General features: G+C 46.8%; 5 protein-coding genes, 2 long non-coding RNA genes, 1 other non-coding gene and 1 pseudogene across 19 annotated transcripts in view; 4 read left to right on the top strand and 5 right to left on the bottom strand.

Moving 5' to 3' along the window:
• Window positions 1-25,734: 25,734 nt before the first annotated feature.
• On the top strand, window positions 25,735-40,476 carry PSMC1 (proteasome 26S subunit, ATPase 1). Its single transcript, XM_059373533.1, has 11 exons — window positions 25,735-25,801; window positions 30,172-30,225; window positions 30,976-31,072; window positions 32,976-33,100; window positions 33,327-33,512; window positions 33,660-33,788; window positions 34,616-34,712; window positions 37,443-37,632; window positions 38,043-38,194; window positions 39,006-39,160; window positions 40,121-40,476. Exons 1-11 carry the CDS (start codon window positions 25,799-25,801, stop codon window positions 40,253-40,255), a joined length of 1,323 nt encoding a protein of 440 aa, XP_059229516.1. The 5' UTR covers window positions 25,735-25,798; the 3' UTR covers window positions 40,256-40,476.
• Window positions 34,796-88,631, bottom strand: NRDE2 (NRDE-2, necessary for RNA interference, domain containing). 3 transcript variants are annotated; one of them, XR_009399173.1, is made up of 16 exons: window positions 88,459-88,631; window positions 71,720-71,828; window positions 69,973-70,203; window positions 66,051-66,200; window positions 60,107-60,557; window positions 58,945-59,350; window positions 57,851-57,984; window positions 54,831-54,951; window positions 50,696-50,871; window positions 47,894-48,264; window positions 47,501-47,543; window positions 46,248-47,128; window positions 45,059-45,197; window positions 42,679-42,750; window positions 41,995-42,204; window positions 34,796-36,448 (listed from the first exon to the last, which is right to left on the bottom strand). XR_009399173.1 is itself a non-coding variant. In XM_059373531.1 (15 exons), exons 1-15 carry the CDS (start codon window positions 88,520-88,522, stop codon window positions 42,079-42,081), a joined length of 3,474 nt encoding a protein of 1,157 aa, XP_059229514.1. In that variant the 5' UTR covers window positions 88,523-88,631; the 3' UTR covers window positions 40,193-42,078. The 3 variants fall into 3 exon arrangements, 2 of the variants coding, with proteins under 2 accessions (XP_059229514.1, XP_059229515.1); XM_059373531.1 differs by lacking the exon at window positions 34,796-36,448 and having other exon boundaries at window positions 40,193-42,204; XM_059373532.1 differs by lacking the exons at window positions 34,796-36,448; window positions 47,501-47,543 and having other exon boundaries at window positions 40,193-42,204; window positions 47,878-48,264; window positions 88,459-88,630.
• A 31,150-nt stretch (window positions 88,632-119,781) lies between these two features.
• Window positions 119,782-133,380, bottom strand: LOC132000099 (uncharacterized). The gene is made up of 3 exons (XR_009399171.1): window positions 131,198-133,380; window positions 125,771-126,795; window positions 119,782-120,946 (listed from the first exon to the last, which is right to left on the bottom strand). It is a non-coding gene; the product is annotated as an uncharacterized LOC132000099 (long non-coding RNA).
• Window positions 133,381-146,687: 13,307 nt separating this feature from the next.
• CALM1 (calmodulin 1) lies at window positions 146,688-154,995 on the top strand. The gene is made up of 6 exons (XM_059373530.1): window positions 146,688-146,983; window positions 150,060-150,090; window positions 151,016-151,159; window positions 153,269-153,375; window positions 153,733-153,868; window positions 154,054-154,995. Exons 1-6 carry the CDS (start codon window positions 146,981-146,983, stop codon window positions 154,080-154,082), a joined length of 450 nt encoding a protein of 149 aa, XP_059229513.1. The 5' UTR covers window positions 146,688-146,980; the 3' UTR covers window positions 154,083-154,995.
• Window positions 154,996-260,006: 105,011 nt separating this feature from the next.
• Window positions 260,007-506,130, bottom strand: TTC7B (tetratricopeptide repeat domain 7B). 5 transcript variants are annotated; one of them, XM_059373525.1, is made up of 22 exons: window positions 505,958-506,130; window positions 483,195-483,349; window positions 476,911-477,079; window positions 442,838-442,968; window positions 425,860-425,981; window positions 425,183-425,206; window positions 397,629-397,707; window positions 391,720-391,892; window positions 383,448-383,511; window positions 379,263-379,400; window positions 361,497-361,580; window positions 360,408-360,512; window positions 358,262-358,379; window positions 356,146-356,203; window positions 349,670-349,742; window positions 346,825-346,985; window positions 324,964-325,080; window positions 318,065-318,162; window positions 311,029-311,079; window positions 301,960-302,100; window positions 290,316-290,518; window positions 260,007-260,964 (listed from the first exon to the last, which is right to left on the bottom strand). In XM_059373525.1, the coding sequence occupies exons 1-22, from the start codon at window positions 506,076-506,078 to the stop codon at window positions 260,743-260,745; spliced, it is 2,607 nt and encodes an 868-aa protein (XP_059229508.1). In that variant the 5' UTR covers window positions 506,079-506,130; the 3' UTR covers window positions 260,007-260,742. The 5 variants fall into 5 exon arrangements, with proteins under 5 accessions (XP_059229508.1, XP_059229510.1, XP_059229509.1 ...); XM_059373527.1 differs by lacking the exon at window positions 311,029-311,079; XM_059373526.1 differs by lacking the exon at window positions 425,183-425,206.
• Window positions 446,226-446,355, bottom strand: LOC132000549 (small nucleolar RNA SNORA11). Its single transcript, XR_009399398.1, has one exon. It is a non-coding gene; the product is annotated as a small nucleolar RNA SNORA11 (small nucleolar RNA).
• A 568-nt stretch (window positions 506,131-506,698) lies between the features above and the next one.
• On the top strand, window positions 506,699-521,119 carry LOC131998873 (uncharacterized). Of its 4 annotated transcripts, none has more exons than XR_009398905.1 (5): window positions 506,699-506,994; window positions 507,582-507,728; window positions 507,831-509,085; window positions 509,178-509,358; window positions 509,882-510,318. It is a non-coding gene; the product is annotated as an uncharacterized LOC131998873 (long non-coding RNA). The 4 variants fall into 4 exon arrangements; XR_009398906.1 differs by having other exon boundaries at window positions 507,828-509,085; XR_009398904.1 differs by lacking the exon at window positions 509,882-510,318 and adding an exon at window positions 520,817-521,119 and having other exon boundaries at window positions 507,582-509,085.
• LOC132000379 (U4 spliceosomal RNA) lies at window positions 519,073-519,152 on the top strand (annotated as a pseudogene).
• Window positions 521,120-545,539: 24,420 nt separating the features above from the next.
• The window catches only part of RPS6KA5 (ribosomal protein S6 kinase A5), a 183,519-nt gene continuing 152,342 nt past the window's right edge, over window positions 545,540-576,716 (bottom strand). For all 3 annotated transcript variants that reach the window (XM_059373522.1, XM_059373523.1, XM_059373524.1), the window contains 10 exons: window positions 573,171-573,321; window positions 569,453-569,614; window positions 568,138-568,263; window positions 567,639-567,772; window positions 566,884-566,977; window positions 562,955-563,125; window positions 559,055-559,246; window positions 550,321-550,480; window positions 548,853-549,016; window positions 545,540-547,412 (listed from right to left, as the gene is read on the bottom strand). In XM_059373522.1, the coding sequence (XP_059229505.1) occupies window positions 547,173-547,412; window positions 548,853-549,016; window positions 550,321-550,480; window positions 559,055-559,246; window positions 562,955-563,125; window positions 566,884-566,977; window positions 567,639-567,772; window positions 568,138-568,263; window positions 569,453-569,614; window positions 573,171-573,321 (1,594 nt within the window). In that variant the 3' untranslated portion in view covers window positions 545,540-547,172. The remainder of the gene's footprint in view (window positions 547,413-548,852; window positions 549,017-550,320; window positions 550,481-559,054; window positions 559,247-562,954; window positions 563,126-566,883; window positions 566,978-567,638; window positions 567,773-568,137; window positions 568,264-569,452; window positions 569,615-573,170; window positions 573,322-576,716) is intronic.

The following is a 576,716-nucleotide window of genomic DNA, read 5'->3' as shown; positions in this document are numbered from 1 at the left end:
TTGGCTCAGGTCATGATCACAGGTTCCTGGGATCGAGCCCTGCCTCGGGCTCTCTGCTCAGCGTGGAGCTTGCTTCCCATTCTCTCTCTGCCTGCCTCTCTGCTTACTTATGACCTCTCTCTATCAAATAAATGAACAAAAATCTTTTTAAAAATCCACATATAAGTGAGATCATATTGTATTTATCTTTTTCTGTCTATTTCACTCAGCATAATACCCTCAAAGCCTATCCATGTTATCCCAAATGTTAAGATTTCCTTCTTTTTTATGGATGGGTAATATTCCTCTCTCTCTCTCTCTCTCTCTCTCTCTGTGCATGTGTGTGCGCGCGTTGTACTATAAACACATCTTCTTTATCCCCTCAACCCTCAGAGGACACTTAGGTTTCTTCCACATCTTGGCAATTGTAAATAATGTGGCAATGAACATGGGGTGCTGGTTTCTTCTCGAGTTAGTGTTTTCATTTCCTTCAGACAAATACCCAGAGGTGAAATTGCCAGATCATAGGGTAGTTCTATTTTTTAATTTTTGAGGAACCTCGGTACTGTTCTCTACAGTGGCTGCACCAGTTTGTGTTTACACCAGCAGTGCACAAGGCTTCCCTTTTCACATCCTCCCCCAGCATTTGTAATCTGTCATCTTTTTGATCCTGGCCCTTCTAGCAAACGCGTGGTGATATCTCATTGTGGTTTTGATGTGCATTTCCCTGATGATGAGTGACACTGAGTACCTGTTCATGCACCTGTCGGTCGTCGGTATGTCTTCTTTGGGAAAATGTCTATTCAGCTAATTTGCCCATTCTTCATCTGATGGTTTGTTTTTTGATACTGAGTTGTATAAGTTCTATATACATTTTAGATACTAACCTTTTATCAGAGATTGTTTGTAAATATTTTCTGCCATTCGGTAGATGGCCTTTTCATTCTGCTGAAGGTTTTCTTCACTGGGCAGAAACTTTTTCTGTAGTTCTATTGATTGCTTGGTTTTGCTTTTGTGTCCTTTGTTTTTGGTGTCAAGTCCAAGTAATCATTACCAAGACTAATGCCAAGGAACTCACCACCTATCTTTTCTTCTAGGAGTTTTAGGTTTGGGGTCTTATATTCAAATCTTTTATTTTTGCATTCAAATCTTTCATCTGTCTTGAGTTAATTGCTGTGTATGGTGTAAGATAAGTGGTCCAGTTTCCTTATTTGCATGTATCTGTCCAGTTTTCCCAGCACCATTTATTGAAGAGACCGTCCTTTCCTTATTGTGTATTCCTGACTGCTTTGATGGAGCTAAATTAATTGAACGTATATGTGTGGGTTTATTTCTGGGCTTTCTATTCTGTTCTGTTGATCCGTGTGTCTGCTTTTATGCCGGTATCATACTGTTTTGAGTACTACTGCTTTGTAATATATTTTGAAATCAGGAAGAGTGATACCCCCAGCTTTGTTCCTCTTTCTCATGATTGCTTTGGCTACTTGTTATCTTTTGTGGTTCCAGAGTATGTTGCATTTTTTTAAAGATTTTATTTATTTATTTGACAGACAGAGATCACAAGTAGGCAGAGAGGCAGGCAGAGAGAGAGGAGAAAGCAGGCTCCCCGCTGAGCAGAGAGCCCGATGCAGGGCTGGATCCCAGGACCCTGAGATCATGACCTGAATCGAAGGCAGAGGCTTCACCCACTGAGCCACCCAGATGCCCCAAGTATGTTGCATTTTGCAAGGGCCATTCTTCTGTAAGCTGGACTGTTTCATGCATCAAAGCTGTCAGCATCCCTGCCCAATGCATGCAAGGACAGCCCCCCACCCCTGCCATCATCGTGACAACAAAGTACACCCCCTCACGCTTACAGACGCTGCCCTAGGGAGTGATATTATCTCATTTTGGGAATTGAGTCTTAGCTGGGGCTATTTGTCATTCTCTTTTGGCTGACACCCGCAGGGCCACATGTCAGCACATGCATGTCATGCTTTCATGAAGCACACAGGGGATCTGTCAAGGCTCCCCGCAGATACCCCCACAGTGCCCTGCCCCCTGACTTTGGCGTGGCATTCTCCACCTGACCTCTCATGACCCTTAGCTCCTGCCCCCGGGAGGCTACCACAAAGACTCTCTCTCTGCCAGGGATTCCTCATGCTGGCAGATAGCATCTTGGGCGGGGTGCACGAAGGTTCAAGCCAGCTACTTTTGGTGGCGTCCACTTGTTCCCAACAGACATACAGGTTGTCTGTGACTGTCCTCTCATTCCAGCTGCCACCGCGAGCTGCCCCAGTCATGCTCCCAAGTGGGTCCCCCAGCTCTAGGCACACATGTAAGTTCCCAGCAAATTACTCCCTCCCAGGCTACAAAGACACATCTGCTGACTAGACACATCTGCAATTTAGCCCACCTCCAGCCAGGGAGCAAGCCACCAGTCCCTGTTGTTATGGGAACCGCTACCCCCTACCAACCCGGGACCATCTCTAACTACTTGGGTTTTGTTCACTTGACTTGACTGGGGGAAGGGAAAGTATAAAGTGCTTTCTGCTTCCACGTGTGCCCTTTGTCTAGTCTTCCGTGAAAGGGGCCATTATGGCTGCTGGTGGGAGTTGATAGGTTTGAGCCCTGTGCGGTGTATCTCTCCCAGAAGCTGGAAGAATGTGTCTGTTCTCCATTTTGGGGTTTCCCCTAGCTTCTGAAACAGCCACCAATGCCTTTTTCCACTTCCTTTTACAAATGAATGAATAAACACAGTTCTTTGGGAAACTGTAAGTAAATCTCTGAGCCCAAAAATCACGTGGTATGTGGAGTGGATGAGAATAAATGAGTCAGCTAGAATCCTGGAATATATATAGTAAGTGATTTTCATGCGCTAAGCTCTACAGGATGGGCTTCCAGTGCATCCTCTCAGTTACGACCGAATTTTATGGGAAAGGATATTGAGGCCCAAAGAGGTCAGGTGACTTGCCCAAGGTCACCCGGCTGAGAGGGCAAGAAACTCGGCCATGAAACAAGGAGATCTCAGGAATGCCACATTCTGAACCCCTGCTCTGATTACAGGAAGTTCCTGGCAGATCTATCCTGCCAGCAGCTGGACCACGAAGCCCTGAGGAGGAGCTCAGAGGGGTCCTCATATACCAGTGACTGATACCCAGCGTCCACCAGTCCCAGGCTGTGGGAAGTCTCGCTACCATTTTACGAATGAGTTCAGCCCCTATGAAACCAGTCCCCACCCAGTCACTGTCCCTCTGTAGCCTCTTCCCAGTAGGTCAGGTCAGTAAGTCTCTCCTCAGTCTCTTGCTGATGTGTGATTGTCAGGTGTGATCCAAAAGCACAAATAGAACCACAAATGGTGCCAACAATACGCAGGACTTCGGGAACTCCGTGACGGTGGTGACAGCTACTCACGCCTCGGGGAAGTGCCTGGCCCCAGCAGATGTGGTGAGGGCAGGCCAGCTAACACCCCAGGATGAGAGCTTTGACGAGAACGACCTGATGGTACCATGAAAACCAACCCAGAAGTGAAAGACTTGGGATCAGACTCTCATATAGCCCCCCACAGTAATCACCCTATAATCTGCATCAGATTCATGCTTTGTTCACTTGTAAAGTGAATGCAGAATGCCATTATACCCTAAATTTCTTTGTTACTTTTATAATTGTCTGTTCTATTTTTTTAAGATTTTATTTATTTATTTGATGGAGATCACAAGTAGGCAGAGAGGCAGGCAGAGAGAGAGAGGGGGAAGCAGGCTCCCCGCCAAGCAGAGAGCCTGATGCAGGGCTCAATCCCAGGACCCTGGGATCATGACCCGAGCCGAAGTCAGAGGCTCAACCCACTGAGCCACCCCGATGCCCCATATTTGTTCTATTTTTTATGAAGATTTTATTGATTGATTGATTGAGAGAGAGCAGGCACTAGCAGGAGAGGCAGAGGGAGAGAGGGAGAAAATCCTCAAGCTAACTCCCCACTGAGCACAGAGCCCAGTGCAGGGGCTTGATCTCACGACCCTGAGATCATAACCCAAGCCAAAATCAAGAGTCAGATGATCAACCAACTGAGCCACCGAGGCACTCTTATTCCTTCTATTTTTTTAATTAACATATAATGTATTATTTGCTTCAGAGGTACAAGTCTGTGAATCATCAGTCGTGCACAATTCATAGCACTCACCACAACACATACTCTCCCCAAAGTCCATCACAGCCACCCCATTCCTCCCACCCCCCTCCACTCCAGCAACCCTCAGTTTGTTTCCTGAGATTAAGAGTCTCGTATGGTTCGTCTCCCTCCCCAGTCCCATCTTGTTTCATTTTTCCCCTCCCTTGCCCCATGAACTGCCTCTTAAATTCCTCATATCAGAGAGATCATGTGATAATTGTCTTTCTCTAATTGCCTTATTTTACTCAACATAATACCCTTTAGTTCCATCCACATTGTTGCAAATGGCAAGATTTGGGGGATTTTGATGGCTGCATAGTATTCCTGTGTGTGTGTGTGTGTGTGTGCGCGCGCGTGCGCACGCACGTGTGCACGCACGTGCGCACGCACATGTGCACGCACGCATGTTTGTATATACCACATCTTCTTTATCCATTCATCTGTTGATGGACATCTAGGTTCTTTCCATAGTTTGGCTATTATGGACATTGCTGCTATAAACATTCGAGTTCACCTGCCTCTTTGGATCACTACATTTGTATCTTTAGGGCAAATACCCAGTAGTGCAATTGCTGGGTCATAGGGTAGCTCTATTTTCAACTTTTTGAGGAATCTCCATACTGTTTTCCAGAGTGGTTGCACCAGCTTGCATTCCCCCCAACAGTGTAGGAGAGTTCCCCCCTCTCCACATCCTTGCCAACACCTGTCATTTCCTGACTTGTTAATTTTAGCCATTCTGACTGGTGTGAGGTGGTGTCTCGCTGTGGTTTTGATTTGTATTTCCCTGATGCTGAGTGATATGGAGCACTTTTTCATGTGTCTGTTGACCATGTGGATGTCTTCTTTGCAAAAATGTCTGTTCATGCTTTCTGCCCATTTCTTGATTGGATTATTTGTTTTTTGGGTGTTGAGTTTGATAAATTCTTTATAGATTTTGGATACTAGCCCTTTATCTGATATGCCATTTGCAAATATCTTCTCCCATTCTGTCAGTTGTCTTTTGGTTTTGTTGACTGTTTCCTTTGCTGTGCAAAAGCTTTTTATCTGGATGAAGTTCCAGTAGTTCATTTTTGCCCTTGCTTCCTTTGTCTTTGGCAATGTTTCTAGGAAGAATTTGCTGCAGCTGAGGTCAAAGAGGATTGGATTCCTATCTCACATTAAGGTCTTTCATCCATTTTGAGCCTATTTTTGTGTGTGGTGTAAGAAAATGGTCCAGTGTCATTCTTCTGCATGTGGCTGTCCAGTTTTCCCAACACCATTTGTTGAAGAGACTGTCTTTTTTCTATTGGACATTCTTTCCTGCTTTGTTGAAGATTAGCTGACCATAGAGTTGAAGGTCCATTTCTGGGCTCTTTATTCTATTCCATTGATCTATGTGTCTGTTTTTGTGTCAGTACCATACTGTCTTGATGATGACAGCTTTGTAATAGAGCTTGCAGTCTGGAATTGTGATGCCACCAACTTTGTTTTTCTTTTTCAACATTTCTCTGGGTATTTGGATTCTTTTCTGGTTCCATATAAATTTTAGGATTATTTGTTCCATTTCTTTGAAATAAGTTGATGGTATTTTGATAGGGATTGCATTAAATGTGTAGATTGCTCTAGCATAGACATTTTCACAATATTTGTTCTTCCAGCCCATGAGCATAGAATACCTTTCCATTTCTTTGTGTCTTCCTCAATGTCTTTCATGAGTACTTTATAATTTTCTGAGTACAGACTTTTTGCCCCTTTGGTTAGGTTTATTCCTAGATATCTTATGGTTTTGGGTGCAATTGCAAGTGGGATTGACTCCTTAATTTCTCTTTCTTCTCTCTTGTTGTTGGTGTATAGGAATGTAACTGATTTCTGTGCATTGATTTAATATCAAATTGATCTTCATCCATATTTTTTCTCTCTTTCTACTTTCTATTCCATTCCAGTCCTTGCTTTCAGAGACTTGTTAGATTGGGGAAGGAGAGAGAAAACAGAGGCCAGGGAGAAGTCTGGCAGGGGCGGGGGGAGGGATGGAAAGGAGGAGGGAGGGACAAAGGAGCTCTGGGCTGCACACATCCACAGTGCTGCACCCCAGCAGGGACACTGAGAATGGCAGCTGGTGAGGGGCATTCCGGAGCTTGGTGGGCGGGACTGAGACATGATGGGTCTGGGGAGGCCTCACCCAATGTGCCTTCTGAATGTCAGAAGTGGTGCTGGGCACAGAGGCAGGAAAGACATATAGCTCACAATCTGTGAGAAGAAAGAAGTGCATGAACAGATAATTCCATATATAGTGTTGTGTTGTGTTTGTGAGAAAAGTGAATAGTGAGTCCCTAGGGAGTGACATTGTTATAGGTTGAATTGTGTTCCCTTCCCCAAAAGGTGTATTTAAGTCTTAACTCCCAATACCTCAGGATGTGGGATTATTGGAAGTAGAATCATTGCAGATATAATTAAGATGAGCTCATGTTGGACAAGGGTGGGCCTCAACCCCACTACAACTGGTGTCCTTCTAACAAGATGGCCTTGGGAAGACAGAGACAGAAGCTGTGTGTCCACAAGCTAAGGGATGTCAGAGGTTAAGGGAAGGATGTAGAACAGCTTCTCCCAAAGCCTTCCAGAGAGCATGGCCCCTCCAACCCCTCGATTTTGGACTTCTCCCCTTCAGAATCCTGAGACAGTACATTTCTGGCATTCTAAGGTACCCAGTTTGTGGTACTTGGTTACCACAATAGACCTAGAAAACTAATGCATACACTGAGTGAAAAAAAAATCCCCAAAGGTTACAATCTGTATGATTCTATTTATTTATCAAGCTTGAAATGACAAAAGTATGGTAATCAGAACAGATTCGTGGTTGCTGGAGCTTGGGGGTGGGGAGCAAAATGAGTGTGCCTGTAAATGGGACCCCACTGTTGCCTGAACTACCTCCACGTTGACCCCAGTCTGTACTTTCTGACTGATTAAGTTTTTCTCCCCAGATCATCTCTCAACTTGGGCAGAAGACCAGGCACGCAAAGCATCCCATAGTGGGAACTGAAACTACCCCCTCCAGCAGTCAGGACTCTCCTGACGCCAGCAGGACCCGCGTGACTGACCCCAAGACGATGACCGACCTGACCTCTGCTGCCCAGCTTCGTGCGCCCACTGACTTTTGTCAACCATTTCCCTATAGAGTCCTACAGGTATTTTCAGCACTTTGGAGACAGCCTTTGGGATACTAGTCTGCTGTCTTCCCTGTTCTGGCCTCACTGAAATGAATCCCTTTCTCATTTCGCCACTGCTCTCACTCTGCTTCTGGATTTACCAGGACAAGTGGCCAAACCCAGTCTATTCGGGGCCTCGAAGCCAGGTGCTCTTGGTCTTTGGTAAATTGCCCCCGCTTTGCCGATGAGAAATTGGCGCTCTGAGACATAAAGACCATATAGCTGATCGGCAGTTGGGTCTAACTTAGACATTCTGGCTCCCAACCTGTATTTTCTTTGCCTTTTTGTCTCTAGAAAATCCAGAGAGTTCTCAGACTGGGATGCACCCTAAATTCACATTCTACAACTTCCCATCCAGCTTGTTCTGTGCCTCTGCTAACTGCTGGGGACCCCATGACCTTTGCTTGAGGACATCTCTGCCTCTCTTCGCCCTCCCTTCAGATCTCCTCTTATACACTCTGGGGATCCACTCAGAACCCCAGAGTTGGTGTGAAGATTACTTTAAGCTGAAAACATTTGAAAGTCAACAGATGCAGAAAGAAGCCTTCTCAGAGCCTCCCTTTTTAAACTAACAGCAGCAACTTCTAGGAAATGAGGCTTCCATGAATGCCCTCTTTGGGACAAGTCTACTTCCAGGAGAGAGACCAAAGGTAAGCCTACAGTAAATCTCCTCTTTCATGGGGACATTCATGGTCCTGAAGAAGATGGAAAGGCTACACATTTGTATATAGACAAACATCATCACAAACTTTCTATCTCCCTTTTGTTTTCCTAAAAATCCATTGGTCTTCCCTAAAGAAACCTATTTGCTCTTCCCATAGAAGCTCTCACCCCACTTTCTTCTACTTAAGTACATAAGTCTCTAACTTTATCCATGTTATAAATTATATCCAACTTATAAGTCTCTAACTTTATCTTTCCATTAGCTCCTTTTGTTATGCATACAAATAAGCCTTTTTTTTCCTCCTGTTAATATGTCTCTTGTCAGTTTAATTTGCATGTCCCCATTGACTGAATCTAAGAGGGTAGAGGCAAAGATCTTCCTCTCCCACAGCAGCGTCCACCCCAGGACCTCTTGTCCCTGACCCTCACATCTCATCTCTACCCCTGGCCATATCTCCCCACCCTACTCACTGAGCACTTACCCCACAAGAGTTAGGTGATTATTATTGGGGACAAAGGTTTATAATGCCCAGACACTGTCTTTTGGATGCCACATCTCCTGCTCACACACTCTATCCCTGCCCCAGGCACCTGGTGGGGCCTGCCTGTTTACTGGTTGAAGGAATGGGGATGTCCTGCTCAGCTGTTCTCCACGGTGTCTGGCCACGAACAGAGACATTTAAACTGAAATCACCTCCACTCCCCTCCACGGTTTTCAAACTTGGCTCTTCAGGCTTCTTTCCATCTTACATTCAGATAGATTCCCAGGATCCCCAACACCTTGAAAAAGCCTCATCAGACCCGGCTTCCCTTTCTGTTCCTGTGCAGTTCTCCTCCTTTCTGCTACGGGACTGCGGGGGCCTCCCTCCGTGTTCCCACAGTCTATTCCCGCTAACCCGGCTGTCCTGCTTCGAGCCCCATGCCTTTCTTTCTCCCAACCCTGCTCATCCATCAGAGCATTTATTTCTTTCTAACTCTGGATGCGACTTGTTCATTAATAAGTAGAGAAAAAAGTATTAATGGGGCGCCTAGGTGGCTCCGTCTGCTGAGCAACTCATTCTTGATTTTGGCTCAGGTTGTGATCTCAGGGCCCTGAGATCAAGCCCCAAGTCAGGGTCCGTGTTCAGTAGGGAGTCGGCCTGGGATGCTCTCTCTCTCCTTCTCCTTCTGCGGCCTCCCCTGTGCATGCTTTCTCTCTCTGAAATAAATAAATCTTTTTAAAAGAAATTGTTTCACTACTCAGGGAAATACAAACCCAGCTAATAATTTGGTGTGATTCCTTAAGCTTTTTTTTTTTTTTAACATATAATAAGCACGTAAGCAAAGTTGGGACCATACTATGTATTTAGTGTCACATTTTCCCTTTTTAACTTAAAACGTACTCATTTATCATGAATATGTTTCTCATGTCATTAACTATTCCTTGAAAGAAATGAATTTTAATAATCTATAATATTCTATTACATGGGCTTATTTCCTTCATTTGACAAATGTTTATTGAAAGTCTACAATGTGCCAAGCACTATTTTAGGCACTTTAGAGGAGGTCCCTGGCCTCTTGGTGCTGAACTCTGGGAAGGAAAGAGACAGACAATAATGTGATGTTTTGGTTGTTGGATGTGCCGTAGTGTATACAAGCCTGTATTTTTTGATATTTATGCTGCTTTTACATTTGAGAGCAGGGGCTCTGTGTCAGAAAGATCTGAGCTTTCCTGTGTTTTATGTGCCTTTGATAAGTTACACTGCTCTTTATGCCTCTGTTTCCTTATCTGTAAAATGGGTATAAAAATAGCATTTCCCAGGGCCCCTGGCTGGCTCAGTGTGCTAAAGCCTCTGCCTTCAGCTCAGGTCATGATCCCAGGGTCCTGGGATCAAGCCCCACATCGGGCTCTCTGCTCCTCGGGGAGCCTGCTTTCTTCTCTCTCTCTGCCTGCTTGTGATCTCTGTCTGTCAAATAAATAAATAAAATCTTTACAAAAATATAGCATTTCCCTCACTGAGGTAGATGAGATAATGCAGGCCAAGCACCCAGCACATGGTAATAATCACTTCACACAAGTCAGCTGTCTTTATTATCACAACAAATGAACAGAAATCCATGTGCCCACGCTTAGTAACTTTTGCAGGATAAACTCCTAGCATTGGAATGAGGTGGGTCAAGGTTCGAATTTGTAGAGCACTGACATATTGCCAAAACGTGCCAGGGGGAAATGGCACTCTCATTTAGAGTCTGAGAGCATTGGTGGAATGTGCCCGGGAGATCTCCTTAAGGAGCGTATCCACTGGCCTTTCGGTTCCCTGTCCTGACGCCCCGATGCTGCTCTGTGCACCTGACACCCCTAACCTCCTTGAGAACTGTCTTCCCATCGCTTCCTTGACACCTATGGAGCCAGGGCTCCCATCTTACCCTCTTGCTGCCCCCTACCATGCCTCTCTGACTCCGGTCTGATGATACCCATTCCCTAGAGTCAGCCCTGGGCCAACACAACTGGCCCCTTCCTCCATGTCCCCCACCTTGGAGAGCCCTGTGGCTGCGCCAGCCCCTCTGTGAAGACCCTGTCCACAGCCGCTTCTCTACCTTCAGCCCTATCTTGTGATTGTCTTACCGGGAGTTCGTTGAACCTCTTGGATCTGTGAGTGAATATTTTTTTCACCTACCTTGAGGTGTTCTCAGCAATTCATTTTTCAAAAATTTTTTTTTTGTTTTTGCCTTTTAAATTCCCTTTCCTTCTGGGACTGCCTGTACGTGTGTGTTACAACACTAGCTACCGTCCCAGACCTCTGAGGCCCTGTTCGTTTGTTGTTGTTTTCACTTTCTCCTGTCCTGTAGATTGTTAATTTCTATTCCTCTTTCTTGAAATAACACTGATTCTTTCTTCTGCCCATTGAACTCACCTACTGAGGTTCTTGGGCTTTTGAGTAATTCAAATCTTGACCCACATCACTTCCAAGCCAAGTCCCCACAACCTCTCCGAACCCCAGCTCCTCATAAAATAGGGGTGACAACATCACTTTCTCAGATCTTAGTGAGCACTAAATGAGCTGAAAGTGTGCCAACAGGGTTCACCTAGTAATTATTCCATCACTGGTAGTGACCCACATCTCTAAAAATTAGACTTTTAATTTTGAGACAATTATGGGTTCATATGCAGTTGTTAGAAACCACACAGAGAGGTCATGCATATCATTTACCAGCTTCCCCCAGTGGTAACATTTTGTACAACAGAGTGCAATGTTTATAGGGGGGCCCAAACAGACAGGGTTCAGCCACTCCTCACTGGCAAAATCCAGAGGCAGAGAGACAAGCTGGGCTGAAGCAAGAAAGGGACTCATGTCAGTGAGGCCAGCACTGGGAAGACAGCGGACTACTGTCCCAAAGGCAAGGCTGTCTCCAAAGTGCTGGAAATACTCGTAGGGCTCATAAGAAAATGGTGGGATGAAGGCCAATGGGTACACGAAGCTGAACAGCAGAGGTCAGGTCGGTCATTGTCTTGGGGTCAGTCACGCGGGTCCTGCTGGTGTCAGGGCAGTCCTTACTGCTAGAGGGAGCAGTTTCAGTTCCCACCATGGGATGCTTTGCCTGCCTGGTCTTCTGCTTGAGTTAAGAGGTGAACTGGGGAGAACTTAATTGGTCAGAAAGTACAGACTGGGATCAACATGGAGGTAGTTCAGGCAGCGACTGTGTCCTCTTTCAGCAACACACAGAAGGCAAAGCATTGTTGTACAGCATATGGGCACATGGCTGAGATGGTAGCCACCGGGCACTCAGAAACAGTGCAGGGGGAATCTGAAGTCTTCAGCTCCAGGGCACCTGGGTGGCTCAGCTGGTTAAGCATCTGCCTTCAGCTTAGGTCATGATCCGAGGGTTCTGGGATCAAGTCCCACATCAGGCTCCTTGCTCAGCAGGGAGCCTGCTTCTCCCGCTGCCGCTGTCTAAAAAAATTAATTAATTAAATAAAATAAATGAAAGTCTTCAGCTTTAGTCCATCTCTGGAGATCCAGAGCTCAAGGCAGAAACAAAGAGGAAGGGGTGTGGGGGTGGGACTGGGAGTGACCTGGTTCCAGCACCAAGAGGGGCTCAGTCAGGTCTTCCTCTAGTGTGGGTGGCCAGCCAGGTGGAGCCTGAACAGAGGGATGGAAGGTGGCCACAGTGATACCAGAGAGCGGATTCCAGAAGCCATGCCTGAAGCGGATTCCCTCCACCCTCCTAGGTTCTTAGTGGAGACACCCTTGTAACAGAGAAACTGATGAACTGGAGAAAAATCAACAAAAGTTTAATAACACATATTCCTCCTATACACCTGGCAGAGACCCAGGTGAACTGAGTAGCTCTCAGAAGTGGCCCGAGCCATTCCCTAGAAGATCATCTTCCACTAATGACAAAATGGGAGGTCACCAGGAAAGCACAGAAAACAAGGGATTGGTAGTTATACAGACGTAAGTCATTGCCTTCTCCTTTGATAAGAGTTTCCAGAGACTTGGTTCATGCCCCTCTTCCCAGTACAATGAGGGAGCCATCCTTACAGATGGAGATTTACCTACCCTTGTCAGTGTCTCATACAAAAGGATAACTTCTAGGTTTTTGGAGCTGCTCCTATGTCTACAGGTTTTGTTTTAAGATTTTATTTATTTATTTGACAGAGAGAGAAAGAGAGAGCAAGAGAGCGAATATAAGCAGGGAGAATGAAAGAGGGAGAAGCAGCCTCCCTGAGGAACAGGGAGCCTGATGTGGGACTCAACCCCAGACCCTGGGATCATGACCTGAGCCAAGGGCAGACAAGGTCACCCAGGTGCCTCTGTCTACAGGTTCTTAAAAATAACCAGCTTAAAATCATCCTTATGCCCGAGAAGCATGTTTTGGGATGACGAATTCTGCTCCTCTTCAGGGGGTCATGGTTTGAGCCTCATAGAGGCCAAATATAAGACTTCATGGACAGAAGGGGCTTCGTGAGAAAGAGGAAGGGCCAGGCCTGTGGAATGTGTCAGCACAGGGTGCCCAGGGAGAGAAACTAGGCAGTTTGAGAGTCTAGCACCCAATACCAGCTGGGAAGGGAACTTCTTCTTCTTTTTTTTTTTTTTTTAACAGAATTTATTGAAGACCATGGTATTTTTCTTTCCGTACTTCTTCCTGTTAGGTTTTTTTTTTTTTTTAAATTTCTTTTCAGTGTTCCAGAATTCATTGTTCATGCACCACACCCAGTGCTCCATGCAATACGTACCCTCCATAATACCCACCACCAGGCTCACCTAATCTCCCACCCCCCCTCCCCTCCAAAACCATCCGTTAGTTTCTCAGAGTCTGCAGTCTCTCATGGTTTGTCTCCCCCTCCAATTTCCCCCAATTCACTTCTCCCCTACATCTTCCCATGTCCTCCGTGTTATTCCTTATTCTCCACAAATAAGCAAAACCATATGATAATTGACTCTCTCTGCTTGACTTATTTCACTCAGCATAAACTCTTCCAGTCCCATCCATGTTGATACAAAAGTTGGGTATTCATCCTTTCTGATGGAGGCATAATATATATATGGACCATAGAATATATGTACCACATCTTCCTTATCCATTTGTCTGTTGAAGGGCATCTTGGTTCTTTCCACAGTTTGGCTACTGTGGCCATTGCTGCTATGAACATTGGGGTACAGATGTTCCTTCTTGTCACTGCATCAGTATCTTTGGGGTCAATACCCAGCAGTACAATTACAGGCTCATAGGGAAGCTCTATTTTTAATTTCTTAAGAAATCTCCACACTGTTTTCCAAAGTGGCTGCACCAACTTGCATTCCTACCAACAGTGGGAATGCAACTGTGGGAATGCAACAGTGGAAATCCTCCACATCTTCTCCAACACACGTTGTTTACTGTCCTGTTGATTTTGGCCATTCTAACTGGTGTAATGTATCTCAGTGTGGTTTTGATTTGAATCTCCCTGACTGCTAATGATGATGAACATTTTGTGTGTGTGTCTGTTAGCCATTTATATGTCTTCTTTGGAGAAGTGTCTGTTCATGTCTTCTGCCCATTTTTTGACATGATTATCTGTTTTGTGTGTGTTGAGTTTGAGGAGTTCTTTATAGATCTTGGATATCAGCCCTTTGTCTGTAGTGTTATTTGCGAGTGTCTTCTCTCATTCCATGGGTTGCCTTATTGTTTTTTTGACTGTTTGCATTGCTGTGCAGAAGCTTTTGATCTTGATGAAGTCCCAAAAGTTCATTTTTTGCTTTTGTTTCCTTTGCTTCTGGAGACATATCTTGAAAGAAGTTGCTGTGGCCGATGTTGAAGAGGTTACTGCCTATGTTCTACTCTAGGATTCTGATGGATTCCTGCCTATGTTGAGGTCTTTTATCCACTTCGAATTTATCTTTGTGTGTGATATAAGAGAATGGTCAAGTTTCATTCTTCTACACATATCTTTCCAATTTTCCCAGCACCATTTATTAAAAATACTGTCTTTTTTCCACTGTATATTTTTTCCTGCTTTGTCGAAGAGTATTTGACCATAAAGTTGAGGGTTCATATCTGGGCTCTCTACTCTGTTCTTCTGGTCTATGTGTCTGTTTTTGTGCCAGTACCATGCTGTCTTGGTGATCACAGCTTTGTAGTAAAGCTTGAAATCAGGCAGCACAATGCCCCCAGTTTTGTTTTTCTTTTTCAACATTTTCTTAGCAATTCCAGGTCTCTTCTGGTTTCATACAAATTTTAGGATTGTTTGCTCCAGGTTTTTGAAAAATGCTGGTGTAATTTTGTTCGGAATAGCATTGAAAGTATAGATTGCTCTAGGCAGAATAAACATTTTCACAACGTTTATTCTTCTGACCCATGAGCATGGAATGGTCTCCATCTTTTTGTGTCTTCTTCAATTTCTATCATGAGTGTTCTATAGTTCTGTAGATCTATAAAGAACTCCTCAAACTCAACACATGGACCCTTTACCTCTTTGGTTAGGTTTATTCCCAGGTATATTATGGTTCTTGATGCCATAGTAAAGGGAATCAATTCTCTAATTTCCCTTTCTGTTTTCAGAGTTAGTGTATAAGAAAGCAACTGATTTCTCTGCATTGATTTTGTATCCTGCTACATTACTGAATTGCTGTATGAGTTCTAGTATTTTGGGGTGGAGTCTTTGGGTTTTCTATATAAAGTATCATGTCATCTGCAAAGAGAGAGAGTTTGACTTCTTCTTTGCTCATTTGAATACCTTTTATTTCTCTTTGTTGTCTGATTGCTGTTGCTAGGACTTCTAGTACTATGTTGAACAACAGTGGTGAGAGTGTACATCCTTGTCATGTTCCTGATCTCAAAGGGAGGGCTGTCAGCTTTGCCCCACTGAGGATGACATTCACTGTGGGTTTTTCATAGGTAGATTTGATGAAGCTGAGGAATGTTCCTTCTATTCTATACTTTGAAGTGTTTTAATCAGGAACGGATGCTGTATCTTGTCAAATGCTTTTTCTGCATCAATTGAGAGGACAATGTGGTTCTTCTCTCTTCTCATTGATTTGTTCTATCACATTGATTGATTTGCAAATGTTGAACTACCCTTGCATCCCGCGGATAATCCCACCTGGTCATGGTGGATAATCTTTTTAATGTGCTGTTGGATCCTATTAGCTAGGATCTTGTTGAGAATGTTGGCATCCATATTCTTCAGGGTTATTGGTGTGAAATTCTCCCTTTTGGTGTGTTCTTTGCCTGGTTTGGGGATCAGGGTAATGCTGGCTTCATAAGGAGAGTCTGGAAGTTTTCCTTCTGCTTCAATTTCTTGAAACAGCTTCAGGAGAATAGGTATTATTTCTTCTTTGAATGTTTGGTAGAATTCCCCAAGGAATTTGTCAGGTCCCAGGCTCTTGTTTCTGGGGAGGTTTTTGATCACTGCTTCAATCTTGCTACTAGATATTGGTCTATTCAGGTTGTCAATTTCTTCCTGATTCAGTTTTGGAAGTTTATAGTTTTCCAGGAAGGGAACTTTAACTGGTGAGGAAAAACAGGCCACCGCGCAGTATTTAGTTGCATGGCGCCCTCTTCTGGCGAGTGTCTGAATTGCATGCACCTGTTGGCCACCCAGAAAACTGGCCTCCGTTCATTCCTCCTTCAAGTCACCAAGCACAGAGGACACACACCCCAATAACAAGCAGCCTGGGAGCTAAAGGTGGGGGTGATTTTTGGTGACAGATTATCAAACATCAATTCATTTTACACAAACACTTCATTTAAAAAGTATTTAACAAACATATGTCGTGCTTATTCCATGCCAGGCACTATTTTAAATACTTTACAAATGTCACCTAATTGGTTATTCCAAGTAGTTCTGTGGGTAGGCTCTATTAGTGCACCATTTTGCAAATAGGAAAACTCATGCCTGGGGCCACACACTGAAATGCTATGTGAGTGGTGAGCTGGGGTCAAATCCGGGCAACCTGATGTCAGTCTGTGCTCTTAACCATCACACTACTGTAGAGAACAAGATGGAGTCACTCACGTCAAGCAGTGGCACCTGTCAAGCAGTGATGCAAGCAGCCAACGGTGTTGCCACTAAGACCAGGTATTGTTGAAACCAGCCCAGGCTGATGACATCCAGATCTGATAATCAGTAGAACCAGAGAAGATCCGCAAAGCCCCCAGACTGATTAAACCCCTTTTAAAGAGAGGACTTCACAGCAAACTGTCAGACTCGCCAGATGCTGACCTTTCACGTCAAAAAGACAACTGCCCCCAAAGGCTCTGCCCCCTTGATCTCTGAACATAACAGAGACCCTCCAATGCAAGACATTCAAGCAGCAGGTGCCAAGAGATACCCAGAACCAACACCCCAACTGTGTGCCCTTCACCCCAGCTGCGTGTTCACAGACTGACTTCGCATTTGGCTCGTTTACTTCTTACCTCTTGTTGTATCACATTTGCTGGGTGACTTTGTCTTGTGCATTGCTTTGTGTGACGTGTATGAAGCCAAATTAAACGTGTCATGAAATGCCCTTGAACTTGGAATCTGGACCCTGCTTTACAATCAGGTTAACCTTGCTTTAGGATCAAATCAATTTGACATTGCAGAAAGACATGCTCATGTGTGTGCCTTCATAGTGTGCTTGTGACAGCTGCCACGGTCCGCAGGATTCCGTCTCATGAACTCACGGCACGTTAGACAATTTGTAAGAATCGGAAGAGACTCCTAGAACCTTGCTTGAACTGACTGTAGCAGAATTAAAAGTAATAAATTGGGGAATAGATTCATGTGAATACAGACTTTCCAGGCTTCTCATTTGGGGTAAGATCTTATGGTATCAGCAAAGGCAGGTGAAACCAAAACTGGTTCTGTGCAGGGCACAGTTGGCAGTGGAAGCTCATTGGGGGCTCCCCCCTGTGCAAGCAGAGCCTGGGGCAGAACTAGCCAGAGCCAAACCCAAGGGAGACCATTTTAGGAAGGCACTTAGAAGGTTAAGAAAAATCAAACGAGGAGCACCTGGGTGGCTCAGTTGGTTAAGCATCTGCCTTTGGCTCAGTCATGATCTCCGAGTCCTGGGATGGAGCCTGGCCTAGGGCTCCCTGCTCAGTGGGGAGCCTGCTTCTCCCTCTGCCCGCCTGCCTCCTGTTCATGCACACACTCTCTCTCTCTCTCTTTCTGGCTCTCTCTCAAGAAAATAAATAAAATCTTTTAAAAAAGAAAAATCAAACCATTTGGAAACATGGCAAAAATATATGCCACTAGTGACCAAAATAATCTATACCTTGGCAGAAAGATGGGAAGATATGTATACATATCCAAGGTATAAGTGGGAGATTCTATATAGCAGCTGCTAGGGTATAAAAATGGAAGAAAAATGTAGGCACTCGGCAAATGTCTTAAAAAGTGGGAAGAGGGGTGCCTGGGTCGCTCGGTCAGTAATCATCCAACTCTTGATTTCAGTTGAGATCATGATCTCAGGGTCATAAGATTGAGCCCTGCGTGGGGCTCCACTCATGGAGCCGGCTTAAGAGTCTCTCTCCTTCTCCCTCTGCCCCTCCCTGCTCGCTCTCTCTCTCAAAACAAACCAACCAACAAATGTGGGACGGGCCAAGAGACAGGACACCATATTCGGTGTAGAAGACCCGTGGTACCCACAGAATTACTAGTCAGAAAGTAGCTCACTACCAGGACCCTGGGAGATGTAACCACGGATCCGAAGGATCCTAAAAATGTAAAACCCTTATTGTCCTGAGCACCTCCTGCCGCGCTTCCCTGTCGCACCAGTGAAAACCATTTTGAAGACAGACCAGGACCAACAAAGGGGCAAAGATAGGATTCCATCACTAATGAAATAATAAGGAAGAGAAAATGAATGCTTTAAAAGACAAAACACCCTTGGGACTACCCATCCTGAGGACCCAGGAAACTATGATGGGGGTGGGGAGGGAGTATCAAAGTAGATCTATAATTACAAGGAAGAGTGTTCATTTTTTTAAAAGATTTACTTATTTTATTTTAGAAGTAGAGAGTTTGCACGAATGTTGTGGGCGAGCGGGGGAGGGGCAGAGGGAGAGAGTCTCAAGTAGACTCCCTGTTGAGTGTGGAGCCCTACACAGGGCTTGATCCCCCAACCCTGAGATCATGACCTGAGCCAAAACCAAGAGTCAGATGCTCAACCGACTGAGCCACCCAGGTGCCCCAGGAGCAGTGTTTAATTAAATCACAGCAAGGATGACCCATAGAAGTATCACAAGATGGAGAGTGTACTTGTGCATTAGGACAGGTTTCTGCGAAAAAAACATCTCTCTGCTGTAGACTGGTTGCTCCCCGTGCGGGATAACGGAGCAAACACAAGAACGCTGGCAGTTACAGAGATGCTCTGGGCATGTGCTCTTAGGGGCAGCAGCCTGGGCTGCTTACAGCACTGCCTGATGAGTGACTCCGTCTTGCTCTCTCCATCACCAAATCGACTTTCTATGTCCCGAGATCCTTCCTGACTCCCGGAAGCTTGCTCGTGAAACTCAAGAACCAGTGGAGCTCCTTTCTCTCTGTTTTGTGCCACTCTCTCCATCCTTTCCTGCAGCGGTGAGTCCTGGAAAGCCAGCTGGATTCGGGAGAGGACAAAAGATAAAAGGGGATGCTGGACCCTGGTATACCAAAACTAGAGATGGTTAGCGTTTACAGACTGTTAGCCCACCATGCCCCCTAGAGGGGGAACCCGGGGAACAGAGAACAGGGCCAACCCCTATGGCTGATAGGTGTTCTCTGGTATCTCTAGGAGGCCAACTTCAGCCAGAGGGAAACCCTGAACGAAAGGCACCTTATGCATGCTTGCAGCCCTAGTGCCTAGCACAGTGCCGGAGGTGCTCGGTAAATGCACATGTGGAGGAAAGGAGATGGCAGAGGGCAGGAGATGGGGGCCACGGAGCCACGAGGGAAGAGGAGAGGTGGGTGCAGGTGGAGTACTGCCTTAGCTGCTGTGCCCAAGTCCTCTATTCTTCAGACCACCTCTCCAACCTTCTTTGATGGCTCAGCCATCCCTAACGATTCATTTATTTATTTATTTATTTATTTCGAAAAGAATTTATTTATTTATTTATTTATTTATTTGTCAGAGAGAGAGAGAGCACACAAGCAGGCAGAGAGGCAGGGAGAGGCGGAGAGAGAAGCAGGCTCCGTGCCAAGCAAGGGGCGCGATGTGGGACTCGATCCCAGGACCCTGGGATTATGACCCCAGCCGAAGGCAGCGGCTTAACCCACTGAGCTGCCCAGGTGTGTCCCAGTAATGATTTTTTAAAAAAGAGTTGAGCATCAAGCCCCATTTGTATATTTATTGACTTATTTATGTCAACCAACCCCCATCAGTGTATTTCTCTACTATATGCCCATACTTCCAAAGAGGTCATCAAATTGAGGTATGCAAACCACTAGGGGCTGGAAATCTATTTCTTGTTCTGCAGTCACCATGTGTTCTCTGTCCTAAAACTTGCTCTGTCCAAGACTGAATGTGCTTCACTGGAAGCTCTCCCACCTAACAGAAGAGAGCCACCCCATTCACCCACCCATGTCTCACTCTATCTTGGGCACAGGGTCTCACCCAGAAATGACTGGGAATGTGGCTTTGGGAAAGCTCCTTTGATGACTAAAATCAAGGCACGTATGTGCTCAGAACCTAGTGTTTTCCCACCCTATCCGTATTTCTGCAGGGATGAAGCATTGGGAGGGAGGCATCAGAGCCCATGTCGGGGTGCTCTGAATTCAGATACCGGGGACAGCGGCAACATGGGAGGGATGGCAATTCTCGTTTGGTAGCCTGTCTTCTTTCATAAAACACATAGACATAAAATTCATCACTGTTGATGGAGTGTCCCTGGAGAGTAAAGCAAGTGGACATTAGTAAGAGATCCTAAAGTTGAAAATAGATTTTTAAAGTGTTGTCTAAATATTAGTAATTTTTTCAGCTCATCTCCATACTTGTCCTCAGGATGAAACATAACTTAGGGCAGCCAGAGTCATATTAGTTTATGACACTCTTTTCGGTATAAATACACTGTTTTCTGGGGCTACTCAATATTTCAAGATGCTTTAGGTAAAATAAAAACCCACAGATCAAATTTTAACATGGTTTCTTTCAGATTCAATATATGCTCTTCTATGAGGTTGTTGAAACCTGCTTACCTAGTCATACGAAATATTGATTCCAACTAGAGTCAGCCCTCATCTTATTTTTCTTTTAAAATGTTTTATATTTTCTGCTTCCCATTTCTGAAATTATATGTGCCAAAAAATTTCGAAAATTCACACATACACACATTTACCAAAGGAATGCCATACATTTTATCATAATCCTTGCTTCACAGGGAACTTCCATTTTTAGCTATGTTACACTGCATTATTAAAAATTAATTAAAGAGAAACAAAGATTAATTTATCTTATTTTGTAACAAGATAAATGGTTATAAAACAGACACATTAATTCTTCCCATTTTATCTTAATTGTCTTTGGTCATTCTTACCAGATCTATTCTGTAATTTATTTCTTAGGAGTTTTAAAAATAATACCCTTTGCATTACATATTAAGAAGTTTATGTAGATGCGGGCACCTGGGTGGCTCTGGTGGTTAGGCATCTGCTTCGGCTCAGGTCAGGAGCTCAGGGTCCTAGGATCAAGTCTTGCATCAGGCTTCTTGCTCAGCAGGGAATCTGCTTTTCTCTCTGCCTCTGCCTGCTGCTCTCCTACTCTCTCTCAGATAAATAAATAAAATCTTCTTAAAAAATAAGTAAATCAGGAGCCCCTGCGTGAAGGGGTAGCAGAGATAATGAATCATGTTTTGATATGTTTTGGTAAAGCATTTTGGGCGCTTTTCCCAGAAACTGAGAAGGCGAGTGAATTTCATGACTGGATAACAGATCCTTTCATACATGCCAAGTTTTCTTTGCAACCGCCTGGAAGAAAGACTGAACACAAGCTACCACTAATAATTGCTTTTGCTAATGGGTCATTATGTGATCTTTGGTATATGACACAAAAGGACTTAGAAGACTTGAGTGACATTTTCGTTACTAGATTTTTTCTTGTCCCATTTATGTGAACAAGAGTTCTCAGCCCAAACACCTACAGATATGACAGATAAGAAATAAGATTGATGAGGGAACCCTTCCTCATTCTATCAATGTCATCGTCATCCATGGACAGACGATGTCAGGGAGGCATGCCTGTCTGCTCCGTTCAACCAGAACTTCAGGAGCTCCTAACGTGTGCCCAGCTTGAAGACCTCTGGAGCCGCTTCCAACGCTGAAGGCTGTGATTCTAGGGTTGGACCCCTGCCTGATCAGGGACACTGCGTTGGCCAGCGCCCAGCCAGGACATCAGACACCACTCCAAGCACTTGCAACAGAGACTTAATGCAGGTCTGAGACGCTGACACCGAGCAGGAGGCAGCTTGGAGATTCACAGCAATGGGAAGTCCCTGTCTCCCCTGGGGTGGACGGACAAAGGGAGGTTTGAGACCCCGGGCCTGTCACTCTCTGGGAGCTGGAGCCATGTTTGTCCTGACCAGTGAGCAGCAGAGCCACAGTGGCTATGCGGCTGCTAACCCAAGCACGGAGGCCAAAAGTCAGGGAGAAATGCTCCTGCTTCCTCCATCTCCTGCCTCCGTTTTCTCATCAGAGCTGCTCATTAACCTAACCCACTGACACAGTGGCCTGGAGAGGGCAAGCAATGGATTGGAGGTACCATTATTATCCTCTTGAACATATGGGGAAACTGAGGCAGAGAACGGGAGGTGACACGCCAGTGTCCGAATAGCTGGTGTGTTCGGCAGAGTAAGGATTCTGAAAGATGTTCATGTCCTAATCTCTGTAAACTGTGAGTATGGTAGGTTACAGGGTAAGGAGGACTAAGGTCACAGATGATGGAATTACGGGTACCAGTCAACTGACTTAAAGATAGGGAGATTAGGTTAGATTATCTGGGTGGACCTCCTGTGATTGCCACAGTCTTTAAAATGAAAGAGGGAGAGGGTACCTGGGTGGCTCAGTCAGTAGAGTGTCCTATTCTTGATTTCAGCTCAGATCATGATCTCAGGGTCTTGGGATCAAGCCCCGCCTGGGACTCCAGGCTCAGCGTGGAGTCTGCTTGTCCCTCTCCCTCTGCTCCTCCTAGCCCACCCCGATCTCCCTCTTTCAATAAATAAATTAATTTTTTGAAAAGTGAAAGAGGAGGTCAGAAGTGGAGTCAGAGAGAGATGTGAGGACAGAAGCAAGGCCAATGTTGCTAGCTTAAAGACGGAGAAGGACGACAAGCCAGGGACTGTAGGTGACCTCTTAAAGCCGGGAAAGGCAAGAGAATGGATTCTCCCTAGAGTTTTCTGAAAAGACTACACTAAATTTGTGGTCATTTCTTACAACAGCACTAGAAAACCAAGATAGCAGTAAGTGATGGAGCCTAGATTCAGACCTGAAAGTTCTGATGCCCAAATCTGGGGCTCTCTTCCCTATCCGGTTACATTGCTTCTACTCTAATCCCTCCCTGAGCCTCCGTTGGTAGTTATATGTCTGTTTTTCATTTCTACACCACATGGTGTCTCCAGTCTTCATCCCCAGCAGCTCTCATCTCAGGGCCTTTGCACTGGCTGTTCCCTCTGCCTGGAAAGATTTCCCTCTAGATATCTGAATAGCTTACTCTCTAATTCCTTGAGTCTTTGTTCAGATATCATCCTATTTAAAGTCAGAAGTACCTACCACATTGCTGCACAATCTCTATTCTTCCTCCCTAATTAATTTTCCCCAAAGCATTTATCATCACATAGCATGCTTATTAACTTGTTTATTGTAAAAGTCATTAGGAAAAGGATTTCTGTCTGTTCACCACAGTATCCTGGAGGAGAGCCTGGCACATGGTGTGCTCAGAAGCTATTTGCTGAATGAATTGTGAGATGGGATGATGAGGTAGGAACTAGGTAGTGATGGGAAGAGAGGTGAGATGATGAAACATGACAGAGTCAAAGCAGCAAGACTTGACCACTTGACCACTGAGCTAGTTGGGGCGGGGAGAGGGGGAAGGGGAGGCTTCTGGCCTCGGTCTCTGATTGGTGTCATTAGCCAGGATAGAACACAGGAAGGGTGAGCAGGTCCTAGAGGAAGATGCTAAGTTTGATTTGGGATAACTTTAGGGCATCAATGCATGTGTGTGTTTGTGGGGGTATAGAGAGAAAGAGAAGGGAATAGATATACACACATACTCAAATACAAGTAAAAGTATAAATACATATGCAACTATATACACTGTGAAATTCAATATTGTGTTTAAAGTCCTAGATATTCTAAACACAGCCTAGCCTATTTATAAAATATTACTTCTAGGGGCGCCTGGGTGGCTCAGTGGGTTAAGCCGCTGCCTTCGGCTCAGGTCATGATCTCAGGGTCCCGGGATCGAGTCCCACATCGGGCTCTCTGCTTGGCGGGGAGCCTGCTTCCCTCTCTCTCTCTCTGCCTGCCTCTCCATCTACTTGTGATTTCTCTCTGTCAAATAAATAAATAAAATCTTTAAAAAAAATATTACTTCTACATGTAAGGAAGACAAAATTAACTAATATGACTCTTCACAATTTTCTGAGGGATTTGGCCATTCCATATGACCTTCCCAGGTCCACCCTTTTTTTTTCTAGGGCAAAAGGATATTCCCTGATTGGGCCCAGTTCTTCTGCCCCTTTTCTGTGAGAAATCCAAGAAATTGGTAAACCATAGCTGAAACTAAGGAGAGTAGAGAAGTTTAGTTCATCTACATAATGAGTAGCTAAGAGGAAGCAGGAAGGAGATGGAAAGGTTGTTTGGAGAACTTGGTGCTTGGGGAGGTTGGAAGCTGCTAAAGTAGGGGTTGCAAAGCTGGCTGTCAATGGGGTGGAGAGTATTGGCAGGGCCAGTGACAGGGAGAAAAGAAATGATAAGTTTGTTGTGCATTAAGGCCCTTCTCAATGCAGGTCCTTCAGAATTTTGGTTTTCTTCCATATTGATTATCAGCCTGTGTTTGTTTGAATGTGACACCCACCACCTCAGGAACTCTCCACTTCTTCAGGTATCCACAGTTGGCTTAGACATTCCATCCAGCTCTGGCATTTCTCTCAGCATCCGTGAGGGAGAGCTGTCCTGCCCCCCACCTGTCATACCATTTCATGTATCATGTAGACACCACATTTGCTAGTGGAGGTCAACAGCGTCAAGTCTTTCTATAATAGTATTTTATTTTATTTAGATTTTATTTATTGGAGAGACAGATCACAAGTAGGCAGAGAGGCAGGCAGAGAGAAGGAAGGGAAGCAGACTTCCTGCTGAGCAGAGAGCGGGAGGTGGAGCTCAATCCCAGGACCCTGGTATCATGACCTGAGCTGAAGGCAGAGGCTTAACCCACTGAGTCACCCAGGCGCCCCTATAACAGTATTTTAATGATGATGAAAAAGAAGAGTAATTTCCCGTATTTTGTACCTGTTGGATACAAATGAATTAGTGAAATGTTTTAATTTAAATTTTAATTAATCTAATTTAATAATTTAAATTTAAAAATTATTAAATTTTTTAAAATATTAAATCTTAATTTAATAAAATTTTAATTTAATAATTTTGTGAATTAGTGAAATATTTTTTGCATTTCACAACTAATTAGATTAATTAGGAGTAGGGAAAACAACAAACAAACAAAAACCAAAAATGAACTCATCTCTCCAGTTCAGCAACATGCAGCGTTTCGAGTACCTGTTATAGAAGTTTCCAGAGGCTAAAGGGATGCTTGCCGTCTTTCTAATGTCCTGGTGGATGTAGTAAGTGATGAACTTTACCAACTAGGTGCAAGATTAGTTATTTTGAGACATTTGGCGTCATCACAAGTTACAAATCACCAAAGGAAAAAAGAAAACATCTAGTTAACTCCTTAGACAAGGAAATACTCTCAGATGATCACGTTTATTCCAGAGACCAAATCATAGCTTAAATGTTGGTCCAAAAGTAATTGTCAACTTTGCAGTTCCAAATCCCATTCCAGTTCTTGGAACAGTAAGTGAAGTTCTCAGTGATGATTTTTGCATATTTTAAATGCTTTATATTTTCACGATTGTCTTAGCTCTTTTTCAGTCTAGGTCCTCGTCTCTAATTGTTTGCAATAGACGAATAACTTCTACTTAATTTTTTTTTCCAAGTGAGATATTCACAAGATTCACATTTTGCTGGTAAGCTATATCGGCACCCCACCCACAGGAGCCCTGGAAGCGCGACTCCGGTAAAGAGGGATTTGGTTCCCGTCGGCATCCGTAGCGTTCCTCGGCAACTTCCGCTTCTGGCGGCCGCCTTGGTGGATGCACTTCCGGCAGCGGTGGTTCGAGCGGCCGAAGCAAGATGGTGAGTGACTAAGGGTTTCAGCTGGTGGTCGCGGCGCGACTGGGTCTGAGCGGCCCGAGACGTGGGGACGAGGCGGATGCCCGAGGCACTCGGTCCGCCCGCTCTCCTGCCCACCGGTCCGGTCTTCTCGGGGAACGAAGGCTCCTGGAGACAGTGCTTGGGTCCGCCACGGCCCGGGGCGGACGAGAGGGCTCGGCGCGAAGGGTCCCCCGGGCTGACCGGTGGGACGGCAGAGCGGGTCAGGGCGCCCGGCTTTGCACCTCCGCCGACCTGACCCTGCTGACCGGCGCGGGGGAGTTTCTCCCGAAGCACCTGAGGCGAGTGCTTTGGGAGCCGCTCAGGTGAAGGGTTGCGCGACTGGAGGAGAGGGAGGGATTCGTTCCAGCTGCGGAGGGGAGAGCGCAGCCATGGAGGAGCGCTCGGAGTGGGGGCATTTGGAGGAAGCGTTGAAGACGGACGCTTCTATGACAGGTGGAGCTCGGAGGGCACGCTCCTGTGGTGTGTTAAGAATAAGAAAAACAGCATTTATTCGTTAGTCCACCAAACTGGTATTCATGGAGCACCCGCAAATTGGGGGAGGGGGGCGCCAGGCTCTGCTCTAGGCACTGAGCGCTCAAGAGGTGAGTGTGACTGGTGAAGTCTCTGTCTAAATGGAACTTACAAGGCCGAAAAAAAAAAAAAAAAAAACCAAAACCGAAAAAGAGACATGTAATATGACGTGGAGCGGGATAGAGATGAGTGGGATGGCCATTGATGGGAGTCGTGGCTGTCAGCAAAAGTTCCTCAGAGGAGGTGACATTTGAGCAGCAGAGGCCTAAGCAGAATGAGAGAGCAGCCCATGCAGACATCTGAGGGAAACGTGGTCCGGGCGGAAGGAATAGTAAGCGCAAAGGGCCGGAGGTGGGAATGTGTTGAGCCTGTATCCCGAACATCAGAAACGCCTGGGCACATAGTGGGATAGGTCTCATAAGGACTTTGGGCTGCTGTTCTAAGCATGTGCCAGGTACTTTTCCAGCATTATTATTATTATTTTTTAAAAGATTTTCTTTATTTATTTGACAGAGAGATCACAAGTAGGCAGAGGCAGGTAGAGATGAGGGGTAAGCAGGCTTCCTGCCGAGCAGAGAGCCCGATGCGGGGCTTGATCCCAGGACCCTGGGATCATGACCCAAGCCGAAGGCAGAGGCTTTAACCCACTGAGCCACCCAGGCCCCCCGCCCCAGCATTTATTATTGAAGTATAGCTGACAGGCAGCGTTACGTTAGTTGCAGGTGGACAACACAGTAACTGGACAAGTCTGTAGTATGCCGTGCTCCCAAGGGTAGCTACCATCTGACACTCTTCAGTGCTATCACAGTATTATTGACGAGATTCCCTGTATGTGCTGTACCTTGGTACCTTTTATCCCGTGACTTACACATTTTACACCTGGAAGCCTGCGCCTTCCACTCCCCTTCACCTGTTTTGCCCATCTCCCACCCCCTTTTGTCTGGTGGCCACCAGTTTTCTGCGTTCATGGGTCTGTTTCTGCTTTTTTTTATGTTTTTGATTCCACGTATAAGTGAAATCATATGGTATTTGTCTTTCTCTAATTTTAATTAGCTTAATACCCTCTGTGTCCATTAGTGTCACAGATGGTGATCTCTGTTTTTTCTTTTTTTTAATATTTTTATTTATTTGACAGAGAGAGGGAGATCACAAGTAGGCAGAGAGGCAGGCAGAGGGAGAGGGAGAAACAGGCTCCCCACTGAGCAGAGAGCCCGATGCGGAGCTCGATCCCAGAACTGTGAGATCATGACCTGAGCCAAAGGCGAAGCCTTAATCCACTGAGCCATCCAGGTGCCCCGAGATCTTTTTTTTTTTTTTTTTTAATGGCTGAGTAATACCCCTGTGTTGGTGTGCTGGTGTGCATTTACACACATCTTTATCCTTTCATTGTATCAGTGGACACTTAGGTTGCTTCCATATCTTGGCTACTATAAATAGTGCTGCAATAAACGCAAGGGTATTTTCCAGCATTTTCTTATTCTCACAGCAGTCCCTGTAGTAATTATTATCTTCACTTTACCAAAGAGAAAACTGAGACACAGTAAGTGGCTTTGCTATAACACAAACCCTGTTAGTGTTTTCTAGAGGACATGTAGTAGAGAAACACACAGTTATTGGGGTCCGTACACCTGAGTGTTTCTCAGCCACATCTCTGACAAGCTCTGTGGTAATAGGCAAGTCACTTAACATCTCTGGGCCTTGGTTTCCTTATCCATAAACTAGAGGTAATGATAGTACCAACATCATGGTGTCTCTAAGAATTAAATGAGATGATATTCTGAGAATGTACACTGTTTACCGTATATAAGGCCTTAATAATGGGTATATTTCTTACTGTTATTGGAGACTGAGAAATATAATGTAAAATGCCCCACACCTGAATAAGTTTGGGACCCTTTCAGGAAAATGTCCTCCTGTGGGGCCAGACTTACAGGGTCACCAGTGAGGTAGATGAACGTGGGAAAGGTCAGTCGAAGCCAGTTTGGCAAGGACCAGGTATGCCACTGTAAAAAGGTTGGTTGTTACACCATAAGTGCTAGGGAACAGTTGAAGGTTTTTGAGCAGAATGAAAGGAACAGCTCTTTGTTTTAGATGGTAACAGCTGGATTGGTGAGGAGAGAAATTGTTGTGGATCTCAGTTGGGAGGCTGGCTAGAGTACAGGATAGAAACAGAGATGGGGAGGTGCCTGGGTGGCTCAGTGGGTTAAAGCTTCTGCCTTCAGCTTGGGTCATGATCCCAGAGTTCTGGGATCGAGCCCCGCATCGGGCTCTCTGCTCAGCAGGGAGCCTGCTTCCTCCTCTTTCTCTCTCTGCCTGCCTCTCTGCCTACTTGTGATCTCTGTCTCTCAAATAAATAAAATCTTAAAAAAAAAAACAACAGATGGGATCAACGAGAGTGTGATGAACTAAACCAGATGGGTTTCAGAACCCAGATTTTGTAACCAGATTGATAATTGAAATCCTGACCCTAACATTTCTTTTTCACCAATAATATCGTATTGCTAGTAGTTACTTTGAGTCATGCAAATGGGGAGTGGTTTATGAGCATTACCTCATTTTCAGTAACAGGAGCTAGTATGATCCCCACTTTTCAGTTAAGGGCACCAAGGCTCAGGGAGGTGACCTGACTTACCTGAGGTCACATAGCCTATTAGTGCTGGAGTCAGAATTGAAACCTGGATGCGTCTAACTCCATAGCCCATGTTCTTAGGTGTGTTACAGTTCCTCATCTAGAAAATGGGAATGATGAACCTACCTTGGACAGTGGTTTGAAATTAATGAGATAGTGAAGGAAAATGTCTAGTATAAACAGAGTCCTGCATGCAGGGAAATACATTTGACCCTAACTCTTTGGTAACCATGATGTATTTAGAGGTGCTTATGTGGAAGTAGTTTGAGGGGAGGGGGTCCTTCTATTCAAGTAAGTTCATTATTACTTAAAATGCCATTATTTTTGAGATACTGTTCTCTGTTAAGCATTACCCTGTAACTGAGTGGTCTGTTTTAAAGTCCAGAATCCCATGAACTTATTCATACACTGAATTCTTTTTTTTTTTTAAGATTTTATTTATTTATTTGACAGGCAGAGATCACAAGTAGGCGGAGAGGCAGGCAGAGAGAGAGAGAGGAGAAAGCAGGTTCCTTGCTGAGCGGAGAGCCTGATGTGGGGCTCGATCCCAGGACCCTGGGATCATGACCTGAGCCGAAGGCAGCGGCTTAACCCACTGAGCCACCCAGGTGCCTCCAATACACTGAATTCTTGATACCTTAAAGTGATTCAGCTTTTCAGGTTGGCAAGAAAGACCTGCCCAAGAGCCCCAGGCTTTAGAGATGGGAGGTATATAAGTTGCTACTGAAAGGAAAATCTCCTGGGTCTCAGTGTAATCTCAGTAAGGAGTAAGTGATTGATAAATGACTGTTGACTAGGTAAAATGATTTAACTCTGATGGCCTAATTTCATGAAATATACTCAGTCAAGTAGTTTTATAATAAAGAATGTTAAACTCTCTATTTTTCCCTCAAAAAGGGGCGGTCTTAGAATCCCAGCCTCATGGTGATACAGAAGTTACATGAGTTTCTTAATAGAATTGTCCTTGATGTAAGATGCAGTCAGTTGCAAGGTGCAACTAACAGCTTTTCAGGAAAAAAAAAAGAAATTCTACCATGCTAAATGTATGTGTTGACTACAGGGTGTACACCTTAAGTTCAGAAATGTTAAAATGAGGGGCAAGTCTTGGTGTCTTAGAATCACAGGAAAATAAGAAGGATGTTCTTTTAAAGTGATCATGTTCTGAATATATACTTCTGATTTCTTTTTTCAGGGTCAGAGTCAGAGTGGAGGTCATGGCCCTGGAGGTGGCAAGAAGGATGACAAGGTAAATAAGCCAGATAGGTCTGTGATACAGGTAGATCATGGAACGTACCCTTGATCTCAGCTGAGGAGTTCTTTGGGGATTCATGACTTTGAAAATGCAAAATAAGTGATCCTGTAGTTATTACCCACCTGGCCTACAGATTCAGTGCCCACTTCCATGTTTTAGAGAAGATTATTGACCTGTCAAGTAAGTAGTTATGCATTAATGGTTTTTAAGTGTATACTATAACATTATAGAGTTTAAATTGCCTGTATTTAGTGTTTAATATCTTCAGATGTGAAGAATTGTCTCAAATTACTTCAGCCCAAACTTCTGGCATATAATTCTGAATTCTGACCTTTAGTCCTTACTGAATAACCCATCACTGTGTATTATAAAAAGAAAGATCAGTTAAGTTCGCCAATTAAAATTGCACGAATGTAATACCTAGTTTGTTTTTTAAAGATTTTAGTTACTTGAGGGAGAGAGCGGTGGGGGGGGGGGGGCAGAGGGAGAGAGAGAGAGAAACACTCCCCGTTGAGCATGGAGCCCGATGTGGGGCTCTGTCTCATGATCCTGAGCCAAAACCAAGAGTCAGATGCTTAACTCACTGAGCCACCCAACTAGCTTTATTTTTAAAAGGACAGTTTTTAATAGCATTCTAAAAGAGAAGGAAAATTACAGCCACTAGAGATAGATGATGGTACAAAAGAAAGAAGTTTGTGTTTTGAATTTGTGTGGTTTTTGTTTTTCCTGTTCTAAAAATTCAAGGACAAGAAAAAGAAATATGAACCTCCTGTACCAACTCGGGTGGGGAAAAAGAAGAAGAAAACAAAGGGACCAGATGCTGCCAGCAAGCTGCCACTGGGTAATGACATAGTCCTCCATGCTATCTCGTGATTCCGTTGGGAACCATCTGTGTGTATGTAGTTTAGGGATTTGAATATGGAGGCAGGAAATGGAGCTGAAGCTCTAGTTCTTATGTGTGGCAGAGTTGTGTACAAACCGTATACAGCTTAAGAAATTCCACTAATTTCCTTTAATGTATCTCCTCTAATGTATGAAAAGTGTAGTTTTGGGTTAGAAAACTCAGGTTGAGCTTGAATAACTTAGAAACATGTTTTGTTCTTGAATAAATGGACTGCCAACATGTTGGAATTCACATCTTGTGATGCATGAACAAACTGTTTCAGTGACGGTACTGAACATAGACTAAGCTTCAGACCAGGTGACCTAATGCAGGCCACCTCTCCATTCTCAGCCCCTGCCGTTCTCCTTGCTTGTTCACATAGTCCTGCCTTGTGTTCTTCGACTCATACGCACATTAGGACTTTTTTTTTTTTTGAGAGAGAGTGCGTGCACATGCACAGGTGGGGATGTGGAAGCAGGGTGGGGCGGAGCATTGGGACAGAAAGAGAATCAGACAGGCTCCATGCCCATTGCAGAGCCCAATCTGGGGCTTGGTCTCATGACCCTGAGATGACCTGAGCAAAATCAAGAGTTGGATGCTTAAGCAGTTGAGCCACTCCAGGTAACCCACACATTAGGACTTTTGTCTTTTGCTTAAAAATATTCTTCCCTTGGGGCACCTGGGTGGTTCATTCAGTTAAGCATCCAACTCTTGATTTCAGGTCAGGCCATGATCTCAGGGTCATGGGACCAAGCCCCATGTTGGGCTCTGCGCTCAGCGGGGCGTCTTTTTCCCCCCTTTCCCTCTGCCCTTCTCCTCCCTCTTCCCCCTCCCCTATGCTCTCTCTCTCTAAAAATAAATAAATCTTTTAAAAAATGTTCTTCCCCCAGTCTTTCCCAAGGGTGGCTCCTTCTTATACTGCGGTTCACATACCTCCCCTACCCCCATCTAAACAAGTCTCTTCCTACTTAGATGAAATAATTTTTAAAATATTGCTTGGTTAAGAATTAAGGGAGCCAGACAGTGAAAAACATGCCATTAGTCTACCATAATGAATCAATATGGTATTGGTAAAGAATAGATCATCAGATGGCCAGAAGAGCATAGGAGTCCAAAAACAGTCAAGTTACATGGATAATGACTATATGGTAAAGATGACTGAGTTCTGTGGGGGGAGAGTGAGTTGTTTAACAGAATGGCTGGCATCTTTATTTGCTATTGAGAGAAAATGAAATTAGACTCCTTGCTTTTTGCCAGATGGATTATAGATACGAAAATAAGTACATAAATGAAAAATCAGGAATATATTTAACCTTAGGGAAGGAGATACATCTTGAAGATACCCAGAAACCACAAAAGAAAAAGTTGATATTTTTGTCTATATATGCTAAAATCTTATGTAGCATGAGACTTTAAGCCAAAAGAAACAACACAAAAGAATATGGAAAGAATGCTTGCCACATGTTAATATCACTAATATTTCACAGTTCTTCTTGGGGGTGGGTGTTCCTCAGCTCGCCTGCAGCAATGTATTCTGACTGGACAGCACTTGTACCTATTTTTATAAACACAGATGGGAAATAAAAAACCAAAGTAAATGATCTCTGAGGTTGTTGAGTTCTTTCTTTTTGAGTTCATGTAGCAGATGTCATTCAGACGTCATCCCTGTTTTTATCTGCTTGCTTACAACTGCCAGAGTCCCTTTTCTTTTAGCATCTAGGGTCACCAGGACTTGAATTTTTCAGCCTGTTCAACAAAAATAAGCTTATTTTAAGTCTTAACATTTTTTCCTTAAGAATGAACTTAATTAATTGCTAACTTCAAGCTTCAAATAGAATAAAACTTTTCTTTGTAATTACAGTGACACCCCATACTCAGTGCCGGTTAAAATTATTGAAGTTAGAGAGAATTAAAGACTATCTTCTCATGGAGGAAGAATTCATTAGAAATCAGGAACAAATGAAGCCTTTAGAAGAAAAGCAAGAGGTAATTCAGAAATTACTGTAACTTTTGTTTTACAAATTGTTTCGGTACTAACTAGAATTCAGTGAGTAAATGAAATTCAAGTAGTTGACCCATTTAGACTGGCTGCCTTTTAAAAGCATTACCTGCTTTGTAAATGTAGTAAAATTTAGTAAATCTAGTAAAACTATCAGCCTTGTCTGCTTTTTAGGTCTAATCTGCTTTTCCTTGATGGCATACTCTTAAACAGGAGGAAAGGTCTAAGGTGGATGACCTGAGAGGGACCCCAATGTCAGTAGGAACCTTGGAGGAGATCATTGATGACAATCACGCCATCGTGTCTACATCTGTGGGCTCCGAACACTACGTCAGCATTCTTTCCTTTGTAGACAAGGATCTGCTGGAACCCGGCTGCTCCGTCCTGCTCAACCACAAGGCAAGTTGATGGTCTCTAAGCCCCTAGGAGTGCTTTCTCCTTCCTCTCAGATCTGTCCATTGGCGCTGCTCGGTGGTCGGCGTTGCTTTGCTGTGAGTGGATTATGTGAACCTCATGTTTCTGCATTAACTTAATGTTCTCTCTCAGGTGCATGCCGTCATAGGGGTGCTTATGGACGACACAGATCCCTTGGTCACAGTGATGAAGGTAGAAAAGGCGCCCCAGGAAACCTATGCTGATATTGGGGGGTTGGACAACCAAATCCAGGAAATTAAGGTAAATCTAAGAATCAGATTTGGGTTTCTAGATTTTCAATTTTATATTTAACTATCTTATTTAGAGATAGAGTTATTGTGTATGTTTTGTGTTTTCCTTAGTGATCAAACCAGTGTGACTCAAAGCTTGCCAGTTGTGGAGTATTTTATTTGTTAATCCTGAGTTACGTAATAGGAACAACAAGTTGTATGATTGTTCCTGCAGCAGCTGCAGCTTCATCCTTCTTACATGCAATGTGCCATGGTTATCTGGGTGGATATCTAATGTTTCCGTTTGTGTTGACTTCAGCTGTGGCTGTCTGGAAACCTCCAGTGATGTGTGGGGTAGTGTGAGTGGGGTGAAGGGAAGTGGTCGTTCAGGTTGGCTGGGAGCCACCCATCTCATCTGTAGGGGGGTCATGTAGAGCTGTCACCAGTCACAACTGGTGACCTCGGAGATGTCTGGGAAGTAGCCATTATGTCCATTGGTATAACAGGAATCAGAAAATCTTGCTAGAAAATCTTGTCTGTGGTTTAACTGAAAACAGTGTATTTTCACTTTAAGTTCCTTTTGCTCTGGAAGAGCTTGAATTTTGCTCCAGGTTGACTTCTGTGAGAAAGTGAGAGGGAAACTGGACGCAGTAGGAAGGGGAACTCAGTGAGGACAGGTGTCGTCTTCCATCTGTCTCTGCTGCTAGACAAAAGTCAGGCACACGGTCTCTAACAAGACTAAGTGACATTTTAGCTTCTTGTTGAAAGTGGGATATATTCAGAATGCCAATTCGTGGATCTGATAATTTCAGTGAGAAAGCATTTCATTTTTACCAAGTATTCATTTGTTTTCTATAGGAATCTGTGGAGCTTCCTCTCACTCATCCTGAGTATTATGAAGAGATGGGTATAAAGCCCCCGAAGGGGGTCATTCTCTATGGTCCACCTGGCACAGGTATGTATGCTCTGGGTTTGACACTTTCAGGGCACTGAGCTAATCTCTTGAGCTGTAGCATTAGTTTGTTATAATCATTTAATTCTTGAGTAAGGATGCCACAACTCCTTAGTTTGAAACAAGGTTTTCTAAACATTTTGTGCATTTTCTGAGTAAATATGGAAATATACATATTACATAAAAGTATTTTTATCTGTATAGGTGATGCTAAAAAACTGAATTACTTTAGTTTTAAAATTGTAGACTTAACAGATTTAATGTATTAAAAACAACAGTAGGAATTGCAACAAAAATAAGCACGGTAGGGAAACCCTCCCCCTCCAAAAATGCCTGCTCAGTGTGAATGCATTTACAGTTTCATAGAACTCCTCTCTGCACTCAAATATATTAGATTTATGTGCTATAAAACATAAAACTTTAAAGTATTCATAAGAGTAATGTGAATCTATTAAAGTTTATAAGGAGCGCCTGGGTGGCTCAGTGGGTTAAAGCCTCTGTCTTCGGCTCAGGTCATGATCTCAGGGTCCTGGGATCAAGCCCTACATCAGGCTCTCTGCTCAGCGGGGAGCCTGCTTCCCCCTCTCTCTCTGCCTGCCTCTCTGCCTACTTGTGATTTCTGTCAAATAAATAAAATCTTTTTTAAAAAAAGAGTTTATAAAACAAAATAAACTGGGATGCTTAAGCTTGGCTGTACGTTGGAATCACCCTGGAGCTTTAAAAAATAGTGATGGTCCCATCCCTGAAAATTCTGACCTGTTCATCTGGAGTGTGGCCAGGTCCATGTATCAGAGCCATGGTGGGAAACCACAGATTTAAAAGCTGTTCTGTGCAGTTCAGATTGGGTTCACTGTCTGGTCCACTGTACTGAGTGAATAGAATATTGGATGAATAGATGCGTATACAGATATGTATTTGGTTCATTATGCAACTAGCTGGCCTGAGTAAGTTTTACAGTCCGGGAATTAGCAGTTCAGTGCCGTGGAAGTTGCAGAGGAAGCACAGTTCTTTGAAGGGGTCACTGGGGGCTGCCCACAGTGGAGGCACCAGGAGACAACTGAGCTCAGAGGGGCGGAGCTGTTGCAGCTCATCATCTTACAGTGCAGGAAACTCAGGCCGGTGACTAGCCTGGGGCCGTGGGAGCCCTGGGAGTTGAGCAAGTAGTGGGGCTGGAGCTGGAAGGCAGGCCGCCTGACCTGCAACTGTGGGCCACCTTCAGTGCACTTGCACTGCCAGGGGCCGACGTGAAGGGCTGGGCTGGAGCACAGGGTGGCAGGCCGTCAGGAGGGGAAGAGCCTGGCTTGGTTATCCCGCTGGCCACCGAAGGGACCCAGCAGCTGGCTGAGGCTGTCTCTGGAGGGTCAGAGGCCATCTGCTTAGGCGCTCCTTTTTGTCTTCCATCCACCATCCTTCACTGGTACTCAGGGAGAAGTCCATGCTTCTAAGCCCTCACACCTGCCCCTCCGCCTGTCTGGCCAAAAAGATATCGTCACCACGTCTTATTCTCAAGCTTAGTGCCTTGTCCCCCTTCCCACTTGAACTAAGCCTGTGTCACTTGCCAGCAGCCTCCCCCTGCCCCTCTGCAGGCCTAAGCCTGGTCCTTCACTGGCTCAGCCTCTAGCTGCCAGTGTCCTGACACCACGGCTTGGCCCTGTGCCCATGTCCTCACCATCAAAGGGGCCAAGTAGTCTTCCAGCCCTAAAGTTCACAGGGTGGCTGCCACAGCTGTTGTTTTTGACCTGAAATAGAAATATCAAGGAATGGGACACCTGGGTGGCTCAGTGGGTTAAGCCGCTGCCTTTGACTCAGGTCATGATCCCAGGGTCCTGGGATCAAGTCCCGCGTTGGGCTCCTAGCTCAGCAGGGAGCCTGCTTCTCTCTCCCCCTCTGCCTGCTTGTGCGCTCACTCACTCTCCAACAAATAAATAAAATCTTAAAAAAAAAAAAAAAAATCAAGGAATGGAGAATTGGAAATGTCTGAAATTGTCCCTGAGAGGAACGATCCTCACAAGGGCACACCAGAGACTGAGACGTCTCTAGAGCTTTCAGCAGTTCTCTGTTATGGGCTTCCCAGGAGCTGGTCCTATCTCAGCTGAGCACCGGGCAGGCCCACCCAACACAGCCCCAGGGATTGTAGGCCTGGTACTCCAGGTCAGGTTCCTTAGGTCAGACCTAGGGTTTGCAGGCCATTTCTCATCACGAATAGTTTCACAGGAGTTGAGTTTGGATCTCTAACCCTGGTTGCATGAGTTAGGTTAATAATCTATACACCTTTGAATATCCCAGTAAAATGTACTTTCTGACATTGTAATGAAGAATGAGGAAGATAGTTAAAAATAATCAAAACATTATTTAGGTTTTTCTCAATTTCCTCTTACCTGCCTCGGAGTGCAGAATGTTAAGACCCTGGAATGGGGGCATACCTTTTAGAGATCTGCCCATTTCTTTTTTTTTCTTTTAAAGATTTTATTTATTTATTTGACAGAGAGAGATCACAAGTAGGCAGAGGGAGAGAGAGGGAAGCAGGCCCCCTGCTGAGCAGAGAGCCTGACACGGGACTCGATCCCAGGACTCCGGGATCATGACCTGAGCCCAAGGCAGAGGCTTAACCCACTGAGCCACCCAGGTGCCCCAGGATCTGCCCATTTCTGATGCCCATTTAATTGACAGAGTTTTTAAGTTAAAATAGCAATTAAGGATTTTTTTTCCTTTCTCTTTTTAAATCTAAAATAGGTAAAACCTTATTAGCCAAAGCAGTAGCAAACCAAACCTCAGCCACTTTCTTGAGAGTGGTTGGCTCGGAACTTATTCAGAAGTACCTAGGTGACGGGCCCAAACTCGTTCGGGAACTGTTTCGAGTTGCAGAAGAACACGCACCATCCATTGTGTTTATTGATGAAATTGATGCCATTGGAACAAAAAGGTACATTTCTCTTTCTGTGTTGAGCAGAGATAAAAGCCCCAGAGCTCTTCTCTGAGAACGATCATTGAGTACCCCCTGGATGGCCTGCCCATGGGTTTGCCATAGTTCCTACCGTCCCATGGTACTCTGGATGCTTTAGGCTCTGCTCTCCCAGGTGCCAGGTAACAGTCATGCAGTTGTGACTGCCTGGAGATTAGTCCAGAGCAGTGTCCCGAGCATCTGCTCGGAGCCAGGCATCATCTGGACTTCAGGCACACGGAGACTGAATTAATGATAAAATCTCAGGCATAAAACTTCTACAATTTAAACAACATGATGGGAGGGCGTGATTTTGTCGCTAGAATTGAGGACGTCTGAGTTATCCTTCAGCAGATCAGTTAGGTTTTCACGCCTTCTCTTCTTTTTCAAAGGTATGACTCAAATTCTGGTGGTGAGAGAGAAATTCAACGAACAATGCTGGAGCTGCTGAACCAGTTGGATGGATTTGATTCGAGGGGTGACGTGAAAGTTATCATGGCCACAAACCGAATAGAGACTTTGGATCCAGCTCTTATCAGACCAGGTCAGTTTGCTTGTTCTACCAGGGATAGCTGTTGTGTCTATGGATGACCGTTTAAGTGCATGAGCAGGGGATTTAAGAACAATGTGTTATCAGGGCGCCTGGGTGGCTCAGTGGTTTGAGCCTCTGCCTTCAGCTCAGGTCATGGTCTCAGGGTCCTGGGATGAGGCCCTGCGTCAGGCTCTCTGCTCAGCGGGGAGCCTGCTTCTCCCCCTGCCCCCGCCTGCCTCTCTGTCTACTTGTGATCTGTCAAATAAATAAAACCTTTAAAAAAAAAAGATAAGTATCAAGGCAAACACGTGAAATGCAGAGTAACTTACTAAAGACCTCATCCCCTGAGGTTGTGGTTAAGGAAGGACGTGATGCAGTGGGTGTAGCCCTTCTAATCTTAAATTGTGATCTTTTCTTTCCCATAATGGATATTTTCTCTGAAAATAATTCATATGTTAACTCAGGTTCATTTTTTTACATTCAGGTCCCACCAGGATGCAGCAGTGGCTAATTTGTTTATGCTTTTTAACACAATCTGTCCTTTTTCACTACGTAGGTCATTCAGGAGCCCTTTCTTTATTTCTAAGGGTACCCCAGCAGAGCGGATCTCTTTCAGATTGGATGAATTCAAATGCCGACATTTACGACTACAAGAGGGATGTTCACCTTTCGGGATTTGGACCCCCCCCCCCACACACACACACACACAGGGTGCTGTCTGACTGAAACAGCGTGAGTGAGGACACGGCTCAGACTCTTCCTGAGCTGGAGCCACACCTGGGGGCTGTGCAGCGATGTGACTGGAAACCTTTTCTACCCACAGGTCGCATCGACAGGAAGATTGAGTTCCCCCTGCCCGATGAGAAGACTAAGAAGCGCATCTTTCAAATCCACACAAGCAGGATGACGCTGGCCGATGATGTGACCCTGGACGACTTGATCATGGCTAAAGATGACCTCTCGGGTGCTGATATCAAGGTGAGAACCTGGGCTGGGTCATACCTCTCAGTTTCATGGGGCAGGGGTGGGAGGAGGCTGGCAGCACCAGATCTGGGTCCAGCCTGCTCTTTAGCTGAGGATCTGGGTTTTTGTCAGGTCTAAGTACCATGGTCAGGGCAGGACGGCACATGTGGGGCCTTTTCACACTGCTGCCTGCACTGAGCTGTGTATCCTTGGTCTCTAAAGAACTAGGTTAGTGTCTGTGTTGGTGAATAAAAAGCTCTTTTTAAAATGGAAATTATATTAAAATTTTGTACCAACTTTGTATTTTGAAAAATTTGAAGTCTTCAGAAAAGTTGCAACATTAGTAAGTACTAGTATACCCATCACCTTGATTTATCCAATGTTACCGTTTTAGTGCTATACTTTATCTTGTTCACAAATACACTTTCTTTTCTGCTGAACCATCTGAAATATCCTGAGGGCCATAACCAGATAAAAACTTCAATGCCAGGATTGTGTTTCTGTCACATCATGTTGAATGGGTTTTTTGTTTTGCTTTTGGCAAGTGATGACTAAGGAAATAAATCACAGTAAATGCTGTCCTGAGACAGCGAGCCAGAATACATGATACGTGTTCTCTTTGGACTGTGGGTAAATGAACTGGATGGATTCTCTGTTGCTGCTAGTGTCCTGGTGTAGTTGCATCTGGTGCCCAGGAAGGAACGTGGCTCCTGTAACAAGTGGAGCAGAGAACTTCCCCATTGGGCCATCCTGCTGGTTAGAACCTGAGCCAGGCCTCCTCCTCCTCAAAGCCACCTCAGACCCTGAGAAAGTAATTAGAATGTGTAAAACATTGAAAAGATCTACTCTTTTCCCAAACGGTTTAAGCAGTTTCTTTAGTCTAAGCGTCTTACACCCGATTTCAAGCAGCTCCTGAATTGATAGAGCACAAGTAAAAAGTATTTCCCTTTCTGAACATACTGTTCGTTCTTACAGGCAATCTGTACAGAAGCTGGTCTGATGGCCTTGAGAGAACGCAGAATGAAAGTAACAAATGAAGACTTCAAGAAATCTAAAGAAAATGTTCTTTATAAAAAACAAGAAGGCACCCCTGAGGGACTATATCTCTAGCAGACCACAGCTGCCTTCAAGGAAGTGGTCAGGGTTGTTCTGACCCCTTGAAGGGATGAGTTTGGGGAAGTTGCCCAGAGGAACCCATGTTCCAGTTGATCTTTCTTACTAGCAGAACCTCCTTGTGTACTTTTTTGAGCGTGTAGGATGCCCCCCAGGCCGCCTTCACCTGTTGGTCCCATGCAGTGCTCTGTCTCCAATAAAGCGTGCTCCTTCTCACACTCGTTTCTGGAACCTCCACACCCGGCGCTCAGCAGCAATAAGCAGGGGGACCTGGGCAGTAGGGGGGCTTTCAGCACCTCTGGCCCTGCCTCACGTGCCCAGAGCCGGTGGCAGAGCTGGACAGCAGCTAGTGGGAGGACGTGACACAGAGCCAGCGGTCTCTGCAGTGGAAGAGTGTGGCTGTGGCTTTGGAAGGAAACATCTTTCCGTATTGGAAGGTCTGTGGAGCCTGCGGGTTTCTCAGCACTCAGGCAGGAAAGCAGCCGTAGTGTTCCTACTAGGAATATCCACAGGCCCGGGCTGACGTCTGCCGCTCGCCACCCAGGTTGTTCTCAGGTTCCGAAACCTCATCTCTCTCCAGGATGCTCAAAACCATATCAAAGCTTCCTCTTCCCTGTCTGTCTTGCCCTTCTCTCCTTTCAGAGCAGGTCCGTGTCCAAGCACATGTGTCCAAGCCCGGCAACGTAAGTGTCCACTTGGCTGGCTGGCCAGCCACCTTCCTCAGGGGCTCTGACTTGTCACCCTTCTTTTCCAGCTCTTTCTAGCCCAAATTTCTGTTCCACAACACTGTTTTTTCTGGATGGGATGACAATGAATGACAACTTCAGCAATTCTAGGCATCAGGGTTTTGGTTTTTTTAAGAGCAGAGGTCAGAGAAGATAAAGCAGTTTCCTCCCAGTTAAATATTAACAGTTAATAACTGTGGGCATGTGCTTTACAAGAAGAAAGTGGTCTGAACGTAGAGATGTCCATTCCTAACCCCCAAACACCTACTGGCCTCTGTCTGCACCCGGATGACGGCTGCCACGACCATCTCACGGGCAGGGGCAGGGGGTGGTCTGGTAGGAAGCCGCAGGCTCCATTCTGCACTCCGCTCACGTGGCTGCCCGTGTGCTTCCTGCTGTAGGGGTTCCTTCCACACGTGGGTGCTCGTAGGTCTCCAGGGGTCCCATTCAAGTGCAGCGGGACCCAGAAGGGCTGAGGTGGGCCCGCAAGGCTGCATCTCTGCCAGGCGCCCAGGTGGTGCTGCGGGTCACAGCTGGGAGGCATCGAGAAGAGCTTAGGGACCCTGAGGAACTCAATGCACTTGATACAGGCCGGAACACCAAGTTTTAAATGACTCCACTGACTGGCCTGAAGAGAAGGGCAAAATCTGCTCTCCTGCTAACCAGCCTGGGGAAGAGGTTCCAGAGTCCCCAGACCTTTCCTGTCATGACTGCAAGACCCAGAAACCCTGGCAGGACCCCCAAGAATGCCAACCAAGGGGGCGTACACGCTCTGGGGGGGCTGGGCGGGGAGCAGAGGAAGAGCACAAACTCACATACGCCAACCACGAGAGGTTTCCTTATCACTAGGTGTGATTCTTATCTACATATTCACACATGTAATGTGTGAACAACAGCTTCTGTGTCATTTGCACATCCAAAAAAATGTGCAAGAGATAAGAAACTGATGACCCAGGTACAAAGTACTAAGAAAGCTAGACTTCAAAAGCAGAGCTCCCGGAACACACGCACCCAGGCATCCCCAATCTCGTGCATCCCAGCTCCGGCAGGGCAGGCGACGAGGCCTGGAAGGCAGGGCCCATTCCCTCCCGGTCTCTAGTCCTCCAGCAGAAGCGCCAGCTCCTCCAGGGGCAGGCGCACCCGGAGCTCCTTCTCCGTCATCAGGTCCAGGACCTCCTGCATCTCTTCGGGGAAGTGCTCCACGGCATCCAGGTACAGCGCCTAGGGAAGGAGTCCCACGCTAGCCAGCCTGCCCTCCCCATCGCCGTCTGGACTTGGCAGTGCCTGGGGACTGGGTTCCAGAAGGACATGGAACTCACAAAGTTGGGGCTGAAAGTAAGTGGACCCGAGCAAGGCCTTCTTTCTCTAAAGTGGGGCTGGGCTTGGTGGACAGGACAGTCCCCACATGCCACCTGACCAGGCTCGGTAAGGCAGACTTGGGCCACAGGCCCCCACGCTGAGCACCTGGGCTGAACCCCGCCAGACGATGGAAACCCCCTGCCTGCAGCCAGGCTCCCATGAAACACCAGCCCCAGCACAGGGCGTTCACACGTGCCCCTCAGCCAAGCCTCCACTGGGGATATGCTCCCTATGACGTGGTCCAGGATGTGCCCTGTCCCTAGGGATGGGGATGAGTGGGCCCCAAGGCTGGATGGGCACTGGGCATGTGCAGGTCTCATGATCTCTGGGACTTACCTTTGCCCAAGGACAATTCTGAAGAGCTTTGTAGAACACGCCTTTGCTCCTTTCTTTGTTTCCCAAGGAAACCTGAGGCAGAGAGGAGAATTAAAGGATTAACTGAGGCAGAGAGCGTAAGGCCACAGAAACCACCCTGTCCTGATCTGCATGGGGGCTCAGCGGGGGGGGGGGGGGCAGCCAGCCCAGGGAGGGGGACAGCTGGCACCGTCACAGTGGCTACTGGGCAGGGGTCCAGGTGCCACAGGGCACTCTCGGGGCCATTGCTGTGCGGTGTTTCCCCTGCACCGATGGACCCAGAGGAGACTGGGCCCTCTGATTTCTGACCAGTCTACCTCCTCCTCCACTGGGGACCACAGTGCCTTGTGTCAGAACGGTGCCTAGAGCGAGGCCGTGTGTGTGAGACGAGGCTGATGACTTTACACACACACAATGTCTGTCGTAACACTTGCCATTTTCTAAAACCTTAGAGGAATGAGACAACCAGCATCACCGAGTCAGCACCTAACTAATAAAAATAAACTCCTGGTCAGGAATTTCAGTCTGACAGCCCACCCACCTCCTCCAGGCTCCCATTCCTATAGGGAGAGCCTTCTAGGTGCCGCTGGCTCTTCTACCAGGTGGCTGGTGCATGGCCTCTGGCACGGGACTGACTCGCAGAACCTGGGGGACGCATCTCGAGACTGTGGCTCAGGCTCTCTGTCCACCAGGGACGGCTGCCCTTCCTTTTCAGTTCCCTCAGGTTAAGCCCCGCAGAAACAGACTAACTTGGACCATAGTCAGCACCTGGGACAACAGGACTCCGCCACCCCCAGAGCCAGCCGCTGAGCCCAGGGACGCCTGCCTTTCCTCCCCTCCAGGCCTCCCAAAACTGGACTTCTCTGAATTCACACGCAAGGAACCAGTACCAGCTGGCCTTCCTTCACACACCAGAATAGTTCAATATCCTCTCATAAACTTAGGACACTGTTTTCTTGTTCTTGAAAGAAGGAAAAATTGCACGACTGTCCATTCTTAGGCACTGTATCTGTGGGGCTCACTGATAACCCGGAACCCAGCAAATTCAGCTACATCAGTTAGCGGGACTCGAATGCAAACCACTCCCAGATTCCCTCCATCAGCCACTGGAGAAGGCCTAGGCTCGGTTAAGCATCTGCCTTCAGTTCGGGTCGTGATCCCAGGGGCCTGGGATCGAGCCCCCCATCAGGCTCTGCTCAGCTGGGAACCTGCTTCTCTGTCTCCCTCTGCCTGCCGCTCCCCCTGCTTGTTCTCTGACAAATAAATAAATAAAATCTTACATATTAAAAAAACAAAAACCACACAGACTTTTGGATTAGTTCAACTCGATACCGACTTCAGCCAGCAAGGTTGTGCCTCCTCGTCCTCAGCGTGCCTGTAAGCTGCTGTCCGGACATCCCGTGTCCTCCTCGCCGCTCAGAGGAAGCCCACCAAACCGAAGTCTGAAGTCTAAGATGGGGAAGGCCCAAGTGCTCCTACCCATAGCTTACTTTCTCCACATCCCTTGATACCCAACTCTGTCATGCTTCTATTGGAAAAGTTCAAATTCTTTGACTGCCTTGAGAATTTATCCAGTGGAAATAAGCAGAGAGACGAGGAAGGTCACTCCCGGCTTCTGAAAAGTACAGCATTCATCAGCGATCCCTTGGATGGGATTCACTAGCCTTTAGTGGAAACACTCGAGTGGCCTAGGAGACTACATTTCCAAAAAACCACGCGACTTGGCAGATAAATTCCAGGAAGTGCATGGGATGGATTTATCCATCCCAACGCCAGGTCCTTAATGAAAGGCAAAGTCAACCCACAGACTCCACGAGGCCCAGGAAGCACCTTCCAGCCTCCACACGCAGAGTAACACGATCAGATGGCATCTCTGAGTGAAAACAAGCTCCTCTGTCAAGAGGAGAGAAAGACCCATTGTCAAATTTACATTCTAGGGTGAATCTTACTTTAACGACAGAGCAGAATCAGAACCTGGGAATTCTTATGAACAGATGAGAGAGAATGAAGGTCTCTTTCTAATGAAAGCTCTTAGGCCACTTCCAAGTTGTTACTTGAGGAAGTCAACCCTGAGAGAGCCGCACGAGGTTCCACTGCGAACCACCCAGCGATGATTCCATTCCCATCACTCTGCCAAAGCCCCCAGGAGCGATGCAGCCTGCATTCCCCCCCCCACAATGTCCAGAGCGACCTGACATGACTCCACCAGGATCCTTGGATGGGTTCATCGAGGCTGACAAGGTGTGGGGGAAAAGTAGGCCCTACCAGCTTTCCTGGCCGGTGGTCATTATGCACATTCTCCCCTACACGGAGGAAGCAACAGAACTCTACAGAAAAACAGAAACGCTAAACATTTTCTTACCAAAAAGTTCAAATACATTCTCCACAGCAAAGGGCACAGGCGGCCATGGTCACTCTGCAACGTGCTTTCAAACAGGGCTCTGATCCGATGAGCCAAGCCGGTCTCGGGAATCGTGGCATGGATCTCTCTGCCATCCACCCTGCAAGACAAAGGCTCGTGTTTCTCCAAGACCAGTTTTCATGCCCCCCACCACTGGCGCTGGCGGAAGAGGAGCGTTAGTGACTGCCAATGCCCACTCTGGCAGGATCAGTGTGTCAGGTACAGTGCCATCCCCCGGTCTGGGGGTCCTGGGGGCGCAGGCTGCAGACATGACGGGGCCCCTCCAAGGCCGGAGGAAGGCAGTGCCCAGGCTTCTGTGCTCTCTATGCCAGAGTCCACCTAGAACTCACACACGATCTCCCTGCATCTCCGCTCTCTAGAGCCAAGCCCACCCTTTACTCAGCAGAATGCGAATGCTACCTGATGGGAGGAAAGTCCTTCCGACTCAGGGGACATAGAGTGAATAAAATCCCAATGGAAGAAATAAAAAAACAAAGCAACACATTCTTCAGAGGCAACGCTGAGTCATCGGCTGATAAGAGGTCAGAGCGAAGCCACTGTGATAGTCACTTAACCTTCAGACACACCCTCACCGGATCAAGAGACGACCTGACCTGTAGAACAGAATGCGGTCATCGCCAGTGATAACAACAGAGGCCAGTAACTCTCTCACACTCCCTCTTGCTCAGCCCCTCCCTGCCTGGCCCCTCTGAGCAGTCCTCGCAGGAGGCTACCGTTCACCCCGAAGGGGAACCTATTCGAGGGGACGGGACTTACCCAAGGCCACACAGCTGGGATGTGGAAGAGCTGGGATCTGAATCCACAGTCCGACTCCGGAGCCCCTGCTCTTGCCCATCGTGCTGTCCCCACCGCTGCTCAGACAGCAGATGCCTGACTGGACCCCCACACGCCATCAGCAACGTTCAGGAGCCCAAACGCATGGCCCAGGCAGACAGCCATGAGAGCCCCTAACAAAGCCACTGCAGTCCTCTTCCAAGAGGTCATCCCACGTCACCAGGACACCCACAGCAGAGCTCTGGGCACTGGCCCGTATTTGCTTCTGGATCCCAGAGGCCTCACAGGGCAGCGGGGTCACAGCAAACACACCACAAAGGCTTGTGGACAAGACGGACAAGATGTCCGAACCTACCTCTGAACGGTCTCCACCAGCCTCTTCCTCATTTTCTCAGCTTCAATCGCGAACAACCAAGGCTCCAAGGCTTTGGCGGACCTGGTAACAGCATCGAAGAACCTTCTGGTCTTACTGGCTGCGTGGGACTTGCTTTGAACCTGTATGTAGGCCCTCCAGAGAAGCTGGTTGTCTGGGTACAGCTGTATCGCCTCTGAGAGCGCCTGGCGCAGGGGAGCCAGGGGGTAAACGTGGACCCTGGTGTGGAACCGGAGCAAGCCCGTGTGCAGCAGCGTGACAGCCTCGAGTACGCCGCCCGGGCACACCGAGCCCCGCAGCCCCGCACACACCTGCTCGTAGAGCCGCACGGCCGCCTCGATGCCTACAGTCACATACTGGAAGAGCAGGAAGCACTTGGCCAGGCTCGCGAGGCGGGCAGGAGCTGAAGCGGAGCCACAGCTCTGCCCCAGGCAGTCCTGCAGCGCGTGCTCGTAAGCCTTCCGGGCTTTCAGGACATGAACGGCCGAGACCGGCCCCGAGTAGGGCCCATAGGGCCCATTCTCCGTCAGTCTGGTCAGTACGTGCACGGCCCGGGCCGCGGTGGTCCCCCTCACATCGGCCGAGAGCTCCAGCTCCAGCTCCAGCTGCGCGTAGAGGAGGCCGAGCTCCCAGAGCTCGGACCCCCTCGGTTCCCCGCCGCCCGCCAGGCTGAGCGCCGTGTCAAACACCTTCCTGGCGTCCTCCGTGTTGCCGAGCAGCCACTCCAGATGTGCATACTGCTTCCAGAGGCAGAAATCGTTGCGGTTTTCTGGCTCCTTAAGGAGATTTTTGGCGAGTTTTTTGCAGTTCTTTCCTTGGGACTTTAACCTCTTCTTGTTTTTAGTGTGCAGACACCAAATGACCTGTAAGTAAAAAGAAAAGGACTCCTGTGTGCTCTGTTATTTTCAAGCAACCCCTCTGTCCTGTCCGCTTCAGAAAGCCACACGGGCGTCTACACTTCCTTCCTGCATCACAGGGTAGCCAATCATGTGGGATCCCTGAGCTGGACAACAAATCAGGATTGAACCAAGGTTACTGGCGCCCCCAAACGACAGCATCCAGGCTTCCACTGGAAACCTCGGTAAACGAGGCTCGTCTGGTCCAAGTATCTTTCTCCAGTGACAGGAGGCCACCAAATTTTCTTACACACTATTTTTCAGAACATGTCCCCGTGTGTGCAATCCGTGTAGTTCATTTAAGCGCCAGAGCTCTGGACGTTAAGATTCAATACTAACCAGTGGCCAGCAGAGGGCAGAAGAGTCCATCCTAGAAAAACACCTAACAGATAGCGATGAAGAGTGAGGTAAGTAAGTAGCTTGTTTTATCTTTTAATAAACCCGGAAACCCCCAACCCCCGCCTAAGCCTGAGTCTTCACAGTAACTGCTCGTATAATCCCAGATATCTGGCACAAGAGTGAACACAACAAACAGCTCCAGTCACTGGCGAGCAGCATACACAGGGCCCCTCCCACACCCCTCAGCAGGGGCAGCCACATACTGAAGCCTGGGGGCTCTGAGAACAAGAAGGGGCCAAAGCCCAGTGCTGAGGAACACCAAGAGCCCCGAGATCGTGTCTGAAGCCCCCGCACGGAGCAGGGGAGGCCAGAGTTACCTTCGCCATCTCGTACCGTAGCCAGGAGAAGCAGAGCTGGGACCTCTCCTGGCCTGAAAACAGAGGCATCACAAGGTGAAAGACATTGCGGATGAACTCCTCGCCCTCTCGACTGTGACCTCGGGTCCAGCGACGGCAGTCCAGGGGGTCTGAGCGGCCAACACAGCTGATGCCATTGAAGGAGAGGTTGAGGAAAGTCAATGGCTTTTCATCATGAAGCCCGTTATCGAAGATGCTGTTCTCATCCATGGCCAGGTAGACGCAGGAGGCCGGGGTGCTGAAGCCACAAGGCACACCCAGGAACTGCAGAAAGGCTTTGACCAGCTGGAACTGAAGATCCGGTCTGGAGAGCTGGATCAGAGACTGTGCGATGTCATCGAACAGCACCTGTAACAGAGAGGCGGTTGAGGCAGCCCGCTCAGGGGTGCAGTTTGTTCACTGTGACAGACCAGAGACAAGGCTTCGCGACTTTTCCTGGGGCCCTTTCATGTGGGTGTGCTGATGATTCAACATTACTCTTATTAAACTTTAAACAGACAAGAGCTAGGTTTCCTGCAAGATGTAAAAAAGCCAAAGGCCTCATCAGGCACCGGAGAGATGGAGGGGAGCTGGCGGGGGGCTGGTGGCATTGTCACGCTGCCCAGGCACCGGCAGGAGGAGGCAGTACCATGAATGGGCTTAAGCCAAAACCTTCCAAAGGAGCCTAATGAATTCATAGAAAATCTAGGATCGTACTCACTCCTGAAAGCACACATAACTGCTTTTGTAGTTACTCTAATAAATTACAATCACCCGAACTGTTTATTAAGGTAGAAAATAAGGGGACGCCTAGGTAGCTCAGCTGGTTAAGCAGCTGCCTTCGGCTCAGGTCATGATCCCAGCGTCCTGGGATCAAGTCCCACATCGGGCTCCCTGCTCAGCGGGGAGCCTGCTTCTCCCTCTGCCTCTGCCTGCCACTCTGTGCTCACTCTCTCTGACAAATAAATAAATAAAATCTTAAAAAAAAAAAAAAAGATAGAAAATAAGAATTTTATTATTTGGGGGCACCTGGGTGGCACAGTGGGTTGAGAATCAGACCCTTGGTTTAGGCTCAGGTCCTGATCTCAGGGTTGTGAGATGGAGCCCTGCGTCATGCTCTGCGCTCAGCACAAAGTCTGCTTGAGATCCTCTCTCCCTCTCCCCCTCTATCCCTGCCCCCTTCTCTAAAAATAATAAATCTTTAAAAAAAAAAAAAAGAATTCTATTATTTGGTGGCTTCTTCATACAAAATTGCCTTCAGAAATGAAAAACAGGCTAAAAGATAGATAAACAGCAGTGAGGCAGGAAGAAGACTCCAGCAGCCATGGGCCGTGGCAAGCGCAGTTCAAGGCCAAACGCTCAGTGGACCCGTCCGCAGCTGATTTCATGCCGCCACTTTAAAGTGTGAGGCCGTAGAGGCTGGCCTCTGTCTCAGGGCACAGCTGACCTGCTTGGTCTCCAAGGCTCCCAGCAGAGAGGAAGCCAAAGCGTGAGCACAGAAAAATTGGACTCCCTGGGGGCCTCCTCAGAACTGTCAATTCATCGGAAAGCTTCTCTCCTCCACGCTCTGATTAGAAAAAAAGCTAAGGGACAAGGAACTGCTCAGAGTGGAAGTTTGTTCCAGAAACGAGCTTCCAGACAACCACTGGCACTCTAAGCCTCAGACTAACTTCTGGCCAGGTGACCCTGAACGCTAGAAAACCATCGACCACCGCACGCCCTGCTCTTCCTGATGCATGGCGCCAGCCAGGAAAGGGACACCCTGTGCACACTCGCCGCAGGCCATGCATGCAGCATCGCAGAGCTGAGCGGCGGCTTCCCCGGCATCGGCCCCTCCTTCCCACCTGGAGCTCCCCAGTTCCCTGGGTCCCGACCATATCTGCCACTCCTCAAACATTCTGGGCACTCGTGTTGGTCGCTGTGCCTGGAGCAGAAGAGCCAGCATCAAATAGTCATTCGATATCTGGGAATGTCAACTGAGCAGTCAGCACAGGAAAGGCACGGTCCGTGCACCAGTGGTCCCGCAGGGAGGGAAATAGGCAAAAACCCCCACCCTGGCAGCACGTAAATCGCAAGGAGGGTCGCAGACAACAGACCAGGCCAGAGCTCGTGAGCCTCGGGACCGCAAACACCTGCTGGTCTGTGCCTAGAGCGTGTTGCATGGCAAGCAGTACGGCCAGGTCTTAGAAAACTGGGTCCTTTTCAGGCTCCAAGTAAAAGCTCTTCCTTTATTTTAACATAAAACTTTCAGAGCTGCCGGCTACCAGTGCAGCACAGGCCACGTCGCTCCACAACAGCAAACGAGACAACGTAAGTGCCTGGTGCACCCCAGCGGCTCCAGGAACGGGAGCTGCTTCCCCAGTGTAGCGACTGTCCCAGCTCAGCCTCTATATCCAGGTCCCCTTGTCCCTCCAAGTCAAACCTATCCGCCTCCTCTCTGAGGATACAAGAGTGCGATGGGGAACGTGGACAGAGCTACATAACCACGTCTTGAAAACCCTGAGTCCTCAGGCTTCCATGTGAAAAACTAGCCAGCTAACTGGAAGACCATCTCCGGAGAGGCCTTCCCTCCTACTTGGGAAAAGGAACTATCCGGTCAGGTTCCTCCACGCTCCCACATCACCAGTGGGCAGTGAGGTTTCCAGAAACAGGAACAAGAGGTCAGAAGCAAGCTCACCTCTCCCAAGCCAGGCTAGTGCCCCAAGCACCCGGCAAGCTTCCTGCAGGCAAGGAAAGCCCGTGAGAATGGGCAGAGGAGAAGGACCCGGCAGCTGGCCTCCCACCCGGGGGGGACACTCGCCTGTCTCTCGGGGTCCTCACAGTCTTCCTCGGTTTGCTTCCTGGTCTTATCAGGGCGCCACGGCCGCCAGTGCCTCTGGTCTCGGGACCGCTCAGCGGCAAGCCAGATTTGCCACCTGGGCAGACTCTTATCTCGGATTTCCTGGTCCTCGTCTTCTGGCTCATCATCGTCATCATCTAGATGAGAACAAAACTTTTAGCTCACACCTCACCAGCAAATAAAACCACCACTCACATTCCACCGGTCTGTGATGCCACCTCCTGTGGGTCTTTGGAGTGCCAAGATGAGTAAGACCCAGGCCCAGCCTTCTGGAACATTCAGGGACTCCGAGGCACTGAGGGACTCTCCTATCACCAGTCAGGTTCCCAAAAAACCCTGGCAGTTAGCCAATGGAATCAGATGATCTGTAATGTTATCACAGCAATTAAAATGGGAACACACCTATTCTAGAACAACACTACCGGAACTTTCTATGATGATGACTTATTATATACCTTATGTGTCTACTATGGTAGCAACCAACACATGTGACTTAGTGGGCACCTGAAATGTAGCTGGCAGCACAACTCAATTTTTTACTTTATTTCATCTTAATTAAAACGGCCACATATGGCTAATGCCTAATGTACTGGACAACACCGTTCCAGAAAGCTACACGACACTTAGTAACAGCACGGGTTTAGATTTCCTAAAGCCATCGGGATTTTCAGCCAGTGGCCTTATGATCACAACCTGTGTTCACTTCTCCAAAAAAGTCAATTCAAGATACCCTGTACTTTCACTTTGTTTCCTTACTCTGAACATGCAAAACGGGAGAGGAGAAAAGTCTTCAGTCTTCTATAAAGTTTACTATTTAAAAATAAATAGTGTTTAGAAAATGGTATGGCTACCCCAGAAAACAAGTGGGCAGTTTCTTATATAATTAAACATGCACTTACTACAAGACCGGCAACTGCACTCTTGGATGCTGATCCCAGAAAAATGAAAACCTACATACACACAAACACCTGAACACTAATACCCACAGCAGCCTTATTCATAACAGCCAATCTCTGGAAACACTCCCAGCGTCCCTCAGTAGATTAACAGAGAAATTTGACATCTACACCATGGACCATTACTCACAGTAAATCACCCTGAAAAACTACAGATGCGTGTAGCAATTCGGACGGATCTCGGGGGTAATGTTAAGTGGAAAAAAGCCAATCGTAGTATACTACACAGAAAACCTACGTTGGTGAGAATATGGAGAAACTGGAACTCTTGTGCACCAATGGTGGGAATGCAAAATAGCGCAGTCCTGTGACTAGTCTGGGAGCTCCTTAAAGGTTTTCTTTTTTTTTAAAGATTTTATTTAAAAAAAAAAAATTATTGGGCGCCTGGGTGGCTCAGTGGGTTAAGCCGCTGCCTTCGGCTTAGGTCATGATCTCGGGGTCCTGGGATTGAGTCCCGCATCGGGCTCTCTGCTTGGCAGGGAGCCTGCTTCCTCCTCTCTCTCTCTCTGCCTGCCTCTCTGCCTACTTGTAATCTCTGTCAAATAAATAAATAAATCTTTAAAAAAAAATTATTTATTTGTCAGAGAGAGAAAACATGAGCAGGGGAGAGGCAGAGGAAGAGGGAGAAGCAGGGGGAGCAGCAGGCAGAGCAGCGAGAGGAGAAGCAGGCTCCCCGCTGAACAGGGGGCCCGACTCAGGGCTCGATCTCAGGACTTCTGAGATCCTTCTGAGAGGCCTTCTCCCTCGCCACAACCCCCAACCCCACCGACTGTGCATGTGCATGCACTCTCTCTCAAGTGAATAAAATCTTTTAAAAAATAAATAACAGGGCGCCTGGGTGGCTCAGGTGGTTAAGCCGCTGCCTTCGGCTCAGGTCATGATCTCAGGGTCCTGGGATCGAGTCCCACATCGGGCTCTCTGCTCAGCATAGGGCCTGCTTCCCTTCCTCTCTCTGTGATCTCTTCCTTTCCTCTCTCCTACTGTGATCTCTCTCTGTCAAATAAATAAATAAAATCTTTAAAAAAAATAAAATAAAATAAAAAAATAAAAAATAAATAACAAAAACTCCACAGAATTTAAATGTGTGAAGTATGTATTAACTTTCTAAATCCAATATTCTATCTAAACGCTCTTCTGAATTCTCAAAGAAAACTAAAATTTAACCATTTATCACCTTTTTCTAAAGACGTACATGCAAGGTAATTCTTTAATCGCACTGATAAAAACTCTCACCCTAAGAGAAATTATCCTGTGAGTCACATATCTAGCTTAGATATCTGTATTTATTACATTATAAATTCCAAAGATTACATGATTTTGGAAAGACACACATAAATATATAACAATAGAGACTAAGAGAAAATGAGGGTGAGAGAGAGGAAGTAGCGATACATGAAAAAATGCCTCAGAATCAACGGTGAATACCAGCCACTCGCTCAATGCCAACCTCATCAAGATGGGACAAAGAAAACTAAAAAATAAAGGGAAACAAGGAATAGTTATCAACGAGTTTTCTGGAAGCAGTATTCCCGGGACACCGCTGTGAGAATTCTACTTCAGTTTCATAGAGATGCAGAATGTGATGAACCTTAGAACGCAGATTCTGTGCATTCTAGGAGACATGCTCATTAAAACAAACAAACAAAAAAAAAAATCCCAAAAAACAAAAACCTAAAAACAGAGAACCACCCCGAGCTGGTACTCAAAAGTCACTACTAAAAAGACTTCTTGGGGAGTTTGGGTGACTCAGTTGGTTGAGTGTCTGACCCTTGATTTCAGCTCGGATTGTGACCTTGGAGTTGTGGAACTGAGCCTGGTGTCCTGCTCCACGCTTGGCATGGAGTCTGCCTGAGAGTCTCTCCCTCTGGCCCTGCCTCCGCCCCTCCTCCCACCACCTACTCTCTCTCTTAAAGAAAAAAGACTTCTATTTTGGGGTCCTTCATGTGGTCTTGCAGACTTTAGCAGTAGCTAAAAGGGTAATATCTACTTCCACTTTGCCTTGCAACTTATTTTTCCTCACATATGAAATCATTGGTTAGCCTGAGAGTGCTGCCGGTTCTTTCTGGGAGGGAACACTCCAGGAAAGTAGCCGAGCTAAGGGAGGACTGCCTGACTCTGCTAGTGCCACAGAGAGAAAAACAACTCCCAACACCCAAAGGGCCAGAGATGCCACCTGGCCTAGAACCAGGGCTAGTACCAAGTTTTCATTCCTTGAAGAAACCAAGGCCCAGGAAGGTGACATCTGTGAGAAGAAGCCAGACAGGCCTGGGCCTCGCTTTCCCTCTCACTTTCAACAAAACCAGGGGGAGAAGCAATTCCTGAAGAGCCGGGCATGGTGCTGACCAAGATGGCAGCCGTACCCACGTGGCTATGGAGCACTTGAAAGCAGCTAGTCTGAATGAAACATGCCGTAAAGTGTAAAATACACTCCAGATTTCAAAGAGTTCATATTAAAAAAAAAAAAAAAAAAGGCAAAATATCTCATTTTTTTTTAACAGTCACACATTGAAATATTAAGGCTTTAACATACTGGGTCAAACAAAATATATCCTCAATGTTAATTTCACCATATTAATTTTTTAATGTGGCGACTAGAAAATGTGAAGTTACTTTGGTGGCTTGAGTTATGTTTCTACTGGACAGCACTGTCTTAGGATGTAAATCCAGAAAGAGTTTGGGGTCATTTGGATGACAGTCACATAAATGCCAGTTAATAATTATTTTATAGTATTCCTAAGTAGGGAAGAGTGCTTCAAAGGACCTGATGGTCTGTCCACTGCCAAGAAAGCAGAAAGACTGTCCTTAGGACACACTAAATGGGGATGGGGGTGAGGGGGATTCATAACAAGATTACTTCTTGAACAACTTTTTGAAAAGAAAAATGAAACTTCCCTCCTCTGGAAGGAAACTCAAAGCCTCCGCAGGACGGGGGCGTTGCCTAAAGGCCATAAGGATGACAGACGGTCTATATTCTCCCAACGCTTCCACTTAGCATATTTTTGATATTTTGATGTTTCTACAACGTTCTTAAGGACTGACAAAAGAGCTTATACATATAAACAAATAATCAGGAAGACATGAAAACACATTCCAGAAGACAAAGGCAGAGGCGTGTGCATCCAAGCCGAGAGGGGCCTCACCTGGACTGATGACCACCCAGCCACCTCGCTCCTGCTGCTGCATCCACGCTCTCCAGCCGCGGGCGCCCTTCTCCCCAGCCCGGGGCTCCCCGCTGTCCCAGAAGGGCTCAAAGAACTCCACCTGTTCGGGTTTAAAATACGGAGGTGAGCCCAGCTTGGACAAAACCACTGCACCACTGAGCCAAGTGTGTTCTCATCAGCACAAGAGGGGCTCGTGGCTGAAGCCTTGCTTGCCCGGTTTCCAGTAGATTTAGGATACACCCCAAAACAGAAAAAAATAAAAATGAGCTAGTATGGTAGGTGGCCTCCAAGACAGCCCCCTGTGACCCTACCCCTGAGTGTGGGCTGGGCCTTGTGACCTGTAGCAATCAGACGCAGCAAAGTGACAGGCCACCACTTCTGAGAGTCTGTTACAAAAAGACTGGCCACGGTCTACGAAAAGCTGGGTAGGAGAGGAATGATTTCCCAGCTCTGACCCTGGGAGGCCCGTCTAACTGAGGACAGGAATACAGCCCGTTCCCCTAAAGCCACTGGACCCCTGAAGACCTGAAATCATGTTGCTTCCAAGACCTTCCAAGGAGAAGGGGATTCAAAGTTTCCACAGGACAGACCGGGGGCTGTTGAGGGCGTGACATCTCAACTCTGTGTTCCTAAAACCTGGCACAGTGCCCAATACCTAGTGGGGGCTCAGTAAACACCTGCAGGCCCAGCGCTATGTGTGGCAGGCACCCGGTGAATAAAAAGGTCTGTGTGTTAAAGCCAGACCCGTGATCACACCTCTACTCTCCTGCATTTGGGCATCAGGTCTACTGTGTGCAGTGACCAATTCAGTGCAGTAATTCCCAACAAACCGGACTGTGAACCCAGCAATGAACAGGAAAGCAACCATGTGGTCAACTGATAATAAGGACTTTATTTTTTTTTAGCTGTTTAAATTCTTTTTTAAAAAATATATTTATTTTTTAAAAAAGCAGGGGAGCAGCAGACAGGGGGAACAGAGGGAGAGGGAGAAGCAGACTCCCTGCTGAGCAAGGAGCCTGACATGGGGCTCGATCCCAGGACCCTGAGATCATGACCTGAGCTGAAGGCAGGAACTTAAGCAAAAGAGCTGCCCGGGCACCTCAACAATAAGGACTTTAAAAGTGAGCTAACCACTTGCTTAAGGAAAGCTTCTATAAGAAACATTTAGAAGAGGACGAGGCTTCCAGGGGCATGCTGTGGGCCAGGAGCCGCAGGACGGTCCAGCCTGAGCCTGGGGCAGTGCCATGCATGCCTGCAAGAGGGCTGTGTCCAGGACAGCCCCGGAAGGGCAGGGCTGGGCAATGGGCCGGGCACAGGCCCCATACCAAGTGCCTGGCAGCCACCTCAGGAAGAGGAGCTAGAAAGACCACATTCCCTCTTCGCAGTCTTGCTCTTACAAGAGGACAGAAGAAAGAACACTCCAGAAAAAGAAGGGTGGGTTTTTTTTTTTTTAAGTGTAAAAGTTACAATCAATTTACTTTCTCTGTAGAAACACAGACCGGGGGGCACCTGCGTGGCTCAGTCCTTAAGCGTCTGCCTTTGGCTCAGGTCATGATCCCAAGGTCCTGGGATCGAGCCCCACGTTGGGCTCCCTGCTCTGCGGGGAACCTACTTCTCCCTCTGCCTCTGCCTGCAGATCCCCCTTCTCATGCTCTCTGTCAAATGTCAAAAAAAAAAAGAAAAAGAAAAAAAAAGAAACACAGACCAGACCTCTGCTTCTTTCATGCTATACTACTTTGTCTTTTAACAATATCTCTCGTTTTAAAGATACAGAATGTCCTCAAAGATAAGTTTTATTTCAAAGCTGTCTGATAAATGCTTTGGAACTACAGGTGCTATCAGTACGAAAAGCCTTAAGAGCACGCAGCAGGCTCTGTGCACACTTGAGGGGCGTGGCTCCCTGCTTCACGGTCCCGGGCTCCACCCTCCCCGAGAGGAACTGTTCTCGTCACCGGCTGCCAACGTCAGCAAAGGGCTGGGATGAGGGCCATTCTGATCCTGACCCGGCAACCACACACCCAGGGCCCCTGCGCTCCGCCAAGGTTCATTTCCATAGCATGGCATAGTCTTAAAACAGCACACCGTGTCTTAAAATAATTTTGTTAACTGGCTCATTATACGACTAATCAGGTATACTAATATTAACCAATATTCTTTAACCCAATTTCATCTAGGAAAAAAATAGATAAAAATAATGATGATAAAAATAGTCTTTAAGGGCAATTCAGGAACATTCCACAAGATGGAGATCATAGCCTCCCGAGGCCTCTGTAAGTTCACTATAAATTCAGATATCCTATCCATCTTCCACCAGACCCCCTCTGCGAAGTAGGAAATGGAGATTTCTTTCAAGGAAAAAGGGGCTTTCTTATATGGGTAGCTTTATGATGAGATTTTTTTATCGCTTCTCCATCACAAATATGGGCACTGTTCACGTGTCATCTAAATGACAACACCTCTCTACCTCTCCAGTAAGGATCAGCGTTGACAAAGTGTCAACACGCACTATCGCACTATCGTTTGCAATTCCCGCAAAGATCTTACGTAGTGGAAATGCTAACTAGGAAAATGACCTAAGACCCGGCTTAGAATGCACAGGAGGAGGAGACAGTGAGACATCGTGCTCTAAGAGGCATGACCATGGTTTCTCTCCCTGACGGAGATAATTAGCACTGAAATGAGGCCCATAAGTAAGAAAAAAAAAGGGAGGCGGGGGACATAGTTGAGTTTATAATGGGGGAAGTGGATCTTTCATCTCTCCAAGTTTCACTAGATTCGTTATGGAATTTTCCTTGGATCACCAGCATACTCTGAGCAACAGTTCTCAGCAGAGCTGACACAAAGGAGGATAGGATTTTAAAAATACTACCACCAGTTCCCATTATCCACGCTTTCCCCCCCAAAGAGAGAGAAGGAGAAAGAGAGGGGGAGGGAGAAGGGAGGGGGAGAGGGTGGGGGAGTGAGGGAGAGGGGGAGGCCAGTCTCACAAGGACCCGCACCTGTCCTTTGGTAGGCAGGTCTTTCACGCTGTCAGGTTTGAAGAAGGTGAAGTCCACCATGGCCTGGAACAGAGCGACGGCCTTCTCCGAGTGGCCAGCCTGCCGCAGGAAGTGGCAGTGCTGAAGAAAGAGAGCTGAAAGCAGGGACAGCAGGGAGAGAGTCCTGGTTAACTTTCAAGGGGAAGAACACAACTTCTAAAAACGTGCATTTCAACACCGAGAACATCTTTTCTCCGAAATTAGTTATTGTGATCGTTTCAAAGCTGTAATAATACATGTCCTTGTTAAAAGGACTCACCACAGAACTATAATCAAAGTACATTTATTCCAATTTTTATATGAAGCCATTGGGGAATACAAATATTAACAAACACTATATATGCTGCATAAAAGTAAGGCAGGAAGTTGTTCTAGACAGTTATCAAATACTCAAAGCTCATTATTACAAGAAAAATTCTAGGAGAAAGGATGGTGTAGATTTCATCAGAAAGTAAAAATCTGTGCTCAACTGACTGCGAGGCCCCAGAAGGGGTGAGCTGAGCAGACAGACATCTCAACAGGGAAGGCAACGGACAGCCACAACAGTCGAGACTTGACTACGTGTCCTTGGCTAAAAGCAGGAAAGCTGGACCTTCTAGACCACGGTTCCTCTACTAACCTGATGGGCTCTAATGCCCGCTCCTCACCCCCACCAAGAAGGTAGAGAAGGGAAAATCTGTTCTAGTCCAAAGCAGTCCTAATACTTTCTGTTTAAATCCATTGTATCGGGCGCCTGGGTGGCTCAGTGGGTTAAGCTGCTGCCTTCGGCTCAGGTCATGATCTCAGGGTTTTGGGATCGAGTCCCGCATCGGGCTCTCTGCTCGGCAGGGAGCCTGCTTCCTCCTCTCTCTCTCTGCCTGCCTCTCTGCCTGCTTGTGATCTCTCTCTGTCAAATAAATAAATAAAATCTTTAAAAAAAATAAAAAATAAAAAATAAATCCATTGTATCAATTCTGTTATTTCTAAAATAAACCAAAAATACATCTTCATTTTTGACTACAGCCAGAAGCCAGTGTAAGTGCCCAACACCCATGGCTCTGGGGCTCGGCTCTTACCGAACACCGCCTCCTCGGTGCCCGGCAGCGCGGGGTGTGACAGGATGCTGCCGTCCAGCACCGCGGACAGCGTGCTCAAGCACTTGCCATAGAGACCGTGGATCTTGGCGACAGTGAAGGTGCTGAACTGGCTTTGGCAAAATAAAAGGTACTTCTGCCACAGGGCCGTCTTGTTGGGGTGCACGAATATCAGCTTCTGCCACTCCCTGAGCAGCGCAGAGGGCTCCCAGAACTCAGCACACAGCTCCAGCTTGGCCAGCTGCAGCTCCACGGAGCTCTGGTTGCTCTCGATGGCCCGCTCCAGGATGGCCAGCTTCCGGTCCAGCACCAGCTTCCGAGACCTCTTCCGCTTCTCCGGCTCTCCCTCCTCGAGGGCGTACAGGCCAGGGCTTTTCATGACCTCATCCTTGAGACAGAAACATCATTTTACTAATGGAAGTAGGGGAGCCTCAAAGTCCCGCCACAGCCACTGAGCTCCCCGCAAGCCCCGCTCTATCACCTTGCAGGCCAATCGTCCTTTGGACGTCACCGGGGGCTAGCCTTGATTTTTTCTGAGCAGAAACTCTGTTCCTGGGGCGCCTCTGTCACCTGCTACATTTGGCAGTGTGTTTATCTCACCCAACTGCTCCGTCACGGGTGGGGGGGCGGTCACATAACAAGAGCGAGCATGCAGCTTCCCAAGAGCCAATTTCACCCGTGAAACAGCCAAATGTGGGGCGAGACACAACCGTATACACGGTTCAAAGGCAAATAAGTAGGACGAAGACAAAGCCGCGTGCTTCAGAAAGCGAACCTAGAGCCCCGGCCGGGTCACTGGAGAAGCAGCGCGTGCGCATCCTGCACCCCGCACCCCGGCGCACAAGGGCGCTTCTTCCCAGATCCTGATTAAATTTCACCTTCTTTTAGCCGCCCTTTCTGCTCCCTCGAGGCAGGTCACCCCCACATGCCAGCCCCAAATTACACACGAAAGCACTTGCCCTTCACACATCAGGCTTCCTCGGGGGCTTGGAGCAAGCTCAGGGCAAGGACTACAGTGTCATAATCGCCAAATGCCCAGGGCCAGGGCACCTCCCAGGGGCTCCAGAATGGCAGGAGAGTGCGTGGGTTTGCCCCAAACTAGCACAGCCATCCTGAGTAAGAGAAGCCGGACAGCGTTACTTACCTGAAAAGCAACAAAGGCCATCCACAGCTGCACGTCGCGAGGACTCTCGCGCACTCTCCGGTTGAACTCCTCCACCTTGGCCTTGAGCAGCGCGCTCTCTCTATCCATCTCTGAGTCTGGCTGCTTTGATTCTTGCTCTGAAGGACCCTGTCCTTGTAACCACTGCGTGGTGGACTGATCGTAAATGCCCAGAGGGTTCAACCAGGTTGTAACAGGAGGAAGCGCATCATCTGGGCCCTTCACGGGGATAAAGGAGAGCGGCTCAGATGACGGAGGTTCGGTTTTGCTGCCGACGGCAACTCCGTCAATGTTCATCAATCCCACGCTCTTCTTCGTAAAATAGCGCTCAACATGCTTGTGCGAATGCTTCTTTTCTGTGGAAGCCCCCTCCCAGGATATACACTGCTTCTTAGGGTTAATGCCAAGGCAGGAGTCTCCTTTCCTCTTGTATCTTGTATTGGAGAAAGAAAGAAAGTTACTGAGGCAAGAGGTGCACTGCCATCGAGGCTCAGCTCAGCAGACCTGAGCTCTCGTGAGGCAAATTAACTGCACGTTTTCAAATTCACCTTACCTTCCGACAGTTTCTATTCAGAGAAATACGACAATTAGCAGTCAACTTTTCCTGTGTTCAACTTATTCCTCTACATACTTCAATTCCTTATTAACATCACATGAATTTAAGATCAGGCCTATCTTCCAGATTCTAGTAATTTCTAGTAGTTTCTATTTTCCTAGAGTCTTGTAAAGTCTGTCCCATACATACGTCATGGATCATCACAATCATATTAACAGACAAAGTGGAAATCCTCATCCCTCCTTTACACTATCCTTAAGGACACCAGAACCTTGGGTGACAGTGAGTCACCTGTCACCTACACTGGTCCTTCTTCCTGTATAGTCCTGTGTTCCCACGTAAGAAGAAAACAGGAAGAGCTAAGATTGTATTTTTAAGCTGAAACAAAATAATTAAGATGACACTTGGCTGTCTTCTACTCTAGAGGAAGAGAGGCTGGGCTCTTAAAGACCTGTATAGAGCGTACAGGTGCCCCCGGAGTCACACCCATGACTACGGAATATGTGCACAAAGGCTGTGGGAAACCATGCACTCTTCCGTGCGTTACACAAACCAACAATCAAAGAACAGCAAAGGATGTGAACGGAATTCACCAAAGATAACATGAAGGGCCAATCGGCGCATGCGTAACTGCTCAACATCATGAATTGTGAGGAAATGCAAATTAAAACCACAAGGAGCTATGCCACAAACCCGCCACAACCACTAAAATTAAACACCGACAATAATGACCACCAGCGAGTAATCTGCCGGGGAACCGGGTCTCTCCACATGCTCTTAGTGAGAATGGAAACTGGTCCAGTCACTCTGGGGAAAGGTCTGGCAGTTTCCTGAAAAAACTAAACTTAGACTTACCCTGGGACCCAGCAATTCTATTTTAGGCATTCCCCCAGGAAAAAAGGAAACTGCATTTCTACACACAGATGTGTGCACAGACACTCTCAGCAGCCGTGTTCCTAACAGCTGAATGCTGCAAAGGGTCCGGGCGTTCATCAGCGGAACAGACGAACGAGCGGTGGTATGGCCACAGGACAGAGCGCCACCAGCCGTGAGAAGCCACTACTGACAAATGCCCCAATGGGGCTGGATGTCAAAAACATCCCACTGAGCGAAAGAAGCCAGACCCAAAGCATGCTATAGGACTCCAGTTACATGGAATTCTAGAAGAGACAGTATTGAGTATGGAAAAAATTAGAACGGTAACTGTCCCTGGGGAGGTGGGGTGTAGACTGAGTGGAAGAAAGCAGGAGGAAATTTGGGGGGGAGTGGGGGTCACGGTGATGTTCATTAAGGGCTGGCTTACACAGGTGCATGCATGTGTCCAAACTCAGCAAATGAAGATCTGTGTTACACTGTATGTAAATTTTAAGTCCAAAGGAAAACACTAAATGAAACTGAATTGCAGTTAATGACACACATGCTGAAATATTCAGGGAGCGGTACACTGAGGCTGGCACCAAACAGGCTAGATTGAAGGACAGATGGACAGACGGACATGTGACAAGGCAGGCACAGTGAACTATTCATGGTAGAATGTAGAGGGTGGGATTAGGAGCATTCACCGTAAAATTCTTTCAACTGACACTGTATTTTTTTAAAATGTCCACAATATCATGCTGTCAGGGAAAAAAAAGGAGAGAGCAGTCGCCATCTTTTGTCATCTTCCAGAAAGTTCTGCGTCCACCTCCCCCTGGTCCAGGCCCAGCACCTCCTTTGCTTCCCCCACAGTCAACAGGGGCCTGAGAAGTTGTCCTCCCAGCTTTCACATGCACACAAACCCTTCCTCTCCAGCCTGTCCCCCAGGCCCTCCTAGGTTAACTCAAAACAACCGTCCCCAGTCCATTTAGAGTCAAAACAACTTTAACGAGAGGTGAGGAGATAAAATAGTGCTTCAGGAGCTCTAAACACGTCCATGATTCTGTAAGGAGCAAACTCTAAGTAGAACTAGTTCTCCCCATAAGTACTATTTTATTTTTACTAAAAATCAACACTCACATAATCTCTTTAAAAATGTTTACAGAGTTTTCTGACTTTAAAAGTGCATTTTGGGGGATGCCTGGGTGGCTCAGTGGGCTAAGCCTCTGCCTTCGGCTCAGATCGTGATCCCCAGGTCCTGGGATCAAGCCCTACATCGGGCTCTCTGCTCAGCAGGGAGCGTGCTTCCCCCCTCTCTCTCTGCCTGCCTCTCTGCCTACTTGTGATCTCTGTCAAATGAATAAATAAAATCTTTTTTTAAAGTGCATTTTGTAAAACTGATTTTTATAGTTGCATTTTATAACAGATAAAAATGATAAAGGGAAAAAGAGTCTTACTGATCTGTATTATTAAACGCCTACTTTCAGATATGTGTTTATGTGTTTGTATGTGTACATATACTTTTTAAAAATAGCTGATACACAGCTTCGGGCTTTCCTCCGTACTTTTGTGCATTTCCCTGAACCATTTGCTTTAGAAAATACCATTTTTATTGGCTTTGAATCGGTCCGGTGGAGGGGTAAGACCTCATCTAGTTAACATCTCTCTGCTGCTGGACATCTGGGTTTTATCTCATTTATCATTTATCATAGAATCTTAACTGGGAACAACCTAAGCTGTAATTTAATGCAATATGCCCCCAAATAAAGGTTTAGGAGTTTTTTGGGTTTTTTTTGTTTTTTGTAAAATCCTCATCAAATAGTCAGCTGGACTTACATGGAACAATTCCAGAAGGAGGGAACCCCACTTTGGAGGTTCAGCAAATGATATCATACAGATATTTAATTTAAATTAATTAAGCTACAGGAAAAGGGAACTGATGGGAAGAGAGGAAAGAAAAGAAAGAAAGAGGGACAGGGTATGGGAAAAGAATGTATTTAAATCGAGCACACACTTCTGCCCGGAATCCACTCGGCAGCTCTGAGCCCCAGAGTGAGCTGGGCCATAATAAATTTGCCTCCCCTTCGGTGACTTTAATTCACGTGCTCTCATGGTGGTTGTCTACCCAGGTCCAAATTCCAACCCCACCATTTACTAACCAGTTGACTCTGACCAAATTATTTAAAACAAAATCCCCCAAAACCTGTCTGTGCCTCAGTTTCCTCATCTGTGACATGGGGATAATAATATTACCCATATCCCAGAACAGCAGAGATGATCAAAAAGTTTATATATTTCAAGTCCTTAGCCATACACTAAGCACTAGACAAGTTCAAGTTATTATTTCATAAAACTTGGCTCCTAAACATATGCCCACTATTTCACCTGGTGTATAGCTAAACAACAGTCCACTCCATAAATGGAGAAAAAGCAGAGCTGAAGTTCACAGAGAGCTAGTATACTAGCGCTAAGGAATTTTCCAAAGGTAATTTGGAATCCCATGAACTCTAAGCCCTGCTCACCACAATACACAAACGCATACGTCACTGCTCGTAGGCTCACACTACTGGAAAATTTGCTTTGATACTGAGTCAGATCTCACTTTCTAGAACTTCCACTCATTGATCCTGGTTCCGCCTTCCCGAGTTACACTGAACACTGCCAATCCACCTTCTAGAAGGTGGTCCAGCAAAGCTTAAAAGATATGGACCATATGGCGGTCATAGGCCCAGGACTCACAAGGACTCATCTGGTCCTCACAGGATGGTGCCAGGCAAGTCCTCGCAAAGCTCCTGGTTTGTCAGTGCCCCGCGTGAAGTGTGAAAATTCTCAACCTGACAAAACATGTCCCCTGTCCTCTGACCAACTCACAGTGCCACGGGACCAATACTGCCCTAGATCTGGACACTAACAGTGGTACAGCTATTAATCCGGGTAAGACTTAGCTCAGCTAAGCTTCGGAATCTACTGGGAAATCACACCAACGCCCCTTCCAGCAGCATCCTCACAAATTACATTAGTAAACTTCCCTCGTCAGTCTCCTCCTACGGCCTGGTAGCCTCTCATTTGCAGAGATTTAAGAGCTGGTCATTGGAAATATTTCTGCTTTTTCATCTATTAAGAAGTAATAACCCTTTATCTTTGCGAACTAATTTTTAATTCCTATAGATGATGTCTGATATCTGAGTGTGAGGCAGAGCAGGAGTTAATAAATGAGGAAAGAGAGGCTCAGACAGGATTAGATAGCTGTGAGGATCACAGGCTAACAAGCACACGCTCACAGTCAGTGCTTGCTCGCCTCCCCTTTTCCTGGTTCCTACCACATCTGTGGCCCCATATCACCGGGCCATGGGGAACCGAACAAGACTTCAAGGAGTATCAAAATTATTCAAAAAATGTACAAAAACATTTTAGTAGTCATTCACTCTCAGCCATAAGGTTTTAGGAGACAGCATGTAGATACCAATATCCACTGAAAAATCACAGATATAAACATATCATAAAGGAAATCTTAGTAGGAAATGCCGATGTGGTGAGGCATAATGTCGTGACTAATGACAAAATTTGGAGGTGCAGCTATGTAATGGAAACCGAAATTTATTTTAAAAAGTAATTAGTCTATAAAGAATGATATTGGCCTCCTCTTGGCTTTACATTCCAATATTCTCTACCTTCAATTTTCATTACCTGTAAGCTGTCTGGAAAGAGAGATTGTGTATGACTGCTTTGTGTTCCCAGCAGTTCTTATAAACTACTCAGTGCCTAAGGGATTTAATAAGTACTTAATATTTTTTTAAAATATTTTATTTATTTATCTGACATAGAGAGAGATCACAAGTAGGCAGAGAGGCAGGCAGAGATAGAGGGGGAAGCAGGCTCCCTACTGAGCAGAGAGCCAATCCCAGGATCCTGAGATCATGACCCGAACTGAAGGCAGAGGCTTAACCCACTGAACCACCCAGGTGCCCCAATAACTACTTAAATAATTTTGATTGACAGGATGGAGGAGAAAAGTTTAATAAACTAATTACTGAAGTGAATACCATCACCTCTTTTTTTCTCTGGTGACATATACTGGGAGCATTCTGAAAAAGTCATTACCACTTAATGTCACTTTTAAAATGGCTTACTTGGACAGATGAATAAAAAGTGCTCATGACTTTTTTAAATGGCATATAGATCAGACCAAATGATTTCCAGATAGTTTGTCACAATTATTTATTTCAAGGTATTTTTAGATTCCCTCATTCAACAATTTACTAAAAACCTACTACGCCCGGCACAATGCCAGGCACCACGGATAAGTGACTCAGACCTGGATCGTGACTACAGGGTTTGAGCTTTCACTTCAGAGGGTGAGATAAGACACATGCCCTAACAGCCCAGCGATGGGGGACACCGACCCCCCGAAATCCAGAAGGGAGGGGGACAGACAGGGACCGCACACAGAGGGCTCGGGGGAGAAAGAAGTCACTTCCCACCAGTGAAAATCTGGAAAGACATGGTGACACGTACCTTGCTATGTCTCCTCGGTAGAGAGACTTATACTCCCAGTTGGCCGGATCCGGTTTCTTGTCTGTTCTGAAGGTTTCTCCTGTCAGAGCCTGCACGTCCTCAAGCCAAACAAAGCGATGCCCAACATCAGCAGCAGCATGACTTTCTTGCCTGTGGGACACAGGAGTGAGGAACAAAGAGGGAGAAGCACTTTGGAACCTTCTAGCTACATCGTCCACCTTTTCAGAAAAATGAAAAAGTGAAACATTTCCACACTGATGCGCACATAGCATCAAACACACTCAAGTATGTAACGCGCGCCCGTGCCACAGACGAAGAGGATGCCCGCTGTGGAAAAAGCTTTAAGAGAGGAAGCAAGAACTGTCAACGTTAAGTGGCACTTCACCAAGAAGTCACCTTATCTCAGAAATTAACTTGACACAAGAGTTTTTTTTATTTTTTTAAATATTTACTTATTTACGTTAGAGATAGGGAGAGAAACGCAGCACGCAGGGAGGGCGAGAAGGGAGAGGAGACTTCGACTCCCCACAGAGCATGGAGCCCAGAGTTCGATCCCAACGGCCCTGAGAGCACAACCTGAACCAAAATCAAGAGTCAGATGCTTAACTGACTGAGTCACGCAAGCGCCCCTAGATGTTCTTTTTTTAATTTTTAAAGATGTTATTTATTTATTTGAAAGAGATCACAAGCAGGCAGAGAGGCAGGTAGACAGAGAGGAAGGGAAGCAGGCTCCCTGCTGAGCAGAGAGCCCGATGCTTTGCTCGATCCCAGGACCCTGGGATCATGGCCTAAGCCAAAGACAGAGGCTTCAACCCACTGGGCTACCCAGCCGCCCCTAGATGTTCTTTCTAAATATTCCATTAAATGACTGTAACTAGAATTTTAAATATATTTATAAACAAGTTCTCTTAAAAATAAATAAATAAAGTGGGTTGCCCTTGCTTACCCTAACTCATTTGAAAGTGCTCAGCTTCTTCCAACTCAAACCCAAACGGCAACAAAGCCACAGTTCTGAATGGGTCAGTTCCGAATGGGTCAGTCTCACCTATTATTCAGGCCTGACCTAAATCTCATTTTATTTTTTAAGATTTTTTTTTAAATTTACTTTAAAGATTTTTTTTTTTTTTAATTTATTTGACAGAGATCACAAGTAGGCAGAGAGAGAGAGAGAGAGAGGAGGAAGCAGGCTCCCTGCAGAACAGAGAGCCCGATGCAGGGCTCAATCCCAGGACCCTGGGATCGTGACCCGAGACGAAGGCAGAGGCCCTAACCCACTGAGCCACCCAGGCACCCCAAGATTTTGTTTATTTATTTGACGGACAGAGATCACACGTAGGCAGAGAGGCAGGCAGAGGTCGGGGTGGGGGAGCAGGCTCCTGCTCCCCACTGAGCAGAGACCCCAATGTGGGGCTCAATCCCAGGACCCTGGGACCATGACCTGAGCCGAAGGCAAACGCTTAACCCACTGAGCCTCCCAGGTGCCCCTCAATGTCGTTTTTATAGCCCAGGCTCTGTGGGCTGCTCCCTCCTACACCAAGACCAGAGAGAGCCCACTGTGAGCCAAGACCCTTCCTTATTCCTCTGAGCCAACCTGAGAGTTGGCAGACCTCCAGCTGAGACACAAATGAAACCGCTTCCCTAGGAGTCAAAGACAAGAGGGAAGGAAAGCTGTTCTGGCATCTAGTATTTTCTCTCCTCTGAAGCTCATCATGCTGCTGACACAAGAAGCTGCCAAAGTAGTCAAAACAGCCCTTAACCTTGTTCCATCGTAGCTTTTTGATTCTGCCCAGATAGAAATAAAGATTCTAAAAGCTTCTAAGTCTAAGTCATCCTGGGCCGGGAATACAGAGGAATGGCATTTTGGGGACACAAAGTAGCTTGCAATGGGCATTTGCTGAATAGGTTAAAATACATGGTGATTTTTAACACGTTCCCCTCAGAACACCTGTGGAGGGTTTTCTGTCCACAAACACTGCAAGGGGCAGCCAAGGGAAGGAATGAGATGGATGCATTCCAGAAAGAAATGGAAAGCCTACGGGGGAGGGAGGAGGGAGCAGACCACCCCTGGGGGGTAAACGAGCTCTGATCCTCTCCTATTGGGTACTGAGGTAGGAAGCAGGCTGTGGTCTGGGCTGTGCACTAGAAGAATATGTCCCCACCCAGAGGTGAAGAGCTCACCTTAGAAGACAGAGGTCCCTGAGAAGCCCCAGGAGACGCCGTCCCTCCCCCACCCTAAAACAGAGCTCCTATATGGTGCCCGATACCCCCAGGAACCTACTTTCCTCACATCCTGGAAATACTCTCACAACTCACGAATGTCTTAGTCCTTGTCTCCAGGTCATCTTCCCAGGAAGAGACTACGGAAGTCCACAGTAAGAAAGTAAGCGAGAAGAATAAGAACAGTCGATTTTGATCTTAATGGGGGTATTCTGAAAAATATCAATGAACTTAAAAATGCCCTCTAGATCACAGACCCATCAAGAGGCTCTAAAGCTCACCCCTGATTGACTACGCCCAGGCTGGAATTAATTACCTTCCAGGTTCTAATGGCAGCTCCTGTGTGGGTTCAGAAAATCCTTTAAAACTCATTTTCCTCAACTCTTTAAAAAAAAAAAAAAACAAGTAGCTAATACTGAGTTTTCAGAAGAAACAATGATTAATATATGTTGTTCTGAAGACATACTGAGAAGCAAAAGCATCAATAACATATCCATTCATTCACACAACAGAAATGTACTTTTTCCCCAGGCCAGCTGCTGAGAGAGTAGAGGGGCAAGCTAGACAGGAGTGATTCCTGCCCACAGAAACTCAAAGTCAGAACCTTCTTATTCTCCCCTTCTAGAGCAAGCCTAGGTTATAGACAGAGCCTGGAGGCACAGAGATGACTGAATCCGGATGCCCTGAGTCACAGTGGTCTGCGAGGCTCTGCACAGGTCTGCTGGCAGAAGGATCCACAGGAGGACTCAGTGTCCGCCTGTCTGATGCAGACTCTGTGGATCAGACTCCAGACTCACGACACCGCAGCGCTCTCACTGACGTCGCTGGGACATCTAAGCAAATAATCCCTGAAGAGCCAAAAAAGTCTTAGTAGCACTGAATTTTTTGAGTATGCCTTGGACAGGGACTTCAATCTTCTCTCCTCGAGCCCATACGAACAAAGAAAAGAAAAAAGTGCAGAAATAACTCAATTCCACCCCGTGCAGCCTGTCATTGGCATGGGACAAGGGCCTCCCCCACGGGGGAACAGAGGAGACGAGGCAGAGGGGAGCTACCGGTGAGCGCCTGTGCGGCCCTCACTGAAGCACAAGGGGAGCAACAGGCTCAAGGAGACGGAGCAAAATGTGGGGAGAAGCAAAGCCCCCGGGAGAGGAAACGCTGTGGTCATGGGCCAGTCCACACGTCCCACATAGTGCTGGAAAGTCATGTGACCTGGGAAAAGGACAAGCGCAACGATGATCCTGCTACATGGCCCCCGACCAAAGAGTGTGGGTCCGCGGTGGCTGATGCGAGTGATCAGAAGGAAGAGAGGGACCACGGAAGAGAGATAAGACGTTCCTCTTACTCTGACCCTCACAGACAGAGCCTCAATGATGTAGTAAACTGGCCCAGATTCCCATGGCAGGGTACATCAGCCATCTTTCAAAATCCCAAAGACCTTTCGTCCACATCAGATTTTGACACGATCATTACTGTGTCTAAATAACACTTCTCAAATAAAATCACAGCCCTAATTTTTTTAATGAAAGTTTTCTTTCTTTCTTTTTTATTAAATGTGACCTCATGGTACAGCTCTATTTGGGTGTGTTTTGGACTCCATTTGACTGAGTGGCTAAATAGTCATTCAAATGTCTCATATGTGGCAACTGAAGGGAAAAAATACAAACTTTGAAGAGTCGCAGGTATTTGAGAATAGAAAACCCACCTTGGCTTCTCGGATTCCCTTCTACTGTCTCCAGTGCTTCTGGAAGTTTTGTCCTTTTCAGGCTCACTATCCGGCTCAGAGCCACTGCTACTAGCCTGCCCACGTTTTCTCTTGGTTTTCTTGTGGTGATGCTTCCTCTTCTTCTTCTTCTCTTTCTTCTTTTTCCTGCTTGTTTGTCTGGGCTTTCTGTTAGCGTCACTTTCATCTGAAGTCTCTGATTTCAGAGGACTCCTGTTTTGGGAAAATCAACATTGGAATTATTTTCAGACGAGAAGTAGGGAGAATACTATGTAAATAAGTAAACAAGTGTGTGAAAGAGAACTCCAGAAATGCCCACGGGGGCTTACTATTCGCCCACATACTTATATAGTGCCTTCCCAGATCACGACTCCCCTTAAGGATTTAAGAGTTGGACCCCACCCCGACCCAAAGGGGGGAAAAATAAAAGAGTTGGCCCTAAACCAACAGTAGGTGAAGAAATTCTAATTTTAATAGCTTCTAAACCTGGACTTCCACACCTGTACTTTTTTTTTTTAAGATTTTATTTATTTTTTTGTCAGAGAGAGAGAGTACAAGCAGGCAGAGTGGCAGGCAGAGGCAAAGAGAGAAGCAGGCTCCCCACTGGGAAAGAAGCCTGACGAAGGACTCGATTCCAGGATCCTGGGATCATGACCCGAGCCAAAGGCAGCCTCTTAACTGACTGAGCCACCCAGGCACCCCACATCTGTACATTTTAAAATGAAAATAACCTACCAGTTACTTTATCAAATACAGTATTTTCTGAAGCAATGTTATAAAGAGTTTATTTTCAGTCCTACACATTAGGGCAGCATGTCCTAAAAAAAAAAATTTTTTTTTTAATTAAAAAAGGTTTAATTCTGATCTTGTTTTTAAAGGTTATGATGAGCCCTTCCACATTATTGAAATATCTACAGACAACTCTCCCTCTGGCACCAACTAGTGTCCACTTCTAAAGGTTTCTTGCACTTTCGAAGGACTACCTTCCTGGGGCTCCTTATCTTTTTTTTTTTTTTTTTTTAAGATTTTATTTATTTATTTGACAGACAGATCACAAGTAGGCAGAGAGGCAGGCAGAGAGAGTGGGGGAAGCAGGCTCCCTGCTGAGCAGAGAGCCTGATGTGGGGTTCAATCCCAGGACCCTGAGACCATGACCTGAGCCAAAGGCAGAGGCTTAACCTACTGAGCCACCCAGGTGGCCCTGGGGGCTCCTCATCTTAATGAGACCACCTAGTCCATATTTGCGAGAGGGCTCACTTCTCAATTCGATGCTCTACCACAACTTCTTTCAAAGCCTGGTGCAGATGTATGTCCTTCTCCTGTCCCCAAAGTTTTCATGAGATTTTATCTGATGTTGTATCACACCAGCCTCTTCCATTTTTCCCAAAATGGTGAAAATGCAACTGAGGGAACATTGGTGTTACAATATTCTAAAGGTTACTAGCGAGGTCAGTCAAGTTACTCAATAGTCACAATGCTGCCATTTCCCTTGTGGCCTTGTTACTGGCGCTGTGTCACACACTTGCCATGACAAAAGGCAAAGCAGGGAAAGAGGAATAAATAATCTATGAGTTAGGAGAGGGAAAACAAAGGGCACCTCATTAGTTGGAGTCAAAAGAAGAGTTGTAATTCGCTCTTTTATCACAGGGTTTCCTAAGGAGCGTTTTTCGAACCCAGCGACAGACAACACACAGACAAAAATGAAAAATCCATCTTTCAGAAAAACTACCTCGTCGGCGATGACCCTTCAGAAACCAGGGTGGTGGCCTCCTCAGGCTGTTGGCTCAGAGAGGTTACGGCTCCAGCACAAAAGCTCGGGTTGCTCAGCCAATCTAATTCTGCACAGGCAAAAGGGGGAGAAAAGATCAATGGAATTAGCTCAATGTGATTTCGAAAGCTGTAAATCCTTCTCACCAGCTGCCATCCTCATTCCCAGCCAGTGTCGGCCAGACAGTCCGCAGAGGCCGAAGGGAAGTCATGAAATGTTCATTTCACCGGGGCACGGGGCTTTCACACACCCGAAAGTGTTTAAGACTGAAATCCTCTTTGTGCGATCAGACTGCAGGGTAAGCAAAAACCATGGAACAAGTGTGGCTTAAAAAGCAAGGGGGCGTCACGGATCCCATCCACCTGCAAGGAGCAAGGATGTCTCCAAAGCATTAGGACTGAATGACCTCAAATCGGAAGGAGACAATCCCGAAAAGCTTCAAAATCAAATGATGCACAAAACCCTCCATGTTTAATATCGTTACAGAAGATTAAGACATTTCTCTTCAAAAAATATTCTGTTCTTCGTAACTTAACATAGGCCTTTCCTTATAACAGTATTCCTCTTTGAAAATAAAAACACGAGGTGTCATCTTTGCTAAGCTAAAATGACATAAAGTGTTCCTAATGATTATCTCTGGGTGGTGAGATTAAATGTCCAAAATTTTTACTCTTTCTGCTTATCCACTAATTGCCAACTCCTCTGGAATGAAGTCTTTCTAAGTTATTTATTTCCTAACCTTTTAGGAGTCTTACCTGTAAAGGAAAGGAAAATGCCAGGGGATGGTGGATGGTGGTGGCGAGGGGACCCCACGAGGGGCCTGGAGGTTGACCTGTTTTGTTCTAGGATGAGGCCAGAGCACCCATGACATGGATCAAGTTAGGAGACAGAAGGGGAACTACACTTAACAGTCATCCTGGGATATAATCCACATACAAGGTTCAGCCATTTAAAACGTATAACCTGTGGTCTTTGGTATATTTAGAATCATTCACAGGGCACCTTTCTGGCTCCATCAGCGGAACATGTGACTCTTAATCTTGGAGTCATGGGTTCAAGCCCCGTGTTGGGCACAGAATTTACTTTAAAAACAAACAAACAAAAAAACCACATCAGAATTGTTCAACTATCACCATAAAATAATTTTAGAGCATTTTCATCATCCCAAAAAGAAACCCCATATGTATTACCAGCTACCATCACTCATCTCTGGTTCTCCCACGCCAGACAACCACTAATCGGTCTCTACAGATCTGCTGGTTTGGGACGCTGAATGTAAATGAGATCACACCATACAGTCTTTTGTGACTGGTTTCTTTCACTCAGCATAGTGTGTTTAAGGCTTATCCATGCTGTGGCATATATCCACGCTCTATTCCTTTTTATTGCCGAATAATATTCCATTTTATGGACAGCCCACATTTTGTTCATTCATTGGCTGATGGACACCTGGACGTCGTTTTGGTTATCACGAACAATGCTGCTGGGAACACTCAGGTATGTAAGCTTTTCTACGGACATGTGTTTTCATTGCTGTTGGCTGGATATCCAGGAGGAATGATGGGTCATGTGGTAACTCATGTTGAGCATTTTAAGGAAGTGCCAGACTGGTTTCCAAATTGGTTGCACCACTTTACAGCCCCAGTAACAGTGTGTAAGGATTCTGATTTCTCCAAATCCTTAGCAATTTGTTACTGGCGGTGTCTGAGATTACAGCTATCCTATATCCTACTGGCTGTGAAGCCTCTTCTCATTGTGCTTTTGGTTTCCGTTTCCCTGGTGACTGATGGAAAGCTTCTTTTCATTTGTTTATTGACCATTCACATTTGAACAGTGATAGTCAAATCCTCTGCCCATTTTTTAATTGGGTTGCCTTTTTAGGATTGCGCTGGAAGAGAACTTTCTATGTTCTGTCTGCTAGTCCCTGATGATTCCCACATCCTAGTGAGGAGATGCTGAAACATGTGCTCTGTGATGACAGGTACTTTGTCTGACTCACTGTTGTATCCATGAGCAATGCCTGGCAGGCGTCAGGAGGAGTTTAATAAACGTGTGGAAAAGAGGGGAGGGAGGCAGGCAGGAAGGAACATTCCTAAAGAGGAAAGGTACATCAAAAGAAAAGGGAGGGGAGCCAGGGTGGTTCAGTCAGTTGAGCGTCCAATTATTTTTCTTTTTTTAAAGATTTTATTTATTTGACAGAGAGCGACACAGTGAGAGAGGGAACAGAAGCAGGGGGAGTGGGAGAGGAAGATGAGGCTTCCCGCTGAGCAGGGAGCCCCACGCAGGGCTCGATCCCAGGACCTTGGGATCATGACCTGAGCTGAAGTCAGATGCTTAATGACTGAGCCACCCAAGTGCCCCCTGAGCATCCAATTCTTGATTCTGGCGCAGGTGATCTCAGAGTCATGGGATAGAGCCCAATGCTCAGCAAGGGAGTCCACTTGACATTCTCTCTCTCTCTCCCTCTCCCCGTCCACCAGCTGCCTCACTCGTGTGCTTTCTCTGTCTCATACAAATAAATAAAATCTTTGAAAAAAACAGTAGGGGGAGAAGAGAGGGATTCTAACTTATTAAGTGCCTACCGCAGGCCAAACACCAGGTAAAGGACTTTCCATCCTTAAGTACCAAAACAACTCCCTATGGAAGGTATTACGGTCTCCACTGTACAGGAGACTAGGGCTCCAAGCAAATAAGTGATGTGTAAGGTCATACCCAGCGACTGCTGAACAACCAACCATTCAGGCAATCGCTCTTCTATTATCTTTTTCTTTCTGACATTGATTCCCTTCCTTTGGGTCTAATTCCTGGCGAGAGGTATGTCAAAATAGTTCCTGTTTCTCAGAGATCATGATTATTTCCACAACAACTGGATTTTCCCATGAACAAGGGAAAAGCGAGAAAAGACAGAGCAAACAACATGCAAGGAGAGATGCTCTCAAACAATTCCAGTATATTTCTCCATAAATATTGTAGATAGTGAGGAGAGCTTGGAGAAAACGTAAAGAAACCCAGATGTTAAAACAACATAAAGTGTGTGACTCTCAATCCTTCAGAAAGTACAAGAAAAGGGGTTTTTAAGGAAGCAATTAAGACTCTGCCATAGAAGACCACTGTGGGAAAAGAGTAGTATACACAGAACTAAAACTCTCACGGTTCTAACCCAAATCATCACTGAATTTCTCTGTGACCTTCATCTCACTCAAATAACCTTTTGTTAGAACAAAGGGTATTTGCACCTGACAAGAAGAGGCTGCTGCCTTTTTTTCTTCCTGGGAGCACAGGAGCAGTAAACATGGAATGTCAGAAGTACTCATCACCGGATGCCAGGCATGCAGGAATTTGGGAGATCATCTAGTCCAGAGATTTTAAAACTCTTTTTAGCCAAAGAAAACATGCTCAAACAAAATGTTTCAGAGAAGCCCAATAGGCAGAACAGCAGAAGTAGGGCTGCTCCTGGGGGTCTAGAGGGAGCGGGAGGCGGCTCTGAGAGGGCTCTCCCTGCGGCACAGATGGGGCACCACCCCCTCACTTTCAGATCAACAGCAGGGGGCCCAAAGTTGTTCAGTCACAGGGCCAAGGGCACACACCTGAACCAGATCTGCGCTCCCCGATCCGGTCTCCCCACCACACCAGGGTGCTACTCTTCCTTCCCTCAACTAAGGAGCTGGTTTTCCTGAAGTCTCCCCCCAACAGGTACACGAGGCTCTCTCGTGGCAAGTTTCACATTACAATCTCATTGCCTGCATGGCAGTCTAACTAGTTTATGCTAAGGCAAAAGGCAAAACAACTCAAATCCTTACAGGGACCAGATTAGTAATGATCACTGTGACACTGTAGGGAGTGAGAATGGAAAAAAGAAAAAGACAAAAACATTTTGCCAGCTGAACAAATCCAGCAAACTGGTTTCCAGTGCTTGCATCCAAGTTTCCAGCTCCATCCAAGTTTCCCTCCTCCCATTCCTTTCTTTCTAAACTAAATGCAACAGGAGGGCAGAGGTCATGACTACTCACTCCTGTATTCCCAAACCCCTAGCACAGCACCCTGGCACAAAGTAACTGGAATCAATAAATATTTGTTGAGTCAATAAAATGACTGGGGACCTGAGCCAGATCTTCATATCTCTGTATCCCCAGCACCTAACTGACTGCACTGAAGGAATCTGAAACCATCAAAAGCATGCTATTATCTAGGTATAAATACAACTATTTTAATTCTTCCAGTCTTCACTGTAAATGGAGATTTACTCATTAAAGAATGAAGTACTGAATACCGCCTATGTGTCCAGGCACATCCCAGGCTTTGGGGGGTTACAGTGGGAATAAGGCAGGCCAGGTCTCTGCTCATGTGGGATTTATACTTAATGATAAACTTAACTGTTCATGTAATACATGTAGATTATTAAATTAAATTCTGATTACATGGTATCCTGGAAGAAGTTATTTGATATTAAAAGATAATTTATTAATCAGATTGCAAAGGGTTTTTTCTATATTTACCTACATCCTCATGTGATTTACAAGTTCCTGTGATAGACTTCAAATACGTATTTAGATCGCTGTGTCAATACCAAGCAGGACATAACATATTACAGGAAGACGAGCAGGATACAACGTGCTGAGGGTTTAGATAGAGAAGCTGACTGGCTGACAAACCTTTTGTCCCTGCAGGTTAGTAAATAAGCGGAGGTTGAACCTGTCTGGAAATAAGCACTCTGCTATACACACACACACACACACACACACACACACACACACACAGCCCTAGGAAAAGAAGGGTAGAAGCATCAGGCAGAAAACCACTTTAGAACCAGTGCCTAACAAAAATCAGGCAGGTAGCTGGAAGAACTACGCATGTGTAATTTTACAGAAAATTATATAATGAACATCCCTAAGTTGACACGCTTTTTATGATAAGTTCATGATAAGTTTATGATAAACAGCATGCTATTTCCCCACTGCTAGTGCAAATGCTCTAAATCAATTCCACTGGATGGAGGGATGATGAAATCACCACAAATCATTTTAAATTTAAAAAAAAATTCTGAATCACAACCGGATAAAACACCCCAGTTCACCCCTTGCCCATTCTATTATAACAAAACAGCACTGATCACTGGTTTCTGTGAACTCCAGTGAGCGCCACGCCTCCAGGAATAATTCAGAAGACACTTCCAAGGTTGAGGGTAATCAGTTAGCATATATACTAGAGAAGGGGACTGTTCCTTCAATAAGAGCGAACCACGCCCTTCATTTTGATCAAAATCCTTCTTTTCCGACAAGGAAACTGAGCACACAAACATCTGTACACAAAGCACCAGCAAACGAGGCTAAAAACTGCTTTTAAGATGGTGATTACAGAGTACCCAGCCAAAGTCAGCCCTTCTCCGGAGTTAACCTACAATTTGAAGAGACCCGGGGATCCCAAAAGTAATGTTTAAAGAGTCCAAACCCCAACATTCTAATATCACAGTGTGATTTATAATGCAAGTGTCTAAACTAGAAGGACCTGTGTTCAAATACTGGCTTTACTGTTTACTGGTAGTGCAACTCTTAACAAAATACTTAATCTCGGACTCTCTTTTTTTCACTCAAGTTGGTTTTTTTCCCTTACGGAAAGCCAGGCACTGTTCTAGGAGCTAGGAACACAGAGCAAACAAGACAAACGCACCCTGACCCTAGGGCACTGACACACTTGCAGTCACTTACATGCAAAGTGACAAATGTCAAGACAAAGAAAACACCCAGGGTCTAATGGGAGCACATGATCTGGACTAGGTATGGGTCAGAAGAAGCTGCCTGGGAGAACAGCTCGGCAAGACCAGGAGGAGGAGTGAGGCTAATCTGCTCCTAGGGAGAGTCTGGGTAGAAGAAGTGGCAGTACAAAGTCTTGAAAGCAGAAAAGCGGGGCTCTGGAAACCAGCAGGAAGCTGTTATGTCTGGACCACTGGGAGGGAGAGCAAGTGGGGGCACAATGAAGCTGGCTGGAGGCTGGGGGCCTTACAAACATGTCAGAGTTTGGGCTTACCCTAAAAGCAAGGGACAGACACTCAAGAGCTCTGCACCAGAGGGACAAAGCTGGATCCACGATTCTGAAGGGCAGCGGTGAACAGCAGTCTGCGAGAGCGCACGTTCGAAGCTGGGCTGCCCGAGCTCAGATCCTGGTTCTGCGGCTGCCAGCCACCTGCCCGCAGACGGGTTACTTATGGGCTCTGTGACTCCACTTCCTCCTCCTTAAAAACCCAGAGAATGGTACCAGCTTCACAGGGTCACGACTCAGTGAGCTAATATTTGTAAAGCGTTCATACCAGCGAATGGCACAGGATGTTTTTAAATGAATGCACTTGAACATTCCGCCTACAATGTGGAGCGTGGTTCAGGGAGTGAAGGTGGGACTGGAGACAGGGAGACTGTTAGGAGGCTGTCGTCACTCCAGGGGGTGAGGACGGCCAAAACTGGGAAGTGGCAGTGAGAAGAGGGGTAAGCTAGTGAACTGAAGAGTTACTGGCTCAAGAGAACGTTAGCGAACTGAATTCAACAGTATGTTGAAAGGATCCTACACCATGATCAGGTGAGATTTATTCCAGGTTTGGTTCACAATCCACAAATCAATCAGCATGATACACATGAACAAAATAAAGGATAAAAACCACACCACCTCAATGGATGCAGAAAAAGCATTGAACAAAGCTCAGTATCCTTTCATAATCAAAACTCCCAGCCATGCGGGTGTAAATATATCTCCACATAATAAGGGCCATACAGAACAAATGCACAGCCATTATACTCAATGGTGAAAAACTGAAAGCCCTTTCTCTAAGATCAGGAGTAAGCCGAGGATGCCCACTCTTGCCACTTTCATTTAACACAGCACTAGAACTCCCAGCTACAGCAACCAGACAAGAAATAAAAGGCATCCAAATTAGTAAGGAAGAAGTAAAACCGTCACTGTTTGGAGAGGACATGATACTATATACAGAAAACCCTAATGACTCCACAAAAAAACTTTTAGAATAAATGAATTCAGTAAAGTTGCAGGATACAAAATTGATATACAGAAACCTGATGTGTGTCTATACACTAATTACAAACTATCAGAAAGAGAAAATAAGAAAACAATCCTATCTACAACTGCATCAGAAAGAATAAGATGCCTAGGAATAAATTTAACCGAGGAAGTGAAAGACCAGCGCTCCAGAAACTGTAATACACCGATGAAAGAAACTGAAGATGACACAAAAGGTATAAAAGAGACACTACGCTCATGTCTAGAATTAAAATGTCCATACTACCCAAAGCAATCTACAAGCTCCAAGGTAATCCCTATCAAAATAACAATGGCATTTTTCACAAAACGAGAACATAATAATCCTAAAGTTTGTATGAAACCACAAAAGCCCTTGAATAGCCTAAAGAAATCTTGAGAAAGAAAAAGAAAGATGGAAGTATCACACCCCAGATTTTAAATTACACCTCAAAGCTGTAATAATAAAAATGGTATGGTACTGGCACAAAAATAGACACACACAGATCAATGAGAGAGAATAGACAGCGTAAAATAAATCCACACTTATGTGGTCATTTAATCTACAACAAAGGAGCCAAGAAAATTCAATGAGGAAAAGACAGTCTCTTCAATAAACGGTGTTGGGAAAATGGATAGCTACATGGAAAAGCACAAAACTGGGCGACTATCTTATACCATACACAAAAATAAATTCAAAATGAGTAAAACACTTAAATGTAAGAACGGAAACCATAAAGTTCCTAAAAGAACACATCAGTACTAAGCTATTGGACATTAGTCTTAGCAACATTTTTTTGGACCTGTCATGTCAGGCACGGGCAACAAAAGCAAAAATAAACAATCGGCACTCTACCAAACTAAAAACCTTTTGCACTGCAAAGGAAACTATCAAAAAACCAAAAAGACAACCTACTGAATAGGAGAAGATGTTTGCAAATGCCGTACTTAATAAAGTGTTAATAACCAAAATGTATAAAGAACTCATTCAACTCAATACGCATTAAACAGTCCAATCAAAAAATGGGCAGAGGGGCACCCGGGTGGCTCAGTGGGTTAAGCCACTGCCTTCGGCTTAGGTCATGGTCTCGGGGTCCTGGATCAAGCCCCGCATCAGGCTCTCTGCTCGGCAAGGAACCTGCTTTCCCTTCTCTCTCTGCCTACTTGTGATCTCTCTATCAAATAAATAAAATCTTTAAAAAAAAAAAAATGGGCAGAGGACGTGAATAGACATTTCCCCAACAAAGACATCCAATGGCCAACAGACACGTGAGGACGCTCAACACCACTCACCACCCAGGAAATGCAAATCAAAACTACAATGAGGGACGCCTGGGTGGCTCAGTTGGTTGGACAACTGCCTTCGGCTCAGGTCATGATCCCGGAGTCCCGGGATCGAGTCCCGCATCAGGCTCCCAGCTCCACGGGGAGTCTGCTTCTCCCTCTGACCTTCTCCTCGCTCATGCTCTCTCTCACTGTCTCTCTCTCAAATAAATAAATAAAAACTAAAAAAAAAAAAAAACAAAAAAAAAAACTACAATGAGCCACCACCTCACGCCTGTTGGAATGGCTAAAATAAAAAAGACAAGAAATAAGCGTTGGTGGGATGCCTGGGTGGCTCAGTTGGTTAAGCAGCTGCCTTCGGCTCAGGTCATGATCCCAGCGTCCTGGGATCGAGTCCCACATCGGGCTCCTTGCTCCACGGGGAGCCTGCTTCTCCCTCTGACTCTGCCTTCCACTCTGTCTGCCTGTGCTCGCTTTCGCTCGCGCTCTATCTCTGACAAATAAATAAATAAAATCTTTAAAAAAAAAAAAAAAAGAAAGAAGCGTTGGCAAGGATGTGCAGGAAAAAAATAACCCTTACGCACTGATGGTAGGAATGCAAACTGGTGTAGCCACTGTGGAAAACAGTATGGAGGTGCCTCAAAAAATTAAAATTATAAATACCATAGGAGTCAGCAATCTCACTTTTGGGTATTTATCCTAAGGAAAAAAAAACCTAATGCAAAAAGACATATGCACCTCTACATTCATTGCATCATTATTTACAGTAGCCAAGAGATGGAAGCACTTAAACATCCATCAACAGATGAGTAGATAAAGATGTAGTGTGTAGGGCACCTGGGTGTCTCAGTTGGTTAAGTGTCTGCCTTCAGCTCAGGTCATGATCCCAGGGTCCTGGGATCGAGCCCCACATCAAGTTCCCTGCTAGGCAGGGAGCCTGCTTCTCCCTCTCCTCCCTGCTAATGCTTTCTCTCTCTCTGTCAAATAAATAAGTTAAATCTTAAAAAAGAGATGTAGTATGTGTATATGTGCACACATGTACACACACACACACTCCCTCTCTCTCTCACTCTCTAGGGAATATCACTAGGCCATAAAAGAGTGGGATTTTGCCATTTGCAACAACATAGATGAACCTAGAAGGTATTACATGAAATAAGTCAGAGAAAGACAAATACCACAATTTCACTTATATGTAGAATCTAAAAAATAAACGAACAAACAAAAGAAAATCAGACCTATAAATACAGAGCACAAACTGACGGCTGCCAGGGAGGAACAGGGTAGGTGGACGGGCAAAATACATGGAAGGGAATAAGAGATGGGCAAAGAGTTATTTGGAAGAACGGGATGAAGAACTGAATGGGGCTGAGGGAAGGAGGAGAAATCAAAGTATGGGTCTCAGTTCTGGCTTGGGGGGAATGGTGGTGCCATTTTCCAATACGCGGAAACAGGAAGAAGAGTAGATTTTAGAGGGAAAAAAAAAGTGAGTTTAGTTTCCTTCCCCAATATGGATAATATACCTGCTTCATATAATGTTATGAGGATTAAATGAACGGACATGACATCTTACCTCCTAACTCTGAGCAACAATGCTTTAGAGTATAAAATCCTAATAGATAGTCTGATGGCACAGAAGGAAAACTTGAGAATTGGAGGGGTCAGACATTGGAGGCTCTCTGCTGCTCCTAAGACCTGCCTGTTTGTTGAAAGAATGAATGTTGCTATATTTCCCCCCTCAAACCTCTTACTGAACGATGCCTACTTAAATCCTGTCCTAACACTTACCAGTTACCTCCAGAGTGAGGAGCAGAGCTGCTGTCACTCACTTGGGTACTGCCTGTCTGTCCTGTCCAGCAGTTAAGTTTTGTTTTTTGTTTTTTATTAAAACTCTGCACTACTATTAATGATCTTACATTTTTTAAAAGATTTTATTTATTTATTTGAGAGAGTGAGTGAGAGGTGGAGAGAGAGAGAGAGAGACAGAGACAGAGAGAGAGAAAACACAAGCAGGAGTAGAGCAAGAGGGAGAGGGAGAAGACGACTTCCCTGCTGAGCAGGGGGCCCAATGCAGGGCTTGATCCCAGGACCTTGGGATCATGACCCAAGCTGAAGGCAGACCGCTCATCCAAGCTGAAGGCAGACCCCTAACCAACTGAGCCACCCAGGTGCCCCAACGATCTTACATTTTTATAACATTTTACAGTGTAAGGCAAGAAATACAAAAAAATGGGCAAGGACATGAATAGACAATTTTCCAAAGAAGACATCCAAGTGGCCACCAGACACATGGGAAGATGCTCAACATCACTCATCATCACGGAAAGGCAAATCAAAACCCAAGAAAACCACCTCACACCTGTCAGAATGGCTAAAATTTTAAAAAGGCAAGAAATAACAAGTGCTGGCAAGGATGTGGATAAAAGGAACATTTGTGTACTGTTAGTGGGAAGCAAACTGGTACAACCAATACAGAAAACAGTATGGAGATTCCTCAAAAAATTAAAAGCACAAATACCATACAATCCAATAATTCTACTCCTAGGTATTTACCCAAAGAAATCAAAAAGACATATGCACCCTTATGTTTCCTACAGCATTATTTACAATAGCCAAGATATGGAAGGAGCCCAAGTGTTCTTCAATAGACTAATCAGTAAAAAAAGATGTGATTTGTATAAAAAATATAAATAATAAGGAATTTCTACTTAGCCATAAAAAAGGATGAGATCTTGCCATTTGCGGTAACATAAATGGACCTAAAAGGGTATGATGCTAAGTGAAATCTTAGAAACAAAAATACCACATGATTTCACTTATATATAGAATCTACAAAACACTGCATAAACAAAACACATAATTGTTTATAAATATAAAGAACTGAGAGGCTGCCAGGGGATGGGCAAAATGGGTGAAGGAGAGTGGTAGATATAGGCTTCCGATGATGTAATGAATAAATCACAGGAATAAAAGGCAGAGGGAAGGGAACTGAGTCAATTATACTGTACAGCGGTGGGCGGTGATTTGATGGTTACACTTGCAGTGAGTAGAGCATAAGGTATAAAGTGGGTGAATCACTATGTTGTACACCTGCAACTAATGTAACATCATGTGTTAATAAAACAGGACAGTGCTTCTATTTATAACAGCAGAAGAACAGAAACAGTCTAAATGTTCTTAATAGGAACTTGCCTGATTAAACCATATGGCATCACACAATGGAGTTCTGTCAGTCAAAAGAAATGAGGAAGATCTCATACTGTAGAGGGCACAGATTGTAGAGTTATCTCTGGGATTTCAGCTAAAATGCAGAGGCAGGGCACTTTTAATTTCAGCTCAGGTTGTGATCTCTGGGTCATGAGATCAAGCCCTGTCTGGCTCTGCACTCAGCAGGGTGTCTGCTTAAGAGTCTCTCTCTACAGGGTGCCTGGGTGGCTCAGTGGGTTAAGCATCTGACTTCAGCTCAGGTCAAGACCTCAGGGTCTTAGGACCGAGCCCAATATCCAGCTCATCACGCAGTGGGAAGTCAGCTTGTCCTCTGCCCCCTCCCCTGCTCTTTCTCTCTCTCTCTAAAATCTTTATTTAAAAAAAAAAAAAGGGGATTCTCCCTCTCCCTCTGCCCCCCCCAATCTTGTGCTGTCTCTCTCAAATAAATAGATCTTTTAAAAAAATTAAAAATTAAAAAATACATAACAGTGGGGTGCCTGGGTGGCTCAGCTGGTTAAGTGTCTGACTCTTGATTTCAGGTCAGGTCATGGTCTCAGGGTCCTGAGATCAAGCCCCACATCAGGCCCTGTGCTCAGCAGGGAGCCTGCTTCAGGATTCTCTCCCTCTGCCCCTCCCTCTGCTTGCTCAAGCTCTCTCTCATTCTAAAATAAAGAAGTAAATTTTTTTTTTTTTAAGGATTTATTTGACACAGAGACACAGCAAGAGAGGGAAGACAAGCAGGGGGAGTGGAAGAGGGAGAAGGAGGCTTCCTGCTGAGCAGAGAGCCGGATGTGGGGCTCGATCCCAGGACCCTGGGATCATGACCTGAGACGAAGGCAGACACTTAAGAGCTGAGCCACCCAGGGGCCCCAGGAAGTAAATCTTAAAAAAAAAAAAAAGAGAGAGAGAGAGAGAAATAAAATGTAGAACAGTCTACATTTAAGGTAGAGAAAGAAATGTAGTTACTCGTATTGAGAAAAAAATGGAAGGATATCACTGACTGACTAGACTAAAATTCTAACCACAGAAAAAAGAAAGTAGCAGGTTGGAGGAACAGAAATGAAAGCCTTTTTTTCTCTGAATATACCTGGTTTACATTTTCAACCTCAGGACCATGCAAATGTTTCAGAACACTATAAAACAGGATCAATTCAAAAACAAGGAAAAAAAAGCAATCCCTAAAAATTAAAAACAACTATACCTAACTATATGCCAAACCGGTGACAAAACCACGCAGAGAATTATTTCAAGTGATTTTAAAACATGGCCATTTGACCACACATCTGCGGCAGGATACATCCTAAGGACAAAAAGAACCACAAAGAAATATTAAATTATTCAGTATTAATCATATCACTACTGTTATTTTGAACATATACACAGTTGTACTGGTGGCATTAGGAACTATGACTTTTTTTTTTAAGATTTTATTTTTATTTATTTGAGAGAGAGAAAGAGAGCATGAGAGGGAGAAGGTCAGAGAGAGAAGTAAGCTTCCCATGGAGCTGGGAGCCCGATGTGGGACTTGATCCCAGGACTCCAGGATCACGACCTGAGCTGAAGGCAGTTGCTTAACCAACTGAGCCACGCAGGCACCCCAAGACTTTTTTTTTAACAGATGTTATTTTTTATCTCCACACCCAACATGGTACTCAAACTCACAACCCCAAGATCAAGAGTCACACACTCTACCCACCAAGCCAGCCAGGTGCCCCAGGAACTAAGATTTTCAGCATCAGAGGAAAGAAAAATAAACATTAAATTACAGATGTATGTATAAATCACAAATTAAATTATAAAAAGAAATAAAGTAAAGGGGCGCCTGGGTGGCTCAGTGGGTTAAAGCCTCTGCCTTAGGCTCAGGTCATGATCCCAGGATCCTGGGATCGAGCCCCGCATCAGGCTCTCTGCTCAGCGGGGAGCCTGCTTCCACCTCTCTATCTATCTGCCTACCTCTCTGCCTACTTGTGATCTCTGCCTGTCAAATAAATAAATAAAATCTTAAAAAAAAAAAAAAAAAGGAAGAAAGTAAAAATCTCAGAATCTTAAATTCGGCCTGGAATTACCAAGGTGAATTCATGATATACTTCTCTCTTCCTGGTTTTGACCAAAATGTCTAGAAGTAATGACAACCCAGCGCAATTGGTACTCCAGACACCAACCTGTGGTTTTAACCTTCCCATATCATTTTCCACTAAAAGAAACCATGTTTTTTAGAGAGACAGCCAATTCCAGGCCCTAACAAAACATGTAAGTGATGAGCTCTGGGCACCTTTTAGGCCAGAAAGCAAGGAAACAATTAAGACATCTGGGTCATGTCAAAAAGACACACACCAAACTTAATTAGGCTCCCAGTAGCCACAGATGGGACAATTCGAGCATAAGAAAAACAGTATGCGCAATGGATTGAAATACAAGTGTTAAAAATTCAAGAGTTCATAATGAAGAGGATCTGAGACCTCTAAAAGCTGCAGGGACCCCAACTCATTTTCTGAACACTGACAAAGGAAAAGAAGCAACCATTCGTTCCGTCTTTCCTGCCTGAATTCTATTTCAAGTTACCGCAGCAGTGCTGACAGGAAGTTTATAGAATAACTGATGTTAATATAGGAGGAAAATTTAAAATTAGAAAATAACCATTTTGTGACCCCAATGAAATAATGTCTCTAAGCAATAATTATAAATGGCTGCAAAGATCATTAGGTGAAAGACTGATGGACAGCTCCATAATGCCTAAGTCAGGGTGGACCAAGAAATCACTGATCAAGCTTAACATTTCTGAAAGAAAACTCTTTTGACAGCACATCCTCCTGACCAGAGTCAACAGCAAATACCCCGACCAGGTATTTTCAATTTAGAAAATTATATCTGAATCTAATTAACTCTCTAGATCTAATTGCCAGCTCACAGGAAATACTGGGATAGAGAAGCATGCTAAATATCACCAGGAGGATCTGGTGGGGAAATGTCTAAAGGACAAATGACCCATTTTCCTCAACAAATATATCACAAGGGAAAGTGGAAGGGAAGGAGAAACCGTTTCGTATTTTAAAAACACCTAAGAGATATATCCACAAAATACAATGTTGTATCCTTTGGGGATCCTGACTTGAAGAAGCATTAAGAGGCCATTTTTGAGACAACTTGGGAAATGTGAACACTGACTGGAAATCAGATGATATTAAAGAATTATCGTTAATTTCATCAAGTGATAATATTCAAATTTTTAAAAAATACAGTGCTGCATAAAAAGCTCTCCTACAAACATTTTACTGCCATCGACTACCCGAACATGTCCGACAAATACTGGTTAAGAGAGATGACAAGGTGACACTCCCCTTAAACTTTCCATTTCACCCTCCCCAAATAAAGGATAAACCCCTGACCTGTTACTCAAGTCACTACCCTCCCTCACCACCGACCCAACCACATTTCCCAAAAGGACTCCCCTTTATGCCGCTGTATTTTCAAACAAACTGGGCTATTAGCAATTTTCTGCACAGGTCACACAGTTTTCTTCCTGCATCTCTTTGAAGGGACTGGAATGTCCTTCCACTATCTCCATCTGTCCAAATCCTACCTTCATGAAGACCCATCGCCAAAGTTACCTCTTAAATAAACCTTCTTTGAACCTCCTCTCAGAAGTCAGTATTCCTGTAGTTCACCTGTGACATCTGTAATATCTGACCTTTTACTTTTTAAAAATAAACATTAATGTAGGGAAGAAGTTAGGGTTCAAAGATGAGGGCCAAGAAAGAATTCTTGAGACTCCTTGGTGCAAAAAGCTAGTTTTATTAAAGCATGGGGACAGGACCCTTGGGCAGAAAGAGCTGCACTGGGGTCACAATGAGTGGCCCACTATATACTTTCAAGCTGGGAGAGAGTTAGGGATAGCCTGAGTTGCTAACAAATTTTGGAAGCAAGATTTCCAGGGCCTTTTGACCTTAGCAAAGTATAAACATCGAGGCAGCAGAGTTCCTAGAGGAAGAGCACTCTACTTGTTTTAAGAACTGGTCAATGGGCTGTAGGTAGTAAGAAAATTTAATAATGTTTCTCCTGCCTTTGTTTCCCACATCACCTATTACAGGTCTGTATATTCAGCAACCACTTGTTGAACACCTACTATATTCTAGACTTATGCCTGGATCAAAGTATGTTACAATGTGTAGAACTATCCCTGACCACATGGAGGTTACAGTCTAGTAAAAGACAGCCAAAACTTACACTAATTATATAAAAAATTACTCAAAATTATGAACAGCATTACCAAAAAAGAAGTGAAGGAACCATGAGGATATAAAAGAGGTATTAGACACAATTGGACTCTGTCACCTAAGTGCATGATCTAGGATTAATTACTTTTTTTTTTTAAGATTTTATTTATTTATTTGACACAGAGAGAGAGACAGAGAGATCACAAGTAGGCAGAGAGGCAGGCAGAGAAAGAGGAGGGAAGCAGGCTCCCCGCTGAGCAGAGAGTCCACGCGGGCCTCAGTCCCAGGACTGAGACCATGACCTGAGCCGAAGGCAGAGGCTCAACCCACTGAGCCACCCAGGCACTCAAGGATTAATTACTTCAAATGACAATCCCCCGTCGCAATCTTTAATAATGCAGATGGCCTGGAAATGTTTAAGGCTAAATAGAATATGGAATGCCATCGCCTGCGGACCCTCAATAAACAGTTCTGATTCCCAGCATCTGTGCCCCTCTGGAGAAAAACTGCGTTCGATTAGGCTTTGGATCCTAATCCCTAGCTCTAGGTTGGCAAAAAGCTATGAACCCACTAAGAAGTTCAGAAAGAAGTAAAACGGGAAAGGAAGAAAGATGTAGTAAGAACACCCAGCATTTGCATCAGAAATCTCCTTGAGATGAGGAGTACTATTATCTCCGTTTCACAGGTGAAGTAACTGAGGCTCAAAGCAAGAATGGGGTCCAGCAGCATGACAACATCGAAGCCCCAGCCCCAAGGCCTCTCCTCCGTCCCTCTTCCTCCGTCTGTTGCTGTGCGACCCAAAGCCGAAGCCAGGACGGGGCCGGGAGGCTTCGCTTCCCAGAAGTCTTCGCAGCGCCGCGGAGGACTCTGGGATAGAGGGGGATAAACAAATCCAAGGCAAGGGCCCAGGCCTAGGACTGAGAAACTCCGCTGTAGGCCCGCCAAGTGCCTTCTTCATCCCTTCTGTATGCTTACCTTTCCTGGCGCTGCCGCTATTGGGAGCCTCACCAATGCCCGCAAAAGCCGGGAACAGCGCCATGATTACAGGCCGCACTGCCGTTCCCCTCTACAGAAATGGCGCCGGAGAGCGCTCGCCGACAGTGAGGCCTTCGCGCCCGCGGTGCACTCTGGGAAGTGTGGTTTTTGTGTGTGTGTGTGTTTTTTTTTAAACTCGTCCTCGACCGGGGACGGGGCGGGGCGAGGAGGGGCGGGGCGGGGCGAGGAGGGGCGGGGCGGGGCGGGGCGGAGCCACGTCCCTGAAATTGATACCTGAAGACCTCTGTGAGAACCCGGAAAATGCAGAGACCCCAAAGTAGAATCGTTGGAAGCTGAAAGTAGCAGGCGCTGGATCCTAGTTCGACCCCTGAACTCACACTATCACCATTGGGTTAAAGTAATCTGACTCTGTAAGCTTGTTTCCTCTTCTGCAAAATGTTCTTAAGATTAAGTGAGCATTCTTAACTTAAGGTACTTAGTCGTGATTGTGCCTGGCCCACGAGAAGCACTTGATAAGTTAGCTATTATAGGAGTTGTGACTGCAGATCCATCTCAAACCCATGTGAGATGACCGAATTCACGTTACCACCCGGCACCTGGGTGCTTCAGTGGGTTAAGCCTTTGCCTTCAGCTCAGGACATGACCCCGAGACCCTGGGATGGTGCCCAACTCGGGCTCCCTGCTCGGCTTGGAGCCTGCTTCTCCCTCTCCCTCTCCCTCTTCTGCTCCCCCTGCTTGTGCTCTATCTAATAAAGTCTAAAATATGTGCATATATATGTGTGTGTATATATATGTACATGTATATATATGTACATATATATACATATAGATACAGTATAAATAGTTACAAATCTAATCAAGGAACGGGCTGGACTTGAGAAAGCTACAGACCTCGTGTGAGTCTAAAATGAGCACCCGTCATGCTTTGAAGAATACTGGGCATAGTATTTTTAAAAAGGAGGGGTATAATGGTAGGGGTAGTAAAACTTTGCCTGTCTGCAACTTAAGGAAACTCAGGTTCTACCAAAATCTCTGGCTCTAAGTTACCCCAGTTAGTTGGGGCAACATCTACCTCCTTAGCCGATCACATTGCATAGCTGGAATGATGACAACCTTCAATGATTCATATTTTTCTACTCCAGAAAAATAATATGGAACACGTGGGAGAATCAAAACCATCACAGAGGGGTGCCTGGGTGGCTCAGTGGATTGGGCCTCCGCCTTTGGCTGGGGTTGTGATCTAGAGGTCCTGCTTTCTGCTCAGCAGGGAGCCTGCTTCCCCCTCTCTCTCTGCCTGGCTCTCTGCCTACTTGTGATCTCTGTAAAATAAATAAATCTTTTTTTAAAAAATCACAGAATTGGTTCTGTAATCAAAAGGAAATCTGGGGGGCGCCTGGGTGGCTCAGTGGATTGGGCCGCTGCCTTCGGCTCAGGTCATGATCTCAGTGTTCTGGGATCGAGCCCCGCATCGGGCTCTTTGCTCGGCGGGAGCCTGCTTCTCTCTCTCTCTCTGCCTGACTCTCCGCCGACTTGTGATCTCTCTCTGTCAAATAAATAAATAAAATATTAAAAAAAAAAAAAAAAAGGAAATCTGGGCATGTTAGATATTTTCTGTGCTACAAATGTGGAAGAGAATTTGGCTTAAGAGACCCTTCTTTTAAGAAAAATTTAAAGTGTACTCAAGGGGTGCCTGGTTGACTCAGTAGGAAGAACTTGCTACTCTTGATCTGAGTCATGAGTTTGAGCCCCACAGTGGGTGTGGAGATTACTAAAAAAATATAAATAAGGGGTGCCTGGGTGGCTCAGTGGGTCAAAGCCTCTGCCTTTGGCTCAGGTCGTGATCCCAGGGTCCTGGGATCAATTTCCTAGTCGGGCTCTCCGCTCAGCGGGGAGCCTGCTTCCCCCTCCTCTCTCTCTGCCTGCCTCTCTGCCTACTTGTGATATCTGTCTGTCAAATAAATAAATAAAATCTCTTTAAAATAAATAAATAAGTAACTTTTTAAAAATAAAAATGGGACATCTGGGTGGCTCAGTTGGTTAAGCATCTGCCTGCGGTTCAGGTCATGATCCCAGGGTCCTGAGATCAGAGCCCCACATCGGGCTCCTTGCTCAGTGCTTAGTCTGCTTCTCCCTCTCCCTTCGGCCCTCCCCCATCTTGTTCTCTCTCTCTCACTCTCTCAAATCAATACTTTTTTTAATAAAATAAAGCAGATAATTGAGTAACTGATATAAACCTCTGATTTTAAGTTGAAATCTCATGTAATTTAGGCTGAGTTTCAGAACATTTAAGAGAATTTAAAGTTTACTATATGTGTTAGTAGAATTGTTTAGCTTTATAAAAATTAATACTTGACAGGTAATTGAAGTACCTTTAAAAGAAATAATGTGTACATGTACTATTTTGGCCTTTTTTGCTGAAATATAGAAATGTTCTATAATACAGAATTTTTAAACTAAAAATTAAAAACCTTAATTTTCATTATTTTTTAAAGATTTTATTTGTTTATTTAATTGACAGAGAGATAGCAAGAGAGTGAACACAAGCAGGGGGAGTGAGAAAGGGAGAAGCAGGCTTCCCACCAAACAGGAAGCCAGATGTGGGGCTCCATCCCAGGACCCAGGGATCATAACCTGAGCCGAAGGCAGATGCTTAATGACTGAGTCACCCAGGCGCCCCCCAAAGTTTACGTTTTTAAAAGGCATAACAATAAAAGGGAACAAACTACGAATACTCACAACAATATGAATGAATCTCAAAATCTGTAGGCTGGGTAAAAAGAGGCAGACACAAGAGTACTTAGTATATTGTTATATTTACATAAAATTCTAGGAAATCCAAATTAATATATAGTAACAGAAGATCAGTGGTTGCCTAGGGCTGTGGGAGCAGAGGGAGGGATGCAGAATCTCTTGGGAGTGATAGAAATATTCTGTATCTTGATTGTGTTGGTGGAGATTTCAGAGAAGTGTTAACTACCACCTGGTTTTTTAAAAGCTTAAGAACACACCCAGGTTTTGAATTTGTTGTTTGAATAAATTAAACACTAACCTTTTAAACTGTTGGTCTGCAAACTTTTTCTAAAAAGAGTCACATAGTAAATATTTTAGACTTAGCAGGACATATCCATCTCTGCGGCTACTACATTGAAACTTGAATTTCATACAGTTTTCACACGTCACAAAGTATTCTTTCTGTTTCTTCCAACCTTTATAAAGGTAAAAACTATTCTTAACCCATGGGATATATATAAATTGGGAGTGGGTCAATTTGAACAACGGCCATGGTTGGCTGGATCCTTGCAAACTCTATCATAAAACAAAAGTAAAAGTAAACTTTTGATTAATCTTTTCTCCGTAGGAAACCCCACTCCAGAGTGCATGGAAAGAGCTCACTTTAACTGTTGTTGTTATTATTGTTGTTACTGACTTTGGGTATTTCCAGTGCCTATGGCAGGGATTTCTTACAATCAACAAAAAATGGTTTTGAGAAAGAGAGAGAGCGCGCACACACTTGGGCAGGGGGGAAGGGCAGAGAGAGAGGGAGGATGCAGGGCTCTATCTTAAGACCCTAAGATCATGCCTTGAGTCGAAATCAAGAGTCAGATGCTTAACGGATTGCATCACCAAGGTACCCCAGATAGCGAACTCTCAAATTAGTACATCTTCCCAAATGGCCTGAAAGGATTTTCAGCTTTTGTTGTCAAAAGAATTCTTCCAGAAAATGACATATGCTTTATAGTTCCATTGATAATGAAAGAAGTCAACAATAAACTTTCTTTTTTAAAATAATTTTTAAATAAGCAGAGTTAAATCTCCACTATTTAGGCTGCCTTTCTTTGACTAGAAAAGGGACATTTTTTTTTAAAGATTTTATTTATTTATTTGACAGAGATCACAAGTAGGCAGAGAGACAGGCAGAGAGAGGAAGGGAAGCAGGCTCCCTGCTGAGCAGAGAGCCCGATACAGGGATTGATTCCAGGACCCTGGGATCATGACTTGAGCAGAAGGCAGAGGCTTTAACCCACTGAGCCACCCAGGTACTCCTGACTTTATCCACGAGTTTTCCAAAACATGAATGGCCAGACGGGATTGTGAGTCACAAGACTGCAAATAGTAGATTATCCACCAATGGCCAAGAGGGGATGGGTTGGTTTGGTGTTTTTATTTGTTTGTTTTAAGGTGTATTTATTTTAGACAGAGAGAGAAAGAGAGCACCCATGAGTGGAGGAGGGGCAGAGAGAGAGGGAGAATGTCAAGCAGACTCTGCGAAGCAGGGCTCAGCACAGGGTTCAATCTCACCACCCTGAGACCATGACCTGAGCTGAAATCAAGGGCCAGAGGCTGAATCAACTGAACCACCCAGGAGCTCCTCAAGAGGGGTGTTCATGACGACGCCCGCTGCTGGGGCATGAGGAGTGGGATGGCAAAATGGCGGCGAACATGAGGACACTTTCTAGAAAGACAAATATAACTCCAAATAATAAAGAGAAAGCTCCACAAAACACTTATTCCACAAAGTCACAATACTACATGCCAACAGTACATACAGACTCACCAGCAAATAATTCCGGCCTGAAGAGTAAGTGCGAAGATAATCTATAAATGAACAAGGGGCACTAGCGCTGGGGAGGTGGGTGTTAACTGTGTCTGGCTCCACAGAAGTAAAGCTGCTCACCTGGGTCTTAACAAATGGTGGAGTTCACCGAATAGACCAAGGACAAAACCAAGGTAGGCAGGGGAAATAACAAGGGTAGGAGTCCCAATGAGAAAACAGTCAGGTGTGTCTGAGAACCCTCAACCGGGGCTATATGGTTGCTGTGAAGGGAGAGAAGCTGAGGCCAGTTCCTCACAAAGGGTGCCATGTGAAGTACAGTAAACAAATTTTGTCCTTGTCCCTGGTCCTTCCTCAGAGGCAAACACCACATCTTTGAAATTTACCAAGTGACACTTTGTTCTTCACAACGAGCCCCTGACCACACGTGGCTCTATGCTAACAAGATGACTCGGGCTGTTGATCACTCATGAGACCAACCATGTGATTGGAGGATTGGGGTTTTGAGCCAGGGGACCTCCACGGAGAGCATAGGGTTAGAGGCTAAGCTCAGTCACATGGCCAATAATGCAACCAATCATGACTACATAATGAAACCCCAGGAAAACTCCAGATACCAATTCTCCAATGGATTTCCTGCTTGATGAACACATCGATGAGCTGGGAAGATGACACTATGAAGAAAGTGCCCAGAAGCTCTACAGGCAGGATGCTCCCAGAACTCGCCTATGCATTTCTTCATTTGGCTGGTCCTGATTTCTATCCTTTATAATAAAATGATAATCATAACTATAGCACTTTCCTGAGAGTTCTGTTGTAGCAAATGATCATACCTTAGGTGGCTGAGGGACCCCCTGAATTTTGAGCCATTTTGTCAGGAGTGCTGTTCACCTAGGCAGCCCTAAACTTGTGACTCATGGAAGGTGAGAGCAGTCTTATTAGGGACAGGGCCTTACCCCCTGCATCTGTGCTAGCTGCAGCTGATTTGCATAGGAATCGCATCTCAGGATTGCACCGTGCTAAGAAATTTGAACCTTATTTTGAAAAATTTTAAGCAAGGGAATGTCAAATATGTGTGTCTTAGGGGGAAAGAGAAACCCACTCTGTAGTAGAGTGAAGAATGGATTAGATGGGGGAAGAGTATGAAAGAGGGTGTTAGGGATCGCTGGAAATCAGAAAGGAGCAATTAAGGGGCGCCTGGGTGGCTCAGTGGGTTAAGCCTCTGCCTTTGGTTCAGGTCATGATCCCAAAGTCTTGGAATCGAGCCCCCTGGCATCGGGCTTTTTGCTTGGCAGGAAGCCTCCTTCTCCCTCTCCCACTCCCCCTCTTGTATTCTCTCTGTGTGTCAAATAAATATAATTAAAAAAAAAAAAAAGGAAGGAGCAATTAACTAAGTCAGCACACAGCAATCAATACTGAGGATGAATTACCTTAGATCTCTGTAAGACAAGCCTGTGAAGTTGCGGATCAAAGAGCAGCATCTGGGGCACCTAGGTGGCTCAGTGGGTTAAAGCCTCTGCCTTCAGCTCGGGTCATGATCTCAGGGTCCTAGGATCGAGTCCCACATCAGGCTCTCTGCTCTGTGGGGAGCCTGCTTCCTCCTCTCTCTCTCTCTCTGCCTGCCTCTCTGTCTACTGGTGATCTCTGTCTGTCAAATAAATAAATAAAATCTTAAAAAAAAAAAAAAAAAAAAAAAAAAGAGCATTATCCCCGGAGCTTGGTTTCGTGAGAGTGTATCCAGTCTGCGGTGGGACAGACATAGCCGTTGATGGGAAACATCACTTTCAATCATCAGCAAGCTAAAAGATTTGTATCTTACCAAAAAAAAGAAGAAGAAAAAGATACATTTTCCTTTTGAGTCTCCCAGAAGAGTTTAAAGATACAGAATAATATAACAAATCATCACATGCTAACCCCCACCTCTAACTTAGCACATGGTCACATTTTCTTCCCATTTCTTAAGTTGCTCTGTTTAGGTTTATTTGTTTTTTTATTATAAATCAGCGGCTCTCAAGGTAGGGAGGAGGGGCACCTCTTCTCCCCAGGGGACATCTGGCAATGTCTGGAGGTGTTTTCAGTTGTCACAACTAGGGAGGGCGATGGGCATCTCGTGGGTAAAAGCCAAGGGTGCTGTTAAACATCCTACAAAGATCACGGCAGCGCCCCATAACAAAGAAGTATCTGGCCCTAAATGTCAATAGTCCCCAATGAAAAACCCTTATTCAAAGAAAAGAAATACAATGCTGCAGATAAAATTGAGGTCCCCATGGCTCTCTCCCCAAATCCAAACCCACTGCCCATCTGCCCTCTCCCCAGAGTTAACCACTCTCTTGAATTAGGTAGAAGGATCGAGGTTGGTTGGTTTGTTGTATTTATTTTTCCAGGTTTTTTTTAAGTTTTTAAAAAATTTATTTATTTGAGAAAAAGAGAGCGAGAGAACCCAAGCAAAGGGAGCAGCAGAGGAAGAGGGAGAAGCAGGTTCCCCACTAGAGCAAGGAGCCTGATGCAGGTCTCCATCCCAGGACACTGGGATCATGACCTGAGCCGAAAGCAGACACTTAACCAACTGAGCCACCTAGGTGGCCCTATTTATTTTTATTATTATTTTTTTGTTTTAACTAGGCTCCGTGCCCAACCTGGGGCTTGAACTCAAGATCCTGAGACCAAGAGTCAACATGCTGCACCAGCTGAGCCAGGCAGGTGCTCCAAGATGGTCCAATTTAAATGAGAATTCTACAAACAATTTACAAACAGATGTTTGTGTTACAAACAACTCATAAGAATTTTAGATTAATTAATCCAAGAATCGGGGGTTGGTGCTGAAATGATGCACCAATGCAAAAAAAAAAAAATTAATCAACTAAAATAAATGAAAAAGATACGAACAATTGGAGAACGGGGCACCTGGATGGCTCCGTCGGTTAAGTGTCTGACTTTGGCTCAGGTCATGACTTCGGGGGCCTGGGACAGAGTTCTGTGTTGGGCTCTGCACTCAGTGGGGAGTCTGCTTCTCCCTCTCCCTCTGTCCCTGCCCCAACTTATGTATGCATGCTCTCTCTAATAAACAAATTAAATCTATTTTTAAAAAGATGGAGGGGACACCCGGGTGGCTCAGTCGGTTAAGCATCTGCTTTCGCCTCAGGTCATGATGATGATCCCAGGGTCCTGGGACCGAGTCCAGCCTCATGCTCCTCGCTCAGCCCCGAGCCTGCTTCTCCCTCTGCCTGCTGCTCCTCCTGCTTGTGCTCTCTCTCTCTCAGACAAATAAATAAAATCTTTAAAATACATACATACATACATAAAAAGATGGAGAAAAAAAAGTAGCTCCTCATTTTTTATTAACAACAACAAAAAAAGGCATTAACACTTTCCAAATGCATGTTAAGTGCTGTGCTCTCCACGGGTGGTCATCTCCAAGTGACATAAATCTCACCTAAGACTCCTGCAAGGCCCTCATGATCCAGAAGGGGAAACACACATTAGCAGGTAACGTTCATAAGATGATAGGAAGGGACAGTGAAAGAGAGGTTTTCTTGGTTCGGGTGCAGCAGAGATAAAAGTAAAGACTCCATCACTAGTAGCAACACCCTCCTTCACAGTCAAACTGGTATATAGCCTTGTAAGATTGAGAACCATTTAAATTAAATCAGTCAAGTAAATTTGCCTTACCATATGTGAAACACATTGATTTAATAATCCATAGTAATTTGAAGAGCATATCACTGGTTTAGAACTTGGTGGACATAATAAAACACAAGAGAGATTAAAGAAACAGAATCTGGTCTCTCATAAGCATAGAATTTCAAATCAGTGAATGGAATACAGATTATTCAATAAATGATCTTGAAATAAACTTTAATTTGGAAGAAAAATTATATCCCTAGTTCTCCTTAATATCAAATAAACTATAGTTGGATCAAAAATTAAATAGTTAAAAAACATGCAACGCTGAGAAGAAAATATAAGTATTTTATTTATTTATTTAAAAGATTTTATTTATTTATTTGACAGACAGAGATCACAAGTAGGCAGAGAGACAGGCAGAGAGAGAGAGGAAGGGAAGCGGGCTCCCCAGCGAGCAGAGAGCCCAATTCAGGGCTTGATCCCAGGGCCCTGGGGTCATGACCTGAGCTGAAGGCAGAGGCTTTAACCCACTGAGCCACCCAGGCACCCCTAAAATGTAAGTTTTTAAAAAAAAATCTTTGGGCAAATATCCTTCTAAACTGGACACCAAAGCTAGAAATTCCTTAAAAATGTTGATAGAGGGGCACCTGGATGGCTCAGTTGATTAAGCAGCTGCCTTCAGCTCAGGTCATGATCCCAGGGTCCTGGGATCAAGTCCCACAGCGGGCTCCCTGTTTATCGGGGAGTCTGCTTCTGCCTCTGCCGCTCCCCTCTGCTTGTGCTTTCTCTCTGGCTCTCTCCCTCTCTCCAATAAATGAATAAAATCTTTTTAAAATATGGCAGACATTACTAAACTAAAATTTAAAACGTCTGAACTATAGACAACTCTCAAAAACAAATATAAAACGCAAAGCAACAATTTTTTTTAAAAAAGCTACATCATCTAGAGGCATCTGGTTGGCTCCGCTGGTAGAACATGGGACTCTTGATCTCAGGGCTGTAAATTCGAGCCCCACATTGGATATCAAGATTACTTTAAAAAATTAAATCTTGGGACACCTGGGTGGCTCAGTGGGTTAAAGCCTCTGCCTTCGGCTCAGGTCATGATCCCAGGGTCCTGGGATCAAGCCCCACATCGGGATCCCTGCTTAGCAGGGAGCCTGCTTCCCCCTCTCTCTCTGCCTTCCTCTCTGCCTACTTGTGACCTCTGTCAAATAAATACATAAAATCTTTTTAAAAAAATTAAATCTTAAAAAAACAACTAGACCATCTGAACTAATATCCTTTAGATAGATTTTAAAAGCTGTTATACATAAATAAGAAAAACATGACTCTCCCCCATAAAATGGAGAAATGAGATGAAAACTCATTTCACCAAAAAAAAAAAAAAAAAGACATGCAAATAGTCATGTGGAAAAATGCTGTAATAGTCAAAGAACTGCAAATCTTACCACAATAGAAGATAGTGAAGATTTAAAAGATGGAAACTACCAGTGTGTGCAGAAAGCAGACATTATACAGTGATGGCGGGAAGATACCTAGGTGGAAATCTTCTGGGTGGGAATTGGGTAATATGTGTAAAAACGTCAAAGGAGAAAAAAGAAATACAGGCAGTTCTGGGAGCTGGGAGTTGAAAGGGGTACTTTTGAACTAGCTAGTCCTTTTCTAGGAATTTATCTTAAGTGTGCATCTCTTGCCTTTGTAATAGTGTATTAGTCAGCTCAGGCTGCTCAGTCAGAATGCAGCAGACTAGTGGCTGAAATAACAGAAGTTTATTTTCTCACAGTTCTGGAGGCTAGAAGTTCAAGATCAAGGCACTGGCGGGGTCGGTTTCTCCCCAGGCCTCCCTCCCGGGCTTACGGACGGCTATCTTTTCCTGGGTCCTCGCGTGACCTTCTCCTGGGTCCTCGCGTGACCTTGGCTCCCTCTTTTCTTCCTCTCGTAGGAGGACACCAGTCATTCTGAATCAAGGCCCCACCCTATGACCTCACTTACCCTCCATGACCTCTTTAAAGGCCCCATCTCCAAATAGTCACCTTGAGAATTAGAGCTTCAATGTATGAATTTGGGGAAAACAGAATTTGGCCCATAATGAATAATGAAAAATTGGAAACAACCAGAAGGTCCGTATAGTACAATATTATGCAGCCTTAAAAGTGATAAAATTGATTTGTATGTGTTAACATGGAAAGCTGTCATGATACATGACATGTTTGTTTTTAAAGATTTACTTGTTTATTTTAGCGGGGGGAGCACGCACACGGGTATGTGAGTAGAGGGAGGAAGAGAGGGAGAGAGAGAGCGCGAGAATCCCAGGCAGACTCCCTGCTGAGCACCCAGCCCAACTGGAGGGCTCGATCTCACAACCAAGAGAACATGACCTGAGCGAAAACCAAGAGTCAGACGCCCAACCAACTGAACCACCCAGCCAGCCCATACATGACACGTTTCCTTTTTTTTTTTTTTTTTAAAGATTTTATTTATTTATTTGACAGAGATCACAAGTAGGCAGAGTCAGGCAGAGAGAGAGGAGGAAGCAGGCTCCCCGACGAGCTGAGAGCCCGATGTGGGACTCGATCCAAGGATCCTGGGATCATGCCCTGAGCCGAAGGCAGAGGCTTCAACCCACTGAGCCACCCAGGCGCCCCACATGACACATTTCTTAAAAGACTTTAAAACAATAGGCTAGTGTGACCAGATGCACATGCATATTTGAAAAGCAAAGTTCAGGCATCTCAATGTAAACAAGATAACCTGTGAGTAGTGGAGTTGGGGGAAATACACACATCAGCTTTATATTTTTATGAGTTATACATAATGAAATGTTTACCTTTGTAGAAAGAGGAAAAGAATTATTGCCTTTTTTAAAAAAAAATGTTGTTATTGTAGTGGACGTATAATGTTATGTTAGTTTCAGGTGCATAACATAGGGACTCGACAATTCTATACCTGTTCAGTGCTCCTCCTGCTAAGTGTGAAAAAAGTCATTTCCCAAAGGACACTTCAAATTTATGTCTTTGAGGATCATTGAAATACATTTTGATTTCTGGTTATTAATTTCTTGCATAAATAATTGCAGCCTATGAGCCGAGGTATCTCTAAAGAGTATGGCGGCAAAGAGGCCACGATGTGAGGCAGGTTACAGTCTTGACCAGAAGTTATTCATTTGCAGGGAAATTATGAACCAAAGTAAATAGTGATTACCCGATAGAATTTATGGATACTTGGCAATCCTTTCTCAATTTGATCAGTATAAGATTAAATAGATCGTTTAAGCCAAAAGGCCCTTAGAGTAAACAAATACACTGACCAATTTCAAAGATAATAAATTCTTTTTCTAGCAACTTGGAATCGTGTGCATAATTCAATACCAGCGGAATGGAATCCCTCAGCGAATCCACTTTTACAGCTAGGGAAAAAACCCCAGCACAACGGTCTAGAGTATGCTGCTTTCATTCTTGATTGGTTTATCAATGAATCCGGCCCCTAGAGTGACAACTCATTCCTTTTAGTGAAAAATCACCCCAGCTTGCTGCTTATTTTGAGTTAGGTTTTGTGTTGAAAGAATCAAAATTCAACAGGGTGCCTGGGTGGCTCAGTGGATTGGGCCTCTGCCTCAGGTCACAGTCTCAGGGTCCTGGGATTGAGACCCGCAGAGGGCTCTCTGCTCAGCAGGGAGCCTGCTTCCTTCTCTCTCTCTGCCTACTTGTGATCTCTGTCTGTCAAATAAGTAAATAAAATCTTCTTTAAAAAAAAAAAATCAAAATTCAAGTCAGATCCCTCAAATTCTAAGACCTTAGCGATGAAAGGTCCCGTATCGGTGATGGTCATTCAGACGGAGCAACACGCACAAGACCGTTCCTGATTCTGCATCATCAGTAATGCTCATGCCATAGACGGAACCTTCGAAATGCTGCTGGATTTGCCTCAACCTGAGAAACAGAACTTTTTCCCGGGAGACTGGATTGTGCCGTCGAGGGTGCAAATTCATCGCCTGAATTCTCACAGTTCCCGCATGTCTGGTGAACTGACTGATCAGAACAAACAAAAGCAGAATGTCTTTCCACCTCTTTTCAGATAACCAAGCGGCTGATCGCAATCTTCCACGACCTTCAGCATAGGGGTTGCAGACTCTATGGGAGGGTCCTGCAAAATATGCTAAGAACGGTTTCTTCTGTGACATGCAAGTTAAGTATCACTACTGAATCTTTAATACTTAAAAAACACACAGTGAGGGGCGCCTGGGTGGCTCAGTGGGTTAAGCCACTGCCTTCGGCTCAGGTCATGATCTCAGGGTCCTGGGATCGAGTCCCGCATCGGGCTCTCTGCTCAGCAGGGAGCCTGCTTCCTTCTCTCTCTCTCTGCCTGCCTCTCAGTGTACTTGTAATTTCTCTCTGTCAAATAAATAAATAAAATCTTTAAAAAAAAATAAAAAAAAAAAAACCACACAGTGCTTAATTTGTTCATGAATCAGTGGTTTAATAAATGCCAGTGTATATATTAAATTCTGTTAATGTTTAACATCTTTTTCAAGCAAAGTGCATTAAAAATTAAAATAAAATTAATTCCGCTTTCCCATTCTTAACACTGTAGGTAATGTTACTTTACACTGTGCTGTAGTGTTCTACAAATTGATGTTCAGTGCTTTGAATTAATGAACTTTGTGATTTATTTACTGCCTGGGGTGCTATTCATTAGTTTTTCAATTACAGTGAAACTTTATGTAACATGGGATGAGACGCTAAGCAATCACATGAACAGTACTGGGAGTTTTGCTTTTAAACAGAAGCATGTCCTAAAGAGAGAAGCCTAAATCAGTAACTCTAACAGGCCAGCCAGAGACACTGGATGCCAGGTTGGTAGGCTTGTGAAAAACCTTCCAAAAGTGAATCTTTCAGAGTCAGAATGCTCAGGAAAATCCCACCTCCACCCCTGAGTAACCGTCAAAGTCATAGTGAGCCATCTTTGTCCACAGAGCTCAAAACAAGAATCTCTAGGATTCAGCATCTTAGCAAGCAGCAGCTGGGATTTGAAATCCTGCCACATCCTATCATCCTACAAACTTTTAGAACTGCCAGAAGTGACGGTTATGCTTTGCACCAAGGCTTAAAGGTGTCCATGCATCTGATTTCTTTCCCTGTTTCTTTTGGTAAGCTGTAACAAGATGCCTGGCACCGTCCCTCGGGGTTTTCTGAATCTGCTAGAAACACTGTCATTTCCAGGAGGGACATTCCACGCAGAACACAGTCCCTGATGGAACACTCACAGGGAGGTGAAGCTGAGGGGAAGAAAGTGTAGAGGGGGCCTTACTCAAGGGCTCCCACAATCACAGAAGGCCGAGAAGAGCAGCGGGGAGTGAGGGGAAGCTGTGGGCAAGGCTACAGAAGCAGCTGATAGGCTTGGTGGGAAGTCCAGACTAAGCACCAGCAAGGGGGCTGGCCCGGCGACCACACAACCATGGGGCGGGGTGGTGGTGGTGGTGGTGGTATCTTGCTGCTAACTCAACCCCCTCTGCCCTGTGACCCAAAATCGATGGGTATCTCAGATGTGCCAACAGAGAGGAAAATTTTTGTCCACCACAAGGGATTTACCTTTCAAAGGTAAGGATGAAGGCAAGAAGGAAATGCTTATTATCTTTGCAGGAAAAACATCGGCCTGAGGATAGGACCCTGCACTGCCAGAGACCCAGGGGCTGGGTATCCCCTCGGCTACTCAGGCCACTTGAGATCAGACCATACAGAGCACCAGAAGGAAGCCTGTCCTGGGGACGGTGGGGGCAGCTATGTAACTCATAAGCACTTATCGGTCTTTTGCAAAGTTATACCAAATACTCATGGCATGAGGAAACTTCTAACTTTAATTTTAGGGATTTGATTTCTGTATGGAAAATATCGCAGAACCCCAGTTTTCTAGAGTTTTCCTGGTTAGTCTGTTCTGGCATATCTTAGTTGGCCAATCTGCCCTCACCCCCATGGTCACCACCAGTTAAAACAGGTCCCCTGCAACACCATTGCCTCATGGGTCACGGGGCTGGTCCCAATTGTTTAAAGTTTCACTCACCTGTCATACGAAGCATCTGTCTGACCTGACCTCTCACTTCTTATTCACTGAACTGTTTTCTCCTTACAGCCTTCCTAACCCTCTGACCTGATGCTCAGGATGGCTTCTCTGGCTCTTAACCCCGTCTTCATGATTCTTCCTTGATTTAAAGCCATCCCTTTGCTAAGCCTCTCTAGGAGCCCCTCACCCAGGACAAGTCCCCACCAAGCCAGTCCTGGTTCTTCTAGTTGAACAGACTAAGGCATTCCCGGAGAAATCTGGTTCGGGGGGGCCCAGGGGGGGGAAAATCTGTGTTTTCTTCAGCTTTTATTATAAATAACACTTCTAAAGACCTCGTGGATTTATTGTCTGACCCCACCTCAACAATGAGAGATGGTGTGTATCTCCCCAACATCAGGGAAGGCTACACAGGGTCACGGTTCACCCAACAATATGGTTCATCAGCTAATAGGACCCAACACTGGGATCCTTAGCTCGAGTCCCCTCTCCTGTCATTTGATGTTTTCCGATAGAAGACAAGTGCCATGAAAATAAATAAGCAACAGATGACCGTTGCTGCAAGTTCGGGGAGGGGAGGTCTCTCAGGCTTGCTATCCCATACCTTCCAAGTAGATGCCAAGCTATGTAGGCCCTGGGAAGTCAAGGTTATCTGGGGTCTCTAAAACTACACAGACAATTACCTTGATAAATCCATCACTGACTCTAGAAATAGTCCGATCATTCATTGTACAACATCGGTTTTCCGGTTACCTGAAGAGGCTGGATGCAGAGACCTAGCACAGGTTACCTAGAGGGTGTAGGTTCTGAGGAATTCAGGACCAGTGCTCACTTCCGTGGTGCCTCATGGGTACTGGATGGCCAGTCCCAGTCTGGACCCGCGCAAGGCTCCATGTGGCTTGTCCAATGGCCACCAGACCCCTTTGGGAAGGGTGACTGAGGAAGATTCAGGGCTGGGCCCCACCTTGGTCTCTGGAATAGGTGTGTTATTTTAGCCCCGGTCAGGAGAACTGGTGAATTCCCCAAACCCAAATGTTAGAGTGATGACTTCCTGTATAGCAGGACCAAAGCCCTGGACGTTCTGGAAACTAACCATCTGGTTTCCCCTTATCTCTTCTGGGAGAGCGCTCTACTTCTACACATCTGCTCCTAGGAGATCAGACCCCAAAGAGCTTCCATTCGAGTGCAGCTTATGGGGTCAAAATGCCTTTGCATCTGCCACCATCTCAAGGGGATGTTGGCAGAGAACTTGGAACAGGAGGGATGTGGTGTTTTGACTCGCACTGCTCCCACTGCAGCATATACACACCAGGAAAATGATTTTGAAAAGTCTAGACATCTTGTTATGTCTGTTCATCTGAAGCTTACCTTAATAACTATAATTTTAAATGGTCTACTTCTCTCCTGATCTTGATTCTTACAACTTATGCTCAATTGTTTAAAGTTTTATAATGAATATTAATGAAACAATTTACTTGGGAATCTAGTGTCTGTTTCCTCATGTATGGGTTGTTTTTTTTGTTTTTTGTTTTTTGTTTTATGAGAGCAATCCCAAATTGCTCTAGGAATATTACTGGCATACTTATGGCTCCCGTTATTTCTATTGGGAAATATTTGAATGCCTTCTGCTGTTTTGTTAACTCAAGGAGCTCACTTACTTTAAAAGGAAAAGTCTTTTTTTCTTAAAGATTTTTTTTTTTTTTTAAGTAACCTCCACACCCAACATGGGGCTTAGTCTTACAACCCCGAAATTGAGTCATATGCTCCACTGAGTCAGCCAGGCCCCCTTTAAAAGGAAAACTCATGCAATCAGATCAAATGACTCAGGTCTCCCCCTCCAGCCACACTGCTGGGACGCTTCTCACACAGCTCCAGCCACATGTGCGCTACCCAAAGCACATCTCTACATTTCCACACGGCCTGTTGTTCTCTTCTTCCATAAACTACTTCCTTTCCCAAGTCTCCCTACTGACTTCCACCAGCTACACTGTGCTATTCCTATTTCCTTTGCAGCTCCCAAATCCACCTGTGTCATCACCCACTGCGACCCACGAACCGCCCCCAAAATAACACATAATACTTGGTACACGTGTGCTTAATTTTCTGGGGAGAAGACCCATAGCTTTGGTTCTATCCTGAAAAGGTCCATGACCCTCTCCTCCAAAAGGATCGAAATGGTCTGTCATTTTAACCAATACTATCGTTACACTATACTTGCAACATTAAAGCAAGCTCCCGGCTGATTTCCCCACTTCCAGTCTCCTTCCAGGCCATTCTGCACACTGACGTCATCGCGGTGTTTCATCCTCCTCCCCTCCCCCCACCAAGGCTTAACTGCTTTGGCTTTCTCCTCCTGCCTGCAGTACCCAGAGAAGCCTGACGGTGGCGCCACCACACCACTTTTATTCCCAATTCGCCGCCACTTTCCAACCTAGAACACAAACCTCCCCCGCCCTCTCCCCCCACACACTTCAGGCCCCGCAGAAGATACCTCCCAGAATAAGAACAGACCAGAGGAAGAGTTTGGTTTTAGATGCCAGAATACCCGAGTGGGGATGTGGGCCTGGAGGTCTACAGAGCTGGAAATGTCAACTGGAGAGTTGCCTGCCTAGAGTTTAAAATCTTGAAAAAAGATGAGCTCTCCAAGGAGAAATAAAAACAGAAAACATTCAAGTGCTTACCCTCAATTGCTATAACTCCAAAAAGAGCAGCTCTGGAATGCCTACAGAATGAATGCAGAGTGGGACACTCAAAACAAAACCTATCTAAGTGGGTGGGAGATTATGAGGTCAGAATTTGCCGGCAAAATATTTTGAACAAAATGTTCCATACAAAAAGCAGGTGAATTCTTTCCCTGATCTTTGCATCAAAAATTATTTATAAAAACATTATAGTTGATAAGTTTTAAGCAATGCACTAGAAGTGAAATGACATCTTTAATGTGTTAAACATACATCTTTCATTAACATGTTTCAAACACATGTAAATCTAAGGTGGGGAGAGAAAATACACTGAATTAATAATCAGCAAATAATTATCTCTGGTATTTGCTCAGTTACTGTTACTTGTGCAACTAACCCCGGGCATAATTATTTAGGGAAGAATTCACGTCCTCTTAGCAATACATTCTAAGCAGATAGCGTTGGTTTCTAAGACGTAAATGTGTCCGCAGGTAAGTTAGGTGTTTAATAGTATGAGTCAGTATTAATATTTGACTTGGAGCTGAAGAGAGAACAAAAGCCAGGCGGGTGCACAGCGACTTAAGCACACGATGGTCTGTGATTTCTGCAGGCAGCTGGGGGATGCCACATTACAGGTTACTGAGACGGAAGACCAGGCAGGAAGCCAGGGGCTCAGCAAGCGGGGTTCCTCCCTCCTGACAACAGTGCTCAAAAATCTACTGCTCCCACTTGATCTTTTTTTGCAGAGGATAATGGATAATGTCAAGGTCAGGCAAGTTTGGTCAATAACACAAGGTCCCAGCCTGTAGGCACAGAGTCACCAAGGAGCCAGTCCCTCTACCTGACCATCTCCTCCCTCCCGAACTGGCAGCAATTTATTTTATGTTCCTGCAGGGCTTAACCATGCCCTTTGGTCCTCCGCACACAGGAGTCTTTTAAAAACCTTTCAGTTGGGGCACTTGGGTTAAAGCCTCTGCCTTCGGCTCAGGTCATGATCTCAGGTCCTGGGATTGAGCCCCGCATCGGGATCTCTGCTCAGCAGGGAGCCTGCTTCCTCCTCTCTCTCTGCCTGCCTCTGCCTATTTGTGATCCTGCTTTCTCCTCTCTCTGCCTGCCTCTCTGCCTACTTGTGATCTGTCAAATAAATAAAATTTAAAAAAATAAAATAAAAACCACACACAAAAACCCTTTCAGTTGGGGCACCTGGCTGGCACAGTGAGTTAAAGCCTCTGCCTTCGGCTCAGGTCATGATCCCAGGGTCCTGCGATCGAGCCCCACATGGGGCTCTCTGCTCGGTGGGGAGCTTGCTTCCTCCTCTCTCTCTCTGCCTGCCTCTCCACCTACTTGTGATCTCTCTCTCTGAGTCAAATAAATGAATAAAATCTTTAAAACAAAAAACAACCTTTCAGTTAAGCTCCTGAGAGTTCCTCAAAACCCTCATCCCTAAAGGAGTCTGCTTGTAGCATTCTCCCCATGTTCAGACTACACGGCTCAACTGTGCCCCAAACCTACACAAGGATTTCCAAGCTAGAGAGCCTGTGACAGTAACCTCTCCTTTCATTTCACACATGACAACATGGGGGCCTGAAAACTCCAAGAGCTGACCCAAAACGGTGCAGCTGGCTCAGGACACAGCGGGGCCAGAACTCCCATCTTCTCCCAGTCCAAGGGAGGCTCTGCTGTCTCCCACTTCTTCCAGCTGTTAGTTGAGGGGGGCAGGATTCCAACCAAAGTAGGTCTGGCTTTTCAGGAGATGAAAGTGGGGTCCTTTAGGAGTCCTGAGTACTGGGGCCTTTGACTTGTTCAAAAGGCCTTGCTCTAATTTACTGGAATTTTTTTTCTTTACAGACTCCCTGCCCTTGCCAACCCTTCCCATTCATTCCTTTGCAAAATGTCTATTGTGACAAGTCTTGACATTATTACCCAGTTGTGGGCACAGGGACTCCTGTCTACCGGACACCCTCGTGTACTTAGGAGAGGCGAAGAAGGGGAGGAAAGGGTTGGAGCTTCTGAGGTTTTCTGATGCAGCCAGTGGCCAGATCCTTGGACCTGAACCCTGCCCAGGGTGTCTGTCTTCAAAAAAGGCTTCACAGGCTCAGAAGAGCCCTTCAGGTGATAAGCTTTGCGCAGTCCCTCAGCTGCCCGTCTCCACCAATTAAAGCTCCCTCACCCCTTTCCTTCCTGGTATAGGCAGATGGTCCAGTTTGTCAGCAACCAAAGCAGAGATGAAGGCTGAGCTGACTCATTTAGGAAGAGTAATTCCTTCCAGAGAAGATTCCCCATTCATTTAGACACTGGAGCAATTATTTGCTGGCTGACAGTTGTAATTACTTTTTGCTGCAGGTAGGTAACTGTTCCAGAAGACAAACTAATAGGATTACTGGTTTCTGAAGGGCTTTTGGAACAAGTAATTTTCAAATAGTCAGCGCAGTATGTTCAGTGAACTTTCCACCCGGGGTAAATTCCTTCCTCTGTGGCTCCCCACGGCAGGCAAGGCATTGGGTTCTTGGATGGGGGGGACTTTGGAACTGCAGGGACATTTTTCTTCTAGGCTCCTTTGAAAATGGGACCTGAGCAAATCATGCTTGGAGAGATCTCATGAGCTTGTCTGTAATCACTCTAATTTTCAAGTGTTCTGAGACTTGCCACTAAATTCTATCAGCCAACCAACCAACCTTTTTGGCCATAGTGGGACAGATCCCTTTCCCAGTCATGGGAGCCCAGGGTAACGTCTCCCTCCCATGCTACCCATTTTTGAAGGGAAGTGAAAGGGGAAAATCGGCCCAGACAACGTTTTCGTTAAGGTTTCTAACAAGATTACTAACTATTGTTGACTGTAGATAAGGTTTTCTATTTGGTAAGAAAAAGCCTTTTTGAATCCATGTCAACATCTGACTCTACCTCACGGTTAGACATTTAACAGAAGCACTCTCAGGCGGCACCTGGGCGGGTCAGCTGGTTGAGCGTCTGCCTTCTGCTCAGGTCATCATCACGGGGTCCTGGGATCGAGCCTCTGCTCATCGGGCTCCCTGCTCAGCGGGGAGTCTGCATCTTCCTCTGCACCCCCCCAACCCCCACTTGTGCTCAGTCTCTCTCACTCTCTCTCAAAAATAAATAAATAAAATATTTAAAACAACAACAACAACAACAACAACAAAAACCCCAGCCCATCCATGGTCAGCTGGGACAACAGTTTGTTTTACTGAGAAGTTTGAAGCATTTTTGTTACTGTTATCAGTGGCTCTGTTGTTAAACATTCCCGAGTCCTGCACTGCCATCCTCTGATTAGCTGAGCTCTGGTCTTGAGCGGGCCACACCTGTTCTCTCTGCGTCTGACCTGTCCAAGAACACTGAGATGCTAAGAATCAAGAGAGGATGTACTACTCAGACTGTGGATCTGCAGACTTTTTCCTTTTTTTTTTTTTTTTTTGCTTTACTGAAAGGTAACTGACACATAACACGGTATTACATTTAAGGTATAGAGCGAGATGACTTGATACACGCACATACTGTGAAATGATTACTGCACCACGGTTCATCACCCCACATAATTACCTTTTTTAGAGGTGTGTGGTGTGAACATTTAAGATCCACTCTCTTAGCAACTTTTGAGTATACAGTATGCTACTGTAACTATAAACTACAGTCACCTCGCTATACAATAGATACCCAGGATCTACTCATCTTACAACCAAAAGTTTGTACCCTTTGACCTACATCTCCTTTCCCCCACCCTCACCCTCCCAACGCCCAGCAACCTGTACTATCTACTTTCCATTTGCAGGACTGTGGCATTTTTAGAAACCACATAGATGTAAGATCATACGATATTTGTTTTTCTCTGTAGAGATTATTTTGTAGAGTTTTTGACATATGGTCAATGCACAGAAGTTTGCAAAGGATTTTATTACAAGTCATTTGTGCTATCAGTTTGGTGTATTGATATGCAAATGCATTAGAGTCTAGGATCCCCAGGGACGGAATCATAACTCTAAACCAAACTTCCTTCACGGCCCTTAGAAACGGAAAATCTTTTCTTATTGCTAGGAAAATTGGAAGTATGCTAGATAGCTGTCCTCGAAGCCTGAAAATACTTAGCTGAAAATTGTAGAGTAAGTTCAAGAAATTTTTCTTACTGTTTAATATCACACAACCTTCATTATGACCACCATCTTTGCAAGTCATTCTGGTGGGGACACTAAGGTCACCCTTAGCTGTAGGACCCCAGCTCTAAAAGATTAGGGGAGTAAAATTTGCAAATGAAAGTATAGGAATCAAAGTGCATGTTTGAAATTAGGGGCAGCTGGCTGGCTCCCTTGGAGGAGCAGCAACTCTTGATCTTGGGGTCATAAGTTCAAGTCCCATGTTGGGTATAGAGATTACTAAACAACAACAACTTAAAAAAAAGAAAGCACAAGTTTGGAATTAGATGAATCTGGGTTCAAATCCCGCCTTACCACTTCCTACCTGTGCACAATTGTTATCTACCCTGCAAGGGTGAAACTGAATACTGTGCCTGGCACGTAGGAAAAGCTCAACAAACCATAATCAACACATTAATTACCCCGATGAATCATGCCTCCTTCAGTGACATAGGCTGTTAACATATCTGAACGCAGGGCACATGATTTGCTCACCAAGCTTCCTTCGGGGAAGGGCTAACGTTAAAGAAAATTCTAAAGTATCTACCAGACCTAGGCTATCACAAAAGGTCCTTCTGGTCACTGATCACAAAATGTGGTCACCCACGGCAGCAAGATCAGCAATGGTGTATGTTTATAAAACTGGCTTCTGGGTCCCACAGAAGGGCAGGCTGTGTTGGTCAATATTGGCTAGGCTATGGTAACGGACACACCCAACAAGCTGAAAGGTTTACTTCTCACTCGTGCCAAGTCCACTGTGGTTCTGAGACGCGAAGCTGGGATTCAGGAAGGCAGGCTGTTTCTCTCCTGTGTCTCCGCCAGGGAGATGAGGCCTCTCACTGGTGATGTGGCAGGTGGAGAGACAGTCAAGGTGACTCCTGGCCCATCTATTCACAGTGCTATTGGCCAGAAGCTGTCACAAGATAGCCCTCCCCTGCCACCGTCAGGGGCTGAGAAATGGCTATCTGGAGAGCAGAACATGTCTCTGGCTCACCTACCTATTTAATCAGCCCCCTGCCCGGGGTGGGAACCAGGACTCTACACTTTCAAACTCCCCCAGTGACAGAATTCAAAGTTGCAGCACTATGATTATCTGCTGTGGGCGATATTCCTTTATGGGATAAATAATCTGAAATAATGGGAAAGTAGCTCTGTCGATATGCTAATTTATTAAAATGAGCATCTAAGGGTCTAAAACAGGTTTTTTTCTGGCTGTCATTTAAGTGTGCCTCTTAGATACAGATGACTCTCACACTGATTTCTGGTCGACACCCCCCTACCCCTCTCCAGCCCTCAGTCCTGTATACACTCAGCCAGGGGCTTGCAGGTTCCTTCGGCTGTTTGTTCATCCCTCCCAAGCCTGTCCTGTGGCCAGGGACAGTGCCTGTACCCACCCTTCCACGTGACTTTCAAGGCCTCCTGACTCAGGAGTCTCCCTTGCCCCTTTTCTTTTGGATCTCAGAGCCAGGCACCAAGAGTGTATTTCTGTCTCTTTCTTACGTATTATGTCTATTCTTGTCTCTCTTCCTTCACTGCTATTCCCTTCGTCTAGGGATGTATCATCTGTCACTCCCATGGTCCCCCCACCCCAGTCCAGAGTTTCTGTCTCCTCTCTCCCATGTTGCTGCCAGAGCAATGAATTCCCTTATATGATGAGCACTTCCTCACCTTTCATGAATCAGCAAGACTCCTCCCCTCTATAAGCCGTTTCTGATTATATTCTTTTCTCCTCCACTGTTCTCCAGCGTAACTTCTCCCATAAGGCTATACGCACATCTTTGTCTCTGCCTGCTGCAAGGCCTGTGGGGGCCGACAGCAAGTTTGCCTCTCTCTCTCTCCAGGTTATCTTGTCATAGTCTACACCGTGCTCAGCACACGGCAGGCAGAATGGGGACGGGCAGCAGCATGGAGCCTGGCACACGGTAGGCACAATATAGAAGCTTGTTGGGGGTACCTGGGTGGCCCAGTCAGTTAAGACTCTCACTCTTGGTTTATGCCCAGATCGTGATAGCAGGGTCGTGGGACTGAGCGGCACATCGGGCTCCGTGGTCAGCATAGAGCCTGGTACATGAAAAAATACACATGCTCATGTATCCTCTAAATAAAAATAAAAATCTAAAAAATAAGTAAAATCTTGTTGAATGAAGGATTAAGTGAATATCCAACCATTCTCCTGTGCTTAGTTAGCTGAAATAGCCGCTAGTTTCACCAAGCTCAAGGTGATAAACTAAACAGACTGTTCATCTATATGGGTATGGCACTTCTTCTTTGGAAGACATGATTAGGCAAATCCATGGTTTCTTCACTGGAAACCATGTTCTGCAGCTGTGATCAAAGATGAGAATCAGGCATGAAGCAAATCATCATGTTCAGGGTATCTGAGTAATACTGTTACCAGAGCATTCCACTTTAATTAGCAGAAAAAATTTTTGAGTAAAATAGGGTGAACTAAAAATCAAATGAATTAAAAATACACTGCATGAGGGGTACTTGGGTGGCTCAATGAGTTAACCAACTGCCTTCGGCTTGAGTCATGATCCCAGGGTTCTGGGATCAAGTCCTGCATCAGGCTCCCTGCTCAGCGAGGAGTCTGCTTCTCGCTCTCCCCCTGCCACTGCCTCTGCTTGTGCTCTCTCTCTGTGTCAAATCGGGCTCTCTGGTCGGTGGGGAGCCTGCTTCCCCCTCTCTCTCTGCCTCTCTGCCTACTTATGATCTGTCAAATAAATAAATAAATAAAATCTTTTTTTTAAATGAGCAAGGAATATTCTCAAAATTATATATTTAAAATTATTTCATAATTTCAAAATTAAATCATAATAAAATTTTATTACAAAAGTTTGAGTCCATTGACAATTCCTTGAAACAGGCAGAGGGGCATTCCTCTCTGGATTCAACTGCCAAGATGTTGACACTTTGCTAAGGGCAAAAGGCAGTCCTAGCCTGGAAACCTCCCTCTCTGCCTCCCAGGATCCTGTAAGTCTAATTTAACATATACAAATTCCTTTGAACCCCTGGGGCTAATAATACATTATGTGTTTATAAAAAAAATTTTTTTAATTCCTTTGGAAACCTCCTTTGTCTCTAAACCCCCCAAGGTATATATTGGCAATCATCCCCCAAGCATATGACCCACGGATACACATCTAAAGGGTCTCATGACTCAGGTTGTATTAGGCAGTACTAAATGACCTTTTCCCAACAATAGCTAGCCCCCTCAAGGTCTTGGAAACCTTGCTTCTCAAATTCCCCTAACCCACTCCCAACTTGAAAATATATAATGGGGCACTCCTCATGACCACAGTGCAGCTCTTTCTGCCCACTGGTTCTATCCCCGGGGTTTAATAAAACCACATGTTTGCACCAAAAACACCTCAAGAATTCTTTCTTGGCCATCAGCTTGAAACTCCAACGTTTTCCTACATCATAAGGGAGTAAAAACTTTTTTAATATACATGGTTTATTTATTACCTAAAGCTGATGAGCTCCAGAAATATTATACCAATTTATTATTTAAATACTTATAGCTCTTCATATTTTCCTCTTTGGTGAATTGCTTAACCATGACCTTTTGCCCAGGTTCCTATTGGAGTGTTTGTCTTTTTCTGATTGTAAGAATTCTTTATATGTACATAAACATATTAAATATATTGTCTCAGGTTTTTTTTTTTTAATCTTAAATTTTTGTTTATATTGGTTTCTCTTGCCTTTGGAAAGTTTTTAGAAAGTTTTTATAAATTTCCTTTTAGTCAAATCAATTAATTGTGTTTTGCTATTTCTAGTTTTGGTGTCAGGTTTAGAAAAATCAAGGCCAACTCTAGAATATATAAAATTTATATCACTTGGGTAAAGCCTTATAAGTTAATTTCCATTTAAAGAAACTGAGCGGGTATAGCAGGTGTTGTGTCCTCCTTCAAAGCCCAGAATTTTAGATTTCTGCTCTCTAGAACACAGGTGTTGGTGCTTTTTCTGAGATCCTTTGCTTTTGCCACATTTGCGAGGTTTCTTGGTTCTCAGAGGGAACGGGAATACGCCAGCAGTGGTTGCCAAAATGCCCACCCAACCCCCAGCACCCTGGGCACCTCATTCCTAAAGCTAGGAAGACTAGTCAAACCAGAACAGGGAGTTCTAGAGCAACATGGTTAGAAGTGGGTGGGGGTGGGGAGAAAGGGTGCCGGAAGACATTTTCCAAAAATTTAAATGCATTTGCCCAGGATACTGCTCCTTTGAATCTAACCTAAAGAAGTACATTCACATATGGAGAAAAATCTATGGGTAACACTGTCTGCTGCAACATTATCAATTACAGAAAAAAAAAAAAGTACAAAATTGATTACATAATGATATACCTATATTATGGTGTCCTCTGCAGTGATTAAAAAGAATAAGAGGGAGGGAGGAGGGGCAGGAGAAAGATGGCAAAAAATCGTATTAGAGATGCAAATCCCACTTAGGAAGTAGCAAATGGAATTAATAGGGAGAATGTTGGGAAAAGGGATAGCAGACAAATTTTTTTACAGCTTGCTTTAAATACTTCTGTATTTTTAAAAATCCTTTACAACAAGAATATCTTCAGGAAATGTTTATGCCATTTTTTTGAGATAAAAGTAAAAATACAAAAAAGGAAGATTTTCATGGAAATCCTAAGCCACTTAACACGAGTATGAACTAGTGTTCCAGAGTTGCCAAATGGCTCGGTCTTTCTTATCAGTAATTTCAACACGCCCAGGCAGGTGCAGCTGAAGGCCAGCCCACGAATGCATACCTGGGACATGGCGTTTCATACAGGAAATGCAGAATGGGATACATAAGAACAAGAAAACATAGAGGCAGCCCAGAAAGTTTTATATTAAGAACCAAGAGAGTCCAGAATTTAAACAAAACAAAACAAAATGAGCTAGGAAGGATGAATAGAACAAAATGAAACATCACCCAGATGGAGAAAGAGGACTAGATGGACTTTGTTCTGGGTTGGACTTGGCTATACCATGGCATTAAAAAAAAAATTATATAACTTTCTTTTACAACCCGAGAAGAAAAATAGAAAAGGTGTGCTTTGAAGTGACCAAAAATCCAAAGTTCTAGTTTTAAAAGTGGAAATGATCATCTATTTTGATACCGTGACATATCTTGTGATTTACTGGTAGATGAAAACTGAATTACTCAAGACGTGGCCTTCAGTTCCTCTTGTATTTATAGCCGCTGTCAGATTAGACACTATCAAACACATGAGTAGAAAACACCTGTCCCAGCCTGTAGCATCAGCCTGGGGCTGAGGACTAACTGTGACAGGAGGGAAAGTCCACTTTGCTTTGTCACACAGGAAAGCCAGGGAGGGGAAAATCCTAGAGAGTCTGACTAAGGAAGGAAACATCTCCTCTTCCACCTAGGGCCACCTTTTCTGTCTTCTCCTGCTGTAAGCATCCGATGACCTTTCTCTGGCTCAAATGTTCGAACTTTCCCCCTCAGCTGCCACTCTCAGCAGCTGAAGGCTCTCCCATTAAAAAAGAAAAAGAAAAAAAAAAAAAACCTTCAATATCACCTACATGCCAATGACTTGGACTTTCATCTTCAGCTAGGACCTTTCCTCTAAGCTGCAGACGTACAGATGCCTATTTGACAGCTGTACTCGGTATACTCTAAGCCCAACATGTCCACAAACATCTTGCAATTTTGCCCCCTAACCAGGCTCTTCTTCAGTGTCCCCCAACATGCATCCAGCAAAGGAGTTGGAAATCTAGGAATGAATCATCCCTGACCATTTCCCCTTCCATGCCACGTCTGACCTAGCACCAAGGCGTGATGATTTGACTTTCTATGACCACTGCCCTCCACACCTCTTCCTCTCACCCGCCCTACTGCATAGCTTCTTCACTGCTACATCTGCATCTGTTCCTGCTTCACTAACCCATTCTGCGCATTGTAGCCAGAGTGAATTTTTGCAAACTGCAAATCTGATCAGGCCTATTCCTGCTGAAATCCCCCAGTAACGTTATAGACTGATGCTTTTACATTATGACCAAGATCCCTAACGTCGGCCTAACAACTCATCTCAAGTCCTTTCCAGCTTCTTCTCATACCACACTTCCCACTCATTCTCCACACCACACAGGCCATGCTCCCTCCCGCCAAAGGACCTCGCCTAGAATACTCCAATCTTCTACTCTTTACCTGGTTATGGGTTGAACTGGGGCCCCCAGAGAGGCTAAAGTTCGACCCCCAGTACCCCAGGATGTGACCTCATTGAAGACAGGGTCTCGGCAGAAGTAATCAAATTGAAATGAGGTCATTAGAGTGGGTCCTGATCCCACAAGACTCATGTTCTTTTTCAAAAGCAGCGGTTTGGCACAGAGATAGACACACGAAGAGGGAAGATGATGTGAAGGCACAAAGGGAGAAGACAACCTTGAGTGGCACGTCTACAGGCCAAGGGACACTGACAATGGCCAGCAAATACCAGAAGGAAGAAGAGGCAAGGAAGGATTCTCTCCTGGAACCATCAGAGAGCATGGCCTTCCTGACATCTTGGTTTTGGACTTCTAGGCCCAGAACTGTGAGACCATACATTTGTGAAGTTTTCAGCAACCCAAAGTTTGGTATGTTATTATGGCTATCCTGGGCAACCAAGATATCCTGCCTTTTTTTTTGTCTCATTAACTCCCCCTCAGCCAAACTCTCTCAGGGAGGGTGTTCGGGATCTCCTGGCTCGGTCGAATCCCCTATTATATACACACAGCACTCTGTTCCCCCGTCTCCTTCGTAGCATTTACCACAGTTATAACTTGACATTTATTTATGCAATTATTTGATTGTCCCACCCTCTCAGTAGACTCGAAGTCCCTTACCATAGGGACCGTGCCTTCTTTAGCTCACTGTGGTACACCCTGGGCCTGGCCTAGTACAGGACACACACTGGTGCTCCAGAGATATTTGCTATACTAAGTAAATGTAGCAAATATACTGAATGAATGAATGAGAGAAAGACATATGAGGGGCATGCTGGAGAGGAGACTACAGATGGTGAAGACCTTAAGAGAAGGCAGGCCGGGAGATAGTTTAATGTGACAAACTTTCCACAAGGGCTCCCAAATACTTCTGCTGACCGCTGATGTTGTCATTGCACCAGAAGAAAGCTCTGAAATGCATATATCCCTGGGAGAGATCAGACATTAACCTAAATTTGCATTAGCATATTAATAACACATCTTTTCCAGAGAGCAAGCTGGAGGAGAGGGTGTGTTGTGAAGAATACTAAATCAAGACTCTGAAAGTCTAGAGATAGAATCTGTCCCTCGGTGACGAAAAAATGTGGGAAACAGGGTGAACGGTATAAAAAAAAATAACCTTTCTTACGTCATAGCTTTGCTGAGGGTCACCTTCCGCTGATCAGGAACAATCCACCAGATCACAACCTATCTAGGGTCAACAAGACCCCTTCCTGTGCATCTAACTTGCTTCATGGACCTTTGGCAGGCACTGGCAGCCAGGGAAGCGATCATGTCCTCTTCAGCCAGATGGATGTTGGGGGACAGTGGGAAGCTGTGCAGCTGGCTCCCACCCGAAGGGTTCTGATCACAAGGTTTTTCTTCTGGAATTAATATGGAAAAAGCTTCACCATTGATCCTGATCCAGATCCTACAAGGCCACATGTGGTGGCCACTTATCACAGGACAGTCATTTTTGGGGGGAAGGTCAAACTCCATGACCCAATAATGACAGAAGTGGTCCTCACATTCTATTCAAAAAGGACTTGAAGATCAGCAGACACAGAAGAGAAACTGGAAATGGATAACTGTTTTTTATCCATAACTGCTTTATTAAAGCACTACCAGAGCTACAGGGGCTCATTTCTTCCCCTCTACTGTCAACATGCCTTTAACGATAATAAAAAGGGATTTTTCCTCCATTGCTCCAACTCAGGATATAGTTCCAGAATAATGATTAAACACCCCCAAAATACCTCCCATTCTGATATTGTTATGGTAAATTCCATAGAGTATTAGTCTGAAGTTTACTAAAATCTTATACTTTCAGAGTTAGAAGGAATCACTGAAAAAATTTGGCCCAACCCCCCTCCAGTGAAAAAATATGTTCTATAAAGTCTCCAGCAATGACCCCAACTTAGGCTTGAGCTTTCATAAACAATGATCTAGTTTACTTCCGTTTTAGCCAACTTACCCCATTATAAAGCAATACTACTTAAGCTTTTCAAATATATCTTACGACCCGGACTCTATAAAACCAGGTAGCTCAATTTAAATTTTACACTGGTATCTTGTTCTTCCAAAAATAATTGCCCAAATAAAAATCTTTTTTTTTTTTTAAGATTTTATCTATTTGACAGAGAGAGACACAGCGAGAGGGAACACAAGCAGGGGGAGTGGAAGACCAAGAAGCAGGCTTCCCACCGAGCAAGGAGCTTGTGGCAGGGCTCGATCCCAGAACCCTGAGATCATGACCTGAGCCTAAGGCAGACCCTTAACAACTGCCCAGGTGCCTCCCAAATAAAAAATCTTAATTGTATATTTAAGTGGAAGGCTTATTAATAATTTTATCTTTAGATTTATGGACACCGGAATATTCCTGTGGCAGGAGAGAAAGTAAACTAAATTTTAAAATTTAACAGATAGCCATACACCTGTTTCAACATATAAATTACACATGTGCATTCCTTACCAAAACTGGGTTTCAGCATTAGAACTGTTTCAAGTTTTACTTTTTTTTTTTAAAGATTTTATTTATTTGACAGAGACAGGAACAGAGAGAGAGGGAACACAAGCAGGGGGAGGGGAAGAAGCAGGCTTCCGACTAAGCAGGGACCCCGATGTGGGGCTTGATCCCAGGACCTGGGAATCACAACCTGAACCGAAGGCAGACACTCAACCAACTGAGCCACCCAGCTGCCCCTCAAGTTTTACATTCTTTAGTGAAACGTGAATCTCACAAAACTTACTTGTGAGATATCCTTCCTACAGTAATTTATTTTTGTGAATAATTTTATTTCTATAAGACATATTGTTGGCACTTAGTATAGTCATTTGATTTTATTATATGATAGCATATTTTTTTAAAATTTTATTTATTTATTTGACAGACAGAGATCACAAGTAGGCAGAGAGGCAAGCAGAGAGAGGGGAAGGGAAGCAGGCTCCCCGCTGAGCAGAGCGCCTGATGCGGGGGCTCCATCCCAGGACCCTGGGATCATGACCCGAGCCGAAGGCAGAGGCTCAACCCACTGAGCCACCCAGGCACCCCTATGACAGCATATTTTAACAGTAAAAACAAATGTAGATTAAGAAATTTTGAAACATCAATTGAGCAACTGGAAGTAAAACCAAACGCTTCCTCAAATATGTTTTAAGTAAACTCTTAGAGCCAAACTATAAAAGATACTTTTAACTTGGAGTAGGGTTTTAAAATATTCTAAATATTTGTAAAAATCTTAAAATACATAACCAAAATAAATGAGAAAACGTGGATGTCACAGACTTTGATTGCGCTGAATATGGACATAACACTGCATTATTTCCTGAAAGTCAACAGGGCCAAACCAAGAAGAGAAAAGAATCTAAAGAAAGGGGATCTGATTAATTAAATCACGAGATGATTAGAAAAGCATTCACCTTTCAGGAGGCAGTAGGAAGAATGTAATCTCAGCCAATGTCTGTAATTAACAAAATGGGAGCCCTGAGAAGCTGAAATGGATGCTCCGCTACAGTTCTCCATGACTGATACCAGCTGCTGATGTCAGATTCAGAAAGAAGGATCCATACTGGTGGAAATAAGTTGTATCAAGTAATACTTGCACTGTCAGCCACGTCCAAGAGCTGCCTTCTACTGTACTATCATAATCGCGTTTCAACTTGAAAGGGACTAAAACCACCACAAATACTGAAGCATACTGAAAATAAATTGAAAACTGGTGGGAAGTAGAACACAGTTTAAAAAGCTTCGTGAAGTCAGCAACCTTAAAGAGGAGCATTACTGTTTTTGCCCCAGAGAAAATTTTAGAATGCCCGTTAGAAGCGACCTTCAGGATATTTCAGTGTCTCAAATTATATTATTGGGAAGGGCGGCTGAACGATTTTCTTTGGATCTGTTTTGGACAAAGCAAAGTGTAACCAGAGACAAATTCCATCATCTACTTGGGATGCAGTCTTTCTGCCCTTGGTCTTTTCTTTGCAATATTTTAGAGTCACAGTTTTGAAAGAGTTGAAAAATGTTTGCTACTGTCTAACTCCCCCATGTTCACTGTGAACAAAAGTTCCATGTTGTGAATTTTTTTACATGCCAGAAGATAAATGCTATGGTGTGTCGCAAGCAATGGAAGGATAAGTTCCACAAATGCTCATCCTAGTTGCAGTGGAAAATCATCTATTCTCATTTCTCATACATAGGAAAGAAAAAAAGAAGACAGTTACATTTCACAATCGTGGCTGATCACAGCTTTCACAAAATATGTACACCAGCGCTTCTGCACCATCATTTCAAAGAACATTCTTTTGTCCCAAGCAATTTCAAAAGCAAAAGATAGCCATTTAGAAATTGAAAGTTTGCCTGGAAAATAATTATTGGGATCGATAAAGAACTAAAACTGGAGGTAGGGGCTTTCTTAGATTTACTTCAATTCTTTACTAGAGGGTTAAAACTAAGATTTATCAAAGAAAATTGATTTCAAGATACTGTACAAACTCCTTTGGAAATGAGCTAAACACACGTAAGCAAGTATTCACTTGATGTGTGCAAAAATCATCTCCCAACAGACCCTGTATTTCGGTAGTTCCATTCAGGATCCATAAGATGGCAGGCCTAGATCTCACAGTGTTATTTGTTTCCATCCAACCCCCACCCCCGCCCCCATGATATTTTTACAAGCATAAATATACTCATTGCCTTGAAACTGATACTGTGTATTATCAGCAGCAGGTGGCTAGTAATAACATGTTAAGAGCACCTTTCAGATTAAATTTGTAAATTATGAAAGATGGGAACCATTAACAAGCTAATGCCTTCATTAGTTCAATATGCATCACAAAACACTACAGCCAAAAGGAAACTTATGGTCGCTTATTCTGGTATTGCCTTTCTCTGGATAAGGAAACCCAAGTCCAGATTTCAGAAGTGCTTTGCCCAAGGCAAAGGGGGTAACAGAGAGAGACCCAGAATCCTGGTTTCCTTCCTTCTAAATCTGCAGCAGTGCTCTTGTTCACTGTATATCTCCAACTCCTCATGGTGGCATCAAAGTCCACACGACTACTCTTCATGGAGCCCCACTTTGCACTTCATAGACTGCCTTTCACTTGTCAGGGCGTCGCTCATCAGTTACCCTGAGCCTGGAATTCCGCAACTCTCCTCCCGGGTCTGTCCATGTGTATCTCAAACTGGGGTGTGCTGATGTACAGTGGTATCTGAAGCTGTAAGAAGAATAAATCCTCCTAGATGATCAGGGCTCAGGGAGGACAACAACATCTTTTTAATTAAAAGAAACATAATATGTGTATGAATTTTAAATACAAAATACATGAAGTTTCAAAGAGGTGTGTTGCTTTGGGTAGACTCACACAGGCTAGACCCTCAAGCCCGCAGTAGGAGACACCCTCGGACCCCTATCCTGTTGGGATACTTTAGTGGAAAGGTCAGAACAGCACCTGGTTAGAAGTTTTCTCTCCATTAGAGCCCACCTTGTCTACTATAAAGCACATCAGTAAGGTCACATTACACTTGTGTCCTAGACAAATTGTCACACGGCTGTCTAAACCCTGTGTACATGATCCCAAGATAAAATCAGAGTCTATATAAGACAAATATTGCATTAAAAGCATTATAATATAGGGGCGCCTAGGTGACTCAGTGGGTTAAAGCCTCTGCCTTCAGCTCAGGTCATGGTCCCAGGGTCCTGAATCAAGCCCTGCATCAGGCTCTCTGCTCAGTGGGGAGTCCGCTTCCTCCTCTCTCTGCCTGCCTCTCTGCCTGCTTGTGATCTCTGCCTGTCAAATAAATAAATAAAATCTTTAAAAAAAAAAACCATTATAATATAAATCAAATATCAACTATTATACAGCTATTATACATGGCTGATCACTACCAGATAGAGATCACCAGTAGGCAGAATTCTATGGGCAAAGCAAACACAGTAGATGAAATTAATAAAAATAAACCAATGTACTACTTTCAGGGTTTTATAATGAATTTTTCCATTAGGCATATATGCTAAAGACAAAAGTACAGGGATCCAGGAAGCAGGAGACCTGGAGGGCTTCTGATCAATTAATTACCTAACCTGTCTTAGTCTGTTTTCTATTTTCTCTTAACAGTGGATTGTGTCACTATGGGGGTGGAAATGTCTAGAATTCTAAATTGCTTTTTCTCATCCTTTGCTCTACCATTTCTTTGGGTGTTATTTTTTAATGAATGTAAGATAAGATAATCAGCACCTAAACCTTTTCCTGTGGGTCCTGACAGTGATTAATTCAGTTACTTGAAATATACTTAGTTCCTTAAAAATTCTCAGCATATTGATTGGTTAGAAATCAGTAAATTAGTCAATGCTGTGAAAAACAAAGACAAAATGAAGAAGGATTCCACATTAAATGAAACTAGAGATGTGACACCTGAATGCAATGCATGATGTGGGATTTTCTTCTGCTGTAAAGAACAGTATTAGGACAACAAATTTTGACTATAGATTAGACAATAATAAACAATGGTATTACGTCTTCTTCCTGATTTTGGTAACTGTACTATAGTTATGTGAGACAATGGTCTTATTTCTGAGTTATACACTGAACTACTTAGGGACAAAGGGGCATGATGTCTGCCACTAGAGAGCGAGCACAAGAAAACACGTGCAAATGTGTAAACGTTAACAGTTAGGAAAAACAGGGGAAGGGTACACGAGAATCCTTTGTACTACTCTTTGTACTACTCTTGTAACTTTTTTTTTTTTTTTTTTGAGAGAGAGAGAGTGAGTGAGCATGAGCAGGGGGAAGGGCAGAGGGAGACAGAGAAGCAGACTCTCCACTGAGCAGGGAGCTTGACGGCACTCAATCCCAGGATTCTAGGACCATGCCTTGAACCAAAGCCAGAAGTTTAACCAACTGAGCCACCCAGGCGCCCCATTCTTGTAACTTTTCTGTAACTCTGAAATTATGTCAAAAAATTAAAAATTGAAAGAAATGAGGAAGACGGTTTGTTTGAGTGGTTGCATATAGAACTGCAATGGAAACTAGATGTACAAAGATTAACAGGAAGGGTAAAACGGTCCTGGAAAGGAACCCTCTTCATTTATAATAATTCTTTAGAATTCAAGTTTATGCTACTAGACATGATACGCTATACTGCATAACATCCGAAGGCATGCTCCTAGTCAACACTGGTGTAACAACTCTTGTTTGAGATGATAAATGTTGCTATAATGCCATTCTGTTAGTCTTGTCTTTATTTTTATGCTCTGCTTCAGTAAATCTTGACTTATAACCAGTGTTAGAACTTAAAATCTCTTCACCGACAACTCAAAGGAAGAGTTGCCTCAGCATCCATGTAAAAACATATTCCAAATTATGAAAAACAGTGTTGAGACTGTGAAATAGAAAACACGTAAGACAAATTAAAAAGCCACTTAAAGCAAATTTCAAAAATCCTTTTACGGGGGCACCTGTGTGGCTCAGTGGGTTAAAGCCTCTGCCTTCTGCTCAGGTCATGGTCCCAGGGTCCTAGGATGGAACCCTGCATCAGGCTCTCTGCTCAGCAGGGAGCCTGCTTCCTCCTCTCTCTCTGCCTGCCTCTCTGCCTACTTGTGATCTCTGTAAAATAAATAAATAAAATATTTTTTCTAAAAAATCATTTTACGGGGTGCCTGTGTGGCTCAGTGAGTTAAAGCCTCTGCCTTCGGCTCAGGTCGTGTTCTCAGGGTCCTGGAATAGAGCCCTGCATCAGGCTCTCTGCTTGGTGGGGAGCCTGCTTCCTCCTCTCTCTCTCTCTGCCTACCTCTCTGCCTACTTGTGATCTCTATCAAATAAATGAATAAAATCTAAAAAAAAAAAAAAATCATTTTACAAGAGGGAAGGCAAGGCAAAACAAGACACTAGAAAATGAACACCAGTATCTGCCTTCTCTGTGTGTGTGGCAGACTGTGCTGATGTCTCCCAGGATTTCGCACAGGGAAGTAACCTTGCTTATTATTTTCTGATGATATTCAAAGGGTCTGTAATAAATGACCTTCCACATGACTATTATTAAATGTATTTGTTTTTCAATTGCTTCCTGAATGTGTAATTTTTTTCTTTAAGGAATCTTTCACACATTACAATTAAAAAAAAAAATTTATTCATTTTACAGAAAGAGCACACCTGAGAGGAGGAAGGGTCAGAGGGAAAGGGATGGAGAGAAGCAGACTCCCCACTATGGAGCCCCACTCGGGGCTCAATCTCACAACCCTGAGATCACGATCTGAGCCGAAATAAAAAAGTCTGACACTTGACCGACTAAGCCACCCAGGCGTCCCACAAATGTGTAATTCCTGATAAAGAACTACACAGATTTGCCTTCTGTAAATCCTGATTTATACATCTCAAAGTTAAATTTCTGATTTATACATCTCAAAGTTAAAACACTCCTGAATCAAGAGTGCAGTTTGGGCTGGTGGGGAGGTGTGAGGATGACATTTGGAAATTATTTCTCATAGTATTAGTAACTTTCTAGTTATTTGAATAGGTGATGGGTTAAGCTTATTAATTTACATTTACTATATATATTATTTTGTGTATGTTCAATATTTCTAAAGGTGTTTTAAAAGCACATAATGTAATATTTTCCTTTTTAAAAGCTATATTACAGAATAGCAGCTTTCCTTTTATTTAACTCTCTCTTTCTCTCCAACTATTTTAATAGCTATTGATCCAAATGTTCGACATATATTTATTTAGCAACTACCACATGTCAGACATGGTTGTATACTGAGGATATAAGCCAATATAAACATTACAAAACCAACATTAATAGAAACATGGTCCTTGCCTGCAGGCAGATGATAGTCTAGCTGTGAGCACCTAAAGGGCAGAGCTGTGTGTAATTCTTTGCAAGCCTGGTACCTCCCATAGAGCCTTGCCCATGTGAGAGCTTCAATACAGGTCACTGATGATGCTGTTTGCACCATTTACAGATCTTTTCATTGACAGATTTTTAAGATCTTATTATTTTGAGAGAGACAGCGGGGTGGAGGTTGCAGAGGGAGAGGGAGAAGGAGAGAAGCAGTCTCCCCACTGAGTGTGGAGCCCAAGGCAGGGCTTGATCCCAGGACCCCAAGATCACTACCTGAGCTGAAATCAAGAACCAGACGCTCAACCAATTGAGCCACTCAGGCTCCTTAAAGATTTTAAGTTCTTTACACCCAATGTGGGACTTGAACTCACAACCCTGAGATCAAGAGTCATATGTTCTTCCAACTAAGCCAGCCAGGTGCCCCAGTGAAGTCCATTTTAAGTGGCAACATGATCTGCATACAGCATAAAGAATCTTCTAGCAGGGCGTGTGTTTGAGCCCCACATTGAGTGTAGGGTTAATTAAACTGTAATAAAAGAGTAAAATAGACTTTATTCAGTTCCAAGGAAATCCATCATACTGGATTCCTAAAAGCCAGTTAGAATCTCATCCTTTTTGGGAATCTCAGCAGCCTTGTCTTACTGAAATAACTATCACTGCAACAAGTTTCCAGGCGGAGATAAAGAGTTGGAGATGTTTGTAAATTTTGTTCAGTGTCCAATTATCCCATCATAAATTATTCACAGAGAAGAAATTCTCAAATGGCAGGTTTTGTTCCCTCTCTGCACCTTTTAAACATACAAGTTCTAGACAAATTTATAGATTATGACAGGTTTCCTCTTTATCAGTCTTTCTGTAATAAATTTAGCAAATACTGACATTAATTAGGAAGAGGAACACAAGGGAATACAAAAAACCCACTGGGAAACCATTCTGAAAATAACTCATGCAGTCACTACTCTTCAAGATAATAAATGAACATTGATTGAAAACATCAATTGTACTAAATATTACAGGAAAATGTTCTATGAAAAATCTCACTTATGTATCTTGTTTTTTAGTTGAATCATACACATTTAGGGTGGCACAAAACTTAAAATAAAAGAGACTAGAACCTCAAAGTTTCAAAGATTAGGTCTATCAACATGGCTATTATTATTTGAAAAATGTTTTTATCAGTGATGAATTTGAATGCTTACCTTAATGAATAATGGTGCTATGATGTTTCATCTCCCAAATTCTAGTAGTAGAAAGATGACCATTTTTGCTTTAGACCGTCTTAAGATTAAAAAACAACCAAGCAGGGATGCCTGGATGGCTCAGTTGGTTAAGCGTCTGCATTCCGCTCAGGTCATGATCCTGGGGTCCTGGGATCGAGTCCTCCATCAGGCTCTTTGTAGGCTCTTTGCTCAGTGGGGAGTCTGCTTCTCCCTCTCCCTTTGCCTGCCACTCCCCCTGCTTGCCACTCCCGCTCATCTTTTTATAATCTTCAATGATTGGGAAGATAGTACCAAGGGGAAGCAAGCAATCCAGTGGTTCCTCCTCAAGGCACAGTCACTAGCTCTTTTTCCTTACCGCTTTTTTTCTTAGGAAGGCAAAGTGGGTGGGGGTCGCAGACTTGACCAAGAGCATAGGAAAAACCACTCCTCCATTGCTCTGAATCCATTAAACATCTTTAAACAGATGCTAGCCCAAGAAATCTTTCACCCAAGGCAAATACTTTGAAAAGTTCTAGTTCACATTCAGGAGACATCCCCAATAGGTTTTTTGGTAGCATAATTTGGTAAACCTCCAAGACAGTGCTTTGGCTCCTTTTTTCTGTGAGGTTTCTGAGGAGTCCAAGTAGAAGGCCAAGGCCAACTAGCATTTAAACCCTTTCTCCATTTTGGTATTATGAGTTTTTATAAACTGAGGCAAAACTGTAGCAACTGTATTTTGCTTACTGGTGTCTTATTTCTTCACTATAGGAAAGTATGCAAGAGATACACAGTGAGATCAATATTTAAGAAGACAATCTTGGGGGATGTCCGGGTGGCTCAGTGGTTGGATGTCTGCCTTTGGCTTACGTCATGATCCCAGGATTCTGGGATCGAGTCCCGCATGGTGCTCCTTGCTCAGCAGGGAGCCTGTTTCTCCTTTGCCTGCTCTGCCTGCTGCTTCCCGTGCTTATGCCCACGCGCTCTCACTGTGTGTGTCTCTCTCTCTCTGACAAAGAAATAAAATCCTTAAAAAAAAAAGAAGAAGACAGTGCAGGAATTTAGCCCAAACTTGGTGATATTTGTTGTTTTTTCATTTTTTACCTCAAACATAAAGTAAAAAATACTACTACTTAAAAAGAGCATCATTTCTTAGATCATCTCTAATTCCACTGCTAACATTTTCATATTATAGTTAACTCGTGGACCAACTACTGCAGGCAGATATGGTTCAACTTCCAGCTCTGTCACCATGGGTGAACCTTGACAAGTTATTTATTCTTAGATTTCCTTATTTGTGAAAAGGAGTGAATAATGGGGTTTTTGTGAGCAATAGACAAGATACTACAAATTAAAGATACTGCACAGCATTTTTTTAAGTGCTCAATAAATATTTGCCATTATTCTCATTGCTATTGCCTTTATAAGTCTCCCCTCTTCAATCACTCTATAAAATTCACCTCCCACTATGGTGCCACATAATTATTCTTGAATCACCTTTGATTTTGTCAGTCTCTTGTCAAAACTCTTCAAAGGATTCCATGCATACAGGATAGTCTTATCTTCTTGCCTGGGGCATGTTGCTATTCTCTGTCAACCCTTAACCAACCTGACACCAGCCTGATCTCTCCTGAGGCCCCTTAATAACAGATTAAACTTCCCCTTCCCCAACACAGGCTGCTCTTTTCAGCCTCCTTGCTTTGTTCCTGGTATTCCCTTTGCATGGAATGCCTTCCCATATAGGCTTGAAGGTCACTTCCTCCACAAAGTTTTTTTGTGATCTGTTTAGTAAAATGAGTTTTTCCTTTGCACTTCTGAAATACTTGTTTTCTTCTACCTTGAAAACATATTTCTTAGATTTGCATTATCTCCCAAACTGAAATGTAAGTCCTTTAAAACTAGTTGACAAATAAACTGTTGGATCTACATCAAAATAAAAAGCTTCTGCACACCAAAAGAAACAACCAACAAAACTAAAAGCCTACAATGGGAGAAGATGCATGCAAATGACATATTTGATAAAGGGTTAGTATCCAAAACATATAAAGAACTTCTACAACTCAACACTAAAAATAATAATAATAATAATCCAATGTAAAAAATGGGCAGAAGACATGAACATACATTTCTCCAAAGACATACAGATGGCTAACAGACACTCAACATCACTCATCATCAGGGAAATGCAAATTGAAACCACAATGAACTATCATGTCACATCTGTCAGAATGGCTAAAATCAAAAACACAAGAAACAAGTGCTGGCATGCATGTGGAGGAAAAAACCCTGATGTGCTATTAGTGGGAGAGCAAACTGGTACAGCCACTCCAGAAGACAGTATCAAAAAATTAAAAATAGAACTACCCTATGATCCAGTAATTGCACTATTGGATATTTATCCAAAGAAACACTAATTCAAAAGGATATATGCACCCCTATATTTATTGCAGCACTGTTTACAACAGCCAAACTATGTGAGCGGCCCAAGTGTGAAACGACTGATGAATGGATGCAGAAGATGTGGCATATATATACAACAGAACATTACTCAGTCATAAAAAAGAGTAAAATGGGGGCGCCCAGGTGGCTCAGTGGGTTAAAGCCTCTGCTTTCATCTCAGGTCATGATCCCAGGGTCCTGGGATGGGATGGAGCCCCATATCGGGCTCTCTGCTCAGCAGGGAGCCTGCCTCCCCCACCCCGTCTCTGCATGGCGTGCTTGTGATCTCTGTCAAATAAATAAACAGGATCTTTAAAAAAAAAAAAAAGAAAGAAAGAAAGAAAAAAAAAAGAGTAAAATGCTGTCTTTTGCAATGACATTGATGGATCTAGAGAGTACAATGCTATGTGAAATATGCCAGTCAGCGAAAGACAAATTCCGTATCATCGCACTCACAGGTGGAATTTAAGAAATAAAACAAATGAACAAAGGGAAAAGAAAAAGAAACAAACCAAAAACCTGACTCTCAACTATGGAGAACAAACAAAGGGGAGCAGGGAGGGGGTCTGGTGAAATAGACGAAGGGGGTTAAGAGTACACTTATCTTGGGCAGCACTAAGTAATATATGGAATTGTTGAATCACTCTATTGTACACCTGAAGCTAATATAACACTGTACGTTCATGACACTGGAATTTTAAAAAGAAGAAATACAATTGCCTAAGGAAGACCAGCTTAGAGAGGCAAGTTTCAGAAATAAATATTTAATGCCACACAGAGTGGACTACTGGAGGACAGTCTAGAAGTATGCTAAGGTAGTCCATGAAGATCAGTTTTAAAAGGTGAGAGGGAGAAATAAAAGGAAAGCAGTTGTGAGATCAGTGACTTGGGGGTGGTTTTAGGAAGCCCCACATAGTCTCCACCAGGTCCCCTAAATTCAACCAAAATTAACATTTAAATAAATCTGTTCTGCAAATGAAAACAAAAATAAAAACAAAACAAAGGTACAAATCAGTTTCACCTCATATCCCCATTGCCTCTAGTACAGGTCCAAAATTAACAACAGGTACTTGATATTTATGGAATGAATAATCAAATACTCAATAAAAGTAGAATGTGGTACAGAAGAGGGTGAAATAAAGTGCTAAGGGAGCTCAGGGGAGGAAGAGGTTATTTCCATTAACTCTGCATTTGAAGTAAGCCTTCTTTGTGAGGTAGCGATGATGGAAATCAGAATTCTAGGCCAAGAGAAACATGTGAATAAAGGATAGAGGGGGAAAGCACAAATATTGAATAACAATTCACATGGCTCAAATCTAGGAGACGCAAAGGGTTGTAGGTTATCAGGACTGAAAAGGCCAGCTTCCGAAGAACCCTGAAGGAACTCCTAAGGAATCTGGACTTAATCCTCGAGGCCACAGGAAGCCAAAGCAAGTCTGAGGAGGAAATTACATAATCAGATGTGTGCTTTAGGAAAACCACTCCATGGGCTGGGCAGAAGATGGACCTAAGCGTGGGAAACCAATGAAGGTATTTGTGAGAGTTAGGGAACAGCAGCAGTGCCTTGAACTATGGCGGTGGCAGCAGAATGTCAAGGTGAAAGAATGTAAAAGGGGACAGAGTAGAGAGAAAGCTGCAACGGGGCAATGCAGGGGCAAGGACTCTCCATGCAGGCAATTCACAAGGTACATGAACTTGGGTGGAAAAGCAGAACATCTTTATTTTCACCAACCTCAAAGTGAAATGTAGCTTGTCTTCAATTATGAATATGGGCAACAAACCATAGCAGCCAGTAGGCTTCACTGGGCTGGCAAAGGGCTCCATGGCATAAAAAAGAACTCAATCACTCTGAAGTGACTAAAAGCTCAATAAAGACTTTACCAGAGATAAAGATTTGAATTAAATACAACGACAACAAAAACATGTGTGGGGACAGAGAGAAGGGAGAATAAATATCGATGGGAGTATCAGTTTGACTTTGGATGAGCTTCAGGTGTCAGCACACGCTTATCTCATTTCTTGTAACCAGTGGCCTTCAGCTGCAGGGAAACCTAATCGCCTCTATACGGCAGGAATCTTCATTTCCCATTCTGTTCACCCTCCCATCTTGCACACTGCAGACAGTCCAGCGGTGCCCCAATGTCCTGGTTTGCCTGGGAGAAGAGAGGCTCTCCGGGACCTGGGCCTTTGATGCTAAAGCCAAGAAAGTCCTAGGGCAAACCGATCAGCCAGTCACCCCAAGAGTCCTCAAATCTGGCAGTGTATGCTAATAAGGCTATATTAATACTATGCCTTCTATTAAGGAAAAAAAAAATTATGCCATTTAAGATTTTGGATCTGAGTTTCTCCATCTGTTGTTCTTCCCACAAAGTAGAAAATCTTGAAGGAAAATCTCTCTCTCATAAGGTCAGACAGTTATGGGCCTTCAATAAATGCTTTAGTAACTGCATATCATTATCAATAGTTCTGTAATTTACAGTGCTGGCACATTCACATCTCATGCAAAACTCACAAGGGCTCTGTGAGATAGACTCGATTCTCTTCATACTACAGCAGAAGCCACCGTTCTGGAAGATTTAGTCCTTTGCTGTACTTCACACAGCAAGCAAAGTGGCTGCTCCTCGCACTGCAGCTGCCAAAGAACACTGAATTACTGAGTGTTCCACAGAGGCCCAAGTGGTTGTTGCTATATGGAGATTATGCAAAGCTGCAATTTTCTTTCTTTTGCAACGGCCATGAACTCAGTGCTCTGGCAGTATACTGAGACACGGCAAATGGGGGTGTTCTTTTTAAAGGGAAGGCACCCTAAGGGAAAGTGATGGTTTACCTATGGAAAAAGGCATAAAAGCCGATAATCAAATGTTCCGAATTGGTTAAGGCTAGGGAGGAGTGGCAACAACCTGCAAATCAAAATGTGTGGCAAATGGTACCCAAACCACTCTGCTTCAGGCAGCGTCTAATCAGAAAATCCACACAAGGCAGTGAACGCACCTGTATCAGCCGACACAGGGACTGACACGCCCAGGTGTGCCTTGTATAGATCAATTCAGGAATCGTGGACAGGGACGGGAATGGAGGACTTCATACATGGAAGAGGCCTGGCCCTGCTGGGTTTATTGGCCCCGCAATTCCCCAGCCACCTCTCCCCGTAGCCATGGCAACACCCACACCCAGGCAGCTCCAGGGTTCACCTTTGGATAGCCACACTCCACCGAATTTGCACCTGCGCAGCTCAAATAAAACCAACAAAGACATCACCTCCCGCTCAACAGCACGACCCTGGCCTCTTCCGTCTCCCCATCTCTCTAACTCATCCAGAGAACATATTCCTTCCTTTCACCCACATCCACGGAACCGGGGGGATGAGTCCCACACAACGACCACTTGGGACGCAAAGAGGGCTTTTCTTCCTTTTCCCGTTTTGCGGGGGTGGACATCAGAGACGGATCAGAACCGGATGCACACACAAACACAGCAGTTGCCTAAAAAGGCAAATAAACTGAAATGATCAAAGTAATTTTCGGCCGACGTCTCGTGCCCTGTCAGGCAAGCTCCGTTTTGCCCCTGCAGGGCACCGTCTCCGGAGCCGGGACACTGGTCCCAGGACGGCTGTTTGATTTACAGTTCCAAAAAAACAAAAACGCAGACCGTGCGGGCGGGACCGCGGCGCAGCAGGAGCGAGAACCAATGACGTATTCGGGAGAGCTTTCCAGAACGGCTTTCCAGCTCGAGCAACAAGCCCAGAAAGCAAATCTCCTTTTCGCTTCTAGAAAACGAAAGGAACCGCGCACGCCGAGAGAACGCAAAAGCAAGCGGTTTTCCTGAGGCGGCGGCGAAAGCTCTCGCCGGAGCCCTCCTCGAACTCTACCCCCACCACATCCCCGGGACCGGAGCCAACACAAAACCACCCTCCGCAAAGTAAAAAGGGAAAAAGAAACCCTAAAGGAAACTTCGGTCACAGAGCCTTTCTCTACCGGCCAAAGACTCCGGGGCCGTCCGCGCTGCCACTAGTAAAGATGGCGGCCATAGGCGGAGCCGCTCCCTCCCGAAGGCCGCCAGCTGCCCCGCCAGCCACGACCATTCACGCGGAGCCCTCCACGCCCGCCGCGGCTTGACGCATTGCAGGTGCGGCGCGGCCAATCAGGCGGCTCGACTCTTTCCGGCCAACCACTGCAGGGTCGCGCTGGCCTATCACAGCGTCCTTGTCAAACTGAACGAGGAAAGAAGGCTCAGCAGCGCCAACTAAGCAACCGGCAACCGAGCGCATTTTGGGGCGTGTGTTGTCAGCCTGTCGTGTGCTCCTCCGCCGGGAGATATAGTGCCCTTGCCCGCGCCCCGCCCCGCCCCGCCCGCCCGCGCGCTCTTGAAAGGCTTAGGCGCGACGCTTGCTTTTTCGTTCGCCCTCGGAGAGACTCGAGACAAATGGCTGCGTTAAAAACGATGCTAAAGGCCACGGCCGTGGCCGGTGGCCCTGCGAGGGGTGATCTCCAACCACTGCCGCCCTGACCCCTTGCTCAGGGAGGCCGCGCGCGTTGCCGTTTGCCGGCACGCTTTGTGAACACAGTGCCTCCGGAGAAATAAGAAAAGCTGCCTTTATCTCGAAACCTCGGCTCAAACTGCCGCGGAGCCGACCCTTCCTGTTTACAGGGCAGCCTGGGCGCCCGAGAAGCACCCTCGTGGGCTCTTTTGTTTCAGAAGGGCCCGTTTCCATTTCCCCTCTGTGGTTTCTTATCTCCTCCCGCCGGCCGGGTTTTGAGCCCGGTCTGAGCCGAAGGGGACCGCCAGGGACGCGGCCAGAAGCCGGCTGGGGGTCGCGGGCCGACCACCGGGCTTGGAGGAACAGGCGGCGGCCGCGGAGCCGCGGGGCTGGCCGCTGCTGAGCTCCTTGGGAGACCAAGGGGAAGCTTCTAGCGACCTCCCCCACGGAAAGCCCCTTGTGACTTCTTGGTGGAAAGGCCCTCCTAGACGGAGGACGGGGTTCAGTGGAACAGCTGGGCCAGATCTGGTACCACAGTCTGTCTAGTGCTGGGTGGTACCTCTAAGCCCTGCTTGTGCAAGTGAAAAATCTAAGACCCAGGAAGGTCAATCGACACTCCTGCAGTCACAGAGCAATTGAGTAGCAAAGTGTGGAACACAGTCCAAGTTGTCTGTCTCCCAAACCTGGGGTTTTTTTGCTCCCGTAAATACTCCACTTTCTAGAGCTGACGCTGTAGGTGTGAGATGGTTCAAGCATTTGGGGAACTTGACTGTGCAACGGGCAGAAGGTGTGGGGACTAACGGAAAGCGTTTCTCTGAACATAATTTTCAGTGTCCTACAGAGAACTATTACATGCTTATTTTCAGTACTCTTAAGAATCTAGCTGAGAAAGTCTTGTTGAAATAAAGATTTCTTAGAACTGCCATTTCCTTTAACATCCTCTGTGATTTTGATGCAATATGGCTTTGGTGATCTAATGAGGTGTGTGTGTGTGTGTGTGTGTGTGTGTGTGTGTGTGTGTGATTGAACTATTCTCTACTCACATCCTGTTTCTAAGGTTACCCTGTTAATGGTGTTTCCTGAAGTTTTATAACCAGTAGTGGGGTTTCTTCTGTACCCACGTAAAGGTTGTTCTTTGATCTAAGGCTGTAGTTGCCAGTAGCAGTTTATTGCTGCTTCTCAAACCTTTATTCAAAGCCTTGTTCAAAAAGGAGAAAAGCTGTGGTTTTCTTTCTGTAGGCGGGTTGTAGTCATCCCCAAAGATGCTTGCCAAGTGAGCAAATCTCTGAACTTCCAAATGAGCAGCTCATCATAAAGATACCTGCCCAAAGAATCAATATGTCACATTTCTTTTGCAATATATATGTTCTAGGAAATATATACCATGACTTCTTTGTGTTAAGTCAGATCATGATGCCAGAAAAGAGATTTGACTGGGCCACTAACAAATTGGGAATTCCTGCATAAGTCCCTCTGATCTTGGGACCTCAGTTTTCTGTTCTATAGAATGAGAGGATAGGATTAGATGAGCTCCAGGTTTTCTTACAGTTCTACTATTTTATTCTGCTGTGAAGAAGTTAGACCACAACTTATTATGTCATATTTAGGCTTATCAGATTCTACGTACAGTGCTTCAGGCTTTTAAAGTTACTTTTACATTTATTTTCACATTTAATCTTTGCAATACTTCTGGAGGGAGAGTCCCCATTGCATAAGAAGTTGGGTTTACTATAAAGTTGGTCCCAAGATTGTGTAAATGTGAATCAGTGTGCTACAAAATATTCCTCTGGGCCTATTACTTCAATCCTAGTACCTACCAAACCTGCTGCTTCTTGGTGGTCAGCAATTAGCTTGCTAATCATGAGCTCTTTAAGGATAGGGCCTTTCTAATTCATCTTTATATTCTCTGTGCTTAGCAAATTTCACTTTACAGGAACTCAATAAAGATTAAAAGAATGAATGAACAATAATTGGGACAGTGGTAGAAGAATCCAGATATAAGTGTGTATTTTGAGTTCCAAGAAAATCAATCAATCAATATTTATTCATAGTCTATAATGTAGATGGTAGGCTTTTTTTTTTTAACACCACATTTTTTTTTCTCCATTTGTTTCCACTTTTTATTTTTAAATTAAGGAAATATCATCATTGTGGGAAATTATTAATGTCTTATTAGATATTAAGGTTTACTTCCAAACTTTCCTTTGTGTGTATTCTATTACATTCTTTAAACAATACACAGATTTATAAGAAGATAATAAAAAAAATCAGATTCACTCAAACAAAATCAGTTTTCCTTTCTACTGTTATTCTTCTGGTCTTTATAAGGAGATAATGTCCTGGGGTGCCTGGGTGGCTCAGTGGATTAAGTCCTCTGCCTTTGGCTCAGGTCATGATCCCAGGGTCCTGGGATTGAGCCCCGCATCAGGCTCTCTGCTCAGCAGGAGCTGCTTCCCTGTCTCTCTCTGCCTACTTGTGATCTCTGTCTGTCAAATAAATAAAATCTTTAAAAAAAAAAAAAAAAAAGAAGAAGAAGATAATGTCCTTTATCCAGCTTTTGATTTTTTTTGTAATTTGTAATTAATTGTGACACAATCAATTGTGTCACAATTGAACAGTCAGTTGTTTTGCTTTGTTTTTCTTTAAGATTTTATTTATTTACTTGAGAGAGAGAGCAGGGGGAGAGGCAGAGGGAGAGGGAGAAGCAGACTCCTCTCTAAGTGGGGAGCCTGATATGGGGCTCAATCTCAGGACTCCAAAATCATGACCTGAGCCAAAGGCAGATGCTTAACCACCTGAGCCACTCAGGGGCCCCAAAGAGTCAGTTTGAGTAGGCATGGCCTAGTCTGTTCTGAGTATTCTCATCAACTATCATTCCACAAAGTAGGAAATTTATCATGATCTTAATTTTTACTGTTTATAAAAAGATGTAACTCTTGAGTCAAGTCCCTTATGACCTTAGTTCTATTTATATCCACATCTCTAGGGGTCTCCCAGTTACTAATGGAATTCTGCACAAATCTTTCACAAAATTCACGAGCAAAATATTTAGAATCATAAAATTCTAAATCTGGGAGGAATCACAGAAAGGCCATCTGGTCCCCCTTTCCCATTTTACAGAAAAGAAAACTAAGTTCTGAGAAGTGAATAGTTAGGGCCAGCGTGGGCTTTAGGATCCTTACTAGGCTGATCTTTCCTTTGACCTTTGAAAACACTTTAATCAAAGATTAATTGTAATAAGGGGAGCAGAGGAATGTTATCATCCACAAGGCCTCCCAGCAACTGTGGAAAATCTTGAGATGACTTTGCTTTGGACTTTGTTATTCCATTTAGGGATTGGCTGCCCTGAATTGTTCTCTGTGTTTGGTCTTATCTATACAGCTGGTTTAAAATCTTTGACCTTCGTTTAAATTGCTGACACTTTCCCGTTGTTAAGCTGTATCAATTCTTTACTTTTGTCTTCTTCAGACTAGCAGTGTTTCCCTTTCTTCTTCCCAGAAGAGTTCAGAGAAGCTCATTTTCTTTTCTTTTCTTTTTTTTTTTTCAAAGATTTTATTTATTTATTTGACAGAGAGAGATCACAAGTAGGCAGAAAGGCAGGCAGAGAGAGAGAGGAGGAAGCAGGCTCCCTGCTGAGCAGAGCCCGATGCGGGACTCGATCCCAGGACCCTGAGATCATGACCTGAGCCGAAGGCAGCGGCTTAACCCACTGAGCCACCCAGGCGCCCCAAGAAGCTCATTTTCTGAAAGGAGTAATCAACAAGTGAAAAGGAATGTAGCTACACAATTGCAATTCTTTCATGAGGTTCGGAAGTATTTTGGGAGGGATTGCAAAGTGCTAATAAAGAATCATCATTGTGGGGTGCCTGGGTGGCTCAGTGGGTTGGGCCGCTGCCTTCAGCTCGGGTCGTGATCTCGGGGTCCTGGGATCGAGTCCTGCATTGGGCTGTCTGCTCGGCAGGGAGCCTGCTTCCCTCTCTCTCTCTCTGCCTGCCTCTCTGTCTACTTGTGATCTCTCTCTGTCAAATAAATAAATAAAATCTTAAAAAAAAAAAAAAAGAATCATCATTGTGGTTTTATCTTCATTTCTTATTATGCAACTTTCATTTTTTACTTATTTATATTTAGTTTTTTTTATTGTTTGACAGAGAAGGACACAGAGAGAGAGGGAACACGAGCATGAGCATGAGCCGGAGGAGTGTGAGAGGGAGAAACAGACTCTACACTGAGCAGGGAACCCCGACGCAGGGCTTGACCCTAGATCCCCAGGATTGTGACCTAAGCTGAAGGCAGACACCTAATGACTGAGCCACCCAGGCGCCCCATCTCTATGCAACTTTTAGGCTGCTTCCTAAAATCTGGTTCTCCCCTTCAGCTGATGAAAACAGGTATAACTGGACTTGTTTTGAGCATGGCACTCTTTCACAGAAAAAGAGACTCGTTTCTTGGCTCCTGCAACACCTAACCCCCTCACCTAGCTCGCTGTCTCTCCAGTGCTCACAAGCGAAAAAGAGTTTAGAAAGAATAGCCCGGTGTGAGCCTCTGCACAAAATACAGGCTGAAATGGTGCTCAAACCTCAAAGTATCCCAAAATACAAAGCTCCCATAGGTACAAAGCACCAAACAGCTTTAATGGGTTCTCACCTTCCTCTGGGATTGAAAACCAGAAATACCTCCGTCTGAATCATTTGTTGGTAGGCCGCTCAAAATATGGCTTATCTATTTTGCTGCTACCTGATTTGGGGGGTCACTTCTTAGGTTTCCAACTCGATGTGAAACAGGTGCAACTATGAAAATCTGTGTGGCAGGGAAGCGCTGGGGCAGTGAAACACGACACTATCCATCAGTTTTCTGAGTCACAAATCTCTCAGGCTGCTCTGTAAGACGGTGATGACTCAGCAGCATTCCACTAGTGGAGGGAGGGAGGCCAGAGGGCTTGTTGCCCCGGGCAGCAGCCTATTGGGGGCGATGGGAGACCTTTCCGATCTTCCCACTGCCGAGCCTTAGAATGACTGCCTCAGATTCCCTGACTGGTCCTGAACTGACTTCTGACCTGACCTTTGCCGCATTTAGCTGACACGTATTCTAGCTATTATAGATGACCACACCTTACATTTGTCTAGAGTTTTATTGTGTACAAACTAATCTGACATTTTTTTCTTTCGTTTTCTCATTTTTTTTTCTCCCCTTCACAAGAGCCCTTGAGGTATGTTATGATTATGTAGCCATTTTACAGGTGAGATAGCTGAGTCGGTGTGGCTGAGGAGCCAAGGAAGCAGCCGGTTAACCTAGCAACTGGTATTTCACAATGCTGTCCTCTTCTGGGAAACAGCTGTTTGCTTGGTCAAGGTTAATAGAAATAAAGCCTGGAATAAACTTTCACTGAAGTATGACAAAATGTATTTCTGTCATCTTGTTTTATGGAGGAGTGTTGGGAGAAGGCGCGGGGAGGGGTGAGTACCAATACCAATACTCATTTATTGATACAACTTGCAAACTTTCTTGAAGGCAAAATCTTTTCAGTGACCGAATGGTCCACTCATCTTGTTGTGACGCCGAGAGTTGGTTTATTAGCCAATGACTCAGAGTCTCTACTTAGAATGAATAAGACTCAAGAAGCATCTTCATTGGGCTTAGGCATAGGTAGTTCAGTTTTCCCATTCAAGTACAACTTGCCTTGGGCCATATTTTCTCTACCACAGGAAGCTGGGAATGGATCCAGTTATGTGAAATTGGGGAGAGAATTGCAGAAGACGGGATGGATATGCTTGTACAGGTCAGGAGCAAGGTAGGAACAGTCCAGCACGTCCCTGAAGAGATGTGGCCTGCTACCAAATCTAGGAAGACTGGTTTCAGGAGGTAGTTCAGTGTTAAAGCAAAGATTTCCTTTTCCTTTTCTCACTACCTTGGAAAATTCATGTCTAATATCTTCCCTAGTTCTAGGAGTGAACTAAGGTCAACACTAACCAATTAAATAATGTATTGGTATTTATTGACTGAGGTACTATGCTGAGTTCAAAGAGTATAACATGGGGACGCCTGGATGGCTCAGTCAGTTGGCCATCTTGCCTTCTGCGCCGGTGGGTCCTGGGGTCCTAGGATGGAATCCTGCATTGGGCTCCTTGCTCAGCGGGGAGACTGCTTCTCCCTCTGCCTGCCACTCCCCCTGCTTGTGCTCTCCCGCTCTCTCTGACAAATGAATAGGTGAAATCTTTAAAAGAAGAAAAACACGGGGTGCCTCGGTGGCTCAGTGGGTTAAAGCCTCTGCCTTCAGCTCAGGTCATGATCTCAGGGTCCTGGGATCAAGTCCCACATTGGGCTCTCTGCTCAGCAGGGAACCTACTTCCTCCTCTCTCTTTCTCTCTCTCTCTCTCTCTCTCTCTGCCTGACTCTTTGCCTACTTGTGATCTCTGTCAAATAAATAAATAAAATCTTTAAAAAAAAGAAAAGAACAAAGAACAAAAACAAAAACAAGGAGGATAACATAGAGCTTTTGCTACTATATAAATGAGGAGATAAAATACATGAAAAGATAATATCAGGTAGAAATGGGTAAGAGATAGGGAATTTGGGAGAGAAGAAGTTCATCTGGAACTGTAAGAATCAACAAAGTTGGAAAGGTGTGGGATTTAAACTGGGCATGAAGAACCCAGAGGGTTTAGACAGCTGGTGAGGATATGAGCAGAGAATTTGTTTTTATAGAATAACAATAGTAACTCTGAAAAAGTAGATCAACAAACTGTTGATGGGCTTTGAATGCGAGGCCTGAGGACTTAGCATTTTCTTTCCTGTGGGCATTGAGGAGCCACTGAAGGTTCTGGAGTAGAGAAGTGACACAATGAAACTAACCTGGTGGCCACACACTGCCTCACTCAGAAAGAGAAAAGCTCACTGAGATGAACAAAGAATCATGGATTGGGTATTAAAAATTTGGGGATCCTCAACATTCTTGATCCAGACAAATGTGGATGTTTCTTCCCTTAAAAAAAAAAAAATAATAAAATAAATAAATAAATAAATAAATAAATATATATATATATATTTAAAATGATGTTGTCCAAATAGAATTTTTGTGAGGCTGGAAATGTCCTTTGCTGTGTAATATGACAACCACCAGCATATGGGCCTATTGAGTAGTTGAAATGTGGCTAACGACACGGAGGAAATGTATTTTTTACTTCAATTAATTTTGATATATAATTTTGATATATAGCACATATGGCTAGTGGCCACTGTGTTGGAGAGCATGGCTCCAGAACACAGGACCAAGACAATCTATTATGATTCAAAACCGAACCATATAGTTGCCAGACTAGACCTTCCCTCTGATGGACTTGGTGAGGCCCGTTCTTTGCTATAATCCACAATCAGCGTCAATTTATCTGATTAATCACTGTGGTCAGTTTTCTCCATATCAAGACCGTATTTAAAGTACCCATTTGTGCCAATCACTGGCTCTGCTCTTCAGGCAAACTAAGTCACCCCAAAACATGCTATTCCAGCTTACCGTGGTGTGACCACATATCGCTCAGCTGAATAGTTGTCATTTAAAAGCTGCTAAATGTCTATTTTTGTAAGGATGTCTTAGACCAGTTCTCTGGTTCGTCCCCCACTCTCGCACACACAAGAGTAATGAGAAGTTGGATGTTGATTAAAGTGACTTGTACACTTGACTCTGGGATTAATAGGGAAAATGGTGACTTAAGAATTTCCAAAATAGGGGCGCCTGGGTGGCTCAGTGGGTTAGGCCGCTGCCTTCAGCTCGGGTCATGATCTCGGGGTTCTGGGATCGAGTCCCGCATCGGGCTCTCTGCTCGGCGGGGAGCCTGCTTCCTCCTCTCTCTCTCTCTCTGCCTGCCTCTCTGCCTACTTGTGATCTCTCTCTGTCAAATAAATAAATAAAATCTTAAAAAAAAAAAGAATTTCCAAAATAAAATGACATAGAGAATATGCTTCTTAGTGGGTCAGCTGCATTTACCAAAAAAACAAAACAAACAAAAACAAAACAAAACAAAAACCCAAAATAGCAAAACCTGGTTGAATTTAGTGTAAACAACTAAAGCACAAAATGCTGTGATCTTATCCCATTGGGCATTTTAGAATCTGAATTCACATACTTGTTCCTAAGTCTGTACAACCATTGGCTGCCTGTGACTTAAGAGCTCAGTGGGGGAAAGCACAGAGCTAATGAAGCCCAAGTCATGGGTCCAGACTTATTAATGGCCAATTATTTTGCTCTGTTCTCTATCCCTGACCCCAACTTGCTGTGTTGCATATTCATGACCTTGGTCACAAGCGTGGAACAGGCCAGAGAGGGAAGAGTGCAAATCCATCACCACAGCTACTAGCAAAACAAGCACCAGCCCTGTACAAGGAGGGCAAGATGTCCTCTCCCCTACAAAGGAAAGCCTTTAAAAAAAAAAAAAAACAAGAATGGGGCAAACATGCAAGGTGGATGGTGTTGCTTGGAAATATTGCACTTTAGACCATTAACTAAATACACTGGGGAACATGGCAGGCTGGAACATACCACAGGGCATTTAGTCTGGGTATGATTCACTCAAAATTATGGGACACAAAATCAACACATGCTAAAATCGATCATGTTTTTCTCCTGGTACGAGGGTTTGGCCTAACACCTGCTTATTGTGTTCTGATGGTCACATGTATTAAAATTTCAGTGTAATGCTAGAATTCTCCCTTTATTCTTTTTTTTTTTTTTTTTTTTTTAAGATTTTATTTGTTTATTTGACAGAGAGAAATCACAAGTAGATGGAGAGGCAGGCAGAGAGAGAGAGAGGGAAGCAGGCTCTCTGCTGAGCAGAGAGCCCAATGCGGGACTCGATCCCAGGACTCTGAGATCATGACCTGAGCCGAAGGCAGCGGCTTAACCCACTGAGCCACGCAGGCGCCCCTCTCCCTTTATTCTTTATCATAAGAGCCAGTCATGAAAGATCATACCCCCCAAACGCCGTAACGGCAAAGTTTAAAATGGAAAAATAAGGAGGTATTTTGTTTGTCGGTAGCGATAGTAAAGCTTTTATAATAGTAATCCTGTATGACATTTAATGAAATGTAAATCCACACACAAACAGCAAGAATCTGTTCCTGCTCATGGAGATGATTAGAGAGGCAGAGAATCCCAAATAGTAGATAATCATTAAAGTATTATGGGGTGGAGAAGGAGGGAGCTGGGGACAGTAAAGAGGGAGAGACAAGACTTCTTTACTTTGCGAAAGCTCAGGGGGCTTCTGTCTGGCATTACAAATTTCTTGAGGAAGATCTTCTAACTATTTAGTTAGAAGATCCATGAAGGCAGCACTGACTATAGGTACATGCAGTGAATGAATTTAGACGGGATACTTTGTAAAAATCATCAAACCAACATTCTCATTCTTTTTCTCCCACCCCCAACCCCCACACCAAGAGTCATTTTCTCAAAAGATTGTAAGTTTCAGGAAGGCAAGATCTATTTATTATCATCTGCAGTACTTCTGATGCCTAGAAGGGTGTGAGTATAAGAAATACTCAAATAGAGAGGCAGAGAAAGAGGCAAAGGGAGAGGGAGAAACACACTCCCTGCTGAGCAGAGAGCCTGATGTGGGACTTGATCCCAGGACCCTGAGATCATGATCCCAGACAAAGGCAGAGGGTGAGGGAGAAGCAGACTCCTGGGTGAGCAGGGAGCCCAGCGTGGGCCTTGATCCCAGCAATCAGGTTCCTTCATCAGAAGGGAATCTGCTTCTCCCTTTGCCTCTCCTCCCCCTTCACCTGCTTGTGCTCTCTCTCTCACTGTTTCTCTTAAATAAACAAATGGAATCTTTAAAAAAGGGGAAAAAAAAAATAATTCAGTGATTCATCACTTACATACAATCTTCAGTGCCCATCCCAACAAATACCTTCCTTAATCCCCATCACCCATCTAGCCCATCCCCCATCCACTCCCTCCATTAACCTTCAGCTTGTTCTCTATAGTTAAGAGTCTTGTATGGCTTGTTTCCCTGTCTCCTTTTTTTCTTTTCCCCCTCCCCATATGTTCATCTGTTTTCTTTCTTAAATTCCACATTTGATTGAAATCACATGGTATTTGTCTTTGACTGGCTTACTTCATTTAGCGTAATACACTCCAGCTAAATCCATGTTGTTGCAAATGACACAATTTCATTTTTTGATGGCTGAGTAATATTTCATCGCATATACATTTACCACATCTTACAAAGTAAATGTTTTGCTTTGAGTTTTCTTTCACAAATATCCTGCTCCTTATGTAGGAGATGTAGCTATTACTACATTCCTATGAACTTATTTTACTTTCAAATCCTTGGGTAAGAAGTATTTATTTAGGGGCCCCCAGATGGCTCAGTTGGTTGAAAGTCTGCCTTTGCCTCAGGTAATGATCCCAGGGATTGAGTCCCATGTCAGGCTCTTTGCTCGGCAGAGAGTCGGCTTCTCACTCTCACTTTCCCTCTGCCTCCTTCGCTCTCCCTCTCTCTCACAAATAAATAAATAAAATCTTCAAAAAAATACTGCTTTTTTTTAAGATTTTATTTATTTATTTGATAGACAGAGATCACAAGTAGGCAGAGAGACAGGCAGAGAGAGAGGAGGAAGCAGGCTCTCCACGGACCAGAGAGCCTGATGCGGGGCTCGATCCCAGGACCCCGGGATCATGACTCAAGCCGAATGCAGAGGCCTTAACCCACTGAGCCACCCAGGCGCCCCACAGATTTAAATTTTTTTGAAGATTTTAATTTTAAGTAATCTCCACACCCAACGTGGGGCTAGGAGTCATAACCTGGAGATTAAGAGTCACATGCTCTACCAGCCAGGCCCCCCTAAAAACAGATTTTAATCTTAATCTTTGTTCTTCCTCTCCAGAAAATTAAATTAAAAATAAATTCTATTAAATTACAGGAAATAGTTACAGTGTTATGTCCAAAGAGCTCGGACCTAGATATTGGGGTTCTTCCACTTAAATTAGGAAAATCACTGAATCTCTTAGTGCCTATTTCTACATAAGGATAACAATACCTGCCTCATGGTTTGGGCAGGAGAATGAAATAATGCATTTAGCACAAGGGCTGGCTGTAGTCAATGCTCAGCAGAAGATGTTTTCTTTCTTTCTTTTTTAAAGATTTATGTACCCATTTCAGAGAAAGAAAAAGAGGGAGAGAGAGGATGAGTGGGAGGGGCAGAGGGAGAGGGAGAGAGAATCTGAAGCAGGTTCCACACTGAGCCTGGAGCCCAGCATGGGGGCTCCATCTCTCAACCCTGAGATCATGACCTGAGCTGAAATCATGAGCTGGCCACTTAACTGACTGAGCCATCCAGACACCCCGAAAAATAAAACCTTTTAAAAAAATTATGATAAAATGGCTTCTCAGCTTTTTGGCTAAGATCAAGTGTGAAAATATTATTATTAAAAAAAAGAATCTAATCAAACCATAAGAGACTCTTAGCCACAGGAAATAAACTGAGGGTTGCTGGAGGGGAAGTGAGTGGGGGGATGGAGTAACTGGGTGATGGACATGAAGGAGGCATGTGATATAATGAGCTCTGGGGACTATATAATACTGATGAATCACTAACCTCTACCTTTAAAACTAATAGTACATTATATGTTAATTCATTGAATTTAAATAATAAAGTCTATTTGACTTTAATAAAAGCCTAGTGATCATCTAGGTAAAAGAATCTGCTTCATGAAATAGGCAAATCCTTCACATTGTATATTTAAAGTTTTCAGATATTGATTTCTCTAATATGTAATCTAATATTAGAGTCCCACACAAGGGTCTATGCTCTGTTTTACATCTTTGACTCACGGTAAGATCTTGGGCAAGTCACTGACCTTCTCGTATTTCAGTGTGTCAAACTAGCCAAAAAACTAAAGCATGACCTCACTACAAACCCAGTAGACTTGAAAGGTGAGATGTGCTTTGATACATTAAAGAATTATCAAAAGAGAACTTAATCAAGTAAAACCATATAAAGAATCAGAATTATGAATTTTATAATGAGTAAAATAATTCTAAAATATACAGTTTTTAGCATGTAGCATCATGAAAAGTTTCAAAGCTTTTTATCTAGGTGAATTTGGTTAAATGACAGGGAGCAATATTATTTTCAAAATCATGGATTATAGCAATTTAACCAAAATAATTATAAGGAATGGAAGACAGAAGCTAATGAATCCTCAATAACTAAACACATTTCATTTCCAGGCCTTATTTCCCCTTACTTATACAATGTGCACAGTATTTTAAAATGTATTTCATTAAGTACTATATGAAAAGAATACAAATTCCTTTAGAAATGAAGCAGTTTTAAGATGTATCTGGCCATTTAGACTTGTAACTCACCAGATTATTGAATATTATTTAAATTGATTTTGTATTAGTCCCTTTCCCTCTATTTTCCTATTTCCAACTCTCCCACTCAGGTTTCCTGCCATGAGCAAGCACAAGATGAACAAGAAGAGGAAGAGGAGGAGGACGATGATGGTGATGATTGGCTGATTTGTGAAGTAAATATGTCTTTTTAATCTGCAGAGAGAAGGCAACACCATTCCCTGGCTTGCTGCTGCAGCCTCTCTTTAAACTGATCAGCAGGTTCACCCTTTCTGCAGCATTTCAGAAAGAACAGCAAGTATACTTAGAACAGTTCGACAGAGGTTATACCAGAAGTCTTGTGGCATCTGCAATATGCCTGAACATTTTTCCTTTTTAAAAAACCTCTTTCTGCAAATTTTGTCAAAGCCGGAAGCAAACGTCACCAAGGGGAGCCTTTTCTAGCAGAGTTTGTCAATTACACACTTTGCACATCTCTGAAAGAGTAAACAAATGATAAATTGCAACTGTTGCCCAGGCCCTGTAAACAAAAGATCAAATTCTCTGTGCTGCCTTGGCAAGAAAACTAACTGCAGCATTTTGTCAAGATTTTTACAAGTTCTGATTTCAAATTAATAACTGAAATTGCCCTTTTTCTAGTTTACAGAAAAACTGAAAACATTTATTAAAGATAAAATATTTTAAAGAGAGGAACAGAAACAAGACTGTACATTAAAATAAAATCTAGTTCCATTGTAGAGACAACTTGCTGTTTGTTCCAGCTCTAATCTAGGGGATTCTAAGTGCCTGTTTTTTTCTTTTTTTTGTTTTTATGAATGAAGATCTGATCCCTCTCAGGACCGGGAAAATTAAGAAAAAACAGAAATCAAAGCATGGGTTTTAAGGTCTATGGAAGATTCACACAGGTACATTCATTTCAGTTAAGACCAGAGCCAGGATGAATAGTATTTTCTGTTGGAAACAAAACAGTTAAGGGAGAAATATTATTCAGGCATACAAAATATTCAGTGGAAACGTGAAAAAATTAAAAGAAGACTGGCTAAGCATATGAGCATGACACAGATTTAGCAACTTAGCGTATATAATGTTTCAGAAATTGCTTCAAATTTTTAAAAGAAAAAAGACATCTGACCAATTTCTTGCGAGAGGAAAACTGCTATGCCCCTTCCAGACACTCTCCAAGGCAGGGGAAGGTGTGCTGTCAATTCCTCTGTCCCCAGCTCCCCGCGGACCTCCCCTGCCCCAGGACCTCCTGAAACATCCCGAAAGGAAGGTGGCCAGCTGGAGACCCCGGGGCGCGGGGCCCGCGGAACCCGGCTGCGCCAGGAGAAGGTGTAAAAGATGTGAAGTCCGGGGAGTGGGGGTGTCCCACAGATGGAGGTGGGTCCGGGGTGAGAGGCGGATAGCTTCTCACGTCCATGGCCGCCCCAGGTCGGGGCTGTGGAGACACTCTGCCCTAGTCCAGCCCCAGACAGGAGTCTCTGAGGATTCCTCGCTCCACCTGCTCCTGCGTCGGCCCCAGCCCCTCGACCTCTCGCCTCTCAGCGAACCCGCCGCCTCCCGGGGCCCCAGGCTGGGCCCGCGGCGGGCGCGCCCGGGAAGAGAGAGGCGGGAGGCGGGAGGCGGGGCGCGACGGGGGCGGGGCCAACCGGGCGAGGCCCGGCCCTCCCCGCGCCGCTCGGAGCGAGCCGGCAGCGCCGTGGCGGAGGGATACGGAGCGCCGTATATATACCGCCGGGTGCAGCCCCGCACTTCGGCAGTGGTGCTGGGAGCCTCGCGGGCGCGGCGCCGTTACTCACAGTCGGGCGGCGGCAGCGGCACAACGCTGAGCGCACATCGCGCCTTAGCAGCAGCAGCTACAGCAGCGGAGGCACCCCCCGCCGTCACAGCCCCTGCGCTGGTGCAGCCACCCTCGCTCCCTCTGCTCTTCTTCCCTTCGCTCGCACCATGGTAGGTCGGGAGTGGTAAACGGCGGCGTAGCAGCTGTCTGCCCATTTCTTCCCAAATTTTGAGTTGAGCGCCCCCCCCTTTTTTTTCGGTGTGGGTTTTTTTTTTCTCCCTCTTTTCCGGGTGTTACGCAGCAGCTGCAGTTAAGGAGGACGCATTTTGGATTTGCATTTCGCTTTTCTTGGCCAGGGTTTCTTATTTAAATTTTGGTCCCTCTTGGAGCTGGACTTGGCCGGGGGCTGTCCGCGGGCAGGGGCTCCGGCCGCAGCTGCACCGGGGTCTGCCGCATCCACCCCCTCCCCCAGCCCCGCACCACTGCATCCAGCGCGCCGCACCCGGGCTTCCCGCAGCGCTGCGCCTGGGCCGGGGCCCCGGGGGGCGGGGGAGCCGGGCGGGGCCGGGCACTCGATCCCTCCCCTGAGCACCCCCCGCCGCCCTCCACCCTAGGCACAGAGGCGGGGGGTCGGGCTGGCTGCGGAGAATGAATGGGCCCGACCTAGCCGGTGGCGCACATTGCTTCGGCCCGGGCGTGGGGGGCGCAGTCCGCGTCCACCTCCTCCCCCACCCGACGACCCCGCTGGGCGCCCTGGCTCAGCAGCTATCCCTCCTCCCTCGCGGGGGGCGCGGCGCGGGCGTGGGTTGGGAAGGAAGGAGCCGGGGAAGGGTGGGGTGGGGGCAGGAAGGCGAGGGGTGGGGGGCGGAGAGGGCGGAAGCGGCGGGCCGGCCGCCCTGCGCCCGGGCGGGGCCCCACCGTGTGGCCGGGGCTCGTGTCCCCATGTTTCGCACCCCTGCAGCCCCCCACCCAGTGCGGCAGTGAAGGCGTGCTTGATCTTCTGTACCCCGGAGGTCCCTTCCCGAGGGAGGCACTCGGCTCGAGCTAATTGGGGCGGAGGGGGGGCGGGGGAGGAGGGAGCTGGCGCGCGGCTCGGTTTCCATTAGAGACGCAAAGTTTCTGCTCCGGTAGGAGGCGGCGGTGCGGCTCGCCGCCTGGGGGAGCAGAAGCGGGTGGGAGGAGCGGGGCGGGCTTGGCCCCCTCTCGCCGCGCGGTCCCGGAGCGGGGGTGGGAGTGGGGGGGTGATCCTGGCCAGGGAAGGGCGGTGCCCCCACCCTGGGGCTCCCTCGTTCCTCCGCATCCCGCCTGCTCTCGGGGCACGCATCCCTGCCTGGCCCCTCGCCACTTTGCAGTCCGCAGAGAGATGCCCTCCACGTTTCCGCTTTCTCTGCAGCCTCTAGATTGCCAGATGCGCCTGTGCGCCTGGCTGGGTGTGTTTTCTTCAGCCCCCTTCCTCCATGGGCGGGCTGGGCTGACATCACCCACAGCGCTTTCTGGCTTGGCGGGACGGGGAGATGGCTCCCGACAGGTTCAGAGCACCTTTGCCCTTTAGACCAGAGCGATTTGGGGGTGGGTATTTCTTTGTGGAGAAAGGCTGTTGCTCTCGGAAAGCTCTCTTACCAGGAGAGTTTTGCGGTGAGGTGGGACTGTTCTTCCCGGTTAGGTGACAGCTTCTCGTTCGAGGTGTGGCAGGGCTTCCTGTGGTACAAAGACAGATGTTGTCCTGGCATTACATAAATCATCGTGTCTCCTTCATGCGATATAAAGAAAACCGCCTTCGGATGACTGGGGGAGAAAGGAAGGAAGACCTAATTCTAATTTGAAAAAATAAGTTTTCCCCCAAATCAGTAAATTGGAACACCACACCTATTGGGAAAGTTTTCATTTAAGATCAGTGTAGACATAACGTGGTTAGCGTTCTATTGGGATTTGTTTTGTAACTGGCTTCCTTAGGTGTCCGTCATTAAAATAAAAATACTTATTAGCTCTCCTTGCATTCTGGAAGCTCCCCCCTATTCCCCCCCAAGGTACAGGTCACAGGTTCCGTGTTGCAGGGACCAGACAAAACAAGTGCAAATAACCTGCGTGGCCATCACCACCTGAGTGTAAAGTGGCTCTATCCGAGCAGCTCTTCTGTCATTCTGAAAATTGGTGAATATTCTCTAGCAAAGTTAGTAGTTGCTCTTTTTCCAAAAAAGACATGGTAGAGACTCATAATTATTTCGTACCTTTGTGGGTACTTCACGTTTGCGGTTTTGTAACAGCTCAGTAGTAGGATGGTTGCATTTTTTTCCTGGCTTCTTTATCAAAGATAATTTGACTGAGGGCATCAGCCCTTACAAATGGGGGGCTTTTCATAAATAACTGCCTAATTTAAATGGAAAAGCATTGGGCGCCTGGGTGGCTCAGTGGTTTAAGCCGCTGCCTTCGGCTCAGGTCATGATCTCAGGGTCCTGGGATCGGGTCCCGCATCAGGCTCTCTGCTCAGCAGAGAGCCTGCTTCCCTCTCTCTCTCTCTGCCTGTCTCTCCATCTACTTGTGATTTCTCTCTGTCAAATAAATAAATAAAATCTTTAAAAAAAAAAAAAAAATGGAAAAGCATTTATTGCATGGAAATGAAGTTGGTGGGGGTGAACCATTGCAGTATATTTATATTTTCCACTTAATTGTATTTCATAAAATAGATACTGAAGCCTGTTAATCCAACCCAAGGCCGTTATGTAACGCCTGTTTGGAGATTTTGGAGCGCCCGCAGCAATGCGCAAGGTGCGCTAAAAGCCTGCCCCTGGCCGCGATCCTGGCGGTGGTGACAGCAGCCATCAGGCTGGCATCCTCCGATGGAAGGGGGGACTGCGGTGTCCCTGGCGCAGTAGGTGGCGCTCTTCTTTCTCTAAGCTGGCTGCTGCCTCCGGTGTGGTGGGGCCTTTGCCACTAGAGGTGCCATTTTTCAAATTATGAACTGACCCTTCCTCGTTAGACCTCAGAGTGCATTAGCCATTGGCTCAGCAAAGAAAACGTGAAGTGAAATGTCACTTCTTTGTCATCCTTTGTTTTTTCAAGTAGCATAAAGTGTTCCTTTTATTCTCATTGTTTTCATTTAGTGGCTAGCAGTTTCACGTGGTTAGCTTTTTTTTTTTTTTAAAGAGTGATTTTTGAAAGGTCAATATCAAAAGTATAATTGAGAAAACCCTGCTGCTCTCCATCAGTGCTTGTGCACTGAGGTATACCTCTTCTTTCTTTACGTAGGCTGATCAGCTCACCGAAGAACAGATCGCTGGTAAGTCGATGACTTCAGGGGGTCCCCTTAGGCCAGAAGGAGGCTTGACTCCTTTCGGATAACTTCTCTGACCCTTCCCTCCCACCCCCACCCCACTATAATTTGAACGGTTTCTTAAGAATTTATTTAAATGGAAGCAAGAAGCAGAAATATTTAGGTCAGGTGTTCATTCCTTGCCAGCGTGTCAGGCCTTGTGGAAGTGGAGCTGGGAATACCTTGTTCCACTCCGGCATGTTTGACTGGCTCCTGCCGGTCCGGCTTTGCATGTGGTGGGAGTGCCGGGAGCCCGCTGTAAGGCGGAATTCAGGTCTTTTCGTAATTTACCCTGAAGGCTCGTGCTTGCTCTTTGAAAATACAGGGGAATGGGTGGAAATGAGGGTTAGTTCTACTGTAATAATTGGAAAGGGAGTCCGTTTAGATTCTAGCTTTGATTATTCCTTGGAGGATTCTTGAGATGATTTCTCTTTAGGAAACCAGGGATGCCTTTGAAATAAATGCCATATAGAGAGAACTCTGGTTCCCGGGGAGGGTGCATTTCTAATAACCCCTTCAATGTTGCTGTGAAAGGCTGTGGCTGGAGCAGTTGAACTGGAAGGGGCCTTAGGGGAGCATGGGGACCAATCTTCACTTGTTAGATTGGACTGAGGACTAATTGAAGTGTGTTTTAAGTTTAATTTTCTTTAAAAATGTGAGAGTACTGTGTGGTTTTATGGAACCAGTTACCAGGAGCAGTGTCTGCTTTATGGAATATGGAATGAAGGCCGTCCAATAGGACTGTCGTGGTCTTTATTTCAGGAGATACAGGCGAGGCAATTTGTGATAAGTTGCAGACTTGGACGGTTTGCTTTGGCAAGCCCCAGGGAAGTGTGTGCTGTGGCTGGGTTGGGTAAAGACATTCATTCTAAAGGTAAACTTCTGTTTTCAGAGTTCAAGGAAGCTTTCTCCCTATTTGACAAAGATGGCGACGGCACCATCACAACAAAGGAACTTGGAACTGTCATGAGGTCACTGGGTCAGAACCCAACAGAAGCCGAATTGCAGGATATGATCAACGAGGTGGATGCTGATGGTGAGGGCTCAGACCTATGAATGAGCGCCAGTGTTGTGTAATTCGAGTTCAGACATGTTACAAGATTGTCTTTCAGGTCCCCAGAGCAAAGCAAATGTGCAACGATCTTTTTGGTGGTTGCCTGACGGCCGCTGACAATGAAAATAGAAGATTATGGACCTGCCTTTGGCTGTGCTCACTGTCTAGAACATTTCCTGGATCAGATCGGCATATTGTTCTTTTCTACTTGCCGTGACCTACAGCTCAGTCTTTTTTATCAACTGGCCCATGAGTCTCCACTGAGTCCTCTGGGGAAGTAAAAATAAAAAGCCATAGACCTTTTCTAAAGCTGACTGTCTCCAAGAGGAGTGGGAAGTGAAATGGAAGGAGAGACCCTTAGACTTTAGTGTCGAGTTGAGTACAGCATGAGTTGTAGTTGTGTTTATTACAGAGAATTTTGAGGGTTGTATAAAGCTTGGACATGGAGTGCTCGAAGACTGTGGGGAGTAGATTATAGAACCTAACAGAAGGGGAAGATGAGTAAAGTGCAGAGCAAGAAGGAATAAGCAGTAGCCCTTGTAATGGGGTCACCAGTTGGTCACCGATTCTTCTGTACTCTAGAACAGTGGACAGTAACCTGCTACTGCTCACTTCTCTCTGGAAGCAGTTTCTGAGCATTTCCTTGTCAAAAAGCTGTCCTTTTGGGAACCATGTACATGCAGATAATGTATAACATCGTAGAACATGGAAAAATTTTTAAAATGAGCTAAGAATAAGCAATTTGGATCTAGATTATTTTCTAGACTTGGCTTGAACGTAACCATTTAAACAAATGTGGTATCATAAAGTGATAAAGTAGAATTAAATTTGTCTGGTCATGCACATTGAGAAGCTGGGTGAGCTCTTTAACAAGTGGTTTCAGCCCATTCAAGCTACTTTGAGAAGAGTTTTTGTCCCTCTCAATGTTCTGGAAAAGGGATACTTCAGAATTCCCTCTTGGTTGACTGCTAAGATGATTGGCCATCTGGGAACATGGGGTGGCCACTCCCTGTTTTATGGGAACTCTGGGAAATGGTACTTAGGGACTGGTAAAGTGTATTAGGCCCTTAGATTGTAGGGAGCAAGGAAGGAGAAACTGACTCAGGCTACAGAATCTAGTAATGAATAAACGTAATGCCCAAGGATGTCTGCTCTGTGTGGTTATGAGATAGCACTTCAAATAATTTACTTTGTCTTGTGTGACTATCATAATGCTTTAAAATTTTGGAGGCCAAAGGGATTTCTGAATCACTTTGATTTAAAGGTACTGGTGAAAATGAGTATTTTAACCCAGAGCTTTTTCCCATTTAATTTTCTTTCCGTTTAATTTAAGTTATACTGTTAATTGTTTCTGTCTTTGTGGGTGCTCGCCAACTCTTAGTTTTAGAGGGGAAGTTATTTAGAATACTGGCCGTAGAACAGGCTGTTCTGACCCTGTTACCTAAGTGGTAGTGGTCTGAGCTATGAAAACACTTCCGAGCCTTGCCCTTACTGGGAAAGCAAAGATCCTGAGCTAGAGAAAAAAATGATTAGGTGACTTATCATCAGAATGTGGGCAGGAAACGCCTTCTGGAGAAGACTGTGATAATTTATGGTCTGTGGTATAAGAAAGTCTGCTTTTGCCCCCACTTCCATAATCCTTTTCTTCCATAAAACATTCTGTTGTACTGGCAGGCCAGTTCTGGGACTTGACCAGGGTAACGAACCAAGGCAGAGGTAGGGCCAGGGGCTTACCCTCAGCCTGGGGTCGGGGTGGGGGGGGATGTTGTCTCAAGGGCTTCCTGCAGGAATGGAAGGGTGCTGTAGGCACCTTTAGTGGTCAGGAACCTCCACGTGCCATTCCCTTTGCATCCTGAAGTGCTCTCCTGGGCACGCACTGATGACTGGTTTGGATTACATGAGTCATGTGAAATCCCTGCGAAGTATTTGAACAGTTGAGACTTAAACATGGTTTAACCTCGTAAAATAAATAACTCAACCGGTTTGTCCGAGAGAGTCTTAACCCTTCTCTGCCGTGTTTTGAAGATGTTCCCCACTGGGGAGCATTGCCGGTGCATTTATTTTATGCGAGCTTTTGTTTTCTTATTTGAGGTAATGGCACCATTGACTTCCCGGAATTCTTGACTATGATGGCTAGAAAAATGAAAGATACAGACAGCGAAGAAGAAATTCGCGAGGCATTCCGAGTCTTTGACAAGGTAATCCTGCGTCTGAGTTGCAGCCTGTCCCGCTGCTTTGCCACCATTTCTGAAATACTTAGAACACTTACACTGAATTGCCTGGGCCTCTGTGGTGATCTTGCTTTGAAATAAGCCGACTTAGCTGCAGCAGCCTTAAATTAGGCGGGGGTGAGCATGATGATAAGCAGTGGGGAATTTTGAACCAAGCTTCTTGATTGCTGCTTTCGGTTCCTTAGTGTTTTCCAAGCCCCTGCATTTCGGTGCTGGCCGGGGGCATGCGCTTGGTGGCTTGGTGGGGGAAGCGGAGCTGGGTGGCCTGTGCCCGTTGGGAAGCCCTCTCCGCCGCCCTCATTAGCACCTGCTTAATGTTCACAGGATGGCAACGGTTACATCAGTGCGGCAGAGCTTCGTCATGTCATGACCAACTTAGGGGAGAAACTAACAGATGAAGAAGTAGATGAAATGATCAGAGAAGCAGATATTGATGGAGACGGGCAAGTCAACTATGAAGGTAAAAACGCTGCATTAGTCTCTTCAGCTTAGTTTTGAACAGTCCTCCCTATGGTATCTAGAAACAAGATAACTGCTTCAAGAGACCCTGATCTTTATTTATTTCATTTATGCGGAGTAGAGATGTTGTGTTCATTCAAACTGCTTTTGAAGATAACTACAAGTTATGATTGTTTGTCTTTTCAGAATTCGTACAGATGATGACTGCAAAATGAAGGCCTACTTTCAACTCCTTTCCCCCCCTTCTAGAAGAATCAAATTGAATCTTTTACTTACCTCTTGCAAAAAAAAAAAAAAAGTTCATTTACTCATTCTGTTTCTATATAGCAAAACTGAATGTCAAAAGTACCTTCTGTCCACACACACAAAATCTGCATGTATTGGTTGGTGGTCCTGTCCCCTAAAGATCAAGCTACACATCAGTTTTACGACATAAATACTTGTCCTACCTAATGATAAGGAAGCACCTAGTGGACTCCTCGCAGTTCCATTTGCTCATGATTAATACACTGGGCTGGCCAGTTTTTCATGCATGCAGCTTGACAATTGAGCACAGTCAGGCATTTGTATTAAAAACGAAAAATGAAAAAAATTTAAAACTTCTTCAAATGGGTTCTAGTTCAATTTGTTAGTATAAAATTGTCATAGCTGGTTTACTGAAAACAAATATTTTAAATTGGTTTACCTCAGGATGCTGTGCAGAGAAATGGGTGAAGGATAAGCTGTCTAGACGTAGCCCCACTTAGCAGGACGGCCCTCTCGTACTTCTGGGTGCCCCCATCCTTGGTGACCATGACGCTCATCTGGGTGGCATGCCTCACATGTTGGTTTAGCATTGTCTGCGTTGTCCTGGAGTGACATGGGTGTCAGGCTGTCACCATTCACACAAATTTAAAACAACAACAACAAAAAAAAAACCTTTACCAAGGGAGCATCTTTGGACTCTCTGTTTTTAAAACCTCCTGAACCATGACTTGGAGCCAGCAGCAGAGTAGGCTGGGGCTGTGGACTTCAGCACAGGCATCAACATTGCTGATCAAGGAATTACAATTTACGTCCATTCCAAGTTGTAAATGCTAGTCTTTTTTTTTTTTTTTTTTTCCAATAAAAAAAGACCATTAACTTAAAGTGGTGTTAAATGCTTTGTAAAGCTGAGATCTCAACGGGGACAAGGCAGTCGGAGGAGAGGTCCGTACCTTTAAAAGCCCGCAGCCCAGCATTGGGCTTCTTGCCCTCCCGCCCGCCCTCTCTCCCTCCTGACATCCCAGCACCAACCTCTGAGCCTGAGACCTTGCCTAAAACCGGGCAGATAGCAATTGCTTCATCCTATCGACGGACATGTAGGTCTACTTGTATTTTCACTGGGGGGCGGGTGGGGGGGGGAGTGAACCCTGTTTAACTTAATGATAATTCAGGCAGTGGCGCTCTTTAATGAAGGAAAAAAAAAAAACCACTTTTTCTCAAGCATGTACTTAGGGGTTCTTCTCAAATCGTGCTGCTGATTACCTGTTTTATGTAACTACTTGAGACCATCTGTGCAAAGAGACATGATTTAGTGTGTCTGTCTGTAATTTAATCCTTGCTGTGTGGTAGAAGCAGTAGTCCCTTCTAAGCCAGTCTTTCTGCCTAAAAGACACTACCTTCGAGTCATGATTTTTAATTTATGATGATGACTTCCCTCAGACTCCTTTTACTTTTTTTTTTTTTTTTTTTTTTCCCAAAGTTTTCTTCCCTCCCCCCCCCCCCCCCCCCCCCCCCCCCCCAAGCAGAACTAAAGCGAGCCTCCAGCTTGAAAGTAAAACTCGAGCCTGGAGGGGATTTTGTGTCTAATTATAAACCTGTAACCAAAACTGAGATGCTGGTACTGGTCTTTGCAGTGGGATTGGTGTGCTTTAAAAACCCCTTTAAAGGAATATTGCGTCTAGTGCAGAACTCTTTTCTGAAATGTAGCCTGGATGTGCATTTGGTGTCTCCCCAGGAAGGAGAGTTGGGTTTTTGAGTGTCTGTGGGAGGTTTTAATTTGCCAGGGAACCACGGCAGGCTGCTTCCGAGGCAGCGAGAAGCTCTTGGCAGCCAGATGGGTGCGTTCGGGGCTGATTTTTAGAGACCCTTGGCTTCTCCCTCTCCTACTCCCTGTCTTTCTGGCGTTTTGCAGCTTGTTAGATTTTCTGCCAGAGGGACAGGTCAGAGCAGTGGAGAGGAGCCCGCCCATCTACTTCTGCCGTTGGTCCTTAGACTGGGTGGTTGTAGAGGAGACCTGGAGCTGGAGGGGACTTGTCAGATTCCCCGAATCTGGAAGGAACACCTTGGAGGTTCTTCAGGTGAGAGAGGGAGAACCGGGGGTTCCTGGATGTTTCTTTTTGGGAGGCCACATGTTGACCCATCTCAGGCCTGTGTCCGATGGCTTCTTGGTAGTTTCAAAGAGAGTTGGGGGTAATTTTAACTTTTTAAAACTTTGCCTTCTGTCTTAACTCTTCTGTCAAGTCTTTCTAGAAGCTGGGTGGGCTCCATTTTTGTGGTCCCACAGTCCTTTACGAAAAGACTGCTTTTGAAAAAAACAGATTCTTAACATGGCCAGCATCCTGTATGGGAAGCGAAGCCTTTCCCCCCCTGGGGAGTGCTGAGTCCCAACTTGGTGCAGGGGGCAGCCCGGTCCCCGGAGCTGTTTTCCCTCTGGCTTTTGAGGGGAAGACCAGCCCAGATCGGGTGTTTGCAGGCTGCAGCATGTGTTTGTGAGAGGAAATAGCTGGGTGTTGGGTCCGTACCCTTAAAAGTTGGTTAGCACCTCCCTGTAAACTCTTGCCCCTTACTTCTAACTGCTCTATAAATATATACATATATTTATATATATAAAGTGACTAGTTTAACTGGCATCCTGCTTGAGCCTGAGACTTGCCGTTAGAAACTGCTGAGTCCTTGGCAAGCACTTTCATAGTTTTGTTCTCCATCTGTCGGGGGTAGGTGTTGAGCGAGGCAAATGCATCTCGATGTTTCAGATGGGCTCTTGACGCACTCTTGCCAGGAAAGGCTTTTTCTGATTTTTAGACAAATGAATTTTTGCACACTTCAATTGGTGTCTTTCGGCAACTTAAAACACATTGAAAATTAGCTACTGTACATATTTTTATATTCTCTTTATAAATGCATGTCTGACTCCTACCTGTAACCTGTGTTGTGACAAGTGGCCGTCCAGTAGGCCTCCCGAGTGCCGCTGTGGCCCGTCAGCATAGCCGTGTATTACCAGCCCCGCAGCATACTGGGAACTTCTTCCTCAACAAAGAATGTAAATTTGGTCAAAAGTCTGCTCTTTGGTTTACTCGATTAATTTTAGACATTGGAATTAATTATTATATATCCAAACTACATTCCCCCTTTTGGCAGTGACGAGTTTCCACGAACGTGTCTTAACCTATCCCCTTCAGCTGGAAGTTAGTGTTTTTCTTTCTTTCCAATCCCTCGAGGTTGTCTTGTAGGAGACAGAAATCCTTCGCTGTCCGGATCCCTTGGAGTAAGAAGGTAGCGGCGCGGGTGGAGCGTGTGGTCTTTCTCCAGCTCTTGCGAGGTTCCTTAAACCACGTCCGTAGCAAAGATGGTGGTAGTTCTGGTAACAGAAGTTACCCTTCACCGTGGCAATTGGACAAGGAGATGTACTTGAACGTTTTCTGTAAATCTTGAGATAAACTGTTTGGAGATTTAACCACCTCTCTGATGGGGGACCAACTCTATGGAAATTGTAAATAAGTTTTATTTATAAACCTGGCACTGTATTCAATAAACATTTCTGCAGCCTTTCATCTCTAACTGTGAATGTGTAGGTTTTTAGCTCTGTGTATCCCCTGGTCCCTTCTGCCTGATGAACAAGGTACACCTGACACCGGATGTAATTCCACCCAGGCTCTAGGACAGTAGGTAAGCGCGAGAGGCCAGAAACCCCACGGACACACCCCGGCACAGCTTTGCTCTAGTTTTCAGCTTAGGTTCAGGTGTTCGTAGCCGACACTGGAACACGATCTCGTGGCCTATTACTGTATCCAGGTCCGCTCTACGTGGGAAAACACAACACCATAAAAAGATGTACCTCGTTGTTAACCCCAAGGGTTTTCAGGAATGGCATGGAGAAATACACTTTAAAAAATTGGATGGGAATTTTAAATTACATAAGCACGTGCCTCTTCCTGTGTCAAAAGCAGAGGGGCTTAGGAAAGGGGGCGGGAGGCAACTTTCCAGCTCTGGGGTTGAAACCTTTCCCTTGATCAGTCCTGGTCCACACCCTGATCCTAGACAAAGTTCTGCAGCAGGAAAGGCCACCTCTGTTTCCAGAAGGATCTTTTCCAGGCTACCTTGCTTGTTTCCTTCTACACAAAAGCAGCAAGAGGGCTGAAAAGAAGGGGCAAGATGACAGGGAGAGCTGCTGCTTTGGTCAGAAGGCTTGAGCCCCACTTGCAGGAAACATTTGGTTCCTCCTGTATACAGGAGCTGAATTAGAGGATGCGGATACTGCCTTGGGGACGGAACCCTCTGCCCTGACACTTTTTTTGGCCTGGGTCTTAGTTTTGGTTTTGTTCCTCTGTAGCTATGGGCAGACACTTTGCTTCTCTGGGCCTCAGTTTCCCCAGTAAAATAAGATGATTGGACTAAGTGGCTTTCTGGGATTCTGACCAACCCAGCTTAGCATCACTTTTAAAGTTGAAACTGTGGCCTGGGGTGCCTGCAGAGGTTGGGGGGGAGCTCAGTTGCTTAAGGGTCTGCCCTCAGCTTGCTTGTGATCCCGAGGGTCCTGGGATCCAGCCCCGCATCAGCTCCCCCTTCATCAGGGAGTCTGCTTCTCCCTCTCCTTCTGTCCCTCCCCCTGCTTGTGCTCTCTCGCGCGTGCTCTCTCAAATAAATGAAAAATAAAACCTAAAAAAAAAAAAAAAATTGCAGTCTCAAGGGTGGGAGGCAAAATAGCGTGGGCGTGCTGTATGCTTTGAGGTGACAAATGGGATTTTTAAAGTGTCAGCAGCTCCGTGTGGGGAGCGGAGCGGAGGGTAAGCTCGCTGTTAGACTGTGATGTAATACTGGAACGTGGGTCAGAGAAACTGATCATTAAGCGACTTCCATCCTCCTCCCAGGACAGAAATAGGAAGCTCCCACTCTGCGTGCAGAGATTCAGTCCAAGTGGCGACGTCCTCTGGGTTTTCAGCAGCTTTGGCTCAGGAAACACAGACACACACACATTTCCGATTTGAGCTGAACTTCCCCGGGGGCACTGGGGGCTGGAGCACCCACTGACTCAGGATGCCTTAGAAGGAAATAAAACTCGAACTTTTTTTTTTTTTTTATATAGCTTAGAGCTCCTCTCCCACTGCCCTCAGCCCTCTGCCAGGAAGCGGGAGGAGTCAGCTCAGGCTTCAGAACCCCACTGGAGAGCCGGGGAGGGCCCAGGAGCCGCCGGCTTTCCCTCCGCTCGCGTGGACAATCCCTGAACATGGGTTTAAAAAACCAAAGGTGGCTGCTTTCCTCACGAGAATTACGTTCTGCCGGCGTGTCAGCAACCTTTAGAATGAGTGTGTATTTACACACGCAGAGAGTACTCGAAATGTCTCATTTTAAAGTTTTATTTTCACTTTCACGAAGATGAAAGGGAGAAATCTGGAGGTTCTTCCACTAGTTAGACAATTTCTTAAATTTTGTTACATCATCTTTCTATCCTGGCTGCATAGAAACGTGGGCGGTTTGTTTTTTATTTTTTAAAAGATTTTATTTATTTATTTGACACAGAGAGAGCGATCACAAGTGGGCAGAGAGGCAGGCAGAGAGAAGGAGGAAGCAGGCTCCCTGCTGAGCAAGGAGCCCAATGTGGGGCTTGATCCCAGGACCCTGAGATCATGACCTGAGCCGAAGGCAGAAGCTTAATCCACCCAGGTACCCCTGATGGTTTGCTTTTAAACAAATTTCCTTCCCCTTATTGGGTCTTAGTATACCCTTCAAGTTGTAACTTTCTTTTTTAATTACTGTATTTTATAGCAAAAGAATCCCCCCCCCACCCCGCTGCAACAGAGATTGGTACCAGAGGCAAGATTTGAGATAGTGCGTTATAAAAAGAAAATAGAAAATAAATGAAAGAATAATTGTAAAATAATACTTTAGTTATTATAGACCAGGGGTTCCTGAGTGGCTCAGTTAGTTAAGTGTCTGACTCTTGATCTTGGCTCAGGTCTTGATCTTAGGGTTGTGAGTTCAAGCCCTACACTGGGCTTTAAGCCCGTCATGGAGACTATTAAAAAAAAAAAAAAGAAAAAAGAAAAAAGGACTGTATACACTGTAGGTCAAACTCTCAGTGCAAATATCCGTATCTGGTGATTCTCAAATTTGGGGGAATATATACCAAGACAAGAAGCTTGTCACCTCAACAGGTACCCAGGCCCATTTTTATAAAAGTGTGTTTCTGATTCTAAAAGAAATGTTTATTGTATAAAATCTGTGATATCAAATGACCCCACTGCCCTGTAAAACATAGTTAACTCTTAGGATTTCCTTCCAGAATTTTTTCTCACCATATGGATGCAGAGATATAAGTCACAAAATTGGGATCTGTAGGTATGGTTTTAAAAAATTAAGCATAATTTTCTTTATTAGATATAACTACATGTTCTGAATATTATATACATATATAATACAATATTTTGTTCCTTGTGCTTTTTTCTTGAGATATGATTCATGTTCCACATAATTCACCCTTTTAATAATGGTTTTAAATACATTCACAAGATTGTGTGGCCATCAATATCAAATTTTAGAGCATTTTCGTCACCCCAAAAAGTATCCGTTTGCAGTCACTCCCGGTTCTCCCTTTTCCCTACCTGTGGCAACCGTGAATCTACTTTGTGTGTCTTCGGATTTACCTATTTTGGACATTTCATATAGATGGAATCATGTATTCATAATTTTTTCTCTTCTCTTTCATTTTTTATACTGGACATTTCTCCATATACTTAAATTCTTGGATATAATTTTTAGGAGCTGGCTATTTTAATATTGTATGCTTTCGTTAACCAATCCCCTAATAAAGGCCATTTGGCACATCTCCTTTTGAGCCGTTGTAAGTGTGAGAACGTTCTTAATAGTTGCCCTCTTCCTTTTAGCTTCTGCCCATTGGTTCTGCGTCAGCCTGGTCGAGGTAACACAGGACGTCTAATCCTTTCTCCACTTCCACACACCCCTCCTTAAATTTTCAGGCTTAATATTTACTTCTTATTTTTTGTTGTTGGTGGTGGGTTTTTTGTTTGGTATTGCCTTGTTTTGAGATTACTGTGAGAGGAATCAACACAATATAGTGAAATTTGCCCAGATTCTGGCTTCAAACAGATTTCTGCATTCAAATCTTGCTCTCCCAAGCGGTACAACTTGGCAGGTGACAGCTCTGTGCTTTAGTGTCCTCAAGGTGGCTGTTAAGAGTGAATGAGGTGACAGAAACCCTCTAGCACGGTGGCTAGCCCATGGAAGGTGCCTACACGCTCTCTTCTTCCGTGCGTTGTGAACTCCCTGACTGCTGGAGAAAATGAGGCCAGGTTTACAGTCTCCTTCGTTGGATCTGGCTCTTGCTGGCGCTAGGGAATGCCACTTCCTCTCTTTGTTAAAAACACACAAACCTTCTGTTTAGGCATTGACTCCTTATCCTTTTGGAAGTCCTGATGAGAGTCGCCCGTGTCTAGCCTTCTGGTATCATTCCCCAGAGCTAATGGGCAGGCCTACTGGGCCCTCAGTGGGACCAGGCTTGAAAGCGTCTGTTGGTGTTCTCCCTTCGTGTGCCCACACAGGAAGATCTGTAGTGTCTTTGGGCACTTCTAGGCTGGGTCTCCTCTGGAGAATGATGGCAGTCCCATTTTTGTTAAAAGTCAGTCTTAGCAGAGGCGGTTGACTATGGGTGGGAGAGGTCAGTGATTATACCCTCTCTTTGTTCTCTGGCAATATCCCATTACCTTCCATCTCTGGCAGAGGCCTGCCTCTTGCCGCTCCTTCTCTTCTGGAACCCCTGTGGTTCTATCGGAATTCTGACGAGCCTTTGAGAAATGCTCACTGTCCCCAGCTGGGAACCCTTCTCTCTAGTATGGCTGGACCATGGCCCAGACCTGTCTAACACCATGGAAAATAAAGCCACCTGGTCACATCCTGCCTCCCCTCTTCTATGCCAAACTCCCTCTTCACCTGGAAGATGTCATTTGAGGGAGCCCCCAAGCCCTGATTCCAACTCCAGGTCAGAGACCCATCCCCAAGCCCCAGAAGTAGGCAGTGACTCAATGGTTGGCTAAATCTTAAGGAAGCTCATCTTTTTTTGAAGGGTTCTGGAAGGAAATGCAGGGTCTGGATGCAGCTGTTCAAACAGGGCAAATCCTTTAACTCAGCCCTGCATGTAACTTCTGGGTCTTCCCATTCGGGCTGCCCACCTGTAACCAGGGAAGAATTCTGAACGTACTTTTTTTCCCCCGTCCTGTTTCTTCCTGGGAGATCCAGCCAATTAAGGAAAAGTGTGAGAGAAGCTTGTATTCTAATTGTTTGCTCTCAGCTTTGATGCCTACAATGTTCAGAGCTCAGTCTCGACCTTTTGAGGCACTTCTGCAGGCTTTTCAAAGAAGCATTAGTAATTACAACTGCCAAATGGCATGCCGATAAATGAATATACCAACTTGAATACAGACATTAGCAGAACAACGTATAAAACAAAAATTGACAAGAAGAACAACTCCATCATGAAAGAGATTTTAATAGTCTTCTTCCAGTAATTAGGAAACAAGCAGACAATAGTACCTTTGAACGACACAATACACAAATTTGATCTCAAGCATATGAAGAACATTTTGTCCAGCGAGTAGAGAATTCAGATTACAGATACTAATTAGTTCTTAATAATGTAATAAACTATTATATTTTTATAATATATAATTATAAACACAAGTATATAATAATACTAACAATGAAATTAATAAGAAGGCATTAGAGAATTAAGATTGATTATATATTAGGTCATAAATTAAATCTCAACAAACATTTAAAAAATATTTCATACTGACTATGTTATCTCATAACAATGCAATGGATGAAAAATATTAAAATAATGCAACATTTTTATTTTTAAAGATTTTTATTTATTTATTTGACACAAACACACAGCATAAGCCGGGGGGGAGGGCAGCAGGCAGAGGGAGAGAGAAGCAGGCTTCCTGCTGAACAGGGAGTCCAATGTGGTGCTCCTTCCCAGGACCCTAAGATTGTGACCTGAGCTGAAGGCAGATGCATAATTGAATGAGCCACCCAGGTGCCCCTAAAAAAAAAAAAAGCTTTAAAAATACCCATTTGCTTTGAAAATTAAAGTCCATTTCTAATAATACATGGATCTTAATAGAAATCATAATGGCAATCTAGAAAATGTTTAGGACTGAATGAAAACAAAATTCTACATTTCAAAACTGTAGGACACAGCTTAGAAATTCATAATCAAAAAGAAGAAAAACCAAAAATAAATAAAATAAGTCCACCTTAAGTTAGAAAAAGAACACAGTAGGTCCAAAGAGAGCACAAGGAAAGTATCAAAGATAACCACAGGTACAAAATACAAAATGAAACACAAAACAAAGGTGCCAAAAAGAAGATCAACAAAGACATACAAGTTGACTCTCTGAAAAGATTATTGGAAATGGTATGGCGATGTGTCAGAACTTAAAAAATATAATTACTCTATGATGAAGGAATCCCACTTGTGTGTATATACCCCGAAGAAGTGAAAGAAGGGACTCAGACAGATGTTTGTACACTCATGTCCGTAGCAATATTATTGACAACAGCTAAAATGTGGAAGAGACCCAAGTGTCCCTCAGCGGGGTAGTGTGTAAACAAAATGTGGTATCTATACACAATGGGATATTACTCAGTCTTAAAAAGGAAGGAAGTGTTGACACACGCTGAAACATAAACGGACCTTGAAGACATTGGGCTAAGTGAAAAAAGCCATTCACAAAAGGACAAATACTACACGATACACTAACACAAAGTCCCTAGAGTAATCAAGTCACAGAGAAGGTAGACTTTCAGTGTGGATGCCAGACAGGGGAGGAGGGTAAATCTTGTGAAGTGAGTAAGGTTTCAGTTTTGCAGGATTAAAAAGTTCTTTGGAGATGGATGGGGTGATGGTGGCAAAGCAAAATGAATGTACTTCATGCCACTGAACTGTACACTTAAAGATGGTTAAAATGGTAACTTTATGTTATGCATGTTTTACCACAATTTTTTTTTTTAAATAGAGGAAGTAGAGAGAACATTCCAGAAAGATAATGTCAGCCTGGAAGTTTCTCATATTGCCCATGATGTATTCTCTTCTGTTTCATTGATTTCCCCTCCCAATTATTTCATCATTACTATAATGTGTCATTTTTATAGTTTTGTAATCAAAGTTAATTTCTGGCATTTCAAGTAAAAAAAGTTATTAGAAATATCAGGCAGGGCTGATGAAAACAATATTAGGAACAAGAAGGGAGGCACAGCCACAAATAAACCAAAAATAAACTTTTTTTTTTTTTTTAAAAGCATGTTATAAAACTCTGATGCCAGTTAATATGAAAACCTAGGTAAAAGGGACAGTTTCCTAGAGAAGAGAACTGACTGTGGAAGAAGTAGAAGATTTAAAACAAACTATACCCATTAAGGAAATCTAATGAGTAGTTAAAAATATATCTACCAGTAGTGAAGTTCCGTCAGATTGTTCCATTTCTCCTTCTGAGTGACGAGGTCTTTGTTTCATCCCTTTGAATCTAAGTGGGCACTGTGACCACCCTGATCAATGGGATATGGTAGAAAGGAAGGGCCAGTTTCTGGGTTGATGCCTTAAGAAACTGGGTTTTTCTAATTCTGTCCGTGGAACATTCTGGAAGCCCTGAGATCTCAGTGCTGGAGAGGTCATGTGTAGATGTTGGGCCAAGCCTTCCTACTGAGGTTCCTACCAAGGTGCTCAATGTCTGAGGCCATCTTGGACCCTCTAGACAGTGTCATTGACCCCTGAGTCACCTCAGTTGACCTCTGGCCACAATGCTTGTCCCTTCACCATTGGATGACTGGCTCCTTCTCAGCCTGTGCGTCTCAGCTTTGATGTTTCCTTTTCAAGAATCCTTCCCTGACCATCCTCTATAGGACTCTACAAAAACCCTATCCTGTGAAGCAATCACTTCCCATTCCCTCTTCCTCCAGCCCCCTCCATTCTAATTTATTGATTCAGGATCTTTCAGATAAGTAGTATCGCACAGTATGGGACCTCTCATGTCTGGCTTCTTTCACTCAGGGTAACGTTTTATAGTTTCATCTACAGGGTCACATGTATCAGTGCTCTGTTCCTTTTCATGGCTGAATAATACTCCACCATGGAGAGAGACCACCATTTGAGCCAAGCTGGGCTGCAAACTGGGTGCTCTGCCCCCAAACTGCAGGTTCCTTCCTCTAAAACAATGAGAAGGGACATCTTATATCAAACTGTTGAGGAAAGGGACAGGCTCTCTGGGACACCAAGCTCTCACTCGCAGAGATTGTAGATAAAATCCTTACAGCCATGCGCATACACGCAGGGCAACTACTATCAAATACGGGAACAGGGCCCTCTTCTCCCTCCACTGACTAGAACACTTTCTTTCCTTCACTGGAGCAAGGCTGGGAGTGAACCCTTCAGTGAGAGGCTCATCTGTGTCAGGGGGCCAGGGAGCCACTGAAGCAACAAGAAGGCATCTGGGTGTTTGGACCCGTGGCTGATGTTTTATAAGGCCGAGGTGGTACTTCTCAAGTCCGTATCAGATGAACATCAGTGTTGCCCAGATGTGAACAAGCACACACAGGGCACACATCTTCATGTCCACGCGTGTCCCCTGCCCAACACCACACTTCCCGACCTCCTGCAGTTCGTTTTCCTCGAATGAGGCCAGAGCTGGACTGACTCAGGTGGCACGCTGCCAGCTTGCTGATATTTCCCTCGGTTCTGGCCTGAGAGGCTTCAGGGAAAAACCCACTCACATCCTGAGTGTCTGGATGTGACCTTCTCTGGGCGGGCCTGCAGGCTTCCTGGCCTGCGTGTCAGGGCAAGTGGCTGAGGTTCCTCCCGGCTCTTCCCTTTGTCAAACACGTTTGTGGGAGAAAAACCCACCCCACACAGGATTTCTCCAGAATCTTCCTTGGAGAGAGGCCTGCGGGATGGGCTGAGTCTGGTTTTCCTACCTTCTGGAGCTGGGATAAGTCTGGGATAACTGTTCCAGGGGCTTCACTTGCCAGATGAAGAATTAGGTCCCAAACACTGGAGAAGAACCAAAGTCCACAGGAGAAGGTGAGGCCACCTTCTCCTGTGGAACCTAGGCCTTCTGATGGCCCAACCACGGCCTTGTGCCCCAGCAAGTCACAGGTGACATTCTCTGCCTGGGAGCCCTGGTTACCTCCTGGGTAGGAGGGGCCCCCTTTGGTAAAATGGCCTGACCTGCCTGCTTTCTTCTTGAGTCCTGCCCCATTAGCATCCTGAAGGCCTGCCTTGGACCAGCTCCCTTCAGGACTCCCCATCCCATGGCCTGCTCTCCAACTTCTGGTAGGGAGCATGTCCCCTGACTGGCCAGGTGACAAACACACGGAGACCTTGTAAGGAACTCCCTGGTGGGATGTGTGTGGCCTTAGCCTGGTTAGAACTCAGCCCTCCTCAGGCCAACCTTATGCCCACCCAGCGCCCCAGGCAGAGAGTCCACGGAGGCCAGCGCTGGTCTGTCCGTGGCCTTCCCCTCGCGGAGGCCAGTGCGGCACCAGACTCCGAGCAGGCGCTGCTGAGCATGAGGGGAAGGAGACAGAAAAGAAGTCCACAGCTGTGCCTTGAACGGAGGGGACCCGGAGGACAGGAGCCCTCAGGGCGGGCACGGGTGCGGCCAGGTAGGGCAGTGCTCCTCCGGGAGGCCTTGGAATCCGGAGGCCACCATCCTCAGCCCCCTAGGAGTGCACGCACGAGTTCCCCACCCTGCGCGGGACACCAGCCATTCTTGTACAAGATGAGCCCCATGGTGACTTCCGAGGCCTGGGGTGTGCAGGGGGAGGAGCGGGGGCAACGGCAGCGCGTCCTGATTCTGACTCCTGAGAGAGGTTCAAGGGCAGCTAGGCAGCTCTGAGGGTGCCCGGATGGGTTTCCCTGAAGGAGCCAGGGAGCTCGTTGTGCCGGCTGTTACCCTCTCAACTCATTTCTGCCCTTCTCTGCCCACACCTGGTGTCCAGGTTGAGGCTGGCCTGTCCCCACTGCATGAACAGCCCCTTGCCCAGGGCTTCTGGTTGGGGTTCGCCAGACACGGGCACCACGGAGACTGAGGGTGGAGGGCCGTGGGTCCCTGCCGGGTGGTGAGTCAGCAGGGCCTGTGGCCCAGGGTCTGGGAGGCTTGGCAGAGGGAACCAGCCTTGAGGACACAGCTGCTTCTGCAACTCCGGCGCCTTATCCCCTTGGCCTGGGGCTGGTGCTGTGTCTAGCCCCAGGGATGCTTCAACATCCCCCCGGGGTTTCCTTAACGTTGTCTGCACAGGTGAGCAGTCCCAATCCCCTTGTTTGAGGGAACCCTCTGCCTCCTGCGGACATCCTGGCTGGGTTCACAATCCTGTGTGTCGGGACTGACAGTTGACAAGCACTGGTCTAGAAGAGGAGGGGAGAAATGCAGAAATGCCAATATCGGGGACTCAGGGGACTCAGGCTGGGAAATGGTGAGCAAGAAGGAGGTTCACCCCCAGAAGAGGCTCCACCCCGCAGCCAGACTTCTGGGCTGCCCATGGCTCAGGCTCTTCTGGGGAGGCCCTGGGAGGTGAGATGGAGAACCAGCTGAGTCCAGGGACACAGGGAGGGTGAAGGTCCTGGCTCCCAGGAGCAAGAGCCCAAGGCCAGGCAGTGTGATGGTTGTGGGGTGGGGGGTGACTAAGCAGGTAGGCAGGCTCCCCAAAGGCTGGGTTTGGGGGGCTAGGAAGTCCTCAGCAGGCCAATGCCCCATTCTCCACCCCCACTCCCATGCCTGCTGCACCCCGCAGGGAATTGACCTGGACTTCCAGTGTGCGAATGGACTTCCTAGACCTGGAGGAAGAGACCCAGGCCTGAGGGAGATGTGGGAAGGGGTGTGGGGGTGACATAAGTGCTTGTTCCGGCTCTAGCCATCCTACCGATTGGTGACCGGATCCCAGGGGGCAACTCCTTGACCCTGAGGCTGCAGGTGACCCCCTCCCATGCCTGGACTCTGGGCCTCTGAATCCAAATCTACTTGAGAAGCTACCGAGAGCTGCCTTAGCTTCTCTAGAAAATTGGAGAGAACAAAGAAGCAAACTTACCAGTTACCATGGAAACCACCCAAAATTTAAAAGACTAAAAAAAAAAGTTTAATATCTCAAAAACCCTTTGGTTGGTTTTTTTAAAAAAAATCCTTTTAAAAGCATGCACTCATAGACAAATCCTATTGTATCACATTAGTCTGATGAGAAAGGGCATGGGGAAGAGAAAAGGACTCAGGATCTCAGGGGCCGTGTGGCACAGGGAGGCCCCAGAATTAGTTTTAGGGGTTTAAATTAAAAAAAATGAATAAACATTTGAAATGCAAAAGAACTAAATCCTCAGTCTCCACTGCAGATTGAAAAAAAAAAAAAGCAAAAGCTTTTTGCTGGATTAAAAGGGAGAGATGAGGTGAAGGTGGGGGAGGGGGAATGATGGAGCCCACTGGCCTCTGGGGTCCCCGGGGAAGGCCAGGAACCGCTATTCCCTCCTGGGCTCAGTGGTCATTCCAGCTCCACCTGTCCCATTCCACCCTCCCCCCCACCCCCGACCTGCAGGGCCTGAGAATTGAGGACCCAATATTTAAGAGAAGCAAGGCATCCCCGGCAACCCCATTGCATTGGGTTGGTGTTGGGGAGTGGGGACTGAGCTAACTTTCTACTTTGTGGAGGCCACTGAGCCATCGCCTAAATGCTGGATCCACTCCTGTGAGTACAGGTCTCGCCCCTCCCCCAAATGTCATGCTGGTCCTAGGGACGCTGCCCTAGTGGGTCCCTTGCTATGCTGTTCCCCACTGCTGGCAGGGTGAGTGTGTGGAGCACGCTTGCTGCCCTCTCCTGGGAACAGCTCCCTGAGTGCCCACAGATAGCCACCAGCCTTGATTCTCAGGCATGTGGCCTGTTGAGAGAGCAGTGCTGAGCCAAGACGATCCTGGATTAAGCTTTACCTGAAGCCCATTCCCCCCAACCCCCCAACATTTCGGTTGTATAAACTGATACATTCTCTTTTGTGCTTAAGTCAGTTTGAGTTGGTTTTTCCATCATCTGTTCCTAAAAAAGTTCTACTTGGTATAGACTCTCAACCCCTCATCCTGGCATTAAAGCTCCTTGACATCTGTTCCTCTCTTCTTTCTTCACCCCCACCCCGCACTCACTGCTCTGTACTCCTCCGCTCAGCACACTGATCCAGTGGGTCCTTTCCAAACACAATGCAATCTGCCCTCTAGGCTACTTGTAACACTCTTCCTACCTGGTGAGCTTGCCCTACTTATCTAAGTACCAAGTATGTAGCACTTAGTACAATCTAAGCACTCAGCATCATCTAAATAGTACTTAGACATATACGCAGATTAGATCTATACTAATTGCTAAGTACTACTTGTCTCACTATTTACTTATCTTCCAAGGCTCTTCTGCCTCTTCCAGGAAGCCTTCCTTGGAAGCCTCCGTGTGTGTCTTGTTGCCCCGACTGCCCCAAGTTTCTCCTCTGGTCTCCAGGAAATACCTTTGGCTCCCCAGGTGCTCCATGAATTCCAAGTATCAGCCCTTGGTTTAGTCGATAGCTTTCCTAAGACCTATTCTTATCTCACAGAACCAATCCAGCAATGGACTTGTGCCTGTGGATGCCTGTCCCCAGGCTGCAGCCCTGCCCTGCTCAGGAAGGAGAAGAAATGATCAAGTCATACTCCTTTCCTTGTTTGGCCACAATAGCCCTGGAGGAGGAAGATTTTCGGCCACTCTCACAACAGGACCTTGAGGCTCCCAGCAGTTTAGTGACTTGTCTGGGGTCACACGCCCCTGCGCTAGCAGCCCTGGGCTGTCAAAACCAGGTCGTTTGATGCCATCCCACTGAGCTCCCCTGCTCATCCCTCTGATAAAAGACAGATCTGAAGGGGTCCCAGGGGATGTGTGTGTGTGTCTCTCCTTGGCTCTGCTGAACCAAGGGTGACGTGGCCAAAGCTCTGCCTTCGCGGATCCAGCAGGCTGCCTCTCATGTGGTTGTGTTTCCAGGCGCAGGCCAGCCTCATCCTGACCACGTGAAATCCCAGAGGTGTCGCTGAAGGATTGTGCCTCTCTAGATGAACGGCGTAAATTCGTGGAAATGTTTTCAGAAGGGCGTTTTTCCTCTGCTGGTCTCCATTTCCTTGAAAAACAGACTGGGAGGTAAACAGTCTTTGCGGCTACAAGTGAGCAGAAACAGATTTCCTTCCACATCCCTAGATCTGACAATTCTGTGTCCTCTGCCCCTCCTCCCAGCACTGCCCCCCAGTAGGACCAAACTCCAAGGAGGGAGGGTGTCCCTCCCGAATCAAGGCACAGGGACTCCTGGGACTTTGGCTGCTTCTGTCTCCCCAGCTGTCAAGGGACTTGACCTTCTGCCCTTTTGACTCTCTCCTTGACCATCAGACTGGGCCCAGTGCCCTCCAAGAAGCAAAGGTGGCACATTCCTAAAAGGAGGAGTGTTGTCACGTCAACAGGGACGCTCCATCCTAACTGGGAAGAATGATCTGTGGGCTTGAACTATCCTTTCTTCTTACTTCCAGACCCTGAAATTTGCTCGTAAACAACACATTGTCAGATCCATTTTCAGCTCCTTGAAATTAAGCGCTCCGTGAGGAAGGGTTTGTGTGAACATCTCTAACTGCAGAGGGCAAGATGAGAGGAATTACTGCCTGTTTGTTTATGCTTTACACCGTATACTTGCAAACTACTTCGAAATACATTTCATTTTCTGTCTAAGGTTTTTTTTTTCCTCCCCAAGATCCTGATGGTGGGGGGGGGTATGCATATTTCTGGTGATTCCTATGTATGGATTGGAGGAAAACAGCAGTAAAGGAACCAGCCCTCAGGCAGCTGCAAGCTAGAGGTGGACGTGTGGGTCCATGCCAGGATGACGGGTGACGATCCCTCCCTTCCCTGTGCTTGGGTAATAGACCCACAGTGAGGCCCTCGCTGTAGCCTCACAGGAGAGGAAATTTCTTCTCCCCCTTGGCTGTGAGGCTGACCCTGTGACTTTTATTTTTTTGCCCAGTGGCAAGTAGACAAAAATGCCAGGAGCCAAATCTCAGCTCAGGCCAGAAGATACTGTGTATGTTTCCACTTGGCCTTCTGCCATCTCTATGAGGACTTCCCTTGGCAGCTCCTGCCCCTTTGTCCTAGGCCCCAGCCTGAACACATAGGGGAGGGCAGAGTTGCTCCTGTCGACCTGCAGATATGTGAGTGAGAACATATGATGGCTGTTTCAATTCCTTGAATTCAGGGGTGGTTTGTTACTCAGCATTTCATGCCTATAGCCGACGGATACAAGTACTTACTAAAAATTCGGTATATGGTAGGCAATGAGTCAGTGACACCATCCCTGGCACATATATTTCCTACAAAGTTACTGAGCTTCTGTGTTTTTGCTGGTCACTGTGATAGGTTCGGGGCTAGGGATGCAGATCATGACAAAAATCAATAACATAGTAATGATAATAGTTAGCGTATATTAAGCCTTTACTAGGTTCTAGGTACCACGCTTCACTCTTCATGTCTTTCCCTTATTGAATTCCCATCATTCCTGTGAAGAATAGAGGAAGCACAGACTATGAGTGGCAAGGACCCTGCCTCAGACCAGAGAGATGGGAAGACCCAGCCCCTGCCCTCAAGAAACTCACAGAATGGCAGAGAAGGACGCATGATGCATCCCTGTCTGTGTGGCCAGACTGATGATTATTACGGTCCACGTGTGGAGTTGGTGGTGAGACAGCAAAAGGCAGACTGGCAACTTTGGGGAGGAGAGTCTTCCTTGCTCCTCTCTGCAGGCAGAGCCTTTGTGCTGGAGGCTGTTAGGAAGTCAGGGGACAGTGAGCATAGGACCAACATGAAGGTGAACATGTCAGGAAACCCACAGATGCTTAGGAAAGCCACCCCGCCACCAGAGTTGTCAGTGCTTAAGACCAGGGTCCTATGGTTCTGGGCCCAGCTCTTCCACAGTCATGTTGTGTAACCTTGGCTTTACTGCCGGCCCTCTTTTGCCTCAGTCTTCTCACCTGTAAAATGGGCTGGAGGTTGCAGTTGGGTGATCTCGATGGTGGCTTCTGTTTCAGAGATGCAGGGAGCTCTGGATCCCTGCTTTGGAAGGAAAGTCTTTCTCTTTGCTCTTATCATTGGCAAGGGGGGAGGGGAGTGTTATCATCTGCAAGGGTGAGTGGGGAGGGAGGAGTAGACAGATCCTCTCAGCTGTATGTTAAAAACAGCAGCCTCACTGTGGTATTTGTTTGATTAGAGACCATGACGACTGTGTCCCTTTTTCTTGGGAACTGAACTGTAAGAGTGGGATTTTAGCACCAGCATATGCTGCGTGTGTCTCTTTTGTAGGAGCGGTGGTGGTGTTTGCAGGTTCTGTGGGTTTCGCTTTTTTTTTTTTTTTTTTTTTTTTAAGATTTATTTATTTTAGAGAGAGAGCTAGAGAGCTAGTGTGCATGTGCGGGGCGGGTGGCGGGCACAGAGGGAGAGGGAAAGAGAGAATCCCAAGTAGACTCCCCAATGAGCTGGGAGCCCAGCTGATACGGGGCTCCATCCCACGACCCTGGCGTCTTGACCTGAGCTGAAATCAGAAGTCTGATACTCAGTCGACTGAGCCACCCAGGCGCCCCCTTGGTTTAGCTTTTCATAACAAGAGCTCCCATTTGTTGAGCAACTCTTACGAGCCAGGCACTTGCGTTTTCTCAATCAATCTTCATAATCGCCCTGAAAGGAAAGGATTTCTCTACTTATAAAAGAGACAACTGAGCCCTCTTCGGGTTGGATCTACCATGATTTTTTCTGTTGCTCAGGAGCATCTCTTTCTAGCTTCCCCTTTGGGGAGAGCAAGATGTTCTTCATGGTTGTGTGATTTCGGACAAGTTCTGAGTGTTTCTGAGCCTCAGTTACCTTATCTATAAAATGGGCATAAGAAGCCCTTCCTTGCAAGTTTATGGTGAGGATCACATCGAGAAATGTAAATGTCTGGGACATAGAAGTTGATGTGGGAAACAAAGGCAGAAGAAAAACTGTTGAATTTCCTTATTACCTACAGTCCATTGACAAGTCCTCGAAACAGACAGAGGGACATTCCTCTCTGGATTCAATAGCCTCGATGTTGACACTTTGCTGAGGGCAAAAGGTAATCCTAACCCGAAATCCCCCTCCCTGTCCCCTAGGATCCTGTAAGTCTGCTTTAACATATAAAAATCCCTTTGGAAAATTCCTTTATCTCTAAACCCTCCAAGACACATGCTGGCAATCATCCCTCAAGCATATGACCCACTGATACACATCTGAAGGGTCAATGCTCAGGTTTTTTTAGGCAGTACTAAATGACCTTTTCCTAACAATAGCTAGCCCCTATCAAGGTCCTGGAAACCTTGCTTCCCAAATTCCTTAGGGGTTAGGCTCCCCCTAACCCACTCCCAACTTAAAAGTATATAATGGGCCACTCCTCATGACCACAGTGCAGCTCTTTCTGCCCACGGGTCCTGTCCCCGGGGTTTAATATAATCATCTGTTTGCATCAAAGATATCTCAAGGTTTGAAGCCATTGACTTCAAACTCTAACCTCTTTTCCTACCTCAGAAGTCATTTGGTAAAGGTAATTCTTTATTTAATGCATAGCAATTATGTATCTACTTGAAATACATTAGTCAGTCCTTCTCCCCAGATAAAATGATTCTAACTCCACTTTCCCTCCGCAGAATTCTTGATTTTGTTTTCACAGTTACTCACTTTGTCTAATTCATTTCAAGCCACTGAATCACAGGACATCGAAGATTGAAATCACCCAATGGCTGCCAGTCCAGTTGATTTTAATCTTATTTTTTTGTGAATCTAACCAGAAAACACTATTTCCTAACAAAGCCTTATGGGGAAGGCCCGTGAACAAAGCAGAGAAGAGCAGCGTTGCTCTGAGTGAGGAGGGAATGATGGGAGGTGAAGGCCCAAGGTCCTGTCCGATGGGGGTCCCTCCTCCCTCAAGGGGAGCCTCTTGGTGCCTCTGAGACCCACTGCCTGGGGCTTTTACCCTACAGTCGTGACCCACCGGTTATCATGAAATCAACATAGCAGTGACCACTTCCGCCGTGTAGAGCAGGAAATGTCGCGAGTGTCTAGGATGCGGTCAGGCTGAGAGCTGGTTTATGCCTGTTGTGTCCCAGTTCCATAAACACCTGTGTGTCTACTGGACCATGATGTCAAAATCCATTTCTTGCCGTAATTTGCCATTTAAAAAAGGTTGGAAAGCTGCTGCTACTCAGCTCAGTCTTTTCAGCCCACATTTGGGGAAAAAGAGCCCAGAAGAGGGAATCGAACACAAGCAAGGGGAGTGAGAGAGGGAGAAGCAGGCTTCCTGCTGAGCAGGGATCCCAATGTGGGGCTCTATCCCAGGACCCCGGGATCATGCCCTGATCTTAAGGCAGATGCTTAACAACTGGACCAACAAGGTACCCCTGCCCTGGGTCTTTCTAACGGGCCATGCACTGGGCTAGTTCAGAGCTGCCAACCACTCGCTCTGTGCTGGTACTGCGATCAGTGGCTCAGACAGGAAGAAACTGCATCCCCACTGCCCAGGACAATATTCCTGTCCCCATCACCATGCAGAAGGGAGGAGCCTGGGGCACACAGAGAAGATGCAGGCGGGAGAGAGAGCCTGATTCAGCCCCAGGGTGTGCCCCCTGCTGCCTGGGAGTAAGGAGGGATCATGGGGAACCCCAGGCTGGTTGGAGAGGTCAGACCCAGGTGCAGGGAACCCTGCCCTGGACTACAAGCAGGCTCCTGCCACACACCCGACAGTGTGTTGGTGGAGCTCGGAGGAAGCGGGATCCCATGAGGGAAGCAGTTCCCAGTGGCTTCTGCCAGGTGGGCTGCTGTCCTCAGGCTGGAGCGGGGGTCACCCCCAGCTGCACCCCGGCACCCTCGGTTCTGCTCCAGAAACCTCTGGGAAGGCAAGAGAGCAAGGGTGACACTATTAAAGGGACAACCTTGAACCACATTTAAGTTCAATTATATGTAACATATACCTAATAGATACTTAGTACCTTTGCCCAAGCAAATTGGCTATCCTAGACCTCACAAGGGCTCGTGCCTGACACAGGGAAGCAGGAGGCAACAGGCCTGCTGTAAAGCAAATTTTGATTTTTGTTTCTCTTTTTAATATTCATTTATGCACCACTACTGTCCTCTGCCCCTATTGTCCAAGTGTTCCAGTCCCTCTCTGTGTCTCTTTTTGTCTCAGTGTGTGTCCTGCCCCCCGTGGATGCCCCAGTCTTTCTCTCTGTCTCTGGGTCACTGTCTCTTCCTTTTTCTCTCCAATGTCTTCCCTCCTTTTTCACTAACAGGAACAGGGATAGCTGCTTGGAATTCCTGGTTGCTACCCGTTAGCCAAATGCACCAATAGACTAATTATGGGGGTGGAGGGTGGAAGAGGCTTTCTTGTGCAAATTTCAGGGCAAAGCCTTCTCCCCCTTACAGGAGGGGAGCCATCAGTAGTAGCTGCTTTCTCCATGGGAATCATAAACAAAGTGCTGTTAACCACTGGAGGGCTTTTGAGCCTTGATCCCCTCGTTCTGGAACACTGTCCAATTCCAAAGAGAACCAAAACGAAAGTATCCGCACTGGACAGGACAGGGTTTTGCAGTGACCTTAACACTATGATATGAAACAATTTACCCCCAGCCTTCCCAGGATCCTCCCAGCAGCTCTGCGAGGAAGGCTGATATTGTCCCCACTTTATGGATGGGGAAACTGAGGGCCAGAGGGGTAAGTGAAGTGACCACCAGAGGCCACACAGCTAGGTCACAGCAGTCAAGATTTGAATCCCCCAGTCTGGGGAGGATCCCCAATCTGAGGTTTCTCTCTCCTTCTCTTTTCTAAAGATTTTGTTTATTTTATCTGAGAGAGTGAGAGCAAGAGCGAGAGCGAGAGCGAGAGAGAGAGCATGAGCAGCAGGGAGGGGCAGAGGGAGAGGGAGAAGCAGGATCTCCAATGAGCAGGAAGACCAATGTGGGGTTTGATCATGACCTGAGCCAAAGGTAGACGCTGAGCAGACGGAGGCACCCAGGAGCACCCCGGCCCCCCAATCTGAGGTCTCTTGACTCCAAACCCCAATGCTAATTCCCTGAGGCCTATTGAGATGGAAACTTCAGGAAAATGTTGGCAGAGAGAACAAGAGAAGCAGGATGCAGGTTGCTTAGAATTTTGACCGTCTGTTTCCCCCATATTGAGCTCCTCTATTTCTCTGGGCTAAAGAGGGAAAGCTCTCCCATGAACAAAAGTTGGATTGCTCCCTGCAGGCGCCTCCCCGCCTTGGGCGGTGGAGGGGGAAGGTTCCCAAAGCAGGAGGGAAAGGGAGCAGGTGGCGGGTGCGTTCCTTGTGTTGTCCCAGAATCCCATGGGGCTAGAATGGGACCTGTGGCCCCCGGAGAGAGCTTTAGAGGGCATGCCTGACAGGTCCCCACGGCTGCACACAGCTGCTAATTTCCCTCTGTCATCCCAGCCTTCTAACAAAGTTGGGTTAAGGGCTTCTGTCTGATCTGGAATGGGCAAAAGGTTTAAAGGGGAACCGGGAAGGGATGGTAAAAGGGAGCAGCATCCCACCCCCCCAGAGCTGCACGTGGGAACGTGGTGACTAAGGCGAGCATGCTAAGGGGAGTCCAAGAGGACCTCAACAATTATAGGGACTGGGTGACCCAGCCCTCACCCCACCCCACGGACACTCTCCCTTCACTGCCAGCTTTGAAGGGTCAGGGTGAGTTTTCATATAAGGAGCTGAAGCTTGTGGGCTCAGCCGGTTATAGTAGGGGGTTGGAGGCACTAGTCCCTTGTTCTCTGTTCTGGGGATCTACCAGTGGTTTAGGGAAGAAATTCTGCCTTGTCCAGCCTCCTTGGAAGGATGCACGGTGCACAGCTTTGGGGAGCACCATTCCCATTGTGCAGTGCACAACCTACACTCTGGTATGAGGCAACCTAGTGGGGGAAGTGATCTGGATTTTGACTGTGCTCTGGGCCCTGCAAATGTTGTAGCTGGTATGCCTCTTCATATCACCCCATGAAACATGCCTGTTGGGCATTGTCATACCTATTCTACAGATGTACAAACTGAGGCACAGAGAGGTGACATGACTTGCACAAACTTAACCAGCCTGTAAGCCGCAGAGCAGGGCTCCTCTCGCATGGACCTCCATTAGACAGAGTTCATTTCACTGGGGTGGTGACCCTGTTGCTGTGGCTGCACACCTGCTGGGCCCAGCGGTGGACAGGTGACAAGGCCACAGACCCGAGTGGCCTTTCCCTCCAGCTCTTAGAGGACAGGGATTTGGAGGATCTGCTCAGTCTCTGGGAAAATGTCCAGCCTTTGACAAAGCAGTGAAAACGGCCTGCAGTCCTCCCACTCTGTTTCTTTCTTGTTCTGGAAGATGAATGAGAGGGAAATGGGGGAGAAGCAAAGATGACTAAATGTCACAGACAGTCAACAGTACCTCCCTCATCAGTCTGAGCAAGGCAAGGAGGACACAGGAGAATGTCAGGAAGGAGCAGCCCCCAACCCAGGTGTGGCTCTGTCCACAGCCCTGGCCACAGCTCTCTGAGCAATGCTGAAAACAAAGAATGCAAGGCAAGCTGGCTTCCACCGCCTAGAACAAAGGGAGGCTGTTGTATCTTAGTCATTGCTAATTTCTAGCAAATAACCGGCCTTGGGACCAGGACTGCTTGTAAAGTTCCCAGCTGCTTCAAGCTGGAGGTAACTTATTCAAAGGGAAATAAGGACCACATCTGTTGCCGTGATGAGGAGACCTTGGGAGCCTCTAGCAAGCTCGTAATGCCTGAGCCAGAATCTCAGATGCACCTGCCGTGGGCTCGGGGCTCTCCCCAGCACGGTTTTCATTCCTTTGGAGTGGTTTGTGGAAGGATGCTCAGAAGGGTTTATGCGAGCTTGGGAAGGTGTGTGCGGGTTTTTAAAAAAAAAACTAATAAAGTCCTCTACTACTCCCAGGGCTGAGCTCATCTAGGGGAGTCATGGGCAGGAGGAAATTGCACATGGTTTTTTTTTTTTTTTTTTTTCAGCCTGAGAGGGAGGCCATTGGAAACAGGTGCCCGAGGAGAGGAAACGCTCTGTTAGCCCAGAATTCTGAGGTGGTGGCTGGATTCACACATAGCATGCCAGCAGCTGAAAGCAAGGAGGGAGTTTCCGGTCCTAGCCTAGCGGGAGTCTCGGGGCTGGGAACCCCATGGGCGTGGGAGGAGAGAAGCACGAGGACATAGTGTCATTGCTTTCTCGACCTCAGCTTCCTTCTCTGTAAAATGAGACACAGGAGGCCAGACTAGAATGGTCTCTTCCAGCTTGGACATTCTCGTTTAGGAACCTAGAGAAAAGGGACAGGCAGGAAGCGGTCATTCAGTAATATGTGTACATTACTGTTTACGAGGCTCTTTAAACACACCGTCTATTTCTTTATCATCACAGCAGACATACAGAGAAGGACATAAGTGTAAATGTCACGAATCATTGTAATTGTAGTACCTGTAAAGCAAACACTTGTGTAACAGCCCAACTCAAGACAGAATGAATAGTACGAGGATGCCAGGATCCCCGAGTGGCCTTTCCCGCTCACAACCCTTCCCACGTCCTGCAGGCACTCGCTGCTTTGCTTTTATGACGATTGTTTCCTTCTTCACTTTAGTTTGCCCCCATGTATGCATCCATAAATAATAAAGTTGAGTCTTGTCTGGCTTGGACTCATACAGTCTATGTTGTCTGTGTCGGCTTCTTTTGCTCAAAATCAGGATTGTAACATTTGTCTGTTTATCCAGATGAAGAAATGGAGGCCCACAGAAGTTAGGCGACACACCAGAGGTCACATGACTGGTCATGACAAAGCAGGACAGGAAGCCACACTGCCTGGCTAATCCACTACCCAGAGTAGTCGGCTGGGGTTGGTGACTTCCATTTCCAGCAAAATGGCGGAGTGAGGAACCCGAGGACGAGAGAGATGGCCCATATGGCTGAGCTGAGGGCACAGGCCTGGAGAAGAAGCCTGTGTAACCCTTTTCTTCTGAGGTAGGGTACTGTGCCTGGAATCATTCTCTCCTCAAGAGTATAAAGAATGAGAGAGAAGAAATTCTTCTAAAGGAAGAGGGCATGCTAGTAGGCCCGAGAGCCAACAACGGCTTGTCTTCTCATTCATGCTTCCCTCAAGGTAGGTCAGCCATTTTGAATTTCTCCTGCTTCACTTCTTTTTATTTTTTTTAAAGATTTTATTTATTTGACAGAAAGATCACAAGTAGGCAGAGAGGCAGGCAGAGAGAGGGAGGAGGAAGCAGGCTCTGCTGAGCAGAGAGCCTGGTGCCGGACTTGATCCTAGGACCCTGAGATCATGACCTGAGCCGAAGGCAGCGGCTTAACCCACTGAGCCACCCAGGCGCCCTCCTGCTTCACTTCTTAATATATGAGTTAGGACAAGGTATCAGAATAAACCCCTGAGTACCCATGGCCCACCCTCGCCTCTCATTTCAATAGTGAGCAGACTAAAGTGATGCTTTTCTGAATTTCTTCTTCAGGAGAGCCTGGAGTCTCCTCAGAGGCTGTTGCTCCAGAGGTTGAGACCAACATAACATAAAATCACAGCACTTCACAGCAGCTCGATGCCCGAAGGACTAATTTTCCCAGTTCTGCCTGGGGCTTTCATGTTACTCTTGCTTTCTCTCAGCCCCTTGACCTCATGCCAGAGACCTTTAGAGTCTTGAAAAACACCCTCATATAGTTTCCAGAAGTTGTGCAAAATGGTTTCCTCATCTTGTCTTCAGTGGGGCTCCTGGCAAGTCAGTTCGGGCCGAGTGTGTGGAGAGACTCTGGATTTTTAGAAGGTATTAGCAGCTGGGATGAGACTTGGGGAAGGGGGATTCTTGGCTAGAGAGGACAGATGGTGAGGGAGGAGGAAGGAACAGCTGAAGAAATTGGGCTGGTGGAGACCGGGGCACAGGATTGAGGGCAAGGTCCCACACAGGAAGCTTAGGAGTGACAGTGTAGAGGTTCCAGGTGCTTGTGGAGGAGGCCAAGTGGCAAGGACAAGGGCCTGGACAGTCCCTGTGCTGGCTCAGGTACTCTGGGGGTGCTTGGGACTGACTACTTTGGCGCCTTTCAGGAGGGCACAGCGCCGCTCCCGCCCCCCCCCCCCGCCCGCCCCAACCAAAACCCCTCACCTTGGTCTGAGGATCAAGCCCTGGGTGGCATTCGGGAGCCCTCGAGATGAGCCCAGCACTGCTCCAAGGATGTCCGTGTGTTAATTCACTTGGGACTTACAGGACCCCACACGTTTTATTGGCATCATGACTTGATGGCAATGATTTTTTTTTTTTTTTGACAAATAGGAAAACTGAGGCACAGTGAGGTTATATGACATGCTTGAAGCCCCCCAGTGGTGGAACCAAAATTGGAACCCTGCTGTCTGGCTTAATTTCTCTTCCTCTTTCTCTCCCTCCCTCCCTCCCTGCTGTAAAGTGCTGTGATTTTATGTTATGTTTTTATTTTATGTTTCTTCCTTCCTTCCTTCTTTCCTTCCTTCCTTTGTTTCTCCTCTCTCTCTCGCTAAAAAGATGAAGGGATGGGATTGGGTGACTCCCAAGGTCCCTCCCCCATCCCATCATTGGAATGGATGATGGTCTTCTCTGCTCACTTAACAGCAGACACTCTGGGGTCACACAGGGCAACAGAACCAACCTTACGAAAGATAAGCGGCTTTGTAAAAAGATGAGGCTGTCAAGCTAACCCGATTTCCTTCCTTGAGATCACGAGATGATGAGTGAACTGCGGGGCCAGGGGCACACTGTGGCTTGTGGAGGGCGGCCGTGAGCCCTCCACTGTACTCGGTGTCTCAGAACAGGTCCCGCGCTGCCTGGGACAGCTGATGCCGGGAGAGTTGGCCCCATCTCTTCCGCCCACCCCACCCGCTGCCCTCTGCCTGGGGCCCCTCTGGGACTCTGCATCCAAAGTTCCCGGGGCAGGGGGATGAAGACGGGCCTCTCATGCTTCCCCCCTAGGGTAACACTGGGTTGTCATAAAGCATCTCTGGCCCCACAGAGGTGAGAACCCAGCGCTTTATTGGCCTGCCTTGACCCCGGAGTTTGCAGAAGCAGAAAAGCAAAGAAAAGCCACGGAGATCAGCACCCAAGGACTACCTGGTCATCCCTGAAACAAGCAAGGCTGCGATCGGAGGGGAAAATTTAGGTCCAGCTCTGGGGAAGCTCTGAGGGGCAGAACCAGGGGCTTGAGCCCAGCCCGGATCAGCTGAGCCCTGGCCGACTGCAGATTTACAAGTCAGCTCAGCTGAGACCAGCAGAGCAGGTCAAGTTCAGAACCTCTCCCTGGACAGAGGCCGAAACCCAGACTAGGAGTGACATGGTCCCGTCCACACAGCGAGCAACAGCAGAGCTAAGATTCCAACGGGATCTCTCAGGGTCAAGTCCAGGCTTGGTGCCCTTAACCTTGCTGCCTGAGCGGCAAAGCTGAGATGCGTGAGACCAGAAGACCTGAAAAGGAGCTTGCCCCGCTCTCTGGGGGACTCGCCCACGGGGGTGACGGAGCAGCACAGCATCCTCTGAGGTCTCGGGGCTCTGCCATCCAGAACCCGAGAGCCCGGTGGGTAGACTAGCTGGCAGTTCTGAGTCTGCAGGCCAGGAGAGAGACACAGCTGTCCCAGCTACTGGGATACCTGCCTTGTGCTTAGGGTGACATGTAGTACGTGGAGAAGCCAGGGTTGCAAACCCAGATAGCCTGGCTCCCAAGTCCAGCACCCCACTATTGCGCCCAGGTCACCCTTCCCTCCTCCTTTCTGAGGTGACTTCATTCAGCATTCCTGTTCAGAAGCACACCCCTCCCCCCATTCCATGAGGTCCCTGGAGGCCTGTCCCAGTGCCCTGCTCAGAGTAGGCCAGCTGAACTCTCTGGTGCTTGACTCTTAGGCTGAGTGACACAGGGACCTTGGGTCACCCTCCCAGTCGTCGCCCCAATAAGCCCATTTCTGCCAGAGTGCTCTGGAACCACAGTTGCTTCTCCAGCTTTTCCTTCACCACTGCTCACTGTCTGGCTTCCTCCCAGTAAGTGGATTTTCTCCCTGTTAGTTAGCTGGATTTGGTTTCTGGAATCCAGCCACCCCATGGATACAGTCCTCCAGAAATGATTTTCTTTTCATGTCATATGTGTTTGGTAGCCACCGCACATGTGCCCAAACAGGCCTGGATTCAAAGGTGGGATCTACCATGTACTAGCTGTTATGATTCTGGGGAAGTGACCTCACTTCTCTATCTGATCTTCTCCTCTTTCATCTGAGAAATGAGGATATTACCTTGTGGTACAATTATAAAGGTGATATTCCAGGAAGAGGAGAGAGCAGGTGCAAAGAATTGGAAATGACTCTTTGCCCTTGACCACAGTGGTGGGTTGCATTAATGGTCTCGATTCTTTTCTTTTTTTTTTTTAAGATTTTATTTATTCATTTGACAGAGAGAGAGAGATCACAAGCACACGGAGAGGCAGGCAGAGAGAGCAGGGGAAGCAGGCTCCCTGCCGAGCAGAGAAACTGATGTGGGCTTTGATCCCAGGACCCCAAAGCCATGACCTGAGCTGAAGGCAGAAGCCCAATACACTGAACCACCCAGGTGCCCAATGGTCACGATTACTGACTCCTCCCTGTGTCCGTACCCTTTGCTGTGTGACATTACAGTGCCCTCCTTATTATGGATGGAAGGTGCTTCCCTACCTCTTCACTCTGGCCTCAGCCGTGTGCATTGGCCAATAGATGATCACAGACATGGCTCAAGAAGACCCCTGAGATGGGCTTGCAGAAATGAGTTTGTTCTCTTATGCTGTTCCCATGGTCTGCAGATGGGCAGACCCAGGCTTGCCCCCTAGTCCCAGGAGGAAGTTGAGAGACACATGGCACACAGCCGTCCCTAACTGAGCCCAGCCCGGATCAGCTGAGCCCTGGCCGACTGCAGATTTACAAGTCAGCTCAGCTGAGACCAGCAGAGCAGGTCAAGTTCAGCATGGATCAGCCAACCCCTCTGTGAGTCATCACAGACATGTGAGAAATAATACATTTCATTGTTATTTTAAGCCACCGAGATTGGGGATACGTTGTTAAGGGGCAATAATTGACTCATAAACGGGTATTCGGAAGTAGGGTGCTGCCATGAGCAAACTTAAAATAGGCAGCATTGGTTTCGGGGACTGGGAAGGGGGATGAGCAAACTATTACAGAACAACAGTAAGGAAACTGGTATGGGAGGCTGGGAAATGGCAGCCCATGTTAGGCAATGTGGAGTTGCTTGGTCAAACCGTTGTCTCTAGTAACTTAGGAAATAACAAGTGTATCTAATGAACCCTTGGACTTGGGCAAAGAGATTTCCAGGCACAAAATCGAAAGCATCAGTTGGCTTTTATGGCTGTGTTTGTTAAGGTACTAAAAAAAGAGGTGAGCTCAGAAAATAACTGGTCAGTTTGCAAATAGAATTAGAAGGACTATAGAGAAGTTAGAATCTATTCTGTTGACATGGCTTTGGCACAGTAAGTAGAATGGAAGCAAAGACATAGGGAACCCACAAAGTCTTAAGAAAACAGTGATATTGACAAAAGGACTACCAGCCTGATTTAAAAGAGAAACTGTTCAAAATGTAAACAGATCTCAGGGTGAGAAGCAACTTGATTGTTTCAAGGATGTATTTTACAGTGCCTTCAGAAGTGACCCAGGAAGGTACCAGAAAAGAGGCTGGAGCTGGAGCCATGGAGAGCCATGCAGATGGGCCCCTCTCCCAGAAGCAGATCAGGGGGTCAATCGGGGAATGTTATCTGCCCTCAGGGTCTGGTTAACAAGAGACATTTTCCCAGCAGGAGTTCAGAATTGCCAGGGACTGAGGAGGACAGCTATGGCCCTCCTTCTTTCCCTGTTTGAATGGTAGTGTTGATTGCAGACGTCCTGTTCCTAGGTCACCACATATATGAGGTGTGGGAAACAGATACTTGCCCATCGGTGTCTGAAGCAAGAGGAGCGACATCTGGGCTTGACGCAGAGCACGAGTGAGTAGACTTCGAGCTTGCTGCCATCAGCTGTTTTGGATTCTTGCTAGGGTAGTTTCGGGGAAGTTATTCAGGGAAGGACCTAAAAACCCGGGCTCATCAGGGGGTAATGTGGTAGATTTGACTGCATTAAGGGATCTAATACTTTACCTTCCCTGTATCGGTGTCCTTTATCATGCAACATAGCAACACAGTCCTATTGTGGACAGGGGGCACTTCCCCATTCCCGACTCTGGGCTCGCCCCGGGACTTGCTTCACACCACAGGATGTGAGCAGAGAAGAACAAAAGCAGAGCCTTGACCAGTGCTTCCCAGCGGGGGCTTGTCCCCTTCACCTCTGACAATGGCGCTAGGAGGACACGCTCAGGCTAGCCCAGCGATCTGTGGGGGCGGATGAAAGACACATGGATGAAAGCCCAGCCAGCTTCAGACTTCGTGGTCCCTTCAGGACCCATAGAACCCCCCAGCCTACGCAGTCTAAATCAGTCAATCCTGGCCACTCCACTCGCCAATAAGGCCAATAATCCTTGCTGTTTTAAGTTACAAAATTTTGAAGTGATTTTTAATGCAACAGTAGCTGATCTAATACAGCTACAGAGCTGAATTTTTCTCCATGGGGAGCTGCTAGTCATGGATGAAGATGGAATGAACCCTTTCTCTCTCTTTTTTTAAAAGATTTTATTTATTCATTTGACAGACAGAGATCACAAGTAGACAGAGAGGCAGGCAGAGAGAGAAGGGGAAGCAGGCTCCCTGCTAAGCAGAGAGCCTGATGTGGGGCTCGATCCCAGGTCCCTGAGATCGTGACCTGAGCGGAAGGCAGAGGCTTAACCCAATGAGCCACCGAGGCACCCTTGAACCCCTTCTCTTATTGTAAGAATTCTTCTACTACCAATTATGACCGCAATAACAACAAAAGCCCCTTCTTATTGAAAACCCTTATTACCAGGCCTTGTGAGAAGAACCACATTGGTATCAGCTCATTGAATTGAATTCTTACAACGACCCTAAGAGTGATTATTCCTGGTTTACAGATGAAAAATAGTGAGGCTCAGAGAGGTTAAGAAACCAGATCTAGGTCACACAGCTAATTTGTAGCCGAGCTGGGCTTCAACCCCAAGCCAGCCTAACTCCAAAACCTGCCTTCAGAGAGTTTTCTGTCCTACTTCTGACTATTTATGGCGTGACCATTTTCAGTATAATCTCAAAGAGAAAAAAAAAAATACCTTGTAAAAAGAACAAAAACAACAATGACCTTATTCTGAGTATCGCAGTAACTTTTTTTGTGTATGTACTTAGCCGTACTATAATTAGTTGGTTTGGGTGAGATGATTAAAAAGGGGCTGAAGATAAAAGGTTTCTTTTTAATCCTCTTCCGGTGCAAGAAGTTGATGTTTGCTTTTCTCGTGTTTGTTCTATGTGTGAAACAATGTTGTTCAACAATGAGCAGGAGTTTTGTTTTGCTGAGTTGTTCTAACAACAACGACAACAACAACAACAACAACTAAAAGCAGGCACAGGTGTCGTAATCTCTCTGGATGGTTTCTTCCTCGGGAAGGAGTGACTCAATTCTTTGGGCTGACTTGGGGCTCACACGGCACTTGCTGGGGCTGTTTTCCCGACAGAAAATGCTAGAAGAAATTCTGTCGACAGGTGTTGGAGCTCTGACGTGAAAGGGGGACACTCGGATACCGCTGCGGGAGAAACTGCAGGAGGCTGCCAACACCCCTGGGACCGGGAACAGCGGGAAGAGGTCAGAACTTTGCGGCTAGGAGTGGGGCCCCATGGATTGGCATTCTGTCTTCTGTCAAGTGGCCCTGCTGGGCCCGTGCTGGTGCCCCTGAGCGGGGGACGGGGTATTTATGACATGCCAAAGACATCAAGGAACACAGATAGCTGGTTGGAGGGTGGCAGTTCCTTTGTTCCATACATAAAGAGGATACCCAAGGAGAAGGAATGATGCCAGGAAGAAAATGGGGCTTATACTGGGCATCAGAAGATGGTCAGGATTTGGATATTTTAAAAGAAGGCTAAGGAAGGAGTCACTTAGCCAAAGTTACCAGGACGAGAAGGGGGCAGGGTAGGGACAGAACACAGATCCTGGTGTGTGCACTTACTTCTCACTACCCCGTACTGTCTTGGGGAGTGACCCCCCTGTGGAAGGTCTGTTCTGCCGCTGGCACAATGTCTACGAGCACCTGCGGCCCTGGGTGGGAGCTGGGAGATGGCAGGTGACGGTGGCCTTCTTCCTGAGTGGTGGTCCGAGGGGCTGGTGGTCACAAGCATGGACTCTAGCAGGTGGCTTGGGACCTAATCCTCGCTGGGCCACCCATGATCCTTGCGACCAGGCAAGTCGCTTAACCTCTTTTATTTTTAAACTTTCCATTTTGAGAGACTTAGATTTACAAAAGAGCTGCCAAGAGAGTTCCCGTATCCCCTTCATCTAGCTTTCCCTGATGTTGACATCTTCTGTTACTGGGATATGTTCCTCACAGGTAAGAAATTAACACTGGCACATCCCAGGTTACCTGACCCAGATGTTATTGGCGTTTCCCGTTTGTCCACCAGTGTTCTCGTCCTGTTCTGGGCTCTAATGCAGGTATAACACTGCACTCAGACTTCACCTCTCTCTGCTCCCGTCCCCTCAGTGGCAAAATGGGGATGATGGTAATGACAGCATTTATTCTGTCATCCCGCGTGAGGATCACGGGATGAGCCACTGATGTCCAGCACATAGATGGTGCCCAGTGAGGGAAGGTGCTATGTACGTGGAGGTCATGATTATGTCACTTAACCTAGCAACACCTTTCCATGTCCTCCGGAGTATATCTCAGAGGACCAGCTGGGGTCTCTACCACTCCCTCGGAACTCAGATTCTTTTGTCACCCCTGGCAGACTAGGTTGGTGACAGCCAACCCCACCTATTAGCCATGAGACCCAAGGGGCATTTTCTCTGTCTCTGCAAACTGACCAGGGGCAATGGTTAGGGACTCACTTTGGAATCAGGCAGGCCTGGGTTCAAATCATGGCTTGAATGAGACAGGGGAGGGGAGTTCCACACATCCTCCTGTCATCTAACAAGTTGTCACCAAGGGCCTACTGGCCATGCCTGGCCCTTTGCGAGGCACTTCCACATACCATCTCATTGAACCCTCCCAGCAATGCCCCGGATGGTGAATGTTTTCATTCCCATTTTACAGATAAGGGGACTGAGGCTCAAAGTGTTTAAATGACTGGCCAAAGTCACACAGCTAGGAAGTCAGGGAGCCAGGACACAGGCCCAGATCCTTTGGGTGTACCTGAAACCAAAACCCTTAGTTGTTCTTTCTGAGCATTAGCCCTGCTTGTAAGAGCTATATCACCGGGTATGGGGCGTGGTTCTGAGCTCTTACCAAGACCTCAGCCAGTCAGTAAAAGCTTTTTGTTTTAATCCACTCACTCCTTATAATAGCTCTTTGAGGTAGGTACTATTATTATCCTTATTTTACAGATGAGGCACAGAGAAGTTAAGTGACTTGCCCGAGGTCACACAGCTGGAAAGCGTTGGAGGCTTTGAATTCAGGCTGTCCAACTCCAGCATTTGCACTCTTCGGCCCCGAGCCACACTGATGCACACTCATCATTTTAGGTGGTCAGGATTTCACAGGCTCAGGGTTTGAGGGCCCCACACATCCTGGGGGCGGTGGTGGACAGGACACAGAGCCGCCTTAGCAATAGCAGAGATAGAAGCAGAAATAGAGAGCAGAATAGGAGGAGAAACAGAAGCAGAAATAGGCACCCAGAGAGAGGGTGGGCAGCAGAGCATCGTCTGGGACAGCCGGAGACCCTCCTCTCCAAGTCACGATGCCACCTGGAAGGCCTGGCAGGGCGCCCGGCGCTGGCGAGGTTCTAGAAGGGGAGGGTGGTGGTGGGCACATATGCTGAGGCCGCCCAAGACCACCCTTGGGGAGCCTCCCGCTGCCTCTGGGTTTTGGAGGTGGCCCCCAGGGAATGCCCTGATGGCCTGGCTGGGCATTTCTGCAGAAGCGTCGACTGGGAGAAGAGAGCACACGGGGAGGGGGGCAGAGAGGAGACGGAACAATATGGCCAAGGCGAGGGGCAGCTGGGCAGAGCGGAGAGGAAGCTGGCATATGTGATTCTGTTAGCCAGGCAGCGTGCTCAAGCGAGGACAAATATGTATGCATGGGCACGGAGCCCATGGGAGCCCAGCAGAACAGCTCAGACAGGGCTCAGCCTGCCCAGGAAGTCATCGCATGGGTCTGCATCACGCAAGGGAAAGCAGGGAGTCTGGGTCTGCTGCCACCAGGGTATGGGGTGGGGGTGGGGCAGAGGGAAGAAAAGGAAGCTGCCAAGTGTCCTGCCTGTTGTGTGCCCTGAGGCCCAAATCACTGTCAGCCACCCTCTCTTCCAGCCACCCTGAGAGGTGGGGATTATCTAGGCTCTGAGAAATGCACTGATTTGCCCCAGTTCGCACGGGTACTAATTGCAAGGTAGAGTGTCTCAGACAGTATAATGCTCCTAGGAGGGTGGGGTGTTCAGGACTCACAAAGCTTCCCCACCAGGCTGGCCTCCCAGCTTACAGCCCCACCTGCTTGAGGTGTGGAGGGGACTCTAATGCAGCTCATGGGCTCTGGAGCTTATACCTAGCAGTGGAGGCAGCTGGGAAGGTCAACGCACAGCCGTGGGGATAAGGACAGACTTGGGGGCATATATATATATATATTAGGAGGACAAACAATCCAGTACCCCCATTTAGTTTGAAGTGGATAAGGAGGGAGACATTCGGGCAAAGCTTTAAAGAACTAGAACAAGGGGCACCTGGGTGGCTCAGTTGGTTAAGCGTCTGACTCTTGATTTTGGCTCAGGTCATGGTCTCAGGGTCATGGGATTGAGCCCTGTGCTGGGCTCTGCACTGGGCGTGGAGCCCACTTGAGATTCTCTCTCTCTCTCTTTCTGCCCCTCCCCACCACTTGCTCTTGCACACACTCTCTCTAAAAAAAATAAAATTAAATTAAAAATTAAATAAATAAAAAAAAAGATCTAGACTGAGAAAGGTCTCAAGGAACAAGAAACAGGCCAACAGGTGGAGGGAAGAGGGGCAGAGTCCGTGTTTGCTGGCGACCACATGAACAGCCCCAGTGAATGCCCTTCCTGTACCCACACTTTTGCAGTGAGACTCTGGAGCTCCTTCCCACCCCGCAATCTGGGATGCCCTCTGTACTTGCTTTGGCAGAGAGAATGCAGCAGGAGTGTGCCAGTCCTGAGCCCAGGCCATAAGAGGACTTGCTTGCCACCACTCGCTCTCTTGGACCCTGGCCTCCTCAGTGTGAACAGCATGGCCTAGCTACCTCAAGGGTGAAACACCTCATGGAGCCAAGCCAAGTTGCCTGGTTGTTCCCCCTGAGGTCCTGGCATGTGAAAGAGCCCAGCATACAGCTCCTCGGCCAGCTAAAGCAGACGCAGACATGCGTGAGAGAGCCAAGATCAGAACTAGCCCCTCTGACCCACACACTTGGAGGCTAAAGAGATGCATACTCTTTAAAAAAAAAAAATAAAAGAGATTTTATTTATTTATTTATTTATTTGACAGACACAGAGAGAGAGAGAGATCACAAGTAGGCAGAGAGGAGGCAGAGAGAGAGGGGGAAGCAGGCTCCCCACTGAGCAGAGAACCTAATGCGGGGCTTAATCCCAGGACCCTGAGATCACGACCTGAGCCGAAGGCAGAAGCTTAACCCCCTGAGCCACCCAGGTGCCCCAGAGATGCATACACTTAAGCCATGGGGTTTTGTGGCTTGTTATGTAACATTATTGTGACAAGAGAGAGCCAATTCAGTGCTCTGTAAGGACAGAGGGAATGGAAAGAAAAAGGCTTGGAGGTAGAATATGGACAGGTGTTGGCGGTGGGGGAGCAGCCCAGAATTTGTTATTTAAAAGGAGAACTGAAGGTACTCTCCCCAGCTAGGAGCCTTGAGGCCTCCAGGGCAGGCTGACTTGGCTGGATGATGAATGATAGATTAAGTGAGTGTCTGATTACCTGATTGATCACCAGCCTGATGCTGCCAGGTTCACTGACAAATAGGCCCATGGGTGAGATGTTTCCTCTGCCCATTTCATCCCACTTGGCAGTGGCGGGCTTTGGAAACTCCTACCATTGGCCATAGCTGCTCCCACATTCCCAGTGGGTCCTGGTGGAAGGTTGTCTCATAGATGAGGTTTTCCTGATGTTGAGCAAGAACTTCCAGAAACTCCTGGAACATGCACCTCAGCTCTGCCACTTCTCATGCCTTTTATTATGGACTGATGTTTGGTTCCTCCACCAAATGCATATGTTTGAATCCTAACCCTCCATGTGATGGTGTTAACAGGAGGGCATTTGATGGTGTTGGAAAAACTGGATAGCTTACCTGCCAATTTCTTACACCAGACACAAAAATAAATGAAAAATGGGGTAAAGACCTAAATGTGAGTCTTGAAACCATAAAAATGCTAGAAGAGAGCACAAACAGTAGTTTTTGTGACGTCGGCCATAGCTACATTTTTCTAGATATGTATCCTGAGGCCAGGGAAACAAAAGCAAAAATGAACTATTGGGACTACATCAAAATAAAAAGCTTCTGCACAGCAAAGGAAACAGTCAACAAAACTAAAAGACAACCTCCAGAATGGAAGAAGATATTTGCAAACGACATACCCAATAAATGGTTAGTATCCAAAATATATAAAGAACTGATAGAACTGAACACCAAAACCACAAATGATCTAATTAAAGAATGAGCGGAAGACACAAACAGACATTTCTCCGAAGAAGACTCACAGATGGCCAACAGACACATAAAAAGATGCTCGACATCACTCAGCACCAGGGAAATGCAACTCTAAACTACAGTGAGATACCACCTCACACCTGTCAGAGTGGCTAAAAAAACAAACAAACAAACAAACAAACAAACAAAAAACACAAGAAACGACAAGTGTTGGTGAAGATGTAGAGAAAAAGGAACCCTTGTGCCCTGTTGGTAGGAATACAATCTTGTGCAGGATAGGTTCACAGTAGGGAGGTTCCTCGAAAAATTAAAGAATTATTTATTTATTTTTTATTTATTTGACAGAGAGAGATCACAAGTAGGCAGAGAGAGGGGAAAGCAGGCTCCCCATTGAGCAGAGATCCCGATGTGGGGTTTGATCCCAGGACCCTGAGATCATGACCTGAGCCGAAGGCAGAGGCTAAACCCACTGAGCCACCCAGGTGTCCCCCTTTTAAAAAATTTTTTTAAAGATTTAAAAACATTTTAAAAATTTATTTGACAGAGAGAGAGAGATCACAAGTAGGCCGAGAAGCAGGCAGAGAGAGAGGAGAAAGCAGGCTCCCTGCTGAGCAGAGAGCCCGAGTTCCTCCAAAAATTAAAAACAGAATTACCGTATGAGCCAGTAATTTCACTACAACTACTAGATGAAGTTGTAGGTCATCTAGTAGTTGTAGTGATCATGATGGAATATTACATCATGATCATGACGGAATATTACTCAGCCATAAAGGAGTGAAATCTTTTCCATTTTCAAGGACATGGCTGGAGCTAGAGAGTATGATGCTAAGTGAAATAACTCAGAAGAAGATCAAGACCATATGCTCTCACTCACATGGGAAATTTAAGAAACAAAACAAGTGAACGAAGGGGAAAAAAAAAGAGAGAGAGACAAACCAAGCATCAGACTCTTAACTATAAAAAACAAACTGATGGTAGCCAGAGGGGAGACGGGTGGGGGGGATGGGTGAAACAGGTGAAGGGGATTAAGAGTTCATGTACCATGATGGGCACTGGGTAATGTATAGAATTGCTAAGTCATTGTATATTGTACACTTGAAACTAATATAACACTGCATGTTAACTATACTAGAATTAAATTAAATTAAAAAGGGGGGCATTTGGGAGGTGTTAGGTCATGAAGGGGGAACCCTCATGAACAGGATTAGTGTCCTTATAAACGGACCCCACAGAGCTCTCATACCCTCTCTGCAACTCAGAAGAGGGCCCTCACCAGAACTGGAGCAGGCTGGCAACCCAACCTCAGACTTCCAGCCTGCAGAGCTGTGAGAAATAAAAGTCTGCTGTTTGTAAGCACCCAGTCTGTGGTATTTTCTTACCACAGCTCAAGTGGTCAAAACATCTTCTGTGTGTCCATTGCTTGATGGCCATAAGGGCCATGTATACTGATCTGGGTGTTTGGAGTAGGGGGTGGGGAAGGCCATACCTGGGACCCGATGACATAGGAAGCTGGAGTCAGGATAGGTAAGGTTGGGGGGGAATCTTAGATGTGTCTCCCCCTCTGCTGGAGTTAGCAGAGCTGCTTGGGGGGGGGGGTGCGGGAGACCTGCAGGCTGGAAGGAGTCCAAGCGTGGAGTCTGGAAGCCGGCCCCAGTCCTAGTACCCCCCCAACCACTATGACTCTTGGGCAAGACCTTCCCCCAGGGACTCTGGGGAATCTCTGTTTGTCAAGTGGAGAGTGGGGAGTCTAGGGAAGTTCTGCAGTCCTAGTCCCCAGCCTGTACCTTCAGTGGGCTGTCCCCTGAAGAGTCGCATCTGAAAAGGCAAGGAGGCTACCTGAGTGGAATGCTCACTTTACGCTGGGAACCCTTTGCACCTGCTCCTGGATGTGATTCCCCAGAAGCCCAGAGGGGTTCCAAGACCGTGCCCACATTCCACAGCCAGTAAGTGGTCCAGGCTGAACCAGAATCCCAGTTTCAGGCCCTGTGAGGGTGCTCTGTGGGACAGAGCTGGGACCCTAGCTTAGCTGTACACCTGAGCTTAGCTGGCAAAAGCTCAGGTAGGATGTAGATGAGAATGAACTAGTTCATCGGGTGTGGCCCAAAGGGAGATCTATTGCCTCTATACTAAGGAATGAAACTGGAGAAGTTGGGGCTGGGGGGGCCTAGGCCTCTGCTCTGTTACTAAGGAGGGTAAGAAAATGCTCCCTGTGTCTTGACTCCTGGGGCTCCAAGTGGAAATGCGGTTGCAAGATAGGCTTTCTCTTTCCCATCCAGGAAGATCCCCCATCCTCAGAACGTCCACTGCAGGCCCTCATACTCAGTTTGGAACCCTCACTTCAGCCTGGGTGACTCTCAGGCTGGTTACCTGTGTGAGCTAAAGAGAACTGGCCTTGCAGTCAGGCAGTTCCGAGTCAGGCCCTGGCTTTCTAACACTTCTGCCTCTCCGTGCCTCAGTTTCCCCATCTGTAAAATGGGGATAAGAAGAGCAATGACCTCCCAGGGTTGGGGGAAGGACAGAGCCCATGCGTGTCTGTGTTTGGGGTTTGCATTCATGGGGCGGAGGATAGGAAGGAAAGGCCCTCCCCACAGGGGTCTCCCCACAGATACCCCTAGCACTGGCGTCTGGCGTCTCACTCCCCTCCTCAGAGCGCGGGAAGTAAAACCTGCTTCAGTCCCTCTCCCTCAGGGCATTTGAATGATCTTTTCTGGAAAAAGCCCAGTGATTTCCCAGACAAACCCAAGTCGTGAGCAGTTCCCACTGCAGGTCCCCCATTTTGGACTCATCCCATGGTCACACTTTATTTCTGCTGAACCCAGACCCCCGCACTCTGGGCCCAGCGCTCCTCCCTCGGGCACCGGCTGTCTGCGGGCGGCCGGAGCTGGTGCCTACTTCTCCTCTGAGCTCTGCCGGGATCTGCACGCCCGCAGGCGCCAAGACGCTCGCGCTGCCCGGGGAGATGACCGAGTGTGGTGTTTAGAACCCGCAGCCGCGCTCCCCCAGGAACTTTGAGCTCCGCGAAGGCCCCAGACGGCGCCCGCCAGCCCCCGGGCCTGCTCAGGGAGGGACAGGGTTCCCCGCCCAGCCCTCGACCCCCCAACACTCCTGCCCCTGCTGGGTCCAGTGACCCCCTCCTGCCGCAGAAAAACTTGCCGCGGCGAAAGGCACCGCCCCCAGAGGGCTCAGGAGTGGCAGGAAGGGCAGCCAATGATGGTGGAGGCTGCGCATTACATCATCACCGCGGGCTCCCATTGGTTAATCACACAGCCTCCCGGGCCCTGCATCCCAGCTGCCACACTGGGCTTTTGCCCCCCAGGCTCCCAGATTCATGGTGTCCCGCTGGCAGAGAAGGCCCGCGTGGGCAGAACGCTGGGCAGACGGAGGCCCAGGCTCTGCCACTGAGCAGGGCAGAGACATCGTGTCGGTAGGTGTCACGCTCTTCAAGTGCAGGAGGAGAAGGTTTCTATTCTAACGTCTTCCACCCACCCTCCCGCCACCATTTTATAGAACCCACCCCAGTTCTGCCCCAGTTCCTCCACCAACATACATTCACCCACTTGGATGTCCTCCCCGCAGGGCTGCCAGCCTTGGGCGGGGGGAGGGACAGGGACCCTGTCTGGCTCGCTCTCCTTCGCATCCCCAGAGCCTGGCCAGACGTGGACGTGTATGAAAATGGTAAGCGTTAGCTGAATGTTCCCTAAAAGGTGGACACGGCTAAGGCTCCAGCATGATTTTATTCATACTATAAACATTCACTCCGCACGGACGTTGAGGCTGGGTGAGGATAGCCGATGGTCCAAGGTCATAGAACTGGTGAGTTTGCATCCAGGCAGGTTGGCTCCGGAGCCCTTAATCCCGATGCCTGCCTGGGGAATGAATGCAGAGCCAACCCTCACTGCTGTGTTTGGTTTGAGCTCCGGAGCCGATGGGCAGTCTTTGGCAGGAGCCTTTCCTGGCCTGGCTTGTCAGGGCCAGGCTGCTCTGCGGAGCTGTCCTAGCAAGCTTGGGTGGCAATGGGGAAAAGGCGTTGCTGGCATTTGAGGAGGTCAGTACTGAGATGTCAGAAAGGACTTCAGCACTCTTGTCACCTCAGGGATGATGGTGGCACATAAATCACAGTGAGCGGGCTCATGTCAGGTCAGCCGAGGCAGTGGATACTGGCATATTCCCGCCTCCTCTCTCTGTCTCCTTTCTCTCTCTCTCTCTCTCTCCTTCTCTCTCTGGGCTCTAGTCACAGCCCAGCATGGAGTCTCTGAGTGATCCTGGAAAACCTGCGCCTCCTATCTAGGCTTTGGGGTCCTCTCACCAGCATCAGAAGAAGTTAGGATGGATACTCTCAGTCCCAGAAAACCTTTGGAGTCCAACCCATGCCCTTTCCTCCAGCTCTCTGGCCTTCAGGCCTGTGCCCTGTGGTTTTGAGCCCCCAGGGGCGCTGTCCCAGCCAGGGGCACCAGCGACAGGGTGCAGATGTCTGAGTGCTTCCTAGGACCAACACCTCTGACCTTAGGGAAGCTTCTGTGGAGTCCAGCCTGGTGACTTGGAACATGAATGTCTGGCCGTTTTCCACTATACTTGGTGGTTGCTGCGGAGGGGGATGGAGAGGGGTTCAGCTCTGCAGGGTGGATTTTGTGAAAGGGCATCTGGCCTGCTCACCTGGTCCCAGGTGGAAGTTTCCTGTAGGCAGACTCATACCTAAAGAAGAGCTTGGAAGCTGAGCGACAGGAGTGGCGCTGTGACGGCGAGCTCTGCCTCCAGAGCCATGCAAACAGATCTCTTTCCCGTGCACCATGCAAAGAGCTTGGTCAGGGGTGTGGAGGAGAAGGATGCCCTGCAGGGGAAGAGCTACTTTCACAGATAACTGCAAAGCTGTGAGTGTGAGCACTGGGAGAGAGCATCCGAGTCTGCACGGGAGCCTGACGGTGCTTTGGGGATGAGAACACAGTCCTTTTCTGAGCCTTAATGTGGACACAAAGTTTGTCAGGCAGACCGGCTGGAGGGAGAGCCAGCATGCATTCACGCATTCATTCATTCACGTTATATTTTCTGAATAAATATAAAGGGCATATTGTGGAAGAAATGGATCGGGGGAAGATAGGACTGGACACTTTTAAAATCCAGGGTGGCCTTCAGCATGTGGTCAGAACCCATCTCCATGTAGCATTCCAGGAGGGGCCTGGGCCTCTCCCTTTTCGGCAGGCCTGTCTCTTGAGTGCTGTCTTTCTGTTCCCCTCCCCACTGCACAGCCAGCCCGTCCAGTGTCTGTGAGCCACTCTAGAAAGAGATGACTCCAAGGAGGATCTGAGAGCTGTGTATCCTAGCAACCGCTGAGGCTGGCATCAGCGGGGCGAGGCCCGGACTCAAGGTTTGTCCCAATTCCCCAGCCTTCCATTAATGGTGCATCTCCTACAGGGATGGGGGATGGGGATAGGGAGGAAGAGGAGAGAGATGGTCGGAAGTGTAGCGTCCAGCCCCATTATTCTCTCTCAGACAACACAGTTGGGGTGGGAGAACGGGGTGGGGGGGGGACAGGGGAGTCCCTTAACTGAATATACCCCCTGCCTGTCACCAATTTGTCACCATTCAGAAGACCATGAATCTAGGCAGTGATCGTCAATGACAGCTAACATCATAAAGGGATAGACAGTTGGAAATTAGTTTCCTTCTCATGGAAGACCGTAACACCACCTATGAAGTGTTCCTGCCAAAAATCAAACCAGAATCAGATAAGCCTCTAGAGGTAACTCCTGGTTCCACAGATAGAGCCAGATTTTATCTGCAGGCAAATGCTTACAGATTACATCAGTAAAAGATTACAAGGAAAAAGAATAAAAGGAAGGGAAAAACCTACCAAACAAAACAAAGGGGAACCTATAAATTAACAGAGAATCTCCAGAGAAATATTAGCCAATTATCACAGATGGACTTCACTTGATTCCTGACAATAAAAACCGAGACATTCATGAGACAGTTGAGGGACATTTAAACACTGACTGGGTATTTATTCATGTCAAGGAACGATTTTTAATTTTTGAGGGGTATTAGGATGGCATTTGGACTATAATTAAAAAGAGCCCTAATTGTTGAGGAATACATATGGAAATATTTATGGATGAAATAAGATGTCTGGAGTGTGCTCTAAAGTCATCCCTAGGGATGCCTGGGTGGCTCAGTGGCTTAAAGCCTCTGCCTTCAGCTCAGGTCATGATCTCAGGGTCCTGAGATCAAACCCGGCATTGGGCTTTCTGCTCAGTGGGGAGCCTGCTTCCCTTCCTCTCTCTCTGCCTGCTGCTGTGCTTGTGATCTCTCTCTCTCTCTCTCTCTCTCTGAAACAAATAAATAAAATGTTTTCTTTTTTTTTTTTAAATAAAGTCATGCCTAGTGGGGAGGAGGACGTGGAGGATTAGAGGTACCTGAGCTGATAATTGTTGTAGCGGGGTGATGTCAGGGACGTGGGGGGTCATACCACCCTATTAAGTTGAGTCATATGAAATTGCTGACATTTGTTCATTTCTGACCTTCAAAATGCCAATTTTATGTGGTGCAAACATATCTTCTGGTATATGTCTGACATTTTTCATAATAAAAAATGTACTTTTAAGAGCAGTAGGAGATGTCCATGCCTGCTTTTCTAAAAGTCTCTGTACTAGGAAAGAGGTATCTTGGGCTGGTACTAGAGTCTATAGCACTGTCAGGAGAAAAGCTGAAAACAGCTCTCAGAGACATCTGTAACTTGCATGAGTTATTTTCTATTGAACTAATAACAAAGGTAATAATAATTTATTGGCCACTGGCAACAAATTCTCAGCGACTTGCCTGGGTATGTGTGAGCTGTAGAAGGTGGCTTCATTGATGTTTCAATTGCTCAATAAGTAACAATAAAAATGTAAAGGAATTCAAACAAGCAGTACACTGGGCATCAAATGGAAATGCTTGCTTGCTTAGGAAGGCACCCTGGGTCATAGAGCATAAAATAGTCTTTTGAGACATTGGCTGAAAGACCCTGCAGTGGGGGCAGAGGCCAGCCTGGGACTTCAGCCCTGCTGCATTCCATGGTCCATGCCAATCTCCCAATCTTTGGAGGGTCAAGTCCTGCCTATTTCTCAGACCTGAGGTTTCCTGTACCTGGAGAAGGCTCAGGTTTTCCATTAAGTCCCTGCTGTGGTTCCTGTTTCTATCTCAATGCTGAATTAATCACTGGATCAACCCACAAGGTTGTATTTGTTTGTTTTAAAAATATTTATTCGTTTATTCTTTTTAAGTAGGCTCTATGGCCACCATACGGTTTGAACTCACGACCCCAAGATCAAGAGTCACGTGCTGCACCAACTGAGCCAGTCAGACACACCGCCCTCCCTTATTTGTTTTTCATGTCTTCTCTTTGCTGACCGCTGTGCTGGGTGCTGTAAGTGAGGACTTGGTTTCTTGTCCTAACAAGCTCACAAATCTAATCCTGACTCCCCTTCTTAAAAGCTTTGTGACCTCCAGCAATTGTTGAATCTCCATTTGGGCCTCAGTTTTCTTACCTGCAAAATGGGGGTGATGACAGTTTATACCCGCATATAGGGATTTTATGAGGATTGGATAAAATAAGGCAGTCAAGTACTTAGTGTCTGGCACATTGTAAAACCCAATGAATGGTAACTACTACTACTACTGTAAGTACTACTAATACAGTAAGTATGAGTGCATAAAACCCTGAGGGTTTAACAGTGAATATAAACTGTTGGTTCCAATGATGTGTGATCTAAGATATCATGGGGGGACTGGTGTCACAGGGACATCTTGTACTAAACCATAAAGGATAACAAAATCAGAAAGTACTAAGTGCCCCTCAATATTCGCTCTTTCCCTTTTTCTTAATAACCAAATTAAGATGACATTTTCCAGCATTCCTCACTGCTAGCTTTGGCAGTGTGACTAAGTTCTGGCCAAGAACGTTCATGTAGGACTTTTATGTAGGACTGGTCACAAGTTTTAGGTAGAACTTCTGGAAAACCTGCTTAAAAGAATCTGACTCAGCTGGGAGGAGTGTCCCTTGATCTCTGTTTGTTTTCTCTGTTGGACTAGAATGCTGATGTGAAGGCTGGAACTCCAGTATCTACTTTGAGGTGTGAGTTGACCTTGCAGACGGAAGATGTGCACTGAGGATGATAGTGCATGATGAGAGCCTGTTTCTTTTTCTTTTTTGTGACAGTTTGGAACCACTATGATGTCCCTGAACTGTCTATCTCTCTCATTTTCTGTGTGAGAGAGATGAACTTCTGTCTTAAGTCTGCCCATTTTCCCCTGTTATATGCAGTTGAACCTAATTCCAGGGGTGCTACTCAAAATATTTCACAACCAGAATGGCGTGGGCACTGACCAGGCAGAGCAAACTCTGGCATCATGCTAGAGCAGCAGGCGAGGGCTGGGAGTAGCAGGGGCACTTTTAGCAGCAAATATTTACCATGTGGTATGGACGCATTTTATTATTTTAGCCACCAGTCCAGTTATCTCAATACCTACCAGTTGAAAACTAGCTGAATACCAGACCTGCTTCTTTATTTTTCTAAAAGACTTATTTATTTATTTGAGGGGGTGGGGAGGGTCATCAGAGGGAAAGGGAAAAAGGATCTCAAGCAGACTCCCCACCATGACCCCGAGATCATGACCTGAGCCGAAATTAAGAGTCCGAGGCTCAACTGACCGAGCCAGCCACCCAGGTGTCCCCAGCCCTGCTTACTCTTAACTGATAAAATGAACAATGTTTGAGAATAGCTAAAAAGACAAGAAGGCCTCCAGGCCATGGACACAGCTTGAGTACAGGCTGAGTGGATGAATGAAGCATGGAGAGTTAGGAGCACTGAGAACCCTGGTTCATTCTGTCTGGATGGGAATGTTTTTCCCTTTTTTTAAAATTTTCTGTTATGTTAAAATACATGCATATAAAATTTAGCATTTTAACCATTTTTAAAAAAATTTTTTATTTTTATAAACATTTAACCATTTTTTAAAGTGTAGCAGTATCAAGTCCATTTCTAATGTTATGCAATCATCGCCACCATCCATCTCCACAACTCTTTCATCTTGTAAAACTGAAACTCTGTCCCCATGAAACGATAACCTCTCACTCCCCCTCCCCCCAGCCCCTGGCAAACGCCATTCCACCCTCTGTTTCTAAGATCTGGACTCTTCCAAGCACTTCATAGAGTACTTGTCTTTTTGTGACTGGCTTATTTCATGTAGCAGAATGTCCTCAAGTTTCATCCACATTGTTGCTTGTATGAGCTTTCCCCTCCTCTGTGAGGTTGAAGAATATTCCTTTATATGCATATGTCCCACTTTGTTTATTTCTTCATCCATCAAATGACACCTGGGTTTCTTCCATGTTTCAGCTATTGTGACTAATGCTGTTATGAACGTGGGTGGATAGACTGATGATCTATTTGGGTCCCTGCTTTCGGTTCTTTTTGATATACCAAAATGTGGGATTTTGATATACCCAGGAGTAGGGTTACTGGGTAGTAGGATAGCTCTGTTTTTAATTTTTTGAGGGCTCTCCGCACTGTCTTCTACAGTGGCTGCACCAGTTTGCATTCCCACCAACAGCGCATGGGGTTTCAATTAGTCCGCATCCTCACCAACACTTGCTGTTGACTGTTTTCTCACAGTAGCCATCCTAAGAGGTGTAGAGGGTTATCTCGTAGTTTTGATCTGCATTTCCCTCATGACTAGCAATGTGGAGCTTCTTTTCATGCATTTACTGGCTATTCATTTATCTTCTTTTTTTTTTTTTTTTTAAGATTTTATTTATTTATTTGACAGACAGAGATCACAAGTAGGCAGAGAGGCAGGCAGAGAGAGAGGAGGAAGCAGGCTCCCAGGACCCTGGGATCATGACCTGAGCCGAAGGCAGAGGCTTTAACCCACTGAGCCACCCAGGCGCCCCTCATTTATCTTCTTTGAAGAGAGGATGTCCTCTGGAGTGTTTGCGTATATGCGTCTGTTATAAAGAGGGACTGGAAGATAACATCAGAAGTCAAACAAATCAGGTTACAGAAGCCTGTGAGAGGTAGTTTCAGGAGTATTCTTGAATCTGAACATTGGTGGGTGTTTGGATGTGTGAGGGACTAGATGGCCATGAGAAGTGAGGAATCTTGGCTCTGTGATGCTGGGTGTGTATGTGTATGTGTGTGTGTTTCAGTGACCATTGTAATGTAACCAGCCATCCCTATTAGTCAAAGAAACCCAAGTCCATTGGGATTCAGGGGGGAACAGGCATGGGTGCTCCTCTTCCCGGGAGGAGTGTCAAGGTCACGTTGCCGAAACATATGTGAGGTGGGACATACTGTCGCGGCCATCTTTGGAAACAACCACCTGGCACAGGAGGTGTCCTTCCTTTTCTGCCACCTGTCTTGTTAAGAAGCCCCTTTGCTTCCTCCTAGCTCCAGCCTGTTCAGAACCATCAGGAGGTTCTCACTGTCTTCTAAATGGGATACACAGTGTGCACCTAAATTATTTCTGGAAACCAACTATATCTTTGGTGGAAAATGTCCAAGAAAAAGCTTCAGCATTGAACTAATTAGCTAATGTAATTGAAACAAAGGGAACAGTGCAGGCTCTAAATGTGATTCGAAAATGAAGAGAAATGGATTTTTCAGTGGGAGGTGATATAGCTCCCATCACTATCCAAAATTACAGGTTTTATGAGCTTTTCATTTACCAGAATTTCCTGAGAAGGGGTGTAAGAGTACCAGGAATTCACGAATAAAGCAGACCCTGGAAGCTCCTGATGCTTGGTCTTTATATATATATAATAAAGATAATAAATATGTATTATATATAAATATATGCAAATATATTATTATATATTCATATAGGCATATATAATATTATATAATATATATAATAATTTATATATAGATATATATTGTTTTAATATATGTATATATGGTTTCTGTCGCTCACCATAGCCTCAAGATGAACAACAATATGGGGTCATTCAGTGAGAGAGCAAGCAACCCCAAATTCTATAAGCTCAGAGGGAATGGAATTGCCCAATCCTATTTAAAACAATCAATGTCCAGGGGCGCCTGGGTGGCTCAGTGGGTTAAAGCCTCTGCTTTCGGCTCAGGTCATGATCCCAAAGTCTTGGGATTGAGCCCCGCATCGGGCTCTCTGCTCAGCAGGGAGCCTGCTTCCTCCTCTCTCTCTCTCTCTCTGCCTCTCTGCCTACTTGTGATCTATGTCTGTCAAATAAATAAATAAAATCTTTAAAAACAAAAACCAAAAAACAATCAATGTCCAAACTTTTGATTCTGGGCCCTTTAAATTTTAAGTTAACGCTTAGATCTACTGTTTTAATGAGGTACACTGGATGATTGCGTTTTAAAGTCTTGTGTCTTAAAGGAAAATCAATCATCCGTACATAAATTTACAAAGAACTTATATGCATAGGCTTTGATCTAATTTTCTTGACAGCTGTGTCAGAGGAGTTCACTCCCATTTTTTGGATCATGCTCAGGAAGATCAAGTGGCTTGCTCAAGGTCATGCAATTAAAATCAGAGATGAAAATTCCAGCCTAGTTCTTCTGCTATGTTCTACTTTCTTTGTTGGATAATTAACTTCGGGGGAACAGCTGCTTCTTCCATGATGCCAGATAAATGATGGATGAATGGATTTGAGCTAAAATGATGGAGGGGAGAGAACCATGATCTTTTATCGTTTAGATCTCCCCTCCTCACCCCCTGCCAAGGTCACTTTGACTTTTTACATTCATACTGGCAGCAGGAGGAAGAGAGGTTTCCTTGGTTAGGTCAGGGTGTGGTGTGCAGCATGTCCCCCGCATTGTCTTGGCCAGAACACAATTACTGGGCCCCATCTCAAGCTTAGAGTGTCTGCGAAATAGGGTCCCCAACTAGCCAGGTGCTCCCCAGCCCACCAACAAAGAGGAGCATGATTGTTTGGCGTTTAGCTGGTCATCTCTGCTGTAAGCCAGCAATTATAGAGCGCTTATGATCTACCGGGCAGCACTGTAAGAGCTCTGCCTGTATTAATACATTTAATCTTTGAAACCTAACTCTGTGCGGATGTACTACGTTTTGTCCTGTTTTATGGATAAGGAACCAAAGGCACAGAAAGGGGGTTAGTAACCGGGATTCAGACTGAGATCCTTGCTCTGGACCCTGGAGCTTGGCTGCCCCCCACCTCATGCATCCCTCATTGATTTCTCCTCCAAGACGGGACCACTCCATCCACTCCATCCCTCTGTCACCGTTCCAGGTCACGTCCTCTTCATGTCTCGTATGTGTCCCCGTCCCCCAACTTATCCCCTTCCATCTACTCTTGTCTTTGTTGCCAGTGATCTTAAACGTCAAGTGAGGTCCTATCTCTGCTCTTTCCCACCAGAGCGTGGATGGTGTCCTCAGAGTGAAGTCCAGACGCCCCTCATCTCTCATCAGCCTACGAGCTCCAAACACTCTAGGTTCCCGCCCCCTGAGCATGTAACTAGGCCCCACACTCACCAAAGAGCCGAGCCGTAAATCCCTGCTTTTGTCACGTTGCTCCTTCTTTCTGGAATGTTCTTCCTTTCTCTCATTTGCCAAACTGCCAGGCCCTCAGGACAAGGCTCAGGAGCCACCCACCTCAGACTTCCCTTCCAGGCTTCTCCAGGCAAGTCCTTCACTGTCTCTTCTGTGCTCCCCGAGTTTGCGCCTAGACCCCAGCTGCCCTGTTGTTGGCTCTTTACTCAACTGTCTCCCTCCCCAGAATAGGAACTATTTAGGGTCAGGACAGTATCTCACCTATGATCTTTCCTACGGTGTCCCAAACAGTGGCTGAGCTCTCTGTCACACCAGGAGGAAGGGAGCCCGTTTTCTCGGGCCTGGCCTGCCTCTGCCTAGATTTGACCCTGGCTGGCTTCTCTATTAGGGGAAAGCATTTGTCTAGTCACTGATTCTGAACCCTGGGAAACCTTGTGAAAATTACTGATGGCCAAATGTCACTGCTCCCTAGTGACACTATGATGCAGTCGGGGTTGAGGACTACTCCCCAGCTCTAACGTGTCCACGAGCTCCCCGGGACCCTGCTGGAGGGCTCATTGGAATCCAGTAGGTCTGGGATGGGGTTGCAGTGCCTGCATTTCTCACTAGCTCCCAGGTGGTGACAATGCTTCTGGTCCACGGATCATGATGGGAGTCGAGAGTCCTTGGATGATCTGGCCATCCCTTGCCTGGCATTCAGTGTCACTGAGATGGAGGGAGGAGGTCTGGAGGTCGGCATGTCAGGAGGAGGGGAGGGGTGAGGGAAGGGGGTAAGGTCGGGAGGCGGCTCATCCCTGAGAGCTATCACAGAGGATGCGCGGGCAGGACGTGGTGACCCATGGCACCAGTGGTGGAAGTGCTTGAACGCCTGCCATGGACCAGGGCTCCGTGGTTCTGCCGAGCCGAGGGGCTAGTGCTTGACGTCTGCAGGGCACTTTCCCAGACTTCTCTTCTGGCTCTCATTTAATCCCCTGTCCTATTTCATCCACGACGAGGAAACAGAGGCCCAATAAGGAACAAATCCAAGGCCTGCAGCTGGGAAATAACAGAGCCCTGGCTCCAGAGGTGTGATTAACCCCTTGGCCGTATGAGCCCTCTCGTTATGACCTGGTGCCTTTTCGTTTATTTCGCCATCTCATTAAATATCTAATGAGCCCCTGTTCTAAACCAGGCTCAAGGTTGGACACGGGAAACACAGGGTGGTCACCACCCAGGAAAGAGCCCAAAGACAGGTCCTGAAGATGCACTCGGAAGGCTGAGAGTTGGGCCTGTCTGGCCAACCCACAGAGAAACCCCCATCCCTCCTGCAAGGTCCATGCTGATGAGTAGCTCCCAACCTGGGGCCCCTCCCTGAGCATGTGCCCCGCTATGCAACGGGTCAGTGGCTGGCCCCCCACAGGTCTCCGGAACCGGAGGCAGACAGAGCAGCCTGCGGCTCCTACTCACAACCTTCTTCCCCTCCCATCCCGGCTTCTTAGGATTTCTGTCCTCTTCAGGCCCCTCCTGCTCACTCCATCCTTTGATTCTTATCGTCACAGCCCACGGGCCACATAACAGCCTGTCCTTAACAGAATCAATTCCATTCTATTATTTACTAATTGCTTAGTTATTATTTTGATGGATGGAATAGGACATGCAGCCCTCTGGGCTCCTGGAAAACAAATGGACTCCCAGCCCACGCCACTTGGATAATAATAGATCTTCATGTGGGCGGGTGCACTGGAACACCATTGTGTCCTTTGCCCCTCGCTCCTGGGGACCTCACTTCAGGTGGCTCTCACAGGGTGGCGGTCCCATCTGATGCCCTCCGGAGCGAAGGGCAGAGCTAGCTCTCCCTCAGGACCCCTGGTTGCTATGGGGCTGATGCTCAGAGCTGCAGGTGAGGGAAAGGCAGAGGGAGCCCGGGTCGGGAGGAGAGTTATCCAAACCAGAGGGAAGCAGACAATCGGATGGAAGGCGTACTCAAAGCCAGGCACTCCCTGGTCCCAGCTCCTGTTCCACGGGCTGTCCTGTCTGCTGGCATCACTGCCGCCATCATCAGGCTGGGAGCTGCTGCAGGATCTGACTCATATTCATCTCTATCATCCCAGGGGCCAGTGTGGAGTTGGACAGGCTCAATGAAGTCATGTGCATCCCCCTGAAGGGGAGGGCCAAGAGTCGTAATTCCGGCGTCTGTCCCCAGCCTGGCAGCTGCCATTCGTGTTCAGTTCTTTCCAGCAGCTCACATGTGTGACACATGCTCCCTAGGCTAGGTGACGCTCTGGCATACTGTTGTCAGTATTTCCACTTGATGAAACCCGGTGGGATTTTGCCACTTATGTAACCAACTCTTAGGGAGCATCTACTAGGAGTCAACCCTGTTTTCGGTGTCACTGACTCACCGATTCCTTATAATAGCCCTCTGAAGTAGGTACCATCATTATCCGCACTTTGCAGAAATCTGACACGTGGAGGAGATAAGCCAACCAGCTGGGAAGTGCCCTTCCGCTAAGCTTCTCCTGGTCCCATTTCCCAAGTTCCCTGACCTGTGTGTCTGCTTTGATCTCCGAGAAGCAGCTTCCGAACTTCTTTTCCTGTTATGTAAAATGCAGGTACTTCCTTTGCCTAAGCCAAATACCAGGATCCAGTGAAAGATACTGTACAATTAACTATGAATGTGCTAACCTCACTTTGCCAACCTTTTATTAGAAGAATAATAGCTAACATTTGAAGAATACCTAAGGCTTTATGCCACAAACTTTCAAAAAAGAAACCAAACTTCAGACATGTTAAGAAACTTCTGAAGGTCACACGGCTAATATTTTTTTTGTGGGATTAAAATTTTTTTTAATTGTTGAAATTTAGTTGACATACAACTTATATCAATTTTAGGGGCATGGGCTTAGTGATTTGACCATTTTATACATTATTCAGTGCTCACCATGATGAATGTAGTTACCATCTGTCACCGTAACTTCCCGACTTCTTGATCATGCACTCCACCAGCAGAAACTTCTGAGCATTCATCCCTCCAATATACGTGTGCTTAAGTGCCTATAAACCATGTCCAAGTACTGTTATTAGGAATTACTGTCTCAAGGCCCATGATAGATTTAGGGCAAAGGCCCTCATTTAAAATGATGGAACTAACCCTACTTTTTCCTTCTTGGGAATTTCTGACTGGGGGTGACGGATAATGGCTGGTCAGATCTGTTGCTGGTTTGATCTCAATGCAGCTGAAAAGAAGGGTTGTCCTTGCAAGAGAGGGAAGGGTCAGCCTTGTCATTTGCTTGTTTTTCTTCTGCACTTCTGTGATCAGTACTGTCTTCAGCCCACAGATCTCTGATGGAAGCCTTTTAAAGCCATCTGTCCACTTCGAGAGAGTTGACTTGATGAAAGATGGACAGTTGCAAATCCAGGGGCCCAGCAAAGCCAAACTACCATACATTGAAACCCCAGTGGGAGACGGCAGTTGCCATGAACCCCTCTACGCCATGGTCACCTTACCCCAGACAACCTGGAGGTCAGTTTGTAAATTAAACATTTGTAAAGCTTTCTTTCTTTCCTAATTTTTGCATGAAGATCTGAATAAAAATTCTAATATTGCCTTCCTGCACTCAGATGAATCTGCTCTCCAACCCCCTGGGGTCTACCTCTCCCTCCTTCCTACCCCTGCCCCTGTTATAGTCTATGTTTTTGCTCCTTTAGCATGTAGTAGCATTTCTTCTATGATTTTCCAGAGTTCCTAACACATGATTCAGCCATTTTTATGCAGATTAAATCTTCGGTTGAGCAACTAAATGTTTAAAAATATCCACAGATAATTATTTGATTAAATAAATACATGTTCAGAAACACAAACAGTTCTCAAAAACACTTTTATGTGCGGTATTAAGTTCAAAATAGGTGCTCTCTTTTGGTATTATACACGGGAGAAAATTCTAAGCTTGATTTTAAGAGATCAAATAAACAAATGCTCTGAAGGGCTTATAATTCTTTTAAACAAGCCCTCCCTATCTGTCACTGGTTAGGGCAACATTTGTAAAGCGACAGACCTAGGTCTTAGGGGGTCACTGTCTGGAGAGATCATGGGATTAGTGGGCCCAGCTGGCCGCGCAGCTCCCAAATAAGCAGAGATTTAATAGGGCAAGCACCGGAGTTAAATGTCCCACAGTTAATGGTGGAGCTGGATTAAAATCCCTATGGAGAAAACTTGTTTTTCTTTCATATGAGGCAGCTATTACCACAATAACGCTGTGTAACAAAAAATCCTCAGGGGCACCTGGGTGGCTCAGTCAGTTGGGCATCTGACACTTGATCTTGGCTCAGGTCTTGATTCCAGAGGTGTAAGTTGGGGCCCCATGATGGGCTCTGCCCTGGGTGTGGAGCTTACTTTAAAAAAAGTTTTAAAAATCAAAACCCCGAAACACACTCCCAAACCCAGTGGTTTGAGATGGCCGTTCATTATGATCATGTTCATGGGTGTGCAAGGGCAGGGCACTTCTGCTAGGCTGAGCTGGTTTCCAGATGCCAGGCCCTGGGCTCCAGGCCCCAGTTGCTGTCTGAATTCAAGCCTGTTCTACATATGGGTCATCGTCCTTGGCCCAGAAGCTATGGGGGTCATGCAGTCTTCTCCACCTGCCACATTCTAGGGCTCAGGCCGAAGGACCCCGTGTTCTTCCATGGCGATCACCAGGGCTCAATAGGGCGATTCCAGCTGGGCAAATTCATTTGGAACCTCTGCCCACTACATGGCCATGAATATTCCACTGTCACCGAGTTACATGGGTCAGTCCAAGTCAGAGGGTGGGGGACTACCCTCCATTCACCATGAGGCTGTAGTCAGTGCAGACTTAGAACTCTGTGATGCGGGAGGCACAAATTGAGACCAGTAACTCAAGCCAGGTTCCCAGTGTAAATTAGAGGCCTGCCACATGGGCCCCAGCATCTTGAAGGCATCATTTCTATCTTGGACTCATACCTGCTAAAGCGTTTTGGATGATCTGAGGAAGAGGAATGCTTGATGTGAAGGTAAGAAGGCTTGTCTGCTCACTCCATTTTTGCTGAGATATTTGAATAAGCAGGGGGATTTCCTCTGCCTCCCTGCTGCCCTACGGGGGTATCATTCAGTTGCTGAGTGTAAAGATGGTCCTGGCTGGTAGTCCTGGGTTTCCCGGTGCAGGGCTGGGGATTCTGTACAGTGTCTCTGCAGGGACTCCTTGAGAAGTCCAAAGAAGATCCCGGTTGGCACCCAACACTGCCAGGACCCCTCCAATAGGCTGAGCTATGCTGAATGATGGACCAAGCCGATGTGAGGTCACAGAAATAGGATGCGACCTGGTTGTCCTCCAAATACCCACAGTGATAGAGGTAAGTCTGAGCTTCTGTTCATAGGGTTCCCTGGAAGTACCTGAGTCCCCTTTCTTGCCCACAGAAGCAGTGATGTGGGTTCACAGGGGCCAAATCCCCAGTTGCCTGAATGGACCTGGACTGTGGTGGCTGCTGGCCCAGAGGATGGGACTGGGGTTGGGGCTGGGAAGGATTGCAGTTCTGCCCCCACTGGAGGCCTTTGGTTTTCTTTAACTTTTTATCATGAAACATTTCCAAACATACACAAAATCAGAAATAGTAGTACATCGGACTCCCAAATACCCATCACTTAGACTTAACATTCTGACATTTGCTTCATCTATTGGTGACGCATAACACCAATAGCACTATTACCATGCCAGCATTAGTATCTCATTGCTTAACATCTTCTAGTACCCTTAATTTTGCCCATTTCTCTCACAGAAGTCTTTTTACTGTCCTTTGTTTGAATTAGGATTCTACACATTGCCTTTGGTTGGCATGTCTCTAGGCTCTTTCATTCTGTAACACTTGCCCCTCCTTTTATTCTTTAAGAACATTTAGTTAATTGATTAATTAGTTAATATGAGAGACAACATGCATGTGGAAGGAGGGGCAGAGGGAGGAGGAGTGGGAGGCAGGCACACTCTGCATTAAGCCCAGAGGCTGGAGCCCAGAGCCAAAAGGGGACTTGATCTTATATCCCCGAGATCATGACCTAAGCTGAAACCTGGAGTTGGTTGCTTAACCAACTGAGCCATCCAGGTGTCCCTTGTTCCCCCTTTTAAAAAGCCATTCCTGGGACGCCTGGGTGGCTCAGTTGGTTAAGCAGCTGCCTTCGGCTCAGGTCATGATCCCAGCGTCCTGGGATCGAGTCCCACGTTGGGCTCCTTGCTCCACAGGGAGCCTGCCTCTCCCTCTGACTCTGCCTGCCACTCTGCCTGTGCTCACTCTCTCTCTCGCTCTCTCTCTCTGACAAATAAATAAATAAAACCTTAAAAAGCCATTCCTTTGTCAAAGAAACATGATCACTCCCCCTATACAAAGTCCAGCATTCTGGCTTTGGCCAATTGTGTTCTTGTGGTGTTGGTTCGGCCCATGCTTCTCTCCTCGATGCTCCTGTAAACGGGACGCTCTGGAGGCTTAAGAAGATGCTCATTTAGTGTCTGGGGTGAGAATGGCTTCCTGAGTGACGCTGTGTACTTGTGGGAATCATGTCAGGAAGACCTTCTGTCCTTTTGTCTCATTTGGAGTGATGTTAAGACTGACCAATTGGGGCAGGTGCTGGAGCCTGACTTATTCTAGAATTCTCCATGAATCTTCTCCCACTTGCAGTTTTAGCAGCCATAGACAGACCCATTATTTCTTTATTTCATTAGGAGTTGCAATGGTGATAGTCTAATTTCATCATTTCTTCTGCCTTTTTTTTTTAATTTTTTGGCTCTAACCCTTCTATATAGAGGAAAGTTCTCACCTCAGCTATTTGGTTATCTTGAATATGAGCTTTTTTTTTTTTTTTTAAGATTTTATTTATTTATTTGACAGAGAGAGATCACAGGTAGGTAGAGAGGCAGGCAGAGAGAGAGAGAGAGAGAGAGAGAGAGGAGGAAGCAGGTTCCCTGCCGAGCAGAGAGCCTGATGTGGGACTCGATCCCAAGACCCTGAGATCATGACCTGAGCCGAAGGCAGCGGCTTAACCCACTGAGCCACCCAGGCACCCCCTTGAAGATGAGTTTTACAGGAACGACACGATAAGTGCTTGATTCTCTCTCTTCAATGATCAGTTTTTCAAGTTACACTGTCAACTTGATGTGTAACCATCATAATGTAGAGTTAGGCTTATTTCTTTCAGTTTGGTGTCCAATTAAAAAAATTTAGAGATACTTTGAACTTTTTTTCGTTTTTATATACTTGATCTCAAGTCAATACTGTAAAGCAGGGTATATTCAGAAAGCTCCCTTCTAGCTTTGTTTGCTTCCCTTGTTTTTATTAGTTTTGGGGAGTCCTTTAATCATTTCCTTTTGAAAGTATAAACAAATACATACGTTTGTGTATATGTGTATTTCTCCTGTTCTACCCAAAAAGTAGCCAACAATGCACTCTGTTCTGTATCCTCCCTTAGCAACATGTCTTGGAAATTGCTCCATAACATCGTTTGGAGATAATCCTCCTTCTTTTATAGCTGCATAGTACTCCATTATATGGGTGAACATAATCTTTTCAACATATTCCCTATTGATAAATATTTGGGCTATTCCCAGTCTTTTTCTTTTTGCTCTTACAAATAATACACCAATGAATGGCCCTGTGCCCTATATCATTTTTTATTTCTTTCAGTGTGCTTTTGGGACAGATTCCTAAAAATGGGATTACTGGATCAAAAGGTAGATGCATATCCAACTCTGCTAGATATTGCCAAATTCTCAATAGAGATAGCATATTTTTGCTTTCCTATCAGTATTATCTAAGAGTGCCTGTTTCCCTAAGGCTTATCCAACAGAGAATGTTGTTAAATATTGGAGTTTTGCCCATATGATAGGTAAGAAGTGGTATCCTGTTTTAGTTTTAATTTGCATTTTTCTATTTTCATAAGTTCAGTAGCTGTTTGCATTTTTTCCCCTGGGAACTGTCTATTCACATCTTTCACCCATTTTTCTACTTCATATTTTTAGGGATATTAACTCTTTGTAGTAGGCTAAAAATAGTTCCCCAGTTTAGCATTTTCCTGTGTTTATGTTTTTTTAAAAAATATGAACACATTTAAAAGGGTTTTTTAAAAAAAGATTTTATTTATTTGAGAAAGAGCAAGCTAGAGAGAGAGAGAGAGAGAGTGTGTGTGCACAGGAGGGGGAGGGGCAGAGGGAGAAGCAGACTCCCTGCTGAGTAGGGAGCCTGAGGTGGAGCTTGATCCCAGGACCTCAGGATCATGACCTGAGCTGAAGGCACATGCTTAACCGACTGAGCCACCCAGGGGTCCCTAAAAGTTTTTTTTTTTTTTTTTTTTTTTTAATATAGTAAGTTTACTATTGTCCTCATTGCTTCTGGGTTTCTAGTCATAATTAAGAAAATGTTTTTCCAGTCATAGGTTATAAAGATTATTCATATGGTTTTTGTTTTTACAATTAGATTTCTAATTTAAATGGAATTTATCCTGGTGTACAGTGTTTGTCTGGATCCAATTTTATCTTTTTCTGTATGGCTATCCAGTCGCTCCACATGACTTATGAAATACCCTTCTTTGTCCTCACTTACTTGAAATGCTGCCTTTATCACATATTCGTTTTCCATAAGTACTTGGGTCTATTCCTGGATCTTCAATCCATGTACCAGAAATAGATATATCCATATTTATGCACCAATACTACACTGTTATAATTATAGAGGCTTCAAAATATGTTTAATATCTTATAAGGCTAGGACTCCTTATTACCTTCTTTTTTTTCTAGTTTTTTTTTTTTTTTTTCCTGGTTACGCTTACTAGCTTTCTTCCATGTGAATTTTATAATCAAACTTTAATGCTCCAGGGGAAAAAAAGATGTATTTTGGGAGGGGAGAACCCCATTAAATTTATAAATCAACTTATGGAGAATTGACATTTTTACAATGTTGAACTTTTCCACAAGAACATGGTATACACATCAATTTGCTCAAGTGTATATATTTGCATTTCAGGAACTTTAAAAATTCTCCTCCTATAGATTTTACACATTTCTTGTTAAGTTTATGTCTAAATATTTTATTTCAAGTTTTGCTGTTATACATGGAGTCTGTTCTTCTGTTTCTTCTTACAATTTTTTATATTTATGAAGATGACTGGTTTATGTGTGTTGATATCTTTTTAAGATTTTTATTTATTTGAGAGAGAGAATGAGCGGGGGGCAGGGGACAGAGGGAGAGGAAGAAACAGATTCCCCGCTGAGCAGGGAGCCTGATGTGGGGCTGGATCCTAGGACCCTGGGATCATGACCTGAACTGAAGACAGATGCTTACACGACTGAGCCACCCGAGTGCCCCATGCATGGTGATTTTATTATCTTACTGCTTACTAAATTCTCATTGTTTATATTAGTTTCTCCATGTTCTTTTGGCTTTTTCAGGTTTTACAGTTATATCTGCAAGCAGATAGTTTTTTCTTCCTTTCTGATTACTGTACCTCTATTTATGTTCTTGTATCTAATTGCATTGGCTAGTACCTCCAACACATGTGAAATAGTCAGTATGTGCTATTTTAAATGTGCTGTTGTTTTTTATGTGCTATATTTTACTGAAGATTTTTCTGTGTCCATAGGTTGAAATTGACGGGGCCTGTTTTTTTAAACCCTTCTGCGGTACCCATGGCGTGTCACGTGTGGGTGACAGCATGAACTACAAAGAGGCTCAGGAACTTCACTTTGCATCTTCTCTCTTTTCTTCCATCCTTGCTGATTGGTTGTTGCCCTCTTTGCCTTTGTTTCATTGTCCGTTGCTTTTACAGTCCTTTCCATTCACCCTCATGTCTGCTTCTGTTCTTCCTCCTTCCTGGAGATCAATGAACCTTGGTGGTGTTGGGGCAGTGAACGTGCCTCCAACTCACATGAACCAACCTGGCATTAAATCACGGCTCAGCCACTTGCCAGTTTTCTGACTTTGGGTCAGTCACAGAACCTTTTCAAGCCTCAGACTTCTTATCTGTAGAATGGGAATGATAATAATGCCTTACTTTACAGGATTGCTGATAAGACAACACAATTAAAAGAGCCCAATTAACACAATTAAAGAGCCCAATTAAAAGGGTTGCGATAGCGGCTCAACACACCTGTTACTTTCTCCTGGGCACAGACTTAGATAACGTTTTCCACCTTTCTTTGCAGTTGCGTGTGTCCACGTGCCTGTGTGCTAGCCAATGGAATATGATCAGAATGTGTGCCACTTCCAGGTAAGGCCGATAAAAAAAATCCCACAGTTAATTGTTCATGCTCCTCTTCCTTCTGCGAGTCTGATGCGGATGAGCAAGGCAAGGATGATGGAGCTGCAATGTGGAAGGGGGCTGGGCCCCCCATCATGTGAAGGTGAGTTTTTTTGGACTTTACATGAACAAATAATACATTTCTAACACATCGAACCCATTGTCCATTTCGGAGTTTGCTTGTCGTGGCACCTAGCATTACCCTAATTAATACCTTGCTCCACAAACACGACTTCTTCCTCTCACTTCTCCCTCTTCTCGTCCCTCATGACCCAACTCAAAATGTCAGCTCTCTGGTGAGACGTTCTCCAACCTCCTCAGGCAAAATTAATGAGTCACTCTGTCTCTGTGTTCCCAGGGCACTTCCAAGCCATGACCCAGGCACAAACTGGGTTGTGAATTCTTTGTTTACACTTCTTCTCGAGGGGCCTGGCCCAGAGCTGGTATTCAGCAAGGGTCAGAGAACTGTGTGAGGAATGAGTCTAGTATCCAAATGCCTCAGATGCGCTTGCTGAATAAAGACTGAAGGCCGGATAATGTCTGCAAAAGGGTGTGGCAAACACACTGACCTTCTCATCTAACCTCAAGTCTCAGAGCAAACTGTTGGCATGGTTCTACCTCTGGGTCACTGCCCGGGACAGCTCTCAGTAAAGGCTCCTCTTTTGACATTAGTGCAAGTGATGTAGGTTGCATGGGCCCTTCATTTCCTACCACATAAGGTTCACGTCTTGGCTGTGTCCGGAACTGGCTCTGTGGCCTTGGACATGTCAAACACACATGTGCCCCCACACACATGCACACACATATACAGAGAGCTGTATCTGGGAGTGGGGAGACCACTTCTGACCTTCCCTAGGTGGGCCTAGGGAAGATGAGATGCAGGGAACTGAGGCTGGGGGAGGCAGCTTATCGGAGGGCTCAGGTCAGCAGATTTCTGAAACGCCAAAAGCAGTGGCCTAGGACTTGGCTCTCCCTGCCTTGGTCAGCTTAGCCTGTCAGTCTTACTGCTCCCAAATCTCCCACATGAAGACTCTCTGAAACCTTGTGTTTGGAAGAGGTCCACGGGCTGAGCACTACCTCACAAGTCATACAGAATTCAAATAATACTGAGAATACCATAGTCTAATTGAACTCTAATTTTTTTCACGACTTTTACTTTAATAATACTTTTACAGCATGACATATCAAAATCTTTTTTTTTTTTAAGATTTTATTTATTTATTCGACAGAGAGAGATCACAAGCAGGCAGAGAGAGAGGAGGAAGCAGGCTCGCGGCTGAGCAGAAAGCCCGATGCGGGGCTCGATCCCAGGACCCTGGGATCATGACCCGAGCCGAAGGCAGCGGCTTAACCCACTGAGCCACCCAGGTGCCCCTGCAAAATCTTTTAAAAATGTTTTATTTTTCCTCATTTATTTTTGATGCCCTGGTTTGCTGTCATCTTTGGCACTTGTTGGGCCTCCTGTTGGAGGATCCAAGAGGTAAGTGACACTAGTCTTGAAGCACCTTGAAAACTGTGCCTCCCCGGTATCCATGGGCGTGGAGCCCAATTCCCATCCATGTGGGTAGGCGCTAATACTTCCTGTCACACATGACTGGAAAGGAGCCAGGTCTCAGAGCTGTAGCACCTCTCCTTAGTTTCTTTGGTGCCTGGAGGAGGCAGGAAGTCTTGCAAGCTGCTGAGTGTGGGGGTGGGAGTGCGACGAAGGGCACTGGGGATAGGGACCGGCGGGGAGTGGAGAGGCTGAGCTGGGAGGAAAACAAGTAGGGAGGGGCCTGTGGAAAATGCCACCTGCGTCATCTCTTGGACTCTGGGTGTGGCAGAAAAATGTGGAACAAACCCAGGTGCTTCTTGATGCAGGGACCTCAGAGAAGTTCCTTGGGACAGCAGCTTGATGGGTTGGGGAAGGCGGCTTGGTACTTGGAGCAAGGAGCCCCTGGTTGGCCTTGGAGCCTTTCTTCTGATGTCTCAATAGGAACAGTCAAGAAGATTTAGAAAACATGGACTTTAGAGTCAGATTGCCCAGATCCAAATCTGGGCTTCTTCATGCACTAGCTCCATGTCCTTGGGGAAATCATCTAACATTTTTGAGACAAGAGTTGGTCCAGACTGGAAGGGATCAATAAGCCAACTAGTCTAGCATACTTGTTTTACGTATGATGCTGCTGAGGTCCTGCGTGAGGAAACAGCTCTCCAAGGAGCTCTCCAAGAGTCCTAGCTAGTAGGAAGTAGAGTTGAAGCCTGAACCAAGGACTTCTGATGCCCATCCAAGTACTTCGGCTAGCCTGTCACTGTGAACATTGGGCACAAACAACATCCAGCCACCAATCCCCCCATTTAACCATTCATACACTCGCTCATTCATCATCCTTCCACAAACCCACAGGCTCCTTCACTCAACCCTTCATATAAATATGCCATCCATCACCCATCTGCTGTCCATCTATCCACCCATTCATCACCCATCTGTCCATCTATCTATCATTTTATCCAACCATTCCTTTGCCAGCCACTTACCCACCATCCTTTCCATCATCTGTCTATCCTCTCATCTCTCCACCCATCTTTCCATCCAGCCATCACCACATCCATCAACTTGAGCTTGGGGGTGGGTGGAATGACTGGTGGGTATGTAACACCAACAATGTTTGCCATGGGATGTGAGAAACTGCAATTATTACCTTTAAAACGTGTATCTCTGGGGCACCTGGGTGGCTCAGTGGGTTAGGCCACTGCCTTCGGCTCGGGTCATGATCTCAGGGTCCTGGGATCGAGTCCCGCATCGGGCTCTCTGCTCAGCAGGGAACCTGCTTCCCTCTCTCTCTCTCTCTCTCTGCCTGCCTCTCTGCCTACTTGTGATCTCTCTCTGTCAAATAAATAAATAAAATTTAAAACATGTATCTCTAATTCAATTCAAAGTGGTTACTGAATTGCTATTAAGGTCACAGTGTTGTGTTAGCATTGCTGGCTAGAGGTAAGAGTTCAGAAAAACACTCCATTAAATAGAAAACATTTCATCCTAAAGAAGTATGACAACTAAAAGCAATTCAAGGCCCTGGCTTGGATCTTGGACTGGGAAAATAAAATAACTACAAAGGACATTATTGGGACAGTTGATAAAATTCTAATATGAACTGTGTAATAGATCATAGGATATTGCTAGAGTGTTTGATTTCCTGATTTTTGTAACTGTGTTGTAGTTACAGAAGAGAATGTCCTTTTCTTTAGCAAACTTACACAGAATTATTTAGAGTAAAGGAGCATAATATTTCCAACTTACTTGCAAATGATTAAAGAAAAAGATATTTATATATATATAAAATGTACATATAAACATTGTAATATGTAGTATAAAATACATTTATATATAAAATACATCAAAGATTATTTTATATATCTTATATATTACACATAAATATATTATAAATACATTTTAATATTTTATACAATAAACAACAATTATATATAAATATATACCATAAATATATTTTTATATTTTATATAATAAATAATAATTCTATATAATAAATATATATTATAAACATTTTATGTATTATACATACATATATTATAAATAGATATATTTATAGAAAGAGAGAAAGCAAACAAATGGAGCAATTAGTGAATTTTGGTAAAAATTGGTGAACCTTTGTGAAGTATAGAAGGGAGAACCTAGTATTATTCTGACAAATTTTCTGTTTGAAGTGATATAAAATGATTAGAAGTCAGTTCTAAAATGCACAGTCCCTTTCTCCTGGAGCTTACTGACAGATGAGGGAGGAACCCACAGGAAACCCAAATGCATATGAAGAGGAGAAGACCTGTTAACCCATGAGCATTCATGTTCCCTTTTCACCCCAAGTACTGTATACAATAAAGAACTAGAGGGGAGAGAATGGAAGAAAAACCACAGCGGTGGGGCCAGGAAGAATCTGTAGAGAAGGCTGGTGAGAGCTGTAACTCACCAAGGTGCGGAGACCTTAGGGGTGCCAAAAGAAGCTACTGAGAAGTCCGCTACGGATTATGAATTTGATTGTTTTCCAAGAATTAAAAAACAAGGATTGAATTGTCTTTTAAAATTACTTTCGAGGGGCACCTGGGTGGTGCAGTGGGTTGAAGCCTCTGCCTTTGGCTTGGATTGTGATCTCAGGGTCCTGGGATCGAGCCCCGCATCGGGCTCTCTGCTCGGCAAGGAGCCTGCTTCCCCCTCTCTCTCTGCCTGCCTCTCTGCCTACTTGTGATTTCTGTCTGTCAAATAAATAAATAAAATCTTTTAAAAAAATGAAATAAAATTACTTTTGATTGCCAGATCTTCTCTCAGTACAACTTCATGGAAAGACTGATTCACATGGAGCCCTGCATTTTTTCAGGTTGCAAATGTATAATTCTTCTCCGTCAGTTAGTACTACAGTAAAGAGATCATTGGGGAATGGATTGGTAGAGAAGCTCTACCTCCAGTAGTCACTGGAAGATGTTGGGGCTAGAGTTTGAGATTTACATGGCAGCTGGCTAGGCAGAGAGGAAGAGGAAAGCTTGGGAATCCAAGTGAGATTGGGGAAGCCCCACACTAGACTTTTTTACCTACCTATATTTCACTCAATCCATTCCAAGTCCCACTTACTACTTGTCATTTTACAGATAAGGAAACTGAGTCATAGAGTGACTCACCCATACCACTGGTAAATGGCAGAACCAGGAACTGCATGACTCCAAAGACCTATGATGGCATGCTGCTTCAGGAATTTGCAGGGCCCGAGGAGATGTAGAGAGAGATAGGTGGGGATGGCTCAGAAGGGAAAGGCCTTGAATGCTAAGAGGATTGGCTCAGACTTTCCCAACATAGATTTCCAGAAAACTACTTAGCAGGGAAGGATTCTGGTGGATGAGGGATGTTAAGAATTGGAATCAGGGCTTTACAGTCTTATCCAGCCACACGAGTGGTGGTGACAAAGAAGGGCACCTCTTACAGGACCTGCTTGGGAGACCCCTTGTCCTGATTGGGTCTCTTCAGGGTAGGAACAGCTTCTTTCACCATGACACCTGATACATTTAAATTCAGAGAGGAGGATATGTGATTCTGTGTGGGCAGACTCCAGTTGTGAACTTGCCAGCTGCCACTTCCTGTTCTCACCTGCTGCAGGATGGGGTGGGGTGGGGTGGGGTGGGGGAACAGGCCACCTAGTCTCCTTGAAGAATGGGTGATTATTGGATGCACACCAGCTGCTCATTCATCCAGTTTCCTTATGTCTGGTGACTTGGACAGCACCGCTTGTCCAGACTAGGCCCTTCCTAGATGGCCATAAAGGTTGAGCATGTGACAGAAGGGGCCAAGAGAAGGCTGAGGTCTGGGGGAATGACTCAAGGGTAGAATGAGGGGAATAGTGAAAATGAGAAAAAAATCACTTGGGGTTTCAGCAAAGTAGAAATAGAGTTTTCTTGACTGGGCCAGATCTCTCTCTTCTGTCAGCTGGAGGAGGACTCTGATGAGGCCCCACAGGATGGCTGATCCACGAACTAGAGAGAGCCTGGGTCTCTAGAGGACAGTGAGGAGGACAGCTAACCAGCCTGCTGTTGGTTGTTCAGGACAGTGTGTGCTGAATGCCTGAATGCCAGCTCAGGGACTGGTGTGACCAGAGTAACTTCTGTTGTAGGGATGTGTTACATGTTTGGACCTATTTGTTATAGCAGCTAGTCTACACGTACCCAGACCAAATCATCTAGGTGCCATGTAAAGAGCACCCTATTCCTGGCTCTGCCACCAATTCCCTCTGTCATCTTGGACCAGCCACTTTTCTGGGCCTCAAGTCACCACCTGTGAGAAAAAAGAGGATTGGTTAGGTGATTTCCAAAGTCTCTTCTATCCTGTGAATCTTTTTTCTAAACGGTGAGCAGCCATTCTTGAGAACAGAAACCCAGCCAAATATTTGACAAAAGGCCTCACAACATCCTTACTGATAAGATGGTGCAAAATGGAACCTTTCAGATAGGTGGAGATAAGTCCCAGCTGATAGATTAATGGTGCCCAGGGAGCATTGGTTAGTACATCAATAACAGCCTGGAAGGGAGGTCTCTGGTGACATTAGTAATTTGGATGACTACAAAGAAAGGAAGCTGAACAAGTATATGGAAAACACGAAGCTGGGGGGCTTATAGACGGATGAGACCCTCAGGGTTCAAATAGTTATTATAAGGCAAGAGCTTGTGACAAAGACAACAAAGGGAAATGAAGGAAGGTAATGTGAGCCCGGTAGAGCTCAAGAGCTGGGGAAGGTTGTCTTGGCAACAGGCCTTAGCAACACGCTGTGCAAAAGTGACCTGGGCATTTTTGTTGAGGGCAGGTTCTCTTGGAGCCAATCCCAGGCCATTGCTGCTGAAACTCCACGGCCTCTGTGGCTGCACTAGGTCTCAGGAGGGGCAAGGGAGCAGTCCATCCTGAAGATCAGGCCATACCTGGGGTTTCCTGTGCCAAGTAGGGGACCACTGATGCTTTAGAATAGAGGTCAGAAAACTCTTTCTGTAAAGGACCAGGTGGTAAGTGCCTTAAGCTTTTTAGCACAAAAGCAGTCATAGCCAGTAGTAAACGAAGGAATATGACTGTGTCCTAATAAAAGTTTATTTACAAAAATAGGTGGCAGGCCAGATTTGGCCCTTGGGCTATAGTTTTGCCAGCCCCTACTTCAGAAATAGGACAGAAAAATATCACAGTATAGTCCAGGTTCCTGAGGTTGAGGCATATATGGATTGGTAAAAGAACTGGGTGGGATGAAGTGTGGAGAGGTAGACATGCCTTATCAGTGGTCCCAGAGGAAAAAGAAGAATGAAGGGAAGTTACAGAAGGCTTATTTTCATTCATGTCGGGGAAGACCCTATAAAACAACAAAGGGGTAATCCCGTATCATCAAGGTGTGCAAGTAGAGGCTGAAGGGATGGAAGAATAGGGCTTGGTGTTCTTTAATGTTCGGCTTTGCTCTGCAGGGAAAAGTTCTCTGCCTCCCGTGATGGCCCTGTCTTCCCATCCTTCCCAGTACTCAGTGCTGAGCTGCAGCATCCTGCCCGCACAGCAAGACATAAGTAATACATTGGAGATACAACCACCATCCCTTTGATCACAAGGCTCCAGGAGTCGGGGAGGCATTTGTAGGGCTGGCTTGATTGGAGACTTGTGGAAGAGACCCCTGCGGGCTGGAGAGGCCTCTGGCTGCAGATATGTTTCCCTACCTGCACAGGAGATAGAAAGCTCAAATGGGGAGCCTGGCCTGGGACTGAGCGTTCAGAACTTGGTCAGTCTCCCCCTGACCAAAATGATGGAGGAGATTGGATGAGTTAATTTCTCTGGTCCTTCTGAGCATAAGCATCTTGGGGCAAGGACATGACCACCAATGACTACAGACGGAAGCACAAGCCTGAGATCACTCCCCGTAGTTGCCATCAGTTTTGGCTGGCTCCTGGAAGGAAGCTCATGAATAGAACTGGGATTTCCAGATTTCTCGAGGCAACATTCTGGATCCACTCCCTTCAGTTCTGTAAAGTTGTGACTGAGCTTGGAGAGGTCTGATCATTGAATCTCACCGTAAACCTGTGAAATGGGTGTTACCACCCGGGGGTTTGGGTTGGTAGCAACAGAAACCCCGACTCAAATAGCCATAGTAGAGAAGTAACTGACTCATCACCAAGGGCAGGAGGCCTCCAAGTTAGTGAGGGGCTGCTCAGCTAAAGGAATCACCGATTCCAAGTGGCTTACATTGATAAAGAAATGCATCCATTATCTTGGCCACAATATTCAGTAACGTGGGACCTCCACCTCCCTGGCCACAACTGATTGGACAAGAGGGAAGCAGGAGACTAGGAGCAGCTAATCAGTAGCCTGGTCAGCAGCCAATGGAATAGTCTGGAGGCGGAGCTCTGCCCAATTAGAGTGCCTGCAATTAAGAGATCCAGGGTGGATTTTGGGAATTTGATCTACAGAGTTGGATAGAGTGTGGGATAGTACCTGAGGGATCTAAAGGCAAAAGTCCAACCAAAATAGTGGATAGAGGGAAATGGGCCAGAAGGACGCAGAAACCAGGGGGAGGGAAGAGCAGGCAGAGTCAGCCTGGAGAGGAGTTGGCCATTTTAAAGTCCCGAATAGGGGAGTCTCTTTCCCCAGAACTGAAGCAGGTCTTCCCCAATCTCTACTTTGTTCTGGCCTTTTTTTTTTTTTTTTTAAGATTTTATTCATTTATTTGGGGGAGGGAGAGAGTATGAGTAGGGGGAGGAGCAGAAGGAGAGGGACAAGCAGACTCCCCACTGTGGCGTTTGATCCTAGCACCCTGAGATCACTACCCGAGCAGAAGTCAGTTGTTTAACTGATTGAGCCCCCCAGGTGTCCCTGTTTTGGTCTTTATGAGCCTGGTTGAATTGGTGTATTTGCTGCTGCCACAGTATCTTTGTATATGGCTACCATCAGCCTCTCACTGTGGCCTGGGAGGTTTTGAGGAGAGAAGTGAATCCTCTGGAATCCTAAGTAATTCTTGTGCGGGGTCATGATGTGGCATAGGCCAGAGTTCTTGGGGTTTCTCTTGCCCCATGGTACCCCAGGAGGAATGAGGGGGTGCTGGAAATGACACCCAGGTCTCTGGCCTCCCGGACCTCCCAATGCCATGTGTGGACCGGAGAGTGTGAGCTGTTGGCCAGTAGTGCGAGGGAGGTGTGGTCACCAGGAAGGTCAGTGTAGGGTGCAAACAGAAGGAAGGGGGAGGTGGGGAATGTCTTTGGGGGGGTGTCCAGAGAATAAACATATGTGCCTGTGTCCACTGTCTGCCTCTCCCACCCCTGATTTCATTAGCAGCACCTGGAGTTTTTCAGACCAGGGAGACCATCCAAACACCATAGCGGCTGAGGATACAGTCACAAGTCCAGCCAAGCTCCTGAATCTGCCATTTACTGTGTGAGCTGGTAAGTCACCTGAGTTCCCTGGGCCTCCACTTCCCCATCTGTAAAATGGGGATGATGAGGGAACCTACTGCACAGGGTGGGAGGCTTACATGAGTTCACATGTGTCAAACACTCCAAATGGTGGCTCCATAAATGTTAGCCGCTTCTCCTAAGAGCCAGGGCTCAGGAAGAGGAGTGAGGCAAGAGGGATTTAGAGAAAGGAGAAAAAGATGCAGAGAGAAACACTGAAAGAGGAAGGGAACAAAGAAGGCAAAGAGGAAATGGGCCCATTTGGGTGCAGGCTTTGCCCACTCAGCTCCGCTCCTTTTCTTATTCTTCCCTCCCCCATATAATCTCCCTGGAATTCTGAGGAATTCTGTCTCTGTCTCCCTCCCCCCTCCCCGTAGTTGCCATGGAGACAGAAACCTGGACCCAGTGGAAAGTTCTGTGCTTGGCAACGAGGCTGCAGCACCCTGCCTTCCGCCTGCCTGCCTGTGCGTGGGCGGCCAGCTACAACTGCTTCCAGATTTGGGGCCAGCGCGGCCTCTCTGTGGAGACCCAGCCCTCCCTCCATCAGAATCTAGGATGGGGGCTGGCGTGTGACTGGTTCCAAAGGTCCTCGGAGAATATCTAGCTCGTCCCTTTCCTACAGCTGGGACATTGGGGCAGAGCATGGCTTGGATGATTTGCCCAAGGTCACTCAGGTCTCCTGACTTGCCCAAGTCCTGTCTCCTGGGCTTAGCTTCGAGTCCAGCCGTCATGGTGCACCTGAGGACATCACAGATGGGAGTAGCTATGTGATAGGCCAGCCCCAAAGAACAGGCCAGCTGCTGAGAGCCGGTGGAGGGGGCACAGGTAAAGAATTGGAGCCTGGGGAGAACACCACTGCCTCCACTTCTCCCACATATAGTGTTAGGTGGGGTTTATTGGGGTGCCGTGTTTGCTTGCTTCTAAACAGCCCTGATTTCCAACTTAAGTGAGAAGTTCACAAAGCCAGCCTTCAGCTTCCTCCTCTAGTGTTCCCTGGGAGAGTTCTGTTGCCTATCTCGGCTCACCCCCCCACCCCCCACCCTTGCCCTTCCTCTTAGACTGAGCTTTGGTCCCCAGCAGGAGGCAAGCTGCCCCTGTCAGGGTTGGTAGGTCTTGATTTAACAGGGAATCACCTACATTTCACCTCCCCATGTGATTTCTTCTGTGGACCCCATGTTGTCAAAACATTTGTCCCTTGAGCAAACAGCCTTTATTGAGTAATTGCATACCATAGTCCATTTTTTTTTTTTTTTATCATCAAAGCCCTGTAGAAACTTGGCTTTGACTGTCTCAAAAGCAGAGACATGGGGCTTGTGTGGTTGAGTGGTAGATATGTGAGACAGTTCCAAGAACTGAAAACTGACACTAGCTCAGGGCTTATGGTCCCCACCTCTCAGAACTTGGCAGAAGGTACCTCGGTGACAATTGAATTTCCCCCAGTTCCTATATGTCTACCCCAGCAGATAGGATGTGGACTTTCTTGGGAGCTCTGGTCACTGACCAGATTGAGACCAGGCTGGGTCATATCATGTTTACCTGCACTTCCCATGAGCCTTGACTGTGTAGACATTTAAGATTACTGTTGAGAATCCAGCTCATGGAATACAGTGCCCCCCTCCCCCATTTTCTGGCAATGTGACTTGGAGACATAACCATGTATTGGAGCAAAGGCCTTTCTTTGTGCAATTTTAGTGGCTAAGAAACTATTATCCAAAGAATAGAATCGGCTGGAGGATTCCCTTGGACATAAATTTAGTCCAAGGTCCTCATTACACAGAGGTGTGAACTACAGTCTAGAGGGGGCAGTGATGGCATGGATAGGGGATGGGTACCAGGTCCAGGTTTCACCTCCATCACTGCTGAACTAGGTGGTTACAAAAGAATTGCATCATTTTTCTGAGCTTCAGTCTTCCCACCTGTAAAATGGGACCCAGTTTATCAACCTTTGTTAATTCCTCCACCAGGTTGGGTGTTCCTTAGGGTAAGGACCATGTCAACCCCTTATTTCTCTCCACCATACTAGAACAGAGAGCCTGACATAGTAGTGCTCGTTTAACCAAAGGGTGAGAACAAACATGAAGGCATTTCTTCCCCAGATTGTTCACCACACATTCATTTCATTCATTAACTCATTTATTTGTTTAATCAAAATTTATTGCCACTGCTTATGTGTGGGAGACAGACTGGGAGCTTAAAATAGGTTGATGGGGTTTGTACAGGTTGTTCTTACACACTGGAATATGGGAAGTACAGGATATTATGTGAACACAAAGGAGGAAATCACCCTCAGTTATGCAGAGCCCAAAGAAGACTTCCCTGAGGAGGTAACAACTCAGCCAAGACCTCAAAGATAAGAAGGTTTAATAAAAGCAAAAGAAGAAGAATTATGTTCCAAGGAAGATAAATATAAACTGCATGAGGAAGAGTCCTGTGGGGCCACACAATTCTCCTCTCCCCACCTCTATTTCTCAAAGAATGAATCTCATCCATAGCAAAGACTAGCGAGGTGGTTCAGGACCACGGAGAGCACCACAGAAACCTCCTAGCCACCATTTTGGTCTTGCTAATTCTAAGGGGCACAGCTCAGGCTAAGACCCGAGATGAAGAAAGGCAGGGTCTTTGGGGGTTTGGAAACCCCCAGGATGGCTACAGAGGAAGGAGAGTCTGGGAGACTTGCTGAGGTTGAGGGTAACAACTGTTACTTCTCCAGCTGGGTGAAGGCTGTAGTCACAGAACAAGGGGAGCCTGGTGAACAACTCCTAGATCTGGGAGCCCAGGAGCTCTGTTGGCCTCAAGGGAAACAGCAAGATAGTTGAGACAAGCAGTTCTCAACTGTTTAGAATCAGAAATCCCCTTGAGAATCTGATAAATAATAATATATCTAGAAACATAACTTGAGTAAATTATATGGCATGTCAGAAGGTGGCAAATGCTGGGGGGGGAAGAAAACCATATTCCCCTCCAAAACCCTCAACTGAACCTAAAAATTTGGCACGATTCAGGAGGCTTTTTATTTTGCATACACAAGATCTTTATGGATATAGTTAAGAACCAGTCCCTCCCCAGTGTATAATTCACTCTGTATTAGAGTGGGGAAGTGGAGGAAGGGGAGGTGGAGAAGGAAGCTGGCCCGAGTTTGCCTCGATCCCCAAGCCCAGTATGAGCCCGTGCTCCCTGACCAGCTTTTAGGGGCTCCCAATTCCCAGCCCCTGATTTGCTTGTAGCCCCAACTTTCCATTATCATATTTATTAATTGAACACCTATCTCAGATGAGTCACTGTTTAGGATGAGCAGAAAAAAGTCAGTATCCCCATAAAGTTTATATTCCAGTGGATGGAGACAGATAATAAACAATAAAATAATGAAATTACATGGTATGTTAAAAGTGGTAAATGCTATGGAAAAAGAAAAAGGAAAAAACAAACAAATCTAGCAGGGTAAGAGGAATTGAGAATATCCAGGACAGGCTGGGAAGTAGAGAGACAGTTGCAATGTCAAATATGGAGGTTATAGTGGGCATCTCTGAGAAAGTGAGCCCTGAGGAAAGGTGTGAAGGGGTTGAGAGACTCAGCCATGCATACATGAGGTTTGGGGGGCTGAGAGAGTCTCTAGGCAGAGGGAACAGCCAGTGCAGAGACTGTGTTGAAGAAAGAGCATGGAGGAGTCAGGAAGGAGGTGAAAGGGACAGTGGGAGTCCAGATGGTGGGGAAGTTTGCACCAGGTTGTAGCCAGGGCAGTGGAGGGAGCAGGCAGATTCTGGATTGATTCTGAAGGCCGAAACAAGATTTGCAGAAGGATCAAACATAGGATGGAAGAGAAAGAGAAGGGTCAAGTACGACTGGAGTTTTAGCCTGAGTCTCTGGAAAAATGGCGTTGCCATCAACTGAGATGGGGAAAGATGTGGACAGAGCAGGTTTGGGAGGACAGAACAAGAGCTCAGTTTTGGCTATGTCTTTTTTGGGACATTCATTGGGCATCCCACTAGAGACACTGAGAAGGGATTTGGAAATATGATTCTGGATTTCATAGCCTAGGATGTCTGAAACGGAACGAGGCTGTAAGAGTCCAGGTTCCCATCAGAGTCAGCATAACTCGTCCACACATTTCCATGGCTCTAGGCCTGGGTCATTGCTGTCTGCCAGGACAGCCCCTGTGTGCCTGAATAGTTCTGACAGAGAAGTTCTTCCTACACTGAGCAGACTTGCATCCCAGGGTCTCAGGACCACAAGAGATGCTTAGTTCAAAGACGCTGTGACTTCCAGGTGTAAGAGAGAGAGGTAAAGAGGACTTTTAAGGGTTCTTGATATCTTCTCAGTGTCTGCAATCCTTTGTAAGATCAGTTTTCTCTAAGACATCTGGGGGCTTTCCAGTATGTGCTCCCTTTCTCTTAAGCTGGCTATGGTGGGCTCTGTTCCTGCCATCAGAGACCTCTGCCCAGTCAAGTCAAGTACTGACAGAAGGGCTGTGATGATTCAGTGAAAGAGAAGATGTCAAATGCTTAGTCCAAGCCTGGTGCAGGGAGGTGCTAGGTACAATGAAATAGTCACCTGTGCCCCCAGAAGCATCCAGAAGGACAGTGATCAGAGAAAACCCTTAAGTGAAGTCTTAAGAGGTAGGTAGGAGTTAACCAGGTAAAGAGGAGGATGAAGGCACTCCCTGTCCCCAAGCCATCTCTTCTCATACTGAGCATGCCCAAGCTCCTGCCACAAACCTCTTCCCATGGCTATTATGGTTCTGCTCCTTATTGGCCACACCCTGGAGAGCCTTGAGAGAACATGGCACAGTGCAGAAGTATGTGGGGGACTAGAGCTAGATATTCACATCCAGGTCTCATACTGGCTGTGTGAACTTGGACAAGTTACCTGACATGCCTGTGTTTCTGCTTCCTCATCTGCAGACCAGGGGATAGTAACAGGCCTATTTTGTAGACTATTTTGTTGTGAGGATAAAATGGGAGAATGCTGGGGCACCTGGCTCCATTGGTTGAGTGGCTGACACTTGATTTTGGCTCAGGTCATGATCTTAGGGTCCTGGGATTGAGCACTAAGTTGGGGGGGTCTGTGGTCTGTGGGGGCTCTAGTTCAGATTCTTTCTCTCCTTCTCCTTCTGTTTGTCCATGTGCACACATGCAAGTGCACGGTCTCTAAAATAAATCTTTAAAAAAAAAAAAAAGTGGGATGTGCCTGGCAAGAGTCTAGATGTGGTGAGTGCTCAAGGACTGTATGTATTGTCACGGCTTGGGCTTCACTCTGCACCGGCCTCAGCTTCTGCTCAGCCCAGCATCCCCTGATGGGTCTGCCATGGTTCACCAAGCCTGCTCCAGTCCCTGAGCTCAGGTGGCCCTGTTCTACGGAGAAGGAAATAAAGGGAAATCAGAGAGGCCAAATGACATTTCTGAAAGCCTGCATCTAGTCTGGGGGCAAACTCAGCTGAAGGAGACAGGCAGTCGCTGAGGGACCAAGTGTAGGTGTGAGGAGGAGCTCAGGGCTGGGGGCAGGAAGCAGAGGAGACAGGCAGGGCTGCGTAGGGAGGGAGGCAGGTTCCAGCAGGAAGAGGGAGAGGAAACCAAGCAGCCTCCTGAGGGGCGGGGGAAGTTCTGGTCACAGGCACCTGGCTGTCCCATTAGGTCCCTACAGACCTCTCCCGCCTCACTTCTGTGGCCTGAGCTGCAGCAGAAAAGCCCTTTGCTGAATCACCCCACAGCTGGAGGAGTCCTGGAGCTTCCTGAGTCTTCCTGTAGAGCTGGCTGATTTCATTCCCCTGCCGAGCAGCTCCTCGGAGCCTCAGCTTCTGCTCTGGCCTGGCTTCCAGCTGATTGTGTACCCCTTGGGTAGGTTGCTTTACCTCTTAAGCCCCTGGCTGTCCAGCAGGGGTTCTCATCACCAGAATGCAGCTCCCAGGAAGCCAGGGACTTTGATAGCCTGATTGCTGTGTATGCTAGGGCCAGCAGTGTAGTCAGGTCCACGAGGTTCTGAGAGCTTTCGTCAAGTAAGTGAATGAATGAATTCTCAGCCTTGGTCTGAGGGCAGCAGTGGAAACCAGATGAGTAAATAGGCAGCAAGGGCCAACTTGGTCCTGTGCTCTAGATCTGAACACTCGCTGGCAATTGGACCCTGGCTTCAGGATGCTTCCTGGCCTCAGATTCTCTATAACCGAACCCGGACTCATCCCCGCCCTCCCATCCCTGCTCCTGCTCACACAATCCCAGCTCCAACGTCTTTGCCCCTGGCGATGGGGCAGTGTCCTCACCCTCATCTCCTCACCTCCTAAATAACTCTCGATCCCACCCACTCTCTCCATCTGAACTCCATCACCTTGCCAGACCACATTCTCTCTCCCCTCCTTCCTTCCAGAATGATCTCCCAACTGGCCTGTCTCCAGGCACGCCCTCACCCACCTTACCCTACCCCATTTCATTCTCCCCACTGCAGTCAGATGGGTCTTTCGCTTCCAGGGCTCCTCATTATTTTCAGGACAGAGTCCAAATTCCTCAACAGGGCCTGCGTGGAAACTGGACCTCCGCTTATGTCCAGCCTCTTCCCTCTCCATATTCCCCTCCTCTTCATAACCGTCCCCTTATGTTTCTGGAACCACCATGCTGTTGCCATGCCTCTGCACTTTTGCACATTCCGTTCTTTTGGCCTCTCTCTGTCTGCATGATAAACTACCCCCCCTTGTCTGCATGATAAACACCAATCTTAAAACCCTTAAAAGTCCCAGGAAACCCATCCTAATAGCCCCAGAGTTGCATAATTTCCCCCTCAGACTTGCACAACTTGTTGTGAACATATTTACATCCTATTTCCCATATTGTACTTTAAGTATTTGGATGTCTCTGATCCCTAAGGGGTATTTCTAGAATAGGCACATGGTTTGTTTAAACATCAATACACATATATGAATATTAAAGTATAAACAGTATCTAGCTCAAGTAGGTGTTCATAAATATGTAATCGACGAATGTATTGAAGGATAGAAAAATGGGTAGACAAAAGGAAGGATGGAAGAAGGAATGGTTGGATAGATGGAAGTAAGGAAAAAGGAAAGGCAGATGGGTGGATATTTCAGAAGAACAAGAATGAAAGGAAGGATGGACAACTGAATGGTAGAGAAGAAGGATAAAGACAAAGAATGGGTAGATGGAGGGATGAAGGGAAATACTCAAGTTTGGATGGATGAAAGGAAGGGTGGGGGATGAAAGAAAGGATGAGAAAAAGCATGAGTGGCTAAAAGAGTGGTTGGATGGAATGGATGGGCGGAAGTAAGAAAGGGTGAAATGATGGATGATGGATGGTTACATGGATGGTTGGATGGATGGGTGGATGGGTGGGTGGATGGGTAGATGAATGTTTGGATGGATGACTGGATGGATGAATGGATGGATGGATGGATGGTTGAGTAGCTGAAGGGAGGGATAAAAAGAAGGAAGAATGTAAGGGAAGGTAGGAGGAAGAATGATGGTGTGGTTGGGTGAATGGATCAATGTTCAGCTGTGATTCATGGATGGAGGTGACAGTTTTTGTGCCAGTTGAGCTGGTCAGCTTTCTCACTCTGGGGCTCCCAGTTGGTCCTGGCATTGTACATTTACACTGCACATTTTGACCTTAGCCAATAAACAAATCATCTACTTGTGGTTGTTAGGAAAAACTAGAATGCTGGCGATCAGTCAGTTCAATATGTTCACAGGAGAAATGGGGCTCAGGGGGCTTAGGCAGCCTACCTAGGTCAGAGCCAGTTCCTGACGCATCTCACTGGAACTTGGCTCTTCCAGCTCCTTCCAGAGCTCTGCATTCTACTTTTTGATTTGCTCAAAGCTACTCTCCAGAGGCTCATTTTGAGCAGGACTTGCCTGTCCACTAACCTGGGAGAGATTTTTTTCATGGAACAAATGAGAAAAGGAAATGATCTCAACCTGGAGTTGAGGCTGGGGAGGCCTGAGTGAGGCAGCTGCTTTTCCATACCAAACGTGACCCTGGGCACATTCCTGAGTGGCAGGAAGAGGATCTGGTCCAGTGCCGGCTTTCTGGCCTCCTGCCAAGGCCAGGACATAGGGAAGCTTTGGGTAGTAGCAGAGAGAGGTCTGGGTGCCCAGAAAACTCTCAGGGAAGTGAGCTGTGAGGTCAGAGCGCCAGGGCAGGGTCTGAGGGTGGAGGCATCTGTGGTACCCCTGCTCCTGCCCCTGCCTTGTGGTCAAGATCCAAAGGCTGACCTTCTACCTGTGTCTTCAGCCTTGGATCCGTGGTAACACTTCCCTCTTTCTTTCTGAGCTCTTCACCCATGGATTTCATTAATAAAACTTCTTGAAGATGCTTAGACACCACCTCTGTCTTGTATCCTGATATCCCAGTGTGGACAGCAGTGACCAAGGGGAGCCATGCCTGGGAAGTCATTTGTCCCTTTCTTGGTTCTCCTTCCATGCAAAGCCCCCCTCTGGGATACCTGGTGTTTACTCCCCCAGAATATCCACCTTTTCTTCTCATGGAGGCCTCCCAGCCACTCATGGGGAGGGCCTTGGGGTTTCTACTGTACAGACATGGACCCAGAACCCAGCGTAAGAGGTCAAGCGAGGTCACACTCTTTAGTTACCCAGAGGTGCATATCAGGGAAGGTACCATCGATGAGAGGTACAGACTTCACTTTTTTAGCCTCTCTGTCTAATTCTCTAAGTTCTGCTGCATGTTTGTTTTCTTTAGGGCAGTCGAGGGACAAAGCATGTATTTTTGAACCAGCAATGTTTTTAGTGTTTTCTTTTTCTCCCTTTCTTCCTGGGAAACAATTCAGGGCTTTCTTTTCATGCTTCATGACCATAGTGACTGAAAAAAAAAAAAAAAAAACAACCCCAACCCTCTGCTTTGGAAAATCCAGGGAGAGTCCAAGTTTCCTAGGGAGGCCGGCCTGACTGGTGGGGTGTGGGCTTCTCGCCTTTTTTTGGTACAGACATGGTTGGAGAGTCCCCGCCGGTCAGCCTCAAACACTCAGTCCTTTGTGGGCCTCATGCCCGCTGAGGTTTTTAATGTTGTTATGTTTCAGAGTTAAGAATCTGTGGTTTTTAATTACTCCTCAGGATACCGCTTGGCTGTTCTCAGTAACTGTGCCCCTTACAGGCTGAGCAGAGAGACTCAAGGCAAGGTTTGAAGCTCTGTCATGCTGGTAATCCATGAAAAAACACGCAGAAATCTGTATTTATTCAACCGGCGATGTCCTAGAAACCTTTGCAGAGAACTAGATATGAATTCTAATTTTAAAATATTATGTTTGTGTAAATTAATATTTGAGTTGGACAAATATATAGAAAAGTCTGATAACACTGTGCTTTCGGATGCTTAAGAATCCATATCTCACTGCTTTAGGGTCCACTCTTCGTATGGGCTTCCTTGTGTCTGCTCTTGACCCTTATTGTTTCTTTTCAGCATCACAGACAGAGCAAAACTTAAGGCATCCACATTTAGGACAAGGGTCAGAAAAGTTTCTCTGTAAAGGGCCAGATAATAAATATTTAAACGTCACGGGTCTTACAGTCTCTGGGATGGCCACTCAACTCTCTATAAAGCAGCCATAGGCAATACTAAACAAGTGGCTGTGTTCTAATAAAACTTTATTTATAAAAGCAGACTGAGGGCCTGATTCAGATCTTGGGCTATATTTTGCCAATCCCTCTTTAGAATGACAGACATAAATTATCTGTATGGTGAGGAGGTTGAGATATATGTGTATTAGTGGGAGAGATGCATGGGGTTCAACGTGGAGAAGACCTAGAGTGTTGGACATCCCCCCTTAAAAGATCAGGGGATTGGAGAGGGATCACTCAGGGGTCCCAGAGGCAGGCCATAATGACGGGAAAGTACTGGAGGTTTTTTCACTCATGAGAAGACAAACCCCGTAAACAACAAAGGGGTGAGCTCCCCATCATTAAAAGCATGCAAGCAAAGGCTGGGGCATGGAAAAATTGAGCTGGGTGTTCTTTAGTGCCCAATCCTGCTCTTGGAGTCAGAAGTCCTCTGCTTCTGCTCAGAATTCTCCATGCCCTTCTGTGGCCCCTGGTTTGCACAGAGCAGAAGCCAAAGTCCCCACAGAGACAGAGGGACATCTCTGTACAACCTGGTCCTGCCTGTTGTCTCCCATTCCTCTTCCTCTCTCCCCACTCCTGCCCTGGGGCCTCAGGGCTGCTTCCTGAGCCCCAGACACACACTCACCCAGGGTGTCTGCTCTGGCTGATCTGTTTGATGGAATTTTGTCCCCAGACTTTCCCACAGCCAGCATTCATACAGCCACCTGACGTATACGTCACCCCCCACCCCTTCACTCCCTAGTTCTCTATCCTACATTCTCTTCCCCTCAGCACTCGAGTACGCCTTTGAGTTTACCGACTTATTTGGCTGACCTGCTGATTTAGTTGACTGATTTGGCGTGTTCTCCAACAAAAATGTCAACTCCATGAGGCAGGGTCATTCTGGCAGGGTCTCTGGGTCTCTGGATCATTAGTGGTTCATAGTAGGCACTCAATAAACAGTTACTGAACATGGCAGGTCGTATTTTTCAAAGATGGCTGCACCACGTCTCCCACAGCACTGCCCCTTCTTCTTCTTTTTCTTAAATTTGTTTCTTTGACACGGAGAGAGAGAGATCACAAGTAGGCAGAGAGGCAGGCAGACAGAGGGGGGAAGCAGGCTCCCTGCTGAGCAGAGAGCCCGATGCGGGGCTCCATCCCAGGACGCTGAGATCATGACCTGAGCCGAAGGCAGAGGCTTTAACCCACTGAGCCACCCAGGCGTCCCAGCACTGGCCCTCCTTACGGCGTGATATCAACATGCCGCCTTTCAAGTAGTGGGGAGTCTCTGCCCTCTCCCCTTGAACCTTGGCAGTCCTGTGACTGGGTCGGAAGTGACATTACGTGACTTCACAGATTGGGTCTGAGAGAGCGACAGAGCTCAGTCCAGTTCTCTTGGGATGTCTGCCCTTGGAACCTCCCGTCATGGCATGAGGGAGCCCAAGCCACATAGGGACCACATGCAGATGCTCTGGCCAATGGCCCCTCCTGAGGTTCCAGCTGGCAGGCAGCCTTGATCGCCAGACCCAGGTTCGAGGAAGTCTTCAAAATGGCTCTAGCCCCAGCCACTGTCATAAGAGCAGCTCTACATTGAGAACGGGCCAACACCCAGAACTGTGGGATGTCGTCATAAAAAGTTGTTTGAAGCCACTACATGGCAGGACCAATTTGTTTTCTAAAGAACATCCAGGGACAGTGGGCTGATGTGGTGTTTCTAACTCCCATGTGCTCTGGGACCCCACGTGACCCTGACCCCTTGGCGGAAACCAGCCCCCCTCAGAGGGGTCCTGCTGTTTCTGCAGATTTTCCTAGATGCCGCCTACCTCGTGTGCTCTCTGGAAGCTTGCCCTGCGGTGGGGGGCGGGTCTGCCCTCTTCTCTGGTGTCTGCTGTCACTACTTCTTCTGGCCTGGCTGTCTGCCGAGGACCCAGGAGGCATGGGGACATGGCTCTCCCCAGGCTAGTCCCCGTCCCCAGGGTAGCCAGGAAGATGCCCCTGGATGGAGGCTGAGGGCTCCTCAGCCATCGTTCTTGACACCGATGTCTCAGAAACCATTCACCACTCCGGGTGCCTCGACCACCCTCAGCGGGAAACAGAGACACAAGGTTCTTTTTACCCCACAGCTGCCTCCGCGAAACCCAGGAAAGCTCACCCATCACCAAGACTGCTTCAGGCCCTGCAGCTACAAATGCGAGTCCAAGAAAAGGAGAAAATGCTTCCATACTCCTTGCCCCCCCGCCACCTCAGTGATACTTCCTTTACATGAATGTTCTTTCCAAGATGATTGGCATCCCCCCTTCATTCCGATTTTACCTGACAAATGTCCCTGTGCCCCTCGAGGATGTGGCCCAGCATTGTGGTCCCGGCAAGTGATCCCCAGAGAGCCTAGTATTTTCCTGAAAGTCTGATCTATCTACGAGCACCGGGTTCTACTTCTCTTTTTCCAGAGTCCTCTGGCCCAGGTTGGGACAGGCTCCCCTGCCCCTGTCCTCTCTACGGGAGTTGCTGAAGGTGCTGAGGGCCAGGGCAGGGTTCGGGCTAAGAGCCCGGGCTCCTGAGTCAACCAGACCCAGGTTTTCATCTGCTCTGTGGCTTTGGCTGAGTCATTTACCCTCTAATGATCTCCGATAGGGGGAAGTGGTCTTTCTGGAGCCGCTGCAAGAATCCGTGAGGCAGTATGTAAAACGTGCTTCGCACAGTGCTTGGCCTGTTGTAGGCTTGCAATCAATCGTCACTCTCTTTATGCGACTTGCTTGGTCATGCAGACAGTCACGGCACAGGTAGCCCTGTGTCCCTGTCTCCGTGCTTCCCCTGGCTGACTGCACCCTGCCTCACATCTTGCCTGCACACTCCCACTTCCGGGGGCTTTGTCCTCTCCTCACTGCCACGCTTCTGGAAAGACCAGCCCAGGGAGCTACCTCAAGGCCACAAAGCCAGCTCCCCGCAGGGCTTCCTTTTGGGGCTTGCAAATCAGAAGAAGCTCTTCTTATCTGCCTTTGCAGACCTCCCCTTTCTTCTTATTCTCTCCAGACAACACAGAAAGAAGTTTCCAGGGAAGGAGGACATGTCACCACCATCTGGCCTTTGACTCAGGGTCAAATGGATCAAGACTTGGAAGTAACATGAAGCTCTGGAGGGCTTGGGGTATGCAGCTCTGCCCCCTACTAGCTGTGTGACCCGGAGCAAGTTCCTTTACCTCTTTGAGCCTCAGTTTTGTCATCTCTGAAATGGGTATTTCGTGCTTCTGCCTGCTCTGGAACCGTAGTCTCTTTTCATCTCCTCCCTAGAAGAAATGTCACGGTGATGATGTGTACAGGTTTGCTTGCCCTTCACTTTCAAGCACCTGAGGCCTGGGATCTCTGCTGTGTCTCCTGTTAGTGGCTCCACACCCAGGACAGGACCATATATGAAGAAACCAACCTGTGTCAAAGGCACAGAATGGATGAACTTGTGACCTCCTCACTCCAGCTGGGACTGAGAGCCCAGAAGAAAAAGGCCCCAGCAAGTGCCCCAAGCAGGCAGAGGTGGGAGCAGAGGCCGGCCAAGGAGGGCTGCTCTCTGCTCACCTGGCCTTCGGAGAATCTTAGTTATTCTCATTGTCATCATCCCATAAGCTTACGGAATATGCTTATGATACACCACGGCTAGTCTAAGTGTTCAAAATGTGAATTCACCTACTGTACCGACTCTAGAACCGAGGGGACTGTTCGTTAACCTGGGGCCCAGAGAGCTTGGGTAACGTGCCCGTGTCACGTGGCTGATGGGCAGAGTGCGGCTCTTGGCTTCCTTCCGAGAGCAGCAGCTGAGAACAAGGCACCAGACGGTTCTAGGCCCATCTCAGGCACAACCGTGGGTTCTCTCCCCTGCCACCTGGGGCCCCATGAGCTTCGAGTTCTTCATTTGTAAAGGGGGACAGAGACGGCCAGCTCTGCAGAGGCACGGGGCTGGGTACCGGAGGGAACTCGATACTCACCGTCTGCCCTTCTCTCCTCCCTGGCCACCCTCTGCCTAGGGCTGGCTCAGCAGTCCCCGCTGATACCGTTCTGTTGGACCAACATTCTGGGGTGGAAGGGGGGTGAGAGCAGGGCTGGGGAGGGAGACTGTGACTCCAGGCCTGGCTGTACTAGGGGGGCAGCCCGCGTGTGACATCCTCAGGCTACGGAGGGTGAGCCCAGACCTTCCCTTGTGAGGCAGAAAGCCTTGGCCAGGCTCTCAGGACCCCCAGGGCCCGGGCTTGAGCTGTGGGCTGTTTGCCAGGGTAGTGTGACCCTGGGTCAGAAGGCCTCCCCGGGGTGGCCCACCCCCACCTTTGAGGAAATCCACTCTGTTCTCCAAAGGATTCCCTGTGGGAGTGTCCTGCTGGCCAAGGTACACAGGGCCTTTGTTTGTGGAGCCTGGGCTGTGGGCAGGAGGGGAGGCTGGGGCTGGGCCCGGAGGAGCACCTGGCCTGGCAGAAGCCCATTGGGCACCCCTCCCGCCACGAGTCATGGGTACCCCCGGGGAAATCAATTTCCAGACCTCAGAACCCCACCCCTGGCCCTCCTAGGTCCTGTGGGAGAGATGAGGCCTAACTGGGACCTGAGGGCCAGAGAGGCAGAGCCCGGAGTATAATTTCTCCTAGACGAAGGGGGCCAGGGAGGGGGGCCTGGCTGAAGGTCACCCAGGAGGCCTGGCTGCGGGCCACCGTGGACTGCGCCTGTCACGGGAGGCCTCTCGTGCACCAAGGGCTTCCAGGTAGCCTTTGACATTCTCCGTAAAGGAGATGACAGCCTTGGGCATGACTGAGCTATGCACAAGGGCTCAAGGAAGCTCATTGTGTGGCCGCCTGGGAGGGTTCCCTCACTGGGTGCGGCCCCCCACCCCGCCTTGTAAGCCTGTATGTGCGGGAAAGAAATCCTTCACTAGCTGGGAGCTACCCCTGGGATACTGGGGAGGGGGCTTTAAAACCGATTATTGATTAATTGTAAGCAATCAAAACAAGACCGTGATTTTTTTTTTAACCCTATCTTGATACGTCTTGGTGGGGTAAGACATAAAGACCCTCAGAAATGATTGCGGTTTCAATTGTTCTCCAAGTCCATGGGCCTGGGCCCGGGGACTTCTGGGTAAGGGCTGGGCAGCCTTCCCCTGACTCCGCACCCACACTAGGGATGGCGGGAAGGTGGTGAGGAGTCACATCTGAGCCAGGGGCTGACGCCCAGTGTGTAAGGGAGAGGCCGATGCCTACCCAGTCAGCTCCATGCAGAAGACAAGACTCTCGGCTGCCAGGCCCGTCCCAGCCAGCTTTCCTCTGTGACCCGGGGCCAGAGACCCCTACGCCCCTTATCCCTACGCCTTCCTGGGGCCTCAGTGCCTCCACCTGAGCCTCAAGGGGCTGAGCTGAGTGACCTCTCTGGTGTCCTCTGGCCCTGCCCCTGATGGCAAGGCCACCCCAGCTTGGTGCTGGGGAAGCCCCTCCAGTGTGGGGAACCCCCTCAGGCAGTCCAGGGCTTGAGCAGCCTCAGGAAGGAAAGAAAAATGCTCTTTAAGTTGTCATAACAGAGCGGGCCTCCCAGGCACCTCCTGTTTCCCGAGGCTGAGTAAATACAGCCGAGCCCTTAGCAACGGGCACAAAGGGGCCCTTGTGCCTCCAGCTCGCCGCCCTCTGCTCCCTCCCTGAGCTCAGCCCCAGCTGGGAGCCCTGTGAGAGGCAGGGTGGCCTGGTTCAGGGCCATCTGGTGGGTGACAGTGATGAGTGCAAGGCCTGTGGTGGGAGGGGTTCGTTCCGGGGTTTGGGGGGCCAGGTTCTCAGGGGTCTCTGTCTTCTGCGGGCAGGAAGCTCTGCCTTGTTTCCGTCCGGCCTGTCAGTCACAGATGGAGAAGGCGAGCCTTACACCAAGGAAGCCGGGGTACAATGTGAGGCTTCACTGTGAAGTCCAGGCGTGTCATGAAGCCACCTTGAGCCTCGGTTTCCTCATTTGTGATCAGGGACTACTAGACCCTATCTGCCTTCCCGGCCACCTGGGCTCCAAACGAGAAGGAAGTTTATTCTATAAAACCTGTCCCAGCAGACAGAGGGAAATGCTTCAGACCCAGGGGCAGACCAGGAATGAAGAGTCAGTGATAAGTGGCTGGTTCACCTGTGGAGCCCTAGAAACTCCCAGAACCCCACTTCAAACGATGAGGGGTCTCACTTACCGGAGGCCTGCTCTGGGCCAGGCACTAGGGGGCAGGCCGAAAGGCCTGTAACCCTCTCCCCTGAGACCCTCACTGTCTAGACAGGGGGTAGGACAGGTGATGACAAAGGGTTGATTTCCTTAGTGTGTAAAGTGTTACCACAAATCAATAAAAAGATGAATGGTCTGGTTAAAAAATGGGAAAGGGTGTGAAAAAAGTAATTCATGAAAGAATGTCTGAGAAACAATTGGGGAAAAAAAAAAAACCACTACCAGTAACAAAAATGGAAATTAAAAACCCCAGTGAGGGGGCGCCTGGGTGGCTCAGTGGGTTAAGCCGCTGCCTTCGGCTCGGGTCATGATCTCAGGGTCCTGGGATCGAGTCCCGCATCGGGCTCTCTGCTCGGCAGGGAGTCTGCTTCCCTCTCTCTGTCTGCCTGCCTCTCTGCCTACTTGTGATCTCTGTCTGTCAAATAAATAAATAAAATCTTTAAAAAAAAAAACAAAACCCAGTGAGATTTTCCTTTTTTCCCTCCCATTGGATGATCAAAAGATTAGAAATGCTTCTCCGTGTATTCACGCAAGTGGGGGAAGCGTGCCTTCTTGTACCAACGCTCTGCCACTTACTAACTCGGGACGACTGACATAAATTTCCTCGGGCCTCACTTTTCTCATCTGTAAAATGGGGTTGACAGCACCCACCTGACAGGTTTGTGGGGGACATGAAATAAGTCATAATGTATGAAGTGCTTACGACAGTGCCAGACAAGAAGGAAAAAGCACTTAATCCGTGATAGTTATTTGCTTGTATTATTATTGTTCGTTCAAAGCATAAATTGGTAAAACCTTTCCAAAGGCCAACTTGCAAACACAAATCCCACTTTCAAATGTGCCCCCTAATTCCAGCTCTACGAAAATAATCCAACAAGAGAGCAAAGAGGGATACACAAGGATACTCATCGGAGCGTTGTTTGTGAAAACAGAAATAATGTTGATGTCCGTGAACACGGAATAGAATCATTATGTTATAATCCACCTCTCCAAGGTAGTGCCCAGCAATTAGATCAGATTGGGTAGACATGTTTGTATGCACATGGAAAGTTCTCCGTGTCATACTGATGGAGACAAAGCAGGTCACGTGACTGCTGGTGATGCCAAGAGATTGCATTTCTACGCGAGTGTGCCCAGATTTGGAGGGCTGTCTGAGCCCCGGAGGAAGGGTGTGAAGATACTCGCCAGAGTGCTCTCTTAAGGTAGCCTGTATTTTCTCCTTTATATCTTTTTGTACTATTTAAACCAAAATACACACAAATGAGTATAAAGTTGTTTTTAAAAAGTTTATTAAAGCTATTTTTTTGTTGTTGTTGTTCGTTAATGTTCAAAGGCAGTTAAGTGCTGCATGGAAACACGGCCTCATGTTCTGCTTCTGGACATGGCCCAGTGTGGAGGGACTTTAATCGGGATTGAAGGGTTTCTGCCGGGACATCACAGCATTCTGTGAGCTCCCAGGCTCCAGTCTCTGTGCTCCAGCCTCTTCCCTGGCTGGCCGGAGTGGCACCAAGGACATTTGGGGCTCAGATAACTCCATGTGGCAGGGCTTGTGCAGTGAGTGGCAGAATGTTCAGCAGCATCCTTGACCTCTACCCTCTGCTGTCAGATAGAACGACCCAAATGTCTCCCGTCTTCCCCGGGTGGCACAGTCACCCCCCAGCTGGGCTTCCCAGAGACTTCCGTGGCCGGCAGCCCCTCGCCAGGACTGAGCACGCCTCCTCCAGGGTCTCCCCAGCTCCAGCCGGAGCCTCGTAGTTTGTGATGATGGCAGGTGAGCTCCACCCCCCCCCTCCCTGGACCTCCTGGATGCGTCCCCTGCCATAGGGAGAGAAGCACCCCCAGTTCCTCCCTGCAGTGAGAGAAGCACCCCTAGTTTCTCCCCTGTGGTGGGCCTGCCTGGTCCAGACACTGAAAGCCTCACTGTGCCTCCCGCCTCTCCCAGCTCTGGTCTGCTGGTCGCCAAGGTAGAAGGAGTCAAATCCTTCGAGTGCCGCAGACCTTGGTGACCTTTTCAGACAAGTGCTCCTCATCACGCCTGCACACATGGGGAAGCCAGCTGCTGGCACTGCCCACGTGGGGACTCCTTGTCCTTGGGTCACTACATAGATGTCCTTCCCTCCCAGCCTTCCCTGGCACTGGCTGTCTCTGGGGGCAGGGCCACCCAAACGTAGTGGCCTGTCTGTCCTTAACACCCCAAAGCACTGAAAGGGAGCTACACTCTCAGAAGGGAAGTTGGAAGCATGCCATAGGTGCTGTGCCTCTTGACGCGTAGGGAGGGGACATCCTGGAGGGGTCCTGCGCCGTGCACAGCCCCCGTGAGAAGGGAGCCTCCCGTGGGGTTCATGCAGCAAGCGTCCCGGGGCCGGGATCTGCACCTAGAAGGGTTTTTTTTTCTTTCCATCCTACACACACAGATCTGGCAGGATTCTGTCACCTGCAATGTTTGGGACAAGGGAGATGTGGGGCCCAACATCAAGCTTGAAGCCATTCTCATTAGGCCGGGGGGCGCCGGGGCGCAGAACGCTTCGGGGGAAGACAGCCCACGACAGCAGCCAGGCAGGCGGTGGGCCGGCAGGGAGCTGAGAGCGCTCGCAGGTTCAGGGACTGCCCCCGCACCCCCTCAGGCTGTGCCTGTGATGACGCAGCCCTGTATCAGGAGGGGCTCCTTCCCAGGACCCAGGACCTGGACGAGAGCTCCCAGGGTGCACAGGGCCTCAGTGGAACTCAAAACTGGGACAGGGAAGTTTCCATGAAAAGGCTTGTCACAGGTCCCCAGAGAGGAGAGACTGGATCCTGATGACCAGACCTCACTGTCCGGGCTCCGCCGCGACTGTCAGTCCTCAGACTGTGCTCACGGAAGGGCAGACACATTCCTTTTTATTCCAGAAGGTGCCAATAGGCAGTCGACCTCAACAAACCATCTTTACGGAGTGCTGTCACCCAGGGCTTCCGAGCTCCACGTGGTCCCTAGGGCTGTGGGCTCCACGGAGAGGGGTCATACCGCAGTCTCTGGGCTTCTCAGTGACTCCCTGTTTTCCCCCAGTGAAAGGGGATTCTGGGGCCACCTGTGACATCATGGCACGCAGGCGGACAGACGTTTTGATGAGGGCTGGCGAGGAGCGGGGGACCCTGGAGGGAATGTGGCATGGTAGGAAGAACAGAGGCCATAGCCTTGATGTCTGGGTTTGGGGACACTGGACAATATGACCAAGAGTCTGGTGCCTGGGGTGGGGGGCACAACCGGGTGAACGGGCCCCTCCCGTGGCCTGCAAGCGGGCTTCCGAAGCCTGGTCCTGGCTGGGCTTGCTCCCTTCACAGGCACAGTTGCCCTGGAATTTGGGGTCCCTTTCTCTCCTCCCCAGGGACTTCAAAGGCCTGTCTGTGCCTTCTGTGTCTTCTGTCCTCACATTGCCCCCTGGAGGAGGGATAGAGGATGGAGCTCATGGCCAAAGGGGCACAAACACCAAGCATTTCAACCTGCCCTTCCCTTCCTCTTCTTGGCCATCCCGTTCCTGACATGGTTCAGACCAGCAGAGCGATGGGCCCCGGAGATGAATCTTGCCTCACTGATGGTCCTGTGTGCCTCTGCCAGATTCTCTCGTTCCTGGCCTCCCCTGTCCCTCTAAATGGCCCTTGACCCAGTTCCAGGCAATAAAATATAAGGGAAAGTCCGTGGAGAGGGAGAAGGTGGGAACTGGGAGAGCGTTGGTTTCTTCAGAAAAGGAACAGGTATGAAAGGAGAGTTCCCTTCAGTCACCTTTCCTTTTCCTTCATGCTGGAATGCAGACATGATGGCCAGAGCGACAGCAGCTATCCTGCAACTACGTGGCACCAGATGAACACTGAGGATGATGGGCAGTGAGATGGAAAGAACCTGGGTCCTTCCTTGATGACCTCACCAAGCTGCTGAATCAACCGAAAGTCCCCTGGGAAATGCCCAGGGTCCTTGCTAACTAAGCAACTAGTGTACTTGTAGTTTAGCTAGATTCTTAGAACTGAACATGTTAGGGAGACAGGGAGGTGCGTCTTGCTCAGTGTGAGTGTGTGTAAAGGACCCAGCATGGTGGGTACTCTCACCACTGTGTGTATGTGCTTACACACATGGACACGTGTGGATGGATGATGGATGTGTCATGTGTATGTACACATAACCTCTAGGTCCCATGATTTGGCCCACTTCCTTGGGGATCTCCCCAGTCCTCGCTGAGGTGCAGCTTCCAGCACTAACTGGGGAGACTGTGGATGACTGACTAAGCTGGCAGTTACAGGTCAAACATCAAGATAAACCAGAGGTGGGGCAAGAGTCCTGGGTCCACCTGGCAGATGGGGAAACTGAGGCTCGGAGAGGTTCAGGGATAGGCCAGAGTCATGAGCCCAGCTGTGGCAAAGGTGGGACCTGAACCAGATCTTCTGCGCTCTTGTGTGGTTTCACACAGTGCTCTGGCCTGCTGGAGGACTGCGTGTGTGCATGGTGTGTAGGACACGTGTGCAGGGTGTGTGTGCAGAGGTGTGTGTGGGAAGTGTGTAGGGGCGTGTGTGCAGGTCTTGTGTGCAGAGGTGCATGCACAGGTTATGTGCAGGGGTGTGTGTGCCTGCAGTCACACAGGCCGGTCACATGGGTGCTCCCAGACTCCCAGGCTCCAGCGAGGCTATCCCTGTGCGACAACCAGCTCCCTCCAGCTCCCTTCTGAGCCCTCCAGTTCCCTGGGGGGCCCCAGCGCCTCCACAACAGCTGCCTCCTGCTCCCTTCTCCAAAACAACTTCATCATCGGCATGGGCAACCGCTCCCTGGGGATGGGCCACCTCCTGTTTACCACCTGTGTGGGCCTCCCCTCGCCACGCTGCTCCAAGCTGCCACCAGCCAGCGTTTCCCAGGCCCCAAACCCTTTCTCTTCTCGCATCTTCAAGGGCCAGCTTTGGTACAGCTGCTCCCGAGAAGAGTTTTCCTTTCCTTTGCTGCCAAGAGCCCCAAAACCAGTGGGGCTCGGCAGCCTGGGGGCCAGGGGTGGGGACCTGTGTGTGAGAGAAGAAAGGCAAAGGAAGCCAGAAGCTCATAGGGAGAGTTCCAGGCTCCTCAGCCCACTGGCATCCACATTCTTGTCCAGCAGATCTTTCGAGTTGCCCTGAAGACAGAGATCCACTGGGACCTCAAGCTCAGTCATGGCAAACATGCTGGGAAACTTCTGTTCTCACCTGACCCTGAAGAGCGCTATCTCTTCCTCCCTCCTCCTTGTCCTCACCCTTTCTTCTAGCATCTCTGGTCTAGGCCCCACCTGGAGCTCAGGGCCATCCCACCCCTGGACCCACCTACCTCCTCCAGCGTCTGAGCCACAGGCCTCGCTGCTATGATTTTCTCACAACAAACACACTATCCTGTTGTCCTCCCACCAGGGAGTCTTTGATCCAGCTTGAGCCCTGAGCCAAAAAGTCATTAGAAGAAAGTACAGCCAAGGAGAGGAAAAAATTGCTCTTCTGACAGGACAAAGCCAAACAGTGTCACATGCCAGGGCCGCTGGCTTCCTCCCAGGAGCTTGGAGAGAACTTCTGGGGGTAGGGGCAGAGTGGGGGCCAGGGAAGGAGGCAGGAGAGGGCTGGCTGTGGCCAGGGCCTGGCAGCTCAGCTGGGGTGCAGACCTCAGCTGCATTCCTTCCACGGCCTGGAACGGGCACCCAGGCCCTTGGGGACGGCCACCCTGCAGGGGTAGGGATCGTGGAAGCCTGGCACAGAGCAGGTCCAAGTGTGGAGTGCCTTCTGTGGTCTCTGCTGCTTCCCACAGCTCACAAAACTGTTCAAGAGGGGACAGTCACCGGACAAGTGACCAGCTGAGGTTTGCGGGGGCAGGGGTGTGTGAACTGCTTGACATCACGGTTGGGACACCCTTGGCTGTACCCACATTCCCCGTGGTCCCCATACCTGTCCCCCTCCTGGCTAATGAAGACAATACAACAGTAAAGATAGCATCCGTCAAGAGCCTCATCTTCTCAGTCCCCAGCCGGAGAAACTGAGGTCCAGGGCTGGAGCTCTGGTGCCACTGGGGCTCTCTGAGACTCGTGTCTCGCTAAACTACACAGCTGACACTTACTGCACGCGGGGCCAGTGCTCTGAGCTTTCCCCATATGATCCTCCAAAGGGATATGAGGAGCCTTTATTATCCTCCCATTTACAGGTGGGTGGGCTGGGAGTGCAAGAGACAGACTCAAGGTCACACAGTGGACACGTGGCGGCGTCAGGACTCGAACCCAGGGCAGCTGACTCCAGTGTCAGTGGCCATGGCCTCCCATGAGCGCCTCCTCCTGTTTTAAGTGCTTTGGGTGTGTTATCTCAGTCCCTTGGTTTCTTCTAGGGGATCTCGGCCAGAGTGTCTGCTCACGGACAGCTCAGCCTGTCGGCATCTCAGCTCAGTGCTGTGCCTGCTGGGTGCCTACGAGGTGCTGGACACACCAGAGAAGGAGCCCCTGGCTTGTGGATTCGGGGAGGGGCAGAGAATGGCTGTGTCAGCTCTTCTCAGGAGAGGGGAGGGAGAAGGAGGGGGGAGGGTGGGCGGGGTAGGGGAGGGAATGGGTGCTGTGGTCCATCCTCCAGACAGCCCTGGGAATCAGGGAGCATGGCCACCCATTTTGTGGATGGAACCAGGGACATCACCTTGGCCAGAGGCATAGCAGGGAGCTAGGGTCCCTCCCAGACCTGCTGGTTCCAGGACCACACTCAGCCCCTGGCCCCACTTTGTCAGCCCCTGGCCCCACTTTGGCATTCCTTCCGGCTGTGGGGTCAGAGCCCAAATCACAGCCTTTGCTCTGTCCGGATAAGACTCTGTACCTGGTGCACCCTGGTAGATTTCCGGGCTCCCCTGTGGTCCACCCTCCTGGGGTGAACTGGGAACAGCTGTGCACGAGACTCTGTCCTCTTGGGGTCCCGAAGCGGGAGCAGAGTGTAGACCACAGAAGGTTGAGGACCAGGGAGCCCCAGGAGGAGATGACAAGAGAAAGGGCCATGGGGGCCGGGTCCAGCCACACCCTGGCCAGCTACTTACCCACGGGCCAGCTGAGTGGCCCAGGGCTCCTGTTCTCATCACCCCGTCCCTCCTGCCCCAACCCCTGGGGAGGACTGGGGCTCTCTGTGGGAAGAGTCAGGGAGCTGCTCTCCTTTCCAGAGACCTCGGTGGACAGAGCATGGGGGACAGATGGTCCTGGCTTCTTGTCCTGCCCCAGCTGCTCCTAGCTGGCTGGCCCTACGTGGCCCTGTGTGGCCCTCTGTGGCTCTGGATCCGGTTCTCAGTCTCTCCAGAGCTTTGGCCTTTTCACCTGTCATCGGGCACATATATTAATCTGTTTGTGGGGCCATGACAGAGTCCCACAGACCGGGACTTCAGCAATGGACACTCCCTGTCTCACAGGCTGGAGGCTGGAAGGCCCAGGTCAAGGGGTCGGCAGGGCTGGTTTCTTCTGAGGCCCAGCCCCTGGCCAGGGTCCCACACACATTATCACGATGACCCTCGCAGCTCAGGGGCTGCTCCTGATGCTGACAGCGCCCTGTGGAGATGGAGGGTGCCTGGTTCATGTGGACCCTCGGCCAGGATGTGGCTTTCCAGGGCCTGGATTGTCCCCTCTCCCACAGAATAAGGCAGGCATGCACAGTTTTCAGGGCCTATCCACACCTGTGGCCCAGCTGCCACAGCCCAGCTCTAGAGGGGGCAGGGCAAGGTAGTAGAGCGCTGTACTTCCCAGATGGGGAAATCAAGGAACAGAGGAGTTTGGCCACACCACAGCAAGGGGCTGACGTGCATGGGGGCCCGGCCCAGGGGAAGCTGAGGATGAGGGGCTCACTCACGGGCTCTTGGGAGGTGGGGGACAGGAGGTGAGCCTGGCCTGAGCACGGGGAGGGGCCCTGGGGCCCTGGTCCCTTGGTCCATGGCCCCTGTCCGAGGCCCTGCTGGGCCAAGCCTCCATTTCCTGAGCCGGCCGCCAGGACAGGCCGGGCTGCTGAAACCCTTCCTAAAAAGGAATTGGGCTGTGATGGTCCAGGCTATTTTTAGACAATTGTGTTGAAAAATCCCCAAAGTACATGAAGCATCATGCGTTGTATTTTTTTTTTTTTTCCTTCAGAGTAAAAAGAGAGGGAGTAAGTGGATCCCTCCTTCCAGTGGGAGGAACCTCACAGCGTTCCGTCCTTGGAGGGGCTGTGGCCATGGCCCTGCCACTGTCTGTCCGGGAAGTTTAAGAGCTCAGGACTTTGGGCCAGGGGTGGGGCTCCCACTGGCCCCCACCTCACCCTGGGCTCTCAGAGGGTGTGGGGCACATGGGATCACTCTGCACTACAGGTGAGGAAGATTGGGGCCACACTGTCCTTGTCCCCAGACTCAGGTTTCACGTTTGTATTTGGTTTTTTAACAATATATGTATGTTGTATTTTTATAAAGATTTTATTTATTTCTTTGGGAGACTGTGTGTGTGTGAGAGAGAGAGAGAGAGAATGCACAAGCAGGAGTAAGGGTAGAGGGAGAAGCAGACCCCCGTCAAGCAGGGAGTCTGATGTGGGACTCGATCATTGCCAGGACCCTGAGATCATGACCTGAGCCAAAGGCAGTGGCTTAACCCACTGAGCCACCCGGGCACCCCTATGTATTTATTTTTTTAATGTTTTATTTATTTGAGGGGGAGAGAGAGAGCGAACATGACCGGGGGAGGGGCAGACTGATTAGGGGGTCTGATGTTGGGCTCGGTCCCAGGACCCTGAGATCATGACCTGAGCCGAAGGCAGATGCTTAACCGACTGAGCCACCCAGGCGCCCGTACATTTTTATTTCAAATTTTTATTTTATATTAAGTTTATTTATTTACTTACTTTACTTATTTAAGTAGTCTCTAAACCCAGCGTGGGGCTTGAACTCACAACGTGGAGATCAAGAGTCACAAGCTTTAACCGACTGAGCCAGCCAGACGCCCCAGGCTTCACTTTCTTAAAAAGCAGCTTTATTGAGGTATCCTTGGCACAGAATACATTGCATATATTTAAAGTGTACCATTTGATGTGTTTTGACACATGTACACACCCATGAAGACATCATTACTGCTGAGGTCGTGAACGCCCCCATCGTCCTCCGGTTTCCTTCTCCCCTTTGTGGGCCCTCCCTCCCGCCTCACTTCCCACCTGCCCCAGGCAACCACTGGTCTGCGTTCTGTCACCACAAATGAATTTGCATTTTCTAGAGTTTTCTGTAAATGGAATCACACCATTCTGTTTTGGCTTCTTTAGCTCATCATCATTATTTTGAAATCCATCCACGTTGCCCTATGTCTCCCCAGCTCCTTCCTTTTTCTTGTCACCAGCACCCCACCGTGGGCTGTCCCATTCTGTCCCATCTTCTCCTGATGGCCATCTGAGCTCGTTCCAGTTTGGGGCTCTTAGGAGGAAAAGCTGCTTTGGGTTTTCCTAGACAAGCCTTCGTATGGGCAGATACTTCCTTTTCTTCAAGGTACCTATCTAGCAGAGGAATCCCAGGGTAGTTCTTTGTATCATATTTTAAGAAGCCGCCAGACTGTTTCGAAAGTGACGGCACCAATTCTCAGTCCCGCCAGCAGTGTAGAAGGGCTCCAGTTCCTCCCCATCCTAGCCAACACTTGTTGTTGTCTGTCTTTTTGACGAGAGCCATCCTAGTGGGTGTGAAGTGGTGGCTCCTTGTGGGTTTGATTTGCGCTTCCCTCATCACTAACGATGCAGAGCCTCTTTTCCTGGACTTGTTGGCCCAGATCTCACTTAAACACACACATGGGCGTGCACACACACACATTTTGGAATAATTTTAGCTGTACTGAAAAGTTATGAAGATAACACGAAAACCCATATACCTTCACTCTGTTTCCTCTACTATTAACCTCTTTCATTGCCTGGTACGTGGCTTCAGCAAAGACAACACTGCCGTGCCCTGTGGGTTGAACTTCAGACTTGATTCAGATGTCACTAGCTGACAACACTAGCGTCCCTTTCCTGTTCTGGAATCCCACCCCGGAACGCGCGCCCTATCCCGCTTGGTCATCATGTCTCCATGGAAGCCTCTGGTTGGGATCAGTTTCTCAGACTTCCCTTGTTTGTTTCGCTCTTGACAGCTGTGAGGAGCATTGGTCAGATATTTCGTAAAGAGTTCTTCCATCTGGGCTTTTTTCTGATGTTTTCTCATGAGTAGACTGGGGTTATGGGTGTGGGGGAAGCAGACCCCGTAGGTCAGATGCCTTCTCATCCCACCGCATCATTTCCCACCCTCTTCCACCCTGCCCCGTCCTAGCCCGTCCCATCTGGGGTACATGTCATCCACATGACTCACTGCTGATGACATTGGCTTTGATCACGTGGCTCAGGTGGGGTCTGGCCGGCTTTCTCCACTGTGGCATCACGGTTTTCCCCCTTTCCAAACTGCTCTGTGGGTGCCATCCCTGAGTCCAGCCCACACATGACTGTTCAAGCTCTGGAAGCCTCACTTTTATTTGAGAAACTTCTATGCCTGGTATTTCACATTGACACCTCACTTAATCCCCAGCCCTTCCACTGTCCCTTGGGACAGGTGCCAAGGGTCCCTAAACTTGGTAATGGTTAAGGTTTTTCTACAAAAGAATTGGGGTCATTTAGTGAAGCCCTTTCTTGCCCTGTTTACAGATAAGGAAACTGAGGCCCAGAGGGAAGTGACCCATCTGTGTTCACACCACTGTCAGAAGGAAAGGCTCTCAGGGCCTCAGAGCAGGGCAGAGATCCAGAAGGATGTCCGGGCGCAGAGTAATGCTCAGTGGGTAATTACTAGCAGATGCGGTGAGTGTATGTTGGATGCATAGTAAGGACACCCATTGGTGATAAGATTTCTCTGTGGGCAGCACAGACACTGGCCACTTCCTAGTTACCTGCACAAACCCAGGGAGCAAGAAACATGTGACGCCAAAGGGCAGACCCCACTCTCCCCTGCTGGGAGCCTCGAATGCCTCCCAGGCTGGCCATATGGCCCAAAGGCTAGAAGAAGCCAGATCTGGGGCTGCAGCTGGCTACAGATAACCCCTTGAGTGGCCAGTTGGGAACTGGAACCCCACAGTCACATCTCATAGGCAAGAACCAAGTGTAGGACCGTTTATAACACACACCAAGGGCATTCAAAATGTGAATGGCTTTTGCCCTTGTTCCTGCAGGGCGGCAATTGGATCAGATGGATCCTGGACAGAATACAGGTTGTGCTCTTTGGTGAGTCAATGGATCACTCGGTCTCAGTTTTCCCATCTGTAAAATGGGGATAGTCACTGCATCTACCTTTTTGTTTTTTTATTGATGGATTGATTTAATGTTTTTTAAAAAATATTTTATTTATTTATTTGACAGAGAGAGACAGAGAGAGAGGAAACACAAGCAGGGGGAGTGGGAGAGGGAGAAGCAGGCTTCCCGCCGAGCAGAGAGCCCAATGTGGGGCTGGAATCCAAGGCAGATGCTTAACAACTGAGCCACCCAGGCGCCCCTTTTTGTTATTTTTAATTACTTTAATATACATCAGCAAGCTCAGTGCAACATATGTATGTTAATTCTGTTGTACACCTAGAGATGCTTACTTAACATTTAAAGATAAGTGTTATCACTTAACACTTAGACTTAAAGAAGTCTAATCACGAATACACACTCCAGGGCTGCTGGGTTAGCATGTGAGAGACTCTAATGAGAAACTCATGGTCTGAGAGGCACACCTGCTTAGCATCATCTTATCTTCCATCAGGTCCAGAGGGTCTGGGGATGTGCTAGTTAGTACAAGGATATGAAAAATGCTATTTGGGGGGGGAACTGGTGTCCACAATTAGCGTGGACTGGCTAGCCCTAGTGTATGGACCCCTCTAAGGGTCCAGCCCTCCAGGAATAGCCCAGCACCAAAGACTTGATCTAGTTCTATATCCAGATGCCTTTGAAGACTTTGTTGCCTTGATCTGACTGCGAGGGAAGCCAACCTCTGAATCTCGTCATTAGAACCCTGTTGCGTCCCCTCTTTGCTGGGAGCCATGCCGGCTGTCTGGGATGCCCGGAGCTGGGACCCCGCCCAGCACAGACCAGGCACCTGCTCTGAAGGCTACTTGCTGAAGGCATGATCTGCCTGTGCTTTGCCTTCCCTGGGGCTCCGCTGCAAGACGAGCTCGTAGGGCAGGAGCCCAGAGCCGTCCCTGCCGTTCACGGCTGGACCCCACTTAGAGCCGCTGGCGAGTACAAGCCGTCAGCTGGGCTTCATGACGTTTGTGAGGCCCAGGTTTGTGAGGCCTAAAGGTTTGTGAGGCTCTAAAGGACGTGGTCCATGGGAAGGGTGTGGAGTGGCTCCAGTACCAGCTAGCATTCGCCCTAGTCGTCGATCCTGAGATCGTCCATCAGCAGGGCTGGGGGAAAAAACTGCACGTGAGTGGCTTGGAGTGTGGATTCTGGAGTCAGGTGACCTGGGTGGGACTCCTACCACACTGTCCCCCAACCTTGGGCAAGGTTCTCCTCTCCTGAAGAAGCTTCCTTTCCTCATCTGTACCATTATCTGTTGCAATAGTATCCACCGCACAGGGCTGTCGTGAGTATTGGAGGAGTTGATCTGAATACAAATGCTTAGATCAATGCCTGGTGCCCAGCACAGGGCTCCGTAAACACGAGCCAGCGGTGATCATTCCGTCGCGATAGGACAGTGCAAGACGGGTTGAGTAATTTAAAGTGCATCTGTGTGAAGATCTTTAAATTTAAATCTTAAGTGCAAAGGTCTCTAAGTATTATAGATAGTAACATTTCCCCTTCATTGGCAATAGCTCAAAATGCTGAGAGGACAAACCCTAGATGGTGACATTTAACAACTTAGTCTTTGTATTTCTGAGACTGTCCGTGGGGGGTACGGTGGGCAAAATAACGGTCCCCAGCGATGTCCACGTCCTAATCTTTGAAGCCTGGGAATAGGTCACCCTCCACGGCAAAAGAGACTTTGCAGATGGGATTAAATCAAGGTTATTGGTACAGGGAGATTATTCTAGATTATCCAGGTGGGTCCAATGTCGTCATAGGTCCTGACACATGAAGGGTGGAGGGAGCAGTCGGGGCTGGAGAAGGAGATGGGACAAAGAAGAGAGAGTTGCCGTGATTCACTGTTGGCTTTGAGGATAGAAGGAGGCCATGAACCAAGGAACATGGGCTGCCTCTAGGACCCTGAAAGCATTGCTCAGAAGGAGCGTGGCCCTGCTGGTTTGATTTTTGTGGCAGTTTGCTACAGCAGCGATAGGAAATTAATTCAGATGATCTGATTTTTATAATTTTAAAGGAAAAGAAAAAGTTTTTTTTAAAATTAATTAATTGATTAATTATTTTAATGTTGTGGGTGAACCAGCTTCATTTCCACGTGGGGCTGTGTGTATCCGTCCATGCAGACAGGGACGGCCCAGGTTCAGGATGTTATTACCATGAGGGGAAATTTGTAAAATAGCCTCATAAAGTTGAAAGCCAGAGAATTCAAGACAATGTACCGAACAGCTTTGTTGTCTTTGAATTCCTCCTGGTTTCTTATTTAATTTTATTGTTTTTAAGAACACTGTTGGCCAAATAAAAATATTTATAAAAGGTAACTTAGTCACCTTTGAATAACCATATATATATATTTTTTTTTTTTTAAAGATTTTATTTATTTATTTCAGAGAGATCACAAGTAGGCAGAGAGGCAGGCAGAGAGGAGGAACAGGCTCCCCGCTGAGCAGAGAGCCCGATGTAGGGCTCGATCCCAGGACCCTGAGATCATGACCTGAGCCAAAAGCAGAGGCTTAACCCACTGAGCCACCCAGGCACCCCTATTTTTTTTTTAAACAACCTAGGTGATTTTAAAGCTGATCACATTATTTTCAGCTCAGAGAATGAATGCTGTCTCCTTTTCAGGTGCTCAGCCCGGCAGATCCCAGCTGCCAGCCAGCAGGTGGGCCGCCATTTTGTGCGCTGCGAGAGCCCAGCAACTAGCAGAAAGCACAGAACCACCAGTTTCTTGGCTGTGGTTGCTCCCGGGGCATCTGCACACAGTCCCTTTGAGGCAGAGAAGCTGAGGCTCTGACATCTCTCCATAGTGGGCCCCTTCCTCTGGCTTAGTGTCACGCCTCACAGAGGTATTCCCTGACCGCCCAGTCTCAGGTAGACTCTACCCATCACTTAGAACTTGCTCTGGTCGGGGGAGGGGGCGCACCTGGGTTTCTCAGTGGGTTAAGCGTCTGCCTTTGGCTCAGTCATGATCTCAGGGTCCTGGCATCAAGCCTGGTGTCAGGCTTCCTGCTCAGGCAGGGAGTGTGCTTCTCCCTCTTCTTCTGCCTTTCCCCTGCTCATGCTCGCTCTCTCTTGCTCATTCTTTCTCAGATAAATAAATAAATAAATAAATAAATAATAAAATCTTAAAGAAAAAATCTTGCTCTGACAGGTCTAGGCATCTGGTAATTATCTATTTACATCTGTTTGCCATCTGCCTCCCCAGTTCCCATCTAGCTCAGGGCTCTCAAGGCAGGAGATGGCTGATACAGGGTAGCTAACAAAGGAAGGACAGCCTTGTTACTGCTGGGACGGGGTTCCATACCGGGGAGCCTCAGGGGGGTTTGGGGGTCTGCCTTCCCAACAGCTGTACCTTACCCAGCTATATCCCCTCCCAGGTGCTGCTGAGGGACAGTGGGGTTGGGGGTAGAGCTGAGGCTTGGTCTGGGATCCTCCTTCGGCCCGTGACCTTGGGGAGCAGACCCACTGGGGGTGTGGCATGGGGGGGTGAGGCTTGGCTCTGGCCTGAGTAATTATAAACACACTGGGGGAGACGGATGGACCATGTACCCTCCTGCTTGTTCTCCACATGCCCTGAATCTCTGCAGTGACCTTGTTCTGCCCATTTGAAGATGAGGAAACTGAGCCTCGGGAGGACTGGTGACCCAGTGACCCTCCCCAGGAGTCCTCAGAAAGCAGGCGTCCGGTCCAGATTCAGACTCAGCAAACAGCACAGGAGGGCAGGGCTGGGTCTCACCTCCCTGCTCAGGCTGGCCAGACCTAGGGCCACTGGTTGACCCTGTGGGGCTGAGGAGGTACAGTAGGGCGGAGGCCACCAGCTAGTCCCACCCCGGGGACCCCAGCCCAGGCCCCTCACCTCTTTCTCCCCACAGAGAAGGACTCTTGACGCGCTGGGGGAATCATGGCGCAGCTTCCAGCTCTGCCACAAATAGTTGTGTGTGGGAGGGGGAGAAGGGAGCCGCTACATCCCCTCCCTGCCCGCCCAGGGCCGCTTGGTGTGTTCCGGGCTGCTCAGCCCTCCCCCTGTGCTAGGCAGAGAAGACAGAAGCAAGTCCTTGCGGTGCGCCCCTCGGACCAGGCACCGTGCTTCACTGAGATAGTGCTAGCACACACAATACCTCCCTGAGGGGAAGTGTCACCCCACTTTGAGACAGGAGCTCGAGACCCTTTTCCATCGGAGGTGACGTCACCATGCAGAACTGGGACTCCAGCCAGATCTGTGTGACCCACAGCCCAGTGGTCACCAGGAAACCCTATTGTCCTCGGAGGGTCAGGGGCCAACCAGCAGAAGACGGAGGAGGCAGGGAGGGCTGTGGAGGCTGTGGGTGGCCCAGATGGCCGGCTGGAGCTCCTAGCTCCGGATGCACTTGTGGAAGGCACCCCAGAACTGCCTGGTATTTCCCCGGAGCCAGCCCCACTGAGGGCCCGGACCCCCTGCTACAGCCTGGCCCCAAAGCCCCACATGGCGGTCCCACGGGTTATGTGCCCTGCCTGGCACCCCACATACCCTACAGAAGTTAGGCTGGGCAGCGCATTCTATCCCCACTGTACCCCGGAGCCCAGACAGGGATCGTGATTCAGGCCAGCGCAGAGCTGGACTGGGTCTCCCAGGGCACGGCCTTGAGAAGGGGGCCCCAGCTTAGCTCCAAAAGACCTTCCGGAGGAGCCCATGCTTGCCTGCCAGAGACCTTTGCAGGATGTCCTTTTCCGGGTCCCATCCAGCTGCTGCGGGGGGGGTGGGCAGCAGGAAGTGAGTGACCACAAGTCCGGGAGGAAGGCCGGGGGCGGGAGTGGCGGGAGGAATAGCAGCTCTGGGCGTCAGCTTTCTGGCCCCAGCCCCGCCGTTGTGTGTGCACGGGGGACATGGGGACCTACCGGCCCCCTGTGGCCTCCCAATGGCTTATCTGCCCCATGGAAGGACTCAAGCAAGGTCTGGGGTGGGGGGCCAGTCAGTGCCTGGCTCTGAGGAGGCAGGAAGAAGCAGAGAGAGGAACTGAGAGAGGGACAGGGAGGGCAGGGAAGGCCCAGAGAAGAGCGCCCACAGAGGGTAGCCCAGGGAAGAGCGCCCACAGAGGGCCCGGCCGCACGCACAGGCCTGAGAGGGCTGGTCACAGTTCTCCAGTTCCTCTCATGCCCTTGAGCCCGACCACGCATGTCCCGCCGACCCCGAGAGGTGGAGGGGAGAGAAGAACACGAAGGACACAGGAGGAGACACGGGAAGGGGGAGCCGAGCCGTCACCAGGGCCCCCCTGTAGGGGAGGCTGCGGTGCGGATGGGAGTGGGGACGGCGGGTGCTTTGGAATCCCCTTCACCCTATGGCCCAGTGTAATGGGTCCTGGCCGTGCAGGGTGTGTAAGTGTGTGTGTGGGGGGGTGTTGGGGAGGGGCTGCTGGGGCCGCTGGGGCGGGTCGGGGTGAGAAGCCCCCAAGGTCCTGCACCAACGGGGTAGAGGGCTTCCTGTGGGCAGACGGCAGGGGCACCCGAGGATGACTGTGGGACCACTAGGTAGCTCTGAGCGACCTTCTGCTGTGGTTCCATGCGGTCATGGACACGGACACATGCATGTGCTCCCTTAGGCCATGAAGACAGGTAAGGGCACAGACAGGAAGCCTTGGTTCTCACCTGGGGACACTGGAGCTCACATCCCTCCCAGGCCTGAGGCTGTGCAGAGCCCAGGCCTCCAAGATCCCCAAGATCCCCGAGATCCTTCTCTGCTGGTGGGGGCTGGCCTCCTCTCTTCCTTCACCTTCTTCCTCCTCCCCTCCCTGGTCCACCCCCCCCCAACCCCCAGGTGCCGTCCAGTGTTCTCCCCATCTTCAGCTTGCTCTCTAGGACGCTGAGAAGTGGGGGCCACAGGGGGAGGATTCCCAAGGTCCATCGGCCTCTGGGGTTGGATGCTCTACCCGAGGAAAACACCTGCGCTCCTAGCTGAAGCCGCCCGCTGCCTCCGGCTGCTCGGGGACGCAGCTCCAGCACTTTCCGCCTCTGCCCTCTGGGTCCATCAGCGGGCCTCTCTGCCAACTTGAGTGTGGGCCCATCGGAAAAACACCCCAAGCCCTCCAGCTCCCCTACCTTCTCCATGCCCCTTGGCAGAGACGTGCTTGAAACAGACGTCTACGCTGCCATCTTTCCCCCCACTCTTGAACCAAATGCTTTGTCCTAACTGATCCATCCCAACAGGCTGCCCTAACTCAAAGGCCACAGGCTGGGGGACTGAAGCCACAGACATTTATTTCTGACAGTTCCAGAGGCTAGAAGACCAAGGTCAAGGTTCCAGGCCATCCGGGCGGGGGAGAGAGCTCTCCGGCTGGCTTTCAGGGTACACATGCTCGCATGGTAGACAGAGTGAGCGTGAGGTCTCAGCCGTCTCTGCTTACAAGGGCACTAACCCTATCGGATCAGGGTGGTACACATGGGACCTGATTTAACCTTAATTACTTCCCGAGGTTCTCTATCCAAACACGGGCACAGTGGGGGGCAGGGCTCCTGGGGGACACAAGTCCGTCCTTAGCACCGCTCTTGCCAGGATCATCGCCCGCCTCCACGTTGGCAAACCCAAGGGTCATTCGGACGCGCCCTGCTGGACCTGTGGGCATGAGCCCAGCCAGCGGCCCCTCCTCCTCGGCCTCTGGGACTCAGCCTCCTGCTTCTACCTCCCTCCCTCCTAGCTGCTTCTCTTTCTTTGTGGTTCCCTCTCCACTTCCCCAGCCCATTACCCTTGCCACGGCCTGGCACTCAGCCCTGGCGTTTCCCTTTCTGTCTACACTCGCTGCTGAGGCGGCCCCGTCACAACCCGGCTCACGGAGGCCCCCACGCTGACACCGTTGTCTTGGACTCCGGCCGGTCCTCAGCCGCGTCTGACGAGAGCTGCCCCTCACTCAGAGGCTTCAGAGGCGTCTGACACGCCAACTTGCCTCCAACAAGCACCCGCTTTCCTCCTCACCTCGCGGATCTGCTTTACCTGCAGTCCTGCGTGTGGGGGGGCGGGGCGCCAGCTTCCACATGGGAGCGCATCCTTTTGGCTCCGTCCTCGGGATATTCACGGTCCCACCACCCCTTACCACGTGGCCTGACCCCTGTTGTGTTCCCCTCGAGGACCACAGCAGCCTCCGGGCACCCTGTGGGAGGCTAGTCACGTCTGTCCTCCCCCAAAGACGTCCACCTCCTCATCCGTCACCGGTGAACGTGTGACTTTATATAGCGGAAGGGGCTTCGCAGATGAGATGACACGAAGGGCTCCGAGGTGGGAGAGCACCCTGTGGTTCGGCTGCGCCCACTGTCCCCCGCGCTGTCCTGCTGAGAGGCAGGAGGAAGGACCGAAGGGGGCTGAAGGCAAGAGGGGATGTAACAATGCTACAGGGAGGGAGAAAAGGGGGTGTCACGTGGGGCCATGAGCCGAAGAATGTGGGCAGCCTCTGGAAGCAGACTCTAGAACCTTCTGGAAGAACACAGCCCTGCCAACACAGACCTCCAAAACGGTAGAACTGTAAGTTGTTTTAAGCCACTAAGTTTGTGGTAATTTTTAAAGTTTTACAGCAACCACAGGAAGCCAATGTACACCCTTAATGTGGGCCACAGGACCCCACGGGATCTGGCCCCCGTGGCACCCTCTGGCTCATCTTCTTGTTCTCTCCTCCTTTACCACCCTGCCCCCCTCCCACCTCTGAGCCTTTGCAACTTGCTGTTCTGGCTTCCTGGGATGCCTTTTGCTCACAGATGCACCTGGCTAGTTCCGGCCAAATGGTGCCTTATCAGAACCTTTTCTTTCTTTAAAATAATAATAATAAGATTTATTTACTTATTTTAGAGAGAGAGCATGTGCATGGCAGGGAGGGGTAGAGGGAGAGGGAGAGGGAGAATCTCAAGCAGACTTTCTGCTGAGTGTGGAACCCCACATGGGGCCTGATCCCAGGACCCTGAGATCATGACCTGAGCCGAAGTCAGGAGTTGGATACTTAACCAACTTAACCACCCAGGCGTCCGTGTAAGGTTTTTCTGACCATGTCTATAAAATCGTGACTCCAATGCCCCGTGTCCTTCTGTACGTGTATCACTATGTACGTCTGGCCCATATGCCGTATTATATATTTTTCTATTGTCTTCCACAAAAACACAAGCCCCATTTATATGTACTGCTTACCCTTGGTGCCTATCGTAAGTGTCTGCTGTTCTAAACACTCTTTGATGGACGAATGAATGAATGAATGAATACATTTTACAGATGAGGAGACTAAGACCAGGGAAGGGGAATAAATCAAACACTGTGTCTCCCACATCCGCTGCCCCAAATTGCCTCTGCTGGGCAGCCTAGGGCACCTTTCAAAGGTTTATCCCTCAGGCCCTGGTCTGTCCAGGTTCTTACCCACTCAGTTTCTGCTCCCTGATCTATTAACAAATGAATGAATGCCTCCATTCATTCATGGGGGCCCTAGGCTAGAGGACCCGGAGGAGGGCTGGAGCCTGGAGAGACTGCGGTGGGGGAGGGGTGCTGGCAGGGTCAGGTTCTGCAGATCCCGGGGAGCACAGAGCACGGAGCTTGGCTCCAGGAGTGAGCTGGGGAAGCCGCAGAGCGTGTTTAGGGGGCAGAGGCCTGATCCAGTCCTCACCTGACACAGGACGCTCAGGGCTGCCCTGAGGATTGCAGGGGGCCAAGGCAGAGGCAGAGAGGACCCTGCGGTGGTCTGGCCAGAGGCCAGAGATAGAGGGCTGCTGGCTTCCCATTGGAGATGGGATCCTGGCAGAAAGGACAAGACTCGCTGAGAAGTAAAATATGGGGTGGGGAGCAGGTGGGATAAGGAAGAGGACTGAGGGGCTCGGGGAGAGTTCCTGGATGGGTGGGGGTGACGGTCCCTCCCAGAAGCCTGCTCCACTGTCCCAAGCACAACAGGGAAAAGTCTGGGGCTCCAGTGCTCCAGCTAGGACTCTGGGACCTGGCCTCTCTCTCTCTCTCCTGGTGCTCTCCTTCTCAGGCAGGCTGCCCCACACAGTGCCCGCGGGCGGCAGCATGCCGAGGCTGCATCCCATCAGGATAGCAAACCCAGCAGAAAGAGTTTTTTCCGATATTCCCAGAACACAAGCCCTGGTGGGGGTGGGGGTGGGGGGGGCGGGCGGGGGTCTTGTTGGCCAAGCTTGAACCACATACCCAAACCTGGCTGGACCCACAGTCTTTGAGCCTTGTGGCTGGGGAGCTGGGGAGGGAGTGGGACACCGTGGAGGGGCTGGATGGTGGGCCGGAGGACGGGAGATATCACTTGCCCTGCGCAGGCTGGTGTGCATGGGATTTTCTGACAGAAGGGCTCTGCATGGGGCTGGCTGGGGAGAGAATGACCAGCAGCGTGCCTGGAGGATTTGTGGGTCGCGCCAGCTGCCTGCCTTCCGGGTCCTGATCCGGGCAGGCCTTTCCCTGTGCTCCTACATAGGCTGGCTCCAACCAGTGTGAACGGCCACCCCACTGGGCGCCTGGCCTTCCCGGCCAGAGTGTCACGTCAAAAATTCCATGACTGATGTGTATCTACAGCCTCAGATGCTGCCTGGCAACGTCAACGCTGAGGCTGGGGTGCCCACCTGCTCTGGCCGTGGCCTCTGCTCGCACGGTTACCTCCCCAGACCTCAGCTGACCTCGTGCCTGCCTGCTGGTGAGTCAGGAAGATTGTGCTCAGCTCAGGCGGGGGAACCTCTGAATTGGAACTCAGGCCCCCCGCCCACATTTCCTGGGGAGCTGGCAGGGAACTCGAGAGGTCCGCTCAGCTTCTCTCTGGTCCTTGGGCTTTACTGTCCACTCTGCTGGAGTCCGTCTCTGGCTCCTTGCTAGGCGGGGAGCCTGCTTCTCCCTCTGCCTCTACCTGCTGCTCTGCCTGCCCGTGTTCTCTCTATCTCTCTGACAAATAAGTAAATAAAATCTTAAAAAAACAAAAACAAAATAAAAAACATAACCTTAAAAAAAAAAAAGTAAGTCCAGCAGGAGAATGAGAGCCTTTCCTTACAGCTCCCTCTTTAATTGGGCCACTTCAGGTCACACGTTCCTTCCCAGGCCTCTGTGCCCACAAACGCTGATATTGATTGCCCGGGCCCGAGTCCCAGACAACAGAGGAGAGATGGGAAAGGTGAATTCCCATGGGACAGTCAGGGGGCCCTCCCAGCGCCTAGGGCTGACCTGGCCAGGGCAGGTGCCCCGTGCACACCGCTTCCCACCCCAGGAACAGCCTAAACCCCTTGGCTCTGTGGGCTTTCACCAACGACACGGGCCATGGGTCCATTTAAAAATCGTTTTATTATTAACATCATCTTCCCATTTAGCCAAGTGTCTGTCATGTATAAGGAATGTCGGTAAATATTCCATTTGAAGCTTCTTTGTACATATTTCCATCGATAAATAAACTCTGAATTCACATAAAAAAGTTAAACTTAAATAGCTCCTATTTCCTTCTCTTGTAACAGGCATATATTGGTGAAATAGAAACATTCTCACATCAGGCTTTGCTCTAAGTGAGGACAGGAATTCACACGGTGTAGTTACTGACAACAAAACCAAGAGATCGTCAGCTGGTGTCCTGGCTTGGACTAGGACTGAGGTGGGAAATGGAAAATTCACATTTGGTTTCCAGGCGGAGGTTGGGGCGGGGATGGTAGGGGAGGAGAGTCTACAGCTCTGATAAAAATAATCTGCTCTGCCACTGAATTTTACTTTTGAATATATTCGTCTACATTTGCTGATTAAGTCCATTATCATTTGACTTTAAAACGCAGCTGTCGACTAACAAAATATGGCACATAATCCATTTTGAACAATGTCAGTAGGTTCAGAAACTATCACCGGGCTGGTCAGCACAACAACAGAAATGCACGTGGAGAGAGCAATGGACCGGGGCTCGTTCGCTTAGCTCAGTGTGGCCAGTCGCACGCTCCTCCATGGCCTTGGTGCGGGGGGCGCCCGGGGCGGAGGGGGGGCCTGGGGGCCTTAGCGGCAGTGAGGCTGGCAGGCGCCTGCTCAGAGCACCCGGGGGATGATGGTGAAGGGCACGGCTGGGCTGCTGGCCTCCAGCTCCAGGGCTGTCAGGAAGCACTCGGTGGCCGCTGCGTCGTTGCCCTGGGCTTGCAGGACCTCGCCCAGCCCGTTCCAGACCTCGTGGGCTGTCGAGTTCACCTGCACCGCATCCCGGAGGATCTTCTCCGCTAGACTGTAGCGGCCCAGCTGATGAAGGATCAGGGCCTGCAGGTGTCGGGGAGACAGACAGACAGTCAGAGGGACTCTGTAGCTCTAGGCTCTTACCTGTCCTTGAGCTCCTGCACGCTTCCGGGAGGCGGGCATAGATCTCTACTGGGCTGGCACACAGGGTAAGTTCAAGCTCCTCCTGTGCTTGTGGGCAATCATTCCAACAGTCGCTTGAACTACATATGAAGTGGCCCGTGTTTGGCCATTTTGAAAGATAAAAAACCGGCAATTTCACATGGTTCGGGTGAGTACTTAATGCCCAGGAGTGAACCCGTCAGGATGGCCAGTCTGTACTGACCCCATGGGCTGCTGCGCTGGGCATTCTGGCTGCTAATAGTTTTTCTTTTCTTTTTTTAAAGTAATTATTTATTTATCTGACAGAGACACAGCGAGAATGGGAACACAAGCAGGGGAAGTGGGAGAGGGGAGAAGCAGGCTTCCTACTGAGCAGGGGGTCTGATGTGGGGCTTGATCCCAGGACCCCGGGATCATGACCTGAGCCGAAGGCAGATGCTTAAGGACTGAGCCATCCAGGCACCCCGTTAATGGTTTTTCTAACCTAGAGAAACATCATTTGTGGCATTGCTGGTGGTCATGGTTAGAACACAACTTTTTTTCATTGCCCCTGCCTTTACTGCACCCTGCTCACCTCAAGCACAGCTGTCGTCTTACACAGCTTTATTTTAATTGTTTCTAAGATTGATTTTAGAGAAAGAGAAAGAGAGAAAGAGCGGGAGCAGGGGGAGGGGCAGAGGGAGAGAATCTCAAGCAGACTCCACGCGTCACTTGGAGCCCGATATGGGGGCTCCATCTCATGACCCTGGGATCATGACCTGGGCTGAAATCAAGAGTTAGACACTTAACGGACTGAACCACCCAGGTGCCTCCATTTTACACAGTTTTAATTAGGATGTAGGTGTTGGTCGCCAAATATTTTGCCATAACCCTGTTTCCGAGTCGTGCATCCCTACGACTGATGGGTTCGCCCCCTTTCATCCAACGATGGACTTTCATTTACTCAGTCTTTCCCTTGCGGGGCTGACCCTGAGGTTGCACCCACTCCCTTTGCTAAATCACACCAAGAAGAACATCTTTCCAGAAGCACCCCTGCACCCTGACAGAATGGCGTATTTCAAAGCAGTGACAGGGAGAGAGAGGGTCAGCTGGCTCGTGTCCAGCCCAGAAGAGACCCACGTAGGTTCCCGTCTCCCGAGATCCAGAGCAACTACTTAACGGAGTGGAACTGAACATGTCAATTCTCTGAAAGGATGATTTTCAGAGCTTTGAAGTGACAAAAACAAAACAACCCCCCCCCCCCAAAAAACCCAACACTCAAGTTCAACGAATCCAATTAAAATAAAAACTTCTCTTCAAAGAAAAAAATGTCCGAAGTTAAAGAACTGTCTAGACAGTTGTGATTGCAGATGCACAGCTGTCCTCTAAAAGGTGCAGACAAAGACATGGAAAGTATGTAACCCCGACTGTTGGTAAAGAGATGCAGGTTTCAATAAGGAACGTTCTGTGCTTATGAGACCAGCAGCGGACTGCACTGTCATGCTGATGTGAGAGCGGGGGGCAGGGGACCGACCCCTGACACTCTGCTTATGGCTCCAAGAGGGACACGACCCTGTGGGGATATAATCTGCAGGGTATTTGGAGAACCTAAAAAGAGGTATATCCTCTGGCCCAGTCAGGCCACTTTGGGGGAAATTTGCTCTAAAAGGAGAATCTCCAAATGGTTGTCAAGCTGGTTCCACGGAGCCCCTGTCCAGGGCTTCCATGAGGGTGACCCAGGTGGAGTGCAAGGCCTGTGGCGCCACAGCCAAGCAGAAGCAGGACCCCAGGGCAGGGGAACTGTGTGCCGAGAGCAGGGACAGATGTCCAGCACAGACCTGGCTTCCTGGCCGGACGATGGATGGTGACAATAGAGGACACATTCCCATCTGGCTGCGAGGCCCGCTTCTGTTGCTGTGGACAAAGATCCCGCAGTCGAGGAGCGCCTATCACATGGTGGGGAGATCTCCCCATGCACTCCCCCATTTTGTGGGTGAGTCAACTACGGCTCCTCCAGGCTGAGTCCCCGGCCCCGGGCGCCAGGCCAGCTACTACGGTGCTAGGCTAGAACCCTCATATGCTAACTCTTAGGGCCTGCATGAAATCCATTTCGGTGTAGAGTCCTGGTGGGGGAGGGAGGAGTAAGTAGGCACCTCCATCTCCTGGAGGGGTGCTGTCCCCACTCTGGCCCTCCCTCAGACACACTTGGGAGAGCTCGGTGCCCACTTCTCAATCATAGCGGCCATGCAGAGAGAACAGGACTTCCCTAGGAGGTGTGCAACAGGACTTGAAAGTCAACGAGCTCCTGCCTCTTTTCTTCCAGGGGAGGTCATCAGCTTGAGCTCACTCCAGAACCTTCCCATTCAACCAAAAGAGAAGTAAGAGGTGGGAGGGGGTTCTGGGCAGTGGCAGGAGCAGAGTCATGACCATGACAAGAGTCGCCCTACCCCACTTCTTTGAGATGTGACTTTGTCCCTGCATCACATTATTGAATACACAACCCTTTTCTGAGTGGCCCTACCACCCACGCTGGGTGTGCTGGGCAAAAGGGTGATGAGGGACAAGCCCCCTGGGGAGATGGAAAGAGGCATCCCTGGTTTCTTGGCTGAAGGCTGAGAACAGAATTTAGGTCCTGCTAGGCTCTGCCACAAAGCCAGGCCTGCACTCTTTTCCGCCTCTACAAGGAGTGTTTTCTCCCCATCAGCCATGAGGCTAGGCACATGTACTTGGCTCAGCTCACATTCCCACTGCTTTAGATACAAAGAGACAAGGTTCAGCAGACCAAGGGTCTTGGCCAAGGTCACAGGGCCAATGAGTATGGAGCTGCAGGCCAACCTAGGCCTGCCTGAGGCCAAAAGCCCCGTGCTCCCCTCTACACCTTCCTACCCGCTCACCGGCTCACTGCTGCCTCTGTCCCTTTAAGAGAGGAGCCTGGAGCCCCTGGGGCACTAACCCAGTTACATCTGAGCAACAGCTAATGGGCATCTACTGGGTGGGTCTTCCCTTTTATTTCTCCAACCATGGATCGCTGGCTCTGCTCCTGCCCAAGCTTGTGATCCAGGCGTGGTTCCTCTCCAGGGGATGCCTGGAGATCATCCTGCATATTCACTCAAGGGCTAGGAGGGCTCCTTGTCCTTTAGTGGGCCACAGCCAGGCTGTGATCTTGAGGCTTGGGATGGATGTAGGTGCCAAAGGACTGCAGGGTTTTGTTAGCCAGAAAATGGGCCCAACGGCAAGTGGTGACCCAGGAGGGCCAAGGCCTGGGCCCAGCAAGACCCAGAGGTCATTACTCTCAGCAGCAGTGACCTGACCCACCCTGCTGGAGTGCGGACAAGGACACCAGCCTTTTTGCATGGTGTAGAACATGGCAGGTTGCTGAATCTGGCTAAAGCTTATCCTGGGGGCTCCAGGGTATACAGCAGGGGCCAAGCCTACCCACCCGAAAAATGCCTGCAGAGAACCAGCCCACAGGCTAATCTGACTTAGCACCCTCCATATTGGGCAGCTGGGGATCTTCATGTTCTCTAGGGTTCTAGGGTTCCCATGGGCTTGGAAATTTCCAGCCCATATACCTGGACTTATATTCCTAATGTAGGAACAGGCTATCCTTTCCAGATGACCTTGAAGCTTCCTGAGCAATCTGTTTAGTGGAATTAATTCCTAAAGCTGGAGCTGCTCAGGGAGACATCAGACGCTTGCCAGGGGCTGCCAGCTCAGGCTTGGCAAGGGAATGAAAAATCAGCCTCTGCCCAGTGCCCCAGCAAGCAAGAGCCGCTCAGAAATCAGTCACATAATGGGATCAACCAGGACAAGCTCCGGCTGGGGTCTGAGCCATTGCTGGCAGGTTGGCTAGAGGTGGGCTGGGACCTGGCTGTCAGCCCCCTCCACCAAGCCCCGGTGAGCTGTGAGAGGCCCTCCTTGGCTTTGTGGTGCTCTTATGCACTAGAACCCTGACACCTTAAAAAAAAAAAAAAAAAAAAAAAGAATCCCGACACCTTTTCCAATTCTATGCGCCCTGCTTCCTCTCTTCTCCAACTATCAAAGGCCTGACTCCTGAGGCTTGAATTTGACTATTCTTACTCCTGGCTGGATCTTACTGTAGTACAGACCCCAGAAAGCCCATGCATTTCTGCAGGATGCATCCCCCAGCCCCCTTCCACCTCTCTGTTCAAAGCCCTATTGATTGCCATTCCCTCAAGATCCCAGGCCACACTGCACCTCCCCGGCCCCTGACCTTAGGCAAGACTACCCAGAGGCTTGGGTCTGGCTCCCAGCCCCCAGGCTGAAAGGAAACAGAGATTTCCAGGACTGACATATTTCAAGACCAGAATAACCCACCTTCTGCCCCATATCAAAATCCCCAACCCCACTGAGTGACTGTCCAGATCCTGGCCACGTAATGGGGATAGAGAGGAGGCCAAGGAGCAAGGCTGCTCTGGAAGCTTGGGGTCCCGTGCAAATCCTAACGAGACCGGGCGACAGCTGCATGCCAGGCGCTGGGCTGTGCCAAGGACCTAAGACCCTTGGCGGCAGGGAGTGGCCTAGCTTGAGACGTGAACTCGCATGGTTCATGCCTGCTCCTCGCACCAGATCGTTTCCTTCCCCGGGAGAGGCTGTGCAAACAGGCTCCCCGCCTTCTCCACCCTGGCGTTCCTGAACCCTACAGGTGAGGAGCCAGCAGGGCTGGCCTTCCTGGAGGAGGGGAGCCTCCCACAGGTATCTTATTTGTCCCTTTGGACACAAATGAAGACAGCCTCCCAAGCTGGTGATTATTATAATCAGGTGTTCTGTACAAACGAGATCTTGGTGCTGTACCAAATTGGAAGTAAGGGAGGAAATTAAACCTGTTATTTCAAAAGAGACAAAATGGACTTGGCTAATTTGAGGACAATTAGCCTCTTCCTCACTCATGTCCTGCGTGCGTGCGTATATGAGAGAGAGAGAGAGAGAGAATTGATGCCTGAGGACTGAGGACCTTGCCACATGCCATGGACAGGCTTCCTGCTCCAGCCTTGGGTCCGGTGACCTAGAGCAAAGGCTATAGGACCAAAGCCCCCCTGGGAGACTTCAGGCATTCCCTGTGATGCTCTGCGCAAGTGCCAAGTGAGCCCTTGGCTGGGCTCAAGGGCATGTCGCAGACCACTGCTGGTCCCTGGAGGGGGATGGGCACCGAGAGATAACATCCCTGCAAGGAAGCGTCCTTCCCGAGCGTCGAGCTGCCTCTGAAAAGCAGTCTTGCAAGCTCAGCTCTAGCTGGGGATCAAGCAGCGGTTTGGTTGTAGCTCTCACATTTCCCAGGCGGGATGTTCCAGAAATCAAACCCTGGGTAGCAGGGTGGGGACGGGTGATCCCTCATGCTTGCCCTGCTTCAAGGGGTTCCTGCCGCGGACCCCACCTATGGGCGCCCCTCTCGGCTTCTGGAGCAGAGGCCAGCAGCTGCCCTTGCCATGGCAGAGCTGGCCTGGGTTTTGCAGAGGCCGTTGGACCTACCAAGGCCGGGGTGGGGGAGGTCGTCCCCCTTGGTGGGACTTCTGTTGTTAGGACCCTGGGACTGTGATGGCAGCTAAAGCAAAGTGCATTTCCCCAGCCTGTCACCCTTTGGGACAATGACAGAGCTGCCGGGCTGGCTGAAGCCTGGGCATGGCTGTGCTGGCCAGAGACGGCTTGTCGCTGGGGGGTCAGGACCCAGGTGAAGGGTTCGAAAGATCTCTGGCACCGGCCAGAGGATCCGCGCAGCACAGGGGAAAGGCCTGGCATTCTCTTAGAGAGTTCGGAGTGGAGGTTAAGAGTGTGGCCTGAGGCTCCCTGGGACAGGGTGTGTACCAGCTCCACCAGTGACCTGGACGACTTCTGGGTCCCAGACGTTTTGTCTGTCTAAAGGGAACAACTTCTAACTCACAGGACAGTCGTGAGGCCCAAATGACAGCAAGTTCGTAAAGTGCTCAGTACACCTCCGGTGAAGGGTCACCTTGATCGGCAGGATGACCATCACCATCAACCTTACCGACTGAGGGGAGGGGACGCTTTTCTGGGATGCCCACGGTTGCAAGACCCTTCACTGCCAGCCCCATGTCCCTCTAGATAGTTCTCAGTAAGAGCAAGGACCATCTGATTCGTCCTTGTACACGCAGCCCCCAGAGGGGGGTGGCACAGAGGAGGTTCCTCGTGTGCGTCTGGTGAACCGATGGAAAGACGGACGAGCGGAGGCGTGGGACACTGTGCGAGGGTGGGGAGGACAGAGGTGGGCATGACTTCCTGCCAGTGCTCTCAACTAGCGTGCGCAGAAGTCCTGGCCTCAGGTCACCCTGTCCACACCGCCATCAGAGCCCGTGCACAGGAGCCTCCTCTGCCTTCGGGGAACATGAGCGATGCAGCTATCTGGGGGAGGGGGGCAGCCCCGCAGGGGAAGGTGCTCTGCTCCCAGTCGGTTGCCACGGCCTCCCCCCCAGGTACTTGGCCACGCACCACAGATCTGACGCTGCTTAAGAAAACCCCAGCACCCTCTGCAGACTCTACTGACTCTCTGGCCGGGCACTCTGGCTCAGATGAGGAAACAGAGGGTCAGAGAGGAAATGAGCCTCGCATAAGGCCAGAATAGGACTAGATCCCTGAAGCGGCCGAGGAGGGGGCCTGGTGTGGTGCCTGCCACGGGGCATGGCCCCGAGTCTGTGACCCCATGTTCTGTACTCTGACTCGGCCCTCAGCCCTCGGGCCCCCGAGACGGAACAGGGGCCTCCTGTGGGCTCCCACTCCTCCCCAGACGTTGTGGGTGGACGGGACTGGAGTGTGCATTAGCTGAAGCAGAAGCATCACTGAGGAAACTAGCACGCTAGCCCCTGAGTCTTGTCAGGATTTGCCTTTTCCTTCCTGAGGATGCAATCCGTCAGACGGGGGCCGGGTGGTAGTGGCTGTGCTCTCAGAGCGATTTTCCTGTCAAACCAAAATATAAATAGCCTGCCAGGCAGGGCCGCCCTGAGAAGGCCACGGGAGCTGAGGGCTCCGCAGAGACCTTCCTGGAGCCGAGGTGGGAAGGCCAGGTGAGGGGCTGCCCACTGCCTCCCTTCCCCGGGCATGGCCCTTTCTTCCCTGAGAGGATCAAAGGCACTGATAGTTCCCAGCACTGGCATTCTGTGGGCGCAGCCGAGGGGGCAGCGGGAGCCCCGCCCTGCTTCCCAACAATGTCTCCAAAAGGAGCTGAAATGGGGCGGGGGCGGGGCTCAGCGTCTCTACCTGGGTTCCGGCAGCTCTGGGGGAGGTCTGGTCTATACCAAGCTCTGTTTTATGTTTCCTTTCTGTGTGTTTTGAGCGTTCAGAAATGCACACTGCCTTGCCAGGGGGCTGAGTGTGTGCGTCCTGGCCAACGACGCTGGCCTTGGAAAGGCCTGCCTAACCAGGCCAGGAGCTCCAAAGGGCTCAGATGCTAGGTGTCCTGGGGGACGCCAAGGTCATCACTGTCCCTATAGCCCTTACACACGTCTGCCAGCCGAACCTCTGGAGGCAGGGGAGGCTCACACACTGCAACTCAGCCCTCTTTGCTCAGTCAGTCAAGAGAGACTTGGGGGTGCCCTGGAGAAGGGCCTCCTGGAGGGTCAGCGGGTCGGAAATCTGGAGTACGGACTGGTATGGAGTTGGTCTTTTCGTTTAGGCCATTTTACTTTGTTCTGGATCAGTTTCCACAAAGGCCTAGGCCCATCGTTCCCTGGAAACTCACGCCCGTCTAACCACAGAGAGCAGGCTCGTGTGTGGCAGCCACGGCCGCTAGCCGGGTTCCAGGTCCCGTCTACCTCACCTGGCCCTCATGCAAAAGCATTCATGAGACCACTTAACCTTTCAAGCAAAGGGCCTTAACATCCTGTACCAAGGACTCGGACTCAAGAGCAGGAAGGAAGAGGCTGAGGGACAAAGGGGAGAGGGAGACATGGGCTGAGCAGCTCCTGGGGAAGGGCCAGTGGCTGGACAGGCTGCACTGAGAAGGGACTCTCTGTGACGAGGAGAGAGGAAGTCAGGCCCCCACGGTAGCTGGCCCTGCTCCAGCTGTGGTGGGGCCAGCGGGGGGTACTACAGCAGTGTGTTCTCCAGTCTGCAGCTGGGCAGGCCTGGGGGCTGAGGGCAGGACAGACAACCCCTGGAGGCCTTCCCTTGCGGTGTGCTGTGAATTGGAGCTAAGGATTCCAGAACGGGGGAAGCAAAGACCCCAGCCCTTCCATTCCCTCCACCCAGGGAATGACCAGACATGCCTGAGAGGCTGTCTGCATCTCTGTTCACTCAGGATATCTGACGGCTGTGGGAGGCTGTGCTCCCCCGGGGCCCCTTTTCCAGGTCAAATGCTTTATTTGAAGAAATATGCCTTCTGGAGACCAGGCCTTTCTAGCATTGAACTCAACTCGGAAGGAAACAAAACTCAATTTTCTCCAAACCTCTTAAGCCAGCAGCCAACCATCCACGGAAGCAAAGCTTTTCGGGGTGAGGAGGGGGCTCAGGCCTCTGCTTTATGACGCACAAGCTCCTGCTGCAGTCTCTGACTGGCAGCCTCCCACTGTGGCTTACTCCCTCCAGTGACGGGGAGCTCACCACTACCCCGGGCAGCCCACACCATTAGTGGGCAGTATGAACTGTCAGTTAAAAATGTGAAGCCCTAATTAGGCTTTTTGTCTAATTCCCACTCTGATATTCATTGAGTCCTCTGGAGTCATGTGGAAAAGGTCCCCTCCCCTCCCCTTTTCACCAGACAGTCCTTCAGGATGTGAAGAAAGCTTCCAGAATCACATACACGCATGCACACGCAGTCCAGGGCGTTAGAGGAACGGTAAACGCAGGCCGCCCTCGCCCCCCCCCCCCACCTCACTGAACTCTGCCACTGAGCACAGCCCCCCAAGGACGAGCCATCAGGCTCCAAGACAGTGTGAGTGTGGCTTTCCTTTTCGTAAAGCGGGTGACTGGCAGCATCTTTTCAAAGCCGTCTCTCCTCCAGAATGGTTAGGAATATTCTGGAGAAGCTAATTTTGCAAATAGAAGCGCGACAGGCTGTCAGGCAGGAAGCATGCCAGCAGTGAGAAATGGGGGCAGTGCGGCCGGAAGCCAAAGGGCCTGCCCAGCCTCGCATGGATTTCACGCAGAAATCCCAATTTGGCCCCAAATTTCCTCCGGCCTCATTTCTTTGAAACTGGGTACTTCAGTGTTGGTGCCAAAATATCCACGTGCTGCGGCGGCTTGTAGAGGACACTCGCTGGGGATCACTGGGACCTTGAGGGAGGGACACAGCCAGCCTGCCAGCAGCTTCTGAGCACCAGCGACCCCCAGCCTGGCCCTGCCGAGGAAACGTGTCTGGGGCGTGGTTGGGGTGGCTGAGAGGAGCGCAGATGTATTCCCCAGAGGGCTGGCACTCCGCCCAGATCACGGACTGGGCTCAGGAACAGCACCCGGGTCCCAGGCTGTGTGGGTCTGTTGGGTTGACGATAACCACAAGTGCTTCTGGCTCGTTCCTCCCTTCCATAAACTTCACGAGCACCTGTGGATGTTCCGACCCCAGTACGCTGAGGGCTGGGAGCTCAGTGGCATAGACTGTCACTCTGGTCTTGTGCCCTGCCCTCTCTGAGCCAGACAGGGCCGAGTGCCCCTGTGGGGGCCCAGCATCTAGAACAGGAAGGCCTGCTGGAAGGAGGAGAAGGCAGGACATCTTCAAAGACATAAAACGCCCTTTTCTTAACAAATGAGAAAACTGGAGCTCAGAGTCGGGGTGGCTGGCTCACGGCCACATAGCTACTCTAGCCTCTAAAAGCTTCATGTGGACGGGCCTGTGGGCAGTCACAGCTGCGAAGGGCCTTATTGATGACAGAGACATGAGAAAACGGTCCTGGGCGGGCAAGCACCTGGCTCAGTCACCCAGCTTGAGGGAGGCCAAGTTGGGTCTTGGGTTCCAAAGGGCTAGCTCAGGGCTCCTTCTCTAGGTCAGGGGACCAGGGTCTCTGGAGGGTGGTGGGCATTTAGGGGACCAAGAGACACATTCTAAGACGACTTCTTGGGGTTAGCTGGCTCTGGGCGGAGCTGCTGGGAAGCAATCCTCTTTGGGGGAGAAGTTCTGGGGATGTGACTTTCCTGGCCAGTTCCATCAGCCTGCCTGGGCTCTGCAGGTCCCTCTCCCAGGTGGTGGCTGCCGCACTCCAGTGGGGTTAGACTGGGGTCTCTCCAGACCTGGGTGAGCACCACGGGAGCTCGCTTGAGAGGGGCTGACAGGGCTGCTCACAGGGGCATGACAGGAACAAAGCCCACCCTATCCAGAACCCTATGCTGGCAGCCCGGATGGTAGCGCCCCGCCAGCAGTCCCTCCAAGTCTGGACCCTGCTGTGCGGAGGAGGACAGCCCAGCCCAGCTCCCTGCCATTCGGCCTGCTCTGCTCATCCTATAACTAACTGCCTCTTCTGTAACGCCTGCTGGTGCTGATACCATTTAGGAAACTGGTCACCCTCCAAATCAGAGATGGGGTACTCTGTGCCCTCAGCAGTAACCCCCACCCTAACTAGAACCCACTATCTAGCACTCTGACTCCCTTTCTTTACTTGCCCTTTGGAAGGGATGGTGTGAAGGTTTTGTTAGTCAGGAACAACAATGTTGGAGCCCCTATTGGACTTCAGCATTGTAAAGGCTAACAAGGCATCTGCCTCCTCCCTGGAAACCTCTCCAAGGCAGCCTGTGAGCTGCTCCCTCTCGGTCCCAAGCACAGTCCCCACCCCCAGCCCTGGGGGGTGAATCACTCTGATCTGCATGCTAATACCCTGCGGCCAAACACTGCTTCAGGCAGGCCCTTGGAGACCAGGCCAAGGGCAACGGGGGAATCTCCCCCAATCTGGTGGGGTGAGCTCTCTTCTCCTCTCCATGGCAGCCCAGGGCAAGGCTCACACAAATTCCACGAACACGGCACAGAAACCCTGGCATCAGCGCCTCTACAGGTCCGCACGGCGCACTGACCTAAGTGAAGAAACATCAGGCCAGGCTGGTCCGGCACATAAGGACACCAGCGGGAAGGTCTGCCTCTGTGCAGCTCAGGTTGAGCACCCTGACGAGGGCAGAGAAGGGGACAGGAGGAAGCCCTGGGGTCCCCAGAAACATACAGGGATGATGGGCATCCTCCTTACTCTGACGCTTGGGTCAGTTCTTGGTAAAATTCCAGATGATTCTCCACCTGCCCCCCCCCCCCCCCCCACCAATTTGCCATTTAAACTGCATGCCCGTTGTTGCAGTATTCGCTCCGAGGCTCCGCGTGGATGTGAATATTAGCTAAGTCTACTTCGATGAGAGAGAGCCACAGCTGGCCCTCGTGCTGTGGGACCAGCCATATCCCAGCCAGCATCTTCTGTGGGTGCAAACACGGCTCCCCTCGCTCGTACTGGCTCGTACTTTTCCATCGGTAATGGGCAAGAGACTCCTGTTGACTTATTTCTACATCTCCCAGGCTGACTTATTTATTTATTTTTATCTACTTTCCCCAGCAACGAGTCAGGCAGGGACAACGGCACAGGGCGGCCTGGAAGTCAGCGCCTCCCCACGGTGGAAAGTTTGAGCTAATCACTCCCTGGAGGCCGAGGCCCAGTCTTCCAACCCTCTGGGAGGCTGCTGCTTCCCCAGGTGGGTGTGGGAGGATGGCGTTCCACCCCAGCCAGTGAGGTGTGGGCCACGGGGAAGCTCTGAGTGAACTTCAGGCCCAGCTTTGCCCCGGAGTCCCGGGACCCTGGCTTCCACAGGTGAGAAGGGCAGCGCAGGCAGACGATTTGCTCCCCGTGAAGTGATGGAGATGGGCAGGCGCGGAGGGAGAGACGACCCAGAGCTCTGGTGGGGCAACGTGTCTGACAGGCCCCAGCTGGAGGTTCTCTACCCTCTGGAGAATAGCCACACATGTTCCCCCACAGCGCTGAGCTGAGGGCTTGCTGGGAGCCAGAGCTCCGGGCCAGAGCATGGGAGAGTCCTAGAAACCCCTGTCCCATTCCTGAGGTCAGGGGCTGGGTGTCCTTCCCAGTGACCCTGACAGACCCTCATCAGGCCTGGGTTGGTGGGGGCAAGGGGAATGTGTCACGCCTTTCACTGGGGTGTCACTGCACTTCTTTCTGACCACTTATCACCAAACATGGCAAAAGCCTGTCCCAGTTACTCCCACGGAGAAGTCCTGGCTTTCCCTGGAGTAGAAGCACAGGCTGGGGGGCCTCCTGCCAGTTGGTGCGGGGCGCACAGCCTCCAGCCTGCTCCGCGGCCCAGCCCCAAGCACCCAGCTTGGGCAGGAGCTTCTCTCTGCCTCACTTTTCCAGTGTGGAACACAAAGCGGTGGAGCACGTGCTCGAGATGACAAGTCTCGGGTTTGGTAAAATCTTTCTCCACCAAGTAATTTGGGGGTCACCTAATGCACCTCTGGTTTCAGAACTTGAGCGTCAACTAGAGAAACAAGCAGAAAATGCTATAGGGTAGCATCTCTTTCCGCAGCCTGTGGGGAAGACTGCTCACAGCATACCAGGAAAGGACAGGGTGGGGGGCCTTTCTGGAGGAGGAGAGGCCGACACAGGCCCGGGCAGTGGCCCTGGGATCCCGGTTTCCCTTGGCGCTGAGTTGGCCGGGGCACTGTGGGGCGCTGGGCCACGCCACGTGGCTTCTGACACTTGAAAGGCAGCCATGGCTGGCAACACCTTGACCCAGTGTGGGCAAGTGTCAGAAGATGAGCTCACTGGCAGTACCGACGACCACTGGATTTATAGGAAACCCTGAAAACTCAAGAAGCCAGCAGTGCAGAGGGCAAGGGCTATCAGCTGCTGGACTGTGCCAGGGCCTTGGGGACTCATCTCCATAACCCTGTGTGGTCTTGGAACCCAGTGGACCCTCATTGATGACAGGAGCATGGGTGTCCTTCTCCCAGCCATGAGCCTATTGTCCCCCGCCAGTCCAGGCCTGGGTCCACTAGAAGGACCTGAACACCTCGCCTGGCCACCGTGCCAGCCTGCAGCTCTGGGCCAGGTGCACCTCTGTCTGGGTGGTGGGGTGGCAGGTGTGCTCCTCAGCTGGGCCGGCCAGCAAGGCTTCCAGACCCCAACCCTGAAGGCCACCTGGGGACGCAGGCTCATCTGGGCTCCACGGAGCACACAGGCTCCACCAGCAGCTGCGAGGATGACACAGAGCCAGGGTGCACCCTAGGTCTGAGCGTTCAACAGGCTCTGCTAGGGGCCTCTGCTCCCCCACACCCCATGGCCCTGCCCTGGCAACGCCATGCCACTGCTAGAGACAAACAGTTCTCTTGACGACGCGCTGGGACACAAACGCTGCTGATTCACTACCTGCCACGGGGGACGCGGTCACTTTGGCAAGCGCCTTCCCCATCCCTGCCAGGGTCTGGCACCAGCTCTTTTTTCCACGTTGAAACAGAAACAAACAAAAATGATAAGATAATTCTGATGGAGAGAGGACTGCAATCAATAAGCCTTGGAAAAATTTTTTCCACAAATGACATGAGAACCTAACAACACAGAATGCAGGCAGCAAGGCAGGGCCCGGGGCTCACTGGGCAGTGCTCCTGCTCTGCCCTGACTGCCCCCCATTCCGATCCTCATGGCATCCACCAGAGCCGAGAGACGCTACCATCGAGTGAGAGAAGAAAATAGGCAGTTTGCTCAGAAATGGGGAATTTTACTCCTGGGCCTTTGCCAAGATTTTCTCCCTGGGGGCCCCAGACCTTGTCCCTGGACTGGAACAGTGACAATGGCAGACGGGCTGGGGACTTGCGGGGAGCAGCTGCTGGCAGGGAACCGCATGGCTGCTGCGGAAATGGGACAGGGACTCAGCCTGGCACTTTCTTTTCCAACACAATTGAGCTCTTATCACTGGCCACTTCAATATGGAACAAATCAGCATCAAGATTAGAGTCATTTCCTCTGAAATCCCCCAGCAGCCCTAAAGGGAAGAGCACGGGCATGCGCCCACTCCCCAGGACAGAGGTTCTTGGGGCTGACTGAACGCACACTGGCCACCTGCTCTTGGGTGGGCCTGGCCAGTGAGGAGCATCGAGCCTCCTCCCAAGCCACAGGCCCACGCGCAGAGCTCCAGACCCATCTGAGAGGGCCTGCAAACGTTAGCAACAGCAAGTATGGCCCTCGAGGTGCAGCACGCAGGCCTTCCATGCCACATGGATTTAGGAAAGGGTAATGCTAAACGCTGCTCCCTGGTGTCCATAGACGTGGCTGCTTGCAGCAGGGGGTGACCTGCTCGGGGGGCTGCGGCTGCAAAGGGCTGAGGGGATGAGGCCTCAGCCTCCCTGCCCCCCACCTGGGCACCCCCAGCTCTCCGTACTACCTTCTCCTTATCTCAACGAGTGAGGAAGAGTAGAACGGTGGGGAGGCCTAATGTCCGTCCCCACGGCCTCTGGGCAACCTCTTCACTTCACCCATGATTCTCGAAGCCACACTGTTTTGCGAGGAGGAAGGCCAAGAAGACTGGCAGCTGCTGGGTAGACCTGATGTTCCAGGCAGGTGCTCAGAACCATGTTCGACCTTGACGACAGTTCTGTTAGGGTGGAATTTCTACTTTTGAGTGACAGAGGTTAAATAACATGTCCAAAGCCATACAAATTGCCAACGAATGAATGCATGGTAGAGCTAGTGTTCGAATGGAGGTCTTTTTGTTTCAAACTACGGTCCCCTTCCTGCCACCTGCCCGGGCAATTCTGTGTCTCGCTCTTTCTCCCCCGAGCCTCCGCTTAGCTGTTCTGTTTCTCTCTAGAGGGACAAGGTGAGCTCCACTGTGTCTGTGCCACGAGCACCCTCCACCCCGGATGTCCTGAGTCAGGGACACTGGTGTTCTTCTGTGCTGATACCCTCTTGCTCCCTCTCCTCTGCATCCTCTTTCCCTCACGAAACCATCTAGATCTGTGAGTCCAGTGGCGTTCTGGTATACTGGCTCTCTGAAAGAAACGAAAAGGCCCTGATGTGGAGTGCTTGCCAGTTTCCATGGTATAAATACTCCCGCCATGGCTGGTTTCGAGCTCCCCATGACGTCACTGCAGGCAGGGCTGGGGAAAGAGAAGAGCGGGCTTGCCGGCGCCGCGCACCGCCTGCACCTGCTAACGGGCGGGAGCTGCAGAAGGCCCAGGCACAGCGGTGGGGGGGACCACGGATGACGCAAGGGACGCTGGTGCCATACAATCCACCCAGTTTGTTGGCCAAGCATGCTGCTACCTTGACGGCTGGGGGGCAGGGGGCAGCACAAAAGCTCTTCAGGGTTAAAGGAGGCGGACAGGGAGAAAAGAGAGATGTTTTCTACGGTGATCGAGTAGCTTGACTGGGGGAGGGCTGAGAGCATCTGGGGAACCATGCTCTCAAACACCTCTGACATCCGGGAAAATGGGGCTGGGGGCTTTGTCTTCTCCCAGTTAGTCTCCAAAAAAATCACTCAGCAATACAGCGCTTTGAGCCCACTTTCCCTAAAGCCGATTTTCTCGTCAGCTGGGCTGCGTCCCATGTCATCCTTGCTGGTGGGTGTGTGGGCGTTGGCGCCATGGTGGGGGGTGGCTGGAGGGGGCTGCTGTCGGCAAGAAGGATGGGGCTGTAGCCGGCTTTCTTTAATCATTCCACAGGCAGAAGCAGATGTGTCACCTCTGTGCAAGATGCCAGGCAGCAGGTAAAAGAATTTAACAGCTTGTGGGAGTTCTAATTAGATTGCCAATTATAACTCCATTGACCTGCCTGGCTTTGAAAGGCCTGGAAAAAAAATGCATGTTGTCCTTAGGAAGAGGCAGATTCTGCTTCTAGTTTGTTCTGGGAGATCCCTGCGGGGATGGCTTGCTTGCACTTTGGTTCTAGCCCCATGCCTCTGTCTGGACTCCCGCTGCCCTGATGCAGAGGATGAGAGAAAATCTGCGGGGACTCGGATCCCTACAGGCGAGGGGCCGGTTTTTGCACTAGGCATGCTTTGCTCCTTTATTTGTGAAGAAAGACTCAGCATTGTGTGCCACAGGCTCCCCGGTGGGTGGGCCAGCAGTTTCTGCTTCCTTTTGGAAGGACATCAGCCAGCATTGCAATTAATGGATCTAATCAAGACTGACCTCTTGGGGGGCCTGCGTGGCTCAGTCAGTTAAGCAGCTGTCTTTGGCTCAGGTCATGATCTCAGGGTTCTGGGATCGAGCCCCATATGGGGCTCCCTGCTCAGCTGGGAGCATGCTTCTCTCTCTCCTCCCAACTTTTGCTCTCTCACTCGCGCGTGCACGCTCTCTCTCTCTCAAATAAATAACATCTTAAGAAAAAAAAAAAAGACTGATCTCTTGGCAAGGGCAGATCCCAGGCTATGTGGAGATTACTTGCCGGAATGGTCACTGTTGTCATCAGCCTGGGTCACCCCCCCTCCCCAGGGGCGCTGGCACCTGGCAGGAGAATCAGGTCCCCAACAGACATGACAGGGGATGTTACACATTCCTCCGAGGAACTATGGCAAGTATTCACTGTGAGACACCATGAGAGCCCTGGCTCACACAGGGGATCACATCTGATTCTCCCATCATCATTCCTCGTCATGGAGGAAGATACTGAGGCCCAGAGGAGCTCAAGGCCCTCAGCTAATCTATGTGGAAGTTGTGACTGTAATTCAAGTCACTCCCACTTCCCACACTTCTCACAGTGATCTCGTTGACCGGGACCCTTCCTCTGCACGGTGGCTTCATGGAATCCCCTAAACCACTGCAGAACCCAGGGCTGGCCACAGCCCTGAGCTGAGAGCAGACTGGGACTGTGGGAACAGGAGGGCTTGTGCATCTGGCAGGGCCAGGCCCAAATGCCAGCTACGGTTTGGATGAGCTGAGTGGATGGGAAAACTGTCAATGACCAGAATGTTCATTTCCTCATTAGCCAAATTTCTCTCTTGTTCCGCAAATGTTGGTGCTTCTTGGGTTTCGCCCTTGGCCCTCTTTCTTTCTCTGTCTCTGATTCACAGTCCAGCTGGGAATGGGTCTCATGTCCCTCATTGCTTCAGCTGTCCCCTCCAGGCCACCATGGCTTCCTAACCACAGCCCCTGCCCTGGAAATGCCTCCAGACCCAGCCAGCCACAGGCCAGGCCTGTATCCTCCTTCCCATAGTTGCTCTTCCTGCGTCTCCTCCTGTTGGGGAGGTCGTCTTAGCCACCAGGGACATGGCCCAGGTGTCTGAGAACCAGACAAGAACCTTCCAGTTCCTCCCTGAGCCTTACTGAATCTACTTTCTCAATACCTCTTATCCCGGACTGTCAAGACGTTACTAGCAGAGTCTTAGCCTCTGCCTAACGTAGCCTCCCTGGCTTTTAGAATGATCGCTCCAAAATGCAAACCTGATCATGTCACTTTCTTTGTTTTAACCTGTTTTAATCTTGAAACATTTCAAGCATGCGGAAAATCAGAAAGGTTAATGTCATGAACATCTATATACCTACCACCTAAATTTAACAACCGTTAACTTTTTTCACACTTGCTTTATCTATTCTGGGGGCAAGAATTGGTTTTTTTAATTATAGGCATTGTGACACTTCATCCCTAAATAGTTCAGCAGGAAGCTCTGAAAAATAAGGATGTTTCCTTATGGAACCGCCTCTACCAGAATCAATAGTACCAAAATCAAATCTACCTCGCCATCATCTTTTGTCCGACCCCAACTGTCCCATACGGATCTCCAAGGGCTGGTTTGTTTATTATGTATTCAAGCTCCATGTGTCGCCAACCTGTGGCAGAGCCCACATCTCTGCCCAGCTGCTGATCCCTGGCCCCCAGGTCACACCTATGGTAGAGCTGTGTTTGTCCCTCTTGCTCTAGGAGACCAGATAGCCTGTGACCTGTACCTCCGCCTACAGGAGTCCCTGTGGCTTTTCCTACATTTTCCTTCTAGACTAGAGCATCTGGCACAGAACCAGGCTCCATGACTCTTGCATACATCGTGTCATTTAATCATTATGACAGTTACAGAGAGGCCGCTGTGCTGAACTCGTGGCGTGGGAGGCGAAGCTGGAGTGGTGCATGGCACAGAGATGGTGCCAAAGTCCTGGGTCCCTCCCTGGGCACCAGGGAGCTGGGCATCAGCTGAGAGGCTTGAAAAGTAACAAGTCCTGAAAAGGTATTTTCAGAGACAGGTGTTCCATAAATACCAAGCAGATGAGGAAAGGGAAGGATGAGAGCTCCCTCATCCGTTGGTGAGCTTGGGGGGAGGTAAAAGCAGCCGAGGGACCATGGGGACCGGGGGTGGGCTGCAGGGCAGAGGGGCTGGAGGCCCAGGAACCCCAGGGGAGGAGCTCTCGCAGGGCTTTCCTGAAGCTTCTGGAGCTTTCCGGACGCAGGGGCCCAGATCTGGGAGCTAGGGGTGGGCCCTCAGACTGTGGTTCTGTCCTCTCCCCAGCGCAGCTGCTGGGGCCTTGGGAGGCACATGAAGGGCAAGGCTGTCTCTGGACCCCGGGCGGTGCTCTCACGCAGTGCCCCGGGATACAGCCTGTGCACAACGGCACCCATTCCTTGGTCAGCGGCACTTGCTGGTTCCCAAGAGTAAGGGGTCTCCAAGGACAGGGCCCAGAGCACACTTCTGTGACGAGCAGCCCCGTCGTCGGGGGGCTGCCTTGGCTCCAAGTAACTATCTTCCTGGAGGCCGAGGGTTTGAGACTTGGTGATACTTGGAATTTTGTCGCTGGTACGTTTGTCATTCCTCCTCCTAAGCAACCCCTCCCCCCACCCTCCTCGGCAACAGGAAGGGTGCCAAAGGCACCTGGAAACTTCCCTGTGCCCAAGTGGGCTCATAAATCAGTGTTGATGCTGGTGATCCAGGTAGACAGGGCAAGGGCAGCTGCGAGAAAGGGACACTATCCAGTAGGGGTCACCTCGAGGCCAGGGTAAGAGGCAAGTGGGGAGACCAAGTCTGGACTCCAGTTGGAAAGAGAGAAAGGACACAAGCTCAGGGGATGCTGTGTGACCCCAAGACAGACTGGAGCCCTCTGACCCCCTCATCCCCCCAGAGCAATGAGTGGAGCTCCGGGGGCTCATCTCTTCTCCACCCCCACCCCAAACGAGAAGGCAGGTGCTATGGCCCACTTCGCAGACAGAGGAAGTGGGCACGAGGCCTTTGGGAGTGACGGCCTCAGGGTTCCAGGTGGGTCTGTGCTTTTCTGAGTCCCGTCCCCTCTTTGGCCTCAGTTTCCCCATCTGCACAAGCGGGTGCTTAGACTGGGGAATTCTGTGGACTTCTGAATCCTGCAATGCTCTCTGGTGAGTGCCAGGTCCAAAGACTCCCCGGCCACGTTAGGCCCTCACCCCTGACACTGACGCAGAAAAGCTGGAAGCGGTACCTGAGAAGCTTCTAGGGTGTCCTCCCTAGACCTTTTAGATGAAGGCTTTTAAGCTCAGTCTGAAGGTCTGGACAACATGTGGGCACACACGTCCCTGAGAACCCATGAGTTCTTGGTTGGGGAGTCTGGAACCAGCACCACGGGATGCAGAAGCTAGGTGGGGGACAGCCAATCCACGGGGCCCAAATGTCACTGCTTCGTGGTGACAGCCGCTCCCTCCTGTTGACTTCAGGGGCAGGCGGTGCTGGGGAGGAGGGTGCTGAGGCGGGGCTGACATCCAGGGAGGCCGGAAATAAGGCAGGGGCGTTAGGGACAGCTAGCTGGGAACACAGAACAACGCAGACAAGTGAAAATGTGGATCAGATCCTCTGATCCAAGCCAGGGTGCAGTAGCTGTGGCACGGCAGGAGTGCGATGGAAGGGAAATGTCAAATCACACCGGAATAACGGGGCAGAATTTCTAAGAATAAATGGTTTGGAGAGAGTATGTCAGATTTTAAATAATTTTAGATCATAATTACTAATGAAACACTGAGCTGCACTGCCTGTAATTAGTCATCTGAGACACCAAAACAGAAAAGAGAAATAAACACAGAATTAATTTTTTCTGCAAGCCACAGCAAAGGAAGGCCTGGTGACATGGCTCGTGTTCAGAGCCCGCGCCGGGCTTGTGTTGCTTCTGGGTCTGTGATTTCAGCCCTCGATGAAAGCACCGGTGGCCCAATGCCAGATCTCCCTAGCCAACACTGAGAAAATGCGACAGTGGGTAGGAGGGATCCAAATACCAAGCAGGAAATGTCTGCACAGAGCACCTCTGCACCAGCGATGCCGCTTGCCACGGGAGAGCTTTGCAGGAGAAGGAGGGCCATAAGCCACACAGCAGTCACGTGGGTGCAGGAGCGCCAAGTTCCCAGGGGACACTCCTTTTGCTCCAAGGACGACACACAGGCCCAACTAACAGAAAATGCTCTAAGCTAAAAATATGTATTTTCAAAAGAATGTGAGGACATAGCTTGAGTCATTAAAAACAAAAACAAAAAATAAAACCCACCTTTCAATTACCCGGTTCTTCCCCTAAATCATTTCCAATCCTTCTCCCTTCCTCAGATGTCCTCTCCACATGGTTCGCACCCCTGACCTGGCTTTGGTGGGCTCCTGTTATTGCCACTGTGGTCATCCTATCCCAAAGCAAGTGTGGGCACTGTGCAAACCCAGTTAGAGCAATGCGGTCCCCTCCCCCGTCCCCAGAGGAGCCCATCCACAAAGCTGAGCGTGGAAGCAAGGGACATGTCTTGGCGCTGTGGAAACCAAGAGAAGCTACTTGAATCTATGTTTCGGGTGGGGGTGGGGGTACAAGCAGAGGCTCCCTCAGCCTGGGACCAAGATCAGAAGGCACACCCTGAACAAGACGCCAGGCTCACAGTCTACAGCGGGAACTGCAGGAGGGCTAAGGATGCGTCTGGGGTCACCATCAAGGGAGGAGGGAGTGTCCTTGGGATGAGGTGACCAAGGGGGCAGCTTGCCAGGAACTCCTCAAGAGAATTTGTCTGAAGAGAGGGAGTGGGGTTTGGGCATCTGTTTTTCTCACATAAAAAATGGTATTTAATGATATTTTTATGGCACACTGGGGAGAGAGGACCGGGTGGCTCTAGGCCAAGGGTGACAAGCTCCCTGCCCTCCTTGGCACTCCCAAGGGCAGAGGCTATCCCCTCCTTGGCTCATCTGTAACCATGGGACATTGGCAGGGACCTCTGGTTTAAAGGGGGAAGTGACAGGAGGAGAGTCTGGGGCCCAGGAGGGGCCTCTGTGTTGGAGCCGGGGCTACTGCCTGGATCTGTACAGCCCCAATCCCTCGGCACCTGCCACGTCACCCTATCTGCCTCTGTCCTGGCCTGTGTGGGGATGGCCATTTCAGCCTCCCTGATGTCTGTCTCCAGGAACCTAACCTGGCTTCTGGCTTAGAGGGTGAGCTCCTCTGGGGATGAGGACGGGTGAGAGGGAGCAGGGGGTCTGCTCAGGAAAGGCACCATTCTTTATAAATTATCATTTTAGTTCCTAGTCTGAAACTAGGTCTCTCATGGGCAGGGTCATCGTGGGTCAGCTTCTCCGAGGGTGGTCCCCTCCAACAGAGCTGAGAGAGACGGAGAAGAGACCTGCAGGGCACACATGGGCCCAGGAAGACCACTGCGGACTCCAGCACGGCTGCCTCACATCGTTCTGCAGCAGTCTCTGGTCTAAGGACAGTGACCCTTGCCATCCCCAGGTGGGGTACAGGGGCTGGCAGAGAAGAATGTGCTTGGGAGCAACAGGATGGAGCATCTAAACTTGAGTGGGGTGGCCACGGATCCTATCCAGGGCCCCAGGGCTGCCCCTGTGGCCTTCAACCATACTAGGCTGTGGAGTAGGGACACGGCTGTGCCAGGCACACCGGCCACGAGCCCTGCCTTACTGCATAACACATCCCCTTTGAGATTTGGCCTGTAATACACTCAGATTCCACTGCACTGGAAGGTTCCATTAATTAGCTGATTTGGCCTCCATGGTCTGGTATGAAACCATGTGCTGTGTCTTCCAGTCCCCCCCAAGGTCATTTCCTGTACCCGTGGTGGGAAGGGAGTATGCCAAGGTCAAGCCAACAATCACCCAGGGGCCTCTGCACAAAGAGTTAACCTGACTATTTAAAAATAACATGTTCCAATGATACTGGCTTACAATCCATTCAGGGGAAAGCACTCGCCTCTTTGGCAGGGGGCTCGTTTGTAAAAGGGGAATAAGGATATCTGTCAAGGTCAAGCTGGCTCTTGAGCACGTTTCTTCCTCTCTCCCTGCCCCACCTCATCTACCCGCCACCCTTGGTCTACACCCGCCACCTCAGGCATAGAGCCTGCCCCAACGAGTGACACATCCATGAAGAAAGAGCTTGATGTTGGTTCAACAGGGGCTTCAACGGAGGGAAGTGAAGGGGTTGAGGGCCCCTCTGTAGGGGTGGGTGGGGAGGGGGCAAGGAAGCCTTCTCAGAGGGTGACACTTGAGCCGGGCTCCATGGCAGGCTCTGTTGCCTGGCCAGTCTATGGAGCCCGTCCACCCTCTCCATCCGGGTCCAGGGCCCGGCTCCCCCTGCCCCTCCTCCCCGCCCCAGGCCAGAGGTGGGGCTGGCTGCCCGCAGCCCTGGTCTGGTCCCCCTGAGCCCAACCAGAAGAGACTCCCCGTCTCTGCCTGACATGTCACATCCCCCTTTCTACTCCTTTCAACCCTAGGAAACTGGGCTACAGGCTCCAGAGAAACAGGAAGTAATACTTAAAGGCAAAAGCACACGGTTTTGGGCAGCCATGCGCTATGATATATTCTTATTTTGGCTCTTCCAGCTGCTGAAATTTGGTTCAGAAGGAAAGCCAGGCCCAGGGGCAGATCTTTTGGAAAGGAAATGCCCCCCCCCCCCACCCCTGCTCACTGTCAAGTAGATAAGAGGGAGACAGGGAAGCAGGGAGCCCGACACAGGACCCTGAGATCATGACCTGAGCCGAAGGCGAAGCTTCACGGACATGAGCCACACAGGTGCCCCTGTGTTAACTCATTTAACCACACAGTAACACCACGGGGGGCACTAGGGTTCTCCCTGCTTAACGGCTGAGGGAATGGCTGACGGAACGGAAGTTCGGATAGATTAAGGAACTTCCATCAGGCCGTACTATTTACACGTGATGAAGCTGGGATTCGAACCCAGACAGGATGGCTCCAGCGCCAGACTCATAACCCCTGTGCTGAGCTACTGCTCGAGGCCTAGACTCCTGGAGCTTGGGTGACTCCAGAAATGCCCAGCCCTGGTTCTGCTGAGCTGCAGGGTAGCCTGGGATGGGTCACCAAGAGCAGCGGTGAAGAGGAAATTGTCCACCTTGGCGCCTGCTGTGAGGACCAACTCATCCGGCAGGTGAAGTTTTACATTTCTCTGCAGAGGTTCTATTCGTGCCCAATATTAACGGTTCTCGAATGGGCCTCGAGCTACTAAGGGGCTCAAATGGAGTGTGTCCCATTATAAGAAGGGTGAGAAGGTAGACGGAGGAGCAAAGTCCGAGCCACCCAACAGAACGCACTACTGTCTCTCCTGCACTGTTAGCGCGAATCCCAGTTCGCACGAGTCAAGATATTAGAGAAATTAAGTCTTGTGCACTCAAGGGGTTCTATCAACCAGCCCACAGATGTGTAGAAAGGGAGGACATCTAAATATTTCATCAAGTCTTTCTTCAGAGAAAAATATCGTTCTCCTTAATTTTAAAAGCATTTTTTTTTAAAACCCAGGAAGCAAATAAAATGCAATTCATAGATGAAAGAGGCTTCTCACTTGACCATGGCAAGGTTTTGTTCCTGCCAATCATTCTGCGAAGAGGAAGAAAATGGATACTTCGGATGAAAGGGATCCATTTCCAAAGATCAGCGTTTGGAAGGGGCAGGGTGTCTGGATTCTGTTTCATCTGCTTGGTTGTCTTGCCCAGAGTAACAGAAGGGATCAAGGGCTGCTCTTTGAGACGGGGTTTGCTCAGGGACAAGTGGAGCTGTGCCCATGTGAGACCCTGCCCAGTGTGTCAGCCCTGGGCTGCCCTCGACCCCAGCGGCTCCTGGCCAGACGGACGAATGGATCAGACAGATACACAGACACAGGCTGTCCGTCTCTCGGGTAACCCCACAAGTTCATCACCTTCGTGCTACATCTCTCCTCCAACAGATGCACACACCCCCAAACATACTTCCAACTAGTAAAATGTGGGACCCAAGAAAGGTCCCCCCAGCGTTCACAAAACAGACACTTAAAAAGATGCTTGAAGAGAAAAATGCCCAGGCTCTTCCAGCATTTCTTGGTGCAAGCTGGCGGCAGCAACAGAGCTCACCTCTTTCTCTAGATTCAGGCATTATGGGGTGAAATCTTTTCCCACAGTCAACAAGCACCTCAGCCTGAAGATAGCTTAAAGGGAACTCGCACTCTGGCCTTCTCTGAACTTCCAAAGAGCCTTCTTTTCTGAGCCATGTCGTTAGCCAGCCTAGTTCTGATGAGTACTTCCAGCTCAAACTTTAGAGCTGGTAAGACAACGGAAAACGTGGTAAGAGTCCACAAGACACATCCCACGACATGGCATGTTGGCTGTCCTCCTTCCAGACCTGCCATCCATGTGACGCGCCTCAGCCACTTAGTCCTAAAATGTACTTTTCCAGAACGCCTGGGTGGCTCAGTTGTTTAAGCCGCTGCCCTCGGCTCGGGTCATGATCCCAGGATCCTGGGATCGAGTCCTACATCAGGCTCCTTGCTCAGCGGGGTGCCTGCTTCTCTCTCTGCCTCTGCCTGCTTGTGCTCTCTCTCTCTCTCTGACAAATAAATAAATAAAATCTTTAAACAAAAATTAAAAAAAAAATGTACTTTTCCAACAGCTAGTCTTCCCCACTAACGTGCGCCCTGGGACAGAAGTCCAACACCACCCCTAACGTCTCTAATGTCACTCCAGATTTCTGATGTTTCCGAAAACCTAGGGCCATGGAGAAAACCCTCGAAGACAGCCTGTGTATGAGGACACCTGAAGTCAGCCTGACTGACCTCGGGGGGCTTTTCACGTCTTATGATCCTTTCACAGAAGACAGGCCTAAGCCATACTCCTTGGGTGGAGTGCCAGGCCTAACCCATTATCTCCAACCGCCTCTTCCCAGCCATCTTCCCCTCTCTGTGGGGAACTCCATCAATGGTCTCTCACCACGACGTCGTGGTGAGGTGCTGGAACTTTCCACCATCCCCAGTCTTCTGGCTACCTTCCTTTGAATGACTGCTGCCTTCTGTCCCTTTCTAGGCCTTGTTTTGGGAATGTCAACATTCAAGAGGATGGCCCCTTACTGCTTTTAGCCTATATTTTCTCCTCTCTGAGCAGCAGCTCTGGATTATCTCCGGAGATACTCCAGATACTTCTGGAGATGCTCCAGAGGTAGCTCTGGAGTGTCTCTGTTGTACCAGACTTGCTCTAGGGGATGGCTGATCTCTCAGGGTGACACATCAGCTCTCCTCCTGGACCCTGCAGAGGGGTAGGCTCAGGCTCTGTTGGCCCCCCCACCCTCCCCTGCTCCCCTGGGCCCAGTCCCTCTCCAGCTCACAGCCCTCTCTTTGGGAAGCCCTGGGAAACCCCCACCAATGGCCTCTGCTCCACACTTTTTCTCACCCTGTCAAGCGGTCTGGAGGAAGGCCCGAGTTTCCTGCTAATACGGTCTGGGATAAATTAATTTCTCCATCTTTGCTTTATCAGCTCCTGTCCATATCACTTCTTAGCTCCCTGTCATGCTCCTTCCTCTCCTGAAAGTTCTTGTTCCTTTCTTGCCCTCTAATCTCGTGCATTGCCCCCAAGAGCCCAGGCTGACATTCATTATCAGATGTTAGGTGGATAACATTTTGTCTGCAAAGCCTGTCCCTGTCTCATAATTCTGTCCTTAGCTACCCTGAGTCTCTGTGCCTGCCCTGGGCCTGGGCACCACTGTCCAGCGAGCCCATTCCTCGGCCCCCAGGCCTCGGGCAGCACTGTTTCCACCTCTCCCCTTACTCCAGATTACAGGATAACTGGTGTGGAAAATCTTGCTCTGTGTTTCATTAATTCATTTGTGGTACTGGGAATGAAACATGCCATGCAAATGTATGTAAATATATGCACTTATGCAAAAATGATGTGAAAATATGCTTTTAGATTCTCTGGAAGAAGTCTGCTCACTCTCCGAGTTCTTCCCCTTGTCAACAACATTACTCAGTAATTCCTTATCCCTTCGCCTCACCGGTCCCTCAATATCTGCCCACACTCAGCTCTTGCCTCCCTTGTCTTGTGCTAACTCATTATTAATATGACACACATTATTTCTGCTCTCCCTTCTCTCTGTATGTGAATTTAAACACACAGATGAAGGCTAAAACTATTAGAAATGTGTTCATTTTCACTGGGGTGTAATTTACATTTCTTTTGTCAAGTCTGACCTTCTATTAACTTTAATGAATACCATCTGCCTCCAAGTCATTTCTGCTTTTCAGGCAATATTCACGTGTTTGTGTTTCTGCTTAAATTGTACCTCTCCTCCAAGCTGGGTCGGGCACTCTGGTGCACGCCACCACGAGCAACCCTAGGAGTTAATGAATCATTGTTCATCACGGAACAAGCTGAGCTCCTGACCACATTCATAGTTCTCTGCCGTCGCCATGTGCCTCCAGGGCCCCACCTGCAGTGGACACGGCTTCCTTCCTCCAAAACAGCTCCCTCCCAGGGTCCCTCCACCTCCTCTCCTTCCTCCACCCCCCCACCCCCAGCAGTACTGCTGGCGCAGACACACTTTCCATCGTCTGTTTTTTTCTACGACCCACAGCTGGCCTGTACGGGTTCCTTCCCTGGGAACCCCCCTTGGCTGGTTCTTGGGAAGTCTCCAGCGCTCAAGTTCTTTAAACTCCTTCTAACTCCGCCATCCGCACCCCCTCCACCATAGACGTCTTGAGCCCCCGGCTCTTCCCTGCTGAACACTTCTGATCTCTCTGCTGACCCCTGTGCCTCAACCTAGGGACCGGCAAACCAATCCGGTTTCCGCGAGAGCAGAGTAGGACCTTTTGTGACTTGATAAGAGACTTCAGTTCTGTGCTTTAATTTGTGTCTGGTGCCAATTTTATCCCCATTCATATGTCTGAGGATGCTGAGGTACCAAGAGGGTGACTTGCCCGTGGTCCCAAAGCCAGCAACTGACAGAGTTGGGATTCGAATTGCACATCTTGTCTGGCCCAAAGCCTCATCCCTGGCCACTAGAGTACATTGCAAAGGCCACCTTCTTCCCTTCTTAGGCCCCAAGCCATAGAAACACAGCTTTCCTGCACAGCCTGGGGATGGAGGCAGGGGAGAGGGGCCTCCCCTCCACAGACACCATGCGGGGGGCAGTCTGGGGAACACAGGTCGGGGGTGCCATTTACAAGGTCACAAAGAAGGGGCCGTCCCAGCTGCCCTTTGGGGGTCATCCCAATCACAGTCACTGGGCAGTATTAGACTCCAAAGATTAAAACTCTTCGAAATTTGCAGGCCTGCTGCTCTCAACCTGCCTCCAGTCTGGACAGAAATATGTCACGATGCACTGAGGAAAGTCTTCAGGGTTTATGATGACTGCTTTTTCCCGGCAAGAACGCCTCTGAGCCAGACAGGGCTCAGCTGTTGCCCTGATCCAGCAGGCAAGGCTCGGCCTCATCCGGGCGGGGCTCACCGGCTACCCCGGCCCGGGGCTGCACCTTCGCAAAGGAAAGCATCCGCCATTTGCCGGGGAGCTCAGGTGTCTCGAAAAACTCCAAAGGTGAAACAGAAAACTTTCCCAGTGCGATTTTCCTATTTGATCTTTTGTCTCATGTGTTCCCCTTGGGGATGAACAAGAAATACTTGTCTGAATAATTCATAGCCCCGAGACAGAAACACGCTGCTTCTTTCCAATAAAAAGCCTGGGTACAAGCGTTGATTATACCTTTTCTGCGATGCTCTAGCAAAGACACAGAGATCTGAAAAGCTCTTTACAAAACCCTCTTACAATAGAGAGACAAAAAATTAAAAGCCATGTAATATTTTTAATCAAACAGGCTAATGTTTGGATAATACGTAAACTTATTTATAAAGCCGTACTGAGCTACAAAATACGCGCCTCAAGGGAAGGTGGAAAGAAATCAAGTAGTTATAATTATGAGAAGGTCTGATTTATTTTTAAAATGGAATACCAGTACTTAGTTATTTTTGAAACTGCTGAGCCCCTTGTACATTTTGCCCCTATGACTATGAGGAACGGCAGGAAAATGGAGGCTTTGGGATCCTTTCAAGAACTTTACATCTTAGGTCCCAAACTGTACCCTCCTGGCATTGGATGAGACTCACAGCCCGTCCAGCTGCTTGTTTTCACTTTACAGAAAGGAAACTGAGTGCAGACAGCTCAGGGTCTTTCCCCAAGGTTAAAGAGCCAGCGACCGATGGCACAGGGTCTGTCCCCAGACAGACTCCCTGTCCAGTGCTCGCTCTTCGTATCACACACTAACCCCTGACTACGGACCCCATGCTCCCAAGGGCTGCGGACACGAAGGCCACCTCGGCTTCAGTCTAAACCTCCCCTTCTCATGGTTCATTAGATCAGAGAGAGCCTGCCATTGAGTACGAAGCGCAGATCCCGAACCCTAGCCGGGCACGCAGGCACAGAGAGGCAACTACCAGCAACCCAGCAGCACAGAGTTTGATACCTTTTGAGTTTCAATTCAGACTCTCACAGGAAGACAGGAGGACACTGCCAGCTTTGTGGGGCAGCTGTGCTCAACATACGTGCCTAACATAGTCAACCTTACGAGAAGAACCCAGCAGGGGGACCAGTCTGCTCCCCCACCTAACCAAAACCCAGGCGGAGGGAGAGCTGACTCTGGCAAGGCAGGGAGGGGAGCAGTAGGGCCGCCCCAGGCTTCTGGCCTGGCCATCTGGGAAGGGCACAGGTGCATTTCTGGGGAGCCACCACCCCCATACACAGGGTGTGAACTAGGTGACTTACCTGGGTCCTCCCAACATAAGAGGGTCCACCTCTCCCTCCGCTGATAGGATACCCCCACTAGCTAGCAGCATCAGAGACAAGCTGGGGTCTCTCTGGCGTATGGACATCCCACAAGGTGGCTGCCACTAGCAGCACAGCGACCAAGGTGACAAGGGCAGTGACCAGGGGACCAGCGACTCCCACCGGACCCTTGCACAGAACAGGACCACTGGGTGGAGTGGCAAAGGCTGAGCACGGCTAACTCCCACGGGATCCATCTGGATAAACCACCCGGGAATGGGCACTGCTGGCCCCAGGCAACGGGACAGCTTGGCAGGCTAAGTGCCTGGGCCTTCAAAACTGGATGAGGGTTTAGAGGTCCTGAGCTACCGGCTATTCCCAAGGGGAGCCCCAATCCAGGAATGGGGTCCCACCCTGGTTCAGGGACTCACCAGTCGCTGCATGCTCCTCACGTGGGTGGGACTGATGGATAAGGCTTCTTCGTACCACCGCCGGGCTTCCTCAAGGTTTCCTCGGAGCTCTGCGACCTGGCCGCGCATGTACAGGACGTTGTGGGACATCGGGAAGAGGTTGGCAGCTTCCTGAGTACAGGCTGTGGCTTCTGCAGGTTTCCCGATGCCAATGTAGACTTCAGCTGTGGGTAGAGAGCAGAAGGCAGATGCTTTCCTGGTTCACTGCCCTTCAGAGGCCCTGCGAATGGCTGTGATTCTGGGGGTGGGGGGCATTTATAGCGCCCCTCCCTTGGGAATCTGGCAGGGGCCCATCTGGAATATGCAGGGCCCAGAGCCAGCCAATCCCCCAGCCTAAGTGGAGACAGCTGCAGGCTGGCGGGCCTTTCCGCCCACGGTGGCACAGGGACTCCAGTCACTCCCGGTGTAGGGCCTTGGAGGGCATACGTGTCACCATCTGCCAGAGGGGAGGCAGGCCTGCCCGGCCTGACCCGCCCCACCCCACCAAGGTCACCCACCTTCAGGGCCCACCTTGGTATCTAGGGCACCTGCCCTCCTCTCTGACAACCATAAAGAAAGGGCCGGGATGACAGAAGGACAAGGAAGCCAGAGGCACACAGCCCGTCAAGGGCACCGGCTCTACCCCGCAGCCTGTTCTCCTGACGCCAGAAAGTGCACAGCAGGCTGTGGCTTCCATGTTGACAGGCAGGAGAGAAAAGGGTTGGTCCATCACATCCTGCCCTCCATCCCGGGAGAGGTACCATGCCCTGGAAACTAGAACCCCGTAACACCAACACGGCCCTTTGAAAACCAAGCTGTCACTTTTCAAAAAGCAGGAAAATGACCTTTTCTCCACTCACAGGCCTCGACTCTCTCCCATGGAGTCCTGAGTTGCACGGCAGCCCCTGCCTCCCAAAGAGGAGGGATGTTCAAGTGTCACCCGCCCCGGCTCTGGGGTGTGCTCAGGTGCCCTCTTCTTCCGAAGGCCTGTGGTCCCAGTGCTGGGCCTGCGTCTTCAAGGACATCAGACCCCTCTCCTCTTTCCTTGGCTGTATCCGTCAAGACTACTGCCCTGAGTCCTAATCGGGTGGCTGCTGAGCTCCGGGACCCTCAACCCCTTCTCCTCGGTCCCGCGCAGCCCCTGGCTTGTGGGTTCCTGCCTGGACCACTGGCTCTCCACCTCCAAGTTCCACGCACAGTAATATTTTATGTGTAATACAACACAAGCCAAAACAGAAACGGAAGGACAACACAATACAAAAGGAACAGAAAAGTGTCACTATTTTCCTTGTGCACCTCATCTGCAGTCTTCTGGAGGCCACTCTGGAAGTGCCTTGACTAGCCCAGGGCCTCCTTGGGCCCCTCACCTGCTGGCCATACCATCTGTCCTCACCACTGTGCTCCCAGGGATGAGACGAGCCCCTGGCAGTTAGAGCTCAGGAAGCAGCTGCTGAACGAACGAATGGCGGAATGACTGATAGGCGGTATGACTGATAGCGGTAACAGCGGCTAATGTTCATTAAGCACATGCTTGGTGCCTTTCTCCCTCACCTGCACAGGATCCCATGGTACCCAAGTGCACAGGGCCATTGCATAGACGAGGAAACAGGGGCAGGGGAGCTGAACAGCTTGTCCCGGGACTTAGGGCCAGCTAGAGGCAGAGCCTAGCTGGAGACCTGTGAACAGAGGTTCCCCTGCCCCCAGGTACCATCCAGTTCCCCTTGCCTGGCATTCGGAGCCCTTGGTGGTAGTTGGTTCTACTGGCCGTATGAACCTGTGTCCCTCCTGCTCCCCAACACCCCAGGCTCTGCCCTGGTGAGCCCGTGCTGTTTCCACACACGATTTCGGTCTCCTGTTTCCTCTGGTAGGGCCGTGACGCCCCAGCTCCCTGGAGGCCTGCTCTGTCGCTGCCATTCCTGACAGCTACTTCCAACCCACGTTTCCCCTCAGAGGGGAGCCCAGGCTCTGCGCTCTCTGATGGCTGAGGCCCCGCGTGTGATTTCCTGAGGGGGGTCCAGGGTCCGCCCCCGGACAGAGACTCCTCTATCTCCCCACCTCCAGCTTCGAGCCCTGAGGCTGGAAAAGGGCAGGTGTGTATCACACAGTTGTGGTGTGTTAACGCTGCTGACTTTTGACTTCAACCCTCCTGGACGGCCCTTCTCTTTCCTGGTGATCATGTTCCCCAACAGCAGTCGCCTCAGGCTAGGAGAGAGCCCCTCAGGCTAGGCACGGGCCTGCGTCCCCATCTGTTCTTCCAGCCTGTGGGTCCCCCCCCCCCCCGTCGACGGCGGATCCAGCCTTGCACGGAGATGATGGGCTGGCGCAGGGCCCCCCAGACATGGAAACGGGCCACTCCAATCCAGTTGAGCCCCGACAGCAGCAGTGCTGGCTCAGTCCTGCCTCCTGTCCTGAGGAGGTCCGGCTCCCCAGGTGTTCACTGCACACCTGTGACACATGGGGACTGTGCAGGAACAGGGGTGACACGTATCTGTCCTTCGGTTTGGGCCCCGGCCGAAGCCTGCCCGTCCTGGGAGATAAACATACTCCTGGTGCCACCACAGGACTGTCTGCTTCCGTCCTGCCGTGCCCTTTCCACTCTGGCCAGCCGGCTGCACGCCCGCCATGGTTTTAGGCTACCTGAGTGTTCCAGCTGTATGAATGTTCCTCCCACTGTGCACTGGGCTCCCGACTGGCTCCCGTTTTGAGGGTGGGCTCACGGACATTTCTAAGGTCCTCAGGGCCTATAGCTGATGGGTTGGGTGACCCACTGCGCCTTTGCCATCCAAATCACTAGGCAGAAAGGACCAACTTGGGAGTGGGGACAGAATGCTTCTAGAATTTTTATAACAAGATTGGGGAGTGGGGCAGCGGCTTAAACACCAGCATGACAATGTACCCATCAGCCCTATTCTGGGAGGGTCCTCTGTGGGACCACGTGTCTCAGGGAGTCTGATGCTATCGCTTCCTTCCTGAGGAATCGATCGGAAGACAGAGATTCCGCTGAGTCATGATCATGCAAGTGAGAGAAAGAACCCAGGCCTCCAAGGACTTGTTTTCGGTGGTGCAGAAGTTGTAGGAGAAGACCTGCATGGCTGGTAAAGCCTATGCTCCTCACAGCAGGGGGTGGGGGGAGGCAGGTGCGTGGCTGGCTGTTCCCAAATGTGTCTGTTTGAAGCTGGAATGGAAGGACATGGCACCATGTGATATGATGATTTTTAAACTGTCTTCCGTAGTGGAGCCTCTTCTGCCAAAGGCATCTTAAGAGTGGCAGCTCGCCTCCCTCTTGGTTTGGTCTCCCGTCCCAGCCTCTGGGGCGCCCCTGGGGACCTCAGGGCTCCAGGTCCCCCATTTGTAAACCAGCGTCATGAGAACACAGAGGGTTGGGTTCCTGCACCGGGGCTGTGTGTGCAGCCTCGGGCGAGGCGGGAAGGTCCCTCGGCCTGTTCACCTGTCGGCGGGGGCCCGATGTCGGCCTGCAGCTCTCCAGGACGGTGGTAAGGATTGGCCGAGGTGGTGCAAGCCGATCCCAGAGGCAGCTGAAACCGCTGAGGACAGCACTTGGTGCAGCCCCACCACCTTCCAGATGGCAGGGAGAAGACCGAGGTGCAGTGAGGGAAAACCACTTGGCAGAGCCCGCACCTCTTTGGGCTGGGGGTGTATCTGGGGATGCCTTTCATTTTACCATGGCTCCTTTGAGACGATAGCTTAGAACAGTCACTCCCCCTTTACGAGGAAATCACGTATTCCTGGGGCACAGAGTCTTTGGCTCCAGAAATAAAACCTTAGTGCTGGGATTTCTGACATCAGTCGAATCATTTGGAGTGCGGCTAGGGAGAAAGAGGGCTGTACCCAAGGTCCCATACAGGTCCAGTTTCCTTTCACTCATGCTTCTAACACTTGTCAAGCACCTGCCTCATGTCAGTGGCAAGATTGAGAGGTGGCTTCCAACATGCCTGCCCTGGGCTCAGGACTGTGTACTGTGCAAAGGTACTGGGCAGAACGGGGCTGAGATCGAGTCTGGACGCTGCTGGAGCCAGGCTGTGTGCCTGGCGCAGGGCTGCATTGGCGCAGGGCTGCGTTTGCCCAGGAAGATGCAAAGTGGCTTCTCACACAGGTGCCTTCAGCTATCGAAGCCTGCCCCCCGGGGGTTAGTCTACCCAGAGGGGACACCTATTTTGAAGCTGATACAAAGGAGCAGCAGTAAATGCTGGAAGCAGCCTGAGGGCTGTACCCGCACGGGTGCTGTCGGCTCTTCCATGCCACTTGAGGTCTGGCAGAGAGGGAGGAAGGGAAGGACTCGTGTGCTCCCCGGTCTCACAGGTGAGGCCTGCAGGCAGGCAGGCAGGCAGGGAGTGAGGCCGGCAGACTCCCTGAGCCCTGAAAACAATTTCCTTTACCCTAAACCCTGCTTTCCTGACTTGTGCTTGGAAAATAAATCTTAGCAGCTTGGTTCCAGGCTAGCCCCTGCCTATGGGGGTGCTGAGGAGTTCCCAGGGGGAGCACAGGGTCCCTTTCCGAAGCAGCAGGTCCTCCCAGAGCACACCGTCTGTGCTTTCATGAATTCCCTCTCCTATAACATTCAGCACGAGGGCCTGGGTGAGCTGCCCTCACCCTTCAAAGTCACGAAGGTCTCGGGGAAGGGACTGCAGCCGTTATCAGCTCTCCCCAGAACTGTTCTTCACTTTTCCCTTGTTTGGGCAAGGTTGGAAGTGATTTCGTTTGCGTGTGTTGGTCCAAACCTGAGCTTCTCTGGCCGGGGTCCCAAGCCGGGCCTGTTGTGCCCAAGCTGAGTGCAGCCCAGGTCCTTTCCTCAGTGAAGGTCTGGCCGAACGCCTCTGTCAGGATCTTGGCTGCATGACTGATACATATTTCTGAGTTTCCAAGTGGCGGTGCCCACCTGCCTGCAGGGACGCCTTCCCCAGCGGCTGGGCAGGGTGGTGGACTAGTTCCTCATCCTCTAGCTCATTCGGGAGACACTTGACCCCCCATCCAGACCCTGGCCCAGCTGGTCTCCTGATGCTTCCATCCTTCCCCAGAAGCCCCCCTCCCCTTCGGCTGACCTTGATTCTTCATTCAAAGGGAAAAGAGAAGCCAGTAGAACAGACCTGAGCATCTCCTTGCTGCCACATTGACAAGCCCTCTGTTGTCCTCTGTGCCCATCCATTCTGCTTCCCTTCTGCTGTAACTTAGGCCAACCCCTCTGCCTGTGCCCTGGACCCCAGCACTGGCCTGCTCTCCTCAGGGATTCAGACCTTCACGTATCCTCTCTCTCTCTCTCTTCGGGAGGAGGAGGAGCTCAGTGTGGATGTGATCGGCCCAGAGGCCATCAATATGCTTCTGGGTCAGCCAGTGCAACCTCCGAGCTTGAACTCAAGCACATTTCCTCCCCAACTACCCCACATTTCTCTCCTCTGCTGCACGGGGGTCTTTCCTGGGACGACCGTGCACCCTGGCCTTGTCCTCCTCACCTGCCGGAGCCCTGTAGCCACATTGGTGGGCTCCATCCCCAGCACGACCCCCCCTCCCCAGCCTCACCTGTCACGGCCACCGACAACTCCCATACGCCACGTCCAACAGGTGCTTTTGTCTGCGCCCATTCGACCTCCCAGCAGCACTTCCTACCAGCCACAACCTCCTCAATAACAGTGATTTTAAGAGTTACCAGGTGCTTGCTACCCACTGAGCACTCCGCTCGCCTTATCTGGTGTAGCTGTCACAACCGCCCTCATTTTGCACCGGAGCAAACCAGGGCTCACCCGGAGGCGGGAAGACCCGCCCAGCTCACCCTGCCGGAGCGAGGTGACACGGGGATTTGCAGTCTGACTGCGCAGCGCACAAGGGAAGGAAACCCCTCTAGCTGCCCCAGCGCCGCCCCTCCTGTTTCCCTCCTGCCTGACTGACCACCCCCTCTTTGCTCACTTTGGCTTTCCCCGCTCCTGCCCAAATTTCAAATGTGGGCGTGGCTTGGGGCTTGGTCCTGGTCCTTTCCCTTCTCTGTGGGGAGAGGCCTTCTCCTCCCAGGCCTTCTCATCATTCTATCCTTACTCCCCAGTGTCTGTTTCCAGGCAAATCTGAAACGAGGCTGGACTCTCCAGCTGCCTGCTTGCGGCCCTCACTCGCATGTCCACGGGCACTGGACACTTCCAAGTTCAAACGCGACTCTGGTTTCCCTTCCTCCCTGACTCTACCACATCGGTCCCTCCCCACCAGCTTCCCATTGCAGAGAATGGCGTCACCAGTGGCTCACAGTGACTCAGGCCCCGAACACAGGCTTCTTCTCCACGCCCCCAACATCACACCCATGGAAAGTCCTATGGTTCCAGCTCCACGGTGCATCTCAGAGCCCACTTCCCTCTGCCTCCACACTCTGCTCTTTCTCTTCCCACTTTTGCTGCTTCCATTCCACTCTCCATGTTTAGACAAAGTGGTCTTTTCAAAGCCTGTCTCTGACCCTCTCACTCTCCTACTGGAAGTCCATCAGTAGCTTTTCAATGTTTTTAGGATTCACTTAAAGACCTTAGCATGGCTTCCAAGGGCCTTGGCATTTCTCCAACACTCTCTAGCCTGGTCTGCAGGCCTCCCCACCATTGGCCTGACCACCACCGATCACTGCTCAGGCCTCTGCTCCCCCCACCAGCCCCATGCTCAAACCTTTTCTTGCCTCTGGGTGTGGGGACAACCTCTGCCACCAGTTCTCCCAGGGGACCACACTGCCCCTTTATGGCACCTGGCACCATAAGAATGAAGTGCTTCTCTAATTGTTTTGTTTCACGTCTGTAAGCTGCATCAAGGCAGGGACTGTTGTCACGACCACTGACTCCTGAGCCTTGCTCTGATGCTGCCCCATAGACACGTGCTTGAAGACACTGTGCTGCCCACCCGAGTGCCCACCCTGGCTTACAGCTGGGGTGCCAGGGCCACACTGGCTGGCTCTGAGTTCTGGCTCCTCCACTTATTAGCCAGGTAATAATAGGCAAGAGACTTGAGAGCTGTGTATCAGTTTCTTCATCTGTAAAGTGGGGTGAATAAGGTATTTATACCTCATAGGGACAAAACAAATTAAGACACACAAAGTCCTTGGAATAAAGTCTGACATATGGGCAGTGCTCGATAAAGGTATAGATCATTAATCACCCCCCCCCCCCCAGGGCAGGAGCTGGGGTTGGGGGTAGAGGTGGAGTTTGCTTAATCTAGACTGGCCCTGAATGAGGCAGGCCTGACGGGGTGGGGGGGGGGGGGGGGGGGGGGGGGGGGGGTGGGGAACCATGTGTTTGCTCCTGCAGGGGCTCCCAAGGACGTGTACACCACCTGTCTAGGCACAGGCCTCATCTCTTCCGGGGGCCTGGCCACAGGATGCCCCCTCCACCCTGCTGATGCAGCCTCTGGGAGGAGCCTGGGAAGGGGGTGGGGGAAGGGGAGAGGCCAGGCCAGGGCTGGGGAATTCGAGAGAGTATCGAGAGAGTATCGCGGCTTTAAATTCACAGTAGAAATCAGAAAATCTGATCTTGCACATCTAAGAATAGCCGTTGGTTTCAACTGTGAGAGTGCCAAAGTGAAAGCTATAATTATTAGTACGTAACAAGCAGAAATTAACCACCTACCGCAAAGTCATTTTTAGCTGCCATCTCAATGTGGAAATTAAAAGATGGGCACCAAAAAGCTGCCTGGCTTGGCAAAGGCTCTGGTTCAGCCTGGAATATCAGCGAATATCTGAGTCTCTGATGGCCAACCAGGAGGTTTCCATCCTAAGGAAGCGGTATGGCTTCCAGGGAGATGGGTTTTGCAGTACAGTAAACTTCAAATGCTCTAAGGCAGCTCCCCTGACTCTGACTCCTGCCCCAGTTAGACCCCAGAGACATTTATTTCTACCCAGCCTGGGTTTCCCTCTTGCACAGTGGTGGAGATAACCCCTTCTGACCTTCTTTATAAGACGGTGTTTATACTAACGGTCCCAGAAGATACTTGGAATTTCAGGAAAGGAAACCGTAAAAATAGGTAAATGTCATGTAAAGCCCAGAAGCCATAAAGAAAAGATTGATAAATGCATTTTCTAAAGACTGGCAAAACAAAAACAAAAACAAAAAAGACAAACATGAACACTAACAAAATAAAAACAGGAGAAAATATTTATAGCTTGTATCACAGACATGAGGCAAATTTCTTTGACACATAATAAGCGCTTACAAACCAAAAAGGAAAGCTCAGTGTCTAAGAAGACAAATGAGCAGAAGCCATGAACAGACAACTGAAATACCACTTTTCACCGATCGGACTGGCAGAGATCTAGAAGTCTGAGAATGCTCTGTGTTGATAGGGATGTAAGAAAATGGGCATTTGCACATTATTGGCTGGGCTGTGGACTGGTACTACTCTGTGGAAGCCAATGTGACAACATTTATCAAAATTAACAAGAACACACCCTTTGATCCATCAATTCCATTTTTAGAAATTTATCTAAATTTACCTAATTTATCTAAATTTTATCTTTTTATCTTAAAATATAGATGGATACTTATTGATGTATTGTAAAATATTAGAAATAATCTAAATGTCAGTTAATGGAGTACTGGTTAAATTACGGTAAATTCACACAATGGATTTATTCTATGCGGCTGGTATAAAGTCTGAGTCAGTGTTAGGTACGCTGATAAGCAATGACATCCCAGTGTGTGTGACAGCCCTGGAAAGTGCACAGGGGCTTACTAGCAGTGGTTGCTGGGGCCAATGGTGGCTGAGTCTCAGGGGAGGGCTAGAACTTCTCACTCTCATCCTTTGTACCTTTGTAGTCGTTTACGATTTGCAGGTACTATTTATTCAAAACGTAGGCCCCAACAAACTAAGGAACAAACAGCCGCCAGGTGTCCTGGCAAGAAGCCCAAGACGCTGGAGTCAGAGGTGTGCAGGATCGGAGGGAAGGCACAGGGGGAAGGGTGTGGGTCTCACCCCTTAGGAATGGAGGGGCCGTGTGAGATCAAACACTGTTGTCTTCCAGGATCTGTGACTCCCTGCTGGGCCATTGGTCCACCCCCTCACAGAGCAGCAGGTGGCTTAATGTCCAAGTTCATGATCTCTCTGCCATTCAAATGGACATATCCTGGCCCAGGGACCTGCTCATACCATAGGCTGGAAATTGAAGGTTGTCTCAGAGTGACCTCACCTGCAAGCCTCAAATCTGGGGTCCCCTCACCATGGGCTCCTGTCATGGGTTCCCACTAGACTAAACTCACCAGAGAAAACCACCAAGAGAGAAGAGACCCTCAAATGCCACAGAAACACCATGGCCTGGGGGTGTTAGGCCTTGATCTTTGGAAGTTTCTTCCAAAGCTTGTAAAATTTACACAATCTGGCCATAATACTTTAGACCTAATGATGGAACCATAAATTGTCCAAAAGTAAGGGGGGGAGTGTGTCACTGTTATTTTGCCTGTCAGAGCAGCAGAGCTCATACCACGGGTGGTAAAACCTCACAGATCAGAGGAAGCTGTTTTCTGAGTTCATTCTGAAGTTACCTCTTCAAAGACCATATGAATATATGACACGGTTCTAAATCTTGGTGTAAACCAAGTCACTGCTTTGAAAGAGTCACTATGGCACAAATCCTATAAAGATTCGAATTTACTCAATTCCTTCGTACAACAAAAGCCCCCTGTATATTCTGTCCAGAGTTTAGAAGGCAGGTTTGGCGTTCGTTTTAATTGTTCAATCCCACCAATTTATAGAAGGTTAAAAGCATACCCATTAAGTAAGGAGAGGTTTATCCTGTGCTACAGGCTATGCCAATGAGAAGTGGATATCATGCAATTAGGTCCAAATTCAAGGACATCTCCAAACTGAATCTTAGCCACCAAGTTCTTCAATGTTCTAATCAGCGGCTACCAAATTTCCTCCTGAGAGTCACGGGGACCACGCAGAAAGGAACAGAGTCTGGATAACTGAAAAACGGGCAGCAAGCCAGCAGGAGAAATGGTCCTGGAACTTAGTGACCCTCACTTGGGTCACTGACTTTTCCAGGAAACAGGGAAGAGGAGCAATGCCTGTGAGGTCAAGGAAGTTCATTCCAGCCTTGAAGGATTGCCTTTAGCTCTGCTGGGTTTTTTTTTTTAAGAGGCAGGCCCTTCAAATCTCACTTTCAATTCCGATTCAAAAGACACCTCGGCCCCCCACACTGACCCTGCAGGGTCAGCCGGTCTTTCCTGGCCCAGACTCTGCAGCCTTTTCAGGCTTCTCTCTGAGGTCTCTGCAGTCACTGCTCGTGAGGGCTACCGAATGGGACAGGAGCCAAGCCCTAGACGGGGGGCACAGGACGTGGGGGGCAGGGCACGACCGCTGTCCCTGCACCCTGCATGCCGGCTTCTCTGGGACCCAGCGAGAGGCCACATGCTGGCAAGTGTCTGCCCTGGAAGAACAATCAGTACATTCATGAATCATCCCTCTTTTGTGCTTCTGCTTTGAAGAATGTAATTTGTTAATTTATGGTAGTTGTTATGGCTCCATTAAAGATGCCAACACAGAGGAGGCTGGCTGAGCTGCACTTCGTGACACACCGAAGCCAGGTGAATCCCAACACGTTTTCATACATGGAGGTCTGCCAACGGTTCCAAACAAGGCTGACCAGCACACAATTAGCTTTGGCAAAAAAGGAGTAAACAGACGGACAAGGGTGGATAATAAGCAGTTTCCCCAGCCAAACCTGGCCTTTCACTGTGCACCCTGAGGGTCCGGCCTGGGAAGGCCCAGGTGACATCTTGCAGACCCGGTGATAAAGCTCGAGGAACAGAGGTCACCGTTCGTACAGAAACATAATGTCAGTAAATCACCAGCAACCATTTGCCTAGAGCCTCTGCCTAGTGGGGTTCTCCTCGATACACTGCCGGCTTGTGGGACGGATCGTGGGGATTTTCAGCTCAGTATCGGTACCCGCGTGAAGCTGGAGGAGGGGCGGTCCTCTCTGCTTGCTGGGCTGGTTTCCAGTTCTGCGGCTGCGGCTCCCCTCTCTCTGCTCTCTGGGTTGGCAGGAGTGCCAGGTTGGGGGTATGCAGGGACATTGAAAGTGTTGCCCCTTCCTGGGGTTTGATGAAGACCTCTGAGTCATCAACACACACGTCCCCTCTCCCAGGGACTCTAGATGTCCCCGCGGAATGCGCCAGGTACCAGCTCATCAACCCCAGGAGGTGGGTGCTAGTACCCTCCCCCCCAAGATGAGGAAGCCCCAGCTGCGGTGAAGCAATTAGCTCCCGTCTACACAGCTGGTAGAGGATAGAACTTCCGGACTTCTGCCTGGGGCACCCTGCCATGCTGTGCCCCCTGCGAAGCAAGCCTCGGTGTAGGTCGCTCTCTGGCTCCTCTGAGGGCACACAGCTGGCATCCCACCCGGTGACCTCCCTGCGCCCCTCAGAGGCCAATCGGGTCATCTTGGCTGCCTGTCTGCTCTGTACCAGGTTCTGGGGCATGACGGGGAGACACAGAGGAACTCATGGTTCCTGCAAGCAGCTGTGGCATTCTGACCTGTGACTGCTTTGATTTCTCAAAAACCCTCCAGAGAGGGGTCATAGGTAAACAGGCGAGCACCCACAGGCTCCCCCGGCATCTGGCACGGCCGTGGGGGTTGCGGGGGGCAGAGCCATACCTGCATGGAGCCAGATCTGCGCCAGCGTCATCCAGGGGTGTAGCGGGCCCTGCTTGGGGGCACTGCTCTGCAGAGACGAGGCCACTTCAGACAGTGCCTGTTCCACTCTGGATGCTGCCACGGATGTGGCGTGGACAGAGCCTGTGGGGGGTTTTTGAGAAGACGGCATCAGAAGTAAAAGGACAGACCTGCCCAACCAGCCATCCACCCGCCTCCTCCCACACACAGACACAAGTTCAAGACGAACACACACTCCTTCCTCCATGGGGTCTCCGAGTTGGATGTCCATGAAATACAGACAGGCATTACGGCCTGGAACGGGAGTCTCCGTCCTCCACTCTAGCTAATCTTTAGTCAACAACCAGAGCACATGCTAGGGGAAGTGCTCCACACGGGAGCTGAGTCTAAGACAGTGCGAGTGTTCGGGGGCAGGAGAAGGGCAGAGTTGGACACACGGCTGTGACGCTCATGCTGGAACGTGGCATAAATGAAGGACCACAAAGGGAAGTGACAGAGCACGCCTGGCCGGGTCTAAGCCTAGAAACCACCAGAGGGCTAGGCAGGAGTCAGCCTTGTCTCGTGGGGATGGAGAAGGCCATTCTTAAGACAAACCCAGAAACTTGCCAGTCCTCTCCCTGGCCTTCAAGAGTGGGCCAACATCCCTAGATTTGGAACCACATTCTAGGACATGACCTAAGGATAGGAGGAAGAGCACACGTTAGCCCAAGATTTAAGCCGATGTCCATTGTCAAGGCTGAACTAGGAGGATAGACTATAGCAAACGTCCCTGGGCTCAGGAGTGGTACCCGTGTGCCTCAGGGTCAAAACCTGTCCTAAATAGCTACGGAGATGAGCAGACCAAGCACATCTACTAGTCAAAGGAAGCAGGTAAAGGAACTTCTATTCAGAAATCAAATGCCTCCTTCCTCCTCACTTGCCCGTCTACGAGGCCTGGTGACTGGAGACCATTCCCTGCTCAGTGGGCTGAGTCCTCACCTCTCCCCGACACTCCCTCTTAGAGGTGTGGTCTCGGAGCTGAGAGCAGGCATCTCAGTTATTTTAACTGCGAACTGTTGATATTTATATCACTGGCCACATTCTTCATTTTTAATTTATTGTGAGGGTACCAGGGAGAGAGATGTTCTGACATGGGTGAGCGGTGACTCTCAGCTTATCATTAGGTTTCAAATAGTGATAATCGATAAAGACAAACACTGAACACTCTAGAAAACCGGAGCTGGTTATACTCTGGATAAGAAGAAATTGTGAGCATAAAAGTAATTTCTGTTGGGGCTTTGAGATGCACTACAATTGATGCATCTTGAGAGTATTTGCGACAAGAGGCTGGCCACCCATATTGTGCTTTGACAGTTCCAACATGAAGGAAACATGGGTACTTCTGAATACCATCACATCCTTCAGCAGGGGTTTGCTGGAGGGGGCTCACGGGAGGTGGACAGAAGCAGACTGGGAATCTGCCTTCGGTGGATGAGCCACACAGAGTGCCCACGGGGACAAGCGGGAGGAGGGCGCCTCCGGGAATGGCCATTGAGTCCTGCAGAGGGAACAGGGCTGCAGCGAGGAGGAACCTGAGACTCAGTTAAAAGACACCAGCCGTTGCCATCATGATCCAGCACTGAGGAAGTCCCGCTAAGGACTGACCCTCGCTTAGACAAAGCGTGTCTGACTACTTAAAAAAAAAAAAAGAAAGAAAGAAAAAATCAAAACAGCAAAATGATTAGACTGCTGTCGATTTTTTTTTGGGGGGGGGTCTTGTTTTGTTTTGGACTTTTTTATGGAAAAGAAATATTTTAACTTTGAGAACAAGGATTTGATATAGTTTTCCTGAGACTTTTAGCAGCAGCTAAATTTCAACTAAATAAACAAGGTTGTTGTTGCTATATTCTGACGTCACCAGGCCAGTTTGCCTTCTCACCGACCACCTTGAACAGTGGTTCTCAACTGGGGCTTCAGATAAGAATCACTTGGAGATTTAAAAGACCACGATGCTGTAGCTGGGCCCAGGCGAACCGAATCCCTAACTCTTGCAAGAGTGGGACATGGCAGGCCTCTTGCGAATCACTCCAGGGAGTCTACTCTGTGGCCAAGACTGAGAGGGACCCACCGGGAGAGACAGAAAGCAGTTGTTATTAACATTTGGTCAAAAAAAAGCCTGAAGGCGTCTTCTACACACGCCAGGCAGGGAGCATGTGCTCCCCTGCTTCCCTGCAGCCCAAGGGGAACAGTGTTCCAGGAAGATCTTGTTCCTTAGAACACTGGTTCTCAATTCTCCTGGTCTCAGGATCCTTTTATAGACTCTGCAGAGTTCCCGAGACTCCGCCCAGAGATTCTGCTTATCTGGGTTGTATCAGCTGATGTTTTGCCACACTGGAAATCAAAACCGAGACGCTTAAAATATTTAGTCACTAATTCATTTGCAACTAACAATAATGAACAAATACTAAACAAAAATTCTACCCGTTTTTCTCCTAGTTTCTACGGGTCCTTTGTTACGAGGACCTGTGACTGTTGGAGGGGCTAATTTTGATTTTTGGATTCACTGTTTTATTTGGGCTGCAAACGAATTAATCAGAACCATTGTTAAAGTCCCTTCTCTTCGTGATAGCTATACACAACTACATAACTAATTATTCACATAATAACGTGTTTCCCTATGAATAAGGTCTGGCTAATGATGACAGGAGTCATTATCAGTTTTAGTTACATGCCATGGCAGGTTTCAGGCACTCCGATGACCACTTTACATTTATTATTTCATTTAACCTTTAAACAATTCTGTGAGGCAGCTAACGGTGTTATCTGCATGCTTTAGATAACGAAGCTGAGATTTAATGAGCTTATGAACTTATCCAAAGTCGTACACCCAGTGGGTGGCAAAAGTAGGACTCGAACAGTAGTCTAACTCTGAATCTGGCTTCTAATCCAGCTCCGCTACCACCTCCTCCAGGAAGGCTGCCGTGAGCCTTCTGTTTTGTTTCCCTGTCACATCCCTGTTAGAAGGTGGGCGTTGGGTCCTCAGTGCTCCTCCAGCACCCTGTGGCTATGGCTACCTGGCTACCCACTGCACAGACCACACTGTTTCCTGTTAATGTCACTGTCTCTCCTCTTAGATTGCGTGGAGGCAGGCCCCACATCAAGGTGCTCTCAGAGGCTGACAATACCAGGCCCATGAGAGGTACTAGGTACATGCTTGCAGAATGAATAAGTACTGTCGACAGACATTTTTGCAATCTGGAGGCTGCAATCTGGAGGAGAGTGGTCGGTCCCCTCTTCTGGAAGCATGTCTGTGTGCTCTACTGTCCTGGCCTAACAAGGACTCAGGGGCCAGAACCTTCACTGTCTCAAAGGGCTTCTCGGTGTGGCTGTTCTCACCTCCAGCCACTAGGACTGCAGATGACTGCGGCACATCGTAGGGTTACACACTGTACCTCACTCCGTGGCTTTCCCGGTCTTCGATATAACCAAGCCATTTAAATATCGAGGGGGACTATGGATTTCCCACCTAGCTGATCCCTTTTTAACACATGCTTCCCAAGGGCAGAAACCCTTCATATTCTAAACTAGGGATGAGTATTAGAGCATTTAGGTACTGGCTAACAATAATAGTTGACTAATAATAAGGGCAACATTACTGACTAGTTAACCTCTACTATTCCTGGCAATAATACAGTCAAATTCTTCCATAGGATTAGAATTTGGAGGAAAAAAAAAATAAACATCATTATCAATCAGAATGGCTATATCTGATTTAAAAAAAAACACCAAAAAAAACAAAAACAAAAGTCTTTAAGTGACTATCTCATAGGACTGAAACAGTGAGTGCCAGATAATAGATCCTTTCTACCAAACCAGATTTTGGTTTAAGTAGGTACACAACTAGAAATGCTCGTTCTTACCAACATTTTTTTTTCTTTTAAGGCAACCCTTGTCTTTCTCACCAAAGCAAATGTATTCCCACAGTGTACATGGGGGTGGAAGGGATTATTATCCTAAGGGAAATGGACAAATTGAGGCTTAAAAAAGGAATCAGAGGGAGGAATAGAAGATATATTTTTCATTTGAGATCCAAGACTCTGGAGGGATAAGCCTCCACGTAATCAGGTTCAAGAGGTAAGCCGGGGAGAGAGCCCGGCTGGTGGGCATCTCTTATTTATCACATTAATTCGAGACGTGCTTACCGCCGTCGTCACCCAGCAGGCCGAGCAGCTGCTGTGCTCCCCCAGCTCCCTCAGCCATAGGGCAAGGAGGCTCTGCAAAGCCACCGCAAAGCCAACCGAACCGAGAGCGGGTGCAGGCAGCCGAGGGCGCACCTGAAAATCCGGCCCGGGTTCCGTGAGCTAACTGTCCAGATGCTCCAGGGGGCTTCAGATGCCCTGGCGCTGAGCAGATCTGGACTTCCTCAAGCCAACTGCTTTCTCTTCTCTGCCAGCCAGATGCCCAAAGGAAAATGTGGTCTTGGACCCCTGATCCAAAGGCAAAGTGCCGCCTGAAGAACTGTTCTCATCCAGGCTTTTCGTCTGGAGGGGTTGTGGGGGAAGGGAAGCAGCAAAGAGGACCTGGGAACCGGACGGGCAGCTCCCCATGGCTGATGGGACCCAGAACCAAGGTCACTGACCTCAGGAAGCCGTGAGTCCGAGCTCCAAAGCCCTCCCGAGGCTTCCTGACCCAGGCTGCTACCGTGCGCGGAGGCGTGTTGAGGAACCCGGGACACTGGGAGCCTTGGCTCAGACTGCGGGTGCAGCTGGAGCCTTTTGGAAAACCCCTTGTCCAAAGCTCGCCACACCTGTGCTCGACCTCACACAGACCGCCCCGGGGGCATCGCACGTGAACCCCATCTCACCATTCAGAGGGATCTCGGAGGCAACAATCTTGTTAGGCATAAGGCATAAGAGATGACGGGGCGTGGTTATGTTCGATAAGGCCTGTTTTCGTGAGCAGGGTTCCTGAACGCAGAGCCTCCCTCTACAGTCCGGCTGGCTGTCCTGACTGTTCTGGTGGCACTGGGTGAGCGGCTCTCGTCTGTAGGGCATGCACCTCCCTCTCCCCCGTATCTTCCCAGCATGTCGTAGCTAGACTAGATCTTAGATGGATCTCCGCCCCCCTGGTGCCTGGGTACACGTCAGCGTCCAGGAACAAGGGCCAAGTGTCACATGATGTGCAACGAAAATCCTTTACTGCATATCCCACATGAGTTTGCTGGGGCTTTGGGCTGCTCGCGGCTTCCCAGCCCCAGAATTAACTCAGATGCCTGGTGTGCATGAATCTGGGATAATGGGCCTTGCGGCTGTGCCCGAAGTCCCCTGTCTCCACTGGGCACCCACCTTCTCCCTGATGAACCCCATAGCAGCAGACACCTGTGCTCCCCATGTTCTTCGGAAAAGAAAAAGAGCCACTCAGGGGCGGGCACACAGCAGCCCCGACGGCTGGTGAACCTCCACACTTAGTGCCCCTCAGGTCTGAAATGATTCGATATTATCTGTCACTAGACTTTATTCAGCTCCCAGTTCTGAGAAGTTGTCCCCCCCCAACCCCCAAACAACTCAAACAGGAAGGAAGAGGCCGCCGGTCTCCCTCTTCAAGACCCCGAATACTGAACAGCGGTCCGAATGACTAAGCATTCTTGCCAGAGAGCTCTGCTTACGATGCTTCATTTTTAACAGGAAAAGAACGTCTTTCTTGAGCTAAGGCTTGAAAGTAAAATCAGTCCAGCACTGCTCACTGCAGGCAGCCTGGTGACCTTCTCACACCTGCCACCTGGGCTCTAAGAACCAGCATGTCCCCGGGGCTGCAGGAGACACAGCTCAGTAGCCTTCTGTTCTGAAGACGAGGGACAGTCCACTCTCACACCAAGCACCAAGTTAGGCACTTGGCCTCTACACCTTTTTTTTTTTTTTTTCGAACATTAAACATTCCGCCCCCACCCCCCGCCCCCCGGGTGTTATAGGACAATTCCCATCTTTGCTAGAGGCAGTCCTGCTTCTCTGAGGAAGCTGACGTGGGGTTTGGGGTGGGGGGGCTCCTCCCTGGCATATCTTCAGTTCCGTGACAGCAGCCACGTCCCCTGTAGCGTGTCTGCCAGTCTGACAGGGTGTGGGACCATAGCACTTGGCAGGCGCCCGCCATTCCTGCCTGATTCCCCCTGACAACGGGGCTTCTCCTGCCTGTGGGTTCCTCTGATAAATAACTTTGGTCCCCGTTCTGGGAGACAGTTCCCTTTTCCACGGAATGGAAAAGAGATGAAGACAGCCAAGTAAGTCAGGACAGCCAAACCCACGGTCTCGAGACGAGATCACAATTTCCAAGTGACTTTAACAGAATATCAAGCACATGGAACCTGACAGGATGTGTCTTCTCCTGACGGGGGGAAATGTTCTCCCCAGGGAAAGCTTTAGGGAAGGATCCCACTAAAGCGGGGGCGGAGGGGGGGGGGAACTGGGGTTTATGGCCACCAGTGGGCATGCGGGGGCACCCGGCATGCTGCTGACGGGTGTTGGCAGGGACAGGTGGGCACACGGGAAGCGTGGCGGGAAGCCGTTCGCAAGCATGCGGGAAGAGGCCAGCTGTCAGAGCGAGCTGAGCTATGGCTCTGGGCTGGAGACAGTACCTTCTGGAGGACTACACCAGGCAGATGCTTTCATCTCCACTAGAAACCCTCCCTGTCGCATATTCATGAGGCTGTGCGTCTGGACTCAAGTGCTGGGGGAAAGGCTGCGTTTGTCTTTGAATGCAGCTTCTGGGAAAAGCCTCTCCAGTTTGGGTGACAGTCTCATTACTGGACACACACTCCTTCACTTCCGTCTGAGTGCCACTTATTACTGCCTCGTCAATCTCCTAAAACTGTCTTTGATCTCATTTAAAGAAAGACACCACAGAACTAATTGGGGAGAATTAATTTTAATTTCATTAAAATAGCAAGAAAAGTTTCATCCTCGAATCATTGAGGCTTATTTTTTTTTTAACCGCCACCCCGCAAGAGCAGTGGGGTCATCACTGGAGTGATGTTTTCATACACAGATTCTAAAAACCTGACTTTATTCTGTTAAGCAGGAGCAGAGGGTGAAATGTACACCCCATGGACTAAGTCATTTCCCGATCGAGAGATACAGTATTAAATGTCAGAAAAAATGCAAAGTCAATAATGAAATGCTAGCCAAAAGAAAAGGGGGAAATGTAACAACCTTGAATTTGTTTCTCAACCTTATTTCATTTAAGAGGTGCGTTTTGTCATGACTCTGCTGATTCCCTTCCCTGGGGTTCCGTGTTCCTAAAGAGAGCAGCAGTCTCACTGGAATCAGGGATCTGAAAAGCCGAGCCAAGAACCCAAGTCGGAATTCCTGATTTTAGCACCTTCTTGGAGAGGCGAATAAAACGTCAACATGCATTTTCCTCCAAGATGACTGTGAGCGCTCAGGAATGGGGGTGCCTGGGATCCCCAGGTCTAAGGAGTGGTGAGCAGCCCACATGGAGAATGGAGAGCACAGAGTGTGTCTCAATAGGGCTCCTACCACCCGGCGGCCACCTCCCTGCGGGAGCCACAGCTGCCCGCTGTCACTTGGGAGTGGGGCACCTAACCCAGGCCTGGAGATCAGGCTGCGCTCCTGGCACGCCATAAAGGCATGTGTGAATAGGATTAGTAAACTGACGTCCTTACAGATAGGGAAGCTAAAGTGCAGGGAGATTAAATGAGTTGCCTGGGTTCTTCTGCAGAACAAGTCCTTGAACCTAGCTTTCCTGACTTTGGAGAGCTGGAGTGGTTTCCATGGAAGATAGTTATGTCCCTTGTATAAATGCACTGAGCCTCACTGTAAGTAATGAGGGCTGCCTGAAGATTCTAGTGTAACCTGACTTTCTGAAAAATCAAATCTTTTTAATGTATCTGAGGAGCTTGATTTGAAAGAACGCTGGCAGTGAAACTTTTTTCCCTTAAGACCCTAATGTGATGACAATACCAAACAACTCTCTTCTACTATGTACTTTTATTCATTTAAAAAATATTTTATTTGTATGGACACTTTCAAAAGCCAGAAATAAAGTCATATCTAAGCTGAGCTGGATTTCAGAGGGGGAAATCAGCTCCCCTGAGAGGAATATTTGCTCTAAGAAGTAAAGGCTCAGATCATTCAAATAGCCTGGTTCACTATTACATACATTAGCATTTCTAAAAATGCAGTCCCTGGAACACAGATTCCATAGGGTGAGAAAATGATGAAATTAGCTGGGGAACAAGGGGTCAAACTTCAGAACCTTGACTTTTTTAAACTGCAGGACTTCTCAGAGCCTTTAGTGTGCCAGTATGAACTGTCACTCTCTAAGAGAGAGATGCAATATTTCCCCAAAATATTTGATCACAGAGAATCTGCAGTCTAGGAAACATCCTTGGAAAAATAATTCACTCATGCCTTAAAAGAACACCATTGAAAGTGTTAGTCCTATGCCTGGGGAACTGCTTAGTGTCCTTTCAGTTTGGTTAGATGCAGGTTAAATTTTATGAAGTCTGTTTTGCCTTTTTTAAGGAAAATTAATTATTAGAATTGCTTTTCTAAATAGCAATAGTGGTTGAACTGGAAAAAAAAAATTCCGTGATTCAACTGGTTCCCTCTACTCCAAATTCACAGATGACCTGCACTTGGGGGTGGTGGTGGAGCATCAGCACTTCCGATCAGCTTCCGATCAGCACGGGGGTGGGGGGTGGGGGTGTGTTGTGTGTGGCCAATCCACTGGAGGCCTGACTAGGACATCTTTCATGCACTGCCTCCTTCTGTAGTCCCTCCCAGAGAAGTACTGCCTCCCCAGTGCTTACACCCAGGCTGCAGGGGGTTGGGGCGGGGTGGTGAGGGGGCAGAGCATGTAGGGGGGGTGGGGGGGGAACATTAGCATCTCAGGAGAGAAGGGCCCCAGGTAGCAGTGGACAAGCAGGTGGCAGCCTCACACCCATGTCATCTCAGCATTCCCCACGATCCACAACTGCAACACACGTTCCACGGTGGAGGGAAGCGTGATTCTGGAGACCCTCAGAAAGGTTAATAGAGAGATCGGTAAACTACTTACTAACTGAAAAAAGGGAGGGAAAACCATGAAAGTATACTTCTGGAGAGTTGCCTTGGAACAACAAATCAAATCAAAAATTAAAACCAAGAAACAAAACATTTGAAAAATCAAAATTAAGGCTAAGAAAGCAAACAGAGTTCTAATAACCTTCCAACTGTAAGTCTGGCTGTCTCAAATTAGATTTCAATTCAAGAGTGACACATGTTTTTCCACTAACAATGTTTTTTGTGTTTTGTTTTTTGAAACCAAAGAAAGGCCAACTGGGCATTCCCCTCTACATTTAAATGTTCACCCAGCACATGAAAGCTGACCAACCCATGTAATGTGTTTTGTTTCCAGGGCAGGAAATTCCAAAGGGAAGGGAAAAATAATCAAACAAGCGGTTTTCAGATCTTTCCACCATTAACCCTAATCATGATTCTAATAGTTTGTAGACTTGGGCTAGTTTTCACTCCTATAAAGTCAAAGGATTGGAGAGAGAAATTCAGAGAACTTCAGGCCTTGGCTATCTGTCCTCAGGAAAGGAGCCAGGATTCAAATTCATTACACTTCTAATCAAGAAATTTTATATCTATCGGTAATGTACAGTATGCTTCTCTAACTAAATGTGGTAGCTATGGGCGAGAAAAAGATTCTCGGGAACATCACCTGGGCACCTGTGAGGCACTCCCTAAGGGCAAGACATGACTCATAGTTTCACAAAGAATAAACAATTGAACCCTGCTTGGGACGCAGCACATTCAGCAGAAAGCCCAGTGGGTGCTCATCGCTCTGACAATTTACTAATTAATCGGGTATCAGATGTCTCACCAGAGAGGATCTCAGTCTTCAAAGGTTTAAAGGAACGCTGGGCTCTCTGGGATGTGACAAGATAAACACTGGCGGGGGTAGAGGTAGGTGGGTTTGTTGTGCAGCGAGAGTGGCCGGGCCACTGGGAATCTGTCATGCTATTCTAGAATGGTAAGATCCCATTTGAAGACAGAAAACTGGGCAAAAGGCAATGTACCCAACACCTTTTCCAGAAAAGCGGAAGGAGGCAGTTGCCTATGGGCACTGTATTAAAGGGAAAATGTCTATTTTAAGAAATGGATTAAAAACCACATAAGCAGTTTATAAACATTATCTTCGCCTTGCATTTCATAAAGCTGGGATTGCCATGAAAGCCGAGTTCAGAAAACTTAACTATGCAGTGAAGTAAAACCAGAGCGTTTCTTGGTTTGGATGACTTATTTTAGATGATAGCATCATTTCTGCCCAACTTTGCGTGTGTGTGTGTGAGTCTAACACGGCAGGGTAGCCATCAGAAAGATGAGCCCATTAGAGAAAGTAGTTCTTTCTGGCAGCAGCTCCCCTCAGGAGCTTTTGTTCAGCATATAACTGAGCATTTGGGACAGAGATGAGCCCTTATAAATCGTGGATACAGAGATTAAATTTTCTGGCGATGCTGTAGGAAAAGCGAACATAGAATAAATGAGTGAGAGAAGGCAAGCTTGGCCTCTCCTGGTGAGACCCACATTTAGGTCCCATTTAAGGACCTGATCAACCAGTGTTTCATTTTAATACAGGAATCTGTTTGTTTGTTTGTTTGTTAGTTAAATGGACAGCTCCCCAAACACCGTAAAACAGACTTTCCAAATTTTTGTATTATATAAAGGCAAGATTAGATTAAATCCTGTCCAATTTCTCTGCCTAGTTTCATAGGTTTCCCCACAAGCCCTACATTTTCCTTCCTTGCAAATGGAGAACAATTTAGAGCATGTTTCTCAAGATGTAATACCTGACCCGTTGGCCCGGGAATCCTCAGTGGGTTCTCTGTAAATCCACATGCCTGGGCTCCAGCTCAGGCTACTGAATCATAAACTCTAGGGGTGGGGCTCAGGGGATCTGCAGTTTTCAAAGCTGTTTCTGTGATTTTAATGCATAGTCAAGTTTGAGAACCACAAATTTAAAGGGCTTATGACCATTATCTTTATGATATCACCTTGATCACTGTATGCTTGTTGAATTAATTTCTAAGTAGAAAATCAGAAATTCATAGAAATAAATTATGTGCAAAATGTTCTAATTGGCCTTTTTTAAAAATGGGATTTTTATGCATGTATATTAACTCCAGGAAAGCATGCAAGTATGCTGAGAACCAGAAGCATTGTCTAGAAAAGCTTCTATTTATCCTGCTCAAAACAGGTCTCTTTCACTTTTCAAAACAGAGGTTGGAACTTGGGCAACAATGTCTCCTTCTGCCCCACACAGCTTTGGGATTTTCAAACTGGCAAGATTTTCCTCTCCGATAAATTTGATGGAGTTTCCTACCCAGCTTATCAGTTAGGAAGATTATCAGAAAATGAAACATCAGGCAAATGAAGCAGGTCTAACAAGAAAGGAAAAACCATAAACCATGTTTACACAGAGAGGGTTCCTGGCGGGGACTTGGGTCATTGAATGAATGAGCCGCGGGGGGCCACACAAAGATGTCAGGTTTAGGATGAGAACGAAGATGAGGAGACACAAACAGGTGGAGAGGAGATTCGGTTCTTGAAAGAGAAGAGGAGGAGGAGGAGGTATCTGACACTAAAAAAGTGAAAGAGAAAAAAAAATGATAAAGGCAAAAAAAAAAAAAAGCTTTAGAGACACAAAGGAAAAAATAAACTAGCTTTTAATATACTCACATAAGCTGCAAAGAAAATGAGGTCATGTAATACACAATCATTCCTCTACTGGACAATAGAATACAAGTGTTTTTCGAAGGAAACAAATTTGTTGTTTTTTTTCCCCACTGGTTATTTAATTGTTCTGCAACAACACCACGGAATAAAAATAACTCCGATTTACCTGGGCACAGACTCGGCAGCATGATCCGCTGAAAATAATACATATTTAACCTACAATATCCAGGATATTCTAGAGGAGACCACTTTTCAGTTGGAAAGGTACAGACCTCGGCTATTTCTAGATTTAATTTTTATGAGAAGCACTTACATAAAGTTTACTTGAAAGTGAAGGTTTTCCTAGGTAGAGATACTGAGGTATAACCATAGGTCATGGTGCCAGCATCGTGACAATGGAGGGCTAAGCTTTCCAAGCTGGCCTGTGGTCGAGTGCACAGGCTGGGCACTTTGGAAAGAAGCTGTCACCACCACCTTCATGCCTCGCCACTGGAGACATATCCATTAACAGGGAGACAACCACAGCTACAATGAAAAATTGTCCCAGACACAATGGACTAAACTTTCACGGTAAAAGAATAATTTTGCTTTGGAGAGGTGTCTGGTAATATCTACCAATGATTAGAGATAAACCGCCTTACTCCACATCCTGTTTTGAAGGCAAAAGGAAGAAAAAAACATTTTTTTCTTATCCTCTATTTAAGGAACTACCAACTTATTCCTAAGAAAAGACAATGATTCATAGCTTCAACGCTAAGACTGTCACTCTATCGGATTCCTCTTTTTTTCCAAGGCTGGGACCTATTAAAGGTGGGGGCAGGGGAGCCAGAGGTGACAAGGGAAGGGAGATCATGTTGTTTTGGGGCTTTTCCAATTTGCCACATCCACTTAATGAAATCATACCTACTCCATTAGCCACAGTGGACTGGGCCAGTCCCAAGCTTCTAGTTCCCCTTACGGTATTCCATAGATGTTCAAATGGGCAATTTCAGAGGTAGAGAACCACATCCTAGTTAATTAGCCACTTCCCAAATCAATAATGCTAAGCCTGCATCTTAAAATGATCCAGAGGTATAATAATGGCACTGTGCTTCTAGTTTTTAAGAGTTCTTATCTCTTTGACATTTATACTGAAATTTTAGCATACGAAGTATGATGTCTGGGATTTGCCTTAAAATACTCTATAAAAACTAAGTGTGGGACAGGAGAGATGATGAAAAAGGAATACTAATCATTGAAAGCTGGTGGTAGGTACGTGGGGATTCATTATATTGGTGTCTCTGTTGCGATATATTTGAACATTTTCCACAACAGAAAATTAAAAAACACAAAACCAAAAAGGAAATACATTTTAGTTCTGGAACACAAAAACAAGGGACCCAAGAGGGCCTGTGGCTTCACAAAGGACTCTCTGTCTGTACCCTGGGTGACGGAGAATGGACGGGGTCACGGTGGTGGAGGTTCACCATGGCCCTGGCCACGTCCTTGTGGATGCCAGCACTGTGCGGCTTCGCTCGTGTCAGATGCCCGAGCCCTTTAAATTAGGGAATTCAGGAAAGGAGAGAAGCCCCAGGTGGGGCACGGACCAATACTATCAGCGAGCTGTCCCCTGCCAGGGCTGGGTCCTCTCACACCACAGTAGACCTCGGTCACTTTGTTTCGATTTGGGACCACTTTTACCTTGGATAAGTTCCTTTTCTCTTTTCCTCGATAGCCCAGTTGCTTCCCTAAATGAGCAGTGCCAGCTCGTTCAAAACTGGCCAGCCTCCTCCCTCACGTGCACTGAAGACCGTGGCAAAGAGGAGGAGGAAGAGGGGATGGAGAAGCCCGGAGTGTGAAGCCTGCGCCATGGAACGCCACGTTGCCGGAGGGGACGTGGACGTTCTCTGCAGGTGGCTATGGAAGGGTCTTCGGGACGTGTGTGAACTGAAAAGTGCCAGGTGCTCGATGGCACAGCTACACAGCATTATGCTAATTCTGACGTAGGGGAACATGGGAAATCTTATCTATGATTGTTTGCGTGAAGAAAACACTGGAAGGGCAACCACAACGTTAATAAAAATGGTCACCTTCGGGGAAAAACAAGACGGGGGTGCAGGGATGGGAGCAAAACTTCTCTGTGGCACCTTGTGAATCAGAACTTAGACTCTGCGGGATGTCCCCCAGTCAGGCCATCCGGAGGCGTGCAAGTGAGAGTGCGCCGGCTGAACTACAGGAAACTGGGCTCTAGGAATCAAGATGGAGGCACGCTTTCTGTTTTTAGATGCGTCTTCCTCATTTTTGTCTCTTTGATTTCAATTGTCATTTCAGCATGTTCTACCCTCATTTATAACCAGTTGGCAGTGATAAGCCCTCCTAATGTGGCCTTCCCCATTTCTAATTCCCTGGCCTCCTGGGTCAGTAGGGAGTGGTGTGTAAACCAGTAATTGCGGGCTCTGAGGGCAGGACCGGTAAAAGACGATTCCTACAGGAATCATCTTGCAGGGATCCTACAACAACAGTCAAATGGCCAGTGGCCAGGCCTGGAGGCGGTGCCGTGGTCCTGTTGTCCTAGGGCATCTGTGTCAGCGCCCCACTCCAACACCCTGGGCTTCCAGCGGGAGGGATGGAGCAGAGGCCCCAACCCCACTAGGGATCAGGGTGCGGCAACGCCCTCACTGCGCCCCGCCCTGTACACACCTCACCTGGACCCTCCCGCATCTCAGAAGGTCTAACCTGCCCGGGGACACTCCTGAAGTCTCCAGGGGAAATGTCCCACGGGGCAAAGGGGAGAACAAATAACAAGGGCCTCTCCTCTGTTCTGCCACAATCTGTATTCGGTGCGATGCGGCATTCGAGTCTTGGGACTGCAGGGGAAATTAAGGTCCAGGCCAGCTGGAAGGAAAGGGGTCTGAATTTAGTAGGACTGTCCTCACAGGATCCTGAGGAGGGGGCAGAAGGGGGGAGACGGCCCCGGGCAGGCGCGGCAGCTGTTCTGAATCAGCCAAAATTGCTGCTGGTGCCTTAGTGAGCTTCACCTCCTTCTCCCTCCGACGGTGTCCCAGCCTCACCCCGCAGTGGCTAGAGCCTATGGCCCTGTCCTCCCTTTCCAGCAACGAGGGGGTTCCATCGCATCTCTAGGAGGACTGCTGTGATATGCAAAGTCAGAGGCTCCCCACCAGGACTGCTGGTCCATGGAGGACCAGCGGCTGGGATGGTAGGGGGCAGGTCACTGCAGCGGCTGAGTTTCTTTGTGGCTTTGTCAGTCTGCAGTTTGAGCAGTGGCCTCCAGCCCTGTTCACCTGCACTGATCTGCAATTCGTGGCATCCAAGACCCAACACTCTCTTGAGCTGGGAGCCCCCGGGGCCCTGGGATCAGACTTCTCAAGCTGACCTTAACTTTGGTCAGAGGGAGCCTAGCAAAGGAATGAAGTCTACAGGCAGCTGTGGGCATGGGCTCGGCGAGGAGCACAGCTGGCTTCTAGAGGTGGTCTCTCTCCCATCCTGCCAGGGCCAAGATTTTTCGGGAGACAGCTGTGCATACCCGAGGGCTGCTCTCTGGCTTTCTCTGGAAGGACTTGGGCAGGGGCTGGGGACTGTCACAAGGTCAGGAGAGGGACCTGGCAGCTCCCTTCATGAAGCCAGCCAGAAAAGAGGAGGCACATGCGGTTGGAGAGCAAGCCTTATACAGGCCCTCTGTGGGGGGAGGGCATGGGGGGCTGAAGAAGCAACAGCACCAGCTTTCTTTCAAATCACGCTCTGGAACTACCTTTGAGGCCTGAAGCAGAGGGGAACTTCTTTCCAAATAGCCACGGAACAGTCGGTAGAACTATTAGAATTACTTGTCTGGAGTTTTGAAAACGACAGAGGCGTATTTACTCCTCTGTCCTTAGGCAAATGTGGAAGCGCAAATGACAAGGTTGTACACATGTGCTCAGGGGACCCGAGAATCAGAAGCTCAGGACCCACCTGGGTCCCTAAGGGACATTTTTGCTGGGGGCGGGGGGGGGGGATGTTCCTATGTTCAACTGATTAAAAATCAAAATCTAAGATCTGAAACTTAAAGAGAAAGGGAGAAACCGAAAAGCAGAGGGGAAGCTTCATGGGGATGTGAAAAATCTAATTTTAGTCTTGAATTTGAGGCTTTGAGAGCATGGGGTAAAATAGATCTCAAAAGAACTGTGCCAGCCAGGCACCAGCGTATCCCCCACTGTGAACACACACTTGGAAAGACACTTGGAGAAAACGTGCCTCAACTGAGTTTAACCTCTTAGCGTAAGGAACATTTCCGAGCCCCGGCCCTGGCCGTCTTTGTCCCACGCCACTCGCCACTCGGGGCCAGGCTCCACGCGCTCGCGGACACCGCTCCGTCCCCTCTGGTCTGTTATTCTCACCTGTCTCGGGATCGCTGAAGTCTGGCAAAGTAATTGTGTTAAGCTGTCGTCTGTCAGCAATGGTTCTATCTAAGAGGCTGCTCCCACGTCCAGAATCACTGCAAAACACAGCTGCAGAGGTCAGTCATGGGAAAGGGGGCAGAGGGAGAGACACAGAATCAACCATCACCGACCCCTGATGTGCAGTAACAACTTGTGTGCGTTTGGGATGCTCCTTAGCCCCTCTCCGTTGCCTACCAGGCATCCTGTGTCCTGGCTCGGCCGGGACTGGGATCCCTTTCCATGTTCACTGTCACAAACACGCTTAAACCACACCCACAGACCCTTGCTAATTTTAGCCTCTTTGGTGTCATTATAAGATACAAAACTGAAAACCTGAAGCCAGGTTCTCCGTCTGCCCTCTAACGGGGAACTGACTGGCCTTCCGTGTAGGAAGTCTTGGAACGCATCAAGCCCATAAACACACCTCCCCTGAACTGTCTTACAAATCAACGGTCTACAGCTGGAGCCCTCCCTGCCCAGGGAAGACACCCAGGGCATTTCTAGAAGACCCTTATGTCAAGGCCTCTCCCCAGACCAAATGCATCAGTATTTCTGGCGAGGTCCCCGTTTTGCTGAGCTTCCCAGATGGCTCCAATGTGTAGCTAGATTTGAGAACAACCCCTGGCTCCTACTTTTCAAAGGGCAATCACAGCCGTGGCCTATCTAATAGTCACGAGATCACACAGGGAGCTGCTGGTCACTGGAGGAGCTGGGGATGTACCAGCCCACGCCCACATCTGATTCGTGCATTGATGGGAAGCCAGAGAATGTTGGGCCTTGCAAACACACAGCACATACAGCAGGCTTCGGGCACCAGCTCCCAGGCCGGCAGCTTCCTGCCCTGAATCCCCCCTCCCCAGCCCCACTACAGAGCAGGCTTGGCACCATTTGTTTGGGTAGTCACATGGGAGACCACCTTGGGCCCCAGTGGAATGAAACACAGGGGACCTTCGCTCCTACAGACTCTGGTGTTGTTTTGTTCTGAGAAGCTTGCAAGCAAAAACAGTTGCATTCTTCTTTTTTCTTCTATCATGATATTCCATCCAAGAAGCTCTGAAAAGCAGCACATCTGTCTCATGAGGTTTGAGTCCATAATGCTTTTCTTTGAAGCTCTTTTGTTTTGTCAATCGGGGGGCTCTAGGCATGGTATTTTTTTGTTTTTGTTTTTTGGTTTTTTTTTGTTAAGAAGTTCAAATTCTATAATAAAGGGACACAATTTCCTTCCTGTATGCAGCTGTTGCTAAAAGCGGTACAAACAAGATTTGGTATGAAACTTAATATGGCTCACAGGCTGTAATTTCCACGTCCAGTGATGTAGTTAGAGAAATCCACAGGAAACAGACGGAAACTTGCTTCAGTACAGACTATCTGCCAGCCTATACTTATTACATCTTTGGAGACACAGTTTTTGGAAACTGTCCTATTAATTATTTCCACAACTGCGAAACAGTAACTGTCTCTGAGCAGAAGACAACATAAAAGTAGCTACAAATGTTCATGAATCACATTACTGACTGAATATTTCTCACACTGGTCTGTTCATGTATATATTTTTATTGTAATTATTAGAAAAATATTACCAAGAGTTATGATCCGAATACTCTTAACGGCTCCCTGCCTCAGAGATTTTTAGAAGATGTCATTGCAAAATATAGTGATTTTTTGCATCGTCTTGGGGATTCTAGGGCACATGGTAAGGTGGTAGGCATTGCAGGAAAAGGATTTGCCTGGGTTTTTGATGGGTTTGCTTTGGCCATAACCCTCCGGGCTGACCCATCTCACCAAGTCTCATTGCCCAGGATTAGCGGCCACGTGTTCTGCTGGGTCCTGGAAGCTGGCCAGGGCTCTGGGATCTTATCTTCTGTCTGTTCCTAACAAGTAGGTCACTCCGGTCCTAGTCTCCCTGTGCCTCAGTGTTTTCCCTGTCAGATGAAGGTAAGGATTGTTTTCCTACACACAGCGGTGTGAGGCTGAACTGAGGTCATATGGACAGAACATTCAGAAGATGTCATCGTAAATACATATACCTACAAACACACACCCGAGGTGAATGTGGCTGGCCACTTTCCGAAGACCACTTATTCCCAGCCCTCTAGTGCAATGGTAGGTGTGGGGAAGCTGAGTTAAGGGCCTCCTGCTCTGAATGTTAGAAACTGCTGCTAAAACCCAAATCCTCTCTCACTCTGGCCAGTCTCGCTCACGAAAGTCTTCCTCTCTCCCTGTGGGACCCTGCTTGGGCCCTTGGCAGGGACCACCCACTCCCGCCTCACTGCCCAGGGACCTCACCTCTTCTGTGCTTGGCCCAGAGGCTGCCAGGAGCGCCTCCTAAGGAGGACGGCAGGAAGGGAAGGAAAACCATTCCCAGTCAGTGGTGCTAAGATTTAGGGGGAGGGCACTGGCAGGAGCCCCAAATCCATGGTATGTAAGCTGTGCATACTCCCCCAGGTAGACTCGCGCATGCGGGGGACTTCTGTTCGCCGTCAGGACTGAACATTCAGAGTACAGTCCTGTGGCGGTCCTGTCAAGTTATACCGGAAACGGGGAGCTTCTCTTGGAAATCCTCCACCTTCCACAGCCCGCAAAGGCTGTTAAACACAAGAGGCAAGCTGGTGGTGGGCTTGGGGTGAGGGCCCGGGAGTCTCTGCGGCAACCCCGGGCTCCTACCTGCTTCTGAACTAGCGCCCGCAAGCATTTACTGGATGGAAGACAAGAGGCCTGGGATGAGAGGCCAGAGCGGGGCAGGTGGGAGAGGAGGAAATGCCTGTTTTTCTCCAGGCCCCTTATCGCTGATTAACAAGAGTCCAGGCAAGGTCCCAAGACCCCGGACCCTCAATTCTCATCAGTAAAATGAGTTGTGAAGGAATGTGACTTGGCCTGCTCTATGGGGCCGCTTGGAAGATGGAAGGAGAGCACGCTTTGTAAAAAGAAAATCTTCCCCAAACACGGGTGACTATTCGGTACCAGATGGGGTTTCCAGCTTCCAACTTGAGGTTACAGTAAAGAAAGCATATATATCCTATCTCAATCACTTACTTACAGAGCACTTTGTTTTTATTTGTTAAAAAAAAATTTATTTGTAAATAAAAAAAATTTATTTGTAAAAAAATATTTATTTATATATACATACATATGTATATATATAAATAATAATGTATATATATAAATAATAATAATTATTATTATTTTTTTACAAATAAAAACTTAAAGTGCTCTGTAAGTAAGTGACTGAGATAGGACTGGGGAAGAAAACCTTGTCTTCCGATCACATGGCTCCTGGATGGAGATGGTCCACGTGGCTGGGGCGAGGGGGTGGGAAAGAAGTGGGGAACAACAGAAAAACAAAAATAAAGGGAAAGAAGTTGGTTGCTGACTGGGAGACGTGGCGTGAGTGGCGCCTCTGATGTCAGCGCAGACCTGGGCCTGAATCCGAGCTCTAGTGCTTCTTTAATTGGGAAAATTTAGGCAATGTATTCGGCCTTGCTTATTTTCTATAAAATGGAAAGAAGAGTTGCGGTCTCGAGAGGCTGATGTAGGGACTGGAGGTAAGGCCCACACGGATGGCCCAGGGAAGGGGGCTGCCCTCCCCAGCTGAAAAGCTGACTGTCCGTTCTGGGAGGCGGCCGGAACCTTCCAGTGAGGCCCTGGTCCCCAGTCACGCTATTCTGAGCAGCTGAGCCAACGGGCACGAGAACTGAAGGGACTGGCTCTTCTACTGAGAGAGAGGAGACGAAACACGAGACAGCTTTCTCTCCTAAAGGCAAGTCAAACTGCAGACCCAGCAAATAAATCCAGGCTTCTGAAATGACACACACCTTGCCAAGTGTACACTCGAGAAAATGCCACCCACCACTCCGCTCGCAGCAAGAGCTGCATTCCCAGCCTGCAGGTGGAACACTCTCTGCGAGTTGTCTAAGTCGTCTCGGTTCAGCGACTAGCTCAGTGGGATCTTCCTTCAAGCAAAAATCAGGACGGAACGAGTTGCAGGGGACACCGAAAGCTCGGCCTCTTCTCCACGTGGCCGGTTACTGCTCAGATCTCCCTCTGTGCCTCATCATCTCACCGCGGTGGAGGCCTGTGCCAGTCCAGGGTGGAGCAGGGAGGGGGTGGGCGATTAGAGAGCCCTGGCAGGGGAAGCAGAAACCTACCAGGATGCTCTCTGCCCAGTTTTTGTTGCCTTTTTTTTTTTTTTTTTTTAAAAGCAGGGAGGCTTCTCATGCACTTGTTCATGCGATTCTACTCTCTTCTAGAACCCTGCGTGACCTGATCATGAACTTGACGCTGCTGGACCCAGAGTTGGCCTTATCTGGAGAACGAGGAAGTATGCCGTCCCTTGTCCAGAGGCAGCCTTCCCCTCTTTATGCCTCATTCTTCTGCCAGAGTCTAACCTGACCATACTGGGGAGGATGTCTAGATTTACGCAATGGTAAGGCCTACAGGAGAAATATTTATTTATATCCCAGAGAAAATAAATAAAGTTTAAAAAAAATAATCAGGAAGCTCCTTAATAAGGGGCTGCTCAATTACCACCCCCTCCCCCTCCCCCAAGGCTTTGGGAGTCCCTGGAGGGAGCAGTTTCGCAAACCGGTGATGGGTCCTCCCCCGCCCACCCCCACACCCCCTCCAGACTCTGTGCCCGGAGCCAGGGTTCTCTGGCCCTGCAGGATCCTTCAGGAAACGGAGGAAGCATGGACACAGCCCAGGCATTTGGTTAAGTATTTTAAAAAAGCTTTCCAATTCTGCTATTTTTTTTCTCCTCACATCCAATATTCTTGGTTGCTAAGTGGGAGGAAATGTGGGGAGGTGGGAGAGGTGTGGAGAACGGAGGGAAAATTGGCAACATGAAGGCCGATGGGTTTATTTTCTCATTCTGAACGGGGGTACGGGCAAAGGAATGCTCCAGGACGGAAGCAACCAGCCTGGGGAGGATCTCCTGTTAGCGGCGCTTGTGGCCAAGACTTCCCTAAATCCTGCTGCTTCGGAGAGGCTGGGAGTGGGGGGCTTTTGGGGAACATAACATGGGCATTTTCTATTTCTGCTTACAGACTTAGAAAAGTGGAATTCTTTAAAAATTAAAATGATCTTTATTTTCAGAACATATCCGCAAAAGGGAAGAGGCCAGTTTTAGGATTATCTTTTCACCGAGAGGAAGAGGGAGCATGGGGCCATCACGCGCCACGGGCTGAGCTACGAAGGGGGTTCTTGGCTAATTCTCGAGACTCCAGCTTTGCAAGGGGCATGGGGCTGCCTGCTGGGCCTGGGGCCAGACAGCATGAGCTCCCTCCCTTCCCACTGGGCAGCTCATGAGGCCCAGCTGTGGTCACAACTCTGCTGAATGTTAGTTCACAAGGACCCGTCCCCTAACACGGAGGGCCCTGATGTTGAGTATTTTAACGGCTGAAATAAAATCCCACGTGGAACCCCTCCTGCACTCAGCTGCTTCCCTAACGCCCACCCCACCTTTCTTCTCCCCGGGCCTGCATAGCAAAGCCACTAGCCTGTTGCCTCCCCCTGGGGGCGGGGGGGCTGTAAGGGGCAAGTGACATCCTTAGTTAGTACACATTTACGACTTGAGTTGAATATTTTTAGCCTCCCGACGTTTAAGAGCCTCCTGTGGGCTGTCCGTACATCTTGCTATGAGCTTAAAAAATGCACCAAGCGTATGAGCTGTTGTCTGAATGCACTTGGATTATTAGGTCCCTTTTCGTTAAATGACTTCCTTCCAAGGGCAGGACACACTTAGTAATTTAAATAGATGCCAGGAAAAACTGCCCAAGACTTGCAAATGGGCACAACAGGTTAGTGGGTGTCTTTCAGTGATGACTTGGGAGTTGACTAGGGGGCCTTTCCCCGATTAATCGGCTTCAGTCGGGGTGGGGGTGTGCCCTTGACTGACTCCAACTGATTAAGGTCATTTTACTGTTCTGCAGGCAAATGAGACAAAATTGATTTCCACCCTGTAAAAAGACAAACCCAAACCATATATTTCATTGTCCTGTAAGAATACTGTTTTTGTTTTTGCATTTCTTTGCAAATTCATTTCAGTAACTCTTTTTTTTTTTTTAAATATATTTTATTTATTTATTTGACAGACAGAGATCACAAGTAGGCAGAGAGGCAGGCAGAGAGAGAGGGGGAAGCAGGCTCCCTGCTAAGCAGAGAGCCCAATGCGGGGCTTGATCCCAGGACTCTGGGATCATGACCTGAGCTGAAGGCAGAGGCTTTAACCCACTGAGCCACCCAGGTGCCCCTAGGATATCTATCTTTCCAATTCTTCTCTGAATGAATCTTAACATTTTACTGGTTCCCTCGTTAGCTAATGAGGTAAATAAAACCTCTGATACATGCTCATTTTATATTTGTGTCATGATTTTAATGGTTTGACAATTACATTTTATCTTGCCCATCATGGTGATCTCTCCTCTCCTTGGTAGGACATGGCCTATTGTCTCTGCAGGTCTTTTAAATACTATTCTAAGACCCCCCTACATCTTAAGTATGTAATTGACTAGTCTATCCATCAATTACCACAAAGATGCTAAGACTTGTCCATGAACTTAAATAAATGGATGGTTGAGAGAAATCAGGTGGAGATCAATGGGGCCTGGGGCCTCATGGGTCACGGCAGCAGCAAGAAGAAAAGCAAGCCCCAGTCTGGGGGCCTCATCAGCCCCTGGGAGAAAGGCCCCTGACAAATGGAGTATGTATGGCTCCACTGCGATTATCTGTTGCTCACGAGGACCTGGAGGTGCACAGGGGGGCAGGGGGCTTGCCTGCCTGCCAAGTGCCCACCTGAGACGGCTCCGGGAGGTGAGGACCCATGCAAAAACCACGCAAAACAGGCCCCGCTGGCCTCTTACCTGGGATTGGTTAGGTTGTAGCAGGATTTCCATATTTGTAACATGTGCTTACAAGTGAGGAGCGCCTCATCTGGGCCCCGGCAGAGAGACTCCAACTTCACTTTGGAAAACAGTAGTCTGTGATGGGGAGACAGAGGGAGAAAACAACACAGCTCAAGCCAGAGTCTCGCTAGAACCACCCACATGGCCTGGCCTAGACCTGGAAGGGACGGCACTCAGTCTAGAATGGGGTGGGCAAAGGCTTGATCCGAGGGAAGTGGTGGTAGCAAGGGCAAGGGTTCCAGAACTCCTAGCTGGATACGTGCCCTTGTAGACTGAAGGCAAATGCAGGTGCAGTCAACGTGATGATTTGAGATCAACTTAAAAGCATCAGAGTGGCTAATTTTATTGAGAACACGGGGATTTTATTAAGAGCCTGCTTTTTAAAACAAAACCAATTTATTTGTAAAACTTCGAAAATTCATTAAAACCAAATCTTGATTTATTTACAGATTTACATGGAAGACATGAGTCAGTTGATATAAATGATCTACAAATCCCTTTCCACAAAGATCCTCATCATGTGAAGGTTAACATGTGAGCATCGAAAAGGCACATAAAGAAGGGGGCGTCTGGCTCAGGCTCTCCCCTCAGATCTTCCCAGCCCTGCTACTGAAGGACTAGGACTTCACCAGCTCAATCCACAATCACCAACTCTCTTTTCCCTATTTTTATTACCACCAGTGGCTCTACCCTCTGTCCAGATCTTCTGTGAGATAAGCTTAGACCGTTCTCTCTTTCTCAGCCCCTTGGTTATCCCATTCCTGAATTCTACTTATGCCTTTCTGAAGACTTTAGCTCCCCTGGTCCCTGAGCTCATTAATACTACCCTTGTGAAGCCCCAGCATGAGCCCAGATAACTTCCTGGTGGTCTGCCTATTCCCCCGAGTTGCGCAGCTCTAAGAAACCACCTTATGAAGATCTCTAAAAATCAGTTTCAGTCCCCGCTCAAGAAACTACAGCGATTCCTTACTGTATATAACAATAAGTCAAAATTCCTTCCTGAGTCCTCGAAGGGCCCCTGCCCACCAGCCACGCCTGTCTCACCAACTCATTCTGTGCCATGCATCCCTTCGGACCCAGTACTCCTACGAGTATAACTGATTGGCCAAAGGCCAGGTTCTTTCCTAACTCTATGAATATACATGCTGTGTCCTCAGTTTTGATCTGTATGAACCTACTGTTTTCCTAAATTCTTCCTGAATTCTAAGCCCAGCTACAACCCCACCTCCTCAAATAATACCACGCTTACATCTCGGTCTACTCTACTCTCTATCACATTAGCTGGTGTTTGCTGTTAATGATAATACAGAGAAGAAAGAGATGGGAGAAGCTCCTGCCTATTAAAGACCTCCTCTGTGCCACTTCACAACACAACCAAGGTGTGTAAGGACCCTTCTTGGTGGGTGGTATTTATCTCTCTTCCATAATAGAACACCACCCCCTCACTTCCACAGTGCCTAGGATTGTGCTTTAAGGCTCGGGGGGGCCTAAGATCCACATTTGCTCATTGACTTTCTCTACAAACCACAGAAGACTAAGAAATGCATATCCAATGATTTAAGTTAGACATAACAAGAGAATTCCTCAACCACGCATGATGTAATGGTCTCAACCGAAGGCATTTTGGAGGAAGTCTCTTTTTTCTCAGTGGGCGATGGAAAGAGGGTGGTCCTAATGCATCACCTCCCAAACTCTGGAATGGGTTCCTACCACCCACTCCCTCCAGATGGAACAGAGGACGCCCAAGGGGCTGCTGGTGGCTCTGGGAGGGCTCAGGGCTGCAGCCTCCTCGAGTCTGGGTCTGTGGACACCAGGGATGATGGCAATGGGCCAGGTGAGGGCAAGGATACACCCCTGAGCCATAAGCAGGTGGGCGTAAAGGCTGAGGCTATACGTGAGACCAGGGCTTGCCTTCTGCTCAAGAACATTTCAAGAAGTGCAAGTTCTCTGAGGGGTTTCTTAGGAGCCAGGTGCCAGCTCCCGCGGAGGTCATCACCAGTCCAGAAAGTGGGAGGAGCCTTTTTGCATCACAATCTCCCACCAAACGTGGGTCAACTGGGAAGTGTGTTGCAAAGGGAGGAGAAGCTGCCAAAGGGTCACTTTGCAGCATTTGGCAGAGACTTTTTCAGAGATCAGAGACCCTCCTGCCAAGCAATTTTGGCCAAGGAAGATCCCACCTAGGACTGCGGTGATGTTCTCTGGGAGGCACAGCAAACTCTTCTGGCTTAGCCAAGCTTGGAGTTCACTGGCCCCAGGGAGGGGGTGAGGCCATAGGGAAGGCTGCCCTACATGTGGTGGTGTGTGGCTCTAACTGTCCAATTGTCCTCTAACTGTACCCCAAGTACAGAATGCCAGAGCTTGTCTCTAAGCCTCAACTTGGGGGAACGGTTGCATGCAAGGCTTCTTGGCTGGAAAAAGAACTTCTAATTAACATGAAATAACAGCTTTCAAACACTTGACTCAGGATATGGAGTTGAAAAGGTGTGGGCTGAATTTCAGAGAACCAGACAGGAAGAACAATAGTAGAACTGCTGAGCACAAATGATGGGAAAGGCACCTGGAAGTGAAGCGGGAGGAACAGCATGACAGAGAGACTGGCAGAGAGAATGAGCTGGAAAACATGGGCAGGGGAGCAAAAGCAAAGCCTGGCAGCTGCTGTCAGGTGCCTCCCAGATGATGGGCAGATTGGGGGGCGCCGACAGGCTGAACCCAGTTTTCTCTTGGATACACAAATAAGAGCAGGAGACAGAGGCACCGCCTCTGGGACACTGCTCCTCCTCATCATGTCCTCAAACTTCAGTGTGGCTATATGGGCAGAGACCGTCCTGAACACAGGACAAGTGATGCTTGTCTTCCTATTTGCTGAACCCTGTGCACACATTTCAAGACTGTTCGAAAACATCGGGCTGGGCATATGCCACATTAGCACAGAAATGAAGAGAACACAAACAGTGATTGGCACTGGTTTGCTGCAGTTGATGTCCAAAGATATCAGAGATTCAACCTACTGAGGAAACCCAGAGGACAAAACTAGAAGTCATGAAAAAGAGGGCGCCTGGGTGGCTCAGTCGGTGAAGCAACTGCCTTTGGCTCAGGTCTTGATCCCAGAGTCCTGGGATGAGACCCGCGTCAGACTCCCTGCTCTGTGGGGAGCCTGCTTCTCCCTCTCCCTTTGCCCCTCCCTGCCATCCCTGCTCTCTCTCAAATAAATAAATAAAATCTTAAGAAAGAAGTCATAAAAAAGCCTGGGACAAACCAGCATCGTTGACATTCCTGCATGTGGAATGAGCAGGCGGAAGGGACTGCAGGCCCAAACAGTCTACAGGGCAACAGCAGCAGAGACCGGCCATGAATCAAGTAAGGTGTTTCTCTTGGTAAGAAGCCATGTGCTGGGAAAGTGGTCTACTCCTACTCCCTATATCTGGCTCAAAGTTCATCAACCTAACTACAACAGTTTTCATTCAGAGACTCACTGAAACTTACAGGAAATTAATGAAGACTAGATAGAAGAAGCCTGCTGATGGATGAATCTGACTATGTTACTGATAGCCCAAATCTAGCATCTCACACAATGCTCTTCCTGATCTGGCTCCTGCCCAAATGCTCAGCCTCGGTCTGCTTACTGTCCATCGTGGACATCTCCCACTCTAGCCATGATCGGCTTCTTCCATGTGATTCTCCCTCATGACTCTGGGCCTTTGCACATGCTATTATTCTTTCTGTCTGGAATACCTTTTCCACCCATCTCTGTTTTTCAGGCATCTACTCATCTTCCAGGTCAAATAACTGCTTACCTCCATCCCCCCACCTCAGTAAAGCCAACCTTAGGTACTAGAAGCTAAAGCTCCCAAATGGAAATGCAATTCCAGAAAATACGAAAATAGAGACCTCTCAACCCTGGAATAATAAGGGACAAGCCAGGAAACTTCTGCTTTCAAGACAAGCAAATTAAGAACAACAGCTGCTGCCAGACACTTGAAATATTTAATCGCTGATTCTTATACCAACCCTGCAGGTTAGATCTAGAGTAATTTGCCTAAGTTCATAATGCCAGTCTTTGGTAGACCAGAACTACGAACCCAGATCCACTGAACAAGAAACAAGGAAGAGTGACTTAAAATATTCTAACGGCACTCCTGATGTTAACGAAAATAGACAACATTTTCTAATCCATTGCCAAATACGTAAGACCCTATGATAATGCGAAGACGTGCGTTACTGTGTGAATTTAAAGTAGGTATTAAAATATAGTCCCTGGCCCTCAAACAACTTAAGAGTCCAAGCAGAAGAAAAGACCTGGCCACAAACATGAGGCAGGATTCCCGGTTTAGGGACAGATTATGGCCCTGGAACTTGAGCATGGCCACAGGAAGATGGGGCTGCGCTTCTGGGGGGACTGTTGCTAGGATACACCATGTGAACTTCTTCAAAAAATGATCGCATTGGCCTGAGTTTTTTGTGACTTGCCTCTCTCACCCCAAAGTTCAGTGCATGTAAAATTCTAGTCATTTGAAGGATTCAGTTAATCAAGGTTTTACTTTCATTAAACCCAAGGGAAATAATATTTTACCCTATTTTTGGAATTTCTTATGACTCCCAAGATACCTGTTGAAAGAACAGCTGCGTTCGGCTTGGTGTAGAATTTAGAAAGAAGATACACCCCCCAGCAAAGCTCTGGGGTGTGTGGCATTGTGACTTGTCCTTAGGCACCTCAGGGAACATATCAAAGTGGCTTTTTATCAGGGTCTGGTTTGATATCTGATGATCTTCCTCAGGAAGACTTTCCTAACTCCCTGGGAACTGCCTCCAGTGACTTGACACTCATGTCCAGAGGAATAGTCTGGTTTAGTTTCATCCTGCCGGACCCTAGAGCCACTCCGTGAGCTCAATGTAGACCCTCACATCTTCCCACTCAGCTCAAGGTGCTGCATCTACCTCCCATAAGTCCTCCCCGCAGAGCCCCTCCCACGGCCAACTGTGACAACCCCACTGTCTGACATCTTCTATGACCCCCAGCCTCGGCAGAACGCTATTTCCTTCCTCACCTCATATCTATAAAATGTCTTTTACAATCTGTTAAAATCCTGTATTTGTATCGTTGAGCACCTATATGTCAATGTACCTGAGAATGAATTCAAATCTGTTCACCCTTTTGTGGATCATTTTCTTATTTACTTATTTATTTTTAAAGTTTTTAAAATTTGAGACAGAGATATATATATAGAGAGAGAAAGAAAGTGAGAGAGAGAGGACATGAGCCAGGGGAGAGGGAGAGGCAGACTTCCCTCTGAACCGAGAGCCTGACATGGGGCTTGATCCCAGGACCCTGGGATCATGACCTGAGCCAAAGGCAGGTGTTAAAACAACGGAACCACCTAGGCACCCCTTGTCGATCATTTTAAAAGTGCCTATTATGCCCTTGAGGCGACAAAGGGGAATTAGACATGGTATCTTCCCTTATGGTCGAGTGTTCTGTACACATGATACGTGATGAACAGATATATGGACAAAATTCTACAGCAGCACAAAAGGAGACTCTGCCGGAGGGGGGGGGTCATGGAAGACTGCAGAGAAGAAGTGGGACCCTCACGGGGTGGGGGGTGCTGGGGAGGGGTCTTTCAGGCGGGCAGATGGACAACATCTCCAGCATCGTCAAGGAGGTATGAGCAACCATGATATGCCCGGGAGTGGTGTCTGCGATCTGGGCCAGAAGACTGGGGCCTGAGATAATGGTAGAAGGGCCAGTCTGCCTGCCTTCCCACCCCTCCCGCCCTCTGTCCCTTCCTTCCTTCCTTTTATTTGTTCTTTTTTTTGCCAGAGAGGGAGGTGGGGAGAGGCAGAGGAAGAGGAAGAAAGAGGGCATTTTAAGCAGGCTCCACGCCCGACACCGAGCTCAATCTCATAATCCCGAGATCATGACCTGAGCCAAAAATCAAGAGTCAGATGCTTAGCCCACAGAGTCACCCAGGGGCCCTAAGGGTAGATATTTCTAAATGCTAAAATTTAATATGCCTTACAAAGCTTTCTGGTGAAGAACTCTCGATGACAGTAAATGAGAAAAGTTTAGAGAAATACTAAATTAATGATTCCCTCCGACCTTATCTGGCAGCATAAAAAAAAAAAAGTGCTCATTAAGTGCATCAAGGAGGAAACATGCATATTAATACACAAACCCCACACTAATTAGCCGATCTGTAAATGCTGTCTTCAAGGCAGCTGATTCAGAATGAAAATCACGGGAACCTTGAACATTTGGTATTTTGTGCTGGCCTGGGTTGGAATGCTCTTGCGCTCAGCCTGCTCTTTGTTTATCTGCCGAATGTAGGCAGGGATGCCAAACAGCTGTGAAGAAAAGCACGTGGTGTCTGCCCAAGTGAGGCCACGGCCATGGGGACGGTGGATGCCATCCCCATCTCTCCCTTCCAGGGAGCCTGACCTGGGAGCTGAGGAGGGTCACCTGAAAGAAAGTGCAACTCAGTCACCAGGTGAAAGAAACAGGTCGGGCAGAGGGGGCCGGTGTGGGGGGCACAGGTTTGTTGAAATGGAATTTTAAATTGAGAAGATGGTTGGCAAGCCATAGATCAGAATGGCAGGAGAAATCAAAAGAGACGTGCCAAAAGCATGTGGTGATGAAGGGGAGATAGATGGCAATTTGAAGCCAGATGAGTCAGCTGGGAACCAAGTCTGAAAGGACCCAGAAGGAGGCAGCCCTTCGCTGGTCAGGCAGGGGAAATGTGGCCAAACAGATTGAACCAACCCCTTAGCGCGGAACGAGGGGTTTCTTCCAGGTTTCAGTGTGGCTCTCAAGAAGGAAATCTAACTCAATGTCATTGTCACCAACATTCCTGATGGCCTACTGTGTGCTGGTCTCCGAGCCTCTCCTGGCTGGGGGTCAAAACAATCCAATCCCAGATGGTGGTGTTCCTGGCAAAAAAGCAGCCTCTGATCCTGGGCTGAGTCACTGTTGCTGAAAAGCCATACTGTGCCTGGCCGGGAAGTCCTTGGGGCTGACACAGTTCAGCAGAGTCCCCTCCACCATAAGACTGGACGATGATGCTGGGTTTACAGCTCTGCCCGCCCCAGAGCTGCAGCCTCAAACCGTCCTGAGGGTCCTCTGACAGTTGCTGGAAGCGATGGGCAGTAAGGAACTGGTTCACGGCACCGCTCCCACTCGACATCAAATACTGCTCAGGGACTCACTAATGGGGCACATTCAGTAAACATCACCTTAATGAATGGTCCATCTATCAACTGTGATGCAGGAAACAGACAATTTCGTTGACCACTTGGCTTACTTCATTGCTGCACTGACGCACTGTACACTGGCTCATTAGGGGAAAAAATACATAGATTTTTCCAATTAATCCAAAGCTGGACAAGGTCTTGAGCGGTCCCTATAATGCCTCACTACTCAGGAGTGTGGTCTGGGGCTGGCCGCCTCAGTGAGCCCCCAGTGCAAAGCCCCCTGAGACCTGGTGAGCCAGAATCTTCATGTAACATGACTCCGTGTGATCTGTGTGCAAATTTAAGTTCAGGAACCCCCACTCTGGTTCATAACTCTCCATCCAAACCTTCAATATGCTGATTTTTTAGAAGACCTCCAAAGGAAAGAGTTCCCATAACTGTCCCTCCCCTTAAGAAATTCTACCTGTATTTATTTCACTCCAGTAAGAATTCTGGGAGTATTTTATGCTTAAATTCAGTGGGAATTCTGATCAACCACCTCCATTAAGCCCACAAATGGAGGGGGCCTCTACCCATGATCTTGAACGGAACACTTCCATTCCTTCTGGAGAGGATTTCCGGGATGGCTTTCTGATGGCTGCCCTAGAACCCGGTCCAGGTCCTCCCTGAGACTGTCCCCAGGGAGGGTCAGTGTGCCAACCCAGGGGGCACATTCACACGGTCACCCACATACAGGGCACCCTGAGTCTTCAGAGCCCTGAGCGGTCATCCACGGCTATTGGGAGTCCTCTTTGAGGACAGAAGACTCCAATGTCTTCCACAATCAGGCAAGTAAACAGGAGCCAAGCTCAAGACTTTCGGGAGCATTTGGAGTCGTGCCCGCCTACCCAAGAGGTAATCAAATCCAAACATTTTTAAAATGTGCGCTGACCTAACAGGACTCAGTGAGCCAATGTCAAGGCACAGGCAGCCAGACAGAAACCCCCCAGTTTACAAGCTTTTCAGGAGTCAAATCTGAGTACCTGGTTGTCTTTGTAAAACCCTAAAGCCCACACCGACTCCATGCCAGTTTGCCAACACAAGCACCAAAGGGGGTTTTGACAAGTGCGGCTCTTCTCTAGGGTCAAAGCCCTGTCTAGGAACTGACCCCATGGCTTACCCACAAACTTCTGTCTGAGAGTTTTTAACCACTGAGGAAGTTCTAAAATTCTGACCACTTTTAAGATCTCGAGTTGCTCAAGAAGGAGATGCTGCCTAACGCGCGCCAGCCCATCTGGGCGGTTATTCGGCATGTCCCTACATTGGCCTCGCTGTCACCCTGAGTGTCATCTCGGGCCAGGCTTCCAGGTCTCCTGGGTCCTGGAGATGGACCCCACACATATTTAACAAACTCAAGTATCCGGAGCAGGAGCCCTGCTCTCCAGAACTCTGCAGCCCCTCGTCCCCGATGGGGTGGGTGCTGCGGCGGACCGACCCCCGTGTGCGAGAACTCGGCTGTGCCTCTCCGGTATCCTAACCCGGCGTCCTCTTCATGACAGGCAGGAGCTCCTGTTAGATCCCCTATCAGTTACATTTCGCTTCTCATTTCAGTCAAAGTGTCAACAATCTGGAATACGCCCCCTTCCTTCTAGCGGTATTTTTAGAACAAACAAACAACTGACATATTTAGCTAAAATAAATCACCTCAAGAAACCCGGGATTGGCTCATTTTTTGCTCCCGGTTCGGCTATGAATCTCAACTTGGACCAGTGACTGAACTAGCACCCAAGCTGGAAATGACACAGACGGGGTGAATGAAAACACCCCTGGAATCACATTGCCCGTGTCTCAAGGACCTCCCTCAGTGTCCACGTTTGGCACTTTTGTTGAAGAGAGTCCTTTCACGCGGTGCCATCCACAAAGCAGCCAAGCGTGGACGTGGGCGGTCAGGACTGCTTCTGGAGCGCTGTCTCCTGGGGGCGGGGGGGGGGGGATGCCCTGCCCTCTGCTTCACTAAGGAAGGTGGTGAGCAAGTGCCCTTGGCCCCGGAACCATCTAGTAAGCAAACATGTGATCAGGAAATATCTGAATGTAAGTCTTCCCATCAAATGATCTGGCTTGACAAACAAAAACCAGTTTATTCTCTCTGAACCACAAAGCCCTTGGTCATTTCCAAAATGGGGGAGGCAGTGAGCCTGAAGTAACACTACTGACCGGCCCCTCCCCAAAGGCCAGACCTCGGGAGTGTTTCCCTGTCTTTAGTTCTGACTCAGTTCCCATGGCGCCGATTTCCCCATAGTCTCAGGTCTGAGGATGGGGGCTCAAGTGAAGACAGGAGACATGTGGGCCTATTTTAGTGGGTGATGGCAGAGCCCAAAAGAATGGGGATCCTCCAAGGGGAAGAGCCCAGAGCCAGATGTGACGAAGGCAGAGGGATCCATCAGGCCCTGTAGGATGGAAATGGCACCCTCCACTCAAAGTCAGGATGGGAGCCAGAAAGGAGGAAACCAGGCAGGGTGTCGGCAAACTGAACCAGCTCTCTGGGACCACAGGTAGACGATGCCTCTCTCTGGGATCTGGAGTCCTTCCACCAGGGAACTGCGGCTGTGAATCCCAGCCTGTTGCACATTCCTCACATTCTCTGACTTTACGTCCTGCGTGTTCTCGTGGACTATGCCACGAAGGGTTGGATTTAGTTTTATTTGGCTTTGTTTTAGCAGCATGAAGGACACCAGAAGCAGGACCCATGTCCCTGGGGGCTGGCGCTTTCATGGAGGGCCCTGCTCTCCAGGGGTGCCAATGGCCACGGTGGCAATCTTTGTTTCCTCTGAGGCCCTCGGTACCTTCCAGAATAATTCCTCACGTGTCACTGTGAGTGGCACGAAGGCGGGAATGCTGCTTTCCTCGGCCTCAGCAGAAAGCGGGGGCTCTCTGACCTTTAACTAGAGAGGTATTCAAAGGACAGTGAATCAGATCATCTGTAGGTAGGCTTATTGATCCCTACCAGCTGTTTCTGGCTCAGGACTCCCAGGAGAGTACTCATGAGATAAATGTGGAGCTTGTCTTATGTATCTTCTTTCCTCTCAGGTGTTTTTTGTTTTGTTTTTAAACAAATAGTAAATACTAAACTTTCATGACCTTAAAATGCAAAAAGACCATTATGAATGCACTGACATTCAATTGTATATCTGGACTGTTGGATGTGTTTTGCAGTTGGCTGGGTGCTTTTACTATGCCCCACATGCAGTAAGCAGAACTCATTATTTTATATAGCAAACTTGGCAAATTACGGTCCAAAATGGACCGTAGAAGAAACACAGGTAGTGATATGCTTAGCTATGAACTAAGGCTCCCAGATGACTTCTCAGGGTCTTCAGTTTCAACCACCTATTGCACAAACATGTACTCATGCTTGCAGCTTGCCGACCATGGGGCTAGGTGCTGGGGACCCAGATGTTTCAGGAAACACCTTGCATGAATCCTGAAGATGATACTCCATACTCAGAGTGGTTGAATGAGATACTCAGAAGAGCTTGAGATCTTGTAAAGGAAAGCACCAAAATAAATAAACCTTCTGCATGCCACCATTGGGGATAGATGTCTTTGGTGTGGTTGTCCTACCCTGGCCTGTCCCAGCTGCCAGGCCTCCTGAGGAGCTCTCTCCCGTGGCTGATGAGAGGGTGGCAAGTCCTGCTTTTTTCTCCCGCCTATCCTGAAATAACCAAGAAGAGGGGAACTCTCTGGAAGGGAAGCAGGACACTCCCATGAGGACTTCGGACTGGCCGCATGCAAGTGGACTTGGGGAGCAGAGCTTGGGCTGGCACAACTGCCAACCTGGGGACAAGGCCATCCCTCTCCCTGGAGAAGGGAGGGTCTTCTCATAAGCAATTGGGCTTCAAATACATTTCTTTTTCATTTCCTCTTTTCCAGTTCTTCTTCTATCCTTGCCTCAAAAACCCAGTTTTTCAGTTTCTAAGCCATTTTTCATTGCCTTTTTGGTATTCTGTCTCTCTTAACAAGCATGGACATTCACTGAGGGCAAGGACCCAAGGACCCTGGCCAGAGACCCAGGACCTCACAGAAAGATTATCGAAACAGGCTGGCACAGGGGGAGGCTTCTTCCCTGCTCTAGCCAGCCCCTCCCAGAAGAGCGCTGGCTTCATGACCCAGAGCAAGAGACTCCCGGAGCAGACAGGCCCCCAGGCACCTCATCTCAACCTCCCAAGAACACTGGAAACCCTCCCATCACTAAACATGTCGAAAGGGAGAGGTTGGAAAGATGATTTTTTTTTTAAACTGTAGTAAAATATACATGACATAAAATTTCTCATTTTAATGTGTCTAGTTCAGTGGCATTAAGTATTTCCACATTGCTGAGCCATCACCACCACCACCCATCTCCAGAATATTCTTCCCCTTGCAAAACTGAGACACTCCAAACCCATTAAATGATAACTCCCCATTCTCCGCTTCCCCCAGCCTCCGGCAACCCTGCTCTACTTTCTGTCTGTGGGATTCTGACTGCTCTAGGAATCTCATATAAGAGTAACCACACAGAATTTGTCTTTTTGTGACTAGCTTCTTTCACTTAGCTTGATGTCCTCCAGGTTCATCCATGTGGTAGCTTGGGTCAGAATCCCCTTCTTGTTTAAGGCTGAATGATGTGTCACTGTATGTATGTATCACATTTTATGTATCCATTCATTCATCAACTGGCACGTGGGGTGCTTCTACCTTCTTAGCTGATGTGAATAATGCCACTGTGAACATGGGTGTGTGGTATCTATTTGAGTTCCTGCTTTTAATTCTTTTGAGTACTTACCCAGATGTGGAATTGCTGGGTCATATGGTAATTCTATTTTTAATTTTTTGAGGAACTGTCATACTATTTTTCACAGTGGCTGCACCATTTTACATTCTCACCAGCAGAACACAAAGGTTCCAGTTTCTCCACAACCTTGTCAACACTTGCAACTTTCTGTCATGTGTGTGTGCGTGTGTGTGTGAATAACAGCCATCCTAAGGGGTATAAAATGGTATCTCACTGTTTGATTTGCATTTTCCCAATGACTAATGATGCTAAGAATATCTTCATGTGCTTATTTTAAAAAAGATTTTATTTATTTATTTGACGAGATCACAAGTAGGCACAGAGGCTGGCAGAGAGAGAGAGAGAGAGGGAGAGGAGGAAACAGGTTCCCCAGCGAGCAGAGAGCCCGATTCGGGGCTCGATCCCAGGACACTGGGATCATGACCTGAACCGAAGGCAGAGGCTTTAACCCACTGAGCCACCCAGGCACCCCTCATGTGCTTATTGGCCAGCTGAATATCTACTTTGGAGAGATGTCTACTTTGGAGAAAAGTTACTTTGCCCATTATTTGTTTAGGTTGTTTTTTGTTGTGGCAAATCGCCTTTAAATGTGCTAGTGTACCACTGAACTTGCTCCATCTTGATCCATGGTGTTTTTGAGGGGCTCCCCACTCTCCTTTGCCCAAAGATCCTCTTCTCCAACTTGTATCTGAGAGGCAGGCATCCCTCGGTCGGTAACCTTGCACTCATCCTTCCCAGACACCCTTCAGGTACCCACGGATTACTTCTCTTGAGTTAATGAGAACAACTCTTCTTTGTGGCCCAGCTTTCTACCAAGTGCAGATTTAATGGGTGTGTTCTTCACTGCCTCATTCAGCTCACGCACAACGATAGCCCACAGCACCAGGCCTCTCAGTAATCACTACATCAACACATGACTCGGTATCACATTTCTACTTAAATTGAATGCAAGTAGGACAGAGTGAGAAAGAGGCAGTCTTACTTGCCAAGTAATGATTTTTTTAAAAATGAGATACATGCTCCACTTGAGTAAAGAATGATCCTAACCATGTTTTCCAGTTTATTGCTAAGATTGACAGGGGAGACAGCAGAAAAATCCTGTTCGTGTGGATTGCTAGCTCTAAGAAAGCACAAACTGTCTTTCTCTTATTTGTGGCAGCATTCCTGATATCTGGCATGGCATGTGGAATGTGGTAGCAACTCCGAGCTTCAGAAGTGGTGGTCAAGAGCACAGATGTTGAGGCCAGACCACTCAGATTCAAATCATGACTCTGTGACTGACCAGGTGGGTAATTTTGGACAAATTAGTTTACCATTCTGTGCCTTGATTTTCTTATCTGTAGGTATGATCATATCATCTACTGTGGTTCTCATGACGAGTAAATTAGTTTAAAATCTGTTACTTCCTGGGGCAGCTGGGTGGCTTAGTCGGTTAAGCATTCTCTCTCTCTCTCTCTTTTTTAAAAAGATATTTATTTATTTATTTATTTATTTGACACAGAGAGAGAGATTACCAGTAGGCAGAGAGGTAGGCAGAGAGGCAGGCAGAGAGTGCGGGAAGCAGGCTCCCTGTGGAGCAGAGAGCCCGATGCAGGGCTCGATCCCAGGACCCCGAGATCGTGACCCTGGGCCGAAGGCAGAGGCCTAACCCACTGAGCCATCCAGGCACCCCAAGAATCTGACTCTTGATCTCAGTTCAGGTTTTGATCTCAGAGTTGTGAGTTCAAGCTTCGAATTGGGGCCAGCGTGGAACCCACTTAAAAAAATGTGTTAAGTGCTGCTAAGAGTTGTCTATACCAAGGTGGTATATAGATGCTACTGGTTATCGCCGCTAAATGAGTGAATGAATAAATGTTATATATGTTCGCCTCTTTCCATAGTTAGTTCCTGTTGGCATGAAAAGAACTGTGATCACGTGACAGGATCTGTTCTCCAGGTGCAAGAGTAGAAAATCATACACAGTAGTGTTTAGAGGAACTGGTGGTCTTCTAGCGAGGTGACTGAGGACTTGTTTTAGTATCTCCTCATGTATCAAAGTTATGGGTCAGAAAACATACTTAAAGGAGTCATCAAAACACCTCAGTGGTGCCATTTGGATTTGTATCCTTGAAGGTTCCAAAATACTTTCTTATGATTCATGTCACATTTAACGGTTTAAATTAGAAAGATTAAAATTCAAATCAATTAATAATCTGTAATTAGCAAAGTTGAGTAACCATGATTTGTCTCAGGGCAAGAGACTAAATCCAGCAGCGCCTGTACTTCACGGCCACTGTGAGGCTTGCTGAATCAGAATAAAACATTCCAGTCACACTACGGTTCTCAGATGCCACTGTATGTATGATACTATCTGATATATTTTCCCAAGACAAAAAGCAACAAATTATCAGCTCTCATCCCAATATTTTATCTAAAAATGAATCCCCGTGACAGAGACACAAAGTCTGCAAGGGGTTGATCAAAGCGCTGGCTGACAGACTGCCGTACTGTCCTCAGGAGAGATGACTGTCCCGAATGTCACCTGGCAACCACTTCTACCTTCTTGGGCCAATGACGAAAAACACTAAGTGAAATGGAGTCATCAATTTGGAAATTTTTGCAAAGCTGCATTTCAAAAGAAGGTATGTCAAGGATCCTCTACCAAGTACAGTAGATAGTGAATCCACCTGAATTTATAAACCCTCTTCAATATAAAAATGTGTTCTTTGTTAGATTTTACTTTGGGGAAAACTTGCAATGCATTAAAGGTATTTCATACACCATCAGCAAGTAATTTCTCATTCCTTTGTTTAGGTATTTAATAGTTAAAGGGTTTTTACAAAAATTGGTTTTCAACAGAAAAAGAAGGCAGATCAGGAGGAACAAAATAAGACAGGACACAGAGAGAAACTGTAGACATAAATCCAACCATAGCATTACCTAAATTAAATGTGAACGGACTAAACATTGAAGACAAAAGGTAGGAATTATCAAACTAAATAAAAAACAAGACCTGGGGGGGCTCAGTCAGTTAAGCATCTGACCTTGATGTCAGCGTCACAAGTTCAAGTTCAAGCACTGCATTGGGCTCTATGCTAGGTGTGGAGCCTATCCCCCCCCAAAAAAAGCAAACCCCAACTCCATGCTGTTAAGAGAAGTATTTGAAGAAGTAATGGCTGAGAATTTTCTAAAAATGATAAACAATACAAAAAATATCAACCTGCAGCTTAAGATAGCCCAGTGACTCTGACCAAGCAGAAGCCATTCTGAGCTGTTTCACAGTGAGAACATACAGCGCCGGCAAAACGACAATTGGAAGTGGCCAAGGAGAAAAGACAGATGACATTAAAATGATCTAAAATTAAACAAACAGTTGACTTCTCAACCACTACAAGAGGAGCAGGATCATTTGTGCTGTGAGAAAATGTGAGCCTAGAATTATATATCCAGTTGGAAAAGCTCTTTTGAGAGTAAAGCCAATATATTTTCAGAAACAAACTGAAAAAGTGTGCCAGCAACAGACCCTCACTAAAATTTCTAGGATAATCACTAAACAACAACCAAAACAGAATGCTTCTTTTCCAAATCAGTAAGAAAAAAAAAAAAAAACACATAATAAAAACATAATGAACCTAAAAGAAGAAGGAAGGAAGAGTAGACTCTGAAGGAAAGGGCAGGACAAAGAGAAAGCACCGAAGGAGGAGATACTAACACAAATGTACCAGCATTTACAGTAAATGAAAATGAACTAAATGTTCCAGGTAAGACTGTCAGTCTGAGTTAAAAAAAAAACAAACAAACAGCTGTATATAATGAGCACAAGAGTGAATCTAAAACATTAGACTATAAAAAGTTCAAGGTAGGAGAATGAGGAAAGATAGATTAAGCATGCATGTGCAAACACATGCACACACACATGTGGCATATATGTATCTGTAAATGGACACACAAATGTAGAGAAGTGTTGTGGATGTGTGTGGATCGCATCCAAACGAGATTCTGAGTCAAAATGAATTATGTAACTTATTACATAAAGATAAAGGGTTGAATCTACCAGGAAGACAGCAATTCTAAATTTATATGCACCTAAGAGCACAGCTTTAAACTATATAAAGCAAACATTGCTATGACTATGTGGTGAAATAGGACACTCTACCATCCCAGTGGTAGATTTCAACACATCTCTGCTCAATCATTGACCAATTAAGCAAACAAAAACCATCAGTAAGAATAAAGAAGATCTGAATAGCAGAGTTAATAGCTTAATCTAATAAAATGTCTAAAATGTACCCCTAAATGCAGAAAGGATTCTTTTTAAGCACACATGGAGGATTTATAAGATGTGACCATATGCTGGGCCAGAGAACAAGTCTCAATACATTTCAAGTTCATGTAAGATGACAGTCTCTGAACACAATACAGTGAAGTTGTTAAAAGCTCATTAACGACAGATAAGTGGGAGAAAAGACCCCATATATTTGACAATTAGAAAACACAGTTCTAAAATAACGAAGGAGCCAAAGAAGAATAATGGAAATTTAAAATGATTTGAATGAAATGATAAAAATTTCAGATACTGAATTTGTGGTCTACAACTAAAGCCGTACTTGGAAAATTATGTCTTAAATATTTATGTCAGAAAATAAGACAAAAAATTAACGAACTAAACACCAAACTTGAGAGATTAAGAAGGAAAACCAGGTAAAACAGAACAAACTCAAAGAAAAAAGTAGAAAGGAAATGTTGGAAATAAGAACAGAAACTCATGAAACAGAAGTAAATATATAGTTGAGACGATAAAGAAGCTGGTTCCTTGAAAAGGTCAACGTAACAGACAAATTTCTGGCAAGGCTATTCAAGAAAATAAAAAAGAAGGCACATTAGGCAATATTAGGAATGAAAAAGACTTAACCGCTGGTGCTGTATGACAATAAATAGATAATTAAAAAACACGAACAGCTCCATGCCAAAAAATTTAAGTTTTAGATCAAATGGACAAACTCTTAAAATATATATGCGTTATATATATTTTAGCTTCTATGTTTTACATAGCTTAAAAAATGAAGCAGAAAACCTGAATATCCTATAATCATTTTTGTAAAAGCATAAGAAGCCTTTCCTTAGAAAAAGAGACCAGCCCCAGATGGTTTTACAGGCAAATTCTAGTGAAACTTATCATTCTAGAAACAGATAATTCCAATCTTACACGAACAATTCTAAAACACACAAAAAAGAATCACTCCAACTTATTTTATGAGGCTTGCCCAATCCTGATGCCAAAACCTGACACATATACAGTGAGAAAGGAAAATGGCATGTTATTTCACATATGAACAAATATAAATGTTCCTTAAAAATTAGTAAACTGAATCTACTAAAAAAAGCTAATATGTCATGATCAAGTTGAGCTTATTCCAGGAATGCAAGGTTAATTTAACATTTAAAAATATCAAGTAATAAGGGGGTTCCTGGGTGGCTCAGTGGGTTAAAGCCTCTGCCTTCAGCTCAGGTCATGATCCCGGGGGGTCCTGGGATCGAGCCCCACATTGGGCTCTCTGCTCAGCAGGGAGCCTGATTCCCTTCTTCTCTCTCTGCCTGACTCTCTGCCTACTTGTGATCTCTGTCAGATAAATAAATAAAATCTTTTATTAAAAAAAATCAAGTAATATAACATTCCCAGGTTAAAGGAACAAAACCATATAATCATCTCAACAAATACAGAAGAAGCATTTGATAAAATTCAGTATCACTTCATGACTGAAAAAGATCAACTCTTAGTAAAACCAGGAGTTGAGGGTCCTAGATAGTCTGGTAAGGCCAGTTTTAAAAAGTTGAAGGATTAGAGATAAAGAAACTAAATTTTATTATTTCAGAAGAAAGTCATCTGTATAGGAAGTCCAAACTAACCTACACATAAATTGTTAGAATTAACAAGAGTTTAGCTGAGTTGTTGGGTCAAGAAGAATGTACATAAATCAGCTGCCTTTCTATACACTAGCAACAAGTAGGTAGTAAATTTGATTTAAAAAAAAAAAGACTGCATACATACAGTGTATCAAATGGAAAACTTTTTGGGTAACTAGGAATAAATCTAGTAAAAAAAAGGGCAAAATATTTATATGAAAAATTGTAAGACTTCATTAAAAAGTTTCTTTAAAAACCTAAATAGATATAATGGCCATGGTTTGGAAAACCCACTGTCACAAATATAGAATTCTCTCCAAGCTATTAGATTAAATGTCATCCCAACAGACTTTGTTGCTGTTGTTGAACTTGACAAACTTGATTCAAAAACTTACATGCAAACTCAAAGGCCTGAAATGGCCACAACACTCTTGAAGAGCAAGATACAGGGATGGACATACTTCACATATAATAAAGTTGTAATAATAATAGTAATAATAATGATGATGATGATGACAATAATAAAGTGGTAATCACACAGAGATGGGCACACTGACTGAAAGAACCAAGTAGAAAGGTCAGAAATAGTTCCCCACCGACTCCCTCACCCACATACGGGCATCTGATTTAAGACAAAGGAGCACGTGGAGCCACAGGGAAAGGGAGCTTTTCAGTACATGACACGGGGACAACTGGGTATCCACGTGTGGGGAACACCACCATGAATCCATCATACCATACAGACATAACAATCATTTCTAGATGGACCCTTAGATTTAAGTGTGAAAGGTAACGAAAAGCGCTCTTAGAATATAACTTAGGAGACTGTCTTCGTGACCCCGGAGAAGGGAAGGGAATAAACTAGATGCAGAAAGTACAATCCATGAAGGAAATGGTTGATAAATTCAACTACTTTAAAAACAAGAACTTCCATTCATCAGAAAACAAGTCACGGATGAGGAGATGAGTTCCGGAACACATGTAAGCAACAAAGGGCCTTATAACCATAATATATAAAGAAATTTTACGAGTTGGCATGAAAAAGTCAACCCAGTTAGCAAAGAGGAAAGACCCCTCCATGTGCTTCACAGAACAGGAAAGCTAAATGAGCATTAAACAGAGACAGAAGTGTTCAACCTCATCATGCCACTTAAACTCACAATGTGATGCCATGAACCAGCAACCACGCGGCCAAGAATAAGTCTGAAATGTGACAGTAAGGGGATAGGATAGACAGGGGTGCAGAGGAAATTCATAGGTAATATTAATCTTCTTTTTCCAAAACTAAGTGGGTATACATGTTAGTCGTATTATTGTTTTAAGTATATTTAATAAGTATCCTTTGACTTTTACTCAATACTTAATAACAACAACTTTGAAGAATTCTAAATCTTTTTTTTTTTTTAAGATTTTATTTATTTAATTTGACAGACAGAGATCACAAGTAGGCAGAGAGGCAGGCAGAGAGAGAGAGAGGGGAGGAAGCAGGCTCCCTGCTAAGCAGAGAGCCCGATGTGGGACTCAATCCCAGGACCCTGAGATCATGACCTGAGCTGAAGGCAGCGGCTTAACCCACTGAGCCACCCAGGCGCCCTGAAGAATTCTAAAATACAGTATTTGAGGAACACTAGAGAAGTACCAGTCATCCTGATCGTATGAATTTCTACCAGGTACTGAGTCATTACCATTACAAATGTCTTAAATGCAGTAGCTCACAGAGCTCAAGATCCTTGGAGGGGCAGGTGTTTAAGTACCTTGAGTGCACCTAACAGGGACCAGTATGTCTGCAATTCTCGGCATCAGGCGAAGAGACTAGCGAAATCCATTCTCTGCTCAACAGCTGAGCTGTCCAACGGTTCAACAGGGCTCATTCTAATTGTGGCGAGGCCCTTTACTTCCAGCCTGCAGGAGTGGAGGAAACACCAGCCATGCCTTCAGCCTGCGTCTGGCTGATGGGACGCAAGAAGCATGAGGCCCTCCCGGGCTTCCGAGAGTCTACGGTTCTGCAGGAGACGGGCTTGTCACAAACAAACAGATACTACTGCCCGGGATTCGGGACAGGTGCCCACATAATCTTGTTTCGGTTGGTGTTGAAATGTTTTACCCTGGGTTTGGAAGGAAACCACGGGATCCACCAACTACATCTGGCCCCAACTTTTAATAAAGTATTCTTGGGAAGAAGTTTCCCATCACATAGGAAGAAATACAAATATTTAAAAAGCAAACAAGTCATCGGCTGCTCTCAGACCTGCTGCCATATGCTTTGCTTTTTTGAGCTTACAGCTTAACATTAAAATAACAGGCTCGCATTCCTCAAATATCTCTACTGCTGTTCCTTACTTATTCTACTTGAAAAGGCTGTCAGCTGCTGTCACTTGGAAGCATTACCATATTAGCCACCACTGTTTACTGCTCACTGCATGGTGTGGCTATTAGTTTAATGATGACACCCTGGGCTGTCTACACAGGAGATGCATGGTGGAGCCTACCGTCTAATGAAGGTGTTAGGGGTGGGAGGCAGGGAACACCGCTTTATAAATATTGATGAGAGAAAATGACTTCAGTTGCATCAAGGTTGTCCCTTACTGATGGGGAAAGGACTGAGTCCTCTTTAAAGTGCACTGACTTCCTGAAGATCCCCGGGGCTAATCAGCTTTGGAGGAAACTCAGAAACACACTCGGTGTGCAACAGAGCAAGTGTGAGGCCGGCACAAAGCAAAACCCTGAAACAAGGCTCTTTAGTGCACTTGGCACAGATAGCTGAACCTACAAAAGAAATATCTAGTCAGAGGTTGCCTGGATTATAATGAGAATTTTCTCGATGGGGAGAAGAGAAGTGCCCTTTTCACTTGAAGACAAAGAAATGTCTGTAATGGAAATGTGTGAACCAATTTTCCAAGGCGAGCTGCTGAAATGCACTGATTAAAGACAGTGAGGTGATGAGGCAGCGTTGATTTCCCCAAGTGATGAGAGCTGCCCTGAGCCCCCGCCCACATCCCCCTCCCCCGCCCCCCCACCCCCTAGCCACCACTGACCCTGCCACTTAGACAATTAGAACCTGCCAGTGTGTGCGGTGTTTACTGTTTCTGGCTGCTGTGTCCTGGTTACCAGACTACTCCACTGCAGATAAAACGGGAACTGAGTGCCCACATGACAATGCCCTTCTCCACAAAGCCTCCCCGAGAGGCCTGGATTCAGGGATTTGGAGGAATGTCGAGAAGATAAGCAGACAGTCAGGCCTATGGTAGCTTATGATGGCAATTCTTCAGTTGGGTACAGAGATGAACTGATTTATTTAAGGAATTCTAGCTCCTAGAGAATGAACCAAGGCATAGAGAGGTCAGGTACCTTGGTACTTAAAATACGACAGCCCCTGGAATTAGCAGAAGGTGCTGGTAACAAGGACAGATCAGCCACAGAGCGTGTTTCCCAGGCTTGTCTTTGGGCCTGTTCGGTCTAACTGCTGCTGGAGCTGGGCATATCTGCAGTAGCATTTACTCACTATTTTCTTCAAACTGACTTTAAGATGACTCATTTAAAAGATCTGTCATCTCCCCCTGACCAATAATTTCTGTGAAATCACACTTTGATAGGCAGTAGATTTTTTTTCTACTTAAAAATGTAAAACTATTACAGTAAAAATGTTCATCCACCATCCACCTAAAATCATCTTGCGTGCACCAAAGGTACACACTAGAAAAGACCCAATAAGGTATTTTTAAACTAAATAAGATTTATTAACTAAATAGATAACAAATAAGGGTGACCTAACGGGTTATGTTTGTTTCCAAATATCATGGAGAAACAATAAGGGAAGTTAGTACTATTTAATCCTCAGGATATCCACGAAGGACTTCAATGAAATCGAATGAAGGAAGGGAGGAGGAGTGAAAGTGAGTAACTTTCTGAGTATGGGAAAACGAAAGGCCAGGAGCACTTACATAAAATTCTCCGGATATTCACTGAGGGCCATGTCAATGATATTCAGAGCATCGTGGTAATGCTTTTGTGCAGACAGTAGGAGGGCAAGGAGGTGCAGGGAGTTGGCGTCATCACCTTGAAGTTGAAGAGCTTGGCGGACGTACCCCAGAGCCTCTGGGATCTGGTTTAAAACAAAATCAAAAAGAATTTTAAAACACGCATGTATGTGTGCACGCACGCACACACAGACACACGAAGCTACCACTTCAATATCTGATTCTCTGTAAATATCAAAAGTTGCTTCACCCTGTGCCACATTCAGATTCTAATCTCTGTGATCGCTCCAGGATATTAACCACAGACATGCAAGCAGATGTCCTCTTGAAGCGATGGTGTGACCCAGGGAGTGAGGCAAGAGGCTCTGTTTCTCTGTAAGATTGCCAGTCCCAAATCTTTTGTTTTCCCTAAAACACAATTTCTCTTTTCTGCAAAGCTGATGCACTCTTGATTGTGCCCAGGATAATTTCACTCTCAATGGACAGACATACAATTTGCCAGAGGTTCTTAGTGGAATTAAACTACCTTAGCTGAACCATTCTCGTTTTTTAAGGTCTCACTGAAATGAAGCACACAGTGAGTTGCAAAACTTAAACAGAGTTTTCCAGACGATCAGACACCTGTGAATCTTTCCAAGTTCCTCAGTCCAGGACACCTCCATTAGACATCAAGGAAATATGCAAACAAACAAACAAACAAACAAAAACCCCACACCTTTCCAAACTACAACCCCAAATAGCTCCATCTGAGAAACAAATTGCAATGCCACATACAAAGCAGATGTATCCAAATTCAAATAGGACGGGAGACGGGCTTAACCTTGAAAATGCAAGAGCTGTTCAAGACTTTCTTCAAAATCACCCAAGCACCACGGTAGATAAAATGCATACATAATGGATATTTGAACACCTGAGATTCCTTGCAGGTTTAACAGTGACCAGGAAGACTTAGAACCTGACACTGGATTTCGAAATAGAGCTCGGGACTGAAGCATTCTTACACAACCTCCCCCGGGACTTCTTCCGGTCCGCCCCTCTCCTCCAGCTCCAGTCCATGCCGGACCTCTGCTCGGCTCTCCTGCCTCTTCTCGGTCCTCGTCTCCTCACTCCTACAGGAAGAAGCCACGGCTTCCCAAACCTCTTCACTTTCCTCTCTGATATCCTATTTTTGACGGATTTAAGTTATAAATGCTGGCTACAGAGCCTTTCTGCCACCAAGCCACAGCCTTAGGGCTGTCACAGCCCAGCCCTTCATTTATAGGGACGGAGCCCGGTCCAGGGAGGTGACATGGTTGAGCGCTGCCATCCAGCTACTGAGTGACTAGGACAAGAGTGGCACTAGACCTTCTGATTCCCCTCCTGTCCTCTCCTCCTGCTCAAATGGCATTGGCTTTAAAGACAAGAGGGCTACAGCCCTGGGCCCCTGTCCAGCAGGGACATCGTCCCACAGAGTGTGGGCCTTCCACAAAGGTGGAAGCTGCACCCACGAGGCCTCATCCTCTTATCCTCGCCTCAGGACGACCACCCAACGTGTGGATGGCACCCAGCCTGCGCTTACAAGGAGGGTGGAAAGGCAGGTCTATTCATGGTGGTGATTTGCAGGTATGACCAGAACAAGCAGGACAAACTGCTTTACGGTACAATATGACGCCCTTGAGGGCTAGCTGACTTGAAGGAACTCAAAGCTGGTTCCTTCACGGGATGAGCATTACTGGGTGCCTAACACATGTCGGGCAGTGCTCCAGCTGCTGGGGTAAAGCGATGAGGACGACGGACAAGGGCCTCTGCTCTCATGGAACCTAGTCTGGGGAGGAGGACAGATCCTGAACCGAAGAGCTGAGCAGGAGGAGGGAGAAGCGCAGGCCGCTGGAAGGAGGCTTTGCGCAGAAGGTGAGAGGAGCTCCCAGGGGAGGGGGGACCAGTGCCCAGCTGCTGCCGAGCAGCTCCTCATTGGTACAACTGTGAGCCCCACCACGCCAGGTGACAGGGCCTGTATGGAGGAGTCATCTTGGTGACCACTGGAAGCCATTCCTCCACACCATTCCCAGGCCTGTGGGGAGTCAGAGGCATGCCTGCAGCCCAGGCCTGCCCCGGGAATGGCATGTCTGGGGAACTGACCTTTGCTTCACCCGCCAGTCAGCACTCAGGAATGTGCTGGGGTTACCACCAGTGTCTTGCACCTGGTGGGCAGGCAGGCATGAGGCCAGAGCCTCAGAGCAGCTGGGAGGGGACGGGAGGGGGTGAGCGTGGCCAAGGCAGCTTCTGGAAGCTGCCATTGAAAAGATGAGGGCCAGCAGAGCTTGCCTCCCCAGCAAGGAGCATAGTCCCGAGTCCCACATTTGGAGGAGGGAGCTACTGTGACTGTCCCTATCTTCTACATGTTATAAAGGAAGCAGGTAACTCTCGCCCCTGCCGGCTGGCATCTTCGTCGTGACAACCAGTGGCTCATTCCTCACCAGGCAGCTCAGCACTGGGCCTGCCAGCAAGCAACAAAGGCTCCTTGGTGACTCCTGGGCTCAGGGCACATGCCATGAGCTGCATCTGGTGCTGCCCTCCGAACCCTCCTGAGCTGGGACTTCCTCTCCCAAAGCAGAGCCTGTGACACCTGTGTCTTCCCAGCAGGGGCTCAAGCTGACCGAAACACCCGTGTCTGTGCTGTGAGGAGTCAGCATCCTCTCAGAAGAGACCCTAGCTCCAGGTCCGCCTCAGGTGAATGAGGAAGACCAGCTACGGCCTTACACGGAGGCGCTGAAGGAACTGTATGGAGACGGAGCATGCCCCGGGTTTAGGGAATGTGGGAGAAACTGACCTGTCTGGAGATGGCCAGCTGCAGAGCCAGGTAGAAAGCTGCTTGGTGATCTGTAGGTGACAGGCTGTGGGCCCTGAAAAAGTATTGGTGGCCATTAGTACACGGGAGAGGCCATCCTGCCTTTCCTAGCCAATGGGTATTTATAGTTGCTGTTTCACACCAAAGCCATGTATTTAACTATGTGATGTTTCACTCAAACTCCTCTCTGGTCCACCCACAAATGTAACACATGTTCCCTGTCAGGACTGTGTGCAGGTAGGACACAGGAGCGTGTTTCTGTGTCTTCTCTGGCATCTGAAGTGGCAGCCCGTGATTGTTGGCTCCGAGGAAGAGCCCGAGGGGAAGGACCTCCGGGCGCTGGGGTATGATCCCCCAACCCCAGCAGATGCCTCCCCTTGGGCCGAGCAGGAGAGGCCCACGTGTCATGCTGGGACATGGGGAGGTTCCAAGTGTCCTTGGCAAAGCGACGGCTGCTTTGGTTAAGTGTTGGGTTGGCCTTAACGCTACTTCATCCAAATGTCTGGATTTCAGAGAAACGGTATGAAAATCAAAGACCTGGCTTTGTTTGTAAAATAAGGTTTTAGTTTTTGATGAACCAAGGGAAGAAAAGAAGGGTTCTCATTCAGTCTTTTGAAGCTTTTACTAAGTTCCACGCAGTTTACTAATGTAGACTGTGTAACTGTGACATGCAGGGCTCTGTGGCCGGGCACCAGGCGTGGTTTTATTAATTGGCCTCTGACAGTGGATGGGGAGAGGCTGTACCAGCCTCCTACCTAACAGCAAACAGTCATCCTCGCTTTTATGTGGAAGTCGACTGTACTCCACCCGGAGTAACTCAACATGTGACTATGTACAAGACATAATTCTGCATTTAAAAATTGGGGAGGAAGAGAAAAACAAACTTTCACTTTCTTTAAAAGGCACTATGGGGCAGACTAATTACCAATGGGGGGCAGATGGTAAACAACCCTTCATGCTCTTCAGTCAATACTCGGTGACTAAAGGAGGATCTTCCACCAGCAGAAAACAAATTCAAGATAAAAAAGGAAGCCAAATCATTATGGATTCAACTGCATCAAACATGCCAAGGATGGTTTTTCGGTAGTAATAAAGCCTATTATTGAAACCGTCCATCCTGCTATGGAGAGAAGGCTCAAAAGTCTTCCAGGTATTTGGCTACCAGAAAATACACAAAGTCCAACAATTAGGGCATTGCTTAAGCAAATGTGGTAGCTCCATGCTACCACATTGTGGGGAAAAGTGTTGTGGTGGGGACCTGGGTAGTGGAGGCGGCGGGGGGGGGGGGGGGGCGGGGGCGGGTGCTCTGTCCTTTTGTTAATCTCAACAGCAAAGCACCTAAACTCTCATTCCTGGGGAGTCTTCAGTGGTGACCTTGCCTTAGGACACAATCTTAGTTTAAGAGGTGGTGACTGAGTAGTTGCCTGTGTCACCTTTTTAAATGTCTTATTGCTATGCGAGGTCTGATCTGTGGGCACCAGTTTTTCTTTTTTTATTTTACAAGTATTGGTTTTCCATGAATTTATATATCAAAGAATTTTTTTTCTTCAATATTCATAAAAAGGGAGATTGGAATATCATGGTTTCTGTCTCTCCTGATTACTCAGGAAAAATGACTACAAAATTAATTATGAAGAGACTCTGAATTATTTAGCATTATTTATCTTATCTTCTTTCACAATTGATAAAGCCAGGTTTCTACAACTTAAAAAAAAAAAAAATTCCTCAGAGCTATAATTTTCTCAGCCCAGTCTAGAGTTGTCACAAATGAAGTTAAGTCAAATCATGGATGCCCCTGCCCAACACCAACCGAGGGAGAAGCTGGCAATGGCCCGGTGAGTTCGGGGAGTGGGCGAAGATAGTCCTAACCAAAGGCCCCACTCTGGCCTCATCAAATAATGACTAACTGCTAGCCACTGACTGTGAAAGGAACAAACCAGAAGGGATAGAAATATCAGCCTTCCATGGTGCATCAGCGCAAACTGAAGAACTGCCAACTTGACTAATAATGGATATCCAACTGCCAAGTTTCTAGGAGACGCAACTTAAATATACACATTTGAAAAATTTCACTTCAGTAATTTGGCTAATGAATTAAACTGACCACTTTAGCCTATGAGAACAACAAAGAGATAAAGGAGAATGTCCAAGAAAGCAAGAAAAAGTACACAGTGATGAGGTCACACAGACTCCAGAAAACTTGCTTCAGTCAGGCAGAACAGCTTCAGCAGCCATGCTTCCCGTGGCAAAGCCACGTCCCCAGAAATCCGCTCAGCAGAAATCGGCACGTTGATGCAGGCAAGAAGGACATTAGTGATCTTGAGAACTACAAGCCTGCTGGACTTGCACATGGATTTTGTTTTTGTTTTAAATGTAGGCTCTACACCAAGCATGGAGCCCCATGGGGGACTTGAACTCATGACCCTGAGATCAAGAGTTGGATGTCGAATTCACTGAGGCACCCTGGTGCCCCTCTGCACATGGACTTGAAGCACCCTCATAAAGCCTATTCCCATACAGTGAGGACCTGGTGAAGCTGCTAGGAGAAAGCCAGAGACCTAAAAATGGCACCACAGGGACACTCACAAAAGCACTTCCCTTGTCAAAGCACTTCCATATCCATTAAGTCAATTCCTCTTCTATAAGGAAAGAAAGAATTATTAGATTGCTGCCTCACTGACGTTGCCCATCTATCCATCCACTTACTCCCATTCATTCACCTACCCAAGTAACCCATCCATCCATCTATTCCTCCATCCATCTATCCATCTGTCCACTCATTCTTCATCCATCTATCTACCCAAGGCACCCATCCATTCACTCATTCACCATCCAACCATCTGCCCACACATCTATTCATCTATCCACCTGCCCAAGTCATCCATCCATCCATCCATCCATCCATCCATCCATCCATCCACCTATCCATCCACTCAACAATCCACCCAACCATCTATCCATCCACCCTAGTCATGCATTCATCTACCCATCCATCCAACCATCACATTATGCAGTACGTACTGTGATGCCAGTACTTTCTCCAGCCACTGGGGAGGCTGAAGATGAAAGAATAATTCAAGTGCCCTTCCTTCGGGAGCCCCCCCCCCGCATCCCACAGAGGGGGAGACCAAAAGTGATCATTACAGTGCAGTGGGAACACGCCCTGAGAGAGGTATGCCAGGCTGTTATTGAAAAGCATGGACTGGCCTCCCAGACCACCCAGCTAAAACTCGACATGCACTGAGGTCACACCAGTGCTTCCCTAGACTCTGTTTCTAACATCCTCTAGAACTGGACCAAGAATATAGAGAAAACTGGACAATTTGATCCTGGCCCATAAGACACATTCCTTGTAACAATCATAACTACAGTTTATAAAGCATCTACTATTAACCATCCTGTCTAAGAGCATCCAGCTAAAGCAGTAAAGCCAGAAGCGAAATCCAGAGGCCTGATCTCCCTACCATCACTCTGCTGTCTTGTTCAGTCAGTTTTTGAGGTCCCTTTAGTCCTGATTCTAGTGGGCATGACATCAGTGTGTTATTAAGAAAAAAAAAAAATATAAACCTGATGAAAGCTATTACTCAGGAGTTACACACATAGAATGACCAACTTGTCCCAGTTTGCCTAGGACTGTCCTGGTTTTAGCATGGAAAGGCCCACATTCTGGGAAACTGCCCAGTTCCTGGCAAACCGGGATAGTTGGTCACTCCACGCCCACAAAACATACCACAGTGACTTAAACTCAAGCTCAGAGGGAGAGAGACAAAAGAATGAGATTGGACACGCTGGGCCACTTTGTATGGCAAACGCGAACGACACCATGTCCCCTCTTCTTTGTGGAGCAACCTAGATTTCTGCACATGGTCAGGGGAGGGGGGTGAAGTTCCTGAAACATGCTTTCTACTCTTTGTAGGCTTGTTTTTCTCTGGAGGATGTGAGATCCCTTCAGATCAGCTGTACACCTTCAGAAAGCTTTGCAGACAACACTGTTTTTCTTCGTGACACTTCTGTACCAGACAAATGAGCTGGTTCAGTTGCCTGGGCTGAGTGTATGAGTCAGCAAACAGCTGAGGGTCTCAGGATTAAGACGTAGTCATGCATCTGGTATGTTTTAAAAAATCACCTCTTTGCGTCCACTAGAGAGCAAGTCTTTCCGAGTTCTGATTCCAGTGATAATTGAGTTAATTTTCACGTGCTGTAACTATAACACCATCCCTTTCCCTTTTTAAAGCAGGCTTCATGCCCAATGTGGGGCTCCGAGATCAAGAGTCCCATTCCCCCCAGACTGAGCCAGCCAGGGGCCCCCACCTCATCCTTTCTGAGTCACACCGCTTTCTCTTTAAACAAAAAAATAGTCAAACGATAGTAGACTTAATAGAATTGTGGGGAGAAGATTTACAATGCACAGCAAATAAGTACTTCTCCGCCAAGTGGTTTTTAAATACCTGCTTACATTTAAGAAATAATACAGATCATTCTTACTTACTTCAAATCATTCCATTATAGATTTACATCTACAGTGTACCAGAATAGTTCCAGTTAATGGATGTATTTGAAACAAAATAATTTTATTCCTTTGAAAAATATTATTTTTTTTCCACAAATACTAATTTAGGTTAGCCTTCCTCAAGATGGTCATGTAGGTAAGCAGGATTTCATTTCTCTTTATTCCCATGAACTAATATTTTTTTTAAAACCTCTATGAATTGAAACCTAAGTAAAAAAGGAACAGAAAGGAATTTCAGGCCAATGGAATGGCTGTTATGTAACATGAAGTTACGAATTCTGGCAGCTCAAGGCAGACCACCACCATGGCTGTTTTTAGAGAGTCGGTAAGATGTGCTGATTTAAGAAAAGTGAAACAGATGTGATGACCACTTTCGTAGGCATCCATGTGTGGGTTTGACAAACTAGGACTAGAGGACATAAAACTCCAAATCATTTGAAAGGGAAATGCTTCTACACTCCATGCTGGAGAACGTTAACAAAAGCTTAGCATAGAGACAGAAGGTCTGTTGGCAGATGTCAACTGGTACTTTGTGCCATTAGCCAGTTGGGGCGGGACTGGCAAAGTGAAGAAGCCATCAGCAAGCCTGCTAGGAAACAAAATGAAACAGAGACGAGAGTCTTCCAGTCACTGACGCCAAGTGATGATGATTTCATGAGAAAAGGGAGGTGTGCATGGTGACAAATGTGTAGGCAATCCCCGTTCGAAGGAAAGAAATTGAACGAAGGTTATTAGGTACTGAGCGGGCCTCATGAAATTTTTAGGTAAGCAACTAAGTTTCTTTCTTTTTTCTTTTTTTTTTTTTTTAAAAGATTTTATTTATTTATTTGACAGACAGAGATCACAAGTAGGCAGAATGGCAGGCAGAGAGGAATGGAAGCAGGCTCCCTGCCGAGCAGAGAGCCCCATGCGGGGCTCGATCCCAGGACCCTGAGACCATGACCTGAGCCGAAGGCAGAGGCTTAACCCACTGAGCCACCCAGGTGCCCCAGCAACTAAGTTTCTAATACAACTCCAAGAAGTCAGTGCGACTCAGATATATTCAAGGTGGCAGGATGAATACCCATTCAAGATTTGACATCATGGGGTTATACTTTCAGGCAATGATTTGTTGGGGTGATTTATTACACCTGCAGTAAGAAACAAAATTAGGGCGGCATGGTATAGGAGGGACAAGGAAAGCTTGAGTGGGAGTCAGGAGACCATGATTCTATCCTGACCTCAGCAGCTGTGTGACTCAGGTAACTATTTTTCCATCCTGTGCATCTCGGTCCCTTACCTGCAGAAGATGCACCACTTGTTCTGTCTGTGTTAACTGGCCCGAGGATCAGGCTTGAGAAGGAGTGGGAAAGAGCCCTCAGGCACTCTCTAATTATAAAGCCCTCTCCTAACTTCCCGAAGATCATAATGACGAAGACAATCACAAGGTTTATGGAGCATGGTGGGGTAGCAGGGTCCTGAGATTTGCTCACCTGCCATTAACCAGTATTTTAGAAAGATTACCCAGTATTTTAGAAACTAATAACATAGCATTTCAGAAACTGTCCTAAAATCTGTTTTTTTTTCATTCTGTCATATAAAAATCTGCAGCATGACATGTAAAACAAAAGCTAGCAAAGAACGATCCCTCTTCTGGGTGAGGACAGTTGCCTTTAAGAAAAGGAATCAGCTCCCGAGACATCCAGAGTACCCATCTTCTTAGAGCTGAAGTCATTTGATTAGGAATGAACAACACGTGCCCAAATGTAGGTAAACAGAGTAAGAGTGCGGATTACACGGCAACAAGTCAGGCAGCAAGTTTTGATACTGTATGTTCAGTGCGCAAGATGAAAGACTCCTGGGGGGAAAACACTGTTTACATAATCTTTATAAATATCTCTTCTTTTTATACTTATCATACTTTGGTGTCATTATGAACAGCCGAGTGAAAAGATGAACTCCCACTCACCTCTGAAATGCAAGAAGCGCCTTTCTCTGTAGGACCTCCTGCATCCCTCGCAAAGAAGCTAAGAAAAGGGTTCAATTAGTCAGTGGCATGGAAGATCAGGGAGTTTTTGACAAACACGAAGCTCATCATAAAACCTATACATTCAACTGGAACAAAAGCAACACGTTTGTGGCCCCTACGTGCCTGCAGAGGTGCAGACACCGGGCAATGAAGCCCAGGCCGACTCCAGACATGTGCACTTGATGGGCACCACTGTGGAGCCATGCTTCGGGGAGAGTATGAGTTGGCAGGTGACCTTGATGCCTGAGGCAGGGGGCGCTGTTGTCAGAAGGCCAGCTGGGAACTCCAGAGGGCACAGGCGTGTCTGGGTAAGGACTGCCTCTATGGGGTGGTATGGAAGATTCCAGCACCAACGGTGTTGACTAGAGATGGCCTTCAGAGGTCCTTCTGGCACTGAGAAGCTATGACACTGAGCCAAGGGAACCAGCCTGATGCTATAAAAGGCCCGTTTAAGTCACACTGGACAATGGCCAGGACCTTTAATACCTTGATGTAAACACAAGGGAGAGACCAGGCAAAGCCAACACTGACACTAGAAAATCAGCTGGAAAGTGTGAGGCCATCTTGCCACGAGCCCACATGTTCCCTGTAGAGAGCATGTGAAAGATGGTGCCCTTCGAGTCTGTCAAGGGAAGGTACTTTTTACTGGGGCAAGAGCAAAAGTCCTGGAGGAACTGCTTATGGGTGGAACTGAAGGGGCCCTCTTGAACATCATCACGGGCCAGATCCCTTCCTGCCACCGCACTGGGAACGGAGGACGGCTGTCCCCAAGTGCCAGATGTGGCTATCACCACAGCGAACTCAGAATAACAGGGACGAAGCTAGAGGGAACCTCAGGTGATCCTACTGAGCCATGAATAAGAGATGAGGATCAACTAGGCTGAGCCGCTCTCCCAAAGCTATAGGGCGCGTGAGAGGTGGGTCCAAACTTGGAATCGATAGGGATAAACACAGGGCATTACACTCCTGCTTCACTGAGAGTCTACTACAGTTAAAGCAAGGTGCTGGCAGGTGTCTGCTAGCGCACCATGTATGCATGAAAAATTAGCCAAAATGCCATTATTGAGAATCAACTGATATGTGAAACCTCTTTAAGTTCTTGGATTATTTTAGGGCAGATGAAAGAAGGCTTTGGGGTAATCTGTAAAATTAACTATAGCAAAACCATAAGAAAAGAAAAAGAAAATGAATACTATAAAAATCAGGAGAGCATTTTCTCTTAGGAGTCCTGTGACTGGCAGGGGGCACACGCAAAGTTCCCCAGGGGGCTGGCAGGCTTCCACCTCCTAAGCAGGGTGGAGATTACAAAGATATTTGCTGTCTCCTAATTCATTAATTATACATGGGTTTTTGAAATTTTTTTGTATTCATATTATATTTAACAATGAAATGCTGAAGAAATATTAAGAGTTCAGGAAAGTAATTAATCAATTTATACTTCCTGCAAACACATAATGGAAAACTTCATTAAGGATACAAAGCATAATTAAGATTTTTAAAAAATAGCCAGAGTCCGTAAGGTCTATGTACAACCCAAATGCATGTCACCGCATGGGTGTTCGGTAAGTTGCCACACAGCATGTGTAAACATCTGTGAATTTAAATGTACCCATAGAGAAGGGGCATCCTGAACAATCAAGGGAAGCTGCCTGGAGGAGGCTGACCCTAAACTCTTCCACATTCCAGTACCTGAAATCCAATATCTCCTTGTGTAGGGACAGCCCCACCAAGTGCCGGGGTGGATGCAGGTGCAGGCTGAGTGGGGGGAACCATCTCTCAAAGGCCCCCTCACCTTCACCTCATGGCAGATGCCCTGAACCTGCAAGTTGGGCACTGTGCACCACTAGCACATGCCCCCAGGACCTTTGTCTCTGCTCTCCAACTCTCCAGCCAGTTTGAGCAGAAAGGACAGCAGCCACAGGTTCCCACATGATGGCATGCCTGAGTGATCCAAAACACGTGGCCTCCTGCGACAGTCCTCTCTGGGGACTGTGGGAACCCTGCAGTGCAGACTTAAGCTCCCAGATCCCCGGGGGGGCAGGGGGACGTCTCTCACCATCAGTGGCCTGCAGACTGTACGTGAGCCCCAGAGCTAAGTAGCCTTTGGCCTTGAACTCTGACGTTTTCTCTCCCGCATCTACGACAGTTTTGGCAAACTTCTCAGCCTCTTCCAACTGAAAAACCAGACAAGTTAAAAAACAACAACGACCTGCAGAATTTCTAACATGAGTTCCCATAAGCATCTGCTGCCAAAAACAGATTTCTGATGAGTCACTGTGAAAATCACTCCCAAATATTCCGACTCCACTGCGGCGATTCCGTTTTTTCTTTATTTGAGTCTCTCCAACGGTCCTCAGGGTTCCCACCTGGCCTTTTTTCTTTAACGTTTTCCTTACTGCTTTTTTACCTTCTTTTCCAAAGTCTTGGTGGGGTGGGGGTGGTTCCTATCTTTTTTATCTCTATTTTTTACTAATTGATTTTCTGTTAGGTATTCAGTGAATTTTATATATATTTAAAATAAAGTCCTTGAAAATTTTGTGTCTGGGTCCTTCCTTTTTTTTTTTTTTAACGACAAAAAGAATACATTTAGGCTTGGATTCTCTTTCCTACAAGATGTTAACGTGTTCAGGACTCCCCGTCTATTTATTTTACAATGCACATCACATGGACCTCGTGCCAGCAGATTCCAATGAGAAAATGTGCACCTGTAAACTACACCCACAATAAGACCTTCGGTATAATTCATTAGAAGCCAAAATAATAAGATTCATTCCTTCAAAATATGGCCAACATTAAGGTCCCTGAAGCTGGGTGAGAGTATCTGGGAGTTCATTATATACTCTTTACTTTGGTAGAGTTTGGAAATCTTAATAATAAAAATGTAAAATATAAAAACAGAAAAAATCTGTTAGGCTCATCTTTAAAAAAAAAAAAAAAGTCTGTTTATTTTTGGTCTTAGATCTATGTGACAGTCACGAACAATGCCATAGCTGGAAGGGGCGCGACAAAGTTCATGTCTGGAAACTGGCATTTTCAAAGCTGCAGGGTCTGGCCCGCTCCCCGGCCTGCGGCTGGAGCGCGCCTGCATTGTTCCCTGCCAGTGGCACCAAATGTTCGAATCCTGCACGGACCACACGACACCTTCACAGCTGTGAGAGTCAGGTGAGAACCTGCTCTTTCAAAATGTCTTTTTCCTTCTACATTTCCCCCAGTCCAACTGAGCAGAAGAACACTTTCTCGCAAGGCTTACTTTTGTCTCGCTGGGTGAGGAAAAGTGGAAAAAAAAACAGGCAGCAAGGACCGTAATGGTAAAGACCCTTAGTAAGGCACTACGGTCTTTTGAGCAAATTCTTCTTGTAATTAATCTTTTTTTTTTCCTTCTAATTAATCTTGATGTGAAGTTAAAGAAAAGAAATTAAAACTGGATCGCATGTGGTAATTATGTGTACCAAAACCTCAGCAGTTAGTGGAGGCTTTTCTATTTTCTTCAATGGCGCATTTTTGAGGTACTGGAACTGTTACAAACCAGACTAGCCCCCAGTTCGTATCTGAACAAGACTATCTGAAGAGGAAAGCCTACGTGAAGGAAAAGGAATGAGCATAGTTGGCTTACACAGGAGCTGAAGGAGCGGATGACTGCTTTATAGAAGAACTCAGCCTTGCTAAGAGTGATTCATTCGGTGACATAAACCTTTTCAGCCCCGCACCCCCTGCATCTACAGCAAAACTGAGGTGAGTATGAATTCCAATTCTACTTTATCAATTCAACTTTTGAAGCATTTGAAGCACATTCCCATGGGGATCCCAGGAACATGATTTCCGTCAGTCCTAGGATGGGTTAGGGAGGCCTGAGGGGGTCTGGGGGCCGTGCCTCTGAACAGCCTTGGTTTTTTTAAATTTTTTTTTAAATTTATTTATTTATATGACAGACAGATCACAAGTAGGCAGAGAGGTAGGCAGAAAGAGAGAGGAGGAAGCAGGCTCCCTGCTGAGCAGAGAGCCTGATGTGGGACTCGATCCCAGGACCCTGGGATCATGACCTGAGCCGAAGGCACAGGCTTTAACCCACTGAGCCACCCAGGCGCCCCAGCCTTGTTTTTATGTAGCTGAATGATTGCTATTTTCTCTCAGTGCCTTGAGGTGGGAAAGGCTGCCACCTTTCAGCTCAGTGCCTGTGAGCGCAGGGCCCTAGCCCTACTCACCCAGTGAAGGGAGCCCATGCACAACTTCGCGGCGAGGAGCGGGATGGTGGCGTCGTCAGGCTTCAGACGGATACACTCTTTCAGCACCTTCACGGCCCGTGCAGACTTGGCAAAAGGAGATTATTTCAGTGAAACTCAGAAGTTTTTGATGGAACCAAACACTAAGGCCTTCCCTGAGGGGTTCTGGTTAGGAAACCTGTTAATGAGGTTTTTCAACCTTGAGCCCAAGCTGAGGACGGCGACAACCAGGGTGTGGGGCTCTTGAGGGACTGGGGAGTGAACTGTGGTTAGAACAAGCAGAGGTGCTCCCCTGGAATCACCCTCATTTTCTTCCTTACTTGTGTAGCCATTGTAAAAATAAGAAGAAAAAAAAAAGACAGGGAAGGCTTAAGTTACTATGAAACATAGACTATATAATTTTAGAGCACTCTATACTAAATTTCTGCGTCCACTTGGCCCAAATAATCTCCTACCTCAGACTAAATAAGTCACTAAATGGTCTGAATTAACAAGAAGTACAACGGCTCCTCCCTTTATTGAGTGTATACTATGTGGGGGACCCTGTTCCACGCATGTTACGGGTATTACCTCATTTACCTAGAACGGTTCTGTGAGGGAGGTGCTGGGATGGCTCCACTTTGCCAAGAGGACCTGGAGGCCAGTGACCTGGCCCAGGTCAAGGCCCAAACCCCAGCAGCTGGACTCCAGAGCGTGAGCTTCCAACCAGTATCATATGCTACCTGATGTGATATGTTGCTAATGATCACTAATGGCCTCCTCCTTCGGGAATACATTTATGCTCTCAAATTAAGTGAAAGGGTCTGTGTGAAGAACCAGCCTTGGTTTAAGCTTGTCTTCATATGACAAAGTTACCAGGGCCAGAAAAAGGCAAATATGTCTGATTTTTTTCTTTTCTATGCCATGTCCATGCTGGCTCCCAAATCACTAAATTTGATCGCTCTTTTGTAAATGACCACAGGACAGCTTCCGATAGATGGTTTAGACTTCTCCAAGGCCTCATATCACCCCTTGGAATTCTGGGATGTGAACACTGACAGGGAGGATGGCGCCTCCCAGGGGGTGACTCACTTTTCCCGCAGCCATGAGAGACAGGGCAAACTGGTACCAGAGCTGGAACTCCTCGAAGGCAAACTTCATGGCTCTTTCCAAGCACTGGTGGGAGAGAAGAACAAAGGCAGACATCTGAGAACCGCCAGGGTCACAAGCGGATGAGTATGGGTTTGCGTCTCTGCACATTAAGTCTTACAAAACCTAAGCATTCCCTTGGAAGCTTAAAACAGAATCTTCCAGAACCATCCACAGTTGACTAGAACACAATCCTGGGTCTCACGTGGTTTCTCATCCAGGACAAAGAAGGAGGCAGGGACACAAACAACTCAAATACAAGGCCTAGAGGGACAAGTGCCCCATGCATGGGAAAGTAATCACAGGATTCAGAAACGACATCCTGCAAAAATGCTCCTTAAGCTGGGCCTTGATTAATGAGAAACAAACAAACAAACAAAAAATGCAGCTATGATTTGGAAGGGGGGGTTATGAACAGCCATGTAGAGGTGACAGGGTACGCTCTGACTGGAGGACGGCAGGTGGTCCAGTATGAACCTAGCTTAGGGCACATGGGCAGGAATGGGTGGAATCAGGGTGCACGGGGGGTGTGGGCTGGGCCCACGTCACTGAGTCTGACATGGCAGCTCTGTTTCAAGGATAGCCCATCTCCTTCCTCCATCCCAGCTTTGGTTCTCCTTCTTCTATGTTCCTCAAGCTTTTAACTGGACATTAATGTCACTGTCCTCACTCTTCCTGCCCCAGTCCAGTCATATCCCACTATGAGGAACGGTCAAGGGCAGAAATCCTGACTTCTCTGTCCCCTCTGTGCTGGGTGGGGCGGGGGTGGTAATCTACAAACACACTCCCTCTCTGTCAGTGAGGAGCTTCTGGCTTCCGCACAGAGTGGTAATGATCACATCAGAGCTTAGGAAGTTCAATTGCGGGGTCAGGGGAAGGCTGTGCTATCAGAATGGAGACAGAGCAGGAATAAGGTGCATAGAATGGTCCAGGGACCCAAGAACCAAGAAATGTATCTGAGTTAGAAGCAGCAAAGACAGGCCACCCAAGCAAGGGGTGGCTGGTTAGGTGTAGGGACTGAAGGAGGCCTCCAAAGTCTCTGGGACCAAACTCCTGGCAGAAAAGACCCTTGTGTATGCACGTGTGCGTATGTGTGTGTTTATGAGAAAGAGAAATTTTTTAAAAAAGATTTTATTTCTTTATTTGAGAGAGAGAGAGAATGAGACGAGAGGTCAGCGGTTGAAGTAGACTACCTGCTGAGCAGGGAGCTTGATGTGGGGCTCGATCCAGGGACTCCAAGATCATGACCTGAGCTGAAGGCAGTCGCTTAACCAACTGAGCCGCCCAGGCGCCCAAGAGAGAAAATTTTTAGAATAAAAGGAGAATGCGGAAGAAAGGATTTTTTTTTATTAATGAGCTTGGTAACAAACATGGTGGGCTTGAGATGTCACATGGATGACTTACTAGAGATAATTAGAAACAATCTGGGGACTTCAGAGAAGATCTAACAAAAGACATACCTTTAGCTGAGAGAAAGACAAAAATAAATGGAAACAAATCAGTACTACTCAAAGAGTTCTATGTATTCAACACAATCAATCCCTATCAAAATCCCAATGGCATATATATATATATATATTTTTTTTTTTTTTTTTTTTTTTTTTTACAGAAATAGAAAAACCTGTCCTAAAGTTCACGGAATCTCAAGGAACTCCAAATCGCCAAAATAATCTTCAAAAACAACAGAGCTGGAGGACTCACACTTCCTCATTCCAGAGCTTACTACAAAGCTACAACAATCAAAACAGCATGGTACTGGCATAAAGACAGACCCCAAAGAATGCAAAGCAGGGGCTCAAACAGGGATCTGTGTATCGGTATTCGTAGCTGCATTATTCACAGCAGCTAACACATGGAAGGGACCTAAGTGTCCATCAAAGGATAAACAGATACACAAATTGTGATGTTAACACACAATAGAATATTATCTAGCCTTAAATCGACTTATTTTTTTAAAGACTGATTCATTTATTTTAGAGAGAGAAAGAGAACACACGCGAGTGGGGCAAGGGGAGACAAGCACATTCCCCACTGAGTGGTGGGCATGACGCAAGGCTCGATCCCAGGACCCCAAGATCATGACCTGAGCCAAAACCAAGAGCTGGACATTTGACCAGCTGAGCCACCCAGGCGCCCCTATCTAGCCTTACATTGAAAAGGAAGGAAATTTGGACATAGGCTACAACACGGACAGACCTTGAGTAGGTGATGCTCAGTGAAGTAAGTCAGTCACAGAAAGTCAGATGTCATGTGATTCCACTTGTATGAGGTACTTAGAGCAGTCAAAATCAAGAGACAGACAGCAGGATTTGGTGGGGGGCGGGGCGGGGGGAGTAAGCGTTTCATGGGGACAGAGTTCCAGCTTTACAAGATGGAAAGCGTTCTGGGGATGGACAGCGCTGAGGATTGCACCACACTGAGGGGGTCTTCAAGGTCACCGAACTGCACACTTGAAAACGGTGAAGGTGGTGAGATATGTATTTTACCACAAGAAAAATAACTGGGGAAAAAGTACATTCGAGAAAATAGCTGACACCCTCGGAAGACGCTGGAGGACGTGAGAGGAGTGCTCACAGGGACGGCAGCTGTGGCGGGACCTCAGGAAGCATCTCAACTTCGGGGCCTGGAAAGGAGATGCAGGTGGGGTTTCAGGGCGGAGAAGACGAGAGGGTCAGGGCGCTGGAGGCCCAGAGGCCCCGGACCAGGCAGTGGGTGGCCCAGCTCTGGGAGCGCAGTTCTGGGGTGTGCTGGAGGGCGCCCCCTGAGGAGCAGAGGAAAGAAGGGTGAGTGGTGAAGCACACGCCTGTGGAAGGAAGATCAGAGACTCACCATGGAGGCAACCTGAGATGAAGGAGCAGAAAAGGCCCCCAGTGGAAGGCCTTCTCTTCAGAAGGCTCTAGAAGATGAAGAGGAGAGTCCTGTCCTAGATGTCCAACGCAGCCACTGTCTTCCCGGCAAAGATGGGATGAAGTGGGTGTAGGAGCAGAGAAACGGAATAGAGCTGGGGGTTTTCAGAAAAGCTTTAAACAGCAACTCCCTCAGGGGACAGAATGCAGACATCAGGGTCACCCTTGGGACTGGGGTGTCGGGCTCTGGCGTCTGCAGCACGGGGCTGCCAGTTCTCATGATGCTCTGTGGCCAGCCCCAGGCAAGGAGTGAAAATGGAAGTTTCAGGATTAATGGACAGACACACAGGTAGGGGCAGGGGGCTGGGGGACATAGGAGCCACAGAGAGGGTGACAGACTATAGAAAATGATGAAGGTAGATTGAGGAGGTAGGAGAGGATCTGGGCTGGTATTTACCTAGAAGGTTCCAGCAAATTGTATGCTAGCTGGTTTACTGGGGAAACCTGCCCTAACAGATATATATTAAAAAGTGAAGTAGTGAGCATTTAACACGTACCACCTATATGCCTAGTGATGGTACAGTACAGGCATCTGTAGATCCCATGCAAGACGAACACTTAGAGCCTCATTTTGAGCTGGCAATGTGCTTAGCCCAAATCTGTGGATATGTAACTTCACTGTGGGTGATGTGATGTCAGCAGAAGCCGCTGGGCGAGGCTTCAGCAGGGGTGTCTAAGAGGAGGACGTTCTCAGCTGGCACACACCTGCCCTCAGACCTGGCCCTCCCACCCGGGACGCACATTTGGTGCTGGAGGTGGGGACGCCAGTAATGGGAGCAGCCCACTCTGTAGAATGGCTGAGCAGAAGGAGGGAAAGCATTAGGTCCTTGAGGCCGTGATGTGCTGTGGCTGTGACTGCAGCCTCTCGCCAGACTTGCTGTCATGGGGGAGAAATTCATTCCTACTTGGTTAAGTCACTGAGAGTTGATTTTGTTAATTACATCTGGCTACACCTCTCACTAACACAGGCACCAAAGAGCAGAGCTGGGGTCTGAACTTGGCCCAAGAGCCCTCTTAAGAGCTCTACTATACTGATAAGAACAGGAAGCCCTTAAGAAGCCCTCACTGTGCCTTTAAGAAGCACCTTGGGAGTGAAAATCAAAGCTTCTTGTTGAAAAGATCAAGTAGGCAAGATGGGCAGAGGGGAGACCTGATCTAGGCGTGGGGTGGGATGGGCTGGCAAGACGTGGGGGAGTACAGGTGCCACAGAGAGAGCCTCAAGTGATGAAAAGCCAACAGTACTTGGAAACTGAGTGGGGAGATGAGGGGTGGTTGGGGAGGAGGAACCAGGAATCCGGATCACGCTGCTGGAATCAGGCAAAGGAGCCAGTGCGTGGAGAAGGATGCAGAGGACATCGAAAATGAGGTTTGTCCTAACAGCTCTACATAGCCAGCTCACTGCAATAGAACCACTAAGTACTTAAATATATACACAGAAACATTTAAATGTTTAAATGCTTTTCTTCTTCCTATTGCTAGAAGGAATGACAAATATCAACTGTTTTCCCAATAAACAGAAGGAGCTCAGTTGCTGAAACAAGCCTGTCCTGAATCAGAAAGCTAGATGTTACAAATGAGTGTGCATCCTTATTTTCTTTTGTGCCAAAGGCTAACATACTCATTACACAGTCACTGAAAAACACTGGAAGCCTAATTGGTATAGAGCTCTGTTCCACGTTCTATCAGCCACAGTACCAGGAAAACAGCAGCTCTCCTGAAGAGCAGATCCAGAGAATCTTGGGGATATGAGAGAACTTAAGAAACATCCAACTGAGGTCCCCAAAGGAAAGGACATTTATCATTTTGGCTTCCTCTCACCTCAAAACTCTTCTGAAGTTTTTGTACTGGGAGTGGGGAGTGGTAGGGGGTATGCCCTAGATAGAAGGAAAGCAGCCTCTCCACCTGCCAGTAATGAAGCCTTGAAGGAAGGAAGCAAGAGGGTGTCACGTGACCCAAGCACAGCCAATCAGACGCTCCTGCCAGAGCTCAGCACGGGGTGGGGGGGTGGGGGGTGGACTGGGATGTCATTCCCAGTGGCAGGGCCTGGGGGCCCAAAGAGCACCAGGGTGGGTGGAGGCCCTTGAGCCAGGCATGTCCTCCCAAACTAGGCCAGGGACCTTGCCTTCTTAATTTCTGCCCACGCCCATTCTTCAGCCTTCTGTGGATCCTGTGAGCAGTATACATGGATGAATGCCTTTTCTGCTTGAGTGAGCGAGTCAGTTCTGCTACCTACAGCCAAGGCCCTGAAGGTCCCCCAAGCCTATACTTCAGGCTCTTATAATCAGCTCCTGCCTCCTAGCCCCCAAGTAGTCGTACTGTTTTGTCATAGCCATTTGAATGGACTAAGACAACATGCCTTTGGATCACACTATGAAGCCAGAGACAGGAACTATCTTTCTTTTTTTTTCTTTCTTATTTTCATTTGAGAGAGAATGAGACTGAGCAGATGGAAGGGTCAGAGGGCAGCGGAGAAGCAGACTCCCCGCTGATCAAAGAGCCCCACACAGGGCTTAATCCCAGAATCAAGGGGTCCATCCCTGGGATCATGACCTGAGCTGAAGGCAAACGCTCAACTGACTGAGCCACCCAGGCGGCCCACCAGGAGTCATTTTAATTGCTTTACAACAACAGCCCCATTGCTCATCCTAACAACTCTACCAGGAAAAGTAGGCACTGTTATGGTCCTCCATTTATAGATGGGGAAACTGAGCACAGACTACAGTCTAGGGTCCCCTGCATGACTATGTGGGGTCTCAGTGTATTGGTGGAAGGGCAGGACCTGAATCCGGGCAGTGTGGTTCCAGAGTTGGAGCTCTGAACCACAGCACTCTGCTGCCTCTGCGACTTTAATTATAGACATGCCACTCTCGCTGAACTTATCAGGCCCACTTGTGCTGTGTAAAGCAAAGTATAGCTAACTAAAAGGCCCCTAAAAATGCCACATGTTCCTTGAACTGTTTTGAAGATTCAGTAATATTTTTTACTGCTAAAGGGGCATGGCCTCTTTGGGATCCTTCAGGCTACAAAGCACTGAGGCCTTTCCAGGTTGCAGAATTTTCGAGAAACCTCACAGACCCCATGAAACCCACCAGCACCACATATGATATCAAAAGCACTAAGGTTTTATCAGTCAGGCACTTCCCCTCTACTGTCTTGTCTTTCACCGTTTGGACCTCTTCCCCATAACTAAAACAACTCACAGCCCACAGAAAGTCACCGGTGTGTCATCAACAGAGTCCAGAAATACAAGGCAGCGACTACAGATTAGCCCTTCACCCCCAATTCTGAGGTGTCTGAGCTCCAGCATCACAGCTGACGGCCCTGTCCTCCCAGGGCTCTTGGCATCTTATATATAGTGATGACTCGCTGGCTCTGAGAAAGTGCCCAGAGAGCTCCAGGTGGTTCTGGAAGCCCAATGCCAAGCATACCACGTGGATATAATAGCACATCCTCCCCTGTGTTCCCGTAAACATCACGAGTACACAGTCCCTCAGTAGCTCAGGCCAACATACCTCAGAAACAAAAGGAAGCCCTCTCCCCGTGAACACATCTGAGAATAAAAGGCACTTGGGTTGACCCTGGAGGCATTTGCTACCCACAGCTTCGCCTCCTGAGATGGTATGTTTGCTCACCCAGTTCTGACTACCCCTTTTAAACACCCCAATCATCTCTGTACACAACAAATGAAAAATTTCCGGTTTCAATATAGTAGCGGAGATTGCAATTAGAATATATGCTTTAAAATGAAATAAAATAAAACAGAAACATTCACATTGTTCACATAATGGCTCCAGTCTGAAAGAAGGACTAAGGAAGCGGACTTTTGAGAACACGTGGGTGTAAGGTGGACTGGGGGCAGGTAAGGGGCTGCTTCCGTCCCCCAGCCCTGCGTGGCTAGTGGCTGGGAAGGGGACAGCAGTGGCATGGGGCCAGGCGAGAGCAGTCACGTGGTGAAGATGCTGGCCCTGGGCCCACGGCCCAGGCTTCATCCAAACTCCCTACTCACCAGCCATAGGCTGTCGCAGGGTAGAGTGAAGGAACACGTGTCAGATGCTTAGAAGAGTGTCTGCCCCAGAGCCACTGCTATAAACGTTATCACTGTTGATGCTGCTTTTATGAAAAAAAGAAACAGCAGATGCTGAGGACCTCCGAGTTTGACCGGAGGGGGAATGAAGGAGGAAGAGAGGAGCCCTGGGAATGGTGTGGAGGTGCCGGTGGGTGACAAAGGACAGATGGAAAGGGAGACATGACAGCAAGATTCTGGCCCTTTCGCACTCGCAGTGTCCAGTGGAGAGGCGGCAGTGTGGCCTGGGCAGGGGGACATGGGGCAGGTGCCTGGGTCGGGTGCACCAGGCGAGCCACCTCCCTTGCAAGGAAGGAAGGGGGCTGTGGCAGTGCTGTTATTTCTACCAGGAAAGACAGGCCCATTCGCCGTCATCACACTTCTGCCACCTCACTAAATCCCAGATAACGTTCATGTAATACCACAGATATTTGGTAGGACAATAATTAGACTCTAAATGGCATCCTAATCATTTGAGTGCGGTTGTGAAAATGTCACTTGCAAAAATCTTGTTTCCTTTTGGGAGCAAGAGCTCCTCCCTTCCGGTCTCTTATTTTGGCTTTTCCTAGACCAGCTACCTCTGAGGGGGATCCAGGAATGAGAAGCTCTTCTGGCACATGGAAGGGATTTAGCAATTACCTTCCTGGTACCCAAATCCCAATGACATGAACTGGGTGCATGGCAGTGACAGCTGGACACTAACCACAAGCAAGGAAAAGCCAAAGCCTATTTTTGGAATTCGAGAGCGAGATTCAACAGCCAACACCCAGGGGGGAGGGGGCAGGAATCAAACAATCAGATACCCCTCAAATTTAGCCTGCAGCTTATGTCTAAAATCCACCAGTGTTAAAATAGAACAAATAACCCAGCGAACCGTCTTCATTATTCACCTCTGTGGGCAGGTTGGCTGTGTCCTCAAAGTTCTAGTCACAGAGATCCTTCCGCAGCTGAGGAAAATTTTCTTTTGTACATCATATATCCTTAATGAGTTAGTTGATAAATGTAATCCTTTGCAGTTGTGTAAAACTGTGGCTTTTTTTTTTTTTTAACTTTAACACAGCACATAGATAATATTTCATGTCTTCACTTGCGGCAGTGAAAAACTACCTAAGCAATTGGGACATTTTGGACTACTATCTTTTTTTTTTTTTTAAGATTTTATTTATTTATTGGACAGACAGAGATCACAAGTAAGCAGAGAAAGAGAGGAAAGGAAGCAGGTTCTCGTGCTGAGCAGAGAGCCCAATGCGGGGCTCGATCCCAGGACCCTGGGATCATGACCTGAGCTGAAGGCAGAGGCTTTAACCCACTGAGCCACCCAGGCGCCCCTTGGACTACTATCTTTAAGACAGTGTCTGGCTTTATTTTTCCTTTACAGATAGGGAAACTGAGATGCAGAGGTAAGACAGGATCTGCCCAGGGCCACTGAAATCAGAGCTCTGGTGCTCAGTTCCGAGCCCCTATTTCTAAATTAATTACAAATAAAAGTACACACAACAGTGGAGTTTGAGAGATCTACTCCACAAGAGTCAGGGTCCAGGAAAGCTAAAAGTCATGCTTATGGGACTTTCGGCTAGAAAGAAAAGTCTCCCCTGCCCAGGTTTTGAGGAAACAGATGATGCCCATCAAATCTTGCTTAATAAGATTTCTCCTCTGAAATGAGAAATAAAATAGAGCAAACCCCTCATCCGTGCCCCATCCATTTATCTTTTTGCTTTACAACACCAATACTGCTCCAAGCAGAGGTTTCTCAAAGCTTTATTGCTTTGGCAAATGCTGAAATTAAAGGATACCACTGCCTCTGGCCATGGTGAGAGGAGTAGAGAGTGGGCTGTTTTTCAGAGGTCACGGTTTTTATTATAGAATTTGAATGTTGGATGCCATCCTCTGGCACACTCTCTGCTCAACTCTATGAAGCAACTGGATCGAGTTTCCCTAGCGAGTGACGGGTCTCCAGGGTCCTACTCAAACACTGTTCCATCCGCCGCTGTGCTGCTGTTGCTGCTGCTGGTGACTCTTGCAAAATCAATCACTAAATTCAAGAAACGGGTGTTTCGTTCGTCTATCGCTTCCTCCTCCACTGCCTCTCACCTCGGGTCTTTATCTGTTCTCAGTCCTTCTGCCCTGGCTGGGGGTCCTGGGTGTCTGCCCTTCAACGATGCCGGTAACAGTAGCCCAGGGGCGTGTCATACACAAAGCAGGTGCTCAGTGAATGCCTGAATGAAGGGATAAACCTGCCTGAGTGAGGATCCATTCTTCCGGATATCCTTTAAGGGGGCCACCCGAACAAGAGAGCACTTGGGAAGAGGGCCCACAAAATGCTGAGAATCCGAGGTCAATGTGCGTGGCCTGAGAGCCAGATCCGACCCGCTGCTTGTTGTCATAGAGCCCGACAGCTAAGAGTCGTTTCATAGATGAACATTTGCCAGCAGTTTGATGAGAGGAAATACTAACTTTGAGTCCCGATTAAGTGAACTGTTGTCTTCCCAAACCATCCCATTCTTCTCATTAGTGGACCCATGTTATAGAAAGTTGTACTCACTATTGTATTTTGAATTTAATCAAGAGAAAAATCTGTGGAAATTTGTTTCCTCTCTTGTCATACCTACACAGTATCCTTGATTTTGCCTCTTGGTTGTCAAAGCCTAAACTATTTAGTGTCTGGCTCTCTTTATAGAAAAAGTTTGCCAACCCTGAAACTAAAGGAATGAGATACTCTGTGCTCAAGGGAAGAAGACAATAGAACAGTTGCTTTCAATCAGATGGGTTGTGACTGAGGCAGAAGTGGCCTTGCCCTATTGTTCCAAAGAGATAGACTAGATGGAGGTTACAGGAGACAATCTTCAACTCCATCCTTTCTAACAGCCAGAGAGGAATGGAAGGTATGTATTATATACCCAGGGCTGTGCTGGCTATTTTACACCTATTGTCCCAGCATGTCTCCTAACTATCTCTGAAGTGGAAGCCCAGAGTGGCGAACCCTTCCCAAAATCATGAGCTAGGAACGAGTAGTGCCAGGTTTGGAACTCAGATGTGCTTTGACTTCAAGGCTGTTTTTTTCCACTATTCAATGAAGAACCCTACTAAGGGTCAAGCATTATCTGCCAAGGGATTAAAGAGGGCCATTTCCTTGAGAAAGCAGACTATCAACACCACTGATAAGAACAGTAATGTATACTTTGCATACGCTCTCTCCTCAATCCTTACAATAACCCTTAGAGGCAGGTCCTATCATTATCTGAAAATTTCCCCTTGGGGGATAGGTTTAGAGAAGTACAGGAATCTGCCCAAGTTCTTACCCAGCATATAAAGCAGCAGAAATGAGATTCAGATGAAGATCTGGAATCAAAACATGAGATACTGTTAGAAGGGTAACACTATCCAAACGATCCACAGAGTCAACACAATCTCTATGAAAATTCTAACAGTCTTCTCTGCAGGAATGGAAAAGCCAATCTTCAAATTCATGTGGACTTGGAAGGGGCCCTGAGCAGGGGGAAACAATCTTAAAAAAGAACAAAGATGGAGGATTCACACTTCTTGATTTCAACTTGTAACAAAGCTATAGTAATCAAAATCACATGGTACTGGCATAAGGAGAAACAATAGACCAATGGAATAGAACTAAAATCCCAGAATCCAATCCACACATATATAGTCAATCAATTTTTGACCAGGGTGCCCAGTCCATTCAAAGGAGAAAGAACGTTCTCTCAACAAATGTTGTTAGGACAACTGGATTTCCAAATGCAAGGAATGAAGTTGGCTCCCTATTTAAAATACAGAAATTAACTCAAAATGGATCAACATGCTAAATATAAGAGCAAAAACCATAAAATTCTTAAAGGAAAATATAGGAGTAAATCTTCAGGACCTCGGCACCAAAGGCACGAGCAACAAAAGAAAAAAACTGACATTATAGACCTCATCAGAATTAAAAGCTTTTGTGGATCAAAGGACATTATCAAGAAAATGGAAACACAGCCTACAAAATCAGAGAAATATTTAGAAATCATAACTGTTAAGGGTTTATTATCCACAATAAATGAAGAACTCCCCTAACTCAACAACAGAAAGACAAACAACCCAAATTAAAATGGGTGACAGTCTTGAAGAGATATTCCTCTGAACAAGACACATAAGTGGCCAAAAAGCACATGAAGAGCTATTCAACATCATTAGTCATTAGGGAAACACAAATCGAACCCACAATGAAACACCATTTCACACCTACTAAGATGGCTATGACAAAACAAAACAAAAGTAATGAGTATTGGCTAGGATGTGGAGAACTTGGAACTCTTATGCCTCGCTGCTGGTAATGTAAAATGGCGCAGCTGCTGTGAAAAATAGTTTGGTAGTTCTTTGAAAAGTTAAGCATAGAATTTTCATATGAGTTGGCAGTTCCACTCTTGGATATATACGTAAAAGAACTGAAAACAGAAACTCCAATGTGTACACCAATGCTCATCACAGCATTATTCACGATACTCAAAAGGTGGAAACACTACACATGTCCACCCACATGGATAAACAAAATGTGGCATATACATACACGGAGTATTATTCGGCCAAAAAAGGAACGAAGTCCGATACATGCTACCAGATGTGTTATCACAGCAGAATGGGACCTCAAAAACATGAGGCTAGGTGAAATCAGACATAAGACACAAGAACTGCATGGTTCCATTTACATGATGCGGACTCACAGAGACTGAAAGTAGATGGCAGGAGGGAATAGGGAGCTATTGTTGATGCGTAAAGAGTTTCTGTTTGCGGTGATGGAAAATTTGGAAATAGTCATGAAGGCTGCATAATATTGTGAATATAATTAATGCCACTGAATTTTACACCTTTTAAAAAGGTTAAAATGGCATGGTAAAATTCCATAAGATGGCATGGTAAAATGCCATAAGAAGAGAGCAATGATACTTAAGTCAAGAAATGCTTCCATAATGGTGGAAAAGAAGGTGCTGGCGGCCATGTCAGTAGCTGGGATGCTTCGGGGCAGGCCTGCCATGCAGGGTCCTGGTCCCTGCTGGGTGACCCCTGAAGCTGGACCAGAGCTGGGATCTGTATGATGCTCTGTCCCACTTTGGGACCAGCTCTTCCTCTGTTACTATTTCCCAGCTACATGACCTTTACCCTTTGGGCCCACCTGGGGAAGACCTACTCATTATATATCCAGGGAAAATTTATCTCAAAAATCAAAGGAAAGGGAATGGGATGAGAAGGTACATTGGCTTTGAAGCACTGGTTTATTCAGCAGGTTTTTACTGAACACCTACCATGAACTAAACATTCTGCCTTCATCTCTCAGAAGTCTTCAGCCTTATTGGTCAGGACACACCGACACTGCCCAGGGAGCTTGGCACCCAGGTCAAGGCTGGGCTTCTGTAGTCCAAGTGGGGCTGCATGAAACACCAAACTCTAATAGAAACTGACAAATGGTAGGCCTGTGAACAGACTTAGACGTTCAAGTGTTTTTCACAATACTCCCTGATTAAATAAGTGTTTGGGTTAGGAATGTGTAAATTGTCCCTTTGGTACAAGCACTAAGCCAGACAGTTCTACCCACAGAACTATAATGTTGTTGAGATTTACCATAAACAAATGAATATGAGTTCAACAGGGAAGATAAAAATATCATTTCTGTCTCCCAAGCTGCCATAGCTATGTACAGGGGACACATACACCCTTCTAGAGGGACCCCATAACATTCTGTCGAAATGGAGCCATTAATAGTCAAATTCAAGAAACAAACCTACTTAGCAGTTTGGGTTCATTCTGAAAAACAGAGGAAGCAAGGCTTGTTGCTTTACTTTTAATAGCATGGGTTGTCATGCCAACTAGTGCTGCTGTTTAAATTGAAGGGGGAAGAAAAGAAGTGTTCCTTCCTACACAGACCTTTCAGCGAGGCTCACAATTAGTCTTTTAAAAACACGAAAACTCATCGCACTGGAGATATGGTAAACATTGTGCTTATATTTAAACCTGTCAGAATAAGGATGTGATAACCTCTGGTTTGTATTTCCTTTGTACTACGGTCCTGGCCCAGTATCTGGCCGCACAGTGCCCTGAAAAGAAGAAAGGTGTTCTGTGGGCACCCACGAGGGTAGCCAAGCTTGGGCTGGGAGAGGAACTGTCCATCTGAAATAAATACAACTGAAGAAACAGACAGAGAGGACAGTTTTCTAGCGAGAGCGGCTCTGCTCCCCTGCAAAGGCACAGTTCCTGAAAGGCTGGGTCTGCTCCATGCTGCAGGACAGACCAGAAGTGTCAGCGAAAACGGGAGAGCAGATGACAAGACAGGATGGGCACCACGGCAGAAGCACCCCGTCTTTTCCCCTGTCAGTGTGGGAGTGCTGAGGGGCTCAGCTCAGCCGGCGAGGCGAGCCAGCAGAAGGAGAATGGGCTGTGTCTGATGTGGAGCATTGGTGGTTGCAGACAAGAGAAGGCAAGAAAGTCTGAGGCAGGGGGAGGAGGTAAGGGGTCTTCTCTCCCAATAGCCTGGTTGTTGTTAAATTCTGTTTATAAAAATTTCCAACTGATATAAAAGATCTGTGCAGCGTCGCTGAGGCTGGGAGGACCTGCTCACGGACCAGCCAAAGGGGGGTATGGCAGGAGCCTGTCGGCGAGGGGCACAAGCAGTCTGTCCCAAGATGTTGGGGGGCTGACAACCTGGCCCCGCACTTTCGGTTTGGTGTCCTGTCCTCCTTCCATAAGAGCGAGCTTTTGGCTCCCGGATCCTCAGGCCTTATGCCCTTTACCCCACAGTCTTGAGGACGAGTCTCTCTGCTCTGGGACTTTTTAAATTCCCATCAGCCCTTGGTGTACCAGCTATTCCTACTCTCTCAAGGGCACCCAACCTCCAAACATGGCTGCAACCCACCCAGTCTGTTCACCTGCAATGAACATGCCTTGGACTCACCAGTCTTCTCTGATCAGTTGTCTTTTCGTGTCTTTCTGCTTGATCTCCTGAACTAGACTAGAAGTTTCTAGAAGTCAAAAGACCTTTTTCTATACACACTGTTACTTCTCCTGTGCCTGGCCACTCCTGGGCATATGGTGGTGGGAACAGCACAGCAACACATAGCTGCCATTTAATAAACTCCACTTATTATCATGTAGTAGGTGCGGGGCTCTGCTCTGGTTAACTTACATGGTTAGTAAATCACCTCACAATGATCTGAGATAGGTATGGTTATTGTCCCCATTTTACAGAAGGAAAAACCAAGGCATAGGGGATTAATGACTTGCCAGGATCACCAAACTATAATCTGGGAGTGGCAGACCCGGGACCCAAACCCAAGCTTCCAGACACAAAGGCCTGGGCTCAGGACATACGAGGTTGCTGACCTGGGTCTGGGGTCTAAGGAGACAAGAGTTAGGGAGGAGTGCCAATGGAGGGGAGAAGAATGGGTGGGAACACCTACAATAATACATATATGACACTATTCCATCCCTTGAAAGTTACATAAATGTACATGCATTTACTCATAAAGAGATACAAGGAAAGACGGTCTCTACAATGTCAATGGGTGGTCAATCTCAGGACGGCAGGACTCTAAGTGACTTTTATTTCCTTTTCCATACTTGTCTGTGTTGTTTGATGCTTCAAGGAATCTGCAAGGTGCTGCATATTGCAAAAAAGATAATTGAGGAAGTCACTTTCTTGATGGGAGGAAAAGGAATACAAGACAAACGAAGTAAAAAGTGGGGCGGATGGGAAGAGCCATCAAATGTTTCTGCACAGAAGGGTGGCATGACACTCCTGTGTCTTAGAAAGGTCGCTTTGGCAACAATGTAGGAGGTGAAGAAGACACGGACCATACGACCACGATGAATGACAGCAACGGTAATCACTAACACTCACGGGGTCCCCAGAAGTAGTACAGGAAGTTTAAAATCCAGTGGCCCCCATAGCAGCACGACTCACCAGAGTCAAATGCCCACCACCGGATAACTGGGTGAAGAAATTGTGCTAGATTTACACAACGGGATGTTGTTCAACCGCAAGAAGGAATGAAGTTCCGATGTGGGCTACAGCATGGGTGACCTTGAAAACATTACTCTGAGAAAAGCCAGATATCAGATCACTTACTGGATGGTTCCAGTTATAGGAAATACCCCAGATGAGTAAATCCATAGTCAGAAAAAAGATTGGTAGTGGACAGGGACTGGGGGAGCAGGATGGAGGATAACTGCTTACTCAGGAGGGGGTTTCCTTCTAGGACTTAATAGAAGTGAGGCCGGCCTAGCAGTGAACGTACCAAATGCCACTGAATTATACACTTTTAAATGGTTACCTTTATGTTACGGGAATTTACCCCAATTAAGAAACAATACAGTTAACCTTTTAGCCTAGAGCCCTGAGAAGACGGAAGGGCAGATGAGAAGAAAAGAGAAATAAGGAAGAAGAAGAAAATCCCAGGAAATGAAGGAAGCAGGATCCGAGGCCTGGGGCCAGGGGAGAGAGGGTCTGTGCTTAGCCAAGGCTGGACCTTCCAAAACTGAACACCCAGATGTCAGGTGCTTTCTCCTAGATAGGGCCTGTTTTAGTTAAAAAAGACCTGAGACGACATGGTCATCAAAGGTTTGCTGGGGGCGGCTCCAACTGCAAAACTAAGTAGAAAGAGCAAAAAAGGCTGGAGCCGTGTATTCAAAGGCCTCACTACTGGAAGCAGACCCTGCCTCCCCACCCCCCCACCCCGCCCCAGACAGCTGCCTGCGGCCTGGCTGCCTCCCGCTGCACAGGGGGTGGGGTGGGGGGTGCTCACAGGCAGGGACCGTGCCTCGCACATGGCTGAATCCCGGCCTTAATCACAGCCTCTGGCTTAGTACAGGGGACCCCATATATGTGTATTACGGAAATGAATGTCCTCCATTGTCTCTATCTTATCAGCTGATTTATATATTTAATAGATAATACACACATATGGTATACAATCCTTCAAGGAACATAGAGTGGTAAATTTCCCTTTCTCCCACCCTTGTACTCCCTTACCGATGAGGCACCCTCTGGCCCTGTCCTCATTGCTTTAAATGTGACCAGTGCAGTGAAATTCTGAATCGCCAAAGCTCTGGCAACCGGATCGGACCACCTAGTGACTCAGGCATCAGGTCATTGCCACAAGGTGGAAGCTATGTGTGATACCAAGACAAAAGTCACCGGAGTGAAAACAAGGCCCAGTATTCGGTGCTGGAAGGAGGCGTGTGGCAGGCTTGCAGAGGAATGCTGCTAAGGTGACAGCCGTCCCCCTACAGCCATTCATGGCATGACCAGAAGCCTGTGGGCAGGAGCCATCCAGCCAGCCAACCACGCCAGCCGCCCCAACCTCCTCACACCTGTTCCTGACGTCGGTGAAGTTCAAGCTGAGGAAAGGCCAGATTGCTACATGATGGTATGAAGGGAGACCCGCCAACCACAACCAGCCTCGGACCCAGAGAGATGCTTTCTTTAGTGGTTTGTCTGGAGGAAAAAAAGTTTACCAGAAAAGGACTCAACTGGGAGCTGGATGGCACTGTCCCCACGGAGGGGCTCCACAGTAGACACAGCAGACAGGCACTAAGTTGGCTGGGAGGGGAGGGTCCCGGGAAACCGAGGCACATGGAGGGGGGAAGAATCTGGGCAGAGTCCCAGGGGATGAGCCGCATGTGACAGGAGCACTGGGCACACTGCTTTATCTAGCCGGACTGCAAGGGGCTTTTTTTGAAGCCTGAGTAACCACTGCCCTGTACAGTCACCAAACCAAAGACTAAAAAAAGACCCGAGCCATGCAGGCTCATCTGTCCTCCAAGGCTCCTGCCTCGTGTGGCAGCGTCACAACAGCAGGCTAGGGGCGTGAGCCTGGCGCTCATCTGATTCCAGCCAATGTGTTACTATGTTTCAATCCCTGTCCCCAGGCCCTGAGGCTGCTGCGGTGTGTATAAATTTAGAAAGGAAAAGAAAAATAACATGCAAAGTCCACTTGAACAAAATGAGTTGTTTCCCTGTTTCCTTCCTTCCTTCCACATTCTCTCTCTCTCTCTCTTCCTTCCTTCTCCACTAAAGAAAGAATAAGCTGATCGTGGCACTCATTCAGTCCTTGCTTGGGTGGAATCTGGACTTCTGGGCTACTGTGTAGTAACGCATGACTGCAGCCCGAGGTTAACTAGCTTCCTCTGAAAACTGTGTTAACCGTTAAGCTTCCGTCCTCAATGTTCTTCAGAAGATGAAGGAACAAAATGACAGGACCTTGCACAAGATCTGTAATCAACTCGGGTCTCTTCTGAACGAGCAAAAGTCTTTAAGTGAAAACTGTGTTTCTTGACACGAGAGACGACACCCGCTCACCTGACAATCACGTGCCTAAGGGGACCATTTCACTGGGAGTTATGCATCCATGTTTTAAACAGAGTAAAACTGGCTTTTTAAGGAAATTAGGATCACAGATGGGAGATTTGGGGTGATGGTAGAAATTACCCTGCAAGAGAAGCCGCTTGAGAAATGCTTGCCTTCCCTCACACAAACTCAGTGGGTTTGGGGGCCACTGCTAGGAAGTGGCCACCAGTGAATTCCATGATCCAATCATTTAACCCAATTCCCATTTCACAGAGTTAAGAGTCAGGCCAAGGTCACATGGCTGCCAGGGACAGAGGGGTCAGGACCTGGTCTCACAGCTCTTCTCAGTGCTGCTTTGGCTAGCACCGCCCCGCCCCCCGCCCCCAACTGGGAAGTACCAGACTCAAGGGCTCTACCTCCGACAGCATCTCATACTGGCCTCTTCTTCCAAGGGCAATGGTCAGTAGATCATAGACCACCGAGGCACTCTGCAAACTGATGAGACGGTCACTCTTGTGCTCGGGTGTTCTGCTCAGCACAGCGTCCCGGTTGGCCTGAAAACAACACAGAAGACAAGAGGAGCAGCTGGTGAGTCAGCCCATGCACACAGCTATCATTGCGTAGAGAAGCCACCTAGGCCCTCCTGCCCCTCGTGGCTTGCCAAGGGCCTGGAGACAAGGGCAGGAGCAAGTAAGGGGCTTGTCACCTTGGCTTGTTTACTCAGAATGCCCCAAGCCCTACAGCAGTACGAGGTATTAGCCTGGAGATGTGGAGCCAGAGGACCCTCGGGACCCACCAGCCGGTGGTTGCAGGGGGCTTTAGAAGCTGATGCCAAGCAGGGTGATGGCTCCTGGGCTCAGGCCCACCAGCCAGCCCTGCTGCAGACACCGCCAGTGCTCTGGGGTGGCAGACTCACACACCGGGGCGGGGGGACTGTCGTGTCTTGCCTGTAGGTGCAGCTCCTGCTCTGCGTTACACAGCAGAGGGAACATCCCTAGCCCCATACTCCCACCATCACATGGTGCCATTAAGTTCCCTCAGTCCTGCAGGGACATGTCGTACTTTTCCTCTGTCACGAAAGCAACATTCAGGTCCCTCTATGGCACCTTCATTGGAACAGACTACAAAGACTAATGCAATCCTGATTAGGGAAGCACAGAACAGCTGTAGAAGAGAAAGCAAGAAGCAGACTGAGTTTTGTTTTAAAAGATATTACCAGAGGACTCAGGAGAACACCTTGCCTCTTGCATATCTCCACAGCTTGCTGCAGAAATACAGCAGGCACATTCGAGCTTATTAATCTCATCTATCTAGAAATCAAATGCTCTTTACAACAACGTGCTTTCATTACTTTTTGAAATTTAATTTCTCTAGGGAGTCTCCAGACATATCACATGTATTAGGGCCACTAAACAACTCTAACCATTTTCCATCCCTCCCTGCTAGGGAGTTCAGAATCAATTAAGTTAGAGTTTGCCTGTATTTTCTCCCCCTGCTCATTACCAGAAGCTTCCAGAATCATCCTTTCCTAGGAGGAGAGAAAGGGGCCCTCAGTTTTTCCTGTGCAAGTGGTAGGTGAGGCACCAGGGTCCCTGGTCCAGGCAGGGTGACAGCTGACACGCCTACACACCTTCTCCCTCACTAATGAGATGAAATGCCTTCTCTGTGTGTGTGAGTCCAAGCCACTCACTTTTAGCCATCTATCCGTACTTACTCACTTTAAAACTCCTTGCTCTAAAATGTCAAAGACAAATAAGAATATATGACAGGCCACTTCCTACCAAGTGAGTCATCTCTTACAGATACAAGCCTGCTTTTGAAGATTTCATTCTAAGGCTTTCTTGTGAGGAGCGACTTTGAGCCAACAAAGGAAGCTCTAAGGGAAACAGGGGCTGCTGTAAGGAGTCTCATTTTATTTACTTGCTATAAATGTTCCGTATTAGGACCAAGGCCTGGAAGAGAACAAAACAAAACAAAACAAAATACTACTTAAGAGAGATTTTTGAGTTGTGCCAAGTACATTTTTTAAAAATTGGTGTCTTTTGATTCGAACCTCAAACAGGTCCACAAATAAGAAATATCCCAGAACACTGTCTCAGAGGCAGTTCTACAAATGTAGTTCTGATTAAGCCCTTTCTCCTGGGGAAAATGCATTTGATTTGAGGTGAGAAAGCAGTACAATGCTAAACCATATCTTACAGGTGGAGAGACTACGGACAAACGATGTTTCTAAGTTAAAGTCAGAACCAACGAAGAATACAATTTTCTCAGACAACAAAAAAACACAGTAATTCTCATTTAGTTCTGAAATTGAGCACGTGCATTTTCTGTCTAAAAAACTGAAAAATCAAGAAGTCAAGAAACATGAAAGAGGCTTCCAAAAGGAACTTAGTTTAGACTTCTACCTACATAATTATGGAACAATTTACAGGGAGAACATAATCATTTTGGTTGGAAACCCAGACCTTCATATTTACTGATGATGTCATTGGGTTTCACCATCCTCTGAAGAGAGTTTCCAGAAATTAAATACCATAGAGCCACAACTGATGGTCTCAAAGGGATCTCAATTTTGAGTATTATTAGTTTCTATCATTTCAATTAAGGAGCAGGAAAGGTGGAGACATCATTCCCAAGACATCCACACTTGGAGCAAGCATTTTAGAGATGTGGCTCTGTTTTCCAAATTCTAAAATGGGAACACATGATCTGACAACGGAAAACAGTATTTTCGATTAGAATTGTCCAAGAAATAAAAAATGTGTGGTCGCTACTCCTTCATGACCAACATAACATTTCCCAACATAACCAACCAAGTGTGCCTGAAGGAAACTCACTGCCAAGCTGCGAGGAGTCCCCCTCAGAATGAGGGAACATGAGCTAGGGGGCCAACATGAGGGGGTCGCCCCCACCGAAGAACTGATGGCAAAGCACGGTGAGACCGGCTCATTCGAAAAACGGTTACCAAATGCCACCAGGTGCCAGCCTGTTCACATAGATGCCTTCCCCGGCCGTGCCAAGGCAAAGTAGAGAATGTAAATGACACCATTCTGAGTTACCAGCTGACAGTCAAGGAAAGATGAGTCCAGGGGGGCGACCTGTTTCCTTCAGAGGAAGGAAGGCCAATGACGTCAAAGAGCTTCCAAATAAAAAAGCAGTGGTAACTCAAGCAGTCTTGTCCTTGTAAACATCTCTGGGCCGTTTCGCAGAACAAGAAAACGCAAGGCTTGAAATTAAGGCAAGAATGCAAGCCTCCCTGACTAACCCCGCCTCTCCAGATCCCTCCTTCACTCAGCCCATCCGGCATTCTTCTTGGGCTCCATTTCTAAATCCTCTTCAGCTGGGTGTGTTTCATGCCTCCACTGAAACCACCTGCTTGGGGAAGAAGGCAAATACCTCCTCTTGCTTCGGTCACGATTCCTGTTCCTCCTCCTTCTCCTCCTGCCAGCCTGGTGAGGTGGGAGACATGGGAGGAGGCACTCTGATCTAGAAAGAGCAACAGACCACTGCAGGATGCATCTGTTTTTCCTGTTCTGGTCCTCAGGATTCCCACTCATGGTATGAGGGAATGCGTACGAGGACATCTAGGTCCTTCCCAGTTCCAGGAGCCCCACCGTCCTGTCCAGGTGTTCAGCAAACACCACTTACATGCCAAGGGACTGACTACCATGACACAGATTGCCTCCCACAACTTCAAGCCTGGGCAGTCATGCCTAGCACGACGCAGAGCAGAAACCCAATAAATGGTGAGGAATGAAATTCTAGACGTAAACTTTGATAGCCTGGCCAGACATTAACAAAACATTTCAAGGGAATCCAATGGCCTTGCAAAAACTCCCTCATGACAGCAGAGCCAGGGAACAGGAACGCGCTCTCACAGCCGGGGACTCCAGAGTGCCTTGGCGCAAGCGGGAGTCCAACCCAGGAGGTTGAAGCTGCTTATCAGGCTCAGCCACCACCCACTGATTTATCCCTAAACTCTCCCTCCTTCCCCCAGGCAAGTTGAGGTGGCTTGGAAAGGTTACCCTGGGGGGACTTCCTTCCCTTCACAGGATTCCTCTGGTCTTCTTTCAGCTATAGTTTACCTATCCGCAATCGTGTTTGTGTCCTATCAGTAATCAGTGGGCAAATGAATGAACTCAGATGGCCTGTAACGGCTTGCTCCATGCTCCAGGCTGAGATTAACCTGCAAGGGACACCTCTAACTAGCCCAAGAATTAAGAAACATCCCTCTTCTTCGGGGTGCCTGGGTGGCTCAGTGGGTGAAAGCCTCTGCCTTTGGCTCAGGTCATGATCCCAGGGTCCTAGGATTGAGCCCTACCTCAGGCTCAGAGCCTGCTTCCTCCTCTCTCTCTCTGCCTGCCTCTCTGCCTACTTGTGATCTCCATCAAACAAATTATTTATTTATTCTTTAAAAAAAAAAAAGAAACATCCCTCTTCTTAAATCCCTGTTGTTCCTTCCCTCCCCCAACCCAGGTATCCCCCCTAGAAAGTATTCTTTTCCCAAGTAAAATAGCCACTGTACTGATGGAGTGACCATATCAAAAACAGGACTGTAGGAAAGGGGGGTGGAGAAGAATTTGAAAGCACATTCTACTTACCATCGATTCACTAATCAGCAGTAACAACAGGGCTTCTTCAGTATTTTCTTGAGGACAAAAAATGCTGTGTAAAGAAAATTGAATTTTATATATGGCAATTTCAAGATCATATAAAATACAAGACGATGAATAGCACTAAATATTAAAAGCTAGATTTTTATGTAGAACCACAAAATATACTGTATCATCTGACACTTGAATTAATTTGCTTATTCCTATGGTAATCTATGGAATTTATACATTTTAACTATGCATTTTAATAGCAGGCAGCAGAGTGAAGTCAAGCTATAAAAACCAAAATAAAAGCCCAGAGAACATATATGCCTGTTATAGAGGCAGAAATTGAGATTGCTACAAACTGACATCATCTCAGTGATAAAACTTTCTCCTAAACCCATTTTGGGGGTAGAGACTGTAGACACCTCACTAAGCAGTCCGCTTCTTACCTCTCACTTGCTAACTGCCATATCTTATACTGTCCTTCAGATGAAATAAGAGATTGGAAGCAATTTTAGACTTTGAATCATTTCAAGAATACTGTAAGAACTTGGGCAAGTCACTTTAATTAAACACACGTGTTCTATTGTGGGGTGGCATGCAAGTGCTAGTTGTCTTATTAATCTATTTTATGGAAGTTGGCCAAGCTCTGACATCTGTGATTAAAAGAAAAAGCTTTTTAAACTCAATATTGCTCAAGATTAGAGAACAACAATAACAACAAAAAGCCCCAAGCCTGACCCCAACCTCCAGCCTTTGGAGCCTACTTTTTTGGTGCTTTGAGGATTTTTAGAGACTTGCAGCATTTTTTCCCTCTGTTCTAAAAGCTCTAGAATCCTTTGAGTAGAATTGAGAGTGTTATCACCAATTGAGCCAAACTCGATTCTTTTTCACAAAATGAAAGAAGAGAGCAACAAAAATGAAGTTGGTTTAAAAAAATTTCTGGATGTTTTAGAGATGATCAAATAAAGACTAAATTTACATCTTCCCAGTGCTAACATCACAGTCATTTAATTTAAGAGATGGGATGATCCTCCCCACCCCTCAAAATGGCAAAAAAAAAAAAAAAAAAAAAAAAAAAGTCTTCCATATCATCATTATAAATACTTGTTCTCTTTGAAGTGCTGGCAACTTTTGTATGGCATCAAAGGACCAGGAAGAGCAAGACAGAAAAAGCACAGGACCTGGTTCTCTTTCCGTACCTCTGACGTCCATAAGGGTAAGGAGACCACCTGTGGAGTGGTTCCCATTGCCCTTGTAGGGCTAAAATTTGGTGAAAAGTCTGGCCTGTAAGTGGAGAGCAGGATTCTGGGATTTGCAGAGAACTTCTTTAAACAGGAAGCTTGAGGGGAGCTGGGATTTTCGATGACAGAAGTCTTCTTTCCCCTTCAATTCAGAAATAGAGCCTACAGGCTTTGAATGAAGAGTGCTCCCAAGCATGTGTGTGTGTGTGTGTGTGGTGTGTGTGTGTGTGTGCCCACCCAGCAATCGTTTCCTGCCATCCTGGCCATGCTTCCATACCATGGGGACCTTACCAATCGAGCAGTAACATTAACCATTTTTTCCAGGGCGGCTAGCCAGTTCTACATGGTCTAGACTAATTGAAAAGAAGAGAGCCCATGCTAATTGTGACTTAACACCAGCCAATTCAGTCCATGGATAATCCCCAAATTCCATCTGAGCCATCCAGCCTGCTTAAATGCTAAGTTGTGTTATTTTTACCAGAGCTGCTAACAAGTAGCACATTAACTGATTCTAATTCCACTTCCTCTACCCTTCCTTTTGAGGCAGGAGAGATGGGACTCAGGAGTGCGGCAAACTCTCAGAGCTGGCAGGAAGAAATGGGCAGAGAGAAGAGGAGGAACGGCAGTTTTAAGAGACATGCTGAAAAACTATACACCAGAACGCCCCTTCCACTACGTGTGGATTCTCTGGACCCCCTCTCTGGCCATTCCTCCCCTGTTCTCTGTTGAAGGAGATATAGAGCTCAGAGTAGATGGTAGAAAACACTGGGCTCCTTTGTGACAATCTCCTCTGTGGGCCCAAGAACATCGGGGGAAAGCCCTGGGTGCCCAAGCCTCAGGCTTGTGGAGTGGAAAAACTGGGGGCCTAGACCAACAGGACACTGACTGAAGGGCAGGGTGCAGGATAAGAAGGGACAGGGAGCACACAGGGCTCACGGACAGTGAGGACAAGCTGCTGGTGGGAGCACAGAGCTTCTGAGCAAAGCTCAGAACTGATGGTAATAACTGGCCCAGGCCCAGCCACCTTACTAACTCCTGGGCTGACCTTCAGGCAAGTTGCCCATTTTCTCACTTTGGATGAATTTATCTACTCATTGTCTGACTCTACACAAAAGGAACAAGAGCAAGAATCTTCACTTACGGAGCGTGATCATGACCTTGCCAAGGCTGCCAGATCACAGCCCTTTCTAAAAATTTCCCCAGATGGGTGAAAAATGTCACTGTATGTGGTAGAAACCATCCTACAAAAGAAATTAATCCAATTTTATCCAAATGCAGTTCATCTTTCTGTCATCTTTAGCTATTACACAACCAATGACGAGTTGGATGTCTGAAAGTCAATGGCACCATCCAGGTGTCAATGCAGACTCCAAGTAGGTGCAAGGAGGGCTCCGACTGTTCTCCAAGAAGAACACCTCCAACTCACAAGGAAGTTATGTGTAAATGACAACATCAATTCCAAGGCCCAGCAATAGTGTCTTTCTAGTTTTTTTTTTTTTTTTTTAAGATTTATTTACTTATTTTTAGAGAGAGAGAATGAGTAGGGGGAGGGGCAGAGGGAAAGGTGGGAGAGAATCTCAAGCAGACTCCCCACCAAGCAGGGAGTCCAACTCTGGGCTCAAGCCCGCGATTGGTGAGATCATGACCTGAGTGGAAATCAAGAGTCGGATGCTCCATTCATTGGACCACCCAGGCGCCCCTGCCTTTCTAGTTTTAATATGCCAGGCCCGGTTGTGAAACCCCTAGAGAATTCCCAGAGAAATACAGCCTCTGAACCACAGCCAGTGGATAAGAGCTAAAAAGAGTCAAAGCCCACGGTGGCTGCAGCTCTGCTTCGTCCCTGAGTCACACGGTTAAACGTGCTGAGGCAGAAAGTACCTCAGTCTCAGGTCTGTGTGGAAGGACAAAAGTTCTAAGAAAGGAAAAGGACTTAAATTAGTCATTGAGAGTACCTATTGGTTATGAGGGATCGGCTAATCCGACCTGAGGATCACCCTGGCACACAATTCCAGACAGGCCAACACCCCGTCGTGACGAAAAAGAAGGGTCCTCCATTCGGATCAAGTCCACTCAGCCATGCTCTGGAGTGGACTGGGAGAGTCCCACAAAGCCTACGTGGAGGCCACCGGAGCTTTCCCTGACCCTTCAATGCCCCCATCTTCACACTTTCAACAGTGTCGTCATCCTTCCCCAAATCCTGTGCCCTGGCTCAGGGAGGTTCAGACCTGTATTTAGAAGTCCACAACAGTCACCCTCTCCTGCAGGGCCTACAGAGGAGCTGAGCACCACGTCTGGCTCCCAGCTTTCGGTAAATGTTTTCATCACCCACTTTTTGACACAAGAGTAGTTTTTAACCTCCTTTCTTACTTTGTGCTAATCATGAAGTCTAACATGCGTTTAATGATCTAAGCCATCTCAAGTGTTTTTTTACAAGGAGAAACACAACAGCAGGAAGACATCCCTGATGTGCGTGCACTAAGGAACATGTGTGAAAATGTTCACTGCAGCACATTCTAGAAGAAGGATAAACCAAAAAAAAATCTGTATTTTAGGTGCTATGATGAAAAATGAATGAGCTCATGTGATAGAAAATGCTCAGAAAGGAGGACAGTTAGATAAGGTGACTGGGGAATACCTTTCTGAGAAGGTAACGGTCAAGCTATTTGGACCTGGGCCTGAATGAGATGGAAGCAGCCCCATATGCGAAACGACTCTAGCATCCATCACGAGTAGAATGGATCAATATATTGGAGTATATACGGAAAATTTCATAATAACGGAAACAAACTCCGGCTGCATGCAGAAACACAGATGAACCTCTCAAACATAATATCAGACAGAAGTTAAACAGACGAGTTTTTAATACATTATTCCAGTCATATAAATTTCAAAAATGGCCTATACTAATGATTGGGCTAGGACTCAGGATGGTTACCCTTGGATAGAGGCAGTGATCAGGAGAGGGTACAAAGAGGGCCTCAAGGGTTCTGGCAATGTCTGTTTCTTGATCAGGGTGCTAATTACATGGATGTGTTCATTTGGTAAAAATTCATCAAGTTTTATACTTTCGGTTCGTGTATTTCTTCCAGTATGTGTTATGTGTCAATAAAAAGCTTACTTAAAAAATAAAGCGGGGTGCCTGCGTGGCACAGTCAGTTAAGTGTCTGACTCTTGGTTTCCACTCAGGTCATGATCTCAGGGTCCTAGGATTGAGCCCTGCGTTGGGCTCTGGGCTTGGTAGGGAGTCTCTCTACCTCTCTTTCTGTTCCTCCCGAAATAAATAAATAAATCTTTAATAAATAAATGAGCAAAGGTCAAAAAAATTCCTCACAGAAAGACCTAGAAGGAAGAAAGTAAAGAGGTCCATGTGATCCCTTTCCTATCTAGGATTGTCAAGAGAATGAGCACCCTGTTTCCACCCCAGGTCCAGGCCACAGTGACAAGGAGTGGAGTTTTCTGACAGAGCTCACTTTTCTGTTGTATTCCATTATGACCAGCTATTCTGAATGGTTCTTGTGATCTGCTGGAGCTGGAAGGCTCTGTGCTCACACTTCTCATAAGGGACTAAGGAGGGGAAGCGTTTGAGACTATTGGCCAAGATGGGGTTTAATCATTATCTGTGGATTCCCTTTTTTACCCGCCAAGCAGTATAACTGAATTGGTATTAATATCCTTTTTGCCTAATTAGAGAGTCCTGGTGATCAGGGAGCCCCAAGACAAGTATAATCCCAACAAGGCTTTCTTTCTCTCTTACCTAATAAACCAGAATTATCATTGTGAACAAACAAAACTAGAAAGCTCAGAACTGATGGTGATAACTGAAAGAATAAGGATCAGTGTGGAAATTAATAAAATTTTAGTGAACAGAGACACAATAGAAAAAAATGAACAAATGAACAAAAAAATGAACAAAAAATGAACAAAACCAAAGTTGGTTCTTAAAAAAGATCAATGAAATTTGTCAAAGATTGACTTAGCATCTGAAAATCCATTAATGTAATACATTACATCAACAGAATAACGAATGTACATGATTTTCTCAATTGATGCAAAAAAAGCACCTGACAAAATTAAATACCCTTTCAAGATAAAGAGTACTCCACAAACTAGCAATAGAAAGAACTTTTCATCCTGATGAAAGGTATTTATGAAAACCCACAACTAATTTCACACTCAATGGTGGAAAACTGGATGCTTTTTCCCTCCTAACATCAGGTATAAGACAAGGATATCCACCAATCCTTGCCATTTCTATTCAACATTGTACTGGAGGTTCTGGCAAAGCAATTACGGAAGAAAATAAAATAAAAGCCATTAAGTTAGAAAGGAAGAAGTAAGACTACCTCTATTTGCAGATGACATATTCTGGTATATGGAAAATCCTAAGGAATCTAAAATACTATTTGAACAAATGAACAAGTTCAGCAAGATTGCAGTATATAATAACATCAATACAAAAAATCAACTGTATCTCTCTATACCTGAAATGAAAAAACCAAAAATGAAATTAAGAAAACAATTCCATTTATGGCAGTATCCAAAAGAATAGCAGGCACACACACAGTAAGTTTCAAGAAAGAAGTAAAAAACTTACACTCTGAAAACAACAAATCACTGTTGAAAGAAATTAAAGAAGACCGAAATAAATGAAAGACGTCCCATATTCATGGATTAGAAGACTCAGTATTGTTAAGATGGCAATATTCCTCCAAATTGATCTATAGATTCAGTGCAATTCCCATCAAAATCCTAGCTGCTTTTTTTCTTTTCTTTTCTTTCTTTCTTTTTTTCAGAAATGGACAAACTGATACTAAAATTCATATGAAAAAGCCAAGGGATTGGGGATGGTGAGGTGACACCTTAGGGGCACTAGGTTTATTTTCAGGGTAAAAAAAATTTTCAAAGTTGATTATGATGACAGAAGCACAATTATGTGACTATGTTAAAAGCCACTGAACTGTATTTTTTTTTTTAAGTTTTTTTATTTATTTAAGTGATCTCTACATCTCATGTGGGGCTTGAACTCATAACCCCAAGATCAAGAGGCACATGCTCTTCTGACTAAGACAGTCAGGTGCCCCCTGAACTGTATACTTTAAATGAGTGAACTGTATAGTATGTGAATCACATCTCAGTAAAATGGTAAAAACAAAACAAAACAAAAAACCTGACTGTATCTGTGTGGAATGAAACTGTGACTCAGCAACCAGTCCTGGTAGGGGAATCTCCCTTTAATTGTCATTGCATTTTCTAGATCTTCATGTTGCCTCCATAATTCTCCTTGGACAGCTGGGGCTGTTGACATCAGGAGAGTAACAGAGTCTGAGTGGTTCACAAAATAAAGGAGAAATGGCCAGCATCCTGAGCTTTTCTGCCTTCAAGGGATGAAGCCACATTGGAATAACACCCAAAGAAACAGAGCTCTACCCATGTTTCCAGCTTGATCAGGGGAAGGAGCAGGAGCTGAGTTTCTCAATATACCTGGAACCTTATACATCTGTCTACTAAGCAGCATAGAAGCAGAAAACAAACAAAGAACTCAGGCCTATTCTTAGGATATAAACTTCACTTTCAAGATGAACCCCAAAACTGCTTCTAAATACTTCATACTGAGGGTTCAGCATTTTTAAAGTGAGAGTTTGGGATTTGCTAGAACAGATGTTCTGTGAATTCAGATAAGGACTAAGGAGTAACACAGACTGTGAATTGAGCAAACTCATGGTTCAACAAGGCCACAAAAAGGGGGGTTAAATTAAAAGGGGGATTAAGCGCAAACTAAAATAAACCTAGGGAAAAAGTTAAGAATATGCTCGCTTCTCTGAATCCATGTAAGAAATGCAGTTTGAACAAGAGGAGGATGAGGGAGAGAAATGCCAGGGTCAACGTAAGGGGATTAAGAGGAGGCTGCCTGCCAGGGATGCGTTGTCCCTTTTGCAAATGCGACAATCATTTCCGGAAGTCACACATGCAGTAAGCATCTAGTCAAAACCCCCTCCCCGCCCTAGCTCTGGAGCCTCAGAAGCAGCCGCCTGCAGTCTCTCTGCCATTTCTCATTTGATAACCATTGTGGAAGGTTTCCATACTTATTCATACACGCCCCCTTCCCCTCACAGAGAGATTCTGAAGAGCCATCAAGCCTCCTCCTTGCAGGAACCGGCAAAGATGGGAGGGTGAGACTCTAAGGGGAGGAATCAAGAGTGAGTCAACAATCTCCTGTCTCCTGGCCCCTCTCATGGTCAATGCCTGCCACCTCCTGCTTCCCAAGCTGGGGAAGGCCCACATGGAGGCTGTAGAGGTTCCCGAACCCACCTTCCTCCAAGGTAGCCAAGTCCCAGATTTATTTATTTATTTTTTTAAGATTTTATGTATTTATTTGACAGACAGAGATCACAAGTAGGCAGAGTGGCTGGCAGAGAGAGGGCAGGAAGCAGGCTCCCCACTGAGCTGAGAGCCCGATGCGGGGCTCGATCCCAGGACTCTGAGATCATGACCTGAGCCGAAGGCAGAGGCTTAAACCCACTGAGCCACCCAGGCGCCCTGTCCCAGATTTAAAATAAAAAAAAATTAAAAAGTTCAAAAGAGACGTCACCTTCCAATCACTTACAAGTTATTTAATTCTCTTTCTTCTTATAGCTAATTTGGTTTAAAACAAATTTATAAACAAAAGGATCAAGGAATTGCTGAAGAAAAGAAAAAAAGGCTAACTCTGGCTTACAAACAGCTTTGTCACTGATTACTGGCTAATGCTAGGGTTCTTAGAAGAAACAGAATGAGAATCCGAAAGACCAATAGTGATGGCCAAGAACAGTGGCCAAGGACTGAGAGGAGAGAATTTTCCTACTTAAAATGTACCCACTGGTGCACAGATATCTACTGAGGTTACTAAAAGGAATGGAGTGTCTCCATTAAATTGGCAAATGAGACTTGTTTGTCTGGTTCTCTCTTACGGGAAGAATCGGTCCCAAACTTTACTCATCCTTGAGTTTTCCTCCCATCCCCCAGCCTACGAAGGAGGACATCAAGGGCCATACTTCTCTCCTGAGTAGACGCGGGCTTTCCGAGTGAGGGTGTAGGTTTTTGTGTTTGCTCCTTTCCGGAGAGGGTCGTCCAGAGGTGACTGGCAGGGCGGATCCTCCAGAGGGTTCCAGTAGCTCTGTTCACACATACCCCGCAACAAGATCTCCGCCAACTGCCTGGCTATTGTCTGGGAACACAAAGGAGCAAAGGCATAGCTGTGAGTCCATTCTGTATCATTCCTTCACTCATTTGCTCATTTGGTCAATATTTTCCAGTCATCACTTTGTGCTAGGCACTATTCCAAGACTCATGATTAAAGATTTTTACTTCTCCGATGAACATTTTACTACAAAAAAGGAGAGAAAATACACTAAGGTATTTGAACCATTAAAAAAAAAAAAAGTCTATGCCCTTCGAGCCATCCTGCCTCTGTGATATTCTGAAACAACCGAAACTTTTAGTTTAGCTCTTTTCCAAAAGCTCTTATTATAGGTTAATTGCAAAATATTTCATCACCTCCCAACAGATCCCTGCTAAAACCCAAACTTGGCACAAAGCTGGTGCTCAACCTAGAAGACGTTACTCCTGAAGGGGAGGGAAAAAAAAGCTCTTCATTGCTGATAAGATGGTATCCAGTGTAGATTTCGGAAATGCCTTCCCTCTTTGAAGTGCCAAGGGCCAGTCCCATGGTGGCCCCGTCTTGGGACTCAGCGCCCTGTTCTCAGTGCACTCTGGGCCTTCCAGCCCAAAGGCTACTGCTGGCCTGTGCAAAAGAGAAAGCAAAGTGGCAAGTATGGCTACTGATCAAGAAAGACCTCTTTGCAATGCTGCATAGGTATCTCTTTCCTCCCTGAGAAAACCCAGACATATCTGGATCTTGTCATCCTAAGTTAGACAACGACTACTATGCTTTTCGAGCTCTCTGCAGTAGAACAGTGCCCCATCTGATGAATGGGAGGAGGGGGGTATGTGACATCTAGAAATATTTTGTTAGCATATCAGTTTACTTACCTCATAATCTTCCAGTGATAAAGAAGAGAAGTAAAAACAAACAGATAAACAAACCCCCCACAAAATCTCCCTGAGAACAGAAGCAGGTGCACCTCAACGTGGCCCGTGCTACCCCACGATCAGCCAAAGGTGGCAAAATAAAACTTCAACCATTAGGTTTTTCCACAAGGTTTTTATGTTCTTTGGAAACACGCAGGCAAAGAATGCTGATCTTCCCTGAGAGTGAGACTTTTTAAATAAATATGTTCCAGAAGAGAACTTTGCTAGGTTTTCATCCACATGAAATCGCCTAAAACACCACCAGGAAACTTAAATGCAACCAAATCACTAGCTTAGTGGCTTCCGATAACCACTGGGTAAAGGCAAATTTTCCTGATTATTCCCAAGTAAGACCCACTGGCTTTAATGTCTATAAAAATGTGAAATTAAGTGCACTCCTATCATCCCCAACTGAGCCATCTGTAAAGATCTCATAAGAATACAATTTTCAGAACCTAAACAGTACCTGCACTGTTTTCTTAAACCTTCCATTATAGTTTCATTTCAATCTCCCTGCAGTCATATAAGCTAATGACTTCTGCTGGAAGCATCAACGGGCAAAAATAACCTCGACTCCCTACAGTCGAGAAAAAAAAAAAAAATGTCAAAGGGAAAAAAATGAACAAGGAGCTTCATTTTCTGAATATACCTGCCATGGACAGGGATTCTAAAGTTACAAAAATCTCTGCCCTCCACAGTCTGCTTGTCCACTATGCGACAGCTTGTGCTAGATCTCACTTTACTTCCGGGTATTAATCTTCCAGAGAGACTTTTAAAATGAGGTTTTGATGTGATTGCGTATTTTAAATGTGTCACTCTACCACTGCACTAACCAAGGAAGGCTGTCTGGTTGTGTGCACTGAGAGCTCACATGAAGTTCAGAACAGGAGATGAATATGAGAAATGACCAGCACAGTCACCAATAGTGATCAGACCTTTTACTTCTTATACTTGGGTTTTATATGCTTGCCATTGAAATGCTTACAAATTGTTGGCAACAGAAAAAATCAGAAGGAAAGGAAGGGAGCCAGAAAGAAGTCAAACCTTAATATATAAACTTGGTCATTAAATCTGTTTAGTTATGTATTTTCTTAATTGTGGTAAAATTTACCTAACCTAAAATTCACCATTTTAACCATTTTAATGTATAACCCAATGGCACTTAGTACATTCACAGTACTTGGCGACCATCACCTCACCCTGGTTCCAGAATATCACCCCAAGAGGAAGCCCTGTACTCTTCAGTGGTCATTTTCCACTCCCTCCTTCCATACCCCAGGAACAACTAACCTGCTTTCTGTCTCTGCAGATTTGCCCATTGGGGGCATTTCCTATCAACGGAATCCTATAATACGGGGCCTTTTGTGACTGGCTTTTTCACTTAGCATCAAGAGGTCAAGGTTGACCCATGTAGGGCGCCTGGGTGGCTCAGTGGATTAAGCCGCTGCCTTCGGCTCAGGTCATGATCTCAGGGTCCTGGGATCGAGTCCTGCATCGGGCTCTCTGCTCAGCAGGGAGCCTGCTTCCTCCTCTCTCTCTCTGCCTGCCTCTCTGTCTTCTTGTGATCTCTCTCTGTCAAATAAATAAATAAAAAATCTTTAAAAAAAAAAAAAAAAGGTTGACCCATGTAGTAGCCTGGGTCAGTGTGTTATTCCTTTTTGTGGCTAAATAATACTCTATTGTGTGGATGTACCACATTTTGTTTATCTCGTCATCAACTGATAGAAATTCGGAATGTTTCCATCTTCTGGCTAGCATAAACAGTGCCACTATAGACATTCATGTACAATGTTTGTTTCTAACACCCACTTTTAGTTCATTGAAGTATTTGTCTAAGAGTGGGGTTGCTGTAAATGGATTTGTAAATCCTTCTCAGCTATGGTCTCACCGCCTGACAGAGTTTACAAGGTAAATTTTTCACTTCCTAAGAGCATCATAAATTTGCAATGATCAACTAATCTCGAAGGAATCACAGAGTTGTGAGCAGCATTAACTTGACAAGCTTTCTGATGGCTACTGTAGACCAAGATACCAGTGATTAAGGCCCATGAAGTACTTCCCAGCTAGGGAAGGCAAACAATTCCCCATGGAAACAAGAAGAGAAGATTGTTGGATTCTGCCCCAAACCTACTCAGCTGGCATTTCTGAGGTCAGGAAAAGGGATGTGCATTTGTTCAAAGTTCCTCAGATAATTCTAATGCACACCTTCTGCTGAGCATGCAAGGAACTGTAAGCAGTTCAACCTAGGTCACCTGAGACTCATCAACCAAGACCAAAGGCCTACTTACTTGCACCGCAAGTCCAACAGAGAGAGGAAGTGACTCCCCTCATGTCAACATCAACCAGTTAACAGCTGAAAATGTGCAGGGGCAACTCCAGTCTACCCAGCCTTCTTCAGAAGCCTCCTCACAGCATGTCTCAGAAAAAGGAAAATAATAATTGAAGAAACTTATCTCACTTCCTGACATGTCTTTATTCAGAATCTCCCCTCACAGGATTTTTAGAAGTTAAAGTACATTGATCCAAATAACAGAAACCTTAGGCAATAATGGAAGATATTCTCTAATTCTGTGAAAAGTAGTGTTGATGTAAGCAGCAGGTAGATGGCCCACAGAGTAGTCAATGCACTCACACCTTCTAACAGGGCAAAAACCATTAATCACTATAATAAAATATATATGCTTTTGAATCAACAATATGGACAAATGCTCCACATTTAAGCAATTCTGAAAGATTGGCTTTTTAATCAGCTTTTAAAACAATGATAAGAATACGAGCCAATATCATCGATTACTTTAATTGTGCTTCAAAGACTTAAAAGGAGCTGTTCATGCTGACCAGACAAGAAGTATCATGAAATGTTGTTAGTAGGTCAATTTGAGAGAAAAGACACTTGGCAACAATTTTTACCCATATCTTTTCAGAGGTTTTTTGCCTTAAAGAACTCCACAAATCAAAATGTCTGGTTTGAACTTCTTAAGGCACACCCAAATCATATCGGGCATATAAATAAATACCAAAGACCAAGTGAGGTCTTGGGGGAAGGGTGGGGGAGTGTAAAGTTGCTCCTTTGTCTCGCCCCCATGAGTTCCAGGAAAGCCTATTGATTCGTCATCTGGCCCCATGAGTCGGATATCTGCATCCCCAAACCCTGAAGACACCAAAATGAAGAAACAGCCTCACTTCCTGTAACAGGAGTCACTGAGCCTGGCCCAGCTTTAAACTCTCTGGCAACACTGAAAGGGGTCATGACAATGGGAAAACGATGGCGCTAGGGACAAGACCCAAGAAGGTGGACTCTTCCATGGGGCTGTTGTGTCAGTTGTGACACGTGGTATTTGCTTCATCTCTGGTGAGCACCAGGACTTCACCCAGACAGCCCTTGGCAGAACAGCCATAGAGGGATCAGCGATCACCTCTCCAGCCAGGAAAAGTTCAGGGGTTTCAAAAGGCAAGAGAGAACTTAAATCAACAACACAGCCAAACTGCTGATGAGCCACGTTCTCTAGCTAGCTTTTGTTTCTCCTCTAAGTTTTAGCATCACTATACTTAGTCTAACAACTAGGTACTCTTCAGGATCCAATCTGCTCTGCTCTGGCTGGGTTTTGGTGTGAAATCATCAGCGTACAGCCAACCCCTTCACCACCCTGGCAACTGGAAGGGCTTATAATCTCCCTGCCAAGAGGGATGCAGTTCTTTTGTTTCAAGAGGTAGTACGACCAATCAGTACATAAAAAGATGCTCAATGTCAGTAGTCATTAGGGAAATCTAAATTAAAACCACAATGAGACAGCACTTCATATATACTAGGAGGGCGAGACCAAAAAGACAGGCAATAACAAGTGTTGTCAAGAATATGGAGAAATCAGGAGTGCCTGGATGGCTCAGTGGGTTAAAGCCTCTGCCTTCAGCTCAGCTCATGGTCCCAGGATCCTGGGATCAAGCCCCACATCAGGATCTCTGCTCAGCAGGGAGCCTGCTTCCCTCTCTCTCTCTGCCTGCCTCTCTGCCTACTTGTGATCTCTGTCAAATAAATAAATAAATAAATAACCTTAAAAAAAAAAAGAATACGGAGAAATCAGAGCCCTCCTAACTGCTGGTGGGGATACAAACTGGTACAGCTGCTTTGGAGAATCGTCTGGCGATTCCTCCAAATGTTGAATGTACAGCCTGCCCACCTAAAACTTGTCCACGTGTCCACTTAAAAACTTACGTAAGAATGTCAATAGCAGCAATATTTACAATAGCCAACAAGTGGGAACAATCCACGTGTCCATCAACTGAGGAACAAATGCAAACAATGTGTTCTGTCCCTGCAGTAGGATAGTATCTGGTCACAAAAAAGGAGTGACATGCTGATCCATGCTCCAACGTGGGTGAACCTTGAAAATACCACGCTAGGTAAAGCAGGTCGGTCACAACAAGACCACCTAGTATATAATTCCATGTATATGAAATGTCCAAAATGGGCAAATCCATAAAAACAAAACACAGATGAGCAGTTGCCAGAGGCTGAGGGTAAAGGGGAGAATGGGGAGTGACTACTGAGAGGTATGGGGTTTCTTTTCGGGGATGAGAATGTTCTGAAATTAAATATTAGTGATGACTGAATAATGTGGTTAGTACACTAAAAACCGCAGACTTTAAAAGGGTGAACTGTGAACTGTGTGGTGTGGAAACTGTATCTCAACAAAGTATATACATATATATGTATATATGTGTATACACACACATACACACACACATACACACACACATACATACATGTATGTGAAGGGGGAGAGGCAGGAGGGAGGGGGAAGGGGAGGGAGGGGAGGAGAGAGGACGCCTAAAGTGCCCTTCCGGCCTCAATCAAATTACCCATCACACTCACCATTCGCAGGTTTTGTGTTGTTCTTGTTTCTACTGCTCTGAGGATCTCTCTGAATCTCCCGACTCCTCTCGTCAAGTTCCTGTGTGCACACAGAGTTTGACAGGGTTTCCATCTGGCGTGCATTAATATTAAATATTTTATACACATATTTCAATGCATTTTGTCTACATGAAAGCTGTTGGCTAGATTTTAAGCAAACAATTATTCTGCACATGTCTGTCCATCTTTGCTTGACTCTGAAAAATTTGGCCTGGGATTGCTGGTCTTTTGTGCTTCCACAATCAAATTTTCTCAAGGAGAAAAAAAAAAATCCGAACATCAGTTCTGAAGCCAAGGAAGGAAGGAAGAAAGGAGAGAAAGAGAAAGAAAGAAAAAAAGAAGGAAGGAAAAAGGAAAAAAAGCAAGGGAGGAAGGAAGGAAGAAGGGAAGGGGGAAGGGAAAGGGAAGGGGGAGGGGAGGGGAGTGAAGGGGAGGGGAGGGGAGGGGAGTGAAGGGGAGGGGAGGGGAGGGAAAAAAAGGGGAAAGAGAAGGGAAGGGGAGAGGGAAAGGCAAGGGAGGGGGAAAGGAAGAGAGAGAGATAGATGTAAGGCATCTAGCAGAATCTACCCTCAACCTCCCAATGGCTCCATAGTTTTCCTGCTCTACTGAGTGGTGCTGAAATCTGTTTTCACTTAAAAGGTGGGCGGGAGAGAGTGCGGGAATATCCACAAGGCACAGAATGCGGTGTGCTAAAGCCTTCCTGTAACTTGCCATTTTTATGGTCAGGACAAAGATAACAGGCATGAAAACTGAGGGGCTCCACCATGCAATCACTCTGCATCTCTGTGAACCTAAATTACTGCCCCCAAAAAGCCACCAAGCCAACGCTGCCCTCCCCACTCTGCCCGGACAAGAAGCAGCAAGTGGTCAAGGCCCCTTTTGCAAGCAAATGCATGAGGACCGGAGCCCTGAGCGGTGCGACTCCGATGAGAACACGTCTCCTCTCACTGCCCCATACTTCACCGAGACACGTTTGGTGACACATTTCCGTCAAGGACAGGTAATTATTTAGTGACACCCTGGGCACTGTATCCAGCCCCCACTTGCAGTCCTCCCTGCAAAGCTGTGCCCGGCCCATTCGGCTGGGAACACTTCCCAGCCAGTCCCTTTACATTGAGCGCTGCCACCACCTATGACATAACTCGGTGATATTTATAACTGCTCATTAGAACACATCTCATCTTTCCAAAAAGCCGCAGAGCGGGTCAGCCGGTGCGGACCTGTCAGCCAGCCTCTGCGGGCTGTGGCAGGCGCTCTAGGCATTTGGCTTTCTTCTTGGATGACATTTTCAATCGCGCAAAGGTATTGAATCAAACTGAACGTGGGCTCTGTATGCTACAAGCACCCACAAGGGCTATTAATTTGTATCTTCTCCCTACACGGCATCCCAGGACTCTCGTTCACAAGAACAGCCCCGGAACTTTAAGATAACAGTTTACTGGCGAGAGCCCATCAGTTCTCCTGTGTTCCTCTCACCCACACATTTCAGATGGTATCAGATCAGAAGCTTCACAGTGGCATAAAAAGACACTGGTGCTCGGGACTCCAAGCAGTGCTACAGGGACTCTAACAGAGCCGTGAATGCAAATTAGGTCATGGGCCCCAGGACACGCGAGCCACTCTGCTTTCCCTTTCGTTTGTTTTTATGGGATCCATGCTCATGGGCAACAAAGTATGTTTGCTCTGGATGGAAGCACAGCTCTCCTAAGTGATGGGGGGAAGGAAATAGCTCTAACTCACCCGGGGGGCGGGGCGTGGATACAGTGGTCGAATTTCATTCCAGAACCACGGACTAAGCTCCTACCCTGTGTACACAGAACAGCAGTCTTGATTGTATGACACAGGGGTGGGAGGGACTGAGGGAACGTAACTGGAGACCCGGGTTCACAGGACTGTTTCACCAGGTGGCTATCAGCTCTGAAAAGGCAGCATCGAATCTAAATAGGATAAGCCGGGGTCGGCTGCAAGATAGGAGCTGGTCATCCGCACTGTCTCTCGCGCCCTCCTGGCAGAATGAGATACTGATCCAGTTACGAAAGCCCAGAATTTTCCGGCTATCCACAAGAGCCAATGCAGACTAGCTCCTTATGACACAGAAGTGGAATGCCTTGCTCAGTTCACCAACCCAGTGAGAGAGTGAGCTGGAAGCTTTCTACTAGATTCTGTCGCCTTCCTGGGCAAGAGAAACTAAACTGGCTCTAAAACTGAACTGCAGCTCTAGAAGAAGGAACGAAATTAGAATACAAGAGCTCAGGTCTCTGACTTAATCATTTGTACGCAAATTACCTCATATATGCCTAACACACATTTTATGCATTCCAGTGATCACGGCTAATGAGATGCTCCCAGGAAGTGCCTCAAAATTGGAAAGAAGACCCATCGGCCCAGGTGAAGCAGGCCGGTGTCGAGGGTCCTGCCTCAGCTGCCTTAGAAGAGAAAGGATGGCTGGAGAAATCAACTCCCCTCTGCGGGCCCGGTGGCTCTCCCGCGCGGGACCGAGGCCCCCTGCTGGACAACTCGAGGAAGTGCCCGGACTCACGGGGGCGCTGCACGGGAGGAGGTGGTTAGCCACTGGGGGCTTATTCCCAAGGCCCGGTAGTGGCCTTGAAGCAAATATTGTTTTTCGCAACTGTTTCCAGATTATTCTGTAGAGAGCCTAGGATTCAGCATCAAATTCTTCCTCAAGCTCTGGGAGGTCCTGCTTGTAAACAGTAACCCTCAGGGGCTGACACCTCGCCAAGCAAACAACAGGGAGCCCTCAGGAACCACCACAGATCAGTCTGACAGCAGCAAAAAGCCGCTGGAGGGGAAAGATTTTAAATATTAGAAAGAACAGGAAGGAAGTTTCCCAAATGCAAAAACATCTCATTTTCAGCAACTCCTATACCATTCATACATTTTTTTAATCACCTAATTTTATTCAGTCAATCATTTCTACTATTGCCATGAGAGCAGAAAAAAAATTTTTTTTAAGCTGGACAGATAGGGACGCCTGGGTGGCTCAGTTCGTTAAGTGGCTGCCGTCAGCTCAGGTCGTGATCCCAGGGTCCTGGGATCGAGTCCCACATCCGGCTCCCGGCTCAGCAGAGAGCCTGCTTCTCCCTCCCACTCTTGCCTGCTGCTTTCTCTGCTTGTACTCTCCCTCTCTGTTAAATGAATAAATCAAACCTTTAAAAAAAAAAAAAAGCTGGACAGATAATCATGATAAAAAGGAACAAAATGGGGAAATTAACATATAAGAATTATATTCTAAGTGCTATGAAAGACTCCAATTTGAGGGAAATAAAAGCCACATGATTGCTTTCATGTCTCTAAACTATTAGTTCATTCCTAAAACGTTGAGGTCGTTAAATATCCAGAATGAACTGTTGCTTAAAAACTCCACTTCAAAATGAAGACGAGGGAGCCAGGGACTCTCCTCGGTTTTGAGGGTTTCCACAAACCCTTCACATTAGGTCATTTATTCCATTTCAACATTCCTGACTGAGCGAGCGCAATGATGTCAGAATTCATTATGGCAAACTATTCTCAAAAACGAATGTTCCTGCCAGCCAATGAACAGCGGGCACTTTGGCAGGCTGTCAGAACATGGGGTTCACCTCCCGCATCTTGCTTGGGGAAGCTTCCCTAGCTGGGTGCATGTCCTTCCGTGTGGAATGGTTCCCAACGGCTCAGCCATTACCAGGGAGAAAGGAAGGGCCCTTGAGCACCAGCTGCCTGTCCAGTCTGATGAGCAGGCACAGCCCTGTTTTTCCCTTGCCAGCACCTCTTTCTGTCCCCTACCCTGCAGCGGGAGCTCAGGCCAGTCCCACCGCTTTGCTCGTGTTCCAACTCAGGCCATCTACTGCTCTGTCTTGACAGGAAAGCCCACCCACTTTTCACAGGGACACATTTGACTCCTGGTGACCTATCTGCACTTTTTCTTCCCTCCTCCTTTTTCATCAGGTTTCATCATCTTCCTTCCTCCTTCCAGGTCTCATCTGCTGGCCCTCAGGTCAAGGCAAAAGCATGACTTCCTGAGGACACAGAGGGAGGCCGACTCGGTAGCACTTGGCCTCCCTCCTGACTTGGAGGCCCTGCCTGTAAGCAGGATTTCTGAAGGCGGGTCAAGTCCAGGGTGGGGCCTGTTCTGTGACTCTGAACCACATTCAGAGCTCTTTAACACTGTCACCTGTGACTCTGTACCACCAAACCAATGGGAAGCTGTATCAGGAGGGAGGCCAGAGCTCCAAAATCAGAATCAAAATGGAAAAGTGGGACTGGGAGAAACTCAGAGACTTAGAGAACCATTTTGCCTCGTGATGGGTGGCTACTCGGCTCAATCCACTTTTTTGGTTGTCATTTCTCCTTTCATTTCTTGGGACTAGGCTGGGAAGAGACAACTCTTCTCCTTAACTTGTCCTTCCAGATTATTTTCTGACCTCGGAGTGTGGCCTAGGCTACCAACGCATTTAAATTCAATATCAACCATCACTGCCATGCTAACTCAAATGTCAGAGGTGAAAAAAATGTTTGGCAAACTCTGGATAGCGAGGACAAGGCATTTTTTCTCCTTCCCAGTGGTTTAGAAATTATACTTAGAAAAGATCAGTTACAAAATGAGTCAACACCAGAGATGTCTCAGAGCCTAGAAATCGTGTGGCATTTCCCGGGTCCCTTCGTACCAACGAGCACTCTGAAGCTCTTAAGCAGCAGGTCATTTCAACAGCTACTAAGCGCTATTGTACATCAGGTTCCAGGCTCATCCGCGAGGACATGCTGGTGAGCAAAGGACACCATTCCACCTCAGGGAGCCCGGAGAGCTTCACACCCCTCACCCCCATAAACACATGGGCACCATGTGGACTAAGATCTGTGTTTTGCTCATCTACATATCCCAAGCCCCTCCAACAGAGCCTGGCATACAGCAAGTGCTCAACATAGACTCGTTGAATGGATTTCAGAATGACAGTGAGTTGAAATAACCAAGACCAACAAGGGGGCACATTTTCTACCTGTTCCTTGTCCTCGTTCTCACTATACTGGATTGGGTAGCCTGGCAAAGCAGAACATGTCACATGTGCCCTCGGGGGCACCGCAGCATGGGTCCTGTGGGGGCAGGGACCCACACGCCTGACCAAGTGACACAGCTGGGCAGGCTCTGCCTGACAGCATGGAGAGGGCTGCAGGGATCATAAGGATTTTGAAGCCCTTTTTAAAAAACTTCCAGACATTTCAGGGTAGCTTTCCTGCCTGTGTGCCTTTATAGGTGCTCCTTTTTGTCTGAGGTGGCCTGGGGGAAGGGGACTGTTAGTGACCCTTCCAGACCCGGGTCAAAGGTCACCCTAGGGAATGGCTTCCCAGCTTCCCTAGGAAAACACAGGTGCTCAAAATACATGCAAGCTTGTTGGGAGCATGTAACAAGCTTGCATGTATTTTGAGCAACACACTGATTTTCATTTGTTTTGATGTCTGTTAGCCCACCAAACGGTGATCACCTTGGGAGCAGTGGCCCTCTTTGTCCCAAGGGCTGCACAGAGCCAACCAGGCACCCAGTGACACCTAGGAAGCTGGTGCCCTCAAAAAGAGACGAGAGAGAGGGCCATCTTATATTCTGAAGTCTCCCCCCACCTCCCTGCTGAAGAGTTTTCTCAGTTACCAACAGGATGCCTGAAGCAGACACTTCTTACTTCACAAGACCCACCCCAGTGGAACGCTAGCCACTTCAACATGACCCCAGAAAGCCAGAAATAAACCCTGCTGCTCCAGGTCACTTGCTCTGAGTTCTCAGGCTGGAAAACTGCTTCCCCTTCATTTACATAACCTCAGCGGCACCTATCTGGAAAAAGTCTGAAATCAAAACCAGAGATCCAGATCTGGAAAGTAGGAGAAGAAAAAGGCATCCTTCTCAGTCCAAAGGGCACTTCTGGCCGGCGCTCAGGGAGCTGTTTTTCCCAGAAGGGCCTCCAGCTTCTCGCTCTGTATGTGCTCTTCGCCTCGTATCCAATGACATGCATTTATGGACACAGATGGCCCGCTGGAGTCAGAGGTCAGGGATCAAACCCACAACCTTGGCCTCAATAGCAAAGGACCCCCCCCATCTGATCCACCGAGCAAGCCAGCTGCCGCCTAGATATGGAGACGGAGGGTGTGACAACTCTCCACGTTGGGATGTGAACAAGCCGGCGAAGCTTCCGGAAGCCTCATTTCAAACCTAATGAGAGCTGTACTAGGCTTAGCAACATTTTTTGTGACTACCTCAGCAACTGAGGATTCCCCATGACAAAGGCAGAGCAGAGGAGACACTCTGGTCAGCTGGCCAGGCAGCCGGCAGCACGCTGAGCGGGTGCCGTGTACCAGGCCATGTCCTGGGCAGCAGAGGTTCAAATCCAACAAGGCAGACAGAACTGTCTTGGTGTCAGGACAGGGACATGCAGACTGGTCCTTCTGACGGGGCATGCTAGAAGCCCAGATGCAAGCCCGACTCCGAAAATGAACCTCCCTGCCTCCCTCAACGACCTGGTCCCTGACATTCGTCCAGACCCCAGCTTCCTGAGGAAACAACAGAGTACAGGAAGCCTTGCCTCCTCCCATGTCCCTCTTCTCCAACCCTTGGGAACGGGTTAAAGGATATCAATCCTCATTCCAGCAAACTATCCAAAGAGCCTACTGTGCACCAGGAAAGGGCCCTGAGGGTACAGTCATGAACCAGCACAAGCCAGGCTATCACCACGCTCAACGTCACCCCGGAAGCCAAACAGTCCCCAGCATGGAGCTGGGCTGCTCGGTCTGATGACACCTATGCCGGACAACCCAGAGCTTGTCTGCCGTGGAAGGCCTGGAGATCCCTACACTTATCTATACACTGACACCAGGAGACACAAAACAGAACGTGGACCCTGGAGCCAGCTGGGATGGGCTCAAGCCCCAGCTTCACACTCACTAGTTGTTGACCTTGGGCGAGGGTCTGTGCCTCAGCATCCTCATCTGTAAAATGGTGATGACAAGAGCACCTGGGTGGCCCAGTGGGTTAAGCCTCTGCCTTCGGCTCGGGTCATAATCTCAGGGTCCTGGGATCGAGCCCCGCATCGGGTTCTCTGCTCAGCAGGGAGCCTGCTTCCCCCTCTCTCTCTGCTTGCCTCTCTGCCTCCTTGTGATCTCTCTCTCTGCCAAATAAATAAATAAAATCTATAAAATAAAATAAAATAAAATAAAGTAAAATAAAATGTGTCCCCCTTGTAGACTGGTCCTAGGAATTAAATGAGTTAATGCATGAAGTACTTTTAAGTGTTCACCTGTATTACTACTATTCCCCTCAAAACTCTGCCTTTGCTCTGAACTGTTTTGGAATTCTGGTATCTACCTTCCAGTCCATTTACAGAATAAATATCCGTTTTACTGCTTTGGTGACATTTAATTTTGGAGGGGAAAAAAAAAAGGTATTCCCCAGTTTGATTCATTCATTGACTTTTTATTATTTACTGAAAGCCTGCCATGTTCTTAAAGACAAAAGATAGCAGCCGATGTCACAGGAGGGTAATAGAAGCTCCTTCTCTGGGGCTCTGTGGTTACTCTGCCAGGAAAGGATGGTGACATCGCCTAAGAGGGCAGGTGCCCCCACGGAGGAGCGCAGAGTCTCCACCGAAGGCCAGAGTAGGGGGCAGGACAAAGGCAACACTGAGAAGTTGAGGAACTGAATCCTTCTTGTTCTAGCTCCGTTAATACAGCCAACTTCCAGAGATTGTTGTGGAATCAACTGACAAGGGTCAGGCCAAACTCAAAACTGTTATTGGGCGTCTGAGCCACAAAAGATAGTTTAGTGGCTCAAACCAATAATTTGGGCAGTTGAACTACTAAGGTTTTGTAAATGTGTAACACAAAGCTGACCAGACAGAAGCTTAGCACTGACATAATTTCCTTCCACTGAGGGAAGTGTTTGCTCCGGATCCTGCCCAGGCTGGAAGGAATCCATATTTAGCAGGAACAGAACAGGAGTGACCAGGGCTCCAAATGACTTGCTTCCTAAGAAGGGACATAACTGCACGCGACACTGGAGCATCAGGCCAACTTACTATTCATTTTATAAGTCGCTATAAAGGTAGCAGAAAGACAATCTAAGAGGTAGAGATGGTCTGCTAACAGTATGACTTCAAACATTAATGGACACTAAGCGGCAAAGTCACATAGATAAAAGGATTTCTGACCTCTTCACCCCATCGGCTGTGCTCTGGAGAGGGCAAAAGGCAGGAACAACATCAAGGGGAGGACAGTCCTTGCAAATGTACCAAAGTTCTTGAGCTAAACGTTAAGTACAAGGATCAGAGTGCATGTTCACTTCTATTTCAATTAGCAAAAAACAGAACTACATTTCCAAAATAGCATCTGGGGACAATATTTCAAAAGCTATGACAAGTGAGAAAAAAATCCAAGGGACTCAGTTTAAAAAAAAAAAAAAAAAAAGACCTTAAAATGTAGAGGGGTCACCGGTCCAAATGCCTCCAGGAGCCAAACAGGCAGCAACGTGGGTAGGGAGGGACAGTGCGCCCAGGGAATAGCAGCAGCTCCGGGGGACAGGGGACCGTGCTCAGGCCCAAGGCCAGTCTAAGGAGTCCTGCCAAAACCAGTCCAGATGCACTCAGTAGGGGGCTCAGCCATTACATCAGCAAATAAAAGCCTCCAATATTTTCTTGGGGGAATAAAGCACCACAGTATGGCTCGGCTTGAGGCAGCCTGGTGCTGTTTGGGATTCTTGTACATCCTCGTGAGTCATGCCAGATAATTTTCTTGGGCCTGGGAGAGGCTAATCAGAAAAGAGAAAAGGGCAAAGGTTGAGAGTGATCATGAGAAGAGGAGGAGGAAAGGAGAATGGAATGTGAGACATCTGGAACCACATGGAAGGGAAGACAACTCCAGATGCACGGAGAGAACTAAGGACTTGGGCAATGGGCTTCACCCTGCTGGGCCTATTTCCTCATCTATGAAATGGGACTGTCCCCACTCCTGATGCCCCAGTAAGACGACACTTGGAAAGCTCCTGGCCCAGGGCTCAGAATCATGTCGACCCTCCCATTCCCTTACCTCCCCATGGCCTCCCACCACCTGGCCCTCTACTCCACAGGGAAACATTCACTGAGCAAGAGCCAAAAGCAGCTGGTGGTGTGTTTGTGTGGCTCTGGTTTAGCAGAAAATGCTGCAAAATCATAACTATTTTATACCCTGTCAAAATTATCTTTTCAAACAACAAGTGTTTATTTAGCACCTACTAGAGTTTAATATGTAGGGAAACAGGCTTAGGATATTAGGTAACATGCCTATGGTCACCATCTAGCCCACAGACAGAAGAGCTGGGATTTGAATTTGATTCCAGGGCACGGAAAAGCTGAAGACGACCCCTGTGGTGCGGGAGCCAGGGACAAACTGGAAACTGTGACTACTTCCCATGACATGAAATCAGAGGCAGGAGAGGAGCCAGAAAGGCTGGGAGCGGACAGGGCCAGATCAAGGGTCCACCTGGATGCGCTTGTTCCTGAAGAAGGGGTGGGATTCAGGGCCCTCCTAAGAGGGGTGGACGACAAAGGGACAGCAGAGAATTTCTGCTGAGCGGTCTGAGCAGACACAGAACTCTTAAGTAAGACAGTGTCAGACAAAGAGACTCACAGACAATACCAAAGTGGGTCTATCCATGCTCATTACGTTATAAATTCAGTCCTCTCCTCCTACAGCGCCTCATGTATCTGGCCCTTCCCAGTCAGAATTCACAAACAATCACCTCAGATGGTGAGCTCAATTGTACCTTTGGACCACCTACAGAAAACAAGCTTTGCCAAGTGCCAAGAGCAGGACAAGTGTCACTACGAGGAGCATATGTAGTTTGCTCAGGGGGATAAGCTATTCCCAAGCCCCTCGAAGCCATTCAGAAAACCACTGGCAAGATCACTAAAACATATTTCGCTCCCTGATCAAGAGAGCCCCCCTAAGAATTTTGACTCCTTCAGGACAGAGACTGGGTCCTCATGTGCCCCATGTAAAAGACCCAGCAGCACACGCGCTACTCACGGGGCCACTGTGAGGATAACATGAGGCGACAGTAAATATGAGTGAAGGTGAGCCATCACTGTCAGCTGAGGCGACACTAACTGGTTCCATGCCACCCTCCAACCTGCTATTCCAAATGGTTCTCCCACCAACCTAGTGAGGCACACAGGACTTCAGTATCTTCCACTGACGGGGGGGAAACGGAGTCCCTGAGAGAGAAAGGGAGAGGCTTGCTAATTGGGCCTGTAAGGAGCGGCCTCTTGATTCCCAGGATGGGGACCCCTCCCCTGGCCTCCGCTGGGCAGTGTTCTACCTCATTTTTCACTGTCCTCCCCATACACGGAAAGCCACATGAAACAAATCTATCACCTGGGTAATTCTTAGGAGACAAACACCCTTGTAACTACCACCTAGGTTTAAAAAAGACGATTGTCGATATCCTCATCCCAATTAACAGGCTCCCCTGTCCACCCGAAAGTAACTGCTACCCTGACTTTTGGAATAATCGCTTTATTCCATTTTCTTATGGCTTTATCACTCGCGTGTACATGCCGACACCAGAGTTCAGTTTGGCCACTTTCATCCTTACTGAAGGAGGTTTTCAAATCTCTTCATCTGCAGGTGCCCCTTCTAGCTCTTTCTTTTCCTTACAATTTATCTGTTAAAGAATCTGAACTCTTGACCTGTAGCATTTCCCTTGGATAGAAAAATCATAGTTTCATATATTCCTCTGTCCTCTGTTTCTTTCACTTGACAGCTGGATTTCAAGGCTGGACCAGTCCAGGTTCAGTCCCTTTGCTCAAGACTTTGCCAGTGGTACGTTCTTCTATAAGGATCTTCATCATTTCTTGCTGTCACTGTTTTTTTGCGAGGGGGGGGGGCGGGGCGACGGGGTGCCAGTTGCCCATGATGCTCGGTGGTTAGATACATTAATTCGCTGTGAGTTACAAAATGGTGACATTTCAATGTAGAATGTCTCCCTGTAGTTTTCATTCATTAGCTGGAATAATCTTACAGAAAGGTGGTTTCTTTCATCTAATATTTGGTTCTCTAGTTCTTTTTATTTACTTTGTTAGATACGGATTTAGAACTCATGAATTTAAACATATCTGATGAGGTTATTGCAATTTTTATCCTTCTTGAAATTCAAATTGTCCCATATTTGGCCTCAATTCTTTTACCGTGATCCTAGAAATCTTTTGAGCTTCCTTGCTATCTGGTATGTAAAGATGTTCCAAGTTCATCTTATTCATCTCTTATTCCAGAACTGGAATGAGGTTTCTTTTATTGGTAAATGATACTTCAGGATCACAGCCATGGCACTAGGGATGTTCACTGGTATTGGGTCAGTCCCTGAGATGGAGCTCTCTCTCTCTCTCTGTCCTTCCCTCCCTCCTTCTCTCCATGCACCCATGTATATACGTTTACATACACACACATGCACACACGTACCTATGCAAACACACACAATTACCTCATGATTTCCATTGTTTCCAGTATTTCCAATTTAATCATTTGAATTCAGGACTGACAGTTTGTTTCTGATTTCTTCTATCTCTTTTAAGATTGTATTTATTTATTTGACAGAGAGATCACAAGTAGGCAGAGAGGCAGGCAGAGAGAGGGAGGAAAGCAGGTTCCCTGCTTAGCAGAGAGCCCGATGTGGGGCTCCATCCCAGGACCCTGAGATCATGACCTGAGTAGAAGGCAGAGGCTTAACCCACTGAGCCACCCAGGCACCCTGATTTCTTCTATCTTAAATCTATTTTGCCTTTCTCCCACACCAAGAATCCTGGTTCTCAAGGACACAGGGGATAATACTTAGAACATTCCATAAGTATTCATTTGCTTTATACAATGTCATGTAAAAGCATTTCAGAAATGCAATGCTAATAATACCACCATCATTATGATTACTGAAATGTTAAAAACTTATTTTCTGCATGTGCTATCAGCATTCTCCTTCCATTTTTAAATGTATGATTGTACTCTATCTGTTATGAGACACACAGAAAACAGAAAAGCATGACCTGCAGTGAGAAAAGAAGACAATCAATAAAAGCTCACTTCAAATGGGCCCACATGTTGGATTTAGCAAAGACTTCAAAGAAGATAAAAGTACGATCAAAGATTTAACAGAAACTATATAGAAGACTTTTTTCAAGATCGGATGACGATGATTCAAAAAATGGGGACTCTCAATAGTGAAATAGAAATGATAGAAACTAGCCAAATGGAGATTTTTAGAATTAAAAGTCTAAGTACAATGAAAAATCCCCTAACTGGCTCAACAGCAGCTCTGAGATGGCAGAAAAAACAATGATCTTAAAGATATACGAATAAAAATTATCCAGTCCAAAGAACAGAGAGAAAAAGGACTGAAGAAATACAGACACATAATTATAAAACTGCTAAAAGACAAAAGAAAAAAATCTTCAAAGTAACAACCAAATTAATCACATACAAGGGAACAATAATAAGATTGACAGCAACTTTTCATGAGACATAGAGGAAGATACACTCAAGGTACTCAAAGAAAAGAAACGGTCACCAAGAATTCTATATATAGTAAAACTGTCATCATGGGGGCGCCTGGGTGGCTCAGTGGGTTGGGCCACTGCCTTCGGCTCGGGTCATGATCTCGGGGTGCTGGGATCGAGTCCCGCATCGGGCTCTCTGCTCAGCGGGGAGCCTGCTTCCCTCTGTCTCTCTCTGCCTGCCTCTCCATCTATTTGTGATTTCTCTCTGTCAAATAAATAAAATCTTAAAAAAAAAAAAAAAACTATCATCATGAGTGAATGAAGGCAAATAAAGATGTTCCCAGATAAACAAACAGGTGAAAGAATTCATAGCTAGCAGACATGCCCAATATGAAATTTTAAAGGAAGTCCATCAGACTGCAAAGAAATGACAACAGAGGGTAATTTGAATCCACAGTAAAAAATTAGTTAGAGTATCAGAAATGTAAATATGTGGATAAATATAAAATATTGTATAAATACATTTTAAATCATTTCAAGTTCTATAAAAATAAGATTGTTATGAGGGAATATTTCCTGCACTGTTGTGTTTCTAACATATAGAGACATTAATAGCACAAAGAAGAAAGGAAATAAAGCTCTATTAAAGCCAAGTTGTATATTTTACTAAAATTAAGTCAGTATGAACCTGAAGTACTCTGCGATAATTTAAAATGTACATGATAATTCATAGAGAAACCACCGTAAATATTTTAAAAAGACAGCTAAAAAAAAAAATCAACAGAATTAAAATGTAATACTAAAAAGTATTTGTTTAAAAAGATGCCAGACATACAGAAAACAGAGCAAGATGGCAGACAAAAATCTGATCATATTAATAGTTCCATTAAATGTGAATGGATTAAATATGCCAGTCAAAAGGCAACTATTTTTATGTGCTATCTACAAGAAATATAAAAGAGAGGTATTTTGCTCCAAAGACATAAATAGTTTGAAAATAGAAAGATAAAGAAGATATACCTCTGTAAACTAACTACAGGATAGCTGGTGTAGCTGTATTAGGATCAAGTAAGATAGTCCTTAAGTAATGAAACATTACCAGAGACAAGGAAGCATTTATGAAGAACCTACAGCTAACATCAGGTCATGGTGAAAGACCAAATGCTTTCTTCTTAAGATCAGGCAGGAATAAGATAAAGATGTCTGCTCCTGCCACCTCTCTTTAACTCTGTATTGGAGATTCTTGCCAGTGCACTAAGATAATAAAAGACATACAGTTTGGAAACAAGAAGTAAAACTGTTTTTAGTTACTAACAACATGATCCCATATATAAAAATTCTAAGTAACCTATTAAAAAATTCTAACTAATTAATAAGTTTGGCAAAGTTGCAAGGTACAACAACAACATACAAAGTCAATGGTTACATCCATATGACAGTAAAGTAATCTGAAAGTGAAATTAAGGAAATAATTCCATTCACAAGAGCATGAGAATGAATAAAATACTTAGGACAAATTTAACAAAAACTGCAAAACTTGCATAATAAAATTACAAAAAATTTTTGAGAGAAATTAAAGAAAATCTAAATAAATGAGAGATACTGGATTGGAAGATTCACTATTATTTATATGGCAATTCTCCCTAAATTGATCTAGAGATTCACTGCCAAACTTATCAAAATCCTGGCAGGCTTTTTGTGTAGAAATTGACAAGCTGATTCTAAAATGTATATGGAAATGTCAAGGGCTGAGAGTAGCCAAAATAATTTTGAAAAAGAACAAAGTTAGAGAACTTATACTCTCTAATTTCAAAACTTGCTGTGAAGCTACATATTTAACACAGTGTGTTACTGGCTTAACGGTAGACATATAAATCAGTGAAACAAAATAGAGACTCTAGAAATAAACCTTTAGATTTATTTTCAGTTAACTAATTTTTTACTATAGTGTCAAGGCAATTTAGTGGGAAAAGAGACTTTTCAACAAATGGTGGTTGGACAACTGGGTATCTTAGATACAAAAAAATTTTACTTTGACCCTTACCCCACACTATACACAAATATCAAAAGACAGACTAGAGACTTTACATATAAACGCTAAGACTACAAAATTTCTGGAATAAAACATAGGAGAAAATCTCTGCTGTCTTAGATTAGGCAAAATTTTCCTGACAGGACACCAAAAGGATGATCCATAAAAAGAAAAACTGATAAACTGAACTTCATCAAAATCAACTTTTCCTCCTTAAGTGACATCATTTAAAAAATGAATACAAGCCACAGACAGGCAGAAAATATTTGCAAATTATATATCTGGTAAAAGACTTGTATCCAGAATATATAAAGAGTTCCTACAGTTTGATAATAAGACACCGGATAGAAAACAGGTCAAAAAATTTGAATAGATGTTTCACCACAGAAGCTACAAGAATAGCTAACAGGGAAACAAAAACGGCTGAACCTCCTTAATCATTAGAGAAATCCACATTAAATCACAATGAGATACCATTACGAACCCAGAGACTGGCTTCATTTAAAAACTGGCAACCCCAAGTGTTGCAGAGAATGGAAAGAAGCTGGAACACTAACACACTGCTGGCAGGCATGTAAAATGGCACGACCACTTTGGAAAACAGCTTGTCAGTTTTCTTGAAGAGTTAAACATGAACTTGTCATCTGACCCACCAATGCCACTCCTATAAATCTCTCCAAGGGAAATGAAAACATGTGCCTTCAGAAAGATTTGCACATGAATGTTCATTAGCAGCATTATGCATAATAGCTAAAAAGTGCAAACGACCCAAATGTTGATCAATTGGTAAATGAGTTAACAAAGGAGAGCACAACCATACAATGGAATAACTTATTTAGCAATAAAAGGGAGTGACCTACCCAGATACTCTACAATGTGGGGGAACGCAGATACTCTACAATGCTGGGGAACGTGAAAACCATGCAAAGTGGAAGAGGCACGACACAAAGGTCCACCTACTCCTCGATTCCATTAATGTGAAGTTTTTAGAAGAGGCAAATCTATAGGGACAGGTAACAGATCAGTGGTTGCTTGGGGCAGAGGGTGGGAATGGGAACTGACAAATAGGCGGGAAGAACTTTTTAGGGTGATGGAAATATTCTAAAGCTCAAGCATGCTAATGGCTGCCCTGCTGTGAAAACTGATTGAGAACTGAACTGCGTATTTACAACACATGAATTATATATATATATTACAACAGGTGAATTCTATATCTATATATCTATATATCTATACATAGATATAGATATATATATATCTATATATCTTGAACAGAGCTGCTAAAAATATTCAGCAGCTTGCTTTATGCTAATTTTTGTCTACCACCCCTCCCCCATGTTCACCTCTACCTTTCAGCTCTTTTTGTCCCTTGTGCCACTACTTGGTCAATTTCCATTCTACACTCCCCAGCTTCCCCTCACTGTGGGGAGCAGTCCCAGCAAAAAGCCCAGTGGTCTATTTTCAAGTCTTTGCAGGGACCAGACCACTCCAGCTCCTTGGATCTTACTTGGCTAATTCCAATTGGCTAGTAAATACCTGTTGGCTATTTCAGGGTCTCTTGTTCTCAGGCCCATGAGATGGCCCATTGCTTTCTCCTACACAAATGCAAGTGACACACCAGACCATAGTGGTAAGTGCTCACTACATGCCAGACACCATCAGGCAAACTACCGTTAATAACTCACTTAACCCACCCAAAAACACTATAATGTATGTGCATTATTGTCCCCAGTTATGAAAGGGTTAACCGAAACACAGACAGGTAAGTAACTTGTCAAGGTCACGACGCTAGCAAATGTCTCTGATAACATTCAGAGTCAGTGCTCTTTATCCACTAAACAATGCTGCCTCTAACAAGAGCATATGAAGTTATCCTGCTTGACAGATCAGCATTCACTCATGACTAACAGCCTTGTCCCCCTCAATCCTCCCTGAGATAGGAAACTGTACCCCTCCTTCAAAGACTAAGTTCAAATGCCAGTTCTAAGAAACCGGATGAACTCACATTGGCAGGTGGCTACCGCTTCTTCCCCTCCCTTCAATTCTCCAGCCCATCCCTCTATGACAGTGCTTTTCCCCAGGTGTTACAATTATACGTTGACATCCTTGTCTTTCCCATGAGCTCAGAGAACATTTTTTATTCATCTCATATCCCAGAGCTTACCCTAGTGACTGGCGCCTGGCAGGCTCTCAATAAGCATGCACGGAATTGAGTGGGCAATAGTTGGTTTAAAAAAAAAAAACTAGCTCAAAGTGTACTTGAAAGCAATATAATTACATCTTTTAAAAAGATCTGTAATTCAGAGGTTTTACCAAGGCTGGCTAATGAGTTTTTCTGGGGTATTCTTTAGAAGAAACACAGCATTTGATTCTTCCTGGTATTTTAGCTGCTTATTCCCAACAGGCAGAGATTGGTGCTTCTGATGCTAATTTGCCAGGGAGATTCAAAGGAGAACCAGCTACCATAGCCTTCAACCAAGCACCTGCCAGCACAGAGAGGACAGAAGAACAAGAACTAGCAGACGGAAGGTAAGACGGGTCTGTGCCAGGCCTAAAGAATTACCACCAAAGTCACCTACATGAAAAAACGAGAAAATTTCAAACCTAAAATAGAGAGGAAGGTGGAAAAACCAAATGTCAGTTGAAAAAAAATTCATTAACTTTTTTAAACTCTTACAATTTAATGCAGGATTTTGCTATGAAAACACACAAATATATTGTGGATTTCTTTGTTGATGTACAGACTTCCAGTAGACATTGCCATAAAAATATAAAGGCAGATACTTATAAGAGAATTTATAGCCCCTCTCACTTTCAGTAGAAGGTTCTAGTATTTCCTAAGAAAAGTCAGAAATTCTGCAAAGATGTCTCAGTCATTTTCTGGGCTTTAACTCAATCTCTCTCTGTAACTACAAGAGTTGACTAAAAATACCTCTGGGGGAAAAAAGAATGGAGAGAAAAACAATGATTTAAAAAGAAATAGGTAGGAAGTATCCCTTGAAAAGAGCTGGCGCCCTCACGCCCTCCAACCCTCCTCTCATGTGAAATATCGATGCATTTGACACCCAAACCAAGGAAGGAAAAGATCAGGTTAAGGAGTTTGCTCTGGCCAAGAACCAGAACAGGGGTGCTGCCTGTTCTCCCCAACTTCTCCCATGCACCCCGCCTTCTAGGGCAAACACATCTGGACCCACTCTGTGACACAGATGTCACCAAATTACCAGGAACGGTCCCCACAGTCTGAGAGGCTCAGAGATGGTAAAATCTGCCTTCCTTCTTTTTTTTTTAATTTTTTTTTTTATTTTTGGCATAACAGTATTCATTATTTTTGCACCACACCCAGTGCTCCATGCAATCCGTGCCCTCTCTAATACCCACCATCTGGTACCCCAACCTCCCACCCACCTGTCAATTCAAACCCCTCAGATTGTTTTTTAGAGTCCATAGTCTCTCATGGTTCACCTCGCCTTCCATCTGCCTTCCTTCTTCACCAGACAGGATGCGAATTCCTCTTTCCCAACACACATGTGTCACTTCAACCGTCTACCCTTCAGGGGCTGTGTACAAAGGCCATAAACACTGTCACATGCCTCTGGGTCCAACTTGGCTCCACAGAGTTTCAAGTTGAAGAGATACTTAAAAAATGCGGGTCTGGGAGGTCCTGGGAGCAAACTTTCTCATCAACTAAACCACTGAAGACAATAATTCTCTTTCCTGCTGTGGGAACTCTGGAACTCCCATCCAGATGTGTATACGCTAGGCTTAAGTGAGGAGGCCTCTAATTACCGAAATTCCGCTAAGCTAGGAGCATCTCAGGAATGAGAGTCTGTCAGAGCCTGCTTGAGGACTTTCTTTTTTTTTCTTTTCTTTTCTTTTTTAAAGATTTTATTTACTTCTTTGAGAGACAGAGACAGAGCATGGGAGGGGGAGACGGGGAGAGGTTGAGGGAGAAGCAGACACCCCGCTGAGCAGGGAGCCAGATGAGGGGCTCGATCCCAGGACCCCGAGATCATGATGTAAGCCAAAGGCAGACACTTAACCGACTGAGCCACCCATGTGCCCCAAGGATTTTCTTATAATTAACACACCATTATTCTAAGTACTGTCCAATCTCGGAGATGGGGAGAAAACAGAGTGCCCTATGATTTACCCAGAAAATGTATTATTTCATACTGAGGTCAAGGAAGGTGTTTGATACCTGTCCCCCTTCACCTTCCTTTAGCAGAAGGACATCATATGCAGAAAGACCTAGATAAGCAGAGCACATCTCCCTTTCCACCACCAAGACGCAGGAATCAGGCCAGTAAGTTCTACTTAGCTCTCAATAAATATATGCTACGCTACCTAACTTTAAAGAAAGCATGTAACCATTAGGCATCTGTGAGCCACAGCCATATCCGCTGAGAACGAGAAGCTCATTCACTCATTCATTCACTCATGTACAATTTATACCAGACATTGCTCAAGGTACACATCCCTCCCCAAACAAAAGAGACATTTCTGCCCAAGTGGAACTTATATTCTAGTGAAGAGAGACAGACAAATTAGATAAGAAAAAAAATACAATGTGAACAAAGGGTTAACAATCCTTTCCATCTCTGCTCCAGAATTTGACCTGAGGTTAACTTCCTAGTTCTGTTTCCCTGGAAACCTAATAAAGATAAAATGTCGATTATGTGACTAGGCAACACTGTTTATGATAAAAATGACCCCTGATTGATAACTTGCATCTGGACTAGAAGGACCATTCGTATCTGATAGGGACATCGTAGCTTGGGCTTCCTGACATGAGGACTTCCTAAGTCCTTCCTAACGTGAGGACTTAAAACTGAGCATATCCCTTTGGGAAACCCTGAATTCTTGGGACAGATCCCAAACTCACTCATTGTGAGGCTCATTCTCTACCAGCTGAGCTGTCACTTGAGCGGGGAGGGGCAAACAGAACAGCTCCTGGGCGGCCATATGGACTGCTGAGGGCATGATTCACATAGAAGAGAAACCCCTGCTGGCAATTCATGATCCTGTTCTAGATCTTTCTATTTAGATGGGAGTCAACTGTGGCCTATGGAAGTCTTGAGTTGGAATGTTTAACTGAACCTAAGAAGACCCTGGTTAACACTGTTTATATTTGATGCTGGTTAAATGTTAAGGAAAAAAGTAAGGCTGGGGAAAAAGGACCAGCTAGTTGGACTAGATGCTTTTGAAAATCCCTTCAGGTCTAAATAATAAGCATCCCTCCCGCCCCACTTTGGGGTTGCTAGTTAGCTCTCACACCCTGATCTGTCCGATTTGTTTTCAGGCTTCTGCTCAGTCACTCCCTCGGGGAAACCTCCCTTAATCACCAAATCTAGGTCAGTTTCATTTTAAAATGGACTCTCCCAGAAATGGGTCCCTCGCCTGCTGAACACTATCTCAGCGCGATACATCCAAGAATAAAATGATCTAACGTCTCTCTGAGAGCAAGCCACGTGTCCAGCTGCTCGCCATTTTATCCCCAGCACCTGAAGAATGTCTGGCACGGAGCAGGAGCTGAACAAATGTTGGCGGAACAAGTGAATATCACAACATACCTGAAACTGAACAGAGCTGGGAGTAGCGCTCATGGCACACTGCTACACTGTCTGTTCCTGAGTGTTCTAGTCATGCTACTCCCATCCAGAGCGTGATCCCAGAGGCGCTCTGCAAACATTGCCATTGTTATCAGGAATTCCCAGGGGGTCCATCTCCGGTCATATCAAGAGGTAATAGGAATATTTTTAAAAAATTAAGTTAATTTTCATTGTTAGACACTGTATTGTACAACTATCTCTATTTAGGAAAACTTGCAAAGTGATAGGGTAAATTTTAAACCTTAGCACTGTCTTCTTCCTGTTTTCCTAAGGCTTAACCCACTGGTAGTTATTAGTTTGCTGCTGAACTAGAAAGTCCATAGGGATCATTTGCTGTCTTGACCCTAGCTCCTAGCACATGAATATTTGAGGGATGAATACATAAGTGGATGAACAAACAAATAAAGAATCTCTCCTTTCCCCTTGCCCCCGTTAAAAGAGAAAATCACCACCCGAGACAAATCTCTGGTGAAGAACTAAAATAAACTCCTGTATCAGTTCACGTTCCAGAGAATTCCAATTTGAAATGGTGGCTAAAGGAGGCAGTGTATGGCTGGTCAAAACCATGTGGGGAAAGGCCTTTATAAGATGGGATAACTGCTAGTTAGTTTACTGGTCCCTCTCCCTTCACCGGCCCCCACCTCAGCACTCTGGAAGCCTGGAATGACCCACCCTGTGCTCACAGAGCTTGCAGACGACCCAGAACTCTAACACATTGTTAGTACCCTGAAAGCAATTACCTGTTCCCTAGAATTCATGCCCCGTAATTCATCACTGATGAATTGGCCTTGGAGTTTCATAATTAAAATTGACAAAGATTTCTTTGTTTCCATACTAACAGTTCTGAAGGGATTAGCCAGACCTAGTCTACATTTAAACAGAGAAGATTTGGCTGATGCTTTGGTTACATAAATAATTATATCTAGACTGGCTTTTAAAAGTCCCGGTTTTCTAAGTGCAGTGTATTCATTCCAGTTCTGAGGCTCAGTGCTCCACTTTCAAGAACAGGGTACAACCTGGGTGTGGTCCATGTGGTCCAAGTGGTGAGAAATGGGACTGGGAGTCATAAGGAGGAGGTGCAGGTCCCAGCTCTGCCACCAATCAGCTATGTGGCCTTATTTACTGACTGTTTTCCCAACCAAAATGTAAACTCTACAGGGGGCAGTGACTGGGTCTCACTTGTTCTCTTAGAACAGTGTTTGGCTCTAATAAGTAACCTAGTAAAGGTTCTCAATAAACATTTATGAAACAATACTGCATGTGATTTTCTGGATCTTAGACTACTCATCTAGAAAGGGCAGTGATCGAAACAAACGTGCTCTGACAGATTCTGTACCCCACCACCAGCTCAACAATTCTGGAACTTCTCCTCGATGGTGAGATGATTCACGGGACGTGCTCAGCACAGGGAGCGAGGTTGACCAGAGTCTTCCACACCCAGTCGTGCCTCTCTCCCCGCTCGCAATGGGTTCTACCACCCTGGACCCCTTTCAGATTCCGAAGCACATCAAACTCTTTCCTGGGTCAGGAGCTTGCACATGCTGGACCCTCCACTTGGAATCCTCTTTCTCCTGCTCTCAGCAGGGTTACCTCCTGCTCACCGTCATGTCCAGGGCTCTGGGTCGCCTGCTCAGGCGGCCCAGCCTGACCACCTACCTAAGCAGGTGCCCTCTGTGAACCACACGCCCTGTATCCATTCATTCCGTGGCACGCATTCTAATTTGTAATAGTATCGTCAGTTTCCTGGCTGATTGTCTGTCTCCCTCAGTAGACGGCATCCTCCCTGAAAGCCTGGACCATGTCATCTCTTCTATTTGCCAACGTAGCACCAGGCACAGTACCGGCCACATCGGGGAATTCAATAAATACTTGTCCAGTGACTGGTCAAACCCACCGTGTGCCAGGTGCTCTGCTGAGAGGTTTATATAAAATCCACAGATCTCTACAGAAACCCTCACTCCAGCCAGACTGGTCTCCTCATACCCTGCAGGATATACACAATGCTGAGTAGGGCTCTAACTGCACTCATATAACCACTGTCTGGGAGGGGGCCCTGGCTTCCCCAATCAATTCGCATGGACAGGATGAGCGCCCTTCACTGAAGCTTTATTCCAGCTTCGCTGCCCTTTCCAGATGGTGCAGCTGTGTCCATACGGCAGCTTCCTTATTTGCTTTTGTGGCAAGCTGAACTCGCCTAGTCAGCACACACAAACTATCCTGAAACTGCTCGTTTGCACCCTTAATTCCCCATGGGGCTGTGCGTTGTAGCAAGGCAGGGACTTTGCTCCTCCTCCTTGCTGCTGCCTAGGACAGGGTCCAGTACCTAACACGCAGGCAAGTCATCCTCCTTACGTGATGAACAAATGACCTTCCTGAATGAAGAATTAGGGAATGGGCCTAGAAACTCGAGCTCACTTCGGTCAGTTAAAGTGATCTCCCGGGGCGCCTGGGTGGCTCAGTGGGTTAAGCTGCTGCCTTCGGCTCAGGTCATGATCTCAGGATCCTGGGATCGAGTCCCGCATCGGGCTCTCTGCTCAGCAGGGAGCCTGTTTCCTCCTCTCTCTCTCTCTGCCTGCCTCTCTGCCTACTTGTGATCTCTCTCTGTCAAATAAATAAATAAAATCTTTTTTTTTTTTTAAAGATTTTATTTATTTATTTGTCAGAGACAGAGGGAGAGAGAACGAGCAAGCACAGGCAGACAGAGAGGCAGGCAGAGGCAGAGGGAGAAGCAGGCTCCCTGCCGAGCAAGGAACCCGATGTGGGACTCGATCCCAGGACCCTGGGATCATGACCTGAGCCGAAGGCAGCTGCTTAACCAACTGAGCCACCCAGGCGTCCCAATAAATAAAATCTTTTAAAAAAAAATAAATAAAAGAAGAGAAAAATTAAAAAATGTTTAAAGTGATCTCCCATAGTTTACTCCTTTATACAACAGAACATTACCTACATGTACATCTAAACCCTTCCTTCTCTCCGACTATCTCCTAAAATGCAGGCCCATTTCCTTCTAATATCTGAATTTCTCTCAAAGACTGTTCACAGACAGAAAGCTGATACATATTAAATGCTTCCCGGAAACATCTGAATTCTCTATTCGCTGCATTTGATTTAGGCTATAAAAAGTCACGTGCAGATTAAAAAGTGAACACTTCTTACCACTGCGGGAGAGAAGACAGCCAGAATGCTAGAATGCACAGGCCAACTCGAAGCTGCTCTGGAGCTTGGGGAGCCACCACGGCCCCCCCCCCCCTCGCTTCCTGGCCGGCCCCCGCCCCATGGCCATGCGGGCTGGCTGCTGCAGCTACTCTCTGGGACGGAAACACAGGAAGCGCCCTCCTCGGCAGCCACTGGGACACTGCAGGCCCCACGGCCCCTTTTTCGGCCTGCTAATTCTAGGCCACATTAAGCAGAGCTGAAGAGTCACAAAGGTCAACAAAATTACCGAGGAAGTCTGGGGATTTTTAAAGCCAGTGCACAGTGGTGATCAGCAGTCTGTTGGATTGACTATAACAAAACTCCCCAAACTCCCCTCTACATGACTTTATTCCCCGGCCTGGCACCAAGCATGGTAGGGCAACCCGAGTCTCATGGTACCCCCTGACTTCCCACCTTCTCCAGGTCAGGGTCTCCTGGGCAGAACTCCGTGATGTACCCCAGCAAAGCGTACGACCCACGAGCATATCTCCCAGGAGGTGCGGGGCATTGGCCTTTTGGTTTTAATGTATCCGCATCCTCCCTGAATTAAAACCAATTCAGAGCCAAGGAAAACACCAGATGCCATGCATTTTGCCCAGTCAGTGCATCTGACAGGGCTGACAAGAAGCAAAGATACTTGAAATGTCCTTTGCCACCCTTTGTTGATAAGAGTTGGGCAAATATTCCTAAACCAGCACGCAGACCATAACTGGCACCCCAAACCCAAGCTTCCTGGAAATTCTGGCCATAAGGACTCCAGTGAGGAGTATCATTTCTCTTTCCCTTCGAAGGCTGAGGGTAGGAGGATTCCTGGCTCACTCAGTGGGGAGTATGTGATTCTTGATCTCAGGGTTGTGAGTTCAAGCCCCACACTGGGTGTAGAGATTATTTAAAAATAAAATTTTAAAAATCTTAACACCCCAAACAACAAGGCTATGGGGACCCCCAGGCTGAAGCCATCTCTGGGCACTAGCTGTGCTGCCTAGCAGACACCCCTGACTACCCCATGAGACCAGTCACCCCACCTCCTTTCACTGGCGCACCGACAAGGTCTTCAGTCATTAGCACTAGGCCACTCAACCAGGACACATCTTGAGCTGAGCTCATCTAAACCAGCAGTTGAAAATAAATGACCTTCCCTTAAAAATGTGTCATGGAGGGCGCCTGGGTGGCTCAGTGGGTTAAGCCGCTGCCTTCGGCTCAGGTCATGATCTCAGGGTCCTGGGGTCGAGTCCCGCATCGGGCTCTCTGCTCAGCAGGGAGCCTACTTCCTCCTCTCTCTCTGCCTGCCTCTCTGCCTACTTGTGTTCTGTCAAATAAATAAAAATAAAAAAAATCTTTAAAAAAAAAAAAGTGTCATGGAGGTTCGGCAATCAAATGAGTGCTTTGCAAACTCCCACTTCCACTGGAGGCCAACCTTCACCTAGTACCATCCTGCTGGAAAGTTGGCCAGGCATCTGCATCCCTGGAAACGACAGCTGGGCGCCCACTACCTGCCTGATGACTTGCAAAGTGCTTCCACACATGTTGTCTTACTTGTGTCTCACCTCAGCTCTTGGTGGTTGGGGGTGGGGGGGGCTAGACCCATTTTACAGATAAAGAAATTGAGACCCAGTGAGGAGAAGGACTGGTTCCAAATTGCTGCTCTTCCTCTGAGTGCCTGCCTGGGCAAGGCCACTCCAGAAACGCTTGGAGCTTGTGTCCCAACCCTCTGAGGCTAATGCATTCTCATTTCCCCTTGGCAGAGCTGAGCAAGAGGGGTTTTTTCATCCCTCCCAGGCTTATTCCTGCTACCCAGAGGGACAGGAGAACTAGACCCGAAACAGAAGTGGCTCAGTGGGGCTCAGATGGCACCAGGTATTCTGTGCCTCCGGGAGGAAAGAGGCTACAGGGGATGTGGGGGAAGAGGAAAAGGGGAGGAGAGAGAAGGAAACACGATCTGAGGCGTGTGCTGGAAAAGCTGCAAGGAAAAGTGGGAGGAGAAAACCCCAATCGACAGCACAGGCTGGGAACCACCCCTGGCAAGGTTTCATCCTTGGGTCCAGTGCCTTGGCGAGGCAGGGTGACGAGAGACCACTCACTGTCGGAGCGTCGGACCCGGCCTCTGCACACACAGCCTTTCCCCTGAGTGAAGCAGTGCCAGGAGGACGGATGGCAGATCCTAGCAGCCAGGTCACCATGGGCACACGGGGACAACACTAGTCATGGCGCCAGCCTCGCAGGGCACCAGTGCCCGGGAGAGAGCCGAAGCTGTGGAGATCAAGGACGGTGAAGGAAGAGCCTTGGTCTGGGACTCGGGTGCTTTCTGAAGGAGACCCGAATTCACTGGTTTGGCATGTACTCTTGGGAAAGATGGGAGGACTATAAAAGAATCAGATTAATTACTCAAACTCAATAAGTACTCTGGGATGACAACTACGAAGCTGAAGATACCGAAATACATTTCTAAAGACAAAGATGGGCTTTATCAATTCCCATCTCTTATTGCAAAGCTCTTCTATAGCCCATTTCCTTAATCCTTGCAAATCAAATGCTGTCCATGATACCCTTCCAGATGCAGATTTCTAAAGTGCAGAGGGCACCTGGGTGGCTCCGTCTGTTAAGTGTCCGACTCTTGGTTTTGGCTCAGGTCATTATTTCAGGGTTGTAAGATCAAGCCCCATGTCGGGCTCTGTGCTGGACATGGAGTCCACTTAAGATTCTCTCTCCCTCACCCTCTCCCACTTCCTGCTACGCATGTGCTCTCTCTCTCTCTCCAAAAAAATAAATAAAAATAAAAGTAATTTAAAAAATAAAGTGCAGGAAAACAAAAGGAAGCAAACACATCAGAAGACCGGATGTGGGAAGCCACTGGTGCTTATGGACAGCAGCTACCTCCAGATGTCCCCACCTACTCCACAGAGATCCCAGTTGTGAAAGTCCATTGACAATGACCCAGGCGTGGTTCTTGGGCCCTGAGAAATCCACTGCTCTAAGTCAGGCAGCCTGGAAGCACTGGACATGCCCAAAAGCTCCTGCTGCTTTCTCTCCTTTCATCCATAGTCTGTGGTCCCCAAACTGGCCTTCGCCTCCATCTACCTCAAAGTAATCTCTCATTCCAGCTGCTAAGGACATGGTAGCTAGCAAGAACCCTCTAAAGAAGTTGGCCAATCCTATCACTGGTCTTTGAAGCCATAAAAAGAGTGAGAGGACAAGAAAGGAGAAAAGTCTTCAAAGTTAAGCAGTCCCTTCACCTTGGCTACGTTAATGGGAATCTCCTTGAACTTGGGTAAAATAAAAAGAGAGATGAGCAGCTAAGCAATTCCCGGCATGTAATCAGTCTTCTAGGGCAAATCTGTCATCATTATATTTTTTAGTTGGATTCCAGGGAGCAGCCAACATTTCAGGGCAGGAGGTCAGAGCCCAAGGGGACTAGCTTCTTCCTCTTCAATGAATAGGCTTCAGATGAAAATAAATTATCCAGCCCACCTTCACCAATCCTAAAATCCAAAGCATTTTCAATAGAAGTAGTGGTTTGGCAACCCTGAAAGCCCCAAGCGAATGCATTCCTGTCTCTGGACTTGCATATGGGAGACAAGCACACTTACAGGTTAGAGGAAGAGAGAGCAGGGTTGGGGTTCCTCTGTGATGACAACCATTTATTGTCAATAGGGAGAAGAAACAAATCACTCAAAAAAAAAAAAAATTCCACTTTCACTCCCTTCCCCCTCTATTTACAACACCATAGGAAATAGAACTAAAAATTCAGCTTAGAGGACATGCACTATTGCTCAGATGAACCCAATCCATAGCAGATGAGATCAAACTCGAGAGCATCTTCTTGGCCACCAAGGCCTCGGGCCAATCCAAACCTTGGGGTGTTACTGCGAACCTTCACACGCCGTGTTGATCTGAACCAATGGCCTTTGGAGCCAACCAACAATTTAACTGGATTTGGAAAGCATTTACCGGCAACAAATGAGAAATGATTGCACATGTCTCTGAGCCACTGGGCAGAAGAAACGCCACTTCCACGAGCTACGCCCCAAGGTTTGATGCTCTTGAAAATGAAGAGGGAGCAACTCCACTGTTCATTTATCCAAAGGCTGGGACTCATGTCCCCTCTGTGGTTCCAAGCACTACTGGACTATTTCTAGAGGAAGGGGAACAGGCCTACGAGGAGCTATGGAGAAGCCAGATACCTACTGTGGGTCTTCATGCACATCTATCCTGCAGCACAAGGTCAAAACAAGGGACAGCTGAAGAGATTTGGAAGACAATCATCGCATTTCTCATAAAAGCAACACAGAAAGGAAAACAAACGTCAAATGTATCAGAGAGCTATCCCTCACAGTCGCGTTGATAAACTTTCCTAAACCCTTCTCGAAAGCAGCTCAAGGTGAAAGTGTGCCCGGGTGACAGCAGAGCCACACTCACTTTCCTAAAAACTGCTAGAGTTTGGCAGACCCAATTCTCTGAACTGAGAAGCCAACCGGAGATGACCCTGGGTGCGGGGATTTCCAGGTCACGGACTCCTCCCCCAACCAAAGGGGTTGGCCTTGGCCTCCACTGCCCAGGAGAGGGGGTGTGGCCTAAAGCTGACTCCCCAGAGACCCACCCACCCAGCTGGTGCTTCCAACCTATGACTCCTACTCACGAAGGGGCCCTCCTTCCTCCCTTCTCCCACCTTCACACCTCATGGCAAAGGGAGAGAGCTGGGGGAGAAGACACAAAAGAGCCTACATTCACGATTTTTAAAAACCCTTCCAATCATAGTTCATATTTAAAATTGCTCTGGTACAATAGCTAAACCGGAGATAGCATGGTGAGGCTTTCTACTTTCCTCCTTTAGGAACCTGAGTTAAAAAACGAAGAAGGCTTACCCATTTTTGAAATAGAGGACATGGGCTCTCTGAAGTCCTGTTTCTAGGAAAAAACCTAGTTCTTGATCGTGGGGAGCAGGGCCAGGCTTAGGGCTTCTGTTTTGAATATTGGTAAGTATTACCTGGAAGGGGAGAAAATCGGAAAACTAATCAGATCCACATCCAAGCCTAATCCTTTCAAACCACATCTCTAAACGCGCTGCACGGCCTGATGGATCAGTTTCCTCGCGCCAGCATCGGTGCATGGGGACTGGTGCAGAGGTGGGCGCGAAGACTAGGAAAGCTGGGGTGTGCCCGGCTCTCCTGGCACGGAGGGCTCAGGACTGAAGGGTGCTGAGGGGTACACAGTGCCAGCAGAAGCACTGAGGCGGAGGGGCTCTGCTAGGTGCCAGGATGTGGCCGGAGAGGGGGAGTAAGAAACAGGTCCTGGCAACAGGCAGGAAGAGTCATCGTCCACCAATGGGTGAGGTCACAGACAGGTGGGCCAAGGCTCCAGCCCTAAGTAAGCTTGATGAACCCAAGGAAAGCTAAGCTGAGAAGTGCCGTGACTGGCACTGGCCCCGAAATTCCCCAGGGAGGGCGAGCTCTCTAGTCCAAAGCCAAGGCCTATGGACTCTCAAGGGGACTTCGGAGAAAAACAAACTAAGTTCTCTCTCTCCCAAAACTTGATCTTTTGTCAACAGATGATGAGCTTGTAAAGGTCTAAATGTTTAGCCCCACAAGAAAGACTGCCAACAAATCAGGAGAAAGACCTTCAAGTCGAGTGGGTTACAGAGAAGTGTAAACACATGTCTACTATTAGAGGTTACCCGCTTTATACTGGCAAGTGAAATAAAGCATTTATCAAACAGAAGCTCCTTGCGGCCCATTTAAAAACCCTACACGTGTTCTCCAAACATGTTGTCCCCATCTGCTGAAAGTCAGCAGCCCTTCAAAGACCCAGCTGTAAGCCAAAGCTCAGACACTCTAGAAGTCTCAGAAGTATTCTCCATGTGGAGTTGAAGCAATTGCTGGTTCTCTAACTTTTAAGCTTCAGGAAACAGCAAAGAAAGTGCACAATGAACAGATGTTGTGGGATGAAATCCAGGTGAGCAACCCTTGCATTTGAACTACAGCCCAGCATCTTATCAAAACTGCCTGGCTCCTTCCCGACTTAGCACTTGGCTCTGCGAGTGCTAAGCAGTAGGTGTTCCTCATACCCCATGTGAACTGTCATTTTGGGCTTTACTGCAGGTTCCTCCCCAACACATCCTCCAAGAGCTGCACATGCAAAGAGCACAGTCTCCTGTAAGTCTCTCTCAGGATGATCTCACCCATAGAAATCTCTGAAGCCAGCTCCCAAAGTTATCCTCTCTACTACAGACTTTCCTTCTGAACACTAGACTTATACATTCAACTGCTTCCTTGTCATCTCCACTTGGAGGCCCAACACTTAAACCTTTAAAAAAAAAATTAGCCTTCATTTGCTTTCAAGAATAGTTTTTAATTTTTAAAAATACTGTGATTACTGTAAAGCAAAGCCAGTTCAGAAAGAAAATTAAAAATCATCTCAAAATTCCATCACACAGAAATAACCAGGTAACATTTATTTAACAATAATTCAGGTATCTCTATACATACGTATCAGGGAAAGAAAGGTAAAAGTCATTTTCCAAAAACTGAGATTGTGTTTCATATGCCAGTTTTAAATGGAAACCATTACACTTAATTTTAATTAAATTTAACAGGAGAAACTAAAATGTGACCAAAGTAATCACTCAACTTCAGAAAAATGTGTTTTTTTACACAGAGTCATTAAAGGTATGGGCACTTGTCTTAGTTAAAAATGAATCTTGTATTTATTATATGTATATATGTGTGTGGGTGCATGGAGAGAGTATAGATGTAGATACAGATATATTTTAACAAATTAAGTCTTTTGCTCCATAAAAGTGAGATGTCTTACCACTATTTAGTTTTCTTTAATTTCTTTCAATAGTGATTTGTAGTTTTCAGGGTATAAGGTTTGCACTTCTTTTTATTATTCCCATGTATTTTCATCTTTTGATGCTATTATAAACGAAATTGTTTTCTTAATTCCATTTTCTGGTTGTTAGTGTAGAGAAATAAAAGTGTAGTTTTTATACCGACCTTGTATTCTATATTCTTGCTGAAATCATTTACTAGTTAAAATTGGGTCTGTAAATGTGAATTCCTTAGGATAGTCAATATACAAGACCATGCCATCTGCAGACAGAGATAGTCTTACTTCTCCCTTTTCAACCTACATGTCTTTTATTTATTTATCTTGCCTAATTGCATTGGTTAGAACCTCTACTACAATACTAGAAAGAAGTAGAGAGCTCAGACATCCTTGTCTTGCTCCTGATCTTAGGGGCGAAATACCCAGTCTTTCACTATTATATATGTTGTTAGATGTAGGTTCTTCATAGGTGCCTTCTATCAGGTTGAAGATGTGAACTTCTATTTCTATCACGAGAAACAGTACTGGATTTTGTCAATGCTTTCTCTACCTCTACTGAAAATATCATTATAATATGGGTTTTGTCTTTTATTCTACTGACACATTACATTAATTGATTTTCACATGTTAAGTCAGCTTGCATTCCTGAAATGAAATCTTGCTTAGTCATGGTATATAATCTTTTCTATATGTTGTTGGATTTGGTTTGCTGATATTTTGTTAAGAATATCTGCATCTATATTCAGAAGAGGTATCAGTCTCATAAAATGAGTTAGGGAATGTTTTCCTCCTCTTCTGTATTCTGGAAGTTTTTATAGCATTGCTGACATTTCTTCCTTTAGTGTTCGGCAGAATTCACCAATAAAGTCAACTTGACCTGTAGTTTTCTTTACGGAAAGGCTTTTAACTACAAATTAAATTTAATAGACACAAGAATATTTGGGTTATCTATTCCTTCTTCAGTGAACTTCAGTAGTTTGTGTCTTTCAGGGAATCTTTTTTTTTAAGTGATCACATTTATTGGCATAAAGTTGGTCACAATTTTCCCTTACCACCTTTTTTTTTTTTTAAAGATTTTATTTTTTAGGGCATCTGAGTGGCTCAGTCGGGTAAGTGTCTGCCTTTGGCTCAGGTCATGATCTCAGGGTCCTGAGATCAAGTCCCATGTCCATCTTTCTGCTTCTACTTCTATGCTCACTCTCTCTCAAATAAATAAAATCTTAAAAAAAAAAAAAAAGATTTTTTTAAGTAATCTCTACACCCAACATGGGGCTCAAATTCACAACCCCAAAATCAAGAGTCACATGCTCCACTAACTGAGCCAGCCAGACACCCCTCCCCTCACAGTCTTTTTTTTTTTAGAAGATTTTTTTTTTTAATTTACTTGACAGACAGAGATCACAAGTAGCAAAGAGGCAGGCAGAAAGTGAAAGAGGAGGAAGCAGGCTCCTTGCTGAGCAGAGAGCCTGATGAGGGGCTTGATCCCAGGATCCTGAGATCATGACCTCAGCTAAAGGCAGAGGCTTTAACCCACTGAGCCACCCAGGTGCCCTCCCTTGCAGCCTTTTAATGTTTATGAATCTATGGTACCATCTCCTCATCTTGGGTGTTGGTAATTTGTGTCTTTTCTTTTATTCTTTTCAATCTTGTTAATAGTTTACAAATTTTATGGATCTTTTCAAAGAATCCATTTTTAGTTTCACTGATTTTCTCTGTTTATCTCTTTTCTATTTCATTGATTTTTGTTCTGATCTTTATTATTCCCTTCCTTTTGCTTGCTTTGGCTTTAATTTGTTCTTTTTCTAGTTTCTCAAATTGGAAATTTAGACCATGGATTTGAATTATTTTTCCTAATACACATTTAATGCTATAAATTCTTCTATATATTTTGTTTTAGACATTTAGAAGCTCTATTATTAACTACATACACTTTTAGAATTGCAGTGCCTTGTTGATTGACTCCTTTCTAGCGTACCTTCTCCCTTTATTGCTTGAAAATATTCCTTGTTCTAAATTCTACATTCTGATGTAATAATCACCCTAGCTTTGTTTTGATTATGGTTTACATGGTATATAATTTTACTTTTTGTCAACTTAAATATTAATTTTAAATGGTTTTCTTATAGATAGCATATATTAGGGCTTGCATTTTCATCTAATCTGAAAATCTCTTCCTTTTAATTGTTCAGACTATTTACATTTAATGTAACCATTGACAGGATTGGAACCATCTTGCTTGTTGTTTTTTTAATTGTCCCATCTGTTGTTTCTTTTTTTCTTTCTCATTCTGCTTAAAATATATATACATATATATATATATATAAATATATATATATATATATTTTTTTTTTGACAGAGATCACAAGTAGGCAGAGAGGCAGGCAGAGAGAGAGAGGGAAGCAGGCTCCCTGCTGAGCAGAGAGCCCAATGTGGGGTTCGATCCCAGGACCTTGAGATCATGACCTGAGCTGAAGGCAGAGGCTTTAACCCATGAGCCACCCAGGTGCCCCTCTCTCTTTCTTCTTTTTTGATGATTCCATTTCATTTCCACTAATGACTCGTTAATTATGTTTGTCTACCTGTCCATTCACCCATGCCCCCATCCTCCATCTCTTAGCTGCCCAAAGGTATATAATATAGCTCTTTAGTTTATCATGGTCTATGTTCAAATAATATCACACCAATTCATATATAGTATAAATGCTTTATAAAAATATACTTACATTTCTTCCCCCATCTTCTGTGCTTTGGTTGTCACACATCTTACTCCTATTGTATATTCCACAATATGTTTACTATTACTGGTTTAGGTGGTCAATTATATTTTTTAAAAACTAAAAATAAGAAAAAGTCTTTTATATGTATGCTCGTTGTCACCACTGATGATGATCTTTATTTCATTGTATATATCTTTATTTTCTTGTGCTTGAAATTTCCTTAACATTTCTTGTTATGCAGGTCTGTTGCTAATGCATTCTTTCAACTTTTGTTTGTCCTATAAAAAAAACAAAGTCTTTTGTCTTCTTTCATTGAAGGTGTTTTGAAATTTTTCATCCAGCACTTTAAAACCATCTCTCTTATCTTCTAACTTGCATGGTTTCTAATGACAAATCTGCTGTAACTACTAGCTTTTATTCTTCTGTATTTAAAATTTCATTTTCTCTGGCTTCAAGATTCTGTCTTTGATTTTCAATAGTTTAACCACAATACATCTAAGTGTAGGTTTCTGTTTATCCTGCTTGGGGTCCTCTGAGATTCTTGGATATGTGGTTTGTTGTGTTTCATAATTTTGAAAAACTCTCAGCCATTTTCTCTTCAAATAGTTCTTCTGTTTCAGCTTCTCTCTCCTCTCCTTTGTGGACACCAAATACATATTTTTTTCTGTATTTCTTGGATGCTGTTTTGGTTTTCCCCACTCTTTTTTTCTTTTCCTTTTGTGTTTCTATTTGAATCATCTCTACTAACCTACAATCAACTGAAAGATTTTTTCCTTAGCTATGTCCAGCATTCTAATAAGCCATCAAAAAATTTATTTATCTTGGGGCTCCTGGAGAGCATATGACTCTTGATCTTGGGGCTGTAAGTCTGAGTCCCATGTTGGTGAGGTAGAGATTACTTAAAAATAAAACCTTTTATTCAAAAGATTTATTTATTTATTTGAGAGAGAGCGAGCACACACACATGTGAGAATGAGGAAGGGGCAGAAGAGAATCTTCAAATAGACCTCCTGCTGAGCTTGGAGCCCAACATGGGGATCAGTCCCAGAACCCACGAGATCCTGACCTGAGCCAAAACCAGGAGTGAGATACTTAACTGACTGTGCCACCCAGGTGCCCCAAATACGAAATCTTAACAAAAAAAGTTTCTTCATCTCTTATATCATGTTTTATCATTTCTAGCATTTCGGTTTTACATTTTTATAGTTTCCATCTCTGCTGAAATTCGCATCTCTTTATGTATGTTGTATACTTTTTCCACAATATCCTCTAATGTACTATTTTTAAAAAAATATTTTATTTATTTGACAGACAGAGATCATAAGTAGGCAGAGAGGTAGGCAGAGAAAGAGAGGAGAAAGCAGGCTCCCTACTAAGCAGAGAGCCCAATGTGGGGCTCAATCCCAGGACCCTGGGATCATGACCTGAGCTGAAGGCAAAGGCTTTAACCCACTGAGCCACCCATCTCTAACATACTATTCATTAATATTTTTAAGCTCCTATCTGATAACTCCAACACCTGGGGCACTTCTGGGTTTCATTTTGTTTATTGCTCCTCGCAATAGTTTGTGTGTGCACTTGTGTATATCTCATACTTTTAAATACAATGTTTAAGATTGTATGTAGAGAATGAGGATGAGGTAAATAATATTTATACCTGAAAATGGGCACCTCTTTTCATCTATAAGGCAACAAATGTAAGGGACTGAGTCAATCCAGTCAGTAGTTGAAGTTGGGCTGGGCTTTGCTGTTTTTATAAATTACCTCCCTACACTGCAGACTTCAAAGTCCTCAAGCAGTGGGCTACTGACTTGTGCTTACTGTGGGACCGGGATTCTGGAGGGGTTTTCTAAGTGTTTCTGCTCCATCCTATTTTCAGCAGTCCCTGTATGCTTGGACTAGAGGTGATTTCTCTCCAAATTCATGCCCCTTTCCCAGCAGTATTCTACAGTTACTTGTTACTTGGTGCTTTGTTACATTGCTGGTGGTGGGAGGGAGAAATTCTTGGATTTTCCTGGTCCAGCCTCAGTTTTAGGAAGGGCCTACATACCTAGACCTCAGGGATGGGGCTCATCTTCAAGGGGCCCTTTCTGGGCCTCTCCCTCCTAGCTCCTAGAATGTCTTCTGGGGGCAAGAACCACTTAAATTCCACTTCCAGGAAAACTCTAAGCATGAGTAAAGCTCCTAGAAGCCCAGTGTCACCCCCAAAACATAATTTTCTAGTTATCCCATCTTAATAAATAACATCATCCACCCAGATGCCCAAATCAGACCCTGGGTGGGAGGTAGGGAGGTAAAGTTTGAAACCCTGCCACTCTCTAATCTATTACCAAGTTCCTCCTAATGATTTCTCAAAATGTCCGTATCTATCCATTTCTATAACAATTACCTTCACGGAAGCTACAATCACTTCTTGTGAGATTTCCACAATAGTCTCCTAAATGAACTCTCCATGTCATTTCGTGCTCCTTTTCTTCCTTCCCACTTTCCACAAGAGGTCTGAATAACTTTCTATAACACAAACTGGGTCATGCTGCCCCTGTGATCTTTCTCATACTTCAGGTGTCACCTTGATTGTCACCCTGTTGGAAGGGCCTTCTCTTAGGTGGAAGGGCCACCTAACATCACATAGGCCTACCTCTATTATTCCCTCTCCCAGCAGCCCAACCTATTCCTTCACTGCATTTATCAGTGTATTTTTTTTTAACTTGATTACTGACTGTCTCCCTCTGTGGTGCTGAAACATCCACAAAGTCAGGGCCACATCTATTTCACTTATTAATAACGTTCAAGGTCTACTGCGATGTTTGGTGCAGAGTAAGCATTCAATATACATAATAAATGAATGAAATACATGATGAATGAATGAATGAATTTGCAAGACTGACCAGAAACGCAGGAAAAAAAGCAGTAAGAAAGTAACCTACTCTGCACTAGGCACTATGTAGGCACATAGGCTCTCTCATTTATTCCCCCACAAAAAGCCACTGAGACCTATACTGCTCCCCTCGCTGCACTAAAGGAGGAAGCAAAGCTTTGCTCCACTGGGTGAGTCCCCAAACTGCATGGTAGCAAGGGTTAGAGTCAGTGCTGAAACTCACGTCCACCTGACTCTGCAGTCCAGCTCCTTCCCCTTTGTCCCATCAGTCTGCCTTTGCTGGCAGAACAAAGCCCAAAAGACAAGAGGTCAGAGCTGCCAGGATGAGGTTATAAATGGGAAGAACGGGGAAAATACAAGTGGGGAGGCAGAGAGAATAGCTTATCTCAGGGTTTAGCCTTAAGCCTAAACATCTTGGATTTCATCCCTTCTTCACAAAGAACCTCTAACACATGGGCCTGGGCAGGAGCACTGTTTGGCAGTGTCGAAGCCACCACTTGTTCTGAGGATAAACACTTCCCTGCAACAGGACTGCCAACAAGCATCCTTAACATGCGCGGCCCGCTTTGGCAAAAGCATATATGCAGTGACTAAGGAAACACGACAGCAAGAGGGGCAAAGACTTTAGGTCCCAAGACCCAGGTTCAAAGTCAGGTTCTGATACCCCTCACCACTTGTGGACTTAGGACAATTCCTTCAATCTCAGACCTTCACTGTCCTCATCTGTGTAATGGGGATAATTATATCTGATAAGATTGTTACAAATTGTAAGTGGGAAACTTAATGAAGATATAAACATTATAATCCTTAATGGAGGGGCGCCTGAGTGGCTCACTTGGTTAAATGTTGGCTCGGGTCATGATCCCAGAGTGCTGGGATCGAGTCCTGCATCAGGCTTCTTGCCCATTGGAAAGCCTGCTTCTTCCTCTGCCTGTTTGTGCTCACTCTCTCTCTCTCTGGCAAATAAATAAATAAAATCTTCAAAAATAATAATAATCCTCAATGGGGATATATTAAAGAGTTACCTTCAAGTAGGAACAAAAAAACTTTTATTTTTTAACATGGTTTTAGAAAATCTGGAGATTGGAAAAAAGAATCTGGAGATAGGGGGGCGCCTGGGTGGCTCAGTGGGTTACAGCCTCTGCCTTCGGCTCAGGTCATGATCCCAGGGTCCTGGAATCAAGCCCCGCATCGAGCTCTCTGCTCAGGGGGGAGCCTGCTACCTCCTCTCTCTCTGCCTGCTTCTCTGACTAATTGTGATCTCTGTCAAACAAATAAGTAAATTCTTTAAAAAGAAAAGAATCTGAAGATAGGGAGATAAAAGGAAAACATGAAATAGGCAGGAATAATAACAAAAATCATTCCTCTGCCACATAGTCATACTCTTAGAAAAATGAAAAGAATCAACTCTATTTTTGTAGAATTCAGCATTGTGGCTAATATTCCTGTCTTTACCCTTGTCAGCCTTCAAAATTCAGCTCAGGTGTCCTCTCCTTCAGGAACCATCCCTGAACTACCAGGCTGGTCCACCAAGACACTTCTGTGGGCTTGCAGAGTCCTCTGAGTGTTCATCACCAAAGCATGGCCCACACTGGTTATAGGCCTGGGTCTTTGTTAGATCATATGTGTCCTGAGGACAGGCTCTGTGGCTTTTTCATTCCAGTGCCCCTGATATCAAGCACAGTACAGAACATAGACAGCACTCAAAAGGGGTGCCTGGGTGGCTCAGGCGGTTAGTGTCTGTCTTCAGCTCAGGTCATGATCCCAGGGCTGGGATCCAGTCCTGCATTGGGCTCCTTGCTCAGCAGGGAATCTGCCTCTCCCTCTCTCTCACCCTCACCCCTGCTCATGCTCTTGCTCTCTCTCTGAAAAAAAAAAAAAAAAAAAAAAAAGGGACTCAACAAATGTTTGTGTAAGTGAATTAAAAAATCAGAAGCATTGCTATATGTGAAAATGTAATTTAAAAAATAATGATCCTATTCATAAAGCAATACAAATAGAAAAACCTGGGAATAAAATAAACCCATTAAAATCTGTGAAACAAAAGGTCTTGCAAAATGGAAAGAGATATCGTGGTCATAGATGAGTGAAGACTAAATATAAAAATTCTCCGAATTATGTATAAGGTTCATAAAATCCAAACAATCCCAACAGGATTTTTTTAGAACTCAAGAAAATTATTCTAAAATTCACCTTGAAGTATCATCAGAAATGAACTAAGGATATTCTGAAAAATACAAGTGATATGTAATTACAATCCTTTCAGATGTTGAAACCAGTCATAAAAAAGTACTTATTGAATGGTGTCATACTGGTACAATATAAGATCAGCAAAACAAAATAGGAAAGCCAGGAATTACTACTGTATCTAAAATTTTATTAAATTACTTAAAATATATGATAGCAAATGTAAAAAAACAGAGATCATCTTAAAGTGGTAGTGAAATTTGAGAAAAACATTCATTTAGAGTCATATCTAGTGTCACACAACAAAATAAATCCCAAGAAGTTTTGGAAGCTAAAAGTTGTTTTGAAAATATGGAAAAGGATTGAAAACTTTTTAAATCTTGGAGGGAGTCTATCCCAATATTTCAGCTTTAAAACAATGAAATAAATGTAAAAAAAACATCAGGTTAAACTATATACAGATTTAAAATGTATGAGCAACTTAAAAATGTAAATTTAGTGACTGAGAAAATACTCAGAGCAAATATGATTAAAGAGTTAACATATTTATGATGTAGACTTTATTCAAATTGTCAATGACTTCATCCAAAAACTGGACAGAAAGTATACACAGACAAGAACGGAATATAACATAAAGTTACCATATGAGCCAGCAATTCCACTCCTAGGTATATACCCGAGAAAAATGAAAGCATTGTCCACGCAGAATCTTGTATATGAATGTTTGTTGAAACCTTATTATAAGAGCCCAAAGGTGGAAGCAACCCAAATGATAAATGATAAATGATGAATGGATAATTATACCCAATGCAGCATATCCACAAAATCACATATTATTTGTCAGTAGAAAGAAATGCAGCATTGGGACATGCCGAAGGAGCCAGTCATAAAAGACCCATGATGTGTGGCTTTATTTGTATGAAATGTTGAGAATACACAAATCTGTTCAGACTAGGGGAGATCAGAGGTAAATGAAGAGTGAGTGCTAGTGGGACAGGTTTTCTTTTTGAGGCAACAAAACCGATCTGGAATTAAATATTGGTGATGGTTGTATGACTCTAAATATATTAAAAAGTATTGAATTGTGTACTTTAAATGGGTGATTTGTATGGTATGTGAATCCTATCTCAATAATGCTGTAATTCAAAAAGAAATGAAATATAAATCATAAGCAAACAGATGGGAAAAAAATTCACCCTGACTGATAGTAAAAGAAATGTAAACCAAAATTGCAAGCAAGGCACCACTGTCACCTAGCAAACCAGCAAAATAACATTTACATAACAGCAACCCTGTCAAGAGTGCAAAGCGACCACTACCCCCCTGCACCACGCCAAAGGGAAATGTTGGCATGACTGGTAACAAGCAAACGGGACACAATATGTACTTAAAGTGAATGTCAAAAATACCTCCACTTGTGAGAATCTGCCCTTGGGGAACAATGACAGTAAGGGGAGAGTTAGCCGAAGGAAGGCAACATCAGCATTATTTACAACAGGTCGGACCCAACAAGAAGGTAATTATATCATAGAGGCCATGTACTTGATGAAATAGTGTATCTCCATGAAAACATTTTCAAGTGCTGACATAATGTTGAGTGAAAAAAGACAACACTCTTTAATGCTGTAAGATTATGAGGACAAAGACTAACCAAGGATGTACGAAAATTAAAAGAAGCTACTGTTCTTTTCTGGTTTCCAGACTTTTCTGACTCCGTTTCAAGTGCATGTGGCCCCCCCATCCCAGTCAGTCAGATGGCAGGCCTGGAGTCAGAGCACATTTACTGGCTGGTCGCTGGCTTGCCATTTCTTCAAGGAAGAACCTGGTCCCTGCCGCTTCGGTTCAAGAGGAGAGGGAGGGAACGGAAAGGACACGGAAGGCAGAAGCTTTGCCTTTATTTTGTCTCACACGTGAAAGCCCCAAACATGGCTGTGTGGATGCCTCTGCCATCAACAGCACCGAGCACTTCTCCTGGGATGTCTCATTTGAATTCAAGATGCACCCGAATCTCACCCACCAAGTCTGGCACCTCAGCTCTGTGGCCACAGCGAGGAGGAAAGGAGGCCAGGGCCTGACCATGCTCACCAGGGAGCAACTCCCCAAAGAACAGAGGAATTCCGATGGGGCCCGGCAATATTTGGGGACTGCCTGTTTCCCCTCAAAACTTTAGCCCTAAAACTGCCCGTCAAAGTCGATTGGTAGCCCATCATTTAGCGTTCACTTCTCTAAAATAGGGTGTGAAGAAGTGAACTGTCGGCGGAAGATGAAGTTCCAGCCTGGTCGGCTCAGGACAGCCAAAAGCAGCTGGTGGGACAGAGATGGGATGATTTCATTTGCCAAAAGCAGGGCTCAGAGTGTATGATATTCAAGAGGGAAGTCATCGTTATTCCTATCACGGCACCATGAGAAGCTCCTTGTGGGGCAGGTAACTCTATTTACCATTGGCAGGACGCCACCATCTGAAGAGAAACAAATCAAGGACAGCCTGTGTCATTTCTAATCTAACTCAATTTGTCTGATTAAGTTGTTGTATATGCACAATTTTGGAAGTACCTTTTATTCCCCTTCAGAGAACAAACTATCAGAGAAAATTAGATGGTTCTATAACCCTAATAGAACAAGAACAACACTAAATAAATAGTTAATTGCCCTGCTTTTGTGTATTCAAATTTTCAAATATTTGAAATATTTCAAATATTCAAATTCGTGTATTCAAATATTCTTTGGCCCTGCCTCCACCTTCAGATGGGGGCAGGGGGGGGGCAAGAACACATGGAAATTTCCTGTGGCAGCTGGCTCACGAGTTCTCTAGCCCCAGACAAATCAGGCAATATTAGCGCCCCCATGAGAACAGGAAGCTGTGGCACACAGAAATACACAACTGGACCAAGGTCAGACAGTTGGGGGGTAAACAGAAGCCCAGAGCCCAGATATGACATGGAGACTCTGGTGGGGGTAAGATGCTGTCCCATCAGCTTCTGCACAAGAGAGGGAAAACCAACTTCTCCCGAGAAAAACTACTCTGTAAATATTCGGTTAAAAATTATTTAACATTGGGGGGCACCTCGGTGGCTCAGTGGGTGATCTCAGCTCAAGTCATGATCTCAGGGTCCTGGGATGGAGCCCCACATCGGGCTCTCTGCTCAGCCAGAGCCTGCTTCCCCCTCTCTTTCCGCCTGCCTCTCTGCCTACTTGTGATCTCTCTCTGCCAAATAAAGAAATAAAATTAAAAAAAAAATTAACATTGGGGCACCTGGGTGGCTCAGCGGGTTAAAGCCTCTGCCTTCGGCTCAGGTCATGATCCCAGGGTCCTGGAATCGAGCCCCACATCAGGCTCTGGTCGGTGGGGAGCCTGCTTCCCCATCTCTCTCTCTGCCTGCCTCTCTGCCTACCCGTGATCTCTCTGTCAAATAAATAAATGAAATCTTAATTAAAAAAAAAAAAAACCAGCATGTTTCTAATGTTCTACCTATATGAAATCTTCTAAGATGAAGAAAGAATCCACTGGCAGATGACACAAATGTCATCTGTCATGTCAGAACATGACAACAAAGCTAACATTTAACTGTTACTAACCACGTACCAGGAAGTATGTTAATTAAGCCACTCTATCCTCACCATAGCCTGATAGCAGTCACTATTGCTACTTTACAGATGAGGATCGTGTGGTGCACAGAGAGGCTGAGTAACTGGCCTGAAGTCCCACAGCTAAAAGGTAGCAAATCCAGGATCTTGACACTGGCCATCACTCTACCACAGTGCTCTGCTCCCTCTCACAGCTTAAGTTAGCTGCCTCAGGGGTCAGCCACGGTCTCCCCCTTTCTGAAGAGTTATTGTCCTTCAGGTAGCAAACAAATCTATCATCAAACATTTCCACTATTCAGAGAATGGGGCTGCCTCAGAAACATGATTTTGTGGCTTCAGATCATGAGAAAATACTGACCATGACACTCCAATCTGTCCTCAAAAATTCTTCCCCGATTTTTTTCTTGCTAGTGAATGAAGTTAAGAACCAATACTAATAAATAAAATGCCAAAGGTCCTCGCCAACAGAAGTTTCTTCACTATGGAATGGCTGGGAAATGGAGGTAAACCAATGAGCAATGGCCTGTCCCCAGCAGAACCCATATAGGAAAAGAGTGTGCGGGATTTTCTAGATCCAAGGCGTGCCTACCCAGAAAAACAAAGCCCTATTTACCTAGGCTTGTCCCAGTCCATTACTTCTTTCATAGTCTATTTCCCTAACATTTCTGTTTTTATTTATTTATTTATTTATTTGATCTATTTATTTGACAGAGGGAGAGCCGGGGTGCACAGGCAGGAGGAACAGTAGAGAGAGAGGGAGAAGCAGGCCCCCCACTGAGCAAGGAGCCTGATGCAGGGCTTGATCCCAGGACCCTGGGATCATGACCTGAGCTGAAGACAATTGTTTAACCAACTGACCCACCCAGGTGCCCCACATTTCTGTGTGTGTGTGTGTGTGTGTGTGTGTGTGTTTTAAAGATTTTATTTATTTATTTGACAGAGATCACAAGTAGGCAGAGAGGTAGGCAGATAGAGAGAGAGGTGGAAGCAGGCTCCCCGCTGAGCAGAGACCCCGATGCGGAGCTCAATTCCAGCACCCTGGGATCATGACCTGAGCTGAAGGCAGAGGCTTTAACCCACTGAGCCACCCAGGTGCCCCCACATTTCTGTTTTTAATTTAGCATAATTCTTAAAAGTTATTTTAAGTTCAAATTTTAAAAAAAGGCCAAGGTGGTATCTACTACCTAGCACACCCCCATCTTGCCTCATAAAGACCTTAAACGCTCACCAAGCCCAGCAGTCACTTAAGGAAAGTGGTTTTTCTCTTAGACCTCCCATGAATCAACAAATGGCTTCTTGAGCACTTACTACAGTCAAAACAGATACTTGGTTCTATTAGTCTCTCCCACTACTAATATCCCAGTTTGCTGGACCTGGCGAGGACTGAAGTGGTTTCCCATAAAGGAAAACTCACGCTGGAAAATCGGAGCTAGAAATGTGAAAATCATCTCTACCCCCTAGGACTGTACCCAAGCCTGAGGCAGTTTCCTCACGCTACCAAGAGCTCGCTTGGCCAAACGGAGCGCTTTCTGCAGGTGAGAGTGTGGGAAAAGACACAGTATGCACTTGTGTACAGCGGCCTGGGATAATGACATGAGAGGGCCCTGAACTTGGTGTCAGAAGAGTTCTAATCCTAGCTTTGGTCCTAACTTCTCTGTGTCCTCCCTGTCTGGGCCTCCATTTCATCTTCAAATCTGACAGCCTCTGACACTGTCTCCCCAAAACTGCACATAAAAATCTCTTTTAAATCCTATGATCAGGGTACCTGGGTGGCACAGTTGGTTAAGTGTCGGACTCTTGATTTCCACTCAGGTCATGAAGTCAGAGTTGTGAGATCGAGCCGCGCATCAGGCTTTGTGCTCAGCATGGAGTCTGCTTGAGATTCTCTCTCCCCCTCTCCCTCTGCCCCTCCTGCTCATGTGCTCTCCCTCTCTCTCTCTCTCTCCAAAATCAATGAATCAATCAATCAATCAATCTTTTTTTAAAAAATGCTGTGATTATACAAGTCTCCTCCTCGATGGTCTGGCCAGAGAACCCAACAGTGAGAAGGTGGTTACACACGAACACAACAGGAAGTACATCCAGATCTGCCAGTCCCCGTGTCACTAAATACATGTGTAACAGACACGCCTCCTCTCTGCCAGCCAAGAGAAGGCAGCCCCGAGAGGACAGGGCTGTAACAAATGTTGGAGAGTAAGGTACAAAGCAAGGGCCCCTATGGGGCAAAAGGGCTGTGGGGTCAACAAGAACTGCTTCTCCCTTTCTAAGCACTGGCTATCAAGGAGGTATGTGATGAAAACAGTGTAGATTTTCAAAGCAGGCTGCACAATCATTTCTCTAAAGATCATACCACAAATTCTGAATAACCAAAAAATTCCTTTCTCAGAGCAGCTTTCTGATAGAACATTTTGGCAAGACAGTCGAGGATCTTCCTGAGTTCCCAGACATCACGACCCCTGACTTAGAAGACATGCTGGTGTTGCCCAGGTTCCAAGCTGGGCCCATCACTCTCCCCTCCCCGTCTCTGTGGCGCTCACCTGCACTCCCTGACCCTTACAAAGCAATTCTGATCCTTGTCACACACATCAACACACTAGGAGAAGACTGTCAGCCTGTACAGTGACAACGGAACAAAGCTAACCAGACTTTGGTAGCCCCTCCCCATTCTAATCCTCAGGGAAACAGAGAACCCAAACAATTGATGGGAAATAAGACTTGGATCATTTTCAAAGTCTCACAGGATTTCTCATCTTTTCAAATAATCTCACAGGACATGTCTCTGGGCAGAAAGGGGGGAATCTCAGTGGCAAGCCTTGGTGAGAATGTCAGGAAACTCTGCTGGGAGCAGAAATGACTAGAACCGGTTGTTATCAGTAAAATAAATAAATAAATGACATTCACTAAGAATCCAGGGTTTCTGCATCTGGGCTAAGTCCCTTCATTTACATGATCTTTTATAATCCCCACCAGAACTCCATGGGGTTGAAACTATTCTGCTCTTTTCACAGATGGTAAAATTGAGGCTGAGATGAAGGAACAGTAAAGAGCAAAGATAAAAGGCAACAATCCTTCTGAAGAGACAAGTTCAGAGCAGACAAGCCTCTAACCTCCTGTGCCCGAGTGTGGGCTCAGGGCTTCCTGCTCCATGTCTGCTCGGCTGGCCCCCCGTCAGCTGCTGGTTTCATTCCCCACCACAGGCAACCACTGACTGGTAGGAAGAAGCCACCCCAGATGGTCTCAGAGGATACACACTCACTCCAAGCAGGTCAGCTGTGAGTCCCCAGCAGTAACTTTCTTTCGAGTAACTACTGAAGTAAAGCCTCCCAAACCCCGGAGGAACGTTCTGTTAGCATCTCGTCCCCGTGAGTACAAATGAAGGCAGCCCACTGTGTACCAAGAGAGCACGAGTGACTGGCCAGCCTCGGGGCACACCGCCATTTCTGCTCTGAGGATGTTAACTGCTTCCCAAACACTCTTCACAAGGTCCCACTGTGGCCACCATCTGTTTTGCACTGAAACAGAAGTCAAGCTTTGCACCCAGAGGCAGATGTGTTGAAGGTTTTCCAGAGATCGATCACAGCTCTCTACAGTCTGATTTGAAATTTTTAAAAAATTATCAACTGGAAGAAACACTTGGTCCTCACTTACTCTTTCTATCTCTTGGAGGTACAGGAGAGCGATGTCCCCAGCTTTCTCGTAACAGGTGATGACATCCTGTTCCCGGTCCACGTGGAGGTTACTGGTAGAAGAGGAAACAGGCAACTTCTCTAAACAAAGTCCTAAAAAAAATCAAACATACAAAACCTGGCTGAGTTTTCATGGAGCTTAATTTTTCAATATTGCCCTAGAGGGCCAGAAAACAGTCCCAGGATGTGACAAACTGTCAGAAGAAACAGGTTCTCTGTCCTTTACCCTTCCTCAGTAAGGACACATGACCTTGACATCCAGGTTGAGAATCTAATCAGGTACTTCACCATGACCCCATTCAGACCTCACGGAGCTTCTCAGTCAAGTTGTCCCAAGATCCTTAAAGTAAGCAAAGGTAGGCTCACAGCATAATCCTACCTGAAGGATATCTTCTAACCCAAAATGTCCACTTAACTCATTCAACATAAAAAAAAAAAATTGTTAAATACCCTTGGGGTCTCAGTTACTAGGAAAATCTTCCAACTTGGAGCCTTAGAATTTTGGAGTCACAATAACACCACAGACCACGGCTCAGTTGTGGGCTAAGAAAATACCAGAACTGCTCTGGGCACTTCTTTGGAGATGGAGGAGATCCTCTTTGCCGAAAGAGCTCCGAGTTGGCATGTATGAAGGCAAAAAGGGCTGAAAGGACACAGCAGCGGGAGGAGCGGCTCGTGCCTGAACCACCCCCAATCTCTGGGCCTGCCCTGGGCCACCAGCCTGGAGCAAGCCAGGCCCCAGGTGTCTTTGCACAATCCAGGGTGGAGAGAGGGCACACTGCAGGGAAGGCGTCTGGTGCCTCCACATAAGAGGATTTCTGCTGTACCACGTGCCCCGGGACACATGCATACACAGAAGACACACATTCCGCTCCAGGCCAAAGTGTGGAAGAAGGCTTGATATTGACAGAAATGGGGTCTGGAACTAGAAGAAACCAGGGACACCTCCCCCCCTCAGAAAACCGACTCCCTGTACAGAGAAGCTGAGATGGGCCATGGGAAGGTAAATGACTTGCCCCAAACCTGGCAGCCAGGTAAGGACACAACAGGACTCAGAAATCAGCTCTGCAACCTGCCAAACAATGCCCACCCAGTTAGCTGCTGACTTTCAGAGCAGACGCCACTGGGGACAGGGCCCCAGATGCACTAAGCACCAGCAAATGACCCATGGGTTCATGCACCATCATTTCCTGAATGGTCTCTTCCAAGCTGCTCTTGTCAAATAGTGATTGTCCCTCCAGGCTGTCCCTCCAAGGCCACGGGAGATGATTCTGCAGAACCAGAAGGAGGAGAAACTGCTTCCGCTCACAAGGAGCCAACCACCACGGACCGTATGCCTGGAGCTCAGAGGTTACTGGTCTGTCACAGAAAGTATGGCTCAGGGACGCCTGGGTGGCTCAGTTGGTTAAGCAGCTGCCTTCGGCTCAGGTCATGATCCCAGCGTCCTGGGATCGAGTCCCACATCGGGCTCCTTGCTCAGCAGGGAGCCTGCTTCTCCCTCTGCCTCTGCCTGCCATTCTGTCTGCCTGTGCTCACTCTCTCCCCCTCTCTCTCTCTGATAAATAAATAAAATCTTTATAAAAAAAAAAAAAAAAAAAGAAAGTATGGCTCAAAGATTCTGTCATTTTCTTGATGGCTGTTATGGAGGTAGAATTGGCATATAACAAGCAAAACATTTTCTCAGTGTTGCATCATGATGATTCTTTTGTTCGTATTTATTTAGTCTTTTTTTTTTATTAACTATAGTCCATACTTAAACCACTTTAGGGTTCACGGTGTTCTGTAGTTCATGAATTTTAACAAATTCATAATGTCGTGTGTCCACCTTTACAGCACCAGATAATTTCACTGCCCTAAAATTTAATGCCCTAAAAAGGATAAATTCACTGCCCTAAAAAGGTCCCTTACCCTCTAGTCACCCCTACCTCCGTCTTCCTGAACCCCTGGCCATCACTCATCTTTTCACTGTCTTGATGGTCTTGCCTTGTGCAGAATGTCACACAGTTGCAATCATGCAGTATGCAGTCTTTTCACACTAGCTTCTTTCACTCCTTTTACTTAACATTTAAAGTCCCTCCACATCTTTCTGTGGCCCAATCACTCCTTTTTGTCCCTACATAATATTCCATTTATTCATTAATCCATTGAAAGGCAACTTGGTTGATTCCAAGTTGTGGCAATTATGAATAAAGCAGTTATAAACCTTCATGTGCAGGTTATTGTATGAGTATAGACTTCAAGCCAAGTGGGTAAATACCAGGAGTGAGACTTCGTAAGAAAGAGTGAAATAAATATACTTTATGAATAGCTTTGAAACAATATATTTAGCTTTGTAAGAAACTGTCCAAATGTCTTCCAGGGTGGCTGTAACATTCCACATTCTTGCCAGCAATGAATGAGACTAACTGTTGCTCAGCATCTTTGTCAGCATTTGGTGTTATCAGTTTTTTTTAGATTTTAGTCATTCTTTTTAAGATTTTATTTATTTGAGCTAGAACACGAAGTGAGAGAAAGAGCACAGGGGGGCAGAGGGAGAGGTATGTAGTAGTGTCCCCTTGCTGTTATAATTTGCAATTCTCTAAAGACATATGATGTAGAGCACTTTTCTGATGCTTATTTTCTATCCGTATGTCTTCTTTGGTGAAGTGGCTGGTTGGGATCCTTGGCCCCTTTTTCAATTAGGTTGTTTGTTTTCTTATTGCTGAATTTTAAGAGTTCTTTGTATATTTTGGATACAAATCATTTATCAGATATTTTATGTATTTGCAACTATCTCCTTCCAGTCTATGACTTGTCTTTTCATTCTCTGACCAGTGTCCTTCACAGAATGAGAGTTTTTGGTTTAAGCACAGTCTACACTATCAATTTTCTCTTTCATGGATCCAGTGATCTTGGAATGGTATCTAGAACCCCAGTGCCACACCCAAGGTCACCTAGACTTTCTCCTGTGTTCTAAAAGTTTTACAGTTTTGCGTCTTACACTTAGGGCTACAATCCATTCTAAGTTAACATTGGTGAAAGGTCTAAGGTTTGTGTCTAGATTTTTGTCTTTTCCATGTGAATGTCCAGTTGTGCCCAGCCCCATTTGTTAGAGAAACTATCTTTTCCCCTACTGAATTGCCTTTGCACCTTTGTCAAAAATCAGTTGACTATAGTTGAAAGGGTATCTTCCTGGCCTCTCTGTTCTGTTCCATTCATTTCTTTGTCTATTCTTTCCTCAATATTATGCTGTTCTGATTACTGCACACCATTTTATTTTAAATAGCTCTATTGAGGGATAATTTATATGCCATAAATTTCACTAGTTTAAGTACAATTCAACAACCTAGATTTTATTTTTATTTTGTGACATGTGTAGGGTATTTGTTCATAGGAAGGCCACAAATTTTGTGCTCCTTGTCACAATGAACCCAGATTCCTGTTGGGTGTGTTGTAAACAGAGGGGCCATTTCTTCAGGCCCCCTGCTCTGAGCACACCCCTTAGAACTTTTAATAAACGCAGAGCTGTGCAACTGTCAACACAGTGCAGTTGGAGAACATGTCCATCATTCCCAAATGATCCTTTCTGCCCCAAGAAGTCAATCCTTATTCCCACCCCTGCTTCAGGCAACCACTAGCTTGCTTTCTATTTCCATATTTTTACCTTCTCGGGACATTTCATCAAAACAGAATCATGGAACATGTGGCCTTTTGTGTCTAGCTTCTTTCACTTAGTATAATGTTTCCAGTGTGCCTCCAAATTATAGCAGTACTCCATTTCTTTATACTCCTGTTTGGATAGACTGCATCAAATCTCCCCATTTGCCACTAATGGACGTTTGGATTGTTGCCACTTTTTAACTACTATAAATAATGCTGCCATGAACACCCACGCGTCATTTTTTGTGGGGACATATGTTTTTAATTCTCTTAATGGGTATATACTTAGAACTGGAATTACTGGGTCAGATAATACATTTATTTTTAATATTTAAGAAATACCAAACTGTTTTCCGAAGTGGTAATACCATCTTACTATCCCCACCAGCAGATTACAGTGGCGGGGGGGGGGGGAGTGGGGGGGGCGGAGTTTCCAGTTTCTCCACACACTGGCTGACACTCATTGTTGTCTGTTTTACCATAGCTGTCCTGATGGGCATGGTGAAGTGGCATCTCACTGTGGTTTTGACGGGCATTTCCATAATGACTAATGATATTGTCCAACCTTTCATGTGCTTATTTGTTATCTAAGTATCTTTTTTGGTGAAATGTCTATTAAAATCTTGTATCCTTTTTTTTTTTAAATCTTGTATCCATTTTTATTGGGTTGTTTTCTTATTACTGAGTTTTGAGAGTTCTTAATATACTGTGAATATAAGTTTTCTACCAGATAAGTGATTTACTAATATTTTCTCTCAGGTATAAAGTTTTATCATTCTCTTAACATGTCTTTTGAAGAAGAGAAATCTTAAATTTTGATGAAGTCAAATTTGTCAATATTTCCTCCTCTAAATTGTGCTTTGGCTTTCATATCTAAGAAGTCTTGGCCCAACCTGAGGTTACAAAGATTTTTTAGGTCTATGATCCATTTTAAAACAATCTTTGTACATGTTGCAACGTAAAGATTGGCATTTACTTCTTTACAGATAGATAGCCAAGTATGCTGGTACCACTTACCAAAGATTTGCCTTTGTACTTTTGTGAAAAATCAGATGGGTACAGTCTTTCCTGGACTCTCTTTGTTGTGCCAATGAGCCATTTGTCTATATTTATACCAACATCACCCTGTCTTGACTCCCGTAACTTTATAAATCTTGAAAGTAGTGTTAGTGTTCCAATTGTGTTCCCATTAATCAATTTTCTTGGCTAATGTTAGTCTTCTACATTTCCATATAAAATCTGCTTGTCTATATCCCAGTTAGCTGGGATTTTGATGGGGAGAACTGGTATCTTAACCATATTGAGTTTTCCAACCCATGATCACAACATGTCTCTTCATTTATGTGGGTCTTTAACTAATCTTTTGACAATGATTTGTCGTTTTCAGTATACATGCCTTGGGAACATTTTCTCAGATTTACCCTTAAGTATTTAGTATTTACTATGGTGTTGTAAATGGTATTGTTTCAATTTCAATTTCCTTTTGTTCATTGCTATAGATTTCTGGGCTGCCAGGGTGGCTAAGGAGGTTAAGTGTCTGACTCTTGATTTTGGTTCAGGTCATGATTTCAGGGTTATGGTATCGAGCTTCACATCAGGCTCCTCACTCAGCAGGGAGTCGGCTGGAGATTCACCCTCTCCTTCTGCCCCTCCACCCCAAAGATAAATAAATAAATCCTTAAAAAAACACACACTTGATTCTTGAATACCGGTCTTGAATTCTGTAACCTTGCTAAATTTAATTGTGAGTTCTATCACCCATTTTTGTGGATTCCCTAGAATTTCTACACAAACCATCATGCTGTTTGCAGATACAGGCAGGGTTGCTTCATCCTTTCTAATCTGGATGCCTTTTATTTCCATGTATCACCTCGTGTTTTATTACCCAAGAACCTCCAGCTGAATGTACTGGTGAGGGCAACATCCTTACCTCATTCCTATTTAAGGAGAAAGCACTCAGTCTTTCACCGTTCGGTTTGATGTTAACTGTTAGTGTTTCACAGTTGCCCTTTCTCAGGTTGAGGAAGAGCTCTTCTACACCAATTTGGCTGTGAGTTTATATCAAGAATGGATGCTGGATTTTCTCAAATCCTTTTTCTTTGTCCATTGAGATAATCACATGGCTTTTTCTCTTTTAGTCTTTTAATCTGGTAAATTACACTGATTTTTCAAATATTAAAAACAAACTTTCTGTCCTAAGATAAACCCCATTGATTATGATGCATTATTCTTTTTAATATTGTCAGATTTGATTTGTTAAATTTTTCCTTAAAATGTTTTTCATCTATATGCATGAGTAATATTTGTCCATAGTTTTCCTGTAATGGTTTTGGTATTTGTGTAAATGCTAACTTCATAAAATGACTTGAGAAATATTCCCTCCTCTTCAATTTTCAGGAGGAGTTGGTGTGGAATTTTTATTTTTTTCTTATGTTTTTGGTAGAATTTACCAGGAAAGCCATCTGGACCTAGAGTTTTCTTTGTGGGAAGCTCTTTATAAATTCAATGTCTTTGATATAAGGTTGTTTGGATGATCTCTTTCTTCTTAAGTGAGTTCTGGTAGTTTATATTTTTTGAGTAGTTTGTCCATTTCTTCTCAGTTGTCAAATTTATTGACATAGTGAGTTTTTTTTTTTTTATAATATTCCCTGCTCCCTTTAATATCTATAGAATCTCTAATGATGGCAACTGTCTTATTCCTGATTTAGGCAACTTGTGTTCTCTCTTTTTATCCTGAACAGTCTGACTAATGGTTTATCAATTTTATTGAAACTCTCATTAAAGATCTTTTTATTTCATTGATTTTGGTTTTCCAATTTTTCTCTATTATTTCCCTGTTTTCTATTTCATTTATTTATGCTCTAATTTGTATTATTTCCTTTCTTCTACATACACTGGATTTTATTTACTCTTCCTTTTCTAGTTTCTTAAGGTAGATACTAAAGTATAAATCCAAGACCTTTTTTCTTTCCTAATACAGGCAATTAATCAAAAATTCCTCCCTAGGGGTGTTTCAGTGGCTCAGTTGGTTAAGCTGCTGCCTTCAGCTCAGGTCATGATCCCAGAGTCCTGGGATCGAGTCCCACATGGGGCTATCTGCTCAGTGGGGATCCTGCTTCTCTCTCTGCCTCTGCCTGCCTCTCTGCCTGCTTGTGCTCTCTCTCTCTCTCTCTGACAAATAAATAAATAAAATCTTAAAAAAAAAAAAAGAATTCCTCCCTAAGTACTGCTTTAGCAATATCCTACAAATATTGATATGTTGTTTTTATTTTCACTCAGTTCACAATACTAATTTAACTTTTGATTTCTTCTCTAGAAATGTATTATGTATTTATGATTTTTATTTCTCCTCTTTCATTCATGGCCCCAAATAGCCAAAGGAATGCTGAAAAAGGCATCACAATCTCAGACTTTAGGCTATATATCACAAAGCTGTCATCGTCAAGACAGTACGGCACTGGCACAAAAACAGACACACAGATCAATGGAACAGAACAGGAAACCCAAAAATGGACCCTCAGCTCTATGGTCAACTAATCTTCAACAAAGCAAGAAAGACTATCCAATGTAAAAAAGTCTCATCCACAAATGGCGTTGGGAAAATTGGACAGCCCCATGCAGAGCCACATGCAGAAGAACAAAATTGGACCACTTTCTTATACCCTACACAAAAATAAACTCAAAATGCCTGAAAGACCTAAATGTAAATCAAGGATCAAAGACCTAAAACAGGAATCCATCAAAATCCTAGAAGAGAACACAGGCAGCAACCTCTTTGACCTCAACCACAGCAACTTCTTGCTAGACACGTCTTCAAAAGCAAAAGAAACAAAACAAAAATGAACTATTGGGACTTCATCAAGATAAAAAGCTTTTGCACAGCAAAGAAAAGTCAATAAAACTAAAAGGCAACCTATGAAATGGGAGAAGATATTTGCAAATGTCTTATCAGATAAAGGGCTAGTATCCAAGATCTATAAAGAACTCATCAAACTCAATACCCAAAAACCAAAACATCAAGGGGTACCTGGGTGGCTCGGTCAGTTAAGCGACTGCCTTCAGCTCAGATCATGATCTTAGGGTCCTGGGATTGAGCCCCATGTCAGGCTCCCAACTAAGTGGGGAGCCTGATTCTCCCTCTCAAATAAATAAAACCTTTTTTTAAAAATCCATGAACAGAAGACATAAACAGATACTGCTCCAAAGAAGACACAAATGGCCAACAGACACATGAAAAAATAGCTCAGCATCACTCAGCATCAAAACCACAATGAGGTATCACCTCACACTGGTCAGAATGGCTAAAACTAACGAGTCCAGAAACAGCAGATGTTGGTGAGGATGTGGAAAGAGAGGAACTCTCCTACATTGTTGATGGGAACAAAAACTGGTACAGCCACTCTGGAAAACAGTATGGAGGTTCCTCAAAAAGTTAAACATAGAACTATCCTACAACTGTACTACTATCCAGCAACTGCACTACTAGGTATTACCCAAAGGATACAAACATAGTGATTCGAAGGGGTACATGCACCCCAATGTCTATGGCAGTCATGTCCACAACAGCCAAAATATGGAAAGAGCCCAGCGTCCACCGACAGATGTTGCATAAAGACAATAGTGGTATGCATACCATACACACCACATCTTCTCACAAACACACGCACACACGCACACACAATCACACGCAATGGAATATTACTCAGCTATCAAAAAGAATGAAATCTTGCCATTTGCAACAATGTGGATGGAACTAGAGGGTATTATGCTAAGTGAAATAAGTCAGTCAGAGAAAGACAAATACCATATGATTTCACTCATATGTTTAAGAAACAAAACAGATGAACATAGGGGAAAGGAAAAAGAAATAAAATAAGACTAAAAAAGGGAGGCAAACCATAAGAGACGCTTAACTATAGGGAAAAAACTGAGGGTCACTGGAGGGAAGGTGGGGGGAGATAGGGTAACTGGGTGACGGGCATTAAGGAGGGGACTTGATGGAATAAGCACTGGGGGTTCTACACAACTGATGAATCACTGAATTCTACCTCTGAAACTAATATAGTATATATTAATTAAATTGAATGGAAATTAAAAAAAAATTTTTTTAAGAAGTGTATTATTTAGTTTCCAAATACTTGGGCATTTTCCCAAGATCTTTCTATCCTTGATTCCTAAACTAATTCCATTATGGTCTATGCAGAAAAAGGCAAAGCAGGCTTGGGATGTTCCAACTTTGCACGTTCCCAAGAAAGGACTGGCCCTTGTGCAGTTCTTGGGGAATACCCTATAAGACCCTGGACCATCCCACCTCATAAAAAATCTCTTTTTATATCTGGGGCCTTAGGCCATACCCGATAGTTATACTTGCAATGTGATTTATGGGGGAAGGCCTTGGGCCACACTGTATCAGTCTGACCCCTGGAGGTGCTAAACACTGAATAATTAAGGTCTGTTCCACTGGGCACTCCATAAGCACCTTTTCCCTTTACATATTATCATCTGCAGCCTTTTGTTGTGATCAACAGAAACTGGTGAGTAGCGGCAGCTTTTCTGAATGCTGCAAGTCTTTGTAGTGAATCACTGACCTGAGGGTTGACAGAGGTCAGAGAATGCACTCAAACCCTTCTAATCTGTAAAACTTATTTCTGGCTCAGAATATAGTCAATCTTGGTAAATGTTCCATTACACTTGAAAAAAACATGTATTCTCTTGTTGGGTGGCGTGTCCTATAAATGTCAATTAGGTCAAACGGGTAGACTGTTTTGTTCCAGGGTCTTGTATCTTTATGGACCAATCAACCGTGGACTTGTTCCATCACGTATGGAAATGGGTATTGACGTCTCCAGGCAGAACTGTCAGTAGGTGCTTTACCGTTTAACTTATCACAGGCAGAACTGTCAGTAGGTGCTTTACCGTTTAACTTATCACAGGCAGAACTGTCAGTAGGTGCTTTACCGTTTAACTTATCACAGTCAACAGCTTCTCAAATGCAGACTTCGGTTTCTCCCTTTCCAGACTTTATCCTCTCACTATATATGCATTTTACTTTCACACAGGTTATCAGTGCCACCCTATATAGCTATTATTTTTAAGAAAATGACCAATTATCTTTTAAAGACATCTAAATAATAAGGAAGAACACATATAGCAGCCATGGACACAGCTGTGACTTCCAACGCGCTTCCTTTCTTTGTATGGATTCGGACTTCCTTCCTATGTCATATTCCTTCTATGTAAAGGGACTCCTTTAACCTGGACTTGCAGTCCAGCTAATGAATTCTTTCAACTGCTGTATGTCTGAAAAAGGCCTTTCTCGGCCTTTTTTGACATTTTTGACAGATATCTTCACTAGCTATGGCAATCAGAGCTGATAGTTCACTCCCCACCTACCCGGTATGGAAAAGGTGTCACGCCACTATATTCTCACGTCCATGGTTTCTGACAATAAGTCCACCACCACCGTTACGCTTGTTCATCTGCATGTGCTGTGTCTTTCTTTCTGGCTGCTGTTCAGATTTTCTTTTCATCACTGGTTGTGAGCAATCTGGATTATGAAGTGTTTTGATTCAGTTTTATGTTTCTTGTGCTTGGGCTCCACTGAACTTTCTCGATCTAAGGATTTATAGTTTTCATAAAATTTGAAAAATGTTCAGCCATTATTTCTTCAAAAAAATTTTTATCTACCTCTCTCATTAGGGAGCCCCAATTATATGCATATTAGGCCATTTAAAGTTACCCCACAGCTCACTTATGCTCTCTCCACTTTTTGAAAAAGAATAATTTTCTCTGTTCATTATGAATGGCTTCTATTACTATGCCTTCAAGTTCACCAATTTCTTCAAAGTCTAATTTGCCATTAATCACATCCAGGGTATTCTGCATCTAAGACACTGCAGTTTGCAATTCTAGAAACTTGACTTATGTCTATTTTTATCTTCCAAGTCTCTACTCAATTTTTAAACAGAAGGAATACAGTTCTAATACCTTTTTTAATGCCCCTCCAATCCTGGATGCTCAATATTCAATCCCTTCCTGTTTAGAGCCAAGTTTGTTTATGCAGTCGCAAAAAAAATCACTAAGCAGCCTCTCTCCAGTATGAACTCTGCTACAACCTCTTGAAATTTTCTTTGGAGGTGAATACAAGATAAACTGAATGAGTTCAATGGGAGTATTAGTTGAGTTTATTTACATAAAGCACTCAATAAGGGTTTGCTATTATTATTGTTAAGATATTATTACTATCACAACAAATTGTCTTATACTCAAAAACCAAACCAAACCAAACAAATTCACCATTTGGCAGAACAGCACTAAAACTACTCAGGCGCACACACTTGACTGGAGCTTCCTAAATGTGCTTTAAGTGCTCACTTGTGCAAAAGCAAAACCACCAAAAAACAAGAAGAGATAAATTGTTTCATAATCTGCCCTCTGCTTGCATGAGAAATAACCAAATAATGTGCAAGTCGATATCAGGAATTTAATATAGAGAAAAAATAATTCTCCAGAGTGTGTCCAAGGGCCAGGGGAAAAAAAATGGGTCTATTCTTTGGCACTGTGTAACACTGCAGTCTGGCCCTGACTGCTAGTGCTCCTGAAGAGGACCACAGTGCTCAGGACCCGCCAGGCCCACTGACTCAAAGAAAAGCCAAATCTAGTTCAACACGGTTTGTCTACCTTGTGTATTTGGAGATCTGAAATATTTGAAATCCAGTCATCTAGCTCTGCAATCCATCGACAAGCACAGTTGTTAAGAACGCTCCACCTAGTTACACAACTTAAGCCTCCACTATGAGGAGACACTGCTGTTCTTTCTGGGCCTGTGTTCTAATGAGGGAGATATATGCATATCCAAGGACTGGGGTGACAGATGGGTCCCCGGCAAGGAGTCCATTCTTAAGTAGGGGGCCCTTTATGGTGAACATTATTCCTTTCCTTCTCCCAAATGCTGTGATATTCTTTCCATGTGTCACAGGCACATCCCAGAGCAGTAGCAGAGTCTTGATTTACCACAGTGAATTCGTGGCTCCGCAGCTCGGTTCCAGAATATTTAGTTCTCTGTCAAAAGCTACTTACAGGACCTCTCGACTAGACTATAAATTTTCAAGTGTCTGGGATCGGATCAACACTGTCCGAGAAGTGAGTCCTGAGGTCATGGCCCAAACTGGCCCCCATTACAATGTCAGACGACACCCTGTCAGTTTGGAAAGCGATCATCAATAATGTTTTGAGTTCCTTTCTTTTTTCCAGAGAAATGCATGACCAAAAAACTGAAAAACAGACTTGACAAATAGCTGGTCTGACAGCAACACCCAATGCACATCTTGATAAGCTCGGCACCTCCAAGATCAAAGCTGCCTGCAGAGAGTGGCAATCAAGCGCTCGCTGTCCAGTCATTGCGGCCAGCTTCAGAGCATGGATGGCGACATAGGCGGACCAGGTGCTCTAACTGATAGAATGCTGGGTAGCCCCTGGCCCCCAAAACTATCTTCCTCCAGAGGAAGGGGTTCCCACAGGCAGACTCACTTCTGAAAGATCCTGTTTAGGAAGGGTTTAACACATTTAAATAAATTCAGGATGAGAAAAGCCTGTAGATCACACTTGACTGCTTTCGAAGCTCTTCCATGGACACTGGCCTATTTGGCCCTGTTTAATAGGCAACATTCTCTTTCCAATCTTATGGAAAAAGAATGTCTCAGAAAAGTGAAGTGACAGGCTGAAGGTCTGTGGGAGAGCTAGGAGGACACGGTAAAAGGGCCCAGGGTGGAGGGCACATGTATCCTGCCCCAGGCAGTATCCTAAGATACCGTAACAAACACCAGTGGGAGGCAGGAGTCGTCTCATCTCTGAAAGGAAGCTCCATTGTATTTCCCTGAGGGCTCGACATGGTTGGAGGTCTGGCTGAGGAAGTGGAAAACTGTACATCTCACTGCCAAAACCTGCAGAAGGGTAACCACCCTCCAATTCTTTCAGGACTGTCCAAATTTGAGAAGCCTCAGCGAGGAGCCTGATTGGGTACATAAGACTGAAGAGTTTCAACAGTGATAAAGGTTCCTGAATCGAGGCCTCCTCTGCACCCAGCGCTCTGCCTGGGGTTTGACAGGTCCCATAGCCACCCTGCCAGGAAGGTGCTAACAGCGCCTTACAGATAAGACTGAACTTCGGGCTCCACAGCTGATAAATGATAAAGCCACGTTTCAACCCCTGGTCTATCTGACCACAGAACCCTACTCACAATCCCCAGTCTCACTGAGCTGCCGACAGCATATTCAGGGTCTGATAAGAGCAAGGACAATAAAAATGAGTTTCAAATTGGGAAGGCACAGAAGTCAAGGTCCAGGGCCCAAAAGCGGTGATGTCTCCCACCCAGCACTGCACACCCTCGCAGCTCTGAGGCTCACTGGCCCTCCCACTCCTTGTCCGCATCAGGAAGGCTCAACTACTGGGAAACCAGCTTGAATGGTAGAACTTTGGAGCACTAACAGCCAAAACAAATATTTTGACTTTTTTATTCTCATTAAAATGAACAAGGAATTAATTTCTTATAAAGTTATGCAATGCGATAAAGTCTATAAAATATAATTACATGAACTATGTACTACAACATTAGGTATCGTTTCCTTATTTATCTTTAACCGCATCTCTGGAAGCCAGACCCAGGACAGGTGCACTCTACTCTGATTGTTTGTTATAACATGACCCATGAGGGAGTTTATAACTGGAAATACCAGAAAAACTTTATTTATAATACCTTGTCTCTGATCACCCAGCCCTGTGGTATAGACTTCAAAGACAATAAGAATCTCCAGGGATCTCAATTTCCAAGGCTGAAAAGAAACTCAGGAAAAGAGATTGAAGATCTTCAAAGCAAAGTCCTGGCAAAGGCAGCCTCAGATTGCTGGTCCTGTGTTCTCACCTCTAGAATAGCCAGATTCCCACAGGTGTCACATGTATTCAACTCAGAAGAAGGACAAGCCACGGTACAGGGAATAGAGAGAAGAAACCAATGGAAACCACCAAATACTGGTGGGGTGGGGGATGGCTGGCCCAGAATTCCTATGAAGTTCCTGTCAATCCAGACATTCTCTGATTTGTAGTGGTCTCTGACCTGGGAGACTCGTTTGGCCCCTTCTGGATGTTTTTGGAAATTCTTGTCTTCTTTCCAGAGTTAGCATCTTCTTAAGAAGATGTGCATGTACACACACATACACACACACATACCCCACTCATAAAAGATGCCAGATCTTGAATCAGACATTCACCTGCTAGAGCAGATGACCTTTCAAAGCCCCTTCCATAATTCTGTGAGCAAATGAGATGCTAATTCAATCTGAAATGCTCACTCGATGAGTCTGCAATTGAACTTAGGCTCATTAAGTCACTACTTAGTTACACCATAATAGTAGTAACAACAGGTAGGGAGTACTAGCTACACATGAGATACTTCTGAGAGTTTGGTATAACTGACATGACCTTCAAAGAATGCTCTGAGAGAGAACTCACTATCATCCCATTCTAGAGAGCAGGAAACTGGTCTCTGTACTATTAAGTAACCCAGCCAAGATGATGCAACTGGTAAGTGGCAGAGTAGGACTCCAACCAGATACTCTTACTTGAGTTTTTGCTCTTAGCTTTTTCATTACACTGTCTCATGTCTCTGATTCACCTGTCTCCATATGTAAAGCAGCACTATGTAGAGGCTAAGAACATGGGCTCTGGAGCCAGACTCCTTGGTTTCCAACCCACAGCTGACTTTGTATGTAAAACTGTTATGCGCTTGCAAATAGAATCTTAAATAAATAAATAAATAAATAAAATGGGATGCCTGGGTGGCTTAGTCGGTTAAGCACCTGCCTTCAGCTCAGGTCATGATCCCAGCGTCCTGGGATCGAGTCCCACATTTGGCTCCTTGCTCTGCAGGGGGCCTACTTCTCCCTCTGTCTCTGCCTGCCACTCTGCCTGCCTGTACTCTCTCTATCTCTCTGACAAATAAATAAATAAAATTTAAAAAAAAAAAAAAACTGTTACGTGCTTGGAACAGTACCCAACATACAGTATACACCTGAAAAATAGTACCTACCAAGATTATTCTCGAGACCACTATAGTTGTTAGGTAATAGGAGGCTGGAAGGTCTCCAAGTGGGAACATTTTATTCATTTGTATATTTCTATACATATTTTAAAAACAGCTTTACTGATACATTACACATATATTAGAACACTTAGTCTGTTTAAAAAATCACAAGTCAGTGGTGTTAGTATATTCACGTAGCTGTGGAACCGTCCCCACTAGCTAATAGAGGAACACTCTCATCACCCCTAAGAGAAATCCCATACCCATGCACAGTCAGTCCCCATTTCACCCTCTTCCCAGACCCTGGCAGTCACCAATCCACTTTCTGTCTCTATGGACTGGCCTGTTCTGAATATTCCATGTCAATGGAATATGACTGTTATAAGACCTTTTGTTTCTGGCTTCTTTCACTCAGCATATTTTCAAGGTTCATAGTTCTTAAACCAAGTATCAGACTTCATTCTTCTTTTTAATTGAGGGAAAGTGCACATAACATAAAATTAGCCATTTAAAAATATTTAATGACATTTATTACATTCACAATATTATATAACCACATCTCTATCTAGTTCCAAATACTCCATTCTTTTTATTGCTGAGTAATAGTCCATGGTACAGGTATAGCAAGTTTATTCCTCCATTCATCATTTGATGGCCATTTGGGTTGTTTGCATTTTCTGGAAATTATGAAAAATGGTGCTATTAATTGGTTTTCGTATACACGTATGTTTTCTTGTAGCTGTTGTTCTAACATCCAGTCTTTGTTTTTTTAATTGAGTTTTTAATTTTAATTCCAGTGTAACACAGTGTAATATTAGTTTCAGGTGTACAACACAGTGATTCAACAATTCCATATACTACTCAGGGCTCATCATAAGTGTGGGCATATGTTTTTAATTCTCTGGATATATACCTAGAACAAAACGGATACAGGACATGGCATATTATTATAATTATATAATATTAAAGTGTTGGATTACTTTCAATCTTTGTTCTAAAAAATCAAATTACTATCGAACTGCCACACTGCTGGATAAAATATTAAGGAGTGAAAAGACAAGGGCTTCTGGGTAGACAGACCTGGACTCAAACACCCTTGCTTTTCCATTTATTAGCTCCATGGCTTTGAGAAAGCTGCTCACTGTCTTAGAGCCTCTCTGTTTCCTCATCAAGTCAATGAGAATAGTAGCACTTACTACAATTACTATGAGGCTCAGCCCAGTGGCTGGCACACAGTGAAATAAGTACTTGATAAATGGTAACTATTATTACCAACCAAGACCCTTTCCTGGGGGCAATGACAAAGCTCGGCTTTTTTGAGAGGTATGTGAAAAAGACAGAAAAGCACTGAGAAGGAAATAATAATCATCCGTATCCCCACCATTCAGAATGAAACGCAATTAACATTTTAGCATATACTCTCAACCTTAACCATTCATGATGCCATATAAACTCTGGTCTCAGCTTTCCTAAGAGAAGCGGACTGACTCATCATTCTGGAAGATCCCTACAGTGCAAGTGAAGGCCCTGGATGCCCCAACTACAGCAAGGAATGAGGGCTGCCAGTGAACAGATGTGCCTGTCCTTCCTTCATTTCCACAATTCTCACTGAGCACCCCGTGTGCAGTGCTCTGGTGCGAGCTGGGCTTCAGAAAACAGGCCCCGCTCTTCTCCCTGGAGAAACTCACCTCTAGTGCAATGGAGAAAGACATTTTCAAAACAATGTAAGAAGTGCAGTGACTCAGACAGAGCAGGTATCACAGAAGAACTAAGAACAAGCACCTGAGTGGACCTTGGCCTCGGACTCCAGCCCCCAAACTTTTTTTGGTCCCTTTGAGTCTCTGCTTGCTTTCACAAGGAGAACCAATGAGGAGCCTATTAACACCACCATCATTAAATATGAATATGGGTCAGTGGCAGTAAAAGGGCTCTTACTCTTCTTACACCATCTAAATATAAACAGGAAGCTTTGACTAGCAACCTGAGATGAGTGGCTGCACAGCATGTGGCCTCCCACCAGTGGCAAAATGGTTACATCTAGCTGGGAAGAGGCCTGAGATCACCAGTGAGAAGGCTTATGCTGCACAACCCCTCCCCCCACCGCCAGGCCATGGCCTCAAAGCTCCTCCCATTCTTGCACCCCTGCAGTCACTGGTTCTGGGTTTGGCACACTAGCAAAAGCAAGTCTGCAAGGACACCCCTGGCCCCACCTCTATTCCCTCCACCTTTCGATTTCTATGCAACTACTTTTTTCAGGGTACCCAAAGGGATCTAGAGGCTTCAAAAAAAAAAAAAAAGAAAGAAAAGAAAGAAAGAAAGAAAAGGAAGAAAGGAGAAAGCAGCTTCTCAAGGAAAAAAACTGGATCTCCTATCTTCTCTGCTCACTCTGCAGATGAGGAAACTGAAGCTCAGAAGGGTTCCTGATCTGCCCAAGGTCACATGAGTGCTAGTACTGGCAGAGTCAACCCAGAGCCCTGATCCTGAGAGCTAACTGCCAGAGCAGAGCCGCAGTGGTTGGACCAGGGGCCCCAACGGACCGGAAACTCCTTCTGCCAGGGAAGAGACACCATCAGCAGTTACCTGTCCGTGCTGGGCCTCCGGGATACCTAGAGGGTCCCTGGCAAAAACCTAATTCATGAAGGTCAGACCTAGATACTGTCACTCCAAGATCGGTATATTAATCTATCAAGCAATCTTCCAGGGAAATCATCCTTGGACTTCCACTGTCCTCATGACCGGGGGTTTTTTGGTCCGTGATAAAAGGGGGCCGTGTCAACTCCTGCGAAACCTCCGCCAGCAGCCTACAGACTGGCATGTCCTTTCCCTTTGCAAGTGATGCCTGCCGGGAAAGCTTCGGGGACCAAGGGCCGCGGACGCCTGCGGGGAAACAGCAGAGGCTGGGCGGGGTCAGCACCTGCCGGGAGGTCCCCCTTCCAGAACCGGCCCGAGCTTAATAAATAAGCCTGGCAAGCTCACCCCTCTCCTCTGACCCCTTGCCTAGCGCCGAATCTCACAATGACCCCAGTTTCGGGGACTGCCTCGAGTCAGCCCGGGCGAGGGCAGCGGAGGCCGCAGCGAAAGGCGGGAGGCGGGAGGCGGCAAGCGGGGGCTCTGGGGCGGGCTTGGCGCATGCGCGACCCGGACGCCGGGCGAGGACGCGGCTCCCACGCCCCCTAGCGGCGGCGGCCGGCTCGGCCTGGAAGCCCTGAAGCGGCTGCTGGCCGCAGTCCAGGTTGGTGTGGCCCATGACGGAGTCTTGAGCAGGTGGCCTCGCTCGAGGCCTTCTGTGGAATTCCAGTTCTGGAACGTGCTCACAGGACCAAAGAACTCCACTGCTTACATAGGAACCCGAGTGCTGTCTGTGCTGTTCACGGAGGTGGAATGGAAGTTCTCCAAGAGCTCCTGGCAGCAAACCAATGCACCCCTGGAACCCTGGGGTCCACGCGACCGAAGTCCAGTTTGGACAGTATCTGGAGGTCACCTGGGGGTTCCTACCGACACGATATGCCAGCCCCAGTCTAGGAAGCAAGCCCTTGACACCAAAGGAAGAAAAAGGGCCAGGGGCTGGCACAGGGGACCCACCCCTCGCTCCTCTTAAATGGGGAACCCTACCTGCTTCTGTCTAACAGGGTTGCTGTGAGGATGAAGGGTGTTAAGGGGCAAGGGCTTAGAATGGTGTGTAGAATGCTGTAGATATTAGTAATAATTTGCTACTAATATTCCAGAAGCTGGCACACAGTAGGAGCTCACCAAAGCCGAGAACCCCTCCCTGTCTTTTGAGTTCTCCGTGTACTGTTCAGGGCAGCTGCAAGCCTCTGCCTGGTTGCCGGGTCAAGGCCCTGCCCCAGCAGGCCCAGCCCAGCAAGGCCCAGCCCTGGGATGGCTAGCCCCAGCCCACCACAGCTTCCCACTCTTCTGCACCAGTCCCAGAGTGAGGGAGAGAGCGGGAAGAGCCAGCTCTGACACCCTCCTTCTCCACAGAACAGTCTGTGCTCTGCTCCCGCCCCCAGAGAGCTCTGAGCTTTCCAAATATGGATGCTTTTTTCATTCCCGAAGCATCAGGAACATTTGGGGGAAGAAAATGAACACCAGACATGGTTTGGAAATGATGGAAGCCAAGTGATGGGTGGTGGTGGAGGGAGCACTGTCTGAAGAGTCAGAAGTCGTGGTTTTTAAGATATTGAACAGGAGTATGAACTAGATGATCTTTTAAAGTGTGGCCAGCTTTGTATGCATCTAAGCCCCAGGAAGATCCCAGTAGTAAGGACCCAGATCCCAAGAGTGAAAAATACAGCAGCTAGCACACAATGCAGGGGAGAAAAACGGCATTAGCGACACCCAAAGAGTCACCGCTTCCAAAGTAAAGGAGCCACGGGAGATGGACTCTCTAGAGCCCCACAACCTGCATTAAGTCCACAGACTGGGATGATCCAACCTGAAGGTGAACGTGGTAGGAGTTAGAGACAAGACTATTTTGTTTCATATCAGCGCCAAACCAAAATCTGTTTTTGTCTAAAATGGAGAGGATTTCAGTACACTGAAAACACTGCACTTTTGCTTAAGCAAGAGTGTGTTACTCGGGTCGAGTTTATCTTCAACAGTGCACCCTGGGGGTTGCTAGGGAAAAATGTTTAAAGACCCACCCCATCACAAGTAGGCCTGTGTGGCAAGCATTGTCCCTGGTGCAACTGTGGAGACACAAAACAAACAGTTTAGACATGGCACAGCCCCAGAGCCCAACCTTAAGTAGGCACTCACGTATCTGCTAGTTTACTGAATTAATTAAACATATAATCTAGTTTGAGAGAGGCAAATGACAGATATGATGTAATTAAAAACCAAATGCCAAACTGCATGATACTAACTATAAATAAAGGTGGAACTATAAATAAAGGTGGAAGAGGAAGGGGAGATTGAAATGGACAACAGAGCTGCAGAGGTTGTCACTGACACGTCACCCAGGGTGGACTCCTGGCAGGGAAAAGGAGGAGACCCCGGCTGGAGGACAAAGACAAGCAGAGGTAGGGAGGGGGCCTGGGAGAGGTGAGGGCGGGCATCAGCAAGCAACCTGGGGCAGAGCATGGGTGGGACAAAGCAGGCTATGGGGCCCCCCTGGCAAGACCAGGACATAGCCTTCAGAATCTGAAAAAATGCTTGGCCATGCCTAGACCTGCTTTGATTAGCAGAAGCACTCATCAAGAACCCAGGCTTCAATAAAAAGGGAAAAGATGACTTTGAGGGGGAGGCAGAGGGCTCCACTCTTGATCTCCTGAGTGTGGAATTTTCCACAGTACATTAAACCTCAGACTGACTTGTCCTGACACTCAGGCCACTGTCGACTTATAGCTTTCCCTGCATTTTCACTTCAACCTACTTAAGAGTATCAGTCTGCCACAAAGGTAAATACTGCTCCTGTGTTTTAGGCCCCGTAGAGCCCAGGGAAAAGCTCTTTGTCATGTGCATCCCTCCTCCCCTTCAGTACCTCCCCGCCGCCCCCCCCCCACCCCCAAACCCAGGCCCTGCTGGTTGCTCTGCCTCTAGGGGAGCTCCCCTGGTACATTCTGGGGCCCCCAGCCCTCCGGGTTCACTTCTTGCCTTCCTCAGTCTCTGTGTTCTTCTGAGCGAGCACCAGACGCTGCTGGGTTGTGACCAATCTATACTCAAATCAGTTCCTAAATCCTGACCAACAAACATATCGCCTAGTGACCAGACCAGCGTGCTGAGCCAAGTCCCTGGAATTAGACTGATTCCCGGCACAGCACCCCCTTGCGGTCACAGAGGTATCACCACGTCGCCCTCCAATCCCGTATCTTCCCCCACCCTCCAAAGGAAGCTGGCTCCTCCTCCTGTAATCCTTAACCTGGTTTAACACCATTCCCTGCCCAAAGAGTGAAGCTAAAAATCTCAGTCATCTGGATTCCTCCCTCAACCTCCCTCCCACTGCAACTCCTTCAGCACACACACACCATCTCCTTGGCCTGCTCCAATCCAGGTTTTTGCAATATCTGTCAGGCTCCAGCCAGGACAAAAGTATCACTCCAGATCTTTCAAATAAAGGAGATTTAAGGCAATGAAACCAATGAGAAGCCAAACAGGATAGTATCTCATCCCAGAATTCTAAAGCAGCAGGAGGCCACTAACTTTCCTAGGGCTAGAAAGGACAAAGGGATGAGATGGCGGTCCAAGAGCCCAGAAGCTGGGGCCACAGCCTGGGAGACAGAACCCAGCAGAAGCTCCCTCCTGGGGGCCAAAACCCCAGGGGGCAGCAGGGATGGGCAGGAATGAGTCTGTCATAGGTGCTGCTGCTGGAGGCAGAGAGAGAGAGAGAAATACCCTGGCTGCTCTCTCCTCTTGCTCCTTAATTTCCCGCCAATGCTTCCTGTTGGCCAAACCCAGGCAGAAACCAGTTGACTAGGGCATCCTGGAAACAGCTTGCAGAAGTCAGGCCCCCTGCAACACAGAACAAGAGGGGAAGGGCCTAAAGCCAGTTCACCTCTCTTGTCTGTCTCCTTTCCTCTAATCTCTCATTCCTTCTAATTGGTTCTCCATTCTGTGCCAGAAAGATCATTCTGACTTATAAGCTTAAGTCATTCCTTCTGCTTAAAAGCTGGCTGGGGCTGGCAGTTTCCTGGCAGGGAAATCCAGGACTCCTCCACCGGGCTGACTTTGTCAATCACTTGCAAACACAGGAAGTGCTGCTTCCCTTGACAGCAACATGTACGGAGTTCACTGTAGGGCATGGGATGAACTGCTGCTCTAAGTATTACTGGACGAGAAAACAGAGACTAGTCCTCAAAGTCATCCACTCGGAAACCAGTAAGTAAATAGCTAAGCTTCATTCCTTTCTGGCCAGGGTTGTTTGCCACGATCCAGAGGCTTAAGGCTCCAGTGAAAAGATGCCACGTCTGAGAAAGTGGAGAGTAAGTAAAGGCTTCTCAAATCTATTAAAACAATAGAGTAACAAAAGATTCAACTGAGTAATCAAAAAACCTCCTAGAAAGAAAAGCGCAGGTTCAGAGGGCTTACTGGTGAATTCTACTCAATGTTTAAAGAATTAACACAATGCTTCCAAAGAGTAAAAGAAGAGAAATAACTCAAAATTTACTCTGTAACCCCAGTGTTACCTTGATACCAAAACCAGACAAATGCATCACCAAAAAACTATACCAATATCCGTTCTAAAATTGAAGTAAAAATCCTCAACAAAATGTTAGTGCACCAAATCCTGCAACATATTTTTAAAAAAGAGTGTATACCATGACCAAGTGGGATTTACTCCAGGAATGCAAGGCTGATTTAACATATGAAAACCAATCAACATAATATACCATATTAGAAGGATAAGACACAAAAATTATAAGATTATCTCATTAGAAAAAGCATTTGACAAAATCTAACATTCTTTCACGATAAACAACACTCAACAAATAGGACATAAAGGGAAACTTCTTCAATCTGATAAAGGGCATCTACGAAAAACACACCGCTATCATCATACTCAACGATGAGTTCCTATCTTAGAAGAAAGGAACCTTCCCCTATGTTAGAAGACATTTGCTCTGGTCATTTCTATTAAACATTGTAATGGAGCCTGTAGCCATTGCAACTAGGCAACAACAACAACAAAAAGGCATCAGATTGGAAAGGAAGAAGTAAAACTATTCAATTTACAGGTGACATGATCTTGTATAGAGAAAACCCCAAGGAATCCACACACACAAAAATTATTAGAGCTAATAAGTGAAGTCAGACATTATAGAGTAAGAAATCAAAATATAAAAATCACTTGTATTTTTCTATACACCAGCAATGAACAATCTGAAAATGATATTAAGAAAATCATTCCATTTATGATAGCACCAAAAGAATAAAATACTTCGGAATAAATTTACAAAAGGAATGCAAGACTTGCACACTGAGAATTACAAAACATTTTTGAAAGAAATTAAAGAACACATTCTATGTTCATGGGCTGGAAGACTTAATATTGACAGGATGGCAATACTCCCCCAAAATGATCTATTGATTCAACAGAACCCTTATCAATTTCCCAGCAATTTTTTTTTCCCCCAATAATTGACCACTTGATCCTAAAATTTACGTGGAAATGTAAGGGACCCAGAAGAGCCAAAATAATTTTGAAACAGAAAAAAAGTTGGAAGACTCACACTCCCCCATCTCAAAATTTAATACAAAGCTACTTTGTATTAAACTGTATAAAGACAGTATTGTTATTGGCATAAGGATAGACATATAGACAAATGGGCTAGAATTAAGAATCCAGAAATAAACCCTTACATTCATGTTCAGTTGATTTCCACAAAAACACCAAGATAATTCAATGAGGAGGAAAACATTCTTTTCAATAAAAGCTGCTGTGATTACTGGATATCCACATGCAAAAGAGTCAAGTTGGAACCTTACCTCACACCATACAGAAAAATTAATTCGAAGTAGATTATAGAGCTAAACGTAAGAGTTAAAACTTTAAAACTCTTAGAAGAAAGCATAGGAGTAAATCTTTGTGAACTCAATTAGGCAGCAACAATACCAACAGCACAAAAGCAACCAAAGAAGAAGGAGGAGGAGGAAGTGGGGGAGGGGGGATGGGAAGGAGGGGGAAGAAAAACTGAACTTAATCAAAATTTAAAACATTTGTGTTTCCAAGGCTACCGTCAAGAAAATGAAAATACAGCCCACAGAATTGCAGCAAATATTTTAAAACTAAATATCCACAAATCACACATCTCTAAACCATGTCTCCTATACCCGTATCTAGCATATATGAAGAAATATTACAAGTCAATAATAAAAAGACAAATAACCCAACTTAAAACTGGGCACAAGAGCTGATTACACATTTCTCCAGAGAAGATACACAAATGGCCCATAAGCACATGAACTTTTGCTCAACATCATTAGTCACAGGGAGACACAAATCAAACCCACAATGAGATACCCATTTCACACCCACTAGGATGGCTAGAATCAACAGGACAGATAAGAAAGTGCTGACAAGCTGTGAAGCAACTGGAAGCTTTAGAGCAAGGCAACCACTTAGGAAAAACAGTTGTGGCTCCTCAAAACATTAAACCTAGAGTAGTCACGTGACCCAGCCATTGCAATTCCAAGTGTATGTCCAAGAGAAATGAAAATATACACGCACCCCAAACGTTATACACAGATGTTCACAGCAGCGTTACTGATGACAGCCCAGATGTGGAAACAATCCCACGTCCATCAACTGATGCATATGGATTAATAAAAATGCGCAAAATGTGGGCCATCCGTACAATGGAATAGTATCTGTCAAAAAAGGAACGAAGCATGCATTCGTGCTACAACACATTTGAACCCTGAAAACATACTAAGTGAAAGAAACCAGACACAAAACATCACATATTATGTGATTCTGTTTATATAAAATGCCTAGAATAGGCAAATCTACAGAGACACAAAGTAGACCAGTGGTTGACTAGGGCTGAAGGGACGTGAATTAGATAATTGAAAGTGACCACTGATAAGTACAAGTTTCTTCTGGGGGTGATGAAAACATTCTAAAATTGACTATGGTGATCACTGCACAACTCTTAATATACTGAAAACCACTTAACTGTGTATGTCAAAAGGTTGTTTTTCATAGTATCTGAATTACATCTCAATAAATCTGTTTTTTTAAGAGCTATAGACCATATTTGTAATATGAAAAGCTGTATCAGACATTCCATAAGCAACCGTTCAAAATATCCATAAGGCACATCATGGTGCAGTCACTAAAAACTTTTTTCAAAAATATTTAATGATATGGAAAAATAATTGTACACACACATATACACATATGGTGAAAAACAGACTGTAAAATAATATATGGCATGAGCCTAATAGTGTATAAAATATTGTATAAGTATACATCTTTATATCTTTAAATATTTTATATATTATATAAGTATATATCCTTCTCTGTTTTATATATTTATATATAACTTCAACAGTGGTTCACTAGCTCAAGTGGTCATATGGTGACTGATTTTATTTTCTGCTTTATATTTTTCCTTATTTTCCAAATAGTCTACACTGAACACACAGCCAAGGAATCAAAGTTCACTTTCAGATCAAAGGGATTCTATTCAGTGTCAGCCAGAAGGAGAGGCAGCTGGTCCCACACCCTGTGGGCAGGAAAGCACAAAGGTACAGCCGTGCTGCAGAGCAGTCTGGAAATACTTCTTTTTTGACCCAGAAACTCCACTTCTGGAAATCTCTCCTAGGGAAATCATTAAGGACAAGCACAGAGACCAGGCTGAGAGGGAGTTCGTCACAGCTTTACTTATAACTGTAAAAAGCTGAAAACAACCTCCATGTCCAAAAATAGAGGCTTTTTAGTTAAATATATTATAGCTTATCCATATAATGAAATGCTGTACAGCTGCTAAAAGTGTTTATGATCTGTAGCGAAGTAGAAAAAGCAGGTCATAAAGCAGTGTATGTGGTATAATCTCATTTTTATAAAAAAAAAATCACTCATGATAATTATAGAGATCTAAAAGTAAATGCACTAAAATGTTAACAGAATTTGGCTCTGCGTAGACCAGGTGACGGATATTTTTATGTTCTTTTTGACCGGTCTGTATTTCTGATTTTTATATAATGCACACATATGTTGTCTCTACCAAGAACAATAAGATAAAATTATAGGGGAAGGGGCACTCGATCAACCCCAGTGAAAGCTAGAAGCCCTGCTGTCTGCCCAAGGAAAGGAGCGTTCTAGACAGGATTGGTGGGGGAGGCCGTAGGGCCAGTGAGACCATCACAGCCATCGGCTGCTCCCAAATGCAGGTGTGCATGAGGACGGACTACACAAATCCCCTGCTGTTGAGCTCAGATTTAAAGATTTCAAAGCATTTTCCCATTTTGTCTTATTCAGCTTTCTTAGTACTCTCATCTGAGCATTATCCCCATTTGGCAGATAAGAAAAGCGAGACTTAGAGACTTAGATCAAATGGCTTAAGATCACAGAGCGGAAACAAGGGCTCACAGCTTATCTGACACCAGACCCTTGTCAACAGCACCCCCACTCCAAATGAGCGTTTGTGCTCAGCTGAAAGGCATGTCAACAAAGCAGACAGAGCAGAGATTCCGAGGCCACAGCCCTTGATGGGAGTCCCTCCTCACCTCGAAGTTCAGCCTCTCAGCTCCTCCCAGAGAACGCTAATCGCTACGCATGGGGCAGTAGCCAGAATGAGGCGCCGTCGTCGTCACACAGGTCAATCCACAAGCACCACACGTGGCTCTGGGCAGGGCAGGATCTATGCTAACCCCCTGGGACCCCGACCTCAGGGTGGCCGAGCTCAGAGATGGCCATCACTATTAGAAAGACTTCAGTCCAGGCCTAAGGCTAGACTTGGTACAGTTCTCACTGCCCAGCTCTGGCGCCATCCCCAAGCCAGAACAGGGAAGCCTTTCCTCCCCCACGGGCCCTCCAGCCCTGGAGACTACTCTTCTCTAAAAGGCCCTATCCCTTCAGCACGGACCCAACCTGATGAAGTCTGGTCTCGAGGAATCCCCAGTCCAGTCCACGGATGGTCACCAGGCTCCTCCCCAACCATCCCTCCTCCTTCTCCCCTGGAAGGACCACCTCCAAGGAGAGAGGGGCACACAGGGTCCTGGGCGGCTTTGATGAGAGGGCTCCTATTCAGAAGAGCTGAGCTGTGGACATCTGTCATGGACCCTCCCTCTGATTCTCCTGGTGGGACCACGCCCCTGCATCACAGCCTTCAGGCCACACAGAAGCCAATCCTGGGGCATGAGGCTGGCCACTGGAGCTAGATCACAGGTGAGAATGTGATCCACCAAGGCCACTGAGACACAGTGAGGAGGTGGCCCAGGTTAAGAGAATCAAGGGTCTGGGGCTGCTCCAGCCAGCCGCGTGGAGACTGAGAGGGGAACTGACACGGATTATAGCAGGACGAAGAATGGGGAGAAAGAACCCATCTTTGAGCCCTGAATCCAACTGCCACTGAAGTCAGACTAGGTGGGGTTTTCTTTCACCAGTAACGCAAAGGGCCCTAACCCACGGAACTGGGCAGAACTTCAAAATGGTCTTCAGCTGGGCTCGGGACCTCAACTCCCCATATACTGACCCGATCCCTGCCCCCACACAGCTCCAGCACGGAGGCTCTGGACCCCCCACCATGAAGCCCTGCAGGATGGAACTGGGTCCGCATGGCCTCCTCCCTTTCTGTGACCACATCACTCGCATACCACCTCTGCCGAGCAGCTGGCTGGGCCTGGGCAGGCCAGATATCATGGACACATGCCCCTGGGCCATACCCTCCCTATTCCGGGGTCCCCAGCAACTGTCGCATCTCTCCAGTGACACCCTCTCCTACCAGGCACAAAAGCGGCCTCACCCCCTCTCAGCCATGTCTCGCCACCCCCTCCCCAACACTCCCCAGCCGATTCTGCCTCTGTATGTGGGCCAGCTGGAGAGCTAAGCCCTGGTCACCATGTTGGTGCCTGAAGCCAACTGGTTCAGAAGACAGCTCCTCTGCCCACCCCATCCCCCATCTGGAGAGGGCGGGGGGCCCTATGTGTGAGTGTGACCCCCAGAGGCCTTCGGCACTGGCAGAGCCTGACCAGCCTGCTGCCAGCCCTCCACACCCAGGGTCCCCTTGGGACCAGCACACCAACCTCTCCACGGACAGAGCCCACATCAGTGACAGCCCAAGCACTCCCTAGTAAATACGCTTCCACTTTCCTGGGGCAAACTGGGGCTGCTCCTGGGAACCAATATCCCAGGATGGAAAAAAATAAGCTTTGAAGCAGGAAAGTCAAGCATCCTCATAGGAAACGCATCCCTCACGTCTCGGGGGTCTGGCCTCACCTTGACATTCAGGACTGTTAGAATCAGCCTCTGAAGGGAATAGAGCAGACACGCCTTCATTCTCTTTTCTTTTCTACTTCACAGAGGGAACCCCTGATTAGAGAGAGATGCTTCTTCTGTGGTCTATGTGCATGAAAGTCTTTAGGGAAGACGAAAGATCGTAAGTCATAACCACCCACAATCTGAAGAATTTCCAACTCAACTTGTTCCAAGCCTTTTCCCATGGCACCCAGATGCCGAGGACCGCAGGGTACGGGAAACAAACACACAGGCAATGCATGATAGAAGCCCCTCATCGAGGGACTGCGTCCCTTGTGCTGATGTATCTGAAGCTTGCTCTGGTGGGAGGCCCCCCGGAGACAGCAAGGAGCCCCAGGAGCATCTTCCGAAAACACCTGTCGGTAAACATGTTAAGTGTCCCGGTCTAACTACTTACGGTAAGCTGAAGTCCGAGAGTGGGTGAAGACACTCAGTTTCAAGCTGGGGAGAGCAAGGCTGGGATCCAAGCCTTTTGGAGCTGGGATCTCTGTTTAAACACTAGTGCTCATCAGCTTTGGGGAAAAGGCAGCACTTCTGAAAAACCTCCCTTGCGAGTTCCTTTGCCCCTTCACCCTGCCCACTGCAGAAGCGGGGTGTCTTCATTCCTTCCTGACACCATGTCATGAGACGGGATGCTCAGCTTCTCACAGCGAGCCGTCCATACAGAGCCCCGGGACAGCTTTACATGAGGCAGGCAAAAGAAGCTGGAACATTTTCCAGGGGAGGTCATTATGTAATCCGAACGCTATCCTTCATCACACCTATGTTTCTGGGAAGAGCAAGAGGTCCATGAGCTCTGCAGACTCCAGAGAAGGGGGCGTCGTTAGGATCAGCCCATAGCCTCTGGCCAGGGAGGGCAGTCCAACCGAGACTCATAAGAGTCTCCCCTTTTAGGAGCACTGGGTTTAGCATGCTTCTTATGAAGACAGCTGTCTGAGGATTTTGAATGGCTCTCACCTCTTAAAGGACGACTACTCAAATCAACCATCCATTCCACTGTGAATAGCCTTTTGTGAAAAAACCGTGAACATGGGCCCAATTCCAAAGACCTCTGACCTTCTGGGTCTGCCTCTGGCAGGACTGGCAAAGCACAGAAGGAGTGATCTTGGGCCCCCTCCTCGAGCAAACCTCTCCATCTGCCCCCGGCCACTGGGTGCTGACCATCCTCCAACCATCCATATCGCTTCCTCCCCAAGTGGCACTCCGGACCTCGGTCTCTGCTTGCTCTGCCTCTAAAGAATTCCCTCTCAACGTACCATTCCCGGGTCCACTCCTGGGACCACACCCTCTGCCAGACAAGGCAGATATATAAAGCAACTCTCCCCTCTCCCCTGGAATTGGATGTTACCTGGGGCTCCCAAAGAAGTCTATCCATTTGGGGGTCATGCCCAGGAACAAAAGGAGCTAAACTTTGTTGCTTTGCCAGGCACAGTGCTAAGAACTTCAGCCCCTCATTCCCTATAATCACGCTATAATGTAGAGACTCCAATTACCTCTGTTTTACAGATGAAAAACCTGAGTCCCAGGGAGGTAAAAGTCACTTGCCTAAGATCTTATAGCTAATAAGTGACAAAGCTAGAGATCAAACCTGGGCAGTCTGGCTCCAAAACACCAGGCTCTTAACCAAGACATCAAAGGCACAATTTCAAACCTGGGAGCAAAGGAGGAAGAGAGAAAATGGGAGGCTCCATGGAGCTCCCCAACACCGTGCCGCCTTCTCTACCTGGCACAGAGGTCACGCAGTTTAACAGGAAGGTTTCCTACCCACTCCTGGCCTTGCCTGCAGCTTGGTGGGCGTCATCAGGCAAGTCCCTTCGCCTTTCGGGCTCAGTGTCCCCAGTGGAAAAAGAAAGTGTTTGTATAAGGGATGATTGGGAAGGCCCCGTGACCCTCTGCCATCAGCCCTTCTCTGTATCCTACCGTCTGATCTAGAAAGGAAGCTTAATACCAGGCCACTGTTTCCAGGTTCATAATTTCCCTCCTCTTGGGCACCAGAGCCTCAGGTCCTCCACGTCCCCTTCATTCACCTGAATGCAGGCTACTTCCTCCTCCCTGCCCCCTTCTATGGATGCCAACTGGCTGAGAGACCGAGCTCTACTGGACATGTCTAATCAGAGACTTAGGTGAGACCCCAGTCTTCTTTTTCCCAGGCTCCTGGTGGCTATGTATGGTGCTAGAGTAACCTCTCTCCAGGGGGCTGTCAGCAGAACCAACATGCACTTCTTCTGCTCACCCCAGACGTCTCCCTCTATCCCCCCTTTCCATGAGATGCAGCAAGCCAGCATGCCAGCTTCAATCACACAGATGAGGATGGCACCCTAGTGGATGGGGAGAAATAAGAACCTTCAAGAACACAGCTGCCCCACCAGCTGTGACCAGCCGGTTGGTGCCAGGACTCCCTTATATTGGAGCCAGTGAGTTTTTGGTCTCTGTGAGACAAGAACATATATACCAAGGCTGTTCATAAAGGCCATATCTGGGAAGGCAAGCCACTTCTAGCTCCCACTGGCCTATCGTGGAAAGTCACCCCATGTCCAGCAGATCTAAGTCCCAAAATAGATGGCGGCCATGTGTCCACTATTCCCCAGCCTTCCCACTTGTGAAAAGAACATCTGTGGCCACTTGGTGTCCTGGAGATTTCATTTGCTACTTCAATCTGTATCCCAGAGCAAAGATGTCTACTCACTTGATTAAACCAGGACTACCAGAAGCTAAAGAGTTTCTCCATTTCGATTCCCACTCTCTGTTTGTCTGCTTAGATTTACAAGACGGAAGGAAGGAGTTGAGGGGATCGTGGGGGGAGCTGAGATCCACTCTGGAAGTCCCTGATCATGGTAATGAACTGAAATGTACAACCTTTCAGAAAGAAGTCCGTATGGGGCTCTGTTACAGTGTGACGTCAGCATGCTCACAGAGGTATTGCCCGTAATCGGCTGGGAAGGACTCTGAATCATCGAAATATGCCCAGTATGTCATCTACAAAGAAAACGCATCTCACCATGTCAGGCTAGGAGTAAAGGTGCCCGGATCACCTGAATGACATGATGGGCATCTCAGTAAAAATGCCACCAAGGGAATTTGTACAAATTCCACTCCATAACTGAGCACCGATTACATGCCAAGTCCTGCACTGAGCTGTGAGGATGGCAAACAAACAAAACAAACAGCTCCTCCTTTAGAGGAACTCACAGACTGGCAGAGGTGGCTGATACCGGGACAACTGATGCTAGTATGATTCTCACGTCACCTACTGATCTACTGAGCAGTGAATCTGACCAACTCTGAACAGGTGAGTCCCAGAGGCTGTCAGAGAAGACAGGACATGTGAGCTGGAGGTACAGAATTTATAGGAAGAAATCTGGGCAAGGAGCAGGAATGATGGTGGAAGAAAAACGAAGGTGAGGCTGCCAAGAGGGGTCTAGTGCAAATCAAGAGTATCCTCTAGCAATCTGAATGTTTTCCACATGAAGAAACCTCACCTAGCCCAAGCATGCTCTGATCCACATGCAACAGAGCAGAATGGTTAAGAACATGGCTTTAGACAGAGGCCCCTTCTGCCTCTCACTAGGAGAGCGTGGGCTCTGCCTCGAGTCCTGCCTCAACCTCTTCCTGGCTTCAGGACCCTGGACAGATTATCTAAACTACCTGTGTCTTGGTCTTCTCCTCTGTAAAACTGGAAAGAATAATAGAGGCCACCTCTTAGGGTGGTGGTGAAGACTGGCTAAGATATCCAAATAGAGGGCACCTAGTGGGCATTCCACTAACCTCGACCAGTCTCATCTCCCTTGTCTGTAAATTACAGGTTTGGAGGATTTCAGAGATAGTGAAGCTCTAACTGATAAGGAATGATGTTGGCTGCAATAAGCCAAGGCTACCATTAGCTGGCCAGGGGAAGAGCTCGCAGCCACGGCTGGAAGCGCGGATGTGGGAGTAATACTCCCAGGCTCTGGCTGAAAACCTTGGTCCGGTCAGACCTCGGGAGACCGTGGTGGCCGGGGAAGAGGTGCGTGCTAGATGCCCATCCTAGGGGCAGTTGCACTCAGCTCCAGCCCCAGCTTGCCCTTCCCTTCTTCCTGAAGAAGCCAGGAAGCCACATTTTTAACAGGATGGTCTCAATTTGGCAATGTCAGCAACTATTTCAAAAGCGCTGGAAATGCTGAGCTGACGACACCAACCCTCCCTCAGGCACTGGCAGGCTTGTGGCTCACGACGGAGTACACTGGCATTCACTGAATGTTTGTCCACAGTCTCTAGTGGAAAGTTCTCAAGGAACTTGAAGAAGAAAGAGGAAGCAAAGAGTGCTACTACACAGAATTAGGACCAAGAGCCTCTTGAACTCCTCAGAGAGCTGGCCCGTCTTTGGGCATCTCCACAAATTAAAGGTATAGTATTTGGGCTATTGTAAGTCACTTCTTATGGTGTCCCATCAAACACTCAGCTTTTATGCTAGTATTTAAATCATGTTCACTATGTGCCGGGCCTTCAATACATAGGAGCTTGTGAAATCCGCAGGACAACCCAAGGAGAGCTGGACAGACAGAGAAACCGAGGCACAGGGCCAGTATGTGGTGGCGGTGGGCAATGGAGCAGGCAGACGGCTAAGCTCCGGTGCTCAGAGCCACCACTCCGCACCACCTCTCCCCTGGCCGGCATCAGCTCTTAGGGCTGGGGTCCCCCTGGGCTGAGAGCCACTTCCTCTGGCACAAGCAACCCTTCCCTCTCCCGTATGTGTGTGACACTGTGTGAGCCCACGGAAGCCAGCCAGGACCAGGGCTCCCAGAAGCCAGCCAGCGTGTCCCAAGTGCCTCACAGCACCATGGCTGGGGGCCCACTGCTAGCCACGTATGACGGGGGCCCAGCCCCAGCAACCACGTCTCCTGGCCTCCTTGGCCACTTGTAGCCACGAGACTGAGAGGGCTATGCTGGCCCCAGCAGTCCATCTTAGAGCTGATGTGAAGGGCCCAAGCTCTTGCTGTGAAGTGGGCCCCAGAGCCACCCCCCTCCGCAACTAGCAAAACACTCCCGGCAACAGCCCACTGGGCCCTGGGTGCCCAGCGACTGCCCAATAAAGCTTTGCTCTCCTTGCAGGATATTGTTTCTGGCCCCAAATCACACACAAACTCCCACAAGCCCAAGTCATGTGAGGTGAGGAAGCAGGCAGCAGGAAGGTGGCACACAGCCCAGCACAGCCTGCAGAGCCCCCAGGACCCCTCCAGCAGCCTCAGGGGACTGTGCCCTCCAAAGCGCCAGTGCGTTCTGCCAAGAGTGACAGCGTCTTTCCCCGGGCCGCAGGGAGGTTCAGAAGATTAATTAGACGAACCTGGCAGAACTCGAGGTTCCCCAGGGAACTGGCTGAATATGTCACCCCTGACACAAAGCTCTGAAGTGTGCCTTGGGCTGGGTCTTTGTTCACCATTGCGCAGAACAACCCAGTCAGACAGCCAACAGCACACGAGTGCCCAGGGCCCTGGCCTCCCTGCCAGCCACAGTCAGTTACAAATCATGGTTTGGACAGTAGGTGGCAGGAGGGAGCAGAGCTGCTTCAGATGCTCCCTTTCTTCAGGTGGCCTTTAAATTCATATTCAAAACCTCCTCCTCTTCCAGGAAGCCTTCCTGCCCTGCCAGCCTGTGTGACCTCTCTCACCTCTAAAAAGCTATTAGCCATGCCTGACTTTTACCATCTGCTATCTTGTTTGGGGCTGATATTTTAAAATATCATTTGATAAACACTTTAGTATGCGCCAGGTAGCGTGGTCAGTGCTTTACATACGTTATTTGACTGAACCTTTAGAATAAATCTATGAAGTGAATATGATTATACCCATTTCACAGATGAGGAAGTGGCAGCTTGGAAAGGTCAAACAATGTGTGTGTCCTGCGTCTGTCGTCTTCCTCACCGTGGGACTATCCTCTCACGTGGGATTGCACGCTCCTCCTGGGCAACCAGGCTGACGTTTATGCTTCCTTCCAGGCCCAGAGCCCACAGGCACACAACTGAACACCAGATCACTGGCTGCTATGGTGACTGCCATTCGCAGGGACCAATCCACCTTTCTTCACTTAGCCAAGAGGCAGCATTAATGAATAACACTGGTCAACCACATCGCAAAGGGGCCATTCGACAAGAATCCTGGCCTGTTCTGGGCAGTATCTTAATTATAGAAAAGAAAAATCCTGCTTTCATTGCATATTAATTATCAGAACACTTTACTGGAATTCTGCTGAGGAACTGAGGGTCTGAGGGAACGATGTGTGGCAGGGCCCACACCATGCGATGTGCTGTGGGCCCAACCCCAAAGCCTTGCTGGGAGGTGCTGAGCCAGGGCACAGGGTCAGCCTGTGGGCTCCATGCACCGTGGCCCCGGGGGACAGCCAACCAGGAGGGAAGGCGTGGGCTCACCTTTGGTAGCGTAGGCTTCCGCAATCATGCGCAGCCTGTAGGGAGGGACGGCTGTCAGCGGCAGGTCATCGAGGCCCACCCGGGCATAGATGTTGAGAGCCTCCTTATAATCTCCTTCCACATAATTCAACTTGGCCATGATCAGATTGGATTCTTGTAGGAACTCTGACTAGAAGGAAAAGGAGAGAGAAAAACATTTTCCTACAATGCTATGAGTAATGCTCCCTCGGGGACCCGCCACCTGCTGCCACAGAGCCTTGGGGCTGGCTCTCCACACGAAATCACGCACATGAAGGTTCACAGCAGAACTGTTCAGCATGGCCCCAGGACGGGCAACAACCCGAATGCCCACTGACGGGGGAGTGGATAAGGAAAATGTGGTCTGGCCTCACAGAGGAGTATAACTCAGCCACAGTGTGGAAGGAAACATTGCCCCATGCTTACAACAGGGATGACCTTTGGAAACACCTTGGCAGGTGAAAAAGCCAATCATAAAAGGCAACATGTTGTCTGCTTTCATGGACATGAAATGGCCCGAGCAGTCAAAGCTATGGAGGCAGAAAGTAGATTAGTGTGTGTGCCTAGGGCTGGAGGGTGGGGGGAATGGCAGGTGACTGCTAATGGCTTTATTTTAAATAAATAAATTTTAAATAAATAAATTTTAAATAAACCAAGGTTTATTTTGGGGGTGATGAAAATCCTCTAAAATCGGGTAAGGACTGCACGAGTCTGTGACTACACTAAAAACCACTGAACCACACATTCTAAATGGGTGAATTACATGGCATATGAGCTCTACTTCAAGAAAGCTGCCATAAACCAAAACAAAAGAGAACACCGAGGCTCCCCGCAGGTCCGTGTCCTTGGCTGTGATGGGCCAAGAACAGAAGGGACATTTTATGAACAAGACACACAAATACCTGTCTCAAAAAAGGACAACCTGGTGCATCCTGCCTGCTGCACTAGGGCTGTGCCACAAGACTATAACCCAAATAACCCAAAGAGAGAGGTTTTCTAAATTGGTGCAAAACCCAGGACTTGCTTTCTTTCCAGGGTCTAACTTTTCCCACTGAGCCATTCTTGCTCGTTCAGGGGACTGAGCCCTGGTCCCCTCTGCCCTGGGAGGCTGCAAGCTCTAGCAGCCCTCTGATGGGTCCTCATTCCTCTCCAGGCAATAGAGGTTGGCTTCCCTAGTCCACACCCCCCAGCCTCATCCTCTGCCCTTCGCCCTGGCCAGCACTCATCAGCAGGAAAATAGGAGACAACCCAGCCTGCTATATAAGGAAACAGATTTCTCAGCCTCTCGCAGTTCCTTGGAACCCAAGCTATGCAAGGCTAGATTTTCCCGCTTATAGGAGCATGCCAGGAAGCTGCACTGCTCTGTACCCTGTAACCATGATGGGGTGGGCAATGCCAGCTAGCCAGCCAGAGCATGGCAAAGCGGCTGTCCGCCAAGATCTCCAGCTTCCGGGCATTTCTTTCTTTCTTTCTTTTTGAGTGTAGTTGACACACAATGTTACATATTTTTCAGGTGTACGACCTAGTGACTGGACAACTCCATAAGCTATGCTGTGCTCGCCACAAGTGCAGCTACCATCTGTCACCTTCTATCTGTCACCTTACATCTTGCAAGGCTGCTATGATACCACTGACTATATTCCCTGTGCTGCCCCTTTTATTCCCAGGACACGCTCATTCCATAACTCCATCTCCTGCTCCCCTTCACCTGTTGTGACCAGGCCTCAACTCCCTCCCCTCTGGCAACCATCACTTTGTTCTCTGTATTTATGGGTCTGTTTCTGCTTTTTGTTTGTCTGTTTATTCATTTGTTTTGTTTTTTTTAGATTCCACATGTAAGTGAAGTCATAAGGTAGTTATTGAAAGGGGGCAGGGGCAATAGGCAGCATTGACAAGAGGGTAAAATGGGCAAAGGGAATGAAGGGAGCAAAAGGGGTATTTTAAGTTAAATTAAATTTTATTATTATTTTTTAAGTAGGTTCCATGCCCAACGTGGGGCTTGAACTCATGACTCTGAGATTAAGAGTGGCATGGTCTGACTAAGCCAGCCAGGCGCCCTGAAAGGAAAAGAAAAAGAGGGTTTTGAGTGGCCCGAGAGAGAGAGAGAAATTAAAATGCAAGAAATTAGAATTATATTTGCAAACAGAGAAATCAAACCAGACTTAAGAGAAAAAGAGTTATGAAAAAAGACCCACCACAGGGGTTCTCTACCCAGAGAAAAGGCTTCCTGGCAGACAAGGCTGCATCTTCCTTCCTACCTTAATTGAGCCTTCCAGCACTGGGACCACTGGCTTAAAAGCAAAAGGAAGGGGGAGGGGAACAGCAGTTAGTGTTGACTGGGCACAATCTGGTGATGGACCGTGGCCACGGCTGCCCAACAATGTGGATGTACTTAATGCCACTGAACTGTACACTTAAAGATGGTTATGATGACAAAGCTTGCATTAGATATTTTTGGTTACCCAAAGAAAAAGATGTTTAACGCAACTTAAAAACAATTTTTAAGTTTTTATTTATGTTTTTATTTTAAGAAGAGTAAACGACAAGGCTGGATGGAAAAGATGCAAGAGTCTGAACAAAATTCCAAGTGCAAAGGCACAGTGTTGACACTGAGAGAGACTTGCCGAGCAAGTGTTGTTGGTGACCTCACATAAAGGCCACTTGCTGCAGAGGGCATAGACTGGCCCCAGCACAGTAGTTGTGCTGCTGTGCCCATGAGAGACACAGTTTTCTTAACTTGATTCAGAAGCAGGTCTCCTGATTCCCAGGCTGGACTCCTTCTGCCCCACCACACTGCTATCTTGTTCTGGTCCTTCCTGCCTCAGTCCATGTGTATTTTGTGGGCACCTTGTCTGCACTGGGCTTGGGCAAGCGCCCCACCAGGAGACGCACTGGTTTAGGTCAAACAGAGAACAAGTTTCACATTAGCCAGCTATTGGGGCTAATTAGCCAGCTATTGAAGCTAAAAAATGGCCACCACAGGAGAAAAATCTCTAGGTAGAACCAATAAAATTGCAGTAAACAAGTCTCTGGTGTTGCGAAGATGTGAAAGAGCTTCCACATCTGAGCCTTAACACAATCCTGAGCTACCTATGCTTATAGATGAGAAATGTGAAGCTCAGAGAGGGTAAGTAACTTCGCTAAATCACACAGCTTACAAATCTAGAACTGGAACACAAAACTCAGGAATTCTAACTTGAAATTCCATGTTCTTACTACTACATTGGGTGGAGAGCAAAAACCACCAGCACCTGGTAAACCAGAAGGTTAATTTTCACAGTGAAGTCAGGGATCTGGAAGGCAGAAAGAAACTAGCCAGATGTCAGGCCTGGAGCATGGTCCTCAACCTTTCTCCCCCAGCACACAGCCACACCCTCTGGCCTCTTGAATGGATGCTTGAGTCTAGGAAGCAAAGCCCACGTGTCCACTGTCCCTCCACCCTTCTTCACTGATGAGGACCAACCAGTATCACAAACTGACTCTGAGGAGAAGTATGGCATGGCCCTTTGAAAGAAATAGGGAAAGGGAGACCATGTGTTCTAAAGGCCCAATTTACTTAAATGTATCAAGCCCTTAGTAAACCGGCCTTCCTATGTTGAAGGGATGTGTGGGGTGCCTGGGTGGCTCAGTCAATTAACCGTCCGACTCTTTTTTTTTTTTTTTTAAGATTTTATTTATTTATTTGACAGAGATCACAAGTAGGCAGAGAGGCAGGCAGAGAGAGAGAGAGGAGGAAGCAGGCACCCTGCTGAGCAGAGAGCCTGATGTGGGGCTCGATCCCAGGACCCTGAGACCATGACCTGAGCCAAAGGCAGAGGTTTAAGCCATTGAGCCACCCAGGCACCCCAAGCGTCCGACTCTTGATTTCAGCTCAGGTCATGATCTTGGGGTTGTGAGATCGAGCCCTGCATCAGGCTCTGTGCTCATCATGGAGTCTGCTTGTCCCTTTCCCTCTCTTTCTACTCCTCCCTCCACCCCCACTCACAATATCTCTAAAATAAATAAATAAATTCTTAAAAAAAATAAAATAAAAAAATTAACTGATGCTCTCAAACCAGCCTGAGGGGCCTAGAAATGTGTCCAGTGGAGACAGACATACACAAAGGCCTTTCAGAAAGGAGGCTTTCTGCCTGCATTTCCAGAAGCCTGTAACCACATAAGTGACAAATACTAACACTCAGTTATACAAATTTTGCCCAGGCCCCTAAATACTCCATGGCCAAGGAGGTGACCAGATGACAAGGAGGAAGGACATCTCCTTGGGGTCACACAGCAATTTGAGAATAGGCACAAGCTTCCAAAACAGATAAAAAAAAGTAAGCTAAGGAAACGTGGCTTTTCGTGGTGGAGGGGGGCAGGGAATGTACACAAACATGAGAATAAAGCCCAAAGAAGTAGGTTCTGAGATGGGAAGTGAAAAAAAAGGAAAGAGAAATCATCAAGATTAAAAGCAAAGAGATAAAACAGAACAACAGAAAAAAAAAAAAAAAAAAAAAAAAGCCCAACCCAAATAACAAACGGGCAAAGCACCTGAATAGATTTTTCTCCGAAGACATACAAATAGCCAATAAGCACACAAAAAGATGTTGAACATCCCTGATCATCAGGGAAATGCAAAGTAAAACCACAGTGAGCTCTCACCCAAAACTAATAGGATGGCTACTATCCAAAACCCAAACAATACCAAAGAACAGAAAATAAAAAGGGCTGGCAAGCATGTGGTGAAAGTAGAACTCGTGTTGGTGAGAATGTAAAATGGCGCAGCTGCTATGGAAAACAGTATGGAGGCTCCTTAAAAAATTAAACACAGAATTACCACATGATTCAGCAATGCCACTTTTGGGTATATGCCCAAAAGAACTGAAAGCAGATCTGGAAGAGATATTGTGAACCCACATTCATAGCAGCATTATTCAGGGCACGTTGGTGACTCACTGGGTTGGGTGGCCAACTCTAGATTTCAGCTCAGGTCATGATCTCAGAGTTGGGAGTTCAAGCCCCACATCAGGCTCTGCACTGGGCATGGAGGCTGCTTAAGATTCTCCCTCTCCCCCTCTTCTCTCTCTCTCCCCACCCTCTAAAATAAATAAATCAATAAAGTTTGCATTATAGCAGCGTTATCAAAGTCCCAAAAGGCAGAAGCAACCTCAGAGCCCACGGAGGGATAAACAAAATCCAGTATAAACCTATAGTGGAGTATTACTCAGCCTTAAAAAGGAAGGGAATGCTGACACAATTTACAACAGGGATGAACCTTGAGGATGTTACGTTAATGAACTAAACCAGTCATAAAGAGACGAATGCTCCAAATTCTGCTTATCTGAGGGACCTGGAGCAGTCAGAATCACAGAGACAGAAAGTAAACGGGGGTTGCTGGGGGGCAGGGAGGCTCGTGCACCGAGTTTCAGTCTGGAAGGATAAGAAAGTTCTGGAGACGAGATAACGGTGAGGGTTGCACAACAGCAGGAGGGCAGCTGAGGACACTGATGGGCCTGGGGCTGGGAGCAGGCAGGCGCAGGAGTGAGGAGCATAACCTCAGAAGGGCAGGAAGAACAGGCCTCGGCCTTCAGGGAGGGGAAGAGTCCGGAGCCCAGTAAGTGAGGTACTGGGTGAGGGAGGCGGCAGGGACAGGGGGAGAGAAATGGAGAGGAAAGGAGATTCAAAGGAAGCAAGAAAGGAATATGTGGTGAGAGGGAGAGCTGAATCTAGAGACAGGAAGACAGGGCTGGGGAGGAGCAGGAGGGTAGCACTTAAGTTCTCCTGGGCCTTGGGGTTAGGGCCATGGCTCAGGCGGCGGGGACAGACCCAGCCTGGCTGCCTCCCACACCGAAGTACCAGGCCAGGAAGAGCCCAAAGCATTCCGGGCCACAGAGGCCTGGGGATGCTCAGGAGCTGCATATTTGAGGCAGGAATCGAGAGGTAAATGGCCCTCCTGACTAACTTCTCTCCTTCCTAGAGTGGGCCGGGTGTCAGGTTGAGCTCTGGGCCCTATAGAACAGCTCCCTTCCAAGCGCCTGGAGAAGATTTTTCAGAATAATGAGTCTCTGAAGACTCAGCAGAGAGCCCCTAGTGAGCTGGAAGCGCCTAGAAGGTGGTGGACACACGCAGGATGAGCAGGCCTGCTTCTGAGGAGCCTCGCCGTGGCAGCACGCTCGTGCGCTCCCAACACTGCCCGGTCCATCACGGGCCGTCCTTCCCGACAGCTCACTGCCCCAGGGAGGCTCGCAGCACCCCACTGCCCCCCTCAGCTCAGACACCCACAGTACCTTTAGGTTCCCACGGTCCAGGGCGGCGGTCAGGTGCTTGCGGACCTCGGTCAGCTGGGGCCTGGGGCCTCGGGGACTGGCCCCCTGCCGCAGGGGGTGCTCCTTCAGGGACTGCTCCAGCTTCGACTCCCCAAGGAGGAGCTCTGCCATGTCATCTACAAAGAACCAGGTAAGAAGCTAAATGGGAGCCGGGAACGGTCTGCGTGTTGGGAAGCCCCCCCAAGGACTTTGGGACTACCATGCCCTTGCTATGTGTCCTCAGCAAGGCTCTTCTGGAACTTCATAGCCTTAGAGGGAGTCCAAGTGGGCACCAGCTTACAGTGAATTTCGTTTATAAGTAAGAATGTTCCAGAATTTGTACGCAGACAGGGGATAGCTCATTCCTTTGTCACACATTTACTGGATCTAGAAAGACTAGAGACATATTAATATAGCAAGAGTGCAAGTTCAGTAGGAAAACACAGCTGTCTGACGTTATTTTTCAGCAGGATCTGTATAAAACAATACTATGTATTTTCTCAAACACTGACGCAGTGAAATCTCCTAGCTCTTTTGTGTTCCCACAAATGGATGTGAGCGGGAGCAATGTCTTGTACAGTCAGATTCTTAAAACAAGTTTGTGTCAAAATGACATGCATGCACCCGGTCTGTTTCTGCCTACAACTCAAAGCTATACAGACACTGTCAACTAGGAACCTCTCCATGAAGGTTTTTACCCCTAAGAGTACTCTACTTAGAGTTGCAATTTCGTTACTGTCTGTGTCGACTTGTTAATTAGAATGAAGAGCTCACTCCAGAAGTTGCTCTTGGGAATCCACACATCTAGACATTCTGAATAAACCCAGAACAATTCATACACCTGCCTGAGCTTGACCTACTTGGGACAGGACTTAATTGTATTAAAATATAAGCACAGTGTAAAAGGCAGCTACGTAGTGTAGCTACTACCACTGGGCTGCAAATTTGGAGGGGACCCCAACTGGAGTTAGGGATCAAAATGGCCTTTAGTTTTATCTTTAACACTGCTGTCCCAAAAGGAGAACAGATTTGCCTATTATTTAGGTAATCTAAAATTAACTCCAGAAAGAGTCATGGAGCACCCACTGAGATTCTGAGTGGTAGGTGCACTGAAGGCTGCGAGCTATAAGGAGAACCTTCCCAGTCCTCTGGCCAATGACCCAAATCTGCCAAATCTAAAGTTCTCAGCAGTGTCTCTGTCTGTGTACAGGGAAGCCCAAAATAGTCTCTTAGAGATGAGACCCAGGGTCCTGGGATCGGCCAAGCCACAGCAAACCAGGGCTGTTAAGCTACCGAACTCAAGAATTCCCTCGGTTGTCCAAGAAGGAAAAGCAAGTTGCCTTTAACATGAGGGGAGGCTCTGGCTGGACCCACAGCAGCATCCAACAGCAGAAGACAATGAAGCGATGACACAGGGACACACAGCTTAAGCCAACGGGCCTGGAGCGGGCCCCAACACCAGTCAGGTGCGAGAGCTGCAGGCAGCCTCCTCCCAGAAGCAGGAGCCCTTCTTTAGAATGAAACACAGCTAAGAGAGAAATCCAGGGATGAAGGATGTGTCGGCAAAGGCCTGACCGTGGGGATCAGAGCATTTACATAATAGAACACTAAATGCCTACAAGAGTTAGTTTCGGAACAGAACAGGACTGCTTGCTATAAACCAACCCAATGCAGAAGTGACAGTGCATCAAAATTGAGAAGTGCTTTAAAACATGGTAATACATGCTTAAAGAGAAAAACATGACTCCGATCAACTTCACTGCACTCTTGCAGGAAACCATGCCACGCGGTGACACATTTACCTAGAGCTCAACAATTCCCTTAGATTCACTTTTTGTTTCCTTTTCCCATTAGTACTTACTGATACTTTATTTTTAAAACAGCTGCTGCCCAACAGATATGGATGGAAACCACATGTTATTTTAAAAGTTGCAGCAGCTATGTTAAAAAAGGAAAAAGAAACAAGTGAAATTAATTTTGATAATATCTTTTATTTAACTCAATATATGCAAAATATTGCTAGTTGAACAGGCAATCTACATTTTTAAATTATCAACATGTTTTATATTCCTTTTTATATTAAGTTTTCCAAATCTAGGGGCGCCTATCTGGCTCAGAGCATGTGACTCTTGATCTCGGGGTCATGAGTTCGAGCCCCATGTTGGGCTCAGAGCTGACTTAGCGTACTTTGCACTTATGACACATTTCAATTTGAACCAGCCACATTTCAAGTGGTCAGCAGATACCCGTGGCTAATGGCTGTAATATTCGATGGGAATGTGATCACCATTTATAAAAGTATGCCTGTTTATCTTTATTCTGTTTCCCTAAAAAGATGTCTAGAATGAGTATCATTTAGGAATAAGTAATAAAAACTTCTAAATGATAGGAGCTGGGATAATTTTTTCACTCTCTTTGCAGTTTGAATCATTTTTATTGAGCAAAATCATTTTAAATTACCTTTAGCAAAAACCGTGACTCTTCTTTAAAAACTAGAAGTACATACCTTGGGACATTAATGGTGGTTATTTCTGAGTGGTGAGACTATTAGTATACATTTGTTTTCTTTTCTGTATATTTTAAATTTCCAAAAAATAAAATAACATGAGATTCAGAGTCGTAGGTATAAATCTCAGTTTGTCACACTGTGTCCCTGGCCCTAGAATTTAGCCTCAGTGTTTTGGGGGACAATTCTAAGAAAGCCCCTCTGAACATCTGAGCTTAAGATTGCTATCTCCCATTATCCTCCATCACTGCCCCCCACTCCAATGATCTTGCGGCAGACTCCTCTGACCTTGCAGCTGGAAATGGCTGTTCCAAGCAGAATCCCCAGGCCAACAAGCAGAGATCACAGCAGATCAGGCTCTCTGCTGCCTGCTACCTCTTTCTAGCTGTGGGACCAGGAGCACATCGCTTACCCTCTTGAAGCATCGGCCTCCATTTATGAGACGGGAACAATAAATACCGCGACCATAGCAAGACTGAATGAGAGCTAATGAGTTCTCAGTGAGGGAAGTGCTGTGGCCTGGCCTGCCACACCTCTCAACTAGACCTCCCAGGACGAGTAGGGTCTGGACTGGCCAACAGGAAGGAAGGGCAAACCAGGCTGAGGGAACAGCAGGGCATAAGAGAAGTGGGAAGGCAAAAGCACACTGGACCAAGTGGCCAGACAAGAGGGTGTGGGCGAAGGAGAAGACAAGAATGGAGACTCAAGTGGGGAGCAGAACATGGGACTAACGGTTCCCTTCTGCCCGCTCAGCCCCATCCCCACGTTAAACAGGTCCTGGCAGTTTCCACAGGCAGTCCTCCACACAGAGGCCCCGTGAACTTCCTCCATATCTTTGGGACGACTCCCAAAGCTGAGAACACCAACCGCCATTACTTGATAAAGACCTATTAATCTTCCTGCGCTCGTCATCAACCCCGCTCCCCACATGCCCTATCCCAAGCCAGCCCCAGCTGCCCCAGGAACCTCGAGCACCCCAACCTGGACGTTTTCGTATCTGTTTGCCCCTTCAAGACTGTAATGAGACCCTGAAGGAAGAGTCTGTGTGTTACTTTTTGGTCTCAGAGCACAGCACAATGTCTGGCACAGAGTCAGCGCTCAATAAATGGTGAATTAACTCAATGACAGGCCAAGGCACTTGACCCATACCCTCCTGTGTTAGGCCTGGTCCTGTGGCACGATCTGTCAGTTGTCCCCCAAATATTCGTTCTCTTCTTCTTCCTTTATTATTAGAATCCCTGAGTTTTATCAGGGCACAGAGCTGCCAACATAAAGACTATTTTCCAGGCTTCCTGGGAGGTGCAGGCTGTCACAGGACTAAGTTATGGCCAGTGTGATGTGAGCAGAAGTTCTGCATACAGCTTCTCTGCTGGGCCCTCCCAGGGAATGCGCTTACCCTCCAGTTCCTCTTCACCCTACCCCATTAGCTGGAATGAGTCTGTAGCTGGCGGAAAATGGAGCCTCCATTCTGGTCCTCAAGATGGAAGCTATCTACTCAGGATCCCAGAGCGTCACAACATTAGGAACCTTGGTCTCCAACACCCCGGAGCTGCCACTCAGCCCAGAACTGCTTATGATCAATTATCACACTAGAGAGAAACATTGACTTCTACCTTGCTCTTGCTTTAGTCACTGTTCCTCTGACCTTAGTTACAGAGGCCAAACTGTTATCCTAGCTAGAGCTCCCCACTACCAAACAGGCTTTAAGTTGAGAGCTGCTACCTGAGAATACCTTACCAGTCAATACTCATTCTCAGGGTCCCTCATGTCTGGAAGGAATCTCACAGAACCAACTGAGGCCTTTGGTAGAACACCCCTGACGTCACCTCTCCTGTTTCACTGGCTTTGCAGAAATATTTAAACAAAGGACTACATACAAAGAGAAGTATAAAACTACCACCTTGGTGGGCGCCTGGGTGGCTCAGTGGGTTAGGCCGCTGCCTTCGGCTCAGGTCATGATCTCAGGGTCCTGGGATCAAGTCCCGCATCAGGCTCTCTGCTCAGCGGGGAGCCTGCTTCCTCCTCCCTCTCTCTCTCTGCCTGCCTCTCCATCTACTTGTGATTTCTCTCTGTCAAATAAATAAATAAAATCTTTAAAAAAAAAAAAAAAAAAAAACTACCACCTTGGTGCTTTGTAGGATTTACCGACTTTTTGTTTCTTGATCTCCTGATACTGGGGGAACATACCAGAGTCTTGCTGCTAAGATGTGCAGACCGCCCAGCTCTATCAGAACAACGGGGGCAGTGGGTTGCTGGGAAAGGCTCAGCTAAGAGGAAGAGGCTTTGCACAGAATGCGGAGACACAGCCCCTTGCCTCATGCGAGTTCCAGTCCCTCAGCACCACCCCTCATGCTGTGGCTCTGCTGGACATGGTAGTTCTGGGTGGTGGAGGAGGAGACAAAGCCTTCACCAAAACATTACAGGTACATGTTTACAAGATGGAAAAGGTGGGGAAAGGTCTTTCAAGCAGCAAAAACAGACTATGCAAAGGCACAACATGGCCTAGATGTTTGGGGAACTCCAAGTAATTTGTTAGAGCTGAACCATGAAGGGCAGAGAGAGGGAGATGGCCATAGTTGGGAGTTTCCTGGCAGGCAGGCAAGGATCAGCTCCTCAGGTCTGAAAGGAGCTGTGCACTCTGAGGAAGAGCTTACAGTCCAATTGGAAATTAGCATGCTGGCTGTAAAATCATTTGTGCAATTTTAAACATTTTCTTTGCTCTCCTTAAAAAAGGTGACTTCCCTACCACTCACTCTCTCAACCAGGAGGCTAAAGATCGGAAAAACATCCAATGAACTCAGGCCGGAGAAATCATACAGAGACTGCAAGGCTCCATCCTCACGAGGTCATCCTCAGCAGCCCGACCAACGCTCCACTGCTCTTGTTGAGGAATTCAGAGTCCACAAGTGACAAAAGAAACAGAGGTCACCTAGCCAGCTGTTACTGCTCATAGTGTGTGTGCTTACATGCTAGGACAGTGACGTACAAGGGAAAAAAAGGCACCTCGGGCATACAAGAAAATTAATTCTAGCTGGATTAAAGAATTAAATATGAAATAAAAGAGGATAAAAAGATAAAAATAGAACTTTTGCTTTCAGCCAAGATGGAACAAATTTACCCTCCTGGATAAAACAACCACAAACGCAAGATAGAATATATGTTTTTCATATATTGTTTTCATAAATTGTTTTTTACAATTCTCACGACACTGGACGTGGGACCACAGAGAAAAGTGATCCCTGAGAAGCAGGTAGCAAACAAGATGAGCTCCGGGATTTGCCTTGAGAGTTTCCAGCTGCGCCACAGGAGCAGGGAGCCCTTACTTTAGGATTCTGCCTCATGAAAGATTTAAATCTATCTCTCCCCCCATTCATTTGCCTGCTCACACTCATCAGGCACAGAGCAGGGCACATCCAGGCATTCCACACTGCAGAGGGTGAGGCAGGACTGCAAAGTGGGGCCAGGCATGTACTTTCCAGAATGCAAAAGCCCAAGATTACAACACAGGGGACAGAGCTCTGGCCTCAGGCAGCCCCAGGCTTAATACCAGCTCCTCTGCTTGTTAGCTGTGTGGTGATGGCCAAATTAGTTAACCTCTCTGAGCCTTCATTTCCTCACCTGGCTACTGTGAGGCGAAGACATAATGTATGTAATGCAGAGAGTACAAAGCAGGTGCTGAATAGATATGAGTTCCTGTTCCTTTTCCTGCCATTCATTTTGGACTTGGTATTTCCCAGAACGGATATGTTGGATCTAATGAGGTCAGAAAGCACTGTGAGACACAACCCTTGTGCTCAGGAGGCCTGCAGTTCAGTAGGAAGATAAGAATGTTTGCAACATTTATTACTAGACAAGCCATGCCGGGCTCTTCTAAATGCCGTGCAGTGGCCTAAGCATCTTCACAATCCTGTTAGTCCTCCCAACCTCGCTAGGACCTGTCAGCCCCTCCATCTCACAGATGGGGAACCAGGTACAAGAGGGGAAGCAATGCACCAAAGGTCGCAGAGCCAGCACATCCCGGAGGTGGGATTTTGAACCCAGGCCGTCTCTCTGCCTGTCACCCCAGCATGAGGACATCAGCTTCTGGAGAAGGGGCTCAGCTTCCCTCCTAACCAGCCATGTGATCCCAGCCAAGGCACTTCATCCTTTTGCTGTGGGGCTGAGCAGCCCATTCCTATGTCCCTTTCCTGCTCCACCTGCTAGGACTCTCGGGACAGGAATAAGGAGGGACTCGGGGGTGCCCAGGGTTCGTTCCACCTTCCCCTCAAGCATTTTTCAGGGTTTAAATGAGGCTGCAGTAACCAGCTCTCCAGTAACTTACATAGAGCTAAAGCCTGAAGCTGAAAAGAGACTACTCCTGGGGACCGTCACTGAGAAGAATATGGGGAATCAGCCCCGGCAGGGCACTCTGGTGCCATGCTTCATCTCCAAACAGACAGTCCCCCAGTCCCCAAGCTGGCCCAGCTCCCTGCCCAGGCGGCTGCAGCCTCCCTGATCCCCCTGAGGAAGGGCCGGGAGCTGTGGTCTTTGCCACTTGAGGTGACCGCCCCTTCCTCCCAGGCTTCTTCCTCATGGGATAAACCACTGACACGGAGAGATCTGATCAGATGAGGAAGAAAAAGCTTAGGGTTTCTACTCTTCCAGGGAATACTTGATACCAATACTAAAACAAAACAAAAAAAAAACCAAAGACCCAAATCTCAACAACTGGGATTTGTCAATTGAGAAGCATTTAGGTCTATTCAAACCATTCCTGCCATGGCAGTGATCCAAGAGGAAAAACAAAGCCCCATTCAAGCAGGGGCCGGTTCTTCGGTTCTTCGGCGTCTCCTCTGCCACCCAGCAGGGACAGCCAGCTTCTCCGTCTCTTGGTCTCAGCAGGACCTCTGTGAATGTCATCCCCTCACTTAGCCACTTCTTGTAAGTCGCAGGTCCCTCAGCACTCGCAGTGCCTATCATCCCCTTTCCCACAAAGGAGTGACAGAAACACAGACACTGTTGGGACAGTGCTGGTAGGAGCATCGTCGGTATGAGTGTCCACAGAGGGCAACGTCGATAACGTGATTTATGTACCTAGACCACGTGACCCAGAAAGCCCAGTTTCAGGAACGTCTCCCTACACACAAGCACTCTCCAGCACCGATGGTTACCCCCGGGATGTCTGCCATGTACAGCCCTACTGCTAAAGCAAAGGACAGAACACACCCGTACCATCCTCCCTGGGGACCTGTGAAATGAATCACCCCACATTATGGGACATAGTGTGTCCATTACACGAAAGAAATGAGTCTACCTGCAGCCCCGTGGTAGCCGGACTATGCACACCGCTCCAGGCCTTCACACCTCCCTGAATCCACGTGCTCTGTGGCCACTCACCCTGACCCTGGGCTCAGCCACGCGACTTGCTCTGACTGATCAGACAGTAGCGCATCTGATACATACAGAAGCTGGGAAACAGACTTCTCCCTCTGCTTCCTGCTTGCTTCTCTGTGGCCGCCTTGAGCCCATGGCCACACTGGCCTGGATCTAAGAAAGGCCATGGGAGACACAGCAGAGTCGTCTCAGCCAGGCCCCGCCACATGAGCAAGCCAGCCCAGGGCAGCCAGGTCACGGAGCCACCCTGCAGCTGGCTGCAGACGCGTGAGCGAACCACAGCAAGCCCAGAATCATGACAAATAATAAAAGGTGGCTGTTTTAAGACACTGAAGTTGGGATGGTTTATTATACAGCAATAGGTAACAATGTCAGAGAGATAAAAAATACAGTGTGCGGTATGTTACCATGGGGTGTAAAAAGAAAAAAAAAAAAAAAAACAAAAACATGCTTTCTAATAAAGCTCCAGATATGCTGAAGATTACTGAAAGGACCCTCCAGGAAAGTCCTAAGAGAGGCTATGTCCGTGGAAAGGAGCAGGAGGACACAGAGGGGACGTAGGAAGGAAGTTACTTTTCCCTCTTGTATTATTTGATTTTTAGTACTGTGCGCATTCCTTACCTGCACTAAACATTAAGTAGTTAATTTAAAATTTAAAAGGAAAAGAAGATGGCCTGTGTTGGAGTGAGCTCTGACTCCGGGATGCCTTGCCTGGTCTCCCACAGGGGTTGACAAACCTGGCCCATCATCTCAGAGCCAGGGGAGGAGGTCTGAGTCTGTGGTTATGACTGAGAACCTGTCACCCGCCCTCCCTGGGCCACCAGCCTCCCATGTGCACACTCTCCAGGCCCTCCGCATACTTCCGAGGCTGTGGCAATCTGTCTCACCTGAGGGTGCCTGGACACATTGTACCTCTCTCCCTTCCCCTGCCAAAACCCAGGCATCGCATGAGATGCATTTCCGGGTCACCTTGGAGGAGACCTCCTGCTCCCTCAGCGCGAGCTCCCCACACTCCCCGTGCTCCTCACAGTCACACACCAGCCAGCATCTGGCAGGGACAGCACTGAAGGAGAAAAAGGGATCTCTGCCCTTGTGCTGCTTATATTCCAGAAGGGAGACAAACCAGAAAAAGGCCAGCTAGTGGTACGAGATCAGTGGAGAGTTAAAACGAGGACGTAGCAGGTAGTGACCAGGTGGCTACTTGAGGCTGCAGAGTCAGATCAGAGCCAGAGTCTCCCAGGAGTCTGAGTTTGAGACCTGCATGACGAGACAGAGTCAGCCATGCAAAGATCTGAGGGAAGAGCACCCTGGGGTGGGAACACAGCTGGCACATTCAAGGAACAGCAAGAGGGCCGTGTGGTTGCGGCAGCAGGGACAGATCAGGGCAGTCAGAGGGCAGCTAAGGGCAGCCATGAACACGCTCGCAGGCTGTGGTCGGCAGGGTGGCTTTCCTCCGAAGCGCACCTGGAAGCCTCTGGAGGGGGCTGGGAGTGTGCAAGCAGGGGTGAAGGGATCCGGTTGAGGTGTGCAAAGACCCCTCCGTCCACTGTGTGGAGAGTGAACTCAGGGCTGAAGAGGAAGAGGCGATGGCAGGGATGGTTGGAAGGTCACTGCAGGAGTCCGCCGGGGGGTGACAGACACTGGGACAAGGGGGCAGAGGTGAGAAAGAAAGAGTGCAGAAAGGGAGAGACAGGCAGAGGGAGGACACAATTTGTAGTAAGAGAAACAAGACTTACTAACGGGTTGGACTGGAGATGTGGCAGGCAGAATACCCCCCACACCCCTGAGATGACTCTGTCCAACTTGCTGGAACCTGTGAGTGGCGTAAACCTGTCACGTTACAAGGCAGAAGGGACTTTGGGGGTGTGATTAAGTTACAGACCTTGAGACAGGATGATCCTAGATTATGTGGGTGGGCCTGCCGGGGTGCTTTGAAGGGGGAAGTAGGCGGGTCAGGGTCGGAGGACATGTGGTGGTACAAGCATGTACAGAGGAAGCTAAACTGCGGGCTTCACAGATGAAGGAGGGGCCGAGAGCCAAGGAACGTGGGAGCTGTGGAGGCCGGGAAAGACAAGGGCACGGAATCTCCCCGAGAGCCTCCAGAAGGAAGACAGGGCTGTGGACACTTGAGTTTCGACCAATGAGCCCCATTTCCAACTTCTGACCTCCAGAACTACCAGAGAACACATCTGCATTATTTTAAGCCAATAAACGTGTGATTACTATTAGTTACAGCAGTGATGGGAAACAAATGCAAGAGGGATGAGGAATGAAGAGGGATTAAAGAGAAATTCTTTTAGCTTTGAGGCGGCACACTAGACTGGATCTTGCCATTTAGTGAGGTGAGCAGAAACAAAACCAAGAGTTCTGTTCTAACTTAAATAACATCTGATACCCAAGTAGACAAGTCAAGTTGGTGGATGGAGGTTGGCATCAAAGCTGGAAGAGAGTGAGTAGAAGGACCCAGTTAAAGAAACCAGGACTGTATTTGTTGCAGAAACAGATTAGAAGTTTCTGGAAAGACGGAGTGGAAGCTGGAAGAGAGTGAGTAGAAGGACCCAGTTAAAGAAACCAGGACTGTATTTGTTACAGAAACAGATTAGAAGTTTCCGGAAAGACGGAGTGGCCAAGGCAGCTGGAATATGGAGGAAGATAAGAACACAAACAGAACCGTTGGATTTGGCAATAGGACAGGGCGACCTTGACATGGGAAGTCGTGGGGGGGGGGGTACCAGCTCAAAGGAGCAGGCCGAGGAGACAATGGTTCTTTGAAGAGGCTTTGCTGAGACAGAGCAGAGAGGCAGGCAGTAAGTCACAGGGATGTGGGCTTAGGGAAGGTTTTTATAGGAGAGTCTAGGGTGTCTGTGAATCCTGGAGGGAATGACCTAGGAAAGAGACAAGGAATTGATCCAGAAGACAGGAGAAATGACAGCAGCCTGAAGTCCTGAGGAGGCATGAACAGAGAGATTCTGAGCACAGGTGAAGGGGCTGGAGCCTCCGCAGTGACAGGCAGGAGAGCAGGCACACTTGGTGGTGGGAAACAAGGGGCTTTCCTAACAGCTTCTGGGTCCTCAGTAAAGTTCATACCAGCTCAGGTCCTAGGAGAGACAGCATGGAATTCCAAGAAAAGACCTAAGAAGGGGAAAGAGTACGTGAAAGCAAGGATACGAACATTCCTGAAGCGTGGTAGTGCCTCTGAGGTCACTGGTCATCAAGCGCAAATGACCTACGACATTTGTCTTCTCAGCAGCACATAGGAGCAGGCAGAGAACTGGGTGTCATCAGGGTAGGGCTGCTGCCAAGCAGCAGGATGGAGAAGACAAGGTCATGTCACCCTGCTTCTCATAACCTTCCAGTGGCTCCCCTCTCATGCAAAGTGAAAGCGAAAATCCTTGTACCTTACGCCCTTGGCTCTGACCTCCACCCTGTCCCTCTCACATTCATGCCCCATCTCCAGGAGTCAGCACAAGGCAGGTGCTCTGTAAATATCTCTGAAATGAGCAGATCAATCCATGGATCTTCCTTTCACGGAGAGGACCTAACCAAGTACCTTAGCCTCTTGACACTCAGCTCTTCCCCCGGGGTGCCTGGCACATGGCTGGGACATGACTGTTGCCAGAGACCGAGCCTTCCTGTTTCTACCTCAGGCCCTCCGTTGTTCCCCCTCTAGTATCTTTGCTCAAATTATGACCCAGTTCCAAGGACCTGCTATTTGGATCTTGACTGAAAGGCAAAGGTGCCATTAGTCAAAAATTAAAGAGCTCAAAGAAATTGGCAGAAACGATACTCTGGGAAAATCTTGGTAGTTCGGAGACCAGGTGTCATGCCAAAGCCTCCTCCCCATGTTCACACACAGTGCAGAGGCTGGAAAGACAAGATAAGAGAGTAAAATGTGGGAACAGAAGACAATACTTGCTCTGCACTGGCAGAACAGAGAAACATACTGGTTTAACACGCGCACACAGGTGCGCGTGTACAGGCGCACGCACACAGACAGTTCCCCTCAAAAAGCCTTGTTTAATAAGAGAGAAGGTAACTTGAAAGCCATCTTGGAGTTGGTCTGGCCTGTCTCCAGGGCCCAGCAGGGCAGGAAATGACTCTAACAGGGCAGGGGGATGTTATCAGGCCAGCCCAGAAGGCTTGGAAATGGCTCTTTCAGGAAGCCAGTCCCAGACAAGTTGAATGCACACCCACACAGTCAGCAAGCATCTCTTGAAGATTCAAAGTGCTAATCCACGCCCTACCCTCAAAGAGGACAGTGGAGAGGGAGCCAGGGACTAGCGAGTCCTGGCATGGTGGGGTGGAAAGAGGATCAGGCACACTCAGACTGTCAGAAGAGAGGTCCGAGCTGGCTGAGCCTCAGGAATTTCTCCAAGTGAGAGAGGATTTCCCCAAGTGAGGGTCCAGGCAGAAGGGAGACACCACAGCTGGTGTGTGGGGCCGGGCAGAGGCAGGAAGGAGGCTACCACAGGACATGAGGCAGCTGCAGAGGGCATGAGGGACACACAGTCCCAAGGACTCTAGACCCAAGACTCCGTGGAGATCTGACTCCCCTGGCCTGGTGGGCCAGAGAAAGGAAAGGCATGCGCTTGGCATGCCCAGCAATATCATCTCATCAACTCAACACTTCTTTTTTTTTTCAAATTTCTTTTCAGCGTAACAGAATTCATTGTTACGCTTGTTTTTACACCACACCCAGTGCTCCATGCAATCCGTGCCCTCCTTAATACCCACCACCTGGTTCCCCCAACCTCCCCCCCCCGCCCCTTCAAAACCTTCAGATTGTTTTTCAGAGTCCATAGTCTCTCATGGTTCACCTCCCCTTCCAATTTCCCTCAACTCCCTTCTCCTCTCCATCTCAACACTTCCTACTTGAGAATAAAAAGCTGCTTCTTGTTAGGCTTCGAACCTGCAAGGGCCAGAGAAGGCAGTTAGTCAGGGGAGGCAGGCCTCACAGCCAAGGGGCGCTGAGCCAGCCCGAATGTGAGGAGATTGGAGGGACAGGGAGAGGCAGCAGAGAGACCCGGAACCCCTCCCTGGGAAAGGCCACTCGGCAACCATCGACCCTTCAGCTGCACAAGAAACATAGGAAGAGAAGGTCACGGACATCCAGTCAGCCTGAACAGCAATCCATCAGCCAGAACTCGCCCAGAGCCTCAGGCCAGCAGGGCCATCCAGTCACCAGAGACACAGCACCAAGAGTCTCAGTGACTCAGGTGGACATTCCCTCCCCTGGATCCCTGCCGCCCTTGTCCTCTACCATTCCCAGCTCCAAGCACATAGATGCCGGCTCTCCACGCACTAGACTCGAGCATGACCATGGTCTTAATGGCACTGTACTCCAGGTTGTCAGGCAGGGGCTGGCACCCAGCACACACTCACTAGGTGTTTGAGGAGTAAATGAATCTAAGTTGACTCCTCAAGGGCAACACCCAAGCTGTTCTTTGAACAATGAGCATGTTGGTATGTCAAAGAACTGCTGTGTGTCAGACATGGTGCTGGAGACGGAGCAATGGGCAAAACAGCAAAAAGCCCTGCCCCTGTGGGGCCGACAGCCCAGTGGTCACGTTCTTTGTGGCGTCCCCAATTTGTGTCCCAGAACTCCCACACAGTAGTACAGAATGAACAGCCGCAGGAGGAGGACTGAGGAGTGTGTCAGACTTGAGCAGAGGCCCCAGGTTTGCACTGACTAGTTCTGAGAGCTGGTTAACGGCGACTGCCATCAGCTTTGGGCCTCAGTCACAATTCAGCATTATGGGAGCCCACCCCAACCCCCGTGCACAGCTCTGCTATCCTCGCTGTTATCGTCACCCAGCCTGCTCATCCCCACACGCCCCCCATCAGGGGCTAAGCATCCATCCAGGCCTTCCTCCCCTGCTGCCACACACAGAACTCCTGATCTGGGCAGCTTCAGATGACTGCTGGTGCCTGAAACTAGCTGCATTATCCCTTGTATTCCTCAGAACAACCTTGGAGCTGGAGAGGGAGGCTCCGGGAGTGGAGGAACACACCCACAGCCAGACAAGCAGTAAGTGCTAGACCCAGGATCTAATCTCATGTCTAACAGGACAGAGCCCACTGCTTTCTCCAGCACCAGGTTCCTTTCCTCATTGCGAAAATGCCTCCATCTGCCCAACAGGGTAAACGACAGTCTTGCTTGCCCAGAGCTGAGGGGGTTCCCAGGACACGGGATTTTCAGTGCTTCAAACTCTCAGGCCAACTGGGACAACGCCACAACTCTGCCCAAGATCCTCCTCCTGGCGCTCTGCAAGGCCTTACCCACTGTCATAAGCACACCCTGCCCTTAGGCCCCAGTAACACAGTGGCACCCTGGGGCATTGTATATAACGCTGTCATTGTTCTGCCCAAGCTACTGGTGACACTGTCCCACCACTTGGACAATCGTGTCTAAAATCTGGTCCTAGAACTTCCTGGGCTACAACCATGATGCTAGTTAACAATCCTGCTTTCTGAACCCCAACCCCACTAAGACCTCCTGAAGCAGGACTCCGGCCCAGCCTAAGAATCTGAGTTGCTAACCAGCCCCAGGTGACTCAGGGGCCCAGAGACTGTGTGACTGCTCTGAGCTATAAGCTTCTTGTGGCTGCTGACCCACTCAGTCTTTTTCTTCTGGTGCAGGCCTCATACACAGGAGGTACTCGTTACATGCTAAAGATTATGGCTAAAGGGACAGCTTCAAACCTGCTCCACTACACAACTCCCCTAAGCCTCTATTTTAAAATGCAGATTTCCAGCCCCTATATTGGCAGGGAGACCACTACCCCACAGAAGTGGTCTGGGAACCCATAATGTGCAGGCTCCCTTAGCTCCGGGCTACTCAGGCAGCATTGGCATCACAGGGAAGCTTGGTCAAGCCTATAGGAGCGCAGGCCCCAGACCTGCTGCATTGGAATCACTAGGAAGGGGGCCCCAGGAGCGGACTTGGTGATTCTTCCATCCGACAAGCTTAGAAAACCATTTATTGGTGTAAAGAATAATGGAACTGGAGTTACAAGTAGGTTGGAATTAAGCTCAGAGAACATCTCCAAACCTCAGTCTACTTACCCCTGATTAAGAATTGTGACCCTTGACCCTGCTCCTCTCCTAGTTGTTGTGATGATTAACTGAACTGAGATCCACGTAAAAGTTCATGCCCAGAACACGACACACGGCAAAAGCTCAAGCAATGAACATTCCCTGCCAGCACAGTTTTAACACCTGCAAAGTCCAGAAAACTAAGGTTTCAGAGAATCAAGTGAGACGCACAAGGTCACTGGGAGGGCAAATGCATGGAGATTCTGACTCCAGGTCTGGCAGGCCTCTGAAAGGACGAAAAAACGTGGGTCCCGCCTCACTCTGGCACTTCCACCTCCACCGCACCTGACGCACCTGCGCAGACAGACAGGGGCTGCAGCCACACTGGTCGGTTTCCCGGGGCTTGCGGCTGCCCTTCATACAGCATGCGGCGCTCCTCCGACCCGTCTGCCAAACACTGCTCATCCTTGCCTGGGAGCTGATGGCGATGGTTTCGAGAGAGCTCAGAAAACCTCTTCCCTTTCCTTGGCTTCTCAGATGGGAAACACTGGCTTTCACAGAAAGGCCTGCAAGCCTCCGCCACCTGCCAAGCATGAGGTCACCCAGAGGGGCAGGAATCTACCCAAGTGAGGTCACTTGGGAACCAGGGACGAAGGCCATTCCTGATGATGCACCGGTGCCAAGCCGGCGGGGCAGCTGGGGGTGTTCTGAGTAAGCGAGGAGGTGCGCGGGAGGGAAAACCTGTAGCGGCAAGTGGCCACCGGACGCTCACTCGGCGCGGCTTCAACAAGGCATTTTCTGCTCCACATAAATGATGTCCAGACAAGAGCCGCTGCAGGCATGGAGCCACATCCGTCTTGCGTCTCTGCGTTGCCGCGCTCTGAGCGTCAGCCTCGCCGCCACGAGACGGCTGCAGCTCCCCGCCTCAGAAGCCAAGCACCAGTTTCCAAGGGGAGAAGACCACTCCCGTCGCCCGGAAGGCTCGCTTGTTACTACTGAGCAAGAGGAAATCTTCTTCAGAAGCCCCTACCGCAGCTAAGACCCCTGATGTGTCATTGGCTAGAACTAAGTCACATGCTCAGGCCTCAACCAATCACAGTCAGGGAGCAGCCCCACCAGGGCCCATACCTCAGTGAAGCATGGCGCACACCGGAAGGGCTGGCAGTTGGACAAAATTGGGGCGCAGCAAGGAGGAAAGGGAACTCAGGTGCAGCACGCTGGATTGACAACCGGGGCCCCTCTGGCGGGCCCCAAGTCACGTGACACCACCAGCCACACAGGTGAACAGCCCTGGTGAGAGCCCAGTCAGGGCTTGTCCTGCGGCCTTCGCTTCCACTTAGGAAGGCCCCGGGGCCTGCCCTCCTGAGGCCGCTTCCAGTTGCTCCGAGGCCTCCTGGGGGAGGAGACAAGGCACGAGCCACGACAGGCCACGAGCCACGACAGGCCACGAGCCACGACAGGCCACATGGGGAGGAGAAACAGCCCTGAACTGGGAGATGATAAACCCACCACAGTGACCTACACTGAGGGCTTACTCTGTGCAGGCAGCAAGCTAAGCACTGTTAGGTGCGGTTTTTTGTTCCTTGTTTTCACATTTGGTCCTTAAAACTGCCCTACACATTTGGCACTATTACTACAGGTTCGTGATCCCTTATGCATAATTTCCCAGATCTAGAACTCTCTAAAAACCAAAACCTGGTTTTGTTTTTGTTAACTTACTGGGCAATAAAACCTCAACTGAACCAACATGAGGCTATTTATAATCTATCTGTCCCTTTGCAAGGCCTGTTCGCATGTTTCGGTGCAGAAAATAGTGGCGTGTTGTTTCATTATGAAGTGCCGCTCCTGGAGCCACTGAGTGTCACATCCTGGCTGGTATAGGCACCATGGTCTGGAAAATTCTGCACTCAGAAACAGAGCTGGCACCAAGAGTTTCAGAAGAGGGATTCTGGATGCATATCACCACTTTACACACAGGGCTTCACAGGTGAAGTTAGGAAGCAGTTAGGAAGTAGCGGTTAGGAAGTTAGGAGTTAGGAAGCAGCAGCAGCTCACTTTGAACTAAGCAACTGCACTCACAAGCTGGAGCTCTGACCCACCCTACCTGCTTCTGCCACTTTGCCAGCTGGTGGTTTTAAGGGAGGACACTTCTGTGGGCCTATTTTCTCATCTATAAAACGGGGAGCTTACAACCAGATCAGTGGCTTTCAAATGTGTTGCAAAAGCACATTAGGCCTTCCTTCCAAGGAAACCTTAGTAAAAAGTATCACTGTTCCAGTGAGTGAGCCCTGCCTACCCAGCCACCAGGCCCTAATGCATGTTCCCAGAGGGGTTCCTCAACAACACAGTTTGAAAATGGTAGCGTGATCTCTCAGACCAATCTGGTTCTAACACTGTACCCTTGTTCTTTTCTGAGGCAAACATCTTTTTTGGGGAAGGAAGGACAGATGGGAGGAACTTGAACCAGACCATGACAGACGGGTAGGCTTCTGGCCTGCAGAGAAGACTTCGGAGCAAACAGCATGAGCACAGGTGAAAAGACAATGAGCAAGGTGAATGAGAGGCTCCACGAGGCCCCACCAGCCAGTGCGTGCAGGGTGGGGGCAGGGAGGGGGAAGCCCAGGTAACGGGAGGACACACTGGAGAGGCTGGCTTACCAAGCAGATCAATGTCAGGAATCCTCAGAACCTGAAATCCCTCCAAGCAGGCGGCCAGAGAAAAGCTGAACAGTCCTGGCCCCACTGTATACAGCCACAAGGTCATGGTCCTTCTGTCCTGACTACAGTGACCATGAGCCCCAGTGCTTAGCTCAAGAGCTATCAATATGTTGTTGTCAAATAAGTGACTCTTTTGAGTCCAAAAATCAGGACATATGGTCTGCCACAAAGGTATGTCCTTCAGAGGACAACAAGACAGAGTATTTAAAAACAGGATTGCTGCCCTGGGAAGGCTGGGGTGGAGTGTCATCAAGGTCTCACTGTCCTTCCCCACTGTCTGGGGAGAGTCTGACTCCTAGCAGTCTGCAGTACCCTGGGAATGACCAAAGAAGCCATTTTAAACAACAGTGCCACTTTCCTACCCCACAGCTGACTCTTGCTTAAACCCCAGCCTTGTTTCCAAAGAAGCCCCTAGAGGGGCAGGAAGGATTCCAGAGGACTGAGACCCAAGAGCTGTCTGGGAACTCAGCCCATCTCCAGAGGGGGATGCCACCAGTCTGGAGGCACCAAGGCCATTGGGAATATCAGCTAGTGGCAAACGAAGAACTTCACTCCCACTCAATGGTCTACACACATCTTGTAACCAAACTTTGCCCCAGAAATATTGTTTCAGGCACCATTTCCCTACCTGCCCATCACAAAGAGGTAATTAAAATGTCTCAAAATCACACCCAATCAGAACAGTGATGATCCCTTAAAGGAGAAACCACCATCTGGGGCCTAATTGTTCTAAGGAAGCTCAGTAACTGAGCTTACCTAAGAAGATTAACAGACTGGGAGAGGAAGGAGAAGCAGACACTGCCTTAGAAAGGGAGTGGCTGGCTGTTTGGCAGCCGTGGTGCAGGCTCCAAAAGGCCCACTTGTGTTACTGAAAGACGTGGGAGTCTTGACCAGGCACAAGCTCATGTATCATTTCCAAGGCTCCCATTCTTTGTCCCAGCCAGGTGTTATCCAGGACATGGCCTGCCTTGCCCAGGGTTACACTGAGTCAGCTGGAGGGAGTCAATACCAGAGTTTGCATGGAGCAAAGTTTGCATAGATCAACCCGCTTCTAGCTCACAGCCACCTGAATGGAGGACGATTATGAACCCTGTCAGGGCGATGAAGGACACGGGCTCCAAGAGGTTAACTGACTGGCTCAGGGTCACCCAGCTACAGGTAGAGTCTGGATTGAAGCCCAGGTGCGAGGCCATGCACTTTGTCACACAGCAGTGAACCTCATCATTGGGAAGCTGAAGGGTGACATTCTGGGGATAGAGGGACTCTATCTCTAGAGAGAGCAGCTGGGACTGCCCTCCTAGGGCCAGGACTGACCTGTGAGCCAACAGGGAGCTGACATGCCGTTATTCTCCATCTTTATCCCCATCCCCTCAGGCCGCCACCTCAGTTCTAGGCCCCCGTGCCAACAGACCTGCTGGATGCCTGGTTAAGGTGCAGGGGCTGACCCAGCAGGTCTGCAGTGGGCCCAAGAGTCTATATTCCTCACACGCTCCCACGTGATACCCACGCTGCTTCGCTGACCACACCTCAGGCAGCGACAATCTAGACTTGAGTCGACTTTTCTCGAACCCCACCCCACCCTTCTTAACTTGTGCGATCACTGCCTAGCTGGAACTCACAGAGGCCTGGCATGTAGCTGCTACACATTTGGGGTTTGGGGCTTTTTTTGCCTTTTTTTTTTTTTTTTTTTTTTGAGATGGGAGTGATTAAAGTGGTACCCACAGTGGAGTATGAGGCAGAAAATGGATTCCCGGCGTCTGTTTTCAGCTTGCCATTGGCCCTTTTCTTCCTCATTCACCTCTTGGCTGTCTGAACTAATTTATCTCAAAGGAGTCCCGGCTGGAGCAGCGTGCTCTGAACCTGTCCACTATTTCAAGTCCTTACTGGGAGGGGCGCATAGCCCCAGGAGAAGCAAATGCTGCTGAGTAGGGAGGCCTCAGGCAGCAGGAGCACTAAGGACATGTGACTCCTCCGCTCAGACCCCTCCCTTGGCTTCCACCTCATTCAGAGAAAAGCCAAAGCTTAACCATGACCTCTAAGGCCCCAGGTGATCTGGCCTAGCCACCTCTCTGCCCTCATCAGGCCTCGGCTCTTGTCCCCTCCATAGCCCCGGATCCTATCTTAAATGCTGCCTTCCAGATGCCCTCCCTAGCCACGTATTAAACCAGACACTTTTGTGGCCCCCACCCCTAGCCCACTCCCAAAGCACTGCTGCCTCTTCCCACTTGATTCCCCTCTGATACCACTTAGCATCATCTGGCAGCCTACAAATTTTACTTATGATATTTATGTCTCCCTGCCCCTTCCCCACTAGAATGTGGACTTCATAAAGGTAAGGACATTTGTCATTTTTGTCTGTTTTGTTCACTGCCTACAACAGTGCCTAGCATGTAGCAGGTACTCGATACCTGTGGAATGAATGAATGAAGGGCCTACATGCTAACAGGTCAGACTGATGAGCCCTGGGAGTCAGTTCCTCTGATCCTTGTAACAACCCCTGCAAACTCAGTCTTTTCCTCCCCATTCTAAGATGAGGAGACGGAATCTCTGAGTGATTAGTTAAGGAATTTGGCTGAGAATGCAGAGTTAGGCTCAGGCACCAGTCTTCCCAGTTCCAAAGACTGTTCTTTTCTGCCTGTGGCTGGCTGCCTTCAAACTGTCTTACTATGACAAATGTGACATTAACTCACTTTCCTTATTGTAACCAGCAAATGCGTTTGCTTAAGGATTTTCCCAAATCTACCCAGAATCTGAGGTCCAGTTCACCCAAAAGGGTCTAGGGGGAGCTGATGCCCTCAAAGCCAGGAAGAAATTCCACCACCAGACTCAGGAAGCCCCCCATCAGCAAAAGGAAGGGAAGGACCCTCCTTCAAACGTTTCTCTGAACCCCAAGGAAGAGCCACAGTAATTCTGGTTTTGTTTCATCTTTTTCTTTATTTTATCTTGTTATGTTCCTGACCAATCTTTCTGACCTTTTCAAGTCCGTGTGACCTTTTGCCAGCGATGGCAGTTACTAACCATGTGGGTTCTCGGGCAGAATCTACCTCTCATGAGCTTCCCAAAATCAAACCTGCACACGGACCCATGGACCACTGTGACACACACAACCCACTCCCCCAAAAGTTGCATAATGACTGAGGCTCAGGCCCTAGGGACCAGGCCCTGGGAAGGAAGCCAAGTTTGTGGGGCTGTGAAGGTAAGATGGGACTGGGCCACCAAAGCCCATCTAGAAGCCACCCCAGTGTGAGCCGTCCCTCCTCCTCCTCCTCAACTCATCACTCTCAATCCCATTTCTTCGCCTGTTTTCTTCAAATCACTTCTCACTAGGAAGCTATCCCATTTATTGATTTCTGTATTTGCCATTGTCGGTCTCTTCAGAAGAGGTTCAGTACGTGAGGGCTGGAGCTTGGTCAGTGCTGCTCACTCAGCCCTGTTCTGTTCCCGGCACAGGTGGGCACGCAAATGTTGGCTGAATGAAGGAGTAAATAAAACAGAAAATAAGTGGGTTCTGAAGGAAAAGGACCAGGAGGCTTGCAAATGAACCCATTTAACCCTAACATCAACCTGCCCGGAAGGTATTTTATACCTATACAGCTGGGAAGTGACAAAGTAGACCCAGGACTGCCCCAACTCCAAGAAGAAATGAGAAAATCCTGCAGATAAGGAGAGGAGAAGCAAGAGGACAAGCTGGTGAGCCTTAGAGGAAGGGCAGGGTCAAGCTGCCATCAGGGCCCATGGGCCTGCACACCATTTTCCTTGAATGCTTAATTAGAGAAGAGGCAACATTTTCTACCCAGCTGAACCCAGATAGGTCTATCTATGCCTCCCTCCATGCCCCTAGGAGAGTTATGGTACCTGCATCCCAGCCCCCCACCCCCGGCCTCCGGGGGAACTTCTGCCCAAAGCAAGGTACCATAGTTGAGAATGTTCAAAATGAAGTTCTTATTTCAAGGCACTAACACCATAAAAGACACAATCATAAACCACTCTTGAACAAGACACTTGACATCCCTCTCCAGTTCTGGGTAGTTTGAGGTTAGAAGGTTGAAAATAGCACGATGGCCTTTCTTAGAGCAGTGTCTTCCATTCATTCATGCTTTCATTTGTTTGTTCAGCCAACATTTGCTCACCCAGCCTCGAGCTGCCAGGGATGAAATAACACAAAACCTCTGCCCTCTCACCAGTACATTGGTGCCCACAGTTTTGGCGGGTACTGAAAGACCAGCAAATATTAAAGATACTTGCTTCCAAAACAAATAAGGCCACGTGGAGCTGCGCTCTGAAATGGGATTTTGGATGCAATTTTGATTTGATTGGGTACAAGAACCAATTCAGTCAGCTGGGTCATAGACTAACTCCAAGCAGCAGGCTCCTACTCAATGGCTCCCTCCGACCCCTTCCCCCTCTGGTCACCAAAACCCTAGGCCCTCCAACCCCATTCTTCAACCACATTCCCACCTCTCTCTACCATATGCTCTCTCTGACTCTCCTGACTCTGTTTCCCCTATATTCCCAAACCCAACCTCTCTAGGTCTACAGCTTTGACATTCCACTCTCTGAACCCCAGGGCACACATCTCCCCTGCCTTCCCCCACCACCCTCTATACTCACCCCAAGTCTGAGCTTCCACCTGGAGCCCCTTGAACGTCATGTGTTTACAACCCATATTTCCCAGGGGTCTCTGTTCGACACCCCCCCCCCACCCAGTACAGCATACGCACACCCTGTAATCCCCTGCACACTTCCCGGCCGTGCCCCGGGGGAGCACTCTCCCCCTTCGCCCCCAACTTCTTAGGACCCGAAGGCCGCCAGGGCCCCTGGGACCTCGCTGGGGCAGCCGGCTCCTTGAGCCCCCGGACGCGCTGACCCCGCAGGAGCCCGCCCGCACGCCGGAACTCTGGGACGCGGGGCACTGCCCTAGCCCGCCGGGCGCCCGACCGCGTGACGCCCGGGACCCGGGCTTCCCAGGCCCCGGCCCCGCGCACCTAACCGGCGCGGCGCCCGCGATCCCGGCCGCGCCCCTGCCCTCACCCCGCCGCGCCTCCCGGGCCCGGCCCGGCCGGGAGGAGAGCGCGGTGTCCCCCGCAGCCCAGGCCGGCGCGCCCGGCGCCTACCGTTGGCGATGAGCTTGGCCGACAGCTGCTTGACGAGCTCGGGGATCCGCTCCCACTGGCACTCGGAGCGGCAGCGCTCGATCTCCGTCTCGAGCCGCGAGCCCGCCTTCCTGGTCGCCATCGCGGCCTGGCCGGGCCCGGCCCGCTCGCAGGCCCCGCAGGCCCCGCCGCCGCCGCCGCCGCCCGGGAGCCCCCGCCGCCGCCTCCCGCTGCCGCCGCGGGCGCGGGCTCCGGCTCCCGGCTCCGCGGCGTAACGGGAGCGCCGGCTGGGGAAGGGGCGGGAGGCGGGCGGCGGCGGCGGGCGGCGGCGTGGCCCCGGGCGCCGCGAGGAGCGGCCCCTGCCGGCCAGGGCCGGAGCGGCAGCCGGGCGGGGGCCGGGGCCGGGCTGGGGGCAGCGGGAGGCCGAGGAGGGGCGAGGTGTGGTTGAGGCCAGGGAAGGGAGGGGGGCCCGCGAGAGGAACGTGGTGTGGGACCCGGGCGGGGGCTGGGTCGAGACCCGAGGGGGAAGGGCTGGGGGAGCGGCCGCGGTGCAGGCAGGTGAGGAGGGGCGGGGGTGAGGCGTGAGGGCCCCGCAGGCAGGATGGTCTGGGAGAAACTGCGAGGGGGCGGATGGGAATGCGGCCTGAAAGGGCCGGTGACCCTGGGGAAGGTCACAGACCAGGCAGAACTAGTGCGCCTGGGGCCTGGTGTCAGGCGGGGCGGGGGGGCGGGGGGGCGGGGGGGGGGGATAGGCCTGCCTGAGCTTGTCCCGCCATCTCAGATTTCAAGTAGATCCCCTGGGCCTGGGTTGGCCTGTCCCCCTGAGCAGGCCCCCCATGCTCCTGGCGGCCTCAGCCCCCGACCAGATGAGGTGGGCAGGGAGTCCTCCATCTCAGGCCCGCACAGCACCTGCACAGGGGCTCCCAACTGACTGCCGAGTTGCACTGAGCCTGGCAAGGACTGCTAGCAGCTGAGATGCCCGCTCCCTTGGCGCTCTGAGGGGGATGCAGAATCACCAGTGGGCTCCGTAGACTGAGAGCTGGGGGCAGGTGTCCAAGGTGTGCATTCTTTCAGTTACTTGATAACTATGTAGGGATTACCTGCTGTGTCCTAGCTACTACTTTAGGTGCTGGCAATACAGTGCAGAACTGAACAGACAAAATGTCTGCCTTGGTAGAGCTTTCATGTCAGTCAGGGGAATAAATAAAATAAAGTACTAAGTTGGAAAGTAAGATGGTTACTTGAAGAAACAGAGCAAAGTCGAATGAGGAGAATAAAGAGGGGGGTGGAGGGGGGTAAGTGTTCAATGGGATGTTAGCAACAGCCTTATGGAAGTGACATTTGATGAGGACTCAAAGAGGGTGAGAGAGAGCCATGAGGCTATCTCGGGGAGAAGAGCATTCTTGGCAGAGGAAACAGCCATGCAAAGGCCCTGTGGTGAGAGCATAAGACCAAAGAGACCAGAGTGGTTGGAGTGTGGTGAGGGAGGCGAGGTGAAACAGGAGAGCTCAGAGGTAGGAGGAGGAGTTTCAGTTCTTGGCAGGCCTTGTGGGCCATTATAAAGACCTTTATAAAGATCTTTATAAAGACATTACAAAGATCTAGTGAAGTGGGAGGCCCATGCAGGACTTGACCTGTATTTTAGGACTATGACTACGGCTGTTGTGCTGAGAATCCTGCCAGTAGCTCAGGAGAGGGATGGTTGTAGATGCACCAGGGTGATAGCTGGCGCTGGCGTAATGATGTTGGATTCTGGACACGCATTCGAGGATGGAGCTCTGCAACACCAAGGGTGAGGAAGCACTGTCATCATCAGCATCGCCCCTTCCGGGTGCCTCACTCCAGCTTTCCAAGAGTTTCACGCAAGTTCGTCCATGTCTTATCTCCTCAGCAGCTGCGGGAGAACAGACCTTGTGGACAGCGGTTCACCATGAGGAAGCTGAAATGAGATACTGGATGTGAGGAGGGAAGGTTAAGAGATAACTTTTGCCATGACCAGCACAACCTTCAGGCACCCCCAACCTCAAAGTTTGACCCGAAGGGTCCAGATGCCGGGGACAGCGCAGGAAGGGGTTATATTAAAGTTTTAGCAGGGACCCTTTTGTACCTGGTCCACCAAGAGGGAAGAGGAGGAAGGGGAAAAGGAATCTCCACAGTAACTGTTTCCCTTCCCTCTCAAAAGCCTCATATTCTCCTGTCAGCTCTCACATGGAGATCTGTCTTTCTAGATGTTTGCCTGAAATGTTCTCTCCCCTCTGATCCAAGAGGGACATTTCTGTGCATTCTTGGAGACTGAGGCCCAGGAGCCTAGTTCCACGGCTGACAGATCCTGTGGGACCCCCCAGAAGTGCTATCTCCCTCTGTGCTAGGGCTCTGTAGTGACAAGTGTCACTCAGCCTCAGCCGCCACGCTGTGATGTGACTGCTGCTGTTTCTTCCAAGCCCCCACCAGCTGATAGGTTCCAAGACAAGGCCTCTGTCTTCATGAGGGCAGAATGGAGCCTGAACCCTGTCTCAGCAGGTGCTGCCTGGCCAGTGGCATTTAACCTCTCCGTCCCTCACCTGCTCACAGCTCTTCAGGTAGAACACCTACCCCCACAGAGGTGGTTGAGAAGTCAGTGAGGAAATACAAGCAAAGCACTTGAAATTTACTACACCATAAGAATACAAAAAACATGAGCTCTCATTCTGCGTCTCTGTCCCCCTTGCGCCCACAACATAGCAGCTTGAGTGAAAGAGTGAATGAATGAAGTAGGAGATCTCCAAGGTCTGGAATCAGCCTGCAAACGTTTTCCTTTAGGACTTCACAGAACAATTAGAATCTGTAATGATGTCTGAGACGTTCATCTTCACGGCAGGCCACCCTGGGAATAGCAGACCCCAGCAGAGTACTCAAGGCCATTTGCTTGAGTCCTGAGGTCACTGGGGCAGAGGTTTCAGGAGGAGAAGCTACCAAATATTGTCAGCCTGACCTGCCCAGAGAAAGAACCACTCAGAGCCCTGGATGGGCCCCGCGGTCCCTGGACTCAGTCTCACCTCTGTACCGTTTTGGTCCTCACCCACAGCCTGGGCGGCTCTGACAGCTTCTGTGACCGCCCTGGAGGCATTCAAGAGATGGCATGTGGAGAAGTTGCCCAGACTGTTTTCCAGGTAAGTTTACCTGCAGGTGGCCTTCAGGGAAATTCAGGAGTAGGAAGTCATTGGTGCTAATAATAGTAATTAAGCCAACACCTTTTTTCCAGACACTGGTATTACAGGTTTGACAAGGATGTGAAAAATCACAGCCTGGAGGTCAAACGCAGCCCTGAGGCCTGCCGATGCCCAGAAGTGGAAGATGGCTCAGAGAGTATAACTCGTGCTAATCCCTAGAGCAAATCTGGTTTACCAGGAGCCGTGGGGACAGGCTAAAGGCTCAGAGCAAAGGTCAGTGCAAATGGGGGTGCCTCTGGGGCCTGGAAACCTCCCAGTCCCCTTCCCCCTGAAAGCCTGGGTCTCCTTTGCAACTAGAATAGGAGATGAGGGAGTAGCGAGGGAGGAAATACAAGCAAAGCACTTGAGGTCTGGGCTGGGGTGGGTTGGGGGAAGCTCTAGTGGCTTCCCTCAGCTTCTCTTCCAGGAGGAGAAGGCAAGAAGAGGGACAAGGGCCCGTGCCCGGGACCTCCCTCATCCAGGAGGGCTCTTCTCAAGAGACCCATGTGTTCCTCCCCCCTTCCTCATGTCTCTGTCCCAAGGTCACCTCCTCAGGGAGGCCTTCCCCCAACCACCTTATCTAAACCCACTCCCTGCCATTCCCTTCACTCCCTGTCCTTCTGTTCTGTTGTGGGTTTTGCCTTCTTTCTTGATTTCTAGGTATTAATTCAGTGTTTATTGTCACTCTCCCATCACTCAAATGTAGGCTCCATGAGGGCAGAGGGTTTTGTGGGATTTTGTCGTTGGTGCTTCACAGATATTTGCTGAGAGGACGAATGAGTAGAAGGAAGGAAGTGGGGCTGCGCTGGATGGGTGAACTCGAGGCCTGGACATCCCAGGAGACAGGCCCGCAGAAGTGGGAATCCTCTTGCTAAAGCCAGTGGTTCAGACTGAAGGGGCCGATGGGAATCCAGAAGGGGCAAAGGACCAAGGCCTCAGCATGCTGACAGAACGTCTCTTCTAACCTTCGACCTGAGCATGCTGGGTGGAAGTCCTGTGGTCTGGTGGCCTGCACCCCAGGAGGTGCAAGCCATGAGCAGCCACCGTAGGGCAGGGGCAGGCAGCCCTGCAGCCATGCCTGGAGGAACCTGGGAGGCACGCCAGAGCCTGTGGGCTTGGGGCTTGAGTAATAACCGCTGCCGCGCCTTGGGATGGTTTGTAATTATGAAATATTTAATACATACAAAACATATAATCAGGGGGCACCTATGTAATAAAATAGTAAAAAGAATACCAGGACTCCGCCTATCAATCCCAAAGTTAACCACCATTTGGTCTTTGTGCTTATTATGCCCTCACTTTGTTTCTGGAGCAGCCTTCTGCTGCCCCTGGGCTGTGAGTCCTCTACGGAGCCCAGCGTGCGATGTTGTTTGGTTTCATGCTCTGTAAAGATGCTGTCCTGTTTCGTAACTTGCTCTTTTGCTCTCGGTGTTCTTGGATTTCTCCTTGTTGCGGCCTTTGTTGAAGGCTGTGGTTCCTTCCTTGTCTCTGGTGTGCAGTGCTCTGGGGTGTGCTGGCAACATCCTTGTCGGTCCCCATCAGTGTATCATCCCTCCGGCACCCACACTATGATGAACAAGGCCGCATCCGTGCTGTTGGGATGAGCAGGGTTTCCAAGGATGACTCAAGATGGCTCTGGGCCCCTCCCCCTTGAAGTGTCCTAAGGGCCTCTTAAGTTTCTTCCCAAAGGCCACCTGCTGCTGCCTGGAGTCATGGCTTCTGCTATAGGGACAGATGAGCGGGAATCTCGCAGCCCCACTGCGAACACAGAAGCCGGTGTGTCTAGTTTTCCATCTGTTGCCATCTGACAGGGCTAGCCAGATCGCCAGGGACAGGAAGCTGGCTGGTGGCTCAAGGAGGGCCTAGGCCTGGCATGACCTGTGTGTGGAAACCATGTGCCTAGGCTTCCCTTCAGCTTTGGCAAGTCCAGAAGCACGTGGGTACCCCAGGTGTTTGCTCCATTTGGTAAGTGAAGCTCACCAAAGACCAACGTGTACCCGCCCCCCATGACAACTTTTATCTATGATGGCGGCCATTCCTACCCTGTGCCCAGTGTCAGAAAGCATGCAAGCTGAAACTGTTGTTAAGAGATTGCTTGGTGAGCTTGGATTTGGAATCAGAGAAGGGGAAGTTTTTAAAAGGTCAGCCTTCAGGCTCTGGAAAAGAGCTGAGAACTGTCTTGGTTCCATTCTTGAGCCTACCTCTCCAAGGCTGAGAATATCCACATGTCTCAGGTCTGTGTCTCCTGCACAGGGTGAGGCTGGACCAGTTCTGTGAATTTTCACCACCCGTCTCCATACATGATGACCTTGCATAGGCTTTGGACACCATAATAACAACCAGTTGGTTTGCATTTAAGGCTGTATGATAGGAATCCCTTATCCTCATGAATGTTTTTTCATACTCTGAGTTCCTGGTACCTAGTATACAACCTGTTCTACCTTATTCCAGAAAGGCAAAGAATGGGCTGATGATAAACACCCACCTATATGTCTGAATGGACAGCAATGTAAAGATCAGAAACTACATGGATATAGGCGGAGAACACTGTACCTGTCACCTAGTCAAGAGTGTAACTAGAATGATTTTTATGCTTCCTGGCAGACCCTGCACAGAGGAAAACACATGGGCTGGTTTGATTTGAAAAATGGTTGATTCACACATCTGGAGTTTGAAAGGGCAATCAGGAACCCGGTGAGCACAAAGGATTTGGTTGTTCCTACAGAGTTGTATTAGCAAACAGTTGTGACATTTTCATTTCAAACACATTACTAGTAAAAAGAAGCTAATTCTCATTCTGTGTGAAAGAGCCTCAAAAACACAGAATCTGCTTTTGTTACGAATTGCGAGTGATCTCTCCCTGGACAATGCCACTACTACCAGGCAAAGTTTCCACAGTTTAATTCAACAAGCATTGATTAAGCATCTGTTGTATGCCAGTGTTAGGTTCTGCAGATACAAAGTTTATAAAATGTGATGCCACCCCTCAAGGAACTTACACTCCAGTTGGGCAAAGGGACAAAGAGGTCAAGGATAGCTTTGTAGTTGGGACTCGCAGGATTGCCTGGGACTGGGGAAGCCCTTGGCCTGCTGTGGGGCTTCAGGACAGGCAGTCTTCCTGGAGGGGGTAACACCTGAGCCAAGCCTTGAAAATGATTTCTGGTCTGGTCTGCTTGCCAAAGTGGTGAATGTGTGACGCCGGAGCTGGAGTTAGAAGCCCCAGATCAGATTTTCATCTCTTTAATTAACCTGCTGTGTGACCTTGTAAAAGTCCTATTCCCTCTCTGAACGTCAGCTAATTCCCAGGTTAAACGTGGGAGAGACGATCACTAGCATTCCGCAGTATGATTGGACTTGAGAAATTCATTCACTGGGAAGGAAGACAAAGCTCGGTAGAATACACGATTAAATTAAGTGGGAAGTAAGTGTGATGTGTCAGGTGCTTAGAAAGGATGCGAGCACCAGCCAAACCCCAGTAACATCAGTGAAAAGTCAGCGCAGAAAACCTGTTCTTGGCAGGTTAAAAGAACACTCAAGTCTTTCTCAGGAAGCAGTTTTCTTCTGGTGAATCTGTTGGAAGGAAGCCTGCAAAGCTTGCAGACCTGGTTAGGAACCCTAGGGGCCTTCACTCTAGCGGGCGGGGCCCACGCAGAAATCCGGAGCTCTAATGAAAGGGGCGGGCCTGGGACGGCGGCGGCAGCCAGTGAGAGAGCCTCCCGATGAGGTCATGGAATTCCTCGGCGCTTCATTGGCGGAACCCCCTCCGCTCCCCCCCAGCGAGGCTTCGGCGCCGACCTCCCAGCAGGCGGTGGGCCTCTAGCGGGACCCCGGGAGCCAGGGCTCGGAGGGCGTGTCCCCAAACTTTCTCCGGGTATTTACAGACGCTGAGCAGTGAGCGAGCCCTGCCATGAGTGGGACCCGGTCTCCTGCGGGGAGAACTGAAAATGCCCAGAATAAAAGGGCTCTTAAAAAAATAAAAATAAGAAATAAAATAAAAGGGCTCTTACCCATCCAGAAGCTGGATTCTGACAAAGCCATTTTCTCCAAAGTGGAGGGCTTGTTTTGTTTCAATCCAAACACACTGGTTGATTAACCATTTTAACCATTTAAAGACACTGAGCCAACTTGTAGTGGCTGGACACCTTTCTGGCGTTCTGAAACACTTTAAAACCATGATTCTCCAAACCCTGGTGTCCAGAGGAATCCAGAACATTGGTTGCCCATGCCTACCCTGACTCCAGTCCTGCCGGCTCCAAAACCTGCAGGTTGAAGAAATTGGCAGGGCCAGGGAGCTGTACCCCGCTTTGGTAACCAAAGCATTTAGAGCATCATCAGAACTTGTTAGAAATGCACTCTAGCAGATAGCTCTGGTGCTCACTTAGGTGTGAGAACGGATTTAAATCAACTCCCCTCAAACGGTGAGACTGCTTCAGAACAGTGTGGATTCTTCACTCTCAGAATCCTATGGCTGGAGAGGGCCCCCTAGTCCAGTCCCATCTTGGGGAGGTAATTTTGGAGTGCTTGCCCGTTCTCACCATTGAACTCCTGGTGTCCAGCTGGGCTCCAGGCATCTGCCATGGTTGGGCTACAGGTAACTGGACCAGCCATGCCCATGTGACCAGCACTTTCCTCGAGATTGAGACAGTCCCTATGAGTGAATCACCTAAGGGTGAACTTGGTACCCAAAGGCAGTCCTATTCTGCTGTGTGGCCGGGACAGCAGAGGAAACCAGTATGTAGAAGGGAGAAAGACACATAAGGAGTGGAGATGGAAAAAGAATCGGTACCAAGATGCCCTCCAGGCCCCTGCCTCCCTCTCCAACTTCATGCAGACCTCCTGCTCTGGCTGATGGAACTCGGGGCACACTGGGCACAAGCAAGCATAAGCTGTTCCCATCTGAGGTTTTGCACATGTCACTCCCTCCATCTGGAATTCTTAACCTTTATCTTTCCCAAGCTCCTTCATTCCCGACAATGAGGAAAGTTCTTAAATGTCGCCTCCTTGGGGCGCCTGGGTGGCTCAGTGGGTTAAAGCCTCTGCCTTCGGCTCAGGTCGTGATCCCAGGGTCCTGGCTGGGATTGAGCCCCACATCAGGCTCTCTGCTTGGCAAGGAGCCTGCTTCCTCCTCTCTCTCTCGGGCCTGCCTCTCTGCCTGCTTGTGATCTTTGTCAAATAAATACATAAAATCTTTTTTTAAAAAAATGTCACTTCCTCTGGGAGTGACGCTTTAAAAGAACCCCTCCCACAGCTGCACTCCATCATGTTAGCCTCCTTTCGTGTGTTTATTGCATGTGCTATCTTGTGTGCCATCACAGGTATTCATGTGCTCACTAGCTCACCATAAGTTCCTTGAGAGCAGAGATCCTGGGGTTTGTTCATCACTGGATCCCAGGGCCTTGAAATGGCCCGGCACCTAGCATGGTAGCTCAGTAAATGGTAGTTGAAGAAAAGATCACTTTCCCAACCTTCCTGAGGTCCAGCAGCTTCCAGTCCTCAGGTTGCAAAAGACCCCCAGACCCCTTCCCCAGTCTTGATCTCAACACACCCCTCTATATGGATTCCTGATGTTTGTCACACAAGCATCCCAGAGGGGTTCACCTTTGTTTTGCAAGCAAGAAAACTGAGGCCCAAGTGACTTGCGCAGGGGATTATGTGGCCAGTTAATGGGACAAGGGGGACAGGAGAACTAAGCTTTCAGGCCACTGCTGGCCTTCTCATGATCTGGGGTTGCTCCCCACAGCAGAACAGTCAACTCAACCTCAGCCCTTTTTGTCTCCTTGTATAAACTTTTAATAAATCAGTTTCATTTTCAAAACGCTGCCCAGAATAGTGTGTGGTCCGCAGAAAGATGCTGTCAGTACTGTCCGCTGTAGGAAGTTATTTTCTGATGAACTCTAGGGGGTTGGGTGGTTTGAACATCTCTGTTGCTTCAGGAGCATGACAGAGGTCACACTGGTCCCCACTCCACCCAGGTTGCCCTTTTTAGGATGTAAAAGGATATGATCCAAGGTGCCACTTCTGAATATTTATCCAAAGAAAACAAAACACTAATTTGAAAAGATATCTGTACCCCCATGTTCAGTACAGAATTATTTACAGGAACCAAGAAATGGAATCGACCTAAGTGTCCACAGAGAGGTGAGTAGATGAAGACATGGTGTATAAAATAGAAGATCATTCAGCCATTAAAAAGGAATGAAATCTTGCCATATGCCCCAACATAGATGGACCTTGATGGCGTTGTGCTAAGTGAAATAAGTCAGAGAACGACAAGTCCTGTATGATTGCCACTTATATGTGGAATCTGAAATAAAAACAAGCTCATAGATATGGAGAACAGATGGGTGGTTGTCAGAGGCTAGGGGTAGAGGGATGAGCAAAATAGATGAAGGGTCAAAAGGCACAAATAAACGCATGGGGATGTAATGTACAGCATGGTGACTATAATTAATAATACTGTATTGAATATTTGAAATTTGTCAAGAGAGTAAATCTTAAAGGTTCTCATCATAAGAAAAAATGTGCAGCTATGTGCAGTGATGGAGGTTAGACTTACTGTGCTCACTTTACAACATGTACAAACTATATGATGTGATATGTCAATTATACCTTAATTGAAAAAAGAAATGTAAAAGGACGTCTTATTAGAGATGTCTGTATATTTCAGCCTCTAGGTTACTGCGGTCCAGGGAAGCAGAGCCTTCGGCCCAGAGGAAGTAGCTGTGACTGCTGGGTGCAGAACATCGTTCTAGGGAGCTCTCCCAAGTAATGGGACCCTTGCACTTGGCCTGGGACCTCAATACACATGTGTTGCATAGCCGCCTCAGTCATGGCGGCATGAGTGACTGTTGTCAAATTCAAGCGATCATGCTTAGGAAGGCAGGGAGCAGGAGAGTGGGGGTTGGATGCCCTTACTCTGGGTACTTATCCAAAGATAAATGGTCATCTGTCATGCCTTGTGATCTTTATCTCCTTCCTGTATTGGAGAGATCACCCACATGATGAGACCACCCCCTCCTCCCACCCGAGAAGCTGAGAATGTCAGGTACTCACTGCCAGGCTCCCTTGTGGCCACAGTGAGGGTGGGTGACCTCAGCTCTGATGGGCGGACACCTCTAGAGCCTGGGGTCAGTTTCATCTCCATCTGGTGGACATTGTTGTGGCAACAGTGGGGTAATTGGCCCAGGCACACCCATGCGTCCATGCCCAGCCGAGGCGTCCATGCTCCTTCCTCTCCAAACCAGTCCTGAGGAGGATTTCCGACCTCTGTAGAGGGCTGCCCAGCAACTTCCATCCTGGTCACCGTCCTCCCAGAGATTGTGAGCCATCTGAGATTAATTCCGTTAATGCCTAAGCTACCCAGAACTGGTTTCTGTGGAGGACTGAGGGAGGAGGGTTCCAGAAGGAAGACCAGGTGCCAGCGGGGAAGAATAGGGTACCGGTGCTCCGGTAGAGGAAGTGGCATTTCAGCAGTGGGGTACAGCAGCCCTGTTGTCCTTGAGACCAAGTCCCAGGTAGTGCGGAGGGAAGTAAGTCACCAGGGGGGCAGGAAGGTCCTCTGGCTCCTCACTCAGGTTACAGAGTTCCGTGGGCTGGCGGGTTTTCCTGAAAGTTGGGTTTCTTTTCCTTTGCTGCTTTCTGAGCCGTTCACTTGAGAAGGTAGTTGATGGGGCCACCTCATCCTCATCACGGACGGCTGCTCAGGTTTGACAAGCCTCAGTGTGCGCCCTCACCTGGAGCCCAGAAAGCCAAGCCTTCACCCAAGGTCCTGTGTACACTTGGGGTGTACTTTCTCTTTACAGGGAAAAGAATATCTTAAAACACTTCTCCCTGCCCCCACCTCAGCTCGAAATCTTCTGCCTTTGATGGGAACAACTAATCGCAGTGGGTTGGGCCCTTGCAACTCTGTGCGCATTAGAATGGGCCCCTGGGTCTAAGCGGGGGCGGGGCAGGAAGGGTTTGGGGGCTCCACTCCCGAGCTGCTGAAGTGTCCTTCTAGTGGGGCTTCAGCCTACGTGGGGAGGAGCTGATGTCACTTCCTTAGATTTTGTGCTTTTATCTTAACAGGCACACACAGTCCCTCTCCTGTTAGAGGCATTTGGGCGTGTATTCGCTCCTGTGGAGAGCCTGTGAGTGTCAGAAAGGCCAGGACTGGGTCTTGGTCCCCTCAACAACCCCACTGTCATCTGGCATCTGGTTGGCATGCAGAGTTTCTGAATGAAGGAACATTCATTAAATGGAATGGTCATGCAAGAAGCCACCTACCCCCATGACATCTGTGTAGTGTGTAAGAATGTGTCACTTAAAACAAGTTTTAGATGTAAATCAGCATATGGTCTCAATTTAAAGTATATAATTTAATAGTTATCAATATATTGACGGAGTTGTGCCACCATCACCAAAATCAATTTAGAACATTCTATCATCCCCCGAAAGGAATTTGGGACCCCTTAGCTGTCACTCTTAAATCCTCTCTCCCAACTCTTGGCAAACACTAATTGATTTTCTGTCTTTATGGATTTGCCTATTCTGGCCGTTTCATATAGAGGCAATCATACAATATATGTTTTTTTTTTTTAAAGTGGCTTCTTTGGGCGCCTGGGTGGCTCAGTGGGTTAAGCTGCTGCCTTCGGCTCAGGTCATGATCTCAGGGTCCTGGGATCCAGTCCTGCATCGGGCTCTCTGCTCAGCAGGGAGCCTGCTTCCCTCTCTCTCTCTCTCTGCCAGCCTCTCCGACTACTTGTGATTTCTCTCTGTCAAATAAATAAATAAATAAATCTTAAAAAAAAAAACCTTAAAAAAAAAAAGTGGCTTCTTTGACTTAGTATTTTCAAGATTTCTCTGCTCTGTACATGTATCAGCCTTTCATTCAATTTTATGGTCAAATAGTGTTCCATTGTGTGGATTCCACAGTTTTTTCATCTATTCATCAGTTGTGGACACTGGGTTGTTTCTATTTTTTTAACATTGTGAATGATGCTGCTGTGTACACTTATGTGTAGAGTCTGGTGTAGACACACATTTTCATTTTGCTTAGGTATACACCCAGGAAAGGAAATGTCAGGTCATATATTAACTCTGTATTTAACCTTTTGAGGAATTATCAAACTGTTTTCCAAAACAGCTGCACCATTTTACATTCTCACCAACAATGTGTAAGGGTTCCAATTTCTCTACATTCTTGCCAGCACTTGTTATTATCTGTCTTTTTGATTCTAGCCATCCTAGTGGATGTGAGATGTATCTCATTGTGGTTTTGATTTACATTTCCTTGATGAATAATGTTGTTGACCAACTTTTTGTATGCTTATTGGCTCTTTGTCTTCTATGGAAAATTTAAATCCCTTGCCTATTTTTAGTTTTTAAAAATTTTAATTGAAGTAGAGTTGACATATAACATTATATTTGTTTCAGGTGTATGATATAGTGATTTGACAATTGCTTACATTAGAAGATGTTCACTCTAAGTACAGTTACCATCTGTGATCACATAAAGTTATTACAGTGTTATTGACTATATTCCTTATGCTGCACTTTTCTACCCTGTCACTTCCTTGTTTTATAACTGAAGTTTTGAACTTTTTTTTTAAAAGATTTTATTTATTTATTTGACAGAGATCACAAGTAGGCAGAGAAGCAGGCAGAGAGAGAGGAGGAAGCAGGCTCCCTGCTGAGCAGAGAGCCCGACGCGGGGCTAGATCCCAGACTCTGGGATCATGACCTGAGCCAAAGGCAGAGGCTTAGCCCACTGAGCCACCCAAGTGCCCCAAGTTTTGAACTTTTTAATCCCCTTCACAAATTTCTTCTATCTCCCCACCCCCATCCCTCTGGGAACCACTAGTTGTTTTCCATATTTATGAGTCTGTTTGTTCATTTGTTTTGTTTTTTAGATTCTACATTTGAGTAAAATCATATGGTATTTTTCTTTCTCTGATTTATTTCACACACAGCTTTGCGCAGTGGCAGTATGGTAGCCAATGAGGTTTATCCGAGGTGCGATTATTGCTAATTGATTTATTTCACATAGCATGACACCCTTTAGGTCCATCCATATTGTCACAAATGGCAAGGTCTCATTCTTTTTTTTTTTATGGCCGAGTAATAGTCCATCATGTATATACACCACATCTTCTAAACCATTCATTTATCAATGGACAGGGGTTATTTCTATACCTTGGTTATTGTAAATAATGCTGCAGTAAACATAGAGGTGCATGTATCTTTTTGAATTAGTGTTTTCATTTTCTTTGGGTAAATATACCCAGTAGTGGAATTATTGGATCCTGTGGTAGTTCTGTTTTTAGCTTTTTGAGGAGCTGCCATATTGTTTTCCATAGAGGCTGCACCATTTCCTGGCCAACACTTGTTAGAGCTTGTCTTTTTTATTTTAGCCATTCCGACAAGTGTGAATGATTATCTTATTGTGATTTTTACTTGCATTTCCCTGATGATGAGTGATATTGAGCATCTTTTCATATGTCTGTTGGCCGTCTGGATGTCTGATTTGGAAAATGTCTATTCAGGTCCTCTGCCCATTTTCAATCCTTTGTCCATTTAAAAATTAGATAATTTGTCTTTTTATTATTGGGTAATGACAGTTTTTTGTATATTCTAAATATAAATCTCATCAGATATATGATTTGCAAATATTTCTCCCATCCTGTGGGTTGTTTTTTCACTCTCTGGTTAGTGTCCTTTGAAGTACAAATGTTTTTAATTTTGATGAAATCCAATTTATCAATTTTTTCTTTTGTCACCTGTGCTTTTGATACTGTTTTTAAGACACTGATACCTAACCTAAGGTCATGAAGATTTGCATCTATGTTTTCTTCCAAAATTTTATAATTTTAGTTCTTATGATTAGGCCTACGATCCATTTTTGAATTAACTTATGTATATGGTATGAGGTAGGGGGTTCAAATTCATTGATATCCACATGCAAAAGGATGAATTTCCAGTTGTCCCTGTAAGGACCTATTTAACCAGAGGCTTCCATTAAGGTTAAACAACAAGGTTGTTAAACTGTCCTGCTTAAACTGTCCCTGCTCCCCTTCCCCCAGGGGACTGACTAAAAAAAAAAATGAGTCCTGGAAACCAGCCCCAGGTAACAAAGCCCAGATACAAGGGTGGGTCAGGCCAGGTGGAGACATCTCATCAGTGGGGGGGTTGCATACTATCTCCAAGGAGTATGGGCCCCGCCCTTTGGGAGCCTTTGGGCGCCAATTCTAACCAAGGTGTGACAGACTAGGTCAAATGTCTACTATAGGGTAAATTGTAATTCAGTTGATCACCTAGCATACTAGGTGCATCACTGTGCAACTTCCTCTGTGTGTTACAATCTCATTGGCCACCTGTGCGTGGCCAGGCCCAACCGCATGGCCTTCGCCCTTAAAAGCTAGTCTGTGAAACAGAGAAGGGTCGCCCTCTCTGTAAGAGGTGTGGCCCTGGCTAGTCAGTTTGATTCTTGATGCTTGGCGCGAAATAAAGCTTTGCTTGACCTTTGCTTTATGTCAGTCTCGCTCCTTTAATCACGGACCCATTTTGGGGGGCCATAACAGTCCCAGCACCCTTTTTATTGAAAAGACAATTCTTCCCCCATTGAATGGTATTGGCACTCTTATAAAAAAAATCAGTTGACCATAAATTGACCATACAATGTTTATTTCTAAACTCTGATGTGTTTATTCCATAGAAAATAGAAAAGCTGCCTGTTGCACGTGGACCATGAGAATCAGACCAGCTTGCTCCTGTGATGGCAGGCCCCTTTCTTGGAGAAATCACAATGGCTAAGTCATCACATCTCTGAAAGGAAGGTGCACTGGTTATTGGGAGAACATAGGCAACCTGTGTCTGAGGTGAGGAGCCAAGTCAAGGAGCCCTGTCATCAGTGGACTGACGAAATCAACAAGACTTTGCTGTAATTGGTATTCCTTTCTTTCTCAAGGATGGAAATGAATATTTGGCATCTAATGAGCCTTCTTTCAGACTTTAAGAATAAAACCTCATTGTTGGATGCAATGTCTTGAGAGTAAAAGACAAAATCATTCTAGTATTCTGCAATACCACAGAGAAACGTCCAGCCCAGGGGAGATGGGGCGCAAGTGGGGTTTCCAGCGGCCTCAGAGAGAAAACGCCAGTTTGATATGTTTAATCCTTACCACTTTACCTTAGAGTGCAAAGATGTTTTGAACTGCCAGAAAGTATGTTAAAAAGATCCGCATTTCATTTCTTTTCTCTTTGATTTGACTGAACTCATTCCCATCAGTAGTTTCTGATGGCTACTAAGTGATCAGGCCGGTGTCGAATCCCCTCTCCCCACCCCTTGGAGGGAAATAGAAGTGCAGGAAAATGTCCCTGTCCTTGACTTTGGGCTCTACTGGGGAGACAGATGGATTGTGAAAAAGTCTGGATGAAAACCACGAGACAGAGTAAACATGGGGTGAGGCTGGATCTATCAATGTTGTTTCCACCCTGAGTCCAAACTCTGTCTTCTGGTTATGCTCCCACTGGCTTTTGAGGAATGACCTCAAACTAACAGGTATCCAGTCAGAGAAGATGCCCGGCCCTCCTCTAGCTAGGGCAGATAAAACCCCCCCTCCTGGGTGGTTTAATCTTGCCTGGAGTGGCACAAGGATGAAGGGAAAAAGAAAGACAGACAGACACAGACAGACACACACACACACACAGTCACATGTTGGGCACCCTCCACATTAGCTCAGACTCTGCTCAGCACTGAGGCCCAGATGAAGCAACCATTAGCATTTGTTCTCGGGCCCCCAAGGGCCAGACCAGGTCCCAGCCTCTGCCAAGCCCGGCTCTTTGATCCTTGGCTCCAAGGGGCTCTCCCATTTCCTGTCATCCCTTCCGTTTTTGCTTAAGTTATTCAGGGGTAGTTCTTGTTGCTTTCACACAAAGAACCCAAGTGGGATGCTGGGAAATTATTTCTACATCCCTCAGGGGTTGGGAAAGATTAGAGAACATTCCCAGGCCCCAGGAAGACTGACAGAACTATCCAGAGCCCAGACCCAGCCTGAAAATGGCTGGTCCTGGAGGCTGCAAGCTCTGAGAATAGAAGGAAGACTACCTGGACTATGGGCAGCACAGAGAGCCTCCTGTGTCGGTCAGATGAACAGAGAGATTTTAACATCTCATCCCTGCTCTTCTCTCTCCCCCCTGCACGCTTAGCATAGGACATCCCACATAGTGGGACCTGTGGATGGGTTCCGTTCCAGGGGCGACTGTTCTGCCAGGCCCGTGGCCCTGAGGCCCCAGGGCCCGCCTGAGGGAGCGCACACAGCTTCTCAGACTGAACTTTGTACCATCTGCTCAGTCACCCTGGGAATCATCTGTGTTAAAATTTGATTTTACCTTTTTTAAAGATTTATTTATTTATTTACGAGAGAGAGAAAGAGCAAGCAAGTATACACAAGCAAGTGGGCCAGAGGCAGAGGGAGAGAGAGTTTCAAGGCAACTCCACGGTGAGGACAGAGCCCCACGTGGGGCTTGATCCCACGACCCTGAGTTCATGACCTGAGCCAAAACCAAGAGTCCGACGCTCAACCAACGGAGCCATCCAGGCGCCCCTGGGGTGAAAATTTTAGTCTTTGGGTGGTCTCTCCCAATAATCCAACATTCTCGGGGTGGACTGTCTTCCTTACCAGTGGCTGAGGGAAATATTTTCTAACTGGTGGGAGCCTCGGTCACTGGTAGCGGCCTCTCTCCTTGTGTCTATTGCTCCTTGCTGGTGGCACGAGGCCTACATTGTCTTGGAAAAAATCCTTCCGAACTACTTCTGACGTGCAGAAGCGCATAAGGAGCACGACAGCGATCACCTGTGTGCTGGCAGTAAAGGCCACAAATAAAATATCAGATGTCGCCACACCAGCCCCAGCCTGAGCAAGCGCCTGCCCCGAAGGGCTACAGGCTCCGAAGCAGAACTTGGTCTGGAACCTGCTCCAAAGTGTGGGACTCAAGGTAGGCCACAAGGAACCGGAGCTTCCACTTCGGATCTGGGAAGTCAGGGGGCATCGCTGTGGATCTAGAAGATGAGTGCCCCTGTCGTGAGGGTTTTCTGCCTCCAGAGTGGGTGAGGTGAAATTTTGACTCCAGGGCTCCGTGGCCCCTTCTCATCCTAGTAACAACCCCAGTGTTGGTGTGGTTCTGGGCTTGAGCCCAGACCACCATGCCCAGACCTTCCAAAGAAGCTGGCTTGCCCCCGAGAAGTCTCCCCACCTTGAGCTGAGGCTGTCTCCCTGGCCTTAAACCCACCCCCAATATTTGTAAACTTTTGTAACAGTCTGAAAGTATCAAGACACTTCAGATAGACTTGACAGTCCCAAGAAATACCCCCAGAAAATGTTCCAGCTCCTGAGACAGAAGGACGACAATAATGTTACCCCTGTTTTGTAGGTGAGGAACTGAGGCCCAGAGAGCGGTTGGCCCTCGGGGGTGGGCAGAACTCGGGCGGTGCCCAGCGGTGGTGTCAGGGTCTCAGGCAGAGGTCTTCCCTGGCTTCCCACCGTGGTCTGCTTCTGGGTTTTGCTTGCCTGGTCTGTCCACTCTTTGGGATAGACCAGGTACTTGTGCTCAAGCTGCAGTGTTCAGTGGACGCAGCCAGGGTGGCCTTCATCTGGGTTTCCTGGGAGTTCCACGTTGACACCAGCCCCGACCTCGCACTCGCCCAGGGGCAGAGTGTGGGAAGTCCTGCCTGGCAGTGTTGCTTGCCAGGGAAATACATTATTATTACACAAAAATGAGATTCTTGACTTGGTCTTGTGACTCAGCGTCCCATGCAGCTGAACCCCCGCATAGTGAACACGCAGACAGGGCCCTTATGGGGTTCCTGGAGCCATTCGTGGTCCCAGGCCAACCCTTTACCCCACAGCCCTCTGGGGCAGCTTAGTCCGTGGTCTCTGCTTTCACCTGGTGTTACCCTGAGATTATTTCTTCTTTGTCTTATAAATAGCCGAATGCGTGCCCGGACTGGCTGTTCATCCAGGGTGCCGGCGTGGACACTGGGGAACCCTGTCCACCCCAGCTCGAGCCCAGAGCCACACACAGCACCCCTGCCCCGAGGTACAGAAACACAGGCTGTGAGGTATGAGGCTGCACTTCTGGGTCTCTGGCTGGTTCCCAGAATTGATCAGAGTGAGACACACGAAGGACAGTGTCGTCGCACAGCCATCCCGCTGACATCGTTCCTCCCACAACACTTCCTCGTGGCCTCGGGCCTCAAAGGCTGTAGAAGCCCCCTCTGCCCCCTGGGACCCCTCAGTGGTGAAAGTGAACTTCTCCTGTTTCATCAGGAGGTCTGAGACCCAGAGAGAGGGAGGTGACCTCCCGAAGCAGGAGGTGGGCTCATCAGTGCCAAGAAATACCAAAAAACTCAGTGCAAAAAGAGCCAGGTGGCAAAGTCATGAACAACTGACAAGCAGACTTTCTTTTTCTTTTTTTCTGTTTGAAAGATTTTATTTATTTATTTGACAGAGAGAGAGATCACAAGTAGGCACAGAGACAGGCAGAGGAGGGGTGGGGGAGCAGGCTCCCTGCTGAGCAGAGATCCTGATGTGGGGCTTGATCCCAGGACCCTGAGATCATGACCTGAGCCGAAGGCAGAGGTTTAATCCACTGAGCCACCCAGGCAGCCTGACAAGCAGACTTTCATTTAAGAAAAAAAAAAATCAAGAAAATTGCTCTTTTTTATGCATCCCATTTAAAACAAAGCCTGGGGAAAGACACCCTGCAGTTTGAAGCTGGGGACAGCACAGGAACAGTGTCCATCCAGGAGGCAGCCTGGCCCCAGCGACCCCAGGGTCAGCCAATGACAATGAAGCTTTACTCTCAGGCCCGATAATAAACTAAGCATCCGAGTTGAAGTCGTCTATTTCACTCCCAGTGTTTTGTTCTAGTTGGTTGAACTCAGGACCAGAATGTCTTGAGAAAAGCTCTCGGGGTGTTGGTCCCAAGCAGGGTCATGCCCCAGGCAGGTGGGAAGGGGGAGGGATGTGCTCCTGGAAGGGTGCCGGGAGATGGCACTCTTGTGTCCTGGTGGTTAAGCACCTCTTTTGTGTTCTGTGTTGGTGTGGGATTTTAAGTGTTGTCTCTCCCAAGGTAAGTAAAAAAATACATCTTCCCCAAATGGTCTGCACTACTAAAAGGAAACCCTGCCACACCTGTTTAGTCATCAGCCTCTGATGTTACCCGTCAACCCCCTCCCCTACCCACCCCTCCTTATCCTAGGCAACTGGGAGCCCATTGTCTGTGTGGGACTGGAGAGGACAGCGTGCTTCCCTCTGAGGGACGCCTGGTCTTAGATGCTGACTACACTGTGGGTCGGGGGGGGCCGCAGCCTCCGGTCTCCTAAGCCTGCCTCCCCCAGCCTGGAGCTCCTGCCCCGGGTGCCAGGGCCGTTGGGGCCCGGAGTTCTCGGTGCACGCTGCCCACGGTGGGGCCTCCATCCCGCAAGCAGGGGCCAGGCAGAGGAAGGGAGCCCCCAACTCCCACCTGCACTTGCCCAGGACTTGACCAGAGCACCAGGTCACTGGGTCAGGTTGAGAAATGCTGACATCTTGCCCTTCCTGGGAAGAGAGCCCCCCACCTGCATGCTGGGGGAGCAGGAACTCTGTGTTCTTGGCGGCACCATTCTGGAGGGGAGCTTCTATCTCGTTGAGCTGGAGGTCAGAATTCCAAAATCAAATGTCACCCGTCCAAATCAAGGTGTCAGCAGGGCTGGCTCTTTTGGGAGGCTTCACCCTTCCAGCGACCACCCCTAGCTTCAGGTTTTGGGCCCTTCCCCCACCTTCCAAGCCAGCAGCACAGCATCTTCCCTCCGCTCTGGCCTCCTGTCTTTCTCAGGGGAAGACACTTGCCATAATTCTGGGCCTCCCGCAGATAATCCAGGATAATCTTTCATCTCAAAACTCTCACCCTAATCCCACCAGGATGGTTCCTTTGCCATGTAAGTGGCCATCTGCACAGACTTTGAGATTAGGATATGGCCATTTTTCTGTCTACTACAGGGTGTGAAGCAGAAGGAAAGCCAGAGCACCCTCCAGCTGAGAGGCTGGTACTCTCCTCGAGTGCCCAGCTGGGCTCGTTCCCTGCCCCGGGAGGGAGAAGCTGAGCCTGTGGCTGCTGGGAAACTCCTAGAACCGGGGGACAGTCTAGGGAGTGTTCAAAGACAGCAGCCCTGGGCAACATCCTTGTGCTGGCTGAAACACACAGAAGACCCCAATCTGAGCCAGAACTGTCCAGCAAGCTGCTCTGAACATGGCCCCTGCAGACCTGCAGGGACTGCAAATCAATCAGTGGTTATGGTTTCAAGCCACTATGTTTTGGGGTTTGTTGTGATGCAGTAACAGATAACCCACACAGGGGGACCTGAGCTTAGGCTCGTCCCATCAACCCCTGCTCCCACCAAAATAATCAAACTGGGTCATGATTTCTTTGGAAAACCAGGAGAAGCTGGCCTTGAGGGATAGAAGGTGGATGTTTCAGATGATAAAGGGAGGGATAAGGGGCCAGGGTAGAGGGGGAGAGTCACTTCTCAGGGGTCCTGAGTCCCAGGAGATTGGGTGAGTAGTAGCAAGGGGACCAGGGAACCCGCGCCCAAGAACCGTAGTAATGAAAGTCCAGGCACACCTCCGCTACCATCTGTAGGGGCCGGTTCCTCTGGGAGCCCTCGGGCCACATGACAGGGGTTCTCTGGGAAGAGTGATGGACAGGCAAGTAGAAGCCGAGGTCTCTGGAGAGAGGAGCTTCCATTCTTTCTGGACTCTGCAGAGCAGAGCAGAGCAGACAAGTGTGCTTGAGAAGTCTGCATTCAGGGATGCCTGGGTGGCTCAATCGGTTGAGTGTCTGCTTTCAGCTCAGGTCATGATCCTGGGGTCCTAGGATTGAGCCTCGTGTCAGGCTGCCTGCTCAGCGGGGAGCCTGCTTCTCCCTCTGCCTGCCACTCCCCCCACCCCGTTTGTGCACATGCACACGCTCTCTCTCTGACAAATAAAAAAGTCTTTAAAAAAGAGAGAGAGAGGGTGCCTGGGTGGCTCAGTGGGTTAGGCCGCTGCCTTCGGCTCGGGTCATGATCCCGGGGTCCTGGGATCGAGTCCCGCATCGGGCTCTCCGCTCAGCGGGGAGCCTGCTTCCCTCTCTCTCTCTCTGCCTGCCTCTCTGTCTACGTGTAATCTCTGTCTGTCAAATAAACAAATAAAATCTTTAAAAAAAAAAAAAAAAAGAGAGAGAGAAAGACAGAGAAAGAAATATGCATTCAGTTAGCTCCACACAGTTTTAGTACGAGTCAATGTGAGTCGTTCTTCAAAGAAGTACTGATACATACTGTTGTGTTTCTTTAAGAATTTTATGTAATTCCAATCCCCCCTCCCCCCACAAATCCAAATCAGGTGTCAGGTGTTTGTACATTGACAGGTTTATTCTTTTCTTAAAGCTTGAACAAATACATCTTTACAGACACAAAAGTTGGTAAAAAGTAAGCCCTTACTGCTTTGTTAAAAATAAAATCCATACACAAACCTTTCTGGCCAAGACCCAAACCAAGAAAACATCACATTTCGACAATACATCCATGTATGGGTATGTGTATGTTTTCCAGTCGATACAACTCATTCAGACCTGCCTCAACAAAGGGAAAACTAACTTTAAGACCATGAAGGGGAAAAAATACATGCCTCTTATAAGTGTTAAAGACAAGTATCTATGGAATTCTGAAAATTCTCAATAAATAGTTCATGGTATAAAAATTCTTAACTCTGTATTGTTTACGTTTAATCAATGGTAGTACCAACTATCCTTATAAGAAAACATTTAAAAGACATTAAAATAACTATGCATATTTACAGCAATAAAAGAAACATTTGTAACCTTTAGCTCTTCTTCTACATAAATCCTAGAAGAGGGAAAGTTCTCTATAAATTCATATTTGATGATTCTAGCCCAGCTAGAATTAATCAATTTTTTAAAATCAACCATAAAATGTTATAAATATGGGATTCAAGAGACCAGCTTAAAAAAAAAGCTACTACTTAATAAATGCAGGAGGCATCAAACAAAAAAAGAAGAAATGCTACTCCCTTAGGGGAGAATTAATGCTGGAGTAATACGAATAAAAATAATATAAGATGGCATAAAAGGCAGATAGAGAATAAAGATGATCCTTGATGTGAGAATAATTTTATTTCTTGCATTGTAAGAAGGTCTTATGTTCTTCTAGAGAGGCTTAGGGAAAAAAAACCCATGCAAATAAAATTCTAATTACATGCCAGTTGAGTGACTTTGTCAAAGGTTTGCTCCAGAAGAGCTTTTTCATGGAGGTTAAAAACCTGTCCTAATTGCCATCCAAATTGACGTTTACAACCAGCACAACCCATTACCTACTTCCAAAGCAAACCCTATCTAGACACTTCACTTAAGAGCACTTTTTGCTTCTTGATTGAATAAAAGGGAATTTCCCATATTGGAAAACTGCAAGAGCAGGAGAGAAAGAGATAAGCTATGAGGGTCAAGGACCTCATCAAGCCAGATAGAATATGGGAAAAATCAAAGAAAGGGAAAGCAAGTTTCTGCAAATAGAGTAATTCCCCTCCTGGAAGGCAGGTGAGTACCTGGTCCTGGGCAGGAGACCTGAGCAGGCACCCTGGGGGACAGGCAGCCTGGGGGTCAGAATGTAACAGATTCTCCTCTAGAATTCAGGCCAAAAGGGTTTAGCTAACTGTTTCTCAGGCAACGAACACAGCCAGAAACAAACAAGTTACAAAGACATCTTCAGAACTAGCCCTTTGAAACCAGAAACAAGCTTGGCCAGAGACAGAGACAACAAGCACTCATGTCTGTCAAAAGAGATATTAAAAGGGGCATTTGAAGAGAGATCTTTTATTTTAGAAACATATCCACTCTGGCTGGTGATTCTCCTGCCCTGCAGGCCATCTTGGATGCTGCATAGCCAGTGTGACTGGACAGCAGGCAGCGGTTGCAAATGGTCTAAAGTTATCTGGTGTCCCCACACAGATAATCACAGTTACAGGGGTTAGAGTCTAAGACTGATTCATCTTCAAATGGTAATCTGGACTGAGCAAGATCAAGCACAGCTTCCCTTAGGAAAGTGGGAGAAAGCAGGAGGAACCCCCGGTGAGAGGGAGACCAGGGGAATGAAAACCAAAAGGAAAGATACGAGTCATGCGGTTTACTTTGTTGATGCAAATTTGGACAAGTCAGCAAAACTGAGGTACCCTCATTTCCCAAACATGGAACAAAGGTGGAGTTCAAGGTCAAGGCTGGCTGATGCCCCTGCACTTGACCTGCTGAAGGAAAGTTAACAAACTCTTTCACATCCTTCCTACCCAAAAGCTGGTTCCACTGGAACGTGGTGTCTCCAGGAAATGTGCTCCTTAGAAAAAAATACAGCTGTGGGGCATTGGGACACTTTTCTTCTGGTCCCATGGCTTCCCCCTCCTCAGAGCAGCCCCAGGCCACTTACCAGGCATTTACCTGAAAAGAATGGTTTCTAGTTTTGAAGGACATTTAAATAAGAGATTAGTAATCCAGTAGCCACATAAGATAGGAACAAAAGTCACGATTTCAGTCTATTTTAATAAAAAATCAACAACTCTTGGGGTACCTGATTGGCTCGGTTGGTGGAGAGTGTGACTCTATATCTCAAGGTCATAAGTTCGAGCCCCATGTTGGGTGGAGAGATGACTGAAATAAACTATAAAAAAATAACAATAAACAGTCCTCTCCTTCTCGTTACCATAAGCACCAAATGGAAGAAGGTACACATAAAAAGGAAAGAGAATATTTTCAAATTATTAAGACAATAGAGAAAACAACACATCAATGGGAGAAACCATGCAAAGGACCCCAGAAAACATTAGAAACCTAGGCCCTTTGAAAAGATGGTATTCCATTAAAAATTGAAAATGGGGTGTTTGGATGGCTCAGTGGGTTAAAGCCTCTGCCTTTGGCTCAGGCCATGACCCCAGGGTCCTGGGATGGAGCCCCACATCGGGCTCTCTGCTCCTCGAGGAGCCTGCTTCCTCCTCCTCCTCCTCTCTCTCTGCCTACTTGAGATCTCTGTCCTCTGTCTGTCAAATAAATAAAATCTTTTTAAAAAAATTGAAAATGCTTGCATGTTCTAATGTAACATGACTACTTCTAAGTTTTAGGAAATCCATGAACAAAATGTACACAGCAAACAAGCGAGGGAGCAGCCGGCTCCCTGCTCCAGAGTCCTCACTCAGCAAGAGGCCCCCCCAGCGCCTACCAGTGATGGCAAGAGGTGGGACCTTGCGTCTGGCAGGAGATGGCACTGGGCGAGCGGTTTTAAGATTCTAGAGATGTTAAAAATCCTGCTAAGACCATGGTTTGGTCTGATCCACTATGTAACCCACTGATATAAACAAAGTTGGCTCAAATGACAAGACCTTCTACAAATGTGCTGAGCGCAATGACCTACTACTTTAAACCCACACTCAGAACCATAATATACATTGTAAATTTTTCCCAATACTATTTGATAGCTGAATATATTAAACATCTATTTAATTTTAAACCTACTTATTCTCAACTTCTATTTGAAAATACCAGTTATTATTCACTATACAGAACCAGGCAAAGACACGTTTAAAAATTAAGTTTCTATAGGGGCTTCTGGGTGACTCAGTGGGTTAAGCGTCTGCCTTCTGCTCAGGTCATGATCCCAGGGTCTGGGATGGAGCCCCACATCCGGCTCCCTGCTCAAGGGGGAGCCTGCTTCTCTCTCTCCCCTTGCTGTTCCCTCTGCTTGTGCTCTTTCTCTCTAATAAGCAAATAAATAAATAAATAAATAAATAATCTTTAAAAAAAATTAAGTTGCTATATAAAAGAAAGCCTTCATTATTTTTTCTTTAAGATTTTATTTATTTATTTTACAGAGAGAGATCACAAGTAGACAGAGAGGCAGGCAGAGAGAGAGAGAGAGGGACCCAGGCGCCCGGGATCAAGGCATCTTAATAGAATTTTTCCTCTTCTTCACCTGACCCCTCTTCTTTACCTGACCCCTGCTGGTGAGGCAGGAAAGGACAGGAACAAATATTCCCATTTCATGGCTGAAGAAATGGAGGCAGGGAGAGGCTGAGTGCCTCGCTCAGATTCGCCAAGTCTGTGGCCAGGCTGGAAATGTAGGACCAACTGCCTCCCTACTTCCTCCCGTAAAGTCATCAGCAATATCATGGGAAGTGTCACATATAGTACATCTTACTCCTCAATGACAGCCTAGGGTACAGGGAAGACAGAAGGAATCATGTGACGGTTCTCTTTTTTTTTCCCAGTAACCCCGTTTCCTTTGAGAGGGCAAATGTGCTTTTCTTAAGATGCTGGTAAGTACAGTTGTTAAAGACAGAGTGCTGAGACACAAAGCTGAGGCATGGACCACCCCAGGCGTGAATGGCGGTCTCCGTGTTCACTGCCCAGCCTCCTGGCGCCCTGGTTCTTGCCACAGGCTCTCTGCACATAGGTCACTTGGCCTCTAACTTCACCACACAGTATCCTCTAGCACCTCTAGGCTCTTCTGAACATGAGGGAGCTAATTAAATAATAGGTTGGTCGATATAAGGAAATACATAGTATTAATTCAGTAACAGTCCTAGAATATAAAAACAGAACACCATGCTTTAGCCATCCATTGACAAAAAAGTTAAAAATGGAAATTTTACCTAAAACTGTTGCTCAAGTCTGTGGTTCATAAGTAAATAATTAATTTCCAATGTCTAAATGCCTCCAAAGGAACAAATACTTATGCATTAGTCCAATCACAGGAAACCCACCGAGCAAAGATCTGATTTGAAAGCACTTTCCATGTCAAGTGCCAAGTTTAATGTGCCCGTGTGTGCTGTTGGAATGGTTCGCAGCCAGTGCTGCAGGGGTGTTCGCTACAGGACGGGCATATGTGCAGTTTTTATTTTCTTTGTATTAAACATATTTATCTTTAAACAAATATCAGTTCCAGTCAGGCTTTTATCAGGGAGGAACATTAAGTTTGTAAAGCAATCACAACGAAAAGAAGCCCAGTGTTAGCAAAAAGGGCTAAATATGCTTGTCATTCTGTATGCAAGATGAATTTACTATGAAAAAATAAAAGAATTTGCTATGATGCTTTGCTTATCTTCCCTATCTCCCAACATAAGCTTTGAAAAACTCCTCTAAATGCCACAACTATATAAGGAACATATACGGTTTCATGGTATTTTCTACTGCAGGAATTTCTTAGGGTACCACCGCCCACCGCCCTAAAAAAACCCAAAACCAACCAACCAAAAAATTAAAAAATCCAAAACCTAGCAGGAAGAGCTGACTAATCAAACTAAACCTTCCCATTAAGACAGCAACAATGAAGTCAATTAAAAAAAAAATAAGCATCACATTTATGTCTAGAGGAAGTCAACCAAGTAAATGAAATGCATTCCTTACTTAAGGTTTAAAAAACAAATACCAGCTATCACTGGATGTTTTAAATACGCAAAATTTAGCACTCTGAAGTTTTTATATTAAATCAAAATTTGATCATCCTTAAATCTACATTAAAATAATCCTGGAACTCTGGAATGTTATCACCTGATACAACTGAATTAATTCTTTAGGGGACCAAGCCAGTGTTACTAGTTGGAACTACTTGTATCTATAGCTTTTTTTTTCTTAATAGTTTATTTATTTATTTGAGAGACAGAGAGAGAGGATGGAGTGGGGGGAAAGGCGGGGGATGGGGTGGGGAGAGAGACAGGCAGGCTACCCTGAGCAGATGAGATCATGATCTGAGCAGAAATCAAGAGTCGATGCTCTACCAACTGAGCCACCCAGGTGCCCGGTAGTGTTTCTTTTAAAAGAAACTAACACAGTTTTCTCACCCACTTTGGTTGGTTGAAAGTTCATATTAGAATATTCCAGTACAGGCAGGGATCACAGTAGGACAGATAGATAATTTTAAGTAGTTATGCTGCAATTATGAAAATCTGACATTGTAATTGATACTAAAATAATCCCGGAATATGCTGCCATATTGCAAACGAAGCCCTCTGTCTGCTAACATCTGAAAAACATCACATGAAACCAGTGTAGAAACTTATTAAAAGAAAAAGTGTACATAATGAAGATGATACATTAAGTCTTAATACTTAAGTTTCATAATGCACATAGGGCACAAAGAGATCAACTCTAATTAGAACTTCTAACCACTCAAGGTTTTCACTGAATATAACATTAGATATGCCAATAGAACAAGTTTTCTGAATTTTTACGTAAGTAGGATTTGATTTTTCTGGCTTTAGAAAACTAACACCAGGCTCAAAAGCAAAGTGAAGTTAAAAAGTCTGAATACTTTGACAGTAGACTTTACTCCCTTACCTAAAAGATTTATCAGAATCAGGGCAGTTGGATGGTTTGGATGGTGGAGTGCACGACTCTTGATCTCGTGGTTGTGTTTGGGCTCTGCACCGGATGTGGAGATGACTTAAAAAAAAAAAAATCTCGGGGCGCCTGGATGGCTCAGTGGGTCAAAGCTTCTGCCTTCGGCTCGGGTCATGATCCCAGGGTCCTGGGATCGAGCCCCGCATCGGGCTCTCTGCTCAGCGGGGAGCTTGCTTCCTCCTCTCTCTCTGCCTGCCTCTCTGCCTACTTGTGATCTCTGTCTCTCAAATAAATAAATAAAATATTTTTAAAAAATCTCATTAATGTTTTATGGCAGTGAGATGCCTCTTGACCATGTCCAAGTGTGTCTTCCACTGTATCTGTTTCTGATCATGTTCCAGTTGCTTGGCACTGCCATGGGCCCAGTAGTCATTCTGAGTGTAATGGTGCTATATCTTTTTTCTAGGTCAGTATAATAAAGGAGTGATGTGCAATAATAAATAAATAAATAAATAAATATCTTTTAGAAAATTCTTCCTTAAAATATTTAGAATAAAGCCCAGCTAAAATGTATGAGCTAGTGTAAGTACTATGTTGCATCATTAGTGTAAAGATATATATGTTTCAAAACAAGAATGGACTGGGAAGATAAATATTTGTTTATAGCATTATTTTACTGCGTGATTCTGAAATGTCTTCTTTTATCTTATTTTTTTAAGATTTTATTTTTATGTAATTTCTACCCAACGTGGGGTTCAAACTCACAACCCTGAGATTAAAAGTCGCACATGCTCCACTGACTGAGTCCACTAGGCGCCCCTTTAAAAAGAATTTTCAATAGCTAGTTACTACTGAAAAATACGTTCAAAACATTTACCATTCAACATGTATAAAAATTACTGATTTTACTGTGTTACAACATATATTTTTCATAAAAATTTTAGGTGAAATAATTTGCAGTTTGAAACTTTATTTACATTGGCTATAAAAGCATCTTGAAAATTTCAAAGTCTAATTACTTTTTGTCAGGACAGGTCATCACTGCCAGAAACAAAAGCAAAGTTTCATGTGATGTCTCAATCAGTGAAAAAAGAAATTTCTAAATTCCCCCTCATTTGATGACACTTTTATGTTTAATGAGTGTACATAATTTACTGAGGACAAAGATACTTGCACAGTATACAGTGGAGTTAAGGAAGACAGTACAGCCTCAGACGACTTAGTAAGATGGAAAAGTCATGAGTAGCATGACTTTCTGGGGTTTCGATGGCACCATCTTTGAGAAAAAAGACAAATGATTTCATGATAAATAAAATAATACTTCATTCAACTGCACACATGAACCAGCTTCTGAACTAAAGTTAGTATTGATAAGAAATACTTTTTGAGAAAAGTATTCATCAAAGAAAAATGTGTGCAGAGCAAGAGCCCAATGGTCCCATAAGGACAAACAGGCCAAAAGCAAAAGAAGAACCTTTAGTGCGGAGATAAAAGTAACGACAGGCTGGATGAGACCATCGCAAAAAAAACACACACTTCGATATCTACCCAAACACTACTGAGCCCTGGGCAAAATATGTCCCGAGGAGGTGCCCTTTCTGTGAGGCTGCAATTTTGGTGTTATCTGTAAGAAACATATTCACTCTATCCCCCAAAAGTTAATTTCTGTTTGTAAGTGAAGATTTTCCAACCATAATAAAATTAATTATATTTCAGAGTTGCTTCCAAATAAATGACAAGTGGGGATGGTATTCTCAGAATAGCAAGGAGATAGAATTGGCTCCATCCAAGTAACTCTAATCTTTTCTAGCTGGTAGTTCGTGTGTGTGCTTTTAAAAAGTTAGGGTAACAGTCACATAATAACATAACATTGAAAGCGTACACTTCAGTGGTTTTTAGTACATTTACCATGTTGTACAACCATTACCCTATTTAGTTCCAGAACGTTTTCATCACCCCGAAACCTCACCTCTGTGCATCACCTACATGCATTAGCAGTCACTCCACATTTCTCCCTCCCACTGTCCTTTAGAAACCTATAATTTACTTTCTGTGTCTATGGATATGCCTATTATGGAAGCCTCAAATACATGAACCTATACAATAAGGGGTCTTTTGTGTCTGGCTTTGTCTGTTTTAACTGGTAGCTCTTAAACCATTCCAAAGGGGTTGTAATTCCAAGGACACCAAACCACAGTGCTCAGGATTCTGATCTGTCCTCATGAGTGCACAGTTTCGCTTCTACAGAGCTTCCATATATGAGGTTCTAGTTCTTTGACTGCCTTTTGATCCCAGGAAAATGGATTAGAATTGGAACTGCAAATTATCGTTTCCTAGAATATGTGAAATTTCTAACATGGGAAAAAGTAACAAAGAACAGAAGAGTAAAATTCTTAATTTGACTGCAGTCTCTTAACAGTAACATGTGCTCAGGTTAGAGTTTTCTCTTGGTACCAGTGACATTCAAGCTATTCTGGAAGACTGGGAAAACCAAATCATTTTTTTAGTATCTCAAAGCACTTAATATAAGTAAGTGCTTTGTAACTTGTGAAATGTTTTTTAAAAACTGAAGTTAAAATGAGAAACCACGGGTAGGCTGATTAGAGCTCATGTTAATGTTCATGGAAAGATTTACTTTCAGAAGTAAATTTGCTCTCCATGAATCAATTCTAGGGAATTTTAACTCAAATTGTCATATATTCCTGATCCAAAGTAAGTCTTTCATGTGTTTGTCTTGGCTGTATGATGTAGAAACTCACAGATAGAGAATTAAGCACAATGCCTTAGCTTTCAAAAGGTGGCCTTGTATTGACGTACTGTGTGTAAATTGTGCACTAGGTTAATCTCGGCAGAATTTTTTTTTTTTTTTAAAGATTTTATTTATTTATTTGACAGAGATCACAAGTAGGCAGAGAGGCAGGCAGAGAGAGAGGAAGGGAAGCAGGCTCCCTGCTGAGCAGAGAGCCCGATGCGGGGCTCGATCCCAGGACCCTGAGATCATGTCCTGAGCTGAAGGCAGAGGCTTTAACCCACTGAGCCACCCAGGCGCCCCTCGGCAGAATTTTTTAAAGGCTAAAAATACTTGTATAAAATAGGAAGGTGTTGTCATCCTAAAGGTCTTGAGCTCAGTCTGTCTCTCATTCACCCACACATATGAAAAAACCTTTAAATAGTACAAGCACGACACAGAAACCCTTTAGTAGCCAGTCCTCCTATGAAGTAAAAGGCTCTACCTCGTGAAGTGGCTGAAATCTTATTTACTGCTGTATTACCTGTGTCTAGAACAACTGCTGGCCTTAGTAGGAGCTCAAAGACTGTGTGTGAAAGAACAAATGAATAAACCGTGTGCCCTCTTATGTGAACCCATGACAATCAAGTTCACATTGCCAGAAGCAACTGGGGGGAAATGACTTTGGTGATTAAAAGTGATTGCCACCAGATTCCTACTTTGGGCCACAATAGAGTACATAGAGTAACTAGAACTGGCTTTCCTCCTGGAAACTACATGAAAGCTAAGTAATTAATATGTAGCATCCGGGCAAACTCACACGGGGGCTCAAAGAAGCTCTAATCCCTAAAAGAAGCGAAGCACACTGGTGTGAGCTCCACATTCATTCTGACTCCTTGGAAGTCACTGCAAATTCATGGCACAGGGAAATATATACCTAGTAGAAAGCAGCAATCCTACCTGGTTGAAGAGACAAAGGTTGGAGTCTGGGATGCTAAAGCAGCTAGGACTTGAAGGGCAAAATCCCAGAGAGGAGGAAACCTCAGGGAAGGGACCCAGAAATGCTGTCACTTGATTTCCTTGAGGTGTTTGCTGTCCCTAAATCATGTGTGCCAGGTGAGGCCTCCAGAAACCCAGCAAACAGCAGCAGCTGTGAGGCTGAAGAGAAGAGAGCTTTTAGTAGTTCTTGGTCCTGAGATTTTGGTGCAGGAGTAAGGGCAAAACCGAAACTAACCTTTGCCAAGTCTAAAGTCAATCTTCAAGAGGATCACGGTAACTGCCCATACCTACCTGCCAGAAGAAAGCATAACCATCTTAAAAGGAGATAACTCCATGCAGAGCCTCTATAACCTTTAATACACAATGTATAGTATTCAGCCAAACTTCTGAGAGATCCTAGAAAACAGGACAAAATGACTGAAAACCAGAAGAAAAAAAATATATATGAATAATACAACCAACCAATAGGGAGTAATTCAGACATTGGATTTATCAAACAAGAACTTCAAAATTCCTGTGATTAATATGCTCAAGAATTGAGAAGATAAGATTGAGATTTCAGCAGAAACATGGAATCTATTTCAGATCTAAATATTTTAGATCTGTAAATAAAATATATGAAATTAAGATTAAAATTCATTAGATCTAGCAGAACAGAGGATAAATGAATTGGAAGACAGATCAGTAAAAATTATGCAGATTGAATAGGGAGAAAAAACCAGAAAAACACAGAAAAACTGAAAGATACATATAGAACATACATACATATATAGAAGATACATGGTGAAAGGTTTGGAAGAATCCTAGAAAAGAGGATAAAACTGTAGATAAAACTGTAGATAAAACTGAATACTGATTCTTTAAAATAGATAATGTTAGTAATAAGGATAAATAAAATAATGAGCTGTAAAGTTTAAACATACATACAAGTTAGAGGTAAAACACATGACGACAATATAGAAGCAAGGAGGGGTAAACAGATTTACATTGTGAAACAATTCTTACATTGTTGGGAATTAGTAATGTACCAACTTCAGGTAGACTCTGGTAAGTCAAAGATGCATGTTGTGACCTCTAAGTTACAGCTAAATGAATTTTTAAAAAATCTCCAATATACTCACTTGGTAGGATAAAAAATGGGTAATAGAGAGCACTTGGGTTTATTAAAATAAAAAAAAAAAGGCAGGAAAGGAGAAATAGAGGAACAAAGAGGAAATGGGACAAATGGAAAACTAACTGTGGGACAGGAGTCAACAGTCAAATTGACTATAAATGGGCTAGATATTCCAAATAAAAGATAACTTAAAAAACTGAGGTAAAATATTAGCACACTGAATGCATTGATATATAAAAATAATATACCATGACCAAATGTGGTGTGTTTCAAGAATGCAACATTTGAAAATTGATTAGTGTAATTAATCACTGTATGAAAACAAAAGTGAAAAACTACATGATCATCTCAATAGAGGTAGAAAAAGTATTTAATTAAAACGCTCAGAAAACAAGGAATTAAAAAAACCCTTAGTTTGGTAAGTGGTATCTCTTAAAAAATTTGCAGCAAACATCATATTGAATGGTAAAATACTGAATTCTTAATTTGAGTTCAGGAATAAGTCAAAGAGGTTTGCTGCCACCACTTCTATGCAACATTCTGCTAGAAGTCCCAGTCAGCTCAGTAAGGGAATAAAAGAAAAACTGGAAAGGGAGAAATGAAACTATCATTATTTGTAGAAGATATGAATATATACATGAAGAAATACAAAAGGAGCTATAGAATTAGCATAATTAAAGTGAATTTAGTAAGGTTACTAGATGCGAAGGTAGTATAAAGAAACAGATATAGGGGTGCCTGGGTGGTGCAGTTGATTAAGCATCCAATTCTTGACTTCAGCTTAGGTCATGATCTCATGGTTGTGAGATCGAGCCCCACATCTGGCTCCCTGCTCAGCATGGAGTCTGCTTGAGATTCTCTTTCTGCCTCTGCCCCTCCCCCAGCTCTGCACTCATTCTCTTTCAAAATAAATAAATAAAATCTTAAAAAAACCCACCCCAACCAATTATATTTCTACACACTAACAAAAAATAGATAATAAAATATAAATGTCAACAATCTAAAAATAAATCCAGCCTCTCCATGTAAATCTTAAAACCTTGCTGACACAAATTAAAGACCTAAATAGAGAGATATATGCCATGTCTATGGGTCACAAAATTCAAAACTGAGTAGATATAAATTGTCCTGAAATTGATCTATATATGCAATGCCATATCAATTAAACAGTAATAGATAACCTCCCCCAGGAAACTGACAGACTGTTTCTAAAATGTATATGGAAATGAAAAGGGTTAAGAGTAGCCAAGACTATCTGGAAGAAAATCAGAGTTAGAAATCTTACATTGCCAGATGGGAAGACTATAAAAATTACAACCACAGTGCACTGAGGTTTTCAGGACATTGTGCTAAATCAAGTGAACACTCACAGACTATGAACTTTGAATACTATACCTCATACCATATACAAATATCAGTGCTAGATGGATCATGGATATAATGTGAATGGTAAGATGATAAAGCTTTTAGAAGAATAACAACCTTGGGTAAAGGATGATGAATGAGGACACAAAGATCATTAACCATAAAAAACTGATATATTGAACTTCGTAAAAATTCAAACTTTCTGGTTATTGAAGGACATCAATTGGAAAGCAATAAAGCCAACCAAAGAGAAGAGATTTATAACAATATAACTGACAAAACTTCATATCAACCAACTCCAAAGAACCTTCAAATCAATAGGAAAAACACAGACAACCTAATAAATTCAAAGAAGTGACTTGAATAGACACTCAACAAGTGAGAATACTCAAATGGGCCATAGAGATATAAAAGGGTGTTCTACTCATCGTTACTTCTCAGAGAAATGCACATTAAAACCACAATGAAATACACACTTGCCAGAATGCCCAGCACCACAATGAATACACACTAGCCAGAATGGCTGAAACTAAAAAGGCTGATGGTTCCCAAGGCTGATGAGGATAGAGAGCAACCAGAACTCTCACCCACAATTGGATGGGAGTAAACTGGTACAACCACTGTTGAAAACTATCTAGCAATATCCTTTCAGCTACATATACACCTATCCTATGATTCAGTGAGCTTCATTCTTATGTACAAACCCAGGAGAAAGGAATGCACGTATTTACCAAAAGGTACGCACAGGCATACTCTTGACAGCGTTAGACATCAAAGTGAAAAGTTAGCAACAACCCAAATGCCCCCCAACAGTAGACTGGATAAACAGACTGGGATATACTCATCTGATGGGAGAACACACAGTAATGAAAAAGAGCCCACTGTTGTTATGCTGTGTGTGAGGACGTAGATGGATTTCACAGACATCATGATCATCGAATAAAACCAGACCCGAAAAGCTAGACTACAACTCCACTCATAGGAAGATCAAGAACAGGCAAACAATCTGTGGAGACAGAAGTCAGAGCAGTGATTCTATCTGAATATGGACTGGGAGTCTCACCCTGAGGGAGGGGACGGTTTTAGGGGTGCATACCCACGTCAACACTCATTGAGCTGCCCACTTAAGATCTGTACACTTTACACACTGTTCTGCATTAACATTTTTAAAGAATATGATCACTACCTATAGGTAGTCTTAGTGCTCCATTTGAACCGCTCTCTTTGGCCTTAGGATGGCAACGGTCTGGACAGAAGGCAGTGGGGAAAGTTGGGAAGGAAGTAGGGAAACAGTGAGGAGAAAACAATCACATGGGCCTCCTAGAATAAAAATAACCCCCTTGCAAAGCCTGTAGAGACATGTTAAATAAGTTCCCCTACCCACCCAGCAGACGAAATTATTAAAGACCTTTACATACATGGTGACTGAAATGGCATTTCATAAAGTAGCTCTCTCTCTCCACGTTCTCAATGCATTCCAGAGATGAAGGGCTGCTCACTTTCTTACACAGGGTCCTTCCTGCCTTATTGCTACACACTTGCCATCCCCAGGGCTCCCAATCAAGCACTTCTCTGATCTTAAATACAGTCTATAAACAGTAGTCAATCCACAGTTATATGGAGAAGCAGTACGGGAAATATGTCAGTGTGGGGAGACACTACGGTGTGCGGTTGTACAACTGGAAAGCAAGGAAACAAAGCGAGAACTAGCACAATTCTTGCAGGCAGAGAAGACAGCACAGATGGTGATGGGCGGCCTGCGTTCCGTGGAACCACAGCGGGGCTATACTTTGCCTCTTTATCATTTACCCAAAAGAAAAACAAAGTTTTTCATCTTGTTCTGTTCCATTTACTTTCTAGGAAAGCAAATTCTTGGCTTTCTGTAAGCTGAGGAAGAATGTATGTAGTTACGTGGATTATTGTAGCTTTGATTATTTTCAGGGATTCCGTCCCCAAGGAAACATATCCTTTTAGACAGAACTATACCCGCTATGCGTTAAAATGCCAGTCTTTCAAAAATTCTTCTGAGTATGTATAAATGTGGCTTCCTCTTCTTCTAAAGTTCTTTTGGGTATTTTTCAGAACTTGAGTACTAAAGCATTAACTTCATATGGAATGTAGTGGCTTTGTATTTTCCCTTCTTATTCATCAAAAGAACAAGAATGATTGTACATTTAATCTCTCCTTCTACTGGTATTTATAACTTTAGCAAATAGGCCAGCACTGTGGTACCTAAAATAAACTGTTATGAATGCTCAAATGTCTACACAGCCAGCAAGTCTTTCATGAGGATAATTGTCACACATCCTTTCAACACAACAGTGCACACTTTCCGTGACCAGCCTCTTAGAAAGTTAAAAATAAAACTGCAGTTAAGAATGTCAAGTTCGTGGGTGCCTGGGTGGCTCAGTGGGTTAAAGCCTCTGCCTTCAGCTCATGATCCCAGGGTCCTGGGATCGAGCCCCACATCGGGCTCTCTGCTCAGCAGGGATCCTGCTTCCCCCTCTCTCTCTGCCTGCCTCTCTGCCTATTTGTGACCTCTGTGTGTCAAATAAACAAATAAAATTAAAAAAAAAAAAGAATGTCAAGTTCGTTAACCTAACTGGATTTTAAACAAAGAAAACAAGAGAAACAATGGTTTTCCCAATTACCTTAACGAGCAGAAATGGTAGAAAAATAAATCTACAGTATTCTGCTCAGACTTAAATTTCCTTTTCTAAGTCATGACATTTTTTTGTTCTATTTCTTTTTTGAGAGAGAGAGAGTGTGTGTGTGCAGCATGGGGGTTAGTGGGAGAGAATCTCAAGCAGACTCCCTGCTCAATGCAGAGCCTGACATGGGGGCTCGTTCTCATGACCCTGAAATCATGACCTGAGCTGAAACCAAGACTCTGAAGTTCAACCGACTACGCCACCCAGGGGCCCTTCTTAGTAGAGGGCTGTAAAACATCAATGAAAAGATAAAAACTCCTCCCTAGGGGAAGGAACAAGGAGGAAACTGGAAGGAACAAAAAGGAATTTGTTTTAGAGACGAGACAAATTTTGCAAAACCATGCAAATTAAAATTGTAAAGCAATGGAAAAGAATAATGGAAATGACACCAGGCTGAGTATCCTCCCAGACGCCTGGGCTCCAGAGAAGTTGCTGTGGTAAATACCAACTTGACCTGTCCGAAGCATTCAACTCTTCATAACCGAAGCAGCACTCCAACGAGAAAAATATCACAAAACGTCCTTCCACCCATCCCTGCGGAAATACGCCAGGAAAATGAAGCCTGATGAGTAACTACCAAGAATCCTGTCTTTTTCATCCAAGCTTTCTAGACGCAAAATACCAAACTTCTTAACCATGTGGTCGGAAGTCATCGCGGAAAGGAAGTGGCTGGCAGTCAGCAGGACCTATCTGGATGAGTGTAAACAAGCCAAGACAGATGGAACCGGGAGATACTTGTTTCCATCCTCCTTTTCTGTCTACTAGTAAAAAAGCATTGGCACCTGCTTTGTTCATGATTTCATGAAGGAGAAAGTGGACAATGCCCTTGGGGAGCCGAGGCGTCATTTACTGAGTTAATGTAACAGAGAGCTGAGAGGCCAAATGACAGGGCTCAGAAGCGAGATCTTGAAAGCTCAGAAGGAAGAAATGCTGAAGAAGGAGCCAGCCCCAGGTTCTTAGGATGGAGAATACTGCCCCCTTGAAAAGACATGTTGTCTTCATATACACGATTTAAATAACTGCTCTCAAGAAAAATATTCTCCCCAAAGAATGTCACAACTTTGGAGGGAAGTCACTTAACCAAACAGCGAAGAAAACCTCTAAGTTGCTGTAGCAGCTATTTCCTTTGGGTAGATGAGACTTAAAATATTTATTTATGCATACTTCTTGTGTTATCTTTTGATTACTTTCCCTTTCTTTGAGTTTTAGAATGACTTGCATTTAAATTCAAAATTTCGTGAGCGCCTGCTACATTCTTTTTAGTGCCAGGCAATGGTATCGAGTACAGATGGGTATTCATGGAGGGGACAGAAGTGATGACAGGCCAGAAGTCAGGTGTCACAGTGAAGGACACTGGAGGCACCTAAAGTCATATGATTGTACAACATTTCATTATGTTACGATAATTCACTTATAAGACAATTATTCTTATACAGTGTAAGTGGCATGTCAGAATTTTACTTCTTTATTTAGGTCTTAAAGAATATTACAAGTGTGATAAAACGAGTACCCAAATCCTGTTCTTATTATGGGCCACCAGGCACAAACTTAAAGTAATCAGGCAGTCGAAGGCACAAACACGGCCAGTAATGTAGAGATTTTCACCATTCTGAGGTACCCTGATCCTCATAAATATGACAATGACAGCATCTGAAATGGGGGGCAGGGGAAACAAGTAGACAAGCAATTGTATACTTAAGAAAAAAAAAAAAAGTAAAGTGAGATACAAAAGAAACTCCCTTATAGAAAAATAGCTACTATCATTCTTATAGTCTTCCTTAAAATAACTTACCTTGTAATTTACAGGTGGCCTTTACACAGTTATTTAAGAAATTGGCAGCAAGAGAAAAACATTCAAAAGCGTTTTTTTTCATGAATAAATGATTCCGCAACTCCAACACAAAGAAGCATGTTGAAATTAACTCCAGGAAGCTTGATTTTTGGTTCCAGGGGGTTCACGGACTCATTGTTTTATAGAGGTTGGGAAGAATGCATGAAATCCAAAAGAGCTAAATTAACTAAGTCAGCCACAAGACCTGGCATAAGAAGTAGGAAAAACTGGTCTTTTAAAATGTATTTCCTCTATTACCTGCTTGACTCTCAATCAGGCCTATGTAGTCACAAAATACATGCATCAGGACTTATGACGGTCAGAAACTACCTGCAAATAAAATCCATCAGGGAAAAAGGGGAGGGGCGATTTGGCTTTATCTCCAAAATTATATTATAAAGAGAATTTAATGTATATATTTGGCTTTTTTAAGATCTACTCCTTTTTCTTTCCTAACACTAAGAGTCCTTTTGCTGAACATTGTCACATGAAGCATTTTTCAGTTTACTGCCGCTATGACTCAGTGAAAGCTTTGTGAATTTCCAAGTGCAAGTCACCAGCCACGAACAGCTTGCGCACAGTCTAAGTGCTGCAGACTCAGCATCAGAGCTGTCTCTCTGGAATTTCTAAGTAGGGTGAGCATGAATTCATTTGAAAAGGGGGCACCACTCTGAGTGTTTCCGAGGTTCTTCCAGAAGCCCATTCCAGGTAATTCCGGGAGCCTCTTTGTGAGGCTCTTTCCATCCTCCTCTTACCCCGCCTGCCTTTTCACCCATTCAGTTTTCTGTCAGGTCCTTCAGAAGAAGAGGCACTGAGAATAAAGGAAAAGGAAACCCCTCAATTTCACTCTCCAGGAGTCAATGACATCATCAGTCCTTAGAGTATACTCTTTTTCTAGGTCATTTTCCATGAACAACAAAGTCCCTTCAGTTCATACTTTACAACTAGTGTTTTCTACCAGGATGCGTAGTTTAACAAATGAACTGAAGAGCTAACTTAGACATTTCCAAATCTCTTCAACATAACTATAGACATAAACGGACATTTTCTTGGTCACTGTAACGCTGTGCCTGGATGGAATCACATTCTGTGGTTTTGCTACAGGTTGGTAATCATTCATGTTAAGATTTCCCATCATCACCATGAAAGACTGCGAGCTAGGCGTACAAAACTTTCACTGATTCATGACAATCGTGGAGTCATCGGGGCCACTGAAAAGTATAAAAAGTTATTTCCAATAACCACTGTGGACAAATAATGTGATGAGAATCATATAATATTTTGAAAATATTTTAATATTTGCCATTTTTTGCCTGTGCTATTAATATATACATGGATTTAGTAATAAATATGCTACCATTACATAGAGCGCAATATCTTTAGTATTCATAACTGGTTGAAATTAATGCTGCTATTATCTTAAGAAAGGAATAAATAAATATCATGCCCAAGTTCCAAACCAATGCTCAAGAAGTTGTCATTAACAAAAACTATAAAATAAACAGGTCGGGCATCATCTTTTAAGCATGATTCTTGTAAACATAGCAAAGATTACTTCTCTCAGTCCTGCCATTTTGTGTGATGGCTTTAAAAGAAAACACAGCATATAAATCCTATCACTTCTTTTTTTTTTGCATAGGGAATGAATTAATCGTATTTGAAAATGCAGCAAACTTTCAGTGAAATGTCTTCATCACATAGCACTTGTTTTCTCTAGGAATTCGGAACTTTGGAGCAATTAAAAGTGCTCTGCATAAGTTTATAAAATATGCCTTCTGGATTTAAAATTTAACAGAAAAATTTCAAGACAAATCATAATCATGATTCTAAAATACTATGTACATAAAATCCGACTACAGGAGGGCATGCCTCGCTGCAGACAACACAGTGTACGAATGTGAAGCACAGTGTTTCATAGAATTTCCCTTTAGATTTTCTGCACATTGGTGCCTAAGTGGCTAATGATTACGCCCATTCCACTTGCACAAACAAGGTAGAAAGGGGGATGTGAGAACAAATTTAAAGGAGATAATGGAAAAACTGGCAAAAATGCAGTACATATGCTTTAAACAGTGCACTTTATAAAATAGTTTGCTTTATTCATATTCTCTTATAAAGTGCAAAATTACTTAATAAAACAGACCTGTACCTTATTATTTTGCAATAACCATGAAAACAAATCACCAGGAAAGAGCAGTGCAAAATTAAAAACGTAAGTAGCTTAGCATGCATCTCAGAGAGATCCCAAATGCAGAGCATGGGACCTTAAGTTCCTGTACTTTTATTTTTTTTTTATTTATTTTTTTACTTTTTAGAAAAAGATTAATAATAACAGGTACCATCAGAGGTAACCATAAAATAAAGACAATAAGTTAAAATCCTCTCTCAAGAAATAAGCGTTGGCCACACACACAATTCACTACAGTATCATTCTGAAGACCCTCAGACATTTTTCTCTGAGAAATCACTGTTCGAGGGGTGCAAATCTCTTAAAAACCCAGGCTGTCCACAAGGCAGAGCAAAAGGTTTCGTCATCACAGTACAAGTGACTCTTGCTGGCAGACATCTGGAAAACCCTCGACTCATTCTGTGAACCGCTCAAACCTACCCCGTCCCTAATTAGATTTACAGACAGACACCTTTGCTCTTTCCAGAACAGTCCTGTTGGCATCATGCTAGGTCGCTAAATAGTTTAACAGGTGCTCTATTCACAGTAACATTCTCTGTCCAGTGCTTTTGGACAAGGATAACCAACTGGGCTTTTCTGAAAAAAATTCCCTAAGAGGCAGATTCCAAAAAGACCAACAGGACGCAGTTTGAAAAGCGTAAGACATCACCTCAGGCACACGCTGAGGGCATTCAAGGTGCGATGGGTCGTCACTGATGACATTCCTACCGTCCCTGCACCACTCAGTCTGAGAACTGGAAGAGCGTATCCGGGTTACTGGGGTCCGCGGGGTTGCCGGGCGGCAGGGTCTTAGTGGGCGTGGTTTTCCCGTGAGAGTGAGATGAGGACGAGTGAGAACTTTCGCTCGAGCTGCTGCGCGTCTCTGTACTGGTGCTGGTCTTCTTCATCTTCCTTCTCTTCGCCAAAGGGGCCTTGTCGACATTCTGAAGGCAAAAGCCCTCTCTCTTGTATTTGTTAAAGGCCTAGGGGAGAAAGAAAGGGAGGTCCTGTGAAGGTCAAGAAACTGAAGTTCTCTTGGCAGCTAGGGCTCCTAGCAGAAGACCACTTTCGTCACCAGTCACAGCTCCAAATTGCTCTGGGAACAAGGTCCTGAAAACCTTCACTCGCAAACCTCCTGGCAGGGTCTGGAAGCTCAGGGTTCGAGTCTCAGTGGCTCTGTGTAAATCACACCAGCCAGGCTGTTCAGGAGTTAGGGTTCTCATAAATCTTTGGAAGAAGTCGGTGTTACATTTCAATAAAAAACACCAACCTCTCAAGCCCCATTACTTTTATTAGATCTGTGTCTGAGATTTAAAATTCTGACATAAAATCCCCAAACAGAGCAGACTAGATCTGTTAGGGCTCTCCTCTCCACTTCCAGGTCGGGGTAATTGGGGTATATCTCTGATACTTCGTCGCACAGAGAGGCTCAGCTCCACTTGCCTCGGCCTGGCTTTCTCCTCATGGCTTCCTGTCTCCACTTCTTTCAGCCTTAAGTTTGGGTGTCACTGGGGTTACTCTTTTTTTCTTAAAGATTTTATTTATTTGACAGACAGAGATCACAAGTAGGCAGAGAGGCAGGCAGAGAGAGGAGGAAGCAGGCTCCCTGCTGAGTAGAGAGCCCGATGTGGGGCTCGATCCCAGGACCCTGAGATCATGACCTGAGCCGAAGGTAGAGGCTTTAACCCACTGAGCCACCCAGGCGCCCCCTGGGGTTATTCTTGATAGCTTTGCGTCAAATGTCACTGGGCAGTTGGGGATCATCTGAACAAACCTGTGGCTAATCTCTTTACACCTCAACATATCCTAGTTCATTAATTTTTAATCCATGTCTGCAACTGAAGAAGAAACACTAGCCCTTTTCCTTTCACACGGTAATCCCTTCAGAGGTACGTCACTTCTCCCTAACTCATCTATTTCTTACACAATTCTCTTAAAACCTTTGCATCTGTTTGGAACAGCATACTCTTCTTCCCTATCCCTCACGGTCATGAGGGTATGTTAGGTATAAATGGCGGCTGAGTGAATGGACTTTTCACATGTGCCTAAGTTCCTAATGTTTATTTATGGCTTTTAAAGAAAATGATTTAGTCTATATGAGAGAGAAAAGTTCCAACATAATGCATATTGTTTTCATTATCTACTGAAAATTTTCAACTCTTCAAATATCAAACTACTGCCTCATTTCACAAACTCATCTGGAATGTCAAGTAAGTATTTTGTGGGTTGGCAGGGACTCGGGTCCCCCACATACTTTCTGTTAATAAATGTGTTCTTATTATGGAGGGATTTATAAAAACACACCTAGAATGAAAATAACACATTCTTTTAAATGTACCAAGAGCGTGTCTTGGAGGTTATGGAGTAAACATATCTGATTCCTTTTCAAACCTGCCCACCATGTGTGGAGCACAGGGCCTTACGTGGAAGGTTGCTTTCACACAGGTTTGCACAGCAGCTCCTGAAGACCCTAGAATGTCTGGAGTCATCAGAGGATTTGAGGACAGCTGACTGCCATCTTGAAGCCATTCGTTGTATCTCAAGCCCGACATTTTAAGCCTTTTATTTGGATCGACTGTGAGGAGTCCTATAGGAATAATTAAGATATTTTTATTTCATGATTTGTTTCAAACATAAATTTCAATGAGGTTCACATGACACAATGGCTCTGAGAAGGATTCAAACTCCTACAGAGTCATTACATTTTCATATACATTTCCACCCCTCAGTAAATCCTGAATGCTAACGACTAGGCCCACAATAGCCCGTGTCTACCATAGGCTAATTGACTTCTCCTGAGAAGAGACTGGCACCCAACACAAAGACTCCCATTGGCGACTAGGAAGCTCCACATGAATAGAGGGTACCTAGATGCACTTCATTCGTGTGCAAACATCTTGTACGAGTCAGCAAGGGCAGTAAGCTGCTAGAGATACGGAGATGGAGGCCCAAAGAGGAGCCATGAGGAGACACACAGACAAAAACCAACTGTGACAGCACCGGGAAATAAGCGCAAGAGTAACACTCTCATGCACAGCGTGTTGGCGACCCACGGGGAGATCTCTGACTGCAGTGTGGACACCCTGGAAGGCTTCCAGAAGATGAGTCCTGGGGGATGAGTACAAGTGGGCTCGATGAAGAGGGGTTCCCCAGGATTAGAAGGAGCAAATGTGAAGTCGTGCAGGAATCTGAGCACGGACACATGGGAAGAATTCAAAGGCAGCTTGAGGGGAACAGGAGGCAGGGACAGGCAGGGCCAGTTCCTCAAGGGTTCTGGATTTCATATGCTCCCATACGTGAGTCTGACCAGACGCTAACAGGGCCTCTCTGAAGGACTTTTAGCAGAAGAGAGGCATGGTCACACCTGTATGAGGAAGGTCACTCTGACAACTGATAACAGAGAGGTAAAGGCAGAGGCAGTGACACAAACCAAAAGGGTGCCATGGGCTCTTAGGAGAGAAAGGATGGCAGGAACTGGGGGGCAGCCATGTGAATGGGGACGAAGGGGTGGTGAGGATGGAGGATGGACGGTGAACTGCAGGACTGGGTGGCTGGCTGTGGAAGGTGAGGAAGGTGGGGGGTGGATGGTGACAACCATTCTGGCTTCCTGGCCGTGCAAGAGAGGGATGGGGTGGGGCATCTTTTTGGGAAAAGGATAGTAAAACAATATCAGTTCACTTTGGAGGTGCTAGATTGAGATGCTGGTGGACGCTGCAGATGTGGACAATATTACAAGGGATAGTGTTCCGGTAAGAAAAAAATAAGGCTCAGTAGAGTAATCGGAAACCTTCTAGAACACACGTGAATTCTTTAATTAACAAATACGTATGAATGGGTATGCCTCCACTTCAATCACTACACATCATATGCAATGTAACACTAGAGTCTTACCTTGGATCAAATCTTTAGCTTCTTGGGATACATTCTTCCAGGCTTCTCCTTCAAAGGAGAAATCTCCCTTTTTAATTTTCTTCATGATTTCCACCGCACTGGTGCATGTCAAACTTTTGTCATGAGATTGGAATGGAACTTGCCCTGACAACATTGTATACTATTAAGAAAAAAAAAAAAGAAAAGAAAAAGAACAAATGAGAATGTCTGCCAAAGTCATTGTCAAAGCCATGCTAGTCATTTCATTACCAACTTCATCAGCATAATTTACCAAATACGACAACTAGCATTACTGGGTTTAAAAGACTATGTAGCCTTCTTCTATCAAGGAAGCAACATTTCAACATTTCAAAGCCTTGTAAATAAAGTGAGACAGCTTATTAGATCAAAATTTAAAGAGCAAGAAGAACAAAACAAGGACATTCCAACTACTTCAGAAAAGACAGTGCTACTGTTAACAAAAAGTTGAGAGATAGCAGAACCCCTCATTAACTTTTTTTTTTCTTTATTCAGTTCTACACATCCTTTCCTCAGGACATTAACTGTGGTTAAGGGCTTCAAACATTTTAATTTAGGCCTTCCTATTTTGGTTGTAATTACCACTTTCATTTTATTTTTCTCATTGTGGAGTTAAATGGAATGAATTCTCTAAAACCACCTGTTTTCACTGTAGCCATGTGTTTGAAGATTTATGTTTAAGGTTTTTGCCCTTTAAGAAGTCAACAGAAAAACTGGAAAGCTAAGTAAGGCTTGTCAGAAACTAAATTGAAAACTTTAAACTTCTTGGAGGGTTTTCTCTCTGCTCGCTGAGAGACTTACAGGCCTGCGGAGGTGACAGACGGCCAAGAATGGTGGAGTGAGGTGACAGTGTCCGAGCACAGACACCATGGAAGCGCCAGCCATTGAGGAGACAGTGGTGGTGTCAGTAGGAGCCAGCTCACCATGGCAGTTACTCTCGAAGGGATACAAAGAGGAGGGTCTCTGTTTCAAGCCCGGCCCTCAGGCGGAGCCGTGTACCCAGGGAAAAGTCCCCGTGACCTGAAAGGACTCGGCCATTTCTCTTTCCTGGCCATGTGTCTGACAAGCACGGTCACCCTCATGATGCCAAGATGGTGACGCCACTCTCACACACCGGCTCTCACAAAAGATGGACGATTCCAGACAGGAAAATAAAAAGGACGTCAAAAGGGGAAAGCAGGAGATACGAGTAGGTGGGCATTCCACAAACCCTGGCTGAGGACGACTGAACACAAAGGAACAAAGCCCCAGAAAGAATGGAGAAGACACCTGGCTCCTATGAGGTGACCAGAGACCAGGAGGCTCTGGGCGAATTTGGACTTTGTGTACCAGAAAACTGTGCCTGAGAGAATAATGGACGAAGGGTGTGAAGATTGAAGACGCCGAGGAGAAGAGACCTCTGTTATTGACTTGGAGCAACCCGACGTGAAGATACGTGTTCTAAGGAGGGAAATGCGAAGACACCGGAAGAACAATGACAACACAATTTAAGAAAACCAACACCTTCCCTAAATCTTCTCGCCTTTACCCTTCATGCACACACAGTGACGTTCAGCACTTCCCCAACATCTCCCTCCTCAGACGCCAGCACTGGCTTCCCGACAGGGACCCACCTCGCTGGTGTCTCGCAGGCTCTGACCTCGCCCACCAGGCCCAGCCTGTGAGGCCCCTGGGGTTCTCACCCCGTGCTCCACACCAACAGTTTCTTGGCCTCCCTGACGGTGCTCCAGTTACTCAGTCTCCTTAGAAGGTCATTTTCTTTCGAGCTGACAAAGGCCCACCCCCGCTCCGGTGTAACTTTCCAGGATGTGTGACTAGGGCCTCCGCCATCTGCCATCCTTAGTCCAGAGAGAAGATCCATGGCAGGAGGGGAACATGAGCTTTTGAGTCAGTCAGACCTGGCTTTCTGCTTTTTTACTTACTAGCTTCTATTTTTTAGCTGTTTCGTTACTAGGTTGGGCAAATCAGTTAAGCTCTCCGAGGCTATTTCTTCATCTTTATCATCAGTGTGACAGGATGGAGCAACCCATTGCCTTTGGTAACAGCAGCAGCTGCTCAGCAGTCCACCCAACTTCCCTGTTTTCCCTTCCTCGTCCTCCTCTGGTTGGAAGGCAGTAGGGACCACATTCCTGAGTCATGCAACTTTAAAGTCCCTTCCTAAAGGTCCACCTTCTAGATCACTGCTGGCACCAACTATCTTAGCCTGGGTTTCCCAGGGAGCAGAGTCTAAAGTAAAGGCTACTACACAACTGCATTAAGAAGTGTGGTCCCTGTGGAGGAAGAGTTGAGGAGAACAGGGAACAGTGTCCACACCAAAGGCACTGCAGGCCCTGGCTAAAAGGGACCAGTTGGGAGAGTGGCCACGCTGAATGTGGTACAAGTCAGTATGGGGCTGGCACTGATAAGCACCTACTTATCTGGTCAATAGATTTTTCTTGATTTCTACCAATAGGAAAGATCAACGCAGCACGTCTTTACATGGCAAGGACAGCATACCCTGGGCTGTCCAAGAGCTATGTGAACTCTCCAGCTCTGTTCTCATACAGCCTGTTAGGACTTTGACCATCCTGGCGTTCTCAAGAACCCCATGCTGGCTCTTGGTATTGATGTCTTCATGAAGGGAGACATGGTGGGCAGGAACCAGCAGTGTCCTACATGCCTTCTAAGTGCATGAATGGCAGAGCAGGGGCGACAGACAGGACAAACATTCAGGGGACTGTCACACTGGTGAAGGGTTGAGGGGTCCTCTGGTTAGGGGCACAGAGCCTTGTTCCTTAAAGACAAACTGCTTGTACCTTGTACTGCTGAGAAAGAGGGATAGGATGTAGTGGGCTTCTTGGGACTTTGGTGATAGCATATATTGCTTTCTCAAGAATACCGCTCCAATCCATTTATCAAGTGACTGGGAAGGCTACCAGTTTCAAGTGCGGCCTGGAGTCAAGGAGTTCTGTGGCTGGTCCCAGCTGTAACACAGGATGTCTTCCTACCTAGGCCATCGGATCTGGCTGACTTGATTGTGCTAGGGGTAAGAATGCTGTGCAAAGTCTCTGGCAAGTGCACGAGAGGAGTCGCAGGGCAGATGTGAAGGATTCTGGGGTGGGGTTCTTGCCTTCTGTGGCAGAGAACTACTCTCTGAGAAATAGCTCCTAGACGCTACTGGTTCCTAGCAGACCATGTGTGCCCACGGGAAGGATACCAAGACCAGTTGCATCGTGTGCCCGGACCAGCAGCTGCGCTGACTCAAAGTCACAGCAGCGATCCTGTGTATTGTGGACACGGCACACTGAGAACAAGCCCCAGGAGGTCCGGAAGGCAGGAGTAAGTCACATCCATGGGTGTGCGTTACCCATCTCTGCGGCATCAACACTCCTAACTCAAGCCAGCGGCCTCACTGAGGAAGGGTTCCCCATGACCAACTGACGGAGGAAGAAGGGAAATTGGGCTTGCTTGCTGGATGGTCTATTAGAACACGAAAAACTCAGTGAAGGCCCCTGCTCAGGACAATGCCCTGTGGTCGGAGCTCTGTTCCTGAGGATCGGACTGAACCATCAGCTAGTGCTGGGTCCTCATATCTAGATTCTTTTTTTTAGAGAAAGAGGTGGCGGGAGAGAGAGAGAGACTGAAATCGGTGGGGTGGGGGGCAGAGGGAGAGGTAGAGGATCTTAAGCAGTCTCATTGCCCAGCGTGGATCCCCACGAAGGGCTTGATCTCATGACCCTGAGATCATTATAGGAGCCCAAATCAAGAGTTAGATGTTTAACTGACTGAGCCACCCACGTACTGCCCCCATATCTAGATTTTAGGGGTACATGGCCCATTTATAAAATTCACGTGTCTGTCTCTGCAAACTTAGAGCTTGCTTCATTAGAGGTCTTGGTTCATGAACTCAAGGGATCAGCTGCACTATACAACAGATGTGAGCCATCTGCAATCCCTCTTTCTCTGTTTTCTTCCTGCTCCTGGGATTATGTGCTTTAGGAACAAGACAAGACATACTTTAGTTTCAGGTTCTGCTTTCTGGGGAGCCCAGACTAGAATACCTTTCTATTACTGATGAGCATTTGATTTGTTTCCAGTTTGGGGCATTTTAAAACATGCTATATATTTAAAAATTTTTTTTAAGATGTTGTTTATTTATTCAGGAGACATGCACAGAGAGAGAGAGGCAGAAGGAAAAGTAGGCTCCCCACTGAGCAGGAAGCCCAACGTGGGACTCAATCCCAGGACCCTAGGATCATGACTTCAGTTAACGGCAGGCACTTAACCAACTGAGCCACTCAGGCACCCTACATATTTTTTCTTAGACCCATCTTTTGGAATATAATAATAGAATTTCTCTTGTGTTTATTCCTGAGGGTGAATTGCTGGGTCATTTGGTCTGTATATGTTCAGTGGACACTGCCAAACAGTTTTCTAAAACACATTCTACTTCTTAATCCTACCGTACTTCCTAACAGAAATGAACGTAGCTACATATGAGAAAGTAACCTTTATAAATACAGTTTTCTTGCTTTCTGATGCATAGTAATGTAACAAGCTGTCGGGTAGAAAAACCAATTCTCCATCTTTAGAAGTGTTTAAAGGAGACTGGTGATCAGGGACCTTGTAGAAAAGATCCCTGCTCTGGATAAGGCGGAAATAGACAAACTTTAGCCTTTCTTAACTCCAATCAATATCTTACAATTTTAGTTGATTACCCAGGAATCAACTTGTGTTGAAAAAAATTTTGTGCCTGCAAGTTGTTTGCAAATGGTGTGGCAAACAGTATTTACACACTTAAAGGTATATATCTATGTGTTTGTGACCGTATCTATATCATATATATGTATGTACCTGTACATACATACACATACACACAGACAGTGTGCACAAGAGAGAAATCGAGAGAAAGAAAAAGGCAATGTGGCAAAATGTTAGACATTCACAGTATTATTCTCTCACTATTTTTCTGGATCTGAAATTTCCAAAATAAAATTTTGAGAAAAAAGTAAAACAATAAGATCTCCTAAATAAAACACTTGGAAGAATTATGTTTTAAATGGAATTGTATATGCTGGCTGACTGCCACAGAATCCTATCCCACATGAATACTCTGCGTTAGGGGCTCAATGTTTTGTGCATCCGAAGTTCGTATGTTGTGGCACTTGGGCGGCTTAGTTGGTTAAGCGTCTGACTCTTGGTTTTGGCTCAGGCTGTGATATCAAGCCCTGCGTCAGGCTCCCTCAGTGGGGAGTCTGCTTGAGATTCTCTCTCTCTCTCCCCCTGCTCCCAAGCACGCATACACAGTCTCTCTCTCTCTCTCTCTCAAATAAATAAATCTTAAAAAAAATTTCTATGTTGGAGACCCAACTCCCGATGTGACTGTATTTAGAGACAGGGCCTTTATGGAGGTAATTAAAGTCACATGCAGTCATCAGGGTGGGGTCCTGATCCGATGGGATTAGTGTCCTTATAAAAAGAAACAGCCAAGAGCTTGTGCACTCGCGCTCTCTCTCCCAGCACACTCACGGAGGGAAGGCCATGTGAGGATACAGAGAGCAGGTGGCTGTTTACAAACCAAGGGGAAAATCCTCACTAGACGCCAACACTGCGGGCATCTTGGTATTGGACTTCCCAGCCTCCAGTCTGTGAGAAAATAAATTTCTGTTGCTCGAGCTACCTAATCGGAGGCATTCTGTTATGGCAACACCAAGCTAAGCCACTGGGTAAGCTCTATTTTAATTAAAGTCATGTATGTTTCTGACAGGGACTGCATACCCAGCGAGGAAGACTGGGTTGTAGTCTAGCCATAGGAGACTACATGAAGCAGCCTCCCGGTGTATTTATTTTATTCAACGGGGGTGATGTAAATTATTTTCATATTATCATAGCTACATTCATGTTTATTAGATACAACACACAAAAAAATCCCATTGATTTCCTTTCTTTCTTTTTCTTTTTTTTTTTTTTTTTTTAAAGATTTTGTTTTTAAGTAATCTCTATACCCAATGTGGGGCTTGAACTTACAACGCTGAGATGGAGAGTTGCATGTTCCACTGACTGAGCCAGCCAGGCGCCGCAAAAGGCCATCGATTTCTAAGGCAATCAGGAGACTCCAAATAAACTTTATGCTTGCTACAGAATCGCTGGGGCTTTGTGTCTAGATCTTCTGGAGGCATGCATTCATGTGTGTGGAAAAGTCTGCAAAGCATTCTGGTTTTTTGTGACTCTTTAAATTGTGTGCTAACTTTGTTCTATGTCTGCATTTCATTGTATCTCTAAAAGGCAAAGTTTCTTTTAAAACCACAATCACACCACCATGATCACACCTGAAAGAAATTAGTAGTAATTCCTTTATATCATCAGTAGCCAAACGGTATTCAGATTTCTCCAGCTGTGTCACACACATGTATATATCTACAATTACAATTATATCTGTATGGCTCAGAGTTTGAATTTAATAAATAGAATTAAAATTAGAATTTGTTTGAATCAGAATTCAAGCAAATGTAAATATTGTTTCAGAAGTGTCTTTTGGTCTATAGGTTCTTGGGCTACCTTTTTTCTCCTAGGAGAAACTGGGTTATTTGTCCTGTAGAACTTCCCACAGTCTGGATATTGTGACTGTGTTCCTGTGCTATAAGTTCCTGTAAGCTGCTCTTTGTCCCCTGCTTGTCTTAACAACTTGACGAGTAGATTGAGAGAGAAGCATGGCTTCCAAACCCAAGCTATTACACACTTATTTCCATGGATATGGCATTCGGAAGCTTGAAAATACGGGTCCGTGTGTCTAAGACTCTCTTTTAAAACCTTAAAGAGGTTGAGGATTACCACTGACCTATATTTAAAGTAAAGGCTCTTTTACCAAGGGCAATTCTATACTATTGCTAAAATTGGAAAGCTTTTTATTTAGACTAATTTTTTAGGAGAATGCTAATGAAAATATAAGAGGTTTTAGTCCTTAAATGAAACTCTCAAGTCTATAGGAGTTATTTTTTATTTGAAAGATCTTATTCATAAATATTTAATTTTAGTTTGAAAATTATAAATGATGACTTAAAGTTGCTGAAATGAAAACCATTTAAAACTTAAAAATAAAAGAAGAACCATCGTTCGGGGATAACAGGCTATAGCCACTGGGGGAAAACAAGCTGACACCAAAATAAACCCCAGATGGAGCGCAGATTTAAGTATAAAAAGAAAATATAATTCTAGAGGAAAATTTAGGGGAATGTTTTTGTAATCTTGGGTTGGGGTAGGGGTGGAGGGACATTCTGACATCAAAGCCACATATTGTAAAGGAAAAGACTAACATCTTACTATATAGAATTAAAGAATTCTCCATTTAAACCCTCCTAACACCCAGAAGAAAATCCCATATTGCTATAAACAATGTTTTCAAACAAATGACCCAAAATATCTCCAATATCAATGGCAGACAAAGGATTAAGATCCTTCCCAGAGCTTTACAGTAAGAAAAATTTCTGCACAGGGGGAAAAAAGAAAAAAGAAAAATTTCTGCTTAGGAAAATAGACAAAGCTCATAAAGAGCAATTCATAAAAAAAAAAATACAAATGTCCAAATACTTGAAAAGATGCTCAAAACTGAATATTCATCAAAGAAATATATGCAAGTTATAACAACAGTGGGAAATAACTTAAGATTGAAATCGATAGTATCTGATGTATTCGCACACAGTTGATGAGAACATGATCTGTTAAAGCTTCTAGAAGGAAATCCAGGCATATGTGTCAAAATAAAGATGTGCGTGTCCTTCTCCTAGGAGCCTATTCCAAGGAAATAATGAGACAAATGCAACCACATATGTTAAAAAAAAAATCATTTACGTAGTCTGTAATTAGCAAAATACTAGAAAACACTAACTGCTGATTAGTAAAGAAATGGTTAAATGAACTCTAGAGGCCCAAACCACATGCATAATATAATCTCATTTGTTAAAAAACCCACATAGTTGACAGAAAACACACATAATATGGTGGCGGTAGGCGGGGTAGTTAGGAGCAGGGGAGCGCGTACACATCATCTTCACACAATGAGATTATGAGTGATTTCACTTGTTCCTTAAATCTTTCTGTATTTGTCTGAAAATTTCTCCTTAAGATTATGCATTACAAATTACATGCAGAAAAAGTTAAGCTATTTTGAGAAGAAACATGCCAAGGTTTTTCTAGCTTAATGTTGTTTCTGATCACGGCAGCCAAGGACATTTTGTGAGAAGCATGCTTACCACAATTACTATAAGCTACTATAAATATTTCTTGTTCTAGCAATTAATTTGTTAATTTATCCTAAATTATCTTCTTTAATTATATTTTTAGTCTGAAAATCACAGAATGTATTTTTTTTAACATTTTCCTCCTAATAAGTTACTTTACCATTTTCACATTATATCCAATATGCCTATTTTTTGAAAACAGCTTCTTTGAAAAAAAAAAAACAAAACCAAACCTATATAAATTCCTATGCACATAAAACGCAGGGCCTCCAATTATTTCAAAATAAACCAAAATGAAAGTTTCTACATTGTCTCCAGTGTAAATTTTAAAAAAGGGAAACAGTCTTGGGTTAGAGCCTTCATAGACTGTACAGAAAAGAAACCCAATCTGCCAATTGCCCCCCACAACCTGAAGAAAAACAGCGGAGAGAGAGAGAGAGACAGGTAAGAGGCCATCTGGAAACTGCCTAGGTTTACTGGCTCTAGGGAAATGAACTCACCAAAATGACGCCCAGGCTCCAGAGGTCACAGGACTCGTCATAGCCGTTATGATTCAAGAGCTCGGGGGCTGCATAGTGCAGGGTGAAGCAGGGCGTCTTGAGAGGCTGGTTATCAGGTGGCTTTAAGCGTGCAAACCCAAAATCGATTACTTTGATTTCCAAATTGTCATTTTCATCAGTGAACAATAAATTCTGCAAGATACAAACACTTTAATTAGTCTCTCGTGAAACTGTCCTGGGACTTGGGGATGCCATTTTTGTAACACCATTTATCTATACACTGATACTGGACTCAGGCTCAGAGAGAGGTCTGCTGGGGAGGGTCTCTGGGAGCTTGATGTCAGTGAACTGTTGTTCTCTGCCTTATGCTTTTTTTTGGTTTATTTTAATTTTATAATGTCTTGTGAAACATTTTTCAATCGTAGCACGCCTCTTCCCATGTTAGAAGAGCATTTGTCTACATTTTTCTCTCTTGGTGTTGGCCCTCTACCCTCCTTCCTCAACCTCCCTTCTGACCTGGCTCACATGCTCCTACTCCTCGTTTGGAGAGATCGCCCAAACTGTGCCACCACACTGAAGTCAGGACTCTTTCTATTTTCTGCTACCATGTTTTCTTTCTGTTCCTTAGCATCATGGTATTAGAAAGTTAACATCTTCCTCTCCCATTAGACCATCACCATTCCCTAATGGCAGGGATTATGTGTCCACCACATTTATGACTCTAGTCCCAAAACCGGGACACTCATATGGTAGGTGCTTTGGTAAATATCCATCCATTGAATGAAGTCATAAATAAAATAGCTGTCTCTAGTATATCTTATTAAAGAAGACATGGTAGGGGCACCTGGCTGGCTCAGTTAGAAGAGCGTGTGACTCTTTTATCTTGGGAGTGAGTTTAAGCCCCACGTTGAGTGTAGAGATTACTTGAACAAATTATAAATCTTCAAAAAATAAAAAAGAAAGAAAGAAGACATGGTAAAGACCTATATTACATTTCAGAAATATTTTCTCCCAAACAGTTAATACTTAAGCATTTTTTGATGTTAATGGATATTATCCCTCAGTCATTCAGAAAACACTGTTTCCTTAAATCCTTTGTCTGCCAAAGCTTCTCAGTCACTAAGGCTTTACTGTATCGTTTTTGTGTTTATCACACATTTAATAAATGCTAACCATCTGATGCACGGTCACCCCTTTTTTCCGTCTATCAAGCTAGTACCCACACTGGGTGAATCTGCTTACATTTTCTTCAGACATCCTGACAAAACCTCCTATGTCTTTGTATTTATTAAATTATTCCTCAGATCTGGAACATCATTTGCTTTGTTACTATTATTCCAACTAAAATAAAAGACACCACAGAAGGCTTCATTCATACCAAGAAGAAAAATCTTCTACACCTTTCATTCAAAAGTTAAAAATGAATAAAGTGGGAGGAAAGAAAAGCAGAAATATTAAAAAGTTTTCTTAAATGTTCTCTATACAATGCTTGATCCTGAATGAGTGATGGAATTAAAATGTGGATACGCTGGAATGTAAGGTTCACCACCACTAAGTGAGAGCTGGGGTTCACGTGCTTGCATTCTGAAGTCTCAGCAAATGGCTCCCGAGTGTCTCTGCGGTGTGAACCTGCCCCTGGCCCCTGGCTTCATCCAGTCTGCTCAGCCTTTGGAAATGACTTCAGTTTATGCTATATTAAGGCTGGCAGAGGACTTTCTTAGCCGCAGTTCTTGAAATGCAGGAGACTCCGCTCTCCGAGTGGAGCTGGGTGCGCATGGGCGAGAGTGGCAGGAAGCAAGGGCCATTCAGCCTCACCTCAAGCTCCACCTGAAACTAATTTGATGCAGTTTTTTCTTAATCTTTCAAGGGTATGGGGTCTAGTTTGAAAAGTACAAAGCAGCCCACGAGGAATGTCAGCCAGCTTCTAAATTTGTCTGCTTCTCACCCAGAATTTAGGATTTTGCCTAAGCAGAAAGCCAAGGCCACAAAAATATAAACCAAGAGATATATAATCAGATCTTAAACTATGACATCAGTGGGAGAGGAATTAAACTTTTAGTTTGGAAGTAATATATACTCTACGATTTAAAAGTCCAAGTGAAAACTATTTTATTATGAGGATGTTAGTACAAAGGCACATTTTCCTTTCTCCACGGTCTATTTTGATGTAGAGCTGCTATCACTGTGGTAGAATGTCCCAAATAATATGACAATTCCTCGTTTCAGAGGATTATTTGAAAGAAAAGGTTTGTAACAAATAAGAAGAACTAAGCAACATAAGTATCTTTTTTATCAGGAAAATAGGAAGGCAAATTTAAATTCTGTTGGAGAGGACAGTTGCCTCATTTGAGACTCATGGGATGACAGATGGCCAGTTATCAAAGAATAAAACATGTGAAAATGAATTCTATACAGTCATGGAACAGATCTTTTCAATTAAAAAAATTACATGCTTGTTCCTTGTCTATCAAGAAAACATTTAAGTGGTGTGCTTTCACATTTAAAAATAGATCGCTAATCTCTGATGTACGGAGCACCATATTTTCAGTGGGTGTTCTGTAGGAGAGTGAGAACTCGGATGAAGGAAGCAGAGGGGGAGCTACCATAGTTGCAAGTTCATAAAACACAATTCACTTTTGACTAATTACTAGTAATATGAATAACAGTAATAGGAAGTTCACAGACAGAAGTTTATATGCTTTAGAATCAGTCAGTTATATTTGGATGCACAGAAATCCATTTTTAGGGGCACCTGCATAGCTCAGTTAGTTAAGCATCTGCCTTTGGTTCAGGTCATGATCTCAGGGTCCTGGGATCGAGCCCCACATCAAGCTCCCTGCTCAGCAGGGAGTAGGCTTCTCCTCCTCTGCCCCTCCGACTGCTTGTGCTCTCTCTCTGAAATAGATAAATAAAATCTAAAAAAAAAAAAAAATTCCATTTTTAAAACATCCTCTTCCTACCAATGATCCAAGATATTTTAACAGGCAAAAAATGGTGCTTTCAGAGACATATTCTTTTGTGGTTTAACACAAAAAATGAACTCCAAATAAATTATTATTTTAAAAAATTTGACAATGCATTATAACCACATGGTAATTAAAAATGAAGTTCTATTTTAAAGAGGAAACATGTGTAATTCTGCATATGATAAAGGATGAGTCATTGTTATGCTTTTATAAATTATTGGGTTTTGTGTTTTAATTTTTATTATTATTTTGATGATTTCCTAAAAGGGGGAAACTTTCAGATTTTTGATACTAAACAAGGACATTCTGGAGCCAGAATCTTTTCTATTAACCGTTCGAAAGAAGAAATATATAAATAGGGGCTGTTTGCGCATTGCTACACAATTCTATAAATATAATACGTGAGTGAAGAGAAGCACATATAAGGGCAGTACAATTAATTAAACCAAGACAATTCTTTATGTTTAAATATTTAGAATAGAATTATATACATTCCTATTCATGAGCTAATCAATTCGATATAAATGAAAAAAAGTTTTGATAATACACCATTTAAAAAAAAACATCTAAAATGGTACACATATAGAAAGGATATTATTTTCTGCTACAAAAATTTCCATTACTATTTTTGGCCCACAACTGTTGCATAAAGTATTTCTTCCATAAAAGGCTCTCACATTTACAAATATAACCTCAAGATGATCTGCTGGCAAAAAAAAAAAAAAAAAAAAAAGCAAATTTATTTTAGACTAAAATAGAGGAGAAAGAAAATCCAAGAAACAGTATCTCTGCAAGTATCTCTTTAGCAGAAAGCTCTAAACCATGAAACATGAAACAAGAAAAGCCCATCCTGCGGCGGCGGTGGAGGGGGAGGGGACGGGGTTGGGACTGGGGCTGGACTGAGCAACAGGAGGGAGCACGGGTGCCGTGATACCTCTGGCTTCAGGTCCCGGTGCACCACGCCCACATCATGCATGTGGCTCACGGCCGAAACGAGCTTCCGCATGATGTAGCTGGCTTCCGTCTCACTGAAGTGTTTCTTTTTCTTAATGCGTTCAAACAGCTCTCCCCCGTTTAGAAGTTCCATCACCAGGAACGTGTGAAGCTAGAGAGGAAGAAAAGAAGAATGCGGAAGGCTTTCATGTAGAGAAGTGCATTTACGGATGAAACATTCCTGGACAATTAACTATCGCTAATAAATTTAGATAATCCCTTGTTAAAATAATCAATAGCATGCCTTAATGGTGGAGAGGAAAGAATTGAGGGATAATGTGGCTCTTTAAGAATTCTATTTTGGTCATGGAAAATTTCAAGTGCTGCAGTGAAATCTTTATATATCCCTTCCTTGACTAATTCTTTCATTTGAATTCCATTCCAACCCTCTCTATCAAGTTTACATATCTTTCTTTTTAAAGTGTGGCTTAGTGCTGATAATAATGTGAAAGTGTCTGCTTTAAATAATGGAGAAGATTAAGGACAGAGTATGGGCAACTGCCCACAGGAGGCCTGACTCACCCACTGAATGGCAAATATATCTTTTTAAAAAGGTATTGTTTCATGAAGTCCCTCTGAACTTCCTGTGAAAGCTTAATGGATTAGTTTCAGGGTTCCTTGTTAATATCCATGGCAAATACCCATAGCTCAAGGGTGGTGTTTTTAAATTTTTGTTTTTCTTTAAATAATTGCTTTGCATACCAGTGGCATTCTCTTAATTAAATAGTTAAAAAGTTATTTCTTATGCCTTGCATACATGTCCATAAAGAAAATAACAAAGGCAATCAAAAAGCAAAGAAACTGTATCAGCTCTCAAATGAACACAAACATAGTTTAAAAAGATACCCAGTCAACAGATTTAGGTGTTATGTATTACAGAACCAATATCGCTCAGCAAACACACTTCCTTTTGAATTAGCAAAATCCAGGGGGAAAAAAGCTTCATAAAAAAGGCAATTATCCTGTAGATATAGGGCATCATTTTAAAAGGTGAACATTTTAGTACGGGAGTTGTTTCCAGGCTACCAGAGATCAAGGTGATTTGAGTTTCTACATACAACAGATATGGTCGAAGTTGAAGGTCTGCTACAAGCATATGCCAGTGAGCTTTAAAATAAAAAACGGAGAGCAATACCTGTAAGTAGTTTAAAAGATAGGTTTTAGGGCGCCTGGGTGGCTCAGTTGGTTAAGCACCTGCCTTCAACTCAGGTCATGATCCAGGTTGCTGGGTTCAAGTCCCACATCAGCCTCTCTGCTCAGTGGGGAGTCTGCTTCTCCCTCGGCCCTTTACCCTGCTCTTGCTCTTTCTCTCTCTCAGATAAACAACATCTTTAAAATAAATAAATAAATAAATAAATAAATAAATAAATAAAAGATAAGTTTTAGAGTCAAACCTGGAATGCTGCTTCCTTATGACCCTGGGGACGCTACTTAACCGGTATGAGCTTTAGTACCCTTACCAATAAAATAAGTAACTGTGAGAATATACACGAGACAGTTGGATAATTGGTCCTCCAAAGACATCCATATCCTAACCCCCAGAACCTGCAGATGTTACCTGATAGGGTAAAGGGAATTTGCAGGTGTGATTAAGGATCTTGAGATGGGAAGAGTGCCTATGTTACCCATCAGAGCCAACAGTATGGGACAGGAGTATGGAGACAAGAGATTGGAGTGATATAAAGAAGGATCACAAGCCAAGGGATGTGAGCAGTCTCCAGAAGCTAAAGAAGGCAAGCGAACGGAGTATCCCTTAGAGTCTCCAGAAGGAACCAGCCCTGCTGATACCTGGACTTTATACCAGTGAGACTGATTTTGAACTTCTCACCTCTAGACTGTATGATTATAAATTGGTACTCCTTAGGTTTGTGGTAATTTGTTACAATAGCAAGAGGAAATGAATACAGATCCTGGTACACTAAATGAACTCCACTGCCCTGGCGTTGCTTAAGACCCACCCTCATTGATTTCACCCATTGAAGATCACCCACTGAAGGAGATCGTGTGCACTTGGGGATGATCGAGGCCACTGTTGTCACCTACACTGAAAAAAATCACCCAAGGTATCAAGAGTAGAATATAATACATTTTAATATATTTGTACTAGTATATATAGGATTATATCATGAGACAACTTGTATTAAGTAACTTTTTCTTTTGAGAGAGAGAGAGAGATTGAGTGCTGGGGGAGGGGCGGAGGGAGAGGAGAGAGAATCTTAAGCTCCAAGCTCAGGATGGAGCCCAATACAGGGCTGGATCTCACAACCCTATCATGCATGACCTGAGCCGAAACCAAGAGTCGGACACTTAACTGACTAAGCCATTCGGGTACCCTTCAGTAACTCTTTAATATAAAAATAACAAATGATACATTTGACCTATGGTCTAAGTACAAAGCTAGGGACACAATTCCTGGGAGCTGACATCTGCCTGAACATTAAGAGACTGAGTGTCTCTGCGGGGACGTAGGTGGGCCCAAGCGCAAAACCAGAGGGTGGTGTTAAAGGTCATCCTTCAGTGCCTTGATTGATCATGGAAATCATCTTCAACAGGAAACTGTCCAGGCTCTTTTTAAGCACCTCCAGTGGCTGGGGGACTCATTACTTCTACTGCAGTTGGGTAGCCCAACAGCGTGGAGGCAAGTGGAGGGGCATGTCCTCACTCCCCCAAGTTCTCACATCAAAGATGTCCCTTTTCTGACTATGAGAACCAGAGAGCGAAGAGATGACTGCGTCATTTTCGGGTGCTCCCTCCATGTTTCTGCCTCCCCTAAGGCAGCAGAGATCTGAAGGTGGGGTGCTTGGGCCTAGAGCTCAGCATTACCGCTTATGAAGTGTGAGGCCCTGTTATTTAATTTCTGCGAGTTTCTGTTTTCTCCCCCCATGGCGTTACTGTAAGGACTGAACAACACGTGTGGGAGCCGGGACAGTACCTGGCCCATGTGAGGCACACGATCAGGAAGGGCAGCAGTTACTGGGGTTGAGACATATGGTTGCTGGCCATGGCACCCGGGGGAACTTTCGGATTGCCGACAACTGAGCCATGGCCTGCCCAGGACACGGTGTTACAGGAGCACATGGAGACAGCCCGGGCCTGGAGCCCAGGTTTTCCTTGTGGTGTAACTACGGACAAGTCTCGTGACCCTTCAGAGTCCGTTTCTTCTTTGGTAGAGTTAGGGTAAGCCGCATCAGGACTGGGTCTGGCTCTTGCGCTTATTAGCATGTTGTCGCAAATAGGATCGTGTCCTCTCATCCAGTCCCAGGGGGAAAGGTAAGTGTAACAGAGCCGATTTTGTCATGGAAGGTGGCAGTGGAGGGGCTGAGGAGAAGGCATGGCCCCCACACAGTGGCATTCCTCCCACGAGCAGAGTTACACGCTTCTGGGAGAGGAGGGGGTGGCGTGACCGGGCGTGTGGTCTGGGTGGAATACGCCATCTGACGTAAGATGAGAGGAGCGCCTTTGCCCTTCTGCTTTGTCTCCCCTCTTCAGCTTGCACGAATGAGGCTTACAACTCTCTATATTCCATTCTGGAAGTGAAAAGAAGGTTGAAGGCTGATAATAAGTGGGCTCCTGAGAACTCTCCAGTGATTAAGCTACGGTGGGCAGAAGCTGAATGGGTGACAAGCAGAGTGCAGCTTGTGACAGCGCCCCCGGCTCTGGCTCCTCTGCCCTTGGTCCATGTCCTAGATGCCCACTGAGGGAGAAGAGCAGATGTGAAAGGATGCACGGGTCTGGGGGAGGGGTAAGAAATTTCTCCGTTTTCTCCAGGGGCTGGGTTCTATCCCAAGTCCCTGACTCTGACCTGGCAGCACCAATGAGCCTGGAAAGAAGTAAAACCCTCATATGCCCAAAAAAGTCGTGTCAAAATACCTGATCGTGAAAAACTTCGTGCAGCCTCACGATATTGGGGTGTCCTTCACAGAGCTTCAGAGCTGTGATTTCCTTCTGAGTATTGGCTTCCATCCTGCAAAAGGAAAGCAGTCAGCCTCCACGTACCTACCCCTTCTTCACCAAGTTTTTATGTCCGGATTGTCCCAACCCGAATTTTGTGTTTGTTGACAGTGAGTTGGGAAGGTAACCGTCAGTGTCACAATGAGGTCTCTTTGACAGTAATGAGTCATCCTACCCCCACCAGAACAAGTATTGTGTTCTTCCCGAGACAATGATTATTTCTGAGCAGAAGAGAGCCAGTCCTACGAAGAAATTCATGCCTGGCTTGCCTTGACATTTTGGTAACAGGAATATATAATCACGGAGGTAATCTGGAGTTACCGAAATGACGAGCAGGGTCTCAAAGCTACCAGAAAATTGCTAAGTCATTTCAGAAGAAAAGTATTTCAAATCTCTAATTATTAGGAGCAGCAACAGCTGCTGAGCACGTCTGATTGCCATAGACGATGTTCTCGCAGGAACCTCGAAAGCCCGTCACCCTGCGATTTACGTCTCAAATGGATATACTTCACCAGCAAACATCTATTAGAGTCAGGTGAGCTAAAGAACTGAATGGCTACGCCCATGGGTGAAAAGCTTTATAAAAAACCACTGATTTTAAAATAAAAATCCTAATTTACAGAATTCACTGACCAGGATGAATCCATACAAAAGAACGTCACGCATGGTCCTACCTTTTGCTGATTATTTTGACGGCGAATGCTTGGTTACTTTTTTTGTGTGTGCACTTTCGACAAATTGAAAAACTTCCCTCTCCCAGCGGCTTGTCCTTCAGATCCAGGTCGTAGTGCTGATAGAACGGGGAGTCCTGTAAGAGACCAACATCATTTAACTTAATACTAGGAATGCAGAGGGATAAATGACATGGTCAAGTAAAAAACATTATTAAATAATAATATTCGTGGGATACATTTAGAATCTTCTAAGATTCATCGTCCTTTTAGCTGATTTCTACTTTCACCTACAGAACTTTTTAAGACATCATTTGCTAAGGAGTTCATTGAAATGGATGTGACTAATTCTCTAAGGCAAATATTGCTATTTCCACTTATTCATTTCCTAAAACGGCGTCTTAGTCAAATGGGAAGTCTCTTCCGTTCACTGGCCTTGACAATGTTAATTAGTGTTGGTATTTAAATCATACCGATGTCATTTAATTAACCACGTCTCTACCTTCATCATTGCGCTCCTGGCAACATTGGTCACCCCAGGACGTTCAACTCCCATGTGAAACTGAAGAGGGTCTATGACAGCTGCGTTGCGCTTGAACAGAATGGAAGGAGCAACGAAGGAATAGCCCTTCAAAAGAGAAGGAAGAGTGAAGAATGAGGATTTGCAATTTTCCAGGTTAGCCCAGTCCAGATGTCATAATTTTTTTCTAAAAACAAGAAAAAAGACTGAAAAACGTTCAAATATGTGTTAGGATGACTCTCATTTTATTTTATTTGTAATCTAAAATGCAAGGTTTTTTCAAATCAACAGAAAAATGCTTTTCAGAAGGAGATAATGCCATCTTCTGGTAGAATTAAACCAACTCAAAATGAAAGGCAGAAACACCTTCCTTTCTATTTCATCCCCCGTATCTGACTCATGGCTGTAATTCTTCTGCATTGCTGATAAAAGGTTGCATACAAACACAACCAACGTCTCAAAAAGGGTAGAGTTCAAGGTCTCAACAAAGTGATCTAAGGGCTCTTGCTTATTATTTCAAAGGCTACAGTTAGTTTCTAATAGCAATTATTTGGCTCATTATACTTTCGTAGACTAAAAATTTTAAATAGAGTTTTGGAAAAGAAATAAAACCAAGTATCAGAAGGATGTGTTGAACCAAAAGTGGTATAGTGATAGATAATTAATCTGTTCAAGCTAGAACATTCACTAGTTCAAAGACCAGTTTTTAAACATCTCTGTGCCCAGCTATGTGCTAGACGTTAGTGTCATTGAGGTCCAGAGACACAGCCCAGGTGACCAGATTATACTCATGGGAAGGACACTTAATGGCTGCCAAGGAGGGAGCTCGGACGCCATTTAATACACAGTATTGCAAGTCTGAAGATGATCTTTTTCTAAGTAGAAAATCTTTTCTAAATCTTCAGGAGTTGGAAAGCAGTTGACATTATTCACTGAAGATAAAGAATCAGATAACAATTTTTATGAACTGGAGAAAATTTATATGGGTAGAGGTAAGATAAAGCGGTACTGTATTTTTCTATAAGAGAGCCTGAGTGGAAATAAAATTTCAAGTGAAAAAAATCAGCAGGCTTGATATAAAAAACAAACAAACACGTAAGTAATATCTACTATTTAACAGACCATAAGCTTCAGTTAATAATGGGCAGTATCTCTGTATTTAATAATATAGAGATAATATTGAAGAGATTAGACAATCTTGCTTTTAAGATGCCAAGAACACTGTCACCTAGAAAAATCAATCTTTTTCCCCAGAGCACAAGCGGCCTGTGTGGGTGAGCGCAGGCCTGGAGATTACCTGGAACAGCCTCTCGGAGCTCTGGGGCACCGCTGCGGGGGAGTAGGTGGGGTCCATCTCCGTGAACTCTTCTGCAAAGTTACTCACGTCTAATTCGTCTCGGATGACAGGCTTAAATGGCGCGGGCACTTTTTTGGCGGCTAAATCATCCCAATTTATTTTCTAAAACAGAGAAAGAAATTTGGTCCAAAGTAGAAACCAACAAAGTTGAAGTATTTTCTGAGAACTGTCTAAGAATAACAAAGACAGATTAGGGTTTTAAGAGGTTGATAGGGAAAGAGCACATATTTCAAACAAATAATTAAAAAAAAATAAAGATGTATCTATTCATATTAATTTACTATATTTATATATCTATATAAATACATATTTATATATAATTTATACATTTCTATATACATATATTTGTGAACATATATACATATATTATTTGTATACAAATATATATGTGTATATGTATATACATATACATATATTTATTTATTCCTAAGTATGAACACTTTTTCTGACTGCAGTTGATGGCTCCAGTCAATGCTATGTCTGAAAGATGAGATGGCCTTCCATCACTCGGGTCTTGATGTGTCCTCTGGGGGGCACCAGGATATCCTAATCCACCCTTAGGGATAACAAAAATTACTTTTGTCCTGACCCTCCTGAGAAAGGTGTGAGGCCAGAACAAAACTGAACTGTAATAAAAGGGCTTTTCAATGCTCTATGGATATGAATAATAATTCTAAAGGAATATTCCTGTTTTCTAGAGGCCATGTTAAGTGGCTCTCGGCCGATACTTGGTTGCCCTCCTGGTCATTTGGACAGATTAGAAAATAAACTCACTATAAATCATGTACTTGTTTATGTCTATAAGTATAAATGATACTGCCATACTGATGTAATAATCATTTACATGTTTAACTGTATTCTAGCTTTTAAAATACTGCTTCTTCTTTTCCCCAAGGGATAATCTGATCCCTCTTCCCCCCCATGCCAGACACTGACTGCCTGATAAAGTGCTATGTTTTATCTTATTCAAATTCAACTCTGTGCTCTATTTTCTTTGTGGTCTTTCTGTCACTTAAAACAATCTCAGGTATTACTTACTGAATTGAATCCTACAGCTATCCTATTAACATATTTCGTCAAATCTAAGATGTCATCATGGATAGTGAGATACACCATTGTTTTATGTACCATTAAGAAAGGAAAGTCATCACCAACTAGAACGGTGACACTGGCCATTGTCAGACGCATTCTGATTTCAGAGATGCTTGATGACATTTGGGAAGTTTAATCCACTAACATTAAATGTTTTTATCATGCCCTCTTGTGGAGGTAATGTAGAAAAAAATCACTAGATTACAGATCTTCACGTTTTCCAGTTAAGAGTGAGCTTTAGAGATCATTTAGCTCATCTTTATTTGATCCACATGGAAACTGAAGGCTCGAAGTAAGAACTAACCTTTTTCACATAAACAGTAGCTAGTGGAAGGGCCAATCTCTTGATTTTCTAGTTAGTAGTGTTCTGTCCTCTGTGTGGCTGTAATGTTTTCCATTACAAGCATATGATTTGTGCTTGGCTATTTATACACACATTAAAAGAAACTTTTAGAGTAAAGGGGTAATTTAAAGAAATATGTTGTTAGCAGGAGAATGTCTGGTGTGTAGAAAATTGAGTGCTATTATGTTCCTCTCCACCTCCTCTCCATTTAGGTCTTTGTAAGTTGGAGTCTGATCTTCCCTAAAGTGTTCTTGTCATTTAAAAGGCAAGGCAATTAAATGACCTAAAAGTACTATTCCAAGCTATAGATAAGGGAAATTTCTCTAATACGAAAGACATACTGTAATATTGACATATATAGGGAACCACAGAGAAAAAGATCCTAGGAAATATGATTGAGATATTTTGCTTGAGTATTTCTTGAATTTTACATTATTGTTAAATTTTGAGCCAGATTTCTCAACGTATTTGAAATAGCTTGTTCAAATATTAATCTTTGTAAGCCATGCTAATTTATGAAATGCACACACTGAGAAATTTATTTTATTCTTAATGTATTTCTGTTATTGAACTTCCGTAAGATGTATAGTAATAAACTTTTAAATGGATCACAACTGAGAGACTGATGCTCTTTTTTTGAGTACAGAAATACAGAGAGGTAATTCTTATTCTCAACCATTATTTGTTTTTCTATATTTAAAAAAAATAGATGACATAAATAGCAGAGCTTTTTCTTTGTTTTGTTATGCTATTTTCATTTGTTTTGCTGATAATACTGTAAAAGCTCAGTTTGGAGAATAAAATAAAACTTGGGTGGTCCTTTTATTTTATTTATTTTTAAGATTTTATTTATTTATTTGACAGAGAGAGAGATCATAAGTAGGCAGAGAGTCAGGCCGAGAGAGAGGGGGAAGCAGGCTCCCTGTTGAACAGAGAGCCCGATGCGGGGCTTGATTCCAGGATCCTGAGATCATGACCTGAGCTAAAGGCAGCAGCTTAATCCACTCAACCAACCAGGAGCCCCAGGGTGGTCCTTTTAGATCATGAATATTTAGAAGTCATGTTTGTTGAGGTGATGAAATTATTTAAAAGTCGTAAGTTCATGGGGCACCTGAATGGTTCAGTCGGTTAAGCATCCGACTCCTGATTTCAACTCTGGTCCTGGGCTGGAGTCCCCAGGTGGGTTCTGCATGGACCACTGAGTGTGGAGCCTGCCTGGATTCTCTCTCTCCCTCTCCCCTTCCCGCATCCCATTCCCTGCTTGCATATGTATGTGCTCCCACCCTCTCTCTCTCTTAAAAAGAAAAAAAAAAAAAAGTGGTAAGTGCAGGGTTTTAAAACCTGAGGTCATGGTGTCCCGGGTTGACCAGTCAAGCTGACCAACTTAACTTTTGCCCCCAGTTATCTAAAATTTTGGAGGTTTTTGTTTTTGTTGTCACTAAATTGAGCAAACTAAGTTGAGCAGATACATTGGTGCTCTGCATAATGGCCTCATTAGGCTTTTTCAGGATAAGCAAAAAAAAAAAAAAAAAAAAAAAAAAAAGACGATTTAATTCTATGTTGCAGTTATGCAACTGAGAAATAGATTTTTTTAAAAAGGTTTTATTTATTTGACACAGAGGTAGAGTGTGTAAGTAGGCAGAGCAGCAGGCAGTGGGAGAGAGCAGGCTCCCCACTGAGCAGAGAGTCCGATGTGGGGCTCGATCCCAGAACCCTAGGATCATGACCTGAGCCGAAGGCAGATGCTTAACTGACTGAGCCACCCAGGCGCCCCTAGATTGATTTTTAATTGTCTAAGATCGCTCCTCAAAAAAGAAGGAAAAACGAAATCACTGTCTAGAAGGTGGAACACAGTGGGGGGAACGGCTCATGAACTAAGAAAGATTAAAAAAGCCTCTTCAGTCCATATGCCTAAATTTCAAAATCATAAATAGAAACCAATACTCAAAACTGGAACCAATAAGCATATGGAAGACTGAATGCCATTATGGTCCTCCCCACTCTCACTTCACTTAGGGAGAAAAAGACTACTTAGGTGTCTCCAAGTAGAATTCTGATCCTTGGATTCCTCCAGGGGCCCTGTCATTTTTTAAAAAAGTGAAATGTATATGAAAATAGGGAGCAGAGATCCCCAAAAGGGACCACGCCCACTCATTTCAGCAAGAAGGGCAAGCACTCTGCAAATAGCAGGGCACACAAAACCATCTGTTCAATATATTTCACCTGAAAAAAGAGATGTTCTTTGATTTCATCCGCATCACGTGGGCCACATCCCAATCTTTTCTTGGGATCTTTCATCAAAAGACGCTGAATTAGGTCTTTAGCTAAAGCACTCATTTCTTGAGGATATGGAGGCTCACTTTTTAATATTCTCCTGTAGGCAGATAAAACTTGCTATTAAAACAACCAGACGATGACGTTAGTGACAGTATTCTTAGCAAAACAAGTATCGTGCGACACACTTTGAAATTGAACTATATGTGAAAAATGGAGCAAGAGTATTTAAAATGAGATACCATGAAATCAAATTTCTGAAACTTAAATAAGCAGAAACAAAAAGTGTTGGATCATTTTTCAGTATAAGTCATTCCTAGTGGGAAGCCGCCATCCCGAATATTTAATTGGAAAAAAAAATATGAAGGCCTGGGACCTCCCATCTACCAACTCAATTCTGATGAAGGTTTCCCAATGGAAAAAACTCCTAATAAACTCAAGGAAGTCAATCCAGGCAACAGATTTGAAAGGACAAAAGCACCTCCAACCATACCTGCCTCTCTTCTCCTTCCCTGCGTGCTAGCGAACAGCAGGGCCCAGCAGGAAGGGGGAGGGAAGGCCAGCCAAGACAGGGAGAGTCAGAGTCACTTGGACAGGGCTCCACTCCTAATATCTGAACACGAGCCCCAGACCTGGGGCTTTTCATAGGATGAGAGCACCTGCTTCATTATCTGCTACTATAAAACAGGCAGGCAAGCCCTATAGGGAACTCAAAGAGATTGTCTACTATTTACTATGGAAGGTAAACAATTAAGATAATCAAGTTTCTTGATTATATATTTGAATTTATTCTAAGGTCAAGGAAGAACTCAATCCAACCAAATGTACCTTTTGTCCCTGTTAAAAGGAAGGTCAATAATGAGAAGGGACGATGAAGGGGACAGACTGAAATTAAGAAGCTCAACACGGTATACATGGAAATAGTTATTCCTTTATTTGGATTTGCAAAAAGATGGCTTTGTGTGCATTAAAATATTAGTAACTGTTATGGAATAAAACCAGGTAACATGTTGGTAACAGACAGCAACAGCGTGGTAAGAACACAGACTCTGGGGCCAGACAGATTTCAGACTCCGGCTGTGTGGCTTACTGGCTGTGTGAGTCTGAGAGTTGCTTGACCTCTCTATGCCATGGTTTCCTTAACCTAAAAGTGGGTAAGACGGTGCTTAAATTGGGGAAACAGGAGGAGCAGTGCTTAGTGCTGCCCCTGAACATAGCTCCCGTCGCGCTCCCTCCAGCTGGAAACAGGGAAATGACCAGTGATTTGGGACTGAAAATTCCAGCAGTGTTGTTCATTTCAAAAGCACTCCATGCTAGGGATGCCAGAAAAACGTCAGCAGCACAGGGGAAAAATAAGCAGTGCCTTTTTTTTTTTTTTTTCCTTTTTGATCCTTTAGGATGTGCCCAGGGCTCACAGCTGGTCAGGGCTCTTGGCGTCCGAGAGACTCCTCTCCGCAGATCAGGCACAGGTATACCCGACAGAGACACTGGCTGCCCTGTTTCTGAGGGAAGAAGAAACACAGCTTTTCCATTTTCTCCACCTTGAATTTACTTTTTGCAGGCAGGATCTTTTTGGTCCAGGATCAAGCAACAGACATGTTGTTGCTGACGTGCGCTTTTGCCGCCTCGGAGGGATGGAAAGAAGCGCTGTGGCCGCCTCCATGGGAAGGTGCTGATCCCGTCTGTCACTCCTCACACCCGAGGCGGTGGCCTTCGGTGGAAGTCGACGTGGCACCAGGCACCGGGGAGAGCAACAGTCAGGCAGATCAGCTGTGGCGGGTTCTTCCACAAAAGGAGGATGTGGAAAGAACAGGGCGGCCCCACGGAGATGCCCGAGTGGAAAGAGGGGCAGACAGAGACCCTGTGCACAACCAGGGGGTGGTGGTCTGGGCATACAAACAGCCTCAGTGGGTGATGGAGGTCGGCAGCAGGTGCCATGGGACGGGGACTAGAGTTTTCCATCAGGGCGAGGCCGGGATCCCATTGGGAAGACACAGAGTGGAAATGTGAAGGGATTTCTGAGAGCAGAGCTGATGTGGGAACATGAAGACTAGCCGATTTGGGGCCCAGAGCCTTGCCTTCCTGAGAGCAGCTCACAGGGCCAGAAGTAGCAGTGGGAGACGCAGCAGGCCATGGAGGGCATCCACCCAGCTCGCAGGAGACAAACTAGGGGCGCTGCAGAAGGAGACACCATGACTTCTTAGGCTTCTTGTCTCAGTACACGGAGTAGCACAGGGTTTCCTTAGTGTGTGGAGAGGTTCTGAAGCCTACAGGGAGCCACAGGGCCAGGAAGAGGACCAGAAATGGAATGGGTGGGGTGGGGAGGAGAAAACCCCAGAAGGCTTCAATCTCTTCTCCACCGGAAGATGATCTCGAATTTACCTTCCTCTCATACTGTTTCCTTGAAATATACTGGGCCGAGATAAATGTGAAATGACAGTGGGGCCTGGTTCCTGCGAAGTTACCCCTGAGAGGTCTGAGCAGACAGGACTATTTGAAACTCAGAGAACACAAGCTTCTGGGTGTTATCTCTTACCCCAAGGGTGTCCTTGGGTAGGGCCGTGGGCACCCAAAAGCCGTGCACAGGGGAGTTTTAATATACACGTCCTGTGCTGAGCTTCCCCTGCTGGCGTGGTTTACACCACCCAGTTGGTCTAACCACTAATGGCTGAGTGTGTCCTCTGTGGGCTGGGAAGCCAGGGCGAGGTGACTGGAAAGACCACCGATCAAGAGGTATTTGATGCTGTATCTATGAAAGCTAAGTAAACCTGGTGCCAGATTCCAGCCCACTGTGACCTGTGAGCGTGAATGCCAACCCGAAGGCCAGACCAATGCAGCTGCACAGCATGTGCACTGAGGAAATGGGGGATGCAGGTGGAGGATGCTGGTTTTAGCCAGTGCTAGTTGTGACCATCCCAGAACACCCTGCAACAAGGACAGGGAGACGTTGTTCAGGTGTTGCTGCCATTTTACCTTCAAATGTGCTTATTTCTGAATTGGCAGTAGCCAAGAGCTCTTTCTTTTTATTTTTATTTATTTATTTATTTTTTTTTTTAAGATTTTATTTATTTATTTGACAGAGAGAGGTCACAAGTAGGCAGAGAGGCAGGCAGAGAGAGAGAGAGGAGGAAGCAGGCTCCCTGCTGAGCAGAGAGCCCGATGCGGGACTCGATCCCAGGACCCTGAGATCATGACCTGAGCCGAAGGCAGCTGCTTAACCAACTGAGCCACCCAGGCGTCCCTCTTTCTTTTTAGCTTCAAAGGGGATCTGGGAAACTCCAGAAATGAACTGCCATGGAGTAGGGCCCAAATAAACCGTAGAGCTCTCTGTGAAATCACAACAGGCCCCGAGTTGATATCACGTCAAACACTTCTTGTGTTTGTTATCGTTTAATCCATACAATAATCCTATCAAAGGCAGTATTATCCCTGCTTTAAAGATGAGGCAAGATTCCCTTCAAATAAGCAAGAAATATACAAACCAATTAAAATTTT

This window comes from Mustela nigripes, chromosome 13 (assembly GCF_022355385.1).
Source record: "Mustela nigripes isolate SB6536 chromosome 13, MUSNIG.SB6536, whole genome shotgun sequence".
In the NCBI taxonomy this organism is placed as follows: domain Eukaryota; kingdom Metazoa; phylum Chordata; class Mammalia; order Carnivora; family Mustelidae; genus Mustela; species Mustela nigripes.
The sequence above is the reverse complement of the archived record's forward strand: the minus strand, read 5'-3'. Positions and strand labels throughout refer to the sequence as shown.

Excerpts from the sequence above, each read along its gene's own strand:
- PSMC1 (XM_059373533.1), top strand. Across the intron at positions 38,195-39,005 it reads TCCAGCTCTTATCAGACCAG|GTCGCATCGACAGGAAGATT; the intron begins GTCAGTTTGCTT and ends TTCTACCCACAG. Across the intron at positions 39,161-40,120 it reads TCTCGGGTGCTGATATCAAG|GCAATCTGTACAGAAGCTGG; the intron begins GTGAGAACCTGG and ends TCGTTCTTACAG.
- NRDE2 (XM_059373531.1), bottom strand. The coding sequence starts at position 88,522 with ATGGCGCTGTTCCCGGCTTTTGCGGGCATTGGTGAGGCTCCCAATAGC. Across the intron at positions 71,829-88,458 it reads TAGCGGCAGCGCCAGGAAAG|AATTAGATTGGCTGAGCAAC; the intron begins GTAAGCATACAG and ends TTGCCTGTGCAG. Across the intron at positions 47,129-47,500 it reads CTGCCCTCTGCTGGCCACTG|GTCATTTGGTGTCTGCACAC; the intron begins GTTAGTATTGAA and ends TTTTACTTACAG.
- CALM1 (XM_059373530.1), top strand. Across the intron at positions 150,091-151,015 it reads CACCGAAGAACAGATCGCTG|AGTTCAAGGAAGCTTTCTCC; the intron begins GTAAGTCGATGA and ends TTCTGTTTTCAG. Across the intron at positions 151,160-153,268 it reads CAACGAGGTGGATGCTGATG|GTAATGGCACCATTGACTTC; the intron begins GTGAGGGCTCAG and ends TTCTTATTTGAG.
- TTC7B (XM_059373525.1), bottom strand. The coding sequence starts at position 506,078 with ATGGCGACCAGGAAGGCGGGCTCGCGGCTCGAGACGGAGATCGAGCGC. Across the intron at positions 361,581-379,262 it reads AGTATGAGATGCTGTCGGAG|TGCTTGGAAAGAGCCATGAA; the intron begins GTAGAGCCCTTG and ends CTCTCCCACCAG. Across the intron at positions 349,743-356,145 it reads GCGCTTCTTGCATTTCAGAG|GGCCCACAGCCTGTCACCTA; the intron begins GTGAGTGGGAGT and ends ATACTTTTTCAG.